The 517,614-nt window shown below is 53.1% G+C and overlaps 20 protein-coding genes and 3 long non-coding RNA genes across 62 annotated transcripts; 10 read left to right on the top strand and 13 right to left on the bottom strand.

Moving 5' to 3' along the window:
- The first annotated feature begins 6,769 nt into the window (after positions 1 to 6,769).
- Positions 6,770 to 16,001, top strand: PNOC (prepronociceptin). Of its 4 annotated transcripts, none has more exons than XM_030038082.2 (4): positions 6,770 to 6,873; positions 10,618 to 10,754; positions 14,324 to 14,762; positions 15,753 to 16,001. In XM_030038082.2, the coding sequence occupies exons 2-4, from the start codon at positions 10,635 to 10,637 to the stop codon at positions 15,800 to 15,802; spliced, it is 609 nt and encodes a 202-aa protein (XP_029893942.1). In that variant the 5' UTR covers positions 6,770 to 6,873; positions 10,618 to 10,634; the 3' UTR covers positions 15,803 to 16,001. The 4 variants fall into 4 exon arrangements, with proteins under 4 accessions (XP_029893942.1, XP_029893943.1, XP_040984862.1 ...); XM_030038083.2 differs by lacking the exon at positions 6,770 to 6,873 and adding an exon at positions 10,388 to 10,480; XM_041128928.1 differs by lacking the exon at positions 6,770 to 6,873 and adding an exon at positions 10,388 to 10,480 and having other exon boundaries at positions 14,324 to 14,833; positions 15,753 to 15,845.
- A 3,927-nt stretch (positions 16,002 to 19,928) lies between these two features.
- On the bottom strand, positions 19,929 to 36,261 carry ZNF395 (zinc finger protein 395). 4 transcript variants are annotated; one of them, XM_030037757.2, is made up of 11 exons: positions 35,541 to 36,259; positions 34,875 to 34,996; positions 28,960 to 29,218; positions 26,722 to 26,951; positions 26,233 to 26,345; positions 25,265 to 25,500; positions 25,040 to 25,140; positions 23,689 to 23,956; positions 22,694 to 22,786; positions 22,371 to 22,474; positions 19,929 to 22,173 (listed from the first exon to the last, which is right to left on the bottom strand). In XM_030037757.2, exons 3-11 carry the CDS (start codon positions 29,206 to 29,208, stop codon positions 22,062 to 22,064), a joined length of 1,506 nt encoding a protein of 501 aa, XP_029893617.1. In that variant the 5' UTR covers positions 29,209 to 29,218; positions 34,875 to 34,996; positions 35,541 to 36,259; the 3' UTR covers positions 19,929 to 22,061. The 4 variants fall into 4 exon arrangements, with proteins under 4 accessions (XP_029893617.1, XP_040984818.1, XP_029893614.1 ...); XM_041128884.1 differs by having other exon boundaries at positions 34,875 to 36,261; XM_030037754.2 differs by lacking the exons at positions 34,875 to 34,996; positions 35,541 to 36,259 and adding an exon at positions 34,241 to 34,419.
- Positions 36,262 to 37,620: 1,359 nt separating this feature from the next.
- Positions 37,621 to 38,453, top strand: LOC115351169. Its single transcript, XR_003926720.2, has 2 exons — positions 37,621 to 37,794; positions 38,212 to 38,453. It is a non-coding gene; the product is annotated as an uncharacterized LOC115351169 (long non-coding RNA).
- Positions 38,454 to 44,177: 5,724 nt separating this feature from the next.
- Positions 44,178 to 48,795, top strand: LOC115351335. Of its 2 annotated transcripts, XR_003926772.1 has the most exons (4): positions 44,178 to 45,061; positions 45,950 to 46,143; positions 47,081 to 47,192; positions 47,760 to 48,795. It is a non-coding gene; the product is annotated as an uncharacterized LOC115351335 (long non-coding RNA). The 2 variants fall into 2 exon arrangements; XR_003926771.1 differs by lacking the exon at positions 47,760 to 48,795 and having other exon boundaries at positions 47,081 to 47,269.
- A 255-nt stretch (positions 48,796 to 49,050) lies between these two features.
- Positions 49,051 to 54,214, bottom strand: LOC115351379. Its single transcript, XM_030038049.1, has 5 exons — positions 54,098 to 54,214; positions 53,346 to 53,485; positions 52,953 to 53,010; positions 51,781 to 51,832; positions 49,051 to 49,574 (listed from the first exon to the last, which is right to left on the bottom strand). The coding sequence occupies exons 1-5, from the start codon at positions 54,212 to 54,214 to the stop codon at positions 49,051 to 49,053; spliced, it is 891 nt and encodes a 296-aa protein (XP_029893909.1).
- A 16,510-nt stretch (positions 54,215 to 70,724) lies between these two features.
- Positions 70,725 to 77,407, bottom strand: LOC115351419. Its single transcript, XR_003926798.2, has 3 exons — positions 77,246 to 77,407; positions 75,637 to 75,676; positions 70,725 to 72,052 (listed from the first exon to the last, which is right to left on the bottom strand). It is a non-coding gene; the product is annotated as an uncharacterized LOC115351419 (long non-coding RNA).
- Positions 77,408 to 82,604: 5,197 nt separating this feature from the next.
- Positions 82,605 to 268,491, top strand: NCOA1 (nuclear receptor coactivator 1). 5 transcript variants are annotated; one of them, XM_030038093.2, is made up of 23 exons: positions 82,605 to 82,924; positions 136,136 to 136,304; positions 203,705 to 203,811; positions 207,766 to 207,932; positions 230,309 to 230,403; positions 235,108 to 235,285; positions 237,049 to 237,228; positions 238,434 to 238,529; positions 239,390 to 239,530; positions 240,395 to 240,542; positions 241,234 to 242,578; positions 247,753 to 247,936; positions 250,850 to 251,035; positions 253,381 to 253,507; positions 257,904 to 258,072; positions 260,999 to 261,313; positions 261,477 to 261,578; positions 262,670 to 263,069; positions 263,930 to 264,104; positions 265,286 to 265,469; positions 266,367 to 266,456; positions 267,435 to 267,491; positions 267,585 to 268,491. In XM_030038093.2, exons 3-22 carry the CDS (start codon positions 203,726 to 203,728, stop codon positions 267,477 to 267,479), a joined length of 4,413 nt encoding a protein of 1,470 aa, XP_029893953.1. In that variant the 5' UTR covers positions 82,605 to 82,924; positions 136,136 to 136,304; positions 203,705 to 203,725; the 3' UTR covers positions 267,480 to 267,491; positions 267,585 to 268,491. The 5 variants fall into 5 exon arrangements, with proteins under 5 accessions (XP_029893953.1, XP_029893952.1, XP_040984663.1 ...); XM_030038092.2 differs by having other exon boundaries at positions 267,582 to 268,491; XM_041128729.1 differs by lacking the exon at positions 267,435 to 267,491.
- PTRHD1 (peptidyl-tRNA hydrolase domain containing 1) lies at positions 267,991 to 271,337 on the bottom strand. 4 transcript variants are annotated; one of them, XR_005933994.1, is made up of 3 exons: positions 271,119 to 271,331; positions 270,331 to 270,616; positions 267,991 to 269,286 (listed from the first exon to the last, which is right to left on the bottom strand). XR_005933994.1 is itself a non-coding variant. In XM_030038105.2 (2 exons), exons 1-2 carry the CDS (start codon positions 271,329 to 271,331, stop codon positions 270,446 to 270,448), a joined length of 384 nt encoding a protein of 127 aa, XP_029893965.1. In that variant the 5' UTR covers positions 271,332 to 271,337; the 3' UTR covers positions 270,244 to 270,445. The 4 variants fall into 4 exon arrangements, 1 of the variants encoding a protein (XP_029893965.1); XR_005933995.1 differs by lacking the exon at positions 267,991 to 269,286 and adding an exon at positions 270,003 to 270,140; XM_030038105.2 differs by lacking the exon at positions 267,991 to 269,286 and having other exon boundaries at positions 270,244 to 270,616; positions 271,119 to 271,337.
- Positions 271,338 to 271,411: 74 nt separating this feature from the next.
- Positions 271,412 to 277,532, top strand: CENPO (centromere protein O). Of its 4 annotated transcripts, none has more exons than XM_041128730.1 (7): positions 271,412 to 271,522; positions 271,848 to 272,094; positions 272,599 to 272,765; positions 273,156 to 273,264; positions 274,090 to 274,349; positions 274,826 to 274,997; positions 276,621 to 277,532. In XM_041128730.1, exons 2-7 carry the CDS (start codon positions 272,064 to 272,066, stop codon positions 276,743 to 276,745), a joined length of 864 nt encoding a protein of 287 aa, XP_040984664.1. In that variant the 5' UTR covers positions 271,412 to 271,522; positions 271,848 to 272,063; the 3' UTR covers positions 276,746 to 277,532. The 4 variants fall into 4 exon arrangements, with proteins under 4 accessions (XP_040984664.1, XP_029893961.1, XP_029893957.1 ...); XM_030038101.2 differs by having other exon boundaries at positions 271,413 to 271,522; positions 271,848 to 272,087; positions 272,595 to 272,765; positions 273,153 to 273,264; XM_030038097.2 differs by having other exon boundaries at positions 271,413 to 271,522; positions 273,153 to 273,264.
- A 492-nt stretch (positions 277,533 to 278,024) lies between these two features.
- On the bottom strand, positions 278,025 to 292,893 carry ADCY3 (adenylate cyclase 3). The gene is made up of 20 exons (XM_030038094.2): positions 291,563 to 292,893; positions 287,329 to 287,478; positions 284,737 to 284,867; positions 284,288 to 284,399; positions 283,760 to 283,887; positions 283,355 to 283,513; positions 283,103 to 283,265; positions 282,869 to 283,027; positions 282,587 to 282,729; positions 282,338 to 282,499; positions 282,159 to 282,246; positions 281,941 to 282,057; positions 281,422 to 281,681; positions 281,252 to 281,333; positions 280,648 to 280,806; positions 280,232 to 280,378; positions 279,988 to 280,101; positions 279,790 to 279,916; positions 279,436 to 279,560; positions 278,025 to 279,113 (listed from the first exon to the last, which is right to left on the bottom strand). The coding sequence occupies exons 1-20, from the start codon at positions 292,235 to 292,237 to the stop codon at positions 278,931 to 278,933; spliced, it is 3,384 nt and encodes a 1,127-aa protein (XP_029893954.1). The 5' UTR covers positions 292,238 to 292,893; the 3' UTR covers positions 278,025 to 278,930.
- Positions 292,894 to 295,000: 2,107 nt separating this feature from the next.
- On the bottom strand, positions 295,001 to 305,852 carry DNAJC27 (DnaJ heat shock protein family (Hsp40) member C27). Of its 2 annotated transcripts, none has more exons than XM_030038103.1 (7): positions 305,645 to 305,852; positions 304,046 to 304,128; positions 303,450 to 303,524; positions 300,178 to 300,337; positions 299,592 to 299,714; positions 298,876 to 299,036; positions 295,001 to 297,490 (listed from the first exon to the last, which is right to left on the bottom strand). In XM_030038103.1, the coding sequence occupies exons 1-7, from the start codon at positions 305,729 to 305,731 to the stop codon at positions 297,358 to 297,360; spliced, it is 822 nt and encodes a 273-aa protein (XP_029893963.1). In that variant the 5' UTR covers positions 305,732 to 305,852; the 3' UTR covers positions 295,001 to 297,357. The 2 variants fall into 2 exon arrangements, with proteins under 2 accessions (XP_029893963.1, XP_029893962.1); XM_030038102.1 differs by having other exon boundaries at positions 300,178 to 300,342; positions 303,455 to 303,524; positions 305,645 to 305,851.
- An 8,093-nt stretch (positions 305,853 to 313,945) lies between these two features.
- Positions 313,946 to 356,342, top strand: EFR3B (EFR3 homolog B). 5 transcript variants are annotated; one of them, XM_030037695.2, is made up of 23 exons: positions 313,946 to 314,067; positions 326,054 to 326,130; positions 327,216 to 327,343; positions 331,010 to 331,160; positions 336,624 to 336,745; positions 339,577 to 339,726; positions 340,962 to 341,096; positions 341,457 to 341,535; positions 342,910 to 343,045; positions 343,573 to 343,734; positions 344,350 to 344,461; positions 346,323 to 346,374; positions 346,606 to 346,778; positions 347,454 to 347,529; positions 348,397 to 348,558; positions 348,899 to 349,030; positions 349,143 to 349,210; positions 349,941 to 350,068; positions 350,476 to 350,567; positions 352,153 to 352,201; positions 352,545 to 352,651; positions 352,857 to 352,906; positions 353,282 to 356,342. In XM_030037695.2, the coding sequence occupies exons 1-23, from the start codon at positions 314,061 to 314,063 to the stop codon at positions 353,385 to 353,387; spliced, it is 2,454 nt and encodes an 817-aa protein (XP_029893555.1). In that variant the 5' UTR covers positions 313,946 to 314,060; the 3' UTR covers positions 353,388 to 356,342. The 5 variants fall into 5 exon arrangements, with proteins under 5 accessions (XP_029893555.1, XP_029893556.1, XP_029893554.1 ...); XM_030037696.2 differs by lacking the exon at positions 313,946 to 314,067 and adding an exon at positions 315,431 to 315,596; XM_030037694.2 differs by lacking the exon at positions 313,946 to 314,067 and adding an exon at positions 322,577 to 322,791.
- A 2,641-nt stretch (positions 356,343 to 358,983) lies between these two features.
- On the bottom strand, positions 358,984 to 378,250 carry POMC (proopiomelanocortin). Of its 3 annotated transcripts, XM_030037703.1 has the most exons (5): positions 378,241 to 378,250; positions 371,616 to 371,621; positions 362,514 to 363,028; positions 360,579 to 360,779; positions 358,984 to 359,959 (listed from the first exon to the last, which is right to left on the bottom strand). In XM_030037703.1, the coding sequence occupies exons 4-5, from the start codon at positions 360,705 to 360,707 to the stop codon at positions 359,315 to 359,317; spliced, it is 774 nt and encodes a 257-aa protein (XP_029893563.1). In that variant the 5' UTR covers positions 360,708 to 360,779; positions 362,514 to 363,028; positions 371,616 to 371,621; positions 378,241 to 378,250; the 3' UTR covers positions 358,984 to 359,314. The 3 variants fall into 3 exon arrangements, with proteins under 3 accessions (XP_029893563.1, XP_029893564.1, XP_029893562.1); XM_030037704.1 differs by lacking the exons at positions 371,616 to 371,621; positions 378,241 to 378,250 and adding an exon at positions 364,250 to 365,240; XM_030037702.1 differs by lacking the exons at positions 371,616 to 371,621; positions 378,241 to 378,250 and having other exon boundaries at positions 362,514 to 365,240.
- LOC115351198 (angiopoietin-related protein 7-like) lies at positions 374,435 to 389,382 on the top strand. 2 transcript variants are annotated; one of them, XM_030037701.1, is made up of 7 exons: positions 374,435 to 374,532; positions 375,190 to 376,047; positions 381,814 to 382,036; positions 384,195 to 384,332; positions 385,746 to 385,962; positions 387,158 to 387,353; positions 387,880 to 389,382. In XM_030037701.1, the coding sequence occupies exons 2-7, from the start codon at positions 375,613 to 375,615 to the stop codon at positions 388,024 to 388,026; spliced, it is 1,356 nt and encodes a 451-aa protein (XP_029893561.1). In that variant the 5' UTR covers positions 374,435 to 374,532; positions 375,190 to 375,612; the 3' UTR covers positions 388,027 to 389,382. The 2 variants fall into 2 exon arrangements, with proteins under 2 accessions (XP_029893561.1, XP_029893559.1); XM_030037699.1 differs by having other exon boundaries at positions 385,746 to 385,965.
- A 3,252-nt stretch (positions 389,383 to 392,634) lies between these two features.
- Positions 392,635 to 400,528, bottom strand: STMN4 (stathmin 4). Of its 5 annotated transcripts, none has more exons than XM_030037751.1 (6): positions 400,415 to 400,528; positions 397,107 to 397,164; positions 396,572 to 396,667; positions 395,650 to 395,858; positions 395,261 to 395,452; positions 392,635 to 394,303 (listed from the first exon to the last, which is right to left on the bottom strand). In XM_030037751.1, the coding sequence occupies exons 1-6, from the start codon at positions 400,463 to 400,465 to the stop codon at positions 394,244 to 394,246; spliced, it is 666 nt and encodes a 221-aa protein (XP_029893611.1). In that variant the 5' UTR covers positions 400,466 to 400,528; the 3' UTR covers positions 392,635 to 394,243. The 5 variants fall into 5 exon arrangements, with proteins under 5 accessions (XP_029893611.1, XP_029893612.1, XP_029893609.1 ...); XM_030037752.1 differs by having other exon boundaries at positions 395,650 to 395,855; XM_030037749.2 differs by having other exon boundaries at positions 394,281 to 394,755.
- A 4,773-nt stretch (positions 400,529 to 405,301) lies between these two features.
- TRIM35 (tripartite motif containing 35) lies at positions 405,302 to 410,324 on the bottom strand. 2 transcript variants are annotated; one of them, XM_030037745.2, is made up of 7 exons: positions 410,204 to 410,324; positions 408,916 to 409,363; positions 407,749 to 407,880; positions 407,157 to 407,387; positions 406,961 to 406,983; positions 406,335 to 406,456; positions 405,302 to 406,003 (listed from the first exon to the last, which is right to left on the bottom strand). In XM_030037745.2, the coding sequence occupies exons 1-7, from the start codon at positions 410,284 to 410,286 to the stop codon at positions 405,438 to 405,440; spliced, it is 1,605 nt and encodes a 534-aa protein (XP_029893605.1). In that variant the 5' UTR covers positions 410,287 to 410,324; the 3' UTR covers positions 405,302 to 405,437. The 2 variants fall into 2 exon arrangements, with proteins under 2 accessions (XP_029893605.1, XP_029893607.1); XM_030037747.2 differs by having other exon boundaries at positions 407,749 to 407,844.
- Positions 410,325 to 411,630: 1,306 nt separating this feature from the next.
- On the bottom strand, positions 411,631 to 425,770 carry DRC1 (dynein regulatory complex subunit 1). 3 transcript variants are annotated; one of them, XM_030037742.1, is made up of 17 exons: positions 425,635 to 425,770; positions 424,780 to 424,870; positions 424,109 to 424,221; positions 421,645 to 421,828; positions 420,885 to 421,022; positions 420,057 to 420,143; positions 419,186 to 419,308; positions 415,768 to 415,907; positions 415,305 to 415,439; positions 414,950 to 415,179; positions 414,427 to 414,560; positions 413,760 to 413,849; positions 413,245 to 413,331; positions 412,699 to 412,889; positions 412,151 to 412,294; positions 411,936 to 412,038; positions 411,631 to 411,805 (listed from the first exon to the last, which is right to left on the bottom strand). In XM_030037742.1, the coding sequence occupies exons 1-17, from the start codon at positions 425,766 to 425,768 to the stop codon at positions 411,689 to 411,691; spliced, it is 2,241 nt and encodes a 746-aa protein (XP_029893602.1). In that variant the 5' UTR covers positions 425,769 to 425,770; the 3' UTR covers positions 411,631 to 411,688. The 3 variants fall into 3 exon arrangements, with proteins under 3 accessions (XP_029893602.1, XP_029893604.1, XP_029893603.1); XM_030037744.1 differs by lacking the exon at positions 412,699 to 412,889; XM_030037743.1 differs by lacking the exon at positions 415,305 to 415,439.
- A 1,550-nt stretch (positions 425,771 to 427,320) lies between these two features.
- Positions 427,321 to 430,192, bottom strand: LOC115351378. Its single transcript, XM_030038047.2, has 5 exons — positions 430,146 to 430,192; positions 429,809 to 429,860; positions 429,631 to 429,685; positions 428,097 to 429,124; positions 427,321 to 427,720 (listed from the first exon to the last, which is right to left on the bottom strand). Exons 1-4 carry the CDS (start codon positions 430,179 to 430,181, stop codon positions 428,116 to 428,118), a joined length of 1,152 nt encoding a protein of 383 aa, XP_029893907.2. The 5' UTR covers positions 430,182 to 430,192; the 3' UTR covers positions 427,321 to 427,720; positions 428,097 to 428,115.
- A 6,652-nt stretch (positions 430,193 to 436,844) lies between these two features.
- On the top strand, positions 436,845 to 466,969 carry PTK2B (protein tyrosine kinase 2 beta). Its single transcript, XM_030037814.1, is given in 33 exon segments — positions 436,845 to 436,888; positions 451,606 to 451,853; positions 453,147 to 453,325; positions 453,436 to 453,523; positions 453,710 to 453,789; positions 453,984 to 454,046; positions 454,434 to 454,488; positions 455,364 to 455,504; positions 456,454 to 456,528; positions 456,629 to 456,730; positions 457,179 to 457,296; positions 457,535 to 457,574; positions 457,665 to 457,711; positions 458,009 to 458,062; positions 458,420 to 458,517; positions 458,610 to 458,694; positions 459,244 to 459,344; positions 459,442 to 459,557; positions 459,790 to 459,890; positions 460,039 to 460,128; positions 460,666 to 460,790; positions 460,792 to 460,871; positions 461,316 to 461,424; positions 461,563 to 461,628; positions 462,303 to 462,428; positions 463,207 to 463,248; positions 463,250 to 463,357; positions 464,039 to 464,074; positions 464,362 to 464,389; positions 464,797 to 464,843; positions 465,091 to 465,234; positions 465,732 to 465,812; positions 465,900 to 466,969. Coding segments are annotated over 33 exon segments (3,126 nt in total). The 5' UTR covers positions 436,845 to 436,851; the 3' UTR covers positions 466,116 to 466,969.
- A 105-nt stretch (positions 466,970 to 467,074) lies between these two features.
- Positions 467,075 to 476,171, bottom strand: CHRNA2 (cholinergic receptor nicotinic alpha 2 subunit). 2 transcript variants are annotated; one of them, XM_030037816.1, is made up of 7 exons: positions 476,024 to 476,171; positions 473,808 to 474,149; positions 472,427 to 472,581; positions 471,591 to 471,635; positions 471,262 to 471,371; positions 469,705 to 470,806; positions 467,075 to 469,128 (listed from the first exon to the last, which is right to left on the bottom strand). In XM_030037816.1, exons 2-7 carry the CDS (start codon positions 473,869 to 473,871, stop codon positions 469,003 to 469,005), a joined length of 1,602 nt encoding a protein of 533 aa, XP_029893676.1. In that variant the 5' UTR covers positions 473,872 to 474,149; positions 476,024 to 476,171; the 3' UTR covers positions 467,075 to 469,002. The 2 variants fall into 2 exon arrangements, with proteins under 2 accessions (XP_029893676.1, XP_040984809.1); XM_041128875.1 differs by lacking the exons at positions 473,808 to 474,149; positions 476,024 to 476,171 and having other exon boundaries at positions 471,591 to 471,825; positions 472,427 to 472,503.
- Positions 476,172 to 478,131: 1,960 nt separating this feature from the next.
- On the bottom strand, positions 478,132 to 482,020 carry LOC115351403. 3 transcript variants are annotated; one of them, XM_030038073.2, is made up of 4 exons: positions 481,819 to 482,020; positions 479,931 to 480,409; positions 479,225 to 479,428; positions 478,132 to 478,791 (listed from the first exon to the last, which is right to left on the bottom strand). In XM_030038073.2, exons 1-3 carry the CDS (start codon positions 482,002 to 482,004, stop codon positions 479,275 to 479,277), a joined length of 819 nt encoding a protein of 272 aa, XP_029893933.2. In that variant the 5' UTR covers positions 482,005 to 482,020; the 3' UTR covers positions 478,132 to 478,791; positions 479,225 to 479,274. The 3 variants fall into 3 exon arrangements, with proteins under 3 accessions (XP_029893933.2, XP_029893931.1, XP_029893932.1); XM_030038071.2 differs by having other exon boundaries at positions 481,912 to 482,020; XM_030038072.1 differs by lacking the exon at positions 481,819 to 482,020 and adding an exon at positions 481,325 to 481,433.
- Positions 482,021 to 483,144: 1,124 nt separating this feature from the next.
- EPHX2 (epoxide hydrolase 2) lies at positions 483,145 to 493,066 on the top strand. Of its 4 annotated transcripts, none has more exons than XM_030037867.2 (19): positions 483,145 to 483,331; positions 484,603 to 484,687; positions 484,831 to 484,990; positions 485,540 to 485,730; positions 485,845 to 485,967; positions 486,298 to 486,372; positions 486,707 to 486,802; positions 487,120 to 487,198; positions 487,421 to 487,455; positions 487,571 to 487,597; positions 489,623 to 489,708; positions 489,839 to 489,950; positions 490,286 to 490,360; positions 491,262 to 491,307; positions 491,395 to 491,497; positions 491,734 to 491,803; positions 491,882 to 491,962; positions 492,318 to 492,376; positions 492,484 to 493,066. In XM_030037867.2, the coding sequence occupies exons 1-19, from the start codon at positions 483,231 to 483,233 to the stop codon at positions 492,566 to 492,568; spliced, it is 1,689 nt and encodes a 562-aa protein (XP_029893727.1). In that variant the 5' UTR covers positions 483,145 to 483,230; the 3' UTR covers positions 492,569 to 493,066. The 4 variants fall into 4 exon arrangements, 3 of the variants coding, with proteins under 3 accessions (XP_029893727.1, XP_029893726.1, XP_029893728.1); XM_030037866.2 differs by having other exon boundaries at positions 489,546 to 489,703; XM_030037868.2 differs by lacking the exon at positions 483,145 to 483,331 and adding an exon at positions 484,457 to 484,479 and having other exon boundaries at positions 489,546 to 489,703.
- Positions 493,067 to 498,262: 5,196 nt separating this feature from the next.
- LOC115351120 (L-gulonolactone oxidase-like) lies at positions 498,263 to 517,024 on the top strand. Of its 2 annotated transcripts, none has more exons than XM_041128850.1 (13): positions 498,263 to 498,337; positions 499,141 to 499,286; positions 500,874 to 500,975; positions 501,628 to 501,753; positions 503,152 to 503,246; positions 504,803 to 504,893; positions 505,598 to 505,783; positions 513,477 to 513,584; positions 514,025 to 514,101; positions 515,007 to 515,156; positions 515,553 to 515,717; positions 516,180 to 516,270; positions 516,591 to 517,024. In XM_041128850.1, exons 2-13 carry the CDS (start codon positions 499,284 to 499,286, stop codon positions 516,717 to 516,719), a joined length of 1,323 nt encoding a protein of 440 aa, XP_040984784.1. In that variant the 5' UTR covers positions 498,263 to 498,337; positions 499,141 to 499,283; the 3' UTR covers positions 516,720 to 517,024. The 2 variants fall into 2 exon arrangements, with proteins under 2 accessions (XP_040984784.1, XP_040984785.1); XM_041128851.1 differs by lacking the exon at positions 498,263 to 498,337 and adding an exon at positions 498,656 to 498,672.
- The last annotated feature ends 590 nt before the right edge of the window (positions 517,025 to 517,614 follow it).

Raw genomic sequence — 517,614 nt, 5'->3', positions numbered from 1 at the left:
ATCAAGAGGATCGGTGGTGCAGTCCATCTGTCCTTCCTCAGCCGCACGGCATCCAGCACCGGCTCCCCTTCGCTCCTGCAAATGCATCGTCCCACATGTTGGGGTGTTGGGGGGAATATTTTAATGGAGTAATCTAAATAAATAAAGATAAAATAAATCAAAGCCCTGAATGTTAAACATCAGTCCCACTGGGACAGTTTGGACTCTATTAAAAAGCACTGCACATTCCTCCTGTGACTCAGAGGTTTTATGTGCTAAAGACGACAGTGATGTAGCAGTTTTTCTTTCGCAAAGCACTAAATGCTGGGGTTTGGGGGTTATTTTTTGGTGCATCGTGGTTTAGCGGGTACCAGCCCAGGCTCCTTGCTGGGAGGATGCTGGGACCCGCACTGGGAATGATGGGACAAGCAGAGGGTGTGAGGCAGGTCGGCTGGGCAGGAGGAGAGATTTAGTTGCTGCTGAGCAAAGAAATCCCTTATAGTTTTTTTTTTTTTATTGATTGCTGAACCTGTTTCATTAAACTTCATGCTCTTTTTCCCCAGCTCGAGCCCAGCCGGAGGCAGCACAAGAGTTTGGGGCTGCAGAAGGATGGATGCGTGACGGTGCTTTGGGCTCAGAGCCATCCTCCACTCTTGGCTGGGATCATCGGCACCTCGAAACCCAAATCCTGCCCCAACCCCCCCCCCCCAGGGCATATGTGCTGGCTGGTATTTCGGGGTGGTATCGGCTCCATCTCAGTGCCTATAGACATCGCGGTGTCTATAAGCGATGGCAATCTCCTAGGGAAACTGATTGCTAATCATCTCCCCTCCCGGGGAAAACTGCTCCATCGCAGCCAAATGTCACCCATCAACAGCCGGGGGGGGGGGCACAGGGTGTCCGGGTACCGGCGGGAACGAAGCTGCATCCTCATCCCGCATCCAGCAGAGGATGGCACGGGGTGCGGATGCAAGAAAAGAGAGAAAAAGATCCGATTAGGGTGAAAACTCATTTGTCCGCCCCTCGGCAGCACGGTGGGTATCAGAGGTGGCTGCGGGGACTTTCCGACCACCTGATGGATGTTGAGCGGGGGGGGACAGCCGCTTCTCTCCCCTGAAATAGCCGCCAGTGGGAAATGAGTCACCGGTTTCAATCTGGTTTCTCGCCAGCCGGTCCCCGCCGCCATCCATCAGACGGGGCTGAGCCGAGCAGATTTTTTTCCCCAGGGAAGATTTTTTTTCACGGGAAGGAGGAGACAGAGGGGGTGCCGTGGCCCCAAAGCAAGAAGTGAGTAGATGGTTTGAACATCATCCTTCCCATCTTTCAAGTGGTGGCCCTAGGGGTTGAACATAAATATAACAACCGAGGCTAAAGGCATTGTCACTCCCGGATGCTTTGGGGGGCAGAGAGCCTCGGCCGGCAATTTTTCAGCTGGTCCCAAGGTGCTGTTTGAAACCCTGAACCCACGTACATGTGTATGGTTCATGTATGGCACACATGCCCACGCTTCCTGTGCCACGGGTTAAATCTTTCCCCTGCAAAGCTCTTTCTCTGCCCTGAAGTTTTTTTTTGGGATTTGCCTAAAGTCAAGAGCTTTTCCCCCAAAAAATAAGCCTATGGTGCTAATAAGGTGATTTTCCCACACCAGGATCAAGCTCATCTCCACCTACTCGTGGTGTGGAGGGGACATACAAGGGATGATACACCATATGTTGGAGCATATTTGGGGTCCGATCTACCATTTTCCAGTTTCATTTGAACAAAAAACTGCTCCACAGCCTTTTTTAACAGCTCTTCCAACACCCCATCCTCCAGCCTCCGACCATCCCCGTGGCCTCCCGGTCCCTGCATTGCTCCTCGGAGCCGAGCATCCCATGCAACGCTCCAGATGTGGCTCCATGGGTGATGAATAGAGAGGGGTAACGGCTTCAGGCACTTCTTCTGAAATTCAGATATCCTCCTGGCTTTCAGGCACCATCGTCTCGACGGCTTTAATTCATCAGTAAGAGGTAATTTGCGAAAGGATGGGTGATCTTCAGCAAAGTCTTATTGCTCCCCGCTCCACCGCTAATAAGCGGCTGCTGAATGGTTTGAGCGACAGCTAAATGAGAGCAATCGGGCTTTCAATAAAACTGCAATTTCTAACAAGATGACACAAATACTTGGCGGGGCCCCATCGAGCCCCCACCGCTCGCTGAAGCTGAGTGTCGAGCGGCAGAGCTCTTGTGTTGCCGGCAATATCTCCCGTCGGTTTTATTTCTTGAGGAACCTATGCATGGTTCTGCTTGGAGAAGACAGCAGACTGTTGTCCGGCTGTGCTCTGTTTCGTGGGTTCATGCCAAGGTGGGTACGTGGTGATGGTGGTGGCAGCTAACATCCATGTGTCCCGTGGGAGAACAGAGCTGAGGAGGGCAGAGCCATGGGGACGCTTGGGGATGGTGTGTCCCAGCATGGGATAGCCAGGAGGATGGGCTGCGATGCTGGCACAAAGAGCTTTTGGGGCAAAAGTCAGCTTGAATGGCAAATCTGGAGATGTTTGAAGAAAAGGCATCACCCCTCTTTGTTCTTTGTATAGGGCTGATGTGACAGGACCCCCAAAGCCAACACCGGAGGAAAGGTGGAGGCTCCAAGTCCGTCTGCAAGCAAAGCCGGTGCCGGTGGAGTGTTTCTGATCTGGTCAGGGCAGTTTGGTCCCCCAAATCAATTAAAAAACCTCTCCATCACCTTGCTGTGGGCCAGAGATACTCCCTAGCTCCCGCCGCTCTCCGAGAGCCGCCCCATCCCCACCAGGACTGACTCAGGGATGGAGATGGAGATGGAGATGGAGATGGAGATGGAGATGGAGATGGAGATGGAGAAGGTCACGTCCTGTGATTCTTGGGGTCACTCCAGGTGGGGGGGTGAAATACCCCTCCCCCTTATTATGTTTAATAAAAGTCCTCCCTGCCCGTTTTATGTCCCCTGCTACCTTTCATCCCCCTTGGATCAGAAAGTCCCAGGAAGCTGGGATGGGACCTCCGGAGGGCTCTGGTCCCAAACCTGCTCACAGCAGGGCCAACCTCAAAGCAGGTCATACCGCTCAGCGCCCGACCAGGCGTGCTTCCAGCATCTCCAAGGATGAAAACTTTGAGGTTGTGCAGAGAGGAGCAGACACGTCCCTTGAGCCTCGGGGGTAAAAATCTCCTTTTCCTGACGCAAAATGGATTTTCCATGTCCAAATTGGCCCTTACTGGTAGCAGGGATGAAGGGTGCCAAAAAGAAATTATGATCTTCTCAGATGTTGCCTCAAGCTGAATTGCTCTAGTCCCTCTTCCCTTGTAGGAATATCATCTTTCCTTCTTTCCTGCTTGGTGCAAAGTGCAGGAAGGGATTGCTCTCCCCTCCCTTTCATGTTTTTTTTCTTAACATTTCTCCCAAGTCCTTCAACTCGTCTATTCTTGGCCTCAGACTCATTTCAGCCAGGACCTGCTGGAGACCCAGCGTGAAGCCATTATTGCCCACGTTACGGTAAAGACCAGGCAGAGGATTACGTGCTACTTTGCCCATGAAGAGCTGCAACCGCATGGGAGGATGCTTTCTGCTCCATCACGTCCTCCTGCTGCCCATCAGACCCCTTCCCGAGCTCATCCAACTCGCTAAAGTGGTAGAAAACTAACCTGAGTGAAAAGCGGTTTATTTTCCCACCCGGTGAATTGAATCAGCTCCAGCTCAGTTGCGATATTACCCGCAGCACCCATCGCCTCGACGCTGATGGAGCCGGAGGGTACCCCCCACGCTCCTGGTCCCCATGGCTTGGCAAAGAGCTGCTTTTCCACCCCCCCCCGCCTTTAAATTTGGGGTTCGCTGCCTGCCCGCACCCCTGCTCAGAGCATCTGCCTCCTGCTCGGTGCAAGCAGATCTCCGGGCAACCCTCGGCATCCTCGGCAGGGCTGCCAGCGGTCCCCACGTGTGGCCCGGAGCCAGGCACCTTGGTTAAGGTTTATCGACAGCGAAGGATGCAAACGGGTTCCCGTCGTGCCCGGCAAGTCCTGGCCTGTTGCCCTGCGGTGTTCGGTGGCCGTGCAAGCCCCAGCTCGGTGAGGAGATGTAGGATACTGGCCCCGCTCCCCTGCCTGGCCCCGAGCTGCGTGTAGGGGCACAGAAATGGCTTGAGCCTTCATCACGCTCATCCTCACCCCGCCGGGGCAGAGCTCAAAGCCCCCCATCGTTGCTGATGGGAGTAAATCAGCAGCATCGGTCTGTACCCCACCGTTGGCATTTATCAACCCCGAACTGGGGGCGACGAAGCCCTTTAAACTGCTGCTTCATCTTATTAAAGCATCTCACCGAGGCTGCCTGCGAGCAGGATGCGGCCCTGGCATCGAGCACCTGATTCTTGAAAAGCTCCTGGAAAAATCACCTCCTGGGCGGTGGTACCCGAGCCGGGGCCGGGAGAGGAGGTCATGCTCAGGGGGATGTTTTTCTTGATGGAGGGGACTGCTGCCCTATAAATGCCCAGAGTTAATTAGGAAAATAATCAGGCAGCATCCAAAAGTGAAGATGGGATGCATCATGCAGGCTTGGGTATGTCCTCGGCCCCTCCGGCTGCGACATTTAAGGGATTTACGAGACCAGGGGAACAACACAACTTCCCAGCTCCCGAGTTTTCCAGCTCTTGTGTCCTCTAGGCAGCTTTTGAATCCTCTCCATGTTTCCCTTGCGCCAGATCCCATCTGCTTTATGTCCTCTTTCTGAAAAGGATCGTTGCTTTTCGCTGCTAATTGCCTGTCACTTCGAATCGTCCTGCTCCGCCTCACCGTGGATGCTCTTCCACCCCCCGAACCGCAGAGGAGAGCGCTCGGTTGGACCCAACTTTGAAACAGAAATGGCCAAAAACCTGATAAAAAAATACGCATCTGTATTTTCTATCCTAATTTTACAAGGGGTGAATCATCCCCTGATCCCGAACCCGTTCCCTCCCCAGTACTGCCAATGGGAGTTTAGCTGCTGGTACCCACACGGACCTGGAAAAACCTGGAAATGCTGCAAAAATGGGTATTTCTCCTGCCTAGCATGCTGGCTTTGGGCACCTCGGCTGTCAATCATCCCCCCCACCCCTCCGTTAGTTAGCAAGAATGTAAATGACGTCACCCCGATGTCATTTGCTGCCTCCTGCTCCTGCCAGCTCAACAGCATCATCATCACCGGCTCAAACAAGGGGCTGTGGAGGCAATCCCCTTTGGCCAGGTTAGGGGAGAAAAGGCTACGGCGCTTCAATAAACGCCAAGAAATGAATATTTTGGGAGGCTGCGGAGGTTACGGCAGCCCCAAGAGCCTCTGAAATTACCCCAGGAGAGGACAAAAGAAGCACAAAGCCTTCTCACTCCGGCTCGGCTGCTGCTCGGCTTTGCATAAGAGCCAGGGAATATGTCCTCAATGAAAAACCAAGTGGTTAAGGAAAGACTGAAGCAGAAAATATATATATTAAAAAAAAATTAAAATAAATATAAAATATATATATATTAAAAAAAAATCAGCATCCCTATCCCAGCACTTGCCCGGGAGTGTGATGGGGAGCCGCTTCGCCCCAGGCTGCCCATGCACAGTGTTGCTCACCAGCCCTATTTTCCCCTAAAACACCCAAAATCCAGGCTCATGTCTTGCCCCCACCACTGGGCATGTCCCCTCCAACCACTCCTACGATGCCATTTCACCACTTTTTTGACATTTTCATCAATTTTTAGATTTTTTTTCATGCCTGCCCAAGCACCGGCACATCCGAGGTCTCACCCGGGGGCATTAAATGCAACGATTTAATAGCCGTAGCTGAATCAAAAGGCGTTTCGCTCCCATCTCCAGCCCTTCCCAGGGAGTCGTTACAAGAAATTACCAAGATAGGATCGCAGCGCCGCAGCAGATTTTATTATTTAATTGCTGAGGTGGGGCAGGGAGAGATGCTTGGGGGGGTCCTGGCTCCGCGCCGGTGCCGGCGGGGATGAACGTTACCGCTGCAGGTCACCTAAATGGAGAAAAAAATAGGGTGATGCTAGTTTGCAGGAGAAACCATTGAAGGTCGAGACAAATTTGGCCTTTCCAAACCAAAGGCAGCATCGATCCCCGATGCCGGAGCGGCCAAATCCGGCTCTCCGCTTCGCGAGGCGCCGGCACGCGGCTGCGTCTGGCTCGGCGGGCGTTTCCATCAGCCGTGAAATGTAAAGTTGGAATTTTCTGCTCCCCCCCTCCATCATCCGCCGAGCCCAAAATCAATTATTCCCACCCGCACGCTTGCCATCGATGCACGACGCGCTCGGTAGCCGCGCGGTATTGCCGCAGCCGTGCCGGAACGGGTTGGTAACGGGGGTGGGGGACCCCCCCGCTTCGCCTCATTCCGGGCTCTGAGAGGGGGAAAAGAGCCCCCTGAGAAGGGCTGGGGGCTGCCCTGGGGGGTGCAGGGGCGATTTCGGGGCTCACCCTGCTGCTGGTGCCTTCGGGTCCTTGTAACCCCCCCCCAGGTCTGGAGCAGGGGACATTGGGACTACTGAGGAATGGCTTCACCCCCCCCCCACCTCCATCCCAACCCCACCATCCCCGGGATGCTGGGAGACCGCCGCACCTTCGGATAACCGCGAGGCCGGCATCCCTCACCTCTTTCGGGGCTGCCCCCCAGATTTGGGGAGGAGGAAAGGATGAGGGATGCAGGAGGAGGCGGGGGGGGGAAGGATGCACATCCCTGGTCCCCAGCTGCCGGCTGGCGCATCCCTCCACCGGCAGCCCCCGGGGGTGGGCTCAGCGACGCACGTGTTCGGGGAGGGAGGTGTGGGGACGCGTGTGTACACCGTCTATATATACCACCGTGGCACAGGCGCCGGAGGAGTCACAGACCAGAGGAGCCGGCAGCCGACAGCACACCCGCAGGTAGGAAATCCGCTTTAATTTTCCATCCTAGGGGGGCTTGGTTGGGTTTTTTTTTGAGTCCGAGGATGGTCCGTCCGGCTTCGATTCACAAATAGGTATTCCCCTCCCTGCTAAGGGTTAAATGAAATATCTTCCCGGAGGGAGAAATCCATCCCCTCTATCCCAAGAGAGGAAAAGTTTCGGCTTCACCAGCCAGCCCCAAAAAATCAATCGGAGTGGAGCCGGAGGGATGCAACAAGAGTCAGCACGGGCCGCCTGCCCGAGGCCGGGGGGAAGCCCACAGCATGATGGTGAGTTCCTCCGGGATGGGTAGGATTTTTTAGGGGATTTTTTTGGGGAGCTACCGCACCGCGACTTTCCCCATTCGGTATTTCTGCCCCTTTTCCTTCTAGCCAGGACTTCACTAGGGTCACCGCGGGATGCTGCGGGAGATGCCCGGCTTGCGAGCAATCCCTTTTTCCCTCCCCAAAAGCACAAAAAAAGAGGAAAATGGGGGGGGGGGGGGATTGTTGCTTTTATTTTTTTTTTTAGTTTCCCCCAAAAAGCAGGAATGAATGGCTGAGACATGGGAACACAGGGAGAAATGTTCTTCCTGAGATTTTTTACCTCTAAACAGCCTTTCTCAGTCTCTCGAGCCTACATCTGTGTTTATAGTCGCGCCGCGGCATCTAATTTTGGCCAATTATGGCCAATTACCTGATTGAAGGGGATCGACAAAAGGAAACGCTTATTTTTCTGATGAGCACTGGGCATCTGTAGCCAACCCCCCCCCCGAACATCCCTCTGGTTCTCCCTAAAATCCCCCCAAAACTGCCGGCACAAAGCCGTGCGGCATTGCCAGGGTTTGGGGGAGCCTGGGAAGTGTTTTAGCCGGTGCCAGTGGGGGACACTGTTGGACAATATTGCGCTTTTTTGACTGGAAAAAGCTTCGACTGCTTCCATGCTGGCTCCCAGCGGAGCCGGATCCTGCCCAGTAGCATCCCTCTTGCCCTCTGGATCAGGCCTTGGCTTTGGGCAGTGGGGGAATTAGGGAAAAAAATGAACTGAGGTTAGTTTTGCTCCGGGCGTGGGAAGCAAGGAGCTCCTGAATGTGCTCCTCACGTGGCGGGACTAATCCTGAGCCGGGAAAGCGAGAGCATCGCTGTGTTTAAACCCTTGCGAAGGTGCTTGGGGAAGGACGGCGGCGATCCCGCTGCCGGGATAATCCCTGCTTTTAGCATCTCCCATGGGAAGAGGGGATGGAGCATCCCTGGGGAGAGGCAGGGAGCATCTCCCCAGCGCTGCCCGTGAGCTCCCAACCCAAATCGCATCAAATCAAGCGAATAAAACCCTTCTCGGCAAGCACCTGCTTCCCCTTCCACCTCTTCTCCTCGCGTTATTCACGTCCCACGCCCTTCGCGCTGCCCCCCGAATCAGCCCTTTTGTATGACTGCATCTCCCACATCATCCCACCCGGAGCAATAAATAAAAGCCGCTTGTCCTGATGGATAACCAGACCCCGCCGTTATCTGAACCGCAGGCTGGATTTCTAGAAAAACCTCTTTTTTTTCCCCCCAAATATTAATGAGGGTAATTCAACTGAATTAAAAAACTCCAGAGGATGCAGCCTTGGGGCATCCCGTAGCAGCAGGGGGGGGTCCCAAAGCTGTTTGACGGGATGGAGTGGCTGTATCCTGACACACACACCCCCACCCCAGGATGGACAGGTTTAGTTTTTGGGGAGGAAGAGGAAGGTTCATGCCCAGGAGCAGCCTCGGTGACCGAGGAGCTGCGGGAGTGGCTGTGATATGATGCCGGGGCTGTCACATCCTTTGCTGGGATTGATGGCATCCCCAGACACGAGGGCAGCGGGACCGGCTGGTGCATCCCTTGGGAAATAGGGCCTAGGTTCAGTTTTCCCAGAGGAAAAAATGGGGAAAAATACAAAAAAACGGGAAAAATAGGGGAAAAAAGGGGGAAAATGTTGAAAAATGGAAAAAATGGGGAAAAAATGGTGAAAAAGGGGACAAGATGGAAAAAGGCATCCCGCTTTTTCTCATGGATCTGTGGCTGCAAAACTCAGAAAGGGACTTCATGCCATCACCACCCCACAGCCCTGCCACTCGCCCTCGCCCTAAACACCCAAGGGCAGAAGCAAGAAAAAAAATCCACTGCACTCGGTCCTTCCCTTTTAATGGGCTGATTTAATTGGGGGGGGGGGGGGGAAATGATGCACAAAGCGGCGGGTCGTTTCCCTCTTTCCCACCCCTGCCCCGGCTGGTGATGCTGGCAGGGTACCGCATCCCGCCTGCCCGATAGCATCTTTCAATTAACTGGGAAGAAAAGCCGAGCCGTAATCTCGGAGCCTCCTCCGCAGCCAGATGTGACCTGCTTTTCCCAGGACATTGGACTTGATGTCTCTTGGGGACGTGGGGACAGGGCTGGGGGGTGGGTTGCAGCCCCTTTCCCGGCTCCGCTGAACCCCGTTTTGGGGCTGAGAGATTTTTCGGGGGTGTTTGCCCTCTCCCAGGAGCTTTCTGCCAAGCCTCTGACTCACACCGCCAGCCTGTTTTAATGAGACTCCTCGAAGATTAAGCCTTAATTCCTGCTCCTTATCAGCTTCCCCTCGTACCCTCCAGCAAATGACAACTGGGAGCCGTCGGGCTCTGTCACGACCCGGCTGGCAGGGACGAAAGGTGACCGTGATGCCGGTCGGGGACCCCTGCGGATGCTCTGCCTCCGTTGCAAGGAGTGGGGGTGTCCCTCTACCTTGGTGGGGTAGGAAATAAGTGGGGACCCCCTGCCCAGGTGCTCAACCCCCTCCCCAAAAGCGGCCTGAAATGCTGCTGGAGCAACACGCGGGTTGCAAAGCCACCGTCACCGCGGTCTTCCTCGCCCCTGAGCATCCCAGTACGGGGGTTTCTGGATGCTACCAAGGGTAGCACCAACTTCCACGTCCCTGTCTTGCTCCTCTGCATCACCTCCATCTCATCCCCTCACTGGTTTATAAACCTGACCCCACGCAGCACCGGGACCCACTCCCAAGGACCACGGGAGTGTCAGATCCCTTTTCCTGGTGGGATGAGGGAGTAGGGGGGGGAATCGGGAGGACCAACACTCCTGTTTGCAGATGGCCGTGGGGTTGCATCGTGACAAATCGCCAGGAATTGGGAGGGAAGCTCACGGCCTTGGTCATGTCACTTAATCGCCACCTGCCACCAATGTCAGCAAAGCCAGATGGGACACAGCGGGTTCTTTGGGAATTGGCTTTGCGGCTCCATGCCGGGCAGGCTCAGATCCCAGCAATCCCTGCTGGCAGCAATGGCTGAACCCTCCCAAGACAGGGACAGGATTGGCAGCACCCCAAAAACAGCCAGGAGGGGAAACCGGAGCGGGACATCCTCACCCGGCTCTGGTGATACTCGGATAAGGAGCGTCCCGCTCAGGGGACAGCCGGGGACGTGCTGCCCCGCCACGTCCACCTGCTAAAATAAGCCCCGGCTGGGACTTGTGCCATGAGATAGCCCGGAAAAAATTAAGCCGGGACACGCCGGATCTGTTCTGGACATGAGGAGGCAGCCGCGCTCCTTTTCCTAAAGGATAATTTTGGCAGGGAGACTGGGAACATGTGTGTCTGGGGCGGGGGGGCGGGAGGGAGGACAGGCTGAGAACAGGCACATTTCGGTGCAGGTGCAGGGCTCGGCAGTGCCGGTGCCGTGCCGGTGCCGTCCCGGCTTGACGGGTTTTCTCTCTCCTGCGCCGTAGCTGCTGCCGGTGCCGCCATGAGGGCTGTGCTCTGGGACCTGCTGCTGCTCTGCCTCTTCGCCCGGGCACGGGGCGACTGCCGGGGGGACTGCCTGCGCTGCGACCGCCACCTCTACCGGGACAGCTTTGATGTCCTTGTAAGTCCCTTCTGCCTGCTGGATTGTCCCCCGCCACGGGCAGCACCCGTGGGGGTAGCACCCATGGGTGCTGGGCCAGCTGCATCCCCCCCATACTGGGTGGGCACCCTCCTCCCTGCACCAGGGTTGGGGTTTGGGGTCGGGGGGGGGCTTTGGCTGCCGGTCGGCATGGAGCCTCAAGGGGAAGATGTCACTTGCCGTCACTGTCCCTCCTCCTTGGGCACCCCCCCAGGGACGCCATCGAACGAGGTGGTCCTGAGGGAGGACGCAGACCCCAAATCAGCTGCTGGGAGTGATGGGGACAAGGCTGTGACGGCCCAAGGAGGGTTGCCAAGACCCCGAGCATCCCCAGCTTTCCTGCTCCCATGGCTTGCGGCATCGCTCTCCCCACCTACGCCAGCCCCGGAACCCCCCGGACCCCCACCCCATCCTCCAAGGAGCCACCAAAATCCCCCTCTGAGCCCCATCAGGATGGGGCCAGCTTTGCAGATGGCCACTGAGCCGCGGAGTTTCAGGGGATCGGGGCACCCCACAGCCCCTCCTCCCTCTTGATTTGCCTCCAACACTAGATGGGAAGAGCCATTAAATGGACTTTTGGGCTTTTTCCAGCCCCTAATCCTGGCCAGCAGCATTCATTTTCCTCCCGTTCACCCTCTGCCCCTGGGGGATTATCCATCTCCTCCCCCCGCACCCACTCGCTTATTTATTAGCGATGATAAATCCTGGCAGGTTGAGGTGTCCACCCGAAAGGAGCCGGCAGCTCGAGAAGCCCCCAGGGCTGGGAAATGTCCCCCCAAAACCAGGGGGGACCAGAGACTTCCTGGGCTCTTGGAGATGCCGGAGCCACCCCAGTGCCAACCCCTTGCTGGCAAAGCCTTCTGCAATGGCACGTCGCTGCCACCAGGTTTTGGGGTGCGATCGCCCTGGTTTGGCCCCAAAATGTTGTTTTGCAGTCTGAAGGAAACAGCGTCTCTGCAGGGCCCTCCCCTTCCTGCCTGGTCCTGCTTCTGGAGCTGCGTTTTGCTCTGTCTTCCCCGGCCAGCAAGACGGAGAGGAGATGGGATGGTTGGTGGCTCACGGGTCCCGTGCAAGGCTGTATCTCAAAGCAAGAGTGGTTTGAACCAGGAGCAGAGGAACCCGGGGTCTTTCGAGACTCATTTTCAGCTGGAAGAAGCATCGTGGTGGGATTTGATACAACCCTCCACCATTTCCAGAGCAACGGCCAAGGAAGTCCCATCAGCGACATGGCCGATCCATCCTTCAGAGGTAGAAATAGGAGATCCCCCTGAAGTTACAGGCATGCCTGCACCAGCATCACAGCTGCCAGGGCAGGACAGGGACCAGCTGATGGAGCTGGTCTTCAAGATGTGGATGAATCACCTACATCCTGGTCCCCAGAGTCATCTAGGGATGGTGCAAACTCAGAGCGGCACCGTTAATGCCAACCAAAGATAGGAAGAAGCCTCCCCAGGTAATTTTGGCACTGGACGTGGAGGAGCATTGGCTGGTGTTTGCTGAGAACTCCCAAAACACTGCGAGCAGAAGCCATTTCCATGTGAATTAAGACCACAGCATGATGGCCAAGGACCCTGGGATGTTCATGGCGCTGTTTTGTGGCTGAGTGATAGGACCACTGAAGGTCTTCAGCCTGACGCCTGGGGTAATTCCTCCTGAAGCTTATTAGCTGGTGCTCATCAGAGCTGTTACCTGCATGTGATCCACCACCGTTCATCTCCAACGCAGGGCACTGCCAGGACACTGTCCATCAGCCGTACACCCTGCCAAAGCCTCGGAGATCCCGGGACAGGATCTTGGTTCAGCAGAGGATACCCCCGGTGTCTCTGCAAGGACCCTCGTAGGTGTCCCAGCATACAAGACCCTCGTCACCACCTCACTTTGGGACAACTATTTTTCTTTTGTCTTTTTGTCTGAAGAGCCTGGCTGCCCTCGGGGATGGAAATAGCCAGTTGCTGCAGAGCCACGTTCTTGAGCTGCAGCCCTGAGACACCACATTGGGACTTGCAGCACCTCTCACCCAGCGAAGTTAATGAACCCGTGGCGAAGAAGGTCTTTGCAAGGGTTTTGGTCTTGCAGACAGCCTGTGGCAATGAGACACGCCAATGTGCTTCAACATGGGCTCCCCCAGTTGGTGTTAAGCATTTAAAAGAGCCCACCATGAAGATAATGCTGGGATGGAGACACTCCAAGGTGAGGGAAGACAGCCCTTCCCTTCTGGGCTCTCCAGCCCTGGTTTCTTCAGGCGTTTATTTAGTTTGGTTCTTCTACAATATCCTCCTGGATGGTTTCCCCTGGGTGCTGGTTTCGGTGGCACCAGCCCAACGGGGGCTCTCACCCCACAGCGGTGCTGGGTGTGTGTCCTGCCTTGGTGGACGAGGCCTCTTGGAAAGGGACGAGACGCAAACGTGGTGGGATGCACCCATGGGTGCTGAGGAAGCCTGATGGCACCTCCTAATGAGGCTGCTCTTGGTGGCCTTTGAAGGGACATGACGATCGGGGTGGGTACCTGGGGGCTGGGAGGAGACAGATGTCACACTTAGAGGAAAGCATGAAGGAGGATGCGGGAAGCTACGGGCTGGTCAGCTTCACCTCAGTCCTTGGGGAGGTGGTGGAGCACGTCATCCTACAAAGCATTTCCAAACATGTGAAGGACAAGAAGGTCATCGGGAGCAGCCAGAATGGATTTATGAAGGGGAAATCGTGCTTGACCAGCCTCATCGCTTCCTGCAGTGAGACAACCAGCTCGTCTTGACTTTCATCAGACTTTGATGTTGTCTCCCATGACATCCTCGTAGACAAGCTGCTGAAGCACAGGGTAGATAAATGGGCAGTGAGGTGGACTGAAACCCAGAGGACCTTGACATCTTCATTAATGACCGGGACGATGTGGCAGATGCACCCTCAGCTATTAGCAGATGATGCAGAGTTGGGAGGCGTCGATGGTAGACCGCAGGGTCGTGCTGCCATCCAGAGGAACCTCGCCAGGCTGGAGAAATGGGCTGGTAGGAACGTCACGAAGTTCAACAAGGCGAAGAGCAAAGTCCTGCCCCTGGGGAGGAGCAACCCCAGGCGCCAGGACATGCTATGGGCACATGCCGGAGGTCCCTTCCCACCTCCGCCATCCCGTGACTCGATGATTTTTTGGGCTCACGCCCAGCTGAAGGACCCAGCAGCGTGGAGCATGGGGTGGTGGGATGGGAGCGTGGACGTCAATGGGGAAATGTGGAGCATGTCCAGCGTGAAGCAGAACCTGTCTAGGGAGGGTCGGGAGAGGGATGCTGAGCAGCTGCCATGGCTCCCCATCATCTCCACCACCACCTCTGGTTGCCCAGGGATGGGTTTTGGGAGGGGACACCTCACCAAATGAGGCCAGGCAAGGGCTGATGAGCTGCCGGCACCTTTCCGTGAGTGTCTTCCAACACGCACGGCTGGACGCAGGGCGATGCCAGACTGCCAGGCATTTGGGTTACACCACCCGGCACTGCCCGGCGTCCCGCAGTCCCCGGAGGACCAAATCCCATCTGACGCCCATCCCCGTGTCTCCCGCGCAGGTCTGCATCCTGGAGTGCGAAGGCGAAGCCGTGCCGCGGGCTACCTGGGAGCTGTGCGCCGCCGCCGCCGGCCGAGCTGCCCCGCGGCCCCGTGACCTCCAGGACGCCGGCGATCCCTGGCACGGCGCGGCGGCGGCGGCGGCGCCGGCGGTGCCGGCGAGCCCGCTGCAGGTAAGCGAGCTGCTGCGGCGACGGGAAGCCGAAGACGAAGGCGTCGAAGCGGCGCCGGACGCCTTCCCGCAGCCACCCGAGGACATTTCCCGACGACTCGGCGGTTTCCCGCGGGGGACGCGCGGCTCGTGGCCGGCGCCGACGGCCAGGGGGGTGCAGAAGCGATACGGGGGCTTCATCGGGGTCCGCAAGTCGGCGAGGAAGTGGAACAACCAGAAGAGGTTTAGCGAGTTCCTGAAGCAGTACCTGGGCATGTCGCCCCGCTCCAGTGAGTACGACATTGCCGGCGGCATCAGCGAGCACAACGAGATCTAACGGAGACCCGCGCCGCCCGGCTAGGTCCGCCATGGCCAAAAAAGTCAACCCTCTACCCCTCTACACCACATGTCCATAGGTGCAAATTAAAAAAAAGGGGGCCAAAAAAAAAAATAAAAAAAATTTGGAAATGGCTTGAAAAGGTCGAATTGGAGACCGGGGAGGGATGCTGAGGGCGGCTCGTCGGCATCTCGGCATCCGGAGGGTGCTCGGGGAAAGGCCCTTTGCTGTCAGCCTCCCCCCGCCCCGCCAGGGAGGATGGGCAAAAGGGTTTTGTCCTCGGCTCCAAATAGGTCTGAAGGATGGTTCAGCTCCCCCCAAAAAGCAGGGGAAAAAAAAAAAATCAAAAAAAAGTAGAAAATCTAAAAATAAAAACATTTCAAAAATTGAAAAATTAAAATAAATCTTAAAATCTGAAACAAAAATTTAAAAATTACAATAAAGTGGAACCGTTTCCTTTTAGAAATTAAGTAATTCCTCCCAGAACGCTCCAGCTTCATATTGCCAAATTGAGCAGCGGGTTAACCCCGCGCTGCTGCTCCCTGGGGACCCGCTTGTCCCCCCCCACCCCGCTACCACCGGCTCCACGCTGGGATGCTCGGAGCCCCCGGTCCCTCGACCCTGCAGCTGCTGAGACCACCCATCCCCACCCCTCTTCCCACCCCAAATTTACAATTTGGGAGAATTTTAAAACTTTTCCCTTTTTTTTTGGTTCTTTTTCCTTTTTTTTTCCCCCGGGTGGCATCTCCCTAAATTAGGGGATGCACCCCCAGTCCCGCAGCCCCTGGGAGAGAGCCCCCCCGCTCCCTCCGCTCTCGGCTCAGCTGCTTTTTTTTTTTTTTTCTCCTTTTTTTTTTCTCCTTTTTTTTCTTCTCTTCTTTTTTTTTCTTCTTTTTTTTTTTCCTTTCTTTTCTCTATTTTTTTTATTTTTATTTTTTTATAGCGTTCCGGCACCGCATCCCAGCACCTTCCGCCAGGCACAGGCAAAATTAACCCTGCTCCTGTCCACCCCAGCAGCCTCCATCCTCTCTCTGACGGACCCCAAAGCGCTTCAGACTCGCACGCGTTCAGAAATCACTTTGCTCTTCACTCACTAAGCCAGATTTAAACCAGGACCCGACGAATTTCTGCCTCCGCCGGCGACGGGAGCGAGACGCTGCGGGGAGGGAGGGGGAGGAGAGGACCGCGGGGGAGTGGGGAGAAATTTAAACAAAACAAGGAAAAAAAGGGATTTTTGGAAAAAAAAAAAAAAAAAAAAAGGATTTTTGGAGTTGGGTTGGTTTTATTTTTTTGGTGGGTCAGCCACTGGGAACAAGCCACCTTGGATCCGGCGGAAAATCAGCCCCCACCCCACATTCCCAGTGCCTTCCCTGGCAGCGCTCGGCATCCCCCGGCCGTGGCTTTCGCCTTCCCACAGGATTTATTTCCAACTTTTCGGATGGGGGATGCCGAGGGGTCACGTCCCACCGTGGCTCCGTCCCCGCCTGCCCGACCCCGACGGCCGCCATGGTGGCGACCGGCTCCCACCCCAGCACCCAGAAACCACCTGGAAATGTTTAATTTTTTGAATTTTTTTCCCTTTTTTGAAGTTTTTTTTCTTTTTTAAGTGTTTTCCTCAAAGTTTTGTAAAGCCTCCGGGGTTGACTTCTTTGCTCAGCAATACAAACCACGCGCGCGTGTTTTCCTTGCATCCCCGTTCGTCCCCTTGCCCCGCCGGCATGCATCGCGTCCCAGTCCCCACGCCGGGATGCGGTTTTTTCCGTGTCGCTCCCAGGAGGATAATCGGAGCCAGTTGATTCTCCTGCCTAATTTGCTACCCAAAAAGCATATCCTGGGAGCGACTTCGCTCCCTGCAGCGCTGCCCTTCACTGTTTGTAAAAAAAAAAAAATAAAAAAATTATAATATAATAACCCCTACAGAAAAAAAAAAAAGAAAAAAAAATAATTCCAAGATCTTGTTCTTTTTAATTGTTTCATACAAAGATTTCTCCATTAAACTTGTACATAGCAAAAGGATTAATAAATTAGTTTACTGTTTCTACGATATTATTGCGACTGGCAACCATCACTTGGGTCAACGCTTGCAGAGCAGGTCCCTGCTGCCCCCCCCCCCCCCCCATGGGGGGAATCGAATCGCCCCGCTCAGATGGGAAAGGGTTTTAGGGGAGAAAAAAGGGAGATTTTTGTAAATTTACATTATTTCCAGAGTGGGGGCTTTTTAGGTTGTAGAAATCCCCCCTCACGTGGGCTGTTGCAGAGCTGGGGGGGGGGGGGGGCGGTGCTGTTGCTCACAAGCCCCGCAGCCAAAAATGGGATGGATCGTGGGGGGGGGTATTTGGGGGGAAAAAGGGGATTTAAGTAAGAAGGGGAATTTCTCCCTGGCTCCATCGCACCCCTTTTCCATAGGGATAACAAAGGCGCCTGCACCCGCAGCCCCCCCAGCATCCCCAGGGGAGGCCCCAGCCCAGCTGGAAATTTGGGGTTCACCCCTCCTAGGAGCCCCCCGGATTTGGGGAGAGGACCGGCATCGCCACCCAAGCGCCAGGGCACTATTTTTAGCATTGCCATAGAAACGGTGCCAGCGGCCGAGGGGTAGGGATGCTCGGTGGCCATCCCGTGGGCTGGCCCCAGTGTCCCCAGTTGGGTCCCAGTTTGCAAACTAGGTTAACAACGGGCTCCGGCTGACGAACCAGCTGCAGGCAGAGGGGTGACTTCTGCTGCCTTTTTTGGCCAGCAGTTGGCAATTAAAAAAATGAATTGGGGGAAGACTTTGGCCAGCAGGAGAGTTTGCTTTGCCCACAGCGCATTGGGACCCGAGGTCCCCGAGCTCCCATGTGGGACAGGTCGGGCTCAGGTACGGGGCCAGCCATAACCCCACAAAAATGGTAGGAATCTCACCAATTTGGTGTTCCTGGGATGCAATTTTTAATAGTGTGGTTTTTTTCCTCCCCGCTCTCCTTTCCCTGCTGTGTCCCTGTTTGGCCCCCTCTGCCCTCCATCCCTTTCCCCTCTCCTCTCCCATTTTTTTCCTTTTCCAGTTCCTCTTTCACCTCAACATGCATTAAAACAAAAAAAATGTATAAAATCATCCAGTTTTTTTGCATCAAAGGGCAACTTCTCAGCTCAACGTTCGACTTGCAGCAAGAGAGGGCTCCAGGTCACAAGACCTTAGAGTCTCCCACCGAAGGACATAGATTAAAAACCCGCCGGGTTTAGCATGTATTAAGCCCTCCCTGCAGCTTCCAGGTTAAAAAATTGATGGATTTGGGGGGGGGAGGAAAAAATCCCACCCAAAAAAAAAAGAAAAAGGATGAGCAGCATTAGCTGCTGACGGAGGGAGCGGCACTGCACTGCCGTCGCGGCTCCCAGCGCCGGGCAGACACTGCTATCTAGTGGTGCCAGAAATGGTTGTGCCAAGGGGCTCCCAAAACTGCTGGGGGGGGGGGAAACCATCTCGGGGTCGATGCCCCCACCTCCATCCCGGGGCAGACGGGGTCCCGCGGGGGTCCCCGGGGGACAGGGAGGCAGCCCTGAGACACGGGCTACAAGGATGAGGCAGAGCCAGCGAGCTACCAGGCAACTTTTCTTTTTATTTCTTATAAAATATATTTCATATTGCTGCTGTAAAAATTACATTTCACATTTTTAACTTTTTTTTTTTTTTAACAATAAAAATAATACTTGGAAGACAGCTGAGAAAAGCTCCAACAAGACAGAAAATTCACTTGATACGGCATCGTCCCCGCTCAGCCGGGCAGCCGGTGGCCCCACGGGGGCACGGCCGTGGTGACAAGCGTCCCCAACCCCTTCCCCGCTCCCCCTGACCCCCCCGCACCGTGACACCTCCAGGAATGACGGCAACGGGGCATCGAGTGACAGCGTGGGGTCACCCTGCACTAAACCGACTCGCTTCGCCTTTCGGGGTCCCCACCAGCAGCAGGGTGGGCAGTGTCCCGGCTGGAGAGAGGGGGGAGCAGCCTCCAATTAATTAGTGCCCAATTAAGAGGTTCCTATATACATACATATACACGCTCCGGGAGACAGCCAGATGGATGAGGGAAAACTCTCCAAGCTGGATTTACAGGTCGGGGTTACCCGCGGCTGGGGCCGAAGAGGAGTTTTCTTGAGACCAGCGAGACTCAAGTGTCGGGAGGAAAAAGTCCAAGGGACGGGAGGTGGCTGGAAGCGAGTTAAAAAATAATAGGAAAGGGAAATAATAGGGAAAGGACTACAAAACCAAAGTTATATATCCAATGCCAACCAACCCGATAGACACGGTGGAAGCCTGCTGTCATTTCTGCAAAAATACGAGAAGGTTTTTCTGTTTTAAAGTGTAAAAATTCCAAAATACTCCCAAACCAGAAGGAAAACAACAACAACAAAAAAACCCAAACAAAAAAACCAACCCACCCTGCACCAGTTTCTCCATTAAAAATAATAAAAAAAAAAAAAAAACCACCAACAGAAAAGAGCCATGAGCACAAAGACAATTTTGTCCGGTTAAGTCCGTACCACAAAAGCCCTCAGAATAAAAAGCCTTACGCACCTCCCACCCCCCAAATAAACCAACACTGATATAAAAATATTCCTGTGCGAGAGAATCCCTGCCGGCTGCCGGGCAGTAAGTGCTATGCGCTGCGGGAGGAGGAGGCACTGCAAGGGCTGGGGCCGAGGAGCAGCGGGGGGGGGCTGCGTCCCCCAGATTTGCTGGGGGGGTCCCGTCAGCCCCCCCCTGCCCTGTCTCACCCGAGGATGCTGCACGCCACGCACGCCTGCTTGTTCAAAGCCATTGACAACTTTTTCTTCCTTTTTGTATGTTTTATATGGTGCTGCCCCGATGCCGACCCCGGATGGCTTGGTTTGACATTTCCTGAGTGATTGAGCTGGGAGCCATGGGAGCCGAGCTGTGTCTGACCAGTGCCGGCGCGGATCCGGTTCTGCCCGACGCCTTTTGGGGCAGAAAGGGCATAAAAAGCAAGAAGTAAAATCTCTGGTCCTGCCTGGGTCTCTCTGAGTCGTGGGGGCAAAGGCACAAGGTCTGAGGAAAGCACAAATTCACCCTTTTTCATATTTTTTTTTCCTTCTTTGCTCTGGGCGCTGCTTCGAGCCCCATTTTAAAAAAAAAATTTGAAAAATGAAAATGCAGCGAGGCGCTGCATGGGACTTCCCAAACCACTGGCTCGCTTGTGGAGAGCCACCGGCATCACCGAAAACCGGCCCGCACCCCGGCATTGCAGGGCCCTTCCCCGAAAGGATAAACAGGCTGAGCTCCATGAGGCAACGCAGGACAGAGAACACCAGCTCGGCTGTTCAAATGCTGGGGATCAGACAGCAGCAAAGGCATGGGGGCTTTTTTTATTAAAAAAAAACCCCAAACACCTATTTTTGAGTAGTGCAACAACCCCACCATGCAATTAATTGTTACCAGGGCTGTGGATGCAGAGCACCAACTGGCAACGCGCTTTGGAAAGTCGTTTTTGCAATAAAACGCTCAAGCTGGGAACCCGCAACGAGTCCCCGACGCCAGCAGGAAAGGAAAAGGCTTTTCCTGACATTTTGCTCCTAATACCATGCTCCAGCAGGGATGGGAACCTGAGCGAGCAGCTCTCAAGGAGCAGAACCTCTTCTCTTCCCTGGGACTTGAGCCGGACCTGCCCAGACCCACCCGGGGATGTAACCCCATGGGGTCGCACCCTGCCCAAGGAGTTTTGCTCCCGCCTTCCAGCGGCCAAATATTGCATCCACCAGTTGGATACCAGAGAGAAGATCAGGTTGCGGGACGATATACTGTTTATATGTACAAAATTACAAACGAACAACAACAAAAGAAATACCCAAACACGTCAACAAGCACCAGTAATATATATATATGTATCTCAACCCGCTTCGCCTGCCCACCCGATCCCTTCAGCAACGGGGCAATCCGGGAGCAGTATCGGACTCTCCCACCCACACGATTCGCTTTTATAAGGGAAGCTGAGTCTCGGCACGGGGTCCTTAAAGACACCCCGGGCTCAAGCTGCGTGCAGGGATTGCTCTTGGCTCGACAGCTGCGGGTTATGGCCTATGATTATCAAAAACGCAGCAAAAAAAATAATACAAATCCAAATGGCTGCCTGCCCCGGCGAGGGGAGAAAGCCGACGGGGCGATCCGGCTCCCCGGCCGCACGCATCCTGGCCCGACACCAAGTGCAACGCCTCGCCAGCGGTGCAAGTGGTCACAGCAGTGACAGTGACAGGAAGCCAGCAGTAATTTGGGTTGGGTAAATACATATTTTAAAGGATGGAAGTCAGAAAACTCCCACGAGGTTCGATGGGATTCAGAAGGAAATATTGAAGCGTTTTGCTGAATTGGGGCCATACAGTGATGCTAAGGGAAACCCTTCCCAGTCCTCCCAGCTGCCTTTATTGGTGGAATCATTAATTGAAAAAAAATAAAATCGCTCTGCCTAGTTTTGAAGGACACAGTGAGGGCCACAACATAGATTTTTCACAGAGCTAAGCAGACTTACAAAGCCTAAAATGAGAAGGAACATAAGGTTTTGCCTTAAAAATTCTCATAGCTTTCCTGATTAAAATGTTTTGGGTGTTTTTTACCCCCCAAATGCCTCCAAAAACGACACGCTGGAACCGACCAGAGGCATGCGCAGGCTTGAGGTACCGGTGTGACGCGACACGAGCAAAGACCACATCCATGCGGGGAAAGAAACCTCCGACTCCTGCCCCGAGAACCGCTCCTGCCTTGCTTGCAGCAACCCAACAGCATTTTCTTTTTTAAAGCTATAATTGTTACCGACCCCCTCCCTTAAGGGATACAGGGGATTTGCACTTTCTAGGTAGTCAAAGGACACGGGAAGCTGCCTCAACGCCTCACCCCGGCCACGCTGCGACGGTTCAGGAGATTTTAGGGCTCATCTGGGAAATGCAGGAAGCTCTTTGGTCCCCAGATTGCCTACAGTCTCCCCCGAACCCCAAGGAACCAGCTTCCTTCCCTCCCAGCCCCAGCTTTTACTGTACAAAGGGAGATATTCTTCAGGTTTAAAAAAAAAAAAAAAAGTTGGAAAAAGTTTTTTTTAAAAAAAGAGCAAACCCAGCAGATGTACAATATACAGAAGGAGGAATTTACACGCAGCTCTGGAGGTGTCTTCTGGGGTCACAGGAGGTACCTCCAAGGTCCCTGGTTGCAGCAGTGAGGGACTCCGGTGCTCCCCGGGCAGGAGCAGGGGAGGGATGCGGCACCGCGGTGCTGCGCTCAGTCCAGGAAGCGCTGGCAGGCTTTTTTCCACCGGCAGGCCGTGCACCACTGGTCCCGGTGCTCGATGCCGTACACCTTACGGCACTTTTTGGCTTCACCGCGGACTTTTCTGCAAAAGGGGGAAGAGGAAAAAAAAAAAAACAAACATTTATCCACTTGTTGCAGAACTTCGGTCACAAATATAAGGGTAAGGCTCCGTAACCACGGCCGGGCATCATTCCGCTGCATCTCAGCGGAGATGCAGGAGGGCACCCCTTTTGCTGACGGGCTCCACCTCTGCTCCCCTCCGGCCGGCGGGACCCTCACCTGGTGCCGATGGACACCCTGGGCGGTGAGGCGACGATCAGGTGGGACTTGAGCATCGGTGTCGGTGGCTGGGGTTCGCTGAAACTGAGCGACCGGCTCCGCACCTGCGGGGAAATGGGTGTCAAGAGGCAGGCGGGACAACGCGGTCCCCCTCCCGTGCAGCCTTTGGGCACTGCAACGGGGCAGTGGGAGACACGGGTGCCCCCAGCCCACAAATCCAGATGTTTAAAGTGGGGAGCAAGAAAGCAGAGACGAGGTCCTCTTAGCTCCCAGCCCAACCCTGCACCCCAAAAGGATGAAGGGGATACACATGCAGGACTCACCGGTGACAGAGACGGGAGAGTCGAGGTGGCAGTGGCCCAGCTGATGCTGGTGAAGATGTGGGGGGACACTGGAATTTGGATGGAGGGCAACGCCTGTGGGGGAAAAGAGGGGTCAGCATTAGCCCCGGGGGCCCCCCGTTCACTCCACAGGCATTCACCTCCCAGCCTGGAGTAGGTGCAAACTGGGAGCGCTGGGGGCGGGATGGAAACCCCCGTGCAACCTCTCCTCCAGCGCCGGATCCTGCTAACAGAGGGCACGGCACACGCGCTGCGTCACCCTTCACTGGGGCTCAGCAGCTTCTTTGCTCCTCCAACTGCTTTTGGTTGCAATACCAAACCCACCTGCACCATCCTGGTCTATATGTATATATTTTTGCACCTCCTTACACAGGCTTTCTGCTTTTAGATGATGTTGCACCCATTCCCTGGGATGGGAATGGATATACATGCAGCTTATGGATCTATATACCCTGTCCCTGCACTAGCTTGCAGCTCCAGAACAGCGCTCGGCTCTCGAGCAACCCCTGGGACAAGGGCCACTGGCCCAGGGTGCCCACGGGCCCACTGCTCCAGGTCCCCAGGTTTCCTGCATCTCGAAAGCTGGTGCCCCTGCGAGCCGTGCAGTGGAGACGTGCAGGATCCGGCGCAGCTGCATTCCAGCCCCGTGTTATCTGCCGGCAGAAGGGCGTGTTGCATACCACCATGGGGTAATTGTAGGGGAGCAGAGGGCGGCAGCTCCCCCCCCAGCCCGGGAACGGCCACGGCAGAAGCACACGAGCCCCTTAACCAGGTGTTAACGAAGCCGGTTGCTCAAGGACTGAAGGGCAGCCAGGCAGGGGATGGTGCTACACCGGCACCAAAGCCTCTCCGTGCTGCAGGGGTGGCAACGAAACATCCCTGCCGCAGCAGGGACTTGCGGAGCAAACCAGATCACGACCTGCCCTTCGGCAAGATTTCGGGAGGTGACCCATCCCTGGGAGATGCCACCAGCTCACCTGGTAGGCATGATCAGCCTGGATGTGCCAGAAGGAGCTGGGGGCAGACTGGCTCAGGGCGCCGCTGGCCAGGGCGGGCTCCAGCACCGGCTGCTCCACCAGCAGCGCCTCCGGCTTTGCCAGGGCTTGCTGGTGGATGATGATGGGGGTGGACGCGGACGTGGGGCTGGCGGCGGCGGCCGCCTCCGGCGCCGGCTCTTCCTTCACCTGCACTTCGGTGTAGTAGAAATCCTCCTCCCGCTTCCGCTGGTCGGAGTCTGCGCTGTCCCTGCCAGGGAGGAAAAGGAGACAGCGGTGAAAAGGCGGCCCTGTTTCCGTCAAGGTGAGCAGCCCCCGACTTCCCCGGGGGAGAGCAATCTCACCCTCCCGGGCAGAGCAGCTCCGCTCCCAGGCTCCAAAGCATCATGTCAGCTGCGATTGGCAACAGCCACTGCCTCTGCAGCAGCACTTCGCGCTTCCAAGGAAGATCAATACCTCTTCCAAGGCCTTTAAAAATGCTGGCGCATTGACTGGGCGCCACTGAAAATCCCCTGCTCATTTCTGATCCAGTTCATTTAGCACAGCTGTGGACGAAGCCCTGCTGTTCACCCAGCGGGAAACAGCCCCTGAAGTCTTTTTTATTGTTTTCCCAGTGCATTTATCCGGCACTGGATGGCAGTCCAGCACTGCCCACTGCATCGCGGCCCTTCTGTCCTCGCCTTTCCTGGAGCAATCATGTTTGCAAGGGAGGAGGAGAAAAATACATACCAGAAAACGTGGACAAAAGCATGAGAAAACTGACGTTGGGGCGAGGAGTGCAATGGGGCCACAGGAGGAGAGCACAGCAAAGCTACACCCTCACCTCTTTATATTTTGGGGGGAATTCACAGGAGATCAGTACAAAGCAAACTGCCAAAGGGGCAGTCACCGCTGGGCTGGCGTGTGAGTGCCTGTGCCAGCCCCGACGGCCGAGCTGGAGCCAGCCGCCGCAGCGGCAGGCACGGCTTTCAGGTTGCCAGCCCTTGCGAAACCCAGCTGGGCTGGTCCTTTTCTGCCTCTGCCCGGGAGCCCAGGGCTCACGTGTAACCTGAACTCCCCCAGTGCAAAACGCACACCCAGGCTGGGCAATCCTGAAGGCCAAATGGGGTTCCCGTGCCTCCCGGAAAGCCCCGGGCTCCCTGAAGGTGGGGACACATACAACAGTGGCTTCAGTGACGTGGACTGCTTGGCTGAGAACTGCCAAGCTCAGTGCACAGAGGCCAGTATCTCTCATACTGGGGATACTCGCTGCAGGAATTACAAATTATGCAGTGGCAGGGCACGCGGCTTCGGTGGCTGGGCAGGGATCAAGGAGGTGAAACCTTTGCCTTACCCAAGGTGCTGGGTCTTGACGTGTCGCTTGATGCCGACGATGGAGCGCAGGACCTTGCCGCAGCTCGGCCACAGGCACTTGTACATCACCTTCACCGAGTTCTGGCAGAGAGACGGCCCATGTCACCCCGTGACCGGTGGCAGCGTCCCCTCCACGGGACGCCGCTCACCTCAAGCCACCCTGCCGGTGCTAGGACCACCCCCCCGCCCCCCACAGCAGCAGTACCTTTCTTTTGCGTGGAGCGGGTTCATCAAGGAGAAAGGGGTCGGAGTCGGTCTCGAAGCCATCATCTGCCTGGGGGGAGCTCAGGGCCTCGCTGGAGTACTTGGGACTGCCGGCGGGGTGGGGAGGCGAAGGGGTGGAGATCTCGCTGCCCCCGCTCCAGTGCCCGCTGGTGGTGCTGCTTCCGCTGTCCGAGACGTCGCCGCTCTCCTTCCAGGGATCGCACGCTGCCCGTGAGGCTGCAGGGAGGGGACACATGCTGCCACCATCAGCTTGGGGCCAACCAACCCCCCTGCCAGGGCAGAGACCAGCCCTGAGGCTGGATAACCCACAACAACAGTTTGCCTCTATTTATTTATTTTTTTAAAAAGTTGGTAAGGTGAAGCCTTTGCACCTTTTCTCAGCACCAGATCCCAGTTATTGGTCATTTATGCTTTTTTTCCCCTCCCTATCCTCCCTGGCATCGGTGCAATCCCGCAGGCTCACAGGCACAGCCGGCACACGGCGAGCAGCCAGCACCGGGGCACGCACATTTCCCACGGCTCCGGGCGGCTATTTTTATCGCTCTGGCTGCATTTGACTCCTCGGGAATGAAACCGCCTCTAAAAAAAGGAGCGACCGGGCGGTGCTCCCCGGCCCGGGACTCCTGTGCGGGGCTCCCCGGCCCCCCGGGACGGCTGCGGAGAGCAGGGTTACCCTCACTGCGCTGCCAGGGGCATCCCAGCTTGCTCAGCCCCAACTGGTGTCGGCACCCGTGGGCTCCACCGTGACCCCGGTGCGACTCCCTGGCCACCTCCAGTCCAGTGCGGTCCCTGTGCCGGCAGCTATTCAGCACCAGGCATAAGGAACGAACGCAGCCAGCAAGAGCCCCAGCACTGTGAGCCGAAGGGCGCAGCACATTTCTCCACGTCTCCTTGTGTTTCAGATGTTTTTTCTTTTTTATATATATATATTTTTAAATGCACACTCACGGGGGATGCCACTCTCGCCGGCGGGAGGGCTCTGTACCACAGGGCTGCAGGAGAGGCTCGTCAGCACCATGGCTGCCACCATCTCGTCCATCTCCACAGCCGCGTCAGCTTTCCTGCACCGCGAGGGGAGACACGTGAAATGTGTGGAGGAAAAAGCAGAGAAACAGCCTGGGTATGACCTGGGCACCCAAAGGGCAGTACAACCTGCAGCACCAGCGCAGGTTCACCCCCAACACCTCCCTCCATAGACTTTGAGTCATTTTTAAGTCACTGGGAAGGATGTTTTCTCCCCATTTGTGGGCAAAAAAATTAAAAATCCCCTTAATCCCAAATTTAACCACCCTCTGGATAACCCCGCACTGGGAAGGCGGATACATCCTCAGCATCACCACTCTCTCTGTTGGTGTAAAACCAAAGCGCGACCGCTGCCGTAGCCGCCAAGTGCCCCTCTCCCACCTGAGTGAGATACTACCAGCCAAAGGCACGAACCTCTTGGGTACATCAATATTGCTGGATACGGATCTCTGCAGCGCCTCAGCAGGGCTGGGACCGCCAGCTGCGGGCAGGGTGGGGGGCTGGAGCGGAGCCGGCCGCACGTCCTGTACCCTCCAGCACGCCTGCAAGCCCTGCTCCGGCAGCAGCACCTTCACCTTGTCGCTCAGTGGGTTGTGCTGCTCCACGAGGCCAGCACGCTCCTGCCCGTTGTAGGTGACGAGGACCTGAAAACGGCACGAGGGACGGTTTGTTGGTGCCACTTGCCACCCCACTGCTCCCGGGGAATGTCCCGCGGCAGGATCCCCCCCATCTCCTCCTCCCGTAGCAGAGGGGGCCACAGAGGGCTTTAGGACAAAGCCAGAGCCAGGGCTTGGACTTCAGACTGCTGTCACAGCAAACCGAAGGGGTGGCCAGGGTTCATCCCAACCCCACCACCAAGAGATGTGCTCTTCCCAGGCACAAGCTCCCTGACAACAGCAATCCCAAGTTGAGGGATTTCCTGAGCTGGTATCAGTCACCTCTCTGAGTGTCTTGACTTTGGGTGGACTTTTCTCCAGTATATTTATCTGCTTTAGCTTTGTTCTCATGCCACCCTGCTGCAAGGACTCCCACAATTATTACACACCCTGGCAAAGTACATAGATAAAAGGATTAAAAGCTGGAGGGGGGCAGGGGAACAGAGGTTTCCTGGGTGAAGTAATCCTGAATTCACACCTTGGCTCCTCCAGTCCCAGCTCCTTCGGGCAGGGGAAGGAGATGTGCAAACCTCACCTCCTCCTTCACAGAGTCCCAAACTCCTTCTGATGGGCAGTTTTCCACCACTACCACCCGTGAGCCTATTTCTGTTAATGGAAATGTATCTGTGTCAAAAGATGCTACATGTGTCTCTGGCTATTTATAGGAACAGGAACATCTCTTTATGGAAGCACCATGGGTGTCATACCAAGAAGCTGATATGGGATGGACACGTGCACCCATACGCAGACCTGGGAGGAGCCTGCGAGACTGTCTCAGGTAGGACCTCCGGCAGAAACACCAGAGCGGAAAAAGCCACCCACAGCGGGATCAGGGGTAAGGGGATCAGTGCAAGGATCAGGACAGAGAAGACCCTGACCTTGCTTTCTGAAAAGAAGGGGCAAGGCTTCTCTGTGAACCACATGGGCTGTCGCCCCTCTAGATTGCACACAGCACGAGTAGCCAACATCTCCTTCGGCTTTGCACAGCCACCGGCTGTCACTGGGAGGTGAAGGCACCCCATCACTATTTTTATGCTGTTCCCAGCAGCAAAGCAAGGGAGCAAAATCCTCTGCAGTGGAGCACGTAGGAGAAAATAACTCTCGCTGTCCTGTGGTTAATAAACATGGGGCAGAAGGAGCCAGAAAACCAAACAGGCGCCTTATTTACACTCCATTTCACAAGCTCTGCCCAGAAAAGGTTTTACAGTTCTGCAGGTAGCAGCCAAGAAACGGGGTCTACGTCAGCAGGTCACAGCTCTCCTCAGACAGTGCTGTTTGGCCTGGCCTTAATAGCAACCGTGCCGGTGGGATGGAGAACGAGTGCTGCTCCCTGCCCCAGGCAGCATCCTGGCCAAGGCAAGGCCCTCCTAAGCATCAGAAGCCCGGGGCACAAGAAACAGAGGGGTCCAGCAGGACTAGATGTCCTTTCTGGATGAGCCATCGCACCTCACTCTTCCCTAAGAGCTTCTTCACCACATACATCCACACCATCGACCCTCAACCCTGCAGCAAAAAGCTGCTGCGGGCTGAGCTCCGAGGACTGAGCCATGAGGCTCATCACCATTGTGGCTAAGCTGGGGGGTTCCTTGCCACTCCCCTACAGATGTAAATGTGGGTTATGGGGAGACAGGACAAGTTCATGGAAGAGAAGTCCACTGGGAGTCACTAAATATATAGGAACCATCTCCCTCAGCCTCAGACAGTTGGAGAACTCTGGAGGGACACGTCAAATCTTCTTACTGTCTTCTCTGGACACCCACTTTTGGCTAGTATTGGAGACATCTCCTGGAGGAGACCGATCTCCGCCTGAGCCGGTATGGTCCAAATCCACCAGGCATGGCCAGGGCCAAGTGCACTAACGCCAACACCCATTAACGGCTCTTGGTAATTACAGATCCCCACTGCACCTTACATTAGTAGAGGCCCAGGGGTTTTATTCCCCACCGGAGCTACCCACCAGACCACAGCCAAGGACACCAAGAGTCTCCTTACTTACTTGCTGCCCGGCACAAAGCTGCTGGCGGCCGGGGCTGGGGAACCTGGGTGCTTGGCTGCTCTCCTCTGCCGACGGTGCACAGGATCCATCCTCTCGCGGCACCGTGTGGGCAGATGCCTGGCCAAGGTCGGTCTGCAAGCCGGGGACCTGGGTGGCCACCAGCACCCCATCAGCCAAGGCGCCGGGGGCAGAGACGCGGGTGCCTAGCAGGGAGCGCTTCCCCAGACGCCTGGACAGCACGCTCGCCATCTCGGACACGCTGCGGAAGAGAAAGACATGGGGATGTTACCTCTGGTGCAGGACCATGACGTTCAACCGGTGTCTTCCCCCCCCCCACCACCCTGGGAGCCAAGAAAGCAGCTCTCTGCTGCTCCAGCATCCCCAGGCACTGAGACCCCTTAGGAACGTGGGACAGCAGTGTGCCTGAGCTCCCCCCATGCTGCAGCTCTTGTCTTTACAGTCATTTCTAAACCCCTCTGGAAAAAAAAAAAAGGGATGAGCCAGCCCAAAGGAAACCCCATGTCCCTCTCTCAAGCTGCTGCTGGCACACGCTCCTGAAGCCACCACGGCTATTCCTGCCCGCCACGCTGAAACCCGCCGTCGGTGCTCTTGAACCTTGACCTCTAGACTTGGGCCTGTGCCCAGCACAGTCCTGCAACTCCCCTGCCCGCGCCCCGGCAGGGGAGGAAAGCTCTCTGGCAGTGAAAGCCAGCACCCCTTCTCAGCTAGCATCCTGATGCTCCCCTTCCCAGGAGCTCTCGTGCTTTTGGGAGAGGTTTCTCCAAGCTTGCAGCTCATGCCCAGTCCTCCCAGGGTCAGTCTGGCAATGAAACGGGAGCATCCTCCTGCCCTGCTTTGTTAGGAAAGGAAGAATTTGGAGCATTTTTATCCTAAACTGTTTCTCTATTACTATCTTTAACCTATTTTTGCCCCCCAAATAGCTCCCCTTTCCTCTGACATAGGTTTTCCTCATGTTGGTGTAGCTCTGCTAGCAAGCCTATCCAGAGAGCAGCTTGCCTGGCTTATTTCTTTGGGTTTGTAGATTTTACTGCTGTTTTAAAAGAAAAAAGAGTGTACAGGTTTCCTTAAAAGCAAGGGACACCCAGGCATGGGGACAGGTGACGCATCCAGCCCCAATAAATCCGACAGCTCTAGCAGCACACGCTGTCCTGCTCTGTCCCGTCCTCCTCCCAACATCTCCTCCGCTGCAACACCCTCTCCGAAGAGCACAAGAAGCAAGGATGCACACTGCGGCAAGGCTGAAGGGTGACGGTGCCTGGGGTTCAGGAGGAGGGAGAGGAGGCAAGAGGCTTGGGGCGGTCCTGCATCTTGGAGGGCACCATAAAAGCCACATGCTTTTATACGACAACAAACCCATCACCTCTGTCACCCTGCCTGGGTTTGTCAGAGAGTGTCACCCGGCCAGCCGAGGGCTATGAGTGTTCATCAGGTGTCTGGGTTAGAGCATAACCTGGCTCATGGAGAGTCCAAGTCCGAGGAGCTGCTGCTTGTGCAGGAGGGAGGATTAACCCTGAGCCGCCAGGTGCTTGCATCCAGACCCTCCCCTCCTTGCACAGGGTCACTTCAAGGGATGCTCAGTTCCCCTTCACGAAACAGCGGCATTTTAACAGCAGATCAAATATATATTTTTTTGACATCTGATTCACGCAGTGCTGTCTTGCACACTATCTCGGATGAGAAAAGTTTCCCAAGGAAGGGAAGGGAAGCTTGCCGCTGCTCTCGACCTCCGACTGTCCCAGGAAGGGTTACTCCAAACCACCTCTTGCTTCAAAGGACGCCCAAGATTTACAAGCGGTTTTATGAATAACCGTATGCACTCAGCTGGCTTTGTCCTCCTCCGAAATCCCGCCGCCCCCGAGTAGAAAATTAACAGCTACTTAGGAGCCATAAAGAATAGAACAGGAAGAGGGACAGGGTGTGAAACGGATAGAGGCATGCTGGGGAGAGCACCTCGCGTCGGGGCTGCCCGTCCCGCAGCGCACGGGGACTTCACCACCGTCATCGCCTTCCCTCTGGAGCCCGATCAAAGAGGCCGCGGCACTGGCTGAGCAGAGGCGCTCCCCCGGCTTCCCTCTCATCTTGCCCTGCCCAAGGAACACGCCAGACTTTGCAGCATATGGGCATCACTGAGGGATGCTCCAGAGCCCACTCCGCCTGATAATGTTTTTTTTCCATGGTACAACGTATTTTCTGATGAACACAAGTGACCTGGCCAAGCAGCTCTGCTCCCAAATCTCCCATATACCCATATGGGACTTTCTCATCCAAAAGGACACTGAAAGGGCTGGGGGGGACGACACGACAGTTTGCCTCAAATCCCAGAGCGAAGCTGCGGCAAAGCCCCTCCACCTCACTGCAGCAGTTAACCACCAGACCACATTTCCTCCCGCATCACCTTAAAACCTCGCTCTCGGATATCCCAGGCACAGGGATTTGGGAACTGCCCCTCCGAGGGCTCAGGGAATCGATGTGGCAACGTCAGCACTGCCACCGTGTAGAACACGGCGCTGTATCTCTGCCGCCTCCCCGATGGTCGGTGCACGCCGGTTTCAAGGCACCGCTTGGCTGGCGGCCAGGTACGGGGAGGGCAGCGCCAAAGGTGGGAGGCTGCTTCTCATTTCCTTCGGGGTTTCGTTTCACCTTCCCTTTCCTTCCCTCTCTGGTCCGGGGCGGGAGCGGGAAGGAGGAGAGAGGCGCGACTGCAACCAGGGGAAAGGAAAACCCTCCCAAGAGCCAGTTTTCAGAGCCACATCTGCTTCCAGCAGACCTCTGAATGCCGGATCCCATTTCGGCGCTCAGCCCATAGCCAAGGGTGACACACCAACGCCTAAAAATCCTCCCCCCGCCCTGTGCCCCAAAACACAAAGCAAGAAGAGGAGCGAGAGCTGGGAGGGCGTCAGCGGCGCAGGCGGAGCCGTGAGGCCACGCTGCCGCTGCAAGCCCTCCCAGCTGTTAGCAATCACGCGCCGCAGGGGTCAGAGCCGGCACAGATCCCAAATTATTTCTTGCTTCAATGCCGGGCGTGTATTTTGGACGGCATTTTTCCAGCTCTCGCCGGGGAAAAACGTCAGCCCTTATGCCTACCGGCATCGCCGCTGCTGCCGGCAGAGCAAAGCCCGGGTGGATGTTTTGGGAAAGCAGGCGCCTCGTTTAGCAAACAAGGAATGCTTCGTTTAGCAAGTGGGGAAGGTTGGGGGGCCGTGGCAAAGCAGAGAGGGTGCTCCGGCATTCAACCAACTGCAGTTCGTCTGGGGTTTGCCGGGAGAAAGGCAGCTCCTGCGCCCACAGTGCTGCGCAAACCAGGACCACCGGCGCAAATCCCCTCCCCAGAGAATGTGCAATTACAGCACACCCTGCTTTTCCCCATTTTTTAAGGAAAAAATGCTGATAGGTTCCTTTAAATCTAGCCTAACTCCTGCCACAGACCACCAAGCCACAGATCAGCAACCTGGATCGCAAAGTCCACCCTATAAGAGACCCTAAATGCTGCGATAAGTGATAATAAACCCCAGGTTTTTGTCCTCTCTCCCAGCCCGCAGTTTCCAAAAAGCCCCTTCTCATCCCAAAACATCCTGAAGTCCTTTACGAACCGTACTCCAGCCCCGCGCCTGTCGGCACACGTGACCAGGAAACAAGATATCCGCACGGAGCGGTTTGCAAAGTTTGGGCCTTTACTAAAAAAAAAAAAAAAAAAAAAAAGAGAAAAAAGAGCAACAAGGATCTACTGACCCCGGGAAGGAGCCAAACCCACCTGCGACCTAACCCTCACGGACAATACTATAAATCAGGCACTTTCCCAAAGACTTTCCTCCTAATTCCACCTCAGTGCTCATGGCTTGAGTTACGCCCGCGGACGTGTCACCGCGGGGCTGCACCGTATTCCCACTGGCAGCGCTGGGAAGGGCTCCCCAACTCTCACCCACGCCAGCGTTTGCCGCTGCAGGGCTATTCTGGAGGAAAACGCCTTCAGAGGACACCAGCCTGCCTACAAACGCATTTTCTGATGCAGGCAGGAATGCCGGCGCAGGCAGATAGACTTCCCCAGGCATCAGCGGGCCAGTGCGTGCCGGCAGCCCCGGCGGCGAGGGCAGCCAGGAAGGAAAAGGCGGGAGTTTGCTGCTCTCTGGGAGCGGTGCCGGCAGACCGTGACTTGAAGCCACCGTGCGGGCACTGGGACGAGCGTGCAGCAGGAGACAAGGGCACGCATGGCATGCATGTGTGCATTTACACGCCTGTGTGCATGTGTACGTGCATGCGTGTGCAGGGCCCGCGGCCGTGCGGGCAGGCAGGGCACGTGGGGAAGATGGCAGGGCCGGAGGCAGGGGAGGAGGAGGCGTGTGCCCGGGCCTGCCGCGGAGGGCGGCACCGGGCAGGGCACGTGTACGCGGGGCGGGCTGCGGCGGGGGGGCGTGGGGGGGGACACGCGCGGAGACGGGGGACACAGACACGCATATGCACCGGGCAAGCCGGGGGGCGGGGCATGCATCAGGCAGGAGTGGGGGGGCATGCACCGGGCACAGGCCCCCGGTTGGGCGGGACATGCAGGGGAAGGAGGGGGGGGGGGAGACTTGCAACGGGGGGGGGTGCATGCACCGGGCAGGGCGGGGGCGTGGCACGCACCGGGGGCGCGGGGGGGGGGGGGGGGGGAGACGACCGTGCACCGGTCAGGGGGCATGCACCGGGGGGGCTGTGCATGCCCCGGGAGGGGGGGCACAGACACCGGGCAGGCCCCGGGGGGAGCGGGCAGGACTCGGGGGAGGGGGTGCGCGCACCGGGGGACGGCAGAGACCCGGGGGGAGGGGGGGCGAGGTGGGGGGCAAGCCGGCTGCCCCCCCCCCAGAGAGGGAGAGTGGGGTGGTCGCACGGCGGGGAGCGGGCCCGGCGCGGCCCGGCGCTTACCTCCGGCGCGGCTCCCGCCTTCCCCCGCCCTCCTCCCCCGCCGCAGCTTGTTTTGAAATCCCCGTCCCCGCCGCGGCCGGCTCACGTACGCGGCGGACCCGGGCTGGAGCCCCGCCGGGCGGGGCGGGGAGGAGCCGGGGCCGGGGGAGGCGCGGCCCGGCCGGGCGGGAACCACCGCTCCCGCGCGCGGCTTTTTTATTTATTTATTTATTTATTGTTGTTGTTATTAGGGTTCCCCCCCCCCCCTTTTTTATTTTTTTCCCCAGCGCAGCGATGCCGGGCGGGGAGGAGGAAGGGAGGGGAGGAAGGCAGGCAGGCAGGTCGGGCGGGGGATGCCCGGCACCGCCGCCCCGCTACTCACAGCGTCCGGGGAGCCCCGCTCCGCGCCTCGCCTCGCCGCCGGCCGGGTTAAAGCTCCCGGGGCCGGGCTGGTGTAAACAACCTCCCCACATGCTCGGCCCCTTCCTGCGCATTGGCTCCGCGGCTCCCTTTAAATGCACGCCCCCGCCGCCCGGCCCCGGCCCCGCCGTTCCCGCCGCGTTCCGCCGCGCCGCCCCGGCCCGGCCCGGGGGATGCCGGCTCTGCCCGCCCGCCCACCGCGGGGGGAAGGCAGGCGGGCAGGAGAGTGGGCGCATCCCTCCGTCTCCCTCCCGGCTCTTCCCCTCCAAGCGGGCCGGCTCCCGGCGGGCAGGGGCAGGGGGAGAAAGGCCCCGGGCTCCCCGCAGCCCCCCGGGGTTCCGCTGTTTACCCAAGCGCCGGGGCCGGGCGGAGCGGCTGGCAGCGCTCCTGCCATTTCTTGTTGCTTACTAAGCTGTACTGGCCTGAAAGGCCCATTTCTTTCATATATATTTTTTTAAGTTTTGTCCATCAGGGCTTTTAGCCTCCGCAGGGCCGGGGCTCTCCCAGCACCCTCCTGCCCGAGGGATGGGCTCCCCGTCACCCCGCTGGCCTTCTCCCCTCCCGGAGCCTCTCGGTTTGCATTTAACGGGCCCTACTGCTAATTGCTCTTCATTTCGAGGGGACGTGACAATGACCCCGACTCGAGTTCCCACCGCAGCTCTCCGGCACGACCGTACAAAAACCTCAAAGGTTTTTCTTCTGCCGACTCTCATCAAGTCTGTTTAGCAATAAGGCAGAATTAAATCAATGCCAGCGATGCTCCTTTTGGGGTTTATTTTGGTTTCGGGCACTGAATTTCCCCCCCTCAAAGCCTTGGCTTCTGGGTTCCCGATGACAAAAATTCCCACTTTGGCTGCTTGGCCCTTTATCGCGCGTTCTGGCAAAGCTGATGTACAAATGCAGCGGCCCACACAACGCCTGCGGGCTTTACTCGGGGACCCCCTGAAATACCACACGCTGTACTGGGCGATCACCTTTAAAACCTCCATACAGGCAAGGTGATTTGTTTTAATGTGTGTCAGCTAGCGGAGACAAATGCTGGGCCTATTGCCAGCTTAAAAAAAAGTATATTTTTACCACCAACTAATACACACAACGCAGCTGGGATTTTACAACGATTGTCCAAGGTAAATTGTTGGGACAGAGAGGGGATATCATCCACTCGTCGTATAAAAAAATGAAACCTGCCTTGCTTGTATGAGGACTCTAGTATTTCTCAACAACACCTATATGTATTTTTTTGTCCAGTAAAAATAAGGTACCTTCTCCAAAGCACCCAAAGAGGAGCCAAAATCTTCTACTTCCAGCAATGCTCCTAAATTTCCTCCCAAGCTCCTCAAACTTGTATTTCTAAGTCACCTCAATATCTGTTAAAATGAAAAGTGAGTTATTACATATGCAGATGAGGGCAGGTGCCTACGAAATCCCTTGCCTGCCGATCTCACGCACGTTAGGAGGCAGCTTGCTCCGCAGAGACGTGCTGCTGCAACACGCGAGGGGAGGCACTGCAAAGCAGCCGGGGGGCCGGGAGGGCACCGCACACCCCACCAGCGTTGGCAGAGGCCTCCCTGCGCAGCCACTCGGCCCGGCGATGCTCGGCCCTGGGGCAGCTGGGGGAGAGGAGTGGGGCTGGCGATGGGCAGGACCCCCATGGCCAGCAGGCACTGGCTGCTCTGGGGAAAGGAGCTGGTGGGTGGTGTCGGGGGCACCTCAGCCCTGTTCCTCAGAGGAAGGTGATGCCAGTCACCTTCCCCTGGCCTCACAAGCAGCCATGGCTGCTCCTCAACTCCCCACGGCCAACCTTAACAACCCACATACACCCCTCATGGCTGCCCCTCATCTTCCCCAAGGCGGCCCCTTAGACCCCATGGCCATCGCACCTCACCCCTCATGGCCACCATTCATCTCTCTGCATGGCCACCCCTCACAGCCACCCTTCATCTCCCCCCAGGGTGGCCCCTCACACTACATGGCTGCTGGTCCTCACCCCTCATCTCCCCCCACAGCAGCCCCTTACACCCCATGGCCATCGCACCTCACGCCTCATGGACACCCCTCACAGCCACCCCTCATCTCTCCTCATGGCTGCCGCCCCTCACATCCCACGGCCACCCCTCATCTCCCCTCATGATCTCCCCTCATGGCCGCCCCTCACATCCCACAGCCACCCCTCATCTCCCCTCATGATCTCCCCTCATGGCCACCCCTCATCTCCCCTCATGATGTCCCCTCATGGCTGCCCCTCACATCCCATAGCCACCCCTCATCTCCCCTCATGATATCCCCTCATGGCTGCCCCTCACATCCCACAGCCACCCCTCATCTCCCCTCATGATCTCCCCTCATGGCCGCCCCTCACATCCCACAGCCACCCCTCATCTCCCCTCATGATCTCCCCTCATGGCCACCCCTCATCTCCCCTCATGATGTCCCCTCATGGCTGCCCCTCACATCCCATAGCCACCCCTCATCTCCCCTCATGATATCCCCTCATGGCTGCCCCTCACATCCCACAGCCACCCTTCATGATCTCCCCTCATGGCCACCCCTCATCTCCCCTCATGATCTCCCCTCATGGCCGCCCCTCACATCCCACAGCCACCCCTCATCTCCCCTCATGATCTCCCCTCATGGCCGCCCCTCACATCCCACAGCCACCCCTCATCTCCCCTCATGATCTCCCCTCATGGCCGCCCCTCACATCCCACAGCCACCCCTCATCTCCCCTCATGATCTCCCCTCATGGCCGCCCCTCACATCCCACAGCCACCCCTCATCTCCCCTCATGATCTCCCCTCATGGCCACCCCTCATCTCCCCTCGTGATCTCCCCTCATGATCTCCGCTCATGGCTGCCCCTCACATCCCACGGCCACCCCTGATGATCTCCCCTCATGGCCGCCCCTCACGACCGTCCCCCCCCCCCGCTATGGCCGCCCCTCCCTCTCCCTCTCCCCCTCCCGCCGACTGACGTCCCTGACGCGTCCCCGTCCTCCGCCCCGGCGCTGGCGGGAACGGCGCGTGCCCTCCCCGCCCCCCCCCCTCCCGCCCTGACTACGTGCAGTTCCCCACGTGGCGGCCGCGCGCGCCCCCCCGGCCAAGGGAACAGCCCGCCCGGCACGTTCGTCCGCGAGCCGGGGGAAGGCGGTAGAGGAAGGGAGGGTGGGGGGGGGGGTGTGGTCCGCCGAAGGAGCGCCGCCAATCGGCGGGCGGCAGGCGAGCCTGGAAGGGACCAATGACGGGCGGTGGCGCCGCTCGGCTGCCAATAGCGACGGGTTTCGGGAAGGCCCCGCCTTCCTCCCCCCTCCGCGGAGCCCTTAGCGGCGCTGCGGCCGAGCGCGGCGCCAGCTTGGAGCGGCTGCGGCGGGGCGGGCAGGGCCTCCCGCCTTCCCCAGGCCCCCGTGTGTGTGTGTGGGGGTGTGCCGTGCCGTGCCAGGGGCTGGCCCCCTTCCCGGCACACGGTGGGGGTTGTGGCTCGGCGCCGGCGACCCTCCTTCCCTCCCTCCCTCCCTCCGCGGTCAGTCAGGCCAACGCCTCAGCTGTGGGAGCGGGACGCGGTGGGGGGGGCGTGTGTGGCGGCAGGCCCCGCTTGGGCCTGGTCGGGCGTCGGGCGCCAGCCCAGCCTCTGTGCCGGGGGAGGATCTCCCGTGGGGGACACCGCTTGGACCGGCGTCGCTGAGGAGGCGTGAGGGCCCGGCGTGGCCCTCTCCCGCCTTCCATTCTCCGCCGGAGGGGGGGGAGGTCTGCCTCCACGCACAGGCGTGGGTTGCTGCTCAGAGGGGGACAGGCCCGGCAAACGGGGGAATAAAGGTGGCCGCTCAACCTCAGGCTCGCGTGTGGGGACCATGGTTGGTTTTATTTTATTAAAAGAAGGGGAAAAGTTCGGTTAAAGTTCAGGGGAAATGATCCTGTGTTTTCGCTTCGTTGTTTTCAGCGGAAGAAGCGAAGAGGTGGCGAGCGGCAGGCGCTTGGTTGCAGGCGCTTGGTTGCATTGCAAGTAAGCCCTGTCCTGTCTGGGCTGGATACCCAGCCCAGGTGCACAGTATGGCCACAGCATCGGGCACAGACGCTTCCTGCTTCCAGAGGCATTTCTTCACCCCTGTGTTTCAAAAAACTGTTCACAGCCCATTAAAAAAATGCCATAAATGTGTAAGAGTGAATAAATAATTGCACCAATCAACTGTCTATCCTAAATCTTGCAAAATTCTTCCGAGACCATGGGAGACTCGCCTTAGGACGTTCTTTAACCTCTCTCCTTCCCAGCTTTACTGAATCTCATTGCACTAACTCTACCTTTATTGTCAGAGTTGGGAATTGATGTCAGATTAAATCCTAGCTGGAAGTAAGCTAAACGGGCTAAATCTGGGGAGAATAAGTACTAGTGGTGCCTGTATGTAGTCCAGATTTAGAGACTTATTATAGGTGTAGTATTACATAGTGTTCAATAATACAGTGAAAGCAGTATGTGTGCGCGATCCACTGGTTAAATATCCCAGATACTTACCCGTCCTGGGCAGCTAATTCATTCGTATACCAATAAAACGTAACGTGATCGATACTGGTGCGTAAGGTCATCGACACGTCGGTGTACCTGACCTCCAAATGAGAAGGTCCGTGGCTGGATTTGGAGTTGACACTCTGTGGCGTCTCTGCTAAGATTGTGAGCAAGCGCGGTAGCACCAATGATGAGCATATGTGTCGCGGGGCGGCCTTTGAAATCTTGCACAGAGATTGTTTCATGTAGGGTAGAAAGCTTTTCTGTGGTTAATAGTCCACTTTTAATCTGGAGAGCATCCGCCCATCACGTTTAATAGCACTAATGCACCTCTAATCCATTAATTTCTTTAGTCCCTTTTTGAACCCTTTTAATTCGCTTGGTCTCCACCACATCCTGCCCCCACAGCTTCACCAGGGGCCGGTGTGTTACGTGAAAAACTTCCTTGCTTTTGTTTGCCTGGGAATTTCTTTGGTGTCTCCAGCTTTTGTCTTAGGTGTTTACTGCCTAATTATTCCTTCGTTGTCCCTGCAGTATTCGTGACTCAGGAGCTCTATCATGTTCTTCTCCCTGCCTGCCCCACCAGTCACGTCCTTTGCAGACTTTTGGTCTTCCCTTACGCAGAAGCTGGCTTCTCCCTCTGATTAACCACGATAACCCTTCTCTGTAACTTTAGTAGTTTTACATATGCTTTCGGAGATGGGTTGGCCGGCTCGGCATCAGTCATCAAAATGTGGTATTTTATACACCAGCATAATGATGTTTACTATTTTGGTTTCTATTTCTTTTCTAACAGCTGCCAACATTTGATTTGACTATTGCTGAGCGTTAAGCTGATCTTCTCAGACAACTATCAACAATCACCCCCCAATTTCTTTATTCCTGAGAGGTAATAGCTGATTTAGAGCCCGCGACTGTATACGTATGATTAGCATAATTTTTCCAAGATGTGTTTCTTACTGACGTTAAATCACATCTGCCATTGTATCTCCTCATCGCATCGTGCTGTGAGATCTTTCCCTGGTTTCAGGCATGGCTGTTTGGGATAACTTTGCCTGTAAACATTGTCACCTCACTACTCACTCCCTGGTTAGATTTTGTAATGACGTGTTGAACAACAAATCACCCGGTCCAGATCCGTGAGGGATTCCATCTGTTATCCTCTTGCCTTGGGGAATGGATGTGAAACTGTTTATGCCTACCTTTGGTTTCTCAAAATTTTTAAACCAGTTATCTACAACAGAGGTTTCCTTTCCTATCCCACGAAACCTTGCCCTCTCAAAATCTGACAGGGAACATTGGTGAGTCTCCATGAACGCGTAAGTGAAAAATCCCAATTAAAAATATTTAATGATGGTTTAGCCTGTTTTATGTGAGTAGAACTAAGATATGCTTATTTCTGGTGTGGGGTTTTTTTTTTTCTCTTTCTCTTTGCAGTGTTCCAAATATTGCTATGTATGCAATATGAGCAACACACCCAATTTTTCAATTAATTGTGCAACATTTTAAAACGGTGGGGGGCACACAATGGAAAAAAAAGCGCCATACATAAAAAAACCATGTCCACAGGATGACCATTACTCACACATTTAATTTCAATTAATATTAAATGTTAGTTTGAGTCCAACAACGCTGAGCAGTTGAATAAGTTTGGCTTGGTTTTACCCACCCACTGCTCTGCCCAGTGTTTCGCTTTGGCCTCTGTCCCTCGACCTCGAGAGATTATTCATTTCTGAATACACGAACTCAGGATAAACCGCTTAACTGACGTTTTGAATCTATTAATACCATTCATTTTGTTTTGATAAGAGATGAATCAGGGCCAAGCCACCAACACCAAATTAACCAAATAAACTGGAAGTTTTTTACTAGGTTTTCCTGCATGTCATTGCTGTTACAATGGACCGACACGTACTGTGATCTGAGCAACTCCAGATTGGGAAAATCCCGGTCTCAAAGTTGCTAATTCTTGCAGTCATTTGAATGTGATGCTGTTAAAATCCTCAGCTCATGGGACCAAGACATTTGAGGAAGAAGTGTGGGGAGGGGAGGAGAAAACTGAGTAAATTTTTGCAGTTGAAGAAAAGTAGGAGAAGCATCCTCTGTGAGTTTGCATGCTGCCCTTTGGGTTTCCTGAGACACAGAAGCTTGTCTTCCTGACAGCTGCAGTTGTGCTGACTTACGCAAGTCAACTGACCCGTCATTGCTCATCGCCCTCCTTCCCAAATCGAGCGGCGACAGCTGAGACCAGCAGAAGAAGAGCTAAAAGCCCTCCCAGACTCAAGGTGCAGGCACTCATTGAAGTCGCATCCTGTCCAGGCCATCTGGTTGGGAAATCGGACTTCTCCCCCCGTTTGTGGGGTGTTTCATCCTGCAGGACCTCAGAGATCGTCAGCACTGTTAGGGTGGCCATCAGAAGTGAGGAGCCTCTTCTGGGGGACATGGTGTCCATCTACAATGGAGGCTACGCCATCTAAAACGATTGCCTTCAACACCTCGTTCTTGTGCAGTGCCTGAACGCCTGCTGTATCAGTGCACATGCAGAGAATATTTGCCCCAAATCCTGTCCTTAACAAAAGCCAACTGGATTTGGGAGAGTTTCCCTTCTTTTTCCCGATTTTGACCTCAATGGCAACAACGATATTAGGGAATTCAACAACAGTAAGGCCTTGAGGACCACTGACAAAGTCTGGTCGCATCCCCACTACTGAACTCTCTTAGACCCAGAAGAAGAGTCGCTTTATCCCAGCTGCCTCCTGGAAATCATCCACAGCCCGTGCTAACTCCTCGCCCATGCCTGGGAATTATTTGGAAGCGTGCAACTTGACCCACGGCAAAATTGTGCCGAGGACTGTGCTAACAGCGTGAGCGATTCCATCGATTTGAAGTTAATCACGTCTCAACGGGACTTTTTGCTTACTTCACATGCTGCGAGCGATTAATTACCTTCTTGAAGCAAGGCTTGCAAAACCACTTCTCGCAGGGTAGGAGGGCTTTCGTGGTGGCCGCGCAAAACGGTTCATCCCCCCCTCAGCGATTTCTGGCGAGCCGAGAACTGTGAGAGACCGACGCCGTGGCCGAGCATTTTCTCCCGCAAGCAGCCGGGATTCAGGGCACCTGCCTTGCTCATCTCTGTTTTGCGGAGCGTAATTTCTTCCAACATATAGGAAAAGCTTGAACTGGGTTGTTGGGAGGAGATGAAGTTCTCGCACGTTGTGGTGGGCAGGAGGTCGGTGGGCTGGAGCCTGTGCCTCTGCGCAGCCTCTGGTTGGGAGCAGATTATGCTCTCAACAAGCTGGAGGGGGAAAACCTCCCAGATTTACAAGCAGCTACGAACCCTCGCCTGATCCAGAGCCGCTGCGGTAAACATTGTGTGGTCAGGGGCTGGTCTGGGGAGAAGGGAAGTAGGTATCCGCGAAGAATAATTTACGTGCTTGTTGTTTTTAAGTGAAATAATCCCAGCTTTTTTTCTTTTATTTTTTTCAGTGAGCCGGTTATTGCAACGTGCCTGTTCCAGCCACCGACACGAAAGCTGGTGGTCTGATCCTAACGCCCTTTTAATGCAATTTTACCAGTTCTCCCATGCGGAAGCGTACTGGACGCTGAGCAGGACATTGGGAGGTGCTTGAAAAGATTATCCGCAAAGCCGCGTACGGCGAAGCGAATCGTGACGTCGGGAAAGCTTTCTGCAACGCAGTTATTCGCAGCGTCTTGCACGAGCAGGGGGACCCAGGAAAGCTCCGTGGAGGCGGTGGCATTCGTCACGTCAGCGTCCACGGAGGAAACTCTGATCCTACGCACGTCCTGCAGCTCTCGGCCGCCGCTGTGCCGTGTCTAAGTTGCAAGGGGGATGGTGATACGCGGCTGTGATTCCTGGTTATGCAATTCAGCCGTTTGCAATTTTGCTTCCATCCAAATGCCCTCCGGGCTCTTTTCCACATTATAAACAAAACAGCCTGCAACATTTCATGCAGAAGGCAGAACCTGGTGCCCTGGACGCTTGCTCTGTGCTGCACTTCTGCTTTTTGTTTGTAGGGCGTGCTTTTCAGCGGAGGTATCTCAGATGACATAAAATGCAAGGAGTCAGCACGTTTTAAAAAGAAAGCAAATGCTTTGGGGGGGGGGTGTGTGTTTCAAAATTTAAAAGGGATTTCGGCTCCTTGTCCATATATAGTGCAATAAAGGGCTCCCCAGCTGTTTACGCTTCGCGGCACGGCTGCGAGGAGCGTTCAACGGCAGCCTGGCCGCGCTCGGGATTTCCAATTGTAATACAAAAAAGGAAACAGGAAAGAACAATGTAAACATTGGTAATGAAGTCCGTGCTCGTGGTGGGCTCCAAACATTGCCGCCAGCGCCCCGGGCCTGCTCCTCCTCTCTCCCTGCTTTTTGGAGGGGGCCGTGGAAGGAGGATAGGCGGGCGCTGGCAGAGGTTTGCAGAGACCTTGGCCAGGTTGCAAATCTCCCGATTGCCTCCGCTGCCTCTCTCTTGCTTCCAGCTGTTGGCCCTCAGCCCCTACTTGATGCAACAAGCTCTTAGGGGAGAAAAAAAAAGGGGGAAAATTTTTTTTTTTTTTTGCGTGTGATGTGTCACCTTTAGCTGAAAAATCAATGTCAGGGTGCTTTTTTCGGGCACCGTGTGAATAAGGCCTGTGGAGACACCCCACTCGCACGTTAAAAAAATTGCTTTTTCTAATGCAAGTAGGAAAATGTTTGGAAATGTGATGCGAGTGCTCCCTGATGGTCTGAAAAAACAGTGTTTGATGGACACCGGATGGGCCACGTAAAAGCAAAACCTCCCAAGCCAGCACCTGCTCTGGCAAGGGGGCTCTTCTCTTGCAGGTCACCGACTGAGCCCCGTCGGCAAAAGCTCATTTGGGGAGCAATCACCTTAAAATCATCCAGGGACCCCTGGGCTCCCCCTCCTCTTTCCTTCCAGTTTTCTGTAACTGTGTAATTATTTTCTGATATGATAACGGGACTGTGCCTGGTTATCCTTCATCCTGCAGGCACCCCTTATCGGCTGCGCCCGCACCCTGTGTCGGTGTGCCTGCACCGCCGCGGCACCTCCTTGTTCCCCAAATTACAAGCGGACGACCTCTTTAGTGTATTTCATCCCAAATCTGCCGCGCGCGACTCGGGGAACTCGCCCTGCCAAACCTGGGCAAGGCTCCCCGCTCCATCCCTGCCAAGCGCTCAGCAGCCAGCGCCGGCTCGTCTCCGCAAGCTGCCGATGGAGCCGGGAAGGGGGAAGGAGGGGAGCAAAGCCGCTTGGCTCCCGGCTCCCGCTCCAGAGGCTGCTGGGACGCCCACGGGGAAGCGGAGCCCGCTCTTGCATTAAAGAGCTCGTCCCAAACCCCACTTTTCCAAATTGTGGGCTGCCAGGCGGCGTAAATGCCCCGGCCGTGTTTCGCTGGAGAAAATGGTGCTTCTAGCCGTTCGCTGCAGCTCCTGGCTTTCGTGGAAATGTTGAAACCCAGCGATAAACCAGCTCTTTTGCGGTGCATACGCCTCTTCAGGGTGTTTAGGAAAGAGGCGGGTGCATTAAAGAGCTCACAGCCCCTCTCGGGCTCTCGCCAGGGAAGAGGTTCGCTTGGTGCTGGAGTCGCAGGGACTTCTCCGGGAGACAAGCCCGGCTGGCGGAGCAGACCTGCGGGCTCCAGCCTCCCCTTCTCTTCTCCATCTGAGTGAGGAGAAGCCAAGAGGGGAAGAGACGCTCTCGAGGTTTCCTTTTCTGCTCTTTGCCACCTTCTACTTTTTTTTTTAAACTCTGGCCTGCTTGCCTTTTTTTTTTTTTTTTTTCTTTTCCCCTTTCCTTTGGCTTGCTCGTTTTTAACTCTTTGCTTTCACTCCCAGCGCTGCTCTTGCCTTGCAGTCCACATGGTTTCAGCAATCTCCAGGTCTATACAGAGTACTCAGTCAAGCGCACCGGGCACGGGCTCTGTCTTGCATCTGAGCTTGGTTTATTTTGGAGGCTGAGCGGATCCAAGCTGGTGAGATACGGAGCTCCTAGGAAAAAGCCAGGGCACTCACGCTGAGGAGCCTGGCTCCTCACCATGGGTCAGACCACTGGGTGCAAGCTGGAGGTTCTCCGCTGCATCTCAGCGGGCAGTTTTGGGGAAGACTGTCTTGTTTGGAGAATGTGATGAAGACAATCAGAGTTGTGGAGGAGCTCCTCTGCAAGAAAAAGCTGTGTCAGCTCCGGTACGAGGGGGAAACGGAGATCCGCACAGACTGTCTCTGGTGAGGAGGAAGGAGGCCCAAGAGGAGTGTGACAGAGGTCTATAAGCTGGTGAGTGGCTCGGAGACAGTAAATTTTCCTTTACTGGAAGGGATAATAAGTGAAACGGGTTTGTAGCGACTTCAAAACCGAGAGGAGCCTTTCATCTCAGTCCCCTGCGGAGCTGCGAGACTCCTTGCCGCAGGATGCTCCGGGTGCTAAAGGTTCGCATGGCTCCAGAAACTCACGGGACAGAGAGGTGGAAGAGAAGTCCACCAAGGGCTCTTACATACAAAGACGTTACTTCTGGCTCACAAAGTTACCGACCTGCAGGTTGCTGAAGGTTTCAAGACCCTTCATGGGGGATGTCAGCAAAGGCTTGTCCTGTCCTGGATCTCCTCCCTTCCAAAAGGTCCCAGGGCTGGGAGCACCCTACGGAGATCTTCCATCCGAGCTGGGGGAGAGGGGTTGGAGCTGTCTGTCTGGACGCACATGGCACGGGCAGGATTCGTCCTCTCCTGGGGCTTGCTGACAGCAGATGAGATCTCGGTGCCACTCCCTGAGCGGGTTTTTAGGATCACAGACATTTCTTCTTGGGCCTGCCGGTGTTGATCTCAACCTGCCCTTCCCAGCAGTCCCGAGCTTCTCACCCAGCCAACCCTCCTTCTTTCACTCTGCTTCATTTAAAATAGATAATTAATAATTAACGGGCCATTCCTTTGAGCGGCACATAAAGAAAATCCCTAACACCTGCCTTACGGGTTGTCTGTCACCCTGGAGTCTGTATATTTTTCCAGCGAGCTGCTCTCCACGAGCAGGACGCTGGCGTTTCGGGGTGACCTCCTGACCGCCCCAGGGCTTTCCTCCACCAGCCTGTCCTACTGCAATGCATCTCTTAGCCACAATGTTTGTGAAATATTGTGAATATTTCGGAAGCTGCCTGCCTTTTTGCACCTGCAGGGTCTTCCTTCCGAGCCCAGGTGTGCCAGTGGGTCACCAGCCCCCTGCAGCATCTCACCACCTTCTCCGACCTCCATCCTCTTGTACCCATCTTGCAGCACACGTCAACATGCTCCAGCCGCTGAAGGTGGACTGGGAGGCAACTTCACCCCAGTGTGGGAATTTTGGGAGACAGAAAGGTGATAGGAAAGGAGGTAGGAGTTGGTTGGTTTGATCTCTTTCTGCTTGTTTTTCACTTAATTAATGTTTTACCCCTTTTTTAACGAAAGATGCTTTGGTTGGCCAGGGGGAGAAGGTTGGCCTTCTCCTTTTCCAGTGGAGAACGAAGGTCCTGAGTTATTTCCCATCCCCATTCAACTACAGACCAGGAACATCACCACCCCCTTCTCTGGGGCTTCAAGGACAACTTCAACAATGTCCAGAGAAGCAAAGATGCCTCTTTTAGATATATTAAATCTAAACCCAAGTAATTCTGGCAGAACTGGATGAAAGGAATCCCCTTTGATAAAGATTTACCCTTCCGATTGATGGGTGAGCTTGCAAATGCTCTAACCCCACTCCCTTATTTTTACAACACCCGCAAAGATGTCATAAATCAACTGATGAGTTAATATTTATTAAGGGACAGGGAGCATGCCAACACACCCCTTCTGAGATAGCTGGGGCAAACCAGGCTTAAACCAAGAAAATCTTCAGTCTTTTCAAATCTTCACACGTCACCCTCCTAAAAATTTAGTGTTTTCCCTTATGCCGCTAAAATCGCTTGCAGCAACGCAGGTGCGAGGGGTGTGGGGTCAGACCTGACCCAACGCTGGGGCAGCAGCCAGGGGCCTTTACGCATCCCCTTGGCCCCGCATTGGGTTTTTTGCTGCTTATTGAAATGGTGTTTCCCATGGATTTCCACCAGCACCACCAGACCTTGTCTCCTTTAGGGGCATTTCAAGCAATATGGGAGAGCAAACCGTCACCTTTCTCCTTGCTGGCAGCGCCGGGATGCAGGTCGGGACCTTCGTCCCCCCGGCGGAGGAGCGGGGTGGGTGCTGCAGGTGACAGCAAAGCCGTAAGAAGAGAAACCTGCCGGGGAAGACACTATTTTTTCTTTTAATCTCGATTTTTAATGTTTCTATATAGGGTCGCAGATGGTGTGGAGTGGTACCTGGCCGCACACCTGCCCTGCTGCTTGCCTGTGGAGATGCTGCTCCAGCTCGGGTGGGATGCTACCAACAGCACCTATGGAAGGCAGGTGAGCATATAGGAAGGCAGGTGAATATATAGGAAGGTGATTGGGCGTATAAGAAGGCAGATGGACATATAGGAAGGCAGATGGACATATAGGAAGGCAGATGACTGTGTAGGAAGGCAGCTGGGCATATAGGAAGGCAGGTGAGTGTATAGGAAAGCAGGTGAGCATATAGACCCCGCCAGCCCCCACCACGCCGGGGGGTCAGTTATCTGTAGCCCCGAGTGGCAGCACCTCCTTCCATCAACGACAGCCGGTGCTTGCAAGGGGGTGGTGGGTCTGTGGGGCAGGGGCGAGACCCAGGCGAGCAGAAAGCTCTAAGTGCCCATGGCTCCGAGCCACCCAAACCTCGCCTCACCAAACGCGGCCGTGCCGGACCTGGCGTGCCGGGGCTGTGCCGAGATGACTCACCCTGCCGCTTGCAGCAGCACACTTCCAACTAGCAACAAGTGAAAATAGAAATGTCCCCAGCTCCTGAGCCAGGAATAACATCGCAGGCTATTTTTTTTTTTTTGTGTTTTTTTCCCTTTAAAGTGAAATCCCTTTTTTTTTTAATTCTCTCTGACTCAGCCCCAGTAAAGCCACGCATAGCGGCAAAGTCTCCTCCCCGGCTTCTCCGCTGTGGCCCACGGCACGTCAGCCACCAGCATTGGTGTCGGTGGGGGCTGATGCGGGAGGGGAGAAGCAAAGCCCGGCGAGGCGGGTCTGGGGGGGACGATGCCACGTCCCGGTGGGATACGGCTCGGTGTTTTGCCGGGATGCAGAGCTCTTGAGCAAAAAGGGGAGAAAGAGGAGCGCTTGGGGTTGTAGCCCAGGCTGCTTTGGAGGTTTATATGATGAGAGAAGGAGGGAGGAGAGGATGGATGACTGCTAGGATGGAGAGCTGGGAGATGGGAGCAGCCAGACCCTCCTGCCTTGGTGGTGGGACAGGGATGACGGGTCTCCTCGGCAGTGCCCGCTTTGGGATGAGGATCTGCTGGTGGCCACCATCAAACGGCAAAGGAGAGGTGATGGGAAGGGGGGAAGAGGGGCAGGGGGGCCATGCCGGTCCCCGTGGAGCCGCCTGGGGCTGGTGGGTGGTGGCAGCCGTAGCAGAGGTACAGGGACATCCCGGGAGCAGGCACAACAGCGTTATCTCAGCCACCCCACGTAACCGCTGTTCCCATTATACGCTGCCCTCCAGGCCTCCCCCCGGGGCCCTGCCAGCCTTTTGCGGGGCAGATAAGGCGAGTCCCACCGCTCTATCAGGCCAGCCCACACCTAGGATCCAGCAAAACGTGGCTGCTGTCCCCACCCCTGCCCGAGCCCCAGCCATGGGATGCTTGTGCCCCCGGCAGAACCCATCCAAACCACCCCAGGGATGAAGCAGGGTGCAGCACGCCCATTAAAAATGATTAAAATAGCAATTAAGGACTATTTACACAGCTCCCAATCCATAAACTCTCGCTCCCAGGAAGCAAGACCATGCTACAGCTGATTTTTCCCAGGGGATCCGAGCAGGATGATGCGTGGAAGTCATTTTCAGATTTTTTTTGGTGCTTCTCCAAAAAATAATCACGCGTTTTTCTTCTGCGGTTTTTCCTCGACCAACCCCACGTTGGGGGTCACCCCACCGCCTGCTCCCCATGGGCCCCCCAGCAATGAGGATGTCCCAGAGGGACACTCAGGGACCCCCATGCTGGATGCCAGAGGATAACCTGGGCCACCTACACTTAATTTCGGAGCTGGGAAGGGAGCAGGCAGCTCTCCATGGCCGCTGCCCGTGCCTGCCCGCGCTCCTGCCTGCAGCCGGGAAAACCCTCCACCAAACTTGCACGAACCGGCTGGGCTTGAGGCAGCTCCAAAACATCTCCGGGGCATCCTATGCCACATCGAAACGCTTTTCTGGCAGCGATGGAGGTGTTTCTTCTTGGGGTTCGGGGGGGCCAGCGGGCTGCCTGGGCTGCGGTGCCCGGGCCGGCTTGCACACTTGGGCGTACACGGGAGCGGGGTTCCCCTCGCTGCCCGGTTCCTCCGGGGCGATGACCTCCTGCACCGAGATGCTCAGCTCGTCCCCGGCGGGCAGGGATGAGGAATCCCCCGGGACGCTGCCGGTATCCCAAGGCTTTTTCAGTGTCCCAGATTTGTACCGGACGCTTTCGTAGATGGGTCCCTTGGCATCCGACACAGGGTCCGCCACGGGTGCGCCGGCATCCCCGGGCACAACCGGCAGCTGCCGGTGCCGCAGAAACTCAGGGTTCCTCGGGGCTGGTCTGGGAAGTGCATGGGAATGGGGTGTCCAGCCTGGTACGTGCAGCTTGGGGTCCCCCGCTGTGCGGTTATCCGGGTGCCCCAGCACCGTGGGGCCGTCCGCCTGCTGCCGGGGCTCACCGGGAGAGGGGGTGCCTGCAGGGAGGGAGAAGAAGGGATGCTGAGCCGGGGGGGGTACCCCCAACACCATCACATTGCGAGGGACATTCCCGGCTAATGCAAGGGTAAAGTAGCACCGAGTAAATGGGATTAAATGGGTCCCACTCCCACTTCTGTCCCCGCTCTCCACTTTTCGCAAGAAAGATAATAAAAAGCGAAGAGAAAACAGGGTGAGGATCCCCGGGTTGCTGGCGGAGGGCTGTGCTCTCCCCCGCGGGGCCAGCGCGGCGTCGGGACCTGCCGTCCGCCTTCCCGTGCGGCGGCTCATGCCTTCGGTCAAATATTTATTTAAGAAGGAGGCTCTGCTCTGCGTGCAGGATCTGTCAACACGGGGGAGCTGGCAGAGCAGGACGCCCAGCCGGTTTGTTCGCTCCAGAGGCGAAGGAGAATCTGGAAAAGCTGCGTAACCGGGTGTTTTTCCTCCTGCTTTAAATATGCAAGGTTATGGTGGTCCCATGGGATTTGGGGTGCAGGATCAATTTTGGACGTTTCCCCCCCCCCCAGCTGCGGTGCGGAGTGCGTGCGTGCAGCACGGAGGTGGAGGTGCGGGCTGCTGGCCGGTGCGGGAGGTTGCAGGGTGGGATCCAGGCCGGAGCCCCTCGGGGCCAGCGCAGCATCCTCACCACCCTGCAACTCCAGCCTGGCAGAAAGCAGCCCCCAGCCTGCGAACCCCCCAGTTTGAGCACCCCAACATGAGCCCCCAGCATGAGCACCCCCCCAATGTGGGCACCCCAACATGAGGACTCTGTTAGCATTCCAGCATGAGGCCCCCCAGTGTGAGCACCCCAGCACAAGAATTCCTATGTGAGCATCCCCAGTGTGAGCACCCCAGCATGAGCCCCCCAGCATGAGTCCCCCAACATGAGCACCCCAATGTGAGCACCCCAATGTGAGTCCCCCAGCATGAGCACCCCAATGTGAGCACCCCAACTTGAGCATCCAAACATGAGCACCCCAACGCGAGCACCCCAGTGTGAGCATCCCAAAGCGGACATCCCAACCTGAGCACCCCAACACAGGCACCCCAACGTGAGCCCCCAGTGTGAGCCCCTGAGCAAGAGCACCGTGGTGCACCCCAGCATCCCGCCTGCTGCACCCCAAAGGGCCGAGGCTTCATCTTGGGGGTGTCCCTTCCCCGTCCTGCTGCAATAAAGCAGGAGAGGGCGAGGGGTGCCTCGCCGAGGTGGGGAAACGCAGCCCCAGGAATGGGGTACGGGGGGCCAGGCTGGTGGGGCCACCCCATAAAATACTCAGGAGCTCCCCATTCCAGCGCAAGGACGAGCAGGAATTTCGCTTGAGCATCTTGAAGCTCAGCCACGGCGTGGCGAAAAGGGGAAATTAATACATGGGGTTTAATCATCTTTGTTATCCAGTGATGCTAAATAAAGCGTTCCTGGCGTAAATCGGAAGAGAAACTTGTTCCCAGCTACATGGAAAAGCAAATGGCCTGAATGCTTAATCTGGCGGGAAGGTTTAGAACATTAAAACATCTTTTTTAAAGCTTTCCCCAGGCAATTCCCTTTCTGCCGGCACAGAGCAGGTCAAGGGGTATTTTAAAACAGCTGACACGCTCCTGCTGGAGGAACTGGGACTCGTGGCAGGTTTTACTGGGATATTTTGCTGTAACTGGGAATTTTAGGAGCTGCTTTTGAACGCAGCCACCAGCCGGTGCGGCTTCCTGCGAGCCCCTTCACCATGGCCGTGGGGCATCCTCATCCTCTTCTCCGTGCCAGGGACCTGAAAGTAGCCGCTCGCTGCTAACTTCACTAATTTCCCCCAATTTAGCTACGGCGACCCCGGCCGGGGCGGGGGCGGGGGGGGTGTCTCCAGGGGTGCAACCCCACACGTCTGGCCAAGGGCTGGCTCAAAGTCCCGCGGAACCCCGGAGCTCCTCCAAGTTCACGGGCCGGGCAAATCATTAACGGGGCTGGGTCAGCGGAGCGAGGCTGAGCGCCAGGGACCTTCGGACGGCGGCACCCGGCTGCGTTCCCTTTGCCTGGGCCACGGCCAGCATCCCGGCGTAGACGGGGGGTCCCCCCATCGCGCCGTGCCCCACAGCCGCCGCGGGAGCCGGGGAGGGCACGTGGCACCCAGCGCCCGCGTCCTTGAGCGTGCGAGGGTCCTGGGAGCGCCCGCAGCGGCGGGACAGAGGGACAGAGCCACCGTCCCGTGGCCGACCCACCTCCCGGCAGCGCTGCTCCCCCCTCGCTGGAGCCCAGCCTCGCCAGCTTCACCTGCAGTGGAAATAAGTGGGGGGCACACACGTGTTAACCCCCTTGGCACTCACGCGTCCACCCTGGTACGCGCGCATCCCTCCCGGACACTCCTGTATCCTCCCTGGAAATCGTGCATCCCCCCAGCGCCCGCACATTCCACCGCCACTTGTGCATCCCCCCCCCCCCAGCCCCGCAACCACTCACGCATCCGCCCCCGGGCACTTGTGCATCCCCGCTGGGCAGTCGTGCAACCCCCCCCCAGCACTCGTGCATCCCCTGCCAGGCGCTCGTGCATCCCTCCCGGCAACTGTGCACCCCCCCAGTGCTTCTGCATCCCCCCCCAGGCACTTGTGCATTCTGCCTGACTCTTGTGCACACCTCCTGGGACTTGTGCATCTCCCCCCCCCCAGCATTTGTGCATCCCCCCCAGCACTTTTGCAACCTCTTCTGGTATTTGTATAATCCCCAAGCACTTATGCACACCCACCCCCCCCAGCATTTGTTCCTCCCCCCCAGCACTCATGCACCCCCCCAGCACTTGTGCATCATCCCCCCCAGCACTCGTGCACACCCCAGCCCTTGTGCCAGCAGTAGGGGTGTCGGGGGGGCTCAGGGGGACCCAGGATTTGGGGGGGGGGGGGGTCAGCGTGGGAACACGGTGGGGGGGGGGCGGCTGCCCTCTGCCGGCACCAACCAGCACCAACCAGTTCCAACTGGCCCCCACTGGCCCCAACTGGACCCATAGCTCCAGGTTTGGGGGGGGGGGGCACCCACGTCCCCTCTGCTCAACCCCTGCACACCCCAGGGTTGGGCACCCATGGGGTCACACCATGGCCAGGGCCACCCGTCATCCCCCTGTCCCCATCCCAATTTCCCCCCCCCCCCCCCGCCCTGGCCTTGGTCCTTTTTTGGGGCCAACTGAGGCATTTGGGGTGAATTTGGGGCGAGGAGAGGGATGTTCCCCGGGCTGACGCTGGAGGGCTGTCACAGCATACGGGACGTGGGGGGCCAGGGGATGTGGGGTCCAGGGGATGTGGGGGGCCAGGCCACAGTCCCCTCAGCCCCCATCCCACCACCTCGCCCTCCAGCTGGGACGAGCAACCATTAATGACCACCCGAGGAGGCGGTGGGGACTCACCCCTCGGACGAGCCCAGGGTTTTCTTTCATTTTCTGGGTGGAAAACCGCCAGTTTGCCCTGCAAAAGAGGAAGGGAGAGGTCAGCGGAGCCGCGTCCCATCCCCAGGGATGCTCGGGTCAGGGTGGGCTCAGAGGCGACGTGGCCCCCCCATGTCCCCTGCCCCAGCGTTCGTCCCCTCTCCACTTGACCCCGCGCAGGTTGCTCGCCCCCAGAGCATCCTCCGGCACGGAGCTCCCCGCTCCCCATCCCGCGCCGGCACGGACAGTGACCCCCCCCTCCCCACCCATGGCATTTCCCCGGAGCCCACGATATCCATGGCAAACCCTCAGGAAAAAGGCAGATCCCCCTTTTTTTGCCCCCCCCCCCCCCCCCCCCCCCCCAAGCAAACGTACCTGTGGAAGAAGGAGCAGAGGAGGAGCAGGAGCAGCAGCGAGAGGCCGGTGGTGGCCAAGCCCCAGGCCACCGTGGTAGCCAGGGCCACCGAGCCCCCTGCCAGCGCCGGAGCCATCGAGCCCCCGGCGGGGAGGCAGAGCTGGGGGAGAGACGAGCCCCGGGTCAGGCTGGCGGAGGGGGATTGGGGTAATAACGGGGTGCACGGGGCAGGTTAGGGGGTGCTGGAGGGGGGGTTCCCATTCTCCATTTAATATCAGGAGCAATTTTTCCCAGGATCCTTCCCCATCCCTTCATCCCACAGGGATACCCAGCATCATCCCACCCTGTTCTCCCTTCCCAGGGGGTAGAGGATTTCGGGGTGATGGCGGGTGCAGGGAAGCTCCGTGTCTCGAACAAGCGCACGGTGCTGGCACTCACGGCCCCGCTCGCCGGCGGGGTCCGGGCAGTCATGCCCCCCATGCCCACCCCGGCTTCTTGGAGTGGTGGCCGCTCTCACCTTTGCGGCGAGGGGCGGCGGGTGGCAAAACGGGCTGGGGCGTGGGAGGTGATGCTGCTGCACCGGGCATCCCCGCTGCATCCCCACCTGGGTGCCCCCGGACCCGCACCGAGTACGGGGAGACCACCGCCCTTGAGAAAACACATTGCCAGCCTCCCCCCCAAAAAACCCCGGCTCCTTCTTCCACCCAAGCCCTCCTTGCCTACAAGTTTAGGGTGAACTGGGCTCCCCTGGCAAGCTCGGAGCCTGGCAAACCGAAATGCCAAACAGGCTGAGCCCGCTCTGCCGGCTGTGACTCAGTCTTCCCGGCACGGCAGCCTGGCCCCCGGAGCCGTGCTGGGGTTCAGGGACCCCACACTCCGGCAGCTCCATGGCCCGGACCCCCCTGGCTGGGCGTGAAGACAGGCTCCAGCCTGGCAGTGGTTTTTCTTCTAGAACAAAATTAATTAGGGATTTATTTCTAATGGATGCTCCGGCCATCTTCCTTCTAGCCAATCTGCCAGCCCCGGGGCACACGCTGGCTCCGGGCACCGGCGACGTCCCGCACCGCCGAGCCCCCCCAGCCTGCTGCATCCCGCGCCGGCCCACCCTGCCTCAGTTTCCCCAGCCGTGCCCTGAGATGAGCGAGATCGTCCTCAGCTCCACGTTCCTTGCCCACACCCCCACCTCGCTTGGCACCCCAACCCGGGGTGGAGACGGGGCTGGGGGCACACCAAGACCCAGGACCCGCCCCGGTTCCCACCCCCCCCGGTTCCCACTCACCCCACGGCGGTGCCGGACCCCCCGGCTGGGCGCAGCCGGCTCTTCTCGCCGCTCAACTTTGGACGGGAGCGGTGGCTGGGTGGCACCCGCCGCACCCCGGCTTCCTGCTCCTGCGGGACGCCCGTCGGCACCCTGGCCCCACCGAGCATTTTCCCGTGGGCATGTCGGGGGAAACCTGCACCCCAGGACGGCTCCTGGTACCCCAAGAGGGGTTCTGCATCCCCAGGCTCAGCACCCCTGAGATGGGCACCCCCAGGAGGGGTCCTCTACCCCCCAGCACCCCTGAAAATTGCACCCCCAGGAGGAGTCCTGGTCCCTCAAGAGGGGTTCTGCACCCCCAGAGCCAGCAGCTCAGAGACCTGCACCCCAGGAGGGGTCCTGGTTCCCCAAGTGGGGGTCCTGCACCCCCCAGATGCAGCACCTCTGAAACCCATAGTCCCCGGAGGGGTCCTGCACTCCCAGGAGGGGTCTTACACCCCCAGACCCAGCACCCCTGAAACCCATAGCCCCCGGAGGGGTCCTGCACCCCCAGACCCAGCGCCCCAAGACCCCTTTGGGGAGCACAGTTCTGCCACTGAGAAGAGCCCCCCAGGACCAGCCCCCCCCCCCCCCCCCCCCCCCCCCCGCTTCCCCCAAGCTGTCCCCAGGCACCCACCCCTTGTCCAGCTCCTCTGTCCCCAGCGCCGGCCATCCCCTCCACCCTGGATCCCGGCCACTCTGGATCATCCCCCACCCTGGATCCCCATCCACCTCTGATCTTCGGATGTGCTGGATCCCCATCTGTCCTGGATCCTCATCTGTCCTGGATCCCCACTCATCCTGTACCCCCTCTGTCCTGGATCCTCCTCCACCCTTGATCACCCTCCATCCTGGATCCCTGTCTGTCTGGGATCCCTATCCATTCTAGATCCCTGTCTGTTCTGGAAACTCATCCACCCTTGATCCCTGTCTGTCCTGGATTCGCATCTGCCCAAGATCTCCATCTCTCCTGGATCCTCCTCCTCCATCCTTGATGCCCCTCTGTCCTGGATCCCCCTCCGTTTCTGAAGGAAAAAGAAGGAAAAAGGAAAAAGGAAAAAGAAGGAAAAAGAAGGAAAAAGAAGGAAAGAGGGAAGGAAAGAGGGAAAGGAAGGGAAGGGAAGGGAATATTTCAGTTGGAAGTGACCTGCAATGATCATCTTGTCCAGCTGCCAACAGGTGGATGTGTGCATTGCTGTAAACTGAAATTAATAAAGAAATAATAATAATAATAATAATAATAATTGTTAAAAATAAATAATAAACCAATAAATAATAAATAACAATACACAATTAAATAATAATAATGTCCCCTCCCAGTCAACATCTGCAAGCTGACGTGCGCACAACCCAAATGGGGTTGGCAACCCAAAGGGCAAGGTCATGCAAAACAGGTCCAAAAGCTGATCGTAACCAAAAGAACACTAACTGCCTTGCCCCAGCCGAGGGAGAGGCACATTTTTTGGGGAAAAAAGCCTTTCTGGCTGTGAAGATGTGGGATCGCAGCATCCCAGCCCCGCCGCATGTCCTGGGAAGCGGGGATCACACCCAAGCAGTTCAACGCTGCTCTGAGCCCAACACATCATCGCCGGAATATTTGGCGTATCGCGAGCTCATCCGGAAAGGCATCGCGGCATCCATCCGGATTTTCTGCAGAGGGCAGCACGACCCAGGAGATCAGATGCGTTTTTCCCTCCCAGTGCTGCTGAAAGATGGTGGAGATCCATCAAATCTGTATTTTTCAGCAAAATGCTCTGATGGAATATTCCCTTGTTGGTGAACTCAACTCGCTGCCAAAATTCTTTGGAAAAAGGTCTTGATGAAACAGAGAGTGGTAGAAAATGGCTTTTTTGACAGTAAAAATTCAGAGCTTTTTTCCTTCATTATTTCCATGCTATAAATGCGCTGGGACCTGGTAGGATTTGGGGAGCAGCTGTAATCCCACGGAGCTTTGCCCCGACCAGGCTGCAGGCTCTGAGCTCCTGCTTTGGAGGACGGATTCGTGCTCCGGAGCATCTAGAGACCAAAAAACAATTTTTTTTTTCCTGTACAAATATTGAAATAACCCATATCATCATTAAAAAAGAGGCGTTCCTACTCCCAAAGGGTCCAACTGCACCCTCACTGGAGAAAGAAAGGTCCCGTGCAAATTAAGGGCTCGTTTCCACCAGGTCAAGAGTAATAAGCCCTGGGCTTGGCTGCAAGAGGAGGATGCTCCGGTGTGAACATCATCAGGTTTTTAGATGATTTGCACCGTGGTGGCTGGAGATTTGCTCCTCTGACAGTGTGAATTGATTCTCCGTCAGCTGAAGCCATGTAAGCGGGAGCCAGATGCGAGTATAAATGAAGGCGGACACGTCAGCTTTTGATTAAATCAGTTTAAATTTGAATTTTAATTCCTACCCAAGCGATTTAGGTGCAGATGAGAGGGATGGGTGCGGCAGGGAGGAAGCCGAGGAGCCAGGCACGAGCTGGCCTTTCTCGGGGCGGCTCTGTAACGCATCCCAGGAGGTTCCCAGGTCTTACGGTGAATTAAACGTAAAGCCGGTATCTGCTTCTCAAGGAGCGTGCCGAGCGGTTGCTGGGCGTATGAGCACAACCCAGCTTATTCTCCAGCCCCTCCAACTGCCCAAGTGCTATTCAATTAACTTAAACAATCAAGAAAGCAATTAAATGAGCTACTTCAAAGATACAAAAAACCTCACCAAAATATTGCACTTAAGAAAGCCAAGCTGCAGGAAGCCGGGGCATTGCCTCTCCCTGCTCCTTTCCCGGGGGCTTTGCACCTCCCGGGGTCCCGGGGATGGTGCCAGGTCGGTTAGGATGCGGCTCATGGGATGAGAAGGGGCTTGGGACTCTGGTGGGGACCGGTCCCCGTGCCGGTCAGCCCTGGGCTCTGCTAGGAAGGAAAAACGGGATGGAGGGGGTGACCCAGCGGCTGGCACCGGCTCTGAGCTGGCGGTCCCTTTGCAAGTGTCTCGGGCGCAGAACGGGCTGCGTTGGGCCAAATTTTGCCACTTTTCCGACGCAAAATTCACTGTGCACCTCCCAGGGGTCCTGCAGCCTCACTGTGCACTAAAGCATCCTCCAAAATCCCCATCACCCAGCCACGAGGTTTCCTTGGGCTGCAAATACCCTGCCAGGAGCATCTTTGAGGATGCTCCAGTTCGGAGGAGAAACCAGAGGTGGGCAGGAGTCCCGCCACTGGTTTCGCATCCTGGGTGCACCGGGATGCCGAGCACCCAGGGGCCGGGACGGAACGGTGGCTGCTGAAATTTTGGCAAGCTGAACCCAAGCTGATGTCTTCCCAAAGCGGGAGCAATGGTGACATTTGACGATCCTGGCCCGTTGCCTCTTGTAATTAAACCCTCTGTCTCCAGCAGTCATTTGTCGCCCTATTTTAAGCCGGCTGGAGCTGCTGTGCCATTCTGACGTTTTTGCTTCAAAATTTAATGACTTTTAAAATTTTCCAGAAGGCTGAGAAATGCAGCTCCGTGGCGTGCCTTCGTCTCCTCCTTTCTCTTTTCCTGTGACACCTTCAGGCTCTTGTGTATTTTAAAAGCAGCTTGACCAAGCGATGGGCATCTGCAGCCAAAACCATCCCCTTGGGAATTGCATTTGGATGAGCCGGCGAGCGGAGGTTTTCGCGCGCTGGCACAGCTTGGGAAGGCAATGCCATGTGCAAAGTTGAGTTTATACCATTTTTATGCCTAATTATGCTGCCTGAAAGCAGTCTGGTGAAGTTTAAGGGTTTCTGGCAAGCGAGCCAACACTGTTGGGATGGGTTTTGATGCAGGCAGCTGCAGGGCTCAGCCAGGGTGACACCGCAGCACCCTTTCCCTGCTGATTTCCCCCCAGTTTCCCATCTCCAAGGGATCCCAGAAGCTTTCTGGCTCGCTCGGGCTCTTGGTGTTGCCCTGGCACGGGCGGCTGCTCTCTGCAGGACCCATGTTTCCCTTGTAGAACAACATCTGGAGCAAAAACCACCTAAAAGCCAAAGGAATAAAAATCATTCCCCACCTTTCTCTCCCCGTTGATGTATAGGTTGGCACAGCCCTGGCCCACCAGGACAAGCAGAGAAAACTCTAATTTATAATTTTTGAAATAAGCAGGGGGGGGAAAAAAACCACCTTTTAGAAGTGTTTTGATCATAGGACAAGTACTCTCAATATCTTCACCGGGGCACGAAGCGCCCGAGGCAGCGGAGCAGCCCGGCTTGGGAGCCCCGAGCCCTCGCACTTAAGCGCAGGCTCAGCTTGGAGCACGGGAGCGCTTCCAACCAACCTGGAGGGATTTGCTGGAGGAAAACCAACTTTCTCAGCACGTCGCCGCTCTGACCCTCTCTGGTGCTGGTCACCGTTCGGCACGGCAGCGCGGGATGGGGGAACCGTGGGTGAAACACTCCCCTTCCTCGCTCCTTGTCCTGCCGAGACGGGCTGTCCCATTTTAGTAAATCCCACGTATTGCCAAGGATACTTGGGGGTTTACAGCTTTTCTTTGGACATTTCTGAATGTGTTTCTGGCTACATATTTATAAAATAATACAATGTACATAATTATATACTATATAACAATATAATGTACATATATGTAATAATAAATATGTAGATACATATATACTGTATTATATATAGAACAGTATATACTATAGCATACTATATATACTGCACAGTACATAATACTGTGTGTGCTATATATAGTACCGTATACTCTATGTACTATTTATACTGTATGTAGTGTATATACTATATATATTGTATATAGTATGTATACTATATACAATATATATACACACTATATATATACATATAGTATAGCATATATAGTATATATAGTACATAATATATACTACCTATACATACTATATAGCGGTACTATATATATACTATCTATACATACTATCATATAGATATAGTATAAATATACACACTGTATATATACTATATACACTGTATAGATACTATATACAGTGTACAGTACATAGTACAGTGCATATATATGTAGGGACTTATTTTTTCGTATTCTACACGTTTCCTTTTTCTTTACACACACATGCACGTATGCACACACATACATAGAGTCCTGGTACATATGGATCACTATAACGGTTTAAAGTTCCTTTCTTTGTTGTGGTTCGACACGAGCCGATACCAACCGTCCCTGTCACGTTGCAAACTCAGAAGGACGTGGTGGGTTTGGGTCCTTCTGCTTTTAAATACCCAAACTGGAAACACTTGTACCACGGCCTGTTCCTTTCCGACTTTGAGGTCCCCACCAAGCTGGGCACCAAAATACAATGAATTAAATTAGAGAATAATTTACGTTTGTATGAACTACAGTTAAAGTGTCCGAACATCCGAACGGCCCAGGTGAGTTTCTGCCGCTCCTTGCTGGAGGGCAGGTACCCCGCTCGTCGCCCAGCCTGTCTCACTTGCTTTACCCCCTCACGGCCAGCCACGAGCTACCGCCTTCCCACCGAGGATCTGGAGGACGGTGCTAAACGGCCGTCAGGGCTGGGAGCAGGTCAGCGGTGACGCCAGGGAAGTCCACTGGCTTTATCCAAGGTTCGCTCCAGACTTACTCAACATCCGACGTCACCGCAGGGAGACATGTTAGGACACTGTGAGCTCAATGCAGGTGTCCACCCGTGCATCGCCGAGTGACTTCCACCAAGATCAGACCACGGAAAAGGAGCAGGGCATGAAGACGTCAGTGTTCAGCTGATGTACACCATCACTTCAGCAGCAGCAGCTGCCAGGAGCACATCTGTCTCTCCTCCACCGTCTTCCTCTTTGGGATCCATGTCATCATGACATTTCTGAGCTTTGGCCCAGGATATTTAAAAGTTTGACCTAAACCTGCTGAAGTTGATGCTTCATTTATTTTGGTGAGCACACTAAAGCTTTCTCCAGGAGGTTGAAGCTCACTACTGTAGCTATTACCATGTTGAGGTGTATTTGGGGGGCATTTAGGCAACAGCTGATCTCCAGCTGAGGTGATGAAGCTCAGCGCCGAAGTCAGTGGCGTTGGTGATTCATCTCACCAACTTCCCCATCATCTCCTCTGGCTTCGATAAGTCACCAGTCACTGTCTGGAGGAGACTCCCTGTTCCTGGAGGCCCATCCTGGACCTCCCCGTGCCAGGGTGCTGGTGCTGACTGTGACACCAGGCATCCTGTCGAGGTCTGCACTTTCACACCTTTCCACAAATCCCAGGATTTTGTAGCACTCTGCAACTTCCTAGAGAAGGCAGAAGCCTTGCTTTCTTCCAGCGAGGACGAAAGGAGGGAGGCAGCCAGCCAAAGGCGAGACGAGCTGAGGAACAGCATCCAGGCTAGGAGTGGGAGACCAGCTGGAAATCATTACCCCGAGGATCCAAATGCAGCCGCAGCTTGTTGGTGAGCTCCATGTGTTGCACCGTACCTCCCACGCACGTTTAACCAGCTCCTGGGGTTGCAAGGGGCTCGCAGAAAGGGGGTTCACTGTCCCCCACCCATGGGACTTGGGGGTCCCTGTGAAGACATCAGCAGTGCTCAGTGCAGATGCACAGGTGGACATCGGTGCTGCGGAGCCAAAGCATTTCAAAACCAGGTTCATGGAGGACGTGGTTGCACCATGGGGGTCCAGCTGCAGGTGTTTCACCTCCAGAGCCATCATCTGCATCTCCCCCTTCCAGATGTGGCACCTGCAACCTCCCATTTCTCTTCCCTCTGCTGCATCCATCCCAGATACCTCTTGAAGGAAAGGGGATCCAGTATCCATTGACTCCACCAATCCCAAATTTCAGGCACAAATGGGCAGAGGGGCATTTTTCCAAGGTAAGACCAGGTGTTGCGTTGAGCCACTGAGCCCATTATGCAACATGAGAAGAGGGCACCAAATGCTCATCACAAGTGGAAGGACAGACTGCCGCAAAAGTAACAAATAATTTTACAAAAGCCTTTGAAAAAGGCCAAGTATTAAAGATGCTGTGCAACAGCCCAATGGTTTTATACAAGGACTTTTCTGGCTGTGAAAAGCAGACAGTGGGATTGCACATCACTTGGTGGCAGAATTGACTGAACCAGGACAGAGAAATCTCCAATGTGTTTCATGCTTGGTCTTGCTGCGTATGGGGAATCAGTGCAAAACCCACTGGCCACATCCCCACTGGTAAGAGAAACTGTCCTCTGGTTTTGGGGGTCATCAGCTGGTCCCAGAAGCCCCAGGCTAAAGCCTTAGTTTACAATGGCTTAGATTCAACCTCGATTTGAAGCAGCTCCTCCAGATCTGTCATCTTGAAGGGTTTAGAGAAAATGTGATTAGTCCCCAGCCTTCAGCCAGGAACATAAAAACGTTGCGATCATTTAATACGTTTATTGGAATGAGGATGTGAAGCGATTCTTTGGGCAGCAAGATGGTAGCACGTGGAATTCATCAAAGGGCAAAAGATCCCAACTTTCCTCTCATTTCCACCAGCATAAATCACCTCTTACTTGGGGGAACCTTCTCCAAGAGCAGAACTGAGCTCAACTACCATATCTGGTTTTCACAGCGGTTGTATAAGTTTACGACTAACGGTCTCATAGCAATATATGCAAAGTCAGCTGCAATGGCATCTCCTCAAGGTTAGTTTAGTGTTTGGGAGCCATTGCAAAATTAATACGGTGGCATTAAGTGGCATATTTGGGTATTTTTCTCTTTTTTTTGGATCCCTAAGTGCAGAAATTGAATACACAGCATGGTTAAACCGAGTTGGAGCTGGCAGAAAAAGGACTTAAAGTGAAAAAGAATGGTTGGAGACAGAAGAGGGTGCATACAGGAGCCAAACAACAGCTCCAAAGGCAGATTTGACAAGAGAAGAGCGAATGAATGCATGAAACTTGAGCCTCCTAGCGAGTGCAATAGCCCGAAACAATGCAGAATTGTTAAAACAAAAAGAAAAAAAAATACAACAAATAAGTTCAGAGCAGTCGGGTTTTTTGCCAAGAGCGTTTTCACATGATTGAATATAATAAAATAAAGTGTTGGCAGAGCTCTGCCTGAAGATGATGGGATGGAGAAGAAGAAATGACAGCAAGGGGGGGTATGGCGATGGGGCTGAGGAAGCAAAATTACTTCGTGTTATTCCCCGAGCGATGCCTGGTGAAGCACCCGGGGTCCGCAGGATGCCGGCAGTGCTCTTCAAAGCGACCGGGGACTGCAGTATTGATCTCAAGTGGAAAATATGCAGTGATGTATAGTATAACCAGCCATCGGCCAGCCGGCAGGATGAAGGGAATCTTTCTTACAAAAGAAAATTGAGTGTAACAGCGGGTTGTAACGACTGCACTCGCCCGTTGATATTGCACGCGAGCTCTGCTTCGCTCAGTCTGATCCCAGCTCGCAGGAGGGGAATGAGGGAAGCAGAGCTACCGCCGCAACAAGCTGATGTCGGAGAGGGAAGAGGCACGTACGGCTCAATTAGGAACATCTGTCCCCCACCGCCTGTGCTGATGCCCGGGATCCTATCCCATCTCCAAAGCCTTCTGGAGAACATTGGAAGCCCAAAGATTTTCACCATTTCACTGTTACATCCCTATTTCAGGCCTTTTTGCAACCAAAAAATAAGAACGGGGAGGGGATTTTTGGCTTAGCAGCGGGGCCACAAAGAGGTGTTGTCAATGCAAGATTTTTGGGGCAAAGTGGGAGAATCCAGGATTACCACTGGAAGATGCCTGTTACCCACCAATAAACAAACGAAGCGTGGCTTCCCAAAGGCATACTTTGGGGAAAGCTCTTCATTTTCTGCGGTGGCTTCTGGAGGTGAAATGCTGGGGAGTGAGCAGAGGGGGCAGGAGGAGAAGCAGCATCTCTGAGAGCATCCACTGCACTTAGAATCATCGACTCACAGAACGGTTTGGGTGGGAAGGGACCCTTAAAGGTCATCTAGTCCAACCCCCTGCCATAGGCAGGGACATCTTCAACCAGATCAGGTTGCTCAGAGCCCCGTCCAACCTGACCTTGGATGTTTCCAGGGATGGGGCATCCACCACCTCTCTGGGCAACCTGGGCCAGTGTCTCACCACCCTCAGCGTAAACAATTTCTTCCTTATATCCAGTCTGAATCTGTCCTCTCTTAGCTCAAAACCATTACCCCTTGTCCTATTGCTACAGGCCCTGCTAAAAAGTCTGTCTCCATCTTTCTTCTAAGCCCTCTTTAAGTACTGGCAGGCTGCAATAAGGTCTCCCTGGAGACTTCTCTTCTCCAGGCTGAACAACCCCAGCTCTCTTAGCCTGTCCTCACAGCAGAGGTGCTCCAGCTTTCTGACCATTTTTGTGGCCCATGACGCCTGTTGGGACCCTTGAACACACGATGTTATAGCACAAAGACACTAAAGGGTACAGTTGAACGTGTTCAAGTGGGATGGGGGATGAGTAGCAGACAAAACAGCATCTGGATGAGTATTGCTGGATGGGACATCGCAGGCACCACTGATCAGCTCTTGGCTGATGGTAGACGAAGCACAGGTTGACTTGCTTGGCTGCAAACATAGTTTAGACCCTGGAGCTGAATTCTCCCCCATTTATTTCATCTGCTCAGGAGATAGTGGAGATGTCAGCATCTGGGCAGGTGCTCCTGATGGATGCTGGTGAGACATCCAGGGCAGCAGTCCCGCTGCGGGGTAAGTTCAGCCTTTCCCAGCCCCTGAACAGCAGCTATTTAACGAGATGAGCTGAAAAATAGCATCCTTCAGGCCAAGGAAATCAGAGCTGCGTAATAGTCTGCTTATCCCAGAGTCACCCTGCGCACTGTCTAGAATGAGAGAAGAAGCCAACAGGAAACGTAATTAAAGCAAAAAGAGAGGATTTAGATCAAAATTGCCAATTTGGCTCCGATTCTGAACTTCCCCAACTGGAGAAATTCAGATCTGCGAGTCTGATCTGGATGATTTATCAGGACGGCTTCTCTAAAGAGCAGGGCTCCCTGTCTCTTCCTCAGGTACAACCTTGGCCAAAATAAAATTAGAGGTTATTGAAAGCATCTCCTGGAGGTGCAGCGCCTGCCCTTCAAGCACATGAATTTCTCCAGACCCATGGACAAGGTGGTATTTTTAATTTCGCTCAGAGTGATGCCTTGGATTTCTTCCAAGTCCTGGTCAATCAAAAGCATCTCGGGGCTGCGTGGGGTTGAGCATCTTCTCTAGCAAAAGAGAAAAGCTCCTTGAGCAACCCCAGAAATGCCAAGGGAGGGCACGTGGCAGAAAAGCCGGAGCAGGAGGCGCGATGCAGCCGGCGAAGTTTGGGACTGACAGAATGACATTACGGAGAATATTCAGTTCCAGAATGAAGAAAAAAAAAAAAAACCTGCAAAAACTTTAGTAAAGATGATAATTGCTTTTATGAGAGCTGCCAAGGAGCTGTTGGCAAGGGACTGAAAATGAGGCAGAATAAAAGAGGAAGGGGAACAGTGCAGCGAAGAAATTAATAGTGGGAGTGGTGCCTTTTCACATTTAATTCTCCTTTTAAATTTACTCTTAGAAGGGGCTGTATTTTGGGGGAAGTCATAGATAGTGACACTTCCCAATTTGCTCTCCAAAGCAAGATTCAAAACCACTTGCCCTTGCCACATCCTTTGGAGGAAGGTAAATAAAATTATCCCCCTTTCAACACAAGGTGGTGAGAGCGAAGCCTCGGTCAGATCCGCAGGCTGAGGAAATTGGGGATCTTCAGGGATTCGCACCAGTTTCCCTCATCTGCCAATTTGCCCAGGAAAGCTTCGCTGCTGCTCCCAGGGCTCGGTGACAGCCGTGATGAAGAGCCAGGAGATGAATTGAGGAAATCTGAACTCCTGCTTCCTGCTACGAGCCAAACTCGCACCAATTTCAGTGGAAAATGGGGTCCCATGCACCCACCAGCCATATGCTCCCAAGGAACCCAGTCCAGCGTCTCCTGTGAACTGGTCCCAGTCCTTCAGAGGGGTCTGGGGAGTAGGAAACACTGGAGCCAGGAGTAAAGACCACTGCATGGACGTGACCTGTGGGAGTGCGGTAGATTTGATTTCCCCTGTGCCATCACCCGCTGCAACAAGGTGCAAAACATGCCGGAGGTGATTTGGCACCTGGTGCAAATGGAGGGGAGGTGGGTGGCTGTGCAGGAGTCAGGGAAATGGTGTATTGTCCATGAAACCAATGTCTTTGAAACTCCAAAATAGGGGTTCCCAGCATGTACAGGCTGTCCTGAGCAGTGTCGTGGGCATGGCAGAAATTCGGTGGGCTCTGGGTGTTCCCCTGAGCTCCTGGGTGGCTTTCCTTGTCTCGGGTCTGGTTCGCGTGGGAAGGTATTTGGCCCCAAGCTCCAAAACGCCCGGCTGCACCGCAGAGCTGCCACCACTGCTGCTCCCCGCACAGGCATCCCAGCACCGACCTTCGCTGGGCAGCAGTGGATTGATGGGATTTTAACAGCAAGAGCCACAATATTATCCCCAAAAGTAAGAAAACTCATCTACTGGCACAGTTCCATCTACATCAGCCTTCGTGAGTTCACTGGTGCCTTGTTTTTCACGCCCCTCTATAAAGCAGGTGCTCCAGCAAGTCTCTGCGATAGGGAATTTTCCTGGGATAAAGTGTTTTCCCTCACACATTTGTATTTTTAATTGCATAAACATAAAAATGAGCATGATTTTTATTGCCCTCAATGTACTAGCTTCCCCTAAAATACCAGCCAAGCTCTGGCAATGGGGTTCGTTAGCGGCACAAAGATTCATTCATAGCCATACGATTTCCTTTTTAGAATAAAATTTCAGGATTTTCTTGTCATTCTCCCATAGGTCACATAACTCGGAATACCACATGCCTGACGTCTTCAGCGATGATGACGGCTGCATCTTTCATCTGTTGTTTAACGGCGTCTGAGTCTGCTTATCTCATTATTATACCCAGCACGATGGTATCTAAGGCGGCTAAAAGAAAAACTACTCCATCCAAAGGGAAAATCTAAAATCAGGGCTTGTATAGACTGTTTCTAATCCACAGGATGTTCCTTTTCCATTCCACTAATGGTTTTAAATAGATGGGTTTTCTGGCCCAGGCATTAGCTACTAATGAAACAGCCCCATTATCTGCAAACATGGTGACGCTGGTTACTGGAGGATGGTGCAAGCGGATTGTACCGTTATCTTACATTCTGCTAATCCATGAGCCTAATATAAATTAGGGCATTTCTCAGTTTGCTTTCTCCTCCCTAGGGCTCCAAGGGGCAGTCTGAGTGCTGGGGACAACTCATACAGTTATGCTGACTCTGCCAGCCTCCTTTGAACCATGATATACATTTTTTAACCATGATATACAGATTTTTTTTTAGTAGGGCCTGTAGCAATAAGACAAGGGGTAACGGTTTTAAACTAAAAGAGGACAGATTCAGACTAGAAATAAGGAAGAGATTTTTTTACGCTGAGGGTGGTGAGACACTGGCCCAGGTTGCCCAGAGAGGTGGTCGATGCCCCATCCCTGGAACCATCCAAGGTCAGGTTGGACGGGGCTCTGAGCAACCTGATCTGGTTGAAGATGTCCCTGCTCGTGGCAGGGGGTTGGACTAGATGACCTTTAAAGTCCCTTCCCACCCAAACTATTCTGTGAGTCGATGATTCTATGATTAGATGATGGGAAAAGGGCTGGCACAAGGTTGGCGCTCCTGCCTTGGCTCCTGGCTGTCACCCTCCAACCTCCCACCCTCTTTTTACACCATCTAAAGAGATAACACCCTCCAGTAGCAGTGGAGAAGTCCTGCTGGGGGTCGTGATGCCCAGTTTGGGAGGTAGCGTTGCCCATTCCCTGGCAGAGGCAACCTGAACCTTGTAGCTCTCCCAAGGGCAAATGCCTTGTCAGAGCTGAAAACCCAAAGGAGTCTGGCTTGGAGATGCCTGTGCTGCTTGTCTTAGTGAAGCATCAAGCTGTTCAACCTGTGAGGGTGAAGGAGAGACTTGTGAACTGCAAACTCTTGGAGATTTTACTGATGTGGGCTGAATTATTAGCAGAAATCACATCAGTACACAGCCGCCTTTTATATTACCCCAGCATCTCTACTTTTGAGCTTTGCACCAGGTTTTTCTCCACCAAGGCAAAGCCCCAGTTTGCCTTTCCCAGGGGACGTGGGATGCCATGGGGTGCAGGCAGGGTGCTTCCTTGGGGGACTCCTCCTCCTCCACCTCCCCGCGGGTCGCTGCATCCCCTCTCTCCTTCTCAGCATCCCTCCTCTCGCAGCAGGGCTGCTGCCGGAGAGGGTGTGCAAATGCATGTCTGCTCACTCGCTACCGGATCGACTTCCTGTGGTTTTTACAAAAATGTATATACATTTATGGGTAATCCAGGAAGATTTTTCCTGCTTTGCCTTCTCTGCAGAGCATCACCTTACCTGCAGAACATCACCTCCCCTGTACATCAGTCCTGCAGAGAGGACCGGATGGAAATGGCTGCGTTTTGCCCCTCCTGCTCATGTTAATTCTGATGAGGCTGGCTATGAAATAAAGGGTTATCCTTTCCCAGGTGGTGCCTGCAGGTCGCTGCTCCCCTCTGCCAGGTGCAGCCCCAGGAGCATCCCAGAGGCTGCCGGCACCGGCCCTGCCCGTGGCACAGCGCCCAACACCGTCTCCACGCCGGGCTGGGGTCCTCCTCCTTCTCGGCTTGCACCTATGATTTATTACAGCCGCTCTTTCATCTACAGAAATCAGTGAAATTCACGGTTGCGTGGGCAAACTATCTGCTGCAAAATCCAGCTCTCCCCATGGAGCTGCAGAAACCAGAGCTTCGTTTTGCACCTAAAGAATTGCATTTGTCATTACAGCTGCCAAGAAAAAGTAAGAAAAGTAAGAAAAATAAGTAGGAATGAAAGACCTGTTTTACAGTGAGCACAATCAATCACAGGAACAACCTCCCCAGGGATGTGGTGGGGTCCCCATCGCTGCAGGTTTTCAAGACTTGACTGGACAGGGTGCTAGATAATCCCGTCTAGGCTTCCTTTCCCTGGGCCAGATGATCTTTCCAGGTCCCTTCCAGCCTGGGCTGTTCTATGTTCTATGGATCTATGATCTCCTAGGCATGAATTTGTCTAATATGAGTCCTTGCTTCTTGTAACTCAGCCTCTAGCCTTTAGCAGGTCAAGTATTCACAAACTATACTCTTTGCAAGCTGTGATTTACACCAGTTCTATATTAATATGAGGTTTGCATCAATTTAACTATATCAGAGTGGCTGTGCTAATGCTAAAGTCCTCAGTCCAGATAAGGTCTGCCCAGCAGTGCTGATAGTCCAAAACAGTGGCTTTGGCAAAACTTTGAATCATGCCCATTTAATTGTGCAGCCCGACAGCTCTAAAACCAATGACTTAAGTCAGTACTATTAGCTAATTTGGCAGATAACACAGTATTAACTTCAGGAAAGGAGGGAAGATTAAGGAATTTCAGCAAAAGCAGGAAAGCTCAGTGAAAGAAGCAGAAAGCAAAGAGCTGTGTGTTGGAAGGAGCTCCCGAAGTGCCGTGTGTCTGCAGGGAAACAAAGCGGATTTGGGCATGAAAAGCTGAAAGTAGCTTTTATACACTAAGCCGCCTGCCGCCAAGATTTCTATATCTCTTTTCACTTATCATCCATTGACTTGGATCTTAGGGATAATATTTTAGCTCCTGAACCTGTTCCCAGTGATTTTATGTTTGACGAAGGTCCTACTGCCTTTGGTGGGAGAGAATCAGACCTTCCACAATAGAACACTGTTATTTTAGGTTTTGTAAGGGACCATGTCGCCGTACACCCATTAAACAAAGAAAAGCAATACATAGGATCACCAAGAGAGGGAGAATTGAATGTCCTCTTCCTCTGACCTCCAGTTCTGTCTTCAAGTTACCTGTATTTTTGGAAATACCGCTACGATCAGGTGGCAAAGACATTGGTGCAGTTTGCCTGTGCACGCTTGCAGAGGAGGTTCGAGGCAAGCCGGGCTCTCTGCCTCCCTTGCTGGCTTGTTTCTACTCAGAATTCAGCAACTGGAGAACTATTATTGGATATTTCATACATAGCAGATGGCTCTGCATTTGCTGAATCCTAAATGAAAATCACTAAGCCAGCAAGAAAATAATATTCCATTTTTCACTGTCCTTGGACTTGCTGTGGTCTCTCTGGGAAGAAAGCAGAGCTTCCCTGGGGATGCCAGCCGCACGATTCGAGAAGTGCTGTGACTATGAGAACAAAAGGGATGGAAGAAATAATAAGTATTTCTCTGACGTGAAATGTTAGATTAATTTGTCATCTGCATGGGCAGAGAGAGCGCTGCATGGCTGTAGCAGCAGTAGTTCTCTGATGTAGAAGATCAAGTACAAAGATGAGAAATCAAACCTCTAAGGGAACAGGGAGGTAGAGTTAAAAAAACCAAGAAACCAACAAAAAAGAACCTGAGACGTGCCGGGGAGAAATCCTGACACAGAGAAAAGTTTCTCCCCTGAGCTAAGGAGCAACATTTTGATGCCAGGATCTTAAAACACTATGCAAATACAAATTAAACCTTGTAATCTGCTACTTCACTAAGTATTGTTATCCTCAGTTCTATCAGTGAGGAGACAGACACAGGCAAGTTCAGCGACTTTCTCAGACTTTAAAGTCACGTCTGCAGCCTAGCCATGTCCACCATTCCCATCCCCAGCTCCCAGCTCTGTCCTTCCAATGCAAAATCTGCCTGGCTTCTGCAAGCATATTCCTCAGCCCTTCACAGCAAGAAAATACCATGAGGGCCCTCCCAGGACAAACTCTGCCTTCCTTTGCTGAGCAAAGCATGAAGAACCTCTTCCCCTCCCTCCCAGCATAAACACATGTGTAAATGGGTATGGCAAAATCCTGAAGACCCAAGCCCTGTACTCTTAGTTTAGGTAATATCCTCTGGCATAACTCTCTAGCACCAGAATTTCCCCAATTACCCCAAACCGTGTTTATCAAGATGTTTTCAACAGTTGCACAAAATTTTGGGACAAAGAAACATTTGATATATGGATATTTCCAACTGTATGGTGCTGGTTTTATAATCTGTATTTTATATGCTATTTTATAGTCTATTTATAGAATCATTTAGGTTGGAAAAGAGCTTTAAGATCATCGAGTCCAACTGTAATTAATTTTTACTTTGTAGCCAACGTAACATCAACGTGCACTTTCCCATGAGGAGGTGTCATATCAGTAATGGAAGCGCATCAACCTTTGCCTACAGTATTTTCTCTGTCTTTTCAGCAAGGTAGACCCTGCAAAAATGGCCTATACAGAGTAAGGTTATGCTTTCTAAGAAGCCAATCAACAACTATAATACCAGCATCCATGGCCTCTTGGCAGATCTTCCCAACAGTGGGGTTAACCCAGCCAGCTTTTCAGGAGGAGAAAGAAGATGATGTGCAACTTCCAAGAGCATCTCACCTCCTCCCAGTCTGCTGTTGGTAGTGCTGCCTGATTTGTTTGCAAGGGCAGAGCCAAAACCACTAACAAAACTTGCATTCAAAAAATTGAATAAAGAAGTGGAAAGTCTCCATAAAAATAAAGAATCGCTTTATGGTCCCTGTGGGCTTTCCTTCTTTTTCTCTTCCTATTCTCCACTTTTTTGTTGTTGCAATTTTCCTCATTTAATGTGTTTTCTTCAGACTGGTTTTCATCCCTCTGCTTCTTTAAAATGCTCTCCATGAGATGCAGTTCTTTTCCTACTGACCATGAATTCTTCCTGTTTCTCACTATTTCTTTTCTCCACTCTCTTTTGCCTCTGTCCTCCTTTGAGTCTCTACCAACAGAGTGCCCAAATGCCTCCCAATCATTTCCAAATCCATCCTTACAACAACACCCCCATGGAAGAGAAATTCTGTTGCCACCATTTTGCAGACTAAGGTGTGCGGCTTAGAGGAATCGAGGCAGGGATTTGTGTCCGCTGGTGTTAAGACGCCTGGTGGTGGGGTGGAAATTAGAGACCTGGCTGCACAGGGAAGAGCCAAGACAGATCCCAAGGGGACAGCTTGCCCAGGGGCTCTGGGCGTTGAAGGTGGATGGGGCAACTTGCTTAGGAAGCCTGGGTGCTGCAGTGAGTGCTAAAATGAGACGGGATGGATCCAGGCATACACAACTACCCCGGATCACACAGAGTTTCTGCTTTTAAATGAAGACATGATCTCCAGTTTCTCCTCTCCCTACTACTTCTCCTTATTCCCAGGGTTCTTCCAATCTGACTTTTATTTCTCCGTCTTCCTCTCTGTTGCAGTCATTCCCCTTCAATATGGACATGGCGTGGTTTCTTTCTGCACCACTAAGGTCTTTTCTTTCCTCCTTCTGAACTGATGTTTCCTTGTCCTTCCCTTTTTCTTGGTCTCCCAACAGCTCACCTGCACGCTTGCATGGCAGCACAGCGCTGGCTCTCCCGAAGTCAGGGAGCTGGAATCCTGCATTAAAAAGCTGTTAGGAGACTAGAAACAAAAAGTAGAAATAAATGTTTGTTTTTCATCTTGACTACAAGGCTAACATTACTGCTACTTAGGATTCTGCAGTGTGTCTAGATTTTAATGCATTTATTAAAAGCCTGATTGGGAGAGGTGCAGTAAAGATAGGATTTGCAGGTGAGGCTCGGTTCAGCAGTGTCTAGAGAAAACACAAAGGTGTTTTTCAAAGGAATCAATGCAAATCAAATCAGCCACAACATGGTGGCAGGTAACGTTGGTGAGAACTGCAATGGAATATGCACTGGGAGAAAAACTACTCTTCAGCTACATCTTTGAGGAAAAGGACAAGCACATCATTGTAGACAGCTCTGTGAAGAGCTCTGCTCAGTAAGCAATTTGGTAGAAAACAAGCAAGCAAATTCTTTGGTTACACAAAAGATAGTACATAGAGGAATCATATATAGCGTCTTTGTGGAAACTCACAGCTGCATGTCTCAAATGGGGTATTGCTGGACTGGAGGGGATTCAGAGCTGCCCATGGCAATGAGCATGATCCCCCTAACAATATTAAATAGTACGCGAGGGCAAACCGATGCTATTTCGTTACGAGACGAGAACAAAAGATGATATTTAGGCCCAACTAGGACAATTACAGGATGCTAAGCTAACTGCAGTGCAGCTATGGCTTTGGGTGACCAACTCTTAAACTAACTTCATAGAAAGATTTCTTGCTGACTGTTAGTTTGCTAACACTTTAGCTCCTCACTCTATTTGTTGCAACTCAGTAGTAAGTTTACTCAAGGGATCCTATACTAGATGGTCTTGGCTGTACCAGAGGGTGAATGCTGCATGTGTTTTACCTCTTTTTCTGCATTAGAGACATTACACACACATTTCACTGCGGGGGGGTGTCAGCTATTTGATGTGACCCCCACCAAAGGGGATACAGAGAAACAACATAAACAGAGCTCTCATCTCCTGTGTCACGTATCTGAGAATCATTAACTACTAGTTGGTGCCACACACAAGTAGTTATTCCCTCAGCAGGAGCGCAAGATCTTTCAGACCGTATTTAGTAGGACCTATTTAATTCCATTTTCACAGTGTATTTCTAAATCTGTCACTACACTGTTCCCAAACTATTGAGCTTTAATATTGACCAGCCATAGTGACTGATAAATCATTTGGGGTAATGTGAGTGCAGTTTGCCCAGACATACATTTTCTGGCAGTCATTTTTTTTTTGTATGCGTAATACCTTAGCTCACATCCCTTAATAATGTGGTCCCATTTCATTTCCGGGATTGGAACTTAAATCAACCTGGACATCAGTTTTTACATAATATATGTTTATGGTGATAGGTATTTTTGTGGTAAGAGGCCATTGCTGAGAGATCCTACTGAGCTATCAGTAGTCTCAACAGCAAACAGTTGCATTTAGGAACAAGCTGTAGTAATGCTAAAAATACTCTCCAGTTTTAATCCTTCTTATTGTAAAAAAAATACAAATTTCTTTTGCTTTTGGTCCATATTTTATGATCGCAATATGACTTCATTAAATTTTCATTCGATTCCTAAATTTGACATTTGCTGTCACTGAACATGATGTGTAGTACCTCCTAATTTAGGCAGTTCTTGGTTAGAGTTTCTATAACGAAGGAGTTAAAAACTTTCAGCTCATAAAACAGTATCACTTAGGCCTCTCGCAACGTTGTATACCATTACACCCAAACCAGTTGTGAGTTCATGCTGTAAATTTCCTTTACTTAGGGGCCACATTTTTGCTGGACTTTGCCATCGAAAAAAATCTAAATATTTTTTGTGATCCAACAGCAGGGCACCCTGCTGCCTTGTTGCCACTGAGGGGAAGTCTTGTATTGCTAAACCTCCGGGTTTCTTTTTCTCAGGAAGGATCCCTGATTTCAAAAGGAGAAAGCCATGATCTAAACATGCCTCATTCCTGGTTTCAGTTACCACTGTATTCTGGGATTTTACATTCAGTTTAACCTTAGGTTGTGGTATTCTCCATTCACGTATCTCAGGTCACTTAGATGTCCAAGCTCCAATATAATTCCTCTCATTTACACTAATATTTCAACCAGTTGGAATAAGGATAACCTCTCCAAGTTAGGTTATTACCATTTTTAACCCTCCCATCGTACCTTCCAGAAACTCAGAAACTGCAGCACCCTGAAGTGTTAACAATGTTAGTGATCCATTGCAACAACTTTGTCACCATCAAAGCAGTGGAAGGGGTTAGAATTACCAGTAGGAGGAGGCACCTTCACCAACAGAAACAGTTGCCCATGTTTGACATTGGAATTGCTTTCAAATTTTCCCGGCCCTTGCTCTGTTCCAGTTCCTTTCTCGCTTCTGACTTCAGCTATAGCAGTTGACCAAAAAGTTATTAACTATACACAAATGGTGAAAGAAAAACAATTAAAGCAGAGAAAGCCAACATTTAATATTCAATGGCTCTTTGTTCTTCTTCTGCGCTACCTGTGGAGGACAAAATGGAGAACATTTTGTTCATGATCTATGAATTTCAGGTTGTGACAAGGGTACCCATCCTCCCTTTGTACTTTGTTGATTTGAAATGACAAAGAGCTCATCCCCTTTAACTACAAACACTGCTTCCCATTTATCCTGCATTTTGTACTCCTGAAGCACCACCTTTACCTCTTTCTTCTCTCCTTGACTGCTTCCCCTGTTTTCTCCTGCATTTCTAATCACTTCTGGTGCATCTGTTATCCAGGTTAACGCATCTGCCTCTGCAGGGGTCTCTGGTACAGCTAAGGACCTAATTAACTGCAGAGGATTTCATGGAGGCCAGGAGCTTAGCAGACCCCAGGCAGGCTGAGGCATTTTTGAGGTTAACAAGATACCCAGGACCCTCGTAGAGAAGGCCAACAAAGTTTTTTGGAAAAAATGTTTTTTCTTCCTCCTCGTGCTTCAAGGTGCAGTGCCCCTCCTAACGGTTAGGCAAGGGGAAAGATTTTGTGTTAAACCTCTATCGACAGGGACAGACGCAACAGAAACCTGGTGATTGCCGTGGTGGTGGGAGCACTGGTGGTGGTACCCGCGACGATTCAGGATCCCCAGTGAGCGGGGAAGTTGCTGTGGTAGCATCAGCCCTCTTCCCTCTTCCTAACGCATTGAGCGGGCGGAGATGGAGGCGAGGCGTAGGAGCAGGAATCTGCTGTTGCGTGCTGTTAGAAACAACGGAGTGAAGTAGATGGACTGACAGGTCTGTCTAACGGCGGCAGGTCTTGTGTGCCTCACGGAGCTACTCATGGGTTTAAACGTAAGCACTTAAGTGCCTATTGGCTGCATGAGGGCTTTAGTGCTCTTCAAACTAGTGAAGCAGATGATACTTCAAAGGCATTAAAAGTAGGTTAAGGAAAAGTATTTCACAGACTGAGTAGATATCTGAATAAAACTGACAGTCTTTAAGTGCAGATGAGTAAATAGAGGGGGTTCTCAGTGGGATCATCTCTACAGGGTTAGAGAATAGCTCTGCTTTATTCCCTGTTCAGCACTTGGTCTCTCTGGCGTGATTGCCAAAAAAGGACAAGTTATACCAACTCTGATGGGAGTTATCATTCCACTTACCAACAGACTGAAACAATCAATTCTTTTTTATGCAGGCCACCTAAAAGCCAACGACAAAAAAATACCATCAGGAAAGAATGAGAAAATACTCTTTTCTTCTATATTCAGTTTTATCCAATTAGCCAAGCACATTACAAGCAGGGTTGAATCGCAAACACAGGCACTGATACCGAGGTGATCTGACCCAGCACAGCTGACCTGTGCAAGGGCTTGGTACCTTCACCTGGCTGACAGGAGCTGTTTAACCCTTACCCCTTAACCCTTAATCATCTAGAACCAACTCCTTCACATCTGATGAGTCCACTTTAAAAGGCTCTGAGGCATATTTAAATGCATTTAAAAATATATTTACTTCTGTGATTAGTAATACTTGAGATGACTAAAACCGAAAAAGTGTTATTTCCCCATCCCCTTTTATTTAGCCTTTTGCTCAGATGAGATACGGAAATGAGGTGACATGATTTCCCTTTAGACTTTATAATCAGCCACACTATTTTAATAATCTAAATTTAGGTACACTTTCTGTTTCTTAAATGCTAGTACAATGCAGCAGTGTTTTGGTTGCAGGCTCCACAGGAAGACGTTTCAAAAGCCAACAAACACAATCACCACAATTTTTAAAATTATTATTATTATTATTCCTTTCAAATGTCTTGAAATATTTCTACCAACGTGAAGTTTTGTAAATCTTTTAACAAGTAATTTAATTTCTGACCTTAAGCTGTCTAATGTTGGGCATTAAAAACCAGCTTTTAAAAAATGCTCTGAATTAGCTTGAGCAACTTTTTCAACTCATAAGAGATCAGCAGATCCACATGGTCTGCTCTAGCAATCCATCAGCACTAAGTACCATGCGTGGTAGTATATTTTTGCAAAGCCTGGTATTCTTTGTGGCAGTAAGTACAAAGCTTTGATATCACCGACTTGAAAACAACAGGGTTCTGTGTAAACATGTGTCATCCAAAATGAGTAAACCTACGTGTAACAGGCAGTATTTCTTAGTTCGCGTAACACTACAACCTCCTATTTGCAACCAGCTGTGTCATTAACTCGTCCAGCATTATAAGGAATGGAGTATTTATCCTATGAAAGATAGGAATTATTAATAGTAACACTAATAACTTTAGTTAAGTACATAAATATAAACACATTATTAATCATTAACAGAAATCAGCCCATTAATAATGCTTCAAAGCTCTCTAGGAGAGGAACTGTAGGAAACTGAGATTTCCTCTGTATTTTAAATTTGGCCACTTGTCCTCTATCTTTATTAAACAAAAAAGCGATTGTTTAGGAAAAAAATCTGTTGCTATTTTGTATGGCTGTCCCTCTTTTGACACCATCTGTGGTCAGATTAAATACTGAGATCTGAATCAACATCTCTGTGTTTAATCTCTTGTTGATACTTCTGCAGATTGAGAGGTACAAAAATGATTACAGGGGGCTGGTCAGTCGTACAAGTTTGAGTTATGCCAGTGCCATCTTAATTAATTTCTTAAGTCAAATGTAAATATGACCCTGGAACGTGGAATTTGTTCTCAGAGCTCTAATAAAAGCACAAAAGCTTTCTATGTGGTTCAACATGGCATTAGAAGTGTTTGCAACATACCCCTGGACCCTCTGCAACTTCTGAAGCTGAAATTAAAGTATGCCGCATTTCCTGCAGGACATTAACTGTTTTCCTTTTAATTGTTTACAATTTGCTCTCTGTTGTGCCTGTGCTTGGAGCTGATACTGCAAAAAGGCAGTGACAAATCCGAAGCGGTTGCTTTGCAGCCAGGAAAGCAGAAGAAACGTGCACAGGAGGCTTTTCTACTGACAGGCAATAACTCTGCCGTAAAAGACCCAGCAAAGTTACAAACCACATACTTTTGCCCTTGCATCGAGCATAAAATAGGTCACGGCAGAGAGACGCTGTGGCTTTAAGTATTGCCCGGCCTGAGCCGGATTATCATTAGGTTACGTAACTGCTGATGAGCTGCTTTTCATTAAGGCTTCCCCGAGTGGTGCTGGGAGCAGGCGCTGGCTCCAACAACCATCCTGGGGAAGGATTTCCTCCCAGGAGTGCCGCCGCTCTCATCTCAGCCCTGCAGACTGCAGCTAGGCCAAGGTGCTTGCAAGAACCGGCATGGGCTAAGTGGGTGTCTGAATGCGAAACAACTCATTAACCTTAATGGGGTTGTGTATTAATTTCGGCTGAAGCGTGTTTGCAAAGTTGTAAAAGTAAGAGGTTCGGAAAAGGTGTTAAATCAGTGTGTTAAAAGTGTCCTGCTCTTGGCTAGGAGCTTTTTTTTTTAGTGAAATGCACCCTCTGCTGTGTAAAAACCCAAACCTTTGTATCTTTTGGTGGTCTTGAACACTAGCAAAAAGGCTGTCGCACAGGAAATGATGGCAAAACGCTGCAGCGACAACATAGCCCACCTGCACCTGAGACCTGAGGAGGTGGGAAAAAAATTAAAACAATCATATTCTCATGCATGCTCCGAAGCACCACGTAGCGTCCAGGTAGTACCTTCAGGTGCCGAAGTGCTTGTGTCCATTGCTCTGTCTCATCTCAGGATCAGCTGGAGGACAAAGGGTGTTTGTCCTCAGGTCACAATTCTTCCACGTGCTGGCTTGTCGTGGGTTGACCCTGGCTGGACACCAGGTGCCCGCCAAAGCCGCACTATCACTCCCCTCCTCAGCTGGACAGGGGAGAGAAAATATAATGAAAGGCTTGTGGGTCGAGATACGGACAGGGAGAGATCACTCACTAATTACCATCGTGGGCAAAACAGACTTGACTTGGGGAAAAATTAATTTATTGCCAATCAAATCAGAGCAGGATAATGAGAAACAAAACCAAATCTTAAAACACCTTCTCCCCACCCCTCCCTTCTCCTGGGCTCAACTCCACTCCCGATTTTCTCCACCTCCTCCCCCTCAGTGGCGCAGGGGGACAGGGAATGGGGGTTGCAGTCAGTTCATCACACGTTGTCTCTGCCGCTCCTTCCTCCTCAGGGGCAGAACTCCTCACTCGTCCCCTGCTCTGGTGTGGGGTCCCTCCCACCGGAGACAGTTCTCCACAAACTTCTCCAATGTGAGTCCTTCCCACAGGCCGCAGTTCTTCACAAACTGCTCCAGCGTGGGTCCTTTCCATGGGCTGCAGTCCTTCAGGCACAGACTGCTCCAGCGTGGGTCCTTTCCATGGGGTCACAAGTCTTGGCAGCAAACCTGCTCCAGCACGGGCTCCTCTCTGCACGGGTCCGCAGGTTCTGCCAGGAGCCTGCTCCAGCGCGGGCTTCCCACGGGGTCACAGCCTCCTTCGGGCATCCCCCTGCTCCGGCGTGGGGTCCTCCCCGGGCTGCAGGTGGAGATCTGCTCCCCCGTGGACCTCCCTGGGCTGCAGGGGGGCAGCCTGCCTCACCATGGTCTTCCCCACAGGCTGCAGGGGAATCTCTGCTCCGGCGCCTGGACCATCTCCTCCCCCTCCTTCTGCACCGACCTGGGGGTCTGCAGGGCTGGGGCTCTCCCATATTCTCACTCCTCTCTCTCTGACTGCAGTTTCTGTTCCACAGCAACTTTTTTTTTCCTTCTTAAATCTGTGATCCCAGAGGTGCTACCACTGTCACTGATGGGCTCGGCCTTGGCCAGCGGCGGGTCTGTCTTGGAGCCGGCTGGCATTGACTCTGTCGGACACGGGGGAAGCTTCTGGCATCTTCTCACAGAAGCCACCCCTGTAGCCCCCCTGCTACCAAAACCTTGCAATGCAAACCCAATACATTGCTTTTAGCAGTCGTAGGAGCTGATAGCAATGCTTCACCCTCTGGAGAGACCTTCCTCCTCTGAGTCCTTGGCCTGCCCACAGGTAGACAGGGTCCATGCAGGCAGACGCATGCTGCAATCCTGGTGACCTGCTAGTCCACATGCCATCATCAAACGACATTCTCATACTCTTCTCCTGCCATTAGTTCCTCCCAGTGCTCCCACACCCGGCATTCCTATTCAACCCCCCATTTAGACCAATCTTAACATTTCTATGACATTTTAAAGGGATAAGTAAGTCACTAGTAATGGAGGAGCTCAGCACTCCTCAAGGGCTCAGCAGGAAACAGTCAAGCCCATATTCAGAAGTTAGGTGGAGCTCTAAAGAACCACATGCGTACTAAGTGGAGCAATACTATCATCAAAGAAATTATTTATTACTAATTACAATGCTGAGTTTTGCCAAGAAGCTTTAAAGAACTCCATACTTTTAATTTTGCCTTCTTAGATTAACGACTGTACTGTGGCTACTTGTGGCTTATAAGAAACTCTTAAAACAGGCTGCTTCATAAACTGAAGTAAAGCCTGAAAATGGCCTTTAGCCCAAGTAAGTTGTACAGAAAAATGGGCTACAAAAGACAGCATCACACAGAGGGCTTGTGGCAGGAAACAGGACAACCAGAAGACCTTGACGCTGTTTTGGTTGGTGATTCCATCTCTCACTTGTTGCTTGACCCCCACTTAAACCTCTTAAACACTGCTTTGTACATGTAAAATGAAGATAATCAAATCATCTTGTTTTACAAAGTGCTCAGGCTAGAAAGATCTAACAAGAGTAAATTATTTGTCATTTGAAGTCAGTTGGAAATTAAAGCTGCTCTCAGATAAAGCCTCACTTTAAAGTATCACTTACCTGGTGGGAGAGGCCTTTGTTTTGGATTTAATTCTAGGAAGTTTTGAAATAATTTCATTTTGCTGATGGATTTCATTTTTATTTCATGTGTATTTCAATGAGACATTTAATCTTTTCCATAATACATTTTGAAGTCTCATTCATTTAAATTGTCAAAGCCTGACAGCTCTGTAATGTACTTAAAAATGGCATTGTTTATACCTGCATTCCATTTAAAAATTAACTTGCAGATTAAAGTAATAAAAATGGTTTTATACTTCTCAGTGCTAATATCACTAAAAAATTACAATGTCCCTACTGCCTGAGATTAGCTAATATATTACTTACTCGTGAGGAATTCATGGAGGGGAAATACTCTAACATCAAGCTCTGTATTAGTCGTGAAGGCTGAGCATTTTCTGCCTGAATAAAACCAAAGTGGGCATAGCCTGCAGAGGCAGTGGAGAGCTGGCAGCTCAGGAAGACTCGGGGAATTTTAGACAGCTTCCTTCCCTAGCTGCTGTCATGAAGTGAACAGGACCAGAAGGAATCTATTAGCACTTCCACCTAGATGTGTTGCAATGAAGGGTCATGCAGCAGCATGCAGCGGCTGTTAATGTTGCCTCAGCCCCTACCAAGAATGCAATTAAAGGAGAATCAGAAGCATTCCTTCGTTACCTCGTGGACACCATGAGTTTTGCAGCAGAGGATTTGCAGTGGGTGCCCGATCTCAGGTCACTGCTCTCCTCTCTCTTATTTCTCCACAGCTTCCCTGGTCATTTTGATGCTTTTATTCACACGCACAGGCCTGAAATTCTTCTAAAAAAAAGTTCGCTAACTATTTGTCTACTTGAAGATTGACAAAACATAGGGTGTTTTTTATACAAATGCACCTAGAGTTAACCAGGTTGGGATGAATATAAAATAGCCCAGGAAGTGTCTTATTGATCCCCAAATGACAGAAAGCAACTAATAACCCTGCGATCCATATCCCCTGGCCCTTTACCTGCCGAAGGGTTAACTCAGGCTCATCCTGCCCATCCTGTTCCCAGGTGCTCCAGAGATAAGGAGGCAGTTAGGAAATACAGCTCGCAGGGGCTTTTTCTAGGAAGCAGGGAACCTCAGAGATAACTGTGTGGACCCCAAGAAAGGCACAGGTTTCTGTGGAAGGCAAAAATCCCGATCAGATAACGATGTGGGTGACCACACCAGGCAGATTTGCGATGTTGTGTGTTTCACTGCGCCTTTTAAGGCCAATATGTTTTGTTGTAACACAGGCACTCTCTAGCCCTTGAGGAATAAAGAGCCCCCATGGAGGAAAACGAGCCACCTGAAGCTCTGGTTTATTTTAACTATGCAACCCACGGAGTTGTTTTGCCTCATGACACATGAGGTGTTCGGGGATTTCGCAGTTCCACAGAGAGGATGAATAATGTAACCAGATACAGCCAGAATGTGATAAAATAGTTGACAGAGCAATGGTGACTGTTCCGTGTGCGGCAGCTTTGCATGGAAATAGCTGAAAATGGCAGCGAGGAGACCAAACAGTGGGTCGAGGTCTGCGTGGGACCATCTATCACCCCATACTGCTAACTGAACTTCATCCTGGTGTTCCCGGCTGATCCGAGGCACGCCTCGGCCCTTTTGACGCCTAGATGGAGACCAACGCTAACGCACCGTGCAGGCCTTTTAAGTCTTCCTTGAAGCCTCGCTGGGGAAGGCGACGGGGAAACAAAACCCGACAGGTTAACTTCTAGCACAGGATGCCTCAGCTCGGTGACAGCAGCTCCGGCTGGGTGAGAAGGATGAGGAGAACCCCCCCCCCCCGAGTCCGGCGAAGGCCTCTTCACCCTGAGGGACGGGTCGGGCTGGCGGAGCTGGGGCCTGGGTTTGAGGTTGGCGGGGCAGCCGTGCCTCAGCCCGGGCGAGGGGTGAGGAGGGCAGACCCGAGGCTGAGGCCGCTGTGGGGACATGGGTGATGCCGGTAGCAGAGGGGGTCCCGGGTCGGCGAGGCAGGGTCGTTCCGTCCCCGCCCGGCCGCCGACGGGCAGGCCCCCCCGGGCACCCGCTGTGCCAACAAGATGGCGCCCGCCTCCTCCTGCCCCCTTCCCGGGGCGGGGTGGCGGCCGAGGGACCGCGGCTTCCCCAACGCCTCCGCCCGGGTCGGGCCGCGGGGGGAGAAGGAAGATGGCGGCCAGCAGCGACTGACTGGAGGAGGAGGAGGAGGAGGGATGCGGGCCGGGCCGCGGCGGCCTCCTCCGACACCGCCCCCCTCGTTCTCTGTACCCAGCAGCTCCGCCCCGTCCCGCCGGGAGGGAGAGCGGCGAGCGAAGCCGGAGCCCCGCAGCCGCGCCGCGCCGCCCAGGCAAGGGGCCCCGGGTGCCCGGGAGCCCCGTAGCGGGAACCGGGGCCCCCAGCAGCGCCCGCCGCCACCACCACCACCACCACCGCTCCGGTCACCGCGATCGCGGCGGGGACTGCTGCGAACCGGCAGCACACCAACACCCCACCACCACCACCACCACCACCACCACCCCCCCGGGGCCGCCCCCGCCGCCTGGCCGGGGGAGTCGCTGTCGCGTTTGCCCGTGGAAGCTCCGCGGCCTCAGCCCCGGCGGGGGGAGGCGGCTGTCACCCAGGCAGCGGCGGCAGGTGAGTGGCGCCCGGCCGCGCCGCAGCTGGCGGCGGGGCGGGAGGGAGGGAGGGAAGGAGGGCAGGCGGGCGGGCGGGCGGGCGCGGTGTGGGGACGGGGACAGGCAGGCAGGCAGGCCGGGGCTGCCCCGCCGCGCAGGGCGGGGGTGTGTCTGGCGGGGCCGGCACGCCGGCCCCCGCCGCAGTCCCCCGGTCTGCGGGGAGGTGCAGCTGTCACGGCGCGGGGGGGAACGACGACGACGGGGGACGGACCGGACCGGACCGCCCCCCCCCCCTTCCCTCCTTCCCTCCCTGCCTGCCTGCCCGCCCGCCCCGGGCTGCTATGGCGGCGGGCGGAGCGCGGAGGGGCGCCGCGGCCTCCCCGCCCGCCCGCCTCTCTCCCGCCCTCCTTCCCCCGCGGGGGGCTGAGGAGAGCCGCCCCGGGGGGGACCCTGCGCGGCGGAGCCCGTCCTGCCTCGGGCGGTTAAATCCCAGCCTTCCCTTTCCTCGATATTCACACACCCCCCCTTTATTATTATTAATTTAAAGTTGATTAAAAAAGTGAAAAAGCAGTTTTCCTCCTCACCCCCACCCCCACCTCACCTCCTCACCCTTCCCGGCTGGAAGATGGCTGAGGGGAGGCAGACGGGCCTGCGGGGGCCCGAGGACACCCCCGCACCCCCCCCCGGCCAGGGAGGACGCTCCTTTTGGTGGCGTTTTAGGTGACAGCTCTTTGTCTGGCTGTGACATTGTGTGTCTGAGTCTGTCTGTGTCCCCCAAAACCACCCCCCAAGCCCGGCGGGGCGGTTCTGGGTGTCAGCGGAGGCGAGCTAAGTTCAGCGCCGAGGCGGTCGGTCAGGGAGAACCGGAGGTGGCCGTCAGGTACCGGCTGGGTTTTGGGGTCACCGGAGCGGGGAAGGGGGTGGGTTGTCAGGCGGGTTGTGCGGGGAAGCAGGCTCCTCGGAGGGGGTGCCTGGGCTGCCGGCTTCGGGGGGGCTCTGCAGGAGGCTGGTGGCGAAGCTGGCGTCTGCCTCCTCGCTCCTAGCAGAGTGCTTGCCCTAAATTTGCTTCGTTTCTCTCTTGGAGACATGGACCAGCAGCAGACTGCAAATAATCCCAAATACCTGGCGGTGCGTATGCAAGCGGTAGCCCTGGTTTGTGCAGCGGGGGGGGGCTTTGGCCGCTGGAATATGACATTTAGCGGTAGAAAAATCTGTTGCGGAAAGGCTGTTTCCTTCCGATGTAGGTTGCTAGACACGCTCAAGTCCTCCAGTTTCCTAGGTGCGTTTTGACCTTTCAGCGGCTGAGAACTGGGTCGTGCGCCTTGGGTGACGATCTCCCGATTATTTTTTTTTTTTTTTTTTTCCACCCGAAAGGGTGCGTTTGCAAAGGTGGAAAGGTGTGGAGTGCCGTCCAGGGCTGCTGCTTGCTGCCACTGGAAGCTTAATCAGTGTACAGGAGATACCACATTTTCACTACCCAAGTACGGCATAGCCAAAAAAGAGTGACACAGCAAAGTATATTAAAACTGGAAATTGGACTTGTGTGGGTGGTGCTTGTATGTTCTTCACCCTGTCTCATGGCTTGTATTCTTTGTGTTGTTGGTTTAGACTGAAAAAAAAACCAAAAAACCCAAAAACCCGGGTTTGTGTGGGCTAGCAGGATATACATATATATGTGTGTGTAAACTTTGTGTGTGTGTGTGTATATATATATATGTAAAGAGTAATATACCTGGTGAGTTCTAGTAGCAAGATGGTAAATTTATATGAACAAAAAAGATGCTTCATTTACTTTCCTGGAAACACGCTGTCCCGTCGCAGTTTAGAGGTTGTGATCTTCTGCTTGCAGAATATTTCAGTAAATGTGTATGTGTTCTGAACTCTTTATGCTGCAGCCATCAGCTTGCTTATACTAGAGAAAGTAAAAAATACATGTTACATATGGAAGTATACATAGTATGTGGTGCATCTGTAGCTGTATTCCTAGGCCTCTTGCAGAGGAGGGGGAGAGAAAACATTGTAAACCAGGAAAAGACGGATACAAAGCCACAAATTTGCAGAGAAGCTTGGTGAGGGGTGTAGTATCCAAAGCTTTGCAGAGCTGTTTTGTGAAAATGATTAAAGTTCAAGTTGCCACTTAAGGGGACAAACAGCTCTTGATGGTAGATAATAAACAGTAGTAACTTTGGCAATACTGCACCTGGCTCAAAGCCGATGGGCATGATGAAATGTTAAATCTCAACTTATTTGCTCAAGATGGGTATCTGTTGTTTGAAACGTGTTGCCAAACAATATGGCAGCACAAATCCTTGCTTCCAAAACAAATAGGCTTCCTGAGAGGCGAGCGGGGGGTTTTGGCTCTTCAGAAGGCAGGCCTTATTCACTACGGGCCGACTTTGATTTTTAGCATGCGTGTTTTCCCCGAGCCGTGCCCTCTGATAATGCTACGACACATGCTCACAACTGCATGACTAATTCATACAATTAGTCATACACTTCCACTGTAGATTTATTGGAGCAATATCACTGTCATTCTCACGTTGTAAAAGTCTGCATTTGGGAACACGTGCCCTCTGTTGACTTGTCTTGGGTCTCCTGGCATGGTTGTTGGGTGGGCTGTTAACAAATATTGGAAGCCTTTAGGATTATTAGGCTTACTTAATTATATAAGCATATTTTCAAGGAACAGATCTGCTGGAGATCAGCACCTTGTTGCTTGCTAATCTGAGGGGGGTAATTTGCATGAGACTTTGCAGGGATTGTCAGAAATGAAGGTGTGAGTGCTGCTACTAAAAATATCCTGTCTCCTGCATAAATAGTTTGCCAGTTGAAAAACAGTATATTTTGTATAAGGAAACTATTTATATGACGAGTTATTCTTGTTTTGCTTGGTTGACTGTGTTTCTTTGAAGCGTGGTTCTTATCTTTTTGATCAAAGAGGAGGAATAAAAAACAATTGTTTTTAAAGTTAGATTCTGCCTTTAAAGACAGGATTTTAAGCAGGAAGGGCTTGGACTAACAGGTAAATATTTTAACCAGGTATTCCTGAAAGGCCAACGCGGTGTGTAATACCCCATAGCGTGTGGCCACTGATTCTACCTCTGAGCTTTAATTGCTGGCAGATACAAACAAGCAATTTTTATTGGCGGTTCTATGTTATTTGTATTGCTGCAGTATCCAGGAACCCCAGGCGCAGACCAGATTTGCAGTGGGGTAGGAGTGATGCAAAAATGGAGTGAAAGTGGACTCTGCTTCCAAAAACTTCCAGCCTAAACATAAAGAGGTAGAGGAGCGGAGTTGTGACAGGGAAGCAGCTGGGTGGTGGTGGGCAGCAGGAAAGTTGGTAGTCACAACATATTAGCAGCCTAAATATGGAGTTTTGGTTGTTTTTTTTTTAAAATAACATTGAAGCGAACCAGCGCTTTATGGTCTTTTGGGGGGTTACTGCCTGCTGTTGTGCTGCCGACGCCTGGCTGAGCCCTCTGCCTGCCTGCCTGCCTCCCCGCTGCCAGGGCTGATCCAGCCCTTTGGAGCCGTGGCGGGCGAGGGAGGATTCACAGGAGTAGCTCTGCTGATCGGTCTGAGAACAGCCAGGAGCTTTAACCTCTTCCCCTGGCGCAGCAGGATCTGGAATAGGATGTTTGCCTGTAGCAGCAATATTAAAAATTATGGCTTGCTTGTAAACAGCTTCAACTCTTTGCATACCTAGCCTTGCACATGTGAGTCAGGGTGATGCAGAACAGGTTTTTACCACTACGGCAGCATCTCCATGTAAAGTTGACCATTTGAAACGCTGCGGCTTTGCTGTGGGACAAATTCTAGAGCACTTGGAGGCCTGGTCTAGGTATAAAGGATGTGTCAGCACCATGCGTTTTACCTGGGCTCCTGTCATTTACAAAGGAAAAAAAAACTGCTGAACTGGTTTGGAGGTTCTTTAAGCCTGAACTAATTTACCTGGCTGGGAATGTAGGTTAGAAACTAGGCTTTGCTTGGCTTTGGGCTAGCGCCAGTACGCTCTGCAGGGAAAACGCAGGCTAAATAGCTTCTGCGCTGATAATCCTGCAATACTGTTCCTGCTGTTTCCCCTGAAAAGATAGGTAGGTTCTTGTGCAGTTGACCCAGTTGACTGGGAAGCAACTCCAATGGGTCTCGGCACAAGGAGCAGTGGGATGTTTCCCTTAGATGTCCTTGGGTGAGTGGGGAAAAAGCGAGGATGGGATTTTGTGCACAGACCTTGCAGTGAGAATCCCCACCCAAGTGCTTGGGTCTGAGGGACAAGGTTGCGTGGCCTAAACTAGGTAGATTTGTTAACCAACTTAGATAAACCTGCGCATAGATGTTCTTAAATCTGTTTAAACCCGCTTACTGGTTTATTATGTTCTGTAAGCTGAGGCAAGCTATCCTGGCAGTCGTGTTTCAACCAGTGTGTGTCCATTCAGAGATTTGCCTTGATTTAGTGAAGCCGATGTAAGTTGGTGAGTTACAGGAAGGTGATCTAGGAAAGGAAAACAGTGCAGTGAATATATAAGTCAACAGTTTGCTGGCTTGCCTTGGTTAATGAACTCTACAGTATCCATATTTTGCTCTAAGGATCCACAAATTGTCAGCTTCTTAAAGCTAATCAGTGGAGGGGCTCTTAGATGTGTTTGAGTTTTTCTGCAGAGGGGAAAGATCCTTAAGTGTTAGGTCCTGTTTTAAACAAGCGTCAGAAATGTCCCAGTAAAGGCTGATCCTGCAACTAGCTATTTTGGAACACAAATCATTAAAGTGTCTGTTTTGAGCTATTTATGTTTATTTTGTGTTTATTTTTAATTATCTGTCATGGAATATGCTACGGAACAAGCTCAAAACAGTGTTCTTTGGCTTAATTTCTCCCCCCGCTCCCCCTTTTTTTTTAATGTGACATCTGAAATCTCAAGGGTCTCATTTTTTTGGATTTTTGGAGTGTGAAGATTTCAAAAATAAGGCAATATGCCAGACAAGGCAAGAAGTAGGCTTGATTCTTCTATTTGTATGATGAAATTATGAATGAGGAACTGTTTAAAACCCAAACAAATCAGTAGCTTTCCCACATATGTGGAATTCAGATCCTGAATTGTGAGTGGAGGGATAAGTTTAGATCACAACACTACCCTGGGATCAAATGATATTATCAAATGATTATTATATGTATCACACATATCAAAATGATTAGGTGTTGATAAAGTTATACACCCAATGTTAGTGTTTTCTCTTCTATGCAGCATATGCTGTCTTTGGAAATAAGGGCCTTGGGAGGGGAGAGAGATTCCAGCCCCCAGCGTGGTGATCTCCTGTCCAGAAGGTTTCAGAATGGTATTTGCTGTTTCAATAATAATAAAAAAAAGCAGGTAGTATAATCTTTCAGTAAAACTGCACTGAGAGTTTAACAATGAAAACTAAAAATATTTTTCTCTCTTATTTTTCTTTTTCTGTTAACATTGTATAACTTCCGGATTGAAGAAATAGGAGAGAAAAGCCCTGAACTTTTCAGACCATTAAATCAGATTAGTGTGTAAATTGTACAAGAAATGTTGCAGCTTGGACTGCTTAACTTCCCTTTCTTCGTACTTCTTGTGAATATCATACTTACTACCTATCCTCTCTCTCTTCTTCTCTCCCCCAGAGCCTGTGTTTTGGTCTTAATCTGAGACTTTGCATCCAGTTTTATCAATGTACTTCAGAGATCTTGAATAATTTGAGAGGTAAAACTTTTCAGTGGAAGTGCTAGTCAGCCTCTGTCTTTGAAGTTGTTTTGTTTTGGTTTTTTTTTAACAAAAGTCTGACTAACCTGAAAAGGATTTAGACACATGCTTGTGACCAGTTACTTTAAATCATACTGGAAAAATGGTGCGTGAAAATAAACAACTAGCTAGAGTTAAACCTGTTGTAGACTGGGTGTGTAAGCTTGATCCCTTTGTCTTTCATGCGTTTCTTAAATGTGATTGCTGACAAGATGAGTTCTGGGTCTTCCCACTAATTCTGTGAACAGCTGGCAGTTATGCTACCTGTTTCTTTTTTATGAGCAGAGATTTCCAAGCAGAGTTTTAACAGGGAATCTTGGCAGGATGAGTTCACCAGACTTTCTTCCATGCTCCAGTTGCGAATGGCGCTCAGCTGAAAGGTGAATACCAGAATAGTATTTTTTAGTGATGGAAGATGCTGCTGTAGGATTGAAGGAATGATAACTGGACACTCTGGAAACTTTTATAGCAGAACCCAACAGATCATGCTGCATTCTTATATGACCTCTAAGTTCAAATTTAATAATGAAATGCTGCATGCACAGTGTTGCTGAGGATGTGAAACTTGAGCGTTTACAATGTACTTATATCTCAACTTACTGTAAAGTTGAGCACAAAGCCCCTATGTGTATTGAAATGTAATTAGTGTGAAGCCTAATTTGCTATTGTATGAGTAGTTAGAATTTCTTGGAATGGAACTAATGTGTAAAATACCTCTGTTCGTGTCTCCAAATGTCATTTTAAGAATGTTGGCTTATGGAATAAGTGAGAGCTGCGGGTGAAGGATCAGGTAAAACACCATGTTATTCGGGCCTCTCTGACTCACAGGGTAGGAATAAGGACTTAAACCAGCTCTGCCTTTGGCAGCACGTAACTCTTGCTTTCTTTTAAATTATGGTTATGAAAATCCAGCGTTTTAGAATATGCTTTGTATTTATACTGTTTGCAAGCTTTCTTCATACTCTTTCAGCTGTATCCTATTGTCCCAGCAAATATTTTTCTATAGAGGTCGTTTTTAAGTGTTCTTTGTGAAAAAACTTCTATGCGAGTTTTCCCTGGGTGTCTGAAATGTCATTCCCAGGTTTATATTTTAGTGTAATCAGATTACCTTCAGTGTGGAATATTCACTGAAGGCATAGTGGAAGTTGTGGGATCCCAGCACCTTTGACAGCTAGATTAATTGTTGTGTCCTTAACCTTTAAAACAGTTTACCCAGACTTGACAGAGTTGGCATGAAGTTCTGTGTGTTTGAAGATGCAGTGGTGATAATCCCTTTGAAGGCCCAAAATAAATGAAAAAAAGCTTTAATGAATTTAAAAATGCCATTGAAAATAGCATTTGGCCTGATTTTACGCTTTTGTTGTTGTTGGAAATGGAAACAATGTTGTATATACAAAGCTTGCTGTATGGAAAATAACTATCTGGTAAATATACTTTAATCTAGTTTATTTTTCAAATGCAGTGAAAATGGAAAAATAAACTACCTAAATTCTATTAGTTAAATCTGTTTCCATGTCACATAATGTGATAATTTAATGTAGTTTTCTGATACTGTTGTGGATGAAATATGTTTCAATACAGCATATCAAAAAAAGTACAATTTGATATTGCAGACTAGAGCCAAAACCTGGGAAGTTCCATTAAGTCAGAAAGCTATTTTGTTTGTAAAGCTGAACATTCAAAAGTTAGGAAAAACAGATGCAACTGTAATTACAATTTTGTAGCCACATGATATTTTTCCATAGATTCTCTGACTTACTCACTGTATGCGTTGGACTAACAAAGTGGAACGGATTAAGGTTGCACAGATGATCATAAATCTGTTACTCTATAATTTTTAGTGCTTGATTTTGCAACCTACTTAATTTTCTTCTAATGTTTTTAGATGATAAGCTGCTTTATGACATTCATTTTTGATATGAATGGAGCATCACACATGTATTGGCTACTTTTTGTAATGCCCCTGCAAGACAAAGAAATATTATTCCCTTTTTTGCACTCATTTTTTCAGGTGAATGAAGCAGAATCACAGCAATTGGATAATTTGCCTAAGTAGCAGGGTGTTAGTGAAAAGTAAAAGGCACTTGACAGGTTATTCTCAAGTACCTGGTGCACTCGACCGCTCTGGTTGTGTTTGTGGATTTATTAAATTGGGTGCAACTTTCCTTGAATTTGCCAGCAAACCTCAAGAGGCTTGGCTCCAGCAGCCTCTGCGTCATTGACAAGTAGCTCTGATGACAGGCATCTGATGGCTTTCGTTCTTTAGAGCAGAGGTTCCTGAACTGTGGCATGCATACACTCGTGGTATGCAGACTGCTTCAAAACGGGGTATTTTGCGACGCAAAGGCAGTAATTCCCAATGCTGAATGTGAGCAAGCTATTGCGGAACCCTTGGTGTAGGTGGGTCCTTGTGGTGGCGCTCAGGAGTTGTCAGCACCTGCAAAGAGCCATAAAATTGGGGTTTGCAGGTCTGCTTGCACTTCTGATTGAGGTCGTAGAGGAGAGAGGATGGAGATGGTGGATGAGGATGTGCGGTGAGTCCTGCTTTGGGAAGCTGAGGTGAGTGTGGAAGATGGGGAGCAAAGGTTTTGGCATTCGGTGTTAGGGAGGTGGTGCAGTGTCATAGGTTGGTCGGGCCAGGTCAGCAGGGCTGGGGGGTGCAGAAAGAGAATAAATGTTGTTTTTATGTCCTGGTTTGTGGAGAATGTGGTGTGCTTTTTAGGTGGGGTAGGGACAGCACTGGGGTTTTCGTTTCAGGGTTCAGAAAGGTTGATGACCAAGTCCTGCCGGGGAGAAATGTCATCCAGTAGAAGAGCAGAAAGGGAGAATCTGGTTTGGGAGCCGAGCGTGTGCGTACGTCGCTAAAACAGCAGAAACATGCTGCTGATGGTCTCCAAAAAAACTGCAGCGTTAGTTCCCAAACTTAGAACAGCCCTGCTTGTCACTGTGGTTGTTGACTTGCTTATAGGTGTGCGTGCATGGTGCTACGTGCAAGGAGAGCTGGATTCCTGAATTCCTACTCTTGCCACAGAATGTATGATTACAGAGATACCGCGGACTTCTTGAAAACAGTATTAAATAACTTCTAAAGGTTTTTTAAGGAGGTATTTTAAAAACAAGAAGCATGCTTTTACTCTCGGGTTTCCTCCTGGATGCTGGAAAATACCTACATTCGGTAATTCATACATTTTGCGTGCAACTAGCAAGCTGGAAAGAAACTCTTTGGGGTTTGTAAAAACAGTTTTAAATGAATCTAGTTAAACAAGATTTAAGTTCCATGGCAGAGGTTTAGAGTGCGAGGGGAAAATACACAGAACAGCCATTAAAAATTTAAAAAAAGCAACAAAACCCCCAAAGAATACTAGCCTGGAAATGTTTTCCTCCCTCTGTGCTGCCCATTAGTCTGCTGACGGGGGAAACTTTTGATACTAAATCTGCTGGAGGTTGCTGCAGTTGGGTCTTTGGCAGCGTAGCGCTGTCAGGGCTATTGCACCACTCCCTCTGCCTTCGGAGTCACGTCTTGCTGCAAATTTATGCACCTTTGAGAACTCCTGCTTGTTGAAACAAAGCCCCTCACTGTCCAGAGACTACTGGGGACTTTTTGTAAGTGTAAGCACCATCTCTGGGGAGTAGAAAAGTATTCCCATTTCACAGATGGGCACAGGCTTGTCCAGCTTGCCATGGGGAAATTTGGAGATCCGGTATTTGACCCTTGTATCTGCATTTACTCTTTGAACAGTTGGTCTACAGCGTTTAGATTTTGGTTTAAATTGTCTAAATCCAGTATAGCAATATAATTTTAATTTGTTTACTAAGAGAGTTCTTCAGATAGGCCTCCTGAAGTGCGAGGAATAAGAAACAACTGCTACTTGAAGACAGAAGAGCTGAGTTTGTTTCAAGCTGTTTAAAAGCCTTCAGTTCAGAGATAAGTGCATATTTTACATCCCGATCAGCAAGTTATAATGAGATTTAGAGCACCAAATGAGTTCTCTCCTAACCCACAGAATGATGCATGTGGCTCAGTGCAGAGCTATTGTTCTCATCAGCCCTTGCTGGCAAAATAATTTAGGAAATTGTGATATGCTGCAAACTGGATTTAATCAGCAAGTAGTTTCCACCTTCACAGGACGACTTAAGTAGATATAAGGCATTTCTCAATGTCCACAAAGGTTTCTGCACAAGGCCTTGTGTTCCTAGCAGTGAAAAAGGGCTATCTGGAACTTCAAACATGTGAACAGACTGTAGGATTAAGTGTTCTCTGTTGTGATGAGTGGAAGTTATGTCTTCCAAGTGCTGGAGATTTCTGAAAGGCTGTTCTGTTTCTCCATCAGTAGAAGATAATAAAAGAGTACAAGTGAGGAAGGGTCATGGTAGAGAATACAAAGATGGAGAGCAGAAGGGGAGCTGCTTATTTCCTGTTGAGCAGTGAAAAGGAGATGGTCTTTACAAAAATGCTAATAGGGTCCTTGTAGATTGATCCACCTGTGGCAGGATGGTCATTCACTGGCAGGCTGGAGTGGAAGTATCAATCATTTTGACTCCAACTCAAACGTATTCAAAGGATTTGAATTTTTCTTCAGGTGGTGGCAGACGTTCCTCTCCTAATCCAGCAGTTGCATTCACCTGGTTCTTGAAATTCTTATAATGGGGTCTTGAGAGCAACATGTGGTACAGATGGAATAAAACAGTATTGCACCTGGGGGAAGACACTGCGATGCTTTGCAAGGGGATTAGATCACTTGCGTAGAAAGGTCAGGCATCAGTGGCTGTAAATTTATATTGTCAAGACTCCTTGTCTGAGCCTTGAGCTCTTTCCATCCCTCTGTTCACAGTAGGTTGGCAAAATTGAAGATGGTCTTTCCCTTTTGCAGTCAGTTGTGTTTCCAGAGATTTTTTTTTTTTCCTTGAGTATTGGAACCAAGCTTTGTTTGTTTATTCTAGGCTCATTTCCTACTTTGCTGTGTAAGGCTACTACGTAACTCAGTTCAAGGTCCCTGAAAATGTTATGAATAGTCTTATCTCTGTAAGCTTCTTGAATACATCACAGGTTTTGTGTACCTGGCCATTTTGAACCTCATCCTCATTAAAAAAAGAAATAAAAGTCCTTATCTTTTTTTCTCTGAAATGACCTATGAGAATTCTCATGTGGGAGAAAATTAGTATGCATGTACTCGGAGGCGTGGCTGGCTGATGCTGAGGCACAGATTTGCTAAAGAAACACGCGACTTGGAAACGCAGAAGCTAGTTGGATTGAAATCACTAGATATTGCTGTCTATAGAATAATTTATCTGGGTTTTGTCAGTTGGTTTTTTTTTTTTTTTTTTTGCTCACTGGTGGGTAGAGCTCTCGGGCCTCATTTTTAGTACCTATTTCAGTCATTTATGCTATGAAATGATAAAAGAATTATCAAAACGTTATCTGTTGAGTCAGTATAGAAGGGTCTGAATGAACTGGTGATTGCTTGTCTTCAGACTGAGGATATGCTGCTGCTTGCTAAAGAACATTTTATGTTTCATTGGTTTGAGATGACTTGAAACCTGATTTTTTTGGCTTAAGTAATTTGCTTGTCCTCCTTCTCCATTTTACTCCTATCAAAAATTAACAAGTATGTCACCTCCCTGTGTCAAGAATTAATTAGCTGATTGCAAAGCACTTTGAACATAACTGCAAAACATTACTAAGGTAATTTAAACAAAAGTCCTCACTTTTTAAAGGGAGAAGAGTTGAACTTGCTTCCCCCTTCTCCACTCCCCAAGAGGCTTTGCCCTACCTGCACTTCCTAAGAGTTATCCTCATGCTGCTGTGGGTGAAGCTTTGGGTGAATTACCTCTCACAACAAATGCATCCTTCTGAAGGATTTTTGGTGTACCAAAGGACTGGAATTCTCCCTAAAAATCTAGTGCTTGTTAGAGAGGAGAAGAAAGTCTATATAAAGTACTGTCTCCACGCTTCTGCTCCTGCTGGGCTTCTGAGATAGACTTGAAAAGGCATCTTGGCTTGCATTATAGGTTAACCCAAATAAACGTTTAGTAAGTAATAGCAGTAATTAGTATTTATAATGAGGTAGTAACAGGCAACCTGAATTAGCCCAAGCTCCCATTGTGCCTGAAACTAAACAAACAAATAAGCTACTCAGGGAGGGACTGCCATGATTCAAGTATATTTGTCATTTCTTGTTTTACCTCTGAAATGTCGTGTAACGTGATATTTAGTACACTCTTTTTAGTCATGTAAGCATAATATTTAATAACATACGTGGTCTGCATTTTGCTGACCTTGATTCCTCTTGGGTTGATACACCCAAGCTGTGTTTAAGTTCTGTCTTCAACTGCCTTTAAATTCAAATAATCCTTGTTGCAAGTAGAGGCAGACTTACGTCATGTAAGAACGTATATGGACTGTAGTCTATTTATTGCTGGCATGCTTGTGATTAAGGATTTTCAGCCTAAAAGTATATCAGCAGTTTTCATAGGCATGAAGTGTTGAGATAAAAATTTGAGTAACAATTTGGTGTATATTTACAGTAAAAAAAAAAAATTAGGAAAAATCGCTGAAAACCCTCCTGTTTAATCAAACATAGAATATTTTTTACGCTCTCTTCTTTTTCAGTTCTAGCTTCACTTTATTATTAACATGAATAAATTTTGGACTATGGGTCTTACGCAGCTACAACAGTTTACTAAAAGTTTTGAGGAAATAATATTTCAATATTTAGACTTCTGTTATGGAAATCGCTTTGCGTGAGCTGTCTGTGTTCCACAACAGACCCTTAGTGAAGTCAACCACGAGCTGGGCAAATATAGCTGTCACTGTATACACATAATTGTAAAATATGGCATTTGTATTTGTGTTTTAATGGGAATTTGTTCAGTCACTACCTAGCCACTTCTTTAATATGTGCTGCATAAGTAGTGGGAAGTATTTAATAGCCAACTTGAGCATTATTAACTATTTTTCATGTAAGCCTAATTTATTGAAGCTGTTGATATCTATTAAACAGCATTCATTTGCAGCCTGTCCCAGATGAGTAATTTATGTTCATGGCATAGAGGTCTAAATATTTAAGAATGTACGCAAAAACTGTTGCCTAAATAATGTTACTACCTTTTTGTTGCAGAAGAGCCAGAATTTTTTGCTCTACTCTGGTGCTGCTTTGATGCCTGTAGATACTGTTGCACAATTATATATTGGTTTTGTTGCATCAGGACACTTACCTTAGAGCAAAGGATGGATTTTGCTTGAGCATTGGTCAGTGGCTTGGTTGTTTTTTTTCATACCGTCATCATTCATTGTACAGTCTGATACTCGGGTTGTTGCGCTGAATTTGAAATTCTGTGAATTGCTCCATTGTTTTTTCTATAGTCCTTGCAGCTATGGTAGTTGAGCTTCACAATCACTAAATTAATTTGAATTTATCTTTAGTATTTCTCGTGAGATATGAAAGTACTACTGTTTCTGTTCGATAGATTAAAGGCCCCCGGAGTTGAAGGCCAACTCCAGAAATTCAACTGTAGACTTTTTTTGGTTGTTAGCTTGACAGGCTCTCCGGGGCTGTTAGGTGTTTTTTTTTCTCCCCCAGAACGCCCCTTCAACCAAAAAGGAAAAAAGTCCAAACCAGCTTCAGAGGCAGAAGTTTCAGTCATCAAATCTGAAAATATTTTTCTGAAAAAGCTGAATTACAGGAGAGTGATGAGAAGGTGTTAGAATGGAAATACTTCACCTATGTAAATATGATTGATTGTTCCCTAAAAATTGAGAAAAGTCAGGGCGCCTACACAAGTGAACACTAGGAATTAACCATTTCATACATTAGTTTGTTTGGGAGTAATTATGACGTATTTCCATGATGTAAGTAGTACAGTTCGCTTTTATCACGGAATTACTCTAAGATTCTCAAGGAAGAGTGTTTTTTTCTGATTTGGCTTAACCGGACTCGCTCAAGACCTTAGTGGATGTTTATGGCAGAGCTGAAAACAGATCTGGGATTTTTCTGATGTGTAACCCCGAGTTCTAACCACAAAATGATCCTTTCTAGTCAGCACAGGTACTGGACCTTTTAATCCAAAGTTAAACCTGTGGAGTGAGTCATGACAGAGTAGCAAAATGTCCTTGCTTTTTTGTAATGCTTCCCCCAGAAAATGGATACTTCTATATTGAAAAATCTCTGCTGCTTATTGAGGTGTGTATATTTAATAATGATACTGTGAAAAAAGAAATACTGTAATCCTTGAGTTGTGCTCTCTACTTTTATTGCTGTGGCAATACCTAAAGAAGAGATACCTTTTTTAATAAAAGAAACCAGTGGTTTTTTTCCTTGACGTACTGGCATGATCTCTGGCGTTAATGGAGAGCTCTAGTTTCTAATGAAGCCATTAAGATGCTGCCAGGAATTAGCATCTTTTAAAAATCTGGGTTTGCATTTAAATATCACTTTATCAACAAGCGTACTGAGAGAGGAGGCTGCTGGGTGCACTTTGATAGACAGGGTGGAGAGGAAGGCGTTTTCCTGGAATGCAGCTTGAGTAAAGTTGATCAGCTGAGCAGTTTTTCAAGGAGTGTGGACTGATAAACTCACGCATGGGATAGTAGTTAACGGTTCCACCTTACTTGTGGCAGACTCTTTGTGACTTAGAAATATTGATTATGGCTGATGTAACTGTCCCAGGTTGCAAGCTGTAGCTGGAGTCGAGGGAACAAGGCGGTGTTGTATTGCTCTGTCTTGCTTCAGACTGCAAACTTGTTTTTAAATATGTGAAATTTATTGAATGTTGTTTCTCATTGGGCTTTATAACCTATGTCTTCGTGTAACTTGCAACTGCATTTTGACTTCAGGTCACTAATGGTGATGATGCTGATACTAGGGTACAGTGAGACCCAAGTGTCAGATTTGTAGCATGGTGGGGGTTTTTTTTGTTTGTTTCTTGCTTTAATTGTATAACAGCATCTTAATGTGTAAGTTAGTAAGTGAAGCCCCACCCCAAGGCTTTATAATGCAATAGCTGTGGCACTAGACCTTAATAGTCCCCTTTATCTTTGGGACTTACTCTAAATACTGTCCTTGGGACTGTGGCATTGAGGAAGTGAGCATTGCTGGATGTGATTGTGCTGTTGTAACGCTGCTATGGCACCTTTTCCCTCCTGTCAGGTAAGTCCTGTGTCATGAGTGAAGCATCATTTTTCTCTTGGTATTTGAAAGCAGTTCCCAAAGGAATGGCTGCTATATGTATTGCAGTTACACGAGTGGGTATATTGCTACTGTATAGTTTGTCAATACTGGTGTAAATGTCTTCATAAACCCCTTGTGTAATCCTCTTAGTCAAGCTAAAAATATGCAGGGTTTTATTTTATTGTTTATGAAGATTTTTATCCTGGGTAAGGTTGTATTTGCTTCCAACAGATGCACGTGGTATCCATCTGGTTTTTTACGCTTTGGCAACATTTATTTAGGGTATTATACCCTATCAGGATCTCTGGAATTGACTGTAATTTCTGCTTGGAATGGTTTAAATGACATTTCTGCTCCAGTGTAGTGGATATGCATGTGCTGTGTAAATGCAGTGAATATTTATTTTTTTGCAAATTGCAACTAAAAGAATGATGTCAATAATTGATTTTCTTGTATTTGATATTCTGCTGAGAAAACGACCCTGATGTTTTATGGTGTTGGGGGGGAATTGCTTTGAACTCCCAGCACAGGGCTGGAGAGAGCTCGGTCCTGCTGCTGGGTGATGAGTCATGCTGGTGAGCCGAGCTGGCCATTTCTGGCACGGAGCTCTTCAGCATTTCATGCCTTGCCTCGCACTGCCTATTTGCTTCAAGCAAAATGGTGAATTGCACGCAGTCTGAAAGCACAGAGTAATAGAAAAGCTCCCCAGTGGAATTAAAAAAAGATGCCAGTGCTGGCTTCTACCTATTTCCATTTTGATGCTAAAACCATAACTTGAATTTTCAGGCATTTCTGAAATAAAAATTTCAGCTGTTGTTGTGTCTAACATACAGGTTTCTGTAAGAAATGAGGTTTCTTTTTTCTCATTTAGCTTGATGTTTGGGAGAAAGTCTCTTAGAAGCCCTTTCTTTGGTACAACCTGGCAACACTACTGCTTGCAACTTCCTTGTGAAATGATGAAGAACCTGCTTTAAAAATTGGAGTAGCAAAGTATCAAAAAATGAACAGAAGTGTATTTCTTGGGAAGCCTAAAACAATTTTTTTATAACTTTATATTATAGATTGCGTTTTCAGATGGCCTGAGTTACTTTGAGTTTCTCTTTCCCTGTAACCCGGTTCGTGTGTTTCCAGGAGAATATCTTTTACTAATTTTGTTAATATTAACTTCTCACTGCTTGTATTTCAAGGGCATTTCAAAGACAAAACCCTATAGCTGTGATAACCTTATCAACAGAAAAAAAACCTTATTGGTGAGATTCACTGAAGCCAAAATGTGCATTAGGTAGGATTATGGATACAATGCACTTTCACAACTGGAAACTCAAGTGGTGGGGCTGAGCCATGAGGCCCCGTGGTGTGCTCTGTGCAGTCGGTGTGTTTTACACCTGGGGTTTCTAAAGGCACCACGTGTATCAGCCTGTGAGAGTTTGCCTTCTAATAAGCTACTGCAGAGGCACGACTTCTAATATGCCTCATCTGTCAACAGGAGGCTGGGGTGGCTGACGCGTATGGTAACTTTTAGAGAGAAATTACCAACATCATCTGAAAGTATAAAATTTTGCATGTAGTTACATAGAATACTTTTTGTTTACAGTTGGCTAAAGTCTGTGCTCTCCAGACTTCACTAGAGAATGAGAAGGTGAAGGATGATTTGCTAGAAAAAAGGGCAGAAAACCTAAAGGTTTTTCTCAAATACAACTTTTCACACCCTTTCTTCATAAAGGTTTTGTAAACTTATGTATAATGGGGCACCAGAAGCAGATATGTTAAAAAATAATACTAATGCACTGGAATCTTAAATGGAAGTAGAACAGATTTATCAATCTGCCAAATGCACGTGCAGTCCCAGGAGAATAAAGCACCTTGCACACTGGCTTTGTCAGAGGAAAGGGGATCACGCTACAGGGTTTACTACACAAAGGAGAGGTTCCTTCCAGCTCCCTTGCTTCCATTTTATGTCAGACAGCTTATCTCATCATCCGAGGATCACAGATGACATCTCAACTGAGCTCGGCAGCACCCAGCAAGTGATTTTCTGCCTACTAGGTTGAAACGCTGTTTTCCTTGTTACTACCCCAACTTGACCGACAGTGGCTTCTTCCTCTGGCTGGCTCGGGATGCTCCTTGGCCAGCTAGTCAGAGCATGCTGCTCCATGGCTTCGGGAGAGATTTGGTGCGGCAGAGGGAGAGAGAGCTCCTGCTGGTGACCTACTGGAGACAATATAGTTAGCACATCCCTACTGTGACTCTATTAGGGTAATTAGATCCAATGTGTGTTGTAGTGCAGCAGAACATCGCTATCTGATAAAGAGCAGCTCAGTAGAGAGCACTTGCCTGTGCTGGGTGTTGGGTTTTTTTGGTTTGGGTTTTTTTTTTGGTAATCTTTCCAAAAGGAGCACAAAGTTGTTTATTCAGAGGCCACGTGCATACCTTTGCTGCTTTAGCTGTATCCTATTCTTGGTAAAGCATCTTGTGTGTTAGTATGGTTTACACTGACACATCCTCCACCCTGAATAAAGTAAACTCTGCTTGCAGGAATACTCTTTTACTGCTATAAGCCACGTACAATACCTGGCCCGACTTTGTTAAACACCCCAGGCTGAGCTGCAGTATCTATACAGCCTCTTTGTTCCAAAGATCGCGCTTCGCACGCGTGCGCAGACGTGCTCTTGCAGTGTCACCGAACATTTCATTTTGCAGATGACTAAACGGAGTCACAAGCTTTCAGCAGCATGGCCAAGGACTTGCAGCTGCCTGGTTTCAGAACTGGGGCTGGCTTGCAGGTGTCCTGACTCAACAGTATTTTGCTTTTACTTACGCGATTGACCTTTTTCCCTAAAGGAAGGGTGGTATAATGCATAACCTGGGTAAATGCTGCAAGCATTTACTAGGTGCTCGGCGTTAACTTAAATCATTCTCGTTTTCTCACTTGCTTTTAAGAAAATTAATTCACTTGCTAAGATGACAGTCTAAATGACTGCTTTTCAGTGCGTGAAGAAATGGGCTGACTCTTTTATCAAAGCATAATTAAAATGAATTTCAAGCTTTCTCTCAGCTTATTTTTGAACACTTAAATGTTCATTCAGGAGTGGTTTATTAAAAAAAATAGTATAGGAGATATATATTTACAAGGGGATGCGATAAAGACCCTGAATTTAGGCAATTTTCTTCTTCTGAAAGCAAGACAAACTTGTTACCTCAAACAGATGTTTACAGAGTTTAATCTCAACCGGGGAGGGGGCAGGGGCAAAGTAACTTATTTCAAGTCAATGTCTTAAGTATACTGGAAAACATAACAAACAGGAAACCACAGCTCATAACATGAATTTGTGAGGAGCTGGGAGTTGCAAGAGCCTTGGTAGCTTAACCAGTTATTTCCAGAAACCAGTAAAACTGAAATAATTTTGAAAAGCTTGCAGCAATAGCCTTGCCATAGCTGTGGAAAACTGAATGATGTTTATAACGTGCTTACTATCCTTCTTCCCAAATGATGCTGGTTGTGTAGTGTTTGCTAGCTGGAGCTGGACAGTGGCTTCATGTTCTGCATCCATCCACTGCCTCAGGAGAGGAGCCATTGTTTGTTCCTGTTCTCGTGTGCTCAGGTGAAGAGATGCTCTTCAGCAGGGAAGCAGACTTCAGCGGCATGTTTTTCTAAGCCGTTTCGGTCCGTAGGAGAGAAATTGTTTTTGACATGGTGAATAGCTCATAGCCTGTGTAATTGCTTTAAGGACAAGCGTTGTATGCATCGTTGGAGAGAAGCCCTTGTCAGGAGAAGGCTTTGGCTTGTGCCGGCAAGGAAAAAGCAAGTGGGAACTGCTTTCGTGCAAGATAATGATATCTCATACGTTTGTGATGACCCTGTTCACTTAAACCTGGGGAAAAGCTATGGCAATCTTCAGTGTCAGTGTCCGCTTGCCAGCTTGTGAGTTCTGGATGTTGGGCTAAAAGGGTTATACCTGTAGCAGAGCTCCTGTGTTGGTCATGTAAACGCGCTTTACATCTTGGTCACTGCTGGGCAGGTCTAGGCAGTTAGTGGTGCTCATCCCTGCGAGAGCTGTCCCGCGTGACTCCGGACTAACCGTGGTCATTCACAGTATTGTAAGTTTTGGCTTGCTTTTCTTCTTCCCTGCTTTCTGTTCATTTTTATTTTTCCTTTTGACTTTGTTTGCTTGTATGATTATTAATCTTTTTTAGTCTAAGGATTTTCTGCAGAAGGCTCCGAATCCATGATGCTTTTGGTTGCTCTGCTATAGCAAGAGCAGAGGATGCTCCAAACCCTGTATTTTTTCACATGCTAGATATAATATAGGGCTGAAATGAAAAATGGTATCAAAGGATCATCTGAGCAGATTTTGGGGGTAAATTACAACTGATCGAGGTTCTTTTCCTGCCACTGCTTTTTTTTCTGTACCTTCATCACAGCTCGAGAGGTGTTCTCTTAGTTTAAGCCACTTTGGAAGTTTAAGTTTGTTAAAATGTTGGCTGAAAACCAGTATGTTCAACATAAATAAATTTGTTAGTCATGCTAGCAAGAGCTGTCGCCCTTGCCATAGGCCATCTTGCTGTAAAAAATCATAGCAAAAGATGTTAGGTGATTTTGTGGCTGTAGAGGAGACCAGAATTCAGGCGCCTTGAACTGTAGAAGTGAACAAGTCTCAAACCACAGCATGCAGGTTTTGCAACTGGTGTGTCAGGAATGCTTGTTATCTATACCCTGTCTCCCACCTGATGCAAATTCTATTTATTTAAACTGATTTAGATAAAAACACCATTGCAGTACATCTACAGGCTTGGTGTTCCAGTTCCCTGCAGACGTGTAGCTAGATTTGGTCTTGAGCAAATCTTCAGCACAGGAGCATGATGTACCGATACCAGGCTGCCCGGAAGCTTTTGCAAGCAAGGTTAAACTGTTTAAGAAAACTTTTAGAAAAGTGCAAAAGTATTTTTACTTTTAAAAGGATAGCTGTCACTTTAAGTGGATGTATATTTAGGTTAAACTCAATCTTTATTGCACGTAAGTATGAAAGTGCTGTCTGTAATGTGATCCAGCAGGCCTCTGAATGCTTTACTAAGCTCCTTGGCGCACCTCAGCTGCAGCAGAGACCTGTTAAATGAATAGCCTTGGTGGCTAATACTATTTGCAGTGTATTCTCTCCAGTTTGACATGCTATTTGAGGATCTTTGCTCTGCTCTTTCAACTTTTCAACGTGTAGCATCACGGTGAAGAAATTCTGTATGTCCTCATGGGTTGCCTTTGCTGTGGTATACTTTCTTGGGCATGGATGTGGTTGGGTATGTTTCTTTTGATCTAAGCCTATTCTTTTTCTAAATAAAGTTTCATAGGCATTACTGAATTTTCAGAAATAATTTTTGTACCCTGAGAGTTGAATTACTAAACCACAGTAGCCTCTGTAATTAGGACCATTAGCAAGAGAAGTACACAAATATTTTAATGTTGGTCCTCATTTATTCCGTGATTTTGCCTGCATTCTTTTGGTATTATTAATATTAAAAAAAATTATAAACCTTTTTTTTGTGTGTGTGTGGTGGGCACTCAGAGTTCCTTTTACGTGCCCCTGGGCAGGCAATGTTTCAACAAAGCATCTCGCCTTTAAAAGCCCCTGCTGAAGGGAGCACCTTACAATCTTGGTTGCAGAAACAGTGAGTGAGCAAGAAGAAAAACTATAAAAGCCATTATAGGAATAGAAGGAGCAATGTCTATGGAGGAGAGGGTGCTGCTTTGATATTTTGAACCTTTCTCTTTGTGGAGTGGAAATGAGGGACAATGAAAAGAAAAGAGGGAGGAGGAAAACTGGATAAAGGTATTAGAGAAGAGGAAGAGAAGGAAGATGAGGGCAGGCTGGAATGGAAGGCAGGAGGCTAAAGGATAGATGTAAGTACTTATGCACGCTAATTAAGTTATTTCATTTTTGTAGAAAATGTCGCCTTGTTCCTTTTCTGGTGGGAAGGGAGGCTTTGGTAGAATGGTGCAAATTTTGCCTGTGCTTGGATGTGTTAGGCAGCTAAATAGGACAGGTTTCTTTTGTGTTTGATTGAGTTGCCAAGTCAGCATTGCATTAATTGCTCAGTTTAGAAAGAATATGGTAATAATACAAATGTCTGTCAGAATAGCAGGGTACTTGGGAAAAGTTTCTAGGCTGCTGCAGTCATTGGTGGGAGGTAAAAGTGTCAATCTTCATGTAGCCTGCTGTCATGCAAGTCTTCTCCAGTGCTGGAATGGGGAGAAGGGACTGACATGACATGCTGTAGCAGCTGACAACTTTGCACATTTTTACCTCCGGAAATTTTAATCCCTGAGCAAACCACTGTTTTATTGGAAAAATGGTGATTCTCACCAGTGGTAATGAGCTACTACGTACTCATGTTTCATAATGGGCATTGAGTCTTTGGATTTAGCAGCTATATGCAAATATTTATCTTCCATTTTGGTTTGTTTGAGGAATGAGAACATGGGAGGATGTCTGTGACCTTGATGATTCACCTGATAAGCCAGTCGTCCTCGTTGTTGGTGTGTTGGTGGGAAGAGCCTCCTCGCTTGTGTGATAGTTTGGATGTGTCTGTAGTTAATGATGAGCCTCATTGAGACTTCTCTGTGGGTAGGAAGCATTATCCTCCAGCGAAGGCTGGAATTTCTGATAACCTATCTCTGATGTTGATGTATAAATGACATTTACCCAAGGCTTTCTCCATTTTTTGAATATTTTAGCAAGCATGTTTCCCTTGGGGGTTGGATATGTTTCTTCTGCAGCCTGCTGTAGCCTTGCTTATAGAAGTAGGGAATGTGAAGAGTCCACCTGTTTTAATTACCTTTCTGTAAGGTTTTGTTAGGACTATGTAACAAGACTAAATTGATATGTAGCAAGTTATAGTGAATTAGATCCAAGTAAAAGCCTCACTTCATTATAGAAGGGTCAGAATATATTTTACAATGCCCTTACCAATTTGTAGTGCTCTCCAGTTTGTCTTTATCTTGATATCATCAAATAATTTGCTCATTTTCTAGTAGCTTCAACCCTTGTTCATATACTTAATTTTTTTGAAGGTCTTACTAGTTATTAAAAATATACTTAAATTTTATGTAGTTTCAGCACAGCAGCTGCTTTGAGAGTTCTGACAACCTCCCTTTTCCTGCTTTCAGTCTTGTTTTGTGCTATTTTATTTAGCCTTTTATTTGAGTGTTTCAGTTAATAGTGGCGGTAAAAGTCCTCTTGGATAAAGCAGGTCGGTTTTAAACAAAACAACCTGTGTTGAGGAAGAAATATGGAAAGCTAGGAGTGGTAGAAAGCATGCACTTCTGACAGCATTGTTTTTCATTTTGTAATAGTTTCTTCTGACTTCACTAGAGACTACAGCAGTGATGTCAGCCAGGATACAGTTTATGTTCTGTCTGTCACCCGAGTGATAGATTGCACTAAGTCTTGCCAGAATCATAAATTGCCTGGGAGATTGTAGTAAGTTGTTGGTGGAATTCTGCAGAGTAGGCGCCAAGACTTGAGAACTTCAGGAGAAGCCTCTTGAAGAGCAATCTAAGGATGCAAATCTTCCTGTTCCCTTTAAAAGTTATGTAAAGTCCCATCCTTGGACATCAGAAGGATGAAACTACTTATTCACGCTGTAGTAATTAATACATCATCGCCGCTTCCAGTTGTCATACTTTCAAAATGTTGTCTCAACAGGTTGCATAATAAGATGATTTGGACCATTGTAACTATAATAAGCCTATAAAACTATTTATTTAGAAAAGCTCTAGAATGGAGATCGCAAAAAGGGAAAGCAGATGTGATGCCAGCAGGGAATGGGATTTATTTTGATTTATTTATTTTTTTAATCGGTGTAAAAAAGTGTAAAGACACTGGAAAACAAACATTGATTTATATGAAGGGAGCTACACTGTGTATGAGAACAGCTCGGAGTCCAAACATACCCTTGCTACTGATGGCATCTTTTTTGATTTAGTTAACAAGGTATTATAGCCAGGGGTATTTTTTCAGCATAAGGTATTTCATTGTGACCAATGCCGCAGAAGGTATTTCATAATTGTCAAATCCGTAAGAGCTAATGCGCATAAGTAGTAAATTACAACGTGGAACAGACAACGCAAATCACCTGTGAAGAGGTGGATCAGGATGGATGAAAAGGACTATAGTGGTCAAACTTCATGGGGAAGGAGAGCGTCAGCACAGTAAAGAAATGAGACTTGAGCTATGCAGAGGTAGGAGTAGAGGAGATGATCTCAGATGGCATAAATTTATCCAATGGATTTAGTGAAGCTATGACAGTTTGTACTGATGGAGGCTGTATCCCGAGGAACTACTCCAGGTAGGGATGTGCATGGAGGAAACTTGTAGCTCACTGGGGAATGCTGGAAGAGACTTAATAAATAAAAGGTGCAGGGAAATGCTCACAAATCAGGAAGGGAGTTGAAGTTATTAGACACTGTGGAAGATCTTATTTCTATTTGGAGAGCGGATTATTTAAAAACTGAGGATGATGAAGACCCGTCATGGTGAGGATAAGTTCACTTTGAGGACAGACAGCCTGTCCCTTAGCCTGTGCATTTTGGAAATTTGAGATTTCCACTCCTAAAACAGGAGACGTGGCCACAAGAGTTTTCCAGGTTGTATTGAATCTTAGGGTTGGACCTGGTTGTTTTGGTAGGAGGTGCCATGAATTTTCTGTGCAAAGGAACTTAAGAAATGCATTTGTCAAAACTTGGGCTCTAAAGCCAAAGAAATCCTGTTGTCTCAAGTAGTGTTTTTAAAACAGTAAGCCTGGCATTAAACCATAGAAGGTGTGAACTGTAAAGAAACTAATGCAGTGAGAAAACAAGACAGGGAAAACTAAGAAGGTTAAAAGCAATTATCAGATTATGGGTAGTAAGGAATTTAAAAATAATTTTGGACAGTTTTGACTATTCGTCTGCAAGATTTTGAGGATCTGGAAGAAAATAAATCAGCTTGCATGCAGTAGCCTTCAAAAATCTTTAATTCTAAATTTACAGTATATAAATATATAGTAAATGTAAAGTAATGTAAAATATAGTAATGTAAATATAAAGTAAATGTTTCCAAACAGGTGATTTCGCTAGTATGGTGACAGGGGCTTTGTTGCCTCATTCAGCAAAGTACTTGAGGATAGACTACAGGACCATCTTGCTCTTGGGGTGTGCAAGATGAATGCATAGAAATTTCCCCTCTTGCATCTGCTTCCTGTGAATTATATTTTTCTGCTGTATAAAGAGTCTATAAAAAAAAAAGAAGCTGTGAGGAAGGGGAAATGCCAAATCAAAGCAATAGCTCAAAAAAGCTTCTGCTTTAGTGTCCATAACTGACCAACCATGATGAAAAGTCCTGCTGATCCCTTTTGTCAGCTGGTGTAACACCTCCAACTGGAAACATGCAAAATACCCCTTCTTTTTTGCTGCAAAAAAATAAAACCATTTTATCTCCAGCCAATATATACGTCCCAAAGAGGAAACTGGGATTTAATTCTGCACAGTCAACTTCCTGCAATGTGTCTGAACTACTGCAGCTCCAGCCCTCTGCGTAACCCAGATCTTTTCAGCTTGTTTGTGCTGACCAGACAAAAGGCGGCTCAGTTGCCTTCTTGCTTGCAGAATAGAGATGAGATGCACTGAAAAATTAGCAGCCAGCCAAGATTTTGAAGCCAGTAAGGGGAATAAATTCAGATGTTATGAATTCTTTTAATTACTACTTCATTGAAATCTCTCTGTAACATTTCCTTCGACTGATTCAGCACTCCCTAAAAACCGATCTGGCTTCCAGCTAAAGGCTAAAAACCGTCTGCTGCTCATGTTCAGACCTGAAGGATTCTAGATTAGGAAAAATCTCCAGAAAGTGAAATGGCTGTGTGGTGCTTTGCTGATTTGACCAGCAACCTGGGGGTTGTGTAGCCCAACCGTCTTGCAAGTCCCAAGGTGCATGAAGGCTGCTCACATCAGTAGATACCAGAGCTGATCCTGGACTTGTCTTGGTTGTCCTGTGCAGTGCTGGGCACTAAACATGTAAATATTTGATGCTTCAGTGAAAGGAGCACCTCACTATTGACATTACAGAGTGGTTTTACAAAGCAGTTAAATTTTCAAGCTTTCCTACTCAAATCCCAAACACCTGCTTCAGATACAACTCTGTGCATAGAGTGCAGTATTCAGGGCTGCTACTTGGACATTTTTGCTTAAAAAGTTCCATAACAATCTTGTCTATGTACCCCCACAGCTATCTAAAGGCTGCCAAAGTTTTTTTTTAATGCTGTGCTTGTTGCTAATAAAATAATGAAAACTCCTAATACAGCACTACTTCTGGTATAGTGGAAGAAAAGGAGGGTTAATCCCAAGCTGTTGCCGGTCCCTTTCAAAATAAAAGTAAGTAAGTTTGAATAAGAATACTGCATACAAGGAATTAATATTCCAACAGAAAGGTACCCTGTGAATAGGTAGCGAGATAATTTTGTGAAATAAGTACCATTCTTATGCCATTTTTCGACAAAAATGAACACTTAGAACAAGGGGGAAAAAAGTTAAAAAGAGGCAGGATAGGTTTGCAGAAGGTCACATAACCTTAACAAACTTGTTTAACCTCTGTGAGAAAGTAAGAAAACCAGAGTAAAAGTCTAGAAATAATTGGCTTTAATCTTCAGAAGGCTTCAGATTGTAACCTAAGTCGTTCTTATATTGGTGTGATATGCTCCACTGGTTTAAAAAAAGCCCTTTTCTGAGGGATCTGGATGACTGATAATAAGCAGCGAGTGGGGAAACCATTACCAGTGCAGCACTCACTACAAAAGGAGGAATTAAGGAGAGAGATGTTTTAAGAGCCTGAAATGTGAAGTTGTAACCAGAAGAAAGTTGCCACAAAACCTCCCTTGACAATAAAAGACTTTAAATGAGGCTGAACCCAGGAACGTGTAGAAAGGAGGCGAAGCAGCGCAGCAGCAAAGGTCATGTAACCAGTGTCAAGAAATACCAGTGCCGTAGCTCTCAGCCCCCAGATTAACGTGAACCCCAAGTGCTGTGTGGGGAGTAAAATAATGCTGTTCCAGCGCAAGGGTGAGGATAAAAAAGAGGAAGGAAAAAAAAAAAAGAGATAAATGTCTGTCTCCGGTGATCTATGATGAGTAACTGCTCAGCATCCGACGTTTCTTCTCTCTCTCTAAATGTTGCAGAATTTTTGCTCCACCACTTCTATGATCTTGCTTGGTTTACAGGACAGATCCCACTTTGTGTTTAAAATGTTCAGGATTACGCTGAGCGCCGGTCGTTGGGCTGGGGATGAGTACTGAAAGAGCAGGTACCAGTTGATGTTGTGTAGTGCCTGAGCGTGGATGCAGCAGAGCTGCACCCCTGGGGATGCTGCTGCTTCCACCCAGCTCCCTGCCTTGCGCTGTGCCAGTTCAAAAGAAAACAAGCTTTTCTGTACATCTTTTTGACACTGCTTCGGCACATTCCTGTAGCTTGAGTTGTGGCATCTTTCTGTGATGTCAAGCTTTCTCTGACCTCGTTGGAGGATGAGCTTTTTCTTTCTTGGAGAGCTTTTTGTTCCAGAATAGGAAGCTTGTGTTGCTAGGGAGTTGGCATTTGCGTGGGGCTTGAACAGCCGTGGTTTTCTGAGCTCCTGAAAATTTTACTCTGCAAAACCTGCTGTTGTGCTTGAGGGATGAGCCTGAGTGCTGACTGGCGTTTTACAAGACCCCTTGATGAGTAGAAATGAACCTTTTGTCATTTCCAGGAGACTGACTCTCTGTTAATAGCTGCTCCATCTCCGTCTGATGTCTACGCACGCACGCAAATGCCTGTGTTGAGTCAGAATGATGAAAATAATGGAGCCAGAAAATCCCCTTCTTTAAAATGGGGAAAAAGACTATTTCCTGGGCTTTTGCAGCTTCTATTCATAGGGGTCTGGCTGCTCCGCTCCAAAGCAGGAATCAATTAGAAATGCCTGTGACACTGTCTTCTGGAGCTGTGTCTTGAGGGATACCAGCCTTGTAAATCAGTTCGTAGCCTGGTCGCCTGAACCCAGCAGAGGAGGAAGGTTGAGTGTGTGTTTGTGGTTCTTGCCAGTAATTATAACCCAGAGGAGCATGAGGAGGGAGGAATGCTTCTGCAGGCACATGAAGCCTCAGCATCGCCTGCTGTAGGGATGGTGCTACGTTCCACACCTTGTTTAAAAAAAATATAAATGACCTAGTTTAAGAAGCGTATGGTCTTGCCACAGCTCTCTGGGGCCGTCTTCGTTTTCCATTCCTCATCTGGACCGGGCTGGGAATCCATTAGGAAGAGCATGATATTGGGTATAACTACCCAAAATCAGTGCTTTACAGGTATGTGCTTCTTGCCCTGAGAATTTACAGGCTTATCCCATGAATGAAGGAAATGAAGAGGGTTGAGGTAAAGATGGGAAGAGGCACACTTTTTTTTTGGCTAGCTGCGTGCCTGGCCTCCCTCGCTGTCTGCCTCATTTCAGCCCCTTCGTTTCCTTCTGCTGGAGACCAGGAGACGTGGAGTCTGGCATGCCCAGGGATTTTGGGGGTGGTGGGAGAGGGCTGGCTTGTGCTGGAGATGCTGCAAGGAACCTTAATGTCACCGTGAACTCTTCTGCTTTTGAGCACACTCGTTCCTTTATTCCTTTAGCCTTATTTCTCTACCAGCTTATACCAAAAATAGATGGTGCTGGGAACGTTGGAGCTGCGCACATTTATCCTCTCCAAATCACCATATATGCCCCTATGAAGCTGACATTTACTTTTAGAATTTATTCCACTTTTCTTCATGCCAATGACAAACCCTTAATTGTTTGGTGAGCTTGTGTTTTTAATTGTCTGTATGGGTCAGCAGCATGTGGTAGAGCCTTTAAAGTATTGTTTCAAAATAGTGATCCCTTTGGGAAATGTCTGTTTTTCTCTGTTCTGCAATGGATCTCTCTCTTGCAAAGGCTAAGTTTACATAATATCTGAGTGCTAATGTAGAGGCCTTTTGTAAATACACTAAGATGCTTACTAAGCTGGTTGCCTGCTTGTCTACATAACAAAGCCGAGAGTTATGTAGTGGGTGTAGAGAAAGGGTGTGACATGTACTTTAACCTATTAGGCTTGCTAAATCTGGGGTAAAGGGCTTTTGCTTTATTAATCAGGATGGTTATCTGCATGCTGGGTTTGTCTTGATGTACGAAACATGGAGTGTTTTGCCGGAGCGTGGTTCGTGTTGGAGCAAGGGCTTCGGTTCCAAATAAATACGGTTTTAATGGTCTTTTTGGCTTTCAGAAAAGCTAATGCCAAAGTCTTCAAGGGGTTTTTTTGACATTGCAGTGTGCCCGTTTGCATTTTGCCACAGTATTTGATTTTAAGAGTTTGCTCTCTCAATTTTGTTTTTTATGCTTTATTTTTTGAAACCCCAAATGAGAACCAGAGAAACTGTAAAACACTGAAAACTTTATGGCGTATCCTTATAGAGACTAATAATGTGCGGCAGTTAGTGAGCAAATTGTACAGGAAAAGGGACTACTAGAAAACTCTCATTTTGCTAATATTGGCTGCAGACCTCGTGGTAGGTTTTTACCTTTATCTTCTGACTCATAGTATGAGGGTTGGTGTGGTTTTTTTGTTGTTTCCTCCCCCCCCCCCCCCCCCAATTTGTTGTAAATTACCTTTCAAATATGACTGCTAACTTTCCCATAAGTTATTTTTCAACTGTTCCTCGTGCTTTACCTCTGTATGAGTAATCTCATAGAGGCAAAGCCTGGGTAAAAGTAATTTATTGCTGAAGATTATGGGAAATTAAATCAAGGCTAACTGCAGAGACGAGGCTTCAGAAATTAAAATCTCCAGTTGCTGAGCCAATTAGGATGTCGGGGGGTAATTGCTGGAGGTCCTGGCATTTCGAAGAAAGAGCCAGTTTGTTTTGCTGGATGATAGCGAGCTAAAAAGCACTTACTGACCAGATACAGTCCTTGCTGTGCGGTATTTCTGTGCGAGAGCCACCGTCATGTGTTCAGCTGGGTTCTCAAAACATGGGCTGTCTCGTTTTACCTGCTAAACCACTTTCTTCTCCTCATGGCCTTGGGGCTACGCTTGGTATTTTTTAAGTGGATTTGTTCAGTGATTTTCAAGATAGAAATACATATTGTGGTGTCCTGTACCCTACTGCAGTCCTTGTTCTTTTAAGGGGTGTGTAAGTAATAAGCTCACTTCTGGTTTACGTTAACGCATGAGATCTCTTTTTAGGGGAACATGATTTTAAATATTTTATTTACTAGTAACACAAACCTTACTGGCATTCTGTAAGAAGAAGCAAAATTGCTGGTTAAAGTAAGTAAAGCAACAAAAAAGAATAAGGCATAAGTGTGTTTAATATACTTGGTACCGTAATGAAATATTCTAATTGCAGAGGCTTTGTTCCAGAGCACAAGTTATATTGACATTTAGCTCCCAGGTGACTTTACAAGGCAGGCAGTTAAGAAAAAATAAAAGTGACTTGCAAGCTGAGTAGATTCGATGTAAGTAATTTTGAACATAAGGTTGCATATTAAATTTCTTTTTCTTCATATACTGGAGAAACATTCTTAAGGATTTTTCTCAAGGAAACTTGGGGATCTTTTTTCCTATTGTTGCACTGAGTGTTCATCGGTATTAACCACATAAAATGCTCCTGACATGGAGAGGAAAGGATCTGTTACTACATATACAATGAACAGCAAGAAATTATCTCTTGACCGAAGTGGTTCCCATCAATCAGACAAGGTGGGGAAAGTGTGCTGGCATGATGGGAGCTGCAGATGTATTTGGGCTACAGGATATCATGGTGTTGTGATGTACAATATGAAAGTGTAGCTTAAGTGGGAAGAACAAGAGAGGTTGTGTGGCTTTATAGTTGCGATAGCCTTCTGCTGGCGTGGTTTGCATTGAAGCCCCGCAGCTGCTGTAACAGCACTTCAATTTTGCATGCGGCTTGCTCAGCCAAGATTTTTTTTTCTTCTCCTCTATAAGTGAAATAATTTAGAACAGTATTTCATGCCCTTGAATATTTGTTCCGTCAGAAATGAGCTTATTTTTTATTAAGCTGTTTGATCTATTATGTATTAGAAAAACACACAATATTGCTCTGTAGAACTGGTCTGCCGTTGTACAAGCTTTTTCCTCCTCCTAGTGTCATTCCTTTTCTGTATGCTGATAAACTGGCAAGTGTAGCTTCTGCTGTAGTTAAATTGGACCGAGATTTTTTCATTTGCATGCTTTAGCTGTAATAATAACATGGTATATGAGAAGTAGATGGGTATAGCATTTTTGTTCTTGAATAGCCTTAGTGGTTATGTCCTTTTATTTTGTGAAATTACTTTGCTGTGGCTTTGATTTTTCTTTTCTTTGCTCAATGGCTTGTTTTTTGGAAGGACCAGTACGTGTTGTGGTCCACCATCCAAGGGGCTCTCCTGCAGTGTGCGGCACCAGCAGTGGGGCTGGTCCATATGGTCTTAACCTTAACCTTAACCCTCCACTTATTTGAGGCAAGGTCAGTATCTTGGACCTTAGCACTGTCCCAGGTCTGGGAGTATCTCCCTGATGTGTAATTTTGAGGTAGAACCTCAGCTGCCTGTAAAAGGACTTGTTGAGTTTTCAATGTCATAAGACAAGCAGCAGCAGGGATGGGGCTGTGATGGGCTAATGCTGTGTGATGCATCGGGGACAAAATATTTGATGGCTGGTTATAAACATGAAGGTGCCATCCTGCAAAAATAGAAACTATAAGCAGCAAATGAAACAGTGCGATTGGGAGAGCAGACCTGGGTTTGTTAGCCCTTGGAATTACAGGACTTTTTTTTGCATGCATTTTCTTCATTTTAAGTTAAATGTGTGTGTTGCTGATATTTTTAAGCAACTAGTTGCAGGGGTTTAAGTTTTTTAAGGGGGAGGGATGGAAATACTGAATTGAGGTTGAGATGAGACTTCTGGATTGTTTCTCTTTTCCCATCTAAAAAGGTAATTGTTTGAGTGTTTGATGTTGGGAAATTTAATATATATATATAAGAATGATTGGAGGAAGTCCTGAGGAAAGGATGACCTCAAAAATTTAGGATGTGCGTGGAAAACTTCAGGGCGTATTCTCATAGCTGGGAATCGTATCGTTTCTGACTTCACCCCTGAACTCCCTTGCTGGTTGTGATAGCAGGGATCTCAGCATGAAGGCTTCTGGTAGCTGCGAGCCCAGTTTCTCCCGTGCTGTAATTTGCAACAGCAACCTCAAAATGCTTCTCTTGTTTGACTGTAAGTAGTTGACCATAGAATACATTTACACAGAATGAAATCAAAGGAGAAATTAGTGCATGATCTTTGTACAGTCTTCCTGCTGCATAGCCTGTTGTCTTGCCTTTTCAGTTTTTACAGTTGCATTATATCTGCATTACTACATGTCCCTGTTAAACAAATCTGCTAGGTTGATTTCATATTCTTTTAGAGATATAAAGTCTTTGAACAAGCCTAGAATTACTAATGACGTCAGGTTGCATTTTCATTATACTTAGTATACTTTTTTTCCCCCCTTGCAACACAAAAAGTCAGAAAAGGGTAAAGAGTGTATTCTTGGCGGTTGAAGCATTCAGCAATCTGGAGTTATTTATATGTTTGGAATGCAGAAGAATGCAATCATAAAATATTAATACTGCTTTATAAAATTAAAAAAACACTCTCTTTGCAGCGTGTTTAAAGCCCTGATGGAGCAATTGCAGTGCTCGGGCAGCTCCAGTTCATCGGGAGCTGCTCTGGGCTAGAATCGCTTCTGCTCAGGTCTTACTGTTTAGCGCTAAACAAATATTTGTGCTAGCATTTATCTTTGTGTTAGAAAATTCACGGCGGTTCTGTATCATCGGTAATAGTGCTTTTAAGTAGATTATGTTATTAGTGTTTACATAGCGTATTTGTCCTAGAGAATTGGTTCTAGCTCGGCTAGCCTTCGGAGCGGCGTGCTGCTTGGCTTCTTGTCCTTCTGACTTTAAAGACTCCAACACGAGTGCCAAGCTTGTCATGGAAACGGGTGCTTGCTCAAGGTACGGGGCTTGCTGTTCTATTTGGAGGAGGAGGAAGCAGAGAGGCTGAATAGGCTGTGGGCCCTTTCCTTCCAAGGAATGGTAACAAGTAAGCTTTGTTGGATTTTTTTTACCCACTTCTTCAAAGGAGGAGAAGGCACTTTCAGTAAGAAATCATGAAGGGCCAGATAATTTTCAGCATCTGCTGTGGATTTTTAGGGAGAGGACCTGTTAGGACTGGAAGTCCCAGGCATTCAGGAGTGCAGAATTCCCAGGTTCTGATAAATGATGCAATTCCTTGCTTCATGCCAGAACTATTATAAACATAATATTTTTGAAAAATGTCATTTCCATATAGTAATCTATGCATTTGCATCCAATTCTTCTTCCCCCCCTTCCCCAGCCCTTGGATGGAGCTGTTCCCCAGCTCTTGGATGGATCTGTTTAGGGACAGATCATTGAAATGGAAGCGCTTGCCAAGTAGGGAGGGGTCAGGTTCAGACTGAGCTCCTCCATTACAGCCCTTTTTTTTATGTTCAGAAGATTCATAAACTGTTTCTTGTGCTCAGAACCTAAAATGATAGGGATTCATACCTTGTTTGGACAGAGAAAAAAAAATTGCATGCTCTTGCCTGGAAAAATAACATTTTGCAAACAGCTTGGAATTACTGTTTTTAGGGGTCAGCTGAGATATTCTCACAGGCTGTTTGTGTCACAGGAAGGTTTAAGATTAGAAAGCTGGGGGCCGCTGTTTGCAAGATCATGATGTTTAGTCTTCCATTTACCTGTGTGGCCATCCTGCAGCTGGAAATATGATGTGAAAATAGCTCAGAGGTCAGCAAAATCCCCTTGAAAGAACATTATTAATATATTTTTGGTATATTTTTATATAATTTATATATTTATATATCATTAATATATAAATTCTAAGTTTTTAGCATGTTTTGCATCATCTCTTGCACAGTGTTAAGATGATGCACCCATAATGCTTTATGTGGATGGGGAGGGAGATGTGTGTTTCAGTAGCTTTGTGGAATAGTAGCACCTTTTGGGGAAAAATGTGTCTTGAGCAGAGCAACAGCCTCCAGCAGCACTTCTTGTGCTTGGAAGTTGGCTCCTGGTGTTTTTTGCCTGGGCTGTGAGCTAACCAGGGCTGTAGAGGTCTTGGCCCGAAGCTTGCTCAGAGCCCTGTGGCCTTGCATTTAGCATAGAGAAGAGCCAACCTTTATAGATTAATTAAGCAAAACGATTAAGGGCAAGAAGCTCAATGAATGGTCACTGAAAACTGCATATTAAATGGGAAGTTAATTTGCTGCAATCGTCTGAACCCTGAGCACCCCACAGCTAAGGAGAACGCAGTATGCCAAGAGGAACTAAGAATCACAGAATCATAGAACCACAGAATGGTTTGGATTGGAAGGGACCATTAAAGGTCATCCAGTCCAATGCCCTGCCATGAGCAGGGACATCTTCAACCTGATCAGGTTGCTCAGAGCCCCGTCCAACCTGACCTTGAATGGTTCCAGGGATGGGGCATCCACCACCTCTCTGGGCGACCTGGGCCAGTGTTTCACCACCCTCAGTGTAAACAATTTCTTCCTTATATCTTGTCTGAATCTCCCGTCTTTCAGTTTAAAACCATTACTCCTTGTCCTATCATTACAAAGAGCATGGTGAGGCACAACTTTCATCTCGGGTAGGTTCTTTGCCTGTCAAGCAAGGCGAGGTCGAGATGGTCATTGCCGCATTGTCTTGGACAGGTGGTAGATGGTCCCACGCATACCCCGCTCCTTAGTGGTGACGCAGAAACATCTGCTGGCTCAGCTTCAGATCTGCTGGTCCAACAAAGTGGTCAGGTCTTTTACCCAAAATTAACTCTTCATCCCACCCTGCCTGCAGAATTCCTAAATACCGCTGAAAACATACTTTACTCTGGTGGGGGCCAGCACTTTCCAGTAAACTGTAAATGTTATTACCCCAGTTGAGTCTTTTTCCCCACATGGAGAAGGTTGATGAACTGGGAAGCATTAATGGGGTTGCTTCAGTGGATAAAGTCTATACACAAATAATAGTGTTAAAAATCTCAGGCCTGTGTTTAAGAGCGCATTTGTTAGACGCTTTTTCTTATTGATGTCAGTTTGTTGTTATCCGTGAAATTAAACAAATTCTTGGTTCTTGACCTGTGCTCTCATAAGAGAGGTCTCTATCTTTGCTTAATCTTAGCTTAACTCTCACATAATTAATGAAATGTCCATTTGAGCCTGGGGCAAATGTTCTTTATTTCATCAGTTGACTAAAGTTCTTGGCCTCAGTCACTTCTGCCAGAAGAGTTAACACGTTACAGGCATTTGTACTGGGTCCACCATCTGCAGGTTTTGTCTAACAATGAAGTCGTATGTCCCTTATCCCCTATGTACGTCCCTTATCCCCTATGTCCCTTACTGCAGTTTGCCTGATACAGTTGCATGTTTTCTGGGGAATGAAATTTGTGTGTATCCGTTCTAAATCCCAGGTCCATAAAGGTGAAGCCAGACAATGATTTTTAAATGTTAAAAGAGGTTTAGCCTTCTTATTTGGCAAACTGGAAAAGATAGCATTTTCTCCCAATCTGTTATTCCCTATGCTGGGAATGAAGAGAAGAAACTACTGTTTCTCAAATCACATCCATAGGGACTAAAATCTGCGTGGAGGACTTTTGTGAGCTGTTTCCCATCTCTTTTCCTTAGAGGATAAAGTCCTGCTCTTGCAGAGCCAAGAGAGCTTTAAGAGGATGTCTCAGACATTTGCCAGATGGACAGGATCTCAATCCTCATTTTTAGTAAATAGTATTTATTTGACTGAACTTAGCTTCTGGATTTTGATGTAGTTTGCCTGGCCTACCCTCTAGTTGCTTTTTAATTTGGATTCTTATTGATGATCTCCACGTAGCCCCACTCTTAGAGGAGAAAATGCGTCTGGTTCGTTATTATGGGGTTTCTCTGAGATGAATTTTGCTTACTTCCCCAGTTTTGCCTGCCCACTTGGATAGCTTTCCAGAGATGGCACAATCAACTTGAAGATCACATTCCTACATGGAAACAAATAAAAATATTTTCCTTTAATTTGTTCATTTGAGGAAATGAGTACATTTTGTATATAGCCAAATCCTCCTAGCTGATCTTTTTTTTTTTCTTCCTGCGAGCAGATATTTATAAGCATATTAATGCTTACTAACACTTGATCAGCTTCAAAATACTTATTTATATGAGAGCATTCTCAAGGCATATTAAGTTTAATTTCTGTCTGCCAGGGGCAGTCTCTGATCTCTGGTTTTGTTCTCCACATTTTTACCCTTTATATTGCGCATCCTTGAAGTCTGTGAAATAAAACTTGAGAGGGGAGTGATGAGTGCTTGGAGAGCAAGACCTGAATTAGGACCATGAGGGTCTCTTCTAGATGGCAAGAGCTTCAAGTTTGTGGAGGACTTTTGGACTAATTTCTAAGCACTTAGGGATCTTCTGGTGAGAGATGAAGGGAGCAGAAAGGCTAGCTGCTGCTGCTGAGCCACACGGTGATGTTGGTTATGTTGCAAAGTGAGAAGAGCACCCTAAAATATAAAACCACCTGACACAGAGAGGTGGTGGCCTCTGGGACTGGGTGTTTTATGTTTAAGGGAGTGTGAATTTTTAGCAGGTAGACCTAGTGAAAATTTCAGATGAGGGTGTGTATTGGGGGGAGAGAGGTAGATAACTGAGGGATGGAAAGGGAGCAACATGCAATGTATTTTTTCCAGCGCCTTGCATCTTTTTATATGTCTGAAGCCTGGACTAACTTTCTGACACTGTGCTGAACCCTTCTAGGAGGACCAAATTATGCCAGTAAATCCTTTCCCTGGAGGTACTGTCAATATTATGCTGCTACCTGTACCTGGTACCTTCACCAGCAAAGCTTTGCTCTCCGTGCGGATGTTGTGCACGGACCCACCCCGAGTGCCTGGCAAAGCGCTGAGTGTCTCCAGGTGCTTGGGAATCAAGTGCCTCCTTGAGAGGCCTTGCTTTCTTTGGGCTTAATAAAAGCATCACGTTTTCAAACGATGTGCTGAATCACCGGGGAATTCTCCCTTTCAGCCTGGCTTAACCGAGTGGGAAAAGCACGTATCCAAGATAATTTTACACAGCTTGCTCTAGGAAGCAGTTTTAAAATGGTGTTTGTCAAAGTTTCTCTTGTTTTTTGCAAAAGCTTCCACGGTCTTTGCTAAACAAGCTCTTCTGGAGTGAGTTTTCTAAAGCAGGGGAGGAAAAAGAGTTCTTTAGGCTTGTCTTCAGAAATGTAAACAGCCGCGGCACTACGGCGGTGCTTTGGAGCATCGCCTCTCGAAGCAAGAGTGAGCTGGGCTGGCACAAGCAGCTACTTGTATGAGAACAGGAGGTAATTACCATGGAGTGAGTTCACTTCAGACTTCAAACACAGGGGAGTTAATTTGCTCTAACGCGATTGAAAACACAAAATGTTTGTAGATGGGCTGCTCCCGAGATGAAGAATTTCAGCAACTATTAACATGCTTTAAAGCCATTTCTTTTAAAACATGATGTCCCTGTGCAGGTGTAGATTTGCATGGATAATATTTGGATTGTCTTACCCATTGATAATACTGAGCCTGGCTTTGAGAAGCCAAACAAAAACCCACCCGGAGATAGTGTGAGGACACTCATCCTGCACCTTGAGGTGTGAATGGTCTGGATCTTCTTGGTGGTTTGTGTCCTGCTACCTGACCCACCCTAAGTAGCACTTGCGAACCTATAAAGGAAAAAAGGGGGAATAAATCCATTAACAAATAAACGAGGGCTGCTTCTCTGTTTAGTGTTTTCACTGGCCAGATATTTTTAGATTCCTGTATGGTTTTGATCACACTTGCTGAAGATTGATCTGAAAAAAAAATTTCCTTTTTGAAACGTATTTTACATACATTATTGCTTTGCAATGTCTTTTCTTTGGGAGTAAAATAGTTCCCTTTAGTCTGCTTATACTACTGTTCAGTAGGTGATTTTTAAAAATACTTATTTATCTGTATCTCCTTCTCAAAGTGTACTGAGGTAGAGAAATTACATTTTGCACTATCCAAATTAAAAGAAGGACATTTTGTTTGTAAAACTTCATGGAAAGCTGTTTTAACTTAAGGGAATGGTTCAGTGGTTGAAACCTCCAACTCTACCAGGTCCTGGCAATCTGTTGAAGTTTTGCTTGAGCAAGTGATAACACCATGAAAAGAAACTGTTTAGTGACAGGTATCTTCATATCATATCCGTGGATTCTGTGGCCCAAGTCACAAAGAAGATGATGTCTTTATTGTAATATCCCAGATTTCCAATTTTCCTACCGCTCTTCCAGAAATTAAATCGTCTTTACTGTTTCTTGGCGACGTGCCTGGTGATGGCAGAGCTAAAATAGCAGGTCCGAAGGGAGGATGGGGATGAATGGACCGGCTGATCCAGCAGAAAGTCACGCGTTCCCAACCGTATCTCCTCCCAGGGTTTGGATATCGCTCCTCAACGACAGCTGTGGGGCACATCTGGCTGCCTCTGCGCCGTGTGCTTCTTATGGTGCCACATGAAGCTGATGGAAATCAAATATGAAACAGGAGCTCGTCATTTTTTTGTTGCAGGAGGCAAGGGGCAGCCTGGCTTTGACCTGCGTTTGGGGCAGCATTAGTCTGGTGAGCCAAACCCACGCTGCCGGCGCACCCGGCATCCAAGCTTCTGCCAGGTGGGATGGCTTTGAAAATTGCTTTCCTTTAATTTTTAAGAAATGATTCTCTTGAAACTGGGGATTAGGATGCCTCTGGCAGTTTGAGGAAGATAAGTAGGACTGCAAATAACAGGGGTGTGTAACTCATTTTCTGTATCTTAATTGCATTATAACACACCCATAGTCCCAGTCGGATGGGACCGAGACCTTTTAAATGAATTATTTGTCTGCTCTGCCTTAACGTTTGTGGGGATTATTTTAATGCCCAAGAAGGACAGGACAAGATGTGAGTATTTGAGGGGTGCTAGAACAGAGCCTGTTAGGATTTGGCTTTTCTGGGTGAGTGATGCAAAGCAAGGCTGGCTGTTGGACGGAAATAAAATCCATCGTGTAAATGTGGTTGTCATTTTGTCATATTTGGGCAGTGCAGGTCATGAAGACAGGACCCATTTTGCTGAACTGAGTGTCTCCTTGTGATGGACCAGTTGGCTTTCCAGCTGGGATCTTCTGTCATGTGTTGGCATCCCGTGTGAAATAGTATTTATCTTTTTTGGTATAGCATTTAAAATAAATCTCAAGGATGCTTATAAAAGTCTATTTCTCATAATTTTCAGTTGAAGAAAATGCTGGGGTAGGTTGGTTGTGTGTTTGCCGCTCAACCAGCCAGGTGAATGAGCTGGGTGTAGAGTATGATGCTCACGTAGATGTGCAGCTCCTAGACTTGCTGTGCATTGGTTGTTGTAGGTGGCCTCCCAGTACAGCCTTGAACATTTCATTAAAAATACAAATAAAGAAATTCTTTCCAGATAACAGTTTTTCCATAAGTGATGCTGAGCAGAAAAAGCTCTAGTTTTGGATAATCTTACAGATTTAATTCTTGGACTGAAAACGTCACCACTTTAGCTTGAGCTCCTTCAGTCACGACAAGAATCATTAATGTAATTGTTTAAACACAGTTGTGTAGGTGTTAGTCATGGTTATCAATGCAAGTATGGCCCCTGACTTCTAACATCTGGAAAAATCTGATCCAACAGCTGTTTCATCTGGTAGAATGATAAAATACTTTCTTTTAGCCTTTAATTCACACTAGGACTTTGCTAGCTGTCAAGATTAGCTTGACATTTTATACAAACATATATCTTCTTATCGTACCTATCTCTAATGCAGTTCCTGTAAACTGTAAAAGTATAAAATTAAGTTTTGGTTAAGGCTTAATACATAATGTATATGATCAGAAAAACAGTGGTTAATGGTATGAAATACTTTAAGGCAAGAATGGAAAAAATCTCTTAAATGCTTATAAATGGCTTTGGAAAAATAAGTACTTAGTCCCATCTAATCCATGGTAACTTGCATGGAGGTAACCATGGAAATTTTATATATAAGGCTCATCTCCAAAGAGCTTATTTTAACACTATCTTTTGCTGCAGTCCAGTGCTTAACAACGCTCTGCTGGCACAGGGTCGACTTGGAGGCTCTGAGCAACCCGACCTGGTTGAAGATGTCCCTGCCTATGGCAGGGGGTTGGACTAGATGACCTTGAAAGGTGCCTTCCCACCCAAACCATTCTATGATTCTAAAACTTTGGTGCTGTCCCCTCCAATTTTGTGTGTTTGGGGAAAAAAAACACTAAGAAGAAAAACTCCAAAATGCTCCTCCAGCCCACAGTTGGGGTTATGTGATAGTCCAGCAATTTTGGCTGCTGATAAATGAAAATCTTGCCACCGAAATGAAACACAGATGCCGTTCTTTGTACCTGTTTGCATTTTGGGAATGTGACCAGAAGCCCGCGCTGCTGAGCCACTTGCCTGCGTCTCCCTGGGAGGTGGCTGCAGAAGCAACGGAAGACCCTGGAAGACCTGTAATGACTTAAATGATTTTAAGGCTCAACTGCTGAAAGTCAGAAATGCTGAGATTAGTAGTATATTGCTGCAGGTGTTAAGTCCAGATTGACCTAAACTATTCTTTTGACTTAAGCCACTGGTGTTTATATTGTTTATATGATTTATTTTTGCTAAAGAAAAACCTATTTCCTCTGGCTGCAGAACCAGAAGCTAACCTTTTGATTAACCATCTGTTTGGATTCATGTAATTTCCTTTTCCAGATCTATGACAGTTTTTCAAAGTCGCCTGTGCAGGAGGCATTGATGCTTTACAAGGTGTAGTAAGCAAATCCCATAGCACTTAACAAAAGGTGTTTGCATCAGTAATTCCCATTTTACACCTGCGGAAACCAGAGCAGGAGAAAGCTTGCCCAGGTTTCCAAATTTTCCTTCTCCCTTCTGCTTTATGCATGCGTTTGCCATCTCATTGAGTTGTTTTGCTGCTGCAATTAGTGATAACCACCTTGTTGCTCGGGGGACGACAAGGGTGCGTTTCCTTCCAACGCCACACACGTGACGGGAAGGGGAACACATGGTCAGCAAACCCCCTTGTATAGCTCAGGATGGCGTTGAAATTGAGATGTCATGCTAATGGGTTAGGAGATCGTTTTGGTTAATGCATATAATGGAGGGGTGGGTGGTTTTTTGCTGGATTTGCAATGTTCTCTCCCTTCTGGTCGTGTTTCTATACAGCAAATTGCAGCTGGAGTGCTCTTGTGTTAGAGTATAAACACTGCTGGAGCAATCTGGGGATTAAGTAAAATGGATGCTTTAGTTGAGATCTGTGTTTTCCTATAGCTCTCTTTCTAGAATCATAGAATATCTCAAGTTTGAAGGGACCCATAAGGATCATCGAGTCCAACTCCCTGCTCCCTGCAGGTATAATTGGAGAAGATCAGAATTTCTGGGCTTGATGGAGAAATTACTGTGCCAAGTTCAGGACCTGTGGACTACTGGAGACCTCAGGGTGGTGCTTCTCCACCCTGGTCTATTCTGCCCAAATATGCCTTGGTTCTCTCTACGGTGATCCCCTGTGCTTTGGGACGTGGGTCTGCAATTAAAAATATCCCGGCAGCTAAGGCTTGGTGGTCCTGCAGTGCAGCTATGGCATCTTCCAGGAGGATCCTGTGCAATGGGACGGGGCAGAGGAGCATCCATCTGGGATGCAGAGACCTCCGCCTCGCTGTACTTGTGTTTTGGGCACGTTGTACGTGCCCATCTGAAGTGTCTACAGCCCCCGGTTTCTTTAAGATGGCTTTACCCGCAAAGCGTGCTGTTCTTTGGTAGATCAAAGCGATTTGGAGGCTGCGTGTTGTACAGGTTTAGAATGGATATTGGAGGTGACACTTCTGAATCCTTCGCTTTGCTGCTAGCTTGTTTGTCAGAAAAGCGTATATCAAATTCTCCCCTCAAATGGAGACACCGATGAGTTACTTCAGGAGATTTGATCTTTGCTGAAGTTTCTACTGTGGAGTGCATGTTTGTACCACCTCCAGTGTAGCTGTTTCTCATTTCCAGCCCCTTTCGGTTAACGCTTCAAAGGAATATTGTCTAAGAAAATGCCAAATGCACTGTGGTTACCAAGTTGCTATTGGAAAAGGAGGAGGAAATTCCCCACTGTTGCAAACCAATAAACAGATCGGAGTTGGGAGTATGAATGTGAAAACAATATATTTCAGCTGGATAATGAAGAGAGATGTTAAATCTCAGCAACTGTTTAGATAACTGTCCTTTGATTTGTTTACCATCTGCTTTTAATTCCGAAAAGGAAAGGCAGTGGTTTGGGACTGGTTTGAGGAGCTTCACAGAAAATGGCTTGTTCCCATTGCCACTAGCCACAGGTGGAAATTCTCAGCCAAATCCTCTGTTGTTGGAGCTGGTTCCCCTGGAAGGATCAGAGCAGCAGGGAGCTTGGTCTCTGGATTGATGGATGGGAGAAACTTGAACGTTAAGGGGTTGGTTTGCCCACAGGATCTGAAGCTCTGCAAGAGACACGTTTTGCAGAAAACGCTTCTCTATGAATTGACTACAAGCCGTTTATAAACAGCTCCCTGCGCCCCCGCTTTTATAATGTTACATTCAACTTGCACGGCTATAGTCATCTGCTTCTGAAAAGTCTTTTTCCTTCCCTGCCTGTGCCCCCTTTTGATGACAGACCACACAGAAAACAAGCGTGATGCTGTATTTTCAGGGTGGCTCTGGACCAATGGTAGGACATGATGGATGCAAGAGCAGAGGAGTGGGAGGACATATATTAGCACTGACACTTTGCTAGTCTGCATTTGCAGCTGGAATCCCTTTTCTCTAAAATTACTGGAAAACAGGCTTAGAGGAGCATAGCTGGGTGGTAAGAGATTTCATGAGCTATTTGAGGCTGCAGTGGAGAAAGGGAAAAGCGGTGGTTAACCCTTGACTTTTCTGTTTGAGTTGTCTTTGTTTCCCTTAATACAGTCCCCCCCTTCGCTGCTCTGGAGCTGCTCTTCCACCCAGTGCCCAGTCAAGTCCAGTTTATACCACAGAATAGGCTTTATGTGCGAAATTATGATTATTGAATCTGGTCTGGCAGGGGGTGCTACTAGGTGAGAAGGTAAAGCGGTTGTCCGTGCCGTGTTGGTCCCGTACTGCGCGCACGGCCATCACGGTTGTTTGCAGGAGTGGCAGGGGTGGGATGTCCGCCCCCGGCATCCCCTTGCTCACCTTCTGCAGTGTTGTTGGTGAAATGTTTAAGCTGAAATAGTACATGAAAGCAGGGGGAGGCAATTTTCAGTTTCCATTGGGAATCAATTCAGACAAAGCATTCAAATAGCTGAAATTATACATACAGATTAACTTACGGCATCTTGGATTTTTTTTAATAAGAAATCATAAATACATGAGAAAGAAACTGTAAAGCTTTTAAGTTCACTATGGCTTTTCTGTATAAACACAGGCCCTCTACTCCCAGTAATCCTTTATTTCTAAAGCACTGGTTAGGCATTCAGGCTGATAAGCATATAATCTTAAAAGCTTTGGCTATATCTTCCAAGCTGCCTTTAATGGTCCTCATCCATGGTGGTACCTGCACTTTGCCAGCTGCAGTGGCAGCTTGCGCGTTGGATGCTCTTGTATGTGGAATTTCCTTCCCCCTACACCCACCTTTCCCTCTCTCGCAGTACAAGAAGCAGCATAAGCCATTTCCTGTCCTTGATCCTGACTTTGATGAAACCTTCTAGAAATGTTGTTACTACTTTAAGCAATTTGTTTTTTGATAGAGTCTCAGTATTTTTTTCGAGTACTGTACTGAAATAATTAAAAAAGATAAACATGCATTTAAACTGTTTCAACAGCATTGTATTTTAGTGTGCAGGAACATAGCAGTGATGAAGGTTTTGCTTTACATTTTTTTCCACTCATTAGTCCTCAGAATTACCTTTTTACTACTGAATTTTCTTTCTGTAGCTATAGCTACATATTCTTATATTATGCATATATGGATTTATGCTATTCCATAATATATGGAGTTATAACTCCAGTGTAATGGTTTTCTTAGTATTAATATGCTTTGTGTTATTTAATTGTCAGCCAGGGATTATAGTAAACACAGTACTTCTGTGTTCATATCCAGTCTGTTTATCTGAGCTATCTGCGTTGTATAAAAACTCAAAGATAATGATGTGAGTTCTGGGGGCAGCGAGAGAAGAGCAGTTTTCAAATCTTGAAGTGACAGTTGTTTCAGAAAGTTGTCTTCATTTCTTCTTTCCCCTTCATTGTCCCAATATATTTAATCATTAAGACATGACACTCAAGAAGCGTCAGAGAATATTCTAAAATTATTTTGTTGGCTTTACTTTTTAAAGAAACCTATTGAGTCAGCTTCTCAGAAACTTCTAAATTGCTTCTGGATATAATGAGCTCTGCCACAGTTTGGATTCAATAAAGGTGATGAGATACAGATCTGAAATCACAGGGCTGAGGACAGTGACATTTTTATTAGAGATGTGTACCCATGATGCTGCAGAGTGCTTTGAATCTTCAGCTTATGCTTACTCCCAAGCTTGACTCAGCATGACCCAGGCCCTCATAAAGAAATATTTGAGGTATAAATGTAATTGAAATTCCAAATTAATTGAAATAAAGAGAATTAGATTTTCACAATGTCTAACGCCTCCCCCTGTTATTGTTTTGATGCCAGGACAATAAAGCATCTTTAGAGTTAAAAATGTAAGACAAGGGTAATTAAGAGCTAGAAGTCCAGACATACTAATTAATAGCAAAGTTGTCACTGTTGGACTCTACTACACCTTCTCTGTGTTAATATATTAATGAAGATTTTTGAACTCTGTAGTCTTATATACAATATCCTTTATATATTTTATTTATGATATCCTTCTCCATTAGTTTTTTTAAATTACATTTTGTAGTGGAAGAAAAAAAGGCAAGAACATCTGTCCCAGGCTGCTGGTGCTTGTTGTTAAGCACATTTAAATGATGGATAGTAAGAAAGTAAACAGTTTAAAGTACTGTACCACGTACTTGTAATCCAGCGCACAGCTGTTCAAGTGATCGTGAAGGTTTGAGGCCACCACAGTCTGTGCATCACTTGGTATAACAGCATATTTGTGCATCACTTAACGTTTACTTGGACAGTAGCCTGTTTCACGATGGTACCCATACAAACCCATTTGTTGTTGTTTAATCATCGTCATTGTCTTTGAGTAGAGAGAAAAAAAGGTAGGAAAGAATTAAAAGTCAGTCTCACGTTCCTAAGATCAAGATTGTGCTTTGCAGGAGATCTCAGATTAGGGATGTATTTTAAAAGTGTGGTAGGAGCTGCTTTTGTTGGAACAGGGAACCTGTGGCAGCTTAAATTCCACTTTCAAAGATACATCTTCTTTCCAGCCTGAGGAATTAGCATTTGCACAGCTCTTCAAACCAGTTACTCTCTTCTGTACGAGATATCTCTCTTAGATTACTCAGAGATAACTTTACATATAGTCCTTTAGAAGCGTCATACAATTTCAGCCTTTCCAAGGAGCTGACATCAAGCAAGCAAGCAGTTATCACCCTTTGGCATCAGTCTGACAAAATATTTTGCAAACGACAGTAGACATTTTTAAGATAACTTTTGGAAGAAAAGGAACCTGAGCACCGCAGGAATACTGAGCTGTGTAAATAATTATTTATATGTCGTTTGGCTTGAAACCAGATTTGCCCTAATGAGGGAAACTGAATATTCTGAGAATGTGGATGCCATTCCAGAAATTAAGGTGTTCATAGAGTCTATCACCGGTTCAGCTGGTGAGGGAGGAAAAAAGTTGGATCTAATCTATATCAGGAAGTTATTACAAACTAATATAAAGCATGCAGTTAAGCCCTTTAATGACTTGAGAGTTTTTGGACATAAGTCTAATGATTCCTTTGGCTAGGAGCAAGCTATGGATTAATTTGGCAAAATATAGTAATGGGCACCTGGGGTGCTGGGTTGTGTGTGGATAGCAAAATGCTTTGGGTTTTGGTTTTGGGATTTTCTTTTCTCCCCTTAAACGACACTTCTGCTTTCCGGATGCAAAACAGGAGTCCTGCTCGTGTATACTGTGGCAGGGATGGCTGAAGCACCCTTGGAAAGTGCCATCTGCTAAGGAGCTTTCAGTTATATTCTCTTTGCAGGATCCTGCAGCAAGTTCAGCGTTCCCCAGAGTTGATGGTCAAGTCATGGCAAGGGAGAGATTTTGACTTGTGTGATTTCTACTGCCTGAAGCTCCCAAAGTGGTCCAGCTGGGGACTTCTGCCAGCAAAATGCTATTATGGCCTCACAGCACTTGTGAAATCTTGAGCTGGTTCAAAATTACAGCAATTTGCATAAATCTAAAAATTGGGAACTTTGAGCTTTGTGTTGCAATGAGGCAGGTGAATGAAGAAAAGCCAATGATGGTGTAGGAGACCTGTGGCAGGTTGAGCATTCATGGGCATACGAGATTGTTGCAAGGACCTGCTAAAAGAAGTTCTTTTATACTTCGTGTTGCATACATAAATACAGCTTTTCCTTTCTGTTGAGCTCTTCTCTTCCTGTGTGCCACCTGGAGATAGTTGGGGTTTAGAGACTCAACAACCCTCCATCTTGGCTTGTCCTCCTTGCTTGTCTCTCAGTGGGTCAAAACCCAAATTATGTGGCAGTGAAACTCAGCCTGGCCTCTTCAGTCCTTCAAATACCCCCAAGGGTGACTGCCAGACAGCCTGTCAAGACCACAAGAGTTGCACAGTGGTCCATAAAATGGTGTTGCTGCTGCTTTGCCCCAACCCTGGAGTTACTTCTGCCTCTCTCCTCTCCCTGGATGGCTCCAGCAGTGCTGGCTGGGATCCTCAACGAGTAAGCCTGGGTGCTTCCATGTGGAGCTGCCCTAGGCTCGAGTTAGCAGAAGTCTGGCACGATTCCTAACTTGGGCTCTGTGATGTGCCTCTCCTGTCTTACGTGAGCACCTTGGGCTTTGGGAACCGGCAGGTTAATTCAGTGGTCTTGATCTGTAACAGTAGGAGCAATCTGCAGATGTGACTTTAGTGTTAGTGTTGTCTGTTGTTATTGATTGGCTAAATGAACAAACCCAATCAATTTCTCCTTCAGATGTTTTTTAAAACATATTTTACACTTTCTGCTTTTCAGTTAAAGCCCAGCAGTTTCATCTAGGATGAGTGAGATCACTGCAAAACCTGGCACGTGTTCAAAACCTTAGAAGTACAGAAAGCTGTTTATTAAACTTCCTCATGGGTAGATAAGACAACTCGCTTTACTGGAACAAAGTTAATATATTTTTTTTTTCATTGAGGTCTTAGTTGTGTAAAATTATTCTTTCCAAATACAGTGATTGTTTTTCTGACCTTTTAATTTGTAACAGTTAACTGGCAAACAGATTTAGCCCTCTTGCAAAACGGCTTTTCTCTCTGTGTCTCCTGCAACACTTATTTGGTATTGGTTATAAATCAAGCAGTAGTACATGAAAAAGTAGATAAGGAGAAAAACAGGCTTTCCAGATGCCCAAAAATGTGTATAAGTTCTTAAGCAAGATGAAATTTAAAGGGAACCTGGAAGGGTACTTTCATGAGGGGAAAGCGCAGTGAGAATAAGCATTGCCTTGAAACTGTTGCCTGAATGTCCTTACTCCAGGGAGATTAAATACACCTTTTAAAAATGCAGCATTTACACTGGCCCAACAACCTTGGAGTTTGGAGGAGCTGCAAAAAAAATTTGGTGCTGCATGTTACTTGAAAGCAGGCAGAGAAGGAAGGTCCTTGTGGGAGGCTCCCTGCAACCTCCTGTAACAAAGCTGTTCTTTTTTGTTACTGCTTTGTAGTGTGCCCTTTTTATATATAGCACAGCAATGAGAAACAGGTAAATAAATTATGGATTTTGTCAACATACAATGAACATTAAATCCCTCCTAACTCCTTTCCACTTGCTTTTCATAGTTGGGTATAATTTATTAGCTTTGATTACCTAGGCTGAATGGAACAAACTGTTGCAGCCGACAGACAGGAGAGGATCCTACGGTCATAGCGTGGGACAAAGTTGGACAAACCCATGTTTGTCTTCATGTTGTAGGTTTGGAGCCTACTTACTGAGTGAAGAGAGCAATGCTGTTGCTGATCCTGCCTCCACTGATCCTTGTTTATGCATTTTAATATTAAACAGTCACCGATAAAATATTTAGAGCCTTAAGTAAAATATAACAAGGGAGGTATTGAAAGATGCATGTTTCACATGCTAAATGATGACCGCTTCAAAGGTGCTGTGGCGGCTTGGTCCATCACGGGCTGTGTGAGAACTTACTTGCAAAGCGTTTATGCCCTGTAGGTCTGTGACTGAAGATGCAGTAGAAAGCACATGACTTTGGGGGACTGGAAAATGTTGTAGTAAGCTGAAGATGAAAGGTTTTGGGTGGGATCTAGCTCAGATGAAGGATGACAGGAAGTTGTTTCTTCTGGTCACTGGAACGTCTGAAATGGTTTAGCAGATATATTTTACTCAAAAAATGTATTAGCAGTTGACCTTAAGCCTAAACACCATTTTAGCTTCCTTACACTCTCCACTAATTTTTCAATTGATTAGTAGAATTTCAAAGCAGACATAAGGATGGAAAAGCTGATGGGTTCAGCAACACACCAGGCTCTCCTGTGTGTATTTGAATATGTTTTCATGGGATAAGGAGAACTTTTGATACACTGAATCTGCTATAGTTAATGCAGAATAGTTTAGGTGGAAGGGGTATCTGGAGGTCATCTGGTCTGAACCTTGGTCAAAGCAGCTTCAGAGGATATGCTTAACAAGATCGTGGATAACCCACTTCTTGCCCTCAGCTTCAACTGTTTAAAACCAGGGTCCAATCCATCGACTTGTATGGGATATTCTTAGTGCTTTTTTGGGTTGCAGGGAACAACCCAACTTTGATGCTTTGTTGGAGGGAGAAACATGGATACACCTAAAGCAAATCACTTCATTCAGTGAAAGTTGTCAATAGTTTGAGCAAGAAATGCTGAATACGGGATTTGGTAAGACAACAGAAGAGCAAAGGTCACCAGTCAGTGCAAGCTTTATTGAAAGGGCTTGGGGTTTTTAATGTTGGAGATTTCTGAGTGCATATTCTTACTAATTAGGTGGCTTTCTGATGAAAGGGAAAAATATCCTGGGTTGTTGATGTATATAATCTATGGACATGTATGTCTTTTATCTGTCCTCCAGATCTCTTTATATCTTAAACTGAAAGCTTGTGCATAATAGCACTTGTAAAGTGTCTCTTATTATTGCCTCAAGGTATTATGTTTTGGAAGGAAAAGCCAAGATCCATCCAGCTCCTTTAGCTTCTTACTGTGATTTGTGGACAGGTAGTGGGCTGCAGATAGGTTGCCTAGTAATGACCTGGGAAAGCTTAGCAAAATCTTGATATGGTTGAGGATGAGAAAATGTGTGGGACGTAAGAGATCTTGAGCGGATGGAGCGGTTCTGCCAGGGAATTATGTCTGGAAGATCTTCGGTGCTCACTAAATGAGGCGCGTGTTTCTGTCTGCCTCTCAAACTTGCTTTCTTCTGCTGATGTGGGCTCAGATTGTTCAATGATGTCCTGGTTTCAGCTAGGGTAGAGTTAATTTTCTTTCTAGTATCTGGTATAGTGCCATGTTTTGCATTTAGTATGAGAAGAATGTTGATAATACACTGATGTCTTCAGTTGTTGCTAAGTAGTGTTTATACCAAGTCAAGGATTTTTCAGCTTCTCATGCCCAGACAGCAAGAAGGCTGGAGGGGCACAAGGAGTTGGGAGGGGACACAGCCAGGGCAGCTGACCCAAACTGGCCAAAGGGGTATTCCATACCATGTGACGTTATGCCAAGTATATAAACTGAGGGGAGTTGGCCTGGGGGGCAGATTGCTGCTCAGGAACTAACTGGGCATCGATGGGCGAGTGGTGAGCAATTGCATTGTGCATAACTTGTTTTGTATATTCTAATTATTTTTTTATTATTATTGTCATTATTATTTTATTCCTTTTTGTCGTATTCAACTGTCTTTATCTCAATCCACAAGTTTTACTTTTTCCCCCCCCCGATTCTCTCCCCCATCCCACTGGGTGCTAGGTGGGAGTGAGCGAGCGGCTGCGTGGTGCTTAGTTGCTGGCTGGGGTTAAACCATGACAGATGGCCCTGGGACAGCACCACCCCACTACTTCTTGTGCAACTGTGCTGCAGTCCGGGAGTGACTCTGGGGCTGCCTGTAGACTGCTTGTGGTTCAAAAGCCATGGTTTCACCATCTCTGGAAAAGGAGAGGTTGTTAATAGTATCTGATATGGTCACCTGCACGAGAGGCTGTAGGACCTCCCCGAGTTCAGTTGTATTTGAAGTAGTGGGTTGAGCTCCCACGTTCAGGAGTTTTTCATGCACGCAGCCAATGCACTGCTTTTGCCAAAGGAAGCTGCGCTGGGGAACCACGTGGGGTTGGTGGTCCACCATCACTGAGATCGTTTCCAAAGTACAGTTTCCTCTACTCTAAGGTGAGAATATAAGAATAGCATTGATGGATCTCCACCCTGTTTCTAAAAGCGGAGCCTCTAGAAGGATGTGAGAACTGGGCAGACCCTGTACGATACTTGCCCAACTCTCCAGCCTCTGATCTTTCAACTTCTCCGGGACTTTCCCAGCCAGAGATGATGTCCATCTTATTAGTAACCATCATGGGTGTCTGCTGTGTGACACAGCCAGTCTTTCCTTGAGCTTGCGCAGACGTTTAGCATGCACGACATCCTGTGGCAAGGAGCGAAACCGCTTAGCTGGGTCGTGGGTGAAGAAACCGCTGTCTCTTGTTTGGTTTTGGATTTGCCACCTGCTACTTTCATTTCTTGCCCCTTCGTTCTTACACCAAGCAAGGTGCTGCTGCCTTCATAGGCTGCTGGTATGTCCCTGCTCTGTTACGTCCCATCTGGATGGGGAAGGGTCTCTGCTCCAAGTTTGTGTTTGGTGATAAAGATGTGCAAGGTCTTTGCTTGTTATCATGTTGGTAAAAGATCCAGATCTCGTGTCCTTTGCTATCTGCAGCTTTTAGAGTTGGTGTGAGTCTGAGATGCAGTGGCTTTTGCTCTTGGCTTGCAGGAGGATGAGTAAAGTAGGGCATAAGAACTGCTCCTTCTGGTATTTCAATGTAAGCACGTGATTAATGATGATCTAGTTATATTTTATGACTTGTCGCTTGACCAATTATTAATCATTTAATATATTCCATGTTATGTAATGTAATTCCAGTTACTTGAGAAGTCAGACTTTACAGATACACTGAACTCTTAAGTCTGTTGCATCAGAGCTGTTACAGTTTGCAGCCAATCTTGCAGTCTTAATAAAAATGCATACAGTTGATTTAAGACCTATGTGTCGGTAGATATCGTTTATTTACTTCCCGTAACTCCTAATTAGATTTTATACCAGCGTTTTCCTTTTCTTCCTGGGATATAAGCTGGACTGATAGCTTGTTATTAGCCTGGTCATCCTGCTCACGCATTTAAAATACTGACACAACGGTATGTCCTCCAATGCTCTCAAACCTCCCAAGTTAACACTTGCAGGAAGCTACAATAAATGGTCCAGAGTTTTTCTTGTCCGGCTCTTTTAAAGCCCCTGAGATGCAGCTGAAGATCTTCTGACTTAAAAACAACCAGCTCTGTTAGCTGTTGTTTCACATCTGCCTGCATTGCTGTTTGGAATAGAAAATGTTTCCTGTGGCATGACTATACCATCTGGTTTCTTTCTTAATTAATGAACAGAAATATTTGTTGCATTCTTCTGCTGTTCCTATAATATTGCTGGTGGTTGCTCTCTTTCTGTGCAGTAACAGTCCTTGGCCATTGCTGGAATGTGCTGTTCCTAGGTAATTTTTATAACCCGATACACTCAAACCTGTGAGTATTGTGGTTCTTGTCAATGCATTTTGCTTCTCTTACTGTTTCATATCACTACATTTCTGCTGTATTTTAATATGCCAACAGTTTAGTTTTTCTTCTCTTCGTTATATATATATTTTATTCTGATTGTTGCTTTCCTTTTCATGAGAGCCGAGTTGAGAAGAGTTATTTTATTTTTTTAGAACAGGAACATCTTCCCTTTTTAGTCTTGGGAGCTTAATCCCCCCCAGACACACACCTCACCCTGGGAATCTGGAAACATATTCTTAAAGTTTCCATTATTATTTATGTTTTTCTGTTTTTAACATTCCTTCCTTAGCATCATTTTGTGCATTTATTGTAGGGGTAGTGAAAGCAGCTGGGACGTATATGTTGTTTAGAGATTCAAAGACTGTCTCCTACTGGCAAAATGCAACTTTCAGACTGGAAGCCTGAGTGATACAGCAGTTTGTGCATCTTTTGTGTTCATTTATCTGCATGCATGTATAAAAATGGATGCTGTCTGCCATCAGGATGTGCTCTAGTCATACTTCTCTGTTCAGATGCGGATCCGTAAGCTTCCAGAGTTGTTCTCTGCCAGTGTCTTGGAGACGATGCTGCCATCTGAGTTTTCCTCCCTCCTTTTGCATGTTTGATTTTTCATGTATAATTGCAATGAGTGACTTACAAGAGTCTTGTGTTGCTAATGACAGGTGCATTATTAAGATGGTATTCTAATGACCGTGTCCATCTAAGTAATTTCTTTTGTAATAGCAAGAGTGGCAATGGGGACAAGCAGATTTTGAACTAATGATGGTACTCCCCTCATGTAATTTTAGATGTTTGGATTTAGAGGTATAAATTTAACCCAGTAATCCTAGTAACCCTGTGAGAGAGAGAGAAAGAAAGAAAATAGATACATCCTGGAAGTAATTTAATGTGGGCTCCTAACCTGGTGGTTCTTGGGGACCAAACACAATCTGCTGAAGCAGCAGCCAGCCTTTGGGGCTGGTTGGGCTGCTGAGGACCTGCAGACATCTCCGTCCAGCAGCTCCAAGGGAAGATTCATGGACCTGTTTGTTGACTGCAGAGGAACCCTGGAATTACCAGCTCCAGTTTCCAACAAGCTCATAGGTGTCTAAGGTTGATTAAGATGAATTGCATCCTATAGCTACTACAAGTAAAAGTTCAAAAGCAATTATTGGGACTTCTGTCTTGAAGCATTCAATGGGATGGGTAGCAAGTGTGACTACAGAAACTGCAACGTGTGGAGTGGCTTGGAAGAAAGGTTATGAAGCTCATATCAGTGGTTTCCATGGTTGTTTTTTTGTTTTGGTTTTTTAATTATTTACTTTTTCATTAGAATTCAGGCAGTGCATCACAATATGAAGAGCCCAATTTTATGAACTTAAATTTTTCAACCAAGCAAAGTCTTTGCAAACCACAAATTAGTTGACGTACTAGCATTTGGCTCGAGAGGAACAAGGTCCAGACTGATATGACTTACAGGAGAGGGGCTGGCTGAAGCAAATAGACATACTGCAGTCTTAGTGTCTTTTTATGGCATACATGCTTTGGGAGAGAAAGTTATGCTCATCTCAGGTTCAGAGACTACCTGGCTTACCTGGTGATACAGAAAGTCTGCGTAAGAGGAGGAACTGGAGAAATCCCCTTGTTCTGGTTCTAGCTTAATGCTTAGTAACGACAGCAATTTACTATCTGTGCCTTTGTGAGGCAGGGAAGGATATAATTATCTTTGGGTTTTATAAGTTCGGTGGTGGTCTGCAGCCTGTCGGCTGTAAGCACCAACTGTAATATTCTGGTGCTAGTTTTTATCTCCCGTGTTGCGTAGATGCTGTCTTGCTATGGCAGATTTGCTGCTAGATCTGTGCTGTGTTTTTCTGGAGGGTAATCTTTATTTCTTAGGAGTGTCATTGGCAAAGAGGGAGGGGAGAATTGGAAAAAAAACCCCACAACTTACTGGTTGGAGTATTAAGCTTTCATTTACTTTATTTCCCCAACTAGCTTAAAGGTTGAGGAACCTTGATGAGTTCTTTTCCAATGAAATAAAAAAGATACCTTGCAATTGATAGTATCGAGGTGTTCAGCAAGCTATTAATGATGTTGCTGTGAGTTAATAGTTGACCTCAACTTTGCTGTTTTCCTACTTAAAACACTGAAAATTGCATCATGTGAATAATAATTCAGAAAGATAAATGAAAGGTAATGCAAACAAACTGTCTTTTCCTCCACAGGACGCAGTAATTGATGCTGGTCCCCTGTCGGAAGAGTTCATGTGAAGACTGCCCATGGAAGGTCGATGCCTGCATTTGCTGAGGCTCTAGGATTCTGCCGTTTTGCTGTTTAATTAACTGAAGAGTCCAGTTTTTCCCATGAACCATCTTTCACCTCGGGAAGATAGAGGTAAGGTTGCAGGTCTCTGTTTCTTCTTTCCTCTGGCGGAAAATGTTTAAACCTGTCATGGAGGTGGTTTTTGCTGGAGCACCTCTTCATGCGGAATTAATTACTGAGACTGCTGAAAGCAAAAGTCTCTGTTTTTCTCTGTCCTTGGCATCCTTTGGGTTGTTTTCTGTACATGAGATGTTCAGTCAGTCTGCATTGCATTCGTAGCTACAAGAGTTGTTTTAAAAGCTCATAAAGATGAAATTATTGCGTGAATCAACTGTGCTTTCTCAATATGTTTTGCAAAATTGAATAGCTAATTGCTGCGGTGGCAGAATGGTATGCAAAGGATTTGTGCTAAAGAATAATATGTGGTTTTGGTAAGTCAATGTTATGCTGTAGGCTGGCTTGTGGTGTTGATCAGGTGAATTGAGTCCGTAACTGGAGAATTCTAAAAGTCACAAACTTGGGAAATCAAAATATTTTATGGCAAGGGCTACTACAACTTCCAGAGCAAGAAGCGTGTACTCAGCATCCTTGTAGCTCTTACTAGATGATGCATGTAACAACTTGAACACTTCTGTGGTTTGCCCGCAGCCGGCAATATCTTAAAGCAAAATCGTTGTAATGGAGTGGTAACTCGGAAAGACAGTAGAATATATTTAGAAATGAATAAAATGGTAAACCAAGTTGGATGATGTGTTGGGTGCAGCTACTGTATGGCTGTGGGATTTGCAGCCTCTCTCCATCAAGACTGGGAGTGTTTACTGCCGTGGACCATGAGTACGCAAGAGAGGGGAGGACCTGTACCCCTGCTAATTCCGCTGGAAAACTAGCTTCTAGCTAACATGCCGTAAGGCAAAAAATAACATATACAGCTGCTTTTGTCTGATAAAATGTTATACTGCTTGAATCACAATTCCCTGTCTGAGATAGCTGGTGTTGCAAGAAACTTTTGCATCGGAGCTGGTTTTGGCTGGAGTGCAACGGAAAATGGGATATTTCCTTCTGGATTGAGCATGGCTTGCTCCTATGCTGCTCTTCAGTGCAGTGTAAATACTGGTCCCAGTAAGATACTGGTGGTGTATGTCCTCCGTAGGCTGCTTTGGCCACTTGGTTTCTGTCCTTGAGTTGGCTGCTTCCTTAAACTGTGGAGGAAAGATCGCTGCAGCAGGGACTGTGGTGGCTTGGAGATGTTGGTGCCCCTGTTCTAGATGTCCTCCCCTGATCGGTTTGGTGGCCGGAGGGTGGATAATCGGGCACCCAGGATGGGTGGTGGTAGCTGGGGAGCCATCCCCTCCTTGCCCTAATCTGTCTGGCTGCCCAGTGTTTGCCCTGCATTTTTGGGCAAGGCTCTTTGCTCTCTGCTTTGCTGTTTTCTGTTTCTAGCACAAACGATGGCGGTAATTAGGCACAGTTGTAAAATTTGAAAATAATATCACTTCTGTATCGCTGTGTGCTATCCTGACTGTTAGCTTGGAGTCACCTGGGCAGACAAGAGCTGGGAGGCTGCCCGTGAGCGGTAAGAAACCAGCAGAGCCCCAGTCCAGTGATGGAAGTGCTGCTCGGAGTCTAATTATTAAACTGCGCTTTGCCCGATAAAGGCACAGTTGAATTCAGGATTTTTCACTGCAAAAAGATCACCTTTCCCACTGGACGTAACAGCTACTTTTTCACTGGAAATGGGTAAACTGTATCACACACAAACGAAAAATCTTAGCTCCTGCGACTCTTGATGTCTTTATTTTTCTCCCCAGTATCTGACCAGATTCAGTTTTTGAAGAGGTGACCTTGCGGGGTGGTGGTGGGTTCTCCCTGCTGCCGACCTCCTGCTTTCCAGCTGCCGATTAATACCTGCCCAGGCTGGGAGCTTGCAGACCGAGGGTCGTGGGCTGGAGCGTGCTCCAGGCTGGGCTGTATGCAGCTTTTATTCTTTATTTTCTTCTTCGTGCCACCTCCCCCTGCCCCCAAGCAATCAGTACAAATCACACACCCAGCAGTGGCCAGGCTTTACCTGAGACATCTCTTAACATCAGGCAGCTTGACGGATACAGCCCAGGCAAGAAAAGGGTTAAATTCTTAACTATGAAATTGGATATCGTTGTGGGGAGGAAGAGTGACTTCTAGACTAATTTTAAGGGTGAGGTGCCTCCTCTGCTGCTCTGGATTTCCCCTAATTTGGGGGACTGATGGACTAGCCCCTGCAGTTGTGTGGGGGAAGCTGGGGGGAGCCCTACCTTCATGCCACCTGGCATCTCCCAGCCTTTCCTTATTTTTTTTTTTTTTTTTTCTTCCCACCTGTCTTATTAAATTTCATTCTTTCCTTTTAGCAAATGGACTTTTTGGCTTGGCATGAAATCTAGTTGCTGTGATTGAGTTCTCATCCCCTTTATACTGCAATGGGGCTTTGAGATAAAAAAATGTAAATGCAGTCGCTGAGACGCTCCCTCCCCCACCCTAGCCCTAGGTCTTTGCTGAGCTGAAACTCCTTCTTTATTCCTTAATGATCATATTCCTTCCACTTTAAATAGATTTCCTGCTGTTAACAGTGTTTTCAAGTGTTGCAACACTTTATAAATGGTATCTCGTGAGAGGTATTTACCGTAGGTGAGTTTCCTTGAAGTCATAACCTCTGCCTTGCTGTTCCCTTTTCCCGGGGGCTGCTGGCGGGGTAGGAAGGACACAGATGACAGGCTTGGCAGTCACCGTACTTCTAAATCATCTGTTCTTCTACCTCTTTTGTTAGTTTTAGAGAGGGATGTTGTTTCAGCCATGTGTTTGAAATGGAGTCCTGCTGATCAAGACAAAGATGCACACAGCACTTTTGGGGACTTAGGAAGAAGAAATCCAGACTTGTCTCGCCACATATGAATTAAAGCCATTGGGGCACCCCTGAAGCCTTGCTTTTAAAAAGCAAAGAGCACAAACAAACCAGGAACCCCCGCCATGCCCACTGGAAAAGGCTCTCTAGGTTGCCTGGTGGAGAACGGACAGGACAACTGCTATGGACCACGTGCAGGGAGAGGTCTGAAGCTTCTGCCACTTTGCAGAGGACACCCACCAGCAATATTGCATCTTCAAGTCGGGCTTCTTGTACTTCTGCTGGCTAGCCTGCAGCTATAATAACAGGAGATGTGTTTCTCTCTTTAGGTTGCTAAATACAAATGCTGAAGTGTTGAGTTGTCTTGGTTTTTGGGGGTTTGTGGTTTTTTGTTGGTTTTTTTTTTGGTTTTTTTTTTTTTTTTTTTTGTTTTTTTTTTTAGAAGAAAAGTTAGAATGAGCATGTGGAGGCCCCCAACATGTTTCTTTTCATATTTGTCTTGAAGATGTTATAGCCAGCTGTCATTAGCAAAGAAATTTGTTAAAAGCATTCACCCTGTTGAAGGTGTTTGAGTCTTAACTGAGTCTCCCCATTTTGTTTTTATTTGGTCATTTGATCCTGCCGCAGTCCTTGTTTGGATAATGTTGAAATACCTCTTTCTGTTAGATGTTTATATGTTAGACACACCTGCACAATGCTAAAGACAAAAGTTTCAAGTGTATGTTGAGAAGAAACAGTTGATGGGATTTCAGATGTCTCCTAGGGACTTTGGCTCTTCTGTGCGAAATTAAGAAGTGTTTCTATAAGGGAGCTGGTTGTAGTTTCACATCTGACAATTCTTTCTGTTCCTTTTTTCTAAAAATACCATTAGACTATGTTGTTTTCACACATAAATCCTATAGTTGGACAGTCAGATTGGGTGCTTTCTTTATACAGAAAGTATTTGAGACACACAGCTCTTCTATTAAGTAGAACTTCTGGTGCTTACCTCCTTCAAAAAATTAAAATGTCTAAGTAAGGATTTGGTCATCTTCCATTAAATGTTGCTTGCCCAGGAGCTTTGATTAGATCTATTTTGACTACTTTGATTTAATATCCAGGTTGCAGTTTTGCGTATCTTTTGGAACAAACCACTTCATCTGTTTGCCTTACTACTCCTGGAAATTTTAAGCAAATGCCCCTTTTTCTTACGCTTTCACATTTCTATGCAAATCCAGCTTAATTCTTTGACCAGACACCAGCTGCAGAAACCCTGCCAAGGTCTGAGATGACATTGTCCCTCCACCATTGGTCACTACCTACATGGCAAAGCTGGTGGCTTCCATGAGTTCTTCCAACAGCACAGTTCTTGTGAGCACTCCTCATCTGCAGTGCTGCTAAGTCCTCCAGGGTGGGCTGAGCCCTCTCCAGCGGCTCTTCAACCCAAGCTTCTTGTGCTGAAGCAAATGAGAAATGCTCAAGTGAACTTTTCGGCTCTGAGCGTGGGATCCTCTTCACAGACAACCCAGGAATGGGAACATCTTAATCTGCCGCAGCCACGTCTGCAGTGATCAGTTTATCATTACCTTTAGTGTACAGCGTTAATGCAGGTTGTAACCCTTTCCTGCACATCTGTGGTTGTTCATTGAACTACAGAAGCCCAATTCATCGTTGTCTCCAGCCCCACCATGTAGGTAGCTCTTGCTGTGCTGAGGAGACGAGGTGGAAACGTGTTTGTGTCTTGGCTGAGCAGGATTGTAATCAGCATCCAACAGGACAGTAAATGATGCTGGATATGTTAATGGCTTTTTAGTCTGCCGGGTTCTCTGCTGCCCTCGAGGAATTTCTGCTTCCTGGGCCACAAAGATGATCTGTCGTTTAATTGAAAACCACACTCAAGCGAGTCCATCAGTTTTCGGGACTTAATGATTTGGTGTTCTTTCCCTAATGTAGTATTTGCTGTACAAGCCCTTCCTGTGGATATAAGGTTATAAATTGGTGCCTGTGTACTTTCTTCCATTGTTTTTGCTATTTTGGTACCTCTTTGTCAGTTTGTGTTAGCTACTGCTCTGACCTTCTCAAGGGCACCTCTTCATTGTCGGGCTTCCCGTTGGCTGTCAGCTCTCTGGAGGTGAGACACCAGCGATTGCTCATTCTCCCTGCAAGACATGGCTGTGGTCACTGACTCCATAAGCCAGGAAAGTATGAGAAATTCTGCCTTTTTTTTGTTCATAGAAGATGATCCAGAGGTTGGCAGGATTAGAGTCATAGAGTCAAAGAATGGTTTGGGTTGGAAGGGACCTTAAAGATCATCTAGTCCAACCCCCCTGCCGTGGGCAAGGACATCTTTCACTAGACCAGGTTGCTCAAAGCCCCATCCAACCTGACCTTGAACACATCCAGTGATGTGTAGGGCATCCACAACTTCTCTGGGCAACCTGCTCCAGTGTCTCACCACCCTCATGGTAAAAAATTTCTTTGTTATGTCGATTCTAAACCTACCCTCTTTCCGTTTCAAACCATTGCCCCTTGTCCTGTCCCTACAGTCCCTGGTAAAGTCTCTCTCTCTGTCTTATAAGTCCCCTTTAAGTATTGAAAGGCTGCAATTAGGTATCCCTGAAGCCTTCACTTCTCCAGGCAGAACAACCCCAACTCTTTCAACCTTTCTTCACAGGAGAGTTGTTCCAGTCCTCTGATCATTTTTGTGTCCCTCCTCTGGACCCGCTCCAACAGGTGCATGTCTTTCTTGTGCTGAGGACCCCAGAGCTGGACACAGTACTTGGTCGGGGGGGGGGGTGTCTCATGAGAGTGGAGTAGAGGGACAGAATCCCCTCCTTCGACATGCTGACCACACTGCTTTTGTTGCAGTCCAGGGTACAGTTGGCTTTCAGGCCTGGAAGTGCACATTGCCAGGTCATGTCCAATTTTTCATCCACCAGTATCCCCGAGTCCTCCGCAGGGCTGCTCTTCATCCATCCCCCATCTATATTGATAGTGGGGATTGCCCTGACCCAGGTGCAGGACCTTGCACTTGGCCTTGTTGAACTTCATGAGGTTCACGTGTGGCCACTTCTTGAGCTCATCAAGGTCCTTCTGGATGGCATCTCTTCCTTCTAGTGAATCAACTGCACCACTCAGCTTGGTGTCATCTGCAAACTTGCTGAGAGTGCACTCATTGCCACCATTTAGGTCATTGATGAAGATATTGTGCAGTACCAGTCCTGACACGGACCCCTGAGGGGCACCACTTGTGACTGATCTCCATTTGGACATTGAGCCCTTTGCACAAAGCACAGTTCTGTTTAGTCAGTGTAGAAGCATTTAGGGAAAAAATTATCGTAAAGTAATAAAAACATGGGTGAGCATTTGTCTTGCTGGGCAGTGACACATCCTCATGGGCATTGCCACCCTGGCTGTGTTCGTGGGGTGATAGCTGTCCATTCTGGAGGGGTTTCTTCCTCCTGCCACAAGGTTTTATCTTCTGTCTGAAGCCTCTTAGGTGGGGTGAAGCCAGCTGGGACTAGAGTGGGGGGCAGTGGGTGAGTTCAACCCTGCAAGAGACAGGTTCTTCTCCTGGATGCTCAGGGTCATCGTTCCCCCTCGTCGCCTTGGGCAGACCTGCTCTTCACAGCAGCTTCTGGGGAAAGCATGGCACAGCACGATATGTGAAAAGGAGGTCCTTTTATCTTCTAAAAATAACAAATAAACCTGCTTAGAACTGCCTTTTTGTTTGTTTTCCTACTTTTGATCTTGTCTTTGAAAGAGAAAAATTTTAGATGGGTTAAACCCTTAGTAAGGACTATTTGTGCTTTTAGCTAGAGAAGTCTTTTTTTTACCTTCCCGTTATCGCTAAAAACATTTTTTAGAGCTGATGGGAGTTGTGTAACCACTTGTCAATAACTCAGGAGAGTGGTAAGATCTGTTTCTGGTAAACTTTCAAGAGATAAACACAAAACCCCGAAGCTACTGCTTGGCTGACAAAAAGTGAGAAGAATTTTTCTGGTGTTTTTTTTTTACTTCCGTGCTGAGTTGTTGGTGAATACCTTTCGCTGGTGCTGGGGAGGTTTTGCTAAGTATGTGGCTCTGTTTGCTTCTCAGAAAGAAAACTATCAATACTTAGTTCCTGTGGTTTGAAGATGAAGGTATACACGTTAAAACACACACGCACATGCCTGCTGCCATCAGGAAGGACCGAAATATAAAAGTATTTCCTGGCAGTTTTGCCCGAATGCTGGTTTAAATGATAATTTACTATTGAGTCAGTCTTGCGAGCTGGAGACAGTGGTGTCATCTACAACAGTACTTTCCAAGAACCAGAAATACTGGTAAATAATTTTCATTACAAGCAAGTTTTAGGAGTGCAACATCCGTGAAATCTTGATTATTTGGAATGCAAATCTTAATTTTGCTCATCCTTGATCAGCATTCCTCTGTGGCATCCTGTCCTCTTCTTCCCTGACGTGCCAGCATCTCAAAGCACCTCAAATGATGCTTAAAACTTCACAGTACATCACTGGTAAGAATTAACAACACCAGGTGAAATTCAACATCTGCAGAGAAATTGTCTGCATCGTCTGATGCCCTGCTGGAGTGGGAGAGGCTGCAGAAAGGTTCTGCCTGGGCTTCTGGCATTAGGGTAGCTAATACACAGCAAGCTCTTACCTCTAAAGTGGAAAGGTAAGTGATGTTTTTGCATAAAATCTGTTTTTTTCCCCCCCATATATTTACAACACTTGCTCTCCTTGAATTTACTTACCTTTTGGAGCTGTGAGTTAGTGGTTAGGAGAGCACTAGCTGTTGCAAAGAGGATGAGGTGGTAGGAAAATATAGCAAAAACACACAGGAATATATAGCAAACTCCTCATAGATGCTTTTTTCATAGAATCATAGAATGGTTTGGGTTGGAAGGGACCTTAAAGATCATCTAGTTCCAACCCCCTGCCATGGGTAGGGACATCTTCCACTAGACCAGGTTGTTCAAAGCCCCATCCAACCTGGCCTTGGACACTTCCAGGGATGGGGCATCCACAACCTCTCTGGGCAACCTGTTCCAGTGCCTCACCACCCTCACAGTGAAGAATGTCTTCCTTACATCTGATCTAAATCTACCCTCTTTCAGTTTAAAGCTATTACCCCTTGTCCTATCACTACATGCCCTTGTAGAAGTCCCTCTCTGGCTTTCCTGTAGGCCCCCTTTAAGTACTGGAAGGCTGCTATATGGTCTCCCCAGAGCCTTCTCTTCTTCAGGCTGCACAACCCCAACTCTTTCATCCTGTCTTCATAGCAGAGGTGCTCCAGCCCTCTGATCATCTTAATGGCCCTCCTCTGGACCTGCTCCAACAGGTCCATGTCCTTCTCATGTTGGGGACCCCAGAGCTGGACGCAGGACTCCAGGTGGGGTCTCACCCGATCGGAGCAGAGGGGCAGAATCCCCTCCCTTGACCTGCTGGTCCTGCTTCTTTTGATGCAGCCCAGGATATAGTTGGCTTTCTTGGCTGCAAGCACACGTTGCCAGGTTGTATTCAGTTTTTCGTCCACTAATACCCTCAAGTCCTTCTCCTCAGTGCTGCACTCAATCCAGTCATCACCCAGCCTGTACTTGTGCTTGCGATTGCCCTGACCCATCTGCAGGACCTTTGTTGTGTTTAACCCCAGCCAGCACCTAAGCACCACACAGCCACTTGCTCACTCCTCCGCAGTGGGATGGGGAGGAGAATCGGGGAAAAAAAGTAAAACTCGTGGGTTGAGCTAAGAACAATGTAATAACTAAACTAAAATATAATAATGCCAATACTAACAATAATTGTAATGAAAAGGAATATAACAAAAAGAGAGAAATTAGACCCGAGAAAAGACAAGTGATGCACAATGCAATTGCTTACTACCTGCTGACTGATGCCCGAGCAGCAATCCACCCCTCCTGGCCAACTCCCATCAGTTTGTATACTGAGCATGGCATCCTATGGTATGGAATATCCCTTTGGCTAGTTCAGGTCAGCTGTCCGGGCCATGCATCCTCCCAGCTTCTTGCACACCTGCTTGCTGGCAGAGCATGGGAAACTGAAAAATCCTTAATTTAGGATAAGAGCTAGTGAGCAACAACTGAAACATCAGTGTGTTATCAACATTATTCTCACACTAAATCCAAAACACACTGTACCAGCTACTAGGAAGAAAATTAACTCTGTCCCAGCCGAAACCAGGACAGCCTTGTACTTGGCCTTGTTAAACTCCATGAGGTTAGCAGAGGTGCACATCTCAAACCTGTCAAGGATGGCATCTGGATGGCATCCCTTCCCTCCAGTGCGTCAACTGCAGAGGGTGCACTCAATCCCACTGTCCGTGTCACTGACAAAGATGTTGAACAGCGCCGGTCCCAATACCAACGACCCCTGAGGAACACCACTCGTCACTGCTCTCCACTCGGACATCAAGCCATTGACTGCAACTCTTTGAGTGTGACCATCCAGCCAATTCCTTATCCATCCATCAAATCCATGTCTCTCCAATTTAGAGACAAGGATGTCGTGTGGGACAGCATCAAATGCTTTGCACAAGTCCAGGTAGATGACATCCATTGCTCTTCCCTTATCCACCAACGCTGTAACCCCATTGTAGAAGGCCGCCAAATTTGACAGGCACAATTTGCCCTTAGTGAAGGCATGTTGGCTGTCACCAATCACCTCCTTATTTTCCACATGCCTTAGTGTAGTTTCTATAGTTTCTTTTATTTTCATAAAGATCTTAGACTCCCCTTGCAGATTTCGGAGAAGCCTCGTGAGGTTAATAAAGCCTTACCTTTAACGTGCTTTCCCTCCCCATCTCTGCTTCCTCTACCTTCCTTCTTTATACAATGAAAGGCATACATTTGTTTAATGGAGCTGTCACAAATCCCAGCTACAGATGAACTGCAGAATGTATATTAAAATATATTTGGTGAAGTTAAAATGAAATTCAAAATCAAAGGAAAATTGCCCCGTTGCTTGTTACAGTTCATATCAAAATGTCACTTGGGAGAAAGCATATTCCTTTTAGAAGCGTGAATGGGTTGTTAAGGAGGGACCGATTTTATCTGTAGGGAAATTCTCTACTGTCTTAAGCCCAAGTGTGAAGAGGGAAAGGCAAACTAATTAGCAAATTTTAATAACAAAGTAACGGAATATCAGATGGATGGTATGTCTTCTAGCATTGGATTTATACAGCTGAGCAGTTTCCATGTATCTCTGAATGTGTAGCAAATGAAGGGAACATCTTTTATTAAGATATTGGAATAAAATTCTAATTTAAGCAACCTTAAATTTATGGCAACCATAATAGTAAATAGTCCAGAGATGGAAAGTAAGTGAAACTGCATACTTGAAGTAGAAGGTTTAATGAAAAAAACTTCAACAAACATTCCTAAAGAAACGCAGTAAAAATCTGAATGGGCAATTCAAACCACAAAATTACACAAATGAAAGAACAACAAAGGAAATGGATCTTCTTGTGCAAGGAAAGGTCATCCCAGATCTTGACAAACATTAAAACATGGTGGTGTTACTGACAGAAAAACTTCTTTACCATGAGGACAGATCCCAGAGCAGGTTGGACCGGAGATATCCGAAGGCTCAACCTCAATTTTCCTGCGATTCTACAAAATATTTAGCATTTAAATACATGGTGTTTGTAAAGCAGACATGCAACTCTTGGCAATTGATGGACAACAAAAATACGAATTTGCTAAAATTTGTGGGAAATACAGTCCAGACCCATGAATGACTATTGTCAAGGCATAGAGAAACCCCTTAGGGAGCAGGGCAAGGTATTACTAGTGGTCATGTAAGTGATCAGCAGTTGAGTTTAATGACTAATTTCTAGTAGAAATCCCTTCCTCTTTACTGCACCGTAAGTGAGCATACGTCTATACTGCGCGTTTCTCACTGGCAGCCAATTTTAAGCTATTTAGAAATTTGAGGACATTTGAAGTTGGTCGTGTTGCAGCTTCTGCCTTGCACGGCACTGAGTGAAGCTCTGCTCACGCATCTGCAGTGTAAAATGCTCGTTAGGGTTTTCATACGTCTTTGTAACTTCAGAGGATTAATATTTCTCCCTGCTTTGATCCCTGCAGAAGAGAGGGAAGCGAAGCTGCCGAATGTTGCTGACTCTCATCTCGCTTGAATGGGAGACTCCTCCAAATTTCTTACATTTGTTGTCTCCTCACATTCTGCAGTCTCATCTTTAATCCCTCTCTCCCATGTCTTTAATTCATGAAAGTAAGTAATTAGAGACCCAAGCACATGTCAGAGTGATGATATACAGATACAGCTGCAGCGTTTTTTTCTTAAGTATAATAGTATAATGTCACAAATGAGCTCCCTTTACTCTGTATTTCTCTGGACTCCATCTATCTTTAGATGGAAAATACAGCTGCACAGCAGTCTCCTCACTGATGTAAAAATGAGGAGGAAGCTTTTCCACTTTGTGTAAGCGTATTATTTATGAATATACCATGAAGAATGGCATTGCTGCACAACACAATGGTAATCCCATCACATCCTTATTTCTCCAGCAGATGAAAATACTTCATTACAATTAGATGTTGTTTGCTTGTTGTTTCCTGAGAGGGTCTGCAGTTAAACTCTAGACCTTTTCCACCCTGCTGTTATTAATGTGAGTGTTGATAGCGAAGTATTCCATCAGTCATCTACTGTACACTAGGTCTGGGTTTGGGATGCTGCAGCGGTCTTTGAAAATGATGGAGTAATAATGGATGAATGACAGGGTAGAAGCAATCTAGCAACTATTTTGCATGTCAAATATGAAGGACGGATAAATTTTACAGCTGTTAACAATGATTAGAGCATTTGCAGACAAGTAGATAAGTCATTAAAAAAATAAAATCACTCGGTATACCACTTACCCATCTATTGTCAACACCGTGACTGTACACGGGGTAAATAATTTCAGTAAGTACTGAAATCTTATTAAAATTTTTAATTAACTCATCAGCAGATTAATAAATATTTCATGACAGCTAACTAAATGTCTGCTCTACTGTGTAAGAATGGCATCCTCCTTGACAGGAGACCTGGTGAAAGCTGTTTGTCTTGCTCATCAGTGTTGCAGGTGGTTGCAGTGAACTTTCTTTTTGAGTGTAGTGAGGTGTCCAGCCTTGACACGTTCTCATTTGGAAGCTGTGGTTTTAAAGAGGAGAATAAAAATTAAAAGTATACATAACAGCCTCATTCTTTGTTGTTTCTAAGAGTAGTTTAGTGAAAGAAAGGGCTGATTGCCTTGACACAAGGATAAGAGGAGTAAGACTTGTCAATTAAATTATTGGTTTGCTCTTTGATGTTTGGTTTTGGTGGTGCAGTGTTTCTCAAAAATAGTTCAGTATTTCCCTCCTCCTGTTCGTAATAAGTACGTGACTTCATAAAACACATTAGATGCCCACAAGAGTTCTTTTTGCAGGTGCATGCCTGTATTGCTGCACTCTCTGTTGGAGGATGAGTGTCACCTTCCAGCTTGACTGCCCAGGATGGCATTGCCCTTTGCTGGGACAGCTGTCATGTCCTTCCCTGGTGCCTTCAACACCATCCTCTAGAGCAAGGGGAGGAATAGCCTCTATTTCTTATGAAAAGAGCCCTCAAGGCCAAACATTTTTAATATTAATACAATTAATGTGATTCAGCTGTGATTACCCAGGTGTCACATAGCTGCCATCTTCTAAAGGCAGCATCTCCAGCCCCAGCCTTCCCTGCGCTGCAGCAGCTAGCAAGTGTTGTGCCGCAGCTGAGTCTTTTCATCGCTTTGTTTTCACAGGCTTTAATTATGGAGGGGAAAAGAAAACTGTTACTTATAGTGTGATGGCATGGGTATAAAATAAGCCGTATCCTTGCACCAGTGTGAACTTCACACTGAAGTGCTGGAGCCATCTTATTTGCCTGTATTGTTTGTGCAGCTGCAGGAATTGCACGCACATCTGTTTTGTGGTCCTGAAATTTAGCCCCATGCACATTTACACATCATTGTGAACTGGCAATTTTTTTCCTCTTTCTTAATGGTTTAATAAATACCAGCTATGTGCTTGGTTTTTTTTTACATTGAGTTTCATCTTCCCTTTTCAAACAAAATGTTGCTGGCAGCTTCAGCATGTTGCTGCAGAAATGTTTTTGCAATGCTGTCTTTATAGTTGCACGGAGGATGTGTTTGTTATGTGCACAAGTTTTGTTACGTAAACTAGCCTTCAGTTTTTCCAGTTTGTGCTGGAAGGTACTTTATCTTCTACCAAATTCCAGGGGTTTATAGCCAGGTAGGTTCCCCCCCTCCACTTTATTTCCTAGCTGATGTTTTCTTTAAAAGATTGGGTCTTCTGCTTGCATTTCTTGCACTTCTGGGAACTGTTGAATTCATTAGTGATGATACCTGATTCATCGGACAAAGCAAGAAGTTATCTCTCTGGAGCATTTTTGCAGTGAAGAATTTGGGGGGAGAATTCAACAAAAGTGACACTGGGTTACTTATAGCTTGCAGCCCTTTGTCACCTCGGTGGGATCCTGCGTCTTTCAAAGGATGTCCTACTTTTTGTAAATGTTATGTGGAGCAGCCCAGCCATTTTGCTGTATTTTCACAGGCACTTGCCTATTTTTGTATTGTAGAAACAGTTTTAAGGAGTGCTGAGTAGCATTGGTAAAGGATTTTAATGTGGTTGCTTCTCTGCAATGCTTCGTGAAATGGCTTAAGCATCTCTTGCCCTCCATTTTAACAGACCAGATACTTGTGGATCTCCTCCGCTATTAATATCTGTGATTTAATAGCATCAGTTTGGACTTATTTCTGCAGTACTTTTCTTCCAGAAACTCTCCAAGGGCTGTGCATTTTAATTAGTTTAGCCTCACATTCCCTCCACAAGGGAGCTGGACTCCCCTGACCCCCTCTTGGTTTTCCCCTTTCCTCCGTGTATTTGCCTACATGCGCTCGTGCTCCAGCTCCTTACAAGAAATGTTCATTTTTCCTTCATGGAGGCACATTTACACCCATTTCTATAGTATGAGCTTGCTGTTTTTCCCCATTTAAAAATACTTGATCACTACTGATTTTTTTTTTTTAACATACCCACTGTATTTAGGGCAGGAGATGCAGCCAGTGCATAATTTTCTTGCAGTTCCTTGAAGCAAGGGTATGGTTTGTGGTGCTGCCTCATCCCATTTCTTCATTCTTAGGACTTAATTACAAATATCTCCATCTTTTTTTTTTTTTTTTTTAATGCCTTACCTCTTATTCTGCTGTTTGTTTTATTAACGCTTATTGTTTTTTTGCAAACCTAAGGATTAGCAGCTGGGGAGGCAGGTTGCGTCCGTGCCTGCAGCACTTGTGCTCGCACAGGATGCAGGTCCGGTCCTGCTGCCTGGCACCAGGCAAAGCCAGTGCAAAACGCTGTTGGTTTAGCTTTAGCTAAGCTTAGCTTTAGCTTTAGCTTTAGCTTAGCGGCGGGGACTGTCTGCACTTCAGCCTGCAGCGTTTTTATCACAGTCATTCGCATGCACGTGAAACAAAACGGCTCATGGTGTTTCCATGTAACCTGGAGGTGATGCGGAGGAAAGGTGGTACGAAATGAAGCCCTATCTTTTTTTTCTCTGCAAATTAGTATATTTTGGGGGAGTATTTCCCAGCGGGTGCTCCTGAACTTTTGCAAGCTTCCTATGGCAGATGCCTTTGTTGCAGAGCTCCTGCTCCTGAGCTCTCTGCAGCCTGCTTCAAGGAGAAAGCCTAAAGGAGAATGTAAGTAGAAATTATATAATGGAGAAGCAGATCAGTTTTGTTGCGGTAAAGCAAAAAAAAAAAAAAAAAAAAAAAAGAGAAATTGTGTGTTGGATAAATATATTGCTAAGAGGCTGCCCCAGCACCCTTGCTGTGCTGCTTTCCTTCCCCAGGGCGTGGGATGCAGCTGCAAAATGGTGTAAGCTTTTCCATCAAAAATGGAAAGTGGTGTTTAGATGCATACCAGGTTTTGGGTCAGGGTTTGGAGCTGACTCTAGGGCCAGGTCTGTAAGAAAACAAACAAAACCCCAAAGACCTATAAAATCCTTATGTTCCTCAAATGCGTTGCTTGGCAAATCTATCCGGATGGAAATGCGGTGCACTGGATGAATCAAGAAGGGGATAAACAGTCAAGAAAATGTGAGCCATTTCTGCATTTGCATGAAGAGAATAGTATTTGGAAAAACCTGGTCATGAGGTAGGGGGGCTCTTTGCCTCTATCACCAAAGCTACTTGGAGTTCAGGTTTTTAGTTAGATTTCAAATGGATAGTGTCCCTTCCAAGCCTGTCTGCTCTACCGTAAGCACAGTTGGGGTGTAGCACTTCCATATGAAGCAAATAGCAATGTTAGCCTGGGCAGCCTGGACCAGCAGAGCATCCTGCTGGGTACCAGGAGTGCTCCGCGCCCAGCATCTCCCAGCAGTGCTGGGATGTGAATGGCATCTCTTCGTATAACCTTATAAAACACATTTCCCTTAGCCATGCTTGGAAGTTCAGTGACCCAAAAAGCTTGAAAATTAAAGCAAATGTTACACTGAACAATCTCTTTGTTGTTGTTGTTGTTGTTTTGTTTTTACAAAGCATATATCTGAGGAAGTGTCTTTATTAACAAGTCGTGTGAGGCTGTTGGTTTCCATCTTTGGGATTCTGTCTCACCAGCTTTGCAAGTTACGCTGCACAAAACTGAAGTAAAACCTGGTGAGTGCACCGTGCATTTACCCCAAGTAACCTCCGGCAGGTGCCACTGGAATGATGGCACTGGGGAGCCTGGCGGAAGGAGGAGTCCATCCTTGCACGTGCTGCACTTGCTGATGTAATATTTGCTCTGTATACATGTGTTTCTGTGTAGAGTAGTAAAATAGTGTCCATAGTGGTAGGTCTTAATATAAGTGGATTAATAACCTGAGATGTTCATGCCTCGAGCTTGCACATCAGCGTGGAGCTCCAAAGCACTTTGCAAATGGTGGTAAAGACTTTCCTCCTTGTGGGGGTAGAAGGGGCCATGTTTTAGGGTCACAACAATGATCCGAGGGCTGGAGCACCTCTCCTATGAGGACAGGCTGAGAGAGCTGGGGATGTTCAGCCCGGAGAAGAGAAGGCTCCAGGGACACCTTACAGCAGCCTTGCAGTACTTAAAGGGGGCTTATAGGAAAGATGGGGACAGACTTTTTAGTAGGGCGTGTAGCAATAGGACAAGGGGTAATGGTTTTAAGCTAAAAGACGGGAGAATCATACTAGATATAAGGAAGAAATATTTATGCTGAGGGTGATGAGACACTGGCCCAGGTTGCCCAGAGAGGTGGTCGATGCCCCATCCCTGGAACCATTCAAGGTCAGGTTGGACGGGGCTCTGAGCAACCTGATCAGGTTGAAGATGTCCCTGCTCATGGCAGGGTGTTGGACTAGTTGACCTTTAAGGTCCCTTCCAATCCAAACCATTCTATGATTCTAAGGGTATAATTGAGGCTAGAGTCTTGGCTTCTCATATGGATGACTAAGTAAGGATGCTTTGAATTTGTTTCTGAAGGTACAGAGCGTTAATAGCTTCCTGTGCAGCCCTTTGGAGGTTGGGAAGCTGAGTGTCTTTGTGTCTTGGGCTCGGGAGATGCAGGTGGTACTTGGAAATTACTCAATTGGGTATGTAACCCCAGCCTGCTCCTCCCCAGGGCAATTTCTGATGCAGCTTCTGTGGCGTTCCTGCCAAATGAGAGCAGTTCTGCTTCTTGCTGAAGTTCCTTCTTGGTCACAAGAAACAGTAATTAATACTATATTAAACTGATAAGTTTTTCCTTCCTGCTGTGATTCATTTTCATTCTTTGAGTGTTTATATGGTGCTTGAGAGTATGTTGGCTATTCCTGTTCCTAGCAGACCGGCATTTAAAAGCAGGATATTGCTATGTGCTATCATATGGGGAGTCAGATGTTATCTAGAGATTAGATTGCAGTAATGTAAGGCCAGAAATTTGCTTTACCACTGACAATACTTGATCTTGGGCAAGGAGCCTAAATTTTCTTCCCGTGTTTTCTGCTCTGAAAGTCCATATTCTATCGGAATTGCAGAGATTTATTTGAATCGGAGTATGGGATTTCTGCTTCATTCATACTCTCCCAGGCCAATGTGTTTGTATGTGAGATAGGGCACTTTCCACCATGATCAACTTTTATTTCCTCTCCCATATCCCCTCTCTGGTCTCTTCACCCCAATTTTAAGTTGTCCTCTTGTTTTGTGGTGAATGGGCATGAGCCAGAAGACAGTTTGTTTGGAGTTTCATGCTATCATGGTCTTTTTTCAGTCTGCAGAGTGCTTTAAAACAGCCCCATCAACTTATTATGCGATGTGCCCTTTGAGGTTGTGTTTTAGCACCTATTCCAGATTCTGGGAAGCTGAGTCCTCCCTGCAGCCCCGGCACAGGCAGAGCAACCTCCAGGTTTCTCAGAAGAAGGATTTATCTTCCAGTTCCCTTCTGGAATCTGCAAAGGTTGGGTTGTTGGGAAGATTTATGTTCACAGAGGTGTCACCAGCACTCTCGAGTTTGAGATTTCTGTATTGAACAGCTTGGGAAGGAGGAGTGGTTTTCTCTGCTCAGGGAATTTCTGGGGAAGAAATAAAGCCCCTTACACCAAAAAAACCCACCAGTCTGCACTAATTTCCTATTTGCTTTGTTCTCTTTTACTGTTGAAGAAGGAAAGGCATGAGTTGAGGATTGCTGTGTTATCTGCCATTAACCTGAAGACTATATTCTGCTTTTAAAATGCAGGTTGTTGATTAGGATAGTATCATTCGGGTTCTTCCCTGTATTTCTTGGCAGCTGTTGGCAAGCTAGTCTCTTTTTAAAACTATTTTTTGGTATTCTTTCTGAGAGTAATAGCTACTAGATAGATGCGCTGTGAAGTTGAATGCTCCTAAAATACTTAGATATGATCACCAAGTCTATGAAGATTCAAAGTGTGGCAATAAACTCATTTTTGGAGCTACATCCAGGGAGATGAGAAGGTGAATTTAGCAGGTTAGTGACTTGGTTGATTCTCTTTGTTTAAGTATTACTCCATGATATCTGCTTAAGAGGGTTATGCTCTGCAAAGCAGCAGAATGAACCCTTGAAACAAAAGTACTTGGTCCTTGTCAGGCAATTGCCCATCATTAAAACCCCCAACCCGGCTGGTGCAAACCTGGAGCAGCCTCCCAGGAGAGCCAGCTGCTTCCCCAGCCTTCCAAAAACAGGCTTCAAAATCGGTTAGTTTGAGATGTGCCGGGTTTTGTGTTATTTTGCTCTGGTTCTGCAGCAAGCCCCACTTTGGGGGTGGGTTTCCTGGGTCTCTGCCGTAAGGGAGCAGCCAAGCAGATGCCGAAGTTGGGCTAAACACAAGATTCCTGCACTCAGCCCCTCACAAACCATGATTTTGGGACTGGGAGAGTGTATGTATTCAATTTAGAAAGAAACCAAGCTTGCTTTATTAAAATGAAATGATAAAACCAAACCAAATGGTAAATCTCTTGCCTGCGGTACTCCCATGAAAACTTGTGTGAAATCCTCTTACTGCTCTTGCCTAGCACAGGTGATTTCTCTCCTTGCAACATCAGATGTACGGCCGGCATACCTGCGATGCTGAGTCTTTTTTGTCGCTTAAAATGTGATCCAGGGTATTTCCCATGGCCAGGGGAATGCCAGGGGATTTTTGGTGTTCAGAGATTAACTTCACTAAATTCACTGTATCTTTCCCTACCTGCTGAGCAGGAGCATTTGGCACAGAAAATGGGTGCAGTTCTGCTTTATTTTTTCTATTGCCAAGGTGCTGCTGAACTTCGTGGGAAGAACTGTGGTCTGTTGGAGTATAGAATAAACCTGGTAATGTCCTGAAGAGTTTGGTTTATGGCAATAGAGGGAAACTGCCATAGTCAATTGAACCCAACTTTGTTTCCATCCAGTGATCTATGGCAATTTCCATTAACAAATGCTCTTTGGGCTTTTTTTCTGAATGAGTGACCTTTCCTTATCAGATGGACTTTTTATCAGTTACTGTGGCTGAGTAGGAGCAAGTTTTCCTCCATGGAAGACATGCGGGGATTTCCAAAAGTGCTGAGCGTCAGTGCTGGGAGAAGCAGCTTGTGAAACTCCCATGGGCTTCAGTTGGGGCTTTGACATTTAACTCTGGAAACTGCTGTGTTGGATTTTGATGGCTGCACCTGATGGTGGTTGTCACCTCCTCCCACCACTCACCAGGGGCAGAGGGACCTGGTGGGGATGCACCTGGGCTGGGGGGCATGCAGCTGGGATGGGCTGGAGATGCAGCTGGGCTGGAGATGCAGCTGGGCTGGGATGTTGTCTAATTTTTCTTTGCAGCAAGAAGTTAGACAACATGGAAGGGGAATTTTTTGCATATTCCAAGGCCTGAGGCAAAAAAGATTTTTTTAAATAGCTGCTTCTATAAAGTACAGTTTATTTTATACTGCGAATTTTAAATGGGGTATGTGCAGCTCTCCTCTGGCCGTTGTCTTTGAGCTGTCTTCTTCCTGGCGTGCAGCAGGGCAGGCACTCGGCATGCGGAGCTTTAGCGAAATGCACTCTGGGCAAAATCTTGTCCTGTTTTGGCACAAGAAGGTGGCGAGAAATCAGATGTCTTTTTGTTGTGTCAGAGCACGCTATTTTTACTCTAATCATTTTACTGGGTGTGCTTTTTTAAGAGGTAGCATGGGCAGTCTTCCTATTTGTGTTTTGAAGGCAGCGAGGTACTTCTACAACATCTAAGCTTTGCTGTGCTTTGAGGAATGGTGAACTTGTCCTGGGATTTCATAAGGCTTTGCTCTCTGCCAAATCTGAAATTCCTTCAGGATTTAGCCCATCCCTCTTCAACTCAATTAAGGCAGCCTTTTAGCCTTAACACCCACTAGCTAATTATTCAGACATTAAAGGCATTGGGTTGGTTTAGTTCATGGGAGTGGTGCCTTCTGCCTGTGCGTGTTGGATGAGGCTCTGCTCCATGAGGAGCACAACACTTTCAGCAATGCTCCAGCAAGAGCGAGTCTCTGCGTGGGTCGACCTGGCCCCGGCAGGAAGATCTCCTCCTCCTCCTCATAGTGTCCTAGAGAGCTGCAACTGAGTGCTTAAGCACGGTGTCCAAGTCATGATGGAGAGTTCTTAAAACAGTATTCAGTAGTATAATCCCAGTGCCAAGATGAAATCCAGAGAATGGGAATTAAAAATGATCATAATCCTAAACTGTAGCTCCGTCTCTGCCTTAAATAGATGGGCAAGACCAAAGGAGGCTTTGTATTGTAAAACTTACCCAGCCCGTTGGGTTAGAGAGTGTTTTCCACCATCAGATTAAATGAAAACGTCATTTTGAGTAAGTGATGGCAAAATGGCATTCCTGAAATTCCCATCAGGTAGGGATTCCCCCCCGCCCCCTTTTCCACCCTTATTTCTTTTTTTTCCCCCTTTTTCTTTTTTTTGCCTTACTTTCCCTTTTTTCTTCTTTTTTCTTCTTTCTTCTTTTCTCTTCCCCCCATCCCCCCTTTTTCCTCCTCCTTTTTCCCTTTCCCCCTGTTTTTTGCTCCCGCCCCCCCTTTTTCCTTTTTTCCCCCCTTTTTTCTTTCCTTTTCCTTCATTTTTTTCTCCTTTTTACAGGACACCTTACAATGACAGGCACTCTGATCTGCTCCACTACAGATTTGAAATGCTTTACCACTCATCTGCTGGTGTCTAAATGACAAACATAGCTGAGAGACCATTACCCAGTGACAGATACCCCAAAAGTCTGATCGACTTTCTCCTTTGCTCACCGCGCTTTTCCCTCTCCCTGCCGGTGTGCTGAGTCAATGAGTTAATGGCCGTGCAGATAAGCACGCCGTGTTTTCTAATGCCAGTTATTAGATCAGCAGATGCTCAGGGGAGTACTTATTAGAGAATGTCATGTTAGCGGTCCCAAGGTGTAATTACGCTTTGCAGATTTCTTTTGCTTTAGCCGTGTTGACAACACGCTTGGATTAAGGAGAGGAGGAGGGAGATGAGGGGTTTGTACAGCTCTTCAGCTATGACTGAGGAATAGAACTTTATCTAATAACTACATTTTTGCACAGACTTGTGCATGCTTTCCTCCAAATAAGTTTGGTGTCGCGTGTTCCTCCTTAACTGATATCAATAGTTTTAATTTTTGCTATGTTGCTAATTTATCTAAATTAATCTAAATTTATGTATCTGTTGGTGGTTAATGTAAAAATTGTTGTGTGGATGGTGGACTTTATCGGGTGATCTCAGTAAATAGTTAAGGCTATTGCTTCAGATAGGCTGGCTTTGGAAAAAGAAACAAAACCTGACTTGCATTGTTGGGATTTTAATATATGATATATAATTAAAAAAAACCACAAACCAAACCCCGAACAGATAAGCATGGGAACCTTGCAAAGTCTGTATTTAGAGAAAAACCAGAATTTTAGAAAAAGACTGTTTATTGTTTGAAAACCTCAAGCCCCTCTGAGAACTGGCTAACGATGAATCAGTGAGGGGTTTAATTTCTGTATAAGACAAATGCTTAAAATGTATTTAAAGTGTTTTGACAGATACTAAGGTAAATCACCATGAAAGTTAATAATTATCTTTTATTTCTATAATTTTTAATTTATTGTGTAGTGGGACCCCTGGTATCTCTGAGGTAGGAATGCCTTTCTGGTTCCTCTTAGATGTGCTTAGATGCTTACCAAAGCTCGGAAGTAACAGTTACTAATAGGGACAAGACCGAGGTAAGTTAAAATCAGCTGTAGTCTCTACCGCTGTATTTCTTCTGGACAAACGGCATAGGAACATACTGGAATTTAGCATCAGCTTTCTTCCATCTTCATCCATCGATCTATGTTCGTGTGTGAGCTCTGAATCTCAGAGTTAAGGTATGCTTCAAAAAAGAAGACTTATGTTGTGGTGTCAGGTTAGGTGCTAAAATCCACTGGTGTCTTTAAAAAAAAAAAAAAAAAGTAGATGTACTTGACAATTTATAAGGAAAATTTTAAGTTTGCAGCGTCAGCCTCCTCCCACCATCAGACTTCCCTGTACTGGCCTTGTGCTGCAAACAACTGGTTTGGAAGAGTGGAGGAATGTATATTGTTAAATAATAATAAAACCCAATAATAATAAACCCAAGAAGTACCTAGTGAGTTGTAAAAATTTGTCACCAATGTCAGAACCAGAAGGCGGCATTGGCCTGCCTAGTCCATGGTTTTTGCCCTTCACGCCAACACCGTGTGTTGAATTCGAATCCTTTGGATGTGCTAGATGTTTCCGTTGGCCAACTCCAAGTGTATGGTTGGTCAACAGCAGGCAAGACCATGGTCATTCCAAAGGAGGGACCACTGGTCTGTGGTCAAACATTAATATTAAGCCTAAATGAACCTAATGTGCTCTATTCAATACTCCAGCATATTACATTCGCAGAGAGGAATATAGCCAGAGTCATTGTAAATTATTCATATCTTTAAAAGCAACAAGCACTACAACAAACATGTAGGAATGGAAATCAAACCCACCATCTTTTAGAAAAAACACCCATTTTTTCCCTTTATTCCCACAAATCCTAAGCAGACCCCAGAAATAAAGCACTTCTGGTTAGAATAGAATATTTTCAGTTGGAAGGGACCTACAATGATCATCTCGCCACAACAGCCCCTCCATGCAGAGGATGTTCAGTGAACCTGGGTCAAGTTAAGTGAGACCTCCTCTGCGCTCCCAAAAATAAAATAGCTCTATGTCAGAAGGCTTTAAAAAGGTAATGGAAACTATAGTGGAAAAGACGAAAAATAGGGAGGGAGAACAAAGTAAAACTGAAAGTAAAATAAAGGAAATGCATTGAAATGTAAGTTCTAACTTGAGAGAGCAGGTGGAGGAAATGGGTCAAAAAAAAAAAATTGAGGGGATTAGAGGGATAGAGGACAGGGGAAAAAATGGTGTGTGTAGGGTACACCAAAAGTAGAGACTTGTAAATGTGGATGGATGGGGGTGGGAACCCTGCTGTGAAGCGGCTCATGGCTGTCCCCATCCTCTCTATAAAAAGGCTCAGCTGGGCGCCCAGCAATGCTCTTTCTGGTATTTCTGCCCCAAAATGAGAGGGGTGGCCAGCTGAATTGCCACTGGGCTGGCCTCAAGGCCTTGATTACTTTTTTGCCCTCTTTTTTTTTTTATTTTTAAGTAGGAGGTGTATGTTTATGGGGCCCATCTGTGCACACATTGTATATATATTGTATATAACACTTTATAATTGTATGTAACAATGAGTTATACACAATTTTTATATATCTATGTATATATTAATTTTTATATAATTTATGTATATAGAGAGACAAAGAGATAAAAATTGTATATAACTCATTGTTATATACAATAATAAAGTGTTTGGGATGTGAGGTCCCCCCACTAACACTCAGCCTAAGGAGATCTCTGCAATTCCCAAACTAAACGTAGCTGGAGCAATCAAAAGCTACTCAGAGGGATGTTTTCTGCAAGTTAAATTACATTAAGGAAGGAAGGTGCCACCTTCCCAGGTTCGTTGCCTGGTGTGGTTTTGAACCTCTTATGAAAAATTAACTTCACTATTAATTGTAAAACCTTAGATCCAATGGGTGGTCATGTATTAGGCGTTTACTCTATCGTGCCACAGCATCACTAGTTACCTAGCATTTAGGGATATTGATTACAGTGTAAAAGTGTTTAATTTGTTACATAATTATCCACTGTAATTTTCGTTTTTGCCTGAAGAAACTATTTAATTAGGACATGAGCTTCTAATATTTCAGGATGTACTGAACAGCGATGTAATTGATTATACGCCTTGCCAGTGGAGCAGTCCTGAAGTTATTATGTAAGGACACATAACTGCATTTAATCAAACATTGGCTAAAGCCAACTGCCGGGTGCCGAGGTTTTTTGGCACAAAGTAAGTAGCAATTTAACAATTACTGAGCGCTGCTGAAAATAGCCCTGTAGTGGGGTGGACTTTCTGCTGCGCATGTCAATGCGGGCAAGGCTTGCCTGCAACGGACCCGCACGGTCTTGATGGGGTCTTGATTACAGAAGAGGGTTGCTTAAGGAATCCATATATCCAAGTGATGCAATGGGTTGTGTTTGGTTGGGGTTCTGCAAGTTCTCCAGACTATTTTTAGTGCCACCACCAGCTGGGGAGGGAAGGAGGCTCAGTGGCACTAGGGGAAGGGCCTTTCAGCAGTTGAAAGGTTCACCAGCAGCATGACGGGGGTGTGGAGCACCCAACCGACGTGCAACAAGTCCTGCAACCCCTTCATCTTCTCACCTGCACGGTCCCCGTGAGTCCGGTGAAGTCCCATGCTCGTGCAGGTGTCCTCTACTCATGTGGCACCAACGCACTCTTGCTTGCTTGAAAGTTTCCAGAAAGCCGAGTTTACGTTTTGCTGTTGGGTTTTTTTTTTTTGCTTATCGAGTGCTTTTCTGACAAATTCCTCGTGCTGGAGAAAATTCAGCATTGCAAATGGGAGAAACTTTGCTGTCACACAAATGCTCCCCACCTTCTCTTCCTTCAGGCTGTGATGACCTTAGAGGGCATTCCTTGCCTTGGAGATGGTGGAGATAAAATTGAACCTCTGCTAAGAGTTGGCCAGCGTTAGTTTGTGCTGTCCCTGGATTAGTTGCTGCAGAAATAAATGAGCTGTAGGGTGTTTTGTATTAGTTTCCTCCATCACCCTGTGTTCCTAGGTGGAGAGAAATGCCTCCTACAATGTCCTCCTACAACAACAGCAAGAAAGGCAACTGGCCTGGGGTTAGCCACAGGGCTTACAGCTTGGCCAACGCCAACCCTTGGATCTTCCTGAGCTGATGTTACCCGTGTATTACATTTTTAGGGTCCAAAAATGGCCTGTGTCAGCACATTAGCAGCGCTGGAAACCTGTCAGTCAAACGTCCCACCCCAGGGGGAAGCCTGACTGGCAGAGAGCTGGTGGTGCCAGTAGCTGCACTGTCAGGCTGCCATGCTGGTCAGTGCGCTACAACTGCGAAACTGTGTTTTCATAATTATTTAGCAGTATCTTCTTTAAAATTGTGGCAGGATGTGCTGCATGGGGAAAGTCTCACTTCTGTGGTCACGGTCATGACAGATTCACTAACCAAGAACAGGCTCCCGTGTGTTTTTCAGTGGCAGACTCGTGGCTGAGGCTCAGCTTGCTCAGGCGTAACAACTCCAAAGCTATGGTGGTTATTCAGAAAATATCCAAACGCCACAAGATTTGCGTATAAGCTTAAAGACTCTTACATAAGTAAAGGATATAAATGTACACAGGTATGTTTGCTTGAACTTGTACCTTCCTTCTTAGAAGGAGCATGGCTGCGTGTTTAATTCCCGGGTAACGAATGCCATTCCCGAAGAATTAAGCTTCTCTCCCTCCCTCGCCCACGTGTCCCCTCTGAATCAAGTGCGACCCCTCTTTTCACCGCCTCTCCCTCCTGTGCACCCTTATGCATCAAATAGAGATCCTGACCCTACGCGAGACTCTGCACCAGCTGTTCTTTTTGGGACCTGGCATGGGCTCAGGAGTCTGCCCGTGGGAGCCTGCTTGGAGCAGAGTCATACCATATGTTCTGTAAGGTTAGCAGTCCACATCTTAGCAGCCGTGTGAAATATCCAGCAGTAAAATATTCAGAATATACTGTCTTTCCAACTGGGTATTAATCAGGAAGATGGGAATCATGTCACTGGAGGTGCATATCTACAGTTGGGCTAGTGGTCATGATGCCTGGTGGTGGTGGTGGGGAGAGGTGGATGGTTTAGGGTTGCAAGAGCAGTGGCCTGTTTCAGATGTCCACCTATACAAGCAAGTGGACACCTGAAAGCCATTCCCCAGAGGGGCTTGTTCCTCTCCAGTGTTGGTATTGGTACAGGGAACCTGGGCTGAGGAGCTGCTGTGGAGATGCCTCAACTGAGTGAAGGTGAGCCCCAGCTGGAGTGCTTGGTTCTTCTGGTGGTTGCCACCTCGCTGCAGCCCTACGCCTGGTGAACCTCTCCTGCAGGGGATATATGATATGCTCGGTAGGTTGCAAACAGAAACTGTGAGTAGACTGTCTGATAAGCACGGTTGGTTACCTTTCAAATGCTAGATAGTCTTCGTAGTGGAGTTACAATATAAGTGACTGACTCTGATTTCTCTTTTTTTTGGAAAAAGAAATTTGGATGCCAAATTTCTACTCCTGGTGTAATTGCACTTTGATTACCAAGTATGGAAACCAACTTATCCACCTTTCTCATCCTTCTAATTTATATCTAGGCTGTCATAAATGTGCACGGGTAAGGAAGGAGGAAGCTTCGGTTCTTGGTCTGAATGACTTTTCTTGCAGACAAAAAAAAAAAATTACTTTGCTTCTCAACTGAAGTGTTTCTTTGAAAGTGCTTTGCAAAAAAATGAGGTAGAAACAGGGTCTAAGATACTTTTTTCCATAAAGTGTTGATTGCAGAGGCTGGATCACAATTTTGCTGTAGTCACTGTGAATTTGGGTTACCCCTTTACCAGCTTTTGATGCTGCATGTGCAATTCTCTTGCTCCCAGAGATGAGACCCTGAGATCGAATTTAATCTCTGTAAACTCAGATCTAACTCCTGCTCAGGCTGTCCATAGCCCTGGGGTTTGCTGGGGCACCTGATGCAATAGAATTGGTTACAGACAGACCTACAGAAGGAGTCCACGGAAATCCCAGAAAAAGTTTTGCTGGCAGATGTCTGCTGGAGCAGAAGACACATCTAAATAATGGCATAAATTCTCCTAATTACAGGGCAAAAAGTCAAGGGTCGAGACAGTAAAACCTCCATGTCTTGGTATTATTCATTAGCTTTTAAGTTTTCCTTCCTCTCTCAGCTCAGTCTCTTCCTCTTGGTATTGCAGTAAGATAGTATCCGTCGATAACCAGCTGTGGGTTTCGCTGTGCATCCGCTCTGCCCTGCTCATCCATCCAGCTTGTGAATCCCTATGCCTTCGGTAAGCACGGTCCAGGGGAGCTTTATCATCCTCCGAAATCCTTACACCTGACAGAGAAATTTAACTGCTTGCTAATTGCATGCTAAAAAGGCACTGCACATGCTATATGGTGATCTTACAGCCCAAAATTTGGAGAGCGCGCTTTTTGCCATGCAAAGCTTGCTGCTGTGTCTAGTGCTTCATCCCTGTGCTGGGAAGGAAGTCGGGAAGGGAAGGAGTTGAGATGGGAAGGTCTCCCCTTGCCTCCTGCCCCAGCACTCCTTGCACAGCTCTAATATGGTCCTTGGGGAATACTGAGAAGATTTGAAGAATTAGATGGGAATTGAGTTGGTTTTTTTCTTAAAGGGGTGCTGTTTAGGCAAAAATAGTTTGTTTGAAGTAGTGGGTTTTGCTTGTAACTATTTTCCGTGTATGGACACATGCAGTATCAGCTGCGGTGCATAGTGCTGGCCAGTGACTACGGGTCCGTGTGCTGTTTGCCAAATACAAAGTCGTGGTAAAACACTTATTTATTTTTCCTTCTTTCTGTGAACGAGAAAAGCAACCCAACTTTTGCTCCGGCTGCTTGCGTGGCCATGCCCTGCTGTTGGCTTGCCCACCAAGAGCTGCAGGAGGGTGATGCTGGAGATGCACCTTGGTGGCCGCTGCGCTGCCGATCCTGAGCAGCCTCACATGCCTCCTGCCTGCTCCCAGGACGCGGCTGAGGTGTGTGGTGACATCATGCCATGTCAACACGATGTCATCATCCAGCTCTGCAAGCCTCCCAGCAGCGATGTGCACACGGGTGAGGACACTTCGGCTCACCGGTGACTTCTGGTGGCTGATGCACCTTGCTGGGGCAATATACTGGCATTGGGGAACTTAGCTCATGGGCCTGCTCTGTACCCCGAAGTTTTCTCTTTATTTCCTCGAAATATGGGGAAAGAAATGACGTCTCTTCACCAGCACCATGCTGGCACAAGCCGCAGTGTTGAAATAATGACGCAGGGGGGAAATCGTCTCCCGGGTTTGTAAATCTTTTTCAGGGAGTGGCAGCGTTTGCAGAAAAATAACTCTTCTGCTGGCGTGGGTTGCATCTTGATTGCAGCCTGGGCTGGTTCAGCCATGCTGAGAGGAGCCTTTTAACATATATGATCACTTTTGATATTAATTTTTATAGGTATGGGCTTGAATCTGTAATGAAAATCGGAAGCTGCTTCTCTTGTTGCAGGAAGCAGGATGGAGGGGTGCTGGGTTGGCAGTCAGACAGAATACCTGCTTTTCCAGATATTAAATTAAAATATATCTCATGCCAGCTCATGCATGAATCTTGGAGTCCCCCAAGTCTTCACTTGCTTCCTTAAAAGTTAGTCTGTGCTGGAAACTTTATTGGGGCAGTATGTGAGTGCCAAAATCTGTCAACATAGACCTATTTGCAGGATCCAGCTTCAGCTAAAAACAACCCCAATCTTACTAACTTGTAATACAAGTGTACATACATATATAAAGTACTATGATGTGGCTGGAAACAAACCCTAGTTGAGCTAATTTTAAGCAGTGAGGAGCTTAATCTAGTTCCTTTGGTAGGATTTCTCAGTGTCCTAGGCATGGGAGGAATTGTGTTCATCTGGAGACCAAAGCTATGCAGTTTGTGAGTGCCATAGAAATTCATATACATTCATAACATTTGGTTAAGATGTAAAGTTTTTATAGTACAGCGACTCCTCAGGAGCCATTAAAAATATTTTGGAAAAAGACTTCATCCTTTTTTTTTATAGGACAGTAAGCACTTTGAAATAGAAAAGCTCTTAAAAATACTTTTGAATTTGAGTATGGCTTTGCTTCCCAGCTCACTTTTGGTTTGAGTTTCAGAGCCTCCCGAGAAACATGATATTTTTGGACTTTAACATTAGAGCACTTGTTAGAAAATGGTTTTGGTTTGCTTCATGGGGTTGGTCATGCTGCATTCTTGCTCCTGTCAGGTTAATGAAGTTTCTGAAGATGTGCTAAATGCAGTTTGTTTGTAGCCGGTATAACTACACCGAGGAAGGAGGTCGGGTGTGCAACTGGGGGAGCATGCAGATGGCAGCGGTCAGTGGGGAGCCAGAGTTCATCCATGTCCAGCCCTGTCCAGTGCTGCCAGAAACCTGCGAGAAAACAGCAGTGGAGATGATGGAATAGCTTCTCACCGAGAAAATATCTTTCTAATCCCTGGTAATTAGTAGCTGATACATCCTTGAAGCAGGAGGGTTTGCTTTTCTTCCAAGTCATTGGGATAAAGTAGGTGTAGGTTTGCTCTGTGCCTGTGGTGCTGGAAGACGGGGGTTCCCAGGAGATACTTGGCCATTGATAACTTTGTCCCACGTGCTCTTTAGCTCCAGGTTTGGCCCATGAGATGGGACCGGGGATCTCAAAGCTGCCAGCTGCATCACTCTGCATTTCCACGTACTTTGCGGTGGCATTTTGGCGTGGCATTTGGTCCTTCAGGTGAACAAAAGAACCCAATGAAAGGCACAGTCCTTTGTCACTGCAGTAAGTACATCCTCCTTGTCCTCATCACCCGAAGCAGTTTTCACTTGAGGTTACTCATTCCCAATCTTTGCTGAGGAATCTAAGCCTTGCGTGACACCGAGCGTACCTTTATTTTTGCTCTTGCAGATACTGCTATTGTAACAATCTCCTCTGCAAGATGAAACCCAGTTTCGGGAAAGTAACTTTCAATTCATGATTGTTTTGACTGTGTGATTACAAAGGGCATTTCTAGGGAGAGTTCTTTATGATCTGGGAAGCGCATGTTGGCTGAGGAATGCTGTCAAGGTTGTGGGGCTGAGAACAGCTCTGCTTCTATGTAGCCATCCCGATAGCCAGTCCTTTCCTACGTAGGTCTGAAAACACAGCCTGAACCTTTCTTCTCCAAGCTCTGGAGACTCCCTGGAGCAGGGGACGTGTTGCAGCTGCACGTGCTGGCCACGGGGACCACCTTGCCTGCACACCTCGTTCAACATGCTGTTGCTTTGCCAGCAGACTTGGCCCGTGAGCAATCTTGCTCAACCTGGGGAAAATGTTGCAGGACCTGCTCTGCAAGTGAATGCGGTTAAGCAGAGGGAATATCAAATTCTGGAGAGTTTAAGAGAGATTAAGTTTAATGCCCAGAGCATTGCACGGACTGCCCGAGAGGTGCTTTTCCAAGGGCTTCTCTCCATCATGACCAGAAAGGCTTTTGTGGTGTTGCATGCTGTGGGAGATTTCAGGGCAAAGGTTTTCTCCTGCCTCTCACGCAGTTGTATTGTTCCAACATGTGTGGTTTGAACGTGATTCCCCATGTTCGTGGGTAGCGTGGGGTGAGCGAAGGGCACGAGCACCCAGTTCTGGCAGGACTGATGTGCAAGAAGAGGGGGGAGATAACTCTTCCTTGGGGATTGTCATCCCTCTGCTTCAGCAGCGGTTAAAGCATCATCTCTCTACCTTGGGTTTAATCTGTCTGTACCAAAATCAGTATAATCATGCAGTTTTGTGAACAAAAGATGCTTTTTCTCCCTAAATTCCCCAGGACTTTTCCTGGGGATGCTGAGCCATGGTGTCTGTGATGCCGGACTCCTTGCCTTGCCCTGAGCGCCAGGGGTACCACTCTTACTAGTGTGCTGTCTTTCTCTCTTGCTTGCTTTCATTCAGAAGAGATGCTCATTTCTTCCCACATGCTCACAGGCTTTTTTTGGTGAGTCCCCTGTCTGGAACGATCTGTGGTTTCCCCAGAAGTCATATGTGGTCACATCACCTGCCTTTATTTTGTGTTACATCAGCTGGAAAGTGCCATGTTTTGTAGTCTGTGAATTGGTGACCTGTTTACACCCACGCGTTTCCTGAGACTGAGACTTGCTGCACGCTCGGTGACGTGGGAAACCCAGGGCAGGGCCAAAAAACAAGAGCTGGCCTGTCTTCTTCTGGGGAGCAGGGTCTGTGCTATGCTCTTCTCTGGCATGAGCAAGATGTCCTACTTCTTAGTGATGGTGTGAGCTGTAAAATCATAGTTGTCTTTGTGGATTGGGCTTTAACTTTTCAATTTAGGTTTATCAACATGATCATACAATCACAGAATAGTTTGGGTTGAGAGGGACCTTTGAAGATCATCTAGTCCCACCCCGCTGCCTTGGGTAGGGACATCGTCCACTAGGTCAGGTTGCTCAAAGCTTGGTCCAACCTGATCTTGAACAGTTCCAGTGATGGGGCATCCACAACTTCTCTGGGCAACCTGCTCCAGCATCTCACCACCCTTAGGATGCGGAGGTGCTGCTGAAATGCTGCCTGGTCTAAGTCTGGAGGTTGCCGTGACTGGTTAGATGAAAACTAAATGCTAAGCAGGCAAGAGGAGTGTGTGGCTTTCATCTTCTCAGCTGCCTGGTCACCAGAAGGGTTCATAGACCCAGTGTGAAGTGGGTGAGGGAGAACCAAAGAGCTTGCTTGCGGAGATCAGCTTTCCTGTGAGGTTTGGGCTGGCATGTCTCAGTCCTCCTTAGGGCTTTTGGCAAGACACTGAAATTTCTGGCTGGAGGCCCTGCTTATAAAATGGAGATGGTCATTTTTTTTTCCTTTCACTTAGTCTAATCTATTCCGGGTTTGACATCTGGGGCAGGGACAATCTAATTCTGTGTATTTGTGCAGTGCCAATCATAATAACGCTCCGCTCTCAGGTCCTCTGGGTCCTGTTGTAATACACAGCTCGAGTGGATTTGGAGCAGAGGTCTCACTGATCTGATATCCCCTCTCTGATGGCGACGGCTTAAAGATGATGCAAAAAAAAATCCCTGGAGTGGGCAGCTACAGCTTATCCTGCCCTGGGAAAGGCTTTCTCCTAATCTCTGGTGGCAGAGGCACACATTGATGCTCTGAAGAGGAAGGATGAAGATGCTAGCTTTTCTGGTCCAAGAGGCTTCATCACTGACTTCATTGGGAAGGCTCTGTGACAAAACCAAGCAGAGGTTGATTCTGGGGGATTATATTGAACCGAAAACATCTCCTGGGCATAAAGAGGTAGCTGCTGGACCACAGATAGCAGCTACTTGTAGGGAACAAGTGGTCTTTCATCTTCTCACTGCTGCATGTCAGGAAGAAGAGGCAGTCTGTAGTTTTCCCACTTAATGTGCAGCTTTTTAAACCATAGCAATTTGAGAATTAATTTTTTTTTCGTTTGCTTGGAAACAATTATTATAAATAGGGCAGCGGTGAGCTGTTTTGGTGCTGGGTGTTAGGAGGTCATTCCAGTGCCCCATCTCCTGAGCAACCCCCTGTCACACCATCCGGATCCTGCCTCTGAGAGGGCAGAGTCTCAAGACCCCGCTGCGGTTTGGAAGTCAGTGGGAGCCTCTTTCAGAGCAAAGGCTTTGCTGAGCAGCAGGATTTCTGTAAAAAAGAAGAGGTTCCCGATTCCTGCTGTGTCCATCATTCAGTGAGAGCCGCTTGTCCCTGCTGCTTTTTTTTGTCTGCCCTCGTTTTGTGCTTTGCCTGATGGAGACTCAGCCCTCAGAGCGGTGCAGAAAATGGTCAGGGTTTTTGGTGGTTTTTTTTTTTTTGTGCACAGATGAAAAGATTAAACTTGTGTGCATTTGAATCTTTAGAACATAATGAGATTGGGATCCCTAAGGGTTAAGGATTTCAAAATTTCCTGCGAGTTTTGTCCCTTTTTGCACGTGCCGCCTTCAGCAATCTCAGGGTACGCTCTTCTGTAATGCAGCTATTTTATCAAATTGCTTTGCTAGTAGTATATAATTTTGCTCTAACTGCAGCTGATGGCAGCGCAGAGATGATGATAGGTGCACATATCTTCCTTTTAAAATAATTCATAATAGACCAGGCCGGGTTCTTAGCATCCTTATGGTGATGGATGGGTGTAGGCTGGCCCGGATTGCCCTGCACCTTCGGAGAAGGGTGCTCTCTCCAGGTTGCTCTGCTGGAGGAGAGCTTTCTGCACGGTGTAGTCCTTTCCAGGACTATCTATGAGTTGTGCAGTGGGAACTGAGACCACCGTGTTCCTTGGTGGCAACCAACTGGGATCTGTCCTGTATCCCCCTGTTGAAGACACTGTATGTGCAGTGGGTTTCTGAGCATGTTATTGGTCAGACTGGGATTATTTTTGTTGTGATACTAATTTTCATGTGCCTTTGTGGTTCTGGAGGCACCTAGATGATCTTTAAGGTCCCCTCCAACCCAAACTGTTCTATTCTATGATTCTGTGATCTGGAGAATAAGATCAGCATAAATAAGTTACTTTCTTTCCCCTCTGTGGTTCATTGGAGAAGCATTTCTCCTGCTTTTCAGGCTTGAGAGGGAGGAGGATTGGAGGTGACCACATGGGAAGCCCATCTCTGATAACCCATGGTTGGTGATTCCTGGTGCTGAGCCTTAACCAACCCCAAACGCACCTTTTCCCCAAGTTTTCCTGGTACAAATTCTGTTGAACAAGAAGAAAGTGGCATTGCATTAAAACAACATCATCATCCTCAGAGCTTTAATTAAAAAACATAACGAGCCTTTTTGATGTTCATTCCCATTTGGGAATAGGTAGGATGCTCTGGATGATCCCAGCTCAGCAGACCCGATTTTGTTGATGGGCACTGCAGGTACCAGGGTCGCTGTGTGCACTGCAGACGCAGCTGGCTCGCAATTAAGGTTGGTTACCTAAGCCATTACAATTAGATAAGAATAACAAAGGCAAGACATTTTTAAAAGCAAGGCTGAACCCAGGGTGTCTCTTGATTGTTTTCTCTTGTCATGTAATTGAACCCTTAGGACCTCTCTGCTCCATGGGAGGTCAGCTATTTTCATAACCGCTTTATAATTATTCCTGTTGTGGAACCTCTTACGAGGCATTAAAACTACAGTAAGAGGATTGAGGAGGTATGGATCCTTCCCCTGGCAAGGGGAGGGTCTGCATGTAGCACTTCGCTCCCAACTGTGTTGTTTGTGAAGCATTTTGGGGCTGGAAAGTACCCCAAAAGTACAAAAGAACAGCGTCCTTCTGGCATTAGAAGAGCAAAGGTTGAAGAAGTGGTTTATCGATTCGGAAGGGATCAGACAGCAGGACCACCAGCCTCGGGGCTGATGCCATTAGTACACCAGTGTACCCCTCAGGGGTGGTCTCTGCTCATACTAGGCTACAGGTTAATCGTCTGGTTTCTTAATAGGCTCCTTCCCTTTGGGGGTATGTCCTAAGGTGCAGTTACCTACATACCGCATCTGCTTCCGAGGCAGCCCTGAGTTAAGCAAGCAGCTCATGCCTTTTCCTGAAGATGGGCCGCGCACGGGCCATTTGGGGACATCTCTGCTTCGTGTGCAGCCTCCACCCGCTGTGGTGGAAGGGACGGAGACCTCCTGGAATACCCCTGCAGCATCAAGACCATGGCTGCTACCAAAATCCCCATGCTCTCCAGCCTGCCCGGTTACACAGAAGGGGAGCCAGCTCGGTGTGGATGTGAATCCCTGGGGGGATAAGGATGCTCCAAGTTCTGCCTGGCTCTGGGTGGGATGCCAGGCATTTGGGTTTGGGGACAAACAGTGGGAGCTGTGTCCTTACTGTGTCTCCTACCCTGATTATATATCCTCATCAAGGCAGGGAATTGTCACTGATACCTATAGAAATAAAAAATAATAATTTTTAATATATAAATATATATAAAAATGCATATATGCATTACGTAGCAAGTCTTGCTACTGACTCAGTAAATATCTCTATATATTTTCAGGAAGAAGAGATAAAAAGGTGTCCCCATTCCTATCCGAGTGCCCACCTCTGTCCTCTGTGGCATGCGTCAAGCAATTCTTCATAGAGACCAAGTTCATCAAAGCATCAGGGTCTTGTCAGTCTGTGCAGGTGTTGTTTTAAACACCTTTCCCTGTACCATCTTCCCAGTGGACTAACCCCCACTTCAGCAAAATAAGAGGAGGAAGTTTTATGACAACTGTGGTTTTGCAGTCGAACCCTGATTTATATAATTTTGGCTTTGTGCTTGGATTCCTTGGTTGCTGCTCCAAATTCACGTGGTCTGCTGTGTACTTAACCCCTTTGACACAGGCATTTTAGGGATTTAGGGGGGTAGAAGCCTGCTCTGCATTTTTTTTTTCCCTAAGTTTGCACTTCTTACTGCTGAATATCAAGCTTGCACCGCTGCAGAGTTTATAACACACGCCATCCGTTGGGAAGAACATCTTTTGTTTTTGTCGCTTAGCAATTCTAGGCTGAGTTTCAATTTCAATAGCAAAATTCACCCTTCCCTTACCCAGAGTTCGTGGAGGTTTTGCATCATTAAATGTGTTTTCTAGCCAAGAAGGTCTTGCAGCTTGTAGGTATATATGTAATGTGTGTATGGTTGTCCTGCAGTACATGGTGGAAGAGAGGAAACAGTGGTCAGATGTGTCCACACCTGACTTGGAGATGGTTCTTGAGAGAGAAATGCAAACTCTTACTCTTGGACGTCCTGGCTGAAGCCCAGCCTGAAACCTGGAGGAGAATAAGGCTTTGTTTCAGAGTATTCCTTAGTGTGCAGAAGCTGGGTTACAAAACCAGCTGCCTGGCGTCTCCAAGTGTTGGCTATTGATTTTTTATTTATCACTCCAGAGCAGGACCTTAAAGCCTCAAGGTGGACGTACACAGAGGAGTTTGTAGCTGCAAATTTTGGGTGGGTAGAAGGAAAATGGTGATTTTAGCACTGGTAATCACGCTTAACATTCAGAAATGAGTGATTCCTTTGCTGACCCAGCTGGTACTGAAAATAAGCTCCTGCCTGTTACCTAATAACTTTGATTTCAAGTTTATTTGTTGGCAGTGTCCTGTAACGTTGGATAACCACTACTAGGTACACATACATGGTGAGGAAATATCGTCCACCTACTTCTCAGGAGAAGGCTCAGAAGTTTGGGGCTGCTACTTGGAGAACTAATGATGAACCCCACAGCTGTCCTGAACTGTGTATTCTGCAACTTGCCCACCCCCCCCCAACCCCCCCACAACGCCTGAGGTTTGGCCATGCCTTTGTGTGCTCTTGCATCTTCCCCGAGCAGTTCATGCTGGTCACCAGGATGGCAGCCGGGTGAAGAAGGACAAGGTGTAGGTTTTGCTGTACCTCATAGGGGCGGTTGTCACCTTTTTGCTCCCAGTTGTGATGGTGACAGAGGTAGTGGTGTGGGAGCATCTGGGGTGGCAGTTGTCAGTGTGGCCACCCAACCAAAAATGGGGAGATCATAGAACCACAGCATGGTTTGGGTTGGAAGGGATCTTTAAAGATCATCTATTTCCAACCCCCCTGCCATGGGCAGGGACGTCTTCAACTAGATCAGGTTGCTCAAAGCCCCATCCAACCTGATCTTGAACACATCCAGTGATGTGTAGAGCATCCACAACTTCTCTGGGCAACCTGCTCCAGTGTCTCACCACCCTCATCGTAAAAAATATCTTCTTTACGTCCAATCCAACCTTACCCTCTTTTCATTTAAAACCGTTGCCCATTGTCTTGTCACTACAGGCCCTGCTAAAAAGTCTGTCCCCATCTTTCTTTTAAGCCCCCTTTAAGTACTGAAAGGCCTCAATAAGGTCTCCCTGGAGCCTTCTCTTCTCCAGGCTGAACAACCCCAGTTCTCTCAGCCTTTCCTCATAGGAGAGGTGTTCCAGCTCTCTGGCCATTTCCATGGCCTCCTCTGGACCTGCTCCGACAGGTCCATGTCCTCCTTGTACCATGGTTTAGATGTGTTCCGTTGTCAAAGCTTCAGGTGCCGTGAATTTGCAACAGCCACACGTGTGCGTAGACACCTCCGTAAGCCTTGGAGCTGCTGATGCAGAGCAGGGACTGAGCAACCTTGAAGCATCTCTGAGATGAGAAAAGTTGGGCTGAGTTGTGTTTTGTCACCAATTTCTTCCTCAGTAAATCCAGCCTCTGGGCTGTGAGGGACTTCGGGCTTTTAAACACCACATTGGTGTGTCGGAGCTTGTAGCATGGAGGCTGGGAAAAGCATCTTGCTCACCACTGTAGCTGGCATGCCCAAAAGAATGTGACATGCTTAATGAAGTTCACTTTTTTGTTTAAAGTTTGCTCTTTTGGACTGGAGTAAATAGAAACATTAAGTGCTGACAGTAGCTTAAACTAGACATTTACAATGAACTTAATTTTCTAGATGCAGAAATCATAACCTAGCAACTTTTCCAGTTTCTTATACCTTTTTTTCAGTGGTGCAAGAAGCTGGGCTGGAAGGTGCTGAATTTGTTGGCTTTGGCAAACACGGAGGCTTGAACATGCTGCTTGGTTTTGTTGCTTTTTTAACAAAACAAAGCTATTTTGTTCTTGCTTTCCCATTCAGACATTTACCTCGGATGCTCCTTGTCTGCTGTTTGCTACCTGGAGAGGGTAGGAAACCTCTCTGGAGCTTGGCTGTCAAAGGATGCTAACACGATCGTGTAGATTTAATCACTTCAGCAAAGTGCTGAGCCTCATGTGTTCGTGTTGTATTTATTCTGCTCAGCTCCAGCAGTGGTCCATGGACACATGCAGGTGGGCCAAAGAGATGCTGCTGGCGTAAGGCGTAAAGAAGCACATCCCTCTTTTGGGAGAAGCTGCAGGTTCCTGGAAGAGTTTTTGGCTGTTGGAGCATCAAGATAAATCTCATGATGGAATGTTTGTCTCTATAAATAATTAGTAGATGATCAGTGTCAATGCAGTAAGATCACTGTAGCTGGTCAGTGTAAGGTGGTTTGTGGGTTTTGTATGTAAAGTACAAGGCACAGAGTAGTGGAGGTATCTGGTGGTCTCATCTGATCTGCTCTTGTTGCTACATCAGCTTGCTCTGTCAATAGCTGCTTTTGCAAGCTTTTCCAAGACGGCTGCTAGAGGGTTCTCATGGGACGTAGGTGAAGCTGGGAGTTTATTCAAGCAGTTGTAAAATCTGAAGAACATTTTCTATTCCTTCATGTATCATGAAAATAATTTTCATCCCTGAAGTTCTCCTTCTGGAGTGTCACCTGCTCACTGCAAGGCAGTCGTGTCTTGGATAAACTAAACCTCATTTTCCCTCCCTAACCTGGAATGACATCCATTGAGATGCTGGCTTTTAAAGGTCAATGTCAAGAGCTCATCTTACCCTACGTTACAAATGGGCACTTCTGGTATTGTGCTAGCGATCCTCTTACTCCGAATTCCTGCATACTGCTTCTCCACCTCTTTGGACTCATTTAGATCAGGAAACTTTGAACACTGGGAGTAAATTCAGATTAGTTGGTGTTTTATAAATCTGTTGCAGCTGTTGCCCACAGCTGCACGAGATCAGGCTCGAGGTCTTTTGAAAGGACTCTAAAATCTTGTAATCACAGGACGGTTTGGGTTGGAAGGGACCTTTGAAGATCATCTCGTCCAACCCCCCTACAATACACAGGGACATCTTCCAATAGATCAGGTTGCTCAAAGCCCCGTCCAACCTGACCTTGAACACTTCCAGTGATGGGGCATCCACAGCTTCTCTGTCTTGCCTGTTATCATTACACCTCTGATCTGTCGTGGCGTCTGGAAATGCCGAGCAGCCAGACCGCCATGTCCCGTCCCTTCATGGTCTGTGGTTCTTCATTGGGTTCTTGTAGCCAACCATTGGTTTAAACTTCAATTTTGGAGGAGCTTTTGGAAGATACCCTGGGTGCCGTTGCTGTTGACCTAAGATGGAAAGCCAAGAGCTCTGATTTGTTTGGAGCTGCACCCAACACCTCTTCTCTCAAAGGCAAACATAAAAGTAAACATAAAAGAAAGCGAAATCTCAGCTCGGAATGCCCTAGCTAACTGCCGCGTAGGGTTATTTGACAGACAAACAGCTTTAACTTCTTTTTTAAATTCCTTTTCTGAAAACCTTGGTACTTGATCTGGAGATTTAATAATTTGTCACGGCGTGGGGCCTTGTGATGGAGTGGCAGTGATGCCAAAAGGTTTAGAGGGTAGAAGATCTGGGGAAGAATGATCATTGACGTTAAAACTTACTCTGAGCTGAATTTGCCCTACGTGAACCATTTGGAGCCTTTTAGCTCAAAACCCTATGCTTGATTCAGGAGAGAACTTAAAAAGAACCAGTATTTGTATAAGCACATCAATGCGGAGTTGAGAGTGAGATGCTCAGGGGTGTGACCTGATGGTATGATTGAATTGCCACAGGGTATTTTATTTTATTTTATTCTAGTTTATTCTATTTTACTTTATCTAGAAAGGTTCTCAGTTTCTGGTGTTTAATTGTCGAATACCTTGGAAAAAAAAAAGATACTGAAGTAGATTAACCTGTAGTTGGTGGTTCTTTTCGGTGGGAATGGCTGAAGGTCAGACAGAGTTCCCAGCTTGCCAGCGGGCTGTAGCTGGGGATGTGCGGTTTGGGCTGCGGGCAGTGGACGTTGCCCTCGGCTGAGGTTTGCCAGTGGTTCGGGTGATGGATGAGCAGCGCGCGAGGCTGGGGCTCGGTGCTGCTGGCAGGGAATCGGCTCCCCTCCGCTCGCTTGTTTTCTGCAGCCTTCGTAATTAATCACCGTGCCCAGGAGAATGGGCAAGAAAATGAAACTTGGGCTCCTTGCAGGAGCTCTGTAGCTTCTGCAAATTCTTTGTATTCCAAATTCTTTGTCTTATTTAACTCTGGATTGGGAGAGCTGGATTTTACCGAGTTTATTTCCCTTTTTATGGTGACATTGCATTAGCTTCTGCCCATCTGACTCTTTCTTATCTCCTTGAAGGTGAAGAGGTGGAGTGAAAAATACACCAAAGGCAGAATTGGGGTGTTATGCCCATTTTAACATCAATGTTCTCGTGAAAGGCAGATGCAGCCAAGACAAAGACATCTATTAATCATTCATTTAACACAACAGCTGGAATCAAATTCATTCCTGGAGCCGGGCCATTCCAGCAAGGGTAATTTTTTTGCTGCTGAAGTTGTTAAAAATCGAACAGCTGAAGGGGTGGAATTTGTTGGTAAACTCTTGAAACTTCCCATATTTCTCAATTATTTTATTTTTAATTTATATTATGCACTTCCCAATTCCTCCAAGACTGCAAAAGGCAGAAAGGCTGGAAGGATCCCCTCCAAAATGTGCTGTTATTTGAAATAAGGCAGTCAGAAACTTGGGTTTTGAGCAGGTGATGGGGTTTAGTCTTTAGCCTAATTTTCTCCATGGTTGTAGATGAAATAGGGTCTTCATTTGGGTGCTGGGTTTTTGGCAGAATTACACTCTAATTTCAGCTCACAACCCTTTTCCTTCTTTACCCTTGTGCCATCTCAGTACAGCTAGACCACATAAGGTCTCTGCAGTCGATGATCAAGACTGTATTTATTATACTGTTGTTTGTGGCGGTAGTACCTGATTTTTTAAATTTCTTTTTTTTTTTTTATACACCCCAGTGTTACTGCTCCACATCGCCTGACATTCTTTCCTGCATTTTGTCATGTTCTCTGCTTGGCTGTTCCACATTTGTGGTCCTCAGACTCTATCGTGCAAGTAACAACATCCTCCCTGGACAAAAAAATCATACAATCATAGAATGGTTTGGGTTGGAAGGGATCTTTAAAGGTCATCTTGGTCCAGCCCCCCTTCAATGAGCAGGGAAAATGCTACCTGGACATTGTTCTTTAATTAAGTTATTCTGCAGCTGTATCTATATAGGCTTTTAGTTCTCCAGGACTTCCTTCCATGTCTTCCTCCAGCTCTTTTTTCCTACCCTTTTTCCTCTTTTTTTAAAAAATTTCTTTTATTTTTTTAAAGTATTCGGGCTTTTTTATTCCTTGATATAACACAGCTGCAGTGGCTCCAAGCATTTTGTCCTTTGCTGATTTCTTCCCGAGCATCATTTCTGTATCTCTCCATCCTACCAACACACATTATTTCAGGTTTCTTGTTGAAGTTTCCTCCCTCCGTGACTTTTTGAGTGCTTTCTCCTCCTGTTCTTTGATGTCTATAGCTGTGCTGTGTAAATCCCATGGTGGAAATGGTTTTGAAGAAAAGAATTTGAGAACCGATGTTCCTTTAAGCAGGGCAGCGGAGCAGGGACCTTCCTCAGGGTCCCCAAAATCAGACGTTCAGGTGCCACACTGATGGCAAAACCGAAAATATTTGGATCTGGATCAAAAGAGCCATTTTACAGCCCAAACTTCTTAAGGTTCCTGTTTACTTTTGTTTATGCTATTCAAAAAAACCCAACATCCAGACCTTGATGGTGCCTGTGATGTGACTCATTACGAAGATACGGCGAGTCTCCATGCTCCTGCTTGTTGGGGGTGGTTGGGACCAAGCTCCCCCTGGACACAGGTCCCTTTGCTGGAAAGCAGAAGGGTGACAATAGTTTGTGGTTTTTTTTTTTTTCTCCTGAATTGTTATTTTTTTTGTTTCCCCCCAGCTCCATACATGAGCCAGGCTCATCCAAAATTCTAGCAGAATATACTGTCTGTGGTGCACATCACTGCTGGGGAAAAGACCAGTGCGGGGGGGTCCTGATCACTGCCAGATTGATGTGCAGCCTGATCCTGCTTTTATCCTACAGTCACCTGGATGTAAGTCCAGGCTGACATTGAGAGGAGCCCTTTTCCCAAGCTGGAGAATAAAAAAGCTGCTGCTTTTAAGTGCAAAAATGCCTGTTTTTGATGGAGCAGCCACAGGCTCGGTCACCCGGCTGGGATGTGGGAGGTGCTGATACAATTCAGGTAAAGGAATTTTTCTTGCACCTTAGTTTCTTCTGTGAAATGGTAATTTTTCTATGATATAGAAGGCTATAAGGCGAAGTTTAATAACATTTGTGGCACATTCAGCTAGCATGGTGCGTTATAAGGACTCAGGGATTAAAAACCTGCGTTGTGTCTGAATTTAAAAAGAAAAAAAAGCAAACTTGCTTTTGATTTCAAGACGTTTATTATCTTTTTTTTTTTTTTTTAATACGAGAGTCCCTAGGACGGGACCACTCCTGTTTCCAATCACAGCAAGCTGCAAGCGTTGCTGCTCTCGCTCGCTCCCGTGCCGTCGGAGCCGCCTGGCAGGTGGCATCGGCAGCGCTCGCTCGGCGCCGGCAGCGTGCGTTGGGTTTCATTATCAGCCAGCCGGTGCGGGAATCGAGTGGGAGAAGCTGGCGGCGAGTCCCTTCGCCTGCGATGGCAGAGGCACCGTGTGCCGGCGGGCGCTGAAGGGCTCGCCAACCCCCGGGGAGCACATGGCGGGAGCGCGCGGGAGCGAGCGGGAGCCGGCGAGCTTCACGGCAGCATGTTCGTCATCGGGGGGCTGCGCAGCCGGCGCTCAGAGCGGCGGAGCTGGGAAGCTCTCAGGTAAGGGACGATGGCTTCTTCCTCCTAAGGTACCCCTGGGGTTGGTGGTGGTTTGGCGGTGGGTTTGGGAGCGAGCGGTGGGGTGTTCGCATGGCCGGGCTCGCCACGCTCCCCTGCTGCGAGCTGCGTGGGATGGGAGGGGGGGAAACCTTTGCTGTCACTTTTATTCAGCATTTATACAACAGCGCAAAGAAAAGCCGGCGTCCGGCTAATGAATGATATTTGCATTTTCTGAGGCCGCCTTCCCTCGGGCATTTTACTTCGGATTTCTTTTATGGATTGAACTTTGCTGAGGCTGTTTTCGGTGCTGCACCCTTGCGCGCAGCATTTCCAGCGTTGAATACAGCCATGCGCTTGTAGCAGAATGTGCTAAGTAGAAAATGACGTATTTCAGCGGTGACCTTGAAAATCAATGTGTAAATGTTTAAGCTGGGTAGAGCTAGCATGCATCCTCACAGCGACTTGCAGAAGTAAGGACATTAGTTTCTTTTTTTAAAAAGAAAAGCGTTCCTCGTTAAAAGAAAAAAATGCTGATTGCTTAATGTTCGTTAATCATTGATGGAAGAAGTAAAAGCAGCAGATGAAGTTAATGATTTCACATGTAAGTGGGTTCCCTTTAGCAAAGCGTTACACAATTTGAAGGAGCTCTTCCCCTTTGAAGTTCGCGTAGAGTTGCTGTGTCAGTGAGCTCTCGCACGAGGTTTGATGCTTGAATTTCTCCTGCCCTTAGCTCACTCCTTGGGTCCAGGACCGTCCCTGCCTGCATGGCAGCAGCACCCGCCGCCCCAGAGTTGCTGGATTACGCAGAGTGAATAAAAATACAGTCATCGCCTCGAGCTCGCTGCGTGGGGGAAGGTGTTGTAGGGCTTTCCACCGTAAATCTGACATCGACAGTGCCTTCGTTTTTGATGTACATCACTGTAACAGGCTGGAGTGATGGAGAAGATTGTTTAGGATTTATGTAAACCTTTAAAACCTTGAAGTAAATTGTAGCCAAAGGCACTGCTGCACCTCTCTTGAGTGGCATGAGCAAATTCCCATTTCCAAACCTGGCTCTATCTTTTTTTTTTTTTCCCCAGGTTTTTTTTTTTTTTGTCGCTGATGACATCAGTGCATCACTAAATAGCACAAGAATAAGGTCCAAGCGTTGGGTATTGTGATGCTGCTCTTGAGTCTTAAATCTCCATCTGCGCTTTCAGAGCTCTTTTGTTCACCCTTGTAAAATATTTTGCGTTATTGATGTAGGTCTTCCATCAAAAAGGGGCACCGTGGCACTAAAAGAACCTCTTTCCATTAAAAACTTAGGATCCAGACTGGTAAGGCAGAGTAGCAGAAAGTATCTTGTGTCTCGTAGAGGGGCAAATTGATTTTAAAGACGGTACAGGGAGATGATGATTTGCCAAGAGGATTGAGAAGAGCTGGGACCTGAAATCTCAGACTCACATCTGTCATGAGTTCGTTGTTTCTCTGTGATATTTGCTTTTTTGTATTCTCCGCTGGGCTCCTCTCACCTATCGTCTAGCAGTTTTATGTACGTGTTGATGATGGTGGTGACCAGGGTGAAATCTCAGTTAACAGCATGTTGTGGGAAATAATGCTTCAGCATTGCATCAGCGATGAAGCAAGTCTCTGTGCAAGACCTTAAAACAGGGGAAAGTGATTTTGGTTTGAAATAAATCTGATCCAAAATGGATTTCACAGATCCATACTCACGTTGTCATATCCACACAGTTGTGGGACCAAGACATGTGTTGGACACAAGCTGCTTGTGCCCAGGGGGTCAGCTCAGGATTCCTGGAGGTGGGATGGAGATGCCAGCTTGTGTGCTTCTCTCACCTCCTGGCTTCTTCTGAGGGTTTGCATGTGCCTCTTCCTGCCTTGGAGGAGCTGACAGTGGTCAGTCCGTCCACCCTGTCCCATTGCAGGATTTACCTACTCTTTTTTGTCTCCTGACCTGGCTCTCCTGACACACTGCAGGTGGATGTGTGCTGAGATCTTGAGGACCTGTTAACCTGGCTACCATCAACATCCGCCATTTTTTAGCCCCCCTTCTGCTGTTTCTTCCTTCTAGTGCTTCTGCATCTACCATCCCCATTCTCCCAGTCAGATTAGTCTGAATATTCATGGTTCTCCACAATTTTGAGTTCCCTGGTCCTTACCCAGCTCTGGGAAGAGATGGAGGGACTTGACTCTCTTTGCTGTTGTTGTTGGTCCTGTCTGGAAACCCAAAGGAAGGAAACTGTTGTTTTGTCCCTCTTGAGTGGACAAAACCAGATCAGCTCTGATATTTGGAGAGGTCACCCTGGACTTGGGTGGGTGAAGCAGGCAAATGGTTTGGTTCATCGACACGTGCTTTGCTTGGTGGCCAAGAGGACGCAGGATCTGCATTGATACCAGCTGAGGTGGAGCATCCACTGTGGCTTGGGCTTGCCATGATGTTGCCAACCACACCAGCAACCACCAGCCCATCGCTCCCAACAGAAGTACAGGGCATCCACATGTGCTGGTTCCCGGTGCTCCAGGTTTTCTGTGCTTGCTCGTGGTGGTGAGACATTGTGGGTCACTTTAGATACTTCCATCAGCAGAGAAAATAGGTGGTGGAGGACAAAACCCCTTCCTGCAGCTGGGCAAAGCTCCAGCTGGGCAGCTTTTTTGCAGTGAGGGTCAGGAACCAAAAACATGGAGCCAACTCACTGGTAGGTCCCAGCATGTGTAGGGTGTCCATGCCATGGGCTTGGACATGGGGGTCTGCTGGTTGTCATGGGACATCTTCCTGGGGCTGTTCAGGTCGCTGTGACAAGCAGCATTGAATTAATTACATTACAAGCCGGTAGATGCCTGTTTGCAGGATCAGAAATGTTTTCAAAATCAACCGTTTCCACCATATGCCATTTTGGATCTCTGAGTTAATGCTTAAAATGGAGAAAAAACCCAAAACTTAGCTTTTGTATCATGGTTGCTCCCAGAACGACAGCAGGAAAGCGGGGCCAGGAGCTGAGCACTTCCTAACAACTTGCCAGACTTTTAAAGTTTTCACACTTTGTACTGTAGGCATGTTCGTTGCTTAATTAGTTTGACTTTCATTATTCTTCCTGGCAAAAGCCATCAGGATCCAAAGGTTGTTCAAAGGGCATGAAGTGATGCAATTATTTTTGCTCCTTTTTTATGTTTCCTAGCAGGTTTGTATCTCTGACATCAGACTCAGGGGAATGTGATGCTGAAATGTCCTTGTGTACCTTGCTTTTGCTAACGGTTGTTTTGAACATGTTTTAGCCTGACTTGTCATGGAAATGTTGGTTACGATGCTGAACGCGGCAAACTTAGAATTTTTTTTAAGCATGCTAATAGTTACCACCTCTTTTAATGCTACTGTGGTACTACGAGTGCAGCTACAGATGTTTAAAAAAAAAGTAATTTCCAACAGAGCTGCTCCTTGCAATGATCCCTGGCTGTGTACAAGGCTCAGCCCCTCCCCAAAGCACTGTTCCATCACCCTAGGCCTTAGTGAGTGGCATTGAATTCCCCCCCATCTCCTTGCACAGACCAATTCAACTCCTCAGGGCACCAGGAAGCTCCAACCCCATTTCTCCCTCTTTCTGTTCCCAGAAAATGAAGATCTCTGTAGCCAGCAGGGCTGCAGAGGAAGCGATTGGTTGGAAACCTTAATTATCAAGACTGCTTTTAATCAAGTGGGTAGCTTCAACCATGAAAATGAAATATTTGTGATGCAAGGTGTGGGATACGGCATTATCTCCCGGATCCGATGGCTAGAAGTGGGGTGTGTGACGCTGTGCTGGGTTAGTCTTGGCTGCAGCTGAGGTCTCCGCTGGGTGAGATGCTGCTGGGCTCCCTGCGAGGTCCCACGATGGCCCTTCGCTTTGCAGGGCTCTGACTGCTCCCGTCCTCCTCTGGTCTTCAAGAGGAACCTGCTCTGCTCCAGGCTTTTTGCCAGACGAGGATCAGGTATCCAGGGTAGGCTTAAAAAGTTTGTCTTCTTAGAAAAGGCTTGATGACACGAGGATACGTGGATGGGCGGGTGGGAGAGCTCACCACGTTCATCCTCAGCTCCTGTTTCTCCTTGCGGTGGTTTCCAGCCAGGGTGAGATCCAGCTCCGGACTGGAGCAGGGCTGTATCTGCATCAAGAATTTCCTCTTTTCAAACATGATCAGCGCAATGTGTAGTGTCTTCTTATGATGTGCCTTGCCTGAGGCTCCCAAGTTACGCAGGTAGCTGTCAGCGGCTTTTAGGATCCCGCCCCATGCCGGTTTTATCCGTGCTGCTTTCCAGACCTGTCTGGGATTTGCACACAAACAGGAGGGACGTGGTGTGTGTGCACATGTCTGAAATTAATAGGAATTATCTGCTATGGGATATTATCTGCTGTTCATGCGCTTGGGTCTGTGGTCAGAGGTCCCAGAGGACTGGGAAGGGCACCTGGGCACCAGTTTGCTGCAGGTCGGCCACATGTCCTGCCATCACACGGCCCGAAGTGATGAGTGGATGTAGCAGCAGCGCAGCGCTCATGACTGGTAGATTTTTGTCCTTGCACAGTGTGATTTCCAGTAGCATTTTCCACCCGTAGCTTCTCCACCCGTGGCTGTCATCCTCCAATGAATCCACTTTTGCCTACGTCATTGCAAAGCAAGTGCCCGTCCATCTGCTCAGGCAGCTCCTGAAGCAGTTCCCCGCGGGCTGAGTTTTGTAGGGGCTGGTGTTGGTGGAACGTTTCCTGAGGGGCAATAGGATTTGTGGTCAGGTTTCCTCCCCCTGTATTACTCATTTTCTTTTTAAGACCTGGAATGTATCATTTAAAAGTACAACCTGGCGCTCCATTGGCAAAAGCTGTGGTCCTGGAGGGCAACATGCAAACAGGGAGGGTATCTAAAGTCACATCATGACTTCAGAACATGGGCAGAAAGGATGTCCAAGGAGGACAAGGGACATCAAGCAGGCGTAGGGTGTAGGGGTGCTGCTTTGCTGCTCTTCGAGCCATTCTGAGCCATGCTGTCTGCTCGCTGCCCTGTTAAATCTTCTGTGGAGCAGTTGGGTGGGAGAAGAGGGATGCTGACTGCGATGGAGGGGACGGAGGCTGGAAACTCGAGAGAAGGGGGGTGTCTGCGGGGTGTTTGGGCAGTGCTGGAAGAGTCAAGGTGCCATCCCGCTCGGCAGCAGCGTTAAATAAGAAAGCAGTGGATGATGGAGACTGGTGCCAGCGGGGTTTGGTGGTTAAAACGCCAGATGGCTTCCCCCCCCAAAAAAAGCCCAACAGTTTGTGAGCACAGCACACTGTAATGTAAAATGGGGGTAACCTCTGCAAAGCAGCTGAAGTTAATTGTGTCCTCCTTCCCCCTCCTTCCCCTCCACTACGTTCCCTACTGCCTTATTTACCTCTTAATTATATCACATCTAAGTGGCTCTGTAAATACCTCAGGGCAGGGATTCTTGTGTTTTGGAGGCGTCTGCTGCAGCTGTGAGTGATGGTAATAAGGGATTAATAATGATGCAACAAGCTACAACTTCGCCTCCATTGCACGCTACTGTTGCTGGGTGGGTTTTTTTTTTTTTTCCCTTTTCCTCCATATGGTTAGTCTAAAATATCAGCTGAGAAGAGAGGGAGGTGTCTTGAAATCTAAGCCCTACACAAATGAAGATAACTGAAGATGGGAAAAAAAAAAATAATGTGTATTTTTGAAGTGGCATTCCCTGCAGTTTGCCCAATTCCTCTCTAAGAGGGGTGTCTCCAACCTTGTGTTTCACCCCTCCTCATTCTGCTCGTCCCCCTCATGCCTTGTCCTCCTGCTTTGCCTTGGCACATCATCGTCGTGTGTTGGGATAGCTGTGACCTCTGCGACTCGGAGGCAGAGAAGAATAAATCTCAAGGAGGACTCTAAAGAGCCAGGTAAGCCTCTGCCACCAGCCAGAGGATGGTACCACCACAGGCTGGCAGCCCAGCGAGGTGGTACCCACAAGGATGCAAAAGTCCTGGTCTATCTTGCTCAGGTTTAGACCGCAGAGTTTAATTTCTGAGCCTGACTTGAATATTGGTTGGTGTCTCAGAGGCAGGTTCTGGCTTGCTGTATGGCCTCAGTCTTACCATCTCACAGCTCCGGGGTGCTTTTGCCATATGATGTGTTTTCCTTTGGAAGTGCTTGCAGGCAGTGGCCGCTGCATCCTCCCTGTAGACCCTCGTGTAACGGGTCCCTAGTCTTGCTCAGGACCTCTAGATATTACTATAATGTAAATAAATATTAAGGAAACCAACCCATCTCCTAAAGTATTACCTGTCATTTGTTGCTTTTCCATTGCTTTCTAGAAAGCACCTTTTTTTTTGTACTCCCTCTGCTCCTGGATGCCCGAGTATTTTTAATAAGCAGGAGCAAGCAGCTGCTCTTCAGAGCCTTGCTTGGGCATCCGCGGCAGCTCCTGGCTCCCCTTGCTCCAGAGCGGCAGGAGGTAAACGCAGCTCGAGTTTGAAGGTAAAGAAACCGTAGTTCTTCGGATTCAGTGTCAGCTGTGGTAACCCGCGGTGTGATGCCAGTAGAGAAGGAGGCGGCTGGGGGGCTGGTTCTGCCCCCCCGCTGGGATGTGGCAGGGGGGTGCAGGTCAGGACATTGCGGAGGTGTTTTGGAGCTTCTGCTGTAACACCAGCAGGCATTGCCAATGGTGGTGAAGGGGGTGATTTCTGAAGCAAACTACTCTGCAGTCGCACCCACGAAAGTAAAAATAAACCTTTTGCTACCTACTTCGTTCCTCTTCCCAAAGTGGGATCCTGCTCTAATTAGTCTAAATAATTCCTGTACCTCTCCTGCCATCCTTCTTGGGAAGCTCCTTGATGATCTTGCTCTTCCAAGTCAAGACTCCTCAACCGAGGTCATCTCGGTTTGAAAATCCCCCCCTTTGCATCCACTGTATGGATCACATAGGGACCGCACAGACAGCGGGATGTCATATGCAGTCCAGACCTGTTGAGTTCAAGCAGCTTCTCCTTTTCACTGGGGTTTGGTCAAACTGCACCCACCTTGTTGTTTTAATCTTTTTCTTATAAATCCCTTTAATCCCTTTGTCATTCATGCTGCTCTTTTAGGACCAATTGTGGCTATCTGTCTGCTGAGAAGGTGATCTCAGCTGTGCATAATCCTCTGTTTGCTTAGCTAATTATGCATAGATAGCTACCAACGCCGTCTAAAACCCCGAACCCTTCATTCTCCATGCTCTGCTGACTGTGTCCAAATATCCATGAGCTCTGCTATGTCATTGATGCATTTTGCCTAAGTTCCCATCCAATATCTTGCTCTGTATCATCTGACTACTGTTAAATATTTAAAAAAAAAATAACATAACACCACCCCAACCCACTAAATGGCAGTAGGAGCCACTTCTCCCTGCAGCTGAGGTTATTTCCCCCTGTGGCTATTGATTAAAGTTGTGCTTGACTGAGTTTCATTTTGTTTCTTGCCTGTATTTTTCAACTCCCTGGGATGCTTCATAATCCATTTTTGTTCTCAGCGATGGTTACATCTCTTCCAAATCTTGTATTGTACACAAATTTCAATAGCTGTCTGATACCTAATTAAGTTAATAAATAGGGAAAGGCTTAGCAGATATCCTGTGAGCACCATCAGCTACCTACCGCCCATGCTGCTGAGTGATTTAGGAGGTCCTCGGTGATGCTCTGCAAACCTTCTCTGGCTGGTGGAAGAAGAGCTCGTGCTGGGACTGCTCTCTTTGTATCTCAGTTATCATCTGCTTGAGAGCAAGATTTGGCATGATACACTGCTTATTTTCTGTATGTTTTGAAAACCCCACCCGACTGCAGGCACTCGGGAAACATCAAGGATGCAGCCACATTTCTGTAGAGTAAGGTCATCAGCAGGTGGCATCAGTCTTCATCCCCTTTGGCAGTAAAATCCTGTGGGATATGCTCTAGAGGCTGGAGGCTTTCCTTCATCCTTGTGAGGAGAAACACGGTGACCCCATCCTACCTTCTACAAGCAGGTGAGAAGGTGGTCTCTGCCCTGGCTCAGGCACCAGCTGTGATGCAGAAGCTGGTTGAGATCCTCCGGTCACAAACAATCTTGTGTAGCTCTAAAATCTGCACAGATGAAAGGCAGACATGCCGCTTCTGTCATGCATCACATAAACTTGGGTAGGGGATAAGGACAGAGCTGGTGGCAGCTTGAGGATGTTTCTTTAACACCAGTAATCCCATTATTGAGGAGTTTCTCTGCGTAGATCTTCAGTGGGTTTCATAAGGGTTTGGCTTCATTTGGAAGAGGCTGTTAATGCTTTATTTTTTAAGCTGTATTTTTCTTTCTGTGTGGTTTTATTTTTTTAATATCTCCCTATATGGCCTTTCAAAAGATTTACTTTCAGCAGAAAAGAAACCAAATTCAGTGGGGTTTTTTCATTCTATCTTACTAATGGCTTTCCTTCTCCATTTAAAAAGCTGCAGCACAGCACTTAGCTCGTCTTGCTGATACGGTTGGTTACGTGAAGGTAGGACATTAATTGTGAAGGTGAAGCACTCACTGGCTTTGATGGATTGTTTGCTTTGGTCGGGGGTAAATTAATGGTCAGTCCTAATGTCCCAGTGAGCAAAACCTTCTGCCTGTGGCACCACATCCCCATTCCTGTGAGCATTAGTAGGACCCTTTGAAATAGCAAAATAGAGGTTTGAGTTTTCTCAAGTCCTTGAAATGCACTGGGCAAAAAATGCCTTTCAGAACAGCAATTAGTAACTTGTTTAAATAACTGGAAGATGCTGGTCGGAGAAGATTCGGGTTGTGTCCTGGAGCTGGGCTGAAAACCCAAGCTCTGGGCTCGTAGGCAGCACAGTGGTCATTGAAGCACCGTGGGGATGGATGTTTTGCACTGACGGTGTGCCCATGCAGCGTCTCATGCTGCGGGGGGTGGGGCTGTAAAATTAGGGAACTGTTTTTAATAAGAGAAACAGCATTGTTTGGGTTTCCAGGTTGCAGCGTGTGGAACTGCCTTCATGGTCACTTGGAGCTGCTGAGGAATTTGGAAGTAAAATCCATGGAGTGCCATGCATACCTAATAACATGGGGAAATAATCAGATCCACCTAATGAATCGTAGAATCATAGAGTCACAGAATGGTTTGGGTGGGAAGGGACCTTTCAAGGTCATCTAGTCCAACCCCCTGCCATGAGCAGGGACATCTTCAACCAGATCAGGTTGCTCAGAGCCCCGTCCAACCTGACCTTGAATGTTTCCAGGGATGGGGCATTGACCACCTCTCTGGGCGACCTGGGCCAGTGTTTCACCACCCTCAGCGTAAAACATGTCTTCCTTATATCTAATCTGAATCTACCCTTTTTTAGTTTAAAACCATTACTCCTTGTCCTATCGCTACAATGGCTGGGGTCTGTGTATCTGAGATAGTTCCCCGAGTGTAATGCAGTAATTGCCCCTGCAAAACAGCGGACTGCAGCCCTGTGCAGCATCTCAACGGGCTTTTTGCTACAAAGCAGGGGTCCCACGACCCAGCTGGAGATCAGGCTGGAAGAGGCAGAGCTGCTGCCTGGCTGCCCTAACCCTTGGTGCAATGCATCTCGCTTTGGGTTTTTCCAAGAGCATGCATGGGCTTCTTGTGGTGTGTGGGCTTCCCGCAGCTGCTCGGGAGGTGGCAGCCATGACTGTCCCCCATGGGGGACGTTTGCTGCCACCGCAGCGCTGGCAGTGGTCGCAGCCCTGGGTCTGCACGCTTCCTCCACGCCTGCTTGTTGTCTTTCTGGGCTGACATCTACCCTCTAGCACGGTGGTGAGTTGTATTGCTGTTGTTGTACTGTTGGGGAGCAAAGAGCATGTGGTGGAAGCAAATCTGCTCGATTGGCCACCAAAATGCTAGCAAGCTGCAGTAAATATCTTTAAATTCTGCAGTAGTTGCATCATGGAGTGGTCTTCATGGGGAAAAACACAGATGTGTGGATGGGGTCACCATCATCCCTGCCGACTGTCAATGAAGGGAGTAAATGGTGGCATGTTTGGTGGTGGCTGCCGTGCCTGGGCTCCTGCTCATCATGCTGTCAGTGGTTAATGGTTGCTGCAGGATGGAACGGTTGGGAAGGAGTCCCATCAGAGCCTCTCGGGCTCACCCAAACGCTTTGTGTGGTGGTGTGTGTCTCTGGCAAATGTAAATGACTGCCCTGACCCAACGCCGGATCTAGATATTGGTCCAAAAAATTAACCTGAGCATGATTCATCACCAAGTTTTGCTCAGTCCATAACTGGAGAAGGGAAGTAAAGTTAAACCAGTCCCCTTGTGGCATCCCAGTGGGAGTGATGTCCCACTCCCAGTGCTCCAAAGAGATCCTCTGGGTTGGAGGGGACAGGGAGCTCCGGTTGACACCTCTGTCCCTGGTCTACACCCAGTCCAGGGGGTTGTGCATCACCACACCCTCTTTGGTCCTCTCCGTTGGGTTCCTGGGTGTCTGTGTGGTAACAGAAGGGTATCGACAGGTGGTTTTGGGGTGGAGGATTGAGCCCAGAACCCTTTGGGTTACACCTCAAACGTGGGTAGTAGGTAAGGACTTTCGGGAAGCACACGGTTACTGTAAGTCCTGATTGAGGCATGCAAGGCGTCATCCAGCGTAGACATTTTACCTTAAGATTTTCTAAAGCTTTGTCTTAAGCAATCAGGCTTTTTATTTATTTATTTTTAATTCTATGGTTAGAAAAAGATGTGCATTTTTTTATCCTTTAACAAAATCCTGGTGATGGCCAATACTTTACCATGGTGGTTAAACTATGATGATATCCAAACCAGGATGATAACCCTGCCTCATCTGTTAATCCTCAGATAGTTAGGCAATCTAACTAGAATTTTATAATGAGAGTGATCAAGGGGTTAAAAAATACACTCTTTTATATTTTTATTTTTGGTGTGCTTATTGAATCTTGGTTAGCTCTTTGAGCTGTCACCTTCCAGACTTCTTCCATGGCAGCCAGCCGGCAGCTTGCATCTTCAGAAGTGGCACCGTCAGTCAGGAATTTAGCATCAAGTCTAATAAAATTGATTAATTTATTCACAGGGAAACCATGTCAATCTTTTCAAACGAGCTCTATAATGCAGTGCTTTGTTTTGGGAAGTGAAAAATTCTCTCCAGTAGATAAAATGTCATTTTGGAGACAACGCCAGAAAGGCTTTTGTCTGACTCTTGCTCTTCATGAGACCTCAGAGATGTTGGGGTTCCTGCAGCCCAAGGTGTTAGTATACCCCCGCACAAATCTGAAGGGTCTCCTGGGGTTTTTCAGCCTCACGTTGGACCTGCCTCTGTGGCTTGACCTTGTTGCTGAGTGAGATGACAGTAGACTGCACCAGATGACAGTAGACTGCACCAGAAGACAATAGACTGTCTTCAGGAGGCTTGTCCAGTTGGAGAGGGTGTTGCAACTCCTCTTCAGGAAGGTTTCTGCTGCTTCTCAGTGTGACTCATATTCTTGACTTTAGATGTCTTGATTTGGCTCTTCCTCACCCTAGCAAGAGCCCATGGCTGTTGAGCTCAGTAGGGCTGTGTGGAGATGACAGCAGTGAGAGCTTCACCAGACCATCATTCTCCTCTGAGATGTGCTGTTGGTGGAAAATGGTGATGCCCCATCCCTGGAAGCGTTCAAGGCCAGGTTGGATGGGGCCTTGAGCAACCTGGTCTAGCTGAAGATGTCCCTGCCCATGGCAGCGGGGTTGGGCTAGATGATCTTCAGAGGTCCCTTCCAACCCAAACCTTTCTATGATTGTATGACAAATTCACATCCCGCTAAGATGAATGGATGTCAGCTCTTCTCAGGATTATGTCTTGCTCTGGCTCATTTGACCTTGCTGCCTTGCCTTTTTCTTTCCCAGTGAAGACTATTATTGAGGGTTTCTTCTGTCATCTCTCCTTTTCCACCCACTTAAGTCTTTTCACATTTTCACAGCTCCCATTTGTGATCCTCAGCATTTTGGCTTTCCTCTCACAGATGAATTGAAGCTGGAGAGCCCAAAGGAATAAAATAAACCTACACAGCAGTGTGAGCATCAGAAGTCCTACAGAGGGCTTAGGAGAAGCAGACCAGAGGTGGACCATGGAGACCAGAGGTCTCAGGCGATGGTGGGAGAAGCAGAGGGCAATCTGTCCTGTTGCTTGCAGTGACTTTTGTTGGCTAGTGCCAGAAGCACCTGCAGACATTGCTGGTGGTGGGACCATGCAGGAGAAAGCAGAAGTAGTCCAAAGTGTTTGACTAAAAGCAGGACAGATGTGAATAAACAAAATAAAGCAAGAAAGGGCAAAAGAAAAAGGGGAAGAATTAAAACTGGCCAGAACTTCTGCTGATATAATAGCCCTCTTTTAGATACCCTCAAAGCATGGTTAGAAGGTTAGTCATTAGATCGGAGGTCTCAGCCCTCCCTCCAATTCAGCTTCTTGGCATTTTTCGTCTTGTCAGTGGATGTATTTTATATTGAGTCAGTGTATGCTGTCTTCCTTTCTGTCTGATCCACCAGAACTCAAGCTCCTCACTCAGACATGAAGGGTACGGCTTAATCCAAAAGCTTCCCCCCACCGGGATTCCTCCACTGTCAGGAAACATCAGTGGTTTTTGCTGAGCTTATGACTGAAGTTGACCCAAAACAAAGGCGTGATGGGCATAAATTGCTGGATTTTAAGGAGGAATTTTAGTTTGCCTAACTGCAGCGTAAATGATAATTAAATACGCTTTGTGCTCAAAAGATGTGGAGTTGTGTGGCTGTTTGGGAGCTGTCGGGGTTGCCGTTTTACACTGTACCTTCTTCGAAACGTGTGGTTTGGATGCACTTCTGGAAGATGGGGTTGCTGTACGTCCATCACTGGCATTACAGTGGCTCTTACTGGGCTGCTGGAGTATTTGCTCTGCGGCTACAGGCCAGCACTCCGGGTTTGTCCTTTAATCCATGCATTTGAGGTATCCAAGATATTATGCAAGTACAGAAACATATAATAACAAAATTAGGGTTGTGTGTGTATATATAGATAAATCTCCAAATTTTGGCCAGAAGGGATCTGTAGCCCAGCATCCCCCTTACAGCAGGTTCATAACCAAACACAACGTGGTTACAGCAGGCTCACACGGAGTATGGACCCTGACGCCACTCTGAAAAGGGCTTTTTCCCCACTCCATCCTGCTCCCTGCCTTCTGGTCGAAGGTGTTGGGAGTGGCTTTGCCGGGGAAAGCCGTGGGCTTGCCGGTGGCCAAGTGCCGTCTCAGCTGATGGGGTTCCTGTGCCGTGGTCCAATGTAGGATGCGCCGGTGCCTTTGCTGCTTGTGAGTTACGGTGATTTTTATGAAGCCACACGTGCTTGTGCCGCAGCTTAATTTGTGCTACATGAGAACCTGATGTATTTGTACATTCTGCCAAATACTTTCTTCTCCCCATAGAGAAAATTGTGTAATTGCAACATGTAATTCACAAGCGTAATATGAAACTAAGTGTGTAATGTTCTGTGACTGCGAGGGAATTAGCCTTATTTTTCCCTTTCAGAAGCTGTATAAATTAACCCACTTTTCCTATCAGTTACTGGGAGAAAAGGTTATGCTTCTTGCAGTTCTGTTTTGTATCTTATCTCTGTTGTAAACATTGCCAAGTGATGCTTGCTGGCATTGAGACACGAGCGGCTCCGCGAGGAAGACTGCTCAAGGATGGCAACTAAATTGCATATCCATTTCTGGGTTCACCTCAGTTTGTGTTTGCAACATATTCCCATTATTTGTGCAAAGCAATTGCAAAAAAATAATAAATATATCTTTTTGCATTGAAAGAGCAAGGTTCCTGCTGGCAATGCAGAGAAGAGCATCCTTTCCCAGAGATGGGACAGAACTGTTGTAGCATGCAAGGGTTGACCCTCATGTGGGAGCCCACCACGAGCCCTTGCTCCCATGTATTTTTAAGCAAAGCATTGCCATTTTTACCATCCACCAGCTAAATTTCACTCCCTCTCACTGGTGGTAGTGTACTTGGTGGCCCTAAAAGGAGGTGGACAATGAGAAAAATTGCTATTTATTATTAAAATTATACACACTGAACCTTGACTCGCCTTTTCAGCAGGTTTCTTGCATTGCTGCTGTTTCTCTCCGATGCTGTACATTCATTTATCTTGCCTTGCTACCAGTCTTGCTGCCTCCAAAATTATTAACCATGCATGATGCAGCCTTGGGGATCTGGTGGGGCTGTCAGTCCCGAAATGAAAAATAGTGAAAGAAATCCAAGCAGAGTGGCGCTTAAGCCCAGATCTTAAAGAGAGGCTTAAACCTTACTGCGTCCACCACTGTAGAGACCACTGCAACCAGCCCATCACCTGGCTGATGGTTCTTGTTCAACCCACGTGGGTTTGGTTTTCCCCTCCTGTGGACGGCTCCCGTGGCTGAATGCCTTTCTTCTGTTTTTTGGATATGCAGAAATATATGGATGCAAACGCTTGTGGAGTACGTGCTGACATTTTTGAGCAGCCCTGTAATAAGGCAGTTGGCGTGCTTTGGGAAAACAGCTGGTGTAAGAAGAAATTTGAATTTCTATTGGGCTTTTAATGAGGATAAAAAACAAAGCTGTTTTAATACTCTGAGATCTTTACATCGGCTTAAAATACCTGATCGGAGTAATTTTCAAGGGAAAATGATGCATTGTGGTCCTTTTAAATGGACTTTTCCCATGGGCGTGGCAGGTGGTGGTGGTGGAATAACTCAGCTGATACAGAGTTATGACCCAAACAAATTCAAAATATTTGCTGGGTTCCCATCTTATCTAGCACCAATGCATCTGTCTCTTAAATGTCTTTCATTGGTTTATTGTGCTGCTGAAACAAATTCAGGCTTGGTTTTGTCTAGGATCTTGGGAAGAGGGTTGAAATGGAGAGGGGAAAAAGCCATGGCTGAGAGTAGGTGGGCACCTGTATTGACCTAAGCCTTGGAAAGGAGCTCCTCATCAAGAGGAACCTCAGTAGCAAAATTTCATCCCCTGCTTGCTCGTAGCTCAGTCTGCTGAGCCCCGGGACTGTGGTGAGGCTCAGGGTTTCCCAATCCTGAGCACTTGAAGATGGAGCTGATTCCAAATAGCGAGGACACTGGGTAGTCACACCAAAGGTGTCCTGCCTGGGGACATGGATAGTCTCATGGCAGCAGTACGGTCCTACCAGCTGGTGGGGAATGCAGCCACGGCTCAGGCAGGAACAACCTCAGGAGAAGGTGATGAAGAAGTACCAAAGCAATGCACAGATGAGTTTCACCAGCAGTGTTGTTCAGAGCAAGTGATTTGAGCAGAAACTTGATAGTACTGAAATTTCGATGGCTGTTAGAAAACTTTCTTCATGCTATCATTTCAGATGGCAGCTTCTGGTGAGGCACTTGTGCTCATTTCTGTTTTGTTTTTGGTTTTGTTTTTTTTTTTTTTTTAAAGTTAGGTGCTTCAGTGTCATTATGGGTACCTATGGTCACTTCTGATCTCTTGAGAAAGGAATTCTCTTCTGAGTGGCCACCTTCTGGGGAAGGCTTAGAAAGGCCTATAGGATAGTGTGTTTTAGCAGGAAGATCTTGAGCTGATGCTCAAAGTTGCTAATAATGAATCAGCAGCATTTCAGTGCTCCAGAAATTAATGTGGAGAGGTGAGGTGCAAGATGGCACCTTCTGAAGGCTTTGTTGGAGCTGGTGGGCTCCATTCCCTTCACGCTGGTGGCAGCAGCATCAAGGACGGTGGCACGAGGCAAGTCATCCTTTTTAGTTTTCCTATATTTTTCGTACTGGAGTAGAAGGAAAAGTTTGGTTTCCATGTTTTTGTCTTTCCCCTGTGATAGGATTTAGTTTGGTTTGATGCCCAGTCATTCTTCCAAACAGCCCCAGAGCTCAGAAGGTGAATCGTAGAAAGTTAGGACAGGTAGCAGAGGCTGTGGGTGATCGTTTACTCCTTAAAAACCTCCATGGTGCAGCGTGTTTCTTACCAAGCTTATTTGCTTTATTTTGGGGGTGGGATTTTTTTTGGCTTCCTATTTTCTAGCTGTCATCCCTGTACTTGGGCATGTGAGGGGATTCACAGTGGTAGCATGGAGATGCTCAGACAGAAGTGGGATGTCAGGGGGTTAGAAAATCACAGTCCCTGCCCCTCCAAGCACGCGATCTAATTAAGACAGACAACAGATGGCGACGACAAACAGATGTGGGTGAGCACCAGGTAACAAGGAGATGATTGCAATTAGTGTAATAAGCAGCACATCAGTTATCTCCTGTCCATTGTATTTTAGCTGAGGTGAGTTTTAAAGAGAGCTTGGGAAAACAAGAGAGTGGCGTGGTGGATTTTCAGAGTTCTCCTTAGGCATCAAATATTGATTTCCCACAGCTGGATTATTCATTTTCATTGTGCTAAGGCAAAGCCCTTTCCCATATTTTCTCATTCATTTGTAAAACAAATTGGCTGCTGGAATTATCCCCAGGCTAAAGGAAAATGACTGCTATGGGTTTGTGAGTTGCAAATACGATAGAGTTGATGGGTGTATTAAAATTCACACCTTCTCTTTGGACTGTCGCCTCTCTGAGGATGATACTCAGTCCACAGGACATTGATTTATATACCTCTTTCCCTTCTTTTTGTGCTTTCTAGGGATCATGTGGAGAGTAAGCACTTGCAGAGCTGGTGTGCGGCTGGCCCGTGCTTTCATCCTTAAGGAATTCACTTGGATGTGTGTATTTTTGTTACCGTATACAAAATTCCCTTTGGCCAAATAGGTTTGATTTTATGGGTTGTACAGCCCATGTTACGTTTCCAAAACAAACTATTTCTTGTGGGCAAAAGGTGATGGAGAAGCCTGGATTTGGAGAGCAAAGCTCGTCTTTTCCATTGTGCAGTATGGAGAAGTTTCTAGCACTCAGAATTCAAATTACAAGAAAAATAGGGCCCTGGAAGGTGGGATTAATGTCCTGTCTCTACCCTGTTAGTATGAGGTTCACTGCTTCCATGGCTGCTCTGCAGAGGACACAGGTTTGTAGGACCTGTGGGTGAAGGGCTTGATTCTTGGTGCTGGCTGGCCCACCGTGGCCACCGTGGGTGGTTGTGAAGCCCAGTGCCACTCTTATTCCCCATGGGCACACCAGCCTGTTGGCATTTCCTACCTTATCTTCTGCAAAACCTTCTGCAGTGGTGAAGGCAGGATGGGTTTGCTGCCAGGAGTTCAGTCTTCCACTGGGATGCGTTGGGTGTCTGTTAGGGGCAGGGAGCAAACCCACTGGGGTCTACAAGGTGGGAAGAGACCTTCAGGTCTGCCCCCATCTCCTCATTTGGTCCTGAAGAGCAAAGAGCTCCTGGGAGGTTTGGTGCCAGGTCGTGGACCGCTGTTGGGTGACACATGGCTGGGGTGCTTGCTGCGTGCCGGGGCTTTGCACTTCCAGGGTGCCCTTTGCAAGAGGATTCAGAGCGGCTTGTAAATATTGTCAATTAATTCCTGGGGTTTGCCAGCATTTGGGGAGCTGCTTGTTTGATAGTCAGGAGTTTTCCATCCTTGTGTAAAAAAGAAAAAACTTTGTTGTGTTGATGGAGTCTGACCCAGGAAACAGCTTGGAAGAAATTAAATTAAACTCTGACTTCTTGTTCCCTGCATCACATCCTTAAAATTCAGATGCTGTGCGCGTCCCCCTTGCCGGGAGCGCCGGTGCCATGCTCCCTGGGCTGCAGCCGCTGTCCCTGCCATGGGAGGGTCTGGACCTGCAAGACCTTGGTTTGTGCCTCTGCTTCCCTCTGCAACCTGGGACGAGTCCCCATCCCCCTGCCGCAGCCCCCCGAGGGATGGTAATAATGAGGCAGAGAAGTGAAATTCATCTTCAGTAACATTTTTAGCTGTCAAAATGTTAAATCTTTCATAACGTTAATATCTTGCAGATCAGTCGAGCTTTTGATCGGTGGCTTTTAACCTGCATTGCATCAGCGATGTTTAAACTTATCTCCCTTGTGGCACAGTGGGAGTGGGGGTGTAGAAATGATCTGCCCAGGGCCACCTGACCTGCCGTGGTCCTTTCTCCATGCCGGTGGCAGTGGAAAGCCTCTCCTGAAGGGTGTAGGCATCTCACGTGTCCTCGCTGTCCCCTGCCCCTCAGGACCGGCAGGTGGGTGCAGATGTAAGGAATTGAGACAGCAGGCTTTCGCTCCACCGCGTCCCCAAGCTGACAGCTTTTATTAGCCTGCTGCCTCTGCAGAGCCGGCGATAATTAAGATTTCTGCACGTCCCGCTTATCTCCTAGGAAGGAAAGCAAACACCGGCCCTCTAGGCTGGATGGACACAGGGACATTGGAGCGTGCTGGTTTCTCCCTGAATTTATCGTCCTCCCGACACCACAGGCTCTGCTTAAAGAGGCAATGTGAGATCAGGCAGGGTGGATCTCCCCACTGCCTTCACCTCTAGTTTTCCCCCCAAAGGCCAGTGAAAGTAAATCTTTATTCGTCATCTCCCTCCTCTTACGGCCCTAATGACCGCGGACACATGGGCTCAACATAGAGTTGCTGTAAGGCCTCCTGGTGACCTTGAGCATGTCCCATCCAGCCTTGACTCAAGCATCATCATTATTACTGTAACGACGGAAGCATTGCTTGATGTCGAGAGGGGATGTTCAGGCCAGGACAAGTGATGGGAACCAAGAGAAACCCAGTTGTCCATGCTTCCCAGGCTGTGCGATGTGTTGGGTTGGATGTCCCAGAGCCAGAGGGTCCATCTGGCAGCACCTCCACAAGGCTCCGGCAGAAGGCGACAGAGGGCTCACAGGCTAGGTAGGAAGCAGGAGGAAACAAAGCAGGGAAATTGGGGTAAGATACCAAAAAAAGAGGATTTAGTTGGAAGGCAGATGTCTTTCCAGGCTGGAGCGATGGCATATGGATACAGGGATTTCCCCCTTCCCAAGGAGTGTTGCACATAACAGATGTGACATTTGTTTTTGACAACTTCAGCCACTAAAAACCCAATGTTTAATCAGGACTTTACATCTCTCTCCTTTTTTTGTTGGGGATGAGGTCAGAAAAAGAAGTTCTTTTTAAAAAAACACACCCCAAAACTAACACCACATGGAGTAGGTTAGCAAGTGACTCGCTCTTTCTCACCCGTTGCCTCTTCTCTATCCACATCACAGCCTCAGCATTTCTTTTGTAATCTGCAGAAATTTAAAAAAAAAGTAAAAATTAAGGTTTGTTCTAACCCCGGCAATGAGAGGAGCAGCTGATGATGAACTTGTGAGGGGAACAATATAGATGTGTCCTTGCGACACTCCAAGTATGCTCTTAATTATCTCTAATTGAGGCTGCGTTAGCACAGATGGGTTATATTTTGATGATAAATAGCTGTAATATGAGGGACTTTTCCAACATTGTCATTTTCTTATAAACAGCCGACTAGTTGTGGTTCTCTCTGGTAGATGTTAATGTTATTTTGTAAGTGTTTTTGGGGGTCAAATTAATCCAAAATGTGGGAAATACATTTTAGAAACAGGCGGTTCTGTTAGAATTAAGTATTCGGTGGCCAGCTCTGTCTTCCACGCTGTCAGTTCAAATCACTTGGGCTATTTGTGTCTGCTAGAGGTAGCAATGGCCATCTTCGGGAAGCTATTGGAAATCCATTGGCATTGTTAGAAGAGCAGAAGCATTAAGCCTCAATAATTCACATCCTTTTTCTTTTTTGTTATTTTTTGTTAATGTGGAAATTGCATTTGTGTCATGAGCCCTAAGGTTGTGTTGGAGTATTAAAGTTGGCTGGTGCTTCAGCCTCCATGTCAAGGCTCTGGTCTCTGCTAGAATACTCATTAGCTTCCAAAAAAGCAGCATCCTCTTCAGGTAGACGCTCCACTATGGCATGTTGCAGGACCAATGGAAGAGGAGAGACTGTAGGGTTGGAAATCAGAGGTAGTTTCATCTGCCTGGCCATGGACAGGTCACTTCAGCTCTTGCGCTTCTTATCCGTTCCCCCTCTCCTTTTTTTTTTTTGTTCTTCTGATTAGTCTCTTTGAGACTAATTAGTCTCTGGTGAGCAGATGCAGTGGTGTACTGGTGTGCTGGTAACAGGAGGGGCCAGGGACTAGTGCTGTATCCACATCTGCGGACTAAGAGCTAGGGGAGTGACAACAATGTGGTTATGGAGGATCACCTTTGAGAAACTCCAAACCTTTGGCCTTGCTGGTGGCTTGAGTTCAGCCCTGGTTTAGCTGGAGCTGGGGAGCAGCAATCTGTATTGCAAGTGCTTGCTTTGCTGCTAAACATAGTGCACGTCGCAGCTTTGCTTATCAGCACCGCTGCTGCAGGACCATGGATTTGTGCACCAGCTGCATGCCAGACCAAGCATGAAGCTGCTGGTTGCAATGATAATATCCATAGTCGTTGAAAAAACCCCACTCTACCATTTGGGTTTTCACCATGACATGGAGTTTCTTCAGAGCAGTGGGTTCAGGGCATCTTTAGGACGAGAATTCATCCATGTGCATCTGGAGGAAGGCAAGAGGCCAATGCTCTTTGCGTTGATGCAACGCTTATGTCTTGTTCCTGCCATGGTCAAATGTCTCCCAAGGAGCCCCGGTGAGTGAGCAGCACCATCAGGGACACCAGCAGCATTTTATACTATGCCTTAATATATTTTTTTGGTGGCTTGTGACAGCAGAGGAGCAATCATTTTAGCAGAGGTATGCATGAGAGAGCACCTCTATTAAGCCTGGAAACTGCTTCCCCCCCTTAGGTGAACTAATTAGCTGGTTTTCTTTAAAAAAACCTGGCTGGATGGCCAGGCCCAGAGTTGTGGTGAATGGAGTTAACTCCAGTTGGCAGCTGGTCACAAGTGGTGTTCCCCAGGGCTCAGTATTGGCGCCAGTTCTGTTTAATATCTTTATCAATGATCTGGACAAGGGGATCGAGTGCACCCTCAGTAAGTTTGCAGATGACACCAAGTTGGGCAGGAGTGTTGATCTGTTTGAGGGTGGGAAGTCTCTACAGAGGGACCTGGACAGGATGGATCGATGGGCCGAGGCCAATTGTATGAGGTTCAACAAGGCTGAGTACCAGGTCCTGCACTTGGGTCTCAACAACCCCACGCAACGCTACAGGCTTGGGGAAGAGTGGCTGGAAAGCTCTCCGGCAGAAAAGGACCTGGGGGTGCTGGTTGACAGCCGGCTAAATATGAGCCAGCGGTGTGCCCAGGTGGCCAAGAATGCCGAGAGCATCCTGGCTTGTATCAGAAATTGTGTGGCCAGCAGGACTAAGGAAGGGATCGTCCCCCTGTGCTCAGCACTGGTGAGGCCACACCTCGAATACTGTGTTCAGTTTTGGGCTCCTCACTACAGGAAAGACGAGGTGCTGGAGCGTGTCCAGAGAAGAACAATGAAGCTGGTGAAGGGTCTGGAGAACAAGTCCTGTGAGGAGCGACTGAGGGAACTGGGGTTGTTTAGTCTGGAGAAAAGGAGGCTGAGGGGAGACCTTATCACTCTCTGCAACTACCTGAAAGGGGGTTGTAGCCAGGTGGGGGTCAGTCTCTTTTTCCCAAGTAACAAGCAATAGGACAAGAGGAAATGGCCTCAAGTTGTGCCAGGGGAGGTTTAGATTGGATATTAGGCAAAACTTCTTCACCGAAAAGGTTGTTCAAGCACTGGAACAGGCTGCCCAGGGAAGTGGTGGAGTCACCATCCCTGGAGGTATTTAAAAGACGTGTAGATGCGGTGCTTAGGGACATGGTTTAGTGGTGGACTTGGCAGTGCTAGGTTAACGGTTGGCCTTAATGACTTAAAGGTCTTTTCCAACCTAAACGATTCTATGATTCTATGATTACCATCCCGCTGTCCTTCGTCTGCCTCTGTTTGCTTTCCTAAGCCAGCAGAATATTAACGTTTTTACAAGAAGCCAGTGTTTAGAAATCAGATTTCCGGTGAAATGGCCCCAAGCACGGGCAGCGACAGGCAGGGCTGCCTTTCACCAGCAGCCCAACCCCTGCCCTCCGTGGGGGACATCAACTCCTGGTCTTGCCCTGACCCAACAGGGCTTTCAAACCGAGTCATCCCCGTTATTTTTAGACCAAATGACATTTTTTGGCTTGTCAGCCCTGGCAAGTTTTGCCGCAAAATAAACTACTTTTACAATAAAAAGAAACATTGAGTGTATTACATCAAGGGCTTAACTCAAGCCAAGGATTTCAGCTAAGGCTGCAATGTTGTCCTTAGTTCACCTCTCTAGGGCATATGTTCACTCTTGCCAAGCTGCGGTCCTGCAGTGGAGCATCCCGGTGGGATGGTTGACTTTACCTGCCATATCCCTGCTCATATTTTTTCCTCTAATTCAGTTGCCGAGAGGAAAGATCAGGACCTTAAGAGCAACACCACTTGTGGAAACTTAATATTTTGGTAAGAGCAAGTTAAACCTTTAAGAAGAAGGTTTAAACCCCAGGAAACTTGTCTGAAACCTCAGCGAGCCCTTCTCACCCAGAGCAGATGATGCAGCAGTTTTAGTTTTCCAATCTCTAAATTTTTCAAGAGTTTGTTTTTTTCCCCTTCCTTATATTTGCTTTGGCATCGTTCCTTCTTGCAAACATGCCAAAGATACTGGGGATGAACTCGGATCCCTGGTCATGGATAGCTTGCTGGCATGTGCTCAGGGTTTCTGATTTCGGTGGACAAGCTCTCGTGCCTGCAGCATCGATCACCTGTGCTAATATTGCTAAAATGATTTCAGGAACCGCGTTCACCTTAGCACCGCTGACGCAAGCATTAGCAGAAATGCCTGTGTGCTGCCGAAAGATGGGCTCTTTCCCTGTAGCACTGTGTTAAGTGCAGATATTTCACTTATTTTGGAGTAGAGGTTTTCAGCGCCAAGCGTAGAGGTGGGTCACTGGGGAGGTGATGAGCCAAAATGTGTAACAACCCCCTGGACACCTCAGTCGTAGGAGATAATGAAGCTGGTAATGCTGGTTTTCATAGAATCACAGAATCATAGAATGGTTTTGGTTGGAAGGGACCTTTAAAGGTCATCTAGTCCTGCCCCCCTGCTCAGGTTGCTCAGAGCCCCGTCCAACCTGACCTTGAACGTTTCCAGGGATGGGGCATCGACCACCTCTCTGGGCAACCTGGGCCAGCACCTCACCATCTTCATAATGAAGAACTTCTTCCTTACATTTAACCTAAATCTACCTTCTTTCAGTCTAAAGCCCTTACCCCTTGTCCTATCACTACATACCCTTGTAAAAAGTCCCTCTCCATCTTTCCTATAAGCCCCCTTTAGGTACTGGCAGGCTGCTGTAAGGTCTCCCTGGAGCCTTCTCTTCTCCAGGCTGAACATCCCCAACTCTCTCAGCCTGTCCTCATAGCAGAGGTGCTTCAGCCCTTGGATTATTTTTGTGTCCCTCCTCTGGACCCGCTCCAACAGGTCCATGTCTCTCCTGTGCTGAGGACCCCAGAGCTGGGTGCAAGACTCCAGGTGGGGTCTCACCCGATCGGAGCAGAGGGGCAGAATCCCCTCCCTCGACCTGCTGGCCACGCTGCTTGGGATGCAGCCCAGGGCACGGTTGGCTTTCTGGGTTTTAATACAAACACTGGGGTCTTCAAGTAACCAGGGAGAGGAGGAGATTCTCACAGCTGTGTCCATCCCTCTGCACTGCTCTGAGGTTAGGAGGAGCTGGTCTGCAGATGTGGTTTGGGACTCAGAGGACTTTCAAAAGCTGGTGGGACTTTAATTATCACCTGTCTGAGCACAAGATGAACAAGCACCGATGGTTTTTGATGAGTGGCTGCCTTGCGTCGGGCTGGGCAGCGGGTGGGAGGTGCTGGACCACCGAAGGCATCCCACCATGCTTGCAGGCAGGCTGAATAAAACATGGCAGGAATCTGGGCTGTGGGAACTGTGGATGTGCCTTCTACGGTTCGTTTTATCACAATCTGTCAGCAGTGTAATGCTCGTTAAAATTCCAGCTTCAGAAAGTAATGGAAGAAATGAAGGGAAGTAAGTTTAAGAACTTAGTCCTTTTACTCTCTAAACTACTAAATTCTTGTCCAGGGTACCGTTATTTTATTTCTCAGGGATTGTATCTTCTCACAATGATAAACACTTCTAAAATAAATAAATATCCACTATGGAATTATTGCGGTTACTGGAAAAAATCACTGAATGGCTTAGCAAAGCAAGGGAAGCAATGTGCATAGCTGATTTCTTTTCTAGAGAAGCTCTGTCCCTTGATTTAACATGTTGTATGAGGTTTTGACCCTGTCCTATAGATGCGTTTAGTCCCCTTTAGGCAGTTGGAGGGAACTGGCTGAGTTCTCAGGTCAGAGTGTGTCACGGTCTTTGGCCAAACCCTTTGACACCCTTCAAGGTGAAGTGTCCAGAAAGAAGCCTTAATTGGCTTTCTTGCCCTTACTGGGCTTACATGGTATTTTATTCAGTTAAATATAAAAAATACAATTTATAATTAAGGACAGTTAGCATGTGGGATATTGCAATGTTACAATCCTCATGACTTCCGGACCTTCTTCGGTTACTGAGACCTCTCATTTGCCATAGCATGGACTAGTTTACCCAACATCTGTTGAAATTACACCCTAAAAATAAGGGTGAAATGTCCAAGTGTTGGAGAGAGCTGGAACCCAGGAGGTGCCCAGTGTTGAGTCTGGCCACAGACCGGCCATGATGGGAAGCTCTCTGCCAGAAGGTTGGGGCTGGGAGGACCACGTGCGGGAGGTAGCCTCAGTGGGAGGTAGGGAAGGGGTTCGTGGGAGGGTGTCGCATCCCGTTAAGAGATGAGTCAGTTTGCAGCTCTAATTAAAGCCCAGGCCATGTGCTGAGGGGAAAGGAGGTGGTGGGGGAGCAGGAGTGCAGACACAATGCGAGGGGTGGAGCGTCCTCTGCCAGCCCTGAGTCAGAGGAACCCGGGGGAGATGGCAGAGAAGTCGAAGATGGGCTGAAGGAGAAGGCTTGCAGGAGAAGGAAACAAAACAAAAGCAATCAAACACCCATAAACAAAGCATAAAAACAGGCTGTGTTTAGATAGTTGTTAAAATGCTGTAAGGCCAGGAAGCTAAAATCTGTGGGGATACAGGGAAGAGCTCAGTCTGTGATGCAAGAATGATGGTGCTGGTGGTGAGGGCTTGCTTGGCCAAATGGTGACCAGGGGACACCAAAAGGAGGATAACGTGATCGCGTGTTGTGTTGTCTTCCCTTCGCACTGTTTTCTTCACAAACAAGGCATCGATTCAGTAAGAAGGCTTTGCGTTGGGTTAGTTACCTCTTCAGAGGTCACTTGGTCCATGTTTTCTGGCTCTGCTGCTGAGGAACCACTCCACCTGCAGCTGCAAAAAGCTTGTCCTTACCCTGTCTCTCTTCGATTCCAGGTGCAAAGTAGGTCAACCAACATGAGTGGCCTTGGGGACAGCTCAACGGACCCTGCCAACCCCGACTCTCGGAAGAGGAAAGGTTCACCCTGCGATACAGCCCAGAGGTACGTGCACTGCTCCCAATCCGTCCCCTGCCGCGGCTACTTTGTCATTCCCGCTGCGTCGCTCCGTCCCGTCTGCTCGAGCAGATGGAGCCAGGTTTCAGCCACTCGGAAACGTTCACACTTCCCACCAGAACTTCGCTTTGCTTTTAGCGGTGGCTGCGGTGGAAGATGGAGCATGATGGAAATGCAGCTCCCCATCTGCTCTGCTTGTTGTTAGGTGGCAAATGATGATTAGAGGCTCATTATCAAAGTTAATGTATTGATTTTATAAATCGAGAGCACTCAGAGCACCAGGAAAGCTTTCTCAGGGTAAATTTGGGGCAAATTCTTCTGTGAGGTCTGCAGATCATCCTAAGCCTTCTGCCTCTTCATGCCAGATTCCCAAGAAATCCGTGTTTTTGTAATATTCAGAAACGCCGATGGAGACCCTCTTGCTCCGTGATGCAATTACGAAACAGAAGATACTTCTATCTGAAATATTTTCATTTCTGTGTGCTGATGCAGGCTGCTTTAAAGCTCAGCTCACTGCAAAAAGGCACCTTTTGCTTATGACCGAGCCTTCCCATCCCAGCTACCTTGCCACCTGATTTAGGCTAAGAAGTCCTGGATAGAGGCAGTTGTGATCTCCTTCCACAGACTTTTCCAGGCTCCCTGTGAATCCTGTGCATCTTTTTCCATGGCGATGTAGTCTTTTAGTAAGGAAGAACGTATGGTGCTGCTGCTGACTCCGTGTCTCTGCTGCCTGGGATGCTGTTTTGGTCATCGTCGCAGAATATTGATGCACTGGACAAAGCCCAGGTGTACTTTCTATCACTTGCAGCTCATACCTGATATTCTAGACAATAAATGTAAAGGCTGTGGTGTTCCAGTAGAGAGACATTAAGTGGTTGTTTGAGGATTTCTGTTTATTGCAGTTTTGGTTGCCACATCTCTGTTCTGTAGAGTTCACGCACCTTCTTACAAAGGCTCTGTGGTTCATGAGTTAGCTGTGCCGTTAAATTGCAGAAGACATTTTGATAGCACTTGTAGCTGTCTTACTCCTACCAATCACGTGAAATATTTCCCCTTTCTGGTTGAGTCACCTGAGTCAGAGCTCTGCAGCCCTCGCTGCTGTCTCCAGGCTGGTCTCAGAGCCAGTCCTCACCCTGGAGGTGAGTGTGGGGTGAAGCTGTTGGTTCTTGAGTCCCCATGACAGATCCATAGGTAGCAAGGTGGGCTTGGACACCTCTTCTTGGAGGAACTGCTCTCCAGATGAACAAGCACACACCTGGCTTTGCTTCATCTGGTCTGCCTTTGGAAAGCAGATCTTTTGTGATTTGTTTCCTAACCCCTCAGCACTTATGAAAGCCTTCTGCTGCTGCCACCAGCAGTCTTTCAAAATATGTAGGACGAGGAACGAACTGATCATAGAGAAGCAGAAACTTCTGGATGAAGGATTCTCCTTCCTTGTCCAAGCACGAGTTTTCACATCCACAAAGCACCTACAAGCATTTTTAGAATGGTTGACTCAAATACTTGTCATTGGGTTGGCCATCCAACCCCGAACACTGGACCTGAAGCAGAATCCAGAAGAGAAGCCCTCACCAGTGCTGCGTCTTCCTTCTTTCAGACCATCTCCCGACTCACAGCCACGGTGGGGAGGGACGTCATCCTCCTCCCCAGGCTGGCCAGAGTCTTCCGTAATGTACTCCAGAGCAGAGTGAACTTCAAAACTCTTTTGTTAAAACCTGGAAGGTTTAACTATTGCTTTTGATGGTACTTGGGAGTCATAAAGAACAACCCACTGCTGTAATATTCTCATGATGCTTTTATGTAAGGAAAATTGGCCAATTCTCCCTCCTACAATTTGAAAGTTGCCACAGCAACAGCGACATTAAGGGTTTTCATGAAATGAGCTCACCCACAACAGAGGAATTTTTTTTTCTCTCCCCTCTGCTATTGCTTTTTGGTTCGCAGGAAGAGCTAGGAATTAATTTGACCTTAACTAAAATACTCGCTCAGCTCCTTCGTGAAGCATTTGCCTGCCCACTGCCAGGGACCACGCCGGCACTGGTGTCACTGATACCTGTGCAAAAAGAGGCTGAGGTCCATGGCTGGACCCAGAACTTCTGCAGCAGGTGTATATCCAACCTACCTCTGTGAAGCTGTTTTTGCTGCCTGCAACCCTTATTACCAGTTGGCAGCTGCCTGCCAGGGAAGCGAGGGCTCTTGCTCCCACCCAAACCCATTGCAGAGGAGTTTCCAGGTCGCACCATGTGTCTGCCATGGAAGGTCTCGCTCATGGACTTCACGGGACTGCTGGCCCAGGCAGAAACACAGCTTGTGTTTTCCACACCCGCAGCTGGCCTTGCTTTTATTTTTTCCCTTTCTTTTTTTATTCTGCTGGTCTGCTGAATTAAAGGAGGGCGAGTCATTCCTGGCGCTCCTCTGGGCAGTCACGGCATCTGGAGAGACAGGGGCAGGAGGAGAAGCGAGGTAATGGAGAGTGAACTTGGAAGGCAAGGGGGGGTTCAACATGGAGTCTCATCCCTGCGGTGGTCAGATATTTTCATGTGAGAGCAAGTTTAAGCAGCAGAAAAATGCCCAAGAGACAACCCCTACGTGTCAGACCTGGATATTGAGCTAATAAAGTAGAATTGGAAAAAAATAAAGAAACATCTGTGCAGCCTACGTGAGGAGCTCCTTAGAGGGGAGAGCTGGTGGTGTCTCATCCCCTTTTGGACAGATACGGTTTCTAAAGGGTCTCTGCAGAGTTATCAAGGTATATTCATGCTCAGGTTGGCTTGCACTCTCAGCAGATATAATAAACCAAACCTCTTCTTGAAGTCTTCAGCTGTTAGCAGAGCTTGTATCACCACATATTAAAACACAGCGGCATCTGCGGTGGGACACAAATCTGCTACTGAGCCAGACTTACAGATTCAGCTTTTGTAACCAGTGTTTTCTGAGCCCCTCCATGAGTGGTGGGGCCTCTTTGAGGCCAGGAACATCTCACCGTGCCCACAGCTGTCTCAGCAGCTTCTTGGTGTCTAGTAATTGTTAGGGATATTTAGGCAGTACTTCTTAAATAGAGTGCTGGGTGTCCTGTGAAGGTTGCAACAAAAAATTAGGTGGCTTATTGAAAACCAACCTGATAAAAGGCATCACAAGCGGTGTAGCGCTGTGTTAGGCATTTTGAGGTGTCCTCATTTCATCCTGTGGTTGATGTAGAGGAAGGTATTTAGGGAAAGTGTGTCTCTGTGCATCTCTCCCATATGCACAGTTCGTTTTGGTGGGTTTGATGCTTGTAACATCTTTGGTAAAGGAATATGTTACAGTGTCCAAGGTGGCTTCAATGATGGCCATGTCATACCAGGTTTATAATATATTCTCAATTCCCAGAATTTACAAGTAGTTGATGGGAGAGCGTTGGGCTTCTGCAGTGGCCGAGAGCTAAAAGAAAAGCTGCTTTCGCTGGGACAAAAAGGTTGTTCTCATGAATATTTTTCAATTTTCTCATGTCACTCTTGATTCCGATTTTCACTTTGGTGAACTCTGGTGGGTGTTGTTAGCTTTTATGTATGAATTTAGGATTAAACTTGGTGACAACTGGAATAGTGGCTGTAAACAAATAAGAGGCTGTATATAACTATTTTTTATTATTTTTGATATAACTAATTTCTAACTATTTTTGAGAGGAAGAGAGAGTTCTGAATGTTAGAGGTCTGTTTTTGTTGGGGGTGTCTGGCTAGCCCTGTGTATCTTCCTTGGCATAAATTTTGATTATATGCATAAAAATAGACAAAGGCCTGGATGAACTCCCCAGTATTTTGGAGATATTTGGATTATAGCGTGGTCATCACTCCAGCGAATACTTGTATTTTTGGGTTCTTGTCCAGTGCCCGGGTGTGACTAGACTGAGCAGTGGGAAAAAGTCATTAACGTGACTTTTAATTTTTTTCCCTTCTTTAACAGCAATGAAAAGCGGCGACGGGAACAGGAGAATAAATATTTAGAGGAGCTGGCGGAGCTGCTGTCTGCAAACATTGGGGACATCGACACTCTGAGTGTCAAACCCGACAAATGCAAGATCCTAAAAAAGACGGTTGATCAGATCCAGCAGATGAAGAGGTTGGAGCAAGGTAAGGCGGCAGCCTCCTGCCTTGGCTTGTTGGAAACCTTCAGAGTAAAAGCATTCTCCTGGAACCCTTCAGACTCTAAATCGCAGCAAATAATCATGACTTAATTCAAGAAAAATCATTACATAATCATTCCATTTGCAATAGTTTTCCTTCTGCTTTTATTGAAGCAGTAATATGAAAGGGTATGCTTCACCTCTGTTGCTTGGCTTGTTTGAGATGCCACCTTTGTTTCTGGTGCAAGGTGGCACTTTACTCTGTGTTTATGATTCATCCTGAAATTAATCCTTAGATTAAAATAATCAGAAGTGTTTGTTAAGCTTTCAGGATTAGACCTGTTAAGAGCTTATCAGCAATACTGCTATTAACTGTGTGCAGAAACCCTATTTTATGGCTGGGTAAGGGTGAAGGAGAGATAGCTCTGCCTCATGCTGTGCAAGAGTTGGTGAAGAACCATGTACCCTTGTCAGATCTGTTCTCCTGCCAGCTGAACAGATTAGAGGGGGCATTAATCCACCTCCCGCCAGTGAATACGGTGCTGTAACTGGTGAACAGAGAAGAGGTGCCTGAGAAGCCATATATATAAAGGTTAAAATTCACCCAGAGTATCAACTCATAGACTGAAATGTGGAAGTCCACAGGGCTCAAGCGATGCACAGGTGAAGGGGTGAGGTATATTAAGGAGGGAGTGGGACTTGTTCAGGTCCTTGCAACCTCAGCATCCCTCCTGGAGCTGCTGCAGGTGGGCTCCAGCTTGCTCTGTATCATGCCTGCTAAGGGCTGCCCATCTTGTGAGCTCAAATACTTTGTCCTTTGTGCAAATATTTGTCCTTCGTGTGAACACTTTGTCCTTCGTGCACAAGGTGAATCCTGCTCAGCATTAGTGCTGAGAGCACATCATCCGTCAAGCGTTGCCTTTGCCAAAGCTCCCGTCGCATGCTCCAAGTGGAGCCGTGTTCCCTGATAACAGATGTTAAATTTTTCCCAAACCCAGTGGCTGGGTTGTGGGTATGCATGTACAGGCACCCCATAGAATGGTTTGGGTTGGAAGGGACCTTTCAAGGTGTTCTAGTCCAAGCCTTTGCGACGAGCAGGGACATATTCAACCAGATCAGGTTGCTCAGAGCCCCGTTCAACCTGACCTTGAACGTTTCCAGGGATGGGGCATCGACCACCTCTCTGGGCAACATGTGCCAATGTCTCACCACCCTCATTGTAAACAATTTCTTCCTTATATCTAGTCTGAATCAACACTCTTTTAGTTTAAAACCATTACCCCTTGTCCTATCACAAGCCAGGCATTGCCGTAGGTCCTCCCGGCTCACTATTATTTTAGGCACTGAATTTTGGGGCAAGCACAGTGGCAAAGCATTCGGCTCACGTCGCCCGGGCTGCCCGGGCTTCCCGATGAACCAGGACAACTGCTTTTAGATTTCATTCACGTTGTGCCTGGGCTCTGAAAGGAGTTTGGTAGCGAGTGAGTACGCCCAGGTTTCTGCTCGCTGCCACTTTGCTGTTCATTAGTTTTCTTGACATTGCACAGCAGGGCTGAACATTAACTGGGACAAGCACTGCTTAAAAATATTATGCCTTGAGCTTTGCTCTGTATTGCCGGCTTCTCTAGTGCAGCGCCAAATTACCAAAGAAAAGAAACTTCACCTGTATTTGTTCTTGTTTACTGCAAGAGCATTTCACATGAGGAGGTAGAAAAAATACAGCAAAAAGTCAGAGTATTTGTGGCCAGAGATAATTTTCTGTCCTTATAGTTATATCGAGTGTTGGATGTTGTGTTTCCCTGCCCATGTCCTTCATCCTCCTCCTCTCTGTTTCTCAGCCATAAAGCTGATTAATATTTGCTAACTACCAAGGATGTGGTTTTGTTGCTAAAGTATTGTGAACGGCAACATATCCTGCAGTGCGTGGCTGTGCCCCTTCTAATGCTCCATTAGAAAACCCACCTAGAGACGTGATTTCACGTAACAGAGAGGAACCGGGGAGTTTGGACTTCGCGGTGGTGTGTTACAGCGGGCTCAGGACATCCCAACAAATCACAGAATCATTTAAATCCCAGAAATAATGCTGTTCAGCCCAATAATAAGCAAAACCCATAAGCACCAGGGAAAATGATGCTAAACCTCATAACAGAGCAGATTTCAATGAAAAAACAGTCAATGTCCTGCTATTAATTTAATTAATAATGTGCCAGGCGTGGAGCTGGGGAGCTTGGGAAGGGGCAGGTGGCAGCGCCGGGGGAGCGGGGACATCCCGGGGAGGGGGGCATCCTTCCCGCTGCCAAGCCTGGAGGGTTTAGAGGTTGCATCCCGCCAGCTCTCTCCCTCCCCTGCACCTCCGCCGCGGGTCGTCCTCGGTTTTAACCCGCAAAGGGGTGGAGGAGCCGGCAGAAGCTTGCAGATGGATCGCACGCAGGGGCTGAGCCCTCCCTCCCATCCCCCTGCCTGCTGGGCTGCTATTTAAAGTATGAAGCAAATGCTTTTAGAAAAGATTCCTAGGTCTGGACACCTTCCAATGTTAGTAATGTACAGTTGGCAGAACAAGCGGTTTGCGGCTGTGGCAGCAACCTGAAATTCATCTGCCAAGACAGCAATAAACGCAGCGGAGGAAGAGGCCAGACAGTTAATTTTTCAGCCTTTGTCCGTCCCGCAAAAGTTTTTTCGATTTTTTCAAGTCGGGTGGTTTGAGTGTTGGAGCCCTGAACCATGCCTGCGCATGGTCGCTTACTGGGGAAGGAGGAGAAAAGGCCACCGATATCTCCTGGGCGGTGTGGAGGTCAGCAAGGAGAAGATCTCTCTGAGTATCCTGCCTGGGCTCCACGGGGCAGTGGTCCATCAGTGCTGACCTCCCTCCCCTTTGCCTTCAGCCTGGCGTCAGGCCCAGCACATGGATGCCTGAGGTCCCCTCCTGGGGTAGGTCCTCCGCTGCAGAGCCATGCTGTGAGATGGAGCTGATGTCCATCCATCATGTGGAGGTGAGCTTGCCCAAGGTTGTTTTAATTCAGAGCAGTGCTGCTGCAGTCAAAACCTGATGGATGGAGGCAAGCTGGACAGCTTCGCTGCTCAACATGCATCGCTCTTTGGCTTGTAGGGTTAGCAGAGGTGGTGTAAAGGCTGTTAAAAGAAGCCATCAGGGCAGCTTGGTGGAGCTGTGATGGAGTCAGGAGACTGCAGGATGGGGAGGAGGCTTGGTTGCTGCTGGAAAGGCAGCCGGTGTGTGGCTGCAAATGTAAAAATAAGGCATCTTGGTGATATAGGAGTAAAAAAATGAGCAGAGATATTGGAAAAGCTGCATTGATGCGTGGACCACCACTTGTTTTGTTTATTTTCTGTAAAATGATGTAATACTTGATGCGTACCCCATGGAGGTTAGGGTCACCCCTGCCCAAGTTGAGGCAGAGCCTCGGCATCCAACACCCCTGCGACGCCAGGCTCTGCAGTGGCAGACAGGGTCCAGAAAGGTATTTCCTTTTTTCCCCTGGATGATGTTTTTAATTAAATGCCCCAGTTTTGGGAGGGTGATAACCTTTGGTTGATGGAAGGGGTGATGAGCAGCGTGCAGAGATCTGACGGAGATGGGAGCTGGCGGAGGGGTCATCTTATCTCGCTTGTAGAGCTCCCAACCTTGGCAGTGTCCTTTTTAAGATGAAGCCACCAAGTCTTTTTCTAAAAGCCCTCTCCATTGATAGGCTGCTTTAATTTCCTTCCAGAGCAGGAGTATAAATGCAGCACCTTAATAGAATAAATCAAATAGTATTGAGCTTTTCATTACACTGCCTACAAACTCAAACAGCCGCAGAGGATTGCCCTTGAAACACCTCCTAAGGCATCGCAAGCGATTCTACCGCTGCTGGCGTCCAAGGGACCTCCTTCCCCCTGTCCTTCCTGCGTTTGCTCATCGCCGCTCGCTGACGGTCGCTCCCGCTGTGCTGCCGTATGTTCGGCTTCTGTGGGAGTCGGTGTGCAGAGCCGGCAGCTACCTGGTCCAGGAGCAGCCACGGCACGGCTCCCGGCCCCGCCAGGACACGTGGGGTGATGCTCATGAGTTTCTGGTCCTGCGAGGTCCAAAAGCCCCAGCAGATTTATTCTGTAGTTGCCAAAACAAAGGATTTATTCTGCGTTTGCTTGGATTTGTACAACTTAGCTTGTCTCATGAAGGACCCCGAGTCATTGCTTGCCTTTGCAATGCAATGCTTCTTATGGCGATGGAGGGTCATTATGATCCCGTGTATGACACCTTCAGCCCCAGTGAAGCCTGGCTTTTTGGTGGTGGAGCTGCTGAATTTATTCTTATAGATGTATAAGAAAAAAAAAATCAGATCTTTTTTAATGCAGTTTTATTCTGTAATAATGCTACAGCATAGTGACCCGATTTCGGGATGTTTTAAAAGGGCACTAGAAGAATTAGCTTTCTTTCCTGAACATTACTGTGTTAACCTGCAAAGATGACCCTCAATTTTTAAATTGAGTTACTTTGGGCAGGGAGGGGGAGAAGGCTATTTCTTGAGCCTTTACTTCAATAATTTTCAGAGGTTTTAGGGATAAGAGCATTTCTGTCTCTTCTCAGATTACACAAACATTCCACAACTTGTTCTTCTGCTGCATGGAGGTGTCCTCTTTTGGGTCCCACAAAACCATGGAGCAGTTGTGTCCTCCTGACATCTTTTGATTTGTTTTTTTCTGAAGTGTGGCCATAGTAAGATGGGCTCCTTCAGGTGAGTTTGTGCTCCTTTGTCACTAGGGCACATCAACCCAAAAAGAAGAGGACCCTTAATTTAAGACCACCCCCCATTTGGAAGTGAACCTACTTGGGGAAGTAATTTTCTTTCTGGGTAAATACAGTAGGTTAATTAAGTGAAGTATATGAAATAATTATTGATCTTGGCTGCTCTGTTGCATATGATCAGTGGGCTGTCAGTGGCTTTCCTTTAATTAAGTTTCCCTGCTGTCTTGTCATATGCTTAGATTTGGCCCTGGATTTATTTTGTGATATACATGTACGGCTTCTAGTGCAGAGAGGTCCTGGATCCTCAGTGGGATATATGGAAGCCTCTCCAAAACGAATGCTGAGTTTCTTCTTGGGTTTGGGAATGCCAACACGTGGCAAGCTCTAAAGAGAGAACAAAAAAGCCTTGGCTTTGTATTTAGCGGTGGTCAGAAAATGGTGAAGTGGTGGCCTGGGAAGAGGCTTCTCCCACAGCCTGCAACGGCGGCGTGAGGTTTTGGGAGGAGGACAGGAGGAGACCTTGTCCTCAGGCGCTGAGTCAAGAGCCCCTTCTTGTCCCAGCAGCCGAGTGATGTGGTGCGCTATTAAAGATCATAAAATTACTCCCATAAAACCACAAGGCGAGTAATTGCGTGCAGTGTGTGGAAGCAAGTCACAGAGCCAAGGCCCCTTGGCGAGCTTTACCCCAAAGCAGAGGAACCCAGTGCAGAGCAATTAAAGGCTGTCAGCTGGTTTCTTCTGCCCAGGTCCAGGCTCCCACGTTACCCTCAGTCCACAGGGTTTTGTGTCCACAGGCCCCGGGGATGGACCTGTACATGGACTTCCATTAGCTTTGAGGAAATATCTAGCCCAAGTCCATGTTACTGAGTCTGTGGAGGAGCTGGACATCTCCAGTGCAGGAGTGGACAGAGCCTTTGGGATCTTCTCCCTCGCTTGGCTTTGTTTTGCCAGGATAGTGTAGTTAAAGTCTTTAGGCATTATTTTTTTTTCTGTTTAGGATCCTCCTAAATTGTCTGCATATCCTTCTTTCACCAACTCCAGTTTGAAGGCGTCTTTCTTGCCATGCATTGAATCACAGGCAGTTATTTCCAGTTTCTGATTAAACTTCTCAGGTCCTTGGAGCTGCTGCCTCCATGCCACCAAGGGAAAGTACCTTCTGCATAACATGCTCTGCCTTGTTTATGCTTGCATTATTTCTTGCATTTTATATTTTTGAATACTTTTTCATTTCAGCTCTTCCCTCTCCCCATATTGTAATCTAGTATCCTCTTGGAGAAGTCTAACATTTTACCTGGGTGCTGGCAATCTCTCTCTCCTGCTGGAACCATCTCATTTCCCTAAAGCTTATTTCCATTTCTGATAGTGATGGTGGTTGACAAATGGGCTCAAAGCAGGGTCAGCTCTGGGACCAGCCCAGGTTGCTGAGGGCTTTACCTAATTGGGCTTTGGAAGCCCCCAAGGATGGAGAAGCACAAGTGCTCTGGGCAACCTGCTCCAGCACTTGGCTGGCCTTGTAGTGAACAAGATTTTCCTCCTGTCCCACCTGAACATCTCTTGCTTCACTTGCACCTATTGCTTCTCATCTTCTCACCATGCATTGCTGTGAAGAACCTGGCTCCATCACCTCCATAACTTCTTGTAGGCATGGGCAGGCTGCTGTCAGGTGCCCCAAAGCCATCTCTTCTCCAGGCTGAGCAAACCCCTTCCCTTGGCCTCTGGTCTCAGGACCAGTGCTCCAGCCCTGACCATCTTGGTGGCCTCCACTGAACTCACTCCAGTTTGTCTTACACGGGGGTCCCCAAACTGGACGCAGTATGTGGTGGTCACCTAGATGTGGTGCCCAGGCTGCTGGCCATGCAGATGGAGCAGGTTGAAGACATGAGCCAGTGGCCACTCTACCAAGTACAGGTTGCCATCAGGAGAGCCAAGGGGGAGAGAGGTCCCAGGGACTCTGGACCCCGGGGATGTCCTGTGCATTCCCACATCACATCTGAGCTCCTTCCTTGGTGGCCTGGAGAGCTGCCCAAGGTGGGTGTTGCTGCCAGGAGGGCAGGGTGACAGCACACCATCACTGCTGCCTTTCTGCCTTGCATGCAGAAATTGAGATAAACTTGAACTATTAGATTCAGAGAATTCAAGTGTAATTTTTGGTAGCTTTTATGTGCTGAGTCAACACGGAGGTCCTTCAGTGGACCCAAAAGAGGAGACTTCCATGCAATGGAAGAACAAGTTTTTGCATAGTCAGAGAAGAGATGGAAACCCCATTACTTGGAAAACCGTTAAAGTGAAGGCTCAAGACATAGCCTGAGCTCAAAGCATCCCAGCTTTCAAGGCCAGCGACGTATTATAAACAGAAGTTTAGGTCTAACATTTGAGGTTTGACTGAAGAACAAAAGCAAGCAGAAGAATGGCATCTGAGGAGCAATGTAAGTGGAAATGTCTCCTGGAAATGGAGTAAATGAAAACCGCTTTAAGGGGTTTATATTAATTAAAGGATTTTTTAATTAATTAATTAAAACCACATTAAGGTTTGTGTCAAATCTAAAATTAGATTGCAATCTCTTCAGGCTACAACTGTCAGCCTGGTGCTGTAGTCTCCTCTTTAAATGCATTGACTTTATTGGAGTTATCCTGATTTTGTTTGCTTCAAGGGAGGTCAGGAAAGGGGAACTTTGCTTTTGCCTTAGAGCGGTGTTTTGCAGACTCTGGGTTCCTCCACCTTCGTCTCTGAGGTCAGGAAGGACCTTCTCAGCCAGTGACGCTGTCGTTGGTGTTTGCAGGTGCTGGGGAGGAAAGGTCTTTCTTCATTCCAAATCTGGTGGTTGGATTAACCCCGATCGAGCTGCTCGTGCTACTAGAGGGAGGGGTGCACACCGCTTTCATCTTGTCTCGGCGGCCAATTTTTCACCATATGTTGGAGGGCTACAGAGAAAGAAAAACAACCAAACCCTGGAGGCCAGATTAAACATCAGTGGGGAGGGGGAATTCCTCCTTGGCTTCGGTAGGTGCCCACTGAAAGCCCTCAAGTGTGAGGCTGATCCAAGGTAAACAGAGTACAAACAGATACAGTCCTTTTAACTGTTTAACTTCATCCTTCCAAGAATCCTTTTGAGATCCTGAAGAGGATGAAACCACTTGCTCATTTTCGGTGGAAATGAGTTTCGGATCATTTCTGTGCCAGCATTGCCCTTTAATTTGGTTTATTCTTCCTTCTGTTTGGCAATTACCGCCCTTCCCTAAAGGCGGTATGAAGTTGTTGCTCTTGTTCTCTACCTTCGCTTGACTCGTCCAACAAACCAAGCTCTCCTAGGATCTTGGTGTCAGATAGTTATGCCTTTCCTTTAATCAACCCAACAGCTCTTTTCTGCACTTCTTCCAACTGAACTTCATTTTTCTTGAATGAATTGGCCTAGACTGTCATGGTTTTTCTTACGAGATCTTAACCAGTAGCATTAGGTTCTTGCTAGTACCATCCCTGGTATGCTGGAGGTAATGGTTGTTGTCTCCTCTTGTCACTTCCATTAAGCCATCCCCAACTTTTAGCCAAAGCTGATGTTCTTGGTTGATGAGTTTGTGATCTTCAAGTAGTAGAAAGTGGGAGAAAGTAGCACAGTTTAGCAGAGTAATTGGGTAGTTTTTCTACCATTTGTTCCTCTTTCATGTGAATGGGTTAACCCACCCTCGAGTTGGTGTGTATTTTCTCCCTGCGTGACTACCTTACCTCGAGTGCCAGAGGAACACCACCGGTGACCTCTCCTCATCCTGACAAAACACCTTTCTTCTCAAAATTGAGTTTTATGGAGCTTCTTGGGAGTCTCTGCTAGATCTCAGTGCTATTGAACATCTTCATGGATGTGAAAGGACATATAAAATCATTGCTGGACCAATACAGGATGGGCATACAGAAGTGCTGGATGGATGGTATCCTGGGAAATGGTGCTTTTCAAGAAGATTTGGAGATCCTGGAAGTGAAGGCAGTTAATGTGAACTTGGGATGTGATGAAAAGCAAGGTAGCCTTCTCTTGGGTAATGTTACACGTGCATGGAGTTGGTGGGACAAAACTGGAGCTCAGGCATGGTATCCATGCTGGAAAGAGATTGCAAAATCCAGAGAAGGCAGAGAGGAGAGCCATGGAAATGAGCCAGGGGCTGGAGAAAATGTCTTGCAGCTTGGAAGGTTGAAGAGCTCTGTTGAGTGTATCCAGGGGGAAACAAAAAAAAGGAGTGGGGACATGGTGATGACACTATAAACGCTAACAAGAATGGAAAATGCTGGCTACTAAAGCGGTTTTTAGATCCAGCATAACAGAGAATGACTCAAAGCTGAAGCCAGACAAAAACAAATTAGGACTCAGGCCCAGAGTTACAACTGGGAGGGTGATTGCTTTGGGAACCAGCTGCCAAGGGAAGCGGTGGGTTGTGTCAGGTTTTGGCCAAACAGAAGTTCAGGGATTGTGGTGGTGGAAGTGGGTGAACTTTGATGGCTCTGCAATATTCAAGAGGTCAGACTGGCCAATCTAGTCATCTCTCCTGGCCTTCATCTCTATAAATCTGAATATTTTGATTTTGAAAAACACCTCGAGAGCTGGGTCCCCATCTGCAGCAGCGAATTCTGCCAGTGCAAAGCTGGGGCGAGAGTCCTCGCTTTGCTTCCTGAGCATCCACATGTGTCCCCTGCCCCACATTCCATCCTGCGCCCTGCCCGGGCTTAAAACCTCCCCGTTATCAGAGTAATTAATTGCACCTCGCACACGAGGGGTGAAGAGTTTGTTGGAGCGGGTTCGGGGAATTTCACGCCCTCCCCTTCTCTGCAGTTTGGTTTCAACGTGAAATGTTAAACGGATTGCATCCCTGCCCACGCTCTCCGCAGACATTTGTGAAGTCTGTCTCTCCGTATCCCCTGGAATCTGTTTTATATCAGGGATTGATTTCAGATACAAACTCCCCCAGGTCAGTACTATAAAAATCTCTGCCTGTGCAGCAACACCAGGGAGCATCCTCTGTATATGTTTATTTTATGGAACCCTACCACCTACAAAGCATGTCAATAAAATTCTCATCCCTGCTTTGACAGTTTTAATCTAGCTGGCAGCTTAAATATAGACCAAGGGGAAGGGGAGGCTGCTAAGAATTGCACAGACCTCTCCAAACAGTGCCTTTATTTTAACAAATGAACATTTGGTTATTACATCCTCAAGCTTTTAAACATCTCACACTGTCAAGAACTAATAAATCCTTTAGCACCTCGCTGTAAGAAGAGGATCTGATAGGATGTAACAGGCGTGTGGATCATGCGGAGAGTAATAAACCACCTGTAGAAATCACTCCTCCTCTTGCCTTCTGCTGTGCTGGATTAGCTTTTTTTTTTTCTCTTTGGTTTTTTTTTTTTTTTTTTTCTCCTTGCTTCAGTCTCAGGAAAGGCAGGAAAGGAGGAGGAAAAAAAATCCCCTTTCTTTAAAGCCCTTTTCCTGGCCCTCCTTACCCTTCGTAGAGATGGACAAAACCTATTTTAAGATTCTTCTTGAAGATGGGATGGTACCCCAGCAGGGTTTTGCCTCCTCTGAGTTTGTCCTCCCTCTGCTCTGCACCCTGGTTCGTTTGGTTGATGATCAGAAAGAGGTTCATCCATCCTGTGAGCTGGCATCCCTTTGGGTACAGGAGCAGGACAACAGGGATCTGTCCCACCTCTCTTCTAGCAGCCACGATGGAGTCATCTCATCTGAGCTGGTCATCAAGTGTCCTTTGCAAGAGAGGGGGTTCAGAGAGAAGCTCACCCCAGCACGTCTCTGCAAGTGCCCATCTTGATTATTGACCCATCAGAGCACCTGGCAGTGCAAGCATTGTCGTGCCTAAAAAGCAAGAAGTAACACAATAAACGTCTTTCTTATGGGGGAAAAAAACCCCAAACTTGGAGCCAGCTGTGCAAGTCCTTCCATTTTCACTTCAAATTTTCCCCTGAGCCAACTTTTATAGACCTTAATCCTCCTAACGCTCCTGTGAGCAGAGGAAATAAAGGGAGATTTGTACAAGGAGATAATAGCTTTTGTTATGCTGAGCGGTATGGTTGGGCAAAGCAAACAAACTTGCTGGGACACGAGCGTGAGAGGTGCAGGAGCAGTCTCGCTCCCTCTGGGGCCACGTTATTCCCCAGTGCCCAGCTGCTGAGCTCTTCATCTGGCTTCTTCTGCTTGCCCTGAGCCCCATGATTTCACCATGGGGTGTTTGGTGGCACTTAAAGCCTCATCAGTGCCTTGGGTAAAGAGCCAATAACACCATTTGGATTGTTTTAAATGATATTTCTCACCGTTCCTTCTGCCCTTGCCATTTAGGAAGTCTGCCTTCCAAGACAGGTTTTCATTAATTAATTAAACCACCACTCTCAGCTAACTACCCTTTAAATCATTAAGTCCATATTACGATGAGCAGGGTTGACGAACGCTGGAGTGGTGGATCAGGTTCCCCAGGCTGATGTTTGCCATGGGTTTGGTGCAGCTGCTGTGCTGAGACAGTGAATTATGTGCATGGATGGTTTCTTATGGGAGCAGGGAATAGTTTGGACCATCTCAAATTTTTGAAATAATGAATACAGTCCTTAAAAAAGTAGTTGCAGGTAGCTGCACCTTGGCCCTAGGTGCAGAACCCCAGAGCATGAGTCTCTCTCTGTGGTATTTCCCGGGGGAAACAAAGGATGGATATTCAGCCTTGTTCCTTACTCTCCCAGGCAGTCGCCTGCTTTGGGACAGGGAGCACCCGAGAGTTGTGCCTTCGTGCACCCATGCTGAACATGCAGCATCTGGCACTGCACCCGCTGTTCTGCATGTAACAATTGCACTGGAAGAGTTAAAGTTCATTTTGGAGGTGAGGTCCTCCTGAGCAGGCTCTGTGCAGATCGACAAGAAGGCAGTCTTCACCTGCGTGGCTTGATCTGTCTTCTCCGGGTGGATTCCCATACCAGGAGGCTCCATCTTCTCTGGTAGCTTCCCATACATACCATGTGGCTCCCATGTTCTCTGGGTGGCTTCCCATACCACGCGGCTCCATCTTCTCTGGGTGGCTTCCCATACCACACAGCTCCATCTTCTCTAGGTAGCTTCCCATACCACATGGCTTGCTCCTGCCCATTCCTGTCCTCCCAGGGGCATTTCATGGCCCGGAGCTGCACTTGCACCTACTGACCACACTCACATGCATGTGTTACAGCCACCCCTCGGTTCATTTGCACTGCACCACGAAGTCTGCCTTTACCTCCGACAGATCCCTTTGGCGTAGCAGAAAAAGCAAGTCGATCCCCTCCATAGCTGCAGATTGACAGCTCTCCCTTTGCAGCCGAGGAGAGACAGATGGGAGGCGCGAGAAAGTCGGGTTTGGAGGAGCGGGGCTGGAGGGGGAGTGCTGCTCTGTGCATGGGAAGCGTCAGCTCCCCCCTCGCCGCGCTCGAGCTTTGCATTGTCTGCACGCTTTGGCAGGCGTCTCCTTGCCGGTGCAGTTCACATATTTGACGTGCCTGTGCAACTTGAGCATAAAGCTGGTTTAACGGTTGACACGAGTGAATTTTTAATAGTGACTTCTCATGGACTTTAGCATGCAGCGTACCAGGGCTTCAAGATGCTACATCTGGAGAAAAAATAGTCTAATTCTTTGCAAAATTAATTAAGTCGGATCGTTAAAATGGTGTTGCAATGTATTTTATGCCTGCAGGAGAAGAATGAAGGCTATGCCAGGGCTGAATTAAAGTTTTGCAGGGGAGATGTATGTAGCCCTTTCTCATCGCTGTAGATTTGGCCATGCAGAGTTGACACAGTTTTTGAATGAATTAAATTCTTCAGATTTGAGATAAAAGTTTTTTTCTGCCTTTATTCCTTCACCCAGCAAGATGGAGATGTTCTAGCTGCTTGATCTCAGCATTGACTATAAAAAAGTCTCGGCTCCTTATGCCTGTTCTCTCCTGTCAGCATTCAGTGCTCATTAATTTTGCATTCACTCAGCACCGTATAATTTTTCCTGACATTGTTCAGACAACCAGCCTTTTTTACTTAAGACATCTCGACACCATTAATGTTTAACTCTAAAAGGTGTGAAGACAGAAAGAAATACCCTTTTCCTTCTGTCTTAGTGGCAGCGTGCTTTGCTCTGCACTCTTCGCCATTACACAAGGATTTTATCAGAAGCAGAAAAATAGAGTTTTCCATATAAGCTTTGCCAAAGAAAGTGATGTTTCCTGGTCGGAGCAGGGACCGGTATCCTGGATCTTAAGCTGTACTCCTGGTGCCGTCGTACACTGATGCTGCATGATGCCATTTGCTTTGGGGCATGGACAAATGTGCTCTTGGAGGTCCATCTGGAATCCTTCAAGAGAGAACCACCAGTTGGTGAACCACCGTGGTGTGTGAAAGCAGCATCGGTTGAAGCTAACCCTGGTGGCTTTTGGGTTGCGAGCATTCATGCAGCATGTAACAGCATCTCAGCTCAAAAGATGTCAGTGAACTTCTTAATCCACTCCAGCAAAAGCTGCAGAAGTGTGTGTGGTTATGCATTGGGTTTCTTCAGCTGGAAAATGGGAGTGTTAATGGGGAGTTGTATCTTAGGCTCGTTAAAGGGAAGCAGATGTCTTGTCCATCCTCCCCGAGGTCCTCATTTGGAAGGATGTCACAGGTTGCTGTTCAGTTGAGTGTGTAGCAGTTGGTTAGGACAAGGGCAATGTTGGAATATGTTCTTTGCAATTTATAGTAAGTGTCAAATGGGTTGAAACAAGACTGTTGATTTATTTGCATTGTATAGTCCTGAGGAATTTGGTTGTGTCTGTTGCTGGGTAGGTAAGTGTTTAAAAAATAAGAAAAAAGTTTAAAAAAACCCAACAAAATTCCTGCCATCAAAATCCTTATCCTCTATGTGGGAAAAGAGGGGAAATACCACTTGGAGGAGCAGCCAAAACTGGGGAGTAGCCCATAGCCACATGGAAGGTTAATGTTGCTTAAGCTTGGGATCGCCAGTCTAAAGACCTGGTACGGAGTTGAGTTGTTGCCCACCAGGAGTGTCTGTTGCCCGGGGTTGGTTGTAGACATGGTGGAGGTGGCTGTAGTCCTCCTGCTGATGGGAACTGCCATCAAATTGGCAAATTGCACTGAAGCATCATGGAATGGTGTCCTGGTTTTGAAATATCACTGTTGAAGGGCTTTTTGGGCAAGTGGAAGGATAAGTCAAGCTGCTGTGTTAATATGGACACCGGCCTGTTGTATCTTTTGCTCATATGGTTTAAAAGCTACCTTGAAATCACTAACCTCAGTATAAAGGCAGTGTCCCACCTGCAGATCTATGCTGGTGGATGAATAAGTCTGTGTGGTATAGTCCTTTTAGGATTTGATGTTTTATATAGTGGTTGGAGAGGTGGGGACTGCTGGGACTAGCCCGCGGGCTTTAGTGTGTCTTCCCAGTGCCACCGTGGTAAGGACAGGCTCTTGGGCTGAGGGCAGTGTGGCAAATAGCTGTGAGAGCATTAGATGGAGCTGTCATCGTTCCCAGTACAGCAGCAATGCTTGACTGCTTTTTTTTGACTGCTTTTCCAGCCAGGCCATGAAGCAAGAAGCTCAGGTGAGACATGGGAGAGCGGCAGGATGTCCCACTGTCCTGACCTCCACTGATCCGTCTCCGCTGTTGGCTCTACTGATGCAACTGGAGTGGCATCCTTTAGTCCTCAGTCCTCAGTCCTCACCATCCACATGGGCACTAGAGCCCATTTTATACACCCCAAGGACTTAGTTTCCTCCCTTGGCTGCGTGCCTGACGAGATGTATCCTCCTGACATGTGCCTTTGCATGTACGTTGATGAAGGAATAAGGGTTCACGATGTGTCTGAAGAACCCCTTGGGGCTGTGTTGGTGAGGACATTCTCTGGGATGGCACAGAAGTACCTGGGGCTGAAGCGAGCCTTGTGTTGTCAGCTCTGAGGGTGCATGGGTTATTTCTTTTAGGGCCAACGCTGGAGTTTGGTGATGAAGTCAGGAGTTCAGCTCTCACTGGAAAAGAAAGAAAAAGAGAGAGAGCAAAAGCTGTTTGCCTGCTGGTTGTGGAGGAGGGCCTAGGGGATAACAACACCCCCCGAAAAAACAAAAATGAGACTCTATCTTAGAATAAGAATGTAAAATGGATCAGGCAAATCTCCTCTAAAAATGCCTTTTTCTCTACTTTGGCCGTAAAGGGAGCATGAGACCAGTAGCTCAGGTGGAAACATCTCCATCCTATGCTCTGAGAGATAGATCTTACCCCGGTGTCCTGGAACTCCTGCCTGGTGTTATGGCACATGGTTGGGGAGCACCCTGGGTCCTGTCACCGATAGACCATCGCGACAGGTGATATAAAGCAGGCGAGCGCAGGGCTCTGAAGGAGCCGTGCTGATTTCTGAAAGCCAAGATCTGCTCTTCTATTTCTTGCACTGGTATTTTCAAGCTCTGAATCTCACAGATTGTATTTTTCCACAGTTTTTTAAATTCATAGATCAGATAATTTCCTTCCTCCTACTAGAATAAAAAGTTATACAACCTAAGAGCTGCTAATTTCCATACAGTGTTTTAGAGGAATCTGGTATTTGTGGAAGTGAAGAAGGGAGGACTCTGGGCTGGGTTCTCTGCATCTGCCTCCGTGTGAATATGCTGACGTTGAACAGGGGGGCGTTGGGCAAATCTCAGCTTCCACAGCTTGAATTTTGGTTTAAAGTACCTCCAAAGAAGCCATCGTTGCTGTGGTCCAAGCGTGTGCCCTGTAGGCTACGTAGGATGGTATTCCTTGGAAATTGGCTTCATTCCCCAGTTGAGGTTGGATCTTCTTCTACCTGTTGATCCCTAGGGATGAAGAGGAGAGCGCTCGGGCTTGCTGGGACTCAAGAGGAGGCCAGAGGTGAGCTCAGGACCTCGGGTCTCCCTGGATGGCTGGGCCACTACCACTAGCAGCAGCCGGTGATGCTTGGAGGCTTTCCCCCAACATGTCCCTAACCTGACAGATAGCCCTAGACACGTCTTCCTCCTTGAGTACTGTTTAAAAACACAAAAGTGTTCCCATTTCTATGGTCTAGATCCCCTTACCTGCTGCTTTCCTGTATCGATATTGTTGTCTTTTTCTCCTCTTGAGGCTTTTTTAAACCACTTTTTTTGTGCCCCACTGCAAGATGTACTTGGTGCACACCTTCTGCCAAGGAGTTTATTTTTATTGCAGTTTTTTTTTCTGTTGGGTTTACTGGACTGATGAACCTTGTAGCAGGCACTAATTAATGGCACAGCTTTCTGTCACGCTCTTGATCCGTGGGTGCACCGAGTCTGTTCCATCTGATTTTAATTAACTAAAAATCAAAGCTCCTCATTTGGGAAATTACAGATGTGGATTTTTTTGCCTCACTCATCTTTTAAAAAGCAGATAGAGCAGATCCTGGCTGAGATCTGGGGGGTTCAGCTGGCACGGCCCCTGGGGAGGCTGCGGGGCTGTGCCGTATGAGAGAGGAATGGGGAGTCATCGTGCCTGGTGCTCCATCATGTTTTCTAGGCATCTCATCAGCTTCTCCATCTTGCCCTGCTCTGTCATCCTTGGTACCCACTGGGGTACCCAACACGCTCTGAGAAAGGCTGCAAGTCCTCCTTAGTTGGGCTTTTTGCCTTTGAGCTGTTGAATTTTTAATAGAAAAGTCAAAACCCAAAGACCTTTTGGGCTTCTATCATAAGACATGAAAAATGAATGTTGCCCATAGAAATGTCATGTTGAAAAAGAGCCCTTGGAGGGTGTGGGGCAGCGTTTGGGTCCTGGCCATCATGTCCGCAACTTTGGGGGCCTCTCCAGTGGGGCTTCCTTGGAGAGCAGCAGTGAGCTTCTTGCAAGTCAAGGCAAAATGCAATATATTACAAAGTTTTGTGCTGGGCAAGTGGAAACAATTGTTCTAATTTTCTGTGTTCATGACGTTTCTCAGCAAAATCCTAGTTTGAATTCTTTATGTCCTGATTTAGAAGACCCACGTGCAATATATTGTTTTTCAGATATTCATTTCCCCTTTCTGGGGAAAAAAAAAGCATTTCAGCTGCAAAATTTTAAATGATGAGCAGAATCAGACAGCTTGTATTATTTTAATTTAAAAGTGCAGATTTAAGGGATAGAGAGACAGGAGTGCTTGCCCTGGATGCTATGGATGGAGCTCCATGTGATGGAGCCTGTGGGGCTGGAGATAATTTCCCAAGACACTGCAGATGGACATCAATGCTGGACATCTTTTCCTCTCCACCTCCAGCTCCTTGACACCCATTTTCCTTCCCCTCCCACCTTATCCCTTGGAGTGGCTCTGGGAGGTGTCCCCTAAGCCACCAACCCTCCTTCCCTATGGTCCTGCCATCACTCTGGTGGCACATCCTCACTTCTCCGACCCCTTGGAGTGCAGGTGCTCTCCTGGCCATGGAGCTTTGTCATGTTTGGGGTAAAAAGCGGTAAGTTAAGGCCTTTGGGGGGACTTTTCCCATTGTGTGGCTATGGCTCTTACCCTACACAGCCTCAGCATTGCTCCAGGGAAGGTCTTCAGCTGTGGCTGCTGGAGGAGGTCACGACTCCTCTCCAACCCTTGTATTTTCCCTGCCTTGGATACCTGATTTTCTCCCTACCTTGTATGCCTGATTTTCTGTGGGTACAGGGTTTTGGGTACAGAGGTCTGGAAGCAGAGAGAGGCGAGTGCAGCATCCTGGGGATGATTTTGCTGTGCCCCATGCCACCAAAAATGGTGGTAGAGAAAGAGCAGAAGACCTGCCAAAGGGATGGAGGCAGCTAAGGCGAACTAGGGAGGTTGGGGAAATAAAAAATAATAATGCAAAGAGGGAAAACAAAGAAAGGGGAAAGCACCAGTACCCTACAGCTCTGTGGGTGGCACCCACTTGCCAAAGTCACATCCTTCAGCTTTGCTCCATGAGATGTGGTTTAGAGGCAGAGTGTCTGAGCCAGTTTTTAAGGGGGGTATATACTGCACTGTCTTCTGGGGGAGCAGAAATAACATCCCAGATGAGCCGTTTGCCTTTCCTGTGTGTGCTCTTGGCTTTGGGCTTTTATTAACCAAAAAAAAGGAACTTTTTACGTTGATGTCTTCTAAAATCAGAGGGAAAACACTCCGAATGGGTGGGCTGTCCATCCGCACACCTCGACTTGCCGACGTCCCCCCAGCCTGGGCTGCACCCCACCGTTTCAGCAGCTTGCCACCCCGCCGTCAGCCCTCGCCTTGCCAGGGGCGTAGCTTTTTACTATGCTCGCCTCCCACCCCTTTCCACCCCCCCAGCATTGCTCCGTGCCTTCCTTCCACTGTGCCGAGCCCGGGAGGAGCTGCACACCGAGAGCAGCCTGGCTGGCAGCCCTGGACACGGCCGGGTACCATCGGGCTGGGGGACGGGAAGAGCAGCTCTCGGTGATGCAAAATCTGTTCCCATTGCCTTGTGCTGCTGGCCATCGCTTCCAGCATCAGGGCATCTGAGTGTATCATTCCTCTTCCAGTCTCAGCGTGCTTTAGCAGTGTCCTCCATCCCTCACCAGCCTTGTGCCTTCCCCATCCCTTCTTCTAGTCCTGCAAAGAATCAGCGGCTTCCAGCCAGGAGGCTCGTGTGGCTGCGAAATAGCGGGGCTGAGCTGGAAATGTCACCTCTCTCCGTGCCAAGCTTGGCTGCACGGGGTTGGCACGGGACGAGATTGTTTCCAAAGTGACCGCGGTGTTCCCAGGCATCTCAGTGGGCATCGCGTCCTGTCCCACTGCAGTATCGATGGTGTTGGGTGACCTGTTTATAACACATTTACTTCACAGTTCAAGTCCACTGACCTAATATTTTTGGAGTGCCAAGGACCCTACAGCTCCTATAGACTCCAGAGGCACCCAGACATCTCCCTGGTTGTCAGAAAATCGGGGCGTAATTTGAGGAATGCATTTAAAATAGCTCCTTTCTCTGCTGCAAGAAAAAAACCCTGCTTTAATCACATTTGCAGCAATTAGGTTCCAATCGGGGCCGTCAGCATGCCGGGCTTTTATTGTGCCGTGGGGATTTATGATGCCCAAGGCTGCCAAAGCCCCCACAGCTGGATCCCAACAGCTTCAAACAGCAGCAGCGCCAGGGCTCATGTTGCTCCCGTTGGTTTATTTACACGTGAATCTGTCTGTCCAGCTTTATAATGAGATTATGAGCTTGGGGAACCGGGAATTTGCTCTGTGTCTGGCTGTGTCAAGCGCAGGGAATGCTTGGCCCATGACTGATGCTCCCCGAGAGCATCAGCCTGTCACCAGCATAGCAGAGCCACCACTGCAATTAATGCTGGAAGAAAAGAAATTTGAAATTAATGGGTTAAGGTGCAAATCAGCAGTTTGCTTGTAATGTATTCCTCGCATGCTCGGGATGGAAAAGCTAAAGAGCTGCATTTAAGCACATTAACTGAAGTACTTAGCTGGGATGCGCTGACGCTTTGAAGGAGTTTTGCATCGCTGGGATGTGCCACCCTGGAGAAGGTGAGCAAGGGATCCATCTGCTCCCAGATCCAGTGCTGCAAAGGTGGGAAGAAGAAGGACTCATGCACAAGGGACACAGCGACAGTGCATCGTTCTGCCAGCTAATCCTCCCGAATAACGGGCTCAGAGCTGGCAGATGAAACTATTTCACTAAAGCAGGAGGAGGATCCCGCAGCCCAATTAAAGGATTAGAGCTGAAAGCCAGTGCATTGCCTCTAAGTGCATCAATTTATTAAGCGTAGGAAAACAAACCCATTTCTAATGCTGTGGTACCTGCCAGCTCCCACGGGTTTGGGTGCATGGGAAGGTCTTCCATCCCTGGAAGGGATTTGGGTGTCTTCCTTGGGATGGTTCTGCTCCTTCATGATTTAGCCATGCAGCGGTGCTGGGTGGGAGGCAGGCATCGCTGCTTGGAGGCAGTTCAAGTGGAATGAACTCTGGTTTCTGCTTGAAATAGGGGAAACTGAGGCCTGTGGGGTTGAGATGAGCTGCCCAAGGGGGTCCGTAGCAGGATGCAGGGGTCAGGTATTTTAGGGTTGGAGTCAGACTGTTGCTTGGGCATCCGAAACCTGTGCATGTGTGCTCGAAATGGGGCGCATGTTGCCTGTTGTTTTCGGGGCTGTGCCAGCAGAGGTGAAGACATGACCTTTTTCGGTTGATTTATTTTCTAAAGAGAAAAGAGCCACTGAGTGAGAGGGAAAGCAGAGGCAGAGATTACCTGGTAAATTGGTGGGGGAAGCTGGCGACCACCTCTGCAAGAGCAAGTGTTGAGCAAGTGCTCTTCCAGGCTCACTCGTCGCGGCGATGCAAGGGATGAAGGACAAAGTCAGGAACGAGAAACACCTAAAGTAAGCTTAAGACAGATAAAGTCCTGGGAGGACACAGGGATGAATAGTTTCAAGTGACACATCTGTACGTTTTGTAAACGTGATTTGATGCTGAGTAATAAACCTTCCATCCGATGTGCTGCAAAACAGCAAATGCAATATAGCTTTTGCTTACAGACAAGTCAGGGGACTGGCTCCCTTGGTGCTGGGATGATCAGAAACGAAGACCAGTGTCAAGAGAGATGAGCAGTAAACCTCCAGCAGTCCTAGAAACCTCTTGGCTTGCACTTTCAGCATGCATACTGCTGCGCTTAACGGATATTTATCCCGAGAAAACATCTCTTGCCCTCTGGGAGCGGACTGACATAGGCTGGGCAGAGCTCTTTCATCAGCCTGGTGTGTTGATACACATATACATTTGATTGATAAACATGTATTTATTGATGCACATGAGAGTTTCCAGGTCCTACACAAGGCACTGTAGGTTGAGGAGCATTTTCCCTTGCCCTGCTGTGCAATAAAGTTCACAACTTGCTGCCATACCTCTTAAAACCAGTTCGGGTAATTTTCTTCCTCCAGCTCCCAGCACCTCACACGTGTTTGGTCCTTGGGATTTTTCTGAGCATCCCTTTGGTTTCCTGGCAAACCCCAGGATGTTACTCCTGCCATGCGAGGAAGCCCAGCCTGCGAGGATGGGGCTGCATCCCTCTGGACTGTGCATGTTGTCCACAAAGCATCCCGGCCCCAGCCTCTTTCTTTATACTAACAATTAGCAGTTATACAGAAAAAGCACGGCTTAATTTTCAGCTACTAGGCTGAATTTGTGGTTCTGGTACCTGGGAAAACCTTGTAAATAGCGTAACATTAATAGAGGACCAAGTTTCAAGTCATTTTTCGGCTAGCCACACAAAGTCTTTTTCATTTTTAATCAAAACCTGCATTGAAGCCGTCCATGTGAGCCTGGACTGAGGATGCTTCAGGACTCCTACACTGTTTCGCATCCTGCACGGCTGATAATTTCCTTTGCTAGTGCCAATGGGCACTGACATGCAGTGGGTAACACTCTGCCCCTCCAGCTGTCCCCAGGAGCTTGCGTTTTCACATTTCAGAGCAAAACATAGCTGAAGCAAAAAGCACCTGCAATCTGAGACATCCCTGCTTTTTTCCCTTGCGAAGTGATGCCTGATCAACGAAGCAGGTATCCTTTCCATCAAGGTTTAGCTCCCACTTGCGTCTTTCTGCTCTTAGTCCACCCAACCCATGTGATCAAACAGTAGTTAATCTCCTCTTTGCAAATACTTCTATAGCCCCAGAGGTGCCTAGCTGGGGCTTGCACTGCCAGCCTCCCAAGTCACTCCCAGTGATCAGGGTTTATTCTCAACTGCGTCCTGAGGAGACAGGGATGCTGCTCTCCCCATCCTTCCCAGATCACAGCCGGGGAGGCCAAGGGACTCTCCCAGCTTTTCCAGTGGAAAAGAGTCATGGATCTGGAGGAGCAAAACAAGACAGCCCTGAAAAGCCAGTGGCATCGTGGCTCACTTGCCTGTGAGCGCTGGCTTTATCACATCCCACTTGCCACCCGCCTTTTGCTGCTGGATTTATCCTGAATTCCTCGGAGTAGCTGTGCGACGTGGCTAGCACCTTTCGGGGGAGTGCGAGACAAATAACAGGGCCCTCTCTCCGGGTTTTTTGGGTCGTTTTTTTCCCAAAGGGATTATTCAGCAATACAGCGTGAGAGTTTCTGGAAGGGCTGGGGCTGGGCTTCTCCAGCAGCATCACCCGCTCCACGTCGGGTGCTCTCCCCCTGTCCCTGGCCCTGCTGGCTCCTGGCTGACCGGCATCTGGGATGCTCCCTGCACATCAGTGGTTCAGGCTGCTTTTTCTTCTCCAGCAGGTTTCCTCTGGCACAGCCCATTCTCCATGAATACCTCCCGGCAGTTATTTCTTAAAGCGTTGTCCGAAAAGTTCCAGATGAAATACTGTAGCTTGCGCTAAACTGGATATACCATTTCCTTTTCAAAATGTTGATCTTGGATGCCTCTTTCTGCAGGCTTTTGCTTTAAGATGGACTTTTTCTTCCTGCTAGCAGTAGATTGCGATCTAATTAGTGCTTTTATTTTATAATAATTAATAAATAATTAGAAATGACATCATATCTTCATGGGACTGAGGGATGAAATGAAAATGCTGGAGTCTTTTGGTGCACATCCTGCATTGCCTGTATGACAAGTGGTCAATATTTTGTTTATTTTTGGTAATAATTCAGTAGTAAATTGATGGGTTTTCTTGGCTAAAACATCCCTTTTCCTTTGCTACAGAGAAAGCGGCTGATGATGAAGTCCAGAAGTCCGACATCTCGTCCAGCAGCCAAGGAGTGATTGAGAAGGAATCTCTGGGACCTCTTCTTCTGGAGGTAGGTGGTAAAATGTTGCTGATGCTGCCAGGCTCCCGCTACTGCTCAAAGCAAAGCACTGCATCAAGAAAGTGAAATACAGAGGAGGAAGGCAACGGAGACATAGTTGGGATGCTCTAAGCCTAGCCATGTCCCTGGGCTAAGTTGCAGGTAAACTGATTTTGGTCCTTCACTTCAGCAAATGGTTTGGAAAGTGAGTCTTAACCAAGCATGGTGGAGCTTGGACTTGGTTAAGTTGAAGCTATTCTGGATAGCTTCTTAATATCAGCATTAAAATATTGAGTTGCTTCTAAGTGTGTATTAAACTGAGCCCCTGGTCTCACTTGGAGGTGACTTCGGTAATGTGGATGGATGGTTTTCAACAGATTTGAATCCTTCTGTCCTTTGGAAAATAGGGAGGATGAGGAGGGTGCGCCGCATTTTGGTTGATATCAATAAATCAGAAATAATCATATCTCAGGAGGAAGGTCTGAGTTGGACCTGATGGGACCATCTTGTATGGAGAAGGTTATTATATGAGGGTTATTATATTATATCACAGGCCCCAGAGATAAACTTCAAATCCTAAATAGTTCAGCTGGTGATTTCACAGAGGGTGGTTGGGGTTGGGCAGGGGGAGTTCCTCCGTGGGGATGGCCAGCACTATCCCGCAGCCGCCTTCTTGCATTGAAACCGCCTGATAAAATTGCACATTCAAAGATGAAAAGGAAGCAACATCGTCATCTGATTCATTTAATTAACTATAAGAGCATAATTGCTGACACGACACAGTCCGATGAATTACTCTGTGGTATCTGGTGAGAGCCCAGTAGCTGGGAGGTGAAATGTGGCGTCGTTTTTGAGACAGAAAGCCAGCCTGTGTTTCAGGATTCCAGGTGAGTGAGACTCCCTCCCCATCACATTTTTTGCCTCTTCTGCATCTCCAAAAGATGCTCGGAGGCTGTGGGGAGCTCTCCTGCATTGCGATGCATGCTTTTCAGGACCTGTTTAATCCCTCCTCATACCACACTGGTCTCCCCTGAGCCCTGGAGTGAAGGTGTCAAAATTAGTAAAACTCTGCAAGAGGTGACTCTGCAGATGGAGCAGTTAATGCAAAAGGGATGGGAAGGGGGTTGGCGTCAAAGGAACGGTCTGACTTGCAGAAAGGATGCAAAATGGGTGCTGGAAGCACATGGATGGAGTTAATGGGGAGTCAGCAGCTTGGCTACAGAGGTGCTCAGACTAACAGACCTGCAAAAATGCAGAAGGGGCTTAGAAATTAGGCTGGGAAAGGCATGTGGGTTTTGAGGGGTGCATTGGGTGCTAGAAACAGGCATGGGAGTACAAAGTGATGCAGGAGAAGAAGCAGATACTCAACAAAACCCTACTATTTGGCTTATATTGGGAGAAGGCATCCTACGAGAGCAGTGGCAGAGCCAACAAAACCGTGAGAGAGAGCAGCGTCCATATATCCGCAGTAAATCCACATATTTCGCAGTGTGGTCTTGGGAGCTTGCCTTTACATCACTGAAATGATGAATGTGGGTCCAGCTGGCTCACCAGAACATCGTTCAGCAGGGGTCGATCCCCTCGTTTCCGTGTCCACACATGGGAATATGTGGCTCACTGTGGCCAGGAGCCCTGGAGGTATCCAGCACCTTGGGTGATGGGGAGCAGAGTGCCTCAGGGCAAAGCAGGGATGGCAGCACATCAGTAATAGAAATGGCCCTGGAAAACCTGAGGTCATCATAAAGAAAAATAATTTAATTAAATCAGCTAGCTTATGACTAAAAATTATCCCCCGTGCTTGGGTCAGGTATTGATGCATCCTTTCTGCGGGAAGGAACTCAGAGGTGCATTACTGCTCAGTCGATGCTGCTTTGTAAACAGCCTCCCTGTATTATTTGATTTAAAATCCATGTTTAGATTATGGTTATTATCTATACAGGCTAGGAAATAATTTCCTAATTGTCCTCCTCCCGCAGCGGCATGTGAAGCCCACACACTTGAGAGGCTGACCCTGACCCATGCCCATGCTACAGGGTATCCGTGGCTGCACTTTGAGGATGCCAAGCCCTTACCACCCTTAGTTTATTTTCCATGCAGATTGACCCTAAGAAGCAATTAGTGGTTTCGCTGGTCCCCAAGCAATCCACAGCCTCCCATGCCTGAAAACATTCCGCAAATGACTTCCAGCTTCTTCTGGGTGTCCTGTGCACAGGCGGGGTTTTCAAACCCAGAAAGGCAAAGATAAAAAGGGCTATTAAAAAGCATCTCATTCATTTTTAGGAAGGTTTTCTGCCTCTTGACCTGTTGTTTGGGCTTGACTTCCATAAGCAATTGTGCTGATAAGGTAATTTAATATTTAAACCATGGATAAATGCCCACTGTTGCTGCTGGAGGAATGGGGGCTTCAGGGGAGGTGTGCAAGCTGGGTCCCCACTGACTGCCACCTCAGAGCTCCCCTGCCCCTTCCCTGCTCCTCTGGCCCCCCAAAACCAGCATCACCTGGAGAGAAGGGTCCAGGTAGGGTTTATTATCCAGCCTGGGTCTTTTTTTTTTGGGTGCCCGAAGTGCAAAGGCTGGTTGTCTTGGCAACAGCTGGGAATAAGGAAAATTGCAGCCGATCTGCCAGAACCATTTTGACAAAAGATTTCTTTCTTCTTTTTTTTTCCTTTTTTAAATGCTTCCTGTTTCTTGCACTTAATGTTGCTTTACAGCAAAACCTGATTTTTAGAAACTGCATTAAATAAAGCCTGGACACTCTCCATCAGAGGAACCTTCTGCTGGCATGGGCAAGTGGGAGGATGGCGAGGAGAGGGCGATGCTGCGGGTACCAGTTTTCGGGCATCAGAAGTTTCTCCTGTCCCTGCACCATCTCCCACTCCAAGATATGGCCAGATCTAGTTGCAGGATCACAGTCCACCAGACCTTGCTCTTGATGAGCAGGATAAGTAGGAGTTAGACTCCAGGAAAACCAAATCCTGCCTGGATGAAACATTTTAGGTGATGCATGTTTGGAAGAGTGTAAATCAGCCATCAGCCTTCTCAAGGGCTCCTCACACAAGCATTGGGCTCTGCAGCTCTGAGCTTATTTTGTAGCACCAGAAAGCATTGCCTCCCCAGTACCATGGCAGTGAATTAAAAACCTTGATGGTGTCCTTGTTAAAATAAGCAGATCTCCCCGTGTTGTATGATTGGGTCTGGGTCACACTTGTCCTCCTCCATTTGATTGCAGTGCTGAATTTGCCACTTGCATCCTAAGTGCATGAAAAAACCTGTTACTCTGCATGATGCAAAGGCTCTGTCATTCTTGGGCTGTAATTAAGCAAATTGGGCATATGCTTAATTTCAGCAGATTGCCAAATTAGAACCTTTCTGACTTCAGCTGTGGCCCTTGGAAGAGGACTGTTTCTCCTCCACTGGCATCGTCCTTAGTGACAGGGAAGTCCTTAGCAGAGGAGGTTGCAGACCAGAGATAAGGATTTGATGTATGGACTGTTCGGTGGATAAGGAATTGGCCGGGTTGTCGCATCCAGAGAGCAGTGGTCAACGGCTCAAATGCCGGGTGGAGATCAGTAACGAGTGGTGTCCCTCAGGGGTCTGTACTAGGACCAGCACTGTTTAATATCTTCATCAATGATGTAGACAGTGGGATCGAGTGCCCCCTCAGCAAATTTGCAGATGACACCAAGCTGAGTGGGGCGGTTGACACGCCTGAGGGATGGGATGCCATCCAGAGGGACCTGGACAAGCTCAATATGTGGGTCTGTGTGAACCTCATGAGGTTCAAACAAGGCCAAGTGCAAGGTCCTGCACATGGGTCAGGGCAACCCCCGGTATTAACACAGGCTGGGGGCTGAAGGGATCGGGAGCAGCCCTGCAGAGAAGGACCTGGGGGGACTGGTGGGTGAAAAGCTGGACGTGACCCAGCAATGTGCGCTCGCAGCCCAGAAAGCCAACCGTCTCCTGGGCCGCATCAAAAGCAGTGTGGCCAGCAGGTCGAGGGAGGGGATTCTGCCCCTCTGCTCCGATCGGGTGAGACCCCACCTGGAGTCCTGCGTCCAGCTCTGGGGTCCTCAGCACAGGAGAGACATGGACCTGTTGGAGCGGGTCCAGAGGAGGTCACAGAAATGGTCAGAGGGCTGGAACACCTCTGCTATGAGGACAGGCTGGGAGAGTTGGGGTTGTTCAGCCTGGAGAAGAGAAGGCTCTGGGGACACCTTACAGCAGCCTTCCAGTACCGAAAGGGGACCTACGGGAAAGCTGGAGAGGGATTTTTAACAAGGGCGTGTAGTGATAGGACAAGGGGTAATGGTTTTAAACTAAAAGAGGGCAGATTCAGACTGGATATAAGGAAGACATTTTTTATGCTGAGGGTGGTGAGGCACTGGCCCAGGTTGCCCAGAGAGGTGGTCGATGCCCCATCCTTGGAACCATTCAAGGTCAGGTTGGACGGGGCTCTGAGCAACCTGATCTAGTGGAAGATGTCCCTGCCCATGGCAGGGGATTGGACTAGATGATCTTTAAAGATCCCTTCCAACCCAAACCATTCTGCTATTCTATGTGTTTAAACAAATGCAGTTATTTTATCACTGCTATAATATAGAGTGGGGATGAAGCTGAGGTGCAAGAGGCAGAGGAAGGTTGCCCATGGTCATGGAGCATCTTGACTTGCTCCAGGACCCATTGCCCACACGCTGCCCAGGTTTATTCCCCTTACAGGCATTGGATGGCTTCTTCTTCGTTGTGAACCGCGAAGGGAGGATCGTCTTCGTCTCTGAGAATGTGACCAGCTACCTGGGTTATAACCAGGAGGAGCTCATGAACACCAGTGTCTACAGCATCCTGCATGTGGGAGATCACGCCGAGTTTGTCAAGAACCTGTTGCCAAAGTCTCTAGGTAAGAAAACCCTTGAGGTGGGGATTTATATCAGCTGGTGCTCGGAGAGTGCTGTCAAAAATGCTGTTGTGTCTTCAGTGAAGCTGGCCCTTGTATATATATATTTATATATATTATTTATATATATTATTATTTTTTATATTGTGTACTGTGAAATTCAGAGATATACCCAAGCCAGGTAATAATCCATAAACCTTTGCCTAGTGAAATACATCCTACCAGTGAGATATCAATATTAGATTTTTGAATAAACAGCTGGCGGATGACAATATTCAAGTCATCTTCCCTTTGTCTATTAAGAAAACTTTTGCCTTCGACTTTGGCTCATGGGTGGGAAGAACCAACTCATCTCACCGTAGCGAGGGGCACACGTAGGAGCTTTAGGGAAATGAGGAGGAGGATTTCAAGGTGTTGATTTGGGAGACTGCGTCTGTTGGCTTATCCCAGTTCATTTAGGATGTCCTCCCAGCTGGAGGGGGGATTGTCCCCAGCTGGCTTCAGAGCCCATCAGTATTTTGCCAAGTACCTAGCATGGGGATATGCTGCATCTTGAGTGTGAGAGGAGGTCACGGTGCAAGTGGTGAGCTCGCGATGGGCTCCCACACTGGGAAAATGAACAGTTGTGAGGATGAGAGGAAGCACCACGTGATGAAGGCACTTGCAGGGTGTTGGAAGCAACCAAAGCAGAAGGTTTTATTTGTTGACTGGAGGTGAGCATCCTCTGGGTGGCTAACGTGGGTGAGACATCACTGATTCCTCATCCACTCACACCTTTGAAGAAACGCAAAAGGAAGATGAACCTTTTTCAAGTACCTTGACTTAAAAATAGGGTTTTTTTTTAAATTCACACTTGTCTTCCTCCTGGGTAAATACAGTGATGTCTTAAACCATCTAAGTCTGTGGGCACTTATCAGTTTGAGCCCATAGAGGTTCAGGCATCTTCTTTTCCCTGTGGTTATCCAGTGTAAGGCTGGGCATTTTGCCTTTCCTTGGATCTTACAAGCCCCTCAGCTCTTCCTGTAGATCGGGTTGCATGAAAGCTTCATAATCTGCTGGTGGCAAAATCATTTGGGTTGAATACGGATTTCCATGGAGATATTGTAGAGGGCTAGCAAAATCAACCAGCTGGTGCCCAGAGGTTTTTGGGAAAAGCCAGGTTGTAGAAAAAAATCAAAGGGGAAGGTTTTCACTGCTGTGGTACCGGAAGATCTTGCTGCTGACTTACCCCAGAAATGAGGAGGAAGGAAAGAAAAAATTCATTTCTATGGAGATGCTTAGCTGGACTTGCTGGAAGAGTCCTGTGAGTGTTGCTTCAAGGGGATTTCAAGTACAACAGCAAGAGGCAGGAGCCCTCCCAAGCTCTGGAAGTGACTGAGAGCCCCCGTGCCTCAGTTTCCCTGCCCGTAAGGTGGAGATGATAGCTCCTACCAGCGATGTAGGGAACAATCCATAAATGTCAGCACGATGACATGCTGATCTCATTTGGGGTTGTAGATGCTCTCAGGGCCCGGCTGGGAGCGTCGGTCTGGGCACAGGGTCTTTAGCAGGTCTGAAGGAGCCCCGAGGGCTGGCAGGGAGGGCTCTGCCCCCAGCTCTGCTCTCAGCTCGCCCCTGAGCTGAGCAGCAGGCTGCTTTCTTCTCCCATGCTGGCGCTTTTCCTTCTGTCCCCTTATCCAAGGGGCTCTCGGGAAGTCGGGGGGGGGGAATGTGGGCACAGCGCAGCTCCTAACAACTCCTCTTCTCCTCCGTTCTCCATCCCCCAGTAAATGGAGTTCCTTGGCCTCAAGAAGCGACCAGGCGCAACAGCCATACCTTCAGCTGCAGGATGTTGATCCGGCCGCCCGATGAGCCGGGCACGGAGAACCAGGAGGCTCGTCAGCGCTACGAGGTGATGCAGTGCTTCACCGTCTCCCAGCCCAAGTCCTTCAAGGAGGAAGGAGAAGGTAGGGGAGAGCATCCTCTGCTTCCGACCCTGCGTTCGGGCAGTGCAGGCAGGAGGAGGACTGGGATGGGGATGGCAGGGCAGGCAGGAGGAGGAGCAGGGTGGGAATGGTAGTGCAGGCAGGAGGAGGAGCAGGATGGGAATGTCAGTGCAGGCAGGAGGAGGACTGGGGTGGTAACGGCAGTGCAGGCAGGAGGACCGGGGTAGGGACAGCAGTGCAGGCAGGAGGAGGACCAAGGCAGGGACCAGGGCAGGCAGGAGGAGGAGCAGGGTAGGGATGGCAGTGCAGGAAGGAGGAGGACCGGGGTGGTAATGGCAGTGCATGCAGGAGGATGACCAGCCCCCACGCTGCAGGGCTGCCTGGTGGGGCTGGTTGTTCCTGGCCCAGCATAGACAATGCCTGGCATGGGGGAGAACCCAGGGGAGGTGCCTGAAGTTCGCTGTGGCTTCTCACTCTCCCCCTCTGAGCTGATGCCCTCCAGCCATTCCATCTTCCCTGGTCCTCCGAGCTGCCTCCAGGACTGCTTACAGTCGGTATTCCTTAAGGAAGGAGCAGTATTTTATTACCCACCAAAGCCCGTTGGCTGCAGCACCTTCGCAGGGAGTGACGTGGGTGCTGGACACCCCACCTTGTGCCTTCACCACTGCCGGACCACGGTGCCGCCCACACATTTTTGGGCTGAATTGGCTGCCTGCAGGCAGATCTCTGCCCGAGGATTTGGGACGGGCGGGGTTTCCCCGGCGCCATGGGAGCCGTTGCTTTCCTGCAAGTGCCCTAACTCTCCTTTCAGTGTCCCAGCTATTATTTTCCAGCGCATTAGCTGGATTAATCCATTGCGGTTTACACAGGAGATCATGACTGGAAGGAATAAATTATGGTATTTTATGACCAAATACTTTGCCTGAAGCCGACAGTTGCTGGCTTTTAGTGCTGACTTTTATTGTACGATACTGCCAGATCTGCGAAGCCTTTACAATTAATTTCTCCAAGCACTGGAAACCTCTTTTCCAGCAAATTTTATAGAGTTTAGACAGAGCCTATTTGCTTTGAAAGGCCGGAGGATTGCTCGGGGTAAACACTTCTAGGGCAGGACGTGGCAATCAAGCTCAGCAGTGGTATTTTAATTAAAATTTTCAATTGCAAGTGGTGGCTGTAACATCTGATTTTCATGTTCTCGGTCCCTTCTCCTTCTCCCGCTTTGGCAGATTTCCAGTCATGTCTGATATGCATCGCGAGACGATTACCTCGACCGGCAGCCGTCGCCCCTTCTGAATCCTTCGTGACCAAGCAAGACACCACAGGTAACGTCCCAGTGATGCCAGGGAGTCCTGGCTCTGGAGGAATTGTTGTCCCTGGGGCTCAGAGGCCAGCAATGCAGTGCAGGACCCCATAGCATGAGCATGGTCCAGTCCTTTTCAAATGGCAGCGCTGCCTGCTAGGACTGTTGTGGTTGACACCTCAACTGGAGGCACCTCAACTGAGTTTACACCTCAACTGATCCAATACACCAGACTTGCACCCTGCATGCAGCCCCTCTCTGCTCCGTTGGATTTTGGGGGCTGTTGAGGTTTCTGATTGATGGGGATGATACAGTCATCACCTTTCAGATTCAGGTTTGCCGTTGGCCAAATATTACTTTCTAGCCATTCTGATGACCTTCTTTCTGGTAATCATTACCCTGGACTTCCCTGCAGCCTGAAAATTCTTAATGAACATTTTCTCTGCTTGCTGCTCCCTGCCATGGCTGTAAAACAGCTGGCAAAGCTGCCTGGTGTTTCATGTCAAGGGAGAAAGCAGGCAGCAGGTCCTGCTTGGAGCACCTCCTGGTGTGGGCAAGGTGGCTGGTAGGGTGTTCCCCTGGATGAGGGTGTGAATCTGGGGACCCCAGCCTTGGAGCTGCAAGGGTCCCTTTGCACGAAGGTGCTTCTTGTTGGGTTTCACGTTCACTTCGGCTGGCCAAAGTGTGCGTAGAGGTTGGTGCGTGCTCCAGAGCAAACTCCTTGAACCTCCACCTCCTTCTGGAGGACATCCTTGTGTGCTCCTGCCACTGCTGTCTGACGCAAACAGGACGTGGCTTCATTTTCCACATTTATGGACCTATTTGTGCTGAGGGACTTCTCATGCTCTGCTTGAGTAAGGTGGCTTCTCTCTCTCTGCCCAGGTAAAATCATCTCCATTGATACCAGTTCCCTGAGAGCCGCCGGCAGGACAGGCTGGGAGGATTTAGTGCGGAAATGCATCTATGCTTTCTTCCAGCCGCAGGGCAGAGAGCCATCTTATGCCAAACAGCTCTTTCAAGAAGGTAACGGGCTCCTCTTCCTCGCTGGCACGCTCTCCTGCCAAGCAGCGGGAGCTGCAGGGAGAAGCCGGGGCATGGTCCTCTTTGCTGGATAAATGCTTTCTGGAAAAATAAATGCTGCAATAATAATCACAAAGGGACAAAAAGAGAGGGGAAAGGGCTGAGTAACGCAGGAGGAGCTCCTCCAGCCGGGAGGTTCCTTCTCACCTTTCAGGAAATACAGAATTGAGACAAATAGTAGCTAACTATGATTATTTTAATTTTTTTTTCCTGTGCTGTCCACAAACGCCATCCCCAGTGTCTAAGCAGAAGAAACAGGAGCTCTTTTGTGAGCATCTTTGTTCTGTCGGCTGTTTTGTGAGCATCTTTGCTGTGTTGGCGAGGATGCTTACAACAGGGACGTGGGGAAAGCAGGACGTGGGAGCAGGAGGTCGCTGAGCCTCCAGAGAGCTGTAACTCTGCCAGGGTTGCAGCGACAGCATCCTGCTGCACCTTCCCAGCCTGGCTGGGCTTCATCAGCTTGTATGTTGTACGCTGGTGATTGAGTGATTGCACCTTCAGAAGCTCTGAGCACTCAAGAACAGTGCTTAGATTTAGATTTACCCACTGCAGGACACGGCTTTGGAGCTGGAGAAGCAGCTGGGAGGATTTCTGTGCCACCATGGTTATTCATACTCCTCTTATTTTCTGGGTCTACGGGGTTAGCCAACATGCAGTGTGTGGTTTTGTTTGCTGGGAAGGTGGTTGTCCCAGGCAGATTCTCCCTCTCCTCTGCTCCCTCCCTCCTCCTCCTGGTGCTTGTAGGGTGTTGCAGGTTCTGGCTTGAGTTTCTAAGGGGGTTGATATGTTCCTGGTTGTCTCCTTCAGTGATGACACGCGGCACGGCCTTCAGCCCCTCTTACCGATTCACCCTGAGCGACGGGACGGTGCTTAGTGCCCACACCAAGTGTAAGCTCTGCTACCCCTCCAGCCCAGAGATGCAGCCCTTCATCATGGGCATCCACGTCATCGACAGGTACGTCCCCACCCCGCTGCTACCGAGCTGTGCCAGCACCTGGGTGGGCGATTCAGGAATTAAAGTGTCTTCCCTACAGTGGAAAGAGTATCCACTGGTGGTCTGCGGTGCTGGTTTGGAGATGTGATCCTCGTGGGGAATCTGGCAGCTCTGTTGCTCTCGATTATTCTTGTTTTGCAAAGAGGTGGCCCCAGGAATTCAGGTGGAGGTTTATAGACGTGCTTCACATTTCTGCCTTGCCCTGGAGAACTTAAAATATTTGGGGAGGGAGAGGCTCTGACAGACTGGCAGGACAGGGAGAGGTGAGGCTCTGAAGCTGAGTTGTGCTGGGGAAACACGAGGGGGCTGGGGGAGAGGGGAATGCTGTTGGAGCATGGTTGTCCTCCAGCCATGTGGGAACATAAGATCCAGAGAAGGTGGTGCCTTTGGGGTTTAGCTGGTGAGCAGCCATGATCCCAAGCAGTCACGTTTCTGGTGAGATGCTAAAGCTGCTGCACTCCAGCCGTGTGACTGAAGTGGATCCAGAAGCGCTGGTGGAGATGGGAAGGCTGGGACCACCAGAGCTTGCGAGCTGCTGCTCTCCAGGCTTCAGAGCTCTGCAGCATGGATGGGCGGCAGGAGCTGCCTGAGCGACACTAAAGGTTTGGGCAAAGCCTCTTGTGACTTTTCCTCTCCTTTTCGTCTCCCACAGGGATCACGGCATGCTCTCACCCCAGGAGAACACTAACTCTGCGATGTCCCTTCCCCGGGTCAGTCCCTCACTGAACCCCAGCATCTCCCCGGGGCAAGGCATGGCCCTGCCGCCCTCCATCCCTCCCTCCAATGGCAGCATGTTGGCCACCAACGTGAACCAGCAGCCAGGCGCCGGCCTCCACAACAGCAACTCCAGCACCAGCCAAACCAGCTTTGGATGTTCACCTGGGAACCAGATAGGAGCCAACGTTGCCTTAAGCCAGGGACAAGCCGGTCCCCAGAACAGTAACCACACTTTGAACCTCAATAGCTCCCCCATGAATAGTCCAGGGATTACCCCACCGCAGTTCATGTCCCCGAGGCATCGGGTCAGCCCAGGGTTGGTGCCCAGACCCAGAGTGCCCAGCAATCCCTTCTCACCCACCATGCCCACCATGCACTCCCCCGTGGGCATGGCCAACAGCGGCAGTGGGGGCAGCTGTGGCACCGGTGGCACCAGACCCTTTCCCAGTGCCCCCATAAACTCTATGCAGGGGCTGACTGAAGGTCCCAGCACGCCGGTGGGCTACTCCACGCCACCCCCTGTGCTGAGACAGCTCAGCTCCCAGAGCTCGCCCGGCCGCCTCGCCATGCAACCCATGAAAGCGGAGTCGAAGGACAGCAAAGAGATCGCCTCCATCCTGAGCGAGATGATCCAGTCGGACGGCGGTTCGGGCGATGGCAAACCGCTGGACTCAGGCATGCTGCACGCCGGTGACAGGCTCTCGGAGGGGGACAGCAAGTGCTCCCAAGCCACCAGCCATAAGCTGGTCCAGCTGCTGGCCACCACGGCGGAGCAGCAGCTTCGGCACGCCGATGCGGACACGAGCTGCAAAGATTCGTTAGCCTGCGCGGGCACTGCTGGCACCTTGGCCTCTGGCAACCCTCCCAGCAGCACCTGCCCTTCCTCCCATAGCTCACTGACCGAGCGGCACAAAATTTTGCATAGACTCCTTCAAGAGGGCAGCCCTTCCGATATTACCACCCTGGCCATGGAGCACGAGAAGAAGGAGAACACCCCAAACCCCACCACCACCCCCACGGCTCAGAGCCAGCTGCCGGGCACCCCGGACATCAAACTGGAGCCGGATGCGCTGAAGAAAAAAGATGTCAAGGATCACCAGCTCCTGCGCTATCTGCTGGACAAGGATGAGAAGGAGCTTGCTGCAGCCCCAGCGCTGACCCTGGATGATGTGAAGGTGAAGGTGGAGAAGACAGAGCAGATGGAGCCCTGTAACACGGCCCCGGTGCCGCTCGCCAAACCTCCTGCCACGGAGGAGGTCAAGCTGGAGACGCAGGGCCAGGTGAGTTGACCCATCTGCATCCGTGCTGGTGGGATGCTCTTGACAAGTCGTGTTTTGGGGGCAGTTTCCCCCAAACCCGCTGGCGTGCTCTCTCTGCAGCAAGGCGGTGGGGCTGGGAGAAGTGGGGGGGATGTCCTGTGGCTGCCACAGCCTTCTGCGCGTGCACCCTCTCCAGTGCTGGTGCCACCCTCTCCACCGCTGATGCCACCTGCTCCAATGCTGGTGCCACCTTCTCCAGCACCAGTGCTATCCCCTTTTGTCCCGATGCTTCACGTTTTGGCAGCTCAGATCTTCAAGGCAGTGGTGGGAAGGGAAGGGGGAAACTTTACTGAGGTGTATAAAAAGCAGAAAGAAACCTGGCACATCACTGCAGGTGGTGGGCTTGAGTGAGGAGAAGACCACGTGCGTGTTGTCATGCAAAAAGGTTCTTAATTCTGCATCTTTGGGCACATTCAGGGCTTGTGTCCCAGGGAATTTTCAATCCCTTGCCCTCTTGTTGGCTGAGATTAGCAATTATACGGGCCTTTTAGTTATCCTAAAAGTATTATTAAATTGAATAATCCAGTGACAGATCTCTGCAATAGAGATTTGGGTGTATAAATATTCATTACATGCAGCTATGAATAGAAGAGATTTCTTATTTTTGAAAGCCAGGGGAGATGGTAACATGGATAAGGCTGCTTAATCCTTTTTAAGCAAAGAGAAGAGAGCGGCTGACATGAAGAGGAGGGCTGATCGCCTGCTTACTGACTGCGGCAAATAAGGCTGCCGGCGTTTGGAGATACGGGATGAATAACAGAGCACTCGGAGAGCCTCGAATGACAAATGCACAATAAGTCTCTTAAAAAGGTTAAGGGCTCAGTTGGCTTGGGAGTCGCGGTCGGTTATCCTATAGGCGAGTGGGAATCAAACTCCTTATCTCTTTCTATAATGTACTTTCCTGGTTTCGTCTGCTTGCTGGATGGTACGTCCTCCCCCATCATCTCCCATTTGAGATCCATCATCTAGATTAATGTGTCTCTGGATGAGGGAAACCCAAGGCAAGACGTGCTTATTTTGGGAGGTGCGTGGGAGCTTTCAGGTGGGCAGTGAACCTGATACCCACCAGTGAGCTGGGTCCCCACCGTGGTGCTCCTGCAGAAGGCACAGCCTCCTGCCTGGAGATGCACAGGCTCTCATACGGAGCTGCCCCAGTCTGCTTTCACGAAGCTGGGAGCGTGTCGGGGAGCATGGTTGTAGCCAAAATTAGGCAAAATGCTGGGGCACGGGAAGAGCTTTGCTTGCCTGGTCTCCCAGACATCCATGTGCAGGATTCACTCGCCGGCTGGGGGTGCAGGCAGGCACTTTGCTGATCATCCGTGATGGTTCCAGGTACTCCATCCTTTGGAGAGGGCAGAAAGCCCTATTAATTAAACGAGGCTATGCTAGCTAATTGTGCTCTGCTCGCAAACAGGCACTCAGAGCTTGGATAACTAGAGCCTGGATGTGTTTATAAGCCCCTCTCCTGCACTGTTGGAAGCAGCCGAGCATTTTTTAGGCTCCTTCGTGGCTTTTCAGTTCCAAGTATCCCTCCCCAGGCAGCTGGAGAGCGTGAGGATTATATGTTGGACCATACTGAGTGCTTCCAAAGAGTTAATAAAAGAGGCTGGAGAGGGTTTGCGGAGTCTTAAAATGCATTTTCTGAGGAGCGAACAACGCTTCACTGCTCCGCGGCTAAGGACAGAGTTTCATTTCCACGTGTTTTCTGTTACAGGCTGCTTTGGTGCGGTGTGGGGAGAGGGAGCTGCCATTTCAAATAAAATCTAGCACTTGCTAGATTTTTGTTTTCTTGTGTGTTTATTTTAAGAGTCAAAATGTCAATTAGGAGCAACATTAATTGTGGGGCAGACTCTGCAGCTCACCTTAAGCCTTGAAGGAATTAGTTGCTTTCCAGATTTATCCTAAAGAAACGCTCTGGGTTTGCTCAGAGCCACCTGTTTGTGGGGTGAGAACAAAAAATATTTGGGTAGGGCTTGGGAAAGAGCTAATAGGAATTAGAAGAGTTAAAGAAAAATGGAAGGAAAATAATAAGCAAGGTTTTGGAAGGGCTCTTCATCCTTGTGCTTCAAGGCATGAGCTGAACTTCAACTAGGTGAAGAGGAAACTTTTCTTCAGATTGTCTTCTCTCAGCCCTTGAGCAGGATGCTGGGGAGGAGGCAGCGCTGCCTGCACATGGGAGCGCTCAGCTCCCTCCACCATCCACACACATGGACGTGGAGTCCAAAGAGAAGTCATGGATGCCCCATCATTGGAAGCGTTCAAGCTCAGGTTGGATGGGGCTTTGAGCAACCTGATCTACTGGAAGATGTCCCTGCCCACAGCAGGGGGTTGGACTGGATGGTCTTTGAAGGTCCCTTCCAACCCATACCATTCTGTGATTCCATGAACAATAAAGTTTTACCTTCTTTTTCTTTTGCTTTTTTGGTTTCTGAATCTACATTTCAGCTTGTTTTTGCAAGCAGGGTAGAATCCTTCTTGAAAAGAAGAAAAAAAGAGGAGTGATGACAGAGAGCCAGAGATCCTTATGGAAATAGCTGCATCCAGGAAGCAGGGCTCCACAGAAAATTCAAATGATCTGAAGTTTGCAATAAAATCGTGGGATTATTTAATTGGTGCAAGAATTTCATTGCCCAAGTGGCTTGGGAGAAGTGCCTCCGCTCCATGGGAAGGTCTAGCCAGGGATGAAGGTTGGCTGAGTGGGTACCACCTGGAAGCATCTCTGTCCTCCTCACTGAGCTGATTTCACACGTGAGGCATCCTATGAGCCAGCTGGGCGAGCGATGAAGGGCAGAGATGAGACGCTGTCCCTTGGTTTGCCTTTTGGTTGGCTCTGGTTTTGGAACCTTGTTTCTGCCAGGAGCTGGAGGTTTGGGGAAGAAGAAGCTGTTCAGAAATATTCAGCCACCCTGAGCCTCCATCCCTCGCGCCATGGGTTTTCTGACCCATTTGGGGACAGAAATAGGTTGTGGAGATCTGAGCGTTCTCCGAGCAAGACTGGATGGCCTGAGCTGCTCCAGCCCTCCAGCAGTGTTCATTTTCTTGACGTGGAGGAGAAATAAAATACCCGTTAAAATGGGCACAGATTCCAGGTGCAAGTTCGGGTGCTCCAGAAAACAACTGATAAGCACCCTGCTCCCACCACGTGTCCTTCATTCCCACCTCTTTGTCCTCCAACCTCTTCACAAACCCAACGAGCAAAGCAAGAACTTCACTGCTCCCGTTTTATCTCCGCTTAATGTCTGGTTTGGGTGCCCACAGCTCCCTCTGTGCCCTTCTTCTCCTTCTGCCTCCAAAATGACCTCCCTGCAGGAGGAGATGAAGTTGAGAAGATGTATTTCTGCTGTATCATGGATGTCTCCCATTCACCTCAGTTCTCTTCCTTTTGCAAACCCGAGCTTTAAAGAAATTCTGCTTGGTTGAGAAATTACATTTTTTTGGAAGAGTTGAGACATGCAAACTTCTGCTGCAGGACTTGAATTTGCTGCATTTAATTCTCTCTGTGAGCCTGGGTTTAGGAGGATATTCTGCTTCTCAGGGCTCTGGGGTTAGGATTTGATGGAAAGGATATGGGGGAAAAGAAAAAACTGGTTAGTCTGTTATAAATTGTAATATTGATGCCTGCTGTTCGCGGTGCACTTTTCATCATCAGCATTGTCTAAATACCATGTAATTCACAAAATGCCACTGTAAAGGAAAAAACAAGCACGTGCCCTGTCATGTATATTAAAAATACCAATTCATCTACTCAGGTGCTACCATGAGACTGTAGGAAAGGGGAAAAACGAGTGGCGAAGGTCAAGAAGGAAATCTCTGCCATGGCAGGGAGCGTGAGCGGGGTCTGGGCTTGTGGTTTCAATGGAGCCACCATTGTTGGAGGGTCCATCCCAAAGCTGAGCTTCCCGCAGCCGCCCCGGGCTTTGTCCTCGCGATGCACCGACCTGTGTATTGTGGAGGTGAAACTGGAAGTGGCTGCAGTGGCGATTGGGATTGCCACCAGTTTGGAGGATTTTAGCTGAGATATGAAATCTTTCCAGCTAGGATTTAGAGAGAAACTTCCCGCGATTTCTTCTGGCAAGGGACAAAGCTGTCACCTTGGTGAGAGGTCTTTAATGCTGCACCGTCAGCCGGGGAAGTGCAGAGGCATCCCAGGGATGCCCAAAGCAAGCAGCCTCCCGGCTATTTATCCCGGGCAGGGGCTGTCGGCTGCAGCCTCGCGTCTCAGCTGATGGCAGAGCCTCTCGTCAAAGCCAGGGTACCAGTTCCTCCCAGATTTCTCCATCTTCTCCAGACTGGAGCATCGTTCCCTCTATCAAATACAAAGATTTTCCCTAGCGCTATCAAGTTATCTATTAATTACCCTGTGTTAATGGCCAGGCTTTCACTAATGCTGGGGGGAGGGCTCTTCTGGAAGTGGTATGTGTCCTTAGATTTTAAAGCATTTAGCTTCCCTTGAGATATTTTTCTTTTTAGCCAAAGCTCATTTATCTCAGCCCCTTTAATCCCAACCTGCTGCTTTACAGTGCTGCTATTACAGCCACTGGTGCAAATCCCTTTCCCAGTAACTTTCCCATTTATTTGAGTCCCCGGGCTAAACATCTACTCTTCCACTCTTAGCCATGATGAAGGCTGGAAAAGCTGAATGACTTTTTACTACCCCATTGAGGGTAATTATATGCCCGAGGCCAGCGTCAGCTTTGGGCACTTGTTCCAAAAAGTCACTTCTGTTTCTTAGAAAAGACCATTTTTTTATTATTATCATTTCAGTGTAAGCATGTGTATATTAACAAAGCAAATTATGTCCCGTTTTAAAACAGCTGGAGGTTATATATACCGTTAATAATTATGCTAATTGCACCATGCGAGCATCTCAAAGCTGCTGCTGAGGACCGGGCTTCAGGGTGGGGACCCATGCACGGTGGGGGACAGTCCTTGTCCCCCCAGGGTCTGCATCTTGCCAGGCAGAGGATGCAGGGCTGGTTCTCTATCCATGTGAGATGCTTGGTGTTTCGGCAAGTGAAGGGATGGCGAGAGCAGCATTGCGGGGCTATGTACATGTGAAAACAGCGCTCGGTCTCGCTGATGCTGTGTTTGGGCTGAGTCACCCACCTGTGTTGTTTTTTTTTTTCCTTCCTTAGTTTGCTGCTGAACTGGAGCAGCTGGACCAGCTCCTGCCCTCGCTGGAGAAGGCAGCTCAGCTGCCTGGCTTGTGCGGACCAGAGAGAAGCGAGAGCGGCGTGACCAGCGTCGCCGTCAAACCGGAGATGCTGGCAGCCCCCCTGCAGCCCAGCACCGCTGCCAGAGCCCCCACAGGACTCAACCGTATGTGTCCACCCTCGGGAAATCCCGGCGCTCGCCCCCCAAACTGGGTCCTTGCTGGGCAGCGGGAGGGGAGACTCTTCTCCATCACCATCTCTGCTGGGGTACCACCATCCTGGATCCGGCCGTGGTGATGCTCTGGGGGACCTGGGCTTTCCAGGCTGGTGCAAGGCTGGTCGCAGTGAGCTCTGTGGTCCCCCTGCAAACAGCCATGATGGGAGTAACAGGACAGGATACAGTCCCCCCAAGATGTGTGCCTGGTCACAAGGGAGCAGGCAGGCTCACCCAGAGGTGTTTGAGGTTTCAAAGGAGCACTGTTGCTTCCAGACAGGGATTTGAGACTTAGTAGACTTGGGTGCAGCATCAGGACCACTTTTTTAGGCAACAACAACAAAAAAAAAGACCTGATTTTTTTCCAAAGTGAGCAGTTTTACCAAAGAAAAAATTAGGATTTCTCTCCTGAAGGAGCCTGCAGCCAAATAGTGAATTCAGGGTGTTAACATAGCAAAAGCATACATGGACCTCATGGCTGGAGGCTCAGGCTGGGGCTCCTCGGGGTGGGCTTCCCCAGGCTGGGCAGTAACAGAGGCACAGCTATTCCCAGCAAACCACCCGCATCCGCCACAGGGAAAGCAAGCTTTTACCAATTGCAGCAGAAACTTGCCCAAATGACTGCACCCAGTAGTTCCTGCCATCGCAGCATGCTTGGTCAGAGCCCACATCATGCACTTGCCGTGATGGATGTGCCTGTGCCAGCCCCAAGCCCCACGGCGCGAGGGATGCTCGCCTGTCCCCTTTGGTACCGCGGCATCCCTGGGGCAGTATGCCAGAGCCGGTCCCAGCCCTGTGGTGCTTTTCCTGTCCTGTGCTTGATTTTTCATGGATATAATTATCATTTGCATCCCCCGTATCACTGCCACTGCAAATCACGCTGAGTCTTGAATGCTGAAGTGCAGCTTCTAGAGCAGAGGGAAGGAAGAGCGAGCAGCAGTACAGGGCCCAGTATAAACCAGTTAGCTGCTGGTCCACATCCTACCCGGGGAGGGATAATCCTCCTGTTACTTATTCAGCAAATGCAGATGAGGAGGTTTTGGGTCCCAGCCCAGCAAGAAGCCTGCGAGGCGGCTCTGGCAGGCAGGGCTGGGATATTTTCGGAGGACTCGGGTTGCAGAAGTGGAGCCTTTAAAAGGGTAGGAGCATCGTAGCAGAAGGAAAAGCAACGTGGTGATGTGAGCATGGCCAAAATGGTGCTGTGAAGTGGGGTGAAGCTCATCTGGGAGGCTGGGTTTGCAGTGGGCTCTCAGGGGGGACCCCCTGAGGGCAGCACAGCATCGCACTGCCAAGCAATGGCTTGCAGGTCTCTAACCCCCACAAAAAACCCTCTGCGAGCTGCAAGCAGGCTCTGGAGCAAAGTGCTATGGGCTGAAACATCGCCCTTCCTGCAATAAATCATAGGGGAAGAGTTTGGGGTCTCATAAATTGGAGTATCGGCTAAAAGAAGATGTACAGGGCAGGGCGTAAGAGATGGATGCGGGAAGGGTGATGAGTGACGGCTGCGTTGAGCCCAGAGGCATCGGGGAGCCGTGCTGTGCCTTCCCTCCATCGGGGAAATGTCTGGTGAAAAGAAGCTGTCAGCCCCATAGCTGTAGGCGTGGACCGATTCACCCATCACCTCCGAGCTGAATTCATCATTAGGCTTATTGCTCAAGCCTAATAGTTACTTGCCAAGGACCCTCTTGTCCCCAGGGCTGAGACAGTTGGTACCTTCGGCAGCAGGGACACTTGTAATGCTCTGACATAATTAAGAGCAGGGATTATTGCCTTTGGAGGAAAGGGAATCCTGCATCCAAGTTAAGAGCGAGGAGGAGGCTGAGCACGTTTACGGCAGAGGCTGCAGTGCGAGTGCTTGAAATGCCAGCTGCTGCCCTCCTGGGTTACAGCGTCTAAAATAGCAGTTACTGCCGAGGAGATCCACCACGAGCCTCGCTGAAGGCACTGCCATCGGGTTTTAACTCGTGTGGGGCGGCAGCAGCGCACCCCTAAGCCAGTCCCCGAGGATTTGGAGATGCTCCTGGCTGGGAGAGGGGTTGCCATGGCTGGTGGCCACTGGCTTCCAAGTTCAACATGAGTATTTAAGACATGCTCCCTGATGGCAAACTGCAGCTGAACTTGCAAAAACCCTATCTAAATAAAAATTAGAATAATGTGAGGCTTAACGACATCATTTTAATTGATTTAAAGCCAGCAGGTGATAGATGAGAGCTGCACAGGCAGGAAGGCAGCACAGGGAGCACTGCTGCTGAGGCTCCCCTCTAGCTGCCAGGCGTAAGGGGGGCACGGCTCCTGTGCCAGGGTCATCCCCGGAGGGAGCAGAGCCTGGTTGACGTGGCTACATCAAGCGAGAGCACTGCACTTCAGCTTCTGGAATTGACTGTGGTCCTGATACCCTCCTTTTAGCAGTGTTCAAACCCTGTCTATGTATGTTAGATGGATGCAACCCCCATCCCCCCTGCCTTTCTTACGTCCAGTTGATTATTTTTAGTTTTTATGCCCAGCTGATTATTTTAAGCTCCAGTTACTGGTTTTTGGGTGCCAGCCTGTCTCCCAGATCCCCTTAACCTTCACACAGCACGGTACAATGCTGTGGTGCTGCCCAGGGGCTGTTGTCGCCCAGGGTGGCTCCCCCAGGATCGCTGTGGGTGACCAAGCCACACATGGGACTGAGCTTTCAGCTTTAGGCAAGGTGACATCCCACCACGACCCCCTTCTCGCCTTCCAAACTTACTGATGCCGGCTCCCTTCCTGGCAGGGCAAGGAATCTGCCAAGCGCTGGTGATCTTGCAACAAGACTAGGGAAGAGATCTGACTTGTGCTTTTTTTTTTTTTTTTTCTTTTAATAATTTAACAAATCTCTAGCGATGAACAGTGGGCAGGGCGTGCAGGCTGGTCGGACCCCGTTTGAGTTCTGCGACCCCCTGGAGCCAGCGCAGCTGAGGCCGGTTCCTTGTCCTGCGAGCAATGGCAGCAGCCCGCACACCCGTGGGCCATCCCAGCAGGGCAGGGGCACGGTGACCGCACCAAACCCCTTCCCACCCGACACAGGTATGTACAGCTGCAGGTATCCGCTCCTCTCCACCTTCTCCAGGTCATGCTAAGGCTTTCCAGGGAGTCCCATGGGAGAAAAGGCATTGCAGGGTGGAGCTCGAGCATCGCTGTTCACCACCAGCTTCTCACAAGCAGCGAGCTTCTAAGCTGTGCTTATTCTTTTCTCTCTTTTTGCGTCGGTATAGTTTCAGACAAAAGAAAGACCTTTCTGTCCATCCCTGCTCCCAGGGAGGCAGTCAGAGGAGGCTGCATCCCCTCGCCCGAGCAGTGACAGCACCTCAGGCTCCCCTGGCTCTGGTCGAGGTTTGATTTTCATGATACCTGGAGCACAGCTGGTGTGTCAGGAGAAGAGCTGCAGAAGCAACAGTCTCATCTCACCGTGCTGAAATCACCGATGGCAAAACACCGCAGACCTTGCTGTGAGCCATTTCGGCAGCCTGGGCTTCAGCCTGGGTTGTGAATGCTTCTTCTCTGCCCTCCTCTGCTTCCCTTGATGCTTCCCTCGATGCATCAAGCAACGCTAAACATGGTGTGGAAGAGGAACCTTGCTTACCACTGTGCACTGGGGCTGTACAACAGCTTGCTTGCAGGTGCAGAAAGCAAATAACCCAGATCTCGTCTTCTCACGATGATAGCGTGGGACTAGAAGATCATGCTGGATTCATCCGCTGTCCCCTCTCTGATGGTGGCCAGGCTCCAGGAGAGCATCAGTCCTACATCCCGCACACCGTTTGCCTCGGAGCACAGCTCTGGCCCCACTTATGGGGTGGGACTCCCACCAGCCCACGGATGCAGGATGTGTGTGACTGGTGCTTATTACAGCTCTGGATAGCCCTGCACAGAACTGGTCCCTCTGAATCCTGTGAAGCTCTTGGTTTGGGCAGCTTGTCTTGAGAAGGAGAGCATCACACGAGAGCTTTCATCTTCCTCTGAGTCACCTCCAGGAGGGGAGGCAGAAATCAGCCCTGCACATTGTGTCATTGTAGGAGTTGCAGCTATATAATATTATTTTACATCCTGCCCTGATACCCATTAAGCCACGGCCAGGTCTGGCTGCCTCGAGGAGGGTCACCCACACCCTGGTAAATGATGCTCTGCTTGGGAAAATCCACGATCTTCAGCATCAATGAGCCTGGGAACCATTTTTGGGTGAGTCGAGGAAGGATTGGGCATGGGCTGCACCACGACTGTGCCACGAGCTGCCCCGGCCCGGCTGGAGCTGCTGCTGGCACCATCGGGATCTACCTGTTGCCAAGCAACCTTAAGGCTGTTTTTTAAGAAATTTCAAGAAATAGAGGAGTGCTCGGCTGGAGCCGCTGTGCCGGTGTGTGTGCTGGGATGCTAAGTGTCTGTGAGCTGGACCTCCTTCCCTTCCCTCCTCTTAGGGCTCTTATTTTCTCTTTTTTGAAACAAACACCACAGTCTGGGTGGCACATGAAGCTGGTGGCTCCTTGTGACAACAGCAAAGACACGGGGCACTGGGTAACCACAGTCTTTTTCAAGGAAATAATGTATTTTATTGGGATAAGAATCAGCACAGCTGAGCTTGGTTAAAAGAAGAGAGATTTTCATCTTTAGCAACTGCCTTCATCGGCACTTCTCTTAGAAACTCGGGAGTTTTGGCATAGGGGCAGCCACCGATAGCACATCCCGATGTGGCGGAGATCCCACCCCAGCCAGAAATGCGCTTGCCCCTCCAGTTTCCATCTCCCTGGATCTCCACGGGCTGGTTCAGCTGAGATGCCGTTTGATCTTCAATCCCAATTCCTATTTCAAATGGGATGACGTAAAGTCTCCAGCCTCATAAATCTCTCTGTCCTGGGCTTGGGCTCCAGGTTCTGTTACAACTTAATTTAATTGCGTTGGCTCCTTTCCCTGTGCAAATTAACTTTTCTCCAGAAGAGAGGCAGAAGATGCTAATGGGTGTGGGCTACTTTTTAAGCTAAAATCTTCAGTGGTAACAATTTGCCTTCAAGAAGAAACCCTTTAACTTGACTAAATTTTGAAAATCTTGCTAGAAATGTTCTGAAAAGGGGAACATTTTAATAACATTTGCACATACTGGGTACGCAGGGTCATATATGTCTGCTGTATGTGCAGTATCTGCATAGATTTTCACCCAGAAGCTCATGCTTATAATTAATGGTTGGGAAACCACACCCGATATCTGTAACTTTGGGTTGAAAAGAGCCCTAACTGGTGAATCTTGGCGTCCATTTTAGGGATGGTATAGGACACAGTTGGCTTCCCATTGCTCTGAGCTTGCCCAGTCTCCCCAGCAGCACCCAAATCCTGCCCACGCATTAACGTTTCCTCCCCCCATCTTGCTTTCCCCCCCCCAGGAATGCCTGAGCTGGAAATGGGGGTGCCGGATCACCAGTTTGGACAGCCGGGAATGGGGGAGCAGATCCACTGGACGGATAACAGCATGGCAGCCATGAATCGAGGCGCGCTGAATAAACCCGAAGAGTAAGTACTGTGGGGCTGGTGGCTTCCTGACCTCTCCCAGGAGAACATTGGGATATCCTGGCAATAGCTGCCTGGGTCAAAGAGACGTGGCCTTGTTTTGCTGCCTGCCTGGAAACCCGGCAAGTGCTGGCTGGGATAAGCATGACTGCCCATCGCCGTACGGCAGTGGTGGTTGCTGCTGATACCGTAAAAGCACCGGGACCTGGGTTGTGCAGGGTGCTACAATGTGAGAGATGAGATCCGTTATCTCTCTAGGGACAAGCGTGTGAGTAGCCAAGGAAGGTGGCTTGGGGGGAGACATCCAGGGTGTGTCTAGACCTGAATAATCCTGTATATCCATGGCAGAGTCAAGGATGCTGCACGTCCCCACTGTCCCTTGCCAGTGCCAATATTTGGGTTGGTGTTCTCCAGCATCCCTTCTTGCCAGGAGCAGTGGTGGGATCTGGAGAACCATGGGGCAGTTTTGTGTTTTCACGTGATTCCAGCTTTTTGCAGTCCCCATGTGCTTGGCTTCAGCTAAAATTATCACAGCTCTAATTCAAGGTCAAATAACCCCCTCCGGTCCTCTAACCACCTTTTTTGGGTCCATGCCCAAGGGGTCATCACCTGCCCAAAGTACAGCCTCAGTCCTTGGCTATAAGCGGGTTGGAGGAGAGCGTAGGTCAGATATTTTGGGACGGGAGGTCAGAAGGGCGGTGAGCCCTGCTGATGGAGCTCGGCGGTGGATGCCCTGCCGGGCAAGGGGCACCCCAAAGTGCTCACTGAGGCAGCAGCGCTGGGAGCAGTGCTCATGGAGATGGATTTGATGTGATGGGAGGTGAATCCTCCCCCTGGCCTGGGGAGGGCTTCAGGTACCTGGTTTAAGAGCCAGCACTGGTGAGCTCTGCTTGGATCCTCTTGCCAAAGCCCAGCCCTGCTTTGCGGAGAGGCAGAATTTCCTCTATTAATTAAAGCCTTTAGCAGATGAGCACAATCTTTTTTTTCCAGTCATGAAGAAGACACATGTAAGAGTTGTATTTGAGCAAGACAGTTGCCAAACATCCTTTTCTTGGGGCTAAATTTGGATTAATTTCTAAAAGCTCTTTGCTCAGCCCATGAAGAGAGTTCCCTGAGTGGTCTCCACTGCTGCAACTGGATCTTGGACTTCTGCTGGAAAGACTTAACCTCTTGTTGCTTGAAAGAGCTGGGAGGTAAAACAAATCCCCATTTAACTGAGCATTTACATCAGCCCGAGCCCTTGCTGCAAGGAAGTAGCTTTCTTTTTAAGCCTTGCCGGCGTCATTATCTTGTTGGGATAAGATCGGTAGGGCATACCTGGCAAAGGGCAGAGCTGCTAGAAAAATCAATCTGTTTTTTAAGCTATGAACGTTCCTTAAAATGCTGCTTATGGGGTAAAAATGACCTTACCTTACTCAGCAGCCTTGTGCTTCAAGCACTGAGTCAGTCTGGCTGGCTGTAGACATCTTCGTCTCCCCAGCCAGCGCAGCGGGGAGGAAGGGAGTGGGATTTTCTTCTGGCTCACCCTTTGCAGCAGGATTATTGAGTGAGGACTGAGATCGGCGTGGAAGGCTTGGGACCTGTGCAGGTATCAAGGAGGGAAGCATTTGGCAGCAACATCCTGTGAGTCCTTGGGTGGGAAAAACACCTTGGGTGGTTTTCAGGGCAGAGCCCTGTGCCAGGAGACAAGGTCGGACCGGTGGAGCGGCGGCATCTGCCCGAAGCCTGGTGAGATAACAAATCTGAGAGCCTGGTGGAGGTAACAAATCTCGCACAGTCCCTGCCTTTGGAGAGCGATGGTTTTAACCACACTTCAAAATTGCAGCCTGGTCAGGGTTTTACAAGGTAGTATTTGATTTTCTCGGCATTGAGCGGGGAGAAAGCAAGAAAACCCATGCTGCGTGGTGGGACTTCCCATGGCACTGTCAGGTCCCTGCAGCAAGGTCGGGCTCCCCACGCGGTGGAGATGTGGTGGGAGCAACTGGTTGAGCCAACACAGGGACAGGGGCCACAAGATGACAGCAAGAGGAGAGGTAGAGAGCTGCTTGTCCTGGTGAGCCTCTGTTCCTCCTGAATTAGAGTCTCTGGGCACGGGTGGTTCCTGCCAGAGGTGGTGAGCAGAGGCAACACTGGAAGAAGCTAGTTCCCAGCTCAGATCCCTCTCATATCTTCAGTAACCGTAGGTCTGATGGGAGCATCATGGGTGAGACCTGCCTTGGCAGCATCTTGGTGGGGTCTAAACACTTCCATCTAGTGGCATGGTGATCCAACTACAAAACCCCACTTCCACTGCAGCTGAGAGAGAGATTCTGCTGGGGAAAAGCCTCTGGACTTTGGTCCTCAAGACCTGCAGATGCGCTCCAGCTGGGGAGGACACGCTCGTCCTGGGAGATGCCCACGGTCCCAGCAGCTGCCTGTCCACCCGACAGAGACCGCAGTCGGAGCAAGGAGACAGAGCCTTTGGACTGCAGATATACAGGACCGAGAAATAAATTTTTAGCTAAGATCAAACCAGCAGAGCTTTTGTTTTGGGGGTTGTAAAGGTTTCCCAGCTGGGAGGTTCACGTTAGCTGGAGGTGGGCTGAGGTCCTGGCCTTGTTTAAGGAGCTAGTGGTGCCCAGATCTCCCAGCACCGTGTGTCCTGAGGAAGATGAGCTTCCTTTTTAAATTCTCTCATTCCCCAAATCCTCCCCTGCCTTTGCCTCTTGACAAAGTGGGACGACTACAACATCCCCTCTCTTGTGTCCCAAGCATAAGAGCTCGTGTCTTCTGCAGAAGAGGGACACCTTGGGCCAGGTCCAAGGCTCCTCGAAGCAAGTCCAGGTGGCTGTTCTCCCATGCGTTCCTCTAATCCCCCAAGGTCAAACATGCCACCCGGGGCCCGATTCGGTTGCCTCAGTGCTGGCACCCAGTACCATCTGAGATGCCTGAGGTTTCTAGGACATCTGTGCAGGGCTGGAGACCTGCAGCCTTTCGGAGCAGTGCTTGAAGGCCACGCCAGGGAGATGTTTTACGGGACCTCAAGCATCATTTGACACTATCTCTGCAAGTAGCTGAATTTCTCCTCCTTACCGCATGCAGAATCAGAGTTTTCGCCTTAAAAAAAGCTTGAAGGGTTGTGGTGGATAGAAAACCTTTGCAACACAAAACCAGTATGACTGGGGACATGATGCATGGGGTCCAGGATCTTCTCTGCCCCCTGTCACCTGCCCGGAGACTCACCTGAACACCACCATGGCATGGTGCTGGAGGAGAGGAGGCGTGGGGAAGGCTCTGCAAGCTGGATTGGGCTGCACAGCTGGAGTTTTCTTTACTACAGAAAGTTTGTATTGTCCCCACGATCTCTTTATAGACCAACTTTTGCCATCCACGCAGACGTCCGGCATGGGCTGAAGAGACAGTGCCAACCCAAATTTCTCCTCTAGCTGCCTGTTAATGTGGAGAAGAAGCCTGTCCTCCCTTTCCTCTGCAAGAACAATGTCTGTGCAGCAAACTTTGTCCTTTGTCCTTGGCACTGAAAAACTGGATTTGATAAAAGCAGCAAGTAGCAGGGACCTTGGCTATGGAGTGAAACTAGCCCTGCTTTTCACCTCTGTCTCCCTGCTTCCCTCTCTGCTCCCACTCTGCAATTTAAGAAATCCCAACGCCGAGTATTTCTTTTCCCTGGATTAGGCTGCGTGTGTTGGCTGCAGCGGTCTCGGTCAGATTGGCTTCAGTTCCTTACTGTACATCTGGTCCTCATCTGGAGCTAAAAGGATAAACATGTCTGCTGCTTGGGAACTGCTGGCATGTTCGAGCCCTCGCCTTTGTGCCTCTCTGCAAGCGTGATGTGCCACGGCTCTCTTCATCGTGTCAGACCCAGCAAATCCGATTGACTCCAATTAGTCACGTCATTGGAATGTCTCTCATTACATATTAATCTTATTCCCAAAGAATATTGAGCGAGCTTTGCAGAAATCTTATTTTTGCGGCTCAAAGGTTCCCCTTTGCCTTCAGCTGCTTTGCTTCCAGCTGCTCCAGCTCCATCCAAGCTTCCCCGCTTTCGTGCCGGCAGAAGTTTTGCTCTGCATCCCGCTGTCCTGCCCAAAATGCCTGCGGGAGCAAAGCCTGCAAAAGCACCCAAGTTTTCTTCCCAAACCTCACCAAAACACTGTTCAGGCTTTGTTTCCTGGAGAGGTTCATCCTTACGAGCAGGTTTCGTCACGGGGCTTGAGGTTGAGCGGGCTCAGCCGGTGTTGGAGCTGGGGGACGAGGCTGCATCCCGTGGGGTTTGCGTGATGCAGCAGCGGGGGAGCGAGTCCCCACGGTTGCAGGGGCTGTGTCGTTCGAGCATTTCCCAGCTCAGCCTCCTCCCTGCTTCATAAACCTTAATGTGTCTCCTCTTGACTTCTCTCTGCAGCCAGTGCATCACCTCACAGCTGGACGAGCTCCTGTGTCCTCCCACCACGCCGGAGGGTCGGAACGATGAGAAAGCCCTGCTCGAGCAGCTCGTCTCCTTCCTCAGCGGCAAAGACGAGACGGAGCTGGCCGAGTTGGATCGAGCTCTTGGGATCGACAAACTTGTCCAGGTAAAGAGAGAACCACTCATGGGACTTACTGGAGGTCATATATAGGGCCAAATGCTGAGGCTTGACGTGAGCGTGGAGGAGGATTTCCAACATCTGGTGGTAACGGGAGGCCAGATGTGAGTGGGAACACACGAGCGCATCAGATTCAGACACGATACTTAACACCATGCTGTTCTCTCCCCCCGCCAGAAAAGCTGGAAAACAGCCCCGTGAAATACAATATCTCGCTTCTCCGCTTTTCAAACACAATGCCCCATGAGAACCGGCAGCCTGGCAAAGAGGCGGCCGAGCGGTTTCGGCCCTGGGCGGCTCATGTAACGGGGAGAGCTGGCAGGCTGTCCTGCTTCCCCACCTTACCAGGGGGATTAGGGCACGGAGGAGCCTTCCAGCTGGAATCCCACAGCCTGGGATTCCTGAGCCTGGGTTGTGCTGCCTAATAATATATCTAATGGCCTTGCTGGTATGAAACCGTGCAGCCCTTACTATCAAGATTGGCTTACAGTGCAGCTGCCCTTCTGTCTCGGGTTGAACTGCAGGGAAAAAAAAAGAGAGGTTTGCTTTTAGTGGTGCTGTCTTACTCGGATAGCGCTGGGGCCCTGGTTGCTGCAGCTGAGCTCCGGTGGAGACTCCCTCTTTGCAGATGTCCATGGGGGCAGATGCCTCTGAAGGGTCCAAGGTTTCATAAATAACAGGGCATGGCAGGGGAAGAAAGCTGGCTGCAGGGGAGCTAGCAAGGGATGTGGAAAATGAGATGGATCGCTTGGGATTTGTCTTCGAGTGGTTTCTTTTTCCGTGCCCCATAGCACTCACATGCATGCTTTTTCCAAAACAAGGAACAGAATCGAAAGCCTGTTAATAAACGCGATGTCCTAAGAAAGAAGATTCTCAGAGCAAATCCCTCTGGCTGCTTTGGGCCTGATCCCGCGTGATTTAAGCCCAGAGGCGGCACATCTCCTTCTGCAGCCCCACCGGGATGCCTTGCACTGCACTACTGGGAGGGTTTATCTTTTCATCAGCAATCTGGGGGACCTGTCAGTGAATTGATTCCTGAATCAGGTATTTGCCACGTCCCTTTTCGCAAGGCTGTGCCTCCAAAATCACCACCTGCCTTTTTTTTTTTTTTTTGCAAGTTAGTGGTAGGGAGTTCAGCCTCTCTGGTACAAAGGATCAGAGATGCTCTTGCCAAAGATACAGCTGCAACAGCTCAGTGTTTTCACAAGGGTTTTGCAGACTCAGCTGGCACAGCTCCCCAGCAACCCTTTCCTGCACCAGACAGGCTCCAGCAGCATCAGACCGCTGGATTGAGATGCCCTCAGATGGCACCCGATGCTGCCAAGCATCCCCATGCCAATCCGGCACTTCTCCTGCCAAGGAGCACCTGGCTCAGGGGGATTGTCTCATGTTTGGACCCTGACCCAGCTTTGCTCCCATCCAGGGATCATTTCGTTAATGGGAATCTTGGGCTTTTTCCATGGCTTCAACTGAACCTCAGAAATATTTTGAATAGTTCCATGAAATATTTGCTTGAAATACATCTTTAGAGAAACAACGTGTCAGCATAAAGGCATCTTTGGGAAGAAAACGTGTTGCTAGTTCCCCTCCAGGATGTGTTCTTGGCAGGTAGGGGTTTGCATCCCCTGACTTCACCAAACCCGCCATCTTCTCTGTGCTACCACAGACACGGTGGGATGGAGTGCTGGAGATACCTGCACCCAGTTTAATCAGGAGGCAGCTGGAAACTGGGTAGTTTGGGGAGAGAAGAGTAAAAGAGCCTCATTACAGCAGGTCCGTGGTTTCTGGCCATTGCTGGCTCCTGGTTTATGTCCTGGTATCCAGTCCTTGAACCATATAAACTCCATCCTAATTTATCTTAAGCAATTTTCCCCACCACCATCTTAATTGATCCTAAGCAATATATTTTTCCCCACCACCATTCTCAGATCCTCATCCCTGCCTTCAAGCCTCAGTCCTTTGATGGGCACCATCTAACCAAATCCCAAAGTCCGGTTTCTCTTAACGCAGCTTTCTCTTAATCCGTGGGACTCGGATTAAGGATTCTGGCTCCGAGGTGTTACTTCTCTGTGGGTTCATAGCTCAAACACCAGATTTCTCTGCCTGAGCCAAGCTAGAGCAGCACAGAATATCTTACCATGATTTGCTGGTGTGGAAATCATCCCCTGGCTGTAATATGGCTCATTTGTACAGGAATGGCTGTACTATAGACCAAAAGGTCCCATCTCCCGTGCGTTCCTAGCGTGGGGTGTCGGTGAGAAGCGCAGGAATATAGCTGTGCTTCCCCATGAGCTCTCCCAGTCCCGGCGGTCCGTGGCTCCCACCCTTGGCCATGGCCTGTGTCTGAGGTGCTCTTGGGGCAGATGGGGACCCGAAACGCCATACCCTCTTCCTCCAGCCGAGCCTCTGAGGCTGCATAAAAATAGGAAAGGAGAGAGAGCACAAACTGTTTCCCATGTTCAGGTCAATCCTCCAAGCCTTAGGGTCTGTCCAACCAGGCGTGCTGCTGTCTGGAGCCCAGATGAGCAGCTTAGTGCTAGCAGACCCTGAGGAGGAAGGCAGAGGAAGGCAGCATCACCTCCCACTACCCACTGCCGCTTCCCCCCACCAGCCTGGGGAGAGGAGCCCAGAGCCCTTCTAAAAAGCCCCCAGGCGAGCCGAAAGAAGTCATTTCCATCCCTCTAAGGTTTGCTAAGCCCCGGGGAGCAGGTGTTGAATGCCCTCCTCGACGCTGCGCTTCCACTCACACGGGCTGGAGCGTGGCCCGGGAGATGAGGGTTACGGGCAGCAGCATCCTCACGAGCAAGCTGCCCCACGCCAGGCACGTCCTCCATCCCCTCTGAGCTCTCCTGGGAGAGGTCGGGTGCCGGTGGGGCTCCAAAGTGATATTTTCCTCCCCCTTTGCCTTCGCCAGGGCGGCGGGCTGGAAGCCCTGACGGAGCGGTTCCAGCCCCAGCAAGCCACCCCACCGCTCATGATGGAGCAGAAACCCGGCATGTACCCCCAGCCTTACTCCTCCGCCTCTCCCACCACCAACCTCCCCGGCGCCTTCCCCGGCATGGTCAGGCAGAAGCCGTCCTTCGGACCCATGCCGGTGCAGGTACCGCCGCCCCGCGGCGCCTTCCCCACCAACATGGCCATGCAACCCCGGCAGACGCTCAACAGACCCCCGACGGCCCCCAACCAGCTGCGACTTCAGCTGCAGCAGCGGCTGCAGGGGCAGCAGCAGGTAATTCTTCCCCCTCCGCATCCCAGGGCCGCGGGCAGGGGGACGGAGGGACCCTCGGTCCTGCCTGCAGCCCCACGTATCCCAGTCAGAGGGATCGGACAGGTGGGAAGCTCCTGCATCGGAGTTTTGAAGGTCTCCCTGGCTTTTTTTTTCTCCCCTCCAGCTGATCCATCAAAACCGGCAGGCGATCCTCAACCAGTTTGCAGCCAATTCCCCGGTGGGCATCAACATGCGGGCGGGGATGCAGCAGCAGATCACGCCGCAGGTAAGGGGGATGCGGCACGGTCCTCCAGCTGGGAAAAATTGAGGGTTAATCCCCGTGCCCTCCCTGTTAGCACAGCCTGGCTCACTCCTCTGTCATTAACGGGAGAGAAAAATTCTCCCGCATGCAGAGAGGTGGCTGCAAGATAAGCTGCTGTGGGTCGGGGTTTTTTTTGCTTCACCCTTATTCCAGCTCCTCCACCTGCTTAAGGTATAAATACTTTGTTATTGCTTAGAGAAAGATGTGCTAACACATTTAATTGAGAAGGATCTTTAGGAAATAGATGCCATCCTTTAAATACCAGAATCTCTAGTGAATCTTCTTAATGATCCTGCAAATCCCCAGGCCCTAAAGTTCTTGTTTGGCTTCTAATAAAGTGGATAAAACATCTGCTGGGTACGAGGAGAAGTTGGAAAGTGTAGATGAGTTCTGGTGACTTTATTCTACTTCTCGGAGAAGCCTTTGCCTTTACATGAAGCAGTGTGACATCCCTAGTGTGCTATGGAGAGCATTACTGATAGGGAAGGGGACCGAACGGTTCCCATTGTAGCTCCAATTTCAACCGCTGATGGCTTTGTCAGGCTTTTTAAGCTGATTAATTCCAACACATCTGGCTCGGCCATATGGGGAACAAGCCCATGGTGATGGAAAAGCTCCTGGGATGGGGATTTTTTTTTAACATCTCACAACCAAAAGAGTCGGAGTCAGGGATCCTGGGCTCTGGCTCATGGGAGCATCCCGGTGAGGCCACAAGAAGCGGGTCCCGCAGAGGAGAGGAGTGGTTGGTGGCAGCCAGGTGACTGAGAGCCTGTTTTCCTGGCTTGGGGGATGCTCTGGCTCCTGGAGCTTTGCCATTCGGCACATGCAGAGGCTGATCTTCAGTATCTCCAACCTGCTCTGCCCTGCAGCGGCACAAATGGGCCAATTTACAGCATTTTGGGGTTTTTCCAGCTTTCCTTGCAAACCAAGGATGGGCACCCCAAGCTGGGGAAGGGGACCACCCGTGGCTCTCGCAGCAGGGGGGGGGCTCTGAGCTGTTTGCCAGAACCGGAGGGTAACGGTGACAATTAGGGCATCCCCCTCCTTCCCCGCAGCCTCCCCTCAACGCCCAGATGCTGGCCCAGCGCCAGCGCGAGCTCTACAGCCAACAGCACCGGCAGCGGCAGCTCATGCAGCAGCGAGCCATCCTGATGAGACAGCAAAGCTTCGGAAACAACCTCCCTCCCTCCGCCGGGCTCCCGGTACAGATTGGAGCCGCTCGCTTGCCCCAGGCACCCCCCCAGCAGTTCCCTTACCCCCCAAACTACGGTACGACCCCGGGAAACCCTCCCACCTCCACCAGCCCCTTCTCGCCGTTGGCATCCAACCCCGAGGCCGCGCTGGCTAACCGCAGCAGCATGGTGAACAGGGGGATGATGGGCGGCGTCGGAGGGCAGTTCGGCGCCGGGATGACCCCGCAGATGCAGCAGAACATCTTTCAGTATTCGGGATCAGGTACGTCCAGCGGTTGGTTGCATTGGAAAGCTGTCCAGCGGTGGGGAGAGGCGGAGGGGAGACCTGAGACCCCCGAGGATGCTGCAGCCCAGCCCTGCTCGCCCGTCGCCCCCGGCTTCAGCCCCGGCCATCTCCCCAACCTGGTCTGGTCCCTGGTCTCCCAACCTGGTCTGGTCCCTGGTCTCCTCCTCCCAAGGGACCTTTTCTGGTTGAATCTCAGGAAAAAAAAAAAGCTATCGTTGGGGCAATTTTAACTCTTTCCTTGAAAATAATTTCCTTAACTCCTTCCTTGAAAATCAAACTGCAAGGCAGTCCTGTAAATTGTGGTTCCTTAAATATATATGCTCCAGCAAAGGCCAAAGCCTTGCTGAGATGGCTGAAATGAGCTGCGGGCAGCTTACGCCTCTTTGTGTGGGCACCAAGCTCCTATGAGACGGATGAGCCGGTGCAGAGTTTTGCACAGATGGGCACCACTTTGAAGGTCTTCACGTTCAAGCGTCAATGCAGGGTCTCAGCAAGGTGGACTACTGATGAGTAAACTGCTCTGTGGCTGCGATAGTCCCGCAGGAACCTGCTTTGGCATCATCTCATCATTACCCTGGCTATTTTCCAGCCAGGTGTGATGCTAAAGAGGAACACCTGCCAATGGAAACCACTTGAGAGGGGGGTTCCCTGCTCCTTCATCCCTGAAATATTTGCATTTGAGCGATACAGCTGCTCGAAATGAAAACCAGAGACCCTGAGACCAAAAGTCAAGGATGATAGTTCTGGTTCAATGCCAGTGGTTGCAAGGGAGAAGGAGGGAATTGGGGCTGCCGGCGGGGATGTCAGCACCGCTGACGCTGTCTGTCCTTCCCCAGGCATGGGTCAGCAAAGCGAACCCGCCTTTGCTCCGTCGCTCAGCCCCAGCAGCCCCTTGATGTCACCCCAGCTCCCGCCTTCGCAAAGCCCCATGCTGCAGCCGGCTCCGCCGACACCGGGCTACCAGTCGCCTGACATGAAGACTTGGCAGCAAGGAGCCATGGGGAATAGCAAGTAAGATCATGGTGGACATAAGCTGGAGCACACGGGTGACACATACACACAGAGAAGGTGACGGTCCCCTGGTAGGGTGTTGGCAGGGCTGGCAGTGCCCATGGGTGACGCCTGGCTGAGGACACGTGCTGAGCTTAGGCTGTGTTCTCCTACGGTGATGTCCTCCAGAAGTCACCATCAACCCGTGTCCTCATCTTCACCTCGGCTCAGGGGTGGCCAGAAGCCCACAGCGTTTAAATGTATGAGCACATGTGTTGAGTAAGACGTGAAGCAGGTCTTTGGCTTTTAATTAAACAAGTGGCTTATTTATGTCTCGTGAAAGTGGCCTTAGGAAACATGACAATAAATTGAGTCAAGACGAGCAGTCCCAGGTCATTGCATGACTCTCTTAAGAAGTGTCCAGTTCTGATGTAGGGAAGCAAATGGGAAGAGTATTCACCAGACTTGTTGCCTTTTTTGCATGAGTCAGATTTGAGTTTCAGATCTCCAGAAATGGAGAAAAAAAACCCCAAAAGCTCACCTGGGGGATGCCTTGCTTTGTGTCTTGGCTCTGTGCAGGTAGCTCAGCTAACCTGTTCTGGTCAAGCGGCACAGAGCAGGAGGTTACCGGGCTGGGTGGGATGAGATGGGAGCTCTGTTGGAGGTGGGATGTTTCACCTTGCCTTGCGATGGAGAGCTGTCCTTCTGCCTGGAGCAGAAGTGGGGATGGTCGGGTGTTGAGGAGGGCACTGGAAGGAGCGTGAAGGGGTGAACTCGGTGTCACATAGACCAGGGCTTTGCATCTGACTGACCCTTAATCCAGCCCGAAGCCCTGTAATGATCCTTCTCTTGGCACTGGTGTTTCTCCTGCTCTACCCCATCACACCGAGGAGCCTCCTGCTACAGGAGGAGCGGAGGGCGGATATCTCCGCAGCGGCCACCTTCCTTCCTCCCAGCCTCCGCGTTGGTTAAGCCTCGCTGCAGGCAGCACCTCTAACGCTCCCTGTCCCTCCCGGTGTCCCCAAGGACCGGCAGGGCTCCCATCCGCTCCGCCGGCTCTCTGCTGCGGGTGGTCTCGGCATTCACCGAGAAGCGGGCTGGCTGCCGTCGCGGCTCGGGCCACCCCAGGGGCTCAGGACCCACCTCGAGGTGCCTCCCGCCACCACGTACACCCGTGTAATGCTTTTTTCTCTCTCTCTCAGCGTATTCAGCCAAGCGGGGCAGAGCCAGCCGGCGCCTGCTCAGCAGGGCATGTACAACAACATGAGCATCACCGTCTCCATGGCGGGAGGAAACACCAACGTCCAGAACATGAACCCCATGGCCGGACAAATGCAGATGAACTCGCTGCAGATGCCCGGGATGAACTCCATGTGCTCAGAGCAGGTCAGTGCCGTTCCGTCCCCGCTCCCAGGATGGTCAGACACCTCCCAGGGGTTCAGCGTTCGTTTCTCTGGCCCTGGGGGTACCGGTGTCCAAAAGGGGAAGCGGCAAAGGTCTGGCTGCCTCTGCTGGCATTGCCGCTGTGCTGGAGCCCAAGGCCGCCGGCGTCCCGGGGTGTCCCGTGTGTCCTTGCGGGGTGCAGGGACGTGCCAAGCATCTCCAGCACCTGCAGCCCTCGTGGTGGGCTGGCGGTGGGTCCGTTTGTAGCCGTGTATCCCCAGGAAGCTGTGAAAACTGGGGACGGGGAACGGGGAATGGGAGCGGTTGGATACGGGACCTTTCCACAGTCCCAGCCCTTTGGTGAGATCCTCCCTGGGCCAGACTGAGATGCCTCCAACGTTTTTAGCTGCTGGGGTTTGTCTCAGCACCGTTAAGCTCCTGGCTCGTTGGTTTTGTGTGGGACGTCGCGGGCTGGGGCTGGCAGCCTCCCCAGGGAAAAGCCGCGGGGCTCGGGGAGGAAGGAGGCTGGTCCCTCCCCTGCGCTGGCCGCGGTGCACGGGCTGAGCCGGTGGCTTTTTCCCGTCTCGCCGAGCAGTTGGGTGCCGTTTCATGCTCCCTGGGGATGAGATGCCCCCGGAGCAGGCAGCAGCCCCAAGCAGAGGTGCAGGAGGTGGGGAGAAAGGTGAAACAGGTCCCAGCTGCCCACTGGGATTCCCCCACCAATGCCCCAAAACCCTGCAGCTCACGGTGCAGGGAGGATGCTGACAGCACAGTCCCCCGCCACTGCCCCATCCATGAGCACCCCCTCCCCAAATCCCCCCAAAACTCAGCTCGAGAGGGTGGCGAGTGCCCCTCTGGCATGCAGGAGCCCCAGCTGAGCCTGGATCTTGCTTTTGACAGGTAAATGACCCAGCGCTGAGACCCGCGGGCCTTTACTGCAACCAGCTTTCCTCCACTGACCTTTTGAAAACAGAAGCAGATGGGGCGCAGGTCAGTAAGAAACTGCTAAGCGCATCTCAGGTACCCCGAGGAGTTTCACGGGTTCCCCCCCCATAAAGGCTGAACGTCCCCGGCCGTACCGGCTCGGCACGCTTGCTTTCCACCGGGGCCGGCCCCGGTTGGCAGGGTCGGGGTGAAGCACGCCACGGTCCCGCCAGCGCTGGGGGACGGCCAGCCCTCGGGGACGCCGGCACCGCTCACAAACCCTCTTTGCATCAAAGCTCACGCTGCTGCCGTGAGCGTTTTCGGCCTTGCTGGCATGGAAGAGCGGTGATGCCGCAGCTGAGCTGGAAAAATAGACGAGTGCTGGTGCTAAACACCCCTCGCCCCGGCTCCGGGCTGAGAGCGAGCAGGGAGGGCTTCTTTCCTAGGCTCGGCCATCACCGGAGCGGCCGACGGCCCCCGTGCCGCCACGGCGCAGCCAGGCCGCCACGTTAAAGCGCGGCAGAGTGAGGAAATTTGGATGGGGGAGGCCGCGGGGGCGGCGTCCGTCCCTGCGGGCAGCGCTGCCGGACGCTGCCTGTCCCTCTGAGCAGCACCGAGCACCACCAAAGCGTGCCCAGCCGCCCGCCGGCACCGATGCCTCCGGCTCCCGGGGACGATCCGGTTCATCCCCGTCTCATCCGACATCCGCCGGCGTCACGGCGTCGCCTCCCCCTTCCCCGTAGCGCAGCCTTGGTTTCGCAGAGCCCGTAGGGACGCGCCGGCAGCGCCGCCGAGACACACCAAAGCTCTTAATTTTGATCAAACAGCCGCGCTGGACCTCGCTCACCACCCCACAAGCACCGGCACGGCCACCACGCCGCGGCTCCTCTTCACCCAGGGGATGCCAGGCTGGGCTTCTTTTTGTTTTTTTTCCCCCAAAAAATCCTTTTTTTTTTTTTTTTTTTTTTTTTCCTTTTTTTTTTGGATGAGCAACGTTATGAACCTCGCAGAGCCGAATGAGTTGCAGCGGTTTTCTTTTTATAGGACAAGAAGACAGAAGAGTTCTTCTCTGGGGTGGCTCCAGACTAGAGGAAGTCTCTAGTGAGTTTCCACTTCACGTAGTACCCAGATCCGCCGCCGCCGGCCCCTGCCCCGGCCCCGCTAAATCCCGTCTTCTCTTTTGTGTCCCAGCAGGTACAACAGGTTCAGGTCTTTGCCGACGTACAGTGTACAGTGAATTTGGTAGGAGATCCCTACCTCAACCCGCCGGCTCCCTTGGGCACCCCGAAAAACGCCGCCGGGCCACCGCCGCCACCGGGCCAGCAGAAGAGCCTTCTTCAGCAGCTACTGACTGAATAATCGCTTTTCGAGGAATGTGAAATTTAAATAAGAAGACGTACAGAGATATATAAATATATATATTATATATTTTTCTGAGATTTTTGATATCTCAACCCGCAGCCATTCTTCAGCTCGTAGTGTTTGGAGCAAAAAGGGGTTTTCTTGTTTTATTGGGGGGTGGGGTTTTCCCCCCCCTTTTTTTTTTCCCCCCCCCCCCCCTTTTTTCCCCTTTTTGTTCCACTTTTTTTCCCCTCTTCCCCCCCCCTTACTTCCCCCCCCCCCCTTTTTTTTTCCTTTTTTCTTTTCCTTTTTTTTTTTTTTTTTAAAAAGCATTGGATGTCGGCGAAGCGACGAGGCGGGACAGTCGGTTTCTCGAGCCAAAATTACAGATGATTCTTATTTTTGTAATCATTTTGCTGGCTTCTTAATCTGGAGGAAGGTTTCTCGGGGAGGCGGGGAGGGGGAGAAGGCAGCTGGAGGACTGCGGCGGCGGCAGGAGGAGGAGGAGGAAGAGCAATCTCAGTTTCAGCTGGATCTGTCACTGATCACGTCTCGGCGCGGGGCACGGAAGGGGATCGGCGCTGGACTTCTGCGGGAAAAGCCGGTTTTTTATTCACGCTTAAACAAAACCCCTTCTCTCCCCTCCGCCCCAGCCCGCTTGTGCGTACAATCAGCTTTTTCTAGCAATCGTGAGTTTGTCAGTTTTAAAGAAAAAAAAAAAAAAAACAGAGTATTTTGACCCACCATTTTTTCCATGTTTTATGCTGGTTTCAGGCCTCCGAGCGAAACGGGGAGGGGGGCTACAACGTGTATATTACAACAGGAGGAGAAAAAAAAAAACAGACAAAAAAAGACAAAAAAAGAACAGTTTGGGGAAAAAACGGCAATAATTTTTAGGGGGAAGGATGGGGGGAGGGGTCTGTCAATTATTGTAGATAAAATTTTCTGATTAAATATTAAATAAAATTAAGCAGTCGGTTCTTTCTGCTTTGATTGTGTTTAACAGCTGAGGTAGCTTAAACTATTTAAAATAATAATAATAAAATAATAATAATAATAATTGAATTCTCTGTTGGGAGATAGCTTATTTTTTTTCCCCTCAAGCCTGTCACTGTAAATAGCTCTGAGCTCTGTATAAATTTGTTTTCTTCTCTTTTAGTTGGGGGTCGCTTTTAATATTCACTGCTGACTTTTATGGGGGGAGGGCGGCTACGGGGGATTTTTTTGTCTCCCTCTAAAAATCGCGCTGGTGTGTGGAAAAATGTGTAGCTTTGTTGATTGACATTTGCAAGAGTTAAAGATGACAAAAAAAAAAAAAAACCCAAACAAACAAAAAAAAAAGAACCGGAGTTGCCAGCTAACGTTTCGTTGTTTCTGTGCCGACGGGGATGCCGGAGCGGTGCCGGGGCCGTTTGCCGGGGCAGGAGGTGTGGGCAGCCGGGGTCCTCGCACCGGGAACCCCTCTTTCACCGCGATTCATCACGCTGGGGAGAGCTGGAAATTAGCCGGTGTGCGGAGTTTGGTGGCAAAACCCAGCATCTTAAAACCGAAAGCACTACAGAGAAAATATATAGAGTGTGTGTGTGTGGTTATTAGTCACCGAATTCACCGCTGGAGCACGGCACCGGGGTTTCGGCGCTCGGTTTTGCAGGCAAATGCTCCCCAGCACCGCGGCGGGGTGTTCGGCGGGGGGCTGCCGGCGCAGGGGCTTGCCGACGTGCCTAACGCCAACGTGGAAACGCCGCTTGGGTTGGCTTCGGCAGCAAACAGCGAGAGAAACGGCACACGGCTCCTGCCTCAAGCCCTGAATTCAAGGCCACGAAGAGCTGCTCTGTGCTCACCTTCAGCTCTGGAAAAGAGGGAACTGTGGGGCCTGGGAGGGGGCAGGGGGTGACAGTGGCATTAACAGCACGACCAGGACGGGGAGAGGTGGGGCATGTGCACTTCTAGCTGACAACACACTTTTTTTTTTTTTTAAACTAAGTGGCTCATTTCAAATGTTTTTACTGTAAATGAGGCCGAACGCAGCAGGACGAGGTCTGCAGCGAGTCCCGGCTTGACGGCCAATGCTGCCGTCTGCTGTCTGCGTGGCTCCCGGCAGGGTCTCATCGCGCGATTCAGTGCGAATAAAATCATGGACAAACCGGCCTCGCTGGTGCAGGAGGAAAAAGCGATCTGGCGTGGCTCCGCAGCCACGGAGCGAGGGGTGGAGGTGGGAGAGATGCCGGGAGCACGGCCGCACCAGCAGCGGAACCAGCGCCAAATCCACGGGGAGGACCAGAGCCGCCGGACGGCTGTGCCTACAGCCAGGCCCTGCTTGTGGAGCTCGGGCGTGGGGAAAGCAGCCGTCGGGATGGACGGACAGACGGACGGGGAAGCTCAAAGGGCCGCCCAAGGGAAAACTCACCCCTAAAAAGCAGGAGAGACATTTCCAAGTTTGCCTGTGCTGGCAGGGGGACAACGTGCAAGCCCACTGCCTGTAGACAGCAGGTTAACATAACACATAGTCACATTTCTGCACAGAATAACATTTAATCCTCCCCACCAAAGAACCTTTTCACACTGTGTAACTGCTATCGCCACGCGAGGAGAAGACTACCTGCTGCTGAGCATTAGCACAGCGCTCCCGAGACACAGCAGCTTTCCTCCCGGCGCCTGCCCGGGGGTAAGCTCGGCTCTGGCTCAGGAGGAGAGCTGCCCGTGCCTGTTCCTGCTCACTTCAGCAATTTAAATTTCTTCAGGTGCTGGTGCACTTGGTCCTTTGGGTAGGGCCTGAGCGCCAGGCAGGTGGCCATGTTCTCGGGCTGCTCGGTCCACACTTCGTGGTCGACGCCGTGCTGCTTCAGGGTCTCTGCCAGCGCCGTCAGGGCGGCTTCATCCGGAGCCTGGGGAGAGACAAAGTCCGCTGTGAGGGCTGGGGTGCGAGAGCGGCGGGGAAGAGGCCAAGCAAGGTGGCTCACGCCGAGGACAGTGGCCGGGACAGGGAGGCAGCCGCCTGCCTGCATAGAGGTATGAGGGTGGGCAATCCCCGTACTTTGTATCTCACCCAAAAGGCATTTTGTTCTTGCAGGCCCCGGGCTGCACCGCCAGCCTCTGCAAGCACTGGGGTGGGGGAGCTGGGGCTTGTGAGCCAACACAGGTTGTAAACCGTCAAAAATGCGGTTTTGGTTTTTTTTTTTCCCTGGACAGCTTGCCTGGCTCAGCGTCCTAAGGCAAACAGCTCTGCCCAAGCCCACCTCCACACGGATGCTGCCCCGATCACCGCCATGAACCCCCCCGCCACCGCCCCCTCAGGGCTCTGCCGGACCCGCCTCAAAATGGCGGCCACCCCCTTCCCCAGCGCGGCGCTCCCGGCGTGCCCCGCGGCTCCCGTCCTGCCCCGCGCACCTCCAGCACGACGGTGCGCATGGCGCCGCCCAACTCCAGGTAGGCGCGGGTGTCGGGGTGCTGGCGGTGCGCATGCGCGGCTGCCAGGGCGGCGTGGCATCCCTGAGCCACTACCGCGCCTAACGGCCACGACCGCGGCGGGCGGCCCAGGTCCCCCCGCAGCACCACGTACTGTACCAGCGCCGCCGCTGCTGCCGCTCCGGGCGCCGCCATGTTGCCGTACGGCGGCCGCACAGCCTACTGGGAGGGGCGGCCGCACAGCCTACTGGGAGGGGCGGCCGCACAGCCTACTGGGAGGGGCGGCCGCACAGCCTACTGGGAGGGGCGGCCGCACAGCCTACTGGGAGGGGCGTGCCGGGAGCCGGGAAAGGCAGCGCCGCTGCCATTTTGTTGTACGGCAAAAGGTAAGAAATGGCGTCGGGGGAGGCGGTGTCGTTCTGTCGGTGGGGATAGGCGGGCGGTTTGAGCGCCGGTTGCTGTGGAGAGTGCGGGAGACGTTGCGGAGCCGGGCCGGGGGCGGGAGGGTCTCCCTCCCCGTCCCACCTCACCTCCTCCGTGTGTGGAGAGCCCAGGTCCTCCCCGGGCTCGTCCTGCTGTCGGAGGCCGGTGAATCCTGTCCCTTCCTGCACTCCCGAGGGGGTTTTTCCTTGTGGGGCTGGTGTGAAACGGTGGCTGATAGAAAACGTTGGGTGACAACGTGTCTTTTCTGGTGATAACGTGTCTTTTCAGCCGTCGGCCCCTGGGGTTGTGCCTGCCTGAGGGTCGGCCCGGGTGCTCGACCGGCCCTCGGCGCTTCTCAGAGTCCCGCTGCAGCCGCAGGAGGAAGAGGAAGGTGCCCTGAGGGGGAGCTCTGCCTGCTCCCACGTCGCCGCTTCCCAAGGGACGGAGCCTGGCCAGGGAGGGCTGATACCTGCCTTCTTGCTCGCGGGAGGGCGGCGAGGAAAGATGGAGGAAGGGAAAAGGAATTCAGCACACGGTGAGCTGTCTGGGGTGCGGGGTGCGGGACATCCAGGTGCGAAGCGAGTCTTCCTGCAGGAGTGAACCCGAAAACGTTTGGGGCCAGAAGTGACCCCCTGGCTTGCCGAGTCAGGTCTTGAGTCACTCTCGGGCAGTGGAGGGCATGGGGGCTTCAGAAAAGTCACTTCACTGCTCTGTGTGCCGGGTTAGAAGTAAAACTGGGAGTTGCAGATCTCTTGGGATCGGGACTGGTGCATCTGCTAGCTTGCTCTGCTTTCCAGGAGCTTAGCTAGCTGGTACAGGGTACCCCAGTGTTTAGGGTCTGCTAGCACTCAGCCTTGCTGTTTAAAATGGCCAAAAGCCTCTTCGCCAGATGTTTGCCTGTCCTCTGCCCCTTTGAAAAGCTATTGTAAGTGGTTTCTTTATGTAGCTGCACTGGACCTACTTTGTTTCGTGTACCGCAGTGCAGACCACTAATAATCACAGCCTGGATTTTTGAGCGTGTCATGCTTTTCCCTCGCAGGGGTGTTTGCTCACCTGGAAAGGCTGGAGGCAGAGGCTCGTGAGATAGCTGTGAAGGAAGAGAAAATGAAGCAGGAAGAAGAGAAGCAGGCCAGGCTGAAAGCGAGAGTGCGGGAGCTGAGCCTCCAGAGGGATATGCTGCTGGCTAAAGTGCGCCTGCAGAAAAAGGTAGTGAGAAAGGGCTTGCTGCAGAGATCTACAGAGGGCTCTGGCGTGCTCCTGCTTTCAGAGGGTGGATTTACTGAGGTTATTCATATAGAGTCAACTATTGGGTTTTTATTTTCCCTTTTTAAGTGACATACAGTCCTGGTGTCCCCTGTTTTCAGTACTGTGTAGTCAGAACTGCTGGGTCTACTTGCTTGGAGGTCATGTAGCCATTTCTGAACTCTCTTCTTGATTCCGCCCCCCCCCGCCCCCCTTCCCTCTTCTACTAGAAATGCCATCTCGCTTTTCTCAGAGCGCGGTTATTATTTCTCTGTATCCTGACTGTGTTCCCTGCAGGTGACACATTTGTGTCAATGATTTTTGACCTCTCTTCTCTTCTGGCTTTTGTAGCGACTTAGGGAAAAAAGAGCCATGTCGGATCCGGCAAAGTCCAGTGCTCGGGCTGTTTTAGAGTGGAAGATAAAAAACATTAAGGGCATGCTGCAGATCTCTTACCTCACAGGTAATGTCTCGAGATTTGCATGTGTTCTGCCAACAGCTGCATTTCTGGGGTGCTAAATTTTGGAAAATGAGCCTGATGTGAAGTGTAACTTCCCTGTTAACGTTGCTGCAGTTGTGCTTGAAGCCATTAGAGTCCGAAAATGCTGGAAGAGCAGTAACCTTGTAATTCCATGCCTTTCACAGGAGGCCTCTGGGATGTTCCAGGAACTATTATTTGCTGAACAGTATCATTTAAACTAAGGTCTAGATTCTGGAAAATGTACAAATGAAATCTTTGGGAATTAGGCAGTTACATATCCAGTGGTCTGGGTCTTCCAAGCAAGCTTGTGAAGTCAGCACCCTCTTTTAATCTGCTCCTGAGCTTTTTAAAAAAATTTTGGTTTCCGACGAGAGTCACCTTTGCTCTGTGGTCTGGGCAGTGCGAGGACATGAGCCCTGCTTGATGCAAAGGGGCTGAGCCCCCGCCTCTGTGAGCACTCCTGCCGCTCTCCTTGGCGCAGTGAAGCGCTGCCTTCCTCCACCCAGGGCACCCTGTTCTCCCCGTCATGTTGGAGCCAGGACTGTGTTAGAAATTGGCAGCATAACTCAGTTATTGGGAATTGAAGCTACAATTAAGCTGCTTGAATTCACTAGAGGTCCCTTATTAAAAAGTTGCTGTGTTTTATGTCCCTAAACTGTTGCAAGTCTTTAATCCTCTGAGGCAGCTCCCTGAGCTAGCCTAGTAAGAGGATGCAGCCCCTCTTGCAGTCTGGGTTGCCCCAGCAAAGCTGCCTTGCGGTGGTGAGTTAGAGTAGTGCTGAGTAAACCCTCTCTCTCTGGACCCAAGGGATCAGTGGGAAGCAGACCAAGCAGGGAGTGTGTTTCTGCATCAGCACGGCTTACGAGAGCACCTACTTGGATTCTTACTACGTGCACCTTCTCGTCAAGCCAGAAGTGCAGATTTACCAGCACTCTGTCCCCACCTTCATCCCCCTGGAGGAGATAGCCAAGAAGTACTTGCAGACGGACATCGGACGCTTCTTGTCTGTCCTGTCCGACCACCTCAACGCTTATGCTGGGAGGAAGTACCAAGCAGACCAGTTGCAGGTACCAGCGGCCGCAGCAGTGCTGTTCACCCGTCCTTTTCCCTTTGATGTACCTAGTGTTACGAGCCTCTGAAGTGCTGGGGGGAATTTGGCGGTTTTCTTTACGTGGAGCACTCACGGCTCTGGTTTTTCAGAACTTCACAAATTATCGTGTGACTATAAACTCAGTTGCCTGTTCTGTCGATTGTCATGTACTTGGATGTTGTCTGGTGGCTCATTTAAAATTTACTGCCAAACTCCAGAGGTCCCTAAGCTGAAATAGCTGTCATCTTGTAAAGAGCCGCTGGAGGACGTGGCTTAAGGGCATGCATGAGCACTGATTTATTTAAGTCTTTCCCACACAAGGGTTTTTGCTTGACATATGGGCATGCCAGGCTGGTATGAGGGTGGGGGCACTGCACTTGGCAAGCTCCCAGCCCTGTGCTGATGGACTCCCTTCCTAGCTTCATGTTTCAGAAGTTGTCTTTGTCCCTCCAGGAACACTTTTCAGACCAGATAGAAGGAACCGTGCAGAGGAACTCCTTGTGTAACTTGCTGGTCTTTAATTACAAGGTGTCAAGTAAAAGCAAGACCTTTCCGTTCAATGTGAGGCTGCTTTACGGAGATCTCTGTTGCAGCCTCCCCACTGAAGTCAACGTTTCCTGCACACGTAAGTGGATGGTGTGGGGGTCTGTCTGGGGGTGTGGGGTAGGCAGACTGTACTGCGGTTCTGCAGATGGATGGGGTTTCTTTCTAGTTGAGTTTGGAGACAAAAGGGAGCAGGCTGCCATATTTCTGAGGGATAAAAGATTATAGAAGGGGTTGTGTGCCATCGGTACTGAGTCTTGAGGCAGTTTTAACTCATCCCTAGCACAAGAGCACAGATCTCTTGCGATACTGGGAAGATGGGATGGCTGGAGGGAGGGAAATACAATGGGGCTGAGGAAGGAAAGCGCAAGCTTGGATCACTTCAGATGGATGGGCTGCTCATTCCCAGTTTGCAGTTGCTCAGAGTGCAGACTCCGGTATGGTCCCAGCAGGATCAGGATGCTGTTTTTACAAGTCTCCCAGATAGAGGCCAGCCTGTGCTAGTGCACTCTGTCCCTGTGGGAGAGCCTGGCAAGCAAGCGCAGCCAGAAACTTGGAAGCCGCCAGTCTCAGTCGCAGTGATAGTTTGTTCCAGTCGACTTATGGCCTTGGACTTGTTTCCAGTCCTTGAAAACCTGGCACCCAGCCCTGTGACCTTTCTGTAGGGTGGGAGTTACTTGCAAGCAAATAAGACAGGATCTTTTCAGCATTAGGAATTTCTCTCTCTCAGTGCAATCAGATAAATGGTTAATTGAGGCCTGGTGTTGGGATGTCTCGTGTTGGGCAGCCAGGCCCTAACTGCCCCTGCTGCACTATTAGGTCTGCTGGCACATACCGCAGTGCAACGGCAGAGAGAAGAGAGGCAGGAGGGAGGTTTATGACCCCTTAAAATGGGTCAGGGATACTGTGAAATACTCCTAACAAAGATCTCTGCCTGAAAAATCTTTCCCAAACACCACCTGCTCCCCCTCCTCTGTATTAGTAACGCTACCTCCTCCTGGTACGGCAAAGACTGAGTGACTTGTGCAACCCTAACACCGTGGCACAGCTTATTCCTGGGTCTGCGCTATTTTCTAACTGGTTACTACAAATGCCAAACTGGGCTGAGGAATCATTTGCCTGTTTGTCTCCCCGTGTTTCCAGCTGCACTGCGTCCTGCTGTCGGCTGGCTGGCTGGGCTGCAGAGCATGTGGACCAGCGTGCAGCTAGATGGAGCTCTGAACAGAGCAGCTGGAACTAATAGTCTCTTCTCTGCCATCAGTCGGGGTCTCACGCCTGCTTCCGCGAGCTCCTTGGCTTGCAGTTAGGCTGGAGGAGGAGTCGTGTACTGTATCAACAGTTCCCTCTCTCCTTTCCTGGCAGTAGCCATCCCCTTATAGGTGAAGTTCTGCCCTGGCTCACAAATTTCTGTGTCTTTTGCGCTAAGAGAGCAACTGAGTGGCTGAGGCTCCCACGTTACTGTCCTTACCCGTCACCAGTGGGTGTTTCTTAAGGCACTTGCACTTTCTGCAGCCATCAAATCCCATGGGGGAGCTGCAGGATGTGAAGGGTTAGGAAGGCGAGAGAAGGGTTATGAGAAGAAAAACTGTATGGCGAGGGAGAGTGAAAGACTCCCTAGGGACAAGGGAAGAACGAGAAGCAAATAGTTTTATGCTGGCAATATAGTTTTCCTTTCCCCACTAATCCATCTACTTCTGTTTGCCAGCGGACGCACCTGCATCTCTAGCAGAGATGGCAGCAGCTCACTCGGACCTGTTTCGCCGCGTGGCCCTGCACAAAGCCTTCCGCTCCTTCAGCAGCGCTGAAGAAAGCGTGGATGGAGCACCGTAAGCCGCCCTGGCTGTGCTCAGTAAAGCATCTTCCCAAGCTCCCCTGCCTGTGGGGAGTGATCTCGAAATGCGTGTGTTTTCCATGGACTGCAGCACTGCTTCTGGGAACCCCCCAAGGAGCTATGGGCCCAGTCTGAATCTTGAGAGTGATGTTTTCTTGAGGCTTTGGGTGCCTCTTGTTGCAGGTAATCTTTCCTTAGCACTGTGCTTCTTGCTTGCTCTGAGTGCCTCTTGTTGCAGGTAATCTTTCCTTAGTGCTGTGCTTCTTGCTTGTTCGAGTGCTGATTTCTGTGGTTGGTGCCGCAGAACTTCACGGTTGCAGGAAACATCTCGCAGTTGGAATCAGAAACTATGTTAAAACTTCAGGGTCTTGGTGCTTGGGGGTGATGCCCTATGGATCAGCACCATGCGCTTACCCAGTGCACCTCAAAAAGATGGGAACAAGCAGAATAATTTGTAGCCTGCTTACTACAGCCAGGAAAGGAGTTTATATTAGAAGCTGGAAGGGGTTGAGGGACAGAGGTGACATTCAGTTATTGCCAGCAGCAGCCCATGCCCTCGTGTGGGCTGCCTTAACCCCCCCCCCCCCCAAGCACAAACACTGAACTTTCCAGAAAATTTCACACCAGCAGTAGCTTTACACATGCTGTTTCCTTCCCTTCAGGCACGGGGCAGCTTTGCTGGTGTCCTGTCCTGTTGTGCTTCAAGTCTCGATGAGATCCTTAAAATCTTGCTGTTTTGTCACAGTATTTTTTAAACTTCTTAATAAAAGTTCTGTGTTAGTGAAATCGTGGTGTTTAAAAAATCTTCTGTTGATTTTAGCTGTGTAACACGTGGTTTAAATGACAGTATTTTCTCCCGTCTCATTTTTATGCCAGTCCTACGTGTGATAAGGCCCAGGGAAAGCACTTTATAATTTTTTTAATTTTTTCTGTAATCATGAGAGCTCCTTGTCCAGATTGAACTGGACAACTTGTTTAAATGTGACCTCCAGCTTTCGAGTGTCGTAGCTCCAGGTAGCGATTCCTGCCCCTAATAGTCAGAGCTTCTCACAGAGGAAGGCTCACAAGGCTGACCCCTCGCAGCTCGAGCTGCTTTAGAAGAGCCGACAGCCCCAACGAGGGAGAGGCATGAATGCCACCGACGGACAGGAGGTGCTCAGCCCTGGCACCAGCCTCCCCTTTGACGATCCCTCCAAAACCGACATCCCCTCGCAATGGTGGTCAAACCCTTCTTGAGTTATCCACAACCCCCAGAACAAAGCAGGCGCAGAATCGGGCTTTGAAATTCAACTGCTTCTATTCAAGAAACTAGCGGCGTAATTACACTCTGCGGGTGCCTGCCTTCTCCCCCCGGCCCTGGCAGCATCGGGTTTAACACGCCAGTCCCCTCCTCGGCCAGTCCCCGGTCCTCTCTTCCATCGAGCGACAGCAAAGTGACAGCAGCCGACTGCGGCGTCTGGGCGAGCGCGAGCCCCGCCGCAGGGAGGGAACGGGCCACAGTTAAAAATATTAATGTCAATCTGTACTCTTATATATATTTATATATCTGAAATACACAATATTGGTTCCTTTTTCTTCTTCCCCGAGTCAAAGGCGGCACTGCGCTCTCCGTCTCCCCGATCTCCTAACTACGGCGGTTTGTGACGAGGATGAACTCGATACGAACTAACAGCAAACCCTGGATGCTCCCAGTTTGTAGCTACCGCTCCCGGCACGCAGGAGAGACGTGGTGTCTTCCCGTCCGGCCCTGAGTTTGGATCTCCTCGTGCCCGTGATGCTACTTTTAACGTCACGCTGCGCGCCCGGCGCGGCTGATGGTGCGGCCGCTCGCCCGGCGAAGCCCGGGACGCCCAGGGAAAGGCAGCGCGCGGCCCCGGCCCCGTGCCCGCCGGGGGCTGCGAGCTTGCGTGCACTCGCGCGCGAGCGTGAACGGCCGGAGGAGCTCGCTGGGGCAGCCCCGCGTCTCCCTCCTGCTCTGCCGCAGGCGCGATGGAGCAAACTCCCCCAACCAGAAACCTCCGGCGGGAGCGGGGGGGGGGGGTGCTCGGAAAGGGTCGTGCGAAGGGGTTGGTTTCTCGAGTTTGGTTTCGGATCCGGACCGCGGCGGGATGGATCCCCCGCCCCGGAGCCGCCCTGCTCGGCGGCGGGAGGCGGTGGCTGTGGTGGCGGGCGGGCGCCGGACCCTCACGAGCTGTCCACCACCTGATGGGGCAGGGTGACGGAGGAGCCGTTGACGAAGGAGCCCTGCTTCTCCCGGCCCTTGAGGAAGAAGGTGAGCAGCTCCCCTTTGCCCTTGACGTAGATGGCTCCCCGGCGCACGAAGCGGAAGCCGTACTCCTTCAGGATGAGGTGGGTCTCCTCCACCACCTGTGGGGACAAGTGGACACAGTGGGAGGCTGCGGGGTTGGGGGGGTCCTTGCCTGCCACGTGACGTGGGGAGCAGGGACCCCCCCACGTGCCACTCGGACAACAGGTCTACCCACCAGCTTGGCTCCCACCCCGTTGTCTTGGGGTGCCCTTCTTTGAGCATCACCTTACCCCATTCCCAGCTCGTAGGAGCCCCTCAGCCAGCCCCCACCCTCCCATCTGCTCCCGCCAGCACTTTCCCCCTCCCACCCAAAGCCTGGGGTGTTTTGAGGGCTGCAGCCCCACCATGGGTTGCCGATTTGTCACCCCTTCGTCGCTCTACCTGTATGTTCCCCATCACGCCGGTGGACTCCATCCTGCTGGCCACGTTCACCGTGTTGCCCCAGATGTCGTAGTGTGGTTTGCGGGCGCCGATGACGCCCGCCAGCACGGCCCCCTTGTTCATGCCTGTGCAAGACAGGGAGCAGGCGTCACCTCCGTGCCTGGTGACACGGACAGGGCATCCTGGTCTGCAGGAGAGCCTGTCCCACAGGATGGGTTTGGGGCAACGAGGTCCCCCACCAGCCCTGCTGCGTTCAGCTGCTGAACTACAGCTGCTGCCCAGCGTCCCACCGCTGGTGGGGAAGGAGGGACAGGGGACGCCGAGGCAGAATTTGCCCCTCACTCCCGGACTTGCCTATGCGGAGCATGAAGTTGTTGAAGGACTGGTAGTTGATGTTCATCAGCGTCACCTTCATGGCTAAGGCAAAGTCGGCCAGGTCGGCCAAGTGCTGCCAGCGCTCCTTATCCGAGAGGGTCTCCTTCTGCAAGGGCAGCGCGGGTCAGGCCTGCCCACCCCTTGCCCACTGTCCCCCCACCACGGTGACCCCCTCACCTTGGCGCTGTAGCCATTGGCGTTGGCGTCGGGGGTCACTCCAGAAGCGGCCATGTAGGTACTGCCGATGGTTTTGATTTTGGTGATGCACCGGAATTGGGGTTCGTCCAGGAGCTGAGCCGTGGAGACAAGACCCTCAGGCACCCTGGGGCCATGGCAGGTCCTTCTGCCCCCAGATGGGGCAGGAAGGGAAGGTCTGGCCAAGCCCGGCACCATCCCCATGGCCGGCTCCATCCCGACTCACCGCGTCGAAGTCAGAGATGATCTCATTGAGGAACCGCAGGCACTCAATGCCCCCATTATTGATGCTCTCCTCTGTGTAGAAGTCGGCAAAGTTGGGGAGGGAGGCAAACATGACACCGATCTCATCGTAGGACTGGCTGTACAGCTCCTGGGGATGGGATGGGACGGTGGCCGTGAGCCGGGGACATGCCCATGTGTGACACCAGCATCTCCGGCAAACCCAAACCCTCCCGTGAAGCCACCTTCCCTTGGCACGTGAAAAAAATGAGGGTGCTCTGCAACCTCATCTTGCATGGCCAAGACATCATCTTCATCCAACGAAAGATGCTCCAGAGCCTATGGAAAAGCCTCTGGATCTGGAGCATGCCCCCCCGCCTTCAAAATGGGGGCAAATACCCCCTCCTGGGTGCCCCTCACCTCGTCCCGCTTCTTGGAGCCCAGGAAGTGCCGGGCAACGTGCTCAGGCAGCATGTTGGTGACGAGGGCCTCATTCCAGCGCCGCATCTCATAGACGCGCTCCTTCTGGTCATGGACATCGATCTTCCAGAGGAAGAGGGTCCTGGCCAGCTTCTCCACCTGTGGGTGGAGGGATACGGCTGCACCCCCAGTTCCCAACCACCAATGGGTCCCCTCCAACGCTGGGAGCATCGCGGCCACTGTGGCACTGGTCCCGGCTTGGGGATAGCCTGGAAGAAGGTTCTGGGACAAGGTGAAGCCCTAACTGGGGACATGAGATCTGCTCCGAGGTACAAATGGGACCCTTGCGGGATAAGCATGGGTCTTAGGGCCACCATGTTGCTGCCCACCCCTAACCATAGGGGCGAGATGAAGGTGTTCTCTGCACTGATGTGGTCCTGGAGAGCCCTTGGGTGGGCTTCCTTGGAGAAGAGCCAGAGATGCTGTTCACAGCTGGGGACAAATCCTGCCGCCTTGGAGCTTGCAAGAAACAAGGGCAGGGACTAAGGGTGAAGACGCAGAGGGGAGGGGAGCTTCCCGAGGTGGAGGGGGGCGAGTCACTCACGTGGCGAGAGAAGTAGTAGAAGCTGAGCATCACGACGAAGATCATCGCCGTCATGGAGTACTTGGAGGGGACCAGCGAGGACCTGCCAGCAGAGGTGGCAAGGCATGGGCGGGTGGTGGGCATGGCCGTGCCCCTCAACCTGTGCCCAGCTCCCCCCCGCCACCCCTTACATGCTTTGCTGGCCACGGCGGCGGTCGTACTGGTCGAAGATGTGCTCCCAGGCGTAGATGTTGACGGCGCCGGTGGCCCCAGTGATCAGCACCATGAGGGTCAGCTTGACCATGTGGCTGACCTGCACCAGCATGATGGTGGCCACCAAGGCCAGCAAGGCGATGTAGCTGTAGTACTTGGGCTGCTCCCCGCAGCCACCCGGCCGCGGTGGCCCCATTGTCCCGTTGCCCGTCCCACCGTGGTCCTGCCGGCAGCTGAGCTGGGGGCACGAGGGCAGGGTGAGGAGGGGGACACGGGGACAGGGTGCACATCTCCATGGGCTGCATGGCCACCCAAAGGGACAGGGTGCTTTGCAGAGCAGGAGGAGGAAACCCAACCTAAATTCCGCCCCCCCCTACAGTGCAGCCCTGCTAATTGCTTTAACGATTGGCCATACACAGGGCCGTGCACAATTATGGGCTGCTTGGCTGGAGGCTGGAGCAGGCTCAGCCCCGCTGGCAACCGGGCCAGTAGCTCACCATGTCCACGATGTCGGCCATGGTTACAATGATGATGGCGGCCATGGCCCAGGTGTTGCGTGCCCAGCGGGTCCTGTCGATCCAGGTGGAGAAGGCCACGAGCTTTTTGGGGAAGACCTGTGGGGAGAGGAAAGTGGGGGGGGTTCGCCCAGGCAGGACACGGTGATGGGACATCATGGTGTCCCATCACTATGAGTGGTGACCCCATCCCGTCTCACCCGGGGGAAGATGGCAGCCAATGAGCAGAGGGTGAGGATGAGCAGCAGGATTTCCCCCACCACAAAAGTCACGTAGTTGGCCACCAACCTGCCAAAAAGGCCAAGAGGGAATGGGTTTGAAGCCCGGCGGGGCCGAGCGTGGCTTGAGCCCACCCTTCCCCACCACCTCCCTGCCTTACCAGGGGTCGATGAAGACCTCCACCAAGGCGGTGAAGAAGAGGACAACGCAGGAGCAGCTGAAGGCGGCCCCGCTCTGCTTCTCCTTCTCCACCGAGTAGCGCGTCTCCATTTCGGGGTCAATGAAGCGCATGGAGAGCCGGAAGGTGCTCTTCCCCTTCAGCCTGCTGGCAACACCGCCCATTAGCACCCGGCAGCACCGGAGACCTGCCGAGCCATGCCGGGACACGCTGCCGGCCGGGGTGACTCACGCCTGGATGGACTCGCGCTCCAGCAAGGCTTCGTTGAGCAGCTTGTTGAGCTCCTGCTCGTTCTGCGAGGCGTCAATCACCCGCTCGGCCAGGTCCCGCAGCCGCAGCCGCCGCCGAGGGTTGGGGAAGGAGGGGTTCACCGCCTGCACCGGCACAGCCGAGGCATCAGCAAGACCACGCCAGCATCGGTGGGACGTTCAACCACCCCAGTGTGGCTACCAGCAGCCCTCCCCCCAAATGCAGGCGAGCTGCTGGAAGGGGGATGCTTTGCATAGGCTGTACCTCTCCATCCTCCTCCCCGCTCTCCAGGGTGCCCCTCACCCTGGCGTCGGGCTCCTCGGGCTCCTCGGGGCTGGCGCAGGCCAGGCTGAGGCTGCCGTTGCGCTCTTTGGTGTTGACCAACGGCGGGGAGCCACCGTGGGATGAGGTCAGCGACAGCTTCTGCAAAGTGAAGGTGGTGGGTCGCGGTGGGGTGTCCCCCCCCCCCCCAACCCCGGCACCGCCGCCGCCACTCACCACCCCGTTGATGCCGTTGCGCAGAGGCTGCTTGGGGACCACGACGAGGTAGGTGACGATGCCTTTCTCCTTCAGGTACTCGCAGCGTGAGCCACCTTCACCCGGCTCCACCTCGAACTCACCCTTCAGGCAATCCATGGTGCTCTGCGAGATGTGCACCCGCCTGCCGGCACCGGGCACCGGTGTCACCCTTGGGTGCAGGGCACGCCGTCCCCGTCCCCGTCCCCGACCTCCCCCCCCGGAGATGCTCACCCGGGGATGCCGCCCGCCTCCATCTTGTTGGCCACGGTGACGTCGGTGGACCACACGTCGTACTGCCAGCGCTTCTGGCCCAGCACGCCCCCCAGCACCGTCCCGCTGTGCACCCCCACCCGCATGTCCACCGCCGTCTTGGTCTTCTCCCGCACATAGCTGGGGGGAAAGATGGGGGTGATATAGGGGTGACCCCCTCCCAATCCATCCCCGCTCCACCCCACCGCCCATTCCCATCCCGACCCCCCATCATTAATTATCACCCCTCCGTATTTTAACGCATTTTGCAGAGGCTGGATGCCCCCAAAGCCCCCAGGCTGCACCCCAGCCCACCAGGACCCCCTGCCCACCCTGGCACCCCTCCCTGGGGGTGAATACCCCCCTCCCCCAGGAGAAAGCCCTTACGAAATGGCCTCCACCATGGCCAGCCCCATCATGATGGAGCAGACGGCGTGGTCCTCCCGGTACTCGGGCAGCCCGCAGATGCAGTAATAGCAGTCGCCCAGGATCTTGATGCGCAGCTGGTGGTATTTCTGGGGATGGGGGGGCACGGTATCAGCCCCCCACCCATCAGCTGGGACGCCCCCACACCCAGCTCCTTCCGTCCCTCTCCCAGGCTGACCTTGACCCACGCAGAGGTCTCCCGCGCCCGGCAGGGACACAAATAATCGGATTTTCCATTCCCACCCTGCCTCCCCCGAGGGCTCGGCCGGGAGCCCGGCTGCAGCCCGGCTGGGGTTGGGAGGGGGGGGGCCCCTTCCCAGCTCTATTTTTGCAACACAGGGCAGGGCGTCTCCCACATCCCGGAGCAATAATATTTTAACCTCCTCATCCCCATTCTGGGATGCAGCTTTCGGCTGGAGCCGGGGCAGGGTGGTGGCTGAGACCTGGCCCGCTCATTACATGCCAGGCAGGGTTAGGGGGGGCACTTACGGCTGCCAGCTTGTCGAAACGGGCAAAGAGCTCGTTGAGGAGCTTCACCAGCTCCTGGGCGCTGCAGGACGAGGAGAGCTGGGTGAAGCCCACGATGTCTGCGAAGAGGATGCTGCGGGGAGCAACGGTGAGCGGCTCAGCCCCGGTGTTTCCCCCTGCCCGGCACCCCCCTTCCCCACTCTCCTTTTTTGCCAGGGCATCCGCGCCAGAGCAAAGGCTATTTTGGGACGTGGCTGAAAATGATGCTCTGCAAAAAGGGGATCCCAAGCCATGGGCTGGTCGGTGGCATCCCCTGTCACCCTTCGTTTGAGCTGCAAACCACCCCGATCTCCCCCCTCTTTTCTAGCCAGGCTGCAAAAATCCATATTTTTGCCAAAAAAAAGAGTTGGTTTTTTTTTTTTTTCCCCACGAGGATGGCACGGGGTTGCACAGCGAAGGGACGGTCCTACCTGACGTTCTCGTGGCGGTACATGTACATGGTGTTGAACTGCTGCATCTCCTTCTGGCTCGGGTCCTTCTTCATGTCCTTCAGCATCTCGTCGGCCACGTGCTTGGGCAGGATGGAGAGCATCAGCCGCTCCTGGGGAATGGGGCAGGGAAAGGAGTTTGCCACCACGCGAAGCCAGGCCCGTGCCAAGTGCAGCAATGCACGGTGCAAATGCACGGTGCAAATGCACGGTGAAAAAGCACGGTCTAAATGGCTGGTGCAAATACACAATGCAATTGCATGGTCTAAATGCATGGTGCATGCACTATGGTCCGAGCGCTCCCCTCTCCGTGGGGATAGAGAGCAGCAAAGTGACATTTCCAAGCTCCTGGGCCCTTCGCTGGTGGAGCTGGCCGTCCCCGAAGGATCCCAGGGCCCAGCCAGGTCTTTAGCCCAACTCTCAGCCACATGTGGGGAAGGAGCGGGTGGATCAAGCCACAGGAGCTTTTCCTCCAGGCAGGGAGAATAAACTCGGTGTGGGGTGTCCCAGGGCACCCCAGGGAGCTGGAGCCATCACCCCGACTTCAAACCCACACCCACGGGTAGAGGGCAGGCACCCATGGGTGGCAGGTCCCCTTTGGCGATGCTCTGCCGGGGATGCCAACCACTGCTTCTGTCATTTTCCTCCCTATTTTACAAGTTCTCCTCGAGACTTTTGCAAGTGGGAATAAATCCCAGCCAGGGGAGGATGGGAGGGTGGCAGTTTTGGGGCACTGCAGGCACCAGCCTCCCTGTCCCTGGAGCCACGGGAAGGAGGGACAGTCCCACACACTTATTTGGGCACCAGCTGATGAGCTGCAAAATTTGCCTGTGCACCCCAGATCCCTTCTCCCGGTGCGATACAGAGCCCAGCCCCTTGCTGGGAGCTTGAGAATTAAAATGCTTTGGGTTGGCTAAGCTTTTATCAGCCCAAATAAACCTGGGACACGGTGCTGGGAGGGACCTTGGGGTCTGCACTGATGTCCCCCAAGGTCCTTGTGAGCTGCCCCAGGGTGTCCTGCCCCAGGGGTGGGTTGGGGCTGGGTGTAGGGACCTGGGTTAATTACACCAGGGAGGATTTATCAATTTAAAAGCATGATGGGTATCCCACATCCATGCGTAAGACTCAACCGAGGTCCACGAGGGGGATCAAGCCTGCTTGGGGACATCATAGCCATTGCTGTCCCTGCTGGCCCTGCAGCTGGAGAAGGGATAGATCCGCCTGGATGCACGTGGGGATTTGCACTAAGTGTAAGTAACTTGGTTAATGAAGCAGGTTTTCCCCCGGGATGGGGGGAATTATGTGCGCAGCCGCGGTGGGACCGTTGCTGGAGGAACGGCACCATGTCCCTGTCCCTGTCCCCGTCCCCGGGGGCTGCCAGTGGGGAGGCGTGTGGGAGCTCCCCGGCCGCTCTCAATTCCCGTTAACCTTAACTCTGCCCGCAGGGCTGACGGTTCAGCCACCACTGATAGCCTGGAGGGAGGAGGGATGGATCTGCCTGCCAGCATCACTCCCTGCCCTGCAGCCCCCCTGCCCCGAGCCGCTCAGCCTCACGCTAGCAGCCTTTCCTGCAAGATCGCAGGCTATTTTTAGCTCAATTCCCTAAGGAAAGAGAGCTCATGTGATAATAATCCCCATGTGCCTTCCTATACCCCTCCGAACCCACGAGCTGGGGCCTCGAAGGCGCTCTCGCTCGGAGCATCCCCCAGCCTCAGGATTTGCCCCGATCACCCAAACCCCTCCCTGGACCTAACCCCTTATTAGACATCAGAGCATCCACCCAGGTTTTGCAGCAAAGAGGACGCCGGTGGCGCTGGCCCGGCCCCGCCACGTGTCTCTTGTTGCCATTGGGAGCAAATTGCTGGCAGCGGATCAACCAGATAAGAGATGGGAGATGGGGAGAGAGGCCCCAGATAAGGTGCTAAAATTAGCCCAGCTCATCACCGGACAGAGGGCTGGAGACAACAGGGCTTTCAAACAGCCGGCTGGCACCACGATGCCCGTTCCCCTCCGAACGCTCCTCTTGCCGGGCCCCTGCGGCACGGTGCCGGCACGGCCGCGGGCATGGGGCTCCGTCGCGGCGGGCATCGCTCGTGAGATGCGGAGAGCGGCCGGCTGTGCTTGCTTGCTGCCAGCTCTCCCTTCCCCACCGTGGTCTGCTGCAGGAGCAGCCCAGGAGATGGCCGGGGGCCTGATGGAGACCTGCCGGGTGGCCGTGCGTGGGGACGGGGACCTGCCGGGTGTCTGTGCCCGGGGACAGGCTGCGTGTGGGGACCTGCTGCAAGGCTGTGCTCAGGGATGGGGACGGCTTGGTGGTGGCCGTGGCAGGAGCTGGGAGGCCCTGGAAGAGGACGGTCACGCGGAGAGTCCCCAAACTGGGCACAGGGTGCAAAACTGCAAATGCGTTTCCCACCTTGGGTCCTCCTGTCCCCATCGCCGCCCGCCACGGTCCCTCCGCACCGTGCGGGGTGCAGGCTGGGGGTGCCGTATCCATCTCCCAAAGCCACAGCGGTGTTCCATCGCCGTCCCCTGCCCTGTCCCCACACCATCCCCTCGCCAAGCCGTGGCTCCTACCTGCTGCTGGCTCTGCTCCTCCAGGTTGAGCTTGACCTCAAGGGACTGGCGCGCTTCGAGGAAGGCTTTGCGGTGCTTGCGGTCAGCCATGTAGTAGGACATGGTGCCCACCGTGATGGCGCAAAGGTAGATGGCAACGTTGGACAGGATCTTTGGGGACGGAGAAAAGGAGATGGGGGTGAGCAGAGACATGGGGAAGCCCGCACGCGCCCCGCAGACGGCATCGGTGTCACCACAAGTCCGTGTTTGTGCAGCAGAGCCCGATCGGTGAGAGTGGAAAAAAGTATTCAAATGCTGGAGGAGGACATAAAATACACCCTGGGGTTAAATTACCAAGCCACAGCCACCGTTAACTGCTGGGGGGACTTATGGGAGACCGTCACGGTGGCTCTGCAGGAGGGGTCCGGCCAGGGATCATGCCCAGGAGACCTCGTGGTCCCTACGGGCTGACACCACTTCATTAAAACTTGCAGAGATGTTTTGGAAAAAAGCAGCAAGTCGGGTGCAGCCCCGGGGGAAGGTGCTGCTGAAGGCGAATGGCTCTCGGTGGCTCACGTGCCATCCGCTACCCCCCCCCCCGCCATGGGAATTGCACCCCTTTGTGCAGAAAAAGTTAATAAAAACATGGCCAAACCCTAAAATCATGTATTTACTCATGCTCCTGCCCCTCTACATCCCTCTCAACAGCCAAAAATACAGATGTGAGCCCGCAGCACTGGAGATGGGTGCTCCTGGGTGTTGCTGGCTGTGACAACCCACCCTGTTTTCTTTGAGGTTTCAAGACAGCACAGCACGGAGGCTCGCTGGACCTGTCCCATCCCTGGGCTGGACCCTGTCCCATCCCACAGGCTAGAGCCCAGTTCCATGGGCTGGACCCCATTCTCCGGGCTGGATCTTGTCCCCACAGGCTGGACCCATCCAATCGCACAGGCTGGACCCCATTCCCACAGCCCGAGAGGGGACGGAGCAGGTTTGCAGATGGGAGCAAAGATCCCTTCGTGGAAAATATGACTGATGAGGGAAAGTTGAAAGAATTCGGTTTGTTTAGTCTAGAAAGGGGAAGACCAACAGGGAGGATGTGATAACAGGCTCCAGCTATGCCGAAGGGGTGATGGGGACATGGAGATGTCCTCCCACGCCGCAGGCCATGGGCTGTGTCACAGCCAGCGTGGAGGAGGCAGCGGGAAGAGCACAGAGCCGTCCTTGGGCTCGTCTCCATCAGGGGTGTGCCGCCGTGCTCAGCACCCTTCTCCTGATCCCCAACTCCCCGGTACCGACCTTGTTCCCTCCCTGGGTCCCGTATCCCATAGCCCAGCTCGGTCGGAGGAAAGCACGAATGTGACCCCGGTCCCTGAGCGTCCCTGTCCTCGGAGGTTTTACCACCTGACAGCATCCAGCCCCAGGCAGCCCGGTCTCATCACATGGAGATAGGGAGGAGCTGCCAACCCCTTCCACGCAGGGGGAAACTGAGGCACGGATGAAACAGGCCACGTGCAGCAATGAATACAGGGCCCTGGCACCGGGGGTTTGGGTGCTGGTGAGGCACCCTGCTGGGGCTGATAAAATGATTTGCATCAAGAAAACTTTTTTTTGGGGGGGAAGAAAAAGCATGAGGAGCAGGGGAGAGTACATGGGATACCCAGCTGGTGCCCCAGGGCCGGATCCTGCCCCAGGCCCCACCGCCACAGCTGGGGATCCCCGGGAAGCCCCCGCACCCACAGCACAGCAGACGGCGAGCGAGGAGCCGTCTGGAGGTGGGCACGGAGAAGAAACCCCCAAAACAAGCAGCCACTTGCTATTTTTAACTAACCTCTCGGGTTGTCATGACAACAGGCCACTCTACTGGGGCTGGATGGGCATGGGGCAGCTTGGCACGGCTCAGTACACCGGGGCCACTGGAAAACCCGGGGACCGCTCGCCCAGCATCGCATGGCACAGCCGCATCCCGTGCTGAGCATCTTCTAGCTGCATCCTGCAGCCATGCAATGGATGCTCAGCCCCAGCAACCTCTCACAGCACATGCCCACATGCCTGGAGTTGCAAAACACCTCCCGGCACCCCAAACACCGCGGAGAAAGCCCCGACACAGAGGAGACCCTGCTCCCAGCACGGTCACTGGTTATTTGCACTCAGTAATTTGAGGGCAGTGAGAGCAAGACACATGCAGGAGCACGCAAGGCTGGTGGACCGAGCCTTATCTCTCCTTTCCCATCCGTATCCTGCAGGAAAGGTCACGGTGGGATGCACCGGGGCCATCTGAACCAGGACTGGGTCATTGACCGAGTCTGAGGATGCTTCGCAGCTAGTTTGCGCGCAACCGCGGCAGATACGGTCCCAAACGCCGCCGAATCCCGACCCCTGCCACCATCCAGCCTTCGGGCTCCTCCTCGACGGCCGGGAGCGGGGCAGAAGCTGCCGGCATCTCTCGTGAACCCCTCCCGGGCTGCGCCGGCCCCGCTCAGGCGACATCCTCTGGTTCATCCTATTAATAGCAATGCCCTCCGGGAGCCGCACCACCGGCTATAATAATAAAGCATATGATGTTTATTTCTGGACATAATGTTCCTCCTTTTGCAGCAGGCAGAGGCTGAGGCATGCCGCGTTGCCAAGGTTTTACCGGCTCCGGACTCTCCATGCCACGGCAATGATTAACGCGGCGGCGCATGCCTGCTGCCGGCCGGGGGGGATGCCCCTGTGCCCCCTCGCCTCCCGCATCCCGGGGCTGGTGGCAGCGAGAGGTTTTCTTGGCTTCAGATCAGCCACGTGCAGCATTTGCATCCCAAATAGGGAATAAAACCTGGGAAAGCCACTGCTGCACCAGGATTTCTCCCGCCGGCACGGTGCCTCCAGCCGGGCATCGCTGGGAGGGAATCCACGCCGCCACCCCAGCACCCAGCCTGGCATGCTCCAGAAACCATGCCCAAAAAGTGCTTTTCTTTGCAAAATCCTGTGTGATGCCAGGAAATACCCCATGACAGGGGATCAGCCCCAATCCATACTCCCCGGGGCAAGAAAAAAATCAGTATCTTTGGGGTTTTTGGAGAACAGGCTCCATTTTCCAAACTCCCAGTGTGATCATGGGCTCAACACTCCCAAAAAGCAAATAAATAACTCCCCTCTCTCTTCCTATTTAGGCTGGGAGCCACTGGAGGTCTCCCGGGGCCTGACCCAGAGCATCCCAAATTCCCGTAGCATCCTCCCACGGAGCCCACACCATTATGGGACATGAGTGGATGCTTCCAGTGGGATTTTCCCTGCTGCTGTCAGCAGCCACCAGCACACAAGTTTTCAGCTCCGGCTCTTTTTTTTTCCCCCAACCCCAGCCATGGAAAGACTCCCCAGATCGATGAGTGCATGGCCAGCCGGTGGGGACATCGGTGGGAGGAAAGGGACTCAGCCAAGCTGTGAAACCCACTGATTTAGGGAATAAAAACAGTCTCTAGCTGCTCCAGGCAGGTATTTCCCAGGAAATATTGAGAACCCAATGGGCCAGGGACCAGTCTCCCCCGACCGACCCTCCAGGTCCTCTCCTTTGCTGCATGCGTGAATGGGTGGCCCGTCCTTAGGGCCACGTTTGGGCTGGGGGACGCTGTTTCTCCAGCTTTGCTGAGGCAGAAAATCACCCCAAAGCATCCCCAGGCTCTGCCCCAGGCGCCGGGCTGTGTGATGGGCATCACCCAGGGACCAAGCTGGGGCCAAGCGGCCGCCTGGCTCCGTCCTCCTGGGAAAGCTCCGGTAGCTGTTTGCGAGCCTGGAAGCTGGGCTCCTGCGACGTTTCTGCTAAAAATAGCCATTTTTGGCCATTTTTAGCCATTTTTGCAATTCAAAGGGAAATCGGCACAAGCAAGACCACCAGGCAGGGTGGACAGGAAAGCCCGCAGTCCACCATGCCTCAGTTTCCCAGCAGCCCAAACACAGCCCAAGCATCCATGCACCCCGGGTGGCTCCTGGGGACAGATCTGTGCGTGGTCTGTGGCCACGTGTCCCAGCACGGGCGGGTGTTCCTGTACACGCCAACACCCCACTCCCCATGCGGGCTGATCCCCAGATATGTTTTGGGGAGCCCCCTGCTCCCAGAAAACACGATGATCAGCTCACAGGGTCCAGATCAAACCCAGCTTTAGGGTCTGGGTATAGGGTGGGGATGGACCCCACGGTAAATCACGGAAACACCAAATGGGGACGAGTTGCCCATCACCCCACGGGACTCCACGTCCCCCCACCGGCCCCGTACCTGTCGCAGCAGCGCGCTCTCGTCCAGGGCGTCCTGCCGCTGCTGGGCGACGGTGACACCGAGCACCAGCGTGTGAATGCCACAGGAGACGGCGGTGATGAGCACGATGGGCGCCAGGCGCAACGGCAGCGTGATGAAGAAGGAGAAGACGAAGAACGCCTGCCAGCCCACCGTGTCGCTGGCCTCAGGTGAGCGGGCGAAGTTGAGACCCAGGTAGCAGAAGATCTGGGCCAAGATGAGGACCCAGAGGACGTAGGGCAGGAACCTGCGGGCCGCCCGCTCGGGGAGCAGCCTGTACTTGCAGAGGACGAAGAGCAGCACGTGGGCGACCAGTCCGGCCGCCGCCGCCAGCGCCGGGGCCAGCTTGTCGGTGGCGTAGACCACGGCACACATGACGAGGACGTAGCAGTCGAAGAGGGCGGCGAAGACCACCAGCACCAGGAGGGTCTCGTGGCGTTGGCGGCGAAAATAGGTCTGGTAGAGGTTCTCCAGGGACTCAGGGGCGAAGGTGAGGCGCATGAAGCGGGGTAGGCAGAGGCAGGGTCCCGAGCTGCGCACCGTCACCTCGTGGGTCCGACCCACGCCATGCTCGGGATCCGACGGCAGGCTCACCGAGTAGTCGGCGGAGTACTCGGCCGAGCACTCCGGCTCGGAAAAAGCCCTGTTCCTGGGCATCGCGGCACCTTCCCCCGCTCCGGCCCTGCAGAATCGCCGCGGTCCCCCGCGCCCCGACGCTCACCGGGGCATCGCCCGCAGCATCCCCGTCTCGCCGGCCGCCGAGCCGCGAGGCCTTTCCCCTTCTCCTGCGGCCGTAACCCCGAATCCCGCTACGTGCCGAGGAGCGGCCGGAGGAGGGAAAGGGGGATAATTATAAATAACCGCCGGCGTGGCGTGGGGAGGCCGAGAGCGGAGCGAGCCAGCCTCCCCAGCTCCCTGCCAAGCTCTCTCCCCAGCCCTTGCGCACTGCCAGGTTGCAACCGAAGCGACGCGGAGCGGAAAGATGTCGCGATGCCTCCCTGCTCCTCCTTCGAGGGCAGCCGGTTTTGGGGGGCGATCCCCTCTGCTCCTTTCGTCTTTGCCCCTGGCCGAGAGATGCTTCGTTCCACCGGGATGGATAGAAAAGGGCCGGGGGGGGGGGGGGGGGGGGGATTCGCTCCGAAACCCACCGGCTACCGCAGGTGCGGCCCCACCGCCGCTGCCGGGAGCGATGCTCTTCGCTTCGCCCGGTCTCCGCCAGCGTCCTCCGGCGGCCCCCGCCGCCCCCGCTCCCTACGCCCGGGGCCGCCCTGCCCCGCCGCCCCCTCCGTCTCCGCGGGGCCGGGGGCGAGGAGGCGGCGGAGGCGGCGGCGGCGCCGGCCGCATGGTAGCGGCTCGGGGTAAGGGATGGCTGGGGCGGGAGGAATGATGAAGGGGGAACGGGCAGGGCTTCCCCGGGGCCGGGGGCGGGCACCCACCGCCGGTTGTGCCGGTCCCGGTGCGTCCCGGTGCGTCTCCGCCTTCCGTAACCCTCTCGGTGCCGGCTGCGGGACGGCCCTGCTGCTGATGGGGATGATGGGGATGATGGGGAATGAGGGCCAGCGGCAGGTTCCCGGGTGGGTTTGCTTCCACTCGTGGTCCTCCCTCGGCCCCAGTGCTGCTTTTCTGCTCCCCAGTCCGTCCTCCTCGTCCTATCCCCCCCCCCCTCCCGGCAGCTCACAGACCTCCCAGTCCCCCGGGGCTGCACCCCACGTATCTTGAATCCACTGCCTACAGCCTCGCTGGGTGCCGGGGACCCCAACCCCAGGGGATGAGTGGGGTGCCGGGCCATATGCACCCATATAACCCGCCAGCCTGTCCTTTGCCTGGCTCCGCTCGCCCCACAGCCCTCTCTGGGGTCACAGCCACCTCCCCACAGCCCCAGAGGGGAGCAGAGAAACCCAATGAGTCCCCACTGCACGACCCCCTTCATCTAGGCTGCCCAAATCACCCCCCAACCTGACCCAGACCCCACTGAAACCTCTTCAAAAAGTTCCCCCTCCCCTTCCCCATGTTTCAGCCGCCACCTGCACCCCTGGATCTGGAAAACCGGCTGCATTTCAGAGCTGAGGGAGATGCCCTCAATCAGCCCCAGACCACGCTGCGAGGAGCCCTCCCCAATACCCGGGAGAACCACGCTCAGCCCCACTGAGCCGTTGCACGGCCAGAGGCACTGTGCTCCCGCGCATCCTCACCCCAGCAGCTCTAATGAGAGGCCACCCCGGCTGCCTTGCCGGGGAAGTAATTGCTTCTGTGCAGTAATTAATATCAAAATGAGAGCACCAAAGCCACAGCTCCCCAGAGGTTCCGGGCATGCTTGGGGTTATTCCTGTCCTGCTGCAGCTGAAGAGGAGCGCAAGTGAGCAGGGTGCAGGCAGGGGCTGGGGCTGCCCAGCCTTCTCCGTGCCTTGGCCAGCACGGGACAGGGACATGAGCCCCAGCCACCCACGGTGGGACATATCCCACCGGGCCTGGCACAGGGAGCCCAGGCCAACCCATCCCAGGTTGGCCACGGGCAGAGCACGCTGGATGGGCCCTGGTTGGGAAGATTAACTGGTCTGAAGACCAGCAAAACTGGCCTGAGGACCAGCAAGAGAACCCAGCACTGGTTCGTGAAGCAGGATGAGTGTAGCCTCGTCTCAGGGGAGGGTTCGTTCCCCGGGCCCTGCCTGGGCACGTTACAGGGTGTACGAGCCTGGAGCAGCAGCAAGGAGCAGACCGTGGCTGTTGGGCACAGGGCCAGACCAGAAATCCTCATGTCCTCCCCGCCTGCCAACTCCACCAAGCACAGGCAGGCAGGCAGAGGGCAGGCAGGCAGGGCAGTGCCTCTGGGCACATCGAGGGAGGCTTTCCGTTCCCAGAGATCTTCAGACATGGCTCCTGGCTGCATTTCTGGATGCTGAATGGGAAGTCCCTTCGTTTGGGATCCAGACGCTGGTGCCTTTGTTGCAGGACTGATGCTTCAGCAGCAGGATTCGCTCTTCGCATGAGATGGGAGGACGTGGGACTCACAGGCCAGAGACGCAGCCTGGATGGTGGCAGCCTTGCTGGAGAGATCTGGAGCTTGGGGTTCTGATGGAGATGGCATGGAGGAAGCACACTACTGGGGCTGTTGGTGCAGAGGTGTGTGTGCACGGAGCAAGGAAGGAGCTGCCCCTCTGCCTCTGGGTCCCCTGACCAGAGCCAGGCTCCACCGCAGCTGGGTGCATCCCACATCACGTCCCTGTGGGACTCCCAGGGCTGCACTGATCCCTTACCCAGCTCCCACTCCTGCAGAGTTGATTCACAACCTCCATCATCACCCTCGAGGGCAGCTCTTCACTGCCAGCCTCGGCCAGACCCAGCTGGGGAGGAGAGAAATGAGTCAAAGGGCAATTAAACATTAACAGCAGGCAGTCGCCACGGGAGGACAGCTCACAGGGCTTCCTTTGTTCCAAAGGGGGTTTTAATTTATAAAAATAACACAACTCAGAAGGTCACCAGCATCACTAGACGTGACATGCTTGTGTATTCGTCTCCAAACATCCGGTCAGCTCTGTAAACAGACAGGAGAAACCCCAAGACCGGTGGCCAGAGTCACCTGAGGAGCAAACAGGAGGGACGGTGCGTGGCACAATAGACCTGGAGAGCCCCTGAGCAGCCAGAACCGAGGACGCCTTTAAACCACTCCAGGCACTGAGATCACACCCTCAAAGTGAAGTGCACCATTCAGCAACAGGATTATTTACCCATCTCAATGGAAAAAAAATACAGAGAAATAGGTTTGAAGCCAGAATTAAGTGGTTTCCTCCACTAGACAAGTGGAGAGGTTTCCAGTGAACTCCATAGTGTTTCAAAATGTGTGGAACAAGACCCCATCAGTGTAACTTACAGCTCCAATGCCTGCCCTGCTCATCTCCCCCAGCCCAGCTTTTTATACATCTGGGAGAGGAAAAATGGAGCTATTTTTAACATTAACCTCTTGTAGCAATGTCTCCCCTTGATTATTTCTACACCAGAGGAGCAAAAAGTGCTTCCCAGCAGGACAGCTTATTTCGTCTTCCCAGCAACCCAGCACCAGAAACCAGAGCAAGAGCAAAATGATACTGGCTTTAAAGTCCCTTAATGCCTGCTGCCAAAAAGGGGTGGGGGGGAATCCACTGTTGATTTATGATATATTTTGAAGGTGAAACATAGAAAAGCTGCCTTGAAGTGAAAAAAAATATTGCACTGACCACAACAGAAAACACTTTCGAACAGGATACCTGTAGGGTGGGGTAAGGACACATAGGCACACACTCAGTGGCTTTCTTTTTGTAGCTTAGCATCCTGACCTTCCCTGACAAGCTCATACAGCAGCAAGAAAATAAAACTGGGTCCTGACAAAATGATGGGAGCCCAAGGAATCTCCCATTTACTCTCCCCTAAGAGCTTAGCAGCGATCATGGCTCTGACCTCCCTCAGGAACACAACGGCCAGATCTTAAGCCTCTACAAGCACTTGTTGGGGTGACCAGCAATGCTCCCTAAATCAACAAGATTATTCAAACAGCAGCTGTGACTAGGAGGGAGCAACTCACACCCACCTGCTGATCCGCAACCCATAACACAACCAGCAAAGCAGGGCGATGCGTTGCTGCTGTGAGAAGAGGGCTGGGGGAGAACGTGGCCCCTCCACCGCCCGCCTCACCCGAGAGTGCCGTGGGACCAAGCGAGCGGGCAGATTGCAGGCACCCACGCAGCTGTGTGGTGTGGGTGAAGCTCGGTAGACGAGGCTGGCTGAGGGGAGGAAGGGCAGAGCTCACAGGCAGCCATGTTGTGGGCTGAATTGCCTCCTCCTTGGTTCAACACCCTCCTCCTGTCTGCAAATAGCTACCCACACCAGAGGACAGTCCCTCACAGCGGCACCTACCCAAAGCTCACCAGCACGGTGCAAGCAGAGGGCTGGGAGAGGGAGTGCGTGGCTTGAAGGACTGCAGCCTCAGGGGCTCTTCCCGATGAGTTTAGCTCAGGGAGATGGAAGGAGGTGGTGGCAGGAGACTCTGTGCTGTGATGAGGAGGTGGGTGCCGCAGGGAGAGCCATTGTCCTGCCAAAGGGACCATTCTTGGCACCATGACAGCTTGGGGAAAAAGGGGAAAAGGACACTCTTGGAGCCAGTTTCTCCCTGCAGTACCAGAGGAGGTTTCCTCAAGCAACCCACCCTTCTCCTCACTGCCAAAAGCAGCATCCTTGGGTGTCAGCTGGAAGGAGCCAGCGTTGCCTGGGATGCTGAACCACCCCGGTGCTCAGCAGTGCCCGTGCAGCTTTCAGCCCAGGCAGCCTTGCAGAGGTGGTTGTAGGATAACCCAGAAGGACTGACAACCCATTACCCCTCCTGGGCATCCTTCACCCACGACGCCAACGCTTTCAGGCGCAGTAGCTTTCGGGTCAGATCTTGCTCTGCCCTCACTGCATCCACAGGTTAGAGCCACGCAGCAAAGCCCCTCCACAGCTGGTAACTCCCAGGAGGTATAACACAGCCGGGAAGCTGGGGACCTCACTGCTTTCAGTACTTGCACCAACCACGGATGCAGGGGAGGGCTCTGGGGTCCCTCTCCCCTCCTCAGCACTCTGCTCCCTTTCCAGCACACGGCAAGCACACTATGGTCAGATGCAGTCCTGCTCCCACAGCCAGTGCTGGGAGCGTCTGTGTCCATGCCAGCAGTAAGCGTGAGGAGGAGAGGGGTGCCCCACAGCTGTACAGCTGCCTGGGAGCTAGCTGGGAAGAGGGGAAGGTTTCCAGCTCCGAGTGGCTCTGTTTCCTACTTGATGTTTTTTAGAAGCGCAGTCCGGGCGTTCACCACTGCTTTGAAGGCGTCCTCGCTGCCAGGAGCCACACACTTATCAGGGTGGAGCAGCACGGCCAGCTTTCGATAGGCTTTGTTCACTTCGTCCCTAGAAGACACAACAAGAGTGAGGGGACCCATGCAACACACAGCCCGGCTCAGCCTTGCCACGCTGGCAGAGCACAGCAGGGCCAGGAGCTCTCCCTGTCCTCAAGGGCCCTGTGTAGACACTTTTGAACCCTTCCCTCACTGGCACTAAGGACCTCCAGGCTTTGGAGGTGATGCTATAGAGAAAGAGCTGCAGAAAAGCACACAGGGCACTTCTTGGTGTGGCACGAGCAGATGAGGGGGAGATCCCCTCTCCTGGGGCAGATACACCCTCTCCACCACGGGACTGTGCCAGCACAAATGCTCCCACCATGACAGACACGTGCCTGTGACACGTGCCTTGGTGTGCTGAGTCTCTGGCACCACAAGAACAGAAAGCTGGGAGACAGCGTGGGGGCACATGCACCCTGACTCAGCTTCGCATCAAACCGCCTACGCACTCCGGGCGAAGGCATTGCACATCACTTCAGCCCTTTAAGCCTTGGGTGTCTGGTCTAAGGCAGACATCTCGGCTCCAGCTGCCGGCCGTGGAGAGAGGGGGGCACCTCCTGAGGGAGGTGAGTCCATCCGTGCTGGTGATCACAGCACAAACTGCCCTGCAGAGCTGCTGATCTCTCTCTGTAGATGAGAGGGGGCTGGGGGAGGGGTTAGACTCAACACCTACATTTCAGAGCGCCAACGGGAGGATGTACGAGTCCCAAATCTTATGTTTTCCAGAAATCCACTCTCCAGCCCCTCCTTATGGAGTACACAAGGGTAGTCCTTGTGTTTCAGAGAGAAGAAAGCAAGGCATAGCTCTGAGAGCTTGTTTTAGTTGCCCAAGTCATACAGCAGAACTGGGAGATTCAATATCCAACCCCTTACACAGGCAATGACCAATTTCACCTGGCCAGAGGTCCTCCAAGGAAGACAAGAGAAAGCTTGTCTTGTGGGAGTACCGTTTCCAGGTGGAAGACCTCCAACATCAATCCCTTTTTGATAACGTGGGCAGCAGCCTTACAGCAGCCTGAAAGCTTCTCCAGACCTGGAGGGCAAGGAAAGTAAAGCTGGAGCTGCTCCAAGTGCATCTGGCAAGTGAGTGACCAGAGACGGCTCAGCCTGGAGGCAGGATGCAAGGCCGGGCAGCTGGCAGGGCTGAAATTCTCATGTTCATCATTCCCCCCTTGCCTCCAGCCTGGCTTGTCTGTTAAAAGGGGAAATTTGGTGCTCAGGACTGAGGGTTTCTTTTCCACTGCCTCAATTTTGTGGCTAGATACTTGTGCCCAGCTGCTATATAAACCAAGGTGAGCTTATCAGCAGGCAGGTCACTAAGAGACCACAGATGCAACCAGCCTGCCGGGTCAGACAGATTACAGACAGCCAGGCAAATGCTGAAGTCTCCCTCACCTTGTGGCTCCAGGTTTGACCCCCAGCATGTCCCAGCTGTCCTTGCTGTTGCGGATCCTGCGAATGGCATCTGCCTGCTCTTTGGTGAAGCCGACCCCCATGCTGGAAGGAGGGCGTTTCCCGCCGTTGTCACACAGGTCGATGATGGCGGAGTAGAAAGTCTGCGGACACAGGGAGGAGTTAGCAGGAAGGAACGGTCCCCAGAGGTGGTAGCAGTGCATAGGAGACCCCACTGCCCTCACTGGCTGCAGGCTCATCCTCCGAAGCATGGTGGAGCATTTGCACAACTGCTGAATGTTCACCCACCATGGCCATGGGGGACTGAGATACCCCAGTCTGGGGGGATCTGGTCCCTGCAAGGACCATGGGACAGACTGAGGAGGAGGCCAGGCCCCACATTTATCTCAAACCCACTTCAGCTCAGTGCCAGACCTCAAAAGATGACATGGGCATCTCTGCATCATGTTCCCAGTGCAGCAAGAGGGATCATCAGCTTTGAGCAATGCAATGCTAGGGCCAGGTCAGGACTGGGAGGATCAACACTGAACCTCAGCTAAACAGCTATGGCTTTCTCAGGGTGGCATTTCACTGGGAATACACCTCTGGGGCAGAGGGTCAACAGGTTTTGTGGGATCCAGGCAGTTCAGGAGACATTCTGCCATCAAATCCTGGCTCAGTGTGGTGTCTGTGCCCTCACCACCTTCATTCTGCCTCACCTGAAACATCTCGTTGATTCCTTCTCCTGTTTGTGCCGATGTCTCAAAGTAAAGAAAGCCCCGGCTCTCTGCCCAGAGCCGCCCCTCGCTTTCATCCACGCTGCGGTGCTTGGTGCAGTCGATCTAGACCGGGAGAAAAGGCAGAGATCAGAGCTCAGCCAGGGTCTGCAGCGGCAGCTGGAGGAACACAGCTCCAAGGCTAATCATCTAACAGCGGGTAAGGGGCCTGTCTGGTTGGAGAGGCTGTTTGCTTATCCTGAAGGGATGGGGGCAGCATGGAAAGAAAGCACAGAAAGCTCAAGTGAAAAGGCCTTTGAGAGTTTATCTAGTCCAGAGACAATGTCACCTCTACTTGATACCTTCCTGACTGACGTGTGGCCACCACATTCTCGAAACCCCATTGAAATGTGGTCTCCAGCATTCCTCACATACATTCCTGGCTCTTACAAAGTCTTCCCTACAACCTAACAACACTTCCCTTGCTGCAGCTGGAGCTAGACAGCTTGGGCTCAAGCTGGGAACACAACGAGCCCTGAGGGCCGGAGATCAGGACGGCACCGCAGCCTGACTCCTCATCACAGCCCACCTTGTTCGCACAGACAACGAAGACAATGTTCTCCATGTTCCCATGGGGGCCCAGCTCCTGCTTCATCTCAGCCAGCCACGCGTCCAGCGCGTCGAAAGACTCCTTTTGTCCAACATCATAGACCAGGATGACCCCCTGCGTGTCCTTGTAAAACTCGTTCCTCACCTGCGGGGACAAAGGCAGGACGCTGGCATCAGTGACAGCCAGGCTAAGAGCATGCAGCCCAGCAGATTTGGGGGATCACCATTTACCTAGCACCTATTAGATTCTGTGATAAAAATCTTATCTCCACACAACCAGAAAATCAGAGAAAAAGGACAGATGGAGGAACCCAAATAACACCCTCATTGTGCTGCCAGAGGAGAGCGATCAGCCCATAAAATACTCACCTACACACAAAAGAGTACAGACGCACAATGGCAGACAAGGTGTCAGACCAACTCCTGGGGAGACTGGAAAGTCTGGGAGTCAACCAAGACACCTGTGTGGGCAGCAGGGGAGAGCGAGGATCCAGGGTTAGTCACTGGACAGACTGCATGTCTAAGCCCAGCTACTGGAGGGATCCACAGGATGTTCATCTGTGCGTGTGGGTGTGCATAAGGGGGTCTGTACCAGCAGCTGGAGCAGGGCTCAGCCTCTGGGGCTTGTATGCCCAGTGCCAGCAACTGGGGAGACCAAGGATCCCCAGGACAGCTGCTGGATGAAGGCCTAAGGTCAGCTACAGGACAGGTATTGGAATAGAACAGACTGTTTCCATTGGAATGGACCTACAACAATCACCTAGTCCAACTGCCTGACCACTTCAGGGCTGACCAGAAGTTAAAACATGTTATTAAGGGCATTGTCCAAATGTCTGAATCTCCTCTGGCGCAGCTTTGAACCATGCCCACGCATCCTATCACTGGATACCAGGATGAAGAGTTCAGCACCTTCCTCTCCACTTTCCCTCCTCAGGAAGCTGCAGAGAGCAATGAGGTCTCCCCTCACCCTCCTTTTCTCCAAACCAGAGCAATCCAGAGTCCTCAGCCACCCCTCACAGGACACTCCTTCCAGCCCTTTCACCAGCTTTGTTGCCCTTCTCTGGACACATTCAAGGACCTTCACATCCTTCTTCAATTGTGGTGCCCAGAACTGCACGTAGTACTCAAGATGAGGCCACACCAACGCTGAATACAGAGGGATAATCCCCTCTTTTTACCAGCTGGTCATGCTGTGTTTGATGCCCCCCAGGCTGCGGTTTGCCCTCTTGGACGTCAGGGCACGCTGCTGACTCATACTGAGCCTGCTGTCGACCAGCATCTCCAGATCCCTTTCTGCAGGGCTGCTCTCCAGCCACTCCTCTCCCAGTTTATACTTGTGCCTGGCAGGGGTTTTTGTTTTTATTTTTCCCTGTTTACTTATATTTTAGTATAAAACCAATTATGCATCGGAGACTTACTACACAAGTATTAAATGCTGAAAATACAAAACCAAACAAAGCAGCAAAGCAGTCAGTTTTCTGTCTTGTTGCTCTTCAATAAATATTTGCCACATATTTATTCACCAAACGGACAGTTTAAGACCATTACACTTTCCAAGGACTCCGAGTCTTTCTCTCCTCCATTGTCTCTCATATGGATTGGCCATGGCATAGCCAGAAAGTCAATACATGTGAGCAGCTCATACATCTGCAAGCGACAACTGTGCTACAGAGAAAGACCTCTACTGACCACATCTGCATGAGAAGAGTCTTTACAGTCTTCTGTCCCTCAACTTCTTTATGCTGTCAGCTCTGCCCTCCAATCTCCCTGCTTCCTGCTGTATTCCAGGCTATTCTTAATTAATTACATTTCACTGGCTACTTGTACTGTATCAGGACTTACAAACCCAAGTCAAGACTTGTAGTTCTACACACAAGAGACAAATAACATAGAAATCCTTGCTGTGCCCCAAACTTCAGAGCATGTAACAAGCAAATGCTGAGAACACAAGGGAGGAATGGGAGGCTTATGAGTAACCAGATAAATAACAGTCAATAGCCAGGCAGTCACCTGGCCAGTATAAACCATTACATTCCTTGTTGTTGTCTCACTCTTTTGCCCTCCCTCATTTTCACTTTTTTATGTCACGTTAGTATTTATCATGTTATAAGCTGCTCTTTCCTAACATTCTATATATTTTTGTTAGTCACAGGATGACACTTTGCCAAGCATCAACAGTGTATTTATAATTAAGAATTAGTATGCATTACACTGTTAATAGGATTATACTGGAAAAACATTTAATGTTCCTTTCTTCCACTTGTGGGCCCACTTTATTACTTTGTTTATAATTTAAAATAAATGTGATTAACAATGAGGACTATCATTTCTTTGTGCCAGCTCTCCAAAACGGATGTTGTAGTCTACGTATTCAATCCTAAAGTTTTATCCTGCAAGCTCCTTTTTGTAAACAGTACTGTTTATTACTCGTGTAGCAAATAATTTTAGGATCGGATAGGATATTTCCGTTGCAAGGACCTACAACCATCATCTAGTCCAACTGTGTTTTACAGCACTTTGGTCAGGGATTAGGATGCCAGTATGCTACAAATGCCCAAGGTAAGCTCCAAAGATCTCCCAATCTGAGTAAATTTAACCTCAAGATGGGCAGATTCATAAGCACAAGGAGTCACTTTCAAATAGGGTTAGCAACACGAGTGGTAGCACAGCCAAACCTTACACTCATGGTTTATGAGAAAGTTGTTGGATTATTCTTTCTATCGGAGTTGTTTGTGGCTTTATAGGTTCCAGTCTTAATAACTGTGATTCTCCCTATCAGCCAGAGAGACCAGGATGAGGCCACTGGTGCTGTTTGTGCCATCACTGGCTGTTTCTATCTGTGTTGATCTGCACAGCCAGCCATGTGTATACGTATATATGTCTTGTATAGGTGTGCCTATGTGTGCCTACTGGGGATATGCACTCAGCCTCACTACTGTTTGGACCTCGGAGTACGCAGCTGTGGCAGCCTCACCTCCATCAGGCTCCTGGATTCGGCAACCTCTAGCAGCAGGGAATCACCGCTGACAGAGAGGCAGCAGGGGTTTCCAGTGCTGGCCTGCATTAGGTGTCAATGGCAGGAAAGAAGGGAGAGCATTGTAGCAGAGAAAGCTCCTAAGAAATGTACTTTCAAGTTTCCCACCCCCAAACCCAACTTCAGGCACATCTGAGGAAAGCTGACGGGTGCTGAATGCTTCTGAGATGGGCTGGCTGAGGGCAGCCCTGCGGCGTGCTGCCCGGACCCGGGTCTGCCTTACCTCATAGAAGAATGGGTGCCCCGCCATATCAAAGATGTTCACCTTGATCTCTCGGTCTCTGACCTGCACTCTGAAAGAGAAGTGGGAAACACTTGAGAAGGCTCTAGCTCAGCTGTTGCACAGGTTGTGCCCCAGCCAGCCCTCTGCAGAGACAGAGCTGGTTGATTGGGGACAGAAAAATCAGTAAGAAGTTCCGAGTGCCGGGGTTTAATCACCAGAAAACTGCCCCTACAGCCAGTCAGACAAGGACACCACCAGCTCTGGATGTAACATGGTAATGGGGAGCTATGCTACCAGAGGAAGGCAGATTATGCAGATTACCTTATTATTAAAGCAAAAATGCAGATTATGCTGTGGAAACTAAGCAGCCTTGGCAGAGCCAAGCGTGTCTGGCTCAGAGCTGTGTGGTCACTCAGGAGTTGCAGGAGGTGGGACAGCCCCACTGCACGTTGCCTCTGCCCCTGTGGAGACCAGTGCCGCCCACAGCAGACACCTTGCCCAGGCCCTGGCAGACCCATGCCTGCTGTCTGCGACCACCCAGCTCATCCCACTCTCCCAGCACCTGTGGCTCCTCACCGTGAAGGTGCTTACTTTGTGACTCCGTAGTCAATACCAATAGTTGCCAGGTATTTGGGAACAAACCTCTTCTCACAATAACGCTTTATAATGCAGCTCTGGGAGAAAGGAAAAGGGAGTGTCAGCAGGATGGCACCATACACCATAATATTCACATTAACAGGGAACTCGCTGACAGCCCCCAGCGAGCTGGATGTCTGCAGAGACATCAACTCTGCCCTAAGTCCCTAAACTAGCTGATTAACCCACAACCAAAGGATCAACTTTTACCAGGAGCAGTTTTCTTTCTGCAAAGGAAGGAAAACCCAGGACCCCAGCCCCCGGGTGACAGCTACTCCTTACCTGTTTGGAGATAGGAGTGCCAAGAAACTGATTTATTCCCCTACAGAAAACATCCAGCCCAGAGGAGCTGTGTGTTCAGGGGCCTGGGGGCAGTCAGCTCCCCAAAAGCCATGAAGAATATTTTGGCAGCCCAAGCAGGCAGCATGAGAAGGACATTCAGGGTCACATCAGGTCCCTCCATCCCCAATTCTGCCACTGACTGGCAGAGATACTGTTTAGGGAGAGCAGAGGAGTCGACTGCTATCAGCTATCAAAGGATAAATGCCACAAGGATAAATGTCACCTGCCACCTCTTTGCTCACTCACTCTGTCCTGCAAGATCCTTCTGGATTTTCTTACTATCAAGTGAGGCATTTGTCTGCCCACAAGGGAGCCCTTGTGCTGTCAGCAGTTTAACAAGACTACATTTATTCAGCAGACAAAAAAAGGGCAGCACTTCAGATCAGAACCTGGCTGGAAGAGAAATAACATCCCAAAGAAGACCTGTGTTGTTCACCACAGCAGGAGGAAGGGAGGCTGCTGAGGAAACCCTGACTAAAGCCAAACTGGGGAGGGGTGGGATTCCCCCAGCAGCCTCCGACTGCCCTCCAGGAAGGCACTAAGGGCTGGATCCTCACTTTCTACCCTCAGGCGCTGCACGACGGTATCTGCGGCCGGGACACGGTCACGCGGGCTCCCTCTGCAGGAAGCGGACACGGGAACGGGTGTTCCTCAGCAGCCGGATCACGGAGGGACCCACCCCACAGAGAGGCGGGGGACGCTCTGGGGCCTGGCGGGCCGGGGAGCAAGCCCCGAGCGGGACCGCGGGCCGGCCACTGACCGCCGGCCACCCGTGCCGGGGCGGAGAGGCACGGTGAGCCCCGCACCGGGCCTGCCCCGGGGGGCGGCGGGTACGGAGGAGCCCGGGCACGGAGGAGGCCGCTGACAGCAGAGGCCACGGGCGCCGCCATTACACCCGCCGCCATGACACCCGCCGTCCGCTACGCGCGGAAGCGTTGCGGCCCCGCCCCTCCCCGTAGGCCCCGCCCCTTGCCACGCAGCCAATAAAACCCTGCGTTACGGCGCGCGGCCCCACCCCCGAAGCTGTCAATCCTCCACTCGCTCCAACCTCCCGCCTCGCACCGCACGGCGCGGCCTGCCCCTGATTGGCTCCCGCCGGCCGGCACAGCCACCAATCCGCGGCCTCTCTAGCAACGCGGCAGCCCGCACCCGGCTTCCCATTGGGTAGCTGGCCTGCCCGCCACCGCCCGCCCGCCAATCGCAGTTCCTCACCTTGCCCACCTCCGCGTTGCCCATGGAGATGACTTTAATCCGTAGCGATTTGCGCGTCTCCTTCCGCTTCGGCGGATTCGCCTCCATGGCGGGCCGGGGCGGCGGGGACCGGGCCGGGCCCGGTTGGGGCGGCGGAAGGAAGGAAGGAAGGCGGGAGGGAGGGAGCGCGGCGGGCCCGGGGCCGCCTCGCCGCCCTGCGCCTCGGCTCTCGCGAGACTTCCGCCACTCACCCCCCCCCTCCCCTTTTACCCGTGCCCGAAGTTCTCGCGAGATTTGGCGAGAACGTTGGGGCGCGCCGCTGCGCCAGCGGCCGTTCCCGTCCTGCAGGGGGCGGCAGTGAGGCGCGGTGGGGAGGGGAAGGACCCGGGTTCGGGCCCCCCGCCCGCCATCTCCGCCCTGCCTGCCCTGCCTGCCCTGCCTGCCCTGCCCTGGTTGTCGGCAGCGAGGTGCCGTAGTGAAGCGACAGACGCGGCCCCGGGTCCCCTGGCCTCCCCAAGGGGAGCAGGGGTGAGAGCAGCAGCCCTCCCACCTGCGGCGCGGCCTGCCCTCTGCCCCTGCTCTCAGCAGCATGTCCCCCGCCCCGTCCCGGCATCTCCAGGGGTTCGAAAGCAGCAGCACCGCGTAGCATCGTGTTGTCCTGGGTGCTCCCAGGCCGTCCGGCTGTCCTCACGGGCCGAGCTGTGAGGGTTGGTGTGGCCCTGGAGAGCTCCAGGTAGAGCGGTTGGGGGTTACATCTCCCGTGTCCCCCCCCGCCCAGACCTGCTGCATGGCCATGGGGAGGTGTTGCCCGCTCTCTTGCTTCAGCTGGGTCCTTGTGGGATGGAGAATAGGCCGGGCCGGGGAGGTTGGGCGGGATGCAGCTTTCTGGGGGGGCGTGTTTGGATGGAAGATATCGGTTTGGTCTTGTTTAGGAGCTGTTGGGTTTGGTGTTGACTCGGTTCTTGGTGGGGGGCGAGGAATGGGCCCTCCCTGAGGATGGACCCCTCACGAAAGAGGTTCTTGAGGGGACGATGTTGCTGGTGGCCTTAGGTGACACCAGAGCTGGCAGTGGCCCCGTGGCACCCCGGGACACGGCCCGCGGGGTCTGAGTGGAGGGGCCCATCCCTGGGGCAGGGCCATCCGCGGGGACCCTGGTTGTAAATCATGTCCTTGTCTGCTCCTTGTAGTCCGGCCAGATCCTGTCAAGAAGGGGAACCTTTGCATCCATGCCTCGAAGAGAAGGTACGGGGAGGGGACACACACGGCTGGGGGGTTTGAGGTCCTCTTCCCAGGGCGGTCACGGCCGCCTCTCGGCGAGGAGATCCCCGGGCAGGGACCACGTCGTTTGAGCATCTCTCGGCTCTTGGGGGACTTTGCCGTCAGGATAAAGATGGGCACGGGAGGGGGTTTCCTCAGTGGAGATGCCCTAAGCTTAGGGGTCCTGTGACGCCCCCCCCCCCCCGCCACATCTTGCTGGGAGCATGCGTCTGGCTGGCGAGAAGCCCGGTGTGGAAGTGGGGGTGGCAGAAGTGGGTGCTGGGGGTCACTAGTGTGTGCTATGGACCAGGGATGCCGGCTGTCGTGTCCCCTCTTCTGACTTCCTCCTGACTGGCCACGAGAAGCTGCTTTTTTGACAGGTCTGTTGTGGGCTGTTTGAGATCTTCTGCCTCATGATCTGGTCTCATAAATCTTTGCCAAAAGAGTCCTGCCACTATCCATCTCTGGGTGTTTTATGGCTCCAGCTCTGTTCTTCATCTTCACGTCACCTTATCTTTAGCTTTGTTATCTTTGGTTTGTTCTTCATCTTCCCACTGTCTGGCAGCTTGATGAAACCAGGCACAGATCTCCATGCCAGTGTAAGCTGATTCCTTTAACCCTCCCTCCGCTGGTCCTACGCATCCACGTACAGTCATTCCTGATCATACGGGTGTTATTGTTTCTTACAAATCTGTCTGGCAGCTGATTTGGTGAATTCAGCCCTTCCTCCTTGAGATGCCAGTGGGGACATCTCTGGGCAGCTCCTCGCCTTGGTCCAGGGCACTGTCCCCTCTCCCAAGCTATCAGGGACCCTACCTGCTCAGTAGCAGCATAGGAATGGGCTTATAATTCCCACTGCCAGGCAGGAGGCAAGCGCTGCCCTGCCCCGATCCCAGCGACATGACAGAGATGAAGTTGGGGATTTCTTTGGGCATTTCATCCTGGGCCAAGCATGTCCTTTAGTTTGTTTGGAAAAGAGGAGAAAAAAAGAAGGTAATTTTTTTTCTCCTTGTTTTGCTACCAGGTATAAAGCCCTCTGTGGGGTTTTCTCTGGGTTGGGAGGAACAGAACCCCTTTGTACCTGGACAGGAGGACCTGGGAGGTAGCTTAGCAGTGTGCCAACTCCTTACCGAGTTTGGGCAGTGTAAGGGCTTACAGCAGCCCTGCCGACTTATAGGTTCAGGATATGGCAACAGACACCAGACCAGCAGCTTTAGGGATAAACAACTTATCTCTAAATAACAGTACAGCAATAAATACAGATCAGTAGTGCAATTATCCAGGTCATAATGACAGCAAATCCAGTAATTCACTAATACAGGACTAGACTTAATATCCGGGCATGCAAAGACTTACATGACCATGGATATCGGGCAGGGAGCAGGGCATGGCTTCTTCTCTGGACAAGTGACTTGGACCAGCCGACCGGGCTTGGGGAATCTCACATTCCCTGATGGGACTGTCCTTTTTAATTGTTGTGTTGCGGAAGCACCATTTGGGCTTGTAAACCCATCATCACATCCCACGTCTGCTCCCTTTCCATGCCGGTTCTGTCCTTGGCGCGCACGGGGCCTGGAAATACCTTGTGAGGCACTGCTAGCATTGCATTTCACCCCTTGTTTGGTGGGGGAAAGGGTGGTCGTCTTGTTGTGGTGGCCTAAGGCCAAGGCCGATGTTGATGCCTCCCACCTCCCTCCCTGGGGGTGTCAGGCATGGAGGGGAGTTTGGTCATGGAGCAATGACGGGTCACGTTGAGTCGATACGGTGGTGCACGAAGAAACCGTCAGAATAGTGCAGGCCGAAAACCAGGTACTAATATGTAAAGAAGTCACTAAAACAAATAAAATATTACTCAAAATAAAGATAACAACTGAGGGATGAAGAAAGACATTGAATATTCCCATAGTGGGGGGGAGACGACACTAAAGGGCATTCCCACCAGCTACATTTGACTATTTTTTGAGCACATTCCAGGATTTGTGTGACCTGTGGTGGACAGATATTCACATTTGTTGTGCCTGCTCCCTCCTCTGCTTCAACAGTTGATGTAAGGCTGCATGCTGCAAAAACTCTTCCATTAGAGATTAGGCTTAGGGGGTATAGTTAGTTGACAGTACTTGACAAGCAATAATTGGGGCAGTGTAGTTAAAATCACATCCAGGCAGGGTAGTAAAGTCACACATACACAGATAAAGTATGGTTATACATAGCGTCAATATCTGCAAAAGAATATGAAGATCATGAAGGTACACAGCCATTCCTGCCACACACAAGTGTTGTCTCAGCATGTTTTTCGGGGGCTTTAGGACATGATAGGCTCCCCAGGGAAATTAAGGCACGTATCAGAGGCTCTAAGGGGATTTCCTTCATGCGCAAACCCCAGTCCTGGCTCAGGGACACAAGCTTCGGTGTGTCCTGATCACCAGTCTTTCATTCCCTGCTGACGCTCCCTTGGGTCACCCCTAAGGCATTTGGTAACGACATGTGGTCACCATGATTTAGATGTTCCCATCTGTGTCTGTGCTGAGCCTGGGTTGCTCGTGTGGGTGTAACCAAAGTTTCTGGCTGGCAGAGACTGGATTTTTTGCCTCTGTGGCTGAACTGGCCCTGCCACTGTCACCCTGCTGTGTTTGATGGTCTGGAGCAGCCGTGCATGAGGTGTGCATGTAAAGCTGTGGTGGTGACAACCTTGCACATGTCCCCTGAGTGTCCCTGTGGCCTGCACAGCTTCGCTGGGATTGGGGAAAGAGCCGGTGGTTTTGGGGCATGAGAGGCAGCGTGTGACTCAGTTTCCCCATCCCTGAGCCAGGGTGTTGGTGTGCTGTGTTGGTGGTGTGGGTGGTGGGGTGGTGCAGGGCACAGCACTGTCCCCGGACTTTCTGTTGGGGCAGAATAACCGCGGTTCTCATCTGTGGATGTCTGGACCCCAGGAGGTGTTGGGGACAGTCCTGTAGCCCTCGCAGCCCCCAGCACAAGCGCAGGGCCTCCCTGAAGGTCTGCAGGGAGTTTCTCTGCAGCACTGCAAGGGCTGGGGAGATGGGACAGGGTGCCATCGGCAGGAACTTGCCCCAGGCCAGCCCAGAGCATAGGGGAGATGTGGTTCAGGCTCAGGTGACCTGTTGATTTGCCTGCAGCATCTTCTGGAGCTGGGGCATGTCAGGCTGATACACCTGGAAACACCAGTGCTCCCAGCAGAGACGGCCACAGGTGGACCCCTTGCAGCTGGAGGGAGGGCAGTGCCTGGTTTTTCAGCAGAGATTCTCCTCCGTCTGCTGCTGCAAGCGATTCATGCGCGGGTAGCATTGCCTTGCACTGTGACAGCGTCCCTTCTTCAGGGCCTTGTCCCTCCTGTGCCACACACGTGCAAGAAATGGATCCTCGTGCGAGAAATAACGCGGAGACGTGTGAGAGGTGGTGCATTGCACATGAGAACCGTCAGGGCACGGGAAGAGCCCGTTCCCTGGGCTTCGTGCAATCGACGTGGCGAGTGTTGGTGCCAGAATGGATGTGGCCGTGTGCGAGCCAGTGCAAACACCCCGAGGCCGAGTGTCGGTGTGCAGGAGCGGCCATGGGCCCGGGGTCCGGGTCTGTCCCGGCTGCATGGCTGGGGAAGGGATGCACGGCTCGGTGCCGGAGACCCCGCTGCGGTTGCTGCAGCAGCTCCGTGGCCATGGAAACAGCTGCGGGAGAGCGGGGGGGATGCGAGGAAGGAGGGAGCAGACGGACCAAGGATGGACCTGTCTGACAAAGGAGGTGCCCAGGGCGAGCAGCTCCTCGCCGTCCTCCCGGCATGACTGTCGCAGCTCCGGCTGCCTCCAGGTCGCTGCCTTCCCCCAGCGCCTGCCAGCCAACTCCCTCGGAGCCATCCCGGAGAGGGATCCCGGGGCTCGGGGCACAGCGGTCCGTCTCGGTGTCCCACATGCCCACCCTGCCCACCGTGCTGAGCTCTGCACAGCGTTTCTGAACCCTAGGCAGGGATGCAGCCGTGTGTCCCGAGAGCATCCCAGGCCCCAAGCGATTCGGCATCCCCACCTTGCCTGCTGGAGAAGTAAGGGGGACTGTAGTTTTCTGGAGAGACGTGCTTGGATTCCTCTGGGCAAGGCTGGAGTGTGTTGGGGTCCCCGTTGTGGCGATGACAGGTAGGGGCTGAGGGGCAGCGCTGGTGGCGGGCAGGGTTTAACTCTTCTTCGCCCTTATCTTGCACCATGAATCGGGAGGAGCCACGTGCCAGAGGTGGCCTGGACCCCCGCCCCAACCTCCGTGGATCCGTCCCGGCCCTGAGCGGGGATGCTCGTGTCCGTCCTTGCTCTCTGAGGGCAGAGATTCTGCCCGGCTTTTCCAGTGGCAACAACTTTTGGGGTTCAAACCAGCCCTACGTGTTTGAGGGGGGACTGGGCGGGGCTCAGGGCTTGTCGATGGTGGTGGGGGTTGGTGCTGGCGGCTGAGTGGGGGCTGTCCCCACGTCCCTGAAGTGACTCATTTCCTTGGCCACCCCACAGTGCTGTCCCGATGACCACCGCGTCCCTTTGTGGCAAGCCGATGGCCTCGCAAATCCCCGTAAGCAAAGGGACGAGGGTTCCTGGGCTGGGGGGATTTGCCACATCTGGCAAATCAGGCTCTTCCCTCATCACCAGGTTTTACTCTGAGGCTTTTAATTCACAACAAAAAGAACTTTACGACTGCTTCTGGGGCTCCACCTGACCAGGGACGCTCAGGAGCCCTGTCCCTCGGCCTGTGACTGCTGCCATGTCCCCCGTGAAAGCCCTCCAGTCTTCTGGGAACACGGGTCTTTGTGCGGCTGCTCTGCTACCTGGGGAATTGGCAACACAGATTAACTCCCAAAATGTTTTAATTAAAACATAATTTCCCTGCGAGGAGGATCGTGAGGCACCAGCTATTGCCTAATTAGATGATCCAACCCAGGGGCTTTGCCGTGTGGGAAGAGATGCAGCAAAAATCTTGGGGAGGGGGAGATCTGCGTCAGTCCAGTGTCAGCACCTCCCTGGTCCCCTGGCCCTCCCTGGCCAAGGTGCCCTGTCACTTCCAGCCTTGTCCTTGTCCCCAGCCACGGCCCAGAGCAGCATCTTTGCTTTGCTGGGTCGCTCGTGCTTGTGACAGCATCTGGCACGGGGAGGGCTCAGGCTTTGCAGATGGGTTGGTCTTGCCATGTGTGGGACACGCCGTGGCTGCAGGGTGGCTGTGGGACGTGGCAAAAAGGTAAATGTAAAGGAGAAAAGGTTGTGCCCTTGTGACGCTCTGCTGTGCTGGGCATTGCTGTGTAGTATTCTGCAGTGCCAGGCTGCACAGGACCACGCTGTCTTGTGCCATGCAGTGCCATGCTGTGCAGTGCTGTGGTGCGTTGCACATGCCAAACCATGCCAAACTTTCCTGTGCCAGGTTGTGCTGCCTCAGACTGGGCTGCGCCGTGATGTGCTCTGCCGTGCCGTGAAGTGCCATGCCGTACTATACCATGTTGAACCAGGTTGTGCCGTACTGTGCCTTGCTGTGCTGTACCATGCCGTGCCATGCCATGCCATGCCGTGCCGTGCCATACTGTACCATACCATACTGCGCTATACCCTCCTTTATGCTCTTCTGCGGCCCCATGCCCTGACACCTTCTCATGTCCTGGCCCTGCCTGGCACGCTGGGTGCTCCTGCGCCCTGGGGATGCGGCAGCCTTTCGTGCCACGCTCCTCTGGCTCATCCTCGAGTGGAGCCCAAAGGCTGGGGGCTAAGGCAGCAACCGAGGTGGGAACGCCATCACCTCCGCACACTGGCTTGTGGCTCCCGCTCTCTGTTCCCTGCCTGGGGTGTCGAGAAAGCTGGGACCTCACATTCCCGTTTGTGCTGCCAAGCGGGAGGCGCGGGTTTTGGGAGGTGACAACACCAACTGCACAGTCGGATGAAGAGTGGGAGATGATCAGAGCTCGCATCCACGACCTGTGGCCGGGCACTGGTGCGTTGGGAGCACCGGTGCAGCGCCTGTTGCATGTGTGGCCAGGACCGCCGACGATGCCGGAACCCGGACAGGGTGGCTCCCTGCCTCGGTTTCCCCTTCGGCAGCGGGGCGTTGCTGCATCGCATCAGTGCTGCTAAGGACACTGCAGCAGTAATGGAAAGGAAAGGCACCTTGGGAAGGTGTTTTCCTTATTCCTCACCCCCTCCAAGTGCTCTCAGCCCTTTCCCTGGCATCCCTGTCTCCCCAGGGCAGCCCGAGCCCCCCCAGTCTCGCTCTCCAGCACTTTCTAGAAGCAGCTGAGCCGACCTGGATCTGTCTGCATTTCCTGCGCCGTCCCCCTGCAACCCTTGCTGCCGGCAGCAGCACACCTACACATTTTGGGAACCTGGTGCAGCTCCCACCTGGCCGGGCTGGCAGCGGCTGGTGCAGGGAAAGGCCGCGGTGTTCACGGTCGCCACTCAGGTGGCCGCAGATGCCAGGGCCGGTGCTCCACGGGGCCGGCAGCGGGAAGCGGGGAGCACACGCTCCACGGGGGAAAGTGGCTTGGCGTAACGCTCCGGGGTGCTTATTCCCAGGATGAGCGATGGCAGATAGCGGGCACGGGGCACCGCAAGCTCTCGAAGGAAACCTCTCTGCTAGGGTTTGGGGTCCTCAAATGGGGCTCGGGGCTGTCCAGCCCACGGAGGAAGGATGCTGGGGGCTCACCGGTGTGTTACGGGGGGGTGGGAACCGAGCGGATCCCGGCTGGCTGGCAGACCCCAAACGCGCAGGGGGCAGAGCCGCTACCACCCGTGGCTGTACCCCCTGCCAGGCTTGTGCTGCCGGCCGTGGGACCATGCCCCGGGTGGGGTGGTGGGGGGGGGCAGCGTGGGCTGTGTGCTGTGGGGTGCGCAGCGTGGGGCGGGATGCCCGGCGGGGGGGGAAGCACCGTGATGGATGCAGAGGTGGTCCGGGGCGCACCCCCCCCCCCCCCCGGGGGGGGGACGGACACGGGACAGCCGGTGCCGCAGGGTCCGTGCCGTGCCGTGCCGTGCCGGGCGGGGCGCGGGCGGGCTCTGCGGCCGTGCCGGCGGGAGGAGCCGCCGCTGCCGTTCCCGCCCCCCCCCCGCCGCCGCCGCCGCTCCCGGTGCCGCCCCCGGCCGGGCGCCGTTCGGTGGGGCAGAGCCCGGCCGGGTATCGCCGCCTGCAGCCGCGCCGAGCCGGGCCGACGGCAGCGGCCATGTACGGTGAGTACATGGGGGTACACGGTGCGGGGGGGGGACACACACACAAACACACGGGGACGAGCCCGGTGGGGCGGCGCCGGGCCTGGGCCGGGATCGGGGCCGTCCGTGTGCCCCCGCTTCCCGGGGACGTGGGGTCGTGTGTCCCCCCCGCCGGGGGCCCGGTTAGGGGCTCTCCCCTTTTGGGGTCGGGGGGGACCTCGTTCTTTATAGGGCTGTGCACCCCCCCCCCCCAGTTACTGAGAGGTATCCCCTCTTTGGGGTGGGGGGGACCTCTATCCTCTATAGAGCTGTGCACTCCCCCTTTACTGGGGGGTGACCCCTCTTTGGGGTTGAGGGGACCCTGCTCTTTTGCAGAGCGGTGTGCCCCCTAAGTTAGTAGGAGGTCGTCCCCTCTTTGGGTTTGGGGGCACCTTGGTCCTACATAGAGCCGTGCACCTCCCTAGTTAGTGCAGGTGACCCCTCTTTGGGTTTGGGGACACCTTGGTCCTACATAGAGCCGCGCACCTCCCTAGTTAGTGCAGGTGACCCCTCTTTGGGTTTGGGGACACCTTGGTCCTACATAGAGCCGCGCACCTCCCTAGTTAGTGCAGGTGACCCCTCTTTGGGTTTGGGGGGGACCTTGGTCTTTTACAGGGCTGTGCATCCCCCCAGTTTCTGGAGGGTGTCCCCTCTTTGGGGCTGGGACGCACACCGTGGTCCCATAAAGGGCCGCAAATGCCCCCTCTGTCGCTGGGGCATGGCCCCCTTCCTGGGGGACCACAGTCTGTTAACTGCCCCCCTCCCCAACCCGGGTTGCTGGGGTCACCTGCTCCCCAGGGCTGGGAGGACCTTGCTTCTCTATAGGACCAGTGACCCCCATACTGCTGGCGGATCACCCAGTCCGTGGGGTGGGGAAGCCTTGGGTGCTACATAGGGCTTTTCAGCTCCGCCTGGTTACTTGGGGGGCCAAGTGTCACACCCCCCCCCGCCCCAGGATCACGGGGGACCTTGGTTGTGTATATGACCACCTCCTTGCAATACTGGGGAGCTGCCTGGTCCCTGGCATAGGGCAGACCCCGATCCCATATAGGCCCCCACACCTTGAGGTGTTTGGGGGTCGCCGTCCCCCACCGTTGACCCCTGTGCTGTCACTGTTGTCACACCCTCCCTGTGCAGTGCGGACATACGGGGTCCCGTGTCCCCGGCCGGGAAGCGCGGCGGGGTGATGCCACGTGCGTAATGGGGAGCAGCTGGCGGAGCAGCTGGCCGTGTCCCCCCCCCGCCTGGGGCAGCGGGCTGCGCTAAGCTGCTGGGAGCTTTTGGGAAGGGCTGGGGGGGGGGGGGGGGGGGGGGGTGGCTGGGTGGCTCTTAAATCCTCGCTTCCCGAGCATCCTTCCCTGGGCTGTCAGCGCAGGGCGAGCGCAACGGAGGAGGGAGCCCCTGACCGCTGCCCTTCCTTGGGGGGGGTCCCAGCCCACCCCGAGGGCTGCAGGGTCTCTTTGGTGCTGCTGGCCGAGCCCCCCTCTCTGCGAGGTGCTGCGGTGCCAGGGGTGAGTGCGCGGTGGGATGCGGCAGGAGGGAGATGGGTGGGCAGGGTGCCGCCCCCCCCCCCTTGGGTGATGAGGTGCTTGTTTTGGGGCTCGATGGGGTGCATACCGGGGGAGGTCCTGAGATGCGTTGGGATGCAGCACCTGCCTTCTGGGGGGAAAGGAGCGGAGCTGGGGGGCTTGGGGAGCGGGTTTCTACCTAGTGGGGCCAGGAAGAGGGAAGCTGAGGCAGGACGCATGGGTTCCGTTCCTTTCCTCTCCTCGTCACAGTGCTGACTCCTCCGTGGCCTCCGTTGAGTCATTCAGGTCTCCCAGCTGGTATTTTTCCACCCGCAAAACGAGGGGGATGCTTCCCTCCCCTCCGCCGCTGTGGCAGCCGGCGGTGACGGCTGCTGTGTGCCCTGGGGACACGGCCCCTCTGCAGCCCCCCCCCCGCCGAGGTTCCCTCGCCCCCTCTGACCACAGGACCCTTCTGTCTGGTGTGGGCTGGCAGTGATGCTCTCGTTGCAGGACAGCCATCACCGATGCCCAAACGCTCACGCCAGTGCCCTTTCCGTCTGAGCTGCCCCCCCTTGCTCAGGGCTTTTGCATCCACACTGGGGCTTGGGCTGATTTTGGAGGGGATTTTCTTTTGGCAGTTTGTGCTGCTTGCAAGCAGGAATTTGCGGGGAGCTGTTGTCATCATCCGAGCAATTTGCAGCAGCCTGGAGCACGTAATAATTCTCTCTGCCTGGGAACTGCAGGGGACCCCAGCCCCTCTGCAAACCTGGGGAAGAGCTGAGTCGTGGGTCCCCGAGAGCCCCGCCAGCCCCCCTGGTGCCACGTTAATGATCTGGCCCAAGGGGTGTGATGTGCTCTGATTGTCCCTTGGGATCTTGGCTCAGTGGCCAGCCTGTCCTGCCCACCGGGAATGGCAATGCCACATCGGGCCACAGCTCCGCTTACCCGCAGGTTACCTGGCATCTTGGGGAAGCCCCTGCTCCGACATAGCCTGCAATTCCTTAGGGTGGGGAAGGGCAGAGCAGCTCTGGGGACCTGAATGTGACTTTGAGGACAAAAGCCAGGCTAGTCCCTTCCCCGGTAGCACTCATGGCCAGGCATTGCTGCGGCTCGTGGTCCTGGAAAGCATCCAGGAGCTGGAAAGCTCTGTGGGATACTTCGGATGAAAGGTGCATTAGGAATGCACAGGATTATTGGTATCTTTTTAATCTCTCTTTTAACTGTCTCTTGGCCTGGGGGAAGGATTAGATGGGTGACTGGGGATGTTTTTTTCTCTGTGGACAGGACGAAGCGGTGCGGGACACTTGCTTCGTTATGGGGGAGACCTGCTGCCTCCCTGGGAGGTGGTCAGAGGGGCAGCATGGGGGGCACGGGCCACCCTTTGCATCCCCTCTAATCCTGCAGCGCTGGCATCTTGCGCTGAGCTGGTGTTTGCGTGTGCGAGGCAAGAGCGGCGTGCCTGGCATGGCCATGCCTGGCACCCCTGGCTCGTGGTGTGGGGCCGTGGTGGTGGCCGTGCACGTGGAGCAGGGCTGCTGGGGATCTGCACCCGTTTTCAGCCCGGTTTCGGTTTCCTTTTGCAGTCACCGGTGAAAATGGGGGAGCCAAGCTTTGACCCCAGCTGTGCCGGCACCTGGCCCGGGTGGCTGGGGTCGTGCAAACTGCAATTTCGTGAGCCGAGCCTTCAGGTTGGCGTCCCCGTCGCCGGTGGGAGTTTGCTGTCCTGAGCCTGGCTTGGGGATTAGCTGCTCCACGGGAGATTTCGCCCCACAGGAGCTGGGCTGCTGCTATCAGGCTTTGGCTGGCAAGAGAGCACGGTTGCCCCACGCTCGGGGGCTGTGCCATGGCCCCGGCAGCAGGAGAAGCCCAGTGCTTTGTGTACCCAGCCGCCGGCAACCTTCCTGCTTCAGTGCCGTCTCCAGGAGGCTGGGCTTTAATTCAGAAATATGCGCGAAAGGCAGAGTGAGCTCGTTGGGCTGAAAGCACTCCAGGAACAGGGGCACGGCAGTAGGGAGAGCACAGGGGGACAGCGGGGAGCAGTGGGGCTGCGGAGATGGGATGGGGTTAACGTTTCCATGGGGGGTTCCCAGTGGGGCTTGTCTGCAAATCCCCCCCATACTTGTGGCAGCTGCTGGGAAGGCAGTGTGTGTCAGAGCTGCAGCAGCATGCCTTTGGGAGCCGTATGCCAACCGTCCAGCCCCGCAGCCGCTCACCGCAGTTTGTTTCCTCCACACTCCCTCGCTTTGCTTTCTGGTCGCCCCGGCACGAGCTGTCTCCTCCCACGCCAGCGGAGCTGGAAATAGAGAAGGTTCCCTTTTTTTTTTTCAGCAGCAGCTGGAGCAGGGGAAATGAGGTTTTTCGGCTACCCGGGGAAGAGGCGTTGTCGGTGGTGGGCGCCAGCAAGGTCCCTGCAAGCCGTCTGGGGCTGCCAGCGTGCCACTGAGTCACAGCCAGCAGCCTCACAAGCGGATGGGTTTTGCGCTAAATAAATAGCGCTCGGTGGGACTGTATGGCTCAGCAGGGGAATGTGAAATGCAATTAAGCTTTTTTGGGGGGGGCTTTTTATTCTATGCTTTTTAACTAAATGATCTGCGAATTAATTCAGCGCTCATAGAGGAAAAGGGGCTATTTGTGGTGCCAGCAGCGCTGGGGGCTTTCCCAAGTCACCCAGCCACCGCTCTTTATGGGTTTGTGTTAAACCTTGATGGCCGTGGCGGAGTCCAGGGCTTTTTTCCTGGTGCATTTCCAGACGGCATTGCCATGCGCGGGCAGGATTTGACCCGTGCAGTGAAGATGGGCACTCCTCCGCCTGGAGCAAATGCTAGGGGGGATTGTGCCAGGCCAGGAGCTGGCGTTGCTCACCTCAAACCTCATCAAGCCTGACCACTTAAGGGCTCGGGTAATTGCTTGCGCAATCAGTAATTGCACAAGAAAATGGACTTCCAGAGATGCTCTGCTCTTGGCTGAACCCTTTGCAGCGCTGTAGCTCTGTCGCAGGTCGCTCTGCCTTGGGGACTGGAGTTGCTCCCCCTCCGCAGGGACTGCGAACAACCCAGAAGGGCTGGAGAGAAAGTGTGGCTGTAGCGGGTCCCATCACGTTTCTGTCTCTCTGTAAATGAGGGTGTTCGGTCAGGTTTTCTGCCAAAAGCTAAAACTGTCTGTAGGCTTTGATGGAGCCTATCTTGGGGAAATAAGAAACCACAGAAACGTGTGTGGTCAGCATCTCACGAAGGTCCTTCTTGTGTTTTTTGTTGAATGTGCAAAACAGGGTGGGAGGGTTGCATGTGTTTTTTTTCTCTAAAAACGTTTCAAACTTGCAAGCCTTCCTGTGTCCTTGGCCATTCCATCACATCCGGCTCTGCGCTGCGTGGGGCAAGGCCCTGGGCTTGCAAAATGAACCTGGCTCTTAATTAAGCAGGTTTCAGAGGCTGGCCCTGACGCTGGGTGGACCCTCAGCCTCCGTCGGAGCTTCCCCACCTTCGTGGTCTGGACCAGACACACCATGTCCACGCGACAACTGGTGAATGTCTCGCGTTGAGGAGCTGCGTCGAGGCCAGAGTTTGAGTGAATTTCCTGCTGTTTAAGCTCTTTCCTCCCCCTAGCTTTTCCCTCTGCCATGGGTTGTGTAACAAAACCAGGCACCCATTAAGGCGCTTAACTCCCCTTCTCCCCTCGAACTGGCACTGCCGGCGTGCCAGGTACGTAATGCAAACCTCCCGGTGCGCAGCTCTACCCTTAATGGGTGGTTTCCCCTGCATGCAAAAGGGCTGGTGTGGTCTTAATGCCCGAGTCTAATCACCGCTGTGAAATATTAATTAATCTGGCCGCTATTGAAGCTTTGCGCGCGCGCTGCGGTGTCGGAGTGGCAGGCTCGGCCAAGCAGTGAAGTGTAAATAATGGAGGGCCAAATCCATCGCTGGTGTAAGCTGGCAGCGGGGCTGATTTATGTCCCACCGCTAGCCACGGAGTTGTTAAAGCTGGATTTGATGCCCGCGTGCCTCAAGCTGTCGGCATTTGGAAGGGGGGGGAGATGGGAGGGAGCGTGTTTGGGCAAATTCAGGTGGGATTCAGACAAGCTGGCACCAGCGTGGATTCGGCCTCTGGAGCAGCTCCCGTTTGGGGGGTCCCTGCACGGGCTGGGGGAGCCCAGGCACAGGGTCGTACGCTGGGGCTCTGCGTGGAGCTGCTTTGCCCCCCCCGGCTGCGGTGTCTGCCCCGACGAGCCCCGGCTGCGTCGGTGGAAGCGAGGCGAGAGCGGCGCGTGGAGGAGTGCCAGGGGGAAGCTGCGAATTTAATTGCTGAGCTAAAAGGCTTCGCGCCGACGGCTCTGAGCGGGCTGCGGGCGATGTCTGGGAGAGCGTTTCCATCTCCGGCATGCTCCTGTCCATCCCGCTCAGCGACAAGAGAAATACGTCCTGTCAGGAGCAGCCTTGGCTCGCCAGTCCCAGGCATCTCTGCTCTTCCTTTGCTGTTGGTGCCTCGAAATGTTTCGCTGTCTGTGCCTCGAAATATTTCTCTGTCCCTTCGTGCCGGCATCAAGAGATGTGGCTCCCTGTGATCAGCGCTGGCTTGTGCTGCCCTTGGAAGTTTGGGTCTTCTGCAGCGTCCTCAAAAGCGTCTCTGCTCGCAGATGAGCTGTCAGCTTTTTATAACACCCCCTTTGCAGATGCTGACTCTTACCGAAGGACACTTGGATGAGCAGCGATTAACGAGCGGCAAAGGGAACAAGCCGTGGCACCCAAACAGTTCAGGAAGGTCAGGAACTATTAATTAACATCAGGACATTGCTCTGAATTACAGAGCTGCAGGGGCAAGCTGGATTTGGCCACCTCCCTGCTTCTTCCTCCCCCCCTAAAGGTGGTAGAGGGGGGGATGCAACCACCCAAGGTCCCCCATCTTTTCATGGCTTCTCTTTTCCAACAGCTCTTCTTTGCACCGGGCTGATCTGAACTGCTCGATCTGCCTCCCCTCCCAGCTTGGGGGCTGCCATTGCCTCCCCCTGCCAGGGCACGGGGCACCTTGCAGTCCTCACCCTGTTCCCGGCATGGCACGCTGCGAGGAGGGCGTTGGGCAGCGGTTTTAATCAGTGCCCAGTGCGTTTGGCTCTCTTAAACACGATTAGGGAGAGATTTACTGGCTTGCTTTACACCGCTGCTGGCCTGTGGGGTTGTGCTGATTTACATCGGGATCTGCCCTGGCTCCGTGGGGGTGCGGAGGCAAATGGGGGCTGGCTGGCACAGAAGCTGGATTTTTAGTGTAGGTTTTCCTGCCTCTTAAATTGGTGGCAGAAGCTCAGAGGAGCGCCTGAGCAAGCCTTTCCCTCAGGGGAGCTCACAGCCGTGCTTGCTTATGGCTGCAGGCTTTCCCCTGGGAATGGCTTTTGGGGAGGAGGGGGTCTGCAAGCAGTGCCCTACATCTCTTTCAGTGTCCGCCATCCCTTGCAGCACAGAGTCTGTCCCTTCTCGCTGCCAGCATTGCTTGTTTCTTGCCTTTCCTGATGGGTTTTTTTCCCCTTCCCATGGGCTGGGGCTCCTCACTGCATCCCCTTGCCCACCCCGGGGTGGATGGAAAATAGGACTGATGGATTGCTGGGCCAACTTGAATATTGCTCAGTGACATTTCTAAAGCGTAGCAGGAAGATTTCATCCTTTTCCCCAGGCAGGCTCACCCACCAGGTGCCAAAGTGCTGAGGGAGTCAGAGGATGGGTATGAAGGAGACTGTCATATTGGCTGCATAAATAAGCTTTTGCTAAGCAGATTAGGGAAAGGTCTCCGGTTCGGTGTGGGGCTCGGGGGAAGACAATGCTGGGCTGGTGGTACAACCCCTACCTTCAGGACGGTGTTTTTGCTTGGGGTTAAGAGAGCGACCTTCATGGGATATTAGGTTTAATGAGGGATTTTGCGTGATTTAATTAAGATTTATTTGCAATCAGTTGGAGTGCCCTTATTAAGTAAATTCCAGGCCTCGAATAATATGGCCATAAGGTTTTCCAGCCGTGCTTATTGCCAGGATGCCATTAAAGTGGGGAGAGGGGAGGGGATTAACAAGGAAAGGCTCAAGGTCAGAGCACTGGTGGGAGAGTGCATGGTCATTTCGGGAGGTGAGCTGGGCCTGCGTCCCATTCTCAGCTGGCCGTACTCGATCCCAACAACCCCAGTTACAGCTGGTACCAGTGAACCCCGCTCCTGGAATCACATGCAATGAGTTTATCCGAAAGCCTCGGGGCTCATACCGGCATCAGAGCAGCTAAGTGGGGGTTATGCTAGCAAGCCGCAGTCGCTGGGACTGAAAGACTGTAATTATCCCCAATTAGATTGACTTTCTTGGAGCTGAGCTATCAAAGCAAAAGGCCCTTTTGGCTCACTTTGCCCCCCGGCGAGAGCGCAGATTCACTCTCAGCCGCGGCGGTGAAGAGCCCGATAAAATAAATGCCACTGGGGTGCCCCAGGTGGGTGCAAGACGGAGGTGACACACGTATCATGGGTAGCTGCGGGAGCCAATGCTGCTCCTGGGTTTCCCACCTTATTCCCTCCATAGGGAGAGGGTTGAGTCACGTTTCTCCATGCCTCGCTTTACCTGATCTTTAAGAAAATCCGCGTCCTTGGTTCCCACAGCGGCGGGCTGCCAGCAGGAGGAGAGCGTGACGCACCGTGCGGGTCCACGCTTGTGTGTCTGTCACATCCCTGGGTGCTGTTTCGGGGTGTCAGCTCCGACCCGCTGAGCCTCCCCCCCCCTTGTTAGCGCTGCCCACAAACGAGCAATGCTTCACGTGCCAAACGGGAGAGCTTTGGGCTCAAGGGACCTTGAAAAATCGCCCCTGTCCCCCACTTCGGGGCCCTCCAAAATGCCCAGCTCCCCAGCCGCCCCCGTGTACCGGTGCAGACGCCGGCAGAGCAAAGCCAGCACCGTTCCCAGCTGCCATCAGAGCTGCCTCGGTGACTCAGCAGCCGTGCTGAAAGCTCCCTTATTTATTTAAACGGCTGCTCCCCGCTCGGCTGAGCATCCCCTGCAGCGATGCTGCCACTCGGCCGGCACCGGCTACTGCTTGGCAAGGAAGAGAGCGATACCCGGCACCCCGAGCCCCCCGGTTTGCTCCGAACGTGATGGCTTTGACAACGTGGGCTCTTGGCCCCGCTCTGCGGCTCTGTGCCGCTGGCCCTGCCTGCTCCTGGGAGATGCTGCACGTGGCCGGAGCAGGTACCTTCTCCCCGCTTTGCTTTTCCCTGGGATGCTGGCTTGGATCTCCTGGGAGGGGGAAGCCGCTCTGGCTGCCGGTGACCTTCAGTGTCATCTTTCTATTTTTTAAATACCTTGTGCCAGCCTGGACCGGAGGAGTGCGTTGCGGCTGCAGTGTTTTGTCCTCGCGGCGGGATGCTGCCTGTCGGCGCCTTGCTTGGGGCTGGAGCCGTGGCTGCGGTGCTGGTGCGAGGGTACAAGGTGCATGGGGTCGGCGTGGTGGGTGCTAAAGGAAACTGGTGTCTGGAAGAAGGAACGTCTGTCTGAGACCCTTGTTGGGGGGGTGTTGCTAGCCCCAGCATTAGGGTTTGGTGCTGCGAGGGTCTGGGGGGGTCCTGTATAGACCAAACACAGGGCTGATTTCAGCCCTGGCATCAGGACCAGGCTTGGGTTTGTTGCTCTCTGGAGAGCCCTTGGAGGGGGGGAAATAAAACAAGAGAAAATCTTCCTCTTTCTTCAAGGTCTGTGTCATTTTTACTCTGCTTTTTTAAGGATTTATGGTCTCCCTGTCTGCGCCTGTGTATGTCTGGGCTGGGGAAAACCGACAGATGGCAGGGGTTTGGGGCAGGAAAGTTTCTCTTGGTTTCATGTAAGCAGAGTAAGAGAGACCCTTTCAGTGCCCTGCTGCAGGGAGCTCAGCCCTCTTATGAGACATCAGAGAGTCTCACCCAGAGACACTGCGCTGTAGGAGGGCCTGTCCTTCTGCTGGGCCGTGGTGGGATCCTGCCTGCCGGTGGCCTGACGTGGCTTTGGGTTGAGCAACCTTCCTGCCTTCCCTGTCCGGACCATGTTCGTCCTCCTGCCCCGTGGCACTGATGGGTCACCTGGTCCCCTCTCCTGGCAGGCACTTTGGGTCTTTGTCTGTCTCCTGCTGCTGCTTTCTTTAGGTGAGGCCTTAAAAATCTCCTACTTCTGGAAGAAGAGGTTGTGTTAGGTGAGAGGGAAGGCATTAGATTTAATTATGCAATTATTATTGATGGGATCCGTGCTGCGTCTGCTCTTCAGTTTCATTCATCAGGATGAGGGTGGTGGATTGGGAACACGGCTGGTCTCTTTGCTCCTTTCCCAGGGCTAGGAATGTGCATTAATCCTGAAAATACTCTAAAGTCACATTTCTGGAGGTGAGAGAATTGCCGAGGAGGCTGCAGGAGGTGGAGGGGACCTGGCTTCTTGGCTAATGGGTTCGCTTACAGGGAAACTCTCCAGCTATTTTACAGGGAGAGCTCATGGCCCGTGCTGAGACGCCGGCAGGGACGCGTGGCCCTGCAAGTTGGGATAAGTCACGCTGCCTCGGCTGTCCCGGGCGAGGGGGATTTATTAAGAGGATTCAGGAGATCATCAGACGCTCGTTTGTGTGAATGGCAAACGAGAATTTATTAAGGGGCCAGATTAAAGGTACTTTGGAAAAAGAGCAAAATCGATTGAAGGCAGCTGAGAAGGGAGGAGGGAGAGCAGCAGACAGGAGACTTAGAAATAAAATATTGGATAGTGGGAAGGTGTGGAGGGGTTTGCAGGGAGAGCGCGAGAGGTGGAAGGAGCTCTTTGCCACCGCAGCGTTGCTGGGAACGGTGGGCCTGGGGACGCCAAAGGGGACCCCAAAGCAAGCGACAGCTTTCGGGGGGGGTGGTCGCGGGCTGAAGCGCTCGGGAAGCGAGCGAGCACATCGCAGGAAGCGAGCCGTGCCAGTGCCGGGAGCTGGCGCGAGCAGGCGTGAGCTCATGCGTTCCAGCGGGAGCGGTCGCCGGCTCCCACCGGCGCAGCCTTTGTCCCCCCAGCTTCTGCTTATCGGCGGCAGTTGCCAAAAAGCAGCCCCAAATTACTCACGCTTCCCCGGGCTCGCAAAGGCCGGTGCTTTGGGGGGGCTGACACCGGTCTTCTCCGTGGGGTGCAGCGTCCGAGTAACGCCAGGCCCCGGGGAAAAAATGCATTGTGAGGGAGCAGGGGAATGCTGGCGTGCAAAGCCCTCAGAGCGGCACTGGGGAGGGTAGCGCCTCCAGGAATCTTTATTTTTTTTTTTTTTCCCTCCCCCTTTTTTAAATAAACAAACTGCAGATATTCATCAGTGGCTGGTAGGCAGGGCAGCGCTGGTACAGCTTTACGCAGGGGCATGCATCGGGGTGGCGTTGCCCACGGATGCTGAACTCTCTGGTGCTGCAGCCGTCCCCGTGCTTGGTGCGTGTGGGAGCACGATGGATGCTCGAGAGCCCACCTGGAACGCCGGCCATCCCCCAGCCGAAGACGGAGGGGTCCCTGGCTGCTGCGGAGCGTGTGCTGCAGCCCTGAGAAACAGGATAAGGCACAGGGAGAAATATCCAGGTTGCAAACGATCCCTTCCTCCCTCGGCAGCTCCCCAAAAGCAGAGCGGGGGATCGCAGCCACGTTTGGGATATTTAGCAGCTAGGGCTAATTGCTTTGCTCTGAGTTGGGATGAGGCTGATGCCCGCCTGCAGAGTTGCTGCTGCGAGTTTTGGCTCTCGGAGAGGCTGCATGGGGCACAGCTTGTGCATCAGGGACAACCTGCTGAGGCCCCTCAAAAAGAGAGGCTGGGTATGGTCGTGTCGGTGTCCTGCAGAACACCAGGTCGCTTGGTGCCCTCCTTGGGGGAGAGGGACTGCGGTCCAGCAGCCCAAGGGTAGGGGGGCAATCGAAGGTGTTTTTGGTGTTGCTCAACAGCTCAGCTTTGGGGCTACAAATGGGAAAATGCATTTTCCTTTCACAGCCTTTATAAGATGCTTTCTCTTCTTTTTCTTTCTTGCTGTCTCCGGCAGTCCGTGCTCTCTTTATTGCTGCTGGCTCCCTGGGGAGCGTGGGGCAGGGTGTAAGTAGTGTGTCCTCGGGTGAGTGGTTGGAGGAAAGAGGTCTTGGTCTGAGGAGCTGCAAAAGAGGATCTTGAGAGAGAGAAAGGCACAGATTTAGGGGAACTTTGGACATCTTGGTCTCTGGGGGCTGTTTTCTTGGGTGAGAAAAGCAGATAACCCTGCAGTCCTACGTCAAATGATGCTGGTCACCAGCCAATTCCCTGCCTCTCAGCTGTGGTTTTCTTCCCTTGTTTTTTTTGCCTGCGAAAACTCTGGGATGTTGTCAGCTCGGTGCCCTGTCCTCTTCCCGGGCTTCCCCACTGAATCCAAGGATATGTTTTCCACCAAAGGTACCTCCACACAGGGCTTTGCCCTGGAGCTGAGGATTTTGTCCCTGCTGACTGGCTCTGTCTTCTCTCTTCCAGGTGTGTGCGGCTGCTGCGGTGCCCTGCGTCCTCGCTACAAAAGACTCGTCGACAACATCTTCCCTGAGGACCCAGAGGTAAACGAGGCACTGCTTCACGCGCCGAAGCTCCATGCTGCACCGTGTCGCGGCTTTCCTGCAGCTCAGGTTGCAGGGGTGCCGTGTAACCTGCCCAGAAATGGCTCCTGGGAGGCGGGCGATGCTTTGACTCCATACCACTGTGCCTGGAGGGTTGGATTTTCCTTTAAAGCCCGTTTGTGAGCAGAAATACAGAAGCAGCTCCTCCAGCCACATCGGCCTGGAGGGACAGGCTTCCTTTCCCAAAGGTGCAGGGAAGATGCTGAGGACGGATGGATGGGAGGATGGGGGAGAGGACCTGAAGGCATACATCCTTCTCTTTGCACGATAAGGAAAGCAGCTTCTAAGAGTGGGGGTCTCTTGGGGCCTCAGCCGGGCTTTCGAGCTCAAAAGCTGCTTATGATTCCAGGATGCGGGGAAGCTGGTTCCCTGCTTGCTGCCTCCCTGAATTAGAGATGGGGGATGCCCTGCCAGCTGCTCCTGGAGCATCCCAAATCCGGTCTCTTTGTCTACTTCTCACAGCTGAGATGCGAAGGCAGTGGAAGAGGGGTTCCCAGCTGGGGGTAGCAGGGCTGGGATTACCCAGGGAGGCGGTGAGCGCCTGTTCTGTCATGGCGCTGGCAGCAAAGCTGAACAAGAGAGGAGGCTGCTGCCGAGCTATGCGGAGAGGAGGAAGCACCGCAGTTTTCCAGGCTGCGGGGGATTGGGGCTGGCAGCTTGGCACGCTTGTGTTGTTTGGCCTCAGTAGTGTGGAGGTGTTGATGTCCCTGTCTGCCCCTGTCCCTCTCGGTGCTGGGGCATTGCTAGGGGCTGGCAAACGGTTCTCATTGTATTTACAGTGTGGGGTGCTCAATGGAGGCTTGCACAGGGGTCACCCCTGGCTGTGGTGCATCAGAGAGCCCTCAGCTGAGGCTAAATGCAATCCTCATTTGCCTTCCTTTGCGTACAAGGTGTGGGGAAGCACTGGGACGGGACTGGCATGCTCCAGACCTCTGGTATCGCTGCCAAGGTTTGCTGCAGAGATGCTCCTGATGTTTGCTGGTTCTGGGTGTGAGGCCGTGACGCCCTGCACTGCTGTCTTTCAGGATGGTCTGGTGAAGACCAACATGGAGAAGCTGACATTTTACGCTCTGTCTGCCCCAGAGAAGCTGGATCGCATCGGTGCCTACCTCTCCGAGCGGCTAATCCGAGATGTGAGCCGACATCGATATGGGTAAGGACTGGGAGGCTGTTTCAGCCACCCCAGTGACTGGCACAACGATGGACCACAAGATAGTAGCAGGGTCTCAGAGAAGGGGGAGAATGTGTGGGGCACACAGCTCCTGCACGCTCCAAGGTGTCCTGAAGCTGCGAGCATGCTGCAGAGACCTGAGCATGTTCTGCCTCCGAAAGTGAGACATGGGAGCACGCAGGGATGTGCAAACTCATTGCAAAGTTGCAGGTGACCAGGCAAGCTGGGAGCCATGTAGCATTTCCCTGGCATCATGCTGTCCATGCTTGAGGAGTCTGCGTGTGTATGGTGTTTGTCCCCAGCAACAGGACTGCCGTCATCCCTCCAGGCCATCATCAGGAGCCTGTGACAACCTCCTGGCTTTTAAAAGCCTACCGTGGCTCTTCCAGAGCCAGATGGAGGTCTGACTAGGTGTGGGCAAGCAGCTAAACAGGGTGGCCTTGGCTGCAGCTTGCTGGGAGTTATTCGTGACAAGCTTGGGTGTGTGGTACCCCATGCACATCTCTATTGAGTTATGGTGACGTGGCAGAAGCGGGAGCAAGGATTAGGGGCAGCGCCCTGACGCTTTTCCAGAGACCACATGATGGGGATGCGTTGGGCTGGATGGGGACTGCTGTGTTTGCTCTGTCTGACTTACCTGTGTGGTCCTGGCTGGGCCCCATCCCTTCGTTTTCCCTCCCCACATCGCTTCCAGCAAGGCTTTGCCATGTTTACTGCAAGGAGAGCAGCACCCGCCTGGAAATAGCTGACTGCCCTGATTAGAAATGCTGGGGGAGCATGGGAGGGCTCCTTCCCTTTGAAATAGTTCCTGGATTGATTCTTGTTGTCTCCTGAACAAAGCCGCGGCAGACAAACACAGCTCAGCTTCGTGGTGCGAACTTCAGTCTGCCTCTTATCCTGGGGGAAGAGAAGCCAGCAGCCTGCCTAAGAAGTGTTAAAGTTGAAAAACCTTCAAAGCCTCATCTGCATCACCCGTCATCGCGAGTGACAGGACATTCAAAGCTCTGCCTGATGTTCTGTGGTTAAGCGGCTGTTAACAGGCTCTGCTTGCTATGTTGGGAAAAGAAAGGCTTTCAAAGATTTTTTTGACATCTAATGACAAGCCTCACTGGGTGGAGGGGGGAATATATTCCTTCCTCCACCGCCTGTGCATATAGGCACGTAATTGGGTTGGAGCACTAGCTGATTTTCAAAGTCTAACTTTGAAATGCCTGAAATCGGTTTGGATCAACCTTTCGTTTGTAGGTCAGTGTTGGCTGGAGCAGAAGGATTTGCCCCGCTGCAGACACACAGCCAGGCTTTGAAAGAGCGGCTGAGCATGTAGGTACCTGTCTCCTGCGTGTAAGATGAAGATAGCCTTGATTTCAGGCCTGTTGAGTGTCATCTTTTTGTTACTTTTATTGCTGAAAGGAGAAAGTGCTCTTGTTTGCGTTTGCAGAGATGCAGCCCGTCATCTGTAAGAGGATGGTTGGTGTAGGTCAGAGGTAACAACTCCACAAGTGTCCCTTCTCCCTCTTGGTGGCCTGTGTCCAGTTGTCCCCAAAAAAGAAGCCATGCTGTTGCAATAATATTGGGCCACAGGAAGTTGTTTTCACCCTTGTCTCCTACAAGAAAGGAGCTTGATGCTTCATGCTGGTCATTGGTCACCTCTTCATATCATTTTACCCTCTGGGCCAGTTTTAACCCAGTTTGACAGATGGGTAGGAGCCTCACAGATCCAGGAATAGTTGGCTTCTTATTATCGCGGTATCTGGAAGAGCTGTAATGGTGTCTGAAGTACAGGCTGCAGTCTGAGCTCAACCACGTTACAGCACACCAGAGAATCTACTCAAGACTGGAGCCAGATTTCAACAGTTCTGGGGCCTCAGGAGAAGGGATCGACCTTGCTGTGTTTTACCAACTGGAACCTGGAAGTCCAGGGTTTATCAGACACCTCTTTCTCCCCAAAAGGGCAATTGCCTCCCCAGCTACCCTTTAACGTGCAGGCAGGGCTGGCACAAGTAGATGGGCAGCTCCTGCCCGCCTCGCTGCTGGCCAGCTCAGTGCTTTCAGGTTTCCCTCTTGCAGCACAAGCTGGTGGCTGCTGTATGCCAACCAGGCTGCAAATCTGGCTGTGCAAGGAGCTTGAAAAATGGAGGTTAAAGGAGGAATGCGCTCAGTGCAAAGAGATCTGTGCTTGCCACCTCCTGCTTTTGGCTGTGGCAGATCTGGGCTTGATGTGAGCTGCTGTGATACAGATTCACAGCAGCACGGAGAGCAGGAGTCAAAGGGAGGTGGTAAGGAGCTGTAAAGATTGTTTTGTTACCAGTGTCCAGGTCCCAGGTCCATGTCAGGTGTTTGGGTACCTCAGAGGTCCTGCAAGAAGAGCTGGAGCTGTCAGACTCAGTGCAATCACCATTTCAGTTTTTTGTGTATTTTGGGCAACTCCAGCTGGAATAAATGTCTGCTCAGAGTAGTCGGAGGCTGGGGATTGCTTCTTCGGTAGGCTTTATGCACACAGTGGGCAACCAGCAACTGGAGGTCAGCGTGGTCATTGCACAAGCAGGCCACCCAGGGGCTCTGGCCACCGCGTTGGTAATGAACCAGATGCTGTCAATGCAGAAAGCACCGCACGACCAGCCTGTGAACAGACTTCAGCAGAACCACCCCGAGCAACTGGTCCAATTTGTCTTGGAAATGTGAAGCAACACCCAATAAATTCTGCCGTTGCAGCATAATGAGCTGGCCACCTCTGTAACGGGCACCTGATTGGGACTCACTGCTGGGCACGAGGTTTTCCAGCTTCTCATCAGAGGCAGGAGCGTCACAGGACTGGTTTAATAAATAGCCTGGAAGATGCACTGTGGCAGCTTGCAGCGAAGCCAGCTGCCGGAGGGTAGTCTGTGGGTGAGCTCAGCCTGCTTGGGAAGGATGGTGAAGGGATGCGCTGTGCTCAGGGAAGCCCTCTGCATGGCCCAGGGACCCGTCACGGGTGCGTCCCCTCTTGCTGCTGTGTTTGAATCAGGTTCTGGGCTTCCCCTGTCCCTGTTCAGCATGCAGAGCCAATACTGAGTGGCAGAATCCCGTCCCTGGAGGGATCGGGGACGAGGTAATCCTGGCGTGGGCAGTGCTGCATCCTGGTCTGTGCACTTCTGGAGGAAACCCTGCTCAGCCCGGGAACTTCTGGGGTGATGTGAATATGCTTTGCAGGGTTGCTTTATTGTGTATCTAAGCACAGCTTTTCTGGAGCACATCAGTCTAATTCTGTGTTCTCATCCTGTCCCTCCTCCCCGGCCAGGACCAGCTGGGTCTGCAAGAACGGTTGCCTGTGATGCTGAGCCCACCCTGTACAAAGCCCAGTGCTCTCACACAGGATATAAAGACCAGTTCAGGGCAAGGGAAGCCCACAAACAGCGCAGGGGGAGATGCAAGGTGTTGCTGGCAGCCTTGGTCCCGGGGCAGCTGGGTCTTTGCTGGGAGCAGTCCACACCATCTAAAAATATCCCAAGGGTATTTTGAGTGTAAAAATTTTTCTCCTTGGGTTGGCCAGGGCAGGAGGTTGGCGTTTTGCCGGTGGGCACCCAGGTGGTTTGGGAGAGGGGAGGAGGAGGGATGGCCGCAGGCCCATGCTGCTGTCGGGGAGTGACCCTGGCCTCTGCCCACTCCCAGGTACGTGTGTATCGCCATGGAGGCACTGGACCAGCTCCTCATGGCCTGCCACTGCCAGAGCATCAACCTCTTTGTGGAGAGCTTCCTGAAGATGGTGGCGAAGCTGCTGGAGTCAGAGAAGCCCAACCTGCAGATCCTGGGGACCAACTCGGTGAGTAGGAGAGCACTGGGAGGTGGCAGCAGCCTGCTGACCCCGTCCTCTGCTTTCCACCCTGCCTGTCACCCCCGCGTCTCTGCACAGTGCCAGGGCAGGAAATCTTGTTGGGAAAGGACGGGGAGCAGCTGCAGGGGAGGATTTATGGTGTCCCCTCTCGTGTGTCCTGCCATGCGTGCGGTTTCTGAGACCCTGGCTGTGCTGCCCGTGCACTGTCCGTGCACAGCAAACAGGCTGTCTGTGACCAGTCGCTGGTCTCTGATCTCTGCTGCCATGCCTTCCCTCTCTTGAATTCAGCTTTTCCGTAAACGAGCCTGAGGACACGAAGGCTGTCAGCAGTTTTGGACAATAGACTAACTTAGGAGGTGATCCGCATGGATTTTGGGAGCTATTTGTACTCAGAAAAGGGCTGGCTTAAACAGAGCTGCTGCTTGCAATAAATGGCTTAGCTGGACTGGGGATGTGTCGGTCACAGACATAAAGTAAGGGGAAAGGAGAAGCGCAGATGAACGAAGGTGACATCCTCTCAGCATCCAAACTGCTGATACTGGCTGGCAGCCAGCAGCCACTTGTGCACGGCCTTTCTGCCGTTTTTTACTGGGAACACTGGGCGTACCTAACACCCACGCTTGCGAGGGCTCTGCCAGTGCCTGGTAGCTTGGCTTGGACAAGCAGCATCTGTCCTTGCTTCTTTCTAAGAGGGGATTTAGATGGAGATGATCATCCTGTGGGCAGGAGGGTGAACTGGGTAGATGCTCTCTCAAGCACCTGGGAAATGCATAGACAGCTCAGCTCTAAGCTTTAATTCTCTGCCGTGTGCGATGGGGAGAGGGATGGTGTTAATGTTTCTGCTGACGCCTCCCGGACAGGGTAGCACTGCATCCTGCAATGCTTCTCTCCTCCAGGAACCAGCACGGTCATGGACGCAGGGTTGTAAATGCCTCCGCCGAGGCACGGGCAGCTGAGCGGAGACCTTTCACGCCCCGTTCTCCCTCGCAGCTAATTGCTCCCAGCTGAAAGCAATGTGAGCTGCCCATTGGCAAACCTATTAATCCACAGCCCTTGGAGAAGAGGGAGGATTGATGCCTCACTTGAAACCTGCTGCTGACAACAGCTTACCATAGCATTTTGGTGCGGTGATGCTGCTGTAAGCCTCGGATATGCTGCACGGGCTGCCTGGGAAAGCCCCTTGCAATGGGAGCAGGGTCTCCAGGCAGCACCCGCATCCCTCTGCCCAGGGGTGGCCCAAGCTCCATGGGAGACCAGAGAGATGCCACTTCCACTTGCTGTCCAAACCTCTTGAGACGTGCCAGAGCTGCCTGGATCCGTCCCAGTGGCAAGCAGCTGGATCTCTTGCTAAGAAAACACCCTATGTTGCAGTGCAGCCCTGCCTGCAAACGCATGCAACATCCCCTTGCCCAGCCCCTGAGCTGTTCAAGAAATGCAGGGGTTGTCCCAGGGTCCAGAGGGACCTGGGGTGGAGGTAGGGTTTAAAGCTCAACTCAGCCAGCATCTCCCTATTCGTGGCTGCTCTCTGGACGCTCCTCAAGTCCTTGGTGCCTGAGCAGAGCCCTAAATCCACTGGAATATGGCATGGAGCTGCACCTCAATGGGAGCTGCCGGCATGGAGCTGGGGAGGGGACAGCCCTCGCTGCAGGGGCTCACGATGCCACAGCAGAGGCTTCAGCGTACCGGCCCCAGCACGGACATCCTCAAGTGGGAGGCATTGGGTCAAGGCAAGACAGAGCCCTGCCTCATGTTTCCAGTCTGCAAACCTCCCATGTTCAGGCACCTGTGGAGAGGAGAGATGGTCCTGGACCAAGGATAGGTGTTTCCTTAGTGCTGCTGTCACTGCAGTCAGGAATCAGCAGCAGGTGTTTTAATGAGGAGTCCAGATCAGGAATGATGGTTTGGTGATGCTTTGGGGTTTTTTGCCTTCTCAAGCGTGGCGGTATTCAGAGGGCACATAGCACAGAAAACTTGTGGGCTTTTATAGAAAAGTGAGTGATGATAATGAGACACTTCTTCCTATATCTGCTAATGAGGAATGTGCCTCAGGCTCGTGCTTAATTAGAGGGTGCTGTCTCAAGCAATCTTCACAATAACGGAGCTGATGGCAAAGGCGGGAGGAGGTTGTTTATAGAAACCTGCTCCAAGTGAGTCATTCTCCGCGGTGTGAAATCTTGCCTGAAACACATCTCCCTCCTCACACAGAGCCAAGGTGTTGTGCTGCGGAGGGGCTGATCCCAAGGACCAGCCCGCTGCGCTCCACAGCCACAGAGCTGGAGGCGGCAGCGAAAATCCACCATCCCGTGATCGTTATAACCCCATTCGATAATCCCCGGGGTGAACATATGGAGCTGCAGCTTAAATCCACTTTGGTTTCTCATCCTTGTTAGGAGGCTGCTGGGCAACCTCCCCGCTTTGGGTAGGAACCATCTAATTTCCAGCTTGATGTCATTCCCATTTTATTTTTCCTTGAACCAACACTGATCTTTCATTTAAACAGCTCTTCCCCCACCTTGATGTTCCTCTGCTGATGTATTTATGTCTGATGTATTTATAGGTGGCAGCGTTATCCCTTGCCAGCCGTTGTTTTGCTTCTCCAAGGCAGCCACACTCCTCGCATTCCCCCTGCGCTTGCTCCGTGCTCGTCCCAGCCATGTTTCAGTTGGAGCTTGTCGGCTTCAAGCACAGGAGCCCTGAGCTGCCCAGCCCCGCACCCCTTCAAACCACAGCAGAAATAGTGTTGCATTTCAATGTTTTAAACTGTTTTCTCAGTGGAAATACGGCGTGAAGCTGCAGAGCAGCTTTCGATGGGGATGCAGTGCCCATTAGTGAAAATAAGTCACTTTCCCTGAAGGATTGATGCCTCCTTTCCTGCCGGCCCAGCTCTTGCTGGGTCATTTCCATGTGTCCTGGTGCTGCTTTTTGCCATTGGGCACAGGTTGGCAGCGGGATCCGCGTGGGTATCTCCCCTAATTGCTGCATGGTGTAGCACTCTTGTAGGGGCAGTGAAATCTTGGAAGAATGAAATAGCCTGTAAGCAAGTGGCAGAGTCCTAAAAATGTCCCATAGATGGAGGAAGGAGAGGCTTTGAGGCTGACTTTTCTCTGTTCTTGGCTGCTTTTTACAAGTTTGGGCTCTGCTGGAGGCTGCAGGTGAAAAATGGATGCAGAGAGGGCAGGCAGCTGCCTCCAGCTGTTGGCAGATGTGAACACTGTGCTACATCCAGTGTCACTGGGCATAGTGGCACCACGCGAGGATGTCTGTCCCCTGAGGACAGAGGCGAGCAGGACTCGCTGTGCCTGGCAGCCGGCCGGGGAAGCTGCCCTCGGGGCAGAGAGCTGAACCATGAGCGCTGCTGGCGTGGATGGGTGGGCTGGCATCCCCTGGGCCTCCACAGCTTCAGAATAAGGAGTGCTGATGAGGTGGTCCTGTTTGGTTGCCCGATGGCACGAAACGAGCTGCTGTCATTGGCATGGGTGTAGGATTGATACCTGCAGGTACTGGCTGCAGAGAAGCCATTTCCTTCCTTTATTTCACGATGCTTCTTGGCCACGGGATGCCTGGGACGGCTCTTCAGAGCTGCCTCAGGGAGCCCCGTTACTGCTCCTCACTCTGAATCCTGCCCTTGCCTCCGGTTGCACGTGGAGTTGTCATAAGCTTAAAAAAACTACTTTGTGAGCTGCCTGGTACAGAGGTTCCTTATATAACAGCCCTGCATTTTTCTGGTGAGTAAGAGGAGTTTATCAGTTGGAGCCAGTCCCTGCACTCTGGGAACAGTTCCTGGCAGGGCTCAGCCGGCTCCTTTCCTTGCACAGAGCCAGCTTTTGCAGCTGACGTTATTAATAGCCCGGTGCAGCGAGTGCATGCTAATCAGCACCTGTGTGATGCGCTGGGACGGGCGGACTGGCTTTGCCAGCTGCGGAGGGGCACCGGTGGGTCATTTGCCTGCTGCTGTCCTGGCAGGGCTGGATGCTAGCAAATGCAGAAAGCAAGAAGTGAGAAAAGCCTGCAGAGAGGGTTGGGGTAAAGAAGGAGCTCCCGTGCAGCATGGCATCTCCAGAGGGTGCTGAGCACCCTACGAAATGCAAGGTGGACAGGTAACCCCGTGGAGGTAGGTTAGCTTCTCCCAGCTGGAAGATGAACCTAGTAGTCCTGATGCCTTGGCCCAGGACAGCTTGCCTGAGTGATGTGGGATTGCTCGGTGCGACCGCAGAGCTTTGTGCCACGCTGTCATAAGCAATGGGGCTGCACCGGCATCAGCACCGCTTCGTTGCTCTCCCAGTGTTGCTGGCTAGCAGTTAGCAGCTGGGATGTTTTTGGGGATTGCTTGGACAGGGAGCATCCTCTCCCTTCATTGCATGCCCATGCAAATGCCCTCAGCTGTCCCAGCATGCTGAAGCGGATGCAGCACGGGAGCACAAAAGCAGCCAGCAGCTTTCTCTGCCCAAAGTCTTGGCAAGCAGCTGCTTATGATTTGCTCTGAGTGGGATGATAAAGCACAGGGACTCGTTGGCACGATGCTTGTCTCAGGCCAAGGATAAACCTCGTCCATTCACAGCACCGGGCACTGTTGCATGGATACAGGCTGAATGCTCTGTATGTTCCAGCCAGAAGCTGATGCCTTGGATTTTGTGGCAGCTCTTGTGCTATTGAGGTTTTATTTATTTTTCCTTTTTTAAAGCTACCCCTCTCGGCGTGACTGGATGAGTTGAGGTTCCCCCTTCCTGCCTGACCCTTTGTTCCCATCTTTTCAAGAATAAGTTTTGGAATTCAGAGGAAAGCTTGAAAACATGTTTATCCTTTCTTCCTCCTTAATTCTGTCCCTGAAAGCTTAAAAGCCAGATCTGCTGGTCAGCTGGCATTTCTGGCAAGCTCCACGCCTGTTGGCGTGGCCATGCTGGAAGGGAGCGATGGGACCTCGTGCTGCTGGGTGCTGCGGGTGAGATCTGGGATGTTGTTAAGAACCTGCTTGCAGTTGGTTTCTCCACTGGCATTTCCAAGGCTGTTTTCACCCCTGCAGCAGTGTTTGGGAAATGTTGGCTGGGTTTTGTGCTGTCTGGGAGGATGGAAAGAAGCTGGGGGCAAATTTATCCCGTTACGAGTGTGTGCTGCATATTAGAGATCCCTAACTCAGAGCCTCATTGCACCCCTAAATGCCCTTTACAGGGACCTTTAGGGGTTGCGGTGAGGTTTGCAGCATCTGCAGCCAGGCCTGGGTGCTGCTGGAGCTCGGTGGGGCTGTGCGGTGGCAGGTTCCCGCTTGGGGACCCCACGTCCTGGGTGCAGCTGGGCAGCCTGACTTGTCATCCCGAGCACACACCGAGCTGCTGTAGTGAAGAGCCCTGTGTCACACTGCTGAAGCCCGCAAATGTTTGCTGGTTTGGAGAGGAATTTTAAGAATATTTTCGTTGTCACGCCCTCTGAGCTGACGCCCTCTTTCCTCTCTCCCAGTTCGTGAAGTTTGCCAACATCGAAGAAGACACCCCGTCTTATCACCGCAGCTACGACTTCTTCGTCTCCCGCTTCAGTGAGATGTGCCACTCCAGCCACGACGACCTCGACATCCGGACGAAGTGAGTGCTGCGAGCGGGATGTCCCTGGCCCCGATGGCTCCGAGGAGACGTCCTGGGGGGGCTTCCCTGTGCCCCCAGCCTCTGCCTTTCCCAGAGAGGTGCCTGCTTTTGGGGACAGGTTGGATGTGGGCTGCACGGATTGACTGCTTTGTGCTGTGATGAAGGTGCGCAGTGATTCCCCAGAGCTGGGTGCGCTCAGGCTGCTGTTCTCTACACTCCCTTATTTTCCAAGCATTAAACCCTGTTGACGGTATGGGAGGATGAAACAGGAGCCTAGAAAACACAGTGCAGCTCATGTCCAACCTCTGTTGCTGTGTGGGATATTGTGTGCGGCATTACACATGTGTGGGAGAAGTTGGTTTGCATTTTCTGTCCTGAGAGCAGGGCAGCTGTGCTCACTCTGACCACAGCTGATGACAGGACAAAGGACAAACGTGCCCTGGGGCTTCCAGCTTCTTTTCTTTGGCCGAAATGTGAGCAGGTAACACCTGCAGTCTGCCCGTCACAGGGCTGCCTCAGTGCATCTTTAAGCATTTATCGTCTTTGCTCCAGGGCCACGGCCCGCGGACAGCTGGAGCTCAGAGCAGGAGGTAAGGAAGTTATCCAGGCCCCAAAAGGAAGGATGGTGAGGATGGGAAGAGATCCCCCACTCTTAGCAGAATGAATGTTCCCTCAAAAACTGCCTCCTGCAGCCACGTGGTCTGTGATTTTCCACATTTAAGGGCGGTTACATCTCTCTAGACAGCGTCGAGGACTGACTTGCTTTGCCGTGATGGGAAATGTACCCCGGGGGGATTAATTACGACTAAAGCAGACAGATTAATGTTGTTTACTGCTGCCAAGGCCAAGCCTGTCGGTGGTGTATTTAAAAAGACCCGGCGCTTGAAATGGCCCTGTGAGGCACTGATGGCGTAGCACCTGTGGCTCTCGCCAGGCAGCTCTGGGCAGGAGGCCACTGCTGCCAGAGACAAGTTTTAAGCAGAGCCCAGATGTCAGGCAGCATTAGAGCACATCGTGTTGGTGCTGTTCCCGGAGCTGCTCTACCAGGGACCGGTTGTCTTGCGGATGGGTGAACCCCTGAGGTTCACCACTGCTCGTGGAGGCTTGTCTCCAAGGACCAGGCTTGCCTCCTTTTAACTCTGCAGACTCACAGGGGTTATTTTCCTTAATAAGGAAATAATGTCGAAGGCTCATTATTTTCACTTGACCTTCAGGGCACTGGTGATGCTGGCTAAATTGCATTGGAGACTGGAAGAGAGAAATTCTGCAGCTCCTGTAATTAAAAAGGAGCGCACTGTTTTCCTGGGCCCTTGGTCCTGCTCAAAGCTCCTTCCTCAAGAATTGTGTCTCGGTCAGGTTATTGCCTTGATCAGATCTGCAAAATGTGTTAGGGACACCTCAGAGCCGGTTATTTAATGCATTTATTTCTGCAGATAAGCATGTACTATCTTTCTCAGGCATTAACAGTGGGTGTTGAGGGGCTGGTTTCAGACCTGGGAATCCTGCTGGGTAGGGAAATTTTTATTGATGACTTTATTAACTAGAGCAGAGTCAGGATTTTCGGACCCAGAAGGGACACAGGTGTCAAAAAGCACCTAGGCTTCCCTAGCATCCAGCATCCCTGTGGGTGCAGCTCGGCTCTGCAGCTGCTGGGAACGGGGGAAATGGGAAAACCCTCCATGTGTGCCACAGCCAGAGAACAGAGACTTGCTAGAGCCAAAACCAATTCTTCAGAGAGCCCAGGCTTGCCAGTGCCACCTCTCCATCTTGGCTAGTGCGTGCCATGGAGATGTGTGGCTGCCGCTCGCCCGGTGGCCTCCTGGGAAAGACGGTGGATGGGAGCTGGCTGCTGCTGCCAGGATGATTTTTAGCTGGTTCAGAGCCTGTCCCGCTTGCATCTGTTGGGCTGCGGGAAGCCGTGTCTCTCGGGGATGCGAGGCGGTAGGATTGCCTTGGGGTATACCAGGCCTGCAGCTGGGATTGAGAGCAGCCCTGAGAAGAAGGATTTGGCGGTACCAGTGGATGAAAAACTGGACATGAGCCGGCAATGTGCCGTTGCAGCCCAGAAAGCCAACTGTGTCCTGGGCTGCATCCCAAGCAGCGTGGCCAGCAGGTCGAGGGAGGGGATTCTGCCCCTCTGCTCCGATCGGGTGAGACCCCACCTGGAGTCCTGCGTCCAGCTCTGGGGTCCTCAGCACGGGAGAGACATGGACCTGTTGGAGTGGGGTCCAGAGGAGGTCACAGAAATGGTCAGAGGGCTGGAACACCTCTGCTGTGAGGACAGGCTGAGAGATTTGGGGTTGTTCAGCCTGGAGAAGAGAAGGCTCCAGGGAGACCTTATTGCAGCCTGCCAGTACCTAAAGGGGGCTTAGAAGAAAGATGGGGACAGACTTTTTAGCAGGGCTTGTAGAGATAGGACAAGGGGTAATGGTTTTAAACTAGAAGAGGGGAGATTCAGACTATCTAGTCTGAAGGAAGAAATTGTTTACACTGAGGGTGGTGAAACACTAGCCCAGGTTGCCCAGAGAGGTGGTAGATTCAAGCTCAGGCTGGACGGGGCTCTGAGCAACCTGATCTGGTTGAAGATGTCCCTGCTCATGGCAGGGTGTTGGACTAGATGACCTTTAAGGTCCCTTCCAACCCAAACCATTCTATGATTCTATGATTCTACAACTGGGGCATCACCTGCACGAACCCCTCCAGCAGTGCAGAAGTCAGTGTCTTCTCTCCAACTTCCTGCACAGCTTCATCTGTGTATATATCTGTATATTAATGTAAAATAACGTATGCTATATAGATATGTAGCATTTTGGTGTCCATTTGTTCCCTAGGATCCGGATGTCTGGCATTAAAGGCCTGCAAGGAGTGGTGAGGAAGACGGTGAACGACGAACTGCAAGCCAACATCTGGGACCCACAGCACATGGACAAAATCGTGCCCTCACTGCTCTTCAACTTACAGCATGTAGAGGAGGCCGAAAGGTGAGTGCTTGCTGCTGCCGTGACCTATCTGCTCCTCCAGCAGCTTCAGGGCCCTGGGACTGCTTTTGCCAAGGTTTTGCAAGGCAGAGGCATTGCAGGCTCATTTGTGCCTGCAGCTCGTGAAAAATGCGGCCAGTGGCTAGAGGGGAAACCCTGTGAGTATCTCACTGAAGGATGCTGCAGGTGGCAGGAGCTCTGCATGTCACCTGGTGCTGTGAAGGTTATCGCTATCTTGGCCACTGCAGGGCACCGTGGCTTCCGTGGAGCAGAGAGCTCTCTGCACTGTCCCTGCAGTTAAGGCATGCTGTTTGCAAAGGCTCTGAGCTGCCCATTCAGTGGGCTGACTTCTGTGAGGGATTCCTGCTTAAATGTTACCGAAGCAGTTATTTTAAAGGCAGGCAAGAGGAATCTCAGGAACTGAAGTATGGCTTTGCTCGCTGACCCTCCATTCTTCCAGCGTAACCCCCTGCCGGCTGCGTGCTTGCCACCAGGTGGGTGTTTGAAGGGGAGATGCTTAGCTGAGAAGAGCAGAGCAGAGAAGCAGGCATGAATTCCTCCTGGGATTTTCCTTTTGAAGGTTAAGAGAGATGTGTCAGCCCTGGGAAGCTGGCTTCTGACCAGATGCCTTTTCCCTTTTTCTTGTAAACTGAAGCATCAAGGTGATAAAAGCATTCATGGTGTTTGTGTGATGCCAAACAAGCCCAAGTGTGGAAAAAAGGGATGGGTCTCCTCTGGGGTGTGTGTGCTCAGGGTGACTTGTGCCGGGCTGTGAGGAGGAAGCTGTGTTCACCCTGGGAGGACGTTATGTCCTGCGTCCTCACTGATGAGATCCTTTCCCCTCCACCACTGAGCACCGTGACCGTCATCCCAGTCCCAGGGACGCAGGGGCTGTCCCTGCTGCCTGGCACAGCCTGGTGCTGCAAGCGGGGCCATCCTGGCACATCCCCCTCCTCTGCAATCCGTGCACCCGTGCTGCTCTCTGATCTGGCTCAAATCCAGCAGCGCTTTATCACTGGGCTCTACTGGGATGGAGCTGCCTGGCAGGGTGACGTTTGACTGCTGTGGGGTGGCTGCGGGCTGTGTGAGGGGTAGCCCACGGCCCTGTGCAGCGCGGGGTGCGGGCAGATGCCACAACCATTTTGCTCCAACCCTCCCTGGCCGGGTTCTGTGCCTCTTCTCCCCCACTGCTGCCACACACTCAGCGCCGCTCTCATCGCCCTCCTCTGCTTTCACAGCCGCTCCCCCTCCCCGCTGCAAGCCACCGAGAAGGAGAAGGAGAGCCCTACGGAGCTGGCGGAGAGGTGTCTGAGGGAGCTGCTGGGCCGAGCGGCGTACGGCAACATCAAGAACGCCATCAAGCCCGTACTCATGTAAGTCGTGCATCCCTCATTTTTGGCACAAAGGAAACTGAGGCACGGGGAAACAGCCAATGCGGGCCAGAGCTGGCGCGAAGGCATGGGCTCCTCTGGCTCCCCTCGGCACAGCACTGGAGATGGGAACTTGGTTTCAGGCTGAGCTCTCATTTTTGGATGCAGTGAGGAATATAGCATGGGATAGATAGCTGTCGCTGAGAAAAGTCACCCGGGAGAGGAGTTTGTGTCCCTGCCCTTGCCTGCAGCATTTGGTTCCTGCTGCTTCTGGCTGTCCCTGGTGCTTGGTGCTGCTTTGCACCCCTGCAGGGTTTGTGGGACCAACAGTTACTTTCATCTCCATTTCCACCTCTTTCCCAGCCACCTGGATAACCACTCACTCTGGGAGCCGAAGATCTTTGCCACTTGCTGCTTCAGGATCATCATGTACTCAATCCAGGTGGGGAGCTGGCGGGACGCTGGCTGGCGGCACCGGTTGGGGATGCATGTGCATGCTTGGGAGCATCCGCGTCTGCCTCCACGCCTGGGCTGAGTCAGAGCCGCCGCCGCATTGCCGCATCCCGGCAGTGCCGAGTCCGAGTGCTCGCAATGAGCTCGGCCACCAAACGTGCCCCAAAATGGGCTGGAGACAGGCGCAGCCCGGGTGTTTGGCAGAGTGGGCTGGGGGCCCCATGGGTATGTGGGGAAATGGCTGATAGGTGTTAGTTAACCTGGCTGTGCGCCAGCCGTACGTGTTTTAGGATGCTGCTCATGGAGCTTGTATCTCAGTCCCGGGAGCGATTCCCTCCCTCTCAGCGAAAAGCAAAGCCCTGCTGAATCAGACGGGCTAGCAGCGTGCTGTGAAACACTCCAAAGGAAGCAGTTGGGCTTCCATGGAAAGCTGCCTCTTTCCAGATCGTTGCTGTGTAAATCAACCCAAACTTCTCATCCCCACAGAAAAGGAGAGGGGCTGTCTGGGGTGAAAAGTGCCCTGGGCAAACCAGGCATCGCGACAGCACCTGCAGCCCAGCATCCCTGTCCTTAGACATGGGGATTCTCAGAGACAGACCCTGCCAGCCTCTCCCCTTCTCACTGGGGGCTATGGAAATGCAGTTTAGGTAAACCCCAAAGTGATGGGAAGAGGTCCGTCCTTTGTTTTTCCATGTGGATCTCAATGAAACTCTGTTTTCATGGGTCCCTGCATGCTGTTGGGCATGGTGCTGCCTTCCCACCCTGCTCCCATTCTGCTGAGGCTGTCCCAGACCTGCTGCCCCACTTCACCCCTTTGGAAGTTTGCTTCGCTTTTGGACTCAGGCAAGCCACAGCTCTGCTTGGAGAACTCTTACAGTGAAAAGCAGATCTCCGCCCCCTGCTCTCGTTTCTTGTTTTTAATCCTGTAAACTGACTAAAACCCTTTACAGTGCTACTAGATTTTATAAAATCCTGTTAATGCATATTGGAAGTGTCAGGTCACAATAACTCAGCAGGACCCTTTTGAAGTATAGATGTCTTTGGGAAACCCTGGCAAAAATCAAATCTTTTCTCCCTGAAATCCCCAGGATTAATTGTCACAATTTCCTTAGATCTGTACAGCTCTTTAGATCGTTCTTCCCGTGCAAATTGCTCCAAGCTTTTGCTCAGTCATGTAAAACAGGCTTCCTCCAGGTGCCTCCTCTCATTTTCCATCTGGAGCTGTCTTGGAAAGAGCCGGGCAGGGACTCAGTGCAGCTGGGCACACGTGCAGGATTTGTCCCCGGTAGCCGTGTGGGTTACAGAAACGGGCTGTCACCTCATGCATGCAGCACCCGTGCTGACGTTCATGCTCTCTTCCCAGCCGCAGCACTCCCATCTCGTGATCCAGCAGCTCCTGGGGCACCTGGATGCCAACAGCAAGAGCGCGGCCACCGTGCGCGCAGGCATCGTGGAGGTCCTCTCGGAGGCAGCAGTGATCGCAGCCTCCGGATCTGTTGGTAAGTGAATAAACTTATCCTCTCCATCCATCTCTTCGCCCTTTTATTGCGGTGGGAATGGTGAAGAGGTGCCAGACATTTCGGCTGGGCTCTGGCGTGCACCCAGGTGTGAGCTGGTGGGGGGGGATCCAGTCCGGAGCATCCATGGGTGCTTGGGATCTCTTCTGTGCCATTTCAGTGCTCCCAAGCGCAACACCCATGCCCACGTGCAGCGACCTAAACCTGGAGGGCTGAATACAATGCCAGCCTTTGCGTTTGTGACGGGGCAAAGGGATTTTCAGGGGCTTGCTGTGAATATGCTGAGCTGACGGTGCTCCTGGAAGGACATTTCTCTCCTGTCTTGACCGGGGAAGCTGGCGGGGGCTAAAAGTCACTCTGTGTCTGTCCAAACTGTTTTCAACCTGTTTATGGGGTGATGGGATGCACAAACCACATTGTCCTGTGGGAAACTACAGCCTCCATCTCCACGGGGAAAACCACTGCTCTCCTCCGGCGATGCTCCACCGTCTCCCTTCTCGCCCCCCCAGGCCCCACGGTGCTGGAGGTGTTTAACACCCTGCTGAGGCAGCTGCGGCTCAGCATTGACTACGCGCTGACGGGGAGCTACGACTGCGCTGCCGTTGTCAGCACCAAGATCATCAAGGAGCACGAGGAGAGGATGTTCCAGGAGGCGGTCATTAAAACCATAGGTGAGGTGTCCCGCCGTGCCCGGCGCAGGCTGTGCTGGTGGGTGATCCCCTGTGCGGTGGGTTTCTGCCTTGTGCGTCTACGGGATTATCTGGGGTGAAACAAAGTCACCCTCATCCTAAAAGCGGCGATGGGAAATGAGGTTTATCTGTTGCAGCGTGCTGCAGGCGTGGTGGCGGGTTATCGGCAGGTGGCATTGCAACCCCGGCCGTCCCCGGCAGGGCTGCTGTGTGCAGGCAGAGTCGCGTTTTATCCTGGGTAGGAGACCCCGAGGAAGGGAAGGAGAGGAGGGAAAGAGGGCAGGCGGCAGCCTGCCGCAGCCGCTGAGGATGGGGATGCACCAGCCCCGAAAAAGGAAGGGGTAGAGGCAGGGGCTGGCATCTCTCAGCCTCACCCTGCCTGGGCCTGGGGGTGCCCCACCTGGGAGGCATTTTGATGGGTCTCGAATCGCCCTGAAGGTAAAGCTGCCTGTGGGTGCCAGGTCCTATCCCAGCCTGGCTATGGGGGTCCGACAGCCAGCTTGGAGCGGGGCAGGCGGGCAGACCCCAGGGCCCTGGGTGCTTCTGGGGACGGTGGGCTACGCCTCACACGCTGCCAACTCGCTCTTGTCCCCGCAGGGTCCTTCGCCAGCACGCTGCCCACCTACCAGCAGTCTGAGGTGATGGTCTTCATCATGAACAAGGTGCCGCTACCCTCCTCGCAGCAGTCCATTGAGGCTGGCAAAGCTGGGTGAGAAAAGATGCCTTCCTCCCTCCTCTTGCTCCCCCCTGCCCTGCTGTCCCTGCTGCTGTCCGGTGTGTGGTGATGCAAGTCTTCAAACGCAGGGCTGAAAGTGCTGAGGAGCTCCTGAAACTGTTCCCACCTCGAGGTGGCCTTTGGGGACAGAGTGGAACATGGGCACGTTATTGAAAAGGCTGAGCATCATGAGCTTCCACTGAAGAGCGAGGGAAGCTGAGCAACGTGCAATCCTTGTTTAAAATGCTTTGCTGTCTGCTGCAAATGTGATGACAAGGGCCCCTTGAAACACTGGAGCATCAAGGGGAAAAGGTGTTTACAGGCAGTGGTGCTGCAGTTGAAGTCTGCATTTCTTAGGGTACCTGCTGAGAGATTCAGCTGTCAGGAGCTCAGTCCCAGGGTGTCGTCCAAAACTAGCCAGGAACTAAAAATAACATTCAGGGGAGTGACTTTGGATGTCTCAGGGCAGCAAGGTGGCCGCTGGTGAGGGAGGGCTCTGTGACTTTTGAGAAGCTCATGTATGGCTTTGTGGGACTGGCTGTTCATCACTGCCTTCCCCCGCTGGCGCGTGGCCCCTCTGAGCTGCCTCTGAGCTTTTATTAACACTGAGCAGGAGGTGGTATTTATACCCAGCGGTGGAGGAAGAGAAGGAAGGGAAAACACCCAAACAACATAATTGCTTAAGAAGTGTGGGAACAGACCATGAGAGCTATTTGGAGCAAGGGTATCAGTGCTGAAACATGTAGGTAAGGAGCAAACAGATTTTCATGCTATATTTATCTTCAAAGTGCGGTCAGGCTCTTCCTACTTGTCTCTGATGGGAGAGAGATTTTGCTGGCTGATAGGAGACACGCTCTGCTCCTCGCTCACATGGGGGTAACTCCCGATGCCTGCGTTCAATCCCAGTTCACATGGTGGGAGACACACTGGGTGCTGTGTGCCCTTCGGCCAGGGCAGCTTTCCTTGCTGCAGGAGCAGAACTGGGCTCATAGCCCCAGGATGGCAGTCGCTTCTCAGTGCTAGGCTGGCTGTGCCAGGCTGTTTGTCACTGCTCCTTTATCAGCTCCCCCGGGAGCTCCACATGAGCTTCCTCCGGGAGAGTTTTTAAATCTCATCTGACGCTGTGTGAAGGATGGTGCTTGCTCTGGGTGTGTAGGTGAACCAGGAGTTTGCAGAGGAGGTGCAACCTGCAGTTCAGCTTATGGAGATGCTGCCATTTGCAGTGTAGCTCAGTCCCTGGGCAGAGGTAGGCAGCATGTCATGGGACAGCCTGGAAATACCTTGGGAGCTCCCTGTGTCCCCCTGGGGCTAGAAAAGACTGAATTCAGACAGTAGAGAATTCAAGATTTCTTCTTTTTTTGCATAAAACCCCCCCACATCACTGAAGTGGAAATGTGGTTCATGGTGGCTTTACAAGAAGCGAGATGGGAGCAGGGGTACCTCCGTGGACAGGAGGGCTTGGGTCTTACCAATTTTCAGCTGCTTAAAAGTGAGGAGCCTGTTCAGAGCCAGTGCCTGGTGTCCCTTGGGAGTCACTGTGGGATGGGGACATCCAGAGGTTGGTTCATCGTCCTGAGCTCAGCTTGCGCCTGCCTGGAGATGCGAGTGCTGCCTTGTTTCTGATGCCTATGGCGGGATGTGTACTTTGATATTCATCTTTCCTTTAGCAGCCTTTTTGCTGGCTGTTAAATCTGGAGCTCGTTTGCTGGAGACCTTTACAGCATGGCTGTTTGTGGTGGTGACTCTCAGGAAATTCATCCTGCCCTTTCTGAGGCTTTTCCATCCTTTGGGTATGGAAGGAGGGTTGTTTTGTTTTCACTTGGATTTTACTGTTTGTTTCTTCTCTCCATGGCAGGGAGAACCGGAATCGGCTGACACAGATAATGCTCCTGAAGTCCCTCCTCCAGGTATGAACGTGTCACCATCCCTGCAGGAGTGTCCAACCCCCACAAGACCTGTGGGGGTCCCAGCTGCTGACATGGCAGAGCTGAGCTCAGGGACCCTCTCCCCTGGCGTGGTTTAGGAAAAGCTCAAGCTGTACTTAGTCTTCTCTGATTGCATCCCCTCTTTCTTGGTGTGTTTTAACCTCCTTCAAGTGACACTGTCACATTGCCTCCCTTTTTCTTTGATGCTTGCAGGTCTCTGTGGGCTTCCAGTGCAGTAACATGCTCACGGCACTTCCCAGCGCCTTCCTGGACAGGCTGCTCTCCGCAGCCCTCATGGAGGATGCTGAGATCCGCCTCTTTGTCCTTGAGATCCTCATCAGCTTCATCGATCGCCATGGGAACCGGCAGAAATTCTCCACCATCAGGTATGTCCAGGGGACCCCCCAACAGGGCTGGGACCTGCAGACCCTGCAGAGTGGGCTTGGGAGGGAGATCTGCTGGGCTGGGAGCGCTGGCAGGGTTATTAATAAATCTGGTACCAGTTCTGGTGTGGTTTAATGCTGCAGATCAGTGGTCTGCTAAGAGCCGGTGGGTGGAGGGTCTCCCTGAGAGACTGTGCCCAGAGGGACATGGGACTGTGCTGCTGAACGTAACTGTGGTTAGACAGTGGTCCCAGGAGGACGTGCAGGAGCAATAACCAACTCGAGTGGGTTCATTGACTGCATTGCATCCCCATGGATAGGCCTGCTGGACACTTGTGTTGTCCATGCTGCATTACCTTGGAAGAAGGTGACTGTAATCCCAGATGGAAACATCTCCATGTGTTTTGCTGTGGTCCTGCTAATCCACTTTGCTTGCACACTTCTTTGTAACTTGCCTTTGTGTTCCTGAGTGCCACTGCCTTGAAATCCTGTAGTGATTTGCCTCAGTATTCTTGAATATCTGAATTGCTCAGACGGGTTTTAAAAGCCGCCTTTAGTTTTCCCCCTCGGTTCCTCCCGGACATCTTGTTCCCGGCCAGCAGCTCTGCAGGCATGCGGGAAACATGCCTCCTCCCTCCGGTGTCTGAGTTTTCCCTTCCCCTTGGCCTTTCCTTGCAGCACCATCAGCGACATCTCGGTCCTGAAGCTGAAAGTGGACAAATGCTCGCGCCAAGATACTGTCTTCATGAAGAAGGTAGTGTCAGGGTCTGGGTCAAGCTGTCCTTGTGCAGACCAGTGTGAGGACTGTGCCTCTGTTTCCCCAAGTCACACTGAGTCTTGGAGTACCATGATGCCTCTAAATCTGGGGATGTCCCTGGGAAAAGCCAGTGGGATTCAATCTCCATCAGCGCTTCATGCGTGGGCCTTTCTAGACTCCTAAATCTGCTATTTGCCCCAAGGAATGTGTCCCTCAGGATCTGCTGGTATCACAAAAGCTATTTATCAAGTGGCTTTCAGAGTTGCCTGATTTTATTTATTTTTATCCCCCCCCGCCCCGCTGCCTCCTTAAAAGACTTCCAGGGTGGTGCAAGCCCCTCTGGAGCTAAATTGAGGCCAAGATGGGATCAATTTTTTACCTTGCGCACACCAGGGAGCAGCAATGCAGCACTCAAACCAAAATCTGTCGCAGAGCTGAGTTTCCCTTGCACCAGCATGTGCCCTGCTCTCTCCCATGCCTTGCTGTCAAGTGATGTGTCTCAGGGCTTTATTTTTCTGCTGTGGTCTGAGCCATGATTTCTGTAATGCTTCTGCAACAGAGGCATCCTTTCCCTAGGCTTGGTGCTGCGAGTGCTGTTTGCCTGCCCTGGGCTCTGCTCTTGGACCTGCCCGTGCCTCTTCCCCATCAGGGTCCAGCATCAAATGGTGAAACACCACCTGACAGTCACAGCTCCCTCTCCCTGGGCCTTTCTTCATTTGCTTGGTGACCGGAGGAGCTCTGCTCCCTCCTGCATGGATGGAGGCCCCTTTGCTGGGCCCTGCTGCTTTTCTTTCTCTGCGTTGATGGCAGTGTTACTCGTAGGGGATGCTCAGGGGGTGACCGCATCTCTCCGTGTCCCCACAGCATGGCCAGCAGCTCTACCGGCACATCTACTTGATATGCAAGGAGGAGAGCAATGTGCAGGCTCACTATGAGGCTCTCTACAGCATGCTGATGCTCATCAGCATCGAGCTGGCTAATGAGGAGGTCGTGGTGGACCTCATCCGCCTGGTGCTGGCCGTGCAGGTAGGCAGCGGGGAGCTGGATGTGCTGCTGGTGCTCAGCGCCGTGGGGTGGGTGGGCTGGGATGTGGTGGGAAGGAGCGTCTGGGAGGGGCTGTTTTGGAGTTGGGGTCTCTGAGGAAGCAGGATGCAAGTGCCTCACCTGGTCTGAGCTTCTGCCACCGTAGTGGGATCAGGCCAGCATGCTGGGGGGAGATCCCAGTCGCCTTGCCAGCCTCTGAAATGGTGCAAACCCAAGCTCCGAAAGCTGGGACATTTGCAGGGCAGGGGATGCCATCAGGTGGATGGGAACCATCCTGGGGCATTGTCTGTCCTCATCTCATGGGTCTGTGTCTCTGCTGCAGGAGATTGCCCAGCTCAACGAGGATAACTTGACAGCGTACAACCGCTGTGCGCTCTTTGCCCTCGGTGCAGCTTACCTGAACCTCATCAGCCAGCTCACCACCGTGCCCACCTTCTGCCAGCACATCCACGAGGTGCGAGGGAGGGTCTGGGGACAGGGCTGGAGCCTTGTCCGTGGCAGCTCTGGGATCGACTCTCCTGGCCACCCGTGGGGTTTGAGCTTGGCTCCTTGCTTGTCTTCCACAGGTCATCCAGATGCGGCAGAAGGAAGCTCCCTATCTGCTCCCTGAAGATGTGTTTGTGGAGAGACCCAGGTAAGAGCCTCGAAAATATCTTCTTCCCCACTACCTGCTCCTGAGGGATTGGCATCCTTAAGATCGTGGGCGATAATGGGTTTATCAACCCTTCACTTGCCCGTGCTTGTCTCCTTTCCCATCTGGGGATCGCACAGTGGGAAGGACATCAAGTGGTTTTCAGCCTGTTTAGAATCCGAGGAGGATTCCATGCAGCCAGGGAAGGGGGTGGCTGCCATGGCTTGCGCTCACAGCCAGCCAAATGCCGGGATCAGCTCTGCAGGCTGATCCTTCCCCTTGTCTGACAGCAGGATGGGTGTAGATCTGCTATGTCATCCTGCTGCTCTGCCGTGCCACCGGCTCGAGGATGCTGAGCATCCTCAGGCCAAGGCTGGCTGGGCTGTCCCGTTCCTGCTGGCACGCTTGGCATGGGTCGCATTTGGTGGTGAGGTCCCTTACGGAGACACTGCCCCCAGTGAGTGCCACTGTTCTCTTGAGACATTCCCGAGGTCAGGGTGGTGCTCCCTGAGTGCATCCGTATCCTTCGTGATGGGGCGAGAGCCCTTCTGAGACTCTGACTTTGTGCCGGTGCGCGCAGAAATAGCGTGATGTAGCCGGGCTGTGCTGGAACTAAGCAAAGCCATGAGAGCCCTCTGTTTCTGACCCAAAAGGGACTGGAAACCCTGCTGGCATGGTTCCCCTAGCAGGAGAGGTGCTGCCATCTCCATTGGTTTTTCCTCTATCTCCATAGGTTGAGCAAAAGCCTTGACCGCCTGGGCCCGGAGGTCTTCTTCTGGCAGAGCAAGATCAGTGAGGTGCTGGGTGGCAGCGGCTACAATTCGGACCGGCTGAGCACACCCTACATCCCCCAGCTGACGGGTACGCACCACCCTGGGGCATCCCGGAGAACTGGTGGGGAAAGGAAACTAGTCCCTTGCTCTGCACTGTTATGGGGGTGTGAAGTTCTTGTCCTACATGTGGGCCTGTCGTTTTTCTGCCCTCCTTTAGAGGAGTAGCCTTGGGGAAACTGAGGCATAAAGTGGTTAATTGGGAACTTCCTGGGGTTGACACATGTATGGCTGACTGGACGGAAGGAGCCATGAAGTCTGCTGGGCTTGGCTCAGTCCTCAGTTCTGCTGGTTTGGATGAATTTGGGTGAATGGCTCAGATGGACTCTACCCTGGGGATGGGATGTGAGGCCATGTTCCCCAGGGGCTGCCTGTGCTCACCCCACTGCCCCTGAGACGGCTGCAATTAGCTTTTCTGCCCTTTCTTGTCCTCCCCAGATGAAGATCGCTTGTCCAAGAGGAAGAGCATTGGTGAGACCATTTCCCTGCAGGTTGAGGTGGAGTCGAGAAACAGTCCTGAGCGAGAGCAGGTACTGTGTTACGCCAGAGCTGCAGGGGCTGCCTCATCCCTTCAGCACTGCATACTTTTAGTAACCTGACAGTATGCAATTAAGCCCTCTCTAATTCTTCATTTGGCTGCATACATAATTGCTCCACTGGCTGTGAGCACAGGCGCCCGTAACTCAGTCCTGGTGTGTCTGGCAGCGAGTGGCGTCAGAAAGACCCCGACTCCCCCTGACGCTCCCCTCCAGGCACTGACAGGTCCCAGCCTGCAAGGGAAGTGTGGTGGGTTGACCCTGGCTGGACACCAGGTGCCCGCCAAAGCCGCACTATCACTCCCCTCCTCAGCTGGACAGGGGAGAGAAAATATAATGAAAGGCTTGTGGGTCGAGATACGGACAGGGAGAGATCACTCAGCAGTTACCGTCACGGGCAAAACAGACTCAACTCAGGGAAATGAATTTAATTTATTGCCAAACAAATCAGAGTAGGGTAATGAGAAAAAAACCCCTAAATCTTAAAACACCTTCTCCCCACCCCTCCCTTCTTCTTGGGCTCAGCTTCACTCTCAGTTTTCTCCACCTCCTCCCCCTCAGGGGCACAGGGGGACGGGGAATGGGGGTTGCGGTCAGTTCATCACACGTTGTCTCTGCCGCTCCTTCCTCCTTAGGGGAAGGACTCCTCACTCGTCCCCTGCTCCGGTGTGGGGTCCCTCCCATGGGAGACAGTTCTCCACAAACTTTTCCAACACGGGTCCTTCCCATGAACTGCTCCAGCGTGGGTCCCTTGCCCGGGCTGCAGTCCTTCAGGCACAGACTGCTCCAGCGTGGGTCCCCTGCAGGGCCACAGGTCCTGCCAGCAAACCTGCTCCAGCGCGGGCTTCCCACAGGGTCACAGCCTCCTTCGGGCATCCCCCTGCTCCGGCGTGGGGTCCTCCCCAGGCTGCAGGTGGAGATCTGCTCCCCCGTGGACCTCCCTGGGCTGCAGGGGGGCAGCCTGCCTCACCATGGTCTTCCCCACGGGCTGCAGGGGAATCTCTGCTCCGGCGCCTGGAGCATCTCCTCCCCTCCTTCTGCACCGACCTGGGGGTCTGCAGGGCTGTTTCTCTCTCATATTCTCACTCCTCTCTCCCGACTGCTGTTGCGCAGCAGTTTTTTTCCCCTTCTTAAATACATTCTCCCAGAGGTGCTACCACCATCTCTGATGGGCTCAGCCTTGGCCATCAGCGGGTCCGACTTGGAGCCAGCTGGCATTGGCTCTGTCGGACACGGGGGAATCTTCTGGCATCTTCTCACAGAAGCCACCCCTGTAGCCTCCCTGCTACCAAAATCTTGCCACGCAAACCCGATCCAGGGAGCCACACAGCAGGAAGGGTCTCCCACTGCTGTTTGGGTGGCAAATCTTTACTTTCAGGGAGGTGTAAGGTCTGGCTAGTCCAGCCTGAAGAAACATTTTAAAAGCACTCTTCGCCAGGAAAGGTATCCCTGATCTTTAATGACAGACTGTGTTTTGGTGCAACAGTACAGCCTGGGACACTGGTTCTGGGTTGTTGTAATCCCAGAACGGTATCCTGTGCTGTGCATTGAGCCTCATCTGCTTTTCCCCTTCTTTTAGAGAGCACCAGCAGAAGAGATCACATACGAGACGCTGAAGAAGGCGATAGGTAAGTGAGGGAGCCGGCCGTGGTAGGGAGAGGTGAAGGCTGGTGTGGTGTGTGTGCATGGGTACTGTCACCCCTGTGTCTGTGTGTGCACGCCACGGATGGATGAGTCCCCAGCGCCTTGCCATGGCAGCATTGCACCCAGGCTGCAGGGCGACCGAACAGCTTCATAGCTTTTCCTGGCCCTGGAGGTGTTCCTGGGCGGGCTGGTCCCAAAGCCAGACGCTGGAGACCCTGTCCTTGGCTTTCTAGTGATGCCCAAATCCACGCTGTCTGCTGGGGAGGTGGGGATGTGGTGGTCCGTGCAGGTAGGGAGCAGCTGAGAACCACGTCCCTTCTGCTTCAGTAGACAGCGTCGCCGTGGAGGAGCAGGAGCGGGAACGGAGGCGGCAAGTGGTGGAGAAATTTCAGAAAGCCCCATTCGAGGAGATCGCCGCCCACTGCGGTGCCCGGGTGAGTCGGGGCTGCGACACTCTAAATCCCTGCGGTGGCACTGCTGGGGAGAGGCAGACGGTGACAACGCGGCTCTGAATTTTGTCAGGCCACCCTCCCTCTACTCCGGTGACCAGGGAAGGCCAACGGGGTGTTTGTTCCGTTTGCACCGCTGCGGTCCTCAGGGTGCAGCCGCACTAATACGGCCGCCGTGTCTGTGTTACAGGCGACACTGCTGCAGAGCAAGCTCAACCAGATCTTCGAGATCACCATACGGTGAGTTGGGGCGACGGCTGAGCACGCTGAGCCAAGCACAGTTTGTCGAGCCACCCAGAAATCTGCTGCTGGAGTGTGGGGTGTCTGACCACAAGGCCAGCGCTGGCTGGGGGGCAATGGGAGCCACATGCGTCCCCCCATCAAGGAGGCTCGTGTGCTGGGGATGGGTGCCGGCCTGGGGCTGGGGCCTTTGCGATGGCAAGAGGGGACAAGCGTTGCTGGGAGCAGCCTCTGGCTTGTTTGCCCCGGTTCCCCTCTGCTATGGTGGCACCAGGGAGACCTGCAATGGTGCAGGAATGCACATTTTCTGCACCAGGCTTTGCTTTCTCACCAAACATCTCTGTAAACCACCTCCTTCCATCTCTTGCGTTTCAGGCCACCGCCAAGCCCCTCCGGCACCATCACAGCCGCCTACGGCCAGCCCCAAAACCACTCCATCCCAGTGTACGAGATGAAGTTCCCAGACCTGTGCGTGTACTGAGGGCAGCTGTGCTGGTAGGGCAGAGCCACCGCCGCACAGCTCGCACCAAAGGACCTCCTGGGGAGAGACTGCTGACTCTGTGGGGAGCGCATCCTCGTGCAGGACGGGTGGGGACACGGACACCGAGGTCACCCCAAGATTCATTGGCACCACAAACCCGTCTCCCGTACTTTATTTTGTGACCCTCTGCCTCCGCAACCACGTTTTGCAGCGGTTGGTGGTGCAGGAGGCTCAGGGCACAGCGGCGCGGGGAGGTGGGTGTTTGCTGTGACCTCCCTTTCTGGTTTTGTTTTTCGGGAAGGGGAGAGGAGATGCTCTGGCTCCGGGCAGAGCACGTTGGGTATGTACATCTTCCCAGCGTAAAGCAAATCTGGTCCCTGGGGAATCCCTCCCCGCATCATCTATCGGCCACGTCAAGAGCCCCAGCAAGGGGCAGGGCTGAAGTTGGAGGGTGTGAGACTGCAAAAGGCAGGAGGGGGTCTGGGGTGCAGCGTGCCGGAGCCTGGGGCGACCGCAAAACCAAAGCCTCCTCGAGCTGGTGCTTGAGGCAGGTTGCTAGAGGGGGGTACAGTCCCCGTGCCCAGCTCCTGGCCTGTGAGCCTGCATCTCCCCGTAGCCCCCTCGTTGCGTGGCAAATTCCCCTGGGCACTTCACGGTGCCCCGATGCCCTGGACGGACGGCTTGCCCGGTGCAGCACGAGGGTGGCGATCGTCCCATCCCAACGTGGGGGCACGCAGCAGCCTGGCTGGTTCCAGGTCACTTGAAAACACAATTTCTTTGGGAAAACCCACTTTTTGTGGGAAAAAAAACCCACAAGAGCTGTGCCTCTTGCCCGGGTCACCGGCAGGCTGCTCGCGGGGGGCCGGTGCGACTGAGCGCACAGGCAGCGTGCCCGGGCATGCAGTGGGGTGCCTGGGGCGGTGACACGAGGCACGAGCAACCACCATGCTGGGGAATATTAACACATTTACCCACTGTTTTCATATTTTTGGGTTGGGTTTTCACAGTTTTGGGGTTCCTGTCTCAAAGAGAGAATTTTTTTTAATTTTTTTTTTTTAAGCAGAATCACTTTGACAAAGCCCAGTCTTAAATCAGCTGAGCCATAATCACAAAGAAACCCCAGTACTGCAGGAAATAGCTGCGATAAGAGGTGTTTTAGAGGATACACCCTGCAGACCCTGCATCTGGTGGGCCGTGGATCGCACCTCTTCTTGTGCAATAGGATAAAACTGGATTTGGGCTGGGGGAGATGAGCCTATCGAAAGTTTTGCTTTAGACACACGTGGTAGAAGATTCTGGGTCCTACCAAACCAAAACTGCAAGGTGAAGACAGTAGGGACGGGGAGGAAAGGTCGCTTGGGAGTATTCAGTTGTTCGCAGGGGATATTCAGTCGTTCGCAGGCGGTATTCAGTCATTTGCAGGGGGTGTTCAAGCATTCACAGGGTCTCTCTTGCTCCCAAATGCCTTTCGAGTATCGGTGCACTAAGGCTGTTCACAAGGCGAGCTTGGGCACGCTTCGCAGTCGGGTGGCCTGCAGCTTCCCCACCATTGCCATCCGAGCAGCCTGGGGGTCCCTGGGGGTCTCTCCTGCGAGCTCGGGCAGCCCCTTCCCCTCTGGCCAGACATGCTGCTCCTGTCTTTGCCACACGAAGAGACGCAGCTTTAGACAGCTGGAGACGTGGGAGCTGCTTCTGCACATCGCGGAGGGACAGCAGGTAAAGGCAGCCGCTCAGCGTTCGCGCCGGCTCTGCCCGTGCCCTGCTGAGTTGCTTCAGCCACGACCCATTTCTCTGCCACCTCTTGCTGCAGATCTTCAGGCAGTTATTTTAAGCTTGTAATTACACATTACCATCCCCTTTTTTTTTTCTTCGGTGGCGGATACAGTTCGCAATTGCCCCAAGGTCACCACTTGTTTGTGTGGTCATGCTGTAATCTGGGCTTAGGAAATGATCTAGCTTAAGAGGACAGGAAAAACAAGGGTTTATTTTAGTCCCTGGGCTGGATCACAGTGCTGCCCCACTCCCAGCGTGGCTCTGCCTGTCCCAGTCCTGCCCAGTGCCGGCGGCTCTCCCTTTGCTGCTGCCTCTCCTCAGGGTCCCCGTGTGTCTCCATCCCCTGTCCCCAAGCCCTTTTTGCTCCCCGGGTTAAGCCTGGTCCCGCTGGAGCCTGAGTTTTGGCTGGGACAGGTTTTGGGGTCGGCAGCAGGAACGCGAAGCAGGTTGCTTGGAGAAGAAGTGTTTGCTTTTGTGGCTGTTTTAATGAAAAGCACTAAAATTTTTAACAAAACGCAGTAGGAAAAGCAATTAACCCCCAAATTGTGTGTCCACAGGAAAAACACCTCCAAAACTCTTCAAAACCACAACGAAGGTGGGAAGATGAGCACAACATTTGCTCACACTGAAGGAGGGGAGCCACAGGGACAGCACGGGGCACATCTTGGGGTGCCCATCATCCCTTTTCGGGCAAAAAATACCCCTGGCCTCTGCTCCCAGGCGTTGGACTGCGGGTTATCCCTGCAGAGCAGCCCCCGGTCCCTCCGATGCTTTTCCCTTGCTCTGCTCCATGGGACCCTGCAGCGGGGCCGGGGCCATCACCTCCCAGCCGGCTCCATCCCCCAGCATGTCTCACTGCTGCCCCTCCGCATTTTGGGACCCAAACTCCACCTGTAAATGTTCCCCCCAGACACACACACGGTGTAAGTAAGTGACCTGTTTGTACATCATGTTTAGTTTAGATACTTGTGTACGTATAGATGACAAAGTATATTTCTATAAAGTCGTCAGTTTAGGTGCATGTGTGCGTTTCCATCTCTGTATTTCGGAGCACTGTGGTGTTTCCATGTGTAGCTGAGGGCAGGAGGTGAGTGGGTTGTTAAAAGGGCCAAGAAGCCGTTGATATTTTCAAATGCACCGTCTTAATGCCCTTTTCAAATAAATGTTGATGTTGCCACCTTAGGGGCTCTGCTGTCTTGGCATGGGCAGCTGGGTGCTGTCTCTCTGCCCTGGGACAATGGGTGGTTGCTGCTGGGATGGAGAAGGGAAGGCACAGGGTGAGGAGGAGGATGGCCTCGGCTGTGGACAAGCTTCCTTGCCCCAGCTCTGTGCCCGGGATCCAACCCAACCCGGGCTTCATCTTTATCATCCTTTATAATTCAGTATTTCCTCCATTTTTCCCTGTGGTGGTGCATCCCCCACCCTGTCCTGGGCTGCTCCGCGATCTCGGGAATTCCCGTTTGGCCTTAGCATTTGTGTAATGAGTTGGGCGGTTAAGCGTCCCTTGACCATCCCGGGAACTCTGGCATGGCTAAGGTGGGGAGCAGCACTGACCCTACCAAGGACTCCTGTTGCCCGGCGGAGGTGGGGACTGGGAATATTAGTCATCCCCTGAGAGCCTTGGAGCATCCCTTATCTGGTTTTAGTTATTCCTTGACAGCCTTGGAGCCTTCCTTATCTGAATTGTACCTCATGTGAAAAACAGTGCCGGTGTTACTGGAATCCCAGTAACTTGCTGAAGACTAAAGGCAATCATCTGGCGAACTATAAACAGCGATCCCACGTGAGACCCTTTGAGCTCTCCTGGACCACAGCGGGTCCCGCTGTGCCCAGCATCTCCCTCTGAGGGGGATGCCCCTCGGAGCCCGCAAACTCTCCGGCTGGTGAAAATCGGAGGACCGTTGCCGAAAGCCGACAATGGGACCTGGGCTGGTACCCTTTGCTCCTTGAGGCTCAACGCTTCACCCGCTGAGAAAGATGCTGAGATGCTTGACGTGAATATTTTCACTGAACTCAAGGGGAATTTTTAACAGGTATACCATTGCTTATCTCTCTCTCTCTCTCTCTTAGCATCTGTGTGCATGCGTGCGTGAATTAACCCGGGTATGCTATAGCAAGTACAAATATTGCCTTTTCTAAATCCTGTGATTCACCTCAAACTGTGAACGAACCTCAGACTGCTGTTACACACGTAATCCCTTTAGACATAAACCATTGCCTGAGTCTGGGACTAGGAGTGGATCCAGCCGCACCTGAGCTCCATCAGGAGTTTAGAAAGCAAGGGGGTCTTCTCTGAACCTCGTGACTAAACGGGAGGGTCTCCCCTACCTTTTTACATCCCCGAGCTATGTGCAAATTATAAAAAATCAATTCTAACTCGATTTTCCTTTGTATGTTTCTCTCTTAGCCTTTTGCATCTTCGGTCTCTGTATAAATAATTCTAGTTTGATTCTAACTTGATTTTCTTTTGTACATTTCATCTGTGTATTAAGTAATAGAGTGAACCTTGCCATCAAACTCTGTGAATTCACACTTTTTATAAGTTCCTTTAAAATCATTTTTGCTAATACCCTTGATGGTGATTCTATAAGCAGTCCAAACCACTCATTTCATGATATTGCCCCATCCTGCAGAAGCTCTCTGCAATGCACAGGGCCGTGGGGAAAGGTCCTGGGCTTCTGCTCACAGAATGCATGAATGTGCACAAACCCACCTGCCAAGGCCAAAATGGGAGATAATGACACCTGGAAAGCTATTTGAGGGACCAAAATATATGTGGTGGGCACTGTGCCACGTGTGCTCCAGCCATGCTTGTGCTGCACCAGCAGCCCCTCTGCTCCTCGCTATGTTAAGGACTGATTTAGGACATCTCTTAGCTAAGGAGTGGAGGGAAAAGCACTAATAGGAGCCTTGTTTTACTTTAGCAGTATTTCCACCATCTTATACCAAATAAATGGGCATGCACAGCCCCGTGCATTGCAATCCCAGTCCCCAAAGCCGCTCCTGTTTAGAGTGGTGGGTTCATCCCACTGGGGCATCTGTGGCTCTTCTGCACTCGCTTTCCATCCTCGAGTGGAGCAGGAGGTGGTGGGAAGCACAAAGCCAGCCCATGAGATCAGCATTACGATATTAATGCTGGTGGTTTGCTGCCTGGGAAGCGTGTAAAAGGGGGAATGGGCATGGTTATGCTTTGGCAGCAATAAGCTGTTAGTTGGGCAGAGGCGATCAAGGTTTAATTCCCCATGAAACTGGTTTTATACTTGGCCTCCTCCCCAGCCTGCCCCCCTGCTTCACTACATGAGTTAGCAGCATTACTTTATAAATAATGAAGCTTTCCCTAGTCCCCAGGCTCTTCAGCATTATTGTTTAATGGCGGATTAATGAGTTTACCTGGGAGGTGGGTGCTGGGGGAGCCTGGCTCAGTGCCTTTGCTCCTTGGGACAGCACCCAGAGGATGCTGCGTTTCCCCAAGCTGCCAGCAAAAGCTGTCATCTCGTGTCACATCAGCGTGGAGCTCCTCTCCGGGACCGAAACACACGCCGCTGGGATGTGCAGGAGCTGGGCCCCGCCAAAATGCAGCCCCTGGTGCCTTCTTTGGGCTGGCTGCAGCGAGCCCACCCTTGCTGGAGCCCCATGGCCGGCTCCTGTGAAGCTCCCAAGCTGGGGGTGCAAAACTGTTCTTTCTCCCCCCACCCTAAAACATGGTCCCCAGCACTTTCCCAGCCATGTCTCTTTACCCCGCAGCTGCGGGATTTTACTTTGCAGTTATCTTTTCTGCCCCTTTACAAACCCCAGAGATGTTGCTGACACCTGTTTAGCTTGCAAAAAAATGTATTGTTATTTTCTTTTTTAGAATTCTTTTAATCTATCATTTACAGTATTGTACAGCTCAGTGAAAATATGAAAATCATCCAGCGTGCTCCAAACTGGGCATCATCCCCGCTCCCCGTGCGTGTCCAGTGGGTGCGGCAAAGCGGTTGATGTCTTTATCCCTAACCTCTTCCCACCCAGAGAAACCCGGGAGCGGACCCGTTCGGAGTACTGATTAAGAACGACATAACGAGTGATCTCTAAGTGAAACACATGCCAGCGGGACACTAAAGCTACGGGGAGGGCTGGTGGAGGGGGTGGGATGCCCCTCGGGCTCTCCCCCATCACTGCCCCTTCTTGTAGGCGCTTTTGATGATGGCATTTTTGAAGAGAGTCACTAGAGGGGTCTGGTTGTGCTCCGAGGTCATGAAGCCCCCGTAGCGCTTGTCCTTCAAGGGCGCGTGCCAGCCGAAACGGCGCGTGCGGTAGGAGCCGCCGGCCGCCTTCTCCTCCTCCTGGCCTTCCTCCTCCTCCTCCTCCTCTTCCTCCTCGGACGGTGCCCCGGTGCCGCCGAGCGCCAGCTCCCGCCTGAACTCCAAGGGGTAGCTCTCGGCCGACTCTTCCTCCACCCCGTTGGGATAGACCTTGATGGGTCTCCTCTTGCGTCCCACCGGCTTTCCCCAGCGAAAGTGCTCCATGGAGTAGGAGCGTTTGCCTTCCTCCCGCTCCAGCCCCGTTCCCTCCTCCTCCTCGCGGCGGGACGGCGGGACGGCGGGCAGCGATGCCGGCGGTGGGTTGCCCCCCGCCGTCTCCTCCCGTTTGTGCCCCCCGCCGCCGCCGCTGCTGCTGTTCCTCCGGCCGAACTTGTTCCAGCGAAAATGGCTCATGACGTACTTGCGGATGCTCTCGGAGAGGGGCTGGAGGTGCCCGTTCCCCGGGTAGACGGGTGCCTCGGCCGACAGGTCGGCTCTGCACGCCACGGCACACGCCTGCGTGGGGCAGGGAGATGTGCGGGAAAGGTGAGCACGTGGCCGGGTATCCCCTGGGAGGGGGGGGGGGTTCACGGGGGGGGCTGCTTGCATGGAGCGGGATGTTTCACAAGACGTTTTCACGCTCGTGCCGGTGCCACCCCCTTAGTCGGGAGCTTTGAGGGCTGAGCCTGGAGCATCATGCCCGGGCACCAAACCGGCCCTGGGTGGCTGGAAACAGTGCTGGGGGGGGGACACACAGCCCCCACGGTGGGGTCCCTGGAGCAAACTCGGCACCCGCACAAGGCGAGCCGCCGCACCGTCCTGCCACCACCACCCTCTGCAAGCACCCCTGGGCGCGGGGCAAAGCCGATACCCAAATTAGCTGGTTCATCCCGTGCAGGAGGGCCGCTGCAAGCGCAAAAAATAATTTTAGCATCATCCCCCAGCGTGAAGCCAGCAGGCACGAGCCCACCAATGCCTGCAGCTCGTTGGGTCCAAAGCATCGCCCCACATTGCTGCGGGTCACCCCACGGTGTCGGCATCCCCATCGCCTCCTCCCCCAGCCCCACCGCGCCGGTCCCTGGGGGGAGTCAGAAACCGAAGACAACTGGAGGGCAGTCCCCATCCCCAGGCTCACCAAAATGCTGGCCTCGCTGGTGAGGTCCTGGCACTTGCTGCTCTCCCAGCACGGGCCGCTGGCGCCGGCAGGGTGCCAGAGCAGGAGCCCCAGCACCACGGGCAGGATGCTCCACACCGCGCTCGGCATCCTGGCCGGGGGTACGAGGCTGGGCTCGCACGAGGGATGCGAGGGGCTGCGGGCCCAGAAACCGTGCAGGACCTATGGGGGAAAAAAAGGAAAAAAAACCCACCGACCCTCTTTTATTTTTCCTTCAGGAGATTCTTTAATGCTTTCTTTGATGCGTCCGCCTTACCCTTTCTTACTCTTTCCCTTTTCTAAGTCGCCTCTGTTGGGGTTGCAGGAGCGGGGTCCCCTCCTGCGTCCCCCAGCCCTGTCCCTTCCCGCGGGGCTGCAGCTTTGCCTGTCCCCCGGGACCTGCGTTAGTGCTGCAAACCCCTCGTTCTGCAAAGCTTTCCTCCCGCTTCAAGCTCGTTGCAAAGGGATGCACCTCCCTACACCCCAGGAGCGTGGGGTTGATTTTGCTGGAGGAGAAACTGAGGCAAAGAAAAGGGAAGGCAACACCTGCAGCTGCCTCCCTGCCTGCACCCGCATCGCTCTGCTCCTGCTCAGCCGCTCCAGAAAATGGGCAAGGTTCCCTCCTGCCTCTTCCTTTTGCCTTCTGAACCGAAAGGCGTCTCTCTGGATCCCAGGTCTTTTGTCACTGCTACCGCAGGTGACAATCGCTCTCAGCGGGGATTGCTGCCGCCTCCTAAGAACCCCATAAAGATGAGTGATGCTGCAAGGGCAAAGCGTTGGGGAGCTGTCTTGAGGTTTCATCCTTTGCCAACCACTCGCTGCTTGCGAGCTGAATCCTCTAAAAAATATGTGCTCCCTCCTAACCTGTCCTGCGATGCCCCTCGAGCAGCTGCAAAACTCCTGCGTGGTGGGAGACACAACTGTAAATAATATTAAATTAGGATTAGAAGAGTAAGACGTGAATGTTTTACATTAAATCATATTGAAGTCTGTTGCTTGGCTTTTGGGAAGGGCTATGGCAAGTGCTGGCGGTGTTTGGGACAGAGCATGCCCCAGGGGCTGCCAAAATTAACCCAGGATCCAGTTGAAACCTTGGGGCTGAACTAGCTGTTGCTGCTGTGCCATCAAGGATGAGGTTGGGGTTGTTTCCCGGACACCCATGGGACCTGGCTCCAGGGTCCCCAAGGATGCCCAGGTTGCTTCTCCTCTGCAAACCCCAACTCTTTCTCAAGCAGCCGTATTTAACTCAGCGTGGACTCACGTGTCTCACTTTCCCCCATGCTGTGGGAGCTCTACGGGAGGAAAACCCCATCCCACATTGAAAGAAAACAGAAGGAAAATTTAATTTTGTCCCAAAATGTGTGGCTGGAGGAGAGAGCTGACCCTTCCCTCTGGTGCAAGAGATGCCAGGTTGAACCTGGGTGGAGGGGAACTTTCTTTGGCAAAGGAAAAAAAGACCGTGATGGTTATGATAGCAAATAGAAGTTCAGAAAGGGGAATAAAACAGTGAGACAAACCAGATTTAAACACAAAGGTTGCTTTTCTGTCTTCTGCCTGAATTTGTGGGTGTCACTGCCTGGGATCCCCCAGCGCAGCAGCACCGAGGGTCTGGTGGGTGCACCGAGGGCAGCACCTCTGTAACACATTAACACGCAATAATGCAAATAAACCCAACAATAAACAGAGGCGAGAGGGCAATAAGCCGGAGGCAGGGAGGGAAGAGTGTGTTTTATTGCCCATCCCTCCCTGGGAAACCCCTGCCCGGCAGCCGTCCATCACAGCGTGTCACCCCCCCCCGCAGCGACCGGTCCCCACCATCCATCAAACCCATATTTTTGCAAACTTTCTTTCCCCCCACGCACCCCAAAACACATGGGGGAGACCCACAGGGCTTGGTCACTGGTTTTTGGGGCTTACCTGTGGTCGGGGTGGGAGCCCGACCGCTGCCACCGCACACCCTCCGTCCCCCTCTCCCGCACGCTCCCGGCGAGCGTCTGCCGCTCGGCCGCTGGTCCCGGCGGCTTTTTATATCCCCCCCCCGGCGACCGTATCTGCTGCATCTGCTGGAGGGAAGGAGGGGTGAGGGGGGGGACGAGAGGGACCATTCCGGGTACCGAACAAAAGATGAGCAAGCGACGGGCGTTCGCCGGATCTGACTCCGCGGCGGATGGAGGGATTAGCATCTCTCGGTGAACCGCAGCCAGCAAAGTTTTCCAGGCGATGCTGCTAATTGCGTTTGCAGCTTTGGAGCTGGAGTCGGGGGGGGATTGGATGGAAAGTCCTTCACCGGGTACCAGCCGGCACCGACGGCGGTGGATTTGGCATGGGTTGTTTATTACCGGCACGCCGGACAGGAGCATCCGTCACTCCTTGGGCTCAGGCGTGGGAGGGCTTAGTGCTCTGATGGGTGCTGAGGATTTGGGGTTGTCTTTCTACGGGATAAAAGGGGATTTAGTTAAAAGCAAAGCTCTCAGGACAGCAGTGGCTTCTCACCCCGGGCAGGGCGAACGCAGGCAGCGGGGATCTCTGCCTGATGTGCCAGGGAGTCCTCCAGCGACCAGTTCTGGGTTTAAAAGCAGCGGGAGAGAAACTTCCAGCTTGGGGGTGGCTTTTCCAGAGCATGGACCTGTTTACGTGGCTCGGCCAGGCTCACTGCTCCCTTTCTGCGCCCATCAAACCCCAGCCTCTCCGCTCCACTCGAGGTGGACCAGCTTTGGGCCGCGGACACTTCCCCTATTGCACAGCAGCCCGAAGCCCGGCGGGACTCATGTTTTCTATAGGTTTGGCCTTGGCCACTTGATGTGTAAGAGCAGTGGTGGCCTCCAGGAGGGTCCTTCATGCACCTTGGCCCAGTCTTGCACGGGCGAGCTAGAGGGATGCTCCATCCTCTGCAACGTGTTCAGTGCAGGATAGCACCTCGGGGCAAGCCTGGAAAGGGGCTGGGGGTGATGGGGGATCCGAGGGGGTTGGAGAGATGGGGAAACTCATCTGGTGCCAGGTTTCCAGCCCCCCCAGACAGCTGGCTCGTGCCTGGAGGGCTCAATTCTCTTCTTCCACCCAAAAGAGGGAGGCGATGTGCAAACCTCCCCTGCGGACGGCCGTGGTTTTGCTAACTCCTGACTCTGCCCTGGGGTGGTTTGGGGTAAAACCACATCCCAAAACCACACCAGGCCCCGTGCGGGAGGTTTAACAGCAGCAGGACAGTGGTCAGAGCTGGTTTACCAGGGTTTGCATGGCCTTTTACACCCAATGTCCAATGTGCTTGAGGCAGATTTGGCTCTGACCTTGCTCATCACCTCCGCTGGCTGCTCTCCACAAGCATCCCAGGGGGATGGCATCAGGATCAGGGGATGATTCTAAGATTTTAAGGTCTTTTTTTCCAGCTCTGGGCTTACCCAAGTGGAGAAACACATCTGCATCGGCATTTTTCCATCTCCAGCATGTAATGACAAGGTGGCCCTTGAAGGCTGAACCATCCTCCCGGAGCACCTAACAGTGATTTTTGTTGGGTTTGGGCTCAAGCAAGAGCTAGACATGGGTTATGAGCATCCCTCCCGCCAGCCCGTATGAAGCACAGTTGTTGATTTGCATGCTTATAAGACAAACTGCAGGACACGGCAAAGCCACACACGGAGGTTTGCCTGCGATCTTACCAGCAGGGACCAGATATGGTCTCGCCTTGGGTGGGCAAAACATTTGCTTCTATTTTACCCAACATGGTATTCTGTAGGGAAAGGAGTCACCCCAAAGGCATCCTCGCGGGGAGAGCAGCCCATAAGCAGGACACTGGGGCTGGAGGGACCTAGCGTGTGCTTAAGCGACTTCATCCAGACATCTGCCTCAGGGTGGAGATGATCCATCCTGGAGAGATCTCTGGAGATCCTCCTCTCTTTCCAACAGCCGGGGAAGAGGCTGAGAACAAACAAAAAGGAGGTGGGTTGTCCTTCAGCGGGCTGCAGACGTGTGCACCTCCTTGCCAAAGGATATTGGGGTGCAACAGATTCACCCGGGTACTCCGGGACTGCATGAAACCCTCCAGAGTGGATTACTAAAGAGGCAAAGCAGCAGAGGTTCAAGAAATAGCCTCTAGCATTTCAGTTTGGTTCACACCTTCTCCGGACCCGTCCTCCCCAAATCCATCTCCGAGCCATCTTGCCGCAGCGCCCACAACTGCGTCAGCTGCCTCCATCCTCCCTGACAGATCCCCCGATCTGCAATATTTTCCCATGACGGAGAGCTATTCTGAGATACTTTATGGCCCAAACCGGAGCTATGATTCCCACTTTAAAGGCTCTTTCATCTTCATTAGACCAATCTGAGTGGTTCATGTTTATAAGAAAGATGCGAAATCTGTTTAGGAAACCTCGTTGAGCAGAGCGGCTGCAGGTGAGGGGCTGAGATGAAGCATCCTCCGCCGCGGCTTCGGCAGCCTGTGCCGGATGCCTCCGTGCTCGCCAGCCTTGCAGCCAGTGCTTTCAGATCCCCCTCCCAGATTCGACGGCAGCCGGGGCTCAGCCTCCCTGCTCCCGGTGCTGGGGAACGCAGCATCCCTGGGGGATGTTGGTGCCCCAGCATCTCTGGAGGACGCAGGAGTTGTGACCTCCACCGCTGGGGTGCTGAAGTGACGGGGTCCCCCTCCCAGCGCAGGGCTGCTCCTGATGTTAACAGTAGGATACTCATTATATTTTATTACAGAGCTTATTTATCTTTTTTTCCAAAGAGTCTAGTGTGTAAATGATCAGTGGATGCAGCTAGCGCCCAGGCAGATGAAGGGGAGTGGTGGGAAGCCAAGATGACAAGAAAAGGACCTTCCAGCAGGGAGAAAGTACCATTAGAAGGAATCTCTTCTTTCTTCTCCCTGAGGAGGGGAGAGCTGAAGACCATCCAGGACCATATAATACACTGCAAGAGCAGCGTCCTCCAGCCCCTGCTCTGAGCGTGGCCGGGCCTCTGCTCCAGCAAAACACCCAGCGCTAGAGACCTCACTTTAGGGATGCCTTGAATGAGATCTGGTGGCTTCATCATGACGTTGTCTCCATAAAAGCCACACGCTCAGGACGTGCAACCCTTTCCTGGCAGGGCTGGGTGCGGGGGTGAGATGTCCATGGGTGAATGGGCTCGTTAGCCACGTGTTTTCTGGCCTTTCCATTTTAATTTGGAGAAGAGGTTGCACCTGGGTGTGAATGCGCTCTGGGTCTGGGTGCGAATGTCGCAGCTGTGCTCAAATCCCATGGGACGTGGGGCAGCCATCCCGCCGGGCTGTAAACACCAGCGTCACGGGGAAAAGAGGTGCTCCGGGGCTTGCAAAAACCTTGTGACGGCCACGTAGGTCTGTCCTAGGACCCACGCGTCCCTCTGGCACAGCCACGTGCCGTTGGGTGCCGAATCGGTCCCCTTCCCTCTGATCTCGGGACAGGTTTCCCGCAGTGGTTTGCAGACAGTTGACCCGTTCTCTGTTCGAGCGGGTCTCCTGGGCTCAGCACCCACCCTGGCTCCTGCCTGGGTGCAGCTGGTGGGGTGGGGAGCGGTGCTGAGGACCCCGCTCCATCCGGACCATCTTCATCTCGCGTTTGGTGAAATGGGGTGAGGATGAACCCCCAGCACAGTTGCATTAAGGGCTTGTGTAGGGTACAACAAGCAGGGACCCCAGGAGACGTCCAGATGAACTGGAAGTGGGATCACCACCATAAAACTATCCATGTCCATCCCCTGAAGATTTTAAAGCCAGAAGAGACTTATTGATGGTAAATCTGAGCCTTGGAGCCAGCAAATGGCAGATCGCCCATAGGATTAGGGCCTTTTTGGGTGCATAAACGGAGATCATCACATCTGTGCACAACTGGAGCAGTGGTTTCCAGCTGGCCTTGATCAAGGTTTCTCTTCTGAACCCCCTCTTGCCTGCCTTGTGCCCGTGGCGGGTGGTGAAATACACGCCATGCACCTTGCTCTTGAAAAATGCTGATGCTTGCTTGGTTGTATCCTCTCTGCAGGAGCAAGAACAGCTCTGAAGCTAGGGACTGGGAATCCCACCACCAATTCCTTGGCCCAGCAGGCACCCGGTACCAGGTTTAAGTTCACATGAAGGTGCTGAGATCCACAGCAGGAGCAGCCAAGGGCAGCCTCCAGTAGAAAAAAAAAGTCCTTTTTTTGGCTGGGAGATGGCACACATGCGTTTCATTGCAGAGGGGGGAGTCCTTTTCCTTTCTACTGGGGTCAACTGATTTTCCTACTGACTTTGATAAAAGTAGGATCAGACCCAAAATGGATGAAAAACATGGCTGTGTGGCATATGAACTAATGGCACTCATCGCTGCTCTGCCTGAGCTTATTGATGCAAATGCCTTTTCCTCAGCACTATTTATATGCTAAAATCTATAATTGTGCCTGATTCTCTCTGATTTGAATCGAAATTGGGCACTTCTTTAGGAACAGACAACTAAAGGCATTTGAGGATCTGAACGATGTCACTCTGATATTTTTGCTTGTAGGTGTTTCCTGGGATGACTTTGGATATTTTTGCTTGTAGATTTTTTCTGGCATTATCTTTTCTTCCTGATATTTGCAAGGAGCTTGAGTCATGTCACCCCACTGGATAAATCATGCACCGACTATAATTGCAGGATCTGTGCAAGACTGCATCAAACCCTTTACCTGAGCAAGCTCCTCTAAGGACGAGAGCCTTTTCAGCTTAAACAGGTTTGTTTCTGCTGCTTTTCTGAGTTCATGGTGAAGGACGCATCTTCACTGCAGCAACTTGTGCTTGTTAGGAGGAGAGGCTGATAAGCAGCGCATGCCCAGAGCAATCTGTGGGTCACGGTGTTTAACAGCCCTTCCTGGATTTCTTTTTCACAATCTTTTCCAGTGGCCCCTTCAAGCCAATCGACTTTCAGCACCTACAGCATCCCTTGGCTGGGAGCTGCACAGCCCATCTCCCTGCTCTGTAAAGAAATGCCTCACTTTTTATTATCAGAGCAACATATCCAGTGGCACAAGTGTTTGAGAGGATGCTTGCCTTGCTTAGCAGCTCCTGATCATCATTCATGACCCTCGTGTCCTAAAAAGGATGCTCTGGTGGGTACCAGCTGCACATCTTGCACCAGGACAGGGTGTTTTGCACCAAGCAGAGCGTGATGGGGATCCAGAGACTCGGGGAGCTTGGCTGGAGTGAAAGGGCTTTGGGTGGTCACGGTGCAATACCTGGGGATGCTCCCAGGCAGCATCTGGTCCTGGTGCAGATGTAGTTGGTGAGCAGAGCCAAAGACAGGGGAAGAGAGGCTGTCAGCACCTGGGAAGTGGTGTGCATGACCCCAAAAGATGCTGCAGCAAGGCAGCCTGGAAAAGCAGGTGAGGGAACAACAGCACTTGCTCTCCCAAAGTCTCCTTCGAAAACCAGCTTGTCGTTTGGAATTTGCAGCTGGGGCCGCGGACTTTTCTCTGTAGGGAAGGTGTTGGTTTGCACATCAGTCTTTGAGCACCTCTTGGCACATTTATCCCCCGTTGTGGCTGAATTTCCTCAAATATTGATAGCCTGGAAAATGTCAACATGTTCTGGTGTCTCCAGAATTCTCTTGCATTTCTCACCTTGATTTTACCAGCCAGCAAATTCATCCCAACTGGCCAAATCCTTCCAGGGAAGCCCTGTCCTGCAGCTCTGTCTTGATCCCTTTAGAAATTATGACAGGAGGCAGCAGCTTGATTTTCCATGGCTTTGGAAAGTTGGAGTCAGGCTTCTCTTGACCATCACAACTGAGCTGATTTGAGTTGTCTGAAGGAGGAAGGAGAAAAGGAGGCTGAGGGGAGACCTTACCACTCTCTACAACTACCTGAAAGGAGGTTGTAGCCAGGTGGGGGTCAGTCTCTTCTCCCAGGTAAAAAGTGATAGGGCAAGAGGAAATGGCCTCAAGTTGCACCAGGGGAGGTTTAGATTGGATATTAGGAAAAATTTCTTCACAGAAAGGGTTGTCAAGCACTGGAACAGGCTGCCCAGGGAAGTGGTGGAGTCACCAGCCCTGGAGGTATTTAAAAGACGCGTAGACGTGGTGCTTAGGGACATGGTTTAGTGGTGGGCTTGGCAGTGCTAGGTTAACGGTTGGACCAGATCATAAAGGTCTTTTCCAACCTAAATGACTCTATGATTCTATAAGGGCTGAGGCTTTATTCCTGTTAACCCTGTCTTTCCTTCTGGAGCCCCACAAGGGATCAAGGTGATGAAATTCCCTAGTGAGGACCTAGAGGAGGCTCTTGGCTGCAGAAATAGTTGCTGATCTTCTGGCAGATGAGCCCAGCACATTACTGTTTTTGTTTGTCCTGGTTTTGCCCCCCAACACCAATCTCCTTGGACAGCAGTGAATGGACAAATACCACCATGACCTTTCTCCAGTGCACCTGGTTTTCTCATGTGTGCTAGATCAGGCATCATCAGGGCATCACCAGGTATCATCAGGCATCACCAAGTATCACCAGTGCTTCACCAGGGCATCACCAACCAGGTATCACCAGGGCATCACCAACCAGGTATCACCAGGCATCACTAGGGCATCACCAGTCATTGCCAGGGCTCACAAACCCCTCCATGCCCCCATTCAGCATTTCTGCAAGCACAGAGCTGCAAAGCAGAACTAATGGTCCTGACCACCATCCATTGCAATTTATATCCCCCTCATTAAGAGTTTTTGAGGGAAATACAATTGACTTTTTTTCTTGGAAATGCAAGGAATCAAAAATACTCCTGGGCATCCCCAGTACAGGAAAGACATGGATATCCCAGAGTGAGTGCGCTCTAGGAACAGTGAGATGGTCACAGGGCTTTGGGGCTGTAACCCCCAGCAGCGAATAATGGCTTGGGTGGGAATAAGTCCATTTTCTCTGCGAAGGCTCAGCTCTCTCCATTGTGGACTGTTTTGAAACCGCTCAGAGCGGCCGGGGAGGGCAGGAAGAGGGCTGCTGCCTCTCTGGCTGGGGATGCAAGCAGCTCTCAGGGGTGAGACAGTGTGCTACATGGGAAACCTTCCCTGAGGTGCACATCTCGCTCAATTCCAGCTGCTGGTAATAAAAAAAAAAACCAAAACAGTAAGTAAACATTACACCTTGCTTTTAGACTGAATAAATCTCATTTCAACTCCTGGGTTTGGAAATTGTGTTGTTTTCTGGGCTGGAAGGACAGGGTCAGCAAATCCATGGCTGGGGTAGGGGCCCAGCTGTGACCCTCCTGAGGGGGTGTCCTGTCCCCGCAGAGGGACAGCCCTCCTGCCTGGAGCAGCTCCTCGGGTCCCTGCCACCCATCCGAGGACGCGAAGGTCCTCCTGGGATGTAGCTCCTTCTTTGCTGACAGCGGAGCCAGCCCGGATCATGAGCTGGGAGAAGCTGCCTGACTTTCAGCTGGCTAAAAGTGCCGTGGATAAATCCTGCCCTCCCTCCAGGACTGGGACCGGATCATCCCCTCCTGCCCGGCACGGGTGCGCACCCGGCCCTGGGGGTTAGCCCAGGGCAGAGCCATCTCTGGCGCAATAGGAGAGATGGGGTCAGGAACCCCAAATTGTCCAATTCAGCATTTTCTTTCCTCATTCACGCTACCTTTCTTTTCTTTTTGACCCAGTTATACACATGCACATGCTGTACACACACACACACACATTTGCACACCCAGAGCCAAATCCCCGATTATTGCCCGTGCCCCTAAGAGGGATTATGGCTTCTTAGGGGGGAGCCGGCTTTCGGCAGGGTTTAGGAGCCCAGCAGGGACTTCATTCCTGCAACCCAGAGCTCACGCTGTGTTTTGGTGTCCCGTGGGAGGAGAACTGCACCCAGCCCCTGTGACACTCAGCCGTGTCCTGTTTTCCTCCTTTCTGCAACTTCATCTCTCTTTAAATCACACATTGAATATTCCAGGAGAGAAGAGAGGATGGGAGGGGGATGCAGGAGGCTGCGGGGAGCCAAGAGAGGAGCAGCCCCGAGGGGTGCGAACAGCCTTGCTTGCCCCTTCGAGATGCTGCCTCTGCCCAGGGCTGGTGCTCTCCGGGAGGATTAAGGGCGAAGGCGCTTAGCAAAACCCCCGGGCAGAGCCGGATCCCCGCAGGATCCCAAAGCAGCCCTGAGACCTGCGGTGCCTTCCTGAGCACAAGCAGCTCCCCAGCTCCAGCTGGACCCTAAATCTCCATCCGATGTACCCGGGGGTTACCCAGGGCAGGGCATCGCAGGGCAGTTTTGCATCCAGGGCTTGGAGCTGGTGGAGAGCATGAGCCCTGGAAATCCATGGCCCCTGTACCTCAGGGTATGGCTTTTGCTGATATTTGTGGAGCTTGACAGCGGGCAGCGAAGCAGCACTAAAATTTACTCTGCTTTTGGGGCTCCCTGCTCTTCAGGAGCCTCTGAACTGCCTCTTACTGCTGATTATTTTATAGCAAATCACTGATTATTGCTGTTAGCGGGGGGAGCTAATCTGGGTCATTGCAATCTTAAGAGGTTGGGGTAGGTAGAGTTGGGTGAGTTTGTCCTTTCCTCCAGGAGACCAAGGCAGGGTCAGGGATGAAGATTTATCCAGGGATACCTGGGGCTGTCTTCACTCCATTGGGCAGGAATAAGAAAAGTATTGCGTTTTTTGACATTTCTCCCTCAAAGACAGACCAAGTGAGAGCCGGTAGGTTGTTTGCACACCGAGGGCACGTTGAGCTGTTGAAGGCTGGCCACAGGCCACCGAGCAGAGGAGAGGCTGCAGCACCTGGGCCATGGTGGTGGGGACCTCAACTCCTCCAGAAACTACAGTGGGGAGCAGATGGAGTGGGATTTGGGATGGAGCGGGAAGAGCAAGAGTTGCTTGCCCATGGAAACATTGTGCATTCCTGCATTTGGGAGGAAGCAGAAGAAGATGTGCTCATGGCAGAGGAGGATGGTGGTGGCACAGAGCTTCACGGTGCTGCTTTTCACAGCACACTGGGGAGATTGATGCTCAACAACAGCTACTCCCCAGCAGCGTGGTGTAATCCGCATCTATGACTTTGGACAGAGTTGGCCAAGGGGTACCCAGGGCTCTTGGTGTTGGCTTCAATTAATCCCGGACCACTGGAGGGGTCATAGCTGATGTCCCCCAAACAGCGGGGAAGGATGCTGAAGACGGGCAGACCAAATGCCGAGCACTCAACCTTGAGCCTTTCAGAGCCGTTATCTCTATTAGCATTGCCCAGGCTCTCTCATTGAATTCCCCCCGCTTCCTCTCTCCCCTCCTCGCTAAATGCTCCCCAAACAACTCAGACATCAATCGAAGGCAGAAGAAATGGCCGTGCTTTGTCTCCCTGAAGAGGCAGCTTTGCATCGAGCCCTGTCAGGGCGGCCAGCGGCGAGCCGCCAGCAGGGACCATTTTCACATCTCCTTTTGTGAAGGAGCAGCCTTGAGCAAAATGCCACTCGAGGGGCACTGAATGAAATGTACGTTCACCTCTTCCATGTGGCACTCAGCGCCTGTCTCCATCTCTGACGCTAATGATCCGGATAAGGGTTGGGTTTTTTTTTTCCCAAGAATAATGAGGGAAGGAAAATGAAAGGCAAAGGGACTGGAGGAGGGGAGGTCAGATCCATTTAGGAGCCCAAACATTTATGGGGAGAGTGCCTCCTGAGTGGCCACACAAAGGGCCTGGCCGTACCTCGCTCCATCCCTCCTCCACCTCCTCTCCCCCACTACCTCCAGCCATGAAGAGGGGGAACCAGAACTGTAGGGCCTCTGTGAAAGACAAGGATAATGGATTTCATTATAGACAAGCATGTTAAATGTCTATCCACTCATATGCAATAAAGGAAAGCTGGGCTTTAGCTAATCGTGCTGGAGGAGCTCTTGGCTGGGATTCGAGACCAAGATGTTCCCCTTGGTCCCCTGCCGTGATACCCCCCTGTACTGCCCCATAAAGAGCCATCTGTGGGGTGCAATTCATCTTATCATCATTTCGGTGTCTACCATTGCATCCGTTTTCTCTCTGCTGGCCATGGGGTGGCTCAGGAGAAGCCTGGAGGGTAAACGTCTAATGTCTGACCAGAGGAACAACTCTTGTGGTGGTGGAGTGGGGTTTGCTGGTGCAGCAGTGGGATCCAGCCCACAGAGAAGTGTCAGCACCGAAAGGTCTTCACGTCCATCACATCCAGATGGACCACCACTCCTCACTTCCCTGCAATGCCCTTTTTCTGGCTCCCCCCTGCCCCCAGCCCCATTTTCCCACCCTCTGCCCATCGTGTCCCTTCACACAGCACTTCTCTTGCTGTCCCTCATGGCAGAGCTTTGTGGGCTGATCTCAGGGTCCCTCTCCCCACTCTTTTACCCAGCACTGCTGTCCAGGCTGGCTACCTGCCGCACTGGCACAGCTCCTGCCAGCTCCAGGGAGGATGCTTCAGCCTTATTTTTCTCTCCCACAAGTGGCTGTTGAAGCCAAGCGCGGCCACGCTTGAAAAAGAGCAGAGGGCAACTTGGCTGGAGGCAGCATGTGCGAAGAGTTGTGATTTTTGGAGCAATCCGGGTCCCTGCCCTAGCAAGACGAGGTGTCCTCAGGAGGTTCTCCCAGGTGGGGAGAGCTGGGGTGATCTGCTCCCTGCCTGGGCTGGTTGCTCTCCCTTTATTAGTGTGCACAAGCTTGGGGCAGGCTCTGCTTGCACGGGGGACTTGCTGCTGCGGTCCCTTCTCCAAGCCACCCTGGGTGGTGGATACGGACACAGAGATGCCTGCTGTGCCGGAGATGCAGAAATCAGCCCAGGGGTGTCCTGAGCTGCAGGAGTCAGAGGCAGCTCATCCCCCTGCTCTGCCCCATCAACTCCCCACACAGACGAAGAAAACAAATAAAACCCCTTCGCCTAATGTTTTTACAAGCTGAAAGCAAAGCCAGGAGCTGGTTGTGGGCTGGCGATCTGGCTGGGCTGTTAGTTTTTCTGCCTGACCCTAGAGCTAAACTCAGATTTTATCCTTCCCATGGGAAGAGTGGATCCGCTGGGCCGGATCCAGCTGTGGGGAAGTCAGGGCAGGACATGGTCCCACCACAGCATGTAGGGTCGGGATGCTTGGGTGTAATGCAAGCTGTGTCCTTCCCTTGTCCCATGCAGGGGAAGACCCACAGCCTCCTGCCAGCCTTGCTGGGGGCCACCAGCAGTGCAGGAGTGTCCTGTCCGTGGAGGTGACAGGTCCTCCAAAGGACACTCACGTGGCCATCTGGCATAGCTGCTGGAGGACCGGTGAGGTTCAGCACCTCTCCAAACCACTGGAGCAGGTGTTTGCTAATGAAGCTCCCCTTCTCCGGGTAGTTCCTCTGTTTTTGGAGGCCATCTGAGCTGGTTTGAGTATCTCCTTTGTGGGAATCACTCTGGGAACATCATCTAGAAACTCTTTACATTAAGGGAAGAAAACCCAACAGCCAATGGTTTTGTCTAATATGGAAATCTCTAATTTCAGCTTGCATTCCTACAGCTGAATGATTAGCATATGTAATTAAGCAAGCCTGTTGACATTACTCTCTTGCAAAATCAAAAAGAAAGCCCTGGGCTAGTGAATTAAATAAATGATGGCTGTTCCCTGCCCTGAGCTGCTGTCCATGGCCAGGTTGGGAAGCTTCCCCCCCACAACTGCTGGGATGGGGCAGGTCACTGCACGCCGGATGAAACTGCCCTCTCCCCAAAACACATCCCTGGTTTGTGACGGGGGGTTTCTAGGCGAGGGGGAGTGATGCCCTCCTGCCAAGGCACCAGCTTAATCCCCTATACACTGATAAGGTCACACTGGGACCTGTGCTCCTCCCTCCTGTGCGTTGTCTGAGACTGGCGGCTCTCTTGGCCCTATTTATAGTGCGGTGATAGGATCAAGGGGAATAAGCATTTAGTGTCCCCTAAATCACACCCCGCTGCCCATGGCCAGTCGGTGCTCACTGCTCTCTGCTCTCGCCGCCGGAGAGCCTGGCCAGGACTTTTGAAGGTATTTCAGGAGCTGGGGTGCTGCTTGCTGGGAGCTGGGGTGCTGCTGGGGAGCTGTGGCATCCCTCCCAGTTCTCTGTCCTCACCAGAGTGGGATGGGGATGGCTTTTGGTGGGGAGAAACCTTGGGAGAAGACCCAGAGCATGATGCCATGGCTGGGAGCCCTGGTGTCGGGCAGGGATCAGAGGGCAGCTCTGACTGCAAGGGGAGCCCGATTTCTCTGGATAAAAGGGACCAAGTCATGTATTTGTCTCACCTGGATGGTGGCCAGGCCACCATCCTTCCATGCTCCCTTGGACCTGAGCCCATGTGGGGCGATCAGCCCACGGCCAGGGTCCATCCAGACTGCCCTGGGGATGGGTTGGTGGTCTAACCTTGCCCAAGGGTGGGTTGGTGGTCTGGGCTCCCCATGTAGATGGCCACCATTCACTTGGTAACTCCATTTATAGTTACATCTGCCAAGAAAAAGTCATACACAGGGACATGGAGAGAGCTGCAAATCCGTGCCCTGAGCCCCTGGCCCATGGGGATGGCTGGAGGGGGCCAGGGAAGGTGGGGGGACCTGTCAGTTTTCTGCAGGTGGGCAGCATGGTGGGGAGGTTTGGTTGCTCATCCTTTCTCTCCGTCACCTGTCTCCTTGCTCTGGTTCCCATTTCAGGGAATGACGGTGTAGTGGGATGCCCCATCTGGGGGAGCCAGCTCCTTCCCATGCATGGTCCTGCGTGGGCAGAAAGCCCTGCCCCAGGGGCTGACCACCACCGGCCAGACCTCAACACCTTCCAAGCCAACCAGCAGCTCTGCAGGAAGGGAAAGGCAGCCCACGAAGCCTGTGGAGCCTGGCCAGGAGAGCAGAGGAGCTCTCACCGGAGCTGGTCCCAGCTTGGTGGCCACCGGGTGACGTCGGGGAGGATGCTCTGTGGGGACAGGCAGGTCCCTTGCCTGCAGTGACCCCCTCGGCAGGAGCTCTAGGATCCCTACTGATGCTCTGCTCCCATATAGCTGCAACCTCACCCGCTAGCTCTCGGGAGAAGACCTGGTGTTATGCCCTGGGGACTGCCACCTTTCTCCCCAACGGTCTTTGATGGCGAGGCGCGTTGGGTCATCCCCGGGGACCGTCCTCACCCGCCTGATGGAGGTCTGCCCCGGCACCGGCTCTGCCAGGGCAGGTTTGCTCTCTCTCATCCTTGCGGCCACGCTGTGCAGCCTCTCCGTGCAGAAATCCCTGCCCGCGGCGTACAGAGACCACGAGGGTCCCCAGGAGGGCACGGGCCTGATCCAGTGTGGCGAATACAGCAACCAGGTGCTGCCCAACGGCCGCTGTAAGATCGTGGCCACGCTGCCGCAAGGGGATGAGCAGCGGTGCCCGGACATGTTTCGTTGCACCGATGAGGTGTCCTACTGGCTCCACGAGAACGAGGAGCGCAAGCAGCAGGTCCTGGAGCTGCGGGAGCTCATTTCAGAGCTACAGGAGGAGCTGAGGAACCACCGGCACCGCATCAAAGTCCTTGAGCTGCAGGTAAAGGGCTGCCCTTCGCAGACCCCCCCCTCCGCGTGGGTGCCCACTGTCCCTCCCCACGGTCCCTTCCAGCTCCCAGCAGCTTGCAGGGGGAGGACACCCAGTGAAGCATATGGTCTTGTTCTGACCAGGGGCTGGGATATCCATTAAACCCCAGCTGCTCCTACTGTGATGGCTCAGGAGCCTTCCAGGGCTGATCTTTCTTGACGTTAGCCACAAACCCTTCAGTGTTTTATCTGTGCTATCTCCTCCACCTTTGAGCCTGTCTCGTAGGGGCTGCTGATCCATCCCATTGCCTGTAGCAGGATCCCAGACTAGACCTGGAGTTTTGGGTGGCTGGTGAAGGACCACATCTCTGATGGCCACAGCTGAGCAGAAGAAGCCCTGACCTCCAGCCCATGGCACCCTTCCTGCAGTCTCCTTTCTGGTGCTCATCCCACCCCGGCTCCGTTCACCAGCCCCGCAGCCTGAAGCTTCATGCTAATACATTTTTTCCAATCTTGTTTGGCACCTCTGAAGCTCTCAGATGTTTGGCCCTGCCCCGCGGTTTTGTCCGGCAAACACGGCTTGGCCCTCAGCAGCGGCGAGCAGCAGCTTGCACGGGGTTGTAGCTGGGAACGTGGTGGGAGCAAGGTGTATTTTGCTGGCCGTAGGAGTCATTTCCCAGCTAAGATTCCTCACTGGGCTGTTGATGAGATGTGCAGAAGAACCAGCAGCAATGTACCGACGTCAGCTGGAAGATCCCCAGATTGCTGGGTGAACAGCACCCTTGTCTTTGCTCTTGCAGGAGATGAGATCTGATACGGTTAGGGTCTGGGGGTGATTTATCCTCTATCTGGCTTCCTTTCACCCTTGCCCTTGGGATCCCTGCTTGGAAAGGCTCGTTTGGGCAGCCCCGTGGGGAGAGCGAGGCCGTGCCGCAGGCTGCGGGGCTGTTCGAGTGCTGGGATGGCCACGCTGTTGGGTGGGTGTCTGCGCCGTGGGTGTTTCCGTGGGATCGAGATGTTCCTGGTGCAACGGAGGAAGGGAGGGAAGCACGTGAGTCAGGATGGGTGCTTGTGCTCAGGCAGACCCACTCGGTGCCCCCCACCCAGGGTCCCTCCTCCCCTGTTGGCCCCTGTCCCCCACCCTGCCTTCTCACCCGCTTTCCACTGCTCCTTTCCCATTTTCTCCTTGCACTTGCACTGGGACACGCTGGTGCAATAGGTCTTCCATCTCCTGACTTCCCACATTCATCCCCTGGTGACATTTTGTCCCTTAGGACTGTTTAATCTGCCCTTCCCCAATCCCAGCTCCCTACGCTGGCCCCAAAACACACTTCTGTGCTACCTGGAGCTGCAGCTCTTTCACTGCCCTCTCCCGCTCAGAGCCAAGGAGGGAGATGGATGGTAATGCACTAAATATTTCCCTCGCAGTGTTCATGCTCTTAATCCGTTCTTCATTTCCAGACTTTGAAATGACCCATCTAAAGGCAAGGTGTTTGGTCTATGGCAGTTGTGCAGGTTCTCTTCAGAGTCAGAGGGAAGAGGGAGGAGAATCTCCCTCCGGGGATGCTGGTTGCCTGGTGGTGGCTGCAGGGGGAGCTGAGCTGGTGGCCTCGAACAGGACACTCGGTGCCCAGGCGAGGGAATTAGATGCGGAGCATGGGCTCTCAGTCCATCTAACATCCATGCCCAGATCCTGCCCCTTTTCAGCCTGCGTGCTGGTCTCCTCCTGCTCGCCAGCTGGTCCAGCTTGAAGTTTGCTAGCACAATTAAATTCATGGTGGCAATACACACACTCTCAGGTCTTTCCAGCTGCTGGTGTTTAGACCCCTCATACATGCACATACATGCACATGCATATGCATATACACATGTACATGCACGTGCACATAAAAATACACATGCATATACACATATATATGCACATAGATATGGATGTGCCCATGCACATGCATGTACACCCTGACCTAGACCTGTGAGCCCTGTGGGTCACGTCCCTCCAGTTGCAGGCACTTAGACCCTGCAGCACTCACACATAGGAGAGAGTGAGATTGCACTGAAAAAAATAAGCTAAGGAAAGGACTGCAAAAGAAGAGAAAACAGACTGCAGTGATCAGGCTCAGTTGGACCAGGGCACTGCCTGGCAGCTGGTTTACTCATGCCCAGCCCTTTTTAACCCCCCATCTCTCAATTTTCCTACCCCATCCACCCTCCTTTCCCCACCTTTAGCCTTTCCCCTGAACATCCTATAATTAGTTTCACACAGTCCCACAAGCCCATAATAGTCCTTATAATCGTGTTTCCCCCTTCTTATCTACTGCAGGGTTCAGCTGGACCTTGTTCAAGGCCATGTCCCAGCAGGTCCCTTCCTGGCCCATCTGCAGTGGCTGAAGCCTCAGCTTTTCCTTATTGTCTCCCTTATGACCCACCTGGTAATTTCTGTGCCTTTTTGCTTAGTTTATCATCCCTTTCCCTGCCATTTTCTTTCCTTTTTTTTTTTTTTTTTTTTTTTTTTTCCAGTTCATCCTTAGACAGGTAGCAGATGCTTTCACATCATACCCTGGCACTCCAGCCCATGCCTGGCAGCTGGGGAGAAGGTGGTGGACAGGGATGCTTCTGGAGCAGCAGCAAAGGGTGGGATTCCTCCTACCCAGCTCCAGCATCTGCCATGCAAGGATCTCTACGGGATCCAGCCGATCTCTAGAGATCTGAGCTGTGAATGCAGACATAGATGCTGCTAGAACCTCTTGGATGTCTCCTGGAGGATGGGATGAGTTGGGAGATCTTGTTTCTCCTCAGTGGGAACCCAGGCGAGCAGCTCTGAAGGAGATGTGTCTGCTGTGGGGTGCTGCTGGGCTCCTCACCCTACAAGGAGAGCAGAGGGACAGGGGGTGCACCCAGATGTCCTGGAGCAGCCAGGTCCCAGGTCCTACTGAGGTGTCTCCGAGTGGTTCATACCTGGGGGACGGTGACAGCAACATCTGTGCCACCAAGATACCGCTGCACTCAGAAAGGGGCCATCCTCTGAGATCTTTTGAGATCATTTGTAGAGAGTTTCAGACCTCGACTGGAAAAGGCCCTGAGCAAACAGATCCAGCTTGGAAATTGGCCCTGCTTTCTGCAGGAGGGTGGGCTGGAGACTTCCAGCCATTTCTTCCAACCTCAGTTTTTTTTCATGAGTCTGAAAAAAAAAAGGGATGGGAGGCGCAGAAGAAGAAGGAATTAAACAAAATCTGGAGAGTTTAGCTGATGGCAATGAGTGTGTCCTGTCACCCTCCAAACACTGGAGGGGGGAAAAAAGCAAGAAACAAAGCCGCATGCTGCGCGGGGAGTTACAGCTGAACGGAGGAAACCAGAAGCAGCAGCGGCTGCTGAGCTGCTCCCCGCCGGCTTCGGGACTCTCCCGTAAGGAGTTTTCCCACTGCGTTGGTTTGCCCACTTCCCAACGCCTGTGCCCAGCCTGGGAAGCTGCTTTCCTCCTGCATCCCCTTGCATCTCCCAGGAGCCGTCCTGCCCAACTCCCCGCTGTGTCAGCCTGGGTAGGTCTCCTCCGCCTCCGTTCCTCCCACCGAGGAGCTGTTGCTCCCTTAATCCATCTTCATTAATCAGCCTCCAGCTGCCGCTGGTTGGTCTCCCTGGGGTTTGCCATCCGCGTTTCTCCGGGAGCTCAGCGTGGGCTTGTCCGTCCAAGCGGAGATGTCTCTCTGAGCTCAGCATTCCTTTCTGAGCTGAGTGAGAGCAACAGGCTCTTCCAGGTCACAGCTCCTCTCGGGCTAACGGGGACACCCAAACTGGGTCAGACAGGTTGACCCCATCTCTGCCGTGCTTCCCTCCTTCCAGTGCAATTTAGGGAGCGAAAGGAACCCCCTCGCTCAGCCCTCCCTGTGTATTTCCACTCCTATTGCATTTGCAAGGCTGGGGCATGCACAGAGCAGGACCCCGCGGTGCAAAATTACAGCCCCGGTCCCACCGGTGCAGAGGGATGTGGTGAAGGGAGCAGCATCAGGGCACCATCGCGGTGGCCTGGCTGTGCTGTTTTTAATCAACAGCAGGAAAAAAAAGGTATCAACTGTGGAGGAGGAGACTGTCTGGGAGAAAGCATCATGGGGTTTACTCGGAGAGCTGATGCGTGGGTGAAGGGAGCTGGAAGAAGCCTGTATCAGTCACAGCTCACAGAGCAGGTTGGGGGGGGACGGCTGATTTATGGTAGAGCCGGAGACGTTGCAGTCCTGAGAAGGAAAGCACCACGTCGTTGCACGCCATAATTCCCACTTTGCTGCCCCTGCCTATCTAGCTGCTCTGGATTTTAGGATACGGGCAGGTTTGATGGGCTTTTAGCAGGGCCATGGAGGCAATGCTCAAGCAGCATTGGGAAGGATATTACAGAGCTGCCGTTAGTTACTGGTACAATAACCCAGCAGTGGTGATGCCATCTCCTGGGAACGGCAAGCTCAGACCTGTCCCGGCAGGAATGGGGACTGAGGTGTGAGCTGGGTCCTGGGAGCAGCTGGAAGGGAAAAACCCATATTCTGGGCATGCAAACCCCTTCCAGCAGAAGGAATTCCCCAACCCTCAGCAGCACCACTGCACTTTTGCAGGTACTGATGAATCAAGTGCCAGATCTCTGTGTCCCCAGGGATATTCAATAAGCCACATGCTTGCACGGACACTTGAAAATCCAGATTTGCCCCTGTCTCTGGGGACAGGGAGGGGGGAGTACAAACTCGTTTATTTTCGGGGTCTCGAGGTGACTTGTGAGCCCAAGACAATGATGCGGAGTGGGTGATGGAGGAAGAGACGGACAGGGAAGGGCAGTGCTGGTGGAGACCCAGCATCCCTGCACCGCAGATGGGGGTCTGGGATTGCCAGACCCTCAGGAGGGATTGGGGAACACGGTGTAGAGCTGTTGCATTGCTCAGGGGAGGGAGGGTGGATTCCCGCGGTGCTGTGGGATTTTGGAGGTGCTGTTTAAGGCCTGCTCTGCCATCTAATGGGCTGGGAGCACTGAACAAGAGAGGCAAGCGTGTCTGAAGTGACTGTGTCTGCGGCATGTTCGGAGCGTGCTGGTGGGGCTCGGGGTGCCCATCTCCTGGCACGAGCTGTGGGCATCTCCAGCCAGCTTCACATATATTTTTACATAGGATAAGAGACTGGTTGTCCTAAAAACAAGCAGCAAAAGGGTTATGAAAGGGGCTGGGGTCCTGTACCACACCCGCTCCTTGCATAGCATGGATGTGGTCATTGCTCATTATAGGACACCAGCCGTCGCCCAAAGAGCAGGTGATGCAAGCTCATCATGCAACGTGCTGATAAGCTGTGGACACCCTTATAATGTTAGAAAATATTATATGGTTCAAGGGCAGACTGGACAACTTTTTGGAAGGAAAACCCAGCTGAGGTGGCATTGCTAAATACGTAGAGGCCACATCCACGTTACAACAGGGTGCCGACTGAAGGGTGTTTGGAGAGGAATCCTAGATGCTTGCCCTGCTCTTGCAGCCCTGGGCTTGCCTGTGCGTGCCCTGCCTGCACCACAGCCTGGGAATATCGACCTGCCTGTGGCTCCCACGGTGAGCTGGGGACTGGTACGGGGATGCAGGGTGAGGGTGAGGATGCGGGCACCGTCCTTGCGGTCCTCGGTCGCTGTTGGTGCGAGCAGTGAGCGCTCCTCGGCCCTTTTTGTCCCCTGCCTGCCCATCCCTAGGGGGTCCTGGGGCCATGCCGCCGGTTCCGCACGGGTCCCCAGGCATCCCCCGCATCCCACCTTTCTCCCTGCCCGCAGCACGAGGAGGCGGCCGGCCGGAACCACAGCCTGGCTCAACGGGTGCAGGACCTGGAGCATCGATACAGCGAGGCCAGCACCCTGCAGCACATCCAGGCCACGCTGCTCTACGACATGCAGGCACAGATAAACAACATTTCTGTCCTGACCGACTGGGCCTGGCGCAATCCTACCTGCCTCGGCCCCGCCGAGATGAGGCTGCAGGAGGAGATGCACCATCCAGGTGATGGGGAGCTGCTGGGGCTGGCTGGGAGGGGACGCTTTGCCCTTACATCCCCTCTCTCTCGGGGGGCTGAAGGAAAAGGCTGTGGGAAAACTGCTTTAAATCCCCTTTGCATTGGCCAGGAGTCCGGTATCACCCAACCTGCCTTTCCAAGGCAGCCAGGAGGGTTCCTCAGAGCAATGGACACCTCTGGGGATGGCTTCTGTGCTGCCTAGGAGAGGGGTCCTGCCCCTCAGTGCCTCCTTTTTCTCTCCACGGATGGTGTGGGATGCTCGCAGGGAGCAGCTCAAGGCTCTGACAGCCAGGTTGGTGTTGCTTCCATCATCACCCCACCTGCAGTCAGCTGCGTGAGCCTTCCTCCCAAAGCCAGAGACTGTTTTTCAATCCAAAAAAACCCACAAAAAAACAAGAATTTTTTTTTACTTCAAAAATTCACAGCATGAAATTAGGGCTTTGGTGAAACTCTTCAACTTTGAAAAACAACTATTTTCTGTTATTTCTCACATGCTCTTTTTTTTAATTAATGCATTTAGATTTTTGCTAGGTTTTTGGCTGTTTTCCTTGTTAGTCCCTGGAACGTTTTGCTCTGTGCAAGCCAGAGCAGGGATTCATCTCAATAACTTGATGTGACGGGGATGGTGACTTCTCTGGCCTGGAGAACGCCAGTTGATGCAGCACTTCTAGCTGCCTAACTTTACGTGGGATTGGGCTCTGCCTGCTGTCCCAGATGCTTGCTGGGTCTAGATTGCCTCTCCCTGACCTCTGCTTGCTGCGCACGACTGTTTTCCCCCACACACTCCCCTGCAGCAACACTGTCGGTTGGTGCCAACCTCAGAGGATGTCCCCAGTCTGCAGGGGACCCCGCAGCCACCACACTCTCCAGTTGGTGGGCTGGGGTGTTGCAACTATTTGTCCATCATTCCCCACCCCGGACTTACTTTCCCATCCACAAGGAGCTTTTGTCATCTGCCAGTTCCGTGGTCTCATCCTTTCTGTGTGCCTCATGGAAGGGCACTCATCTCCAACGCGTGCTTTCTGCCCTCCCTCAGGCTCCTGGTTCTCCCAGTGATCCCAGTCCGGTATTCAGGCCACGCTGTGCTTCAGGCTGGTCTAGCTGTGTGTAAAAGGAAGGGGAGCTGCCTGTGTGACCTGCCTTTCTTTCTAAAGATGGGATTCATCCCACCAGCGAGGCTCAGGTCACAAGTGAAGATGCTTCATGTTGGGTATCTACATATGCATGTCCCTACGCAAGCTGGATGTTTAAGATAACGGGGCAATTAGTGCGTGGACCGAGAGCAATTCAGCATGCTCTTTCCACTGCTGTGGCTAGGGTCTCGGTTCACCTGACACCTAGTGCCACCTGAAATACTCTGGAGCATCCAAAACATCCACATCAGCCCAGCAGATACAAGACAGGACCTACACGGGACTGCTGAAAGCCAGCCCCAGGGCATCTCGGATGTCCGCATGCAGCTCTGCGCAGACAACTCAGCTGAGCTCCTTTGGTAGGTGATGGAGGGAGTTGGGAGAGCAGCTCTTCTCTCCTCTCCACATAAAACCAGGATGAATTGCCCTCTGCAGAAGCCTGTCTCTAAGGTCTTGCTGAGACTGCCTGCCTGAAGTATAGATGGTTGGTGCCACGTGAAATAAATCCCACCTGACATATCCAAGTTAAAAACGTCCTTAGGTTCTCCAGAATGATTTTGATCCCCTTTCCTTGTAAGACAAACCCCACAGCAGCAGTTTGGGAGAAGAAAAACCTTCCACTATTATCTACACCGACCATTGCTGCAGAACCAGCCAATTCTTTATCAATGTATAAGAGGTTTTGGTGGGAGATACGATCTAATTTGAGCCTGGCAAAATGCATATAATTTCTGTGTTGCCTTTACAAAACCAGTTGAACTGAAGATCATTCCTCAGCCACAGCATTCTTAAGTGCAGATCTGTGCTAACGAACCTTATCACTAATAAGCCACTGCACTCAGGCATGAAGCTGGTGTGCTGCAGAGGTTTTCAGCTTCAGAAGCAGCTCTGAATCCAGGATTATTTGTCGGGCTCTGCATTGCGATTGCATGAAAACGATTCTGGCTTTGGTTGTGTGCTCCTTTCTCCATGCTGTGCACTAAACACCGTGTTTCTCTGCTTTCTTGCTTAGAGGTGAAGCACGCCAGGAACTGCCCCATCGACTGCGCTTCTGTTTACTACAATGGGCTCCGGCGGTCTGGGGTCTACAGCATCATGCCCTCGGTCGGAGGGATGCCTATCGAAGTGCTGTGTGAGATGGACACCGAAGGTACTGCAGGAGGCACCTACAACATCTTCCAGCAGAGCTTTGGGTGGGATTTGTCTAACCTGAGATTTGCGTCTTATATCTGAGCTATTTCTAAGCTACTTCATAGTCAGCAAGAGTAGCGTCTCCAGAAGGGCTCTTCCCCAGGGACAGAGGACTTGGCCTCTCTGCTGACTAAAGGAGGGGTTTGGATGAATACTTCAGACATTATGGCTGGAATTCGGTTGCCTAAATACAGGCGTTTAGTGCTCTTTGAGATGTCCTCATGCATCCAAGATATTTGCAACACACTAGTGGATATGACACAGGGCTTAGGGAAAAGGAAGCTCTTCTGTAGTAGTGGCTGGTCACTGGGGGTATCTGAGGCATCTCTGGGTAGTTGAGGGCTATGTGTGGGCAACCACTGATTGTAGCCGTGCTGAACTGAGGAGGGGAGAGATAGATCCTCTCCCACAGATATTTTGGAGTATAAGTGAGGGAGCAGGTGACCTCCCACAGCCTTGCTGTCTAAATATCCGTCCAGAGCACGCTACTGTCATCCCAAGGCACAAACTCACTAACAAAATTAGTTTGCAACACTTGAGTTTTGGAAGAACAACAGCAATCGTCAGGGAAATGGGGCAGTGAATTGTCAGTTCCTTGACCCATGGATCTACTCCAGCCCAGAAGGATGTGTCACATCAACACGCCCCATGCTGGAGGAAGGGGTGCAGCTCCCCACACATAGGCATCTCGCCTGTCGGAGGATCTACAGGTGATTGCAGCTTTGGAATGCACATGCTCATTAAGAAACAGGCTGTTCAGACAATGTGGTCTCTGTTATGTCATTACTATTATTTGCATGACCATCAACACAATCTTGGACACTGTAGAGTGACAGGCTGTACAAACAGCGAATAACAAGATGGCCCAGTCCTGTGCCCCCCCGTCCCAAGCTTACAATATTGGAATAAAATGACAGAGGAGAGAGGGATTTGGACAGATGGGAGAGCAGATGGAGACAGTGAGACAATACTGGGAGAGCTTGTGTGCCTCTGTGGTGCTGCAGGAACAGTACGTAATAATCTCCAAACTCCAGGATCTCTAGTTTGTTCCAATCCCAAAACATTTGCCTCCTGAAAACTACCATCTCTCTCTCATTTAAAATCACCTTAAGATCTGGAATGACCCTTTGACAGCCAACAGGGGAACACCATCATGAACCGACACGGGAGACATAGGAGTGTCTTTCTGTGAGCTATGATGGGCATCACGTTTTATCCCCTGTGTTTTGCCAGTTGGTGGGAGGACATAGGACAAGGAGACACCTTGCTGAGCTGCAGATAGATCCTCAGAGGGGGCACCAGTAAGGGGTCTGTCTGGGACCTCTGGATGCTCCCTGGAGGCTTCCATTTTATGATCTCTCTCTCCTGGCAGGTGGGGGCTGGACAGTCATCCAGAGGCGTCAGGATGGCTCAGTTGACTTCAACCGGACCTGGAACGAGTACAAGGAGGGGTTTGGGGATCTCAATGGCGAGTTCTGGCTGGGCAATGAGAACATCCACAAGCTGACGAGCCAAGGGGACTACTCTCTGCGCATCGACCTGGAGGACTGGAACAACAAGCACAAGCATGCCTTCTACCAGGTCTTCAGGTAGAAAGTGGGATGGCCTTCCCTAGTTCTCATAGATGCAACTGGTTCAATGTTGGGACACCTTCAGGCATGGGAACCCCATTGTGGTCAGAATGACTCTGTCCAGAGAGCTTTTCAGACTGGGCCCAGGTTGTCTATCCTTTCTTCCTCACCTGGATTTTACCACCAAATTTTGCTCCAGGTTGAAGCCTGGGTGTGAGCTAGCAAATGTGCAGTGTCTTTTGGCCATGGCCAAAATCCGCAGCCCCGGGGGAAGGGAGCTGTAGGACCTAATGGACAGTCCCCAGCTGTTGAGGGGTATTTTTTCTGCCAAAATTATTGAACTCTATGTCAAAAACAGGGGTTTGAATCCCATGGTCTTGCTGGGCAGGCCCTCCAGCATCTCTCTGGTGTAGAGTTGTGTTTTGATATTTACCCTCTTTACTCATTTACTTGCTGGACCTGATGTAATGTCCTTCAGTGTCTCTAGCGCTCCCCCTCCTCTGGTGTTTTGTTTATCCATACCACATCAGCCACATCCCTTCTTAAGCAGGGGTGACCAGCTCTGTCTAGACTGTCCCAGAGGAACTACTTCCTTGTCTCTATGGGAAATGCTTGTGGGTGACTGTGGAGTAATCCACTGTGGGAGGATGTCCAAGGGAGCACTGCACCTTATGGACACTTGAAGCTTGAGGGCTTTGAGTAGACCCCAAAACTGCTGAAACTGCTGGGGAAAAAAATCCCATTGCCTGAATGTGCTGTGAAGCATCCTCCACCAGCAAATGTGTGCTCTGAATGGTCACCCTGACTCTTCTCATCAGTTGTCATGTGCAATGGCAGTGACCTTCAGCCTTTGCTAGCCCAGGCGGAAATTACTAATTAGCTCAGTCTAGGTGAAGAGCAGGATGCTTGTTATGTGGAGAGGAGGCAGTGCTGTGTAATTAGAGGCGACTGTCTTGCCAAGGCTGCTGCAGTCCTTTATTGTGGTTTTAGAGTCACGGTCTGCCCAGTTCAGACCTCTAACAAGCGCCCTGAGTCATGACAAAATCATGCACATCCCACAGAAGGGAAAATACAACGTCTTTGGCTTCTAGAGGTGGTGAATCATAGCAGGGAGGCTGGCCAAAGCAGCTCAACGATTGCTAGATGTCCACACCACGAATGCAGTATCCAGGTTGGAAAGGAGACTCAATAGTCCCACTTCTGTTACTTGCAGCATTGAGGACGAGGCAAACTATTACCGCCTGCACGTGGATGGGTTCAGTGGGACGGTGGAGGATTCCTTTGCCTGGTACCACAACAAGAGGAGCTTCAGCACACCCGACTCGGGGAACATCTGTGCTGAGATTTCCCATGGAGGTTGGTGGTACCACCAGTGCTTTTTCTCCAACCTCAACGGGGTGTACTACAAGGTAAGGTGGAGGGACGAGGACACAAGGTGCTTTTTCTCCAACCAGTCCTATTTCTCCAACCTCAACAGGGTGTACTGCAAGGAGAGGTGGAGGGATGAGGCTGCAGATGTTAGCACACGAGGTCCAGGGCTGGGAGGAGGCTGTTGGTCCTCACATCATAGCAGTCCTTCCTGGCTTGACCAGCCTCTGCTCTCCAGGGAGAGAACAAAATGAGTGCTGGGCACCAAGGAAGTCCAGCCTTTTCATTGCCATTGGCCAGGCATGGGTGTTGAGACACCTCGCACGCTGGGATTTGGGACTGTGTGGTGGAAACTTGTGGTACGGGTGACTCACAGCCTGAGACAGATGGGTGCCAGCTCCACTGGGACCATTTGAAAAATGTTGGGCTTTATGTGCTCTTTTCACTGCATGGTCATTAAGCTCTTTGCTCCAGTGTTTCAGAGCAATTGGTTTTCCGACGCTCCCATCCAGATGATGCTTCCATGCGTTTCCCATGCCTGACCATCCTTCTTTCTCTGCATCACAGGGCGGCCGATACTCCATTAAAAACCGCAAGATCCTGGGGCCAGACGGTATCGTGTGGTACTCGTGGAAGGACACAGACTACTATTCCCTGAGGAAGGTGGTCATGATGATTCGACCACGCACTTTCCGGCCCCACCTCTCCCCATGAGGGAGCCTGGGATGTTCTTCATTTCACGTCATATTGAACGTTGGGAACAGAGGGCTGGAAGTAGTTTGCTGTGAGCAAAAACTGACGCTGGAGATCCTGGGGGTGCTCAGCTACCATGCCTGTTTGCTTTTGAGAGAATTGAACCAACAGCAGAGGTGTCAAGACCTTCAACAAGTGTTTGGTTGGTGAAAGCTCTCCTAAAAACATGGAAGTGGTTGCTGAGAAGGGTTTTGCAAAGACAAGCATGTGGCTTGCCGTTTCACCAGGTAGCAGCAGTTTTTGGCAAGCTTGGGCATACCCAAGGCTTGAGACTAAATCCAGTTGACCAGGTGATGGGAGTCAGCCACACACTGAGGCTGGACCTTACGTTGAGCGGAGATGTTGAGTGCTCTGGCTACCAACCCAACAGTATTTTAGAGGGAAGCAAAGAACCAGCAATACTGTATGAGTTTTCCGCACGGGATGTGATGGACCGGTTCTTGTGCCGTAAGATGAGCATCTCTCCAGTGTCGGCAGAATTTCTCTGTTCACCTCACGGCGTCTGTAGGTCCACCACCCCAGGGATATGGTAGGGTGGTTCCAAGGTGCTGAGATGGCCCTGAGGAAAGCTGGGAGAGGCAGTGTGCATCGCCCAGGGATGGTGTCAAGGGCAAACGAGGAGGAAGGTCTGCAGTGGCTCTTGCCTTCTCTAGCAGGGATTGTGTTACACACATGGACGTTAGCTAACTGCGATAATAATATTCCAAGTGAAAAGATTTAAAAATAAAAAATGCGGAATGTTTTCCATTTTCCGTTCCATTTTCACCTTTCCGTCCTTTCTCTGGCAAAGAACTTGGGATGAATTTTCTATCCACCCTAGAAGTGGTCTGTGGGAATGATCACACATGATTTTAAGTCTTTTTTTACTGCCTTACTCTGGATAAAGAAAATTCATCATTGCTGTCTTTTAATTTTCCACTTGTAGTTGCAGTGAGAGATCCTCCTTTTTTCATGACTTTGCCTCCTCACAGGATCAAGAGATGGAGGCTGGGACTTGGCCTCAGCCCTGATTGTGTTTGATGATGAATATTTAATTAGATTACCTTTTTCCTGTTTCATGTGCACAGATGAGTTCAAAGAGGGTTCAGCGAAGAGGAAAGGCAGTTATATTAGAGACAAAGCACCTTTCCTCCCAACTACTTGGCTCCCACTTGATGCTATTCTGGCTCCCTGATGGTTTCTGTAGCTTTTACACTAATCTGGACTATATTTTGCCTGGAACCTCATTTTTCATCGGTGAACCAAGTGGAGAAGTTACCTTCCAAGCATCCTACAAACTAATATCTCCAAGATAATAAAACAACATAATTTGTCTTTCCCTCTGCTAGGTTTGCTTTGGCAGTCTTCTTTGAGGGGTGTTCCCAAGACATATCCGATGGTGTTTGGGAGTTGCAATGGGCTGGTCTATGCTGCCCTTGTACCATCACTTGCTGTGAACATCTGGGCACTACCAGCGGTGGGAGGAGACCTTTCCTGCCTCATGGCACGCGTGTCTCAGATGTAACACTGTTCTGTCAGGGTCCAAGCCTCCCTCTTTGGACAGCAGGCATTCAAAAGGCCATGAGGTTCCCTGGGTAAGCAATAGCCTGCTAAGAGGCTAATAAATCACTTGAATAAGCAACAACCTAATTAACTAATGATCGCGTTATCATTATTAATCTACAATCTGATTTTGCACATTATTAAACACAACAATAAAGGTATCACTCTTAAACCTTATGAATCACACACTGCTACTGCTGAATTACAGTTTTACCATCCTTCCTTCCCCACAACTTTTCATACCAGCGTGCAAGTGTCTCCCTTTTTACCCTCTTCCACTAAGTCTTTTGGACATGGCCTTGATGGAGAGTCCAGCGAGTTGTCCAAGGTCATCCCATGCAGTTGGGTACCCAGGTCAGCTTTACCACCATCTGTAGGCATCCATCTTCCGACCACCAAAAGATCCCACCCTCCTGTGTTCCTTACCTGGTTTCATAACTTACTCCTCTTTTTTTTTCTATTTCTACCTTACCACCTCTTTTTCTCAGCCCAGTCTGCCCCTAATTACTATTTTTTCCCCTATTGGTCCCGATTCTGCTACATCCCTCCACAAATTTGTTGTTCCTGATGTCATGAGAGGTAATCTTGGCCTTCGGTACGGTTGCCTGCATACAGGTGGCTTTGCAAGACTCTGCACCCCAAAGCTCCCCTACAGTTATGGGGTTCATACTGGAGTACACTCTCTAAGATGAATCATTCTGTTTCAGGCGTGACTCCTCCACCTTGCCCAAACAGGTTCTCACACAGACAGTTTGCATGCTGGAGGAGCAGACAGAATAACGTGATTTTCATACCGGTTTGGAGTTCACACAGCACCCTTTTAGATTGGATATTAGGAAAAAATTCTTCACTGAAAGGGTTGTCAAGCACTGGAACAGGCTGCCCAGGGAAGTGGTGGAGTCACCATCCCTGGAGGTATTTAAAAGATGTGCAGATGTGGTGCTTAGGGACATGGTTTAGTGGTGGACTTGGCAGTGCTAGGTTAACGGTTGGACTTGATGATCTTAAGGGTCTTTTCCAACCTAAATGATTCTATGATTCTATGATCCTTGCACTTGAACAGTTTTAATCACTCCCCTGGTTCCCCGCAGAGGCCCCAGCTAGTTATGACGCCCAATGCTCCAGCCGCACCCTTTGCTCACCAGTGCCAGCTTCCCATGAATGAATGGCTGGTACCTTGCCCAAATTTATGATTTCTGAGAAACCAGTATGAGGCTATGGACGGGAGGAAGGACATCAAACGGCAGAACTGTCCCTGCACAGTGGCAATGATGCATGAGCCAGAAAAAGCTCCCAGAGCCCGGCAGCAGGTTGGTGCCAGGAAGATTCACCTTTTTTGCTTGGTGTCCTGGAGGCACTTCCAGGATGCTGTTTCTGTAGGTGCTTCGATCTGTTATGTGTCTCTTTGCAGCGATGGGCACTTGTTTCCTCACATGCAGGTTGGCAACTGAGCGGCTCCTGTCACCTCTGCTCTGAAGGACACCCAAGTATCCTCTGATGTTCAGGGGGTGCAACTCATAGCACAGGTCTTGCTTGGGCTGGGATTTAGGGCTGGGATTCCATCTGGCTTTTCAAACAGGAGAGGTGGGATCAGGTGCAGAAGATTTGTCCACGTCTCAGCCCTGAGAGCCTGGCAAGTGCCATGAAACGTGTCCTTGGGAGGTTTCTTGAAGGCACCAAACCTTTGCTTTGTGCTTTTGTGTATGTCCTGGCTGTGCCTGCGGGATAGTGCTTCAGGAGAGAGCTCCATCATGTAGGCAAAGACCTGACCTCCATCCCCTCCTCTCTGATGTTTGGTGCAGGATGCCCAGGTGCAAGGCTCTGAGCTCCAACCCTCACCCAGGTGTGGGTATCTTCTGCCATTCGAGACTCGTGGGCTCTCAGGGGCTGGCACATGGGGTGGGCAGAGATGACATGGGACCCACAGGACACAGGGCCCTTGGGAACCAGGTGGGAAATCCTGGCAGCATCTCAAATGGTTCTGCATGGTAAGATGAAGGTATTTGGTACCCCAGCAAGGCTGAGAGCAGCCTGAGGCTCATCACTGCCAGCCCCAAATCCAGCCAGAGGATGCCTGAGTTCCTCCCAGGGAGGAGAAGTGGAGCCAGCACCTGCAAAAGCAGCTCTGCTGCAGAAAGGAGAGGCTAAGCCTGGACTCCTGGGTGCTCATGCCCCATAGCTTATAGCGGATGGAGATACCTTCCCTGCCTCTCCCCTTGTAGGGGGCTGACAAACCTGCTGGCTTCCCCTGGAGGAAGGTGATGGTCCTGGTCCAGGCGTCTGCTGGGTGCCAGGCTTTGGGCAAGACACAGCAGCGTGGCTAAGCAAGAAACTAAACACACCCCATCAAATGACCCCGTATACTCAGTCCCGCACTGGGGGAGGGAAGCGTGTCTGACTTGTCCCAGGACAGGGCTCCCGCCTGCGAGCCTGGCTCCTTCTTCCACTCTTCCCCTTCACACTCAAACTAACCCCTGCCTCACTAATTTGGCTGACCCCATTATAGTGCTGTCTAAAGTGATGTGGGGTCGGAAATTGTATTGACAGAGCCTCATCGAGTGCAGCCATGAGGCAGACACCCCGCTGGGTCCCGGGCATTGCCGCACTAACCAGACAGCCCTGCAGACCCCTGCGCACGTGGACGCGCAATATTCCTGCTGTGGAGCAGCGGCTGGCTCTGGCTACTGGCTGCTGCTGAACTTTGTGTGCGTATCTTGCTGGGGGAACAGCTACGTGACCCGGCATTGCTTTGGTTTACAGCTACCCAAGGAAGGTCCGAGGATAGTTTCCATCTGACCTGTTGGGTCGATGCAAGTATTTCCATCCCCGTGATAATTGGGACCTAGTGTCTCTACTGGAGATGGACAAGGTTTATGAGGGCCACCAGCCCATGCTCCACAGGTCTCCAGTCCCGTGGCTAGGAAAGGCATCTGAACTGAGACTGGAAAAAATGCAGGAAAGGGCTACTGGGGTGATGTTCATGAAAAAAAAAATCCTAAAAAAACCACACACAAGACACTGCACAGATCATGAGAAAACGAAAGAAATGCCAAGGCAGTTTATTTACAACTGTTGTATACAAAAAAAGGACAGCTCGTGCCACAGCTAGAACAGCCCCCTCCATCTCCTTCGCCCACCGCCCTCTCCCATGCTCCCCTCCCCGGGCTGTTTCCCCCCCCAGGGCTCCGGGCGAGCATCTCGCGGCACAGGTAAAGAGACATGGTTCCCTCCGGACCTGAATCAGAGCTTGGAAAGCCTTATCTGACCATAATGGAGACCAAACCCTCTGTTAGCATCAGGGTTGGAGGCTGATGAGGTGCCGGGGCATCGCAGCACTGGGACCACTGCCTGCTGGCAACTGGGAGAGGAGGGGACATACCCACCCCCCACCCCTCCGCAGAAAGCAGACTCTTGTTCTCCTCCGGTGGGGAAGGATCTCACTGCAAGCTCTCTGCTTCACTCACCTTCCACGGAGGCAAAAATCACCCAGGAGATTGCTCAGCAGCTCCCACAAAACACCTCCTGGGCTGGTCGTGAGCTGTTGGTGGGATCCCAGACTGGCCTTCCTCCTGCCCTGCTGTCCCCAGGAGGTGCCACTGCTGTCCCCAGGGGCTGTCTATGGCCGTTGTCTTCTGCTGCTCTCCAGAGAGGCACCTCCATCCCACTTCTGGCTCTCCAGCCTCAGCTCCCCCAGTTCCTCTTTCCTTCTTGTTTTTCCCAGTCCCTTCCATCACAGTTTCCACAGCCCTGCCCTGTTTTCCTCTCCTGCTCTCGCTCTCCATGGGGGTGATCTCCCTTTCCAAATAGCCATCTGAGCTGCCACCTCTAAAAGCCAATGGCTTTCCAGCTGCTCTACAGCAGAAAAAGGGATTCCATCCAAGAATTCCCACAAAGGTGATTCTCAGGAGGTTCTTACAAAAAAAGCGGCTCTTTGGGAAGTCACGGGGCTTTTCCATTTCACCCTTGGAAAGGCTCATCAGTGTCTCCTACAGCCAGATAAAGCCTTTGGAGCAAGCGAGCCTCACTCTCTGACCACCTCCAATGGGGGGATCTCTTCTCCCCCTTTCCCAGAAAGGTTCTATAAGGTCTATGGGCAAATAACGCCCGCTCCGGGCAAGAGGCCCTGAGTCCAGGCAGGAAAACGGGAGGGAGGGACACCAAGAGATGCCGCTGCCCATTGACGGGGTGGGATGGAGGAGAAGAAAGAAGTCAGAGGGACGCCCGCCTGCCCGCCCTGCCTGCCCAGCACCAAATTAAAGTCACACACAACGCACATTCCCCCCCGCTCCCGTCCCTTCCCTCCCCACCCGCTCTGTGCCCCCCTCCGGCTTTTCCCCGGGGGGGCCACCTCCTCCGCTTCACCAGCCCTCGGCTGTCTCCTCCGGACCTGGTTGACGGGCGGCGCGCGAGACCCACCAAGGAGGTGGGCATCCCGAAGCCGGCACCCTCCCGCCCACCCTCCCTCCTTTCTCCTCCCTCCCCACCCTCCCCGAAACGAATAGGATGGCTTCACCGGTCAACTCTTTACATTCACGAACAAAGAAAGCAGAGGAAACGTCCACCCTTCCACCATCCGACCTTGCGCTGCGGCAGCCTCCGCCACCTCCCCGGAGCTGTCAGTCCAACCATCGCCTCTTTACCTGGAGGCTTCTTCCTTGAGCTCCTTGTTTTTCCTCACTTCTTCCGCGTGTTTGTCCTGTGGGAGGGGGGGGTAGGAGGGAAGGAGGAGGGGGGGAACACGCGTTAGCTCGACGGACTTCGGGGTCCCCACAGGCAGGCCAGCGGCTTCGGAGGGGTTCGAAGGCACGAGGGCGTTCGCGAGGTTCATCCCCCGAGGACACCACCGGTGGGTCAACAGCGTCCTCTCCTCCCCTGGGGTGTTTTAAGGACTGTGGAGGCACTCAGGGACAGATTGTCCTCGCCCTCTAGCTAGGAGGTAGACGTCAACCAGACGGGATGGACCGGGAGCCCCAAGGAGATGGGGTTAGCTCGGATTGTCCTTCATTATCTCGTGCTCTCTGCCTCTGACCCAAGGCTAGCTGAGGCGTTTGGAGAAGGGCACTGGGCGAGCTCCTTGAAGAAGGGATGTTTTGGAGGGAGCTGGAGGTGGTGAGGGTGGGACCTTCCATGCTGAGGTTGGGAACAGACCTGCTTCGGGGAGAGAGAAGAGGTCTGCACAGGCTGGCAGGGTGGAAGCATCTCCTGGCATGGCAGCACGGACCCCTCCAGCTCTGCCGGGGAGCTGTTGGCTCCACGGCCTCTGGGGGAAGGGACCGGGGGAAGATCTGTCACCCGGGAGGTGGAAAAATTGCAAGCGGCGGGTCAAGGCCATCACGGTGGGACACGGGGGAGGCAAAGGCTTTGCACGTCTGCGGACAAGATACAGGTCCCAGCTCTCCACCCGCCGACCGCTCGTGAGCCTACGGACACAGCAGGCTCGGTGGGTCCCCGGGCAGGACCCCCCCACCCCGGGTGGGATGCTGTCTTTGGGTATTGCTGCGTGGTGGGAAGGGAAGAGGGGGTCCCCACTTTGGTGGTGTCCCCGGGGGGTAATGCCACCCCAAGAGCCATGCAGGGTGCCCAAGTGCCCTGTGACACCCTCCTGGACCGGTGTCCCAGCACGTTCCCCCCTCCCTCCTCGCCAGGCCCTCACCTTCTCCTGCAAGCGCTCCAGCATGGCTGCTAAATGGGCTTCGCGGTTCTCCTTGTTGGACTCCATCTTCTGCGCCAGCTTCTCTTTGGCCATTTTGATGAAGTTGTTGTTCTCCTCGATGGCCTTCTGGATGACCTCCCGCTCGTGCTCCCGCTTCTCCGCCAGATGCTTCAGCAGCTCGGCCTCTTGGTACTGCACAGGCAAAGCGGACAGCGATGGCCACGCGGACCACGGGTCCCTTCCCCTCCTGGCCAAAACCGCCCTCTCCAAACTCAGCGACATCCCCAAAAGCGGGCATACCTTGCTGGGCGACCACCCCGAGTGCAAGGTTGCGTGTCCCCGTGGCACGTCCCCGTGCTGCCCTGCCATGCAGGAGCCACCAGACCTACCTTCCTCCTCTCCTCCGCCGCCTCCAGCTTCTTCTGGATCTCCTCCAGGGACGGGTCGCGCCGCCGGGGCAGGGAGGCGTTGAACTCCGGGATGCCGTCGAACGATGGGGGCTTCAAGATGACCTCGAAGGACTGCCCCGAGGTGCGCTTGTTGAGCTCGATGACTTCCATGTCAGAGATGACGCACCAGGTGAGGTCTACCGTGTCTGCTGGGAGAGGGGCACGGGCTGACCGCCGGCACGGGGGCATCCCACCCCTTCGGGCAAACCATCCCGGGGTCCCGCACCTGCAGCTCCCGCAATGGGCCGCCAGTTTCCCCTATCTCCATGGGTTTCACCCAGATCCCCGCACCCCGAACGCACCCCTGTGGTTCAGCCCCAATGTCGTGGGTTGGGGTAGGGTGTCCAAGATGCCCATCAAGGGGGCTGAGCTGGGAATATTTGGGTGAGCTGAGGGGCTGGGCATCCCCCTGAGGGAGAAGCGAGCAAGCAGGGCAGGGTTCAGCCCTGCTTCGGGGATGGGGAATGGGACCACGAAGTCCCTTTCTAGCTGCAGATCCCCCCGCAGCTAGCCAGCAGGAGCCCCCCCAGAGGCTGGACATCCCCCTCCATTGCCGCTGTCGCCTCTGGATCCACTGACATGAATCAGTCTGAATCACCCGACGCCGTCTGCCTAAAAATACCGAGCCCACGCCCGGCGCTTCGTGCAGCGGAGCCGCGGCGGAGGGGGGCTGCGGGGCTGCCTGAGCTCCCCCCACCCCGACCCCGACCCGGCCCCCTGCTTCCAGACGGTGCCAACAAACTGTGGCACCACCTCCCTCGGCCTGAGGGTGACCCCCGTCATGCCAAGGGGGGATCTGCAGCCCCCCGCAGCCCCCACCATTCATGCAGCCCTCGACTGTGGGTGGGCAGCAGGATCCTACCTTCATACGTGTACGCCGGCTTGTTCAGGGGGTCCGAGAGGAAACAGGAGCAAAAGAGGGAGACGAGAGGCAGCTCCTTCATCTTCTCTTTGTAAGCTGGGAAGAGATGGTGGGATTGGGGTCAGAGGAGTCAGGGGGGATCCTGCCAGGCGTCCGCAGCAGGACCGTGTGCCAGGGAAGGGCTGGGATAGGGACGGTGGCTGGCACCGAAGTTTGCCCAGATATTGCAAGCAGGGTGATCTGGGTGGGGGAAGCAAGGCACGCAAAAGGGAAACTGAGGCACGCAGAGGTGGGGTGCCTTGCTGATGGCCGCAGGGGTTATGTCTGTCCTGGTGTGTTAACCACATGCGTGACCCCTTGCATGGGATGCTGTGACTATCCCAGGTTAGCCCGGGGCACAGCTATCCCTGGGGCGGTTTGGATGGGGCCCTGCTCAAACTAGGGGTGCCCAGCATGGGGTAGGTGCCAGGGTTGGGTACGTGGGGCCGGGCAAGCCGCACTGTCCCCCATCCCCACGCGTGATCCCATGCCGTACCAGCCAGAGTCATGGCGTGGCGATCCTTGGGCGTCTGCAGCAAGAGTGTTCCTGGGGCCTGGGGGAGGAAAGAGCCAGGATCAGCGCGGGGTGTCCCAGCGGCTGGGGACATCGTCCAGCCCTGCCTGTCCCCCGCGGGACAGCTGCCCACACATGGCTTCACATGCACGCTGGGGGTGCTGGGGTGGGCACACGGTGGGGGCATGGGGTGGGCACACACTGGTGTGGTGTGGTGGGTACACACTGGTGAGATGGGCACACACTGGTGTGGTGTGAGGGACACACTGGTGTGATGGGCACACAGATGTGGTGTGAAGTGATGGGTACGTGCTGTTGGGATAGGTACAGACTGGCGCAATGAGCCCACACTAGTGTGATGGGCACACACTGGTGCGATAAGAACACACTGGTGTGGTGTGAGGAGCACACTGGGATGGTGTGGTGGGTTCACACTGGTGAGATGGGCACACACTGGTGTGATGAGCACACACCGGTGTGATGAGAACACACTGATGTGGTGCAAGGGACACACTGGTGTGGTGTGATGGGCATGCACTGGTGAGATAGGTACGTGCTGTTGGGATGGGTACAGGCTGGTGAGATGAGCCCACACTGGTGTGATGGGCACACACTGGTGTGGTGTGAGGGACACGCTGGGACGGTGTGATGGGCACTCACGTGTGGTGTGATGTGATGGGTACGTGCTGTTGGGATGGGCACACACCGGTATGATGTGATGAGCCCACGCTGGTCTCATGTGAGGGGCGCACACTGGTGTGGTGGGCATGCACTGGTGAGATGGGCACGCACTGGTGTGGTGTGATGTGCACACACTGGGACGACGGCAGCAGCCGGTGGCGTGTGCCTGGCACACACAGCCCTTCCCCGCTCCGAGCTGCCCAACGTCTGCACAACCCACACGTGTGCACACGTGTGTCGGGAACGGCATGCACATGCACCCCCCCCCCCGACAAGTGTGACCCCTTTGCACAGCCTCTGCTGCGACCCAAGCCCATCCCCACTCGTGTCTAGACAGCCCCAGTCCTCAGCTCGCCCCTTGCCAGACCACACGCAGAAGGGCTGATGCACCGGGATGCTCTCCCACATCCCACTGGGACCCTCTCCGGGGGTCTCCGTGGCTGTGGGTCAGGTGTGGGGGCATCCCCAGGACCCCCCCACCCATCCCCAGGGTGCAGATCCCCAGGATGACAGCAAGACCTGGCACGGGGCGGCAACACCCAGACACTCATTAAAACCCGGATAAGCCGGGGCTATCCCCCTTTCCCAGGGTTTCTGGGGGACACAAACTGGGTGTCGGTGGCATCAGAGGGGTTTCCCAGTGGAAATGCCCTTCCTGGCTGTGCCAAAGCAGGGGGCTGAGTTTGGGGTTTGGAATTCTACATGGCTTTTGTTTCTAAGGGGAAAAAAAATTCCTTCTTTAAAACAGGGACTCTTAAATCCTGCCAGCTCCCCAGGGAAGGGGCAACCCCACCGTGGGCATCCCGGGGCTGTCAGGGCACTGCCGGCTCCCGCAGCCGCATCACACCCCGACCCAGCTCGAGCTGGGGGGTCCTAAGAAATCCCAACCCCTCGTCCCCCATCCTGCTGGGATCTGACACAAGGATCACACAAATAAGCTGCTCGTGGTCACCAGAGGGGAACAGGGAAAAAATTTGGGGACACCCTGCCAGGGACACCTTCCCTGGAGATGCTCGCCCTTTTTTAGGTGACCCCTGGAGCCAGAGCTGGTCGGGTTTGGGGGTTACCCAGGGGTGTACCCCCCACCCAGGGCTTTCCTCCTCGCCTGGCTGAAGGGTTTTGCCCTAGACGGCTCTTGCTAAGCGCGGTGCCAAGGCAGGGTGGGGATGCTCCGATGGCTCGTGTGCCGACACGAGGCTGTGCCTGGAGCTCCGACAGCCCGGCTGGAAGCTGCCTGCGTTTGCTGAAAGCATTTCCCTTGCTCATGCCTCCCCGCTCCTCGCATTACCACCCCAAATCTCCATTTTCCCTGGGCTTTGCGGGGGGGGGGGGGGGGGAACGGGACCTGGATGCATTTCATGCTACAGAAACCCTTCTCCCAGACCTCACGTGGCGTTCATGCCCTGGCTGCAGGGTAAAATGCAGAAATCGCCCATCAGACCCAAAATGGGGAGGAAGATGGGGTCCATCCTTGGGGTTGCTGCCAGCTGGGGTGGGGGGGGTAAGGTGGGTGGTGGGCTGCCAGCCCCACTCCTCCTCGCTGGATGAAGATGCTGTTCAAGGTGTTTGGAGGCTCCTCCAAGAGGGAAACCCCTCCCTGCTGAGCTCCGTTCCCTTTCTGCTTCCCAGTAATGGTTCCCCCCCCCCGCCACGACCCGCATGCCCAGCCCAAGGGGAGCGGGGTGTGGTGGGGGCCCTGCCACTGCTGTCACCCCCAGGCTGAAACCTCACTCAAAACCCCCAGCAGAGAGAGGCTGCGGGAACCATCCTGCTCCCAGCGAGGTGCACATGGCAGGGACGGGGCCCGATCCGACCCCCCAAAGGGCTGTAACCCGGTTTTACACCCTGATCCCCTCTGGAGATCCCCTCAGATGGTGGGCATCCCCCGAGGCGGTGGGGACCCCCCTCCCGCCATCTCCCATCCCCTTCCCTGGCAGAAGCACCCAGCGACGGAGGGAGGGGATGGAGGAATGGAGGGGGCTCCCCGCTCCCTCCCTTGAAGCTTGCGAAGCGATGGATGCTTCCCCCCCCCCCAGCTCCGGGGGAGAAGCAGGATGGCAGCTGCCTCCTCCCTTCCTCCCCCTCGCTTTTCCCCCCTCCCTGGAATAAATATTTCAGCGCCTGCTGAGAGCAGGTCACCTCCGCCAGCATCCTGCCACCATCAATAATTCAGGCTGGTCCTGTCTTCCGGAGGGGGGGTCCCACATTTTGAGGAGGGGGGGGGGGGGGGGGCTCCGGGCGAGGTGCCGCAGTCCTCCGGGGGTCCCGAGGGTGCTGGGTCCCCCGGGGCTGCTGGGGCGAGGCGAGACGGAGGATGCTGAGCTCCATCCCCGCACCCCGGGCGTGGGTTGCCCCAAAAGGAGTTGGGGGCGCGGGGGGGTGGTGGGTTGGGGGTTGCCCCGGGCACGGCGAGGAGGATGCTGGAGGGATGGGGAGGGGGACAAAAAGGGGTGTCGCGGCCAGAAAGCGACATCCAGGGACCCCCTGGAAACCTCCCCCCCTCAAAATACCCCTCCCAAAAAACTTTTCACCCCTTTACCTTCCAAAAACCAACCCCCCCAGTTAACCAAGCCCCCCCCAATTAACCAAGCCCCCCCCCAGGCACTCACCCCACCGCCGGCGCTTGGGCTTTGCTTCTCCGCTTTGCTCTCCGGGCTCATTTAACGCGGGCGCGGGGGGTTGCGCGGAGCATCCCACCCGGGGGGCCCCCCCCCCAGTGCCCCCCCCCATATGACATCACCATCCCGGTCGGTGATTGGCTCAGCCGAACCGCCGCTGTTGATTGGTTAAGGGACTGTACGAACCGGGTACCAGCCCGGTGACATCACGGCGAGCAGCTATTTTCGGGTTGGGCTTTGGCGGTGGGGGGGGGGGGGGGAATAAAGAAATCAATCAAATAAATAAATAAATAAATAAAAGGGGGGGTAAAAAAAAAATTTAAAAGGGGAAAAAATGCTAAAAGCGGGGGTGGGGTGGGGCAGGAGGCAAAGGGCGGCAAAAAACGGGGTTTGGGGGGTGCTGGGGGGGTGTGATGGGTTGAAGGGGCTGAGCGCGTGGTGGAAAGCAAGCCTCGGCTCTCGGCTAGAGCAGGACAAAGCTGGAGAGTGACAAAGTGACAAAGAAGGGGACTCGGAGGCTTTAATGGGGCCACAGTGGCATCTCCAATGGGGCCAAACCGCCCTGCTGCCCCCTCACTCCACACCGACACGGGCTCTGGGGGGTCCTCTCCATCCCCCCAGCACCAGGATGTGGCACAAGCCCGGCCTGCCCCATTCCCAGCCCCAAAGGCACTGGAGGACTCGTTATCCTCCTCCTACAAACTGGGCAACGGGAACTCGGAGAGACCGAGTCCCAGATCCCGAAACTATTTTGGTGCGATGCCGCCATGGATGCTGGGGGGAGCAGAGGTCCCCGGGGAGCCCCAGCAGAGCTAGGACATCTCTTTAGGGCTGTGCCCTTCCTACAAAATGACTCTCCTTCCCCCAGGTCTGCTTCGCCCCGGCCTATTTATCGCCGACGGCTGCGTCTGACAGTGATCACAAGCCCGGCACCTCCCGGGAACCTTGCGGGTATATTTAGGTACCGGTCGCCTCCGTTATGCAATGAGCACTAGGGCGGCTGTGGGGAGGTGGTTCCCCCTGGAAAACAAATGTAGGGTGGCTTTGCAAAGCCCATGGCCTCAGGACATGGGGAAGGACGGGGTGACCCAGCTGGAAATGGAGGTGACATCGCATGTGTGACACCGCAGCCTAGCCATTTAGCTCATGGTGGGGCATCTGTAACGTGTCCCGTTGAAACTTAATGGCACATCGCTTCCCTCCTTTAACGCTGGGAGGATGAGCGAGCTCCATGCCGGAGCCCCCTGGCTCAGTAAGGTTCGGGTGCCCACGCAGGCGTGGGTGCCGTGGGTAGGATACCCGTGGGACGTGCGAGGGGCTGCAGAGGGAATGGAGCACAGCCCTGAAACGGAGCAGCCAAGGGGAGGAAAGAGTCAAGACGTAGCGGCCAACTGGGGGACAAACAGCCATTGTGGGGACCCACGTGGCTGTGGGACGGTCCCTGCCGTGGCTGGCACCGGGATGCGTGGCACCCCACAGAGCCAGGGGTGGGGGGGGTGCAGGGGACTTTGCTCAAATGTTCCTTTGAGCTCCACGTGGTCCAGGCTCAGGGCACAAACCTCTCCTTGCCAGCCTGTGTTGGTGGCCACAGTTTAGTTGCATGGCTGGCTGGGGTTGCTGGAGACAGGGGACATGCTGGGAGCCCTGGGGGGGGAACGGGGGGTCACATCCAGAGGTACCTCCTTGCCCCCCAGCTCCACAGAACCAGCATTTGGGGGGACAGAGCTTGGTTTCAGCTCCTGGAGCCTCTGTGTAAGGCTGTGGCTCTGGGGACACTTGGTGGCCACCATCCCAAACTGCTTTTCCCCAGCAGCATGTGCTGGTCTCAACTAAACAAGGCACAGAAAAAGGAGATTTGGGTCTATCCAGGATGATGGGGACTGTGGGGCTGCCATGGGCCACCCCTTTCCCATCCACACCATTCCCACCAAACCCTCTCTGGGGGCCAGCCTGGCATGGGACCATCTCCCAGCACAGGAGATGGCAGAAGGAGAGGTTGGCCATGGAGCCAGGCTTATTCTGGAGAGGAAAGAGCCCCAGCAGCAAGAGGAGGCCACAGGAGGGTTTGCCTCTTCCCACGGCTGCAGCCTGCTGGCTTAGGGAAACTTGCTTCACATCCCAGTGCCAGCAGCCAAACCCTATCCAGGGTGGGATAGATGGAAAAAACCTTTTGCCGTGGGCACACAGCCCATGGGACCCATCTGCAGCCTGTGGTCCATCTGGGCTGGACCACGAGGATGCTCCTGCAGGAAGGTCCATGTCTCCCGGGATGCCCATCTTCCGAGAGCAGGCACCCAGGGGAGACCCTAAGGGTGGGTTGCGTGTATACGGTGTTTCCCCCGAGCCCCTTCCCATCCTCCAGATGTGCTCGGGGGGGGGGGGGGGGGGGCTGCAGGGCTGGAGGTGGGCTCTGCATCCCCCTCCCTCCATTCTTCTCCCAGGATATCTCCAACTTTCCCCCGCAAAGGTTCAGCATCCGCAGATCCTTCAGCAAGAAGACCCACAGGTTCGGACCCTCCTTGTCCCAGAGGATTCCTGGCCCTGGGAAGAGCCGTCGGCAGATCCCGGCCATCACTGCCAGGGCACAGGCTTAACCCCGACCCCCCCTGCCCCAGCGCTGGGGACCCGGGTGCAGGATCCGTCCCCAAGATCCTGCATCCTCCGGGCTGCCCCGGGGGCTGTGCACACCCCGGGAAAAACCTCCTTGGACGGGGGGGGTCCCCACTTGCCCCCCCAGCCCGACCCCTCCGGGATGCACCGGCCCCAGCGCTGGCTGGTACCCGGGGGAGGGAGGGCTGGGGGGGGGGGGGGCGGGGAAAGGGTGCTGCCCTCCCCCGGATTGGGCAGAAATGACATCATCGCCCGGCTGCGAGCCAATGGGAGAGCCGCCTGCTTCTCCGAAATATCGCCCGTCCCTATTAAGGGCGGGGGGGGGGGGGGGGGAATGCTGCGGGGGGGTGTCGGTGTCGGTACAGCCTGATGGGGTGGGGGGGGTTCATTGTGTCGCCCCCGGTTGGATTCACCCCCCCCGCCTTCCCCACCCAAAAACCGGGGAGCCCCGCTCGCACCCCACGCCCACCCGTGAAGCGGCCGTGCCCACCCGCCCCTGGCTGGGGAGCAGCGCAGGGGTGGATGGGGATGGGGATCCCGGGCACCCCGCAGGCTGGAGGGGGGTCATCGCTCCCTTCCTCGGCGTGAGAGCCAAAAAGGATGCTAAAATAATAGTAGAAATAATAAATAATAATAATAGATCCTTCTAATTGCCGCAAGGAGGAAGGTTTGAGCTCGGAAAGGGTCCTGCAAGTAACCGGCGTGTCCCAGGCGGGATCTCAGGCGTCGGGGAAGGATGCGATGGCCGCAGAGGAAGGTCCCACGCAAAACCTGCCTGCCCCTTACTGGAGCTTTCCCCACATTTGTCCGCCAACGTTTTGGCGATTCGTTTTGTTTGCTCGGATGTGCGAGCAAACGCTCAGTCCCGGGGAGACATCACCCGTTGCTGCAAGCTTTAAGTTTTCACTTAAAGCCGTTTCCCTGCCTCTGTGGGAATGAAATTAAGCTCAGGGAAGATGCAGGTACCATTGATTACACTAAAAATCACAGTCTTAGGGAGCCAACCAGTTCATTAATTCATATTGTTGCCTGCCAACCAATTTTTCACCAAATGATTCGAAAAAAAAGTAAAAATGTTTCAGTTTCGCTGTCCAAAGCGATGCCTCATTTCACCCTTTATTGCCATTTTTACGCCAGACACCTGCTCTGGCACTCACAGCCGCGGGAGGAAAATGCTCCCTTCAGACCTGACAAAGACAAACACCTCATCCTGCTCCAGCCCCGGCAACTCAAAGAGCTTCACCACCTTTTTATTGTTCCCACATAACACCTCGCTTCTGCCCAGATTGGCCGCAGGATGCCCAAATTTCCAGGCAGCGCCAGCTTTTCAGGGGGTGATGGGCAGCGTCGGGGTACGGCACAGGGAGGGACATGGGACGCTCACACCGATTTTCCTCCTTTCCCCGTATCCAGGGATGCTCGGTTGGAAATAGATATCGTCAGCCGACGTAAGGAAGGTGGAGGACCCCCGGGGTCGCCCCCGCACCGCACGCCTCCAATATCTCCCTTTTGTTTTTCCGCCGCCAGCTCTCGTTCCTAAGGAGCATCCTATGCAAATGGTGAGAAACCATGGAAACCACCCGTTAATATCAGCATCCTGCCAGCGAGGTCCTGGCCGGCCGGGCTGCGCCAGGCAGCGAGGGCAGCACAGCCCACCAGGCACCCTCCCCTTCCCCAGGGCATCACCTTTAAACCCCAAGGGCTCACCAGGGTGGAGGAAAAAGCCTTTTTGGTACAATTAATATTGGGCCAGACCCAGCACGGGGTTGCAGAGGGTGGGTTTTGTCCCCCCAACCCCCCCAATCCCACCCCAAACCTCCTCCACCTCCAAACACCAACCACACATCATCACCTGACTCCCGGAGCTGGGGATTTACAGAAAAGCCCCTCTGAGGGGTAAAGTCATGGGGAGATGGGTAAGAGGAGATGGATTGTCACTCTCAAGGATGTCCCCATTGCTGGTTTTTCTTGTAGAGCGGAAACACACTTCTGCCCATGTCCAGCCAAGCCATGTGTGATTTTCTGTCCCCAAGGTGTATGGGCAAAGGCCACCGTCCCCTACTTTTACCCCCTGCAGGGAGACTCAGAGCCCTGCAAGCTGCAGCACTTGTACAAGCTTGGAAAGCCCCTGGATGGTTTAATTTACTATTTACAGCCCCCTGGCAGGGAGATACCTTCTCCCCAAAGCCTCCCCAGTTTTGTTCTGTGATGGAGAAGGGCAGGAAAGGAGCCAGGGCGATTTGGGCACAGAGCAGTGCAGAGCCGTACTAGAAGAGCTGAGTGTTTATTGATGATTAAAGAAAAGACAGTACATAACAAATTCTTTTTCCCCTTATTTTTTTTTTCTAAGGAAAGCTGAAAAGGCATCTGGAGAACCCCAAATGCAGGCAGGAGATGGTGGCCACTAGACAGGGATATCCTCGTGGACACGGACCCGGAGGGGACAGATGCGAAGCGCCTCAGGCAGCGCACCCACCGGCGTACCCCCCACGTAGAAGTAGGGGAAGACGGTGCCTCCGAATTTCTCGTGGAAGGTGTAGATGTGGGTCTTGCGGTTGGCGTCGTAGAAGGAGAGCTCCCCTTCGTCGCAGTCCAGCTCCACCCGGATCCGTCTCAGGTCGCCCAGCGCCGCCTCCGAACGCGCCGTGTTGGATGCTCGGCACGTCTCGCCATCCTTCCCGGGCAGGCGGTAGATGTACCAGAAGCCGGAGCGAGCATCGTGGTGGAAGGTCCAGTGGATGCCACTGCGCGGCCGGGCCACCCCCACCCGCCAGTTCGTGATGCCGCCCAGGTCCACCTCCCAGGTGTGGAAGCCGGTGGAGAAACCGCAGGAGCCCAGGATGCAGGGGGCCGAGGTGAAGCGCTCGGGATTCTCCACCAGCAGCTTGTAGCCCCCGTTGGTGACGCTGGTGAGGTCCTCGGACACCGAGAGCCAGCCCGCCGCGGAGTTGGGGTCAAAGCTGAAGGGGACTGTGGTGGGGACATGTGCTTTAGGAGCCCGGATTGCCACAGGGATGAGCTTCTAGATGGACTGGAGCCCTGCATCTGTCCATCCCTTCCTTTCTGGGGACAATGCAGCTCACCATGGAGAAATGCACCCTCAAGGGCTTCATTTTCGGGGTGCGAGTGCTCCAGAGCACCCTTTATGCTCTCCAATCCCTTTCCCCAGGCCCATTAGCCGTGGGCATGGCTGCTCCGTGCTCCTCTTCTCTCTCCAGCACCCACCACCCCCGGGGCTGCCCCACGCAAAGGCCGCTTTAGCCCTGGGACAACTGCCCTTTGGGGGGACCCAGCAGCTCACCTGCGGTGATGATGTCCAGCATCTTCTTCCACACGTTGTACTGCAGCGAGCCCAGGTACTTGGCGACATCGAGGACCATCCCCGAAGGCACGGCCTCCGGCTCCTCGGCCGTGCAGGCGATCCTGGGGCAAGGGCAGAGGATGGAGATGGGTCAGGGATGGAGGACGGGACCGAGCTGGGTTTCCTGGCACCTACCTGGTGTTTTGGCAAGGGCTTCCTCACCAGCACCCCACATCTCCCAAACCTTCCTCTCACCCCAGGAGGGTGGTGAATCACCCCAGGAAGATCCCAGCACCAAATCCCCGCAATATCAGGGTTTTAATGCTTCCTCCAAGACTTGCAATGCCGCTTTGTTTCTGCACGTGTGCCACCCCATCTTGCCCGGAGGCACCCAGGGGTGCTGCCTGGCCTTGGGGACCCCCAGCACCTTCTTCTGCCGGAGCACCCAGACCCAGAGGAGACACGTGGGTACGGGAACTCTCTTGGGGCAGAGACCTCACTGTGCAGCCAGGCAGGAGACCCCATTATGCCCCATGGAGGGGATGCGGGCTGTGCTCAGCTGCCCCGAGCACCCTGTGTCACCGGGCAGGCACCGGGCAGGGGACGTGGTGGGGACCGGGACTTACCTGCGCTTGCGGTTCTTGTGGGTCTGAAAGAGAAGGAGACACCAGGCATCAGACCCCATTTGTAAGGAATCACAGGGGCTTGCAAACACCCAAAGGATCACCCAGCACCCTGCTCGCACCCTGACAGAGGCAGGAGGGTGCCACGGGGAGGGTGACACCCCGCAGGGCATGGGACAGCACCCCGGCAGGGCTTTACCATGAGGAAGGTGTAGTCATCCTCCTTGAGGTCCGCCTGGAGCTGGCGGGCTTCGTTGAGCAGGGCCCGGCTCTCCTCCGCCAGCTGCTTCATCTTGCCCTCGATGAGGCCATGCTTGTGCTGCGTCTCCTGCTGCACCTGGGCCAGCAGCGCCTTCTCCTCGCCCCGCAGGAACTCGTGCAGCTTCTCAAACTCCCTCCTGATCTGCTCCTCCAGCCGCACCGCTTCCACCTGCCCCATGTGGGGACATCACCACCTCCCTTCAGAGCCCACGACTCCCCTTGGGCTCCCCCTGTCCTCCCCCTAAACGCTGCTCCGGAGCCCTCCGACCAGCTCCAGCACTCTGGGACTCGCTGGGACCATGCTGCCCTCCCCAAATCAATGTCCTTGCTGCCACAGCCCCATCACCCTGGTCCCCAATTCCCCATCCGAGTCCTTCCTCTCCCCAGCATCGCTCTCCTCACTCAGAGACGGAGCAGCCCAGGATGGGTGCAGCGCTTCACCCCAGAGCCAGCTGCGTTCCTGCCCAGGGCGTGTGCACGCATGTGTCAGGATCAGGCCCATTGCCTCCTTGCCAGGAGGGACCACGCACCTGGTTGTGTTTGGAGATGGACTCGTAGGAGCGATGCACGGCCCCGAAATCTTTCGCCTTTTCCCGCAAGGAGGTCTCCATGTTCTTCAGCTTGGCCTGCGGGGAGGAGACGCCTTCAGGACCCTCGCAAGCCTACGCCCAGGGTTTCCAATGCGGAAAGACAAGAGCCCCAAACCCAGTAGGACGAGGTTAAGCAGAATCCTTGCTCAATCCACCCTTTCCCCTCCTGCGGCCGAGGTCTGCCAGCGCTGCACAGGGTCAGCTCCGTGCCGGACCGTGCGAACACGCCGCCCCTAAGCAGCGAGGCAGAGGAGCTTTGCTCCATGGCGAATCCTCCCACCCTGTTTTTAAGCCCTTCAAGTCCCTGCCTGTCCCGCAGCAGCCGCTGCTCCGCTCCCAGGGAGGCTGGGTACTGAGGGCAGCCTGCCAAGCCTTGCGAAACAGCAGTCCCACGGCCACCCCGCGCCATTTGAAATCTGGCTAGTCTCCCGTGGGCTGAGTCAGGGCGGCAACGGCTGCTTTCCCAGCCGGGAAACACGGCAGGTCCTGGCATGATGCCCGGCTCCTGGCCAGAGCCCGTCTCCTCCTCTTCCTCCTCCCTGCGCAGCCATAGCTCGTCCTGCCCCGCAGGGCTCGGGGCTTTCTCCCCATCCCGTGTCCCTCCCTGGCTGGGGGAATTGTGCAACCCCCCCCCATCCCAAACACGCTCCCAACCCCAAAGTGCTGCTGCAATAACCGGCTGCTGCAATAACCAGCGTGGCCGGATCCAGCCCTACCGAGGATGAACGAGCCGAGGAAACGCAGGGGACCGGGCCAAACCCCTTGGAGGATCACCCCGGTCCCCTTTAGCGCAGGGCAAACGGCCGTGCCCTGGGGGACGGGGTGGCACCGGGTAATTATTAGGCAGGGAGAGCGTGGGGCAGCGCTGCGGCAGGGGCACTCCCGTGGGGACCCACCCTCGCAGCGTGGCTGCTTCGTCTTTCATCCCGGCACGCCGGTGGGTACAACCACGCCGTGCACGAGCCAAAGCCCTGAGCTGGCAAGTTTGTGCCAGGGCGTGCGTGGGCTGCACCCCTCCAGATGCCGGGGTGCCTCTCCGTGCCATCGGTGTGTCGTCTGTGTCCCGTCCCCCCCCCCCCCCCCGGCTCTTCCTGGAGCATCCCTCACCCTGAAATCCACCGCCGTCTCCTGCACCGGACGCATCTTGTGCCCTTCATGCTGCTTGGAGCTTTGGCAGGCGAAGCACGCCAGCTCCTTATCGTCCAGGCAGAAGAGTTTGGCTTCTTCGTGATGCAGGGGACAGAGGGCGGCCACCCGGCCCCGCCGCTGTCCTTCCTCCTTGAGGATCATCTCCACCAGGTTGTTGAGCGTGTGGTTGACGTGGAGGTCGTCGAACGAGGAGGCCTCTTTGCAGACGGGACACACGTGATGCCGGTGCTCCCAAGAACGGCTCACGCAGCTCTTGCAGAAGTTGTGGCCGCAGCAAAGCGTCACGGCTTCCCGGAAAGGCTCGTAGCAGATGGGGCACAGCAGTTCTTCCTTGAAGGTGGCCGTGGAGGACGAGGCCAAGGCCACCGAGCTGCTGGCTGAGGGGCTGGCTCTCTTCTCCATGGTGCTGGGGAGAGAGAGGATGGAGGGATGGAGGGAGGGAGGCCGGAGCGGGGTTCTTCGGGAGCCCCGGCTGGAAAAACAGCCCCGTTCCTGATGCAATCGGTTTCCTGCCTGTGACTCACGCCCGCAGCTCCCTCCCCGGGCAGGCACCCGCCTGAGTGACACCGCCCGGGGCCACTGGCAGCCGCCAAGGGCGGGCAGGCTCCGGCCGCCGCGCCGGGATGCGGCGGGTCCGCGGGGAAGGGGCCGGGGGCGGCCGGACCCTGCGCGGGGCTTGTCCCGGGGACCGGACCCCCACCCCCGGGGCTGCCTCGCTGCTCGGACCCGGACCCGGACCCCCACCCCCGGGGCTGCCTCGCTGCCCGGACCCGGACCCGGACCCCCGGGGCAGCCCCGCTGCCCGGACTCGGACCCGGACCCCCGGGGCAGCCCCGCTGCCCGGACCCCCACCGCCACCCCCGGGGCTGCTCCGCTGCCCGGACCCGGACGCCGGACCCGGTCCCGGACCTTCACCCCCGGGGCTGCTCCGCTGCCCGGACCCGGACGCCCACCCCCGAGGCAGCCCCGCTGCCCGGACCCGGACCCCCAACCACCACCCCCGGGGCTGCTCCGCTGCCCGGACCCAGACGCCCACCCCCGGGGCTGCTCCGCTGCCCGGACGCCCACCCCCGGCGCAGCCCCGCTGCCCGGACCCGGACCCCCAACCACCACCCCCGGGGCTGCTCCGCTGCCGGGACCCTAGCCCAGGGGGCAGCCCCGGTACCCAGACCCCGGTGTCCATGCACAGGGATGCCCAGCGCCGTGCACCGGAGGCGGCGGGCGGGGGGGGGGGGGGCTGCCCTACCTTGCCGAGGGCGAGCGGCAGCGCTGGCAGTGGCCCCTCCGCCGCGACGGGCGGTGAGGGTCCCAGTCAGGCGTCTGCAACATCCCAGGACCGGGGCTCGTCCGGTGCCGGCGGCAACGAGGGCGCCCGGGGGGGGCGGAGCGGGGCGGGCGGGGGCCGGGCTGCAGCCGCCGGGGCGGGCCCCCGCCCGGGCACGGCCCCACAAGCCCACCGCCCCCCCCGGTCCGGAGGGTCTCCTGCCCCCCCCCCCCCCCCCGACTTCAGCCCTCTTGCTGCTGCTGGGGGGCATTTTCACCGGTTCATGATTCCCGCCACGCACACCCCGTGCTTGTCCTGCGGGGGGTTTAGGGCTCTCTTGCCACCCCCCCACCCCGGTGGGGCAGGGACCGCTGACACCCACTCGCTCGCCTCCCTCCGCGATTACAGGAGCCGGAGGCTGCTCGGTCCCGGGTTGTCGGGACATCCCCTGACTCCGGGAGCTGGCGCCTCGGTGGTCCCGGGAGCCCGGCAGAGCAAGCCCAGATATGGTGGGTGGTGTCTGCCGCTCCCCTATCCCAGGCAAAGCGCCCGTCCCTGCCTTCCCTGCCCCGAAACTCTTTCCTGCCTTCCACCCTCTCAATCTTGGCCTTTCTGTTTGCATTTCTGCCCTGTGGATCCCACTGTACCCCAGGGGTACAGCGAGCAAGCCAAGCCATGGGATCGCTGGCCCTCGAACTGAACGGATGTCCAGATAGGGACCAGGAGAAAAGTGAAAACTATTCCAAGGGCACAGATACCCAGTGAGAAAAAAAAAAAAAACAACAATGGTGTTATTCTGCTCCGGTATGAGAAACTGCTCATGCTGTGTTAGCGTTAGGCAGGGGAGTCAAGGTTAAAGATAAAGCTGGCTAGGAAGCCTGTACTGGGAATGAGATATAACTGGTGTGAACCAGAGGAGTGGAAGGGAGGCATGGATGTGACATGGCCCTCCTGGAGATAACTCTGCCGGTAGCACCGCTTTGGGCTGGTATCACCCTGGAAATGCCTAATTTAGGTACAGATGTAGCAGCACTGGGACCGATGAGGGAAAAGTAATTGGGGGTGGGTTGTTTGGGAGGAGTACGGGGGGAGAAAAGGAGGTGGTGGGGCGGCAAAAGGAAAAGGGGGGAACAAGGTGTAAAGTCAGGTAAAGAAAGGTGGGCTTTCCTGAAGCCAGGATGCCTCGGGACAGCGGGGATGCTGACCTGCGGGAGGTGGAGGCTCCTGCCTGGCTTTGGCTCCACAGAGGGAAGGGAGGACACAGACCACACGGCTTTGCGGCATGAGTGGGGAAATGCTTTCCCACAGCGCCGTGAGTCCCCTGGATTGGGGGGATGCTCGGCTGCGGCTCCCCAGCATCTTCAGAGGCAAGAGGGTTGCTCCTTGCAGGCCACACGCACACTCACGGCTCAGGTTTGGGAATGGTTTATTAGTCCCTGCCAGAAAGCCCTGGCTCCAGACACAGCTTCAGCTTGGGGCAGAGAAAAGTTGTGCCCTGGCCCTGGGGACCCACTGCGCTTCCCCGGGGCAGGACAGGTTCAGGTCCATCCATTTCGTGGGAGGGGAGAGCAGCTTGCTGTTCACCTGTGGGGAGAAGCACCCTGAGCCTGGCACTGATGGGCTCCAGGCAGTGGCCCCCATATCTGGGACCTCTGCGTGGGGCACACGTGGTGGGATGTCCCCAGGCTGCAAGGGAGGAGGATGCCACACTCACCCCGGAGCTGATGTACTCCTCCAGCAGCAGGCACAGCTCCGAGTTCTGCTGCTGCAGGAGGGCCGCTTCGGCGAGCAGGCTGGCTCTCCGTGTGAGGATCTCGCTGGGCAAGAAGGGCAGAGGGTTGACGCGGCCAGTCGACGCCAGCCCCGCTGCGGTTCCCCCAGCCATGCCACCAGCCTGCCCTGTCCCCAACAGCACTGGCACGCACTCACTAATATTCCTCCAGTGCCACCGCCAGCGCATCCCACAGCTTCAACGTCGGCTCGGGGATAATGTGTGCCAGGGCTTCCCAGTACTCCCCGTCCTTGGAGCTGTCCCGTACCTGTAGCACCTCCTTTGCTGACCTGTCCTTCTCCCTGGGGGACAGAGAACAAAGCCCTGGGGCTCAGCTCTTCACGGGTGAGCAACAGCCCCGTACCCCTCAGCTGCACTGAGCACCATCGCCATCGTCACACAAATGAGCATGACCCCACGGCTGGTACCTGCCTGCCCCATGGCTTTGCTTCCCTCCCCGGGCTGCTGGTCATCTCCTGCCTGGTTGTCCCCAGCCATCCCTCGCTCAGGCACCGTCTGTACCCCCTTGCCATGGTGGGACCCTCCTCACCCCTCTGTAATCTTGCAGGGCAGGCAGAGGAAGCTCTTGCTCCAGCCAGGGCAATACAGTCACTCCCAGCCCTGGTTGCACACCCCCATAGCCCCCTCTGTGCCCCAGTCTGGCTCCCTCCCAGTGACAACAGCCCCACTCTGCCCTTGCTCCTACCTCAGCTTGTCAAAACCCCACACAAATGCTTTCAGGATCTTTAGGACATCATCAGCATGGATGTACACAGATGGAAGGGAGACCAGCAAGCTCCGAGGGGATTTGAGCTTGTTCCTCTGGGCACCGGATCCACCGTCCTCTCTGTCCTCAGCTAGATCCGTGACATCTTCTGCACCTGGGCTGCCCTGGCTCTGGAGGGGAGGCCAGCAAGCTGGGCAACGTGCCTTCCACCACCTCTTCCTCCCCAAGAGCCACCTTCCCTCTGGGAGCTTCCACCTGCCTGCACGCAGCCTTGTCCCTTGGCAAATTTAGGGAGCTGAGGCAAAAATTCACGTGCAAGAGGCTCTGTTCAGCCATGGCAGAAGAAGATTACAACCCCTCAGCCCTGGCATGTTCACCTCCCTTGTCCAGTCACAGGGAAACATTTCAGGGTCAACACGCTGGTCCCCCTCTCTGCCTTCCCTGGGTGTTCAGATGTTCTGCTCCCCCTTCCCTGGACCCCTGGCTCTGCTGGGCTCTCCCCACTGCTGTCCCTGGTGGTCCCACCTGGCTGACAGCCATCTCCTGGGCTTTGTACTTCAAGAAAAAATCCACCAGCTGGTACAGGTCATCCTCACTGTCGATCTCGAGGGCCTAGGGAGCAGAGGAACCAGGTTAGCGTCCCTCAAAGATGTCACAGGAGGGGGAGAGAAATGAAGAGCATTTCCCAGGAGCAGAGAGTGCCCCTCTGGCAATACCACGCAAGGCAGGAGTGGATGGTAAGAAGTGGTTAGTGTGGGACAGCTGGGGGTATCTGTGGATGGGAGAGTCTGAGAATGGGCTGGAGGGGCGCTGGAGATGTTGTTTAATTCATCAGCAGGATGGCCTTGAGCCGAGAAGTGTCTGGCCACAGTGCTTCACACCCTCCCGCCATGCTCCTCCTGCCCCAGAGCCCCCCCAGCAGCCCAGCCGGACCTCGCTGGGGCGGCTCAGTTCTGTGCCATACGGACATGGGGCAGAGAGCTTTCTCCGGTGACTGCCAGCCTTCCCTGCAGCCCCTGATGGGTCAAGCCACAACTCACCGCAAAGATGGAGTCGAGCTTCATGAGGGTACGCTCGTGCCTCCCCAGCGCCTGCAGGGACCTCAGCAGCTTGCTCTCAATGAGGAAACCCTTGGGAGACAGGCAGAGAAGAGGGTGCAGAGAAATAGCATCTCCATCCCTGCCCAGAAGCCAGCCCATGCCACGCTATGGCCGTGCCATCCTGCGACGGCGGGCTGAGCGGGGAGGGTGAGCAGCGTGAGGCTGGCAGGGCCAGGAGGCTCTGGAACAGCCAGCCAGCAGGCAGGGAAGGTAGAGTCATCAGCAGGGTGATGCCAAAAGGACGTCATGATCTGAAGCTCTTGTTGACTATCCCCAGAGGCAGGGAACAGCCTGGAGCATCAGACGCAGTAGGTTTGCCTGTGCTTATTCTGGCCTGGGGAGCTGTGGATTTGGGCAACGGGGCTGTGCCTGCCAATACCTTTTATTAGCATCATATATGTGCCACACACAGTGGAAAGACCTGGAGATCCTCTCCTGGCCTGTGGGGCAGCAATCTGACAACAGGCTGCTTGGCATAGCAAGGCAGTGCCATGCAGAAGCCTTCACCCCAACATGTGGAGCTCGGAAGAGATCCACCACCAGCCAGAGCAACCCCAGGACAGCATGCCTGCTCCCTGATCAAGGCATGTGCTACATTGTCACGCACCGACTCGTCACTGATGAGCTCCAGGATCCTCTTGGCAGTCTTCTTGGAGATATTTCGCAGGGGTGTGACTCTACTGCCCACTTCTTCCTTCTCCTTCTCTCTCCCTTCCTCCTCCTGTCCCCCAGAGCTGCTCTCTGAAACATGAAGAAGGCTAAGCAAAAGCCTTTGTGCTTTGAGTGTGCTCCTCAGGCTGTGCTCCCCAGTCACATCACTGCAGGAGTCATCAGGGAAATCACAATTGTTCCCCACAACCTGGAAAGCACCCCAAAGATCTTGGGACATGAGCTGGCTCTTGGTCGGCTTGTCTGGAACTGGGAGCACTGGGCAAAAGTACAGTGCAAAGATCCCCAAGCTGGCATGAATCAGCTTAGGGCTGGAGACAGCCCCTGCCTGGGCTTGCAACATCACCCCTGTAAGATCCCACCTTGCAATGGCAAGGACAGGAGTGACAGAAGGGGCTGTCATGGAGGAAGATGAGGGTCTCCCAGTGCCACAAGGATGACAAGAGCACTGGGCATCCCACCTGTCAGGACTGCTGCAGCCAGCTTGGTCGCCATCCTCTTCACCTTGTAATGCCCAAGGGGGCCAACGTTATTCAGGAACCAGTAACGAGGCTCTTCCCAGGGCAGTCCCAGTTGCTGAGTGTGAATGACACGATCTGCATCGAGGGCTTTCCGCATCAGCCCTTTGGCTTCCTCCTCGTTCATAAGCCAGACCTCCGTGAATTTCTCAGCGTCACTGATAGCAAAGTGCCTGTGCAGAAGGGAGATGGCCCATGGAAGGAGGCTCCGTGCCCCAAAACGATGAGTCAGCTTCCCCCGCACCTCACTTAGGTGCTCTGAGGCCTCATCATGGGTGGATGCCCACGCACACCCCACCTCATCCTCCTCTGCACCTCCTTGCACTGCCCCATGATGCGCTCGCAGTCGGCTGCCAGGCTGTGGTTCTCCTCTCTGAACTGCTTCTCTTGGTTAGCCAGTTTTGTTCTCAGGTTATTGAGCAAGCTGTGGAGCCTGGGGAGGGACAGCAAAGCTGGGCATCCCCAAAGAGGCACCTTCAGGCATACCCAGCTTGTATGAAGGCTTTGGGATTTGGGGCTGCTTATCTATTACTCAGTGCCAAGGCCTGACTGACCCTGGTGCAGCTGGCACAGGTTGGCCATGGCCAGCCTATTCAAAGTGCTCTGGGGATGGCCCTGCTCTGGGCTAACCCCTGCCCCTGCCCAGGGATGGGCTGGGACAGAGCTCGTTGGCCTGTTCTAGGTGATGGGCTCCACAAAAAATGGATATGGGAGGTAATGGCAGGTAAGGCAGAGCCCATCCTCCAGGGATGTTTTTTTACCGGTTGAGCTTCCTTTTCTGCTGGGATCTGATGATGGTGTTCTCCTCATCCTGTTTCCTAAGCACCTGAAGGTTGTACTCCAGCTTCTCCTGGTTCAGCTGATAGACAGCTTTCATCTGGTGGAGCTGCCTCTCCAGGTTCTGGCATTCCAAAAAACATGAAAACAAGCCGTGCCATGAGCAAAAGCCACACTGAAGCCTGGATCCTACTGATCCCGATCTCCAAACCCCATCTTTCCAAGCACATTTCCCCAGCTAATCCCTGGCCACATGGCATCACTCACGGGTGAGTGATGGAGATGCTAGTTGTCCATAAGTACATGCTGCGGGGCCAAGGCTGGGGAAGGGAGAAGGGACTGCATTTGTACCCAACTTTCACTCGGTGGGGCACTAATTTGGGCCTCTCTCCTCAGCCTAGCTGCTGATTTTCATGTGAGTTTTAGGAACTGCATGTCTCTGAATTAATCAAGAGGCTCAGAAGTTATTTGGCGAACTGAAGGAAGGGACACACAGGAAGACTGCCCGCACGAACTCCATGTCTTAAGGAAACCAGAACAAAACAAATACCGAAGCATTTGTGATGGCAGCATCTTGCTGCACAGCTTGGGGGATAGGAGAGAGGCAGCAAGTTCTCTCCTTTGCTCCACAGGTGCAATGGAGGAGACTTCTGCAATGGAGACATCTCTCTCAGCTTCCCAGCACCTCATTTGCTCGACAGCTGATGGAAAGGAAGAGCCACTTCCCAGGCTGATTGCCCAAGTCTCCTGGGGCTGCTGCTCTGGGCTGGGAGACATTACACCCTACCGATGAGCTGCTCTCTGCCAGCCCTACAGCTCATTTGGAAGTGAGCTCAGGGGGACACAGTGGCATGGAAACTCCAGGCGCAGGCAGTGTGACTGCATGGACGGGTGAGAGGTGGTGTCTGGGACTGGCATGGTTTAATTCATTAGTATAAGCGTTTTCCATGTGCAAAAGGAGGCAGAAATCTGATACTGAAAAAATCTCATAATCCAGTGCTTTACTTGGGAGACCTATAAAGACTTCTTCCATGACAAGAAGTGATTGGAATTAAGGTGCTGCATGGCCCCAGATTACAGCATCAGCTACAGGCTCAGTTGCGCACGGCAATCTGCACAGCAGACTCAGCAGGGTCTCCATCAGGGGCTCAGGCTTGCTCTCAGCCCAGCGGGATCTCTGAGGACAGGTAAAGAGCCCTGAGCTGTAGGCTAGAAGCAGGGAAGACACTGGTACCTGAGTTAGCTGGCTCAGAGCTCTTCTGGGTAGCCCTACGTACAACAGAGTGTACAAACAACCTGGGAAGACACTCAGAAGCAGTCCCACCTGGCTAGGATCAAAGCTTGACTGAAGAAAAGACAGAGGGAAATCCCAGCAGAGCCAAGGGACCTCCTCCTTGCAGCAGATGGAGGAAGACCATGGACCGAACCCTATATTTAAAATGCTGATTCCCATCTAGTGAAACTGGGAAGTACTCAATAGCCCCCAAACCACAGATTTCATTTTTAGGTCTTGGTTAAGCTCCTGTTTCAGAGATACCTCAGGACAGCGATATCACAGGTTAATCAGGAAAATAGGTGTTTCCAACTTCTCTTTTCTTATTCTCCCTGAACTGGAAGGGTAAAGTCTGTGCTACACAGAGTTACACCACTGCAGTGCTAAAGGGAACCAGGAGGACATCTACTTCATCCCCCTGCCCCACAGAGGGAACAAATTCACCAAATCAGCCCCAGCAAAAGTTGATTTCTGCTACTCCTAAAACCCTGCATCAAAGAGCAGCAAACCAAAGGCACAGTCAGTCTAGCTAACCATCAAGCAAGTCCTTGTCATTTCTAGGCTTTCCTGGCTTGAAATTTCAACCCTAAATCTGAATGCCAGTTTTAACCTTCCCTACCAAAACTCAACCCCACTATTTTTTCTTGCATCTACAGTGGACACAGAGAAGTCATTCTCCACCTCCATCATAGAGAATTGTGTATATTTGTAGACTTATCACCTCCCTACAGAAATCTCTTCCCTGATCTAAGCAGCCCCAGCCTTTCAACCTTTTCTTCATTTGTCTACTTGGTCTGTTCTAGGCTCTTTCCCCTGTTCCCAAGTATGTTGCCAAACCTGGACAAGGACACATAGGTATAAAGTAGAGAGGAATAATTACCTCCCCTGCCTTACAGATAAACCCTCCTACAACTACAGCTAAAGGCAGCAGGTGCATTTTTACAACAGCCCCACATCACTGTCTGTGAACCTTGATCTCCAGCATGCTGCTGTCTCCCTCCCCAAATGGCTCAGAGTCATCTGCAAACGTTACACACTCTGTGTCACCTTCCAGGTTATCAATATGACAGCGAAGAAACCGCAAAGTCAGGACTGCCCTCCCTGGACTTGCCTTTTCAGGCTGACAGGGACCTTGTAACAGTAATATTTCACTTGCAGTTGTGCAAAACCTTCTAGACATCGTCCCTAGCCTGTATTACCCTGAGCTTCCTAGAAGGACATCCCCTGGGACAAACAATGAGCCTTTCTAAAGTCCAAATGCAACTTGTCCTGTTTCTACCATGTAGCCCAGGAAACAACACACAACTAGCAGGGAAGGTGTCAGTGGCAGCAGGGCTTTCTGCTGAGCAGGAGGCTGAATAATGCTGGGCAAAGGCAAACCTGACAGCCCAGGAACAATGCCGGGGCTGCCGTCCAGGGGACTGGCAGGATTGCAGAGAGCCACAGATGTACTGCTTTGCTGCCACCGCTGCTCGCAGAGAATGCAGTGGATTAAAAGGTATCTGTATCTCAGGGAAGCCATGGCTATGAGGTTTGGATCTGCAGTGAGAGCCCGTGGTGCATGTTCAGCCAGTGGTGTGCCAGGGCTGTGCTCTTCCACTGCATGTCCTCCTACCTGAGTAAGTGCAAACTCATGACAGTTCTCACACCAGGTGGATTTCATGGGCATTAGAGAAATCATGGTCTATGGCTAGATGTCAGAGGAAAAAGCTCACACCTCCTAGGCCAAGACCCTGAAAAAGTTGGAAATTGGGTTGACCTGAAATGATCTGGTGTCAGGACACTCACACTGTTCAATCCTCCTATCAATCATGATGCCAGCAGTAGCAAATCCCTCGACATTTCTGAGGTGCTTCAGATGTCCTAGAGCTACAGTTCACGTGCTACAGACCTCTGAGAGCCAAGGGCAGATGAACACTGTGGTGTAGGACCCATGGAGAGGAGAGAACAACAGCTCCATCACCCTGTTGACACGGTGCTGGACTGTGCACACTAAAGAGCTGAGGTGACCAGATACCAGCTGCAGCTTTCATACCATCTAGATGCCCCACAATCAGCTACGCACAGAAAACCTCAGGGAGATCTGATCCACTGCCTCCCCACATGGCACACGCCAGCCTTTTTTGTACCTGCACATCGTTCTCCAGCTGGATCTTCATGCTGTTATACTCCTCCTCATCCTGCACCCGCAGCTGATTCAGCTGTTTCTCAAACTCTTCCACCTTCCTCATACGGGCGTGCAGGTATTCCAGCTACAGGCAAAAGGAGAATGTCATCCATCAGTGGTGATAGCTTCCTCCCGTGATCACAGCTACTTTGGCCAGCCCAAAGCAAGGTCATGCATGGATAATACCCCTGCAGAGCAGGCTGAAAAACTGCCCCTCTGCTCCCCACACTCCTGAGGAACCAGCTGCCTTCATGTACATGTGTACAGCCAGGCAGCCCAGAGCTGGAGAGCAGCACTGGTCCTGGCAGCCTTTGGACCCTCACTACAAGAAAGACATTGAGGTGCTGGAGCCTGTCCAAAGAAGGGCAACGAAGCTGGTGAGGGGCCTGGAGTACAAGTCTCATGAGGAGCAGCTGAGGAACTGGGGTTGTTAACCTGGAGAAAAGGGGGCTGAGGGGAGACCTTATCGCTCTCTACAACTACCTGAAAGGAGGTTGTAGCAAGGTGGGGGGGGTCAGTCTCTTCTCCCAAGTAACAAGTGATAGGACAAGAGGAAAGGGCCTCAAATTGCACCAGGAGAGGTTTAGATTGGATATTAGGAAAAATTTCTTCACTGAAAGGATTGTCAAGCACTGGAACAGGCTGCCCAGGGAAGTGGTTGAGTCACCAGCCCTGGAGGCATTTAAGAGACGTGTAGATGTGGTGCTTAGGGACATGGTTTAGTGGTGGACTTGGCAGTGCTAGGTTAACGGTTGGACTCAATGGTCTTAAGGGTCTATTCCAACCTAAATGATTCTATGAGTCTACGATTCTAAATCTCACATGGACCTTACCTCCTGCGTGTTGTGGGCCTGGATGGCTTCCTCCCATTTCTTCCTGTTGTTGTCCAGCAGCTCTCGCCGTTCAAGCTCAAAAGCTTTCTGTGAAGGAGACAGAGCCCTTCACCATCATGTTGGCACCACTAGTTGCCAACCTTACACTGGCCAAGGCTAGCAGCCTCCAGGAGAGGATCAGCTGCAGACTGGTGCCACTGTCCAATGAACACATACTGTTCCCTCCTCTCCATGCCAGGACCCCGCTGGCAGAGACCTCACACTGCAACCCAACAGGGACTGCTGCTATCAGCCACCCAGAGCTGGGAGGGATGCTCTGGGTGGTGGGTAGCTCTGCGAGTTGACTGGAAATCATTGCTTGACGATCAGCAGTGGAGCTTGGTCAGACAGCCACCTGATTTCACCTTACAAGACATTTAATGGGGAGAGATGCCCTCACTCAGCAACAAATGCAGGTTTGATCCGCGAGGTGGGACTTGGTGCTCTGCAGAGGGTAAGGCTAAAGAACCACAGTGGTCCTTTCTGGCTTTTAGAGATGAATAATCAGCCATCAAGCAGCAACAGCTTTCACATGCCACCGAGTTGCTCTGCACTGAACCACAGTCATTCACAGCACAGAACAAACCAGCCCCTCAGCACTCAGCACCATTCAGTGCTCCTGCTTGGCTGGATTTCAGCCTCATTCACCAAGACATCAGCCCTGCTGCTCTGGACAGTAGTCAACCCAGCCAGCGCAATGAGCCTGAGGCTTTTTTGCCATAGATATGGAGAAGCAAGTGGCTGCAGGTTTTCTCACTGGACTCTTCCTTCACCATGTGAACTGGCTACCTCAATCTGCAGGAGTTCATGACGGTAATTTTTCAGCATGAGCCTGATCTGTTCTTCCATTCTCTCCAAAAGCAAGTGAATATCATCCGACTGCTTCTTAATGGCCCACACGTATTGTTCATCTTTGTTTTTCAGCTCCTGGAGGAGGAGAGCAGATGCTGAAATCAGAGAGAAGTATTTGACCAGGAGTCCTCAGGGGCTAAGTGAGATGGTAAGACCCAGACACTGCCTTTTCAAAGGAGAAGAGGAGTTGAGAACAAAGAGCCAAAGTCAAGGGGTAGTTAGGAGGGAAGATGGGAGGAGAGACAGATCATCGCTGCCAAAAGGTGCAGGTAAGATGGAGTGGGAGGTGACATGCTGTGCCTGCAGACACACCACTCCTTCTCTGGGGGCCAGGGAACCTGCTATGGGGAAGGCTTTCTTCTCTCTACAAAAACACTCCCCCTCTCTGCTCATTTGCCTTTTTTTTACGGTGCAGTCTGGGACCTGCCAGTTTGTCTTACTGCTGCCAGTGTCCTGTGTGTCTTGTCCTTGTACACTGAACAGTGCCAGGACACCCGATCTCATCATCCACATTGGGATGCTGGCACTGCAACTTCTGGCACAGTTTTGACCCAGACCAACTGACACTACACAGATCCCTGCCATGTACTGGTGAATTGAAGAGCAAGACAGGGATGGCCACTGCTTTAGAACAGCATTCTCCAGAGCTTAAAACCCCCCATTCTCCTCAGTTGTCCCTGCCTGGTCCCCACACTACCTGCTGCAGTTCACCAATGAGCTTGTTCTTCTCCTCCAGAAGCAGCGCACACTGCTGCTGCTGTTGGTTCAGCAGCTGCCACAGCTCCTGTGGGATTGTCATCTCCTTGGCCAAGGCCCACTTGGAGGTGATCTCCTCAAACTTGTATGTGCTAGACTTGGCTTCATTCTCCAGCTTCTCCACCCTGCAGGCAGTAAGGAGCACACGGCAAACAGGGAGCTGGTGCAGGGCAGCAAGTTCTTCAGATGTGGTTCAGTGGCCCATGCTGCAGGAGCACTTTCCTGCATAACCCAGTTTGAATTCTAAGTGGCATCAAGATATCAGTGGAACAGTAGCTTTCTTGCAAGTGCTTGTTAGAGCATCAGACAAGGGCAGAGCTGGCATCCTGCAGTCCCTTCTCTTCAGACAGGCATTTCCCCAGCTCTGCCCTTCCCCAGTGCTCTAACAACCGCTTACCTGGAGGAGAAAAGACTAAAGAGCTCAGCTCAAGCAGCAGTCACCTTCGCATGGAGCACTAGTTCTTCTGCCAAGCGAGCTGTCTCTGGGCAAGAGGTGATGTACAAGCAGTGCCAAACAGCCTCCCAGCTACATCTAGACTTGGTAGTCAAACTGTCCAGAGACCATACTCCAGCTAAAGCCAAATGGCACTGAACAGCTGACATCCATATTACAAAAGTCTTTCCTTTTCCAAACAGAGGCACCATCCAACGTGCTCTGGGGATGGCTCTTGGGTCAGGCTGAACGGTGGCCACCACCTTTGCCAACCCCAAACCTGCTCTACGGGCAGTTGCTGGACACACCACTCGGTTCCTTAATGAGATTCGCACTGGGAATCCCACTGAGCAAGGGACACACATCCTGCTACAGCCAGCCTCCCATAAACTGTTCCTACAGTGCCCTCCAAAGGCAGTAGGAGCAAAAACTCAGTGTTTCCTAGCTGGTCTCGGAATCCTGGGGCCAGGGCTGAAAGAGCCAGTCCCTTGGAGACTGCCCAGCTCCGCTGGTGAAGCAGGACAGATTTGCCCAGGAAGGCATACAGAGAGGATCAGAGAATAACCGAGGCTGGAAGGGCTTCGGGAAATCTCTGGCTCCTGGTCACAGCAGGATTAACTTCAACGTCAGAGCAGGTTGTGCAGGGCCCTGTCCAGGCATGTGCTGAGTATCTCCACGGAGGATCTCTACACCACCAGGGGCTCCTGACCCAGCATCTGACCATTCTCACTGCAAAGACCTTAATACCCAATTTCTCAAATTAGCAGAGCCTCACGTTCTTCCCACTCCTCACACATAGCCTGATGTGGCTGTCCCCACACATTCCCATAGTATGGATAATAACTACTCCTATCTCTGTGACTGGAGGGAAACCTCTGGAAACAGGCCATTTACTGAGCCACCTCTTAGCCCAAGGTGGCACATTCTTTACCACGGTGTCACCTCCAGGTTCAGGAGAGCTGCTCAGCAAGCCAGAAGCAAGGGCAGCTGCACCTGTGCTTCTCAAGCAAGAAGACCACAAGTATACGTGGTACAGGCTCCTGGTGAAAAGTTGAGAACAAGCTGCGTTTCTCACACTCTGGAGCTCAAGATGTGATGGGTCTGGAGGAGATTGGTAACCAGACAGTCCATAGTACTGCAGTGCCACCTGGGGAAGCCACCAGCCTTGACCTTGTCCAGGTTTTGGCTGGGACAGAGTTAATTTTCTTCCTAGTAGCTGGTACAGTGTGTTTTGGATTTAGTGTGAGCATAATGTTGATAATACACTGATGTTTTAGTTGTTGCTAAGTAGCGCATATCCTAAGTTAAAGATTTTTCAGTTTCCCATGCTCTGCCAGCAAGCAGGTGTACAAGAAGCTGGGAGGGAGCATGGCCCGGACAGCTGACCCGAACTTGCCAAAGGGATATTCCATACCATAGGACGTCATGCTCAGTACATAAACTAGGGGGAGTTGGCTGATAGGGGCGGATCGCTGCTTGGGCATCAGTCAGTGGGTGGTGAGCAATTGCATTGTGCATCACTTGTCTTTTCTTGGGGTTTATTTCCTTTTTTTTTAATTATTATATTCCTTTCCATTACTAACATTATTTTTTATTATTATTATTGTTAGATTATATTTTATTTTACTTTAGTTATTAAATTGTTCTCATCTCAACCCACAAGTTACTTTTTTTTTGGATTCTCCTCCCCATCTCACTGTGTGGGGGGGAGTGAGCAAGCAGCTGCGTGGTGTGCCTAGTTGCTGCCTGGGGTTAAACCACAACAACCTGCAGAGCTCTATAGAGATCCAGCTGTGGCAGGTGGGACCCGGAGGTTCTTTGTTTGCCTAAATTTTCCTTTTGAACATAAATTCAGTGTAGCCCTAACTGCTAAGCGTTCCTGGATGACCAGCATTAGGATGTCCTCAGAAAGCTGCACCAACATCTGCACTGCTCCTTCCCAGCAGCACAGACCCACTGTGCAGTCTCTTACCTCTGTAGCTTCAGCTCTGCCTCCTCTGCCCTCCTTTGCGTTTCTCTCAAGTCAGCAGCCACCTGGATATTTGTCACCATCTGCGTGCCATCAAAAAGCAGCTTGGCCAGCCTCTGTGAAGGAGGTGGTACACATCTCATACCCAGAGACTTGAGCTCTGGAAGGAGGGATACTGCAGCAACTCTTGCTATGCCTGCCCACAGTCTGGCTGCTATCCCTATGCCGAGGTGCCTATGTGGACCTATAAGCCCTGTCCTCCCATGCTATGGCAAGATTGAGGAGCACTGCATGGACCTTAATGCACCCGTGGGTCCTCCCTCTCCTTGGAAAGCCCTGCAGGCCATCAGCACCAAGAGGAATGTGCTCAGAGCACCTTCTTGGTTTGCTTCCCCTGCATGTGCGGATGGGGCTAGGTGTCTGAGCTGGGGTTTGGATGCACAGCGTCAGTCCCAGATCCTTCCAATCCATGGGCTGCTTGTCACAGGGAAATCATATCCCCAGGATCTGGCCCAAGAATCACTCCCCACTCAGTCCTGAGGAGTTTCTGTCCCTGCTTCTTCTCACATAAATGCTGCTCTGTGACACTAAGCACCGCCCAAAGCTAAAAGGAGGGTAAAGCCAAATGCCTAGAGGTCAGGGACCCGGAGGACCTTCCTGTCCTACTGCCGCACCTGCCTGCTCTCCTCAATCTGCTTGTGGCTCCTTCTCTGCTCTTCCTCCACCTGAGCCACCTTCAGCTCCGCATCTTCTCCAAGGGCCTCCCTGGGCAGAAAAGGGGAAAAGACAGAACATTTTACAAGACACCATCTTTCTAATGCTCGGAGATGGCCTTGGATCTGGGATCCCAGCCCAGACCACACGGTTCAGCACAACACACTTTGCTCTCTCTTCCCCTCAGCACGTTTAGTCCCAGGTCAGGAGGTCCCCACAGTTGCAGAAAAGAGATAGGAAAGGGTAGGACAGCCTCCTCGAGGGAAAATGGGGTCCAGGCTTCCCTTTCTGGAGCTGGGAGTGCAGCCCAGGCCTGGTTACTGCTGCAGCACAGGGCTGGGGGGCTCAGCCCTTGTTTGCTTCCCAAGGGGAAGAGGGCAGAGGCTGTCTGGGGGCAGCCCTTGGGTGGGGTGGCTGCGGGGGACCCTTGCCTGGCCAAGAAGACAGCCCGCTTCTGTCTGGAGGCATTTCAGTATTAGCACCGACCCCATGCTAGTTCCTTGGGACCCTTAGTGTAACCTAAAGGGAACGCTCTGGGATCAGGAAGGAGAAAACAGGAGAAAAAAGGGTGAGGGAGGGGTGGTTTGAGGGTGGGGACGTCCACCCCGGTGCCAGTTCGGGGAAGAGGAAACCCTCCCAGTTCGGGGAAGAGGAAACCCCCTGTGACCAGACGCGGGGCCTGGGGAGGAGGTGCGCGACTTGGCGCCGGCTGGGAGCAGGGAAGGGGCCCGGGCCCAGCTCGGGTTGAGGGGGAGCCGGCTGGGGGTGCAGGCCGCCACAACCGGGGCGCTGGCGGACGAGCCCCCGTCTCTCACCGGCGCTTGGCATCGAGGCGGGCGGCGAGGCGGCGGCGGCGGGCGGCGATTCGCTCCTGGGGGCCGGGGCCGGGGTCGCTGAGGGCCGGGGCCGGGGCCCGCCAGCCCGCCGCCGCCGCCGCCGCCGCCGCCATCGCGCCCGCTCCCCGCCTCAGGCAGCCCCGTCTGGCGCGGAGGAGGCGGCGACCGCGCATGCGCGCCGCGCGGCTGCGGCGTCCCGGCGCCGCCTAGCAACGCCGGCGGAGCGCATGCGCGCCGCCGCGTGCCGCTCTCCCCCGCCCCGGCAAACGGCACGGCTGCGCATGCGCGCCGCGGCTTCCCGCCCACCCGAGCGGCGCCCGTTCCTGCGCGTGCCCCCTGAGGCAACTGCCCTGAGGCGGGAGAGGGGGGAGCGGGGACTTGATCCCAAGGGAAGGAGCGAAAAAGGGGGAGAAAGGGCGAATTATTGGGCTGAAAAACGTCCGCGGGGGCGCTCTGAGGCATTGCTGGGGCTCTGTGTCCTCTGCGCTGCACCGCTGGTCCTGGCTGGGTCGGCAGACCCCCCTGTCAGCCACCACAGGGCTCCTCACAGGGGCCCGGCTGAAGGTGGCAGGACCTCTGGAGGTGGCCCGGTCCGAGCCCCTGCTCAAGCAGGGCCACCCTCAGCCGCTTGTCCCGGGCCACATCCAGACTGCTTTTGACTTGTCTCCAAAGGCGGAGGCTCCACAACCTCCTTGGGCAGCCCTCCCAGTAAAAAAAGCGTTCCCTCCTGTTCGGCGGCACCCTCCCGCGTCTGAGTGCCTGCCCGTGGCCGCTGGGACCGCTGAAAAGAGCCTGGCTCCGTCCTCTTTGCACCCTCCCTTCAGTAGGCGCACATTTTTCCTCAGTCCCCCCCAGGAGGTGGGAAGGAGGGATCGCGCCAGCTGGAGCTTCCCAAAAGTCCCCGTTCCCCAGAGCTGCAGGTGCAGGGACAAAGCACGGGTGACTTCTCAGCAGAAGACAGCGCTCCCTGCCTCCACCCCGTGAGCGGGAAGATGGCAGCAAGTTGCAGCATCTCCCCTCAGCTATTCCTCCCCCTGTGAACCCCATGCCCAGCAACCCCGCTGTGCCAGGCACGTCTCCCCTCCGCCAGTCTGGGTGCCGATCCCCAGAAGAGCCCAGGAGGGCCCGGTTGCTGGTGGCGGGCATTTGGACTGGGAAAATGGGGGTGCCCTGTGCACTGCACCCTTCTTCTCCTGCAGCCTTCCAGGGGACATCTCCCTGCTGCTGCTGCTGCTGCTGCTGCTGCTGCTGGGCCTCCTCTTTTGCATTCCTCCTCTGTGGGTCCCCTTCGTGGCTTTAGTCCCAGAGAAATGGGGCTGGAGGATGGCGTCGATCCCGAGGCTGTGCATCCCTCACCGGGGCACCCAGGCTGGGAGTCTCAGAGCCCTCCCAGGGAGCTCAGCCCCCGGCCCCAGGGGAAAGGGAGGGAGAGCTGGGGCCGGGGCCATGGGAGCGCTCCCGAAAGGAAAGGCTCGTTGGAGGGACTTCAGGAACAAGGGTGAAGCAGGGACCTGGGATGGATCAGCTGGGGCTGTGCCAGCCCCGCATAGGGTGGGGACGAGTCACAGAGCGGCCCCAATGTCCGTCTCCCTTGCCAGCACTGTCCCTGACACCCTACCCTACCCCCATTCATGCAATAACGGAAGAGCTCTCGGGGGTGTTTTAAGGATGCTACTCTTTTAATCGGTCAATAAAAGTTGGGTTTCCCTGATGGCTTCTCCGCAGAGGCCTCGCGTTAGTGGGGAGACCGCGTGTCGCTGGCTGCTTCTCAAGACGAGCCCCTTCCTCCTGCCCTCCGTCTTCCCCGCGGCTTCCCAGTGGCAGCCTCTCTTCCCGCTGCCTCTCCCCAGTGTCCGTGCCCTGGCCGGCAGCCTGGTCCCTCAGCTGCACGGGGAGCAGAGCAGGCATGGCCCTGCCTTCCCCTCTGGGCAGGACGGCAGCAGGCAGACAGCGATGTCTCGGGGACGACGGGGACCGAGAGGGGCTGCTGCTGGGCAGGGAAGCCCCAGTCACTTCTCCCCATCGGCTGGGGTTCTGCCCAGCGGGTAGTCTCTTCTGGCCTGCCCTAGAAGACAGAACGGGGGTGAGGAGGGACCCCAGGGCTCCAAACGGGGTCTCTGGGCGAAGGGGCATCCCCGGCATTAACCCTTGCCCTCCGCAAGCCCCGCAGGATACCCACCTCCCCCGGCCTCTTTCCGGCTCTGAGCCGGACCCTGCCTCTCCGCGTGCTTTCCTTCCCAGCGGTGTCCGCACCAAACCTCAGCGAGAGGCCATCGCCTCTCTCACCGCCGCCCCCGCGCTCCCACACCACGCGACCTCGTCCCACAGAAACGCCCTCCTGAACAGCACAGCTTCCACGGCTGCACAAGACAGCCCACACCCGTCCCCGTCCTCGTCCTCCCGTCCTGCGCTCTCCCTGCCCACGCTCCTCCCCGTCCCACCTTTTCTTGCCGGTGCTCCTCATGCCTCCATCGCCATGGCGTGGAAGAGCGCGTTGACCTGAAACCGGAGGTGGAACGGCAGCCGCGGGTCCCCTTCCGTGGTGCCCTTGGGCGCCAAGCTCCCTCGCACGCTGCTCTTCACTTGGCACCAGGACTGCCGGATGCGCTGCAGCCTGACCCCCTGCTGCAGGCCCTTGTAGCCCACCAAGGGCAGGGGCTCCAGCCCGACTCTCCGCAGCCGGTCCAGGGCTCCGGGAGGGGGAGGCTGTGCCCACGGGGGCAGGGGCCACATGGGGACCACGGCGGGGACAGAATCCCACGGCCCGGCTGGCCGCAGGTCGGCACGGCTGGTATCGCTGCATTTCGCCCCGGTCTGCCTCGCGTCCTGCCTGCCCGGCCTCATCTGTCCCGCTGGTGCTCCCGGGGACCCGGGCACGGGGAACGATGCCCGCGAGCCCTTGCCGTCCCCGGGGCTCCTGGGCAGAGGCGCGTTGCACTCCTCGCAGCACCTCTCAGGGGCGATTTTGGGGAGCCGCCGGGTTATCTCCCACACGTAGACCGGCTCCCCGCTGATGGCCAGCTCAAAGCCCAGCACCAGTTCCAGCTGGAGGTCCTCCTCGTGCACCAGCATGTCCACAGCGCAGAGGGTGACGGCCAGCGTGGGCAGGTCCTGTTCTGCCGCGGGCTGGCTGCAGTGCGGGCAGCTGCCGGTGAGGCATCGACGGCACTGCAGGCAGACGGGATATTCTTCCCACGTGGCTCCGCACAGGACTGGAGCGCTGCTATCCTGAGCTATGTTCAGCTTTCCCAGCAGGTTGCGGCAGATTTGGGTGATGTTCAGGGACTCCATCAGGGATCTGGCGAGCTCCTCCATGTTGGCGACGGAGGGCTGCCTTCCTGAGCTGCTGGCAGCACTGGAATTTCCACGTCGACGCACGTCTCTGGTCTCCGAGGGGAGCTCCCTTGCAGAGGCTGCTTCCCTCCCATAGCCGCTTTCCCACCATTCTCCTCCATGGGGCTTCCCCGACCTGTGGGGGGACATACCGGCGGGACTGTGGGGGCTGCTGTGGGACAGGACCCACCCGGCTCCCTCTCTCTGCCTTCTCCTGGGGGATCTCCCAGCTGCCCGCAGCCAGCCCTGCCAGCTCTGGGGTGCTGGGGGTGAAGCTGGGGTCTCGGGAACATGGGGCAAGCCCAGGCCAGGGGCTGAGGACAGAGAGCGGTGCCGGGGCCACCGGTGGGCTCTGTGGGACGGGGTGCGGCGGGTGTCAGCAGAGGGCATTGGCCTGGAAACCTGCCCTCCCCGAGCCGTCCCTCCCTTCCCTCGCCCCTCGAGCCCTTTCCCTTCCTCGGCTTCCTCGGGGATCGGGGCTGAGCCCGGGCCCTGGCTCTCTGCTGGATCCTGCTCTCGCCCACCCGCAGCCTCCCGGGGGCAACGGGGCAGCTGCACAGCGCAGCGGGACCCACCAGTGGGGTTGCCCAGCCAGGGGCTCCCGGAGGGGGCTGCCCCCCCGAAGGGAAGCGCTCCGCTTACCTTGCCTTCAGGCTCTCGGTAGAGCCCTCCACGCCTTCCCAGGGGACAGAAGATCCTGGGGGGAGAGGCAGAGGGAGAGTGAGCGAGGGCAGCCGTCTCTCGCGGGGTGCAACGAACGGCGTCTCTCGGCCGGGAGCCGCTGCGGAGCCCGGCGCAGCTCTGGGACAGGGCTGCTCACCTATCGGGTCCTTCCTCCTGCTGCTGCGACGTCTCTTCCCCGCAGAGGTCCCCTGCCCCCAGAAAGCAAGCCCCCGGTTAGCGTGAGGTGTCTCCCCTCCCCTGCCCGGCAGACGAGGACCCTGGGAAGGGTAACCGGAGTTTCAGGGACAGGAGCGTCCCTGGCCCCGAGCCCGGTGCCCGAGCGGAGGTGGCTCGGTGGCTGCGGAGCAGGGGCCTGCCTGGGTGGGCAATGGCCGCTGTTCACCGCTCCCTCCCAAAAACCCCGGGGATGGGCTCTGCCCCGGGCTAGCCCCTGCCCAGGGAGCGTTTGGGGCGATGCCAAGACGGACGCCTACCTTGACCTTGGCCTTGATGTTGGGCCACCAGGTCATGAAGATGCCCAGACCCAGAACGGCCACCAAGCTGGTGGTGCAGGGCAGCACGAGCGTGCAGAGCCCCCAGAGGCTCAGGCTGGAGAGGAAGAGCAGCACCGTCAGCTTCCACTCCTCCATCTCACGCAGGGATCGCCAGCATCTCCTCCAGCGGTTCTGCATGACCAGGGGATGTGCAAAGGCGTCAGGAGGGCCCCTTTGTGGGGAGGCCGAGAAGCCCGGGGAGGAGAGGTTGGGGTGACGCCAAAGCACCCCGCTCCTACCTGCTTGTTTGCTTCTCCTCCCATCTCTGCTGTGTTTTCCACACGCTTGCCCATCTGCTCGCTGGCTCGCGTGCAGTCAAAGTGACACCCGAGCCTCCCCGCAACCCGCTAAGAGGGGGGCCACCTTTGTGATGCCGTGGTGACATCGTGTAGACACACAGTGGCTGCCACGTCAACCCAGGGCTGAGCTGGCGTGGGAGATTGTGAAGCCATCGGGGAGCAGCCACCCCAGAGCCCCTGTGTCGGGGTTCGGAGGGGTAGCACACCCCAGGACGTAGCGCAGGGCCTGCGGGAGAGTGGGCAGGGAAGGTCCCTCTGGGCCACCGACCTCCACCCCTCGGCCAGGATGGGCCACTGCGATGGCTACCTGGTCCTGGTGGCACCAGGGCTGCTCTGGCCACCGCGGGGGGACCCACAGGTGGCCCTGGCAGCAGCCCCCCACTCCCATCCCCGGGGACTGACGGGTTCTCACCAGCCGGGGACACCGCGATGGTCCCTTCTCCTCTCTGTCGCACCAGGGATCCTGGCCAGGGCCCTGGCACACGCCGTCGGGGTGGTTGTGTGGCTGCAGGGAGGCAGGGAAACCTGAGAGGGAAGGATGGGGAGTAGGTTAGGCCAACTCGCCTCAAGCGTTTCTCCGCGAAATTCCCATCCACGCTTAAGGGGCTGTCACGGTGACTTTTTTTGCCGGTGCTCTCTAGGCTTCCATCGCCTTGGCCTGGAAGAGCGCATTGACCTTAAACTGGACATCGGGTGGCAATGGCCGGTCCCCTCACATGGTGCCCTTGGGTGCCAAGCTCTGTGCTGTCCCCAGCTGGCCCCGCTCGCTCCGGATGCTCCTCCACACTTTGGTTTTCAATTTGGACCAGGAATGCCCCATCCCTGGGGATGTTCAAGGTCAGCTCGGACAAGGCTTTGAGCAGCCTGATCTAGTGGAAGTTGTCCCTGTGCACGGTATGGGTGTTGGACTAGATGATCTTCAAAAGTCCCTTCCAACCCAAACCATTCTGTGATGGTATGATTCTAACTGCCTAAGTAACTACCTAACTCACTAACTACCATCATAGGCAAAACACACTCAACTTGGGGAAGATTAGTTTAATTTATTGCCAATTAAAAATAAGGTAGGATAGTAAAACAAAAACAAAAGTAAAAACTTTTGTAAAAGTAAAAACGTTGCCCCCACTCCGTCTTCTTCCTAGGTTCAACTTGGCTTCTCCATTCCCAAATCTTTGGCCTCCTCTCCCCCAAGGGGCAAAGAGGGGTGCAGGGTAGGGGTTGCAGTCAGTCCATAACACTTTGTGCCACTGTTCTCCTACTCCAGCATGCGACCCCACCAAAGGGATACAGCCCTCCTCACACTGCTCCAACACGGGTTTTTCCCAAGGGCTGCAGTTCCTGCCAGAAAATGGCTCCACCATGGGGTCCCCTCCACGGGCAGCAGCGTCCTTCAAGGCACGTCCACCTGCTGCGATGTGGGGTCCTCCATGGGCTGCGGTGTGGATATCTGCCCTGGCATGGTCCTTTGTGGGCTGCAGGGGGACAACCTCCTTCACCATGGTCTTCTCCATAGGCCAATATATTGGGCTTGTCCTCGCTGTGCTGACAAATGTCCCTGCTTGGGGATGCAGGGTCCATGGGCCCTGGGGGGCTGTGGCAGCCATTGTGTGTTGACACGGTGTCACTGTGGGCGATCTTGCCTGGCACAGAGCTCTGGTACCTGCACAGGAGCTCAAGGGGCAGCAGAGGCTGACAGGGCTTGTCTGTGCCACACGCTGCCGTGTTCCCAGGGCACGGGAACTGGGGAGAGGCAGCGGGAAAAGGGGCTGCAACTGGGAAGCAGCGGGGCAGACGGAGGGAAGGAGGAAGGGGCTTGTCTTGAACAGCAGCCAGCGACACGCAGTCTCCCCACTAACGCAAGAACCCACCAGTGAAACTCAACCTTTATTGACCGATTAAAATAGTAGCATCCTTAAAACACCCCCGAGATAATGAGCAGGGGGCAGTGACTTCCAGGGCTATAAGGGTGTCAGGGACAGTGCTGACAAGGGGAACAGACGTTGGGGCTGCTCTGTGCCTCGTCCCCACCCTAGGCAGGGCTAGCATGTCCCCAGCTGATCCATCCCAGGTCCCTGCTTCATCCTTGTTTCTGAATGTCCCTCCAACGAACCTTTTGGGAATGCGCCCAAGGCTCCAGTGCTGCAGCCCCAACTCTTGCTTCCCTTCACCTGATCCTGCTAGAGGACTTCTGCTGGACATCTGCTGGAAAAGTGGCCCAGAAAGCTTCAAGCAGTCTCGTAGACTCTTGGTGCGCATTAAGGATAACTTCCTAACCCAGGTGAGAGAAAGGCCAACCAGAGGAGACGTGTTACTGGACCTGTGGCTCACCAACACAGAGGAACTTACTGGAGAGGTCAAGATCAGTGGCAGCCTGTGCTGCAGTGATCAAGCCCTAGTGGAATTCATGATCTGGAAGGATATAGGTCAGGCGAAAAGTATAGTCAAAACCCAAAACCTGAGGAAAGTGAACTTTCGGTTGTTTAAGGAACTGGTGGATAGGACCCCCTGGGACACTCCCCTCAGGGATAAAGAAGCAGAAGAGAGCTGGCAGCTCTTTAAAGACATTTTTCTTAGAGCACAAGAGCTACTGATTGCCATGTGCAAGGAATTGGGCAACAAGGCAGGAGACCAGCATGGCTGAGTAGGGGTCTCCTGGTCAAAAGATGCATAGGCAGTGGAAGTAGGGACATGCATCATAGTAAGTATATGGGGATACTGCCCAGGGATGGGATCAGGAAGGCTAAGGCACAGCTGGACCAAAATTTGTCAAGGGATGTGAAGAATAATAAGAAGGGCTTCTATAGGTATGTTAGTCAGAAAATGAAGACAAAAGAAATGGTACCCCCCTGATAAATGAGACAGGGGATCTGGTGACAACTGACCTGGAGCAAGCTGAGGTCCTCAACAACTTTTTTGCTTCAGTTTTCAATGGCAATTGCTCTTCCCACATCTCTCAATTCCCTGAATCTCAAGGCAGGGAGTAGAGGAATAAAGTCCCACCCATCATAGGAGAAGATCAGGTCTGAGACCATCTGAGGAACCTGAACATACACAAGTCCATGGGACCTGGACCCCCAGGGTGCTGAGGGAACTGGCAGATGTAGTTACTAAGCCACTCTCCATGGTCTTTGAAAAGTCCTGGCAGTCAGGTGAAGTCCCCAGTGACTGGAAAGCATCACACCCATTTTTTAAAAGGGTTAAAAGGAGGACCCTGGGAACAACCAACCAGTCAGCCTCAACTGTGTGCCTGATCAGATCATGGAAGAGATCCTCCTGGAAAATGTCAGGGCATATGGAAGACAGGGAGTTGATTAGAGACAGCCAGCATGGCTTCTCCAAGGGCAAATTGTGCCTGACTAATCTGGTGGCCTTTTACAATGGAGTGACTGCGTTGGTGGATAAGGGAAGAGCCACTGCTGTCATTTCTCTTGACTTCTGCAAGGCCTTTGACATGGTCCCACACAACAGCCTTGTCTCTAAATTGGAGTGATATGGGTTTGATGGATGGACTATTTGGTGGATAAGGAATTGGCTGGACAGCTGCATCCGAAGAGTTGTGGTCAATGGCTCTGTGTCCAAAGGGAGATCAGCGACAAGTGGTGTCCCTCCTGGGTCCGTATTCGGACTTGAGGATACTGGTGGACCAAAAGTGGGACATGAGCCGGCAATGTGCGCTTGCAGTCCAGAAAGCCAATTGTATCCAGGGCTTCATCAAAAGAAGTGTGGCCAGCAGGTCGAGGGAGGTGATGCTCCTCCTTGACTCCACTCTCGTGAGACCCCACCTGGAGTCCTGCATCCCACTCTGGGGTCCCCAGCACAAGAAAGACATGGACATGTTAGAGCAGGTCTAGAGGAGGCTACGAAAATGGTCAAGAGAGCTGGAACACCTCTGCTATGGAGAAAGGCTGAGAGAGTTGGGGTCGTTTAGCCTGGAGAAGAGAGGCTCCGGGAGACCTTGCTGTGGTCTTTATATATTTCAATATGTAAAGGGGGCTTAAAAGAAGGATGGAGAAAGACTTTTTACCAGGGCCTGTAGTGACAGGGCAAGGGGGAACGTTTTTAAGCTGGAAGAGGGTAGGTTTAGATTGGCAATAATGAAGTTCTCACCACGAGGGTGGTGACACATGGCAACAGGTTGCCCAGCGAAGCTGTGGATGGCCCATCCCTGGAAGCATTTGCCTGGGAAGTCCCTTGGCTAGCCCAGCCCAGCAATCCCCCTCCTCATGTCTTGGTTCAGCCACAATGGGTCACTCAGCCCAGCAGAGCTGAGATCCTGCCAGGGGCTTGGAGCATCCCCAAAGCCCTTCCCCAACACCCCCCTTTGGAGGATGCCTTTCGGTTCTGCCTGGCTTCTGTCCCACCCACCCAGGAAGGAGAGAGGACACGCAGCCAGCAGAGCCACTTGTAGCAGACTCCAGCAAGGAGGTTCAATTCCCTGGAAAGGTAATGTCACTTTCATCTTCAAGAAGGGCAAGGAGCAGGACCTGGGGAACCACAGGTCGGTCAGGCCTGTAACTCCTCCATGTGGGGCTTGGGGGACATCCTGGCAGCCCTGGCAGCAGCCCCCCACTCCCAGCCTCCTCTCCTGTCTCCATGGCGACCGCAAATACAAATACCATGGCAACCCCATGGCAACAGCACAGGCAATGCCACCAGTTCCCACAGCCCGGAGGTGGGCGGATGCCCGGGCGTGCTGAAGCCGGAGATCTCTTCCTCTGTCCTTCATGGCCACCACCCTTCCAACCCTGCAGTGGTGACCACCAGTAGCTCTGGGTGGAGGAGAAGGGGTTGTCCTGCTGCCCCGAGGTGGCCGGATTTGGTCATCTCAGACTCATCCATCACTGTCATCCCAGGGCTGGGGGAGCAGGTCCCCCACCCCGGCACAGTCCTGCCTCTCCGGGTGCTTCATCAGCTGCTTCATGTCCAGCCTGGTCCCCTGGGAGCCCCTTTCAGAGTGCACTTATTTCCCCTGGGACAGGAGCCAGGCAGAACCGAAAGGCGTCCTCCAACAAGGGGTGTCAGGGAAGGGCTTTGGGGCTCCTCCAAGCCCCTGGCAGGATCTCAGCTCTGCTGGGCTGAATGAACCCATTGTGGCTGGACCAAGGCACCAGGAGGGTGATGGCTGGGCTGGGCGAGGGAGGACAGCCTGGGGTCTGTGGGCATGGGTGGAGTTGGGGTCAATGAGCAGGGATATGTCAGTAGATAATTTGTGGCTTCTAGGATAGCCCAACCAGCCCTCCCCACTGCCTGCTTGGCCCCTTTGGAAGTGTCATGGGTGGAAGAGCTCCAGGACCCAGCAAGCTGAGCAGTCTTCTCACCAAGGACCTTCAGATGGCAAAAGAAGAGCAGATCCAGCCCCATATTGGGTGCTTTCCTGCTAACCCTCAGGGCCTGATCACCCACCCCTTCCAACCCTGATGGCCTGACCCTACTTTCTGCTCTCAAGGGCTGAGGAAAGATGGGGTGCTGGTGGGGAGCACCCCCACTGGGGACCCCCAGTGCTCACACAGGCGGTGATGATCCTATGAGGGTGCACCTCATTGCCAGCACTTGTCCCGGCTCCTACTGACAGCTCCTGAAAAACACTGGAGCATCACAAATCTTGCTCCACCATCTCGCCTGTGGCTTGGCACCCTGTGCTGCCAGGCCAGTGTCTCCTCATTGATGCCGGTGGCAGACACCCACCTGCCCTTACTCATGCTGTTTTCAGGGTTTTGGGGCCTGAGCCACTTGGGAAAAGGATTTTTTCACCCCCTAAAAGTGAAAACAAGATTGATTATCAAAATAAATAATAAAATAACTGCTTTGCTGGAACTTGTGATAGGTTGTGGGGGACAGCTCAGGTTGGCCGGCCTCAAGATGGCAGCAATGACATGCAGCATCCCTCTACCCGCTTCGAGTGAGTGGGGACCACTCCATCCAACCCTCCTGGCTCCAAGGACACCCCTAGCCGCCTCTCCTGGCATTGTGTCCCCGCTTCTTCTACACGACTCCGGCGCTACACAACTTCTTCTGCTCCTTCTCGGTGCCCCTAAACATCTGCTGGTGGCTCTGGAGCTCCAACTGGCGTCCTCCTCCATCACCCCAACCCTCCGGCCCTGGCCCTGCTCCCTGGCAAAAGTAAGTTGGTGCCTTTCTCCCTCGAGCACCCCAGCGCTGGGATGCTCCAAGCCGTTTCCGAAGCACTGCTCCCTAGTGATGGGAGAGGTGCTATTAATAAATCCCGTCAGATTTTATCGCTTTTCTCTGTGCCAATGAAGAGGGTGGCTTGGGGAAGGGGGGAGGCGGGGGGAAACCTATTTCTCTTGAGCGTTTCGTAGCTACGAGCTCACCCTCGGTGCAGGAGCATGGGATGGCTCAGCAGGCTGTTCAACCAGCTTTCCTGTAAGTCACGGGGCTGAATCCGCTGGGGGCTCGGGGAGGGGGCTGTTGGGTTAATTTTTGGCAGGGATTAGCAGGGGGAAAGGGTTGCCCTGCTCCCTGGGGGCTGTGCTGGCCAGGGCATGGGAGCAGCATGCCAGGGTCTTTCCCAAACTTGTGTGGAGCCCAGGCACCTCCCTGGGAGTACGTGGGCGAGATGGGACCGGGGCGAGGGTATGGAGAGGGAAGGGGGTGCGGAGGGAAGGGGTGTGCAGGGCTGATGCACATCCCCGGCTCCATGGAGCCGCGGCAGCGAGCAGAGGGGTCTCTCTCCCCCCACTCCGGCTGCCCCCGCTGCCCAGCGTGCTTCCCCCTGCTCCTTGCTGGGAGGTGCCAGCCCACCCGAGGCGTCTGGAGGTAGCTTCATCCCTTTGAAGGTATTTAGGCGTTTAAATAGCTTGGCTGGCTTCGGGCAGGAGAGTGGGCGCAGGCTGTCAGCGCTGCTCTCTGTGCGTGGGAGAGCTGCCGCGGGAGCTCCGGGCACTGCTGGCGGCTGGGCTGGGTATAGGGTGATGGTGGTTGACCCGTGTCCATCCGAATCTCTCGTGGTCCCTGAGAGGGTCTTGCTCATGCCCAGAAGCTTTTTGGTCTCTGTGCCTCTTTCCCCGCACCTCTCAGGGTGCAAGAAGGTCCTGCTGTCCCTCTGTGCCCAGCTGCCGGAGCGTGCTGCGAGGATGCTCCGACTGTCTTCCAGTGGCTGTAGCAGGAAGGGGCTGTGTCCAGGTTGTGCCTGGTGTAGCACCAGTCGCTCCCAGGCATCACACATTGCAGGGGGGCGTAATCTGGGGGCAGCAGGGGAGGAGAGGGAGCTGAGCGGAGGAGGAAGGGATGGGAAGGAGTCAGGGTGAGACCTGTCTCTGAACACCTCCTCCAAGGCAGGGGATGCCCACGCAGGGAGGGACCCCCCGTGCCAGTGATGGGGCCGAGTGATGGGATGCAGCCATTGATGGGATGACACGGCAGGGACCTGCCGAGCAGCGGGTGGGAGGGATCCATGGCGGGGCTGCAGCTCCCTGGGACCCTGCAAGCTTCTGCCCGGGGTTTGGGCAACTGCCCAGCCAGTTTTGCCTTGCTGTTTCCCCATTCCTGCTCAGCAGGAATGCCACCCCCACCAACCCCCAGGATCGCAGCTGCCCCACTGCATGCCATGGGGTGGGGGGCATGGGGTGCACCCCATTTCTTCCCTCCTCCTCCAGCTCTCCCTTGGTGTCCCCAGCGCCGCCCAAACCATTTTGGCAGAGCCCTGGGGTCGGGGTCAGGTCTTCTGGGGGCCTGGGTGGCCGGCCTCAGTGTCCATCCATGGAGGGGGTCCTCAGAGGAGCCTTAAAGCAGGTGTTAAAGGGGGCCCTGGTGCACCCCAGAAGTAGGGAGGTGCTGCGGCCCCGGGGGTGTGGCGGTGCCGGACGGCCGTCCCGTGACCACGAACGTCGGCCCCGGCAGCTCTCGCACCGTCCTCCTTCCTGCCTTGGGTTCTTCCGCGGTGCTGGGGCGTCCCCCGGACTCGTGGTTTTGGGGGGGGAAACCCCTGCAGCGGGGGCTCACCGTGGGCAGCGTGCCATCTCTTCCAAGGTACGAGCGGAACCGAGCCTTGAACGCCGGCTGCCTCAGGCTCCCTGCCCAAATTCCCGACGGATCCCAAAACCTGCCCCAACCCGCCCGCAGGACTGAGGTGGGGAAGGCTGGGGTGGGCAGGTGAGGGGTCCTGGGCCTTCCTCGCCTCTCGCCTCCTCTTCCTCCCCGGCGTCGGCAGCTCCGGTGAGCCCTTTCCGGAAGCGGGCGGTTGGGGAGGAGCGGTTTCGCCACCGGTACCGACTCACCCGCTGGGCCAACCCTCCCCGCCGGCGACGCCATCGCCTGTCCCCGCCGCCGCCGGGGCGAGGAGCCAGGGGGAACGAAGGCGGCTCCCGTGCCCTCCGCCAAGGTGAGAGCCTCTGCCAGCTCTCGGCGGGGCGGGGGGGCACGACACGCTTGGGTGCCAGGAGGGGACGGGGTGGGGAGAGCCGAGGGAGGACAGGCAATGGGAGCCTGGGTGGGCGCAGGAGAGGGGCACCCCTGACCCCGTGGTGGGGGTCCCCCAACGCGGCCGGCCACCCGCAGTGGACGGGCAGGGTTTCCTTAGCCCTCCCCGCAGCGGTGCCAGGGCGCTGGGGAGTTTTGGGGGTACGAGGGTAGGGTTGCAACGCTCCCCCCCCCGACGCTCCCCACCCTGCAGCCAGCGTTCGGGAGGTTCCCGGGCTCTGCTATCTCCTGCCGGCGACAATGTTTGCCCAACGGCGGGGCGGTTCCTGCCGGAAAACATGCCTGCCTGCTTGCCTGCGCTCACCGGCACGGCACGGCGCCCGTTGAGGACACGGGGGAGGAAAGCCGGAGATGGGAGCGTTGCAGTCCAGGGGGCTGATGCAACAGCCCCGTGCGCTTTCCGCTGGGGTTCGATGCAGCTGGGGATGCATGATCCCAACGGAGGATTCCCCCAGGACACGCTGCTCCTCCTAACCCAGCCCTGGTCAGGTAAATCTGCCCCACATCCCACGGCTGGAAAAGGCGGCCCCACCGCTGGGTCCCGTGGGACAGGGACATCCAGGGGGATGTCTGACCACTTGGCCAGGGATCTGGAAGGACTTGGGGGTCTTGGAGGTGGCACATGGGGCTGGGACTGTCCCAAGGAGGTGGCGGGGAGCTGGTGACAAGCAGCAGCCTGGGGAAGGCTGGGTGCGCATCCCATGCTGGCAGCGGGACCACGCTGGACGAGGCACTGGGATTAGGGCAGGGAGGTGGGGAGAGGTCAGCGCTGGTGGCCGGGCCTGATGTGGTGTGGGAGCTTCATGGGCAAGGTGATGCTGCAAGGGTCCTCCACCCCCGTCTTGGCCCAAAACTGCACCCAGCACAGGGCTATTTCCAGGACGAGGTGGCCATCGGGGCCCCAAGGTCCGTCAGGGAGGGGACAGGCAGCTGCAGTGTCCCACTGCATCCATCTCGTACCCCTCCTTGCTGCCTTCGTGCTGGAGGAAGCCCTGGGGAAGGGGTGACAGCAGGGCTTTTTGGGGCACAGGAACACCCCAGGAACGGTCCCATTCTCACCGGTCGCTCCCGCAGGCGGAATCGCCTCCGAGCGCTCCACTGGCATCAGCCACATGGTAAAGGTAGGGAGGATGCTGCGAGTTCACTTCTGCTGGCTGTGGGTGAAAGGTCCTCGTAGCAGGAGCCAAAACCCGGTGTCCGTGAGCTTCCCGGCACCTGGCAGGGAAGGGCAGCATCGGGATACAGGTCATCCTTCGGGCTCAGGTCCGCAGCCCTGATTTACAGCTCTCAGCCTTGCCTGCAAGGGCATAGGTGAGGGTCGGAGCGAGAAGAGCTGCAAGGGAGCAGGCTGCATGTGTCTGGAGAGCCCCGGGCAGGGGCTGCCCGCTCCATGGTGTCTGCAGAGGACGGGCAGGGATGCACACACAGTGCGTGGTGGTGTGTGTGCACGGGAAACACAGCCTCACCTTTGCCAGCAATGCTTTGCACGCGCTAGTGAGACACACACATGCGTGTGCAAGGGCACGCACAGGTTTGGCGTGCAGGGGCACAAGTGCCACTGTCACCAAGCTCTGCGTTTCCATGCCTTTGCGCTCAGCTATTATTAATATTCAGCATAAAGGCTCTTCCAGGTGCTGGGGGCTGGGAAAGCAGTGTCTGAATCATTTTGCTTTTTCCCTGGCAGAGTTATTACTCATGAGGGGTAGACGGAGCTGAGAACCTTTCATGCAAAGCCTTGCTCGTGTTTCAAATTGCAGTGGTGGCAGACCCCATGTGATACGCACGTCTCCTCCAGCGAGGCATCCTGGCATGCAGGAGGGGTAAAACCCAGGATGCCCGGCACAAAAATCCCAGGGAGATCTTTCCCCGGGGCACCATGAGCGTAAAATTAGGTTTTTCCTTCTGAAAATCCTCCTGAGGGGTGGCAATCCCTCTGGCTTGGCTGTGTTTTCCCCTGGGATGAGGCTGGCCGGCTGGCCCACAGCTCCCGTGGGGCAGGGAGAGACAGTGCTGGTGGCCACGGTGGCATCGCAGTGAGGCCACCCAGCTCTGTTTGGGGAAGTGGCATCAAAAAGGGAACAGGAACATGACGCGTTGGAGATGCGGCTCCCGTCAGCCCCTGGGGAAACCTCGCAGGACTTGGGCTTTTTGTTTTGGGGCGGTTTGCTATGTTTCGTGTTAAAAAATGGCTAAAAAAGTAGTTTCAGCAGAACTCTGGTTCCCACAGGGGAAAACCCAGCAGCCACGTCCTGGGAGGGGGGAGGCTTCTCCCTGGCTGTAACTACCAGTAAGGTAAGTTAGCTAGTGCACTGGGCTGAACTGGGGTGGCCCCACTGTGCAGAAAGGTGCCACGCAGGGAAGGAAGTGCTGCAGATTCTGGGGCAGGCAGCGTCGATGTGAGCGGCCACTCCGTACACCCCGGAGACCACGGCTTGTCTGAGCAAAGAGCCACTTGAAGGCACGAGCAGGGCTCCCGTTGGGAAAAAAGCCCAGACATTTTTAGGGTGTGAGTTATTTCATCCCAGGGAGAACTTGAAAACAGTGGCCTAGAAGTGTCCGCTTTGCTCTTGAGACTGAAAAGTTGCACAGTGATGCCCTGCCCCGGGGAGGTGATTTCCGCGGAGGTTTTCAGCATCTTGGCCCCGTTAATTGATGCAGGAGAGCTCTGCCTGTCCCCTGCCCTCATCCCTGCCTGGCAGGGAGTCCTGGTACCTGCCCTGCTTGGCTCCCAGCTCTGCCCACCCAGCCTCAGCCCGATGCAACTACTCGTGCAGATTTGATAGACTTCCATCTCAGCAGGAGCGGTGCCACGGGCAACCTGACCTTGGTCTTGTGTCCTAAGCTGGCTCTAGCAAGTATCGCCTGGGGTGCTCTGCCTCTGAGCCTTGTGCAAGCTGCTGCACACCCCGCACACCGCCGTGTCGCACACCTTGCCGTATTGCCCACCCGACCACGCTGCACGCTGTGCCGTGTTGCACGCTGTGCCGTGTTGCACGCTGTGCCACGCCGCACACCCCTCTGCCCCTGCATGAAGGAAATAATCTCTTCCCTTCCCAGGGCCCCCGAGCTGGAGGCTTTTCCTTCCCTCGTCCCAGCCGGGTGCGGCTGTTGCAGGGTTAGAGCAGGGCAAGGCTGGGTGCCAGGCGGGGGGGGGGGGCAGGCTGCAGGGCTGGGGGGCTGCCTGGGGCTCCCCTCCCTGCCCTGAGCCACAGCAGGGCAGAGGAGGAAGAAGAGGAGGAGGAGGAAGGGGGATTGCCTTCACCTCCCTCTGCCACTACAGCCAGAGGCAAAATACCTGCCTGTGTTGCCAGGATCTGGCCTGTCCCCGTGGGGCCCAGCAAACGGGGAATTTCCACCTGGCAGAAACCGGGGCATTTTACTGCCTGGTTTTATCTCCAAAGGTTGAAGCACGGAGGGATTTCAGACGGGGAAATCCCCCCCACATCTCCAAACCCTTCCCCTTGCAGAGACAGCATGGGATGTTCAACCGGCTCTGCTCCATAGGTGAGAGCATCGCTGCCCCAGCCCTCTGCAGAGACGGGGTGAAATGAAGCTGCCTTTCTCCCTGCTAGGACCTGCACTCCCAGCCCCAAATCAAAAGAAAACCTCGAGGTCAAAAAACTAGGGACCTTGCACTGGAAAAAGTTCAGAGATCACCCAGTTTGGGGGGGTCCAAGGGGATTAAATGTCATGTTTTGGCCTGAGCTGGTGCATCCGCAGCTCAGGCCAGGTGAGCAGAGAGCTGAAGGCACCTGGGAGGGTCATTTGGCTTATTTCATTTTTTAAAATGGTATTTTAAATGTTTATCATTCCGAGAAGGCTGGAAATTTTGCAAAGGTTAAAAAACTTTTGGTTTGGTGGCGAGCCGGTCTTGCGTAAGCCCACGCAGCAGCGTGATAGCGTGTGGCAGAAATGATTGACGAGCAAGAAAATAAAATACTCAATTAAATAACAGCAATTATTTTCCCCCAAACTCAGCTGAATTCCCCATGGAAATGCAAACTTTCCACATTTTGCAAACCCAGCTGAATGTGCTGGGACTGCGCAGCTCTAACGCAGCCCAACCGGAGGGGTGGCTGTAAAGCTGTGCTGCAGCCATCGAGGACAGTATAGATAATATAATGGGTGGCGTGGGACCTGCTAACGAACCTACCAAGCATAGTGAGAGAGCTCAGTGGTGGAGCCCAGCAGTTTGGAAAGGGAAATGAGTTTCAAAGCAGAACTCAGGGGTGTCTTCCAAGCTGATGCTTGGTGGTTTTTGCTGGGGGAGGTCATCACTGTGTGGTGTGACCGTGGCCGAGGGCTTTTCCAGGCTGCAGAGAAGTGGCTGGAACTTGAAATTCCCGGCTGGCGCAGGGGAAGGGCTCAGAGGAGCTGCAGCTTGGCACCTCCTGGGAAATTTCTGCCAAAAAAGCTACAACCTATCCAGGAGTTTTGGAGGAGATGAGTTTTCTTCAGAAAGCTGAGATGAATATAATAAATGGAATTGTTGTAAGCACCCAGAAATGGGTGCCCTGGCTGCGGTAGGGACCCTGATGGGTACCTTGGTGCGGTGATGCCAGCCGCATCCCACGGCCGATGCCTGGTGCCAGCTCCCTCCCAGCCTTGCGCATAGAGGGGGGGTTCTACCCCAGACCCTCTATTTTCCTTTCCCTCCTCCTTCCCAAAAGGAAGCAGGAGCAGCATCTCCCGTGATTCCCACGGGTTGCCTGGCGACTGGGATGCTTAGCGACCAGGACCCGTCGGCACACTTCCCGCCGTGCCAAAAATGATGCTGCAAGCCTTCGCCCGCTCCGCTTCCTTCTCCGGCAGAAAGGTTACTGGGAAATACGCCCACCCTGTTCCTGGGAAGCTGTTTGCCCTCCCTGAGGGGAGGCTTTGAGTGCCGCTCAGGGGTTATTTTTAGCCTGATGGCGTTTCATGAGCTTGGGTGGTTTGGTTTGGTGGGGTGGGTTGAGCCATGCCAGCCCACTCCAGCCCCTTGGCTTGGGGATGCTGTCTCAGCCCCGTCCTGTATATTCCCAGAGCAAGAAGCATCTCCAGCATCTCCCCTACAACTGCCCTCAAGGGTTTTCAGAGCCCCCCCAGGCCTGATTTTGGGAGCTCTTCCAGGCTATTGGCACATTTGACCCTTTTCGTTACACCACAGTCACATTGTTCTTGGCTGGAGCGCTGTTGCACCCATTTTTGGTTGTGGATGTACAAGAAAAAAAACATGCACGAAGTGATAATTACATTATTAATTGTAAGAATGAATGGGATCCCCAGTGATACAGGATTGTAGCACCTCTGTGGGGCTGTGGGACCTCAGTCCCTTGGTAGGACGGACTGGAAACCAGATCTCGGAGCCTGCCCGTGATCCTTTTTGTGTCTGGCAGCTGCAGGCAGCAGGCAGGGGAGTATAAAAACTTAGCTTTGCTGGCTGTGGTGTGAGTTGTTTCTCTCCTGGCATAAATGATGAGGGATTTAGGGTGAACCCCTCTTCCTACAAAGCTTGGGGCTGCTCGGGGGGCACTTTTTCCCCCTGCAGCCATGGGATTGCTCCTAGGTGGGGCAGCCCGGAGAAGCTGATGGCTCTGGCATGGCCAAGGGGCAATGCTCAGGCAGTTCTGTCAGGAAGATCTTTATTGGAGCAGAGACCAGAAGGGATCCTTGTAACAAACCTTGTGTCTGAAACCTGAGCAGTCTGCCCTGCGGGGAGGATGCTGTGGCCCCCCTGCAGCCATGGGGCTTATGAAATGCTTGGGGGGCGGCTGCAGGACCCCCCTGCCTGGGGAGGAGGTGGCTGGGAGCAGTTAGCAGCAGCTCAGGGGGGACATTTTGTCTTCAGGATCAGGCATCGCATTGGCCACGGCCAAAAAAAGTGGGGCTGGGGGTACCCAAGCCCCCCTCCCCAGTGCACTCTCCTGGGGAGCCTTGCACCGGCATCCCGGCACCTTGGGTACCGGCATGCCGGCGGCATGCCGGCAGCCTGCCGTCTCATCCCCGAGCAGCTGCCGGCAGAGCCGCCATCCCCATCTCCCGGCGAGCCGTTCCTCCCCAGATGGTCCTGCCTCGTCCCAGCGCCGGCTCCAGATAAATAGCGCTGCTCTGCGCCGGGAACACGGAGATCTTTCCCCCGTGCCTGAGTCACCCCCTCCAGCTGAGCTGCCGCGCGTGGGCTTTGACGGCAGCTCTCTGGGTGTTATTTCTAATTCCCTGGGAGCACGTCGCCGATACCGGCCGTCTCACCGGCTGTTGTGGTGCAGGTCGCAGTTGCAGCTTCGGGATAGGAGATGGGATGCGGGGGGGGGGCGATGGGATGCAGGGGGAGATGGGATGCAGGTCCATGCCCAGCCTTGTACCCAAAACCAACCACACTGGTGTTTTCCCAGTCTGAAAAAGTGGTGTGCGTATCTGCAAGGGGGGGATAACCCCCTCCCCAGGAGACAGGACCAGGGGTCCTGGGCTGCTGTTGTAGTAAGATGGGTGTCAGATGGGCAGAAATGCGATGGGACCTGAGGAGGTCTGGGGGATGCTTGTCATCTGCTGGGGGTGGTTTTGGCTGTCATGGGGAGCTGCTGCACCAGGGATGGGGGGGTCAGCAGGGTGGGCATTTTTTGGGGTCCCTTAGCAGAGGGGACAGCGCTTCTGCACCTGCTGCAACCCCCCTCCCGAGCAGCCTGTTCTCGCTGGCCGGAGCCTGTGTCATTTCCTTCGCTTTGCGAAATGCAGGCTTCCTCTGAGGGTACATCACGTGAGGAAACATCGGTCCCCAGCCTGCCCCAGTGCTGCCTGCCCCGGGGAGGTGGGGGGAGGAATGGGGGCAGTGGGACCATCCTGGTGCCCCCCAGCCAGCTCCCACCGCTGGACCAGGCTCCCTGCTGCCATCCCACCTCGCATCCCACGTCCCAGGGCCATCGCATCCCGCTGCCAAGGCGGCAGCTTCGTGCGTGTGCCGGGGATGCGCCGAGGCCAGCCGGTGTGAAATCCCACAGGGATGAACCCTTGCTGGTGGGAAAGGGGAGAGATGCCCTGGGTGGGCAGGACCGGGGGAAGAGGGGATGGAGGACAGGAATGGGATGTGCAAGGAGGCAGGACAGCCGGCGTTACACCCCATGGCAGAGGCTCGGATCTGGCTGGAGCTCGGCTCCCAGCCGTCATGGAGGTCCCGGCAGCACCTCGAGGCATGTTTTTGCGTTGCCAGCCCTCAATACCTATCCAGGATCTGTGGTGGAGAGGCAAAAACCTGCTCCCCGTGTTCTCTGGGGGACAGGGCTGAAGTGATGGATGGGAGCTGGGCAAGGCAGATTTGGGGTAGATATGAGGAACGAGAGATAAGGCTGGGAGTGCAGCAGGGTGGTCAGACCACCACAAGTGATGGCTTGGAGAGCACCCATCCCCACTCCCAGTTATACGGTGGAAACTCACGGGTTTCGGTGCTGAAACAGGGCTGGAGTGTGATGCTGTAGGTGCCAAACAGGGTGAGAGCCTGTCTGTTCCCCCGGGAACTGGAGCCATAAAGTAATGAGTCATTTAAATACCTGCATAGATAGGGGAAGGGCCGGAGGCTGGGGGGGGGGGGGGGCAGAGCTGGCAGCCCTGCCTGCTGGGCTCCTGCCTGCACTGTCCCCTGCCATTGAGGAATGCTGCTCCCCGGGGTGACTCAGGCTGGGCTGAGGTCCCTGGCTTGCTCCCGGGGCTGTGTTTTCTTTGGATGGAGCCGGGATCCAACTTGGCAGCAGCCAAGAGAAGAGGCAGGATGGTTTGGGGTGGGATGCGCTGGGTCCCGGCATGAGGGATGCTGGAGCCCGTGGGCTGGTCTGGCAGCTGGAGATCCTCCTGGGTGACTAGGGTAAGTCGCAGGTCACCGTTGTCCCCGTCCCCTGCTTCCTGCAGGGTCTTCGGGTCAGATTCCCGCCCCCCCAGCACAGGCACTTCGGGGTTGTGTCATCGCTCAGTGGGACCCGAACTTCGAGGTTTGCAGAGGAGAGGGATACGAGCTGCCTTCTCTGCCTGCATCCACCTCCCCGTGCTGAGACCACCCAAACTGGTCTTCCGGGCAGGAGCGAGCCGTGCCTCAGTTTCCCCCATCTGTACGACGGGCTTGAGCAACCGCTTGCGGCACCTGTGTGAGCGTGCCTGCGCGTGGGCCCTGCCTGCCTGGGTGCTATGCAAATACTTCTGCGCACGCTAGTCAACCGCAGCAGGAAACGCTGGCTCCACCAGCGCCGGCTCTGCATGGGGACGGAGGGGACAGCTGCCTCTCCGTAAGTCCTACTTGCCTCCTGCACCCCCTTCTCTGGGTGCCTGGGGTGCCCCAGGGTGCAACGGTGGGACCGAGACCCTCGCCTCCTCGAGGAGGTGGGCGGAAGGCTGAGCACGGGCAAACTCGTCGCGCTGAGTTGGGGAAGGGGCTCGGTGGGGTTTCAGTGTGTCGCTGTGGCCGTCGCCGTCAGCCCAGGTACGTCTGGGGTTCGGGGTAGGGCTGGAGGAGGTGGCACCCCCGGCACCAAACTTTTCTGAGAACGTGGGAGCGAGCGGAAAAACTTCCTGGTCTGGGGCTGTGCCAGGGTGCGGGACGAGAGGTGGCTCTGAGCCGTCATGGGGACCTTTCGGGGTGTCACCCACAGGAGAAGGCAACGGGGGCTGCCGGGGGGGGGGACACAGAGCCTGCAGCACGGGGATGTTGGTGACGGTGGCAGCAGTGCAAGCTCTTGGTTTCATTTCGTGGGCTCCGCCGTCCCCATCTGCCTGGCTGGAGCTGCGTCACGCGTACGACACAGCTGTCCCCGCTGGGGACAGAACCGGGCTCCGGTGGGACACGTCCCCACGGTGGGACATGTCCCCGCGCCGGAGAGGAGGCGAGCAGGCAGGGGGTGGAGGTCCGGGGGGCTCGGGCCATGGCCAGGGCCCCTTCTCCATCCCTGAAGCCGAGAGGCAGAGTATGGCCAGATCCGTATGGGGTACGTGTCCCCTCCAGCCAAATGGCCCCGGGGATGTGCCCCCCCAGGCGCTGCACAGCTGCGGTGCAGGCAGGGTGCAGGCACTGCTTTCGCTGCGCTTCCCGGCTTTATTTTGGATGGGCATCTCGACCTGTGCAGGGGCTGGGAGATTGTGGGGTGCGTGGCTGGAGAGCTGGAGCCGTCCCTTGTGTCCTTGCTGGGCTTGAGGGGACATCGAAACCCGGGATGTGCCCTCGTTCGTGCTGGCTGCCTCTAGCCCTGGCCATCTCTGGCCACGACGGTCGGAGGTGCTGCTCAGGGGCAGTGGGATGCCGTCTGCGGGGATGCTCTCTGCATCGTTCATCAGGGTAGGGACATGGAGGGGACATCCAGCCCCGGTCCTGGCCCTGTGGGCTCACTGAGAGTGTGAGGGGACGTGTCATGGGAATGGGGCTGGAGGAAGAAAGCAGAAAACGAAGAGAAAGTGGGGAAAAAGAAGACGAGCCGAAGCGAAATATTTTGGGTCCATGTGCCCTGAGAAATACCAGCATGCTTCCTAAGTCAGCCATTGCCCCTCTCAACCGAGGGCCAAACTCCCCCTCCCCAGGGGCTGGCTCGGGCCATCGTCCCCACCGTGACACCCCCCTGGGAGGGTGCCTCTGAAACACAGAGAATGCAGGGTTTGGTTTTTAGCTATTTAGCGAAAGAAATCTTTATTTTCCCTATTTCTGGGAGGAGAAGCTTTTTGGGTACTGGCTTCTTCTGCAGGGCAGCGAGAGCTGTAGCAAAGCCTGAAGCGAAGCATTTCTGTGCCTGCTGCTGACCTGGGATGGGGTCTTGCTGGTTTTGCTTGACCCTCTCCCTGGTTAAGACTGGTGGAGCAGGAAACCCTCATCCAGCACAGCATGATGCTGGGCGGCGGCAGCGTGGATGCGGTCTGCGGGCTGGTGTCGCTCAGGCATGTAGCATCCATGGTATCGCTTGCAGGGATGGCCTCGGCTTCCCCGGCATGGCCGGAGACAGGACAGGGCAAGGGGGGATGCCCTGGTTGTCCGCGCTGCAGCCAGCCCTTGCAGCCTGTATGAGAAGGGGATCTGGCTAAAAGGCACATCACCTGCAGGGAGCCAGCCATAGGGGTGTTCTGCAAAGGATGTGGGTTGCTGCAAGGTCCTCCCTGTGCAGCCTGAGAAACTGCTGTGAAGGAGAGAAAAAAAATCAAAACTCAGTGTGAAAAATGCATGTGAGCTCACGAGTGTGTGACCGCCGGCGTGGCTGGGCTCGCTGCCGGCCCGTGCAAGAGGCGAGAGTGCCCAGCTCAGCGCTGCTGCCTCGCTCAGGTCCAAGGTTAGCATCCCAGCATCCCATCCCTGTCGTAGCAATGCTCCATCGCAGCCACGGGGATGCGGACCCTCTTTCCCTGTTCCCTTGGAGAAACCTGGAAAACAAAGTCTGGGCCGTCCACGCGTTGCACCGCTGCCAGCAAAACCCTTGGTACGGATCCGAAAGTGTCAGGCTACGCCGCGCATATTTTTAGGCCAGTGACTCAGGAGAGTTTCTTTAAAAAGCCGAAGCTTGCGGGAGGCAGCACGCAGCGTCCCGCTAGCTCGCAATCTCGAACGGGGCTGTAATTACAGCGAAGCCGCCTCTAAGCGCTGTGCAAATGATGTTGCAAATCCCAGCGAGGAAGGAGAAGCGGGGGAACGGGGGCAGAAAACCTCAGCAGCCAGCCTCGGGAAGGGTTCCTGCCGGCAGCTCTTTGCTGCATGTTTTTTCTTGCCGTCTCCCCCATTGGTGCTTAGTTTTGCAGAGGCCGGCGATGGGGAGATGGCTGCAGCCCGGACCTGCAGTTCAGGAGGTCTCCCCCGAGCCCTGCAAGGGTGACAGCAGCCCATCCTCGCTGCTTCCCCCCCGGGTCGGTGCTGCCGGGGCTGCGTGCGAGCGCTCCCCATCCGCTCCAGTGCCGAGGCAGCCGGCCACAAGGTTTGGGCGCATCGCCCCCGGGTGAGACGAGGGATGCTCTGATGCTGTTTGCTGCCGTATTAGAGGCCGTCTCGGCCGTCCGACCCCGTGGGTATCGTGGGGAGAGCGGGACCCTCAGCCCCACGCAGGGGGATGTATGGGATGTCCCGCAGCCGGTCCCACCGACCCCATCCCCTCCCTGTAGCATCTTCCAGGTCTGCTCCTCAGCCTGCCTGCCTTCGCGGGGCAGAGCTGGGGAGACCCTCCGGGCACCCCAGCCCCTTCCCAGCCCCTCTGCCCCTCCAGCCCTGCCGGGAGCCCCCCCGCCCGGAGCCACACTGGGACCTTTCTGTGTTGCAGCCCCAGAGTGACGCATGAGAGCCGCAACGCTTCAGTTTGCAGTTAATCAGGCCCAAGATCAGCTGGGGCTGCAGCTCAGAAGCAGCCTAACAGGGGTACTTCCACATTTTTCTTTTTATTTCATGCCCCAAAAATGCAGTTTGGAGCAGCTCTTTGCAAATCTGAATTTGTCCCGTGCATCTGGCTGTGCTGGCTGGTTTTTTTGCTCGCTCAGGCTCCGTGCAAAGCTGTGTGATTTCCTGGGAAGCCAGTGGCTGGGCTGAGAGAAATACCTGTACTCTTACAGGGTTATGTGAGCTGAGTTTGCCCAGCCTCAGCCCAGCTGCATATCCAGAGAGGTAGAGAAAGCAATCCAGAGCAAACCCTTTTCTGTCCCAGCCCTGCCCAGCTTGCAACCGAAAAGCCACGTGAAGAGGAAAATTTTGGATCCATTCAGATCATCCAAGACTGACATACCCCGTTCAGTGTTTTTCTCAGCGAAGGGAAAACTCAAGCCACTTCCCTTCTGGCTCAAATGACATTTTTTGAGCAGGCATCTGGGTTTTATCCCCTCTAAAAATAAAAGAGCAAATCAATATAGATAAGTATCGCCCTTCCGGGGGAGAAGGAACCCGGCTTGCTTGCCCCATTTTGCTTTTTATTGGTTTTTTTTTGCAAAGCTATCTGCTAAATTCAGCTCGGTTGGGAGGTCACGTTGTTGAACTGCAGCTGCAGCTGCAGGTACCCGTGCTGGGAAGCTGGAGCCTGAAACCCTCACCCGGGTTTCATGGAGGGGAGAAAATGGTGAGTGCTGGGGACACAGAGGCATTGCTCTGGAGGAGATGGGGACACACAGGGACTGCTCTGGAGGTGCTGGGGACACAGAGATATTGCTCTGGAGGTGACAAGGGCACAGAGGTATTGCTCTGGAGGTGCTGGGGACACACAGGGACTGCTCCGGAGGTGCTGGGGACACAGAAGTATTGCTCTGGAAGTGCTGGGGACACAGAGGTATTGCTCTGGAGGAGATGGGGACACACAGGGACTGCTCCAGAGGTGCTGGGGACACAGAGGTATTGCTCTGGAGGAGATGGGGACACAGAGGTATTGCTCTGGAGGTGGTGGGACACATAGGCGCTGCTCTGGAGGTGACAAGGACACAAGGCTCTGCCCAGAGGCGCTGCGCTTGGCAGTACCCGGTGGCCGTGCATGGCCAGGGGTGTACGGCAGGACGGAGGGCACCCTTTGTCGCGCTCTTTCTTTCTTTATTTTCTCTCTCCATCCGTCTCTCCATCCCTTCCCTCCTGGGGGTGTCCCCGCTGTCCCCATCCCACCCCTGCCTCTCCCATCCTCATCTCCCCAACCCTCTCCCCATCCCGCAGGGTGACCCCCCCCACTCCCCAGGGTCCCCACCGTGCCAGCGCGGTGTCTGTCCCGCAGGGAAGGGATGCTCAGCTCCTAGCACCCCCGGCGTGGTGAGGATGTCGGCCATCCCCGAGGCGCTGGGTCGCCCACGGAGCAGCTCCTCCCGCAGCCTGGCCGGGACGCTGGAAGCCACCCTGGGCATGGGGACGTTGGAGATGGACAAGGAGGAGATGCGTATCCTCAAGGTGTGCTTCTACAGCAACAGCTTCAACATGGGCAAGAACTTCAAGCTGGTGAAGTGCCCTGTGACGACGGAGATCCGGGTACGTGGGCAGGGGGGTGGACAGGGCAGGGGACGGGGGGCTGTTTTGTCCGCCCAGCATCAGAGCTAGCTCCCTTCCCAGACACCCTTTCCCATGACATGGTGGCCCCCAGAGCCCCGTGGCTGAGAAGCAACAAAACCTGGAGGACAGAGAGAAAATTTGGCCACCTCTGGTGGCTCAGGGGGCCCTTGGAGAGGGCAAGGGCTCCTTGGCCCTGCTGCCCGTTCCTGCAGCAAGAATCGGCCCCGGTGAGTTGCTGCTGGTCCCCTTCTTGGGTAGCAAAGAGGATTTCCCAGGCCGCAGTGAAGACATCCCTGGGCACAGCGGTGCAGGGAGCAAGTGGATTTGGGACACGACGGTGCCTTGCAGGGCTGGGGCTCAGCCCGCGCTGTCAGGATGAGGCTGGGGACCGGCAGGACCTGGATCCCCACCTTTCCTCCCTCCCTGCTGACCTGCGTGACCACAGGTCCTCAGTGATGAGGGGAACAGTGACCTTCACAGTCCCAAGCCCTCAGCATTTCCCCATGGTCACGTCATGGTGCCACTGCCTGCTGGGGACCCCAGGGGTGCACCCAGCTCCAGGGCCAGCAGCATCTCTTGCTCTCCTGCCCATACTGCAAGCAGGAGAGGACTCATCAGGCTGGGAAGGAGATGCCCGGGGAGGGAAAATGCAAGTGAAGCCATGAAATGGCTGTCCCCAGTGCAGGGGTGGGAGTGCAGCCAGCAGGATGCAGGAGTGGAGCAAGCCAGAGGTGGTCACTCCTCGCCGGGGTCATCTTGGCCACCGGTTCTGTCAATAACCATCAACTTTTAGTTGGTTTTTTGGCTACCAGAGTGAGAGCAGAGGCCTGGCAGGGTCCTGGGGACTCCCTGCCCGCACTGCCTCAGTTCTGGGGCAGGAGAAACAAGCCGCACCGCAAGCTCACCGGCAACAACGATGTCTGCTTTGCTACCTGCTCGCAACTGGTGCTGTGCATCAGATGTAGCTCAGCTGAGGCGTAAGGAAGGGTGGAAATGACCCACCTGGGCTTTTATCCCCAACCAAGACACCTCTGGGAGATTGGATGAGGCATGTTCAGGCTGTGGGTTGTTGCAGAGCAAGCTGGAGGCATCTTTGGAGGCTTCACATGGGGACCGCTGGGGCTGGTGGCTGTGCCCAAGGCTGCGTTTTTGCTCCAGGGACATTTCTGTTGCAGTTGTGCTGTATTTCTTCCTTGTTTTCCTGCTATCTAAAGCTCATCGGGAGCATGGCTGGGGATGCTCGCGTCTCAGCCCTGCTCCTTTCCACCCCAGGAGGTGATCAGGTCCATCCTGGTGAGCGGCCGCATCGGGCCTGACATCAAGTTGGCCGAGTGCTACGGGCTCCGCCTGAAGCACGTGAAGTCGGATGAGATCCACTGGCTGCACCCAGACCTGACGGTGGGCGAAGTGCAGGAGAAGTACGAGTGCCTGCACCTGGAGGCTGAGTGGAGGTAGGACCCATGGTGGTGGTGTCCTCCTCTGTGTCCCCAAACCCACCGAGCCCCATTAGAGGGAAAGCCTCTCCAGCATGGTCCTCATCGAGGGGCTCTCCTGTTGCCAGGTACGATCTCCAAATCCGCTATCTGCCGGAGGATTTCATGGAGCGCTTCAAAGAGGACAGGACCACCTTGCTCTACTTCTACCAGCAGGTCAGAGGGATAGCCGGTCCCGACCCCTTCACCCCACTCCTGCCCCTCCTGCATCCCAGCACAGGATGCGGGAGGGCACGGACCCTCTGAGCATCCCCTGTGAGCATCCTCTGTGAGCATCCCCTGCCACCATCCCGTGCCAGCATCCATCCCCTCTTCCTCCTGACCCCTGCGTCTCCTCGGCAGCTCCGGAGCGAGTACATGCAGAATTATGCCAGCAAAGTGAGCGAAGGCATGGCCCTGCAGCTGGGCTGCCTCGAGCTCAGGTACGTGTCTCTGCCTGTCCCAGCCTGTCTGCTGCAGTGGGAGGACTGGGGAGGACGGGGAAGTGAGGGCTGGGGCCGTGGAGGGTTTTGCAGGAGAGGACAGAGTTTCCAGCTCTTTCTTTGCCGTGGTGGGAGGACGTGGTGGGGGGATGCAAGCGCAAGGGTGGCTGTCTGATGTCCCTCCCTTCTCGCAGGAGGTTTTATAAGGACATGCCTCAAAACGCGCTGGATAAGAAGTCCAACTTCGAGTTCCTGGAGTGAGTAGGCACAGCCTGTCCTGCTGGGCAGAAAGCCCCTTACCCCTAAACCCCGCACCCTGTCCAGCCGGCCCCGAGGAGCTGGGGTGCTGCAGATGGCCTTCCTCATCCTCCTGCAGCTCCTTATCATCCCGCAGCTCCTCATCCTCCCACAGCCATCAGCCCTGCTGATGGGGAGGGTGCAAGGAGGGGGAGATGGGAACATTTCACCCTGAGCTGGGTGGGAGGCTTCTCCCCCAGGAGCACCCCCTTGCCCCTCAGCACCCACTTTGCTTGGTGCATCCCCCCCCTCGCCAGTCTGCGGGTCCCCGGGGAGGCCCCCCCGCAGCCCCGGGAGCGGGGGTCCCTGCGGGGCCATTAATGTGCACGGGGGTCTCTGCTCTCCAGGAAAGAGGTGGGCCTGGACCTCTTCTTCCCCAGCCAGATGCAGGAGAACCTGAAGGTGAGGGATGTGTGCGTGGGTGTGGGTGCGGACAGGCGGGGCTGGGTGCACGGGTGTGAGGTGTGTGAGCATGCATGGACGCGGCTGGGGCTGCTCACGTGCGTGCATTGAAGTGCGCGCATAGATTTGCACGTGTGCGCGCATCTGCCCACACTTGTGTACGTGTGCGGTTGTGCTCACGCGTGTGACGATGTGGGATGCACGCACCCATGCGCACGTATGTATACGTGCACGTATGGGGCCAGATGTGCGCATCAGTGTGCATGTGTGGGTTTACACACACGTATGCGCACATCTGCCCACACTCATGGAGCTTTGCACGCGCTTGTGAAGGTGTATCTGCCTCTGTGTGTGCATTCACATACAGGGCCGTGTGTGCTCCTGTGTATATCAGTGTGCACGGGTGGATTTGCATGTATAGGCATGTCTGCTCACACATGTGAGGGTGTATTTGCACGCCTGTGCATACATATGCATGTATATCTATGCAGATATATGCATGCAGGCATATCTGCTCACACATGTGATGATGCACCTGCACGCACACACATGTGCGTATGTATGCACACATGTGGCCGTGTGCGCACACATTGGTTTGCATGCACATCTGCCCATACTCGAGTACACGTGAGTGAGCATGCACACACGGAGGGATGCTGGCATGCACACACGTGTGGACATGCATGGGTGTGCACGCAGATGCACGTGCATATGTGCGGGTGCATATTCATATTTGCATGCGTGCATGTGTCCATGGGTGCACCTGTGTCCGTGTGCGGGCATGTGTCCATGTGCAGCTCGCACCCTCTGCACGCCACATCCCCGCTGCGTGCCTGCCACGTGCCCGGCATGGCTAGCGGCCACTGTGTCCACAGCCCAAGCAGTTTCGGAAGATGATCCAGCAGACCTTCCAGCAGTATGCGCTGCTGCGGGAGGAGGAGTGCATCCTCAAGTTCCTCCATACCCTCTCCACCTTTGCCAACATTGACCAGGAGAGCTACCGCTGTGAGCTCATTGTGAGTCCACGGGATGGGATGGGATGGGATGACATCCCCCTGCCTGGGTGCTTTGGGGTCAGGCGCATTGGCTGTGTCCCCCCTGTGCCAGGCAGTGTGCAGGGGGGCCACTGCAGGATGAGGACAACCTCCATCACAAGCTGGTGTTTGAGGCTGCATCTCCCATGCCCTTAAACCCAGAAAAGTCTTGCTAAAGATGCAACCGTAGTCATCAGTGCTCTCAAGCTGTTAATTAACCCTGCATAGCACGGCAGCGAGCTGCCCACACCGAAGCATCCCCTGCCACTGTTGAGGCAGCGCAGACCGGGGATGCTTGCAAGTGGCAGCATGGACAAAACCACCCTGCTGTGGGCTGCTCCCGGACTGTGGTCCCCAGACTCAGATGGGGACTCGGCCACCCCCAGCTTGGAGGAGTCCCTGCGGGGTGTTTCCAAGGCTTAGAAATCACTCGCTGTCCCCCGAGGGAGACACAAACCCAATATCCCCTGTGCAGCCCCCCAGCATCACCTCCCTGAGGGGCAGCTGAGCATCTCTCCCCTTGCCCACAGCGCGGGGAGGCTCTGGGGGCTCCTTTTTGGAGGACGCTGTGAGCTGAGAGGGACTGGGGCTGCGGCAGGGGCTCTGGGGAACCTTCCACACCCAGGGGTCCAAACCCAGTGGGTGCAAACCGGTGCCTGAAGTTTGCTGAACCCCTTTGGGGTGAGAAGGCGGCAAACCAGGAGCGCTGGGAACCCCTTTGGGGCCAGGAGGAGGAAAACCAGCCACGCTGGGCTCCTCGCCTTGCACCGTCCACCATCCCCTCTCCAAACCATCCCCTCTTCAAGTCCCGCAGGGAAAGTGATTTTTCCCAAGGTATCTCACACATGGCAGCAGGTTGAGGGAGGGGACCTGGCTCTGGGGGTACCTCCCCCCTAAAATTTGCATCCTCCTTCTGCTGCCCCCCCCCCAGCAAGGGTGGAACATCACGGTGGACCTGGTCATCGGACCCAAGGGCATCCGGCAGATGACGAGCAAGGAGGCGAAGGTACGGGGCGGGGGTGTTGGGTGCTGGATGGGGAATGGGGGGTGGCTGCTCTTAAACTGGTGAATAAAAGCCGACGCCGGGGCTCTGCCTCTCTCCCCAGCCCACGTGCTTGGCCGAATTCAAGCACATCAAGTCCATCAAATGCTCCAGTGTGGAAGAAGGCCGGGCTGTGCTGCAGCTGGGGCTCAGCGGCACCCCCCAGGTGAGGAGGCATTGGGGGGGGGGTGCCCCGGGTGCTGGGGGGGTGTGGGTGGGATGGGGGATCCTCCGGTGCCGTGGGGTGGCATCGCATCCCTGTGGATTAGGCAGGACTTGGTGGATGGTTCTGTTTCCACCAAGAGAGCTCCTGCCTCCAGCCCCGGCCGAGGGGAGACTGTGCCCCAAAGCAGGACACGTCCAGGCTGTCCCGGGGGTGCCCCTGCCCCAAGGGTCCACCCCTGCTCAGGGGTGGTTTGGTGCCGGGCGTGTTGGCTGGGGTGTCCTGGGGTGCTGGGAAAGATGATGCTGGAGAAACTGGGATCAGCTGCAGAGCAGGGAGGTGGTCACCAAGCTACCCCAAGGTGGAGAGAAATGGGGGACCCCCCCATCCCAGCATCCCCCTACCCCAGCTTTGGGCTCACTTGACCCCCCGTCCCTGCTGTCTCCCCCAGTCCCTGGCTATCAAGACGGCTTCTCTGGCCGAGGCGGAGAACATGGCCGATCTCATCGATGGCTACTGCCGGCTGCAAGGGGACTTGGAAACCTCCCTCATCGTCTTCCCCAGGAGAGGTGAGCGCCCTGGAGGGCACTGACCCCGCCAGGGTCGTCCACCCCTGCCCCCCCCCAAGCCCTCCTCTGCCCTCTCCATGGCCACAGCATCACCCGTGGCTTTAGAGTGACCCCAGCTGAGACCCACCAAACTCACTGCACGTGTGGTCGAGGCATCTGGCGGAGCAGGGGGGGCCCAGCGCCCATCAGGCTCCGATGGGGGTGGCTGGGAACTGACTGTCCGCTGTCCTCTCTGCAGAGCGGGAGAAGAGGATCAGCCTGCCGCAGATCCCGGCCCCGTGAGTAGCGCCTGGTCCCGGAGTGGGGCTGGGACCCCGTCCTGTCCCCCCCACACTGCTCCCTGACCCCGACCTCTTCCCACCCCACAGGCACCTGGAGGAGAGGCAGTTCACGCTGTCGGACAGTGTGAGCGTGGGTGAGTTTTCGGCTCCTCCTCCTTTCTCAGGGGATACAGGCAGGGCTGTGGGACACCAGTGTATGGGGATTTGGGGGTTTGGTGGAACTGGACACCCCCAGCCCTTTGCCTGGGGGGTGAGATGCAGCTGAGCATCCCAGAGGAGGGCTAGGCTGGCATCCTACATGCTCCCAATGACCGAGGTCCCTGCGGGGGCTGCTTTGGGCTTGGAGGCTGGACCCTGTGGGGGTGCTGCAAGAAACCCCCCTGCCCAGTGAGCTGCTCGAATCCCTGCCTGCAACCTCCTTCTTGCCCTAGACTCTGATATTTATGCTGAAATCCCTGATGAGTCCACAAGACCGAGGTCTGGAGGTAGGTGCCACCCCCTGGGTGCCCTCTTGCCCATCTCCCAACACCCCAACCAAGCCCTCCCACCCCCTCCTGCCCACCCCAATTTCCTACCCCATTCCCCCAAAGCTGGGAACAAGGTTTTGCCTGCACTGCCCACCTTACCCCCCCCAGAGGGGCTGAAGGAGCGGGGATCACCCCATGTGCCATGGGGCAGGACCTCTGGGTCCTTGCCGAGGGGGTGATGGAGAGGGTTGGTACCCAGGGATCACCAGCATCTCCTGCTTAGTATGGGGGCTCTGCCCGCGGAATAGCCAGGGGTACAGGCAGCCTTCTGCCTGCTGGCGCTGCCACCTCTGCCCTGCTCCCCTGTTCGTGAAGTCCAGCACTACGGGATCTCCCGGGAGGACATCACATTGGGCAGGATCCTTGGAGAAGGCTTTTTCGGAGAGGTCTACGAGGGGATCTACACCACCCCGGTGAGCGTCCTGCCCTCTCCCTGCCCTGCCTGCCTCCTCTGCAGCCGGGGGGAGTGGGGTAAAGCAGCCCCCACCCCTCCTTCTCCTTGCAGAAAGGCGAGCGAGTCAATGTAGCCGTGAAGACCTGCAAGAAGGACTGCAGCCCGGAGAACAAGGACAAGTTCCTGAGTGAAGCGGGTATGCCGGGTGGTCCTGCTGCCCATCGGGGGGGATGGAGCCGGCTCAGCCCCCCCCGGGGCTCGCATAGGTGGGCAGAGGACAGATGTGGGGGGCCTGGTGGTGTCTGCAGCACTGCAGCGGTGGGGTGTTACAGACAGGATGGCAGATACCCTGTCCTGGCATCTTCTGGTCCCTGTTTGGGGACAAATTGCCATTGGAATGCAGGACAGAGCAGGAGGAGGGAGGTGGCCCATGCCCTTGCCCCTGTGGCAGGGCTGTTCTCCAAAATACCTGGTTTATGGGAGGGATGGCTACCAGGAGTGGGGAAGAAAAGCTGCTGAATCTTTGTGTGAGAGCAGACAGGCACCACCTGGATGCACATCCCTGGGGAGCTGGAAACCAGGAGCCCCAACCCCTCTGGCGATGTACTAGACTATTGCTGGGAATTCCTCCTGCTCTGTCTCCGGTTTCATGGCAGAGACCTGCCCCTACACCCCAGGAGAGGAGTTTGGGCTCCTGGAGGGGGGGCCCTCCCATTGCAGGGTGTCTGACATGGTCCTCCCACAGTGCTGATGAAGAAGCTGGACCACCCCCATATCGTGAAGCTCATTGGCATTGCGGAAGAGGAGCCCACCTGGATCATCATGGAGCTCTATCCCCACGGAGAGGTGAGCGGGGTCCCACCACCAGAGCCCATCCTGTCCCCCTGCCACCCTTCCCACCCCTGCCCGGTCCCCTGAGCCCCCCTCACTCGTCCCGTTGCAGCTGGGGCAATACCTGGAGCAGAACAAGCACTGTCTCGCCGTGCCCACGCTCATCCTCTACGTGCTGCAGATCAGCAAAGCCCTGGCCTACCTGGAGGCCATCAACTGCGTGCACAGGTAGGGCAGGAGGGAAAATGAGCCAGGCAGGATGCCGGGAAGGCAGGGAAAGGCAGGGACCGGCTGGGGGGACAGGCAGGTGGGGAGTAGGAGCGGGCAGAGGCAGAGGCTGGCAGCATCCTTTGCTGCACACCCTTTCTGCAGCTGGGTGAGCTGGTTGTCTGGGTGTGAGCTCGCCTTCTCCATCCCTTCTCCATCCCTTCTCCCCAGCCAAGGGTCTCTCTCCTTGCAGGGATATTGCTGTGAGGAACATCCTGGTGGCCTCCCCAGAGTGCGTGAAGCTGGGCGACTTCGGGCTCTCCAGGTACATCGAGGATGAGGAATACTACAAAGGTAAGAGCTGCGTGATGGGATTGGGGCTCGCTTCAACCCTGTGAGGGCAGAGACCGTGGTGAGACCTCGCTGCCCTGCCCTGCCTGCGCTGGGACTGCTCCATCCCCCCCCGCAGCAAGCACAGCCACCTTTTTGTCTCTCTCTCCAGCGTCCGTCACCCGTCTCCCCATCAAGTGGATGTCACCCGAGTCCATCAACTTCCGCCGCTTCACGACAGCCAGCGATGTCTGGATGTTCGGTACGTGGTGGGACGGGGACAGAGCGGGGTCCTGGGCTTCATCCACCTCCTGTGGCATTGTTTTAATGCACAGGGACAAATCCTGCTCTGGAGCGGGGGAGTTATTGCAGCCTTGCCCTTGGGGAAAGGGCTCCTGGGGCAGAGCTTCTTGCAATTCAACCATCATTAGGTGCTTCCTCCTCCTCCAGTGAATTCAAGACCGTCGGGGGGGCTGAGTTAAACTCTACCCCCTGCAAATATCCATCCCCCTGCCTATCAGCCCATCCCCATGGCCTCTGGTGCTCATCTGACCCTCTGTCCATCCCCAACAGCCCTATGGCCAGCGGCAACCAGGAGCTGGGCTCCTTGTAGCTCCCCGGGAGAGCAGGCAGCTCTTTCCTCTGCATTTTTCACCGAGGGACCAGAAAGGCCGAGCAGCCAAGTGACCTGGTGTCACGCAGCAAAGCGTGGCACGGTCACCAGGTCCCCAAAAACCCAAGCGAGGGGCTGGTCCCCCAGCTCTAGCATCAGTTGAGGTTGCTCCTGTTGCTCCCGCAGCTGTGTGCATGTGGGAGATCCTGAGCTACGGCAAGCAGCCCTTCTTCTGGCTGGAGAACAAGGATGTCATCGGGGTGCTGGAGAGGGGCGACCGCTTGCCCAAGCCTGACCTCTGCCCACCCGTCCCTCTACACCCTCATGACACGCTGCTGGGACTACGACCCCAGCGAAAGGCCCAAGTTCAAGGACTTGGTTTGCAGCTTGAGGTGAGTGGGGAGGTCCGTGGTTTGATGGAGGGGTGGGCAAGTGGGTGAAGGAGAAACATCAACCCCTGCAAGATTTTGGGTCTGAAGTTTTCTGGCCGAGTCTGAACTCAAAGGACCATTTGAGGCGATTTGAGCCCACCTGCCCCTGGGGTGGTGGTGCCTGGGCTGAAATGGAAATGCTTTGCTTCCCAGGGAGGGGTCTTGCAGGGGAGTCCTGACCCCACATCTCACTGGGGCCAGCCAGGGTGATGCCGGTGTGGCCATCTGGGACCAAGCTACGTCCTCCCAGTCCTTTCCCTTTGCTCTTCCCATCCCTCCTTGCTCCCTCATGTTTTCCATGATCCATCCAGCTCAAGCATCCCTGGGCATGGGAGATACGTCCCTGCCAGAGGGGCTGTGCCAGGGCTCCCTCCCGGGGCTGTCACCCTCCGTCTCCCCCTGCAGTGACATTTACCTGATGGAGAAGGAGCTGGCCAAGGAGCAGGAGAGGAACAACCGCCACCGGCCTCCCAAAATCTTGGAGCCGCCATCCTTCCAGGAGCCACCTCCAAAGGTGAGGAGAGGACAGAGCCCATGCAGGCAGCGCAGACAGGTTCATCTCCCCGCCTTGACCCACCGATGGATGCTGTGGAAGTGGGACCTCCCTGATCTTGCACCCACCATGCGTTTCTCCCTCCTCCACTCCCCGCAGCCCAGCAGACCCAGGTACAAGCCACCACCCCAGAGCAACCTCCTGGCTCCCAAGCTGCAGTTCCAGGTAAGGCTGCACAGCCGAAGCATCCTGCAGGGACCTGAGCAAGGGGATCAACGCCAGAAAGCCCTGCCTGGAGCTCGAGCCCTCAGGGGCTCATGGCTTTTGGGGCTCCAGGGTGCCCCATGCCATCACCAAGTGCCTCCCGCCGCCTTGCCAGCAGGACACCGCACCGCTTGGGGTTCAGCCCTGTCCTGCCCTGTGTTTTGTCTGCCCCTCGGAGCTGGCAGAGAGGCTTTTGCTCCAGGGAACGGGAGTTTGCACGCTCGGCACCGGCCAGTTTGCACGCTTGGCTGGGAGGAGAGGAGGTTTGCTGCTCTCTGGTGCTACCGGGGCTGAGTTTGGCTGCCCTGCGGGAGCACAGGTCACCCACCCCAGTGCTGGTCCCTGGAGCACCACGGTGAAGCCCTCAAGAGCAACTATTTTGGATGCTCTTTTGGGGCTGGACAGGGGTCCAGGCAGCAGCATGGGAGGTCTCAAGCCCACGCTCAGGGCGAGGAAGAGCCGAGCAGGGAGGAAGGTCCCGTTCCTGCTGCGTGGATGGGCATGAGGGCAGAGGCTGCTCCTGGTGCAAAAGCCGCTCTCCCCTGTCTTGTCTGCTCCGTCTGTCCGCACTAACCCCCATGGCTTTGTTTGTGCCCGCATCGCCCCGCTGCCCGCTCCCCCCTGCCCGCCCGCAGGTGCCCGAGGGTCTGTGTGCCAGCTCGCCTACGCTCACCAGCCCCATCGAGTACCAGTCTCCGGCCAACTCCCTGCACACCCCGCCGCTCAACCGCCACAATGTCTTCAAGCGCCACAGCATGAGGGTAAGAGAGGGATTCCCCCATCCCACGGCATCCAGAGGACATCCCGGTCCCGGGTGGCCTCATCCCAGGCACGCCGGGGACCACGCAGGAGGCGAGGGCTTGGTCGGAGGGATGCTTGCTGCACCACGCTCCGGTCTGTGCTGCCGCCTCCGCTGCTTTGAGCTCAGCGTTGCTCCCAACCTGTCACCCCATGGGTGCTGTTTACGGGCTGGAGGGATTGAGCTCGTGAAGGGCTTCGGGGTATCTCCAGCCCCCCGCCATGCATGTTTGCACGCACAGCCCAGTGAAGGCATGTTAGTGGATGAGCAACTGGCACGGCGTCCCCAAAAACGGGCAGGGGATGGGTGGCTGCCGCTCCTCGGGGCTTTGGGTCAGGTCTTCACGCTCGGCATTGTCACCTGAAATGCCAGCGGTGGTTTGCAGACTGAGCTCGGTTACATTAGCCCCGAAATCAGAGCTGGGTGTTGGGGCGCATCCTGCGATGCCCTGCCCGGTGTGCCGGGACGGCCGTGGTGCTGAGCACGTCCCCAGGGTGGTCCATGCATGCTGCCCATGGAAAGTGCTGGAATGCAGTGGTGGAAGATGTGGGGCCAGCCGGTGGTTTCCTCTCTCTGCTGGAAACCCAAGTGCTCCCCAAATTCAGTTTGGGGGTTCGTGGCTGTTGGGGTCTGGCGCATGGCTTGCATGTGCGGAGTGGGGCTCTGGCTCCTGTGCCGAAATTGGGGAGGCGGGTTTTGGCTCCTGAGCCCTGTCCATCACCGCCGGCTCTGCACACCAGGAGGAAGATTTCCTCCGTCCCAGCAGCAGGGAGGAGGCGCAGCCAGAAACTCTGGGAGATTGAGAGGCTGAAGATGCGGCAGGTCCTGGACAAGCAGCAGAAGCAGATGGTGGAGGACTACCAGTGGCTGCGGCAGGAGGAGAAGTCCCTGGTGAGTGGCCTTGGGCTGCGTCCAGCTCTTGCACCCTCCTGAAGGTGGTGGAAGAGCCACTGCAGCTGTTGAGGTTGCTCTTCATGGCTGGAAAAGCCAGTTTCCCTTGGAGGAACAGCTCTTCCAGCAGCTAAACCTCTTCCACCCCTTTATTTTCCGCGCCCGTAAAAATCTCACGGAACTGCTTCATTTCAAAATGAATATTTTGAAAGTTGGGCAATTTTTAAATACTTGCAATCATGTCTTAATGAGCTTTTGTAATGCTTTTGAAATAAGGACTGGAGATAGCTAACATGTGACTAATGCATCAGCTTGTGGCGAGACAGGCTTGGATGGAAACTAAAAATCTTTTATTCGATCAACTCATGCAGCCAATAAAGCAAAGCCCAGCTCCCTTCGCCCCCGGGGGGCTGTCAGACACTTGAATTAAACTTTGGGTTTTTTGAAGCAGCAGTTTGAGGTTTCTGGTGCCCCAGGAGCAGGCAGGCAGCAGATAGGGGTGATGGGATGGGATGGGACCAGTGATGGGCATGAAGCCCCTTCCCCTCCCACATTCCTGGACCCTGCAGAGATGCATTCCTGTGAAGTGTTTCATGAGTCTCCCAGAAATCAGGAAAATCCCTTTTTTCCTCTCTTTTTCCTTTTTTCCATGCCTCTCACAAAGCTTCTCCCCCTTTGCAGGACCCGACAGTGTTCATGAACAACAACACCCCTCCGGTGAGTGGTGCCAGCCCTGGAGAAGCCAGGTCGTATTTGGGTGCAGGGGGTCCTTCTTTTGGGGGTGTCCAGAGATCCTCATTTGCTTTGGCATGGACGGGTGATAAATATTTATATATGTGCCCCTCGCATTGGGAAAATTAATCTGAAAATGTTAATGGGGTGAAATACTGGTGGTGTGGAGCTCCCCACCAGAAGCCCTGGGAGGGGATGGTGATGCCTCCTCTCTCTTCGCTGCCTCCAGCCAGGACTTTGTGCCTCTCATTTGCTGTTTCTTCCCCCCACAGCTGCTCCCGGAGAAGGAGACGGATTACAGTGAGTGCCCGCAGCTGCACAGGGTGTGGGGCTGCCTGTGGCCCCCCCACTCAGGAGCACCCACTTTGGGGCTGCAAGCGGAGAGCCCTGTGCTGAGCTGCGAGGAGCCTTGGGGCCGTATCCCTCCCGGCTTTGGGATCCTCCGTGAAAGAAATCCCAGATCCTGGGGAGCAGCTTTGCCTGCCCTAGGCAGGGGTCTGCCTGTCCCGGGCATGGGGGTCCAGGGGGGTCTGACCCTGCGGGGAGGTGGCACACTTGGGGTGGGTCAGGGTGTCCAGCCGCAGTGGGACATGCTGCTGCAGGTTGGTGTGGGACGTGACACGGGTCCCAGGGGTCTTGCAGCATGCCCACGTGTCTGTGGGAGCAGCTGGAGTGACTATCCTTCCTTTCCCTTACTGACGGCATAGCGGAGTTCACGGGTCCCCCCCAGAAGCCGCCAAGACTCGGGGCACAGGTAAGACCTCCCTGGATCGGGCCACCATGGCCCTGGACCTCCTCCTCCATCTCCACAGTCTCATTCCTCCTCCTCTACCTCCATCATCCCTCTGCATCTGCAGGATGGGACTTTTCTGTCTCCCCCGGCCCCAAAGGGGTCAGACAGACCCAGCAGCGTCGGGCTCACAGGTGGGAGGTGGATGGTTCTGGCCAGGGCTCCCCATAAGTGTTGGTCTTTCCTTCCTTGCCCCCTCGGTCCCTGGCAGTCCATCCAACCAGCCCCCACTGCCAACCTGGACCGCACAGATGACACGGTGTACAGCAACGTCATGGACCTGGTGCGGGCCGTGCTGCAGCTGAAGAACGAGATCAGCCTCCTGCCCCCGGAGGGGTACATCCTCGTGGTGAAGGTAGGGAGGGGACAACACCAGGGCTTCTATGGGGAATGGGAGGGGGAGTTGGGAATGAGACTGCTGAGTGGCTCCCACCAAGCATCCTTCTTGGGAAGGTCTTGCACATATAGGAGGGAGCATTTCCAGCATACCCTGCTCCTCTGTTGCATCCTTGGGTCAATGGTGGGAGCATTTCCAGCATGACCTGCTCCTCCATTGGGTCCTTGGGTCAACGATGAGAGTTTACAACATGCCCTGCTCTTCTACTGGGTCCTTGGGTCAATGGTGGGAGCATTTCCAGCATGACCTGCTCCTCCATTGGGTCCTTGGGTCAACGGTGGGAGCATTTCCAGCATGCCCTGCTCCTCCGTTGGGTCCTTGGGTCAACAGTGGGAGTCTCCCACCATGGCCCTCTCTCGAATGGGATCCCTGACTTAGCGACACAGACTAGTCCCATGCACCACTTCCCTGTGCCCGTACCTGGATCCATCCTAACCCTGCTGCCCTCCCCGCAGAACGTGGGCCTGTCCCTGCGGAAGCTGATCGGCAGCGTTGACGAGATCCTGCCTGTCCTGCCTGCTGCCTCCCGCACCGAGGTAGGACTGGGGAGGAGGGAAAGGGGTCCGGCGTGGGGTCGTGCGCTGGTGGCACCCCTGTCTGTAACCCCTGTGTGTCATGGTCAGATCGAGGGGACCCAGAAGCTGCTCAACAAGGACTTGGCCGACCTCATCAATAAGATGCGCCTGGCCCAGCAGAACGCCGTCACCTCGCTGAGCGAAGAGTGCAAGCGGCAGATGCTGACGGCCTCCCACACCCTGGCCGTGGACGCCAAGAACCTCCTGGATGCCGTGGACCAAGCCAAGGTCCAGGCCAACCTGGTGAAGCTGTGCTTGGAGTGAGGGCAGGGGCGGAGAGGGGGAAGAGGGGGAAGGAGAGGAGGAGAGGGACCGCCGCGCTTCGGTCGGCGGAGATGGGAGGAGAGCGTCGCGGAGGAGCTGGCTTTTGTGTGTCTCCCATGGCCTCGCTGTCCTGCCCTCCCTGTCCCCCCTCCTCCTGCAGCCACTCATGTCTTTAGCATCATCTCGTCGGTCTTCTGAAGAAGGGAGGCATCTGGTGACTCGTCCCTGGAAAGGACTGAGGGGGGACCTGGCCATCCCAAGGGCGGCTGAAGATCCCTCTGGTTCGGCGGCTCCCCGCTCCCCGGCTGCCAGCAGGTCCGTGTGTCCGTCCCTCGGCCCCTCCGAGGACGGACAGCCGCGGGCGGCATGTCGCGACGGAGACCTGGACCCCGCTCCTCGCCGCTGGGAGCCGGGGGGGGGCACGGCGGCTGGGGGAGCTGGCATCCCGGGGGGGCCGCGCGGGGGTCCCCAGGGGCCGTCAGAACGGTGGCCGGAGGGACTGTTTGCGTTTCCTTGTACATTGTATAGAAGAGTTTATTTAACGATGGGAAGCGGGTCCGCGTGCCGCGGTGGAGCCGGTTCCAGCGCCTGTGGCCGGAGCGCGCCCGGCCCCAAACCTGCAGAGCACGGGGAGGGATGGGACCCCGCGAACCGCAGCCTTCGGTGACACAAACCAGGAGAACCGTGCCTCTTCCAGCTGAGTTTTCTCCGAGCTGCTCTGTGTAAGCAACGACGGCAAACCAAGTCTCTGTTCGGTTTGTGCTTTTGAGTTGGAAACCATACGGTTTGGGCTTTTCCCCAGCATCTTCCCACAACGCTGTTCATTCTGGCTGAGATAAACCACGCACAAAGTCCTGCTGTGCCTGTGCTTGCCTGTCACCCCCCAGGACGAGTCCCCTGGTCACCAGCACCTCTTTAGAAAGAGTTAAGGGTCATGCTGGTCAGACCTCTCAGCCATCCCAGTGGCAGCATCCCCAGGGGAGCTGCTGGGGTGAATGTGGGTCTGCTGCGTCCACGTCCCCTCCGGAACCCCATTTCCCTCCCGTTGACCCCACAATCCATACGAGGGTCCTGGGTTCCCCCAGCTCCCACCCCAAGGCTTGCTAGTGAGAGTATCTGCAGACTTTTGCTTTTCAAAGACCGTCAGGAAATCATGGGTAATTCATGAGGGAGGCTGCTGGGAAGTGGTTTTTGTGGGATAGCGCAGCCATAAAGATGGGTTCCCCCCAAAAGAAGGTGGCTTGGGGGTCTACTGCCACACTGGGGGTGGTCACCCCACAGCTTGTGCCTTGGTGGCCTCATCAGCCAGGCAGGGCTGAGCTGAGCGGGGCGGTGGGTGCTGGCAAGAGGGGCTGCAGGGATTAAGATGGGAAGGGGAGCAAGTCCCCCCCCCCTCTGCCCCATCGCGGTGAGGGCTGCTGAAGCTGTGCCATGGCTGGCAGTGCCCTGTTCTCTGGGTATCCCATCCTATTCACCTCCAGCCAACATCCCTGCACCACCCCAAGGAGGTGCAGCCCCAACCAAGCCAGAAATTGTCCTCGTAGGAGAGCTCTCTGCAATCCTGGCTCTGCAGAGCCCTAAAGCTCATGCGTACCAGGTTAGAGACGCACGCACGTCTACCCACGCACGCATCCAGCCAGCCGTGCCCAGGCACTCGCTCCCTCGCACATCTCATTTCTCAGCCCACTGTGCGCACGCCTGAGCCAGCCTGCCGGCACCAGAGGCTGCATGAGCGGCTGCAACACCCTCGGGACGTGCACGTCCTTTCGTGGCACCCTTTATTCCAGCCCGTTTCGCTCCTGAAAGCACAAAGTGTTTTCTGAAACCTCTTGGACTGCATCCAGCACCGCGATGCCTGGGTTGGTCTCCTGGAGGGGAAAACATTGCTGGAAAATCCTGGTGTCTCTGAGAACATGGAAGAAGAGAGTAGATGCCCTTTAGGATATATGGAAACTAGAAGTTAAAAGCTGGATGGCAGCAGACATCAGAGCCAGGCGGTCTGGGTTCTGACATGGGATGGAGAGGAGGATTTGCTCAGGATGGACCTCGGCAGTGCAGGTTCCCCCCATGCCGGCTGAGTCCACCAGCCTCGGCGCGAGGCAGCACCCCGAGCTCCCGGGGTCCGTGGGCACCATCTGGCCGTGGCCGGGTGGGTTATCCCGCTCTGCAGGGTGGTTTTTCCCTTCCAAACCACGCACATTTTTGGGTCGGCTGTTCCCATCTCCCTGCCACTCCGACCTCCGGTGTGGGATGGTGTGGAGGCAAACGCTCGTGCTGGCGGGTTGCAGAGGGTCTGCACCTGGGCTGGGCTTTGCAGAGCAGAGAACCCCAAGCCATGCGGCTCAGCAGGGACCTCCATCCCACAACCATACCTCTTCTGCATGGAGCATCCGAAGCGTTATCAACTGCCTCACATCATGCATGACCGCGCCAGCCTGTGGTCCTGAGCACCCTGTGGTCAGGATGCGTCCTAAAGCAGCTGTGAGGTCCCCTCTTCTTGCCCAGCATGTTGGAGTCACAACCAGGCACAGCTCTCAGGTTTTGGGTAGGACTTGCAGCAGCTCGAGGAAGCAGATGCCTCTCTTAGATGCCTCCAGCCTGTGCTTGGGCAACAGAGAAGCTGTGCCATGCCTTCCCTGATCCCAGCACTGCTGCAACCGCCCCGGGCAGGATGACAGGCAGCCGTCCCTCCCCATCATCCCCAGGTCACCCCTCGGCACAGCCCTTGCTTCACCCTGCATTTCGCATCCGAGGGTCCTCCGTGGTTGCAACCGGGTCCTCCCAGGGAGAGGCAAGGGTCCGGCTGGACGTGGGCACCACCGTGCCCGCTCCCCGGGAGGAGGGAGCGTGCATCGCCCGCCGTCCCCACCGCAGCCTGGCCCGGCCCCTAGATCATCCCCGCCAGGTAGGGCGGGAGGAAGAGCCCCACGGTGCCCAGCAAGCAGACGATGATGAACATCCAGAGGAAGATGCGGTCGATCACCATGGCCACGTACTTCCAGTCCTCCTTCACCTGCCGAGCAGAAAGGGTCTGTGAGTGTGGGTAGAGGATGCAGCCCCCCCATTTTTGAGGACCCCTTTGTGTTAGGAGACCACCCGGGGCTTGCTCTGCATCCACGGTTTGCTTCAGGGTGAGGAGATACCCTGTGTCTTGGGAAATCCCTGGAGCAGCAGGGCTGGGGGATGGACATCCCTGGGGAGGCTTCTTGGGGGAGAACTAATCCCACCCAGGGTTTTCTGAAACCACCTGGCTAAAAACAGGGATGCAGCCTCTGAGCAGGGTCCCAGCAGGGCAGGCTGGGCCATTTCTGCTCTCCAAGGGCAGGGCACCACGGGCAGGAGAGGGACTTCCAACATCCCTGCAGCCCGCAGGGACGGGAGCTGGAGGAACCCTCAACTGACCCCGTGGGCCGGGCATCTCCCAAGAGGTGGTCGTTGATCTTCTCCCTGGCTTTGGGTCCTCAGCAGGCAGGAAACCAACCGGGGGTCCCAGCACCGACCCCCCGCCACGGAGGTACAACTGGCAGGAGGCAGCACCCAGGGTAGGGGACCCCCCCTCACCCTCCAGCCCTCAGGGGCACCCACTCACCGAGAAGTCGGCATCCTCGGCTCGCAGGTGGTCCGCAATGTACTGCACCCCTTCCAGGGCCTTCAGGATGCTGGGGGACAGCATCAGCCCCTGGTCTGAGCCCCCCTCCTCCTCCTCCTCCTCCTCCTTGGGGGGCACCCGGGGACCTGAGCCCCCCGACCCCTTCCCAGCTTGGCGCCCGCAGCTGTAGCGGCACTGGGTGCCCTGGCCGTGGGAGCCCGCCTGGGACATGCGGCTGGGGTACGTCTTCTCGTCCTCCTCCTCTTCCTCCTCCTCCTCCTCTTCCTCCTCCTCGTCCCACTTGTCATCCACATCGGTCTCCAGCCAGCACCGGGAGGTGCTGAGCCTCGTCCCCGGGAGGTCGTACTGCCCGGCGGTCCCCTCGGGGGGAGGCAGCACCGGGGGTCTCTTCATAAAGAGCCAGCGAGGGATGAAGTCGAGGAAGAAGCTGCGCACCCAGCGGGGCATCGTGTGGGTGCTGGGGGAGCGGTGGTGGACGTTGAGGACGAACACAGTGATGATGATGGAGAGCGTGACGAAGATCATGGTGAAGAGGAGGTACTCGCCGATGAGAGGGATGACCAGCGAGGTGGATGGGATGATTTCCGTGATGAGCAGCAGGAAGACAGTGAGGGACAGCAGGACAGAGATGCAGAGGGTGATCTTCTCCCCGCAGTCGGAGGGCAGGTAGAAGACCAGCACAGTCAGGCAGGAGATAAGCAGGCAGGGTATGATGAGATTGATGGTGTAGAAGAGCGGGAGGCGACGGATGATGAAGCAGAAGGTGATGTCAGGGTAGATCTCCGTGCAGCAGTCATACTTCTTGGAGTTATAGGTGCCGATGGCATTTATGATGGCCCACTCGCCACTCTCCCAGTAATCCTTGAGGTCCACGTGATGCTCCATGTTCTCCAGGTCAATCTTGGCTTTGTCGTAGGTCCAGGAGCCGAACTTCATCTTGCAGTTCTGCTGGTCGAAGGGGAAGAAGGTGACGTCGATGCTGCACGAGCTCTTGTAGATAGCAGGCGGCACCCACTTCACCTTCCCGTTGGAGAAGAGGTGGGCCTTCGTCATGTGGGTCACGGCAAACTCCCCGTCGGCGCTGCAGGCATGGAGAGATGTGAAGATCAGAGGAGGATGAATTGTTTCCCCCAAGAAATAGGGCCAGGAGCTCCCTCAGCTCTCAGGGCTGGTGTGAGCCTTGATCTGAGGCTGTGGCCCCATCGTGCATCCCTGCACGGTGCTGGGTTCACCCTCCTGGGCACCATCCGGAGCATGGAGATGGGTGGGAGCACGAGCACCGGACACGGGGAGATGGATGCAGACTGATTTGTATCTTTACCAGTGGGGTGGGATGGAGGGCAGGAGGCCCAGGGCAGCTGGCAGTGGTGGGGAGCTGCTGGGATGGGATGGGATGGGATGGGATGGGATGGGATGGGATGGGATGGGATGAGCTGCAGGGAAGGGAAGGGGAAGGGGAAGGGGAAGGAGAAGGAGAAGGGGAAGGGGAAGAGGGAGCTGGCCCTAAGGATGCCCCATCTCGGCAGCATCACTCACTTGTTGTAGAGCACGATGTCGGGGATCCAGATCATCTCAGAGGGCACCCGGATGGAGGTGACATTGTCAAAGTCTGCCGGGTCCCAGCGCAGCTTGTAGTCACTCCACTCCTGGAGGGAGACATGGAGGGGAGGGCATCAGGTGGCCCTGGGTCTGGTGGGACCGAGCTGTCCGATGCCACCTTCTTCCTCCTCCTCTGGCAGCATCCCTCCAGGAACAGCACCATGGAGATGCCACCAAGCCCCCCTGGGCAGGGTGTCTCTGCCCCAAAGGCTGTACCCTCCGTGACACGCTCCTGCCCTTGCCCCAGAGAGGGAACAGGCTCCTACCTGCTTCAGCCAGACATTTGTGGTCATCATTTGGTTCTTCTCATCCTGCAGTGGGGAAGAGGGAGAGGTGAGAGGAGACAGGCAGCAAGAGCCCAAGACTTTGTCCCATCAATGCATTGGCCCCCAAATTACTGCTTTCACTTTCTGCCCTCTGCCTCTGGGGTTCAGCTTCTGGGAGCAACTGGTACCAGTACAAGTCCAAGGAGACACTCTATTTCCCTGTGATATCTGCTCACTAGATGGCAGCAAGAAATAGCATTTTGCAGCGTAGAGCTCTGAGCCGCTCTGATGGATGGACAAATGCACATGGATAGATGAAGAGACGGGCAGGTGGATTGATGGATATGTTGATAGGTTGCTAGGTGGACAGATGAATAGGTAGAGAGGTGGATAGATGGATAGGTTGATAGGTGGACAGATGGATAGGTAGATGGGTGAATAAATGGATAGGTAGATGGGTGGATGGATGGGTGTGCATGGGAGGAATGAGTGAGGGAGGGATGGACACACAATCCCAGAGGTGCCCCGGGGCAGGTAGATGTTGGATAAGGACATGGCAAGGATGGAGAACTGCAGTTTTCCTTGGTGCTCTCCTGCTGACAGGAGAAGGGAGGGTTTGGGATGGAGAGGAGGGGTGCAGACCCCCTGCTTGTTGGAGGACTGAGGGGGGCAAGGTGGGTGGTTTGTCGCCTGTTGGAGATGGCCAGGAGGTTGCTGGTGCCTGAACCCCACCTCCTACCAGGGTCCCCAGGTCCTGGTCTGGCAGACCAGTAGGACCAACTGGTGAAAAGATAGACACGACACGGGACTGGGGTCCCCCCCGGTGGGCTACGCACCACGTCGATCAGCTGCGCGATGGAGAGCCCGAACTTCACGATGACCACATCGGAGGTGTTGGGCACCGGCCGCGACCAGCGGTTGTAGCCGGTGAAAAGGTGCTTGAAGAGACGCTCCTCGGCGTGGCTGCCAGGCTGGCCCTGCAGGCAGGCGGCTGCGGGGAGATGGGCATGGGGTCGGGGTGGGGGAGAGCTTGCTGACACCCCTTTCCACACCCCTGCACCCCACTGAAAAGGGGTGCCCATTCTGGGCAAGACCCCTCTCTGCTGCAGCAGGCGGGGATGCTAAACCCCACCCTGGGATGGGGAGAGGGGAATTAGCCCCCTCAAAGCTGCCCCGTGCTCCTCCCAAGGCGCAGAGAGTGGTGCAAGGTCAACCTGGCCGAGAAAATCCCACTCTTCCGTGCCTGAGATCCCTCTCCCAGTCCCCTCCAGCTGCTCTTACTGGTGCTAACTGGTTCAGCTTTGCAAGGAGGAGGCTGACGCAGTCCTTGGGACCGCTGCAGTCTGCCCAGAGGCCATCCCTCAGGCTGGGCTGGAGACAGGGCTGGGAAGGAGTGCAACGCTCTTTGCTCTGCCTAGAAATTGTTGGCGTTGGTCTTCGGCGCATCGCTCGGCCGTCCTTGCTCTCGCTGCAGAGCCCCATAAATTTCCACCAGCAAGTCGAGGGAGGCCGAGTGAGGGAGGCAGGGATGGCGGGAGGGAGGGAGGGAGAGCTTTGCACAGTGAAGTGCAGCCAAAGAGACGTTGTACGGGTGGCTCTGCCCTGAAGAAGGAGGTGCACGGCCCCATAGCATGCCCCATGCCCCGTGCGAAGTCTCCCCGCTGGGCAGGCAAGCCCAGCAAGGGCCCTGGGTGTTGTATTTTGGCCAGGAATTGAGGGTCTTAGAGGTGGTGGGGAGGGCTGGTCCCAAGTGAAGGGGACAAGCAAGATGCCCAGCTCATGGGAGGTCTTGCGTTGACAGCAGTTGAAAGCAAAATCCATTTTTTTCCTTCTCTCCCACATTTCTAGCTTACACGGGATGGATCTGGGGTCCCAGAGGTGCATCCCCTGGGGGGGGATGACCCAGAGCAGACCACCCCCACCCAAGTGTCTGGGTGGTGGCAAGCTGCTCTGCAAAGACACGAACCCCGTCCTAGCTCGGCGTGCGGTGGGGGACATCATGCCGGTGTGGAGACTGGGCATGCTGCGAGACTGCATGGGGGTAAACTGGGAGAGAACTGGTTTTCCATGGGCACACACCACAGCCCCCTCGGCTTCCCCTCCCCTCTCCCCAAATTTACCCCTCCCGCCAGGGCCCCAGTGGGTGACACCCATGGGAAGGCAGGGCTCAAGCAAAGAAAATTCAGGTACCCCAGGGAAAGCGAGAGCTGCCCTTACCTGCGTGGAAGGTGACGAAGCACCACGCGATGAAGGGGGTGATGCCATGGGACAGCCGCCCCATGCTCCCTGTGCTGGTGTCCCCCGTGGACCCCCTCCCTGGAGCAGTTTGCAAAGCCCCCCGGGGATGAGCTGAGATGGTGGTGGGAGTGGAGGCTCAGCAGGGAAAGCCGCCATAGGGGACCTCCGACTGGGTGTCCTGCGTGTCCCCACTGTTAGCGAGTGCTGGAGGAGCCATGGATGGAGCTGGCTGTGGGCTGGGAGAGCCTCAGCAGGGACACAGCCAGGCCAGGGTGTGTGGGTCGGGATGCTCTGCCAAGTCACCTGCCCCAAGTTTCATTCCTGGAAAGACAACAGAGAGCGGCACTGTCACTGCGATGCCACCACGGTGCAGGTCTGGGAGGTGACGGTCCCGCTGCGGTTCCCTCAAAGCCGCTCCCAGCTGCGAGCGGGGCTTGGAGTTGACCCGAGCTGCCACCATGGCAGAGTCAAGGGAAAATGTCCCCAAAGCATCTGCTCCCCGTTTCACGAGCGCTCTCCGGGCAGGCAGGGCGTGAATCTGGGCAGCGTCGGTCACAGCCAGGCAGCTGGACCCCGTGAGTTAAAGCGATGGGGAGCCCAGGTCTGCCCCTGCGTGATTTAATAGCAGAGATGGAGCCCAGTGCTTCAACTTTCACTGGGGTGACCAGAAAATAACTGGTTTCAACCATCCTTCTGCCCTCCCTAACTCGAAGCTCCCTCATGCCCTGGGAACGAGGGAGGGGGAAGCTTCTCAGCTGCTCCAAGAGGCTGCACTGCCCCGAACGGGCTCCTGAGGCCGGTTTCCCCCGTACCACTCACCTCTGAGAAGAGAGATCATCCTTTCATCATCCACCCTCATCCACCCATCCATCCATGCATCCATCCATGCATCTGTTCATCCCTCCATGCATGCATTCATCCATCTATCCATGCATCCATCTACCTATGCATCCATCCATCCATCCATGGATGTGTTTGGTTCCCCTCCCCGGCAAGGCAAATCTCTGCAAGAGGGGAAATCACTTGCTCTGCAGAGGCCCCGAAATCTGTTCCTGCTTACAAGGTGACTCCTCCACACTTGACCCGTACCCCCAGGAGCAGCTTCCCCTCTCCGGGAGGCAACTGCTTCCACCCCCAAAGGGAAGGAGGTTCTCAGTCCGGCACTGATGTTGCTAAACAAGAAGCTCCTTTAGCTTAAATTCCTCCCTGCCCTGGTAAAACCACGAAGCCCTCCTGAACTCATCATCGTCTTCTGTGCAATTTTCAATTGATTAATACAAGGATGGTGGAGTGGGGGGGAAATGGGAGGAGAAACACTTGCCCGCTGTGCTGAGCTGGAGAGAAAATTGTGGATGTGCCTCTCCTGGCTGAGATATCTAAATATACCGGAGAGTACGGGGGGTGCTGGGGGAGCTGCTCCCACTCTGGGCTTGGTTACGGGGTCACACGAGTGGGGATTTCCCCAAAGCTCTGAAAGACACTGGAGAGGGGAAGGAGGTGCCCTGGGTGATGCAAAGCTGTGCCTGAAACCGCCTGTACGGGGCAAAGGGGGTTTGGGGGGCACACGGGTGGAGAGGAGCCCACTCAGGACATGCACCCGTGAGCGGGAAGGGGGCTGCGTGGGTGGGAGACCGCACAGGCAGAGCCTGGCAGCGGGGCAGGCAGCCCTACCCTCCTGCCTGACCTTTACCTACAGCCCTGCCTTGCCTCCCCGCATCCAAACCGTTTCCCTGACGGATTTCCCATTGCTCCGTGGCACAAAGCGCTCGGTTTGAGGCACGCTGACCCTGCAGCAGAGATGCCCCGGGAGGCACCTACGTGCCTGCAAAATGCTGGTACTTGCCGACCACTTTCCTGAAGGGATGCAGAAACCTGCCCCGTGCGGATGCTAAAGGCTGGACTGGAGGATGCCCGCGACCACAGCGAGCCCGGCGAAGCTCTCAGCATCCCGACGTGCCATCAGGGAGGCAGCGAGAATAACTAACTTATTTATTGGATTTTAAAGGCAGGCAGCGGGGGATTTTCCATTTTTAGATGGTAACTTCATGCAGAGCTGGGAAACTTTCCCTGCCGCTGCCTCCCCATCACTCCCCGACCATCCTGGGCACTCTGCAAACAGCTTTAATCGTGGATATTTGCAGGGAAAAACAGCTTCTCTCCTTCCCACCCAGCCTGGACCCAACGAACCCCCTTACCTGCTGCAGGGAGAGCAAGGAGGGGTCCTCGAAGCTCCCCGTTCCCTCGGCAGTGCCGGGGTTGGGATGCTGTGCCGCGGAGGGCTCCGGCAAGGACTGGGCTCCGGCGAAGGATGTCTCAGCTCTTACTCGAAGCGGTGACGGTGACGACAGGGGCTGGGGGAGGAGGGAAAGCCATGCCCAGGCAGGGAAGGAGGGGAGGCAGGGAGATGAGGGGGAGGAAGGCTGGGGGGGGCATTGGTTCCCCCGGCCCTTCTTGCCCCCTGTGCATTGCCAAAGCTTCCCCGGGGTTGGAAAAGGCTGGATTTGTCAGGGTTTTCTCAGTCTCTTCCAAGGCACCGCTCAGCTGGGGGAGAGGGAAGGGGGTGTTGGGCTTTATGTGTGAGGATGAGGAGGGAGAGGGAAGGAGAACAGGAGCCAGAGTGCTGTAGAGAAGTGGAGCTGGAGCACAGAATGGGGCATTGCAGGGAACATTGCTTGGGGTATTGCAGGGGGCATCGCAGGGCATTGCACGGGGCATTTCATGGGGCATCACACAAGGTATTGCAGGGGGCATCGCAGGGGGCATTTCAAAGGTCCAGGCTCTTGTACCGGTGGGGGGAAGCAAGGGGCTGCTTTCCCCAGTCCCCCCCCAGACCAGGGTTTCCCCATTTGCCCCACAGCCCCAGGCTGGGGGTTTAGTGCCAACCTTCCTGTGGGCTGAAGGGCAGCTCCAGGGAGCGGCGATGTCCCCTGGTCTGGGGAAAATGGGGTGCAAGGTCTTGAGTTGACCCCACACAGCACCTGCCTCAGCCCACGCTTGCCCCCCCTAAAACACTGCCAAGGGAACGGTTGCAAAATTGGGAAAGCAAAGTCAGGGCAACATCCAGCATCAACCCCCCCACCCTGCTGACCCCTTCCCCCTCCTGTCTCAGGTGTCCCCACGGGGACAGCGATGGGGACAGGGCTACTTTGGGCCGGAGAGGTGGTTCTCTGACCGCAAGAGGATGGGAAACCCAGAGCTCCCCCCCTGCTTCCCGACCTCCCCGGCGAAGACCCAGCTCCTCCCCAGAGCAGCCTCTCTCCTTCCTTCCTGCTAGGAAGTTTAATGTGCAACCTTCCTGCAAACGAAGCCCAGGACTGCAATTTCCAGCCCTGGGGGACCTGCCCAAGGATTTGCTTCCTTTCCCTTGGGAGACAAATGAAGAGGCAGACCCAGGCACGGAGGACACCCGAATTTACTGCTCCCCCCACTCTGCTGCAGGACCCCCATCCTGCCTGCACCCATGCGGCTTTCCTACCATCCTTGGGATGCTGAATACCAGAAATCCATGAGGAAGAGGACCATGGAGCCGGTATCCTGCCATCCCACCACCCCAGCAGCAGCCCATGCCAAAGCCAGGCAGATACTGGCTTGTCGCCTCTCCAGCCCCACGGCCACAAACATCTCACCGATGCAAACATCACGCCAGGGTGATCCAGATGTCTCATCGACGTCATGATTGCATCAAACCACTCCATTTTTTAATCACCGATGTCACGATTGCATCAAAACACCCTGGCAAACCTCCACCACCCCGGGGAAACACGCTGCAGCCAGCGGTGCGATGCAAAGCCCCGTCCCCATGCCACGGTGCAGAGCCCTCAGCCCACGGCCACGTCCCAAGGCTGCCTGCGAGGCCGAAGGGAGTGTTTGGTGTTGGATGGACCCCCGAAGCTGGGGAGATGGGGAGGGGGGGGAAGATGCAGCGATGGATGCCAGAGGGATGGGGAGCAGCTGGAAATTGCAAAGGCTGCTCCCGGAGATCGATCCAGGCCCACCAAAGGAAGGGAATTAGGGAGAAGGATGAGTAGGGCAAGGCCATAATGAATTAATCAGGGAAAAAAAGACAGCAAACATTGATTTTTCTGGGGAGGAAAAAAACGGAGCTGACTGCTGGATGGTGGATTGAAGGCTGGGGGGGGGGGGGGGGAAACATCGTGGATGCTGGGGGGTGCATCCCCTTCGCTGGGTTCCCGATCAGGGTGGACTATTTTGGAGGTGGAGGGACAGTTAACGCTGCAGACAACCTCATCCATCCTCCTTTTCCCTTAGACAGCAGAGGATGGAGAGAAAACAGACGCGGAGATAACGCTGACGCCTGGCAGAGCGCAATGCATCTTTATTTCGCTGCCTGCAGCTCCTGCAGAAGTGCCGCTGCCGCTGCCCGGGGGTATTCCTGCCTCTTGCCCATCCTTAGGGTGCACCGTGGGGGTAGCGGGGTGCCCCGAGCCCGACGTGCCGGGGTGACCCTGGCCATTCTCTCCAGCCTCCCGGGAGAACCTCCGGGCTTACAAACACAGGAGGGATTTTCTGCCTCCGGCTCTTTTCCCGCTGCCCAAACCTCACTGGGTTGGGAGCACTCGAGTTGCCAGCTTCAATTTATTGCCAGGCGGTTTCGTCTCCAGCCGTTCGCCGGCTGCCTGCCCTGCTCTGTGCAGGCAGGGCAGCCCCATCCCCTCTGCCCTGCCTGCAGCTCCAGACCCAGCCTCCCCCCTTACCCCCCCAGGGGCAAAAAGGCTCTTCCAAGCCTGGACAAGCTGTTCCCAAGGGCAAAGGCTTAACCGGAGCCCGTAGCGGCGCTGCCCGTGCCAGGCGGGCGGTGATGCTGCTGGACCACCGGCGAGATGCATCCAAACCCCAAAAGAGCTGGGGTTAATTTTTAAGACCCTCTGGGGAGCTGCCAGAGCCCGGTTCAGGCAAGGCTTCGGGTGTGATGGCTTAGCTGTTGGCACACGGGGCTGGCTAGCTGTGAAAAAAGGGAGCCTGTGTGGATAAAGTTCCTCCAGGGAGGATGAAAGGGGTGCAGAGGTCTGCTGGGGATGGGAAGGAGCCCCCCCACAGAGGGCTTTTCCCCCCGGGACAGGGGGCTGGGCACACGCAGTGGCACCAGGCTCTGCTATATGATGGCAGAGTTCCTGGGGGATAAATGCATCGAACACTTGGGACCAGGGTTACGGCCATCGCGTGTGCGATGGCGTGACGGCATTGCGTGTGCGATGGCATGATGGCATCGCGTGTGCGACGGCATCGCGTAGCAGGCGACAACCTCCCGGCACCGCCGGCTCCGGCGCCCAGACCAGCTCTGCAAACCCCCCGTGCAAAGTCACAGCTCCCCGGGGCCGGGGAGAGGAGCCAGGACCCCCCAAAAACCGTGGTGCTGAGCCGGGTTGGGGTCCTACCAGCAAGCAAGGCCATGCGTGGGGTGACGGCGGAGCCCGTCCCCGCCGTCCTAGGGCTCGGCGGCGGCGGCGGCGTGGGCGGCCGAGCTCTGCAGGCGCCGGCTCAGCTCGGCGTGGAGGCGGCGGGAGGTGGCATCGAGGGTCTGCGCCAGGCGGCCGGTGAGCCGTAGCATGTGGGCCACCACGCGAACACCCTTCCGCAGCCTGGCGGGGCAGGGAGATGGGCTCAGTGTCCCCCGTGTCCTTACCGGGCTCCTCGCGGGGGGGGGGGGGTGTGGGGTGTGGAAGGTGATGCTGCAGCACTGGGGGTCCCCAAGCTGGGAGAGGAGGTACCCCGACTCCTCCGTCCTGGCGAACGCTGCTCCATCATCACGTCGTGGCTCAGCTGTGCTGGGTCACTGGTTTAGGAGTGACGACCCCCCCTTCCTGGTATCGCACCCCCCACCCTGCCCTCGGAGGACCCCTCACCGGTCCCGCTACGGTGGGTTTAGGGCAGGGGCACACGCGTGGATGTTAACGGCAGCGGTTTGCTGAGCATCCAAACCCCGCGTGTCACCTGAGAGCCACCACGAAGGCTGTGGGACCCCTGGGGACACCCAGACCCCCCCAGGTGTCTACAGCCTGGGGCTGGCTCCCACCCATGGATTTTGGGCCATCAGCTCCACGGAGCATCTCCCACGGTCCGTCCCCCTCCCGTGGCACTTACTTCTCCTTCTTCTCGGCCGTCCGTGGGTGATCGGCCTCGGCCACGTGAGCCTCCAGCTCCCTGCGGACGTTATCCAGGCTCTCCTGAAATTCCAGGTTGGCCCCGTGGATGGCGGGCAGCGCCTCGGTGATGATGTCCTGGTAGCGGGTCTGGTTGTCTTCCAGTGTGGCCGCCATCTCCACGTCCTTCAGGCTGGCCTTGGTGTCCTGCAAGAGGTTCTTGAGGTGATCCAGCTCATCGCGGGAAGCAGAGGAGGGTGGCCCACGGGCGCTGCAAGGGCTGGGGGTGTGGAAGGTGATGCCGCAGCGCTGGGGGTCCCGGAGGGGGTCCCCATCCTGGGCGAGGTGGTACCCCAACTCCTCCATCCTGACGCTGGCTGTCACGTCCTCTTCTGGTCCCCCCTGGGTGGTGGCGGGGGGGACAAGGGCGCAGAGCCCCACCAGCAGGCACCAGCCAGGGCCCCCCGGGACCATGGTGTCCTTCAGGAGCAAAGAGAAATGGGGGGGGGTCGAGGCTGTAGCTGAGACACCCTCTGAGACCCTTTTGGGTCCCCCCCCCCAGTTCACACCAGCAAAATCCACCAAGCGCCCTTACTTTTCCATGCGTATGCATCTCTGGCTGCCGGGCTTTGGGATTTGGGGCTGCCGTACCCCACTATCCCTGCACCATGGAGGAAGCCCCCCGGGAAGGGGGGGGACCCTTTCTGCACACTCCCCCCCGCCCAGCGCAGCACATTGAGCATATTGATGGGGAAACTGAGGCACGGAGGGGTTAAGATGAGGGCTGGAAGGGCTGGGGTGAGGCTGATCCTGCTCGTCCCCCCCAAAACCCCCCTCTGGAGCCATGGAAAAGCAGGAGGCCGCCGTGGGGGGGGGGGGGCAGACAATACGGCTCTTTCAAAACCGCCACCGGAAAGTCTTGGCGCCGGGGCCGGGGGAGCGGGTGCCAGAGGCTGCTGGCGCGGCGCGGGGGCTCGGGGGCTCAGGGGGGGGTCCCCACCGGCACCCCGCATCCTCCCAGCCGTCCCCGAGCCCCTCTGCAGAGGGAAGGGGGCTCCCACCCGCATCCCAGCTCCCTGCCGGCATCCTGGGGTGCAACGAGCTTCTCAGGTCTCAGGCCAGCACCTGGCAGGGGTGGGTGGTTTTCGCTTTGGAGCAAAGGACCCCAAAAGAAGGGGGGGGGGGGCAGCTGGGGGACCCCCCCCCGGCGGAGACCGCAGCGGCACCGCGGCCCAGCCCTGCCACGAGTTGGCTGGGTCTCAGAGGCGTAGCCATGCTGGCATTTCGCTGGCACCAAGGCTGGGTTGTTCCTCCCGGCTCTTCTCGCCGGAATAGCAACAGGCCAGCAAAGTTCTTCTTTTCCCCCCTCTTTTTTCCCCTCAAAAATGCTCCCACCTTTTTAGCAGGGAGAAGCTGGGGTCGGCGTCACGGCGGCTGGGACCCGGGGGGCTGCAGACCCGCTGCCGGCCCCCGTTTTGGGGTGAGCGGAGGAGCTGTGCCGGAGCTGCCCCCGCCGTGATGGGAGGAGGAAAAGCCTTCATCCGCCGGCGATCTGAGCCATGCCAGAAATCAGGGAAGGGGGTTTCATCCACCCACCCGGCGCTGGACCACCCTGGGAGGATGCTGGGTGGGGGGGGGGGGGTCGCGTCAGGGGTCCCAGGGACAGCGGGAGGTTGGGGACATGGGATGGGGGACACCGAGCCCCAGGAGCGGGATGCTGCCCATAAATGCGTGGCTCATCTGGGCTTGAGCCCCCCTAAAATAACTCTGCCCCCTCCCCAATAGCCACCCCAGCAAGGAACAGCCCCCCAGCTCTGCTGCACTGGGCACGGGTGCAGTTATATCCCCCCCCCCCCAGCTCCCGAGCTATGGCCGAGCCAGCATCCCACCTCTAGTTTTGCAGGTGGGGAAACTGAGGCAGGGGGTTGGGATTGCCCGTGAAACCGCTGCCGATCCCTCCCGGTCCCCCCCGCCCCGCTCACCGCTCGGCGACGCGGCCGTCCCGCCACGGCACTGCCGGCGGCTCCCCGAGGCGGGGCCGGCCCACACACACGCACACGCACACGCACACGCATGGCCACGGCGTGTCTGGTGCTGAGCACACCAGGGCTGGCTCGGGGTGTGCAGGGGGTCATGCGTCCCCCCCCCGAGGCTGCCTCTCTGGGGGGGGTTCAGGGTTGCTGAAATGGCCAGGCGGCGTACACGCGTGTGCACGTATGTGCTTGGCATGCAGGCGTGTGCTGAGCACGCACGTACGTGCTCGGCACCCACACCGTTGCCTGGTGGTGCGCACCCGTGCTCAGCAGCGCACACGCGTGCTTAGCAGTGCACACACGTGCTGAGTGTGCACACACATGCCTGGCAGTGCTCGTGCAGCCTCAGCGTGCACACACGTGCTTGGAGAAGCACACACATGCTTAACGGTGAGCACACATCCTCAGCAACGTGCCTGGTGGTGTGCATGCGTGTTCAGCATGCACACATGTGTTTTGCATATGCACACAAGTGTGTGTGTGCATGTATGTGCACCTGTGCACGCGTGTGTATGCATGTGTGCATACACGCCTGCATGTGTGTGTTTATGTGCATGCTTGTGCGCACGCATTTTTGTGTGCGCATGTGTGCATGCATGTAGGTGTGCACATGTGCGAGTGGGCATATATGTGCATGTAGGTGTGCACGTGCTCCTGCGTGTATGCCACCGTGTGCATCTGCGTGCATGTGAACGTGTGCATGTGTACGTGTGTGCACACGCGTGTGCACGCCTGCAGCACATGGCCAGTCCTGCCTGCGCACCCCCTGCCCCTTCCCGCTTCCAGCACCGTTAGGCCCCTCGGAGTTGGGGGCCGGCAGGTCGGGTCAGCGGGTGCTGCTGCACCCTGGGGAGCTGAGGAGCAGCCCGGGCTCCCCGTTAATGGGAGAAAACGCGATTTTGGGCAAAACCTGGGTGAGCAGCTGCAGGGAGCGGGTGGAGAGGTGGGCACCCACGGCAGCAGGGGGCCGGGGGGCTGCCACCACCAGACGTCGCGACCGGGGGGGTCCCACAGCCCCACGGGACCGGGAGGGTGCTGGTGGGACGGAGGGGGGGTGTCCCCCGTGCAGGGGTGCTCTGCGGAGGGTCCCCGGAGGGACACCCACCGTGACGGGCGCCAGACGGCGGCGCTAGGACCCAGCGCGGCGCCCGGGCAGGGGGCGGGGCGAGGCGGCGGGGGCGGGGCCTGTAGCGCGACGGAAGGGCCTCAGCGCTGGCGGCGTCGGGGTCGCGGGTTCGAGTCCGGGTACCGGCGGCGGTGGGGCGGCCATGGCGCGGCGGGCCGTTTTGTTCGACCTTGGCGGCGTGCTCTTTCGGCCCGGCCTGCAGCAGTTCCTGGGCTCCTGCGAGCGGGACTGCGCTCTGCCCAGGTACGGCCCGGCCCGGCCCGGCCCGGCCCGGCCCGGCGGCACTCGTCCGCCCGCGCTTCGGCACATCGCCGCTTGGCCGGAGACACGTAGAGACGAGGCGACAATACTGCGTGTGCGGCCGCCGCCCGCGCGTGGTCTGCGCGACTGGGGCCCCCATAGCAGGAGGACGGGGCTGGGGGCACCGTGTCCGGGACGTGGGGGGCAAGCTGGGGTCCCTGAGTATATGTGGGGTACGGGCTGGGGACCCCCAGGCCTGGGCGTGGGGTGCAGGCTGGGGAGGGTCCTGTCCTGGATGCGGGGTGCAGGCTGGGGGGAGAAGGCAGGGTGGCCTCTCCTGGATGTGGGGTGCAGGTCAGTGGTTAAAAGTAACCCCCAAAGAGGCAGGACTGCCATAGGGGACGCTGGCAGCAGCGGTAAGAAGAGCAACTAATTATTAAATAAGCAGGATAATTAATTAAGCCCATCCTTGCCCCAGTGCTGAGACCCGACACAACTCAGTGCATGAGCTGGAGCTGATGAGACCCAAAGCAGGTCCCAAAGAGCCTCGCAAGTCCTAGCGAACCCTTTGGCCCATTTAATACGGGGTACTTGGGAATTAGTAATCCCAAAAGCTCCCAAACAGGAGCCAAACAGGTTCTGTCTGTTTGCATCCCCGAAAACGCTGGGATCTCCCAGCAGCGCGTGGGTGTTAAAAAAAGCAGGGAGTTAAAAAAAAAAACAAACTAAATGCTGGAGGATGTGGAGCAGATGGAGCAATAAATTCCCAGATTATCAGGCCATCAAACATATTTTTGCTTCGCTTTATATTAAAAAAAAAAATAATGACAGCAATCCTGCTGGAACAGGTAAAGCCGCTTTATTTTTAACTGAGCTGTGTTTTTATCGACTCGGAGGAGAGCTTTGTCCTAAAGCCTGTCGCTGTAATCTTGTTTTATTGCCGCCTGAGAAGGCCTTTTGTGATCTTGTGATAGGGGCAAATTATTTTCCCTGAGCTACAGCTTACAAAATACCTTGCTCTTCGCATTATTTTTTTATTCCTGGCAAAGCTCCCTGCTCGTCTATCTGCAAGGCGAAGTAATTGAGCTGCCAGCAGAAATAAATGGCTAGTGATCTCCCGGTCCTGTAATGAAGTGATGCTCCGGTGCTGGGTGATGATGGAGGCTGGAGGCACAGAGCATCCTTCTCCCTGTAGCGTACCCCAGTACCCCTCTGGTATTGGGGTGTCGTGTCATGTCCCCCCACCAGCTGACCTCTCCTCCTTTGCCTTGCAGGAATTTCTTGCAAAACGTCATGTTTGCCGGCGGATCTGACAGTCCTTATGCTAAAGCCATGAGGGGACAGATCACCCTGTCCCAGGTGAGCCCGCGGGTACCAGTCGTGGAGCATCACCGGCGGCTCGGATGGGGCTTGGGAAGGAGCCGAGGGGAGCAGGCTCCAGGATGGGCTGCCTTTTCTTTCTTTGGGGGGGTCAACTGAACGACTGCGTGGGTGTTTTCCAGCTCTTTTCGGAGATGGAAGAGGGCTGCAGGCAGCACGCCTCCGCCTTGGGCATCGTCCTGCCGCCCACCTTCTCCGTCGCCCGAGCCTTCGAGGAGATGGCAGCCGAGGGGACCGTCAATGCCCCCCTTCTGCGGGCAGCGAGGGCGCTGCGCAGGAACGGTGGGTGCTGGGGGGCTTTTGGGCAAGGGGTGCTGGAGTAGGGGTGCTGCTCCCCTCCCAAGCAGGTGCCACGGGGGTCCCTGGTCGGTCCCACCATGGGGTCCCTGCTTGGTCCCTCATCATCATCCAAGGACTCTCCTGATGTCACCTCTCAGCGTCCTCTAATTAAATATTCTGAGCCCTGCTACCAAATCCATCAGACATGTTATCACCCAGCCAGCAATTAGCAGGATGCCGTAGCTCTTTGCCCCATGCCGTGGCCGGTCCATCGGCTCGGTCCTCAGCACCTCGGCGTGCCCAAGCTCCGGCTCACATCCAGCTTGCGTTGGGAGGATTGAGCCTTCCTGGAAGTGCAAATTGGGCATAAGCTCCTGCTGAGCATCCTTTTATCTCCTGCCGGGGTTATCCTGGTCCAGACAGAGCCTTGTAAATCAGAGATTTTAGGCTGGGAAGGTCTGAGAAACGCGGCTGGGGAGGGGAGGTGAAATCAAACGCTTGCGGGAGAGCTGGAGTGGGAAAACCAGCGCTCCCTGCTCTGCCCTTTCCTAGGATTTAAGACCTGCGTCCTCACCAACAACTGGGTGGATGACAGCGCGGGGCGGCTCTTCACGGCCACGCTGATGAACCTGCTGCACCGTCACTTCGACCTGGTGATCGAGTCCTGCCGGCTCGGAGCGCGGAAGCCAGATCCCCAGATCTACACCTATGCCCTGGATGCGCTGCGGGCAAAACCGCAGGAGGTACGACCATCACCCCCAAAACACAGGGCACAGAGGGGTCCCTCTGGGCACCCAAAGTCCAGCGGCTGCCCTTCCCTGGGGCGCTGAGCCCGGCTCTCGCTGGTCTACCTCCAGGTCATCCTCCTCGACAACATCGGGGAGAACTTGAAGCCGGCCCGGGAGATGGGCATGGCCACCGTCCTCGTCAGGGACACCGAAACCGTCCTGAAGGAGCTAGAGGAGCTCTCGGGTGTCCAGGCACGTGGTGGTGGTCTGGGTCCTCTCTGTGCCCTGCTCTTCTGGGGATCCCGGACCAGTTCTGCAGAGCCAGGAGGGATGGGCTCGGGCTTCTGGGTCTTGCCGTGATGCGGTGCTGGGGCAGGACTTGCGGGCGGCTTTGGAAACGAATGGGATGGGGCCTGTGATCTCCTGCAAACTCTGCCCACCCCCCGATAACCTCATCCCGTGGACCTGCTGAGCCGTGTCCATCTCAAGCGCATGGATGTCCCACCAGCAGCAGGGCGGCGGGGACGTCCCGTGGAGCTCCAGGCTTGCTCAGGAGCTCACCCTGTGCTCCTCACCCCGCAGCTTCTCACCCAAGAAGAGCCGCTGCCAACTGCGTGTGATCCGTCCGATGTGACCCACGGATACGTGCCCATCCGGGTAGGGTGGAGGGGACCGCCTCGGCGACAAGGTGTCCCCGGTCTTGGCAGGGCTTGGGGAGGGTCTTGAGCCCCGTGCAAGGATGTGCCAGCCCACGGGTGGCTTGTTGGGTTGTCCACCCTCCTGCGTGGGCTGCTCTGGGTGGGGGATGCTCACCAGCCCCGTCGTTCAGGTCTTCTCCATCCACCCCAGGAGCTAAAACGTGCTGGCGTGGCTCTGGGATGGTGGACTGGAGAGGGGGGTGAGCTCCCACGCCTGGCGACCGGCGGTGGGTGGAGAGTTGGGGGGTGAAGCCATGCCACCCGCAGCCGGCGAGGCTCTCCGTCCCTTCCAGCCTGGCGTCCAGCTGCACTTTGTGGAAATGGGGCATGGCCCCGTCGTCTGCCTCTGCCACGGCTTCCCCGAGTCCTGGCTCTCCTGGCGCTACCAGGTGATGGAGGAGACGGGGAGGAGGGTGGACCACGGGGGCTGGCGGTGGGATGCTGGAGCGTGGTGGAGGGGGTGCCTGGCCATCGCTCCTGGGGGTTCCCGGGGCTGTCCCACCCCCCTGCCTTGAGCGTTGAGGGACACGGGACACAGCCCGGGAGTGTTCGCCACCCTCCAGCCTCACCAGCCCGCATCTGCCCCCCTGGGGACATCTCCAGGCGTGCTGGGGTGGGCAGATGCAGGATGGGTGCTGGCACCAAGGGAGGGGGGGGGGGTCTGGGGGTCTCTGCATCCTTTGGAGGCTGCTGCTTTCCCTCCTAGATCCCAACTTTGGCTGATGCCGGCTTCAGGGTGATCGCTCTGGAGATGAAGGGCTACGGGGAGTCCACGGCCCCGCCGGGTGAGATGGTTTTAACTGGGGCGTAGCGGGGACGAGGGTGTTCGGGGCTGGAGCTGCCAAGCCCGAAGCCAAGACCCAGGAGGAGATGGGTGGAGGAATTTTCTCCTGGCGGGGTGGAAGCTGTCCTGTTCCTCCTGCAGCCCCAGCAGCTCAGGTGGATGCAGAACACACCTGTAGAAACATGTGGATGTTAAAATCATGGCGATTATGTCTTTTGTGCAGACATAAAAGAATATTCCCAGGAGCAGATATGCAAGGTGAGGAGCTGCAGGGCACAGACGTGGGCAGGATGAGTGCGGTGTGGAGGATGGTGTTGGCTGGTAAGGCATGGTCCCGGGCAGGATCTGACCCTTTCTCTCCTCCCTTCCCAAGGACCTGGCAGTTTTCCTGGACAAACTGGTGAGGAGCCCCCCACGATGGGTCCCTCCTTCTTGGCAAGGTTTGGGTGCACGTCCCCGCGGCTGCCCTTCACCTCTTCCTTCCCATGTTGGGCTATCTGAGCTCCCTGGTGACTTCGCTCCAAAACCCTTGGGGTAGCACCAAGCCCCGTCTTTGTGTTCTCCGTGGATGGGATTTTAAAGGATGGGGATGTTCATACAACCCATTGCCAGTGGGGAGAACTCATCCTTGGGAGGGTCTCCAGCTCTGCGTCACCTTTTCCTGGACTTTGTGTCCTTGCTGAGGGTGGGGAGATGGGCTGGTGGCACCTGTTTTGGGTTTTGGTAAGGCGGCGAGATACTCGTGGAGAAGGATGCTGGGCTGTATCCCCTCCATCCCCCTCAAACCCCGACCGTAGCAGCTCCCAAGTGGCTGGAGTGGCCGGGGGACCAACGCTGCCCCTCGGCACAGCTCGAATCCGGTGTCATCTTGGCATCTGATCCACTTGGGTTTGGGAGCTCCAGGTTTAATTCCCATCCTGGCGAGGGGATGGGGTTGATTTCTGTGCCTTTTAAAAGAGATGTAAGTGGAGGGGAAGAAGGCACAGCCCACAAATGCCAGCATCCGCAGGGCTTTTTCCTTGCAAAATGGCTTCCAAGGGAACGAGTCCTTCAAAAAGCACAGTGCTAAAAAAAAAACCAAAACAACTCAAGAAACAAGGGGGAAAAAAAAGCCCTTGAGGTTTTGCAAGGGCTCCTTGTTTGAGGAGTGGTGGTGGTTTTGTGCCAGCATCGGAGCTGGATGGGTTTTTGGGAGGGGACCAAGACGGGCGCTGCAGGGCTGCGGCTCCGGTTTGGTGCCAAGCAAGTGATGATAAATCACCGAGATTGTTTTGGCTGGGGAATTGCCTTCACGCTGGATTAAAAATGATAAGGAAAATAGATAGAAAGGTGCCCGTCGATACGCAGCCTGGCAAGAGGGTCAGTGCCCGTTTTGCTTCAGGGTGAGCTCGGTAGATGGGATTTGAGGTCGTGGCACCCCGTATGGATGGGACTTTGGTTTTCCCTGTTCCTCTGCTACTGTTGGGGCCCATCCTGCTCCTCTCCCCCCCGGGGGGGCTCCTTCTCCCTCCCCTGAGACAACCTGGGAGATTTTGGGGAAGATAAATGACTTCGTGAAGCTTCATATGTTGTTTGAGCCCATTTCTGGGATGCAGAAGAGGAGGAGTGGTCCAGGAGCCGGCATGGTGATGGCCGGGGATGGTGGGATGAAACCCATCAGCACCCAGGGGACCCACTCAGCCCCACATCGGAGGTGGGAGATGCTGGGACCCCCCCCCCAAAATCCTCTTCTTGCCCTTGGGGGGGTGGGTCTCAGACGCCGGGTCTCACGCCGTCGGATGGCAGCGAGCAGGGCTCGCCGGCACACAGCCAGCCCTGAGCCATGTCCGCCGGGAGGGTATTTTAATTACGCTTCTAAATATCAGCTAATTATGAACCAGCTGCTACATTGTCAGGAGCGCGGGTTTTAATTGGATTTATTTGTAGGTGCCCAGAGGGGTCAGGAAAATGGAATGGAGCAGGGGGGGAACAGTGAGCTCGGCGTGCCCGGCTCTGGGCAGGATCCGTCTGGCCCTGGGGGATGCTGCGAGCCCCTTCCCAGAGGGGCTGGGGATTTCTTTGGCTGTGCTGATACCGAGACATTCCCCTTGCTGTCACCCTGTGCAATGATCGCACCCGTACGGGTGATCCCAGGGGACGAGCAGCCTTGAGATGTGTTTTCGGTGGATAATGTCAAACCCCTTTCCTCTGGAGGGCCCAGGTACTTGAAATGTTTAATTAAGTCAGAGCAAATTGCTCCGGGGGGATCAGGTAACGCTTCTTCCTTGGGGAAAAAAAAGGAAAAAAACACATAAAAGGAAAAAAAAAAGGAAATATTACTGTTTTCTGATCTCTATGCTGCTTCGGAGGAAGGCAAATCACCTCTCGGGTGCTGCTTTTGGGGTGCAGCCATGGGGGCACGGGCTGACGGCCCCCTTCCCCGCAGGGCATCCCACAGACCGTGCTGGTCGGCCACGACTGGGGCGGTGCCGTGGTCTGGAACATGGCTCTCTTCTACCCCGAGAGGGTGAGGTGGGTCCCTGGGGACTGGCCGTACCCCTGCCCCAGATCCTCTCCTGTCCCTACAGCAAAGCCCCAGCTCGCATGGGGCACCCCAAATCTGGGTGCGAGGCTGATTCTGTCCCCCTCCATGATGTCCCAGAGCCGTCGCCTCGCTGAACACCCCGTACCGACCCGCCGACCCCGCTGTGGACATCGTGGAGAAGATGAAAACCTACCCCACCTTTGATTACCAGTTCTATTTCCAGGAGCCGGTGAGTCCAGGACCACAATTTTTATCCTCCACCCCTATTTTGGGGCTTAAACCCCCCTCCCAAGTATGGGGGTGTGCACACGTTGGGGTCCCCAGCTCATGGCTGGGTATCGCCTGCCCCATAGCCGGGGTGCCACGCCGTGGGGCTCTCGCCGTCACCCCAGCCGCAAATGGCTTGCAGTCACCCTTGCCAGACGTTGTTCCCGTGCTGAACTCTGCAAAAAACCATCCCCGGCCTCCAGCCGAGCCCCGATGGGTGGCAGGATCCGGCCCCGGGGTGGGTTGGGTCCCTGGGGAGGGTTGGCATCACCCGCGGTGCTTCCTCCCCCCGTGCAGGGTGTCGCAGAGGCAGAGCTCGAGAAGGACATCAGCCGGACCCTGAAGGTCCTGATCCGCTCCACGCGCCGGGAGGTAGGAGTGGGGCTGAGGGCGGACCTGGGGTGGGAGCAGAGGGCTTCACAGCCTCATGTCCTCTCCGAGCCCTGCTAGACTTGTTGGGGCTCTGCCTGTGGCACCCTCTCTCCTTCCACCTTGCCCGTGCCAGGAGCACAAAACTTCGGGGGTGGCTTTGCAGTAGCCCACAGTGGCCCTCAGCCACGTTCCACCCCGTGTCTGCTGTCCTTTTCCTGCCTGTCTGAGGCAAAGTCTGCATTCAGTCTGCATCAGTAGGGACCAGAGTGAACGCATCCTTGTAAGCAGCGGTGCAAGGCCTGCACCTCTTTAGGACTCAAAGCTGACCCCAAGCAGGGATTGAGAAGACCTTTAGAAAGCTGTGCTGCCTGGGGAGAGGCAGCCTTGCCTGGGGAACAGCGTGGTCTGTCTGGTGCTGGGCTTGGAGCACGGCACGGCTGGCAGGGGCAGGGGCTCGGGCTCCTGCTCTCCCTCTGCCCTCGCCGTGCCAGTGCCACTGGCTTCCTTAACCCCTGCAAATGTTAATGTCTCGCTCCAGGGTGAAAACCTCTGCGGTTTAAAATAACAGCGCCCCGGGAGGGTACGGGAGGCCGTGCCTTGCCGGCGGCATCCTTCTGCCGGCTGCGCCTGGATCCGCAGCCCGGGGCTGCGTGGTCAATTCCTGCATCCATGAGGATGCTGTGATGCTCGGTGCTGGCTCCCAGCTCCGCAGCCCAGCGCTGCGTGGTCGGTTCCTGCATCCCTTGGGATGCCGTGATGCTCAATGCCAGCTCCCAGCCAGGAGGGCCGTGGAGCCCCAAGTCTGCCTGGCAGTCCCGGGGAGCCCCCCCGGGAATGGGGTTCCCCCCCCCCGGGCACGGTGCCGCTGCCTGCCTGCCCACGGTCCCCTCTCTCCCCGCAGGACCGCCTGCCCTTTGCGCTCAACTTCCACAGGGTCCGGGAGCGAGGTAAAGCGGGGGGAGACCTGGCTGCGGGTGGGGGGTGCTGCGGGTGGGGGGTGCTGCGGGTGGGCAGTGCTGTGCCTTTTCTTGCAGGGGGGCTGCTGGTGGGCTTCCCAGAAAACCCCCCCGCCAGCAAGATCCTGGCCGGCCCCGAGCTGCAATACTACATCCAGCGCTTCGAGAAATCTGGCTTCAGGTAGGGGCAGGAGCCCGGGGGGCTGGTGCGGTACCCCCCTGCCGAAGGGGGGACCCCCAAACCCACCTTGGCCTTGCTTTGTAACCCCACGAAGGCACGAGGCTGCCGGGGGGAGGCTGCTTTTCCCTTGCAGGCTCTTCCCGTGCCGGCTGTGCCGTGGGCGGTGGGATGGTCCCCGCGGTGGTGTCGGCAGGAGCTGAGTCCCAGCATCTCCACCCCCTTCCCCTCTCTCCCAGTGGCCCCCTGAACTGGTACCGCAACATGCGACCCAACTGGCACTGGGCTCTCTCTGCCAAGGACAGGAAGGTGGGGACTGATCCTGCCCCGTGGGGAGCATTTGCAGACCCAACACCTTCTGCACCTTGTCACCTGTGTCCCCTATAGATCACGATGCCAGCCCTGATGGTCACGGCCGGGAAGGATGTGGTGCTCCATCCCAGCATGAGCAAGGGCATGGAGGAGTGGGTGAGCCAGCGTGGTCCCATCCCACCCCAGTCCTGCCCCTGCCCAGGACCGGCGCACACCGAAGCCATCCCGCTTCCCTAAGATCCTACCGCGGGAGAGCCCCAGGGCAGGTCCATCATGCCGAGATGGACTGGATTTGGCCCAGATATGGGGACATCGCTTGATAAGGGGGGGCAGGCTGATATGGAGGGGGGCATTTGCCTTCTCTCCTGCCTGCAGCAGGCAGGAGGGGATTTGCTTTGGCCAAAATGAAGAGCTGGGGATGCAGGGGCAGCCCGGGGCGGGCTCCTGGTGCCCAGCGTGCCGGATCCTGGCACAAACCAACCCCTGTCCGCTCTGGCACATCCCTCCGTAGATCCCGCAGCTGCGCCGGGAGCACATCGAGGAGTGCGGGCACTGGACGCAGATGGAGAGGTACCGCGGTCCCGGCGTGCGCGGCCTCGCTCCATCGGAGCCGGGCTCCCTCTTCTCCGGGGGGAGGGAAGCCGGATCCCACCCCAGCTTTGTGCCGTTCCCCCCAGGCCGGCGGTGCTGAACAGGATCCTGGTGGAGTGGCTGGAGGGGCTCCCCCCCGACACCCCCTTGCCCAAGATCTCCAGGCTGTGAGCGGGGGGCCCTGCCCCGTGCCTTCCCTCCTTCCTGGGATGATTGTGCCTTTAGGGTTTGATTGCTTGATTTTTTATTTTTTTTAACTTTTAGGGTTGGATTTTTACCTTTAGGGCTTGATTTGTATTTTTGGGGGGTTGATGGGTGGAAGCGATGTGTGAGCCGGGGCTGGGAGGAGGGTAGCACAAAGCATCGCCCCTACTTTGTGCAGCTAAAAGGGTCCCGGTGAGCTCTCGTGGGGGTCCTGGGGTGTTGGGAGATGGTTTGGGGTCGGACCCATTCTCGTGCCGTGGCAGGGGCTGCATTGGGGCTGCCCTATCCCCCCCGACCCCATCCCAGGTGCTTCCCTCGCTCGGGGTTTGTGTCCCGGGTTGTGGCCGCTCGTGCCGCGTGGTTGGTTTTGGCGTGGAGGTTTTAATGCACTAATAACAATGAATGCTGCCTGAGAAATCACCTTCTGCTTTGTAACGTTGAGAAATAAAGCACAAAGTGACCCGAGCGCCTCGGCTCTCCCCGTGGTCCGTAGGGTGCGGGTTCATCAGCATCTCGCTGCCTCTTCCCGGTGGCCCATCCCCGTGGTGCCAGGGCTCAGCCCCTGCCTGCAGCCGCCTTCCCCTGAGCTCCCGGCCCTTCTCCCGGCCTCAGCAGCCGTTACAGACAGACATCCAGGACAGCGTCAGGATTTGGGCAAACACGCTTGGTATTTCCCCCCTCAGCTAAATTCTCCCCAGCCCTCAACTATTTTCAGCTGGGGCTTTGCGGTTTGTCTGTCTGCATCCCTCCTCCCAGCCCTTCCCCGCTCTGCCAGCAAGCCCACGGGAATGTTTTGCATCCGGATTCATCCCTGAAAAAGGAGTTGCGTGGATTGGAGATGGGGAGGGAAAAAAACCCGGGGCCTTGGGTGGGCAAGGAGAGGTTTAAACCTGCTCCCTCCAGCCTGCAGTTATCCGTAACCCTGGCTGTCACCCTCTCCGGGTTTGCTGGCAGGGAAGGCAGCCTCGGGAGCGGGTTTCGGAGCTGCTTTGGACTCTGCTGCTAAAATGTAAAATCCAAGAGCATCGTCCCCGGGCGGCCGGGAGCTGCGACCAAGCACCCGCCCTGGAGCCCTGCCTGGAAAGCCAAGCGGGTGCTGCCAAAACAGCCTCTCCCATGGCACTGGCATCTGGGTTTATGGTTTTAATAGGTGTTTGCAGCCTCCTGCCAGCCTTCCCTGCACCCCAGCCCCTGGCAGGGGCCTGACCTGGGTGTTTCCACCCCACTCTTGGGGGGGGCTGCAAGGCTGCGGCGGTGCCCAGCAGCGCACTGGCCCTCCCACAGATCCTGGGAATGATTTTGGGAGGCAGGAGGGCCTGCAGAGAGCTTCCCAAGCCCCCTTCGCTCCTTGTGCACCGTGTAATCCCCCCCTACATCGCCACAGCAGGGCATTGCTCCTGCTCCGGCTGCCCCCCTCCTGCAGATTCCCACCCCACACCAGCTCCGTGCCGCCTCTCCTGCAGCACAGACCAGCTTCTCCACCTGCCCACCCTGGATGTATACGTCTTCAGCCCCAGGGGTGCATGCATCTTTGGTACATATGCATCCCCAGTCTCCAGGGTGTGCATGTCCTCAGTCCCCAGTGCACGCATCCTCCATCCCCGCGATGCACGTGTCCTCGGCACGTCCAGCAAGCTGATGCCCGTGCAGGCCAGTGGGGTGGGATTCGTCAAAGGGCAACTGGTTGGGATGGGGACACCCCACTGCCTGCGGAGCGGGGAACCCGGGAAACCAGCCGAGCCAAAGCAGACTTGGGCTTCGATGCTGGCAGGTCCAGGAGGGCAAGGCCAGAGCAATGCAGACGCCATCAGAAGAGATGCAAAGTCCCGCCTTGGTTTCCTCCGGGGCTTCGCTCCATCTCTCAGAGGATTTATTCCCAGGAGAAAACCTCCAGCCATGAACATGAGCGATGGCACTGGCTGCCGCTGCCTAATAGCACCCATGGGGCCGGGCCCCAGCGTGATGGATGGAGCCTGAAATAAAGAAATAAATCTGGCTGCAGACTGAGCTCCTCTGGGCCATTTCTTTTCGCAGCTCGAAGCCGCTCACCATGGTCTCGGGCGCAGCGGAGGGAGAGGGACTGCATCCCTCGGGGTGCTGCGGAGCTGGGGAGCTCGTACCAGCAACCCCCCCCCAGGATGGATGTGGTCTCCGTCTGCACGACGCACTGTGGCTCTATCCTGCTCCTCTCTCAGCTCTTTGATGTGGAAAGGAAGAAGAAAATGTCTGGAAAACCTTAGGGTGGGTTTCAAACCCCTGATCCCAGCAGCAGAGGCTCGGAAGAAATTATGACCCAAAGCCCCGGCGTCAGGGGCAGCTCCGGGAGCAAACAGGGCAGCTCACAAAAGACTGCGTTTATTTTTGAAGGGATGCTTGCAATTCCTGCTCTCACCTTTGAGAACAACAACAAAAAAATGGGTATCGAGGAGAAGAATCATGACGTGTCCCCAGGGGAGCGAAGACTCAGCCGCTCTCAGCGTGTGGGTGACAGCACCCGACGTGTCCGGGACCCGGCCATGAGGACAGGGCTCCGTTTGCGAGGGGGTTTGCATTGCGAAGCACGGTTCAAGGGGGATCAAATGGGGACAGAACCCCCCAAATCTCCAATTCTGGCACCGCTGGTGCGATGGGCACCCCCCCCCCCCTTCCTTCTTCTGCGCTCGCCGGTGCCGGCGGCGATGGACGTGGCTGCAAACCCCTCCAAAGGTCAGCAAGCACGAATGACACGCCGTGCCCGGGATGCGTTGCTCCCATCGCCGAGGACAGGCAGCACCCCTCCACCGCCGTTCCCCAGGACGCTCGTCCCCTTGCCGAGCCCCATGTGCAGGAATTAAAGCCTCGGGTCCTGTTATTTACCCTCCATCGGGTTTTTTTTTTGGCGCTTAAGCAAGATGCTGGTGGGGGACGGAGGTGGAGGCATGTCTTCAGTCGCCCTCCCCAGCCTGGCTCTGCTTCCGAGGCGAAGCTGGTGACAGTTGCGCTGTGGTACAGGGGACAAGTGGATCTGGGGGGGGGGACAGTCACCCCCAGCGTTCCTCCCGTCCCTCTGACCCCACCGGGGTCTCTGCAATGGCTGCGATGGGGCTCTGCTGGGAAATGTCTGCTGGACGGCGTGCACGGGGTGCGGGGTGCAAGATGCGCACGTGGGGTGCACAGTGGGAGTACTGGGGTTGCACACAGGGGATGCGGGGTGCAGGCAGAAACTGGCAGGGTGATGCTGGGGGACTGCGGAGGGTGCAGAGCCCCAGACCCGGGGCTGGCCTCCCGGCAGGCGACCCTGCCCCGTGCATGCAGCGGGTGGGCTGGAAAACCCACAGCTGCCGGGGTTTCTCCTTAGAAACCCATCTGAAACGGGGAAAAAAAAAAAATAATAAAGAATATATAGGTAGAACTAGCAAAAGCCCAGTGGCTTTGGGGCACGGGCTCAGGGCTGCTGTGGGAAGGAGCTGGGCCTAATCCTGCACCTCCAGGACCTTACCCAACAACAGTCCCCAGCTCTGGCACAGGGTTTGGGTGCAGGGGGGGCAGGACTGCACCCAGCCGCGCTCGCTTGCACCCACTGAGCTTGATGACACCCCGGTTAAATTTCAACCCAGCCTGTCCCTGGACTCTGGGACGGCTCCGGCTTCGCCCCGGGGATGCTCGGTTAATATTTCAGCCTTGCTGGGACTGAAAACGCCCGCGTTGCTGCGTGCCAAGGTCGAAGGTCCCTCTGGGGCCAACACGCCTTTGTCATGGCTCAAACCGCAGCGTCACCCCCCCCAGGGACCCAAACCCACCCTGGTGTAAGGGTGGCACAATGTGATCAGCTCTGCTTGTCCTCTGGACCAAAATCCCCTGGAAATATGCTGTTTTCATCTCTTTTTAATCGGCTTCTCCCTCAAAGGCTGTGAGGCACCCATGGGTGCTGGCAGCAGGGATGCTGATCTGCAGGGAGGACAGGGTGGGACTCTGGCTGTGCCTGGTGCTGAGGATTAAGGGACAATTATCTCCCTGCTCCCATACAGCATCCAATTCTGGTCCTGTCCTCCCCTCCTCCACCCATTGTTCGCTGGCCCTGTTTCGGAAAGGAAGCAATTAACTCGGAAAAGAGAAAAGAAGAAAGAAGCCCTTGGAGACTGAGAAATAAAGAATAAAAGCTGCCCATAATTAAATTTCAACCGTTTTATTTTTAAACGGAGAAGAATGAAGGCAAAAAAACCAAAACCCACCTGATTTCTGCCTGGCCCAGACACTCAAAGAGCTTCAGCAAAGCACTCCTGCCTCAGTTTCCCCACTGTTGTAGGGGACATAGCAGCTTTGGGAGTCCCCCAAGTGCAGGCAGCTCTGGGGAGGAGCACGGTGGGCAGGGGACAAGTGGGAAGGCTCCAGCCACAAGTCAAATTTTTGGGCAAATCCCATCTCCATGTTCCTTCACGAGCTTGGAGACAGAGCCTCACGCGTCTGCCCCTCCGCCACTGCAGCAAGGCTTGCAGTGTGGGAATGCATTGCAATTTTGGAACTCATTGCAATTTGGGAGTGCACTGCAATTTGGGAATGCATTGCAATTTGGGAGTGCACTGCACTTTCGGAACGCATTGCAATTTTGGAACGCGTTGCAATTTTGGAACGCGTTGCAATTTTGGAACACATTGCAATTTGGCAATGCATTGCAATTTGGGAGTGTACTGCAATTTGGGAGTGCATTGGAATCTGGGAATTTGTGGTGCAGATGGGACAGTGAAGAAAGTAGCTGCAAAAGCAGGAAATTCCAGCAGGACCCTGCTGCTGGGCCAGCTCAACGCCAGCAGCTGCAGAGGTGCCAGTGAGGGTGCAGAGTGGCCTCTCCCAGCTCCCATCCCCATTTTGGCTGCTCTGGAGACCCCCAGCCAGGCCACAGCAGCCGACAACCCTATGTCTCCCCGGCAGTGCAGGAGAGCTGGCCGTGTTCAGGGTCCCCAGCCCTGCTGTCCCCACGCAAATCGCACGCCCTAGCGTTGCAAACCCAACCAAAGCATCTGCTGGCATCGCGCTCCCACGATTTACACCAGCTGACGATACTGAACCTGGAGGATTGAATCCTTCCCTGGTCTGGATGTGTCCCCCGGGGACTGCAGGAGAGCCCCAGCCAAGCTCTGCTGCCCTTGCTGCCTGGATCCCTCCAGGACAGATAGGACGGCACGCTGGGGCATTTTACTTCCCACCAAAAATGTCATCGATTCACAAATAAATTCACAAATAGCTTCAACACTGGGCAAAACACCACTGTTTTCTTTTTTTTTTTTTTCCTTTACTTTCATCCTTTAATTGAATTATTCCCTGCTGTTCGGCTGTAATTAGCCGAGCTGTGACATCCCTCCTGGATGCAGGCGAGAGCCGGCAGAGACCGAGGCGGTGGGGAGAGCTGCGTCCCTCCCCATGTGCATCCCCTTCACCCCGCACTGTTAATGAATAATCCCTTGGGAGGGTGTTTTGGGAGGTTTCGATAACCTTTGCACAGCACTTGGACCCAGAGCTGTCAGCTGGGCAGCCGGGGAGGTGTCTGACCCCAGCCGGCTGGCCCCCTTGGCATCTATCTGGCCTCGAAGGTGTGTCGGAGGATTATTCATTAATTTGCTGCATTGCAGCCAGGAAAACACCAGCAGGGATTTAGGATGGTCAGGAGGTCAAGGAGCTTTGGAAGTAGATGTGAAGTCCCATGGAAAAAGCTGCTGGAGGTGCCGTGAGGTCCTTCACAAGCTGCACAGCTCCTGCTCTGTAATTAAGAAGCAATTTTCCCCCCGGTTTGTGATTGTGCTGGAAAGGCCAGGTCTCCGAGCATCCCGCGAGCATGCGAAGGCAGCTGCCCGCAGCGGCGGTTCCCTGCCCACTCGGGGCTTGGAGCGGTGCTCCTGGAGGTCACCTTGCCCGAGTTAGCCTGCTCAGAAAAAAAATCGTTATCATCCCCTCCTTAATGAGAGACCAGGGAGGGTTTGCTTATCACCAAAGCACAGCCACGGAGCGCTGCAGAGCTCCTGTAAATCGCCGCTCCTCGCATGTCCTTCAGATGAGACCCATTACCCGGCCGGATCCTGTCCCCCCCTTTGCTCCCGGTGGGACGGCAGAGCGAGTTTGGGGTGCAAGGCAAGCGTGCCAGGCGTGAAGCATCCTCCTCCTCGCAAGCCAGGCAGTGAAGCCCCCCAGCACCCGTTGTGCATGCGGCGATGCGATGCAGCGAGGCCGTCGCATCGCTCACTGCCTGAACCCCTCCATGCGCCCGCTGCCGGGTCCCCCCAAACCTGGCAAGGGCCGTTTCCCTATTCCCCCCTTTGCCTGGACTGCCCGGTGCAAAAGGCTGCAGGTTCAGGGGACCCGCTCCAGGGTGAGGACCCCCAAAAGGGAAGCAGCCTCTCCCCAAAACCGTGGGAACTTGCAGCATCCTTGTAGGACGCGGGACCCCAGGTTCAAATCCGTGCCCGGATCCTGCTCTGCCAGCAGGGAGCGAAGGGCTCAGCCCCTCTCCTTCCCCCAGGGAATCAGACAAATCCCAAGGGGAGGGCTGTTATTCATTATCCTTCCAGCCTGGAGAGAAGCTCCTTGTTGACCCACAGAGCAGGAACAAGCTCTGCCAGCCTTGGACCGGCCAGGATCGTCCCTCATCCCCGGTGCCGGAGCAGCCGGAGTCCCGCTCGCTCCAGCAGCATCTCGTGGAGAGGCCGACGGGATGGTAAGGAAAAGCCAAGGCAGCCAAGAGGGGAATTTCTCAGGTTTTGGGGTGGGAAGGGTGGTCTAGGCAGCCATGCGCTGCGGTTGAGGCTGTCGGGACAATGCGGTTTTATTACCAGCTTTGATATGGATTTAATATCCAACATTGCCTTGATGAGAAATAGGAAGGGTGTCTTGGAAAAGAGAGAGAAGGAAGGAAAGCCAACAGATTCCCTGGATAAATCAGGTCAGGCTCTGGCTGCTGAACTGGAGTGTTTTCTAACCTATGGCTTTTCAGTTTTCTCCATTTTGTTCTTCCCCCCCCCCCCCTCTTTTTTTTTCTGTCTCTCTCCCCCTGTACCCTGGCTCACAGACCAGCTCTGAGTTTTAACTTGCAGGGGGGATGCTGTGGGGCAGCCCCAGCCCCACGTCCCCCTCGCCCCGAAGGCTCCCTGCTGCTATCTGGGCTATCTCCCATAGCTTCCTAATGGCCCTGGCTCCAGGCAGTGTCACCTCCCTGGGCAGGTTGATGGGCCATCCACTGTCCCTGCCCTGCCCAGCTCCTAAAAACAGCCTGGGGGGGCTGGGGAAAAAGGAAGGGGGAGGGAAGGATGCTGCAGACACCCCTGGGAGAGCCCCTTCTGCACTCCTGGAGAAGTTTGGCCAGTTTTGGGGGGGGTCTGCTCTTTGGATGGGAGCTGAACCCATCATAGAGACGGGGAGAAGGAAAATGAGCTGAGGGCAGAGGAGGGAACCTGGGTGGGAAGGTGGAAGGCGGAGGGTTTGCTGATGGAGAGGAGGCTGGAGGGCACGGGAGGAAGGAGACTGCGGGAGGTGGCAAGGGAATAAACCATCCCCTGCAGCCAAGGTGGGACAAGTGTTGTGTTGGTGGGGCAGCACGTTGGATCCAGTCCTGCTGAGACCAGGGGGATTCATCATCTTCCTTGGGGCTTGGTGCCCAACACCACACCAGGTCCTTCCTTGCCCAAGCCCCAGTTGGGTTGCCAGTTGGGAAACTGATCCCTCCAGCCAGGACCCATCCAAGCCACCCTGGGGATGCCCTGCCTTGGGTTGGGGACGGGTCTTTTGGCTGCACCCCTTCATGCCAGGCCTGGGGACAGTGTCTCAGGGTGGATGGCTGAGGTTGGAGGGAGGTCCCAGCCTGGTCCCAGTCAGCCCCTCATGATGGGGCCATCTGGGGACACTGGGACATGAGGCCATGCCCATGGGCCATGAGGTAGGTATGGGCGCTGAGACCAGGTCTGAGAGGAGACCACATCAGAAGAAGTCATGCAAACCAAGAGGAGCCCAGCACACGTCATGCTGTAGGAGGAAGGGATGGGCTGCGCTCAAGGGAGATGTCTCAAACAGCCCAGAGCGTCCTCCCATTTCTCCTCACTGACTGCAAAGGGAGCCCCGGCTGACTTGCTCACATGGAGGCATGTCTGCTCTATGGACTCAAGGGGTTGAGATGAACCTCTGTGTCCATAAATAATTAATCTTTTGGGAAACCTGGCTCTGGTACAGTCGTCTTGGCAGACGAAGGATGGGCTGTGTGGAAAAGCAGGGGAGGTGCTTGCTTCTGCTTTAGCTCTTGGTTTTGGTCCAGGTTCATGGCCAAGGAGGAGTCAAGTTCCAGAACTGGGCCAAGACCTATGGCTCCTCTCCAGAGCTGTACTTCCAGCCCACCTCGGTGGAGGAGATCCGGGAGGTAAGGAAGGTGCTTCCAGGAGACCACCCATTAGAAATGAAGAGGAAGAAAGGCCAGGAAGGGCTGTGATGTTCCATCATGGTCAGCCAGAGAGGTCGCAGTTGGTGACAGCATGAGCCCTTCCCCTAGCCCCAGGAGATGGCCCGTCCCGCTGAACTGCACTTGTTCTGCAGCAGGTGTGTCAAACACCTAAAAGATGCAGAAAACCGGCATGCCTGTCCCCAGTTGGACTCTGTTGCTTGGGCATCAGCATCTGGCATCCTTCTGGGGTCCCCTGCCTGCCCCAGCTGCCATGCTGAGGGGTGGGAGTCCTCTGTCACTTTTGCCACCCCAGAGATGCCTCTGTCACCCTAGAGTGTCTCAGGTGGGCATTGCCTCTTTTGGGACCATAGAATCATAGAATGGTTTGGGTTGGAAGGAACCTTTAAAGGTCATCTAGTCCAACCCCCACGGATGATGCCAAGGGCTGTCTTAGGAGGTGTCTGGGCTCCAGGGGTAGTTTTAACTCCAGATGATGAGTTATCCAAGTAAATGGATGTCAGCCATGGGTGAGGTTTTAGCTTGGCATGTCTCACAGTGCCTCTGCCACCGCCCTGAGCACACGGCTTTGAGGGAGATGCTGGATGCTCAGGGCCGCCTGCTGTCTCTGCAGATCCTGGATATGGCCAGGCAGCGTGACAAGAGGGTGAAGGTGGTGGGGGGTGGTCACTCTCCTTCGGACATCGCCTGCACCGATGACTTCATGATCCAGATGGGGAAGATGAACAGGGTCCTCAAGGTGAGACTGGCTTCTGGGAGGTGGCGCGGTGGCCCTGGAATGTGGTGGCACCCCTGTTTGTGCGACCACCGAGGGCTGGGAGGCATTGCGCCGACGCTGCCGTACCCAGGGTGGGAGGTGAAAGGATGGAGAGGCTTTCCTCTCCTCACAGCCAGTTTTCCCAAACCAGCCCCTGAAATGCTGGTGCAGGATGGGGGAATGCACATTTTCCTGGTATAAAAGCATCCCTTGTGCACTGGAAGCATGTGGAGCAGCTATAAAAATGCAAAGCAGTGATGTCTTCCCAGCGTGCGTTCAGCGAGGGCTTAACCTTGGCACGTTGTCCTCATCCCAGCACGGTCTGCTGGCTGGGGAGGAGGTACCTGGCAGGATCTCTTTTCGCGGCTCGCCTGATGCGAGCTTGCAAAGGTGCCTTAGGCACAGCAGCCCGGCAAAGACCCGGCTGGATGTTCGTGGTCCGGGGTTTGTTCCTGCATCAGGTGGGAAACGTCCCCATGGGAGATTGCTCCTTTTGATGACACTGGGAAGGAAACAGTTCTTCCTGGTTGCCTGTGGGTCATATCCTGAACAACTTTGGCAAGATGAGAGCTGCTGAGAGGGAGAGGTTTTCCTGCCCTTTGCTTTGCATCCAGACCTCTGGCGTGTAGGGAGATACCGGGCTCTTACTGGGTCTGCACGGCTGGCTCGTTATAAACAGAGAGAGAACTGACTCTGTGCATGTGTGCACGCCTGTGTGTCATGTGTGCATGCACGTGTGTGTGTGCATGCCTGTCGTGTGCGCATGCATGTATTTGTGCATATATATATATGCATGTGTGTTTCTGTACGTGTGCATGTGTGTATATCTGCAGCTGAAGGTGAAGAAAACCTGACTCTAGCAGCATATTCCGAGAGCTGGATCATTACTGGTAATTAACAGCAATAATTAATTAAGGAACAGCTCTCTCCCTGACAGCTCTGTCTGTCAGAAGCGGGATGCATAGCTCCTAATGGTAATAAGCTCTCCTTCCACCAGGAGCTGGCTGAAGCGGGCTGGGCAAGGCAGGAGGGCAGAGTGAAGAGGTTTGCTGAAGGCAGAGCTTTGCTGGGGGGTGTCTTCTCCCTTGCATTGACCAACACCTGGGACAAGTTATGGGAGAGGTTACACACCCTTGAGACTGAGGGGAGCAGGGTCTGGACCAGGGCCAGGAACCAGTGGTACCATTGGGTTGGACGAGATTTGGGCTGGGTGAAGGTCTGAGAGAGGTGGCAGGTCAGGATGGAGCAAGTCCCTCGTGGTATGTGACTCTCCTGTACAGATGTTATCAACTCTGCGTTGGTAAAAGCCGAGGTGTTTTCCATGGGGTGTTTCTCCTCCGAGCTGTGTTACCTTCCCCTCTCCCATCCCATCCTTTGCAGGTGGACAAGGAGAAGCAGCAAGTGACGGTGGAAGGTGGGATTTTCCTCTCGGATCTGAACGTCGAGCTGAGCAAGCACGGGCTGGCCCTGGCCAAGTGAGTATGACACGTGTGCGGGGCCACCCCTGGGCATCCTCCCAGGTGTCCGTCCTTGTCCCAGACCAAGTGCTGGGACATGGCAAAACAGGGATGTTTGAAGAGCTTTTACTGCAGAATAGGGGTGTTTACTTCAGGATCTGGTCTTCCACCAGGGTCCTGCAGACTGCAGGTCAACCCCCTCCACGATGGAGTAGCCAATCCTGCCTTGGAGCAGGAGACTGGACAAGGGGAGCCTTTATCCCCACGCCAGTCCTATATTCTCACTGTAGCTACCAGGCTGGTCCTTTCCATGTCAAGAAGGAAAACTCTGCACTCCCTGGCCCTAAAAAGATGAGAGCATCTCTCCTAGGGAGGCTGACAGCAGGCAGCTCTGGGCAAAGGAGGCCTATGTTGCACAAAATTAGGCTAGAAATGAGGTTTTGATGGCAAAAGGCAGTTAGCCATTGGAATATCTTAGCAGAAGGCATGGGAGAGTCCTTGCTCTGCATTGCTTTGAGATGTCTGCTGTCCCCAGAAGAGGAGGTGGAAGTGATGGGCTGGGGGGTCCAGGGCAGTTGTGGGGAGAGGATGGGACGCTTCGAGCTGCTCATGGCTGATCCCTCTGCCTCCAACACATGTGGTTCTCCCTTGCAGCGGGTGCCTTGTCAAGGGTTTGGAGGGACCCCTGTTCAGATAGGGGTTTGCAAAGGAAATAGCCATGGAGAAGAGCATTTCTCACACTCAATCTCTTTCACTTGCTGACCTCAGAGAAGAAATTGCTTTTTAATTACAGTCTACCTCAATAGCTGTGTTCCTCTGTCGATAAAAGTGATGAGTTTGTCAGAGCCCCGGCCAGGGCTGGGGTGAGGGTTCAGAGAAATGAGCCTCACGGGAGCAGATGGCCGATGGAGCAGGACTCCTTTGTGGAGGAGGAATCCACCGAGGGTTGCAATGATCACAGAAACCATGTCTGGTTCAGGATGTCCCTGCTCCCCAGCTGTTGGAAGCTGGAGGAGTGTTTGGGGGAGATGGCAGGAACAGCACCCTGTTTGCTTTAACCTTCTACCATCCCCCTGTGCCCGCCTTGGCCATGGTTGGAGGGATGGACCTTGGTCTGCAGACCTTATGCTTGTGGATGCTCCTTCCAGCTCCACAGTGATGTTTCTGGGGTAAACCCGCGTTCCTCACCCCATGCTCTGACTACATATGGGAGGGATGTCTCCATCCCAGTGAGTCCCTCCAGGCTGATGAGGAGAGATGGGGACTTGTGAGATGGGACACAGCTGAGTTGACCGCGGTGACCTGCGTTCACCAGCTGCCTCTTCCTCGCCATGGACTCTAGCAGCATCCTGATAGATATGTCCCATGGAGACATGCACACAGGGCCAACAAACCCACCGGTAGCTGCAGGATACCCTGAAGGGTGGAAAACCCTGCTCGTTGGAGCAGGGGGGCATGTCCTGGCGGTCTCTGTGAAGGGTCTGCAGGCGGTGTAACGCCTGGCGCGGGGGGCTGTGCCCCACGCCATGTCCCACGCACTGAGGTCCTCACCCAGCCCCTTTGTCTGCCCCCAGCTTAGGAGCCGTTTCTGAGGTGGCAGCGGCTGGTGTGATCGGGACAGGGACGCACAACACTGGGATCAAGCACGGCATCCTCCCCACCCAGGTGAGACACGAGTTGGGAGAGTGTCAATGCGTGGACATCAGCATCTTGAGGGCTTCAGGGGAGATGTCCCATCACCCAGTCCGGGTCTGGTGTGCCCAGTCCTGGGGTGAGGACACTGCAAGCAAGAGGGGTCCTGTGCCCCCGGGATTCAGCTGCTATGGGGGACCCCCCCAAGTCCCCCCTGCACAGTGGGACCTACCTCATCTGCCAGCTGAAACATAATCCAGATCAAAACTCCTCCGTCCCTGTGCTTTATGGTTTTATAATCCAATGAATAAGCTCTGTACCAAAGGGAAAGCAGTTCTTCTTGTATTGGAGCCCCCCAAACCCAAATCTCTGCAGGACCTGGTCTATTTTTAACTAGACACTTATGAAAATCCTCCACTCCTAGCTCAAATCCTGTATGGCAATTCCACTGATGGTTATGGAAAAGTGCAGTAATTTGGGCGAGTTTTACTTCTTTATTTGATGGCTTTTCCTAGCAACCCCCAGAGAGAGAAGGATCCTTTTATGTCACTACATCAAAGGTGGCAGGAGAGGGGCTGGTGGAGCCAAGCTCAGCAAAAAGCACCCTGTGATGACAGTCGTGGTACCGGGGTCTCCCTGCTTAGCCCCCAACCCAAAGTTTTGGGGTGGATGAAGGTTCTGGGCATGGACCTGGGACACACTGAACGCTCGCTGAAGCTTTGCTCCCTTCTCGGCAGGTCGTAGCACTCACACTGCTGACAGCCTCGGGGGAGATCCTGGAGTGCTCCGAGTCCGTCAACGCGGACATCTTCCAGGCTGCCCGCCTGCACCTCGGCTGCCTGGGCGTCGTGCTCACGGTCACCTTCCAGTGTGTGCCCCAGTTCCACTTGCACGAGGTGGCCTTCCCCTCCACCCTCACCGAGGTACGATGTGGGCGATGCTTTTGAAGCTTCCTTGGGGATAAGCAAAGTTCTCGGTGAGGTGACACGGTTGGGGGAAGACTGGGAAGTGGTCGCGCTCCGGTAGAAAATCCTGCACGTGTGTGTAGGTTGCACTCCTTGTGCATTTTCATGGTGTGCTTCATGGTGTCCCTGAAGCTGGAAACACCTCCCAGGTGACAAAGGAGAGGAAGGAAAAGCCATGTTTCTTAGCAAATGCCATTTTAACTTCCCATGGGTGGGAAGAGCATCTTCTGGGACCGGAGAGGTGCAGGTAGTGGGGTGGGGAGGAGAGGTACTCGTGAATGCCACCTCTGCGCCGTGTAGGGCAGGTGGGTGGTCAGGACCTGCTGCAAGACATGCACTGCATGGTGCAGTTGATGTTCGGGAGCAAAGCGGGGTTTGAGGTGCAGCCCCTCGCGTGGCTGCAAGCTGAGCCAGAGGCGAGGGCTGAGTGTGCTCTGGCAGCTTTGCTGGCCACAAAATCCGTGAGGAGGCCGGGAGGGGAAGCCCAAGCTGCCATGAGTCTACAGTGAGTTCTTCAGTTCTCACAAAAGAGCAGGTGGGACCTCTGCCCCTCGCACTGGGACCCTCTGCAGCCACCCCTCTGTGTCCAGCCTGGGGGAGCTGGGCAGAGAGGGAGAGCTGTGGGGAAAGACATGGAGATGAAAGTTAATTTCCTTTATTTATTGTTCCTGGTGGTTTCTGAGAACTGCAAAGCACCATCTCTGGGAGAAGTTGTGTCCATTCTCAGCTGCTTTCAGCTCCACATCTGGCCCAGGACAGCTCAGGGGTGTGAAGGTGACGTGAAACCTCACCTCTTTCATCACTACCATGCTCGCCCCTGAGCTGTTCCCAGGCTCCTCTTTTAAAACTGGTCCAGACTGATACAGTTTTTTTGCATTTGTCCAGCCTGAGATTCAAATAGCTGATTTTACTGTCCCAGATCAGGCTCTGTGCAGCCTCGGGGCGGCTCGTGTCTGCAAGAGCAGGCTGGTGGCTTCCAGTGTCCTCAGGAACCTGCCAAAGACTTTCTGTGCTCGCCTTGGGCTGGGGAGACTGACCCTGAGCTGGAATGTGGCTGCGTCCTTCAGAGACATCCTCTGGGTTCTGGCAGGGGAGATGGGACCGCCGTGCTGCAGGGGGCTGCTGCAGGAGGGATGGCTCCTGCTCGGGACATATCTCCTGGCTGGGCTGGAAGGAGAGGCAGTTCCCTCTTTAGGGAAAAGGCTGGACAATGAGACCCCTGTCAATGTCCCCGTGTCCTGGCCTCTCTGCAGCATCATCCTCACTTCTCAGCATCGATTGTCCCCTGCCTGACTCAGCCCGGAGGTGACGGAAACAGGACCCCCTCCTCCAGCTGTGGTCTACCCCTCGCATACAACCCCGTGGGTTTTAAACTATTCCCCCGTCGCGTGAGCAATGCCTGAGCCTCGCTGCAGGCGGGGATAAGCGAGAGGAAGGGCAGCCGCAGCGGTGGGTAGCTGCTTCGGGCTGTGCGATGCCAGCGGTCCCACCGGGGCCGGGATGGAGGTTTGCCCATAGCCATCGGCTTCATCTTCCCTGGGCCGCCTCCAAGCCGCGGCGGGGCTGAGCGTGGAGGCTCCGGCACAATCAAGTTAGAGAGGCTGAAGGAGCCCGCAGGCGTCAGCGCTGCCGCCTTCGGCACTTGCTTCTGTCCGTGGGAAACGTCACCGTGAGATGGATCCGCCAACGCCTGTGCTCCGTTTAACCCAGCGTTCGCAGGCGCTGGCAGGTCAGAGGAGATCTGGTAACTCCAGGCACGCATGACTAAGCCTAATGCAGATTTAATGTTCCAGCTGGAGAAAATTACCCTTGCTGGAAATCCTGGTCTGGTCTGATGAGCTGACACGCTGCCTGGACTAAGCAAGACCAGGGAGAAGACTGTGCCTGCGCTGAGCCAGCATCCCTGGAGGCAGGCAGTGCCTGGCTGGGTCCCGGAGGAGAGGAGCAGCATCCCGCAGGGCATGGCTGCTCCCACGAGCCGGGTGCTCTCCGAGGAAGTGCCGTCTCCCATCTCGTCGAGTCCTGCTGCTCGGCTAACGGACAGCCTTGCTTTTTCCAGCGACAGATGGGCTACTTAAAATAGTCCATGAGCATCTTGTGCTCTTGAAAAGAACTTGGTCCCTTCTTCTGTGTGAGGTCAGGCTATTTTTTTGGGATGGGGCTCTCCATCTCCCAGTGTGCAGGTTGGGTGTAACTCTTTTTTTTTTTTTTTGAGCTGAACTTGCGACAAACCGTGCTGGGGATGAGAAGGATTGTGATGGGTGGCACATTTCAAGGGGCAGACTGAACAAATCCCTTATAAGAATCCAACCCCAGAGCTGCACTTGGGTCGTGTGATGGAAAACTCCCTTTAAACCAATTGTCGTGTTGCTACTGGACTTGACTGTCTCTGTCTTGCCAGAGGTCCGTATCACCCAGACTAAGGTGTATGGTGCTAGTAACAGACCCACCCGGGACATCCCCAAGGGAGGGTGGCTTTCTGAGGAGGGTTTCTGACCTGCTCTTTCATAGATTAGGATCTTGCATGGCTCTGAACGGTTCACATGCTGTCTCCTCCTTGGCAAGTTCTGCTGTCCCACCATCCATCCTCTCCCTGTTGTCCCCTCTTCCTGGCCATATCCCTCCTGAAGACAACATCTTGCATGTAGCCTATGAAAGGGCACTTAGCTGACCATGGAGAGCATGAGGAGTTTAGGTCCTTGTTCAGCACGTGGCTGAGGCACTGGGTACAGTGTTCGGGGATGCTGCTACGGAGATGCTCAGTGCTGGAGAGTGGTTTCCTCCAGCCGAGCTTCCCATTCCCAGCAGGAGCCAGGCTGAAACAGGCTGATTTCCCTCAAAAGAATCATGAAGTGCCCTTTTTTGGGGCAGTGCATCTCCTGGGCTTTGCGAGCTTGGGTCTCCACGTGGCTCTGTGGGCAATGGTGGGTGTGATCTGGTTCCCTCAGAAAGCATTTTGAAGGCCCAGTGGGCATTTCTACAGAGTGATTTGAAGGAATTCTTTCTCCTGGGAACACATCAAAACCGACTTTCCCTGTCTCTGCCACTATATAAACTCCTTTTAACTGCTGGATGCATTTCCTTGGAGCCCTCCCACCCTCACGGTGCTGAGAAGTCGGATGGAGCAAGCTGTTCCATCTGGTGCTCAGCCCCATCACGGCTGGGACATCCTGGCACAGCTGCGGTATCAGGATGTGACCTACCGCCTTGAGCTGAGCAATCATCTAGCTTGTTCCAGCTCTCTGGCACCAGATCGTCGCTGGAGGCTGCAGGATTGCACAGGCTAAAGCCTACAGAGAAGGGACCACCTGCAACTTGAAAGACCTGGTGGCCTCCCAAATGCTGTGTGGACTCGCTGCGTTCGCTGGAAGGAGTTAGATTTCTGGATGGGGAAACTGAGGCAGAAAGTCCACCAGGAGGAAGAAACCAGTGGCGGTGGAAAGGAACCTCTCCAGGAGCTTGGATCTGCTTCAACCACGATCGTATTTGTCCTCCTGTGAGGTCTGACGTCCCTGCTGGTGCATCCTCAGCAGCATCCTCATCCATTGTCTCATTTGGGTCTCACAGGTCCAGTTCCAGCCCTGGCTAACGACAGCACAAGCCTTCGTTAAGTCAGGCTCATGAAAAATAAATAGTCCTTGGACAAAAGCAGCAAAATTTGTTGCAGGATTGATCAGAGCTGCAGCACTAGTAAAGCTCTGAGAAACGCTGTCCTTAATTTTTTAAGGACTGAATTATTCAGTGCCCCATTGGGGTGGCTTGAACACCACCAGGAACGTGAATTTAACGCACTTTTGCAGTATCTTCTTTGCAAGCCCTGATCCGAAGCAACCCAGTGGTCCTTGTGCCATGCCGTGGGTGGCGGGGCTGGCCGAGGAGGTGGACAGAGAGGTCCGTGCACATTACCTGAGTCATTAACGTGTTTGCCTGCCTGCTGTCACCCCCCTAAAAGCAGCTGCACCAGAGCAGTTGAGAGCTGGAGCACTTCAGGGTCTTATTTTTCCTGGGAGGTAGGAAGGGAAGACAGAGGAATAAGGGAAACGCACCAAGGTATTTCTCCAGCCTGCAGTGAGTTCATTACTGGTGTTTCCAGTTGCAGAGGTGATGAGTTTGTGTCTAATGGCTCAGACGTATTTTCTGCCTGTGAATCGCCTGTTTGCTTTCTGAGCTGCGACTTCCCTGGTGTCCTGCAGCAGGGAGTTCCCTGCTTTAAATGCATTTTAAGTATGTTTAAGTGTGGTGGGAGCCTGCCAGCTCCTTACGGCTTGGTCCTCACCCACCCTGCCAGCTTGCTCAGACCTTCACTGCATCCTCTGGCACCTTTCCTCAGCCAAATTGCTAGGTTGAGAGTTGTTTTACACCTCCTAATCTGCCTTTTAGCTAGGAAACTTAAGCTCACGTGTGGGATAACCCTGCTATCCTGAGCAGGGCAGGTAGCCCAGGCTGAGCTTTACCTTGCTCAGCATCATCTGCCCGGGCTATGCCCCCTGCACAGCTCAGCCCATCTTTCCCCAGGTCCCTCGGGGCTGTTAGGAGGGTGAAACAAGAATGCACTCTATAAATATTAATGCCATTATCAATTCTCGGTCATTGCTGCTCCTCGCCTGCTTCCAGATCTCCAGCTTTCATGTTGAGTGGCCCAGCGAGGCGGAAGAGAATAATGGCAAGGGAGCAGGTTGCTTGAAATATTTAAGCCTGAGTTATCTAAGACATTGCAAATAATATATGTGTCAGAGGACCCAGGCTTGGATTTGTGGTTATGTAAGATCTGCATGCTTTCTTTTCTGGCCTCGTGATTATCTTTATCACTGGGATAAACTCAGCTGCTCTAGCTGCTGACAATGACCAGGAACAAGGCACGGGACTGAGAGGGTTCATTGCACAGCTGAGGTCACCAGAGAGACCTGCAGAGCATCCCTGGGTGGTGGCAGGGATGGAGTCATCCTTCCCTTGTCCCAGACCTGCTGGGAGGCTGATGAGGATGGGTCAGACTCAGATATGATACTTCTTCCCCTGATCTTTGCAGCTTTGGGGCTTCCTGAGCTGGAGGCGGTTTGTATATATGTAATAAGGCAATGAGTTTCTCTTCTGGAAGGTTTCTGATCTGCTTCTGAACCCATGCAAACTTTTAGCCACCTGCAGACTTGCACAGCTTAGCAGCCTGGTGGGTGAAGAAGTGGTTTTTTTGGTCTGAGCCCACCACTGCCTAAACCTAACCCTAACCCTAAACCTAACCCTAACCCTAACCCTTTGGGGGGTGTCCCAGGCACCTGGGACGGATCCCTCCAGCTCGACTCCCCCAAGACCACTCATTGCCTTAACCCCCTCTCCATTGCTGGGCCTGACCTCATCCCTCTTAGCCAGAAATGTTGTTTTTGGTGTCAGTGAATGGAAGTGACTCTTCCAGCCAGGGCTCGGACACCGTACCCCGACGCGGTAGGACCCTGCCAGGCGCAGGCAGCACGCAGGCAAAGGGGGAGGCTGAGCATCCATCTCCTCTCCCAAAACGCGAGCTCCCCATGCTCCCTGGCTGCCCTTCATTGCTCGGCAGACCTACAGGACATGTGCTAGTAACTTCTTGTGCTTCGTCCTCCGCAGCACCTTGGCCACATCTGCTGCTTGCCCCATCCTTGTCCTTTCCCTGAAAACCATCTGGAGCAACCAGACCTGCACTGCAGCAGGCGGGGTGCCTGACCCTCAGCTCAATGAGCTCTCGAGGGTGTTTGTAAGCAAGAAAGCAAGCGGCTTCTTTTGACCCGGCCTTTGTGAACCAAAGGGATTTTTTCTGGGCTCCTGGGAGGGAAACAAAGACAAGCAAAATCCCCTGGGTCTCTGCAGGCTCCAGGGTCATCTCCGTTGTGTGCATTGGTCACGTTACAGTGACAAGATTTCCACTGCCCGACCTCTGCCTCCGACTCCGGCACTCAGCCAGCCGACGACGTCTCCAAGGACTCCTGAAGCCAGCTCGCTCGCTGCCTTCAGCTCTTGCCCGCTGCACTGTAATTATCCTACAAAGTCGCGGGCTTATTTTCTTCAGACCGATATCACAAGAATCAAAAGCGCACATTGAAAAGGTCACCCCACTAGCAATTTGCTTCTGCGCTCAAACGCCGCGGCTGGAAGACAAACAGACGTTGGCAGGATCACCTTGGGAAAGCTGCATCCTTCTTTTCCTCACTTGTTTTAGCTTCTCGATTAATTTGTTCCTAAACCAAACCAATGAAAACGTGGGGTCGTAGCTTTTGCCCTGCTTCTACTTGCACAACCTTTAACTGTTTCTGACATAAGAACTTCTCTGGCCAGAAAGTAGGCTGTTTTGGGAACATTTTAGAGAGATTTTGTGGCTTTTTGGGAGCTTGCAGATGTGGTGATGAAGGCAACAGTATTAGCATTATTTCTTACCAATTACAGGAATACTCTATTCATCTTCCCATCCTCCCTGCTTTAACGGGACCGTGGCATTACAGCAGTGCAGCCCCTCACCTTATGGCGGGGTCACAGCAAGATGCTCAGTGCTAAAGCAGCCTAGCTTGGTGATTAATAGCTCATTAAGACAAATAATTCAAATGACACAGACAGAAAGGAGCAGCTTTGCAGCTAAGGTTGCCAAGACCTTCCTGGGGTTATATCCATGGGTCATTGCACCTTCTCCTGGGTCAAGCAAACTCCTCGAAGCAAAGCTCCTGGGTTTTTAAGCTTTTCTGCAAAAGTATGGGAGATCTCTGCAGGAGGAGCAGGGGGTGGTTGGAGAAGATGTTTGCAGGAGGGAGAGGTGCTGGCCTGGCCAAAACAGCACCGTGCAGGGGGTAAGCACAGGTTCTCGCCACCCTTGCATGCACAGGCAGGGAGAAGGGACAAGGGCTGAAAGGTCTTTTCATTTCTGTGTGTGCTGCTGTGTCAGGCAGCAGGGTTTCTTCCAAGTAGCCCAAGAATAAGAGCCCAGTGGCTCTGGGAACAGGCTGCATATGTCCTGGGGCTGCGGTCACCCCCTCGAGCCTCATTACCTGCATTGTTCTGCCTGTCCCCTGCCTGCTCCATCCCCTGTTGTATCCCAGCTCCATGCCCTGTTACATCCTGGCTCCATCCCCTGTTTCCCCGGGGCTCCAGAGCCGCAGAGGGTTGTGCTGCCAGGGTGTGAAAGCTGGGGAGGGCATCCTTGATGTTGGACCAGGAGGTGGATTTCGGTAGCCCCCGGCATGCCCCACTGTATGGCTGATGGCTGGAGGGGGCCCTTGCAGCCCTGGCTGTGCTGCCTTATGTCTGGGAATGCCTGATGGGGCAGTTTGGGGGCTGCAGACGTGTGATTGCAGGAGGACGCAGGGTCTGAGCTTGTGTGTGTGCCAGATGCAGCCCCAGCAGCATCTGCAGGACGTGGGGGTCTGCCACGGCCGAGGGAGAAGAGATGATGGGCATGCTTGGTTCCCTTCCCCAGATGTTGGGTCTGTGGTCTCTATTAGCCCCTTGGTGCTTGGTTGGGCTGTATTGACCCCCCTCCAACCCAAAACTTGCCAAGACTCTGCAGACAGACTCCTTGGACCTTCCCTGGCATTCCTGGGAATCCTCCAAGGTGCCTCCAAGCCCTGCTCCCAGGATCCCTGCTCCATGGTGGGGTTCAGTCACCGACCAGCACCCATTTCTCTGGTTGTTGCAGGTCCTTGATCACCTGGATGACCACCTGCAGAGATCTCAATATTTCCGATTCCTGTGGTTCCCTCACAGCGAGAACGTCAGCGTCATCTACCAGGATCCCACCAACAAGGCAGGTCCCACCGGGCTCCATGTGGGAAGGAAGAAGGGCCCGTGCACAAAACTGAGTGTCCTCCCAGAGCCGGTGTTTAGGATGGACTTGCAGTGCAAGGGCTGCTGGGGGGGGCTGATCAGGGAAATGGAATTTTGGGGCTGGGCTGGACTCTGCCCCATGCTCCACGGTCTGGGTGTCCTGGGACATGGATGTAGCTGGGGCTGTCCAAGCTCTCAGCATCCTCATGACAAAGCCTGGTCTCTTCCTGGGCACTGGATTTGACTCTTTTTCATCATGGGAGAGAGATATGGGGAGTCCTGGGGTGCCCTTCTCCACACCCCCGCTCCCAGCTTGGTCCTGGTCCAGGCATGTGCTCCCACCTTCATGCCTGCTGGCGAGAAAGCTGCAAATCCTGCTAGTTCCTAATGACCATCATCTTCCTCTGCTTGGCTTTGTAGCCCCCCTCTTCCTCTGCCAGCTGGTGGTGGGATTATGCTGTTGGCTACTATTTGCTGGAGTTTCTGCTCTGGATCAGGTAAGGGCATGGTCTGGGCAGTGTTTGGGGACAAGTAGGGTGGGGTGGGTTTGTCCAGGGCTGGCCTCATCCAGATCTGTTCTCTGCATCTCTACATTGAAACCTGTGCTGCTTTGCTGGGAGTCCCAGGGAAGATGGCAAGAGAGGACTGTGACTGCGAGCACCCCCATCCCTGGGGAAGAAGGAGATGCTTGTTCTCCTCCAAGCAAGCTCCTGCGCAGGAGGAGTGGGTTTGGGTTGGGATTGATGTCTGGGGCTGCACTGCCCTCGTGTGTGCACAGAGGTGGAGCAGCAGTGCGGGTCTGCAGCAGCAAAGGAGCTTTTTGGAGGAACGTGGTGGCTGTGAGCATGTTCTGAGCACCAGGGTGGAGAGAGGAGAGCCAGCCAGGTCGTGGGGGCTAGGCTGGGAAGCAGGACCCTGGTGGCAGAGGAAAGCCAGGCAGGACACCGTGAAGAGGCAGAAGAGGGACTGTGGCCACTTAGGACTCTGCCAAGGGGTCCACCCTGCCACTCCACCCTGTCCCCAGTAGCTCTCGGTCCCCCAGTGTGAGGATGCCCAGTGCCCAGCCTGGCAGGCTCTGAGGTCTCGAGGGGAGGGAAGGTGATGACCGAGCACCCCTTTTCGAGCTTGCAGCAAGAGGAGGCGGAGGGAGCTGAGGACAAGGGTGCAAGGTCCAAGACCAGGTGGAGTGAGCACAGGCAAGCTCCAGGCAGGGCTGCAGGACCCCATGGGCTCCAGCACCCTTGGAGTATTGCAGCTTTGCTGACAGCCCCTTGAGAGGGCATCCCCTTGTCCAGCATCCCCAGGCTGTGGTTTGTGGCATCACAGCTCACAGCCTGCCCTCGGCAATTCCCCGGGCAGCAGCTCTGCCGTCAGGTCTCACCTTCTGCTCTCTCCCCTGCAGCACCTTCGTGCCCAGCTTGGTGTGCTGGATCAACCGCTTCTTCTTCTGGCTCCTCTTCAGCTCCCGGGTGGAGAATATTGCCATCAGCTACAAGATCTTCAACTACGAGTGTCGCTTCAAGCAGCACGTTCAAGACTGGGCCATCCCCATGTAAATGGCTCTGCAGACCCTCCCTGTCCATCCCCAGCTGAGCTCAGTGCCCAAACCACATGCTGTCCCCTGCCTGTGCTCTGCCCCAGCCCAGGCTGCCTGGAGCAGGAGCAAGGCCATGGAGAAAGGGACCTGGCTAGGAGACACCATTCCTACCTGCAAGCTTAGCATGAGGAGCCTTCTGCATCCCTGTCCTGGGGTACCAAATCTGTGCCACACCATGTCTTGGGGCTTTGTGAGCCCAAAGCAATGGGAGGGATGTGCTGGGACATGCCAAGCCATTCCCTAATTAGCATGGTGCCAGGGATGGAGCTGTGGGGATGGGGGTTCAAACCCGAAGAGAGCTGGCTGTGCCCATGCTGGCATTAACTGGGGCCGGGGGCTTCTCCTGGGCAGTGAGAAGACGAAGGAAGCTCTGCTGGAGCTGAAGGCTGCCTTGGAGAACAACCCCAAGATGGTGGCTCACTACCCCGTGGAGGTGCGCTTCGCTCGGGGGGACGAGATCTGGCTGAGTCCCTGCTTCCAGCGAGACAGCTGCTACATGAACATCATCATGTACCGGTGAGCCATGTCCCCATTCCCCCCGCTCCTCCTCCTCTTCCTCCTCGGGTCAGTGGTACAGCAGGATCCCAGCCCAGAGACCCAGCAGCAGCAAATGCACAGCTCAAACACACCGACACCAGCTCTTGGCTGGCACTGGAAAGCTGGATCAAGCAAGCTCCTGCACCTTTGCCCGCTCACCCCACTCAGACATTTGCAGGCACCAAGCCAGCAGGGATGGGGTGGCCTTGGAGCACCCCAGAGCCACCCACCCCTGTTTCTTGAGGATGTTGTCCTACATGAGGGTCCACTGGCCAAGTACCAGCAGCGTGCTGGTACCCAGAGGGTTTCCATCACCCGGTGCTTGTCAAAGAACGCGTGATGGGTCCCCAGGGTTGTCCTTCTCCCCAAGTCGGGGTTTCCTGGGTGTGCAAATACCCCCACAGCCCCTGCTAATGCCCTCCCTGCCTGACCCACCCCCAGGCCCTACGGGAAGAATGTCCCCCGCCTCAACTACTGGCTGACCTACGAGGGCATCATGAAGAAGCACGGTGGGAGACCACACTGGGCAAAGGTACCGACGGCCCTGCTCCTCTGGGAGGAGAGGATCTGCAGAAGGGGGTCCCTTCCCCTTCTCCATCATGGGAGGGGGGATTTGCAGTTGAGTGGGGGTGAGAGAAGGTCCCCCACATCATGCTGGTCCCAGAGGGAGATGGGTGCCTCGAGGACATGGTGTTCCCCTGTTTGCTACCCACGCTGGGCACGTAGATAAGGGGATGGAGGTCCCACCACTTCTGCAGGGGCTTCCCACAGTGGTGGGGGGGGGGGGGTCCAGGGACAGCGACATGTTCCCCAGTGATGGGCAGCCCCCCCTGGGCACTCTCTCTCTTGCAGGCCCACAGCTGCACTCGGAAGGACTTTGAGAAGATGTACCCAGCCTTCCCCAAATTCTGCTCCGTCCGGGAGAAGCTGGACCCCACGGGGATGTTCCTGAACACCTACCTGGAAAAGGTGTTTTACTGATGGGGGCAATGTGGGGGATAGAGGAAAAATCAGCCATCACCCCCAGTTCTCGGGACACCCCCAAAGCCCATGGTCCTCCATGGTCCCAAGGTGTCGTACCCCCAGCTCTGCCCTCATCTGTCGTGACAGCAGGCAGCCAGGGCTGGCCCCACGGGCAGGGACGTGCTCTGGTCTTGATGCTAACAAGGCTCTGCGGTGCCTGGGAATCTCTCCTGGAAACCAGCAGCTCGGGGAGGACCATGTCCCTGTCCCCCCCGAGACCTGTACAGCCCCAAGTGCCTCCTGTCCAAGCCAACATCTCAATAAAGACCTTTCTTTGAGCAGAACTTACCTGAGCCTGTGCTTTCAGCCTGGCTGTGTGTCTGATGGAGGTGCCCAGCCCTGGGGACTGAGGAAGGGGCTTGGTGTCCCTGTACAGCCCCACTGTGGGGGTCAGGGCTGGACATGGAGACCAGAGCCCATTGCACAACCTGGGGCTGGTGCCATCCATGTCCTCGAGCTCAGGCCATCCCTCCTTGCAGAGGCACGCAGGCAGATTCGGGGATGAAGAGGCTGCCTGCCAGGTCCACCCCCACCTGGCTCACGTTGGCGTAAGGGAAGCCATGCATGGGCACATGGATTGGGTCCTCTCCCAGTTGCTCCACGCTGCCAAAACCTGTGGGAGGTGTTCCTCAGGATCCAGTGGGGTGATGCCCGTGCTCCTGTGCCTCCTCTCCTAGAAACCACCCCTGCTAGACCAATCCAAACAGTGCTGGTCCAAGCCACACTTTCATCCCCAAGAGATGAGGAAGGGGACGTGGGTTGCTCGAGAGGAGCCCAGGATGGACAGGACAGATGGGCAGCAGGTCAACAATGCTTTTAGATAGACACCATCAAAACACCATGCAGCCTCCCT

Source organism: Aquila chrysaetos, chromosome 15 (genome assembly GCF_900496995.4).
Source record: "Aquila chrysaetos chrysaetos chromosome 15, bAquChr1.4, whole genome shotgun sequence".
In the NCBI taxonomy this organism is placed as follows: domain Eukaryota; kingdom Metazoa; phylum Chordata; class Aves; order Accipitriformes; family Accipitridae; genus Aquila; species Aquila chrysaetos.
This window is presented reverse-complemented; position numbering and strand designations above follow the sequence as displayed.

Bases quoted from the DNA above. Each gene is read 5' to 3' on its own strand.
- LOC115351198 (XM_030037699.1), top strand. From the start codon at position 375,613: ATGGCGAGGCGCGTTGGGTCATCCCCGGGGACCGTCCTCACCCGCCTG. The intron at 376,048-381,813 runs GTAAAGGGCTGC...CCCTGCCCGCAG, and splicing joins TCAAAGTCCTTGAGCTGCAG to CACGAGGAGGCGGCCGGCCG. The intron at 384,333-385,745 runs GTACTGCAGGAG...CTCTCCTGGCAG, and splicing joins GTGTGAGATGGACACCGAAG to GTGGGGGCTGGACAGTCATC.
- PTRHD1 (XM_030038105.2), bottom strand. From the start codon at position 271,331: ATGGCGGCGCCCGGAGCGGCAGCAGCGGCGGCGCTGGTACAGTACGTG. The intron at 270,617-271,118 runs GTGCGCGGGGCA...GTCTCTCCCCAG, and splicing joins TGCGCACCGTCGTGCTGGAG to GCTCCGGATGAAGCCGCCCT.
- LOC115351378 (XM_030038047.2), bottom strand. From the start codon at position 430,181: ATGACCTGGTGGCCCAACATCAAGGCCAAGGTCAAG. The intron at 429,861-430,145 runs GTAGGCGTCCGT...TTCTGGGGGCAG, and splicing joins ACATCAAGGCCAAGGTCAAG to GGGACCTCTGCGGGGAAGAG. The intron at 429,686-429,808 runs GTGAGCAGCCCT...CTCTCCCCCCAG, and splicing joins CAGGAGGAAGGACCCGATAG to GATCTTCTGTCCCCTGGGAA.
- EPHX2 (XM_030037866.2), top strand. From the start codon at position 483,231: ATGGCGCGGCGGGCCGTTTTGTTCGACCTTGGCGGCGTGCTCTTTCGG. The intron at 484,688-484,830 runs GTGAGCCCGCGG...GGTGTTTTCCAG, and splicing joins GACAGATCACCCTGTCCCAG to CTCTTTTCGGAGATGGAAGA. The intron at 490,361-491,261 runs GTAGGAGTGGGG...CTCTCCCCGCAG, and splicing joins TCCGCTCCACGCGCCGGGAG to GACCGCCTGCCCTTTGCGCT.
- ZNF395 (XM_041128884.1), bottom strand. From the start codon at position 29,208: ATGGCGAGCGTGCTGTCCAGGCGTCTGGGGAAGCGCTCCCTGCTAGGC. The intron at 22,475-22,693 runs GTGAGTCCTGCA...ATTTCCCCGCAG, and splicing joins CTCTCCCGTCTCTGTCACCG to GTGCGGAGCCGGTCGCTCAG. The intron at 22,174-22,370 runs GTGAGGGTCCCG...CCCCTTTTGCAG, and splicing joins AGGGTGTCCATCGGCACCAG to AAAAGTCCGCGGTGAAGCCA.
- LOC115351379 (XM_030038049.1), bottom strand. From the start codon at position 54,214: ATGGAGCTGCCGGAGTGTGGGGTCCCTGAACCCCAGCACGGCTCCGGG. The intron at 53,486-54,097 runs GTTTGCCAGGCT...TCTCTCCCCCAG, and splicing joins TCAGCCTGTTTGGCATTTCG to CTCTGCCTCCCCGCCGGGGG. The intron at 51,833-52,952 runs GTGAGTCCCCAC...TTTCCACTGCAG, and splicing joins ACCCTGGGCTCGTCCGAGGG to GTGAAGCTGGCGAGGCTGGG.
- LOC115351403 (XM_030038073.2), bottom strand. From the start codon at position 482,004: ATGCGTGTGCGTGTGCGTGTGCGTGTGTGTGGGCCGGCCCCGCCTCGG. The intron at 480,410-481,818 runs GTGGGATGCTGG...TTGCTCCTGAAG, and splicing joins CCCCACCTGCAAAACTAGAG to GACACCATGGTCCCGGGGGG. The intron at 479,429-479,930 runs GTAAGTGCCACG...CTGCCCCGCCAG, and splicing joins ACGGCCGAGAAGAAGGAGAA to GCTGCGGAAGGGTGTTCGCG.
- DRC1 (XM_030037742.1), bottom strand. From the start codon at position 425,768: ATGGCGGCGGCGGCGGCGGCGGCGGCGGGCTGGCGGGCCCCGGCCCCG. The intron at 415,908-419,185 runs GTACAAAAAAGG...TTGGAATGCCAG, and splicing joins AGCTGGAGAACGATGTGCAG to AACCTGGAGAGGCAGCTCCA. The intron at 413,850-414,426 runs GTGCGTGACAAT...CTGTCTCCCAAG, and splicing joins AGCTCATCAGTGACGAGTCG to GGTTTCCTCATTGAGAGCAA.
- PNOC (XM_030038082.2), top strand. From the start codon at position 10,635: ATGAGGGCTGTGCTCTGGGACCTGCTGCTGCTCTGCCTCTTCGCCCGG. The intron at 10,755-14,323 runs GTAAGTCCCTTC...TCTCCCGCGCAG, and splicing joins GGGACAGCTTTGATGTCCTT to GTCTGCATCCTGGAGTGCGA. The intron at 14,763-15,752 runs GTGAGTACGACA...ATTTTTTTATAG, and splicing joins GGGCATGTCGCCCCGCTCCA to CGTTCCGGCACCGCATCCCA.
- ADCY3 (XM_030038094.2), bottom strand. From the start codon at position 292,237: ATGCCCAGGAACAGGGCTTTTTCCGAGCCGGAGTGCTCGGCCGAGTAC. The intron at 282,500-282,586 runs GTGAGTCACCCC...TGTTGCCAGCAG, and splicing joins GAGCGCGAGTCCATCCAGGC to GCTGAAGGGGAAGAGCACCT. The intron at 282,247-282,337 runs GTAAGGCAGGGA...CCTTTTTGGCAG, and splicing joins GAGGTCTTCATCGACCCCTG to GTTGGTGGCCAACTACGTGA.
- POMC (XM_030037703.1), bottom strand. From the start codon at position 360,707: ATGCCGAGCGCGGTGTGGAGCATCCTGCCCGTGGTGCTGGGGCTCCTG. The intron at 359,960-360,578 runs GTGAGCCTGGGG...TGCCCCACGCAG, and splicing joins CCAGCGAGGCCAGCATTTTG to GCGTGTGCCGTGGCGTGCAG.
- DNAJC27 (XM_030038103.1), bottom strand. From the start codon at position 305,731: ATGGAGGCGAATCCGCCGAAGCGGAAGGAGACGCGCAAATCGCTACGG. The intron at 299,715-300,177 runs GTGGGCTGTGAT...CTCCCGGTCTAG, and splicing joins TCGTTGTCTGTGCGAACAAG to ATCGACTGCACCAAGCACCG. The intron at 297,491-298,875 runs GTGAGGGAGACT...TGTGTCTTCTAG, and splicing joins GTCAAACCTGGAGCCACAAG to GGACGAAGTGAACAAAGCCT.
- TRIM35 (XM_030037745.2), bottom strand. From the start codon at position 410,286: ATGTTGCAGACGCCTGACTGGGACCCTCACCGCCCGTCGCGGCGGAGG. The intron at 409,364-410,203 runs GTAGGGCAGCCC...CTCTCTCCCCAG, and splicing joins TGCCGCTCGCCCTCGGCAAG to CACCATGGAGAAGAGAGCCA. The intron at 407,881-408,915 runs GTGAGGGATGCT...CCCTGGGCGTAG, and splicing joins AGACGGCGGTGGATTTCAGG to GCTTGCGAGGGTCCTGAAGG.
- NCOA1 (XM_030038087.2), top strand. From the start codon at position 203,726: ATGAGTGGCCTTGGGGACAGCTCAACGGACCCTGCCAACCCCGACTCT. The intron at 203,812-207,765 runs GTACGTGCACTG...CTTCTTTAACAG, and splicing joins CCCTGCGATACAGCCCAGAG to CAATGAAAAGCGGCGACGGG. The intron at 264,105-265,285 runs GTAAGATCATGG...TCTCTCTCTCAG, and splicing joins GGAGCCATGGGGAATAGCAA to CGTATTCAGCCAAGCGGGGC.
- LOC115351120 (XM_041128850.1), top strand. The intron at 513,585-514,024 runs GCAGGTCCCACC...TTGGCTTTGTAG, and splicing joins ACCAGGATCCCACCAACAAG to CCCCCCTCTTCCTCTGCCAG. The intron at 515,157-515,552 runs GTAAATGGCTCT...TCTCCTGGGCAG, and splicing joins CAAGACTGGGCCATCCCCAT to TGAGAAGACGAAGGAAGCTC.
- EFR3B (XM_030037694.2), top strand. From the start codon at position 322,698: ATGGCTTTGACAACGTGGGCTCTTGGCCCCGCTCTGCGGCTCTGTGCC. The intron at 341,536-342,909 runs GTGGGGAGCTGG...CTCTCTTCCCAG, and splicing joins TCATCATGTACTCAATCCAG to CCGCAGCACTCCCATCTCGT. The intron at 350,568-352,152 runs GTACTGTGTTAC...CCCTTCTTTTAG, and splicing joins ACAGTCCTGAGCGAGAGCAG to AGAGCACCAGCAGAAGAGAT.
- STMN4 (XM_030037749.2), bottom strand. From the start codon at position 400,465: ATGAGCCCGGAGAGCAAAGCGGAGAAGCAAAGCCCAAGCGCCGGCGGT. The intron at 396,668-397,106 runs GTACGGCATGGG...ATCTCTTCCCAG, and splicing joins CCACGCCATGACTCTGGCTG to CTTACAAAGAGAAGATGAAG. The intron at 395,859-396,571 runs GTAGGATCCTGC...CCCCTCTCCCAG, and splicing joins GCCGGCGTACACGTATGAAG to CAGACACGGTAGACCTCACC.
- CENPO (XM_030038097.2), top strand. From the start codon at position 272,064: ATGGAGGAAGGGAAAAGGAATTCAGCACACG. The intron at 273,265-274,089 runs GTAATGTCTCGA...TCTGGACCCAAG, and splicing joins GCAGATCTCTTACCTCACAG to GGATCAGTGGGAAGCAGACC. The intron at 274,350-274,825 runs GTACCAGCGGCC...TTGTCCCTCCAG, and splicing joins ACCAAGCAGACCAGTTGCAG to GAACACTTTTCAGACCAGAT.
- CHRNA2 (XM_030037816.1), bottom strand. From the start codon at position 473,871: ATGGGGCGGCTGTCCCATGGCATCACCCCCTTCATCGCGTGGTGCTTC. The intron at 471,636-472,426 runs GTGCGTAGCCCA...TCCCCACTGCAG, and splicing joins TCGCGCAGCTGATCGACGTG to GATGAGAAGAACCAAATGAT. The intron at 469,129-469,704 runs GTGAGTGGGTGC...TCTGCTCGGCAG, and splicing joins CCGAGGATGCCGACTTCTCG to GTGAAGGAGGACTGGAAGTA.